Source organism: Schistocerca americana, chromosome 7 (genome assembly GCF_021461395.2).
Source record: "Schistocerca americana isolate TAMUIC-IGC-003095 chromosome 7, iqSchAmer2.1, whole genome shotgun sequence".
NCBI lineage: Eukaryota > Metazoa > Arthropoda > Insecta > Orthoptera > Acrididae > Schistocerca > Schistocerca americana.
Window position 1 is genome coordinate 380,925,389 of NC_060125.1, and position 576,716 is coordinate 381,502,104.

Consider the following 576,716-nt stretch of genomic DNA (forward strand, 5'->3'; position numbering starts at 1 on the left):
AGTGTTTTATTTTCATCTTTTCTCGACTGTGAATCATAAGCAGTTATTCTAACAAACCCATTTTATGCCCTTCATTCAGTCGTTGGAGTACTTTGACATTTTTCTCTACTTTCCCAAATTAGGTATTCTGTATTACCTAAGTGTGTGGCTTCTGCTGACGTTGTGTTCTGTTGTGTGATTAGGCTTTAATGCGCTCTGTGTACCTGGTGTTGAAATTTCAGCCCATTTGTCCAAGGTGGAACATGGAGCATTCCTGGCATGTTACTTTGTATATTCCAGAGTCTGAGTTTGGGTCATTATTAGACTTACATGCATGTGACGCCATTCGAACGGATTTCTTAGGAATGTAGCGATTAACAGTCTCCTCTAATATTCTTAGTGACCCACCACTGCGCCTCTAGAAATACTGCTTTCCATCGAGAGGTTTTCCGTGGTATGGTTAGTGTTTTATCCGCACTCGTAATCATTTTCACTTGTTTAAGCTTCTTTCGGTTTCCCCGGTTTTCAGCTCCAGAAATAAAAAATTAGTATAAACAAAAATGAACGTGATATGGACTAACATTGAAACAAATTTCCACGTGTAATCTGCCTCGTAACACCCAACTTACTCCTGTGCTTATTATCGGTATTCTACAATTCCGCTTCTAAAATCGAGGTTTCCGGGTCTTATACTTGGGTTCTGTTGGTGATAGAAAGGTAGAGACAAATATTTTGCAGCCTTTTGGACTAGGTACCATTTGTATAGCCAAGAGAAAATTCGTCTTACTGCAACTATCCTTCAGTACGGGATCAAAGTTTGAATGTTATACATTTTCTCAAGCTTAGCCAAATAGGGCAAATTAGTTGGTTCTTTTTGCATCATAAGTGGTCTAAGGTGCACCTTAAGGGGCTTACGGAGACACCATTACGTGCACGGGGGCGTTCCTGAGAAAACCCGTAAAACATGGTTTTTGGCTACCATAAATACACGCGAATTCCAGCAAATAGTTGTAATTTTTTTATACATTCCGAAAATTCTAAAATTCCGGTCTTGAACAAACTTAAAAATTTTCTTGGCCTCTTCATCCATTTCCGACGTAAAGACATTCAAAGTTATCCTACCTGTACATGTAAAATACGCACGTAATATCCATTGTGAGGTTTATAAAGTGATGCAGCACGAAGGACTATGCTGTAAAGTGTCTTAGTTATCGTCAGAATGGTTCTGGGAGCTCCATGTTTAGTACTAAAGCACATGCAGATCTTTTGTGTACGTATAATCCGGTCTGTGGTGCACGTTTAAATTTCATATAAGTAAACTATGAAAATCTTGCTGACCCATAAAGTTCATTTCATATGAGTGATGTGCTCTACTGTACCAGCGAAAAGATAAGAACTAGCGGAAAAATACTACTCCTGTCGGAGCACAAAAACACTCTGAGTGAAAAAGGGGGAGGGGGGACCAACTGTCTGTTTCTACCTTCTTCAGAACTTTTAAAAACTGAACCAAAAATTTTGGTATGAGAACTTATTCGCGCTTTTTTATTCTGAGAGAACGAGAGAACAGGAGATAATGGCAATGCGAAAGAAGCCGGAAAGTAATAAATACTGGAAGATAGTAGGCTGTGGCTGTAGTGTAGAAAGAGCGAAGGAGCCAATGGCGGTATGAGAGAAAGAGAGGGACACGTAGGCGTGGAATATAGTAGACTTTGACAAACAGCGCTAGGAAAAGAGTGATGGAAACGTGCCAGCGGAAGAGGAATTAAGAGATGGAGAATGTAGAAGTGGGTGAGAGCCAGTAATAATGAGAGACAGCTGATATCAATAGTTTTTTCCTTTCTTTTCTCCCGCCTCCGCCTTCAATTTACACGAGACCCAGAATCTATGCTAATGACAACGAGGATGAGAAAGGTAGTGGCACTGAGAAGAGACTGCAGTAGTGAGAAGGATAGAATGAAATAGTAGCAGTAAGAGAGAGAGAGAGAGAGAGAGAGAGAGAGAGAGAGAGAGAGCAAGAGGGAGACGGTGACGGTGAGAGGAGGCAGTAATAGTAGGACAGAATGAAGGAACTGTGACCTCAAAACAGGAGACAGAGAGACACAAAGAGGTAACGTTAGGCCGGCCGCTGTGGTAGAGTGCTTCTAGGCGCTTCAGTCCGGAACCACGCTGCTGCTACAGTCGCAGGTTCGAATCCTGCCTCGTCCATGGATGTGTGTGATGTCCTTAGATTAGTTAGGTTTAAGTAGTTCTAAGTCTAGTGGACTGTTGACCTCAGATGTTAAGTCCCATAGCGCTTAGAGCCATCTGAACCATTTTACATAATGTTAATGAGTTTGGATGAATGAGTGAGAGAGAATGCGCAGGTGGGAAAGGGTGGGTATGAGTGACTTACAGAGATGGAATAGTGGCTGTGAGCGAGTTAGGGAAGCTTGTAGGAGTGTAAGGTGGTTGCACGTTAAAAAGAGCGCGAACATGTCCCCATGCCACGTTTTTTGGGAAAATTTGAAAGATGCTGATGAAGGTGGAATATGGCAACTGGTACCCCACTCTTCAGTCAGAGTCTTTTAAAACAGGAACATACAACGCATTTTTTGTACTACGATAGGAGCATTTTTCCGCTGTGTTCAATGTAAGTGCTTGATGTTAGACCGTTTCGTGTCGGACATCCTGTATTAATTCGCTCATTGCTCTTCGTTTAATATCGTCTGCGACAAGGATTGAACCGTATTCGTTAGTAAAATGATACGAATTTCTCCAAGACTGTAACCCTGTTAGACACTGAAAAAGAACTAGAATCTCCTAGATGGTCAGCATTTATAGTGCACCTCTGGTTTACGGCAGATGAGCGGCGACGTACGCGCGGGGCAGGTATTAACCCATCAGGGCGCGTGTAGAACACGGGTCGCGAGATAGCGCACCTGTTCCCGCAGTCGACTAACTGCCGGGGCAGCGGCGGCGGCGGCTGCGGCTGTGTATCTGATGGTGGCTGACCTTGTTCTGTTCCGGGCAGCGCGGCCGCAGGTGGCCGGCCACGCGGCTCGCTACCCAGGCCCAGCGCTCCTTACACGACGATGCCACCGCTGCTGACCCACAGCTGCAGCGCCCGATTCGCACGTACACACGACAACATCGGGAACACTGTCATGCTACTGTATGCGCAACACTACTTGGAAAAGGGTAAAGACAAGTGAAGTATTAAATTTATGTCAGACAGGAATCTCAGACATTGGCTGCGAGAAGGCATAGATTTAAATCAATGGGGAAAGTCGAAAATTTGTGCTGGACTGGAACTGGAACCTGTCTCTCTCGCTTACTAGGGAGATGCGCAGATCATTGCGCCATCCAGGCACAGTCGTCATCGGAACGGCGCGGACTACCCTGGCACGCATCCCGTCAGATCCAACTTCTCAAGCTATGTACACGTTACTAATGTAGTGCCCCTTGCCCACTATCCTTGTTACTCGTGGCATTTCCAATTGCCGTAAGAGCTCCAGCCTGGTGTGCATCTGCCGTCTCGCCTCAGGTATACTGGTTAGTCCATTGATTGTGACCAGGCCAAATATCTCACGAAATAACCGTCAAACGAAAAAACTACGCAGAACTACCTTGAAGGGGGGAAACCAGATGGCGCTATGGTTAGCCCGCTAGATGACGCTGCCATAGGTCAAACGAATATCAACTGCGTTTTTTAAAATAGGAACCCCCATTTCTTATTACATATTCGTGTAGTATATAAAGAAATATGAATGTTTTAGTTGGACCACTTTTTTCGCTTTGTGATAGATGGCGCTGCTATAGTCACAAACATATGGCTCACAATATTAGACGAACAGTTGGTAACAGGTAGTTTTTTTAAATTAAAATACAGAACGTAGCTACGTTTTAACATTTTATTTCGGTTGTTCCAATGTGATACATGTACATTTGTGAAATCGTTTTTGAGAACGCATGCTGTTACAGCGTGATTACCTGTAAATACCAAATTGAAGCAATAAATGCTCAAAATGTTGTCCGTCAACCTCAATGTATTTGGCAACAGCGTGAAGTTCGCCTTCCGTAATGTTCGCACATGCATTGACAATGCGCTGACGCATGTTGTCAGGCGTTGTCGGTGGACCACGATGGCAAATATCCTTCAGCTTTCCCCACAGAAAGATATACGGCGACGTCAGATCCGGTGAACGTGCGTGCTTCGACAACCAATCCAACTGCCATGAAATATGCTATTCAATACCGCTTCAACCACACGCGAGCTATGTGCTGGACATCCATCATGTTGGAAGTACATCGCCATTCTGTCATGCAGTGAAACATCTTGTAGCAACATCGGTAGAACATTACGTAGGAAATCAGCATACAGTGCACCAGTTAGACTGTCATCCTTCCTCCCATAATGCCGCACCATACAGTAACCCGCCAAGGTCGCTGTAGTTCCACTTGTCGCAGACATCGTGGATTTTCCGTTGCCCAATAGTGCATATTATGCCGGTTTACGTTACCGCTGTTGGTGAATGACGCTTCGTCGCTAAAAAGAACTCGTGCAAAAAATCTGTCATCGTCCCGTAATTTCTCTTGTGCCCAGTGGGAGAACTGTGCACGACGTTCAAAGTCGTCGCCATGCAATTCCTGGTGCATAGAAATATGGTACGGGTGCAATCGATGTTGAGTAGCATTTTCAACACCGACGTTTTTGAGATTCCCGATTCTCGCGCAATTTGTCTGCTACTGATGTGCGGATAAGCCGCGACAGCAGCTAAAACACCTACTTGGACATCCTCATTTGTTGCAGGTCGTGGTTGACGTTTCACATGTGGCTGAACACTTCCTGTTTCCTTAAATAACGTTACAATCCGGTGAACGGTCCGGACACTTGGATGATGTCGTCCAGGATACCGAGCAGCATAAATAGCACACGTCCGTTGGACATTTTGATAACAATAGCCACACGTCAACACGGTATCGACCTTTTCCGCAATTGGTAAACGGTCCATTTTAACACGGGTGATGGATCACGAAGCAAATACCGTCCGCACTGACGGCATGTTACGTGATACCACGTACTTTCACGTTTGTGACTATTACACCGCCATCTATCACAAACTAAAAAAGTGGTCCAACTAAAACATTCATATTTCTTTACGTACTACACTAATATGTAATTAAAAAAAATGGGGCTTCCTATTTAAAGAAACACAGTTGATATCCGTTTGACGTATGGCAGCGCCATCTAGCGGACCAACCACATCGCCATCTGGTTTCCCCCTTCAAGCTAGACGAGTTTCGTTCTTTGTAGTTTTTTCGTTTGATGCTTATTTCGTGAGATATTTGGACCGGTCACTATCAATGGACCACCCTGTATACACTGCAGAGGCAAAGAAACTGGTACACATGTCTAATATCGTGTAGGGCCCAAGCGAGCAAGCACAAGTGCCGCAGCGTGATGTGGCATGGACTCGACTAATGTCTGAAGTAGTGCTGAAGGGAAATGACACCATGAAAACTGCAGGGCTGTCCATAAATCCATAAGACACGAGGGGGCGGAGATCTCTTCTGAGCAGCACGTTTCAAGACATTCCAGGTTTGCTCAATAATGTTTAGGTCTGGGAAGTTTGGTGACCAGCGGGAGTGTTTAAACTCAGGAGGGTGTTCCTCGAGCTACACTGTAGCAATTCTGGACGTGCGGGGTGTCGCATTGTCCTGCTGGAATTGCCCAAGTCTATCGGAATCCACAATGGACATACATGTCACCTGTCAGAGTCGTACCTAGGCGTATCAGAGGTCCAATATCACTCCAAATGCACATGCCTCACACCATTACACTGCCTCCACCGGCTTGAACAGTCCGCTGCTAACATGCGAAGTGCATGAATACATGAGGTTCTCTCCATACCCTGTACACGTGTATCCACTAGATACAATTTGAAACGAGACTCGTCCGAGTGGGCAACATGTTTCGAGTTATCAATAGTCCAATGTCTGTGTTGACGGGCTCAGGCGAGGCGTAAAGCTTTGTGTCGTGCAGTCATCAAGGGTACATGAGTGGATCTTTGGCACCGAAAGCCTATACCGACGATGTTTCGTTGAATGGTTCGCACGCTGACGCTTGTTGATGGTGCAGCACTGAAATCTGCAGCAATTTGCGTAAGGGTGTGAGAGGTGGCATGAGCCCCCTCTCATATTTCTATCTTACGATTTTCCTCTCTAATTGCATGCAATGAAAAGTCGCTATTCCTTCACACGCGGACTTCCCACGCAGCGTCTCTCGTCACCCGGGTGGTCCAGTGACAGGCGGGCTCTGCTGATCTGGAAAGGGTTAAGCCGACGGGTGTGAGGAAGTCGAGTGAATGCTTTGCAGACGCCGACATTGTCAAAAGACACGCCCGGAGGGGTCTGAAGTAGCGGCTGGGCTATAGGTTCCGTTACTTCGCAGAAACTTTGCGAAAACACTTTCTGGCGGGCTACCAGCGAGGCGTGGGAATGACTTGTGTACCCAGGCAGTTGTAGCGGGAAAATTCCCGCGCTTTCTGCAAAATAGCAACTGTGATTGGCTTGCTGAGGGCATAGCTCCGTGACGTAGCAAAATCAGCGCAGAAATTGGCGCCAAGAATCTCCATTGGTAGAATGGTAGTGCTCCGGCAATGGAGTGGAATTTGACGCTGGTTTTCGAGTTGCTGATTGGAACGTTTAACCACGGCCACTGTCGTGGGGGCGGGAATGTTGTGTGTTCGGCCTGTACGGGTGCTCTAGGTAATCGGCTCTTGCCTTTCGGTCGAGGACGTCGAAGCAACCAGCCATCGCCTCCGGTAAGCCAGATCGTGTTCTGGCAGTTAAGAAGACAGTTTGGTAATGTATGTCCGCAGCACCGGCAGACAGGGATTTCCCTAGGTGATAATCAGAGCTCAGCAGAGCGCGCCTGTTCGTCTTTTTCTAACTATGTTCTGTCTTGAGTAGCAGCAATTAATGTTGGGTTAGCTGCGTGTCTCTCTTAAGATTTGAGTGGCAAGGAATTGGCTCCACATACCACTTTGTCTTAAACCTCACAATCTAGTTTAGGGACCACTTCACCTTCACAGCGTTTGTTTGAGTATCCAATTTGAGCCAATTTGATGTATTATAAATGTTTCATGTGTTTTTGTTTATTATTTTGTGTTTAGTGTTAATAAATCATATTGTTATTATGGACAGAACTTTCATTCTGTTAATCGGTAGAGCAACCCATCATTTCTCACTACGTTGATGAAACCTTCCTTTATTTAACTTATTTATCAAATTAAATTATTGCAGGTGCCAAACTCTTTTCTGCTCCACTTGCAGGGTTGATTACAGTCAGTTCGCGTATATTTTTTAATCCATGTCGGAGTTAGAGTCGGAGTTAGAATAGGGAGGGCTTTGAGCATCATTTACATATGTAGATTCTAGAAGAATTTAGTGTTAAATACACTGCTTGCCCCGGCACCTCGCAGGTGCACTTTTGTCCCGTTGAACGATTCTCTACAGTCGTTGGTCCCGTTCTTGCAGGATCTTATTCCGGCGGCAGCGATGTCGGAGACTTGATGTTTAACCTAATTCCCGATATTCACGGTACACTCGTGAAATGGTCGTACGGGTAAATCCCCACTTCATCGCTAACTCGGAGATGCTGTGCCACTCGTGTGCCAGCTGTACCACCACGTTCAAACTCACTTACAGCTTGACATCCTGCCATTTTTGCAGCAGTAAACGATCTAACAACTGCGACAGACACTTGTTGTCTTCACTAGTGGCTGGAAATTCGATTAGTCTTCTTCGGATTAATGAGATATTTGCAACTGGAGGAGTACTTATGCAAGGACATACTGTATCACGAAAACTATTCTCAGCAGTTCTAGAAGAAATACAAATGAGAGCAGGAATGTACACATCGAAGATACAGTTGCTTGCCAACATTGTACAAAGCAGCAAATGTAAGAATAAAGAATCTCGCGGCAGTAACATTAAATAAGATGTTCTCGGGTTTCCAGCTGCGTCAAATCAAGCACGCCTAGTGACGTGGGCTGCTGGTTGCCCTTATATACTATAGCTACCAGCTGTGGCGTCAGTGGTGTCCGCGGCATAGCCATATACGGGCCTACGTTGACTCGGCGTTCGATGCGCCCATTCAGCTGCTCGATCTCTGAATCCCACGCCTTGCTGGCTCGCACTAACTGCTTCCTCAAATTGTGTAGTCAAAGAAGCTATTGAAACAAAAATTACCGAAACATCCTCCAGCTTAACACCGTGCGGTATCCAGCGATCACGTGGGTGAAGCGGGCGCATCGTTCACCGAGTCAATGTATGCCCATTATGGCGGTGCAGTGGGCACCAGTGACGTCACAGCCGGCAGGTAGTGTATGTAAGGGGCGTAGCAGCAACCCACAGGGAGTCACATACCTTGACGATAGCCAAGGAGGGCATGGCCTAAAGCTCATGTAATTTAAATCATTTAACGGGGCCTGAAATCAGAGAACTTTTTATTCAAGGCAGCAAATACACTCCTGGAAATTGAAATAAGAACACCGTGAATTCATTGTCCCAGGAAGGGGAAACTTTATTGACACATTCCTGGGGTCAGATACATCACATGATCACACTGACAGAACCACAGGCACATAGACACAGGCAACAGAGCATGCACAATGTCGCCACTAGTACAGTGTATATCCACCTCTCGCAGCAATGCAGGCTGCTATTCTCCCATGGAGACGATCGTAGAGATGCTGGATGTAGTCCTGTGGAACGGCTTGCCATGCCATTTCCACCTGACGCCTCAGTTGGACCAGCGTTCGTGCTGGACGTGCAGACCGCGTGAGACGACGCTTCATCCAGTCCCAAACATGCTCAATGGGGGACAGATCCGGAGATCTTGCTGGCCAGGGTAGTTGACTTACACCTTCTAGAGCACGTTGGGTGGCACAGGATACATGCGGACGTGCATTGTCCTGTTGGAACAGCAAGTTCCCTTGCCGGTCTAGGAATGGTAGAACGATGGGTTCGATGACGGTTTGGATGTACCGTGCACTATTCAGTGTCCCCTCGACGATTGCCGGTGGTGTACGGCCAGTGTAGGAGATCGCTCCCCACACCATGATGCCGGGTGTTGGCCCTGTGTGCCTCGGTCGTATGCAGTCCTGATTGTGGCGCTCACCTGCACGGCGCCAAACACGCATACGACCATCATTGGCACCAAGGCAGAAGCTACTCTCATCGCTGAAGACGACACGTCTCCATTCGTCCCTCCATTCACGCCTGTCGCGACACCACTGGAGGCGGGCTGCACGATGTTGGGGCGTGAGCGGAAGACGGCCTAACGGTGTGCGGGACCGTAGCCCAGCTTCATGGAGACGGTTGCGAATGGTCCTCGCCGATACCCCAGGAGCAACAGTGTCCCTAATTTGCTGGGAAGTGGCGGTGCGGTCCCCTACGGCACTGCGTAGGATCCTACGGTCTTGGCGTGCATCCGTGCGTCGCTGCGGTCCGGTCCCAGGTCGACGGGCACGTGCACCTTCCGCCGACCGCTGGCGACAACATCGATGTACTGTGGAGACCTCACGCCCCACGTGTTGAGCAATTCGGCGGTACGTCCACCCGGCCTCCCGCATGCCCACTATACGCCCTCGCTCAAAGTCCGTCAACTGCACATACGGTTCACGTCCACGCTGTCGCGGCATGCTACCAGTGTTAAAGACTGCGATGTAGCTCCGTATGCCACGGCAAACTGGCTGACACTGACGGCGGCGGTGCACAAATGCTGCGCAGCTAGCGCCATTCGACGGCCAACACCGCGGTTCCTGGTGTGTCCGCTGTGCCGTGCGTGTGATCATTGCTTGTACAGCCCTCTCGCAGTGTCCGGAGCAAGTATGGTGGGTCTGACACACCGGTGTCAATGTGTTCTTTTTTCCATTTCCAGGAGTGTAGTTAAATTTTCAAAGTCGCTTAGCGAAGATGTCTCTCTCCATTATGGCGGTTTCGACACTAGGAGGGCGCGAAAAATAACATTTCACCACCGAGAGGGTGTCTGTGGAAAACATTAGCACTTCTGTCCGCCCCGATAGCTGAGTGGTCAGCGTGACGGATTGCCGTCCTACGGGCCGGGGTTCGATTCCTGGCTGGGTTGGAGGTTTTCTCCGCTCAGGGTCTGGGCGTTGTGCTGTCTTTATCATCATTTCATCCCCATCCGGCGCGCAGCTCGCCCAATATGGCATCGAATGTAATAAGACCTTCACCACGGCGGCCGGACCTGCCCCGCAAGGGGCCTCCCGGCCAATGACGCGAAACGCTCATTTCCATTTTTCATTGGCACTTCTGACGAGTCAGACGGAGGACCTCGGCAGGAACGTACTGGGGCAGAGCAGCTAGGTAGGATTACGTCACCTTCGTTACCTGATGAAAGAACCGCGACTGCTATTGAAAGAAATCGTTCTGTGTGCTTTTGTGAACGAGTCCTGTACTATACCAAACTCATTGAGCAAGCATGGCAGAGTGGATAGCACTGACGCTTTCGTAATAATAAGACAAACATGACGTCGGATAAACGTTAGCCACTACTTCGCTGCATAAGTACCCCATCAGTTTAGCTCGTACGGCAGTCGGTCAGACGGATCGATAGCGTACATAACGTTCCCACTCGATTTACTGATTATTGGAAAGTGGCGTCCGCCACAACCCTGTTGTAGATGTCCTACAAGTTACCGTGCAACGACAGCCGCTAATGGGAGAGATGGCTAAATCATCATAATCATCTGTCGCAGAGTTCAACACCATAGCCTGCTGCTGTCGTAGATAGGTGAACCCGGAGGTCTTCCCTATCGTCTAGTGTCAGATACGAGGTGAATTCAAGTTCTAAGGCCTCCGATTTTTTTTGTCCTGACTGGAAAGAGACAGAAACATGCGCATTGTTTTAAAATGAGACCGCGTTCATTGTCAATACGTCCCAGATATGGCAGCACCGTACGGCAGATGGAATTTTACTGCCAGCGGCGAGAATGAGAACTGTTTCAAATACTTAAAATGGCGACGTTTTCCTTACTTGAACAGCGTGCAATCATTCGTTTTCTGAATTTGCGTGGTGTGAAACCAACTGAAATTCATCGACAGTTGAAGGAGACATGTGGTGATGGAGTTATGGATGTGTCAAAAGTGCGTTCGTCGGTGCGACAGTTTAATGAAGGTAGAACATCGTGTGGCAACAAACCGAAACAACCTCAGGCTCGCACAAGCGGGTCTGACGACATGATCGAGAAAGTGGAGGGAATTGTTTTGGGGGATCGCCGAATGACTGTTGAACAGATCGCCTCCAGAGTTGGCATTTCTGTGGGTTGTGTGCACACAATCCTGCATGACGACCTGAAAATGCGAAAAGTGTCATCCCGGTGGGTGCCACGAATTCTGACAGACGACCACATGGCTGCCCGTGTGGCATGTTGCCAAGCAATGTTGACGCGCAACGACAGCATGAATGGGACTTTCTTTTCGTCGGTTGTGACAATGGATGAGACGTAGATCCCATTTTTCAATCCAGAAACAAAGCGCCAATCAGCTCAATTCACCGCCACCAAAAAAATTTCAGGTAACCGCCAGTGCTGAAAAAATGATGGTGTCCATGTTCTGGTTAGTTCAAATGGCTCTGAGCACTATGGGACTAAACATCTGTGGTCATCAGTCCCCTAGAACTTAGAACTACTTAAACCTAACTAACCTAAGGACATCACACACATCCATGCCCGAGGCAGGATTCGAACCTGCGACCGTAGCAGTCGCGCGGTTCTGGACTGAGCGCCCAGAACCGCTAGACCACCGCGGCCGGCTGTCCATGTTCTGGGACAGCGAGGGCGTAATCCTTACCCATTGCGTTCCAAAGGGCACTACGGTAACAGGTGCATCCTACGAAAATATTTTGAAGAACAAATTTCTTCCTGCACTGCAACAAAAACGTCCGGGAAGGGCTGCGCGTGTGCTGTTTCACCAAGACAACGCACCCGCACATCGAGCTAACGTTACGCAACAGTTTCTTCGTGATAATAACTTTGAAGTGATTCCTCATGCTCCCTACTCACCTGACCTGGCTCTTAGTGACTTTTGGCTTTTTCCAACAATGAAAGGCACTCTCCGTGGCCGCACATTCACCAGCCGTGCTACTATTGCCTCAGCGATTTTCCAGTGGTCAAAACAGACTCCTAAAGAAGCCTTCGCCGCTGCCATGGAATCATGGCGTCAGCGTTGTGAAAAATATGTACGTCTGCAGAGCGATTACGTCGAGAAGTAACTCCAGTTTCATCGATTTCGGGTGAGTAGTTAATTAGAAAAAAAATCGGAGGCCTTAGAACTTGAATGCACCTCGTACTTCGGCGGACTGACCAGGGTCACCCGAATGGCAGGCCAAGATGGTCATACTACACGGCTACACTGCAACTGTCATCGCGCTACGATATGAAGAAGAACGATGATGAGCAGAAGCGGACAGAGCAGCCTCCAAATGGGCGTGTGTAAGTCCAATACACGCGCCCCTTTCTCTCACTGCCGCGCTATCAGCGGCACTTCCAGCGCCGGAGTCACCGTTGGCGGCAAACCGCTGTAATAAGAGCCAGCCAGGAACGGAGACTGCGGCATCGGCTGCCTCGAGCGGTCTGAAGGGCGCTTATGACGCGGGTCCTCGGCGGGCATCTACAGTCGATGTCAACAGCGAGTCAGGACACTGATTCTTAACTTACGGAAATACATAACCAAATCTGAACCTTCTTTCACTGTGCCTATCGGCGACAACAGGCCACCACCGTCCTTATGAGGAAGCCCGGCAAGGTGCGAACTGAGAGAGTACCTCCTAACACAGAACCATTTCTTCTTCCGTCCTCCCAACATTTGCCTCTTCCATTACTGTGAACTGCAGGCATTCCTGCATCGTTGGTTTATTGTAAGCAATACATCTGAGCTAAACATCTGATATGCCGCTTGATGATGGAGAAATAAGTCCAAAGCAAGTCGTAAATAAAAAATGCCTTAAATTTGATGACCTTTTGTGTTGTATTTTTACTAGCGATCCGGACGTGTAGCACTATCTATGACCGAACTTCTTGCCTGGCGTAGTGGTTGTAAATTACGCTCACAATCAGTTTATCTATTAGCGGAACGCGTATCAAAATCCCTAGAGTGGTTCCTGAGATTATTCTTCACATATAGACAGAAAAAAGTTGCAGGGGACTTTAATTTGTGACACATATAGAAGGTATGTATAAATTCTGGTCAAGCTTAGCTGCGTTCTAGTTGTGGCAGCAGTGTACTTTACGGCCCCTCCTGCTAGATAGCCCCTACAGCAAACGCCGTCAGCAGTTCGTGAATATGATGTTGGATTTCACTTCGGACAGCAGGTACCCTTGGATTTTTCTGTGGGGATTCAGTTTTATGGGTTCTAAAGCAGTCGTTCAGCTAATGTCTTTTGCAGGCTCACAGATGTGATAACCAAGTGCTTCCAGGACTTTTTAATGGTCAAAGCTACTGTAATTTAATAAAATTACGGGTTTCTGAGGCTCGCAGCTTAGAACATGTACTAATTAAAATTCTCAAATGAATTTCAAAGAGAAGATAATATTCTACAGTTTGAGGTGCTATTAATGAGGTACTTTTAGAACTTAAATTTAATGTAATTATCGTCATTTTTCAAATTTTTTCTGGAAAACACAAATTTAAACGGAATAAAAGTTAAACCATATCGTTCAGAATTTGTTTGGAAAACGACAATGGTAAACTTTTTATGGTATTTTTAGTGAGGAGCTGAAGAAAAAATAAAAAGTAAATAGAAACAGTGGCAGTACTCATGAAATATGACGATGCCTTTGTCGACCGACCGCTGTTTATGTTTCACGGCACAGTATGAGCTTAAATATTCGTTATTTAATTACAGTTTCCATGTTTCAGGCAAATGACTCCATAAAACTTAAAACAGAAATCAATGTTTAATAAAAGAAGATTCAAGCCTATGTAAGTTTAACCTTCATGAAAACTGTGTTTATGCGTAATGCATAAGTATAAGGTTTTCAAAAATTGCATTACTTGATGTTATTATTACTTACCTCCACCAACAACAGATATTCAACTTCACAGTGAATCGTAGGTCACTGAAATGAGCTGCAAGGCTCTTGAGTTCACAGCAGACAAATTGTCGTGTTCGGAAAATAACGCAAACTTTTAATTTGAAAATTAGTAAATATTTGAGAGATTACTTTATGAAAATTATTTTAGTTTGCGTTAATTGACATAAGTAAAAATTATTAGCCATTTTAAAAATACATGGTCAGTCTTCTCATTCTTTTCGAATCTGCCAGAATATGGGACAAATAACAATATTGTACATACTTTACACATTACATTACTTAGCGGTATATGTGCTCAAACCTTCCTCGTGAATCAATCTATGTTTTAGTAAAAATCCTATCAAAATCGCTACCGTTGATCCTGAAATTGTGGTGAATATACAGACGGAATCTGTGACAGGAGACTTCAGTTTATAACATGTATAGATGTTTTAAGCAGACAGACACTCAAACAGCCTACCAGCTATGTCTATACGTAGAGCGCTACACGAAGATTTTAGGGCCATGACCCGGAAAAAAATGCATGTGGGACTACAGGACATACCTGAACTACCCTCGTTTCACTGATGATGTCATAATGTTTGCCTCCAATGCGCATAAACTTCAGCAGTGAACGGAGGAGCTAAATGTAGAATTACTGAAAGCAGGATTGAATAAGAATTACAGTACTACTAAAATGATTTATGAACAACACATCAAGAAGAAAATAGTTCATATTGACAAAGACTGTTACAGTTTATTGATTTTTGTATGTAGGGCAATTTAAATGTGCAGCTCGTAGGATTGTTGCTCTGAGTGAATGTGATTTACTTTGGCTCGGCAATGGAAAGTGCTATCTGCCTATTATATTTAGGTGTTCAACACACAAAACGGTTTAAGCCTTACATATCCTTACAAAGCAAAAGGCTGATCACAGAAGTTGAAAGTGCTCTCTGATTCCTTTCAGTGACGTACAAGATAGTCTCCAGCATATCATAAGGCTCGGCTAGATGTTTGTGTAGGAGAATGACAACAAAATGGCTCTGACCACTATGGGATTCAACTTCTGAGGTCATTAGTCCCTAGAATTCAGAACAAGTTAAACTTAACTAACCGAAAGACATCACACACATCCATGCCCGAGGCAGGATTCGAACCGGGGACCGTAGCGGTCTTGCGGTTCCAGACTGCAGCGCCTAGAACCACACGGCCACTTCGGCCGGCTGAGAATGACAACACTGACTCAGGAAGACGAGATCACCTGCAGAACAGATAGTAAACATCAAAACCATCCTCACGTACGAGACCCTAAAAGTTTTACCTTATGCAGCACTCTTCGTCGATTTCCAAAGGGGCCACAACTCGATAAACAGACACTCCATCTTCCGGACTCTAACGTACTGAATCTACACAACACGATCTTGACATAAAATTTTTGAAATTTTTGAAAACATAGTCAACGATCTTAAAATTTGTTAAAATTAAAATTTAAAACAGTCTTGAACGCAATTTTTTTATTGTAGTGAGTGACCGGTTTCGACTCTGTCACAGAGTCACCTTCGGACCAGAGTGATGGATGGACACCGCCAGACGAGTTCCTTCGACCCTCGACGCTCGTGTAACTGCTAGACGAGCGTGTCCATCCATGACTCTGTTCCGAAGATGACTCTATGACAGAGTCGAAACCGGTCACTCACTCCAATAAAAAAATTGCGTTCAAGTCTGTTTTAAATTTTAATTTTATCGATCTTGAAACTTTCGAACGCGACGCTGGTCAATACGACGTCAAAGTAAAATTTAGAAGACAACTGTCCAGGAACTTGAGAAACGTTGTCAGACAAGAAGGTGGCCTGCCCGCAATTCTCCTCAGATGTCCGCTGAAGAAAGTTATTCCTGAATGCAAGGCCGTAGCCAAAGGAGGGAGGGGGGAGGGAGGCAGGATAGGGAGTCCATTCGCCCATATCACCTAAATGAAACTACATGCGATCTAGCTGACGAGTAGTAAAATTGAAAAGTGTTCTGATTTTCAATCATGCGACGAAAAAGGGATATGCACTATAGATGGTTATCAAGGCCAACGGTAAACTATATATACATCCATAGTACTATCGGCTGTCGCCCTTCCCTATTTTAGCCAGGACCAATTCTTAGCCTTGCTTGAGCTCAGTTATTGTTTTGTTGATCAGTTCAGTTCTTACTTGCAGTTGAATTCAATGTAAGTGCTACCGTTTAATGTGTTTGTGTTGTGTGCTGTTGTGATAATTTCTGACTATGGATAAATTTCTAAAAAAAAAAAAAACAGAGAGAAAAATCGATTTTGATTCATCGGCTAGCGTCATGGTAGGTTAAAAATATGTACACACTATTATAATAGCCTAATTACCCATCTGTATCAGTTTAATGTTAGCACTGGTCTCGTTACTTGGAGGCATGCAGAACTTCTGGGGTGCAACATCTCAGTGTTTCAAAAGGAAGTGGAGCCGTATTTATCATTAAAAATTATATTAAAATCAGTGCATAAAAATACACTTGGATATGACTGTGTTGCGCAAAAATCGTGTTGATAAAAAAAAATGTCCCCCAATCGGCGATGGATAAATTTCTTTAAAAAAATTGCTCAATATTCTACCATTAGTACCCCAAATGGCAGACTTTTGCAGTTATCTGGGCGTTACTTACCTATGAAAACTAGTACCGATACGGAACAGCGGGGTTTGTGGAGAGCAAAAGGGGTACAGGATGGCAGTACATGACGGTTCGTTCCTTAGATTTTTTTCAGTGGGCTGTTTCTGTTCGTCCCGGCCGACTGCGCTCTGCATCAATCCCTCCCAATTTTCTTCAAAATCTATTTACGCTCTTGTGATACTGTAATAACCGAGCCCAACAACTTCAGGCATAATTAAATCTTAAAATACACATGCATTCATGTACTACCAAATGACTAAACACGCGCGGTTAGAAGAAATACCAGCAATGTCAGAATTCAATCTTTTGTTGTGATGTATTTTATTTTATTTTAAAACAATGTACAACTACCAATTTTTCCAAATTATTCTTCGGCTTGGGGTAGCTCTGCGTGTTGGACCGCTGAGCTACACTGTGTGATCAAAAGTATCCGGACACCCGGCTGAAAATGACTTACAAGTTCGCAGCTCCACCGTTGGTAATGCTGCAATTCAATATGGTGTTGGCCCATTCTTAGCCTTGATGAAAGCTTCCACTCTTGCAGGCACACGTTCAATGAGGTGCTGGACGGTTTCTTGGGGAGTGGCAGCCCATTCTTCACGGAGTGCTGCACTGAGGAGAGGCAACGATGTCGGTCGTTCAGGCCTGGCACGAAGTCGGCGTTCCAAAACACCCCAAACGTGTTCTGCAGGATTCAGGTCAGGACCCTGTGCAGGTCAAACCATTACAGGGCTGTTATTGTCGCGTAACCACTCCGCCACAGGCCGTGCATTGTGAAAAGGTGCTCGAACGTGTTGAAAGAGGCAACCGCCATCCCCGAATTGCTCTTCAACAGTGGGAAGCCAGAAGGTGCTTAAATGTAGACCTGTGTTGTGATAGTGTCTCGCAAAACAACAAGGGATGCAAGCCCCCCTCCTTGAAAAACACACTGTAACACCACGGCCTCCGAATTTCACTGTTGGCACTACACACGCTGGCGGATGACGTCGCCGAGCATTCGCCATACTCACTCCCTGCCATCGGATCGCCACATTGCGTACCGTGATTCGTCACTCCTAGCAACGTTTTTGCACTGCTCAATCGTCCCATATTTACGCTCCTTACACCAAGCGAGGCGACGTTCGGCATTCGCCGTCGTGATGTGTGCCTTATGAGCAGCCGCTCGACCATGAAATTCAAGATTTGTCACTTCCCGCCTAACTGTCATAGTAGTTCCAGTGGATCCTGATGTGGTTTGGAATTCCTGTGTGATGGTCTGGATAGATGTCTGCCTACTACGCATTACGACCCTCTTCAACGGTCGGCGGTCTCTGTCAGTCAACAGACGAGGTCGGCCTGCACGCTTTTGTGCTGTACGTGTCCCTTCACGTTTTCACTTGACTATCACATCGGAAACAGTGGTCACAGGGATGTTTAGTAGTGTGGAAGTCTCGCGTACAGACGTATGACACAAATGACGCCCAATCACCTGACCACGTTCGACATCCGTGATTGCCGCCGATCGCCCCATTCTGCTCTCTCACGATGTCTAATGACTACTGTGGTCGCTGATATGGAGTGCCTGGCAGTAGACGGCAGCACAATGCACCTAATATGAAAAACGTATGTTTTGGGGGTGTACGGATACTTTTGATCACACAGTGTAGCAATCCCTGGATTTGGCAGGCGAGTTGGTTTGAATCCATCGGCCATAAGTCTGGAAATGGCTTTCAGTGGCTTCCCATTTTGAATTTAGGCGAATACCTGGGATGTTCCCTTACTACAGGCCACAGCAAATTCTTTCCAAATACCTTTGTTACCTGAAAGATGCCATTTCGCTTAAAGACGCAGCCTCTCAGCTTAAATGAAAAGTGCTGCATCGAAGGCGACCCGAGTATCTCTTCGGACAATCCCGGCGCTAAATGCCTTAATGGTAACTAATAATTCAACTTCTCCTCATTTAGACTCATGCACTTGTCTGCTGGACGTTCTTTAATGCAGCAAATGATCTTTCTTACATTGCAAGAAGTGAGAGAAGCATACTTAAATGAGGAAACCTGTGAAAGTGTAAGGCTGAATAATTCCGAATCCTCTGCGTTTTCACCATCGAAAAGTGTTCTAGCTTCTCTGTCGAACAGAGATCTCTTTATTATAAAAGCCTTGTCGGTAATAATCACAGTGTCCCAAAAATTATCCCTCGTCAGTTCTTGATCAGTTCCTCGTCTCAAATCCAGACTGAAAGAATAAGAATGTAGATTGACGTTGGAGGACGAAGGAAGATCGGAGCATGGCTGCTTATTAGTGGTTTGCTTAAATACAGGGCTCCTAAGTAATAAGATTATACTCCACTTCGTGAAAACTCCGAGATCATTGTCGAATAAAATGGTTTATCGTACTCTGTGGAAATTTTAAGAATACATGAAAAACGTGAGTCCTTTTAAGGTCCCCTTGAAACTTCCCCTTTGTATGTAAAGAATGACAGTCCTGGAAAAACTCTTACCTTATTTGATTTCAAACAGCTGAGCAAAACTGAATGTACTCGGACAGTTCTCTCTTTACTTGTTCTGATCATCACTAAAATGACACACAATATTTTTAGCCCAACGCAATCTGACTTTCAATAATCCCTACAAAAGAATGGCCCTGACTAACAATAACCTATACCTTTCATGAATCACTTACTTCACAAAAATCTATGTTACTCGAACTACTGCAACACAGCGAGCCCCAATACTGAGAGCTAAATAAAAGATTCTAACTACTGAAGGCACTACTCATAGGCATAGTTAGCAAACGAAAGATTTTGAGGGAGAACAAACAATGTATTTACCTTAATTGTGTTCAAAAGTCACAATATATATCAGTTCATGACATCCAGTCTTACAAATTTCCTTTTTCTGGCAGGCACACGTCTAGATCGTCCGCTCATAGTAACCTCTCAAAACTCTGGCATCTCCCTCCCCACATCCACCACTGCAGGCGGCTCACCTCCAACTGCCGAACGCTACGCGCTGTTCATATCCAATTGCCCAACACTACACAAGCGAATATTCCAACAAAGAGTCCAACCAGCCACAGACTGACACAGCGCAGTCAGCGATTTTCATACAGAGCACTACGTGTCATTACCAACATAAAAACCTAAACAGCCTACTTACACTATTTAACAGATCGGACACCCCACCCCGTCTCCACTGAAAAAATCCTGGCTACAACCTTGCTAAATGGACGCAGATACAGATGACTCTGTATTAGGGACACGGTTACGAAACTGAATAGTTATTGGTCAGTTGCCTAGGCTTCCTTCCTCAATCACACATCACTTGAGCTCTGTTAAGATAGATTAACAAGGCAGAGTTCAACACAAATATCAGGGACGCATCCATCACTGTTTTATTAGCTACTACTTTTAATACCAAAGACTAACTCCTTCATATACCTCTGCTGATGGATAACCCCAACTATAAATGGGATCTGACAACGAACAATATCTGCATCTAATTGGAGAGAACTGGTTAAATCCTTTCCCCTCACCCTGAAACTCTGAGATGCAGATTTGATTTTGTTTGGATTATGTGTGTTACCGCCAGTAGGCGTGGGATAAAGACACCGTGGCTAGACCTAAATTAATCCGTGATTCAGACAGCCGGCGAATTTTTCGTTGGGTTTTACGGCGAGGTGCAATAATACGCAAACATGAGGTGATGATTTCTGATACGGCTATCTGTCAGCATTTACGAAGGACTTTTCCTAACCGTTAGATATACTGCTGATCAAAAAACGTTATGGCGACTGACTACCGCGAGACTGAGTACCACGTGGTAGTGACGCGTTAAGGAAGGTATTCGAGGGAATGACTCTGTCACAGAGTAAGTACGCATGCGCCGAAGATGAACGTTTAGTATCTGTGAAACTTGAAGCCTTTTCGATCGAATGCGGCATCTCTGTTGTCTGTAGACGAAACCGTGTGGCCGTGGCCCTCATTTGTGTGAGAACTGTCAGTTTCTTTCACCGAAACGGTGATAAACGTAGTAATAGAGCAACGAAGTGTCGTGAAGTTTCACATGAATCTTGGAAAAATTGCTACTGAAACCTATTTTTTAGTAAGTGAAGTGTATGGTGAGGGCTGTTTATCACGTACACGAGTTTTTCAGTGGTTCAGGCTTTACCAAGATGGCCGATAAGGCGCCTGGGACGCAGTCCAGTATCATAAAAAGATGAACATATCGAAGAAGTAGGTAATCTGATTCGATCTGACTGTCGGTTGAGTACTCAATCGATTGCTGAAACTGTTGAAAATGACAACGAATGCGTGAGGTAAATTTCGTACACCTAATTTAACATGAGAACGGAATTGGTGCTGCAAATTCTCACGATAGAACAAAAAGATCTCTTGACAATGTTTATACTTACTGAATGCTGTTAAAATTTATCCTAATTTCTTGGAAAGAGCTATAACGTGTGACAAATCTTAATTTTTAACTTATGATCCAGAAACTAAGCGCCAATCCACGCAATTGAACGGCCCAACTTCAATCAGAGCGAAAATGCTCGAATGAGAAAATCAAGATTCAAAGTGCTGATGATTTTTTTTCGATATTCATGGAAATTTGTTCCTTCCCCGCGATCCTGAAGGTCAAACTATGAGTCAACATCACTACCCTGAAGTTTCTACACCACTCCGTGAGACAATAAGAAAAAAAAAAGACACGAATTGTGGAAGAACAAGTCAACGTCTTCGACAACAAGACAACGTACCGGCTCATACAAATTGTCTCTTAATAGGTATCCACCGAAGTACAGTGTTAGACCACTCACCTTACTGACCTAACCAAGCACCTTGTGACTTTTATCTATCTATCTCTTAAGGTCAAATCCTCATTAAAAGAACCAGATTTCAGTTCGATGATGCAGTGAAAGAAAAAGCTGCACCCATTATCAAGGAATGCACAGAGGAAGAATTCCATCACTGGACGTGTTATATCACTACAGGAGGATTCTGAGAGTGACAAAAACTAAAGTACATGTTTTTTAAATAAATTGTTTTACAGCAGTAATTCCATTATTTTATGGCAATATAAGCGGAGCAGAGACGAATGAGGAATCATTCTAGTGACTATACGGGACCGCTAATGGGGAAATTCACTGACATAAGTGACTTCGACGAAGAGTAGAAGGTTACAGACCGTCGTATGGGAAAGAGCATTCCGAAAACAGCTGTTGTAGTGAGTATGTACGGAAAGTAGCTGAAATACGGTGAAACTACGAGTAGGTGAAAAAGTGTTGGACGTCCATGCCTCATCACAGAATGTGGTCAGAAGCTGGTCTGTTCTCTTAAGCAGGACACGCCACGATATGTAGCAGATCTGACGACAGTGGTGACCCAGCACGCTATTTAGTAGGTGATCGTACTGTTTTGACTCATCGTTGTAGTAGGACTCAATCAAATGCCCCTGCTTCCACAAGAATTGTCCGAAGGTTTCGCAGCCTTTGCTACTATGACGATGTTCTAATTCTTTTTCTCAAAAATGGTTCAAATGGCTCTGAGCACTATGGGACTTAACTTCTGAGGTCATCAGTCCCCTAGAATTTAGAACTACTTAAACCTAACTAACCCAAGGACATCACACACATCCATGCCCGAGGCAGGATTCGAAGCTGCGATCGTAACGGTCGCGCGGTTCCAGACTGAAGCGCCTACAACCGCTCGGCCACATCGGTCGGCAGGTAGGCCAAGTGTCCGGCAGTTAGCAAAACGAGTGGCATCGCAAGTACTCGTTGTAAGTAGGCTGTGTAGGTTTTTTTATTGGTAACGCCACGTAGCGCTCTGTATGAAAATCACTGGCTGTGCTGTGTGCAGTCTGTGGCTGGTTTGCATTGTTGTTGGCTATTGTACTGTCGGGCAGCTGCATGTTAACAGCGCGTAGCGTTGCGCAGTTGGAGGTGAGCCGCCAGCAGTGGTGGGGGTGGGGAAATGAGATGGCGGATTTTTGAGAGCGGATGATATGGACGTGTGTCCATCAGAAACAGTACATTTGTAAGAATGGATGTCATGAACTGCTATATATATTATGACTTTTGAACACTATTAAGGTAAATACATTGTTCGTTCTCTATCAAAATCTTTCATTTGCTAACTATGCCTATCAGTAGTTAGTGCCTTCAGTAGCTAGAATCTTTTATTTAGCTGGCAGTAGTGGCGCTCGCTGTATTGCAGTAGTTCGAGTAACGAAGATTCTTGTGAGGTAAGTGATTTGTGAAAGGTATAGGTTAATGTTAGTCGGGGCCATTCTTTTGTAGGGATTATTGAAAGTCAGATTGCGTTGCGCTAAAAAATATTGTGTGTCTGTGGTGTCACCGCCAGACACCACACTTCCTAGGTGGTAGCCTTTAAATCGGCCGCGGTCCGCTAGTATACGTCGGACCCGCGTGTCGCCACTGTCAGTGATTACAGACCGAGCGCCACCACACGGCAGGTCTAGAGAGCCTTCCTAGCACTCGCCCCAGTTGTACAGCAGACTTTGCTAGCGAAGCTACACTGACAAATTACGCTCTCATTTGCCGAGACGATAGTTAGAATAGCCTTCAGTTACGTCATTTGCTACGACCTAGCAAGGCGTCATAGCATTTGATATTTATCGTGTGAAGCATGTACAAACAAGAGCGATTTCTCCAATTATGGATTAAAGTTAAGTATTCCAAGAACTACGTTCTTTTCTTTATAGGATAATTACTTTACCTTGTTCCAGACCTTACGCCAATCTGTGTGAGCTTAAAAGCGTGCATTTCGGCCTCCTCTAGCAACACGGTGTTGGCTCTTCTGCCAACACTTCAGTGTCAGTTTAAGCACAGTCATGCATAATTTTTCTAAGGGGACGTTTCATCGTCTCCGGTGCAAATCCTTACTAGTAATTATTGCGAGCATCCAACATTCTGGTAAGGAGTTTTGGTCCAACAGCTCGCTAAACAAATGTGTTTGTTAGAACAATATTAAGCCATGCACGGCTTGTGTTCATGCCATTTATTGTTTCTCATCTTCTATTACGGTACTGCCGCCTCGTTTTCTTATCCCATGTACTGGCGTCACTAACTTCCTGCCTTACTTGCCCGTGAGCGGCAGCAGCAGCGTGTATCAATAAGTTCACTGTCGTACCATCTCTGGGGGACCGATAGTATTTCCGGGTCGTCGTGTGTCTGGCGGTCTGTTGGAGGCGGACCAGCAGTGTAGTCGGGACGGAGCAACAGTGAAGTCGGGGAAAGAGCGCCGGTGAGGCGCAGAGAGCCAGTGCTCGCCGACAGCTGGCGACACGCAAGAACTGTCCGACGGAGGGAGATTGGAGCGGGACGACCGTTGGTTGGTCGTTCGGTTGGTCGTCTCATCGGCCAACGTATATTTGGTCCTTTCACCACTTCCGCGCCTGGGTAGTCGGTCGGCTGGCGTGGAGCAGCAAAGAAGTCTCCCCAACTGCGACATAATCGCGTGTACAAACAGTGATCCAATACTGTAAAATGCTTTTTTATTCCAGTCTCTGATCACAAATGAATTCTTTAGACGATGACCGTTTTCAGTCTGTAATGACCATCTTCAGATCTAAAATATATAAATATATACATACAGTGAGCAGTGTGTCTTTTAACATAAAACAGCAATATGTATCACAATATACTGTCATACACCAGGGAAATGTACGGATAGAATATGGTATAACGTACCTTTTTTACACCATGTCCTAAAGTGATACGACCGTAATGGCATCGTCAAAACATATAAATATAAACAGCATAGCATCGTGACATAGATTTAAAATATGGTGTAGAATAGGCCACATCGTCCAACTAGCTACCGAGGTACAATAGCATCCAGAAACCTGTTTGCCTACACCCTCCCTAGATGTCGCTACTGTGGGCTTGCTTACATGTAGTCATCATTTATGCAAAAAGATAATCTGATAAAAGCACGTTAGATAAAATGCATGTAGCAGACTTATTAAAATTGATGACTATCGCAGAAACCAGTTGTGATACATTAAAAGATGAATGCAGTTACCCATGGAAAATTATTAAAAGAAAATATATGAAGAGTATAGGTCCAACCCTTTTTTATGGTGAATTTACGGTCATCAATTAATATAGCGCAATACATTGCCTGTGGCAACCTATAAATTGCTTATGGAAGATAAAATGTCTATATGACATCTATGGAGGGTGTAGGCAAACAGGTTTCTGGATGCTACTGTACCTCAGTAGCTAGTTGGCAATAATCACTATGTGGACGATGTGGCCTATTTTACACCATATTTTAAATCTATGTGACGATGCTATGCTAATTATATTTATATGTTTTGACGGTGCCATTATGGCCGTATCACTGTAGGACATGGTGTAAAAATGGTACGTTATACCATATTTTATCCGTACATTTTCCTGGTGTATGACAGTATATTGTGGTACATATTGCTGTTTTATGTTAAAAGACACACAGCTCACAGTATGTATATATTTATATATTGTAGATCTGAAGATGGTTATTATAGACTGAAAACGGTCATCGTCTAAAGAATTCATTTGGGATCGGAGACTGGAATAAAAAAGCATTTTAAAGAAGTCTCCGTCGCGCATGCTCTGGCCGGATCCGCTGGTGGTGTGCACGCGCGGTTGGAGTGTGAGGTGCTCCTTGAGAGTGTTACGAAGTTCGCCGCCCAACGATCTTCGACATGAAAGTTGGCTCCTCACTTAACCTACTATCGAGCCTCAACTGCTTCCATTTCTTCGTTTGATCCTGGTTGTCGCTTTTGGGACATTCCCGTGAGCAACAACGTGTGTGTATTCAAGTCGGCCAAGATTCCAGTTTAGCTGAACTTAATTTATTCCTTGTTATTGAAGCTGACCACCGGTATTTTCTGCCTTGTGGCCGTTGACGTTACGGTTACCTGCCATGGTTGTTGACGTAATTTTCGGCAGTGGATTTTCCAAGTCATGTTGTTACAGTCCAGTGCGGCGTGTAGTTCAATAGCTGAGGTGTTGTTGATCGTTGTAGGCGCCAATATTTTGTATTTCGTTATATTGAAATTTTGTGGTCATTTTGCTGGTTGCGTGGAGCTGAAATGATTTTGTTGAATGGTCAGTCGGCAGTCTGCCAGTTGGGTTGCCTTCAGATTAAAAGTCGCTGGGCAGGCTGCCTGTCTCACCTAAACGGGCGTTAGTGTTACAATCCCAGACCGACCCTTGGAAACTTCTGAGCGCCGTTCCTTGTGTGTTGCATACTAATCTCCCTGTTTGTGCCTTAGTTATTTGGTTGATGTGTTGAAATTCAGCCGAGTATCAGTATCTCTTAAATTAATGTTCTTAACTTGGCCTTAAGGCATCAGATTGTTATTCTTTTATATGTGGCCTTCAGCAGAATTTTACATGAGATGTTTTGAGATAAGGCCTTCTGCCTTTTAAATTGAAACTCTTTTTCTAGGCCTTAAGCCATTCAACATATTTTGTTGATATGTGGCCTTCAGCCGAGTTTTAATATCTCTTAAATTAATGTTCTTGTCTTTCCCTTAAGGCATAAGATTGTTATGCTTTTGTATGGGGCCTTCAGCCGAATTTTGCATGAAATGTTTTAAGATAAGGCCTTATGCCTTTTGACTGAAACTCTTCTTATTGCTCAATATGACTACAGCCAAGTGCATTTAAAATTAAATTGCTAAGGCCTTCAACCGATTTCGATTGAAGATTTAGAAAATATTCTTGGGTGAAACCTCCAGAAGAACCTTGTACACTCCTGGAAATTGAAATAAGAACACCGTGAATTCATTGTCCCAGGAAGGGGAAACTTTATTGACACATTCCTGGGGTCAGATACATCACATGATCACACTGATAGAACCACAGGCACATAGACACAGGCAACAGAGCATGCACAATGTCGCCACTAGTACAGTGTATATCCACCTTTCGCAGCAATGCAGGCTGCTATTCTCCCATGGAGACGATCGTAGAGATGCTGGATGTAGTCCTGTGGAACGGCTTGCCATGCCATTTCCACCTGGCGCCTCAGTTGGACCAGCGTTCGTGCTGGACGTGCAGACCGCGTGAGACGACGCTTCATCCAGTCCCAAACATGCTCAATGGGGGACAGATCCGGAGATCTTGCTGGCCAGGGTAGTTGACTTACACCTTCTAGAGCACGTTGGGTGGCACGGGATACATGCGGACGTGCATTGTCCTGTTGGAACAGCAAGTTCCCTTGCCGGTCTAGGAATGGTAGAACGATGGGTACGATGACGGTTTGGATGTACCGTGCACTATTCAGTGTCCCCTCGACGATCACCAGTGGTGTACGGCCAGTGTAGGAGATCGGTCCCCACACCATGATGCCGGGTGTTGGCCCTGTGTGCCTCGGTCGTACGCAGTCCTGATTGTGGCGCTCACCTGCACGGCGCCAAACACGCATACGACCATCATTGGCACCAAGGCAGAAGCGACTCTCATCGCTGAAGATGACACGTCTCCATTCGTCCCTCCATTCACGCCTGTCGCGACACCACTGGAGGCGGGCTGCACGATGTTGGGGCGTGAGCGGAAGACGGCCTAACGGTGTGCGGGACCGTAGCCCAGCTTCATGGAGACGGTTGCGAATGGTCCTCGCCGATACCCCAGGAGCAACAGTGTCCCTAATTTGCTGGGAAGTGGCGGTGCGGTCCCCTACGGCGCTGCGTAGGATCCTACGGTCTTGGCGTGCATCTGTGCGACGCTGTGGTCCGGTCCCTGGTCGACGGGCACGTGCACCTTCCGCCGACCACTGGCGACAACATCGATGTACTGTGGAGACCTCACGCCCCAAGTGTTGACCAATTCGGCGGTACGTCCACCCGGCCTCCCGCATGCCCACTATACGCCCTCGCTCAAAGTCCGTCAACTGCACATACGGTTCACGTCCACGCTGTCGCGGCATGCTACCAGTGTTACAGACTGCGATGGAGCTCCGTATGCCACGGCAAACTGGCTGACACTGACGGCGGCGGTGCACAAATGCTGCGCAGCTAGCGCCATTCGACGGCCAACACCGCGGTTCCTGGTGTGTCCGCTGTGCCGTGCGTGTGATCATTGCTTGTACAGCCCTCTCGCAGTGTCTGGAGCAAGTATGGTGGGTCTGACACACCGGTGTCAATGTGTTCTTTTTTCCATTTCCAGGAGTGTATTTCACTTTCTTGCTTAGGCATTGTGTCCTGGATTTCGAGTGTGGCCTTCACCCGATCTAAAGTTAATCAAAGGAGGCCGATTAAAATTTTGAGTGTTTTCCATCCTTGTTGTAATATTGTGTGTTGATAGATAAAGTTTGTATGTTGAGCGCAACTGACAGAAACCTATTTTAGCCCCTTTCCACAACCTGATCCGCTCTGCCCTGCTAGCCCAGGCATTTCAGATATAAAGATTAAAGAAAGGTTATTAACTTCCTATTTCAGCAAACCGTTCCTGCCAACGCCATGGCAGTTACCAACCTTCTATAACCTAATCCTCTCCAGCCAAGGAGATTTACTTCCTCTCGTCTCCACTGCGAAGGCTGACAAAAGAAAAGGTCAACCTAAAAGTACATCAATTAACTTCTCATGGTCGGGGCTCACAGTGATCAATTTTTAAAGTACATATTATTCGCCGTTTGTTGTGCAAATTATTTATTTCACAATTGTCATTTCTGCCTCTGGACCATTTTCAAGTGGTGTTACAATAATTTAGCTTCAGCACGTGTCAGATTTTAAAATCCTCTGACATGTATACAGGACATCTTCATATATAGGCCTTTTCACTTTAGAAGTACAGTAACATCAAACAAGTGCACATGTACTGAGCTTCGCACTCGTCTGATGTTACTGTATTTCTAAAGCGAAAAGCCCTGTTTCTGCGATGACTATTGTATAAATGTCAAACGATGTTAAAGTTTGAAATATGCTGAAGCTAAATATTTTGCTCATTTGAAAATGGGCCAAAGGCCGAAATTAAAGTTGTAAAATAAATAATTTCTACAGTCAACGGCGAATATGATGTACCCAAAAAAAAAAAAAGTCCATATTGTCGTTAACGTCCTGATTGCACCATGCAAGTCACACCGAGTCTAGTTTGGTGTAGTAAACCTGCCCCGAGACGCCACAGTAGAATTAGCTAATATCTGTTAGAATACAGTATAATTTAGAGACATGCATTTAGTGAAAGTTGGCTGATTGAACTGGGTGGGGGAGGGGGGGGCATAGTAGGAGTGGTGGAAGGTGAGGCTTTTGGTGGGATGGGGTAGGGGGTGATGGGGGGGAGGGAGGTAGAGTTTTCTTTTCGGTGTGCCCATGAGAGATGTTCTTCTGACGATATTTAGCGCTCGATATTTGTACTTAGAAGCATTATTCAGATATTCGATAGTATACATCAAAGGCCAATTTTGATGTTTTTTTTAATGTTTAACTGCTGAGATGTAGTACTGATGGCATCGACATTTATATTCGAACAGCGACAGCCGTGTAAGTACAAGATCGGGAGTAAGACAATGAGCGATGTTTTAAAAGCAACCTATAAATCGTAGCAAAGATGTGCTGCTTCCCAATGCTTCATTTCCAGACCCGGTTTCGACTTGTACGAAAGTCGCACTGTTCTCGAAAATTCGGTATTTATTGTGTTGCCCACACCTAGAGGTTTCGGGTGGGGACGCTCCCCTCGTTGGAGTAATGCCTCGGGAGGGTGGACTCATTGATTATAATCAAGGGGAGACTGACTAGGGGAGTCGCAGAGTCCCAGTCTTCCCGCGACGCTGCGAAGACACGCCGAGGAGAGAAACACAATGTTAGTCCTGCCGTCAGAATGAGGAAAAGAGGCGAGGGAAGTACACAATGACTGGTAACGCGTCTCTCAGCATCTCAGCTTATGATGGTGGGCCACAAGGAACGAGTGAAAACTGTCCTTGTTAGGGTTGAAGCCTCTGCTGATTAAGTCGGGGCTTCTTGTTCCCTAGGGTGGTATCAGCCTTCTTTTCTCCGACTTAAGTCCCCCTAGTGAATGCTGCGTAGGGAACAACGGATGCTCTCACACATATTAACCATTCACCAACACGAAGATGGGCTACAAAGAAAGCAGACAGTCTGCTCCTCTTTATTCACCTTTTATAAATTCTACCACTTTAGAAAAGAACATTGCTATAAGATCTGAGACCATTTTAGCACTGAATAGAAATGCACTAGCCTTTCTTTACCAAAATAATTTGTTTTATCATCTCGTCATTATGAATTTCATCATAACACCATCATCACAAAATCTGTTAAAAATGAAATTCAGTAACCTCTTAACTCCTACTACTATTTGCCTAATTTAGGCATCATTTAGGGGACTACAAATCGGATGCATGGCAGCCAAAGGTTAATGGCTCTAGGAAAAATGTGAAGAAGTCAAAAAAAGAACGTTTAGAGGACTGACTCAACATGTAGAAAAGTCAAAACAACTTTCGGTAAATTAAAAGCAAGGTCTGTAACATCAACAGTGTAGTGTGAATTCCATTGTTAAACACAGTGATCGCCTCTGTAAGAGGGGAGGTTTGTCTAATGACGAGAGAGAAGAAGAAACTGGAATCAATATGGAAAACACTGGGGATTCATTATTATTGTCAGAATCCAGAAGAGCCCTGGAGGATATGAGATCAAATATGGCGGTAGTGATAAATAATATTCCGCCGGAATTTCTAAAGTCATTGCGAGAAGTGACAAGCACACGGTTATTCAAATTGGTGTGGTGGCATACTATCAGACTTCCGGAAAAATTTCATCGGCGTAAGTTCGAAGATAAGATAGCTTAATACATCGTGCATCCAAAGCCGCCGACAAGAAGAATACACAGAATATTTAAAAGTAAGTTACGGAGCGGTTAGATGATGATCATTTTGGCTTTAGAGAAGGTAAGGGCACCAGAGAGGCAGTTTTGACGTTACGGTTGATAATGGAAGTATGACTGATGGGAAATGAAGAGGCGTTTATAGGATTTATCGATCTGGAAAAAGCGTTCGGTATTGTAAAATGCAGCAAGATATTCGAAATTCTGAGGAAAAGTAGGCTAGTAGATGACGTAGAAGTACCGAGATGAAACAATAAGACTGGAAGACCAAGAACGAAGTGCTCGGATTGAAAAGCGATAAGATAGGGACGTTGCCTTTAGCCCCTGCTGTTCAGTGTATACTTTTGAAGAAGCTAAGACTGGAGTAAAAGAATGGTTCGAGAATGTGGTTAAAATTCAAGATGAAATGATATTAGTGATAAAATTCGCTGATGACAGCACTATCCTCAGTGAAAGTGAAGGGCGGCCGGGGTGGCCGAGCGGTTCTAGATGCTACAGTCTGGAATCGTGCAACCGCTACGGTCGCAGGTTCGAATCCTACCTCGGGCATGGATGTGTGTGATGTTCTTAGTTTAGTTAGGTTTAAGTAATTCTAAGTTCTAGGAGACTGATGACCTTATAAGTTTAGTCCCATAGTGCTCAGAGCCATTTGAACCATTTTTTTTTTTTTTTTTTTTTTTTTTTTTTGAAAGTGAAGAATAATTTCACTATGTGTTGAACAGTGTAATGAGTATAGAATAAAGACTGATGGTAAACAAGAATTAGATAAATGTAATGAGAAGTATTAGAAATGAGAATAGTGAGAAACTAAACATAGAAATTGGTCATCACAAAATTGATGAATTTGAGGAATTCTGCAAACTAGACAGCAAAATAACCCATGACGGACAGAGGAAGGGGGTTTTAAAATGTAGACTAGCACTGGCAAAAGAGAAATCCTGACTAAGAGAAGTCTCCTGTTATCAAACATAGGTCTTAATTTGAGGAAGAAATTTCTGAGAACATATGTCTGGAGCACAGCACTATGTAATAGTGAAAAAAAGCATGAACAATTGGAAAGTCGGAACGGAAGGAAACCGAAACGTTTGGGATGCAGTATGTTGAAAATCAGATGGACTGACAAAAGCCGGCCGAAGTGGCCGCGCGGTTCTGGCGCTGCAGTCTGGAACCGCGAGACCGCTACGGTCGCAGGTTCGAATCCTGCCTCGGGCATGGATGTGTGTGATGTCCTTGGGTTAGTTAGGTTTAACTAGTTCCAAGTTCTAGGGGACTAATGACCTCAGCAGTTGAGTCCCATAGTGCTCAGAGCCATTTGAACCATTTGACTGACAAAATAAGGAAAGAGAAGGATCTCTGCAGAAACGACGAAGGAAGGAACATGTGGAAAACACTGACAAGAGGAAGAGACACGACGACTTCACAGTTGTTAAGACATTAGGGAAATAGATCCATTGTACTGGCGGGAACTGTAGAGGGGAAAACTGTAGGGGATGACAGGAATTGGACTGTATCTACCAAGTAACCGAGGACGTTTAGTGCAACTGCTACTCTGAAATAAGAGGTTTGCGTATGAGAGGCAGCATCATACCAGTCGGATAAATGAAGTGGGAAAAAAGTGGACTCTTGGAATTTTCAGAGCAAGTTTTCGCGATACATACAGATTCTGCCAATTAAATTTCTCAGCATTTGTCTTAAAGCGTCCTCCCAGTCAATCAAGCAACTCTGTAAACAGGGTCCTTCTTTACATACGCATGGTGGCTCCTGTTACTACAACGCACTATACAACCCACACTCCTGTGTTTTGTAAGAGATCTCTTTTGTAGGTGAACATCAGTATTCTTCTTACAGTTTTACTGCTTCTACTTGGATTGCTATGACAGAATATGTATGCTAGTTCCACTTTTTTTCTTTACGAGTAGTTACCTCTAGGTACGTACCTGACTGATTGTAGTAGTGAGTGATTAATTGTGTAGTGAAAAGCTACTGGATTTTTTTGTTTCGTGAAGCGCCTAAGGTAGGACTAGTTATCAGTCCTGTTAGTGAGACTAGAAAGCAGGCCGTGTAGGTACTGAATTCTCTACAGGCTAAAATATCTCCGAGTAGGAGTGCTAAATATAACCCCGATAAATTAAAACAGTTGCGGAATTAAACATGATCCGATGTTTTACTTGTGCGGTCTCGGATTCCATAGTTGTTGTGTAAATAGCTCATTATTTATGTTTTTGCCAAAATGGTTATTAATTTCAGTAGTTGCGTGCGGAACAATATTTTATGTTTACCGGTATTTAAGAATCTTTATTGATAACTTTCAGTCCGTAACAAGAACCATGATACAATTTTCTGAAAGTCTTTACAAACTCGCCACTCCTCTAGTAAAGCTCAGTTCTAATTTGACGGGTTGGGTGGAATGAAGGACGTCGCAATTTCAGTAAACTACCATTTATCTCGCAGTAAACGTTAAGCACCTGACGATTTACGATCGGAGCCACTGAGAAAAGGACAGGTCGATACTACCAAATTAGACAGATTGAGGGTTACACTCCAGGCTGAACCGGACTGTTGAGACCAGTTTAAATTAATCACTGATTAATTGGATCAGTATTGTAGCAGGGTCTTAAAGGAAGAAAGTGTCGTAAATCAAAATGTAACGAGCGTACTTCATTGCTTCACAAATGAACGAGCTTTAGAATGACCAGTGAAATCTCATAGGAAAATAAGAGAAAGAAAGGAGGCGTATGAATTTGCTACTTATTCTCGCGACATTGTAATTCGAACTTTTCGACACTAAATGGCCTCCTTCGTACAGTAGATGCATGATTATTTGATCAACAAAACGGGAAAATCAGGGTGTTTCCCACGAATAACTCCCATTCCCGTGTGTAAGTAACCAACTAAATGGAGGATGGAAAGTCTGCAGCTGTGTCACTACTTGTCCTAGTTTCAAAAATGGTTCAAATGGCTCTGAGCACTATGGGACTTAACAGCTGAGGTCATCAGTACCCTAGAACTTAGAACGACTTAAACCTAACTAACCTAAGGACATCACACATATCCATGACCGAGGCAGGATTCGAAGCTGCGACCGTAGCGGTCGGCGGTTCCAGACTGAAGCGTCTAGAACCGCTCGACCATCACGGCCGGCTCCTCTAGTTTGCTTTCTTATGTTGAACTGTATGCTTCATACACTTATACGTCATCACGATTGGGTTCTTTTATTATCCTCACCGAGATAAATGTAAGCAGCTGAGGACTTCCATGAATTATTGTTGATGTGGTTGCCTTTTAGAATACGACGAAAAAAATCACCGCAAAAATCCCAACCGAAACGTGTTCCTGAAAAAAATGCTTTTTTTTCTTATTTGTCCCTAAATTTATTTTGAGATGGGTTTCATTATGAGCCAAAAAATACAGCACTTGTTTCTCCCCCGTCAAGTTTTACAATCTTATGTGATTGAACTTCTCTTGCGTAAGTGTGAAGCACACACTGGAAAATGAATTCGTAACAAAATGTTTCAAAATTGTGCATATACTATATAAAGTTAGTAACTTTTACTGTAGAAATCATTTATTTTGCTTTCTTTATTTTACTCGCTTTGTTTCATCTTCTATATCTTTTTCTTTTACAGCAGTGTCTAATTCAATACAAGCATGACCATCGGGTAACCTTCTAGTCGGAAAGTAAATGCACTCGCCGACTGTATGTGACTTATAAATTACAGGGTGCAACAATTAGTCATCCTTTTTAGATTTTATTATGTAAATCCAGATTTCGGCTAGTAGTTAGCCATTCTCAACGTGCAATTTTTTTTTATTCTCAATGCATGTAAGTCCCTGTTGTTCAGGCGTCAGTCTCAGTTCTATGACTCAAATAACTGTGACTGACGCCCTAACAACAGGGACTTACATCCATTGAGAATAAAAAAAATAGCGCATTGAGAATGGCTAACTACTAGCCGAAATCTGTATTTGCATAATAAAATCTAAAAAGGATGACTGACTGCTGCACTAGCCGGCCGGAGTGGCCGAGCGGTTAAAGGCGCTACAGTGTGGAACCGCACGACCGTTACGGTCGCAGGTTCGAATCCTGCCTCGGGCATGGATGTCTGTGATGTCCTTAGGTTAGTTAGGTTTAAGTAGTTCTAAGTTCTAGGGGACTTATGACCACAGCAGTTGAGTCCCATAGTGCTCAGAGCCATTTGAACCATTTTTGACCGCTGCACACTATATTTTATAACATGCATGACCATCTTTATAGGTTCTCCCAGTAACTGTTACAGCCCAGGGTTTTGCCACTTCTAATGACCCCTCATTTCCTAATTAAGCACATCAGCGCATCTAATGACATTTTTGTCATTTTTATTGCAACAAAATCCACAGAGTTCTCTCTTCAACTGTTCTGTCATATCGTACATTGTATGCTCACTTGATCTTTATCACTTCTGTAACATCACATGTCTGACACTTACCGAATGAAAGACTGTTTTGCTATTAACTGGGAACGGTCTCGCTGTGCGCTCTAATTGTTTCGTTTGTTCTGACAGTTCTAAAAGGAACGAAAAATTTTACTTGTCTCTTCACGAATTTAAGTGATGAAAACCTTGTTGTATATTCAGGTATGGAGTACATGGGTTGAAAAATTAAATATGGACCAGAGGAAGGAATTTTTCATGTAGTGGACTGCAGGGAGTATTTCTGCGATGCAGATAGCATAATAAGAGCTGAATTCAGGTTATACGTTACGGATAAAGATATTTTAGACCAGTGTTAATGCAGACATATTTTCAATCCGTGGATGAATACCGCAGTTGGGCAAAAGGAAGAAATGTGCGTCACAAATGTTGGATGCTCGGAGGCGGGTAGCTTGTAGCCAGGAAAGATACGAAATCATCAACCATGGTAGGACGTGGTCGTCTATTCTGCTTCAAAACTTTTGGCAATGGTTCTTCCTTGCTATAATATATTAGGACAAGCAAAATAGTAATTTTAAGACGTCCAAAGAGCGATGGATGTTTTACCACGCTCTTCCGTGTGCATTTCATTAACCGGGTCATAAACGGCGATTAAATTTATTGGAATGAAGATCCTACGTGTTGTTATAAATTAAATGGACGAAGATCTGTCGGACAATATTCGTTCTATTACAGTTCCAGCTTTGTGTTACGCATGTCCCTCCCATTCTTAAAATAGACTTGGATAACCAGTCGTTTGGACATTTTAGTGCGCTGATGAATATTTAAACTATTTGTAGTATTTTCTGCAAAATGTTACTCGTTGAAGATTTACAATGACAATGCGTATATTCGTTAGCTTACCCATATCTTTTTATGTTGTGAGCTAATTGTGTTCTGATGGTTGATTTGGGGGAGGGGACCAGACAGCGAGGTTATCGGTCCCATCGAATTAGGGAATGATGGGGAAGGAACTCAGCCGTGCCCCTTCAAAGGATCCATCCCGGCATTTTCCTGAAGTGATTTAGGGAAACCGCGGACAACCTAAAGCAGGACGGCCGGATGCGAATCTGAACTGTCGCCCTCCCAAATGCGAGTCCAGTGTGCTAACCACTGCGCCACCTCGCTCGGTGGCAAAAGTCATGGGATAGTGATAGGAACATATACAGATGGCGCTAGTATAGCGTACACAAGTTGTAAAAGGGAAGTGCATCGGCAAAGCAGTCATTTGGACTCAGGTGATTCATGTGTGTGTGTGTGAGGGGGGGGGGGGGGGGGGGGTAGTTTCTGACGTGATTTTGGCCGCATGTCGGGAGTTAACAAGCTTTGAACGTGAAATGGTAATTGGAGCTAGATGTATGGGGCATTCTATATCGGTAATCGTTAGAGAATCCAATATTCAGAGATCCACAGCGTCAAGAGTGTGTCGAGAATACAAACTTTCAGGCGGTACCTCTCAACTTGGACAACGCACCGGCACAGGCCGACGGCCGTCAATTACCCACAGAGAGCAGCGGTGAAATTTGGCGTCATTAGACTATAGGCCGGTTCCCACTAGGGCTGCCGCGCGTCAAAATCGCGCCTCAGCGGCGTGGTTGCCATGGAAATGGCGTTAGCGGCAAGGCGCGGCGGGCTCTGCGTCGCGGTTTGACCATGTCGAACCGCTTCCGCTGCCGCGTGCCGCGCTCCAGGTGCGCGCCGCCAATCAAAGAACGCGCTGAGCGTGACGTCAGGTGCGGAACCCCGGGCCACACGAACTTTCGCCGAACCGCTGGTGCGGACGCGGCGGCAGCTATGAAATACTTATCATCCGATTCCAAGGAAACTATTCGGTAGAAAAATTTGATTCTTGGTCATGTTACAGCCTGATATCTTCTCTCGATAAAGTACCGAATTTCTTTTCGTTATTCGTCGTGGTTACTTGCTGTATCGCATTTACGTAAACGTTTACGCGAAATTTGAATGAGTGTGCAGAGGTAAAAACGCATTGCGTGGACTTTGCGTACAGTTCATTTTAGGTAATACATTATTGCGTATGAAATTTAGTCAACATATCGAAATTGTTTTTAAAGGTGAGAGCAGATCGATAGCTATCACCGTTCTCGAGATATTGAATTGATATGTCGACAGACGGGCTGTGCCGTGACCGCGCGCGTGTTGCTCGCGGCGCGACCGGTACTTCGTCCTGCTCGTCGTAAACCGTGTGGTTGTATCAACCGCAAATTTCGTAAACGGTTCAAGAAATCGAAACGTGTTTTTTTTTGCAAACGATAACTTGTGAAAAGTCATGTATTTCGTCGCATGATAAATATCCTAAATCTGTTTATCTACTGAGATATGAAAGTAACTACAGTTTTTCAGAAGGGATAGATGAATTGTTTTAAACAGCATTTAATAGCATGTGGAATGAGAAGTTAAACCGAAACTAATTTGCTGGTATGTCATAAAATATAATTTACTAAATATCTACAGCTATTGATTATTTCATATGGTAAGTAACAAACTTTTTTTCTTTATCCAGTGAACTTTACTGATTCTACGCGCGTTTCGCCTTTTACTTTAAGGCATCTTCGGTGGAATCTAGAATGTTTCAGTTTTGTTTTGATATGTGATACTTGCAGATTATAAAACAGTTCACATCTTTTTTTACGTGAATGACTGATTACTTACAGTGAATCGAGTTTTTGACGGACATATACGTTTCGCCTCACCTGGTCACATGCTGGAGGTTGAACTAAAACTTAGATTATGGAACATAAGCACATTTTCATGTTCGCTCTTTTTTCTTCTGTCACTAGCTGTAGATGTTTTACCGAAAACTCTGATTTGAAGTCGTAACTACAGTGTGTTCACCTCATGTCCCTTCCTGTCTGGTTTGTTTATGTACATGTTGCCAATCTGCAGAATTATATGCTGAAAACTAATGTTTGTTTATTTTTGTTCTCTTTATATCTGTATGTATGTGTGGCTAGCCAGTGATAATTATAGAAAGTTGAAAGAAAATCCAGTAGTTGTCAGACAGTGGTTGAAAGATTTGGTGTTCAGCTGATTTCAGTTTTGGTTTAAATGTTTTGTGGAGGAGTGCATGGAAGAGTAAGTTCACTGCTTACAGTAATAGATAAAATAGTAGAATAGCATTTCAACAGATGATTGTTATCAGAATACTATCACCCAATCCCTTTGTCCTCACTCTTTGACGCCCCATAATACGTCCTGTCAACTAACCCCTATTGTTGTCAAGGTTGTGCCGTAATTTCCTCTTCCTCCTCTATTTAGTTCCGTACTTCTTCTTTAGTCACACGATCCTCGTATCTGATCTTCAGCATTCTTATTGATCACCACGTTTTGAAAGCGTCCATTGTCTTCTTGACAGAACTGTTCATCGTCCACATTTCACTTACATACAAGGCTGCACTCCACACAAATACCTTTGTAAAATAGTATCCAACCATTAGAATTTATATTCGATGTGAACAAATTTTCTTTTTCAGAACGCTTTTCTTGCTATTGACAGTCTTCAGTCAGGTTTGCGTCTGCACCAGGAAATACCTTACAATTTAAAATCTGGTTTCGAAAACTCTGTTCCAAATTTATATTATTCTTTCGTGATTCTTAAGCAAGGTGCTGGCGATGATTACATTATGCTCTGTGGGAATTTCTATCAGGTGGCTTCCACTTTCATCCCTTCCACGTAGCCTTTGTGTTCTTACTGTTTTCGTGTACCTGCTACCGTATCACATTTTAAATTTTTGTCTCGCTTAACTATCTGAATAATCTCTTTTATCGTACATTGTTTCAATGTGTTAGGGGATAGTGAACAATCATGAACGGTTGTCACGAAATCTGTTTATGGTGAAATGAGAAAACATGAATAATGAAATATGTGAAAGAGTACATTGTACAGAAAATGAAAAATTGGTATGTCTTCACCCAGCTTCGTCTTTCCTTCATGCAGTTGTAAGATACAGTTATTCAAACACACCGGTCGTTTCGGTGGGTCCCAGCCCGTACCTCAGTGGCTGTCCGTCATTGGCTACCGCTAGCGTCTGCCGCTTCCAGGTGGGAACGCCAATTCCGCGAGCCGCCGCGTCAACGCGGAAAACGCTTGCCGCTGCCGTTGCCGCACGCCGCGCTGCCGCGCTCTAGTGGGAACCGGCCTTATGGCAGCAGACGACTGACGAGAGTGCATTTGCTGACAGCACGACACCGCCTACAGCCCCAATCCTGAGCTTGAGACCATTTCGTTTGGACCCCAGACGACTGGAAAACTGTGCCCTAGTCAGACGTGTCCCGATATCAGTGTTGGTAAGAGCTGATGATATGGTTTGAGTGTGGCGCAGACACCACAAAGCCCTGGACCCAAGTTGTCAACAAGGCACTGTTCAAGCTGGTGAAGTTTACGTGGAGTGCACTGGGTCCTCTGGTCCAGCTGAACCGATCAGTGGCTGCTGACAATGGTTATGTTGGGCTACTTGGAAAGAATCATGAAAGAAGGTTGTGTACATGGAAGAACCCTGGAGATACTAAAAGGTTTCAGATAGATTATATAACGGTAAGACAGAGATTTAGGAACCAGGTTTCAAATTGTAAGACATTTCCAGGAGCAGATGTGGACTGTGGCCACAATCTATTGGTTGTGAACTGTAGATTAAAACTGAAGAAACTGCAAAAGGTGGGAATTTAAGGAGATGGGACCTGGATAAACTGAAAGAACCACAGGTTGTACAGAATTTCAGGGAGACCATAAGGGAACAATTGACAGGAATGGGGGAAAGAAATACAGTAGAAGAAGAATGGGTAGCTTTGAGGGATGAAGTAGTGAAGGCAGCAGAGGATCAAGCAGGTAAAACGACGAGGGCTAGTAGAAATCCTTGGGTAACAGAAGAAATATTGAATTCAATTGATGAAAGGAGAAATTATAAAAATGCAGTAAATGAAGCAGGCAAAAAAGAATACAAACGTCTCAAAAATGAGATCGACAGGAAGTGCAAAATGGCTAAGCAGGGATGGCTAGAGGACAAATGAAAGGATGTAGAGGCTTATCTCACTAGGGGTAAGGTAGATAATGGCTACAGGAAAATCAAAGAGACCTTTGGAGACAAGAGAACCACTTGTATGAATATCAGGAGCTCAGATGGAAACCCAGTTCTAAGGGAAAGCAGAAAGGTGGAAGGAGTATATAGAGGATCTATACAAGGGCGATGTACTTGAGGACAATATTATGGAAATGGAAGAGGATGTAGATGAAAATGAAATGGGAGATATGATACTGCGTGAAGAGTTTGACAGAGCACTGAAAGACCTAATTCGAAACAAGGTCCCAGGAGTAGACAACATATCATTAGAACTACTGATAGCCTTGGGAGAGCCAGTCCTGACAAAACTCTACCATCTGGTGAGCAAAATGTATGATACAGGTGAAATATCCACATACTTCAAGAAGAATGTAATAATTCCAATCCCAAAGAAAGCAGGTGTTGACAGATGTGAAAATTACCGAACTATCAGTTTAATAAGTCACGGCTGCAAAATACTAACGCGAATTCTTTAGAGACGAATGGAAAACTGATAGAAGCCGACCTCGGGGAAGATCAATTTGGATTCCGTAGAAATGTTGGAACACGTGAGGCAATACTGACCCTAAGACTTATCTTAGAAGAAAGATTAAGGAAAGGCAAACATACGTTTCTAGCATTTGTAGACTTAGAGAAAGCTTTTGACAATGTTGACTGGAATTCTCTCTTTCAAATTCTGAAGGTCGCAGGAGTAAAATGCAGGGAGCGAAAGACTATTTACAATTCGTACAGAAACCAGATGGCAGTTATAAGAGTCGAGGGACATGAAAGGGAAGCAGTGGTTGGGAAGGGAGTGAGACAGGGTTGTAGCCTCTCCCCGATGTTATTCAATCTGTATATTGAGCAGGCAGTAAGGGAAACAAAAGAAAAGTTCAGAGTAGGTATTAAAATCCATGGAGAAGAAATAAAAACTTTGGAGTTCGCCGATGACATTGTAATTCTGTCAGAGACAGCAAAGGACTTGGAAGAGCATATGAACGAAATGGACAGTGTTTTGAAAGAAGGGTATAAGATGAACATCAACAAAAGCAACAGTGTAATCGGACAGTATCATATCTCTTTAAAAACTTCACAAATGCTACATTTATTTACGTTGAGGGTCAAGTGCAAGACCTTTCATCAATCGCTGATCCACTCCAGGTCTCCACACATTTCGCTTCAGTCTTCTGGTGTTGCAGACAGCACCATCATTGTCGAATAGCTCTCATCCACAGATATATACCAGGGGCGTTCAATAAGTAACATTTTATGTAAAAGGAGGTGTAGTTTTATTCAGGATTCCAATATACCATATTACATCTTCATTTTTTGGGTTGTTGTTGTTGTGGTCTTCAGTCCTGAGACTGGTTTGATGCATTTCTACATGCTACTCTATCCTGTGCAAGCTTCTTCATCTCCCAGTACTTACTGCGACCTACATCCTGCTTAGAGTATTCATCTCTTGGTCTCCCTCTACGATTTTTACCCTCCACGCTGCCCTCCAATGCTAAATTTGTGATCCCTTGATGCCTCAGAACCTGTCCTAGCAACCGGTCCCTTCTTCTTGTCAAGTTGTGCCACAAATTCCTCTTCTCCTCAATTCTGTTCAATACCTCCTCATTAGTTATGTGCTCTACCTATCTAATCTTCAGCATTCTTCTGTAGCACCACATTTCGAAAGCTTCTATTCTCTTCTTGTCCAAACTATTTATTGTCCATGTTTCACTTCCTAACATGGCTACACTCCATATCAATACTTTCAGAAACGACTTCCTAATCTTTTAGGTACAAAACACTATTTTTCAACGGTCCCGGCTGATGTTCGAGTCCTCCCTCGGGCATGGGTGTGTGTGTTTGTCCTTAGGATAATTTAGGTTAAGTAGTGTGTCAGCTTAGGGACTGATGACCTTAGCAGTTAAGTCCCATAAGATTTCACACACATGTGAAAATTTTTGTACTATTTTTCAACATAATCTCCGTTCAGTGCGAAGGCCTTACGCCTCTTATTGGGAGGGCCTGTATGGCTGCAATGTATCACTCTACAGGTAGAGTCCGCAGCTCGTGGTCTCGCGGTCGCGTTCTCGCTTCGCGAGCACGGGGTCCCGGGTTCGATTCCCACGGATTTTCACCTGCCTCGAGATGACTGGGTGTTCGCGTTATCTTCATCATTTCATCATCATCATGACAGTGGCGAGATTGGGCTGAGCAAAGGTTCGGAATTTGTACGTGCTCTGATAACGGCGCAGTTGAACGCCTCACATACCAAACATCGTCATCGTCATCTACTGGTCGACGTTGGAGCCAACGTCTTGCTGCATCAATAAACTCCCCGTCATCCACACACTGCTTTCTGTGGAGTGCATCCTTTACTGGGCCAAACAGACAGAAATTTCCAGGTTATAGGGTTCACTGTATGCCGCTAATATGTCTTCGGATGACGTCATACACTGTTCCTTTCGAATCATGCTGGAAATAACGAAGTTTCAAGGTAAGCGATGTACGGTGGATGAAGAATAACAATCGAATGAAGTTTCGTGAGCTCTTCTCGGTCACGCAGACTTGTGTGAGCCCTTGCATTATCATGGAAGAGGAGAAGTTCGTTTTTCATTTTTGTGGCGACGAACCCGTTGATGTCGTTTCTTCAACTTCCTGGCGGTAGCACAGCTGTGTGCGGCCGGCCGGCACGCGGGAAGTCGGACATGTTTGCGCGACCTTGGGCGGTGATGATCACGATGCAGAGTGCTTTTGTTCAATGCCAGGTCTCTGTAGACATTCTGCAAGCGCCTGTGGATATCAGTGTTGCTGTGATATTGAAAAGAAGAAAAGTCAATGCCAGTCCTCTGCTGGCAACAAACCTCCGTTACAGAAGCCATGTTGAAGGCTACAATACAGTAGGTCAGCAACTGGAAGCAGTTAATTCCATAGATTATCTGGGAGTAGGCATTAGGAGTGATTTAAAATGGAATGACCATATGAAGTTGGTCGTCGGTAAAGTACATGCCAGTCTGAGATTCACTGGAACAATCCTAAGGAAATGCAATCCGAAAACAAAGGAAGTAGGTTACAGTACACTTGTTCACCCACTGCTTGAATATTGCTCACCAGTGTAGTGAGGGTTGATAGAAGAGATAGAGAAGATCCAACGGAGAGCAGCGCGCTTCATTACAGGTTCATTTAGTTGTCGCGAAAGCGTTACGGAGATGATAGATAAACTCCAGTGGAAGACTCTGCAAGTGAGACGCTCAGTAGCTCGGAACGGGCTTTTTTTGAAGTTTCGAAAACATACCTTCACCGAGGACTCAAGCAGTATATTGCTCCCTCCTACGTATATCTCGCGAAGAGACCATGGGGATAAAATCAGAGAGATCAGAGCCCACACAGAGGCATACCGACAATCTTTCTTTCCACGAACAATACGAGACTGGAATAGAAGGGAGAACCGATTGAGGTACTCAAAGTACCCTCCGCCACACACCGTCAGGTGGCTTGTGGAGTGTGGATGTAGATGTAGGCTACGTATAGAGCCGGCACATATCGGACTTCCATTAAATTATAGGGGCTGAAGCGGGAATATCTTACAATGTCCCACAACAAATGCCGCAGTTTTTCAACCGAAATTGACCAAGGAAGGAAAAAGTATTGCATTACTTATTGAACGTCCCTCATACAGTGAACCCTTCTCGCTGCAATGGAATTTTTTCGCATGGAAAAAAGCAGAGAAAAAACGCTCAAGGCGTCAAATGTGTGGCGAATAAATACTAAAGTTTTATCGCTTCTGATATCGTCGTATTTCTGTTTTTCCTCCAACACCTGCTAGATGATATTCGGCGATTAATATTCTGCTTCGTGAAACGAACATGCTATGGAGTAGGATGAAGTAATAAAGGAACTGCAGTTATCCGGGCTTTGGCGTTATTTCGATGTAGGTCGCATTTTGAGCGCGCCGTGGGGCGTCGGCGGCGCTATTGGCGGCGCACGCCCTCGCTGTCGCGTGATGCGGCCTTTGATGCGTCCCCTCGCCGCAGCAGACGTGCCTTCGCGTCCAGCGCGGGGATTAAGCGTCAAAACTGTGTGTGGCGCCGGGCGCCGACGCGCATTTGCATTTCACGTTGGCAGCCAGGAGCGGGAGAGGGGAAAAAAGCGGGAGGAATGGCACCACGGGACAGACGGGGTAACGAAATTCGCTGCTCAGCCATCCCGCAGCGGCTGCTGCACCAGATGGAATACGGTATGCGCGTCAGCGGCGTGCATCGAGCGGCCGGTGCGGCAATGCACACGCTATCGGCAGCGAGCCACGGGCGAAATACTCAGCTCGCGGCCTCTGCAGCCACGACACGGAAACCAAAAATCCTCGTGTACTGTTGACGCTGCCACTTATTATTTAAATCGTACCATTTAGCTACACTGCCTGAGAAAAAAGTGAATCACATAGAAGGAAAGGAGGAAAAGAAACTTCACAGTTTGAGGCGTGGATATACAGGGTGTTACAAAAAGGTACTGCCTAACTTTCAGGAAACATTCCTCACACACAAATAAAGAATAGATGTTATGTGGACATGTGTCCGGAAACGTTTAATTTCCATATTGGAGCTCATTTTAGTTTCGTCAGTATGTACTGTACTTCCTCGGTTCACCGCCAGTTGGCCCAGTTGAAGGAAGGTAATGTTGACTTCTGTGCTTGTGTTGACATGCGACTCATTGCTCTACAGTATCAAGCACATCAGTACGTAGCATCAACAGGTTAGTGTTCATCACGAACGTGGTTTTGCAGTCAGTGCAATGTTTACAAATGCGGAGTTGGCAGATGCGCATTTGATGTATGGATTAGCACGGGGCAATAGCCGTGGCGCGGTACGTTTGTATCGAGACAGATTTCCAGAACGAAGATGTCCCGACAGGAAGAAGTTCGAAGCAGTTGATCGGAGTCTTAGGGAGCACGGAACATTCCAGCCTATGACTCGCGACTGGGGAAGACCTAGAACGACGAGGACACCTGCAATGGACGAGGAGATTCTTCGTGCAGTTGACGATAACCCTGACGTCAGCGTCAGAGAAGTTGCTGCTGTACAAGGTAACGTTGACCACGTTACTGTATGGAGAGTGCTACGGGAGAACCAGTTGTTTCCGTACGATGTACAGCGTGTGCAGGCACTATCAGCAGCTGACTGGCCTCCACGGGTACACTTCTGCGAATGGTTCATCCAACAATGTGTCAGTCCTCATTTCAGTGCAGACGTTCTCTTTACGGATGAGGCTCCATTCCAACGTGATCAAATTGTAAATTTTCACAATCAACATGTGTGGGCTGACGAGAATCAGCACGCAATTGTGCAATCATGTCATCAACACAGATTTTCTGTGAACGTTTGGGCAGACATTGTTGGTGATGTCTTGATTGGGCCCCATGTTCTTCCACGTACGCTCAATGGAGCACGTTATCATGATTTCATACGGGATACTCTACCTGTGCTGCTAGAACATGTGCCTTTACAAGTACGACACAACATGAGGTTCATGCACGAGGAGCTCCTGCACATTTCAGTCGAAGTGTTCGTACGCCTCTCAACAACAGATTCGGTGACCGATGGATTGGTAGAGGCGGACCAATTCCATGACCTCCACGCTCTCCTGACCTCAACCCTCTTGACTTTCATTTATGGGGGCATTTGAAAGCTCTTGTCTACGCAACCCCGGTACCAAATGTAGAGACTCTTCGTGCTCGTATTGTGGACGGCTGTGATACAATACGTCATTCTCTAGGGCTGCATCAGCGCATCAGGGATTCCATGCGACGGTGGGTGGCTGGATGTATCCTCGCTAACGAAGGACATTTTGAACATTTCCTGTAACAAAGTGTTTGATGTCACGCTGGTACGTTCTGTTGGTGTGTGTTTCCATTCCGTGATTAATGTGATTTGAAGAGAAGTAATAAAATAAGCTCTAACATGGAAAGTAAGCGTTTCCGGACACATGTCCACATAACGTATTTTCTTTCTTTGTGTGTGAGGAATGTTTTCTGAAAGTTTGGCCGTACCTTTTTGTAACACCTTGTATAATGTCACTCCAGTGATTACAATATGGAAGCAGTTTACAAAGAACTTAGCAGTAAGAGTGAACTTATCAGTATTACGTGGCATACCCTCTTGCACGGATGCAAGCACTTATACAGCTGGGAGGGTTTTCACAGATACGTTGTGTCCTCTCCTGAAGCTAGCTGACCCACAACTGTTGTAACTAGTCAGTCATACCCTCAATAAGTGGCACTGCTGGGATCAGACCTGGAGATCTCGCTGGCAACGGCGGTACCCTCAATACCACGCTGACGGTTCGTACAGACACGTACCGTGTGTAGACGAACTTTGTGCTGCTGAAAAATACCACTTCGATAAAGTCGACAGACGGAGGACGTACGTGACGTAGAATCAGACCCGATGCCTCCCCACACCATGACACCAAGGGCTAATGCTTCTGTGATTCTACAAAACGGAAAGAGTGGGACCTCTACCCGAGCTGTCGCCATATTCGCTGACAATGTTCATCTGGGGTAGTGCAGAAGTGCGATTTTATCGCTGAACTCAATGCGACGCTATGCATTAACAATCCATGATTCCCAGTATTGGCACCACTCCAAACACGAACGTCTGTGTTTTGGTGTTAACGGCAGCCTACTCGGGATGTGGTCAGGCTGTTGCTGAACTCCAGCTAATGGTGCGGCATAACACACATGTTGCAGGGAGTCCGTTACTTGTTCTTGAATGGCAGGCACAGATAAGAATGGGTTATGGTGTTCTTGGTGCCCCATGCTGGTCAGACGTAGTCGACGGAACCGTGACGATGAATATGCTTGCTCTTAGTTTCACATGCAGTCCAACTTTGGGCCATTGTCACCTTCGACAGTTCCACAAAATCAAATACGAGACGTTCCGACTAGCCGGCCCATCGGAGACCCACAATGAGGTCCTTTCGAACTCTGTCAGGAACTGATAACGCTGTACCACACGAGTACGTCGCATTTCAATGTCCTTTACAGTTATCAATCTACATCTGTCGTAGCTTGTATACCCTGTGAGGTCTGGCAGCAACAACAGACACAAACAACACCTACGCACTCTGATTGCCTTTCTAACTATGACAGTGAGCATCAACTCTAACCATGCATAACTGCCGATGGTGTATGTGTGTTCCAAGTTACATCGTCATCCGACTGTGTCTACTACGAGGCGTGTATTTTAAGTAAGGTCCGTTTGAACATAAGTACACAGCGAAAGGTTATTTCAAAAAAGTTAGTTTATTTTCAGGACGTACATACTTTTCGACATAGTTGCCAAGTTTGTTGAAACACTTGTCATACCTCTCAACCAATTTTAAAATACCCTCTTCATAAAAACTTGCCGCCTGCTCCGATAGCGAAGAGTTCACGTCGTCGTCATCATCGTAACGATTGCAACTCAGGTGTTGTTTGAGGTGGAGGAATAGATGGAACTAGATCGCGACTGTACGATGGGTGGTCTAAAACTTCCCAGCCGAAACTGTCCAATAAATCGCGGGTCTGACCTGCAGTGTGAGGTCTTGCATTGCCATGCATAAGGACAATTCCCTTTGTCAGCATGCTGCGTCTTTTGTTTTGAATTACTCTGCGTAGCTTTCTCAGGGATTGGCAGTATGCTTCCGCATAGATAGTGGTTCCTTATTGCCTGAAGTCGACCATCAAAAGATCAAGCCTATCCCAAAACACCGACGCCATGAATTTCCGCTGGGACAGAGTCTGTCTGGCCCCCAACTTTACAGACGAGTGCGTGTGTATCCTTTCGTTGCTCTGTTGTTTCGATTTGGGCGTGATATGCGAAACCCATGTTTCGTCTCCAGTTACGATCTGACTCAAGTAGCCGTCACTTTCTTCGTGATTACGAGTCAAGAACTTCATCGCACACTCAAATCATTGGTTTTTGTGGTCCTCTGTTACGAGTTTCGGGACACAACGGGAGGACAGTTTTCTAAACTTAAGGTGTTCAGAAACAATGTTGTAAAGCACTGATCTCGACACGTCAGGAAATTTGTTTGAGAAACCTGTTACTGTGAAGCGCCTGTTCTCACCAATCCTCGCTTCAACTGAAGCCACCAAATCGTCTGTAAACTAAGAAGGGCGACCGGAGCAGTCATCATCATGGACGTTGTCACGGCTATTCTCATACCCACTTACGCACTTTGCTTTCACTCATAACAGTATCACCGTACACTTCGATGAATTTCTGCAGCCGACAGGTTCCTTGCTGACAAAAATCGTGTCACTGAGCGAACCTCACTCGCGGGGGGGCGAGCTGTTAGTCTTAAACATTTTGAAATCACAGAACAGAACCGTACAGGTTAGCTACGGAGCTGAATCTGAGCACGGTTGTTCCCGAGGCATGCCTGTACACGACGCACGCACTCGTTACGGTATGCGCGGGAACTATTAGTGTCAACAACAAACCGGACCTCGTATATATGGACGCGTTATACGTTTGTTTACGTCGGGAACTACATCTAAGTCCTGGGTAAGACCGTTCAAAGTTAGGGGGAAACATTTCCGCCTCAGCGATAACCAGGCACAGGAGACCAACTCGTGCAAAAAACAAAAGGCTAATAAAAAAAGGGCTATGTTCAAACCAACGTTCGGGTTCAGGACTGCTTGAATTTGTTCTCTTGCCTGTCTTCGAAGATTTCGAAACAAATTGGTTATTGGCCATGACATTCACCGATATTTGTTGGAAGCTTAATGTGTAAGCTCGCACTTTTTTCCGCTGGTAGCTCGAGTAAGGGCACAGTCGCTGCGCTACCGACAGTGGGTTCTGAGCGCGATGCGCGGGCTCACGTTCCATCAGAGAAGTCAGCGGAGTGATTTCACAGTAGTAGTTGTTGAAGTCTCCAGTCCGGAGAGTGATTTGATGTGTACCTCCATGCTATTCTATCTTGAGCAAGCCTCTTTATCTTAGAATAACTACTGCAAAATATATCCAATTGAACCTGTTCGCTGCATTCATCATCTCTTGGCCTCCCTCTACAATTTTCAGCCCCCTGCACCGCTCTCTGACCAACACGCATCCTTCTCGTATCAACTGACAATACACTGAGCCCTCAGAATTTGTCACACTAACCGATCACCTCTTTTAATAAAGGGCCGGCGGGGGTGGCCGAGCGGTTCTAGGCACTACAGTCTGGAACCGCGCGACCGCTACGGTCGCAGGTTCGAATCCTGCCTCAGGCATGGATGTGTGTGTTGTCCTTACGTTAGTTAGGTCTAAGTAGTTCTAAGTTCTACGGGACTGATGACTTCAGAAGTTAAGTCCCATAGTGCTCAGAGCCGTTTGAACCATTTTTTAATAAAGTTGTACCATAAATTTATATTCTCCCCGATTCGATTCAGTTCTTCCTCGTTAATTATAATTATTCGATCTAACCATCTAATCTTCAGCATTCTTCAACAGCACCGAATTTCAAATACTTGTATTCCCACCTGAGCTGCTTACTGTCCGCGTTCTACTTCCGTACAGATCTAGTGCCTTGAGAAAAAGCTCCCTAACACCTATATGTCGTTAGATGTTAACAAATTCCACTTTTGCTGATACTTTTTCCTTGCTATTGCCATTAGCTGTTTTACATCCTCTCTACTTCATCCATCATCACCTTCTTTGTTGCCTAAATAGCTCAACATCTCTAGTAGTTTTAGAGTTTCATTTCTTAATCTAATACTTCATCATCGACCGATTGCAAGTAAATTCTATTACCCTTGTTATACTTTTGTCAATGTTCATCTTACAACCGCTTTCCAAGACGCTTTCCCTTCCGTTGAATTGCTCTTCCAAGTCCTTTGCCTTGTCTGAAGTTTTTATTTCTTCTTGGTGACCTTTACTTCCCTTTCCAAACTTTTCCTTTGTTTTCTTCACTGCTTGTTCACTGTACTGACTAATTAACATCTTGAATAGGGTTAAGCCCTGTCTCACTCCCTTTTCCACTACTGCTTCTCTCTTCGACTCTTGTTAGCTCATCTTGTTCCTATACACTCTTCACTCTCTGTATTTTACCTCTCGTACCGTCGGAATTTAAAACAACGTACTCCAGTCAACATAATCAAAAGCTTTCTCTAAATCTACAAATGCTATAATTGTAGTTTTTCCTTTTTTCAATCTCTCTTCCAAGATAAGGCGTACGGCGTCCGTCGCGTGTTCTTGCCTTTCTCCGGAAGCCTAGCTGGTCTTTCCCAAGGTCGACTTACACCTGCTTTTCCGTTATTCTTTCCACAAATCGTTTCAATATTTTGAAACCATGACTTATTATAGTGGTGGTTCGTTAGAATTCAACTCTGTCAACAGCTGCCTTCTTTTTAATTGGAATTATTACAATCTCTCTGAAGTCTGAGGGCATTTCTTCTGTCTCATAAACTACGTAGTTACATGTGACTGATGCGAATAGAATATCGATTATTTTCACAATGAAGTTTTTTTTGGTGAGATTACATCTACATCTGCATCTACATTTATACTCCGCAAGCCACTCAACGGTGTGTGGCGGAGGGCACTTTACGTGCCACTGTCATTACCTCCCTTTCCTGTTCCAGTCGCGTATGGTTCGCGGGAAGAACGATTGTCTGAAAGCCTCCGTGCGCGCTCTAATCTCTCTAATTTTACATTCATGATCTCCTCGGGAGGTATAAGTAGGGGGTTGCAATATATTCGATACCTCATCCAGAAACGCACCCTCTCGAAACCTGGCGAGCAAGCTACACCGCGATGCAGAGCGCCTCTCTTGCAGAGTCTGCCACTTGAGTTTGTTAAACATCTCCGTAACGCTATCACGGTTACCAAATAACCCTGTGACGAAACGCGCCGCTCTTCTTTGGATCTTCTCTACCTCCTCCGTCAACCCGATCTGGTACGGATCCCACACTGATGAGCAAAACTCAAGTATAGGTCGAACGAGTGTTTTGTAAGCCACCTCCTATTTTGATGGACTACATTTTCTAGGGACTCTCCCAATGAATCTCAACCTGGTACCCGCCTTACCAACAATTAGTTTTATATGATCATTCCACTTCAAATCGTTCCGTACGCATACTCCCAGATATTTTACAGAAGTAACTGCTACCAGTGTTTGTTCCGCTATCATATAATCATACAATAAAGGATCCTTCTTTCTATGTATTCGCAATACATTACATTTGTCTATGTTAAGGGTCAGTTGCCACTCCCTGCACCAAGTGCCTATCCGCTGCAGATCTTCCTGCATTTCGCTACAGTTTTCTAATGCTGCAACTTCTCTGTATACTACAGCATCATCCGCGAAAAGCCGCATGGAACTTCCGACACTATCTACTAGGTCATTTATATATATTGTGAAAAGCAACGGTCCCGTAACACTCCCCTGTGGCACGCCAGAGGTTACTTTAACGTCTGTAGACGTCTCTCCATTGATAACAGCATGCTGTGTTCTGTTTGCTAAAAACTCTTCAATCCAGCCACACAGCTGGTCTGATATTCCGTAGGCTCTTACTTTGTTTATCAGGCGACAGTGCGGAACTGTATCGAACGCCTTCCGGAGGTCAAGAAAAATAGCATCTACCTGGGAGCCTGTATCTAATATTTTCTGGGTCTCACGAATAAATAAAGCGAGTTGGGTCTCTCACGATCGCTGTTTCCGGAATCCATGTTGATTCCCACATAGTAGATTCTGGGTTTCCAAAAACGACATGATACTCGAGCAAAAAACATATTCTAAAATTCTACAACAGATCGACGTCAGAGATATAGGTCTATAGTTTTGCGCATCTGCTCGACGACCCTTCTTGAAGACTGGGACTACCTGTGCTCTTTTCCAATCATTTGGAACCTTCCGTTCCTCTAGAGACTTGCGGTACACAGCTGTTAGAAGGGGGGCAAGTTCTTTCGCGTACTCTGTGTAGAATCGAATTGGTATCCCGTCAGGTCCAGTGGACTTTCCTCTGTTGAGTGATTCCAGTGATGCCCGTTAACGTACTGTCTGTCAAAGTTGAGGTAATGCTAATTACTATGGACAGACAGAAGTTTATTGGACTTAATTGAGATTCTCATTGACATGCACTACTGCAAAGGCCACAGAGTTATGGTTCACCAAAGGAAATTTATCACTTAATTTGGCGGCTGGGAGTAAATTGTGCAGCATACGGGACTCACGTTATTTAAATTTGAGAAAACTTATAAAGTGATAGCTTTGCTAATTTACTTATCCGGACACGAACGCATAATATTGATATCTAAACTTGGCATGTATTATTTCGAATTGATTTCAATAATTAATTGATATCCTCAAAAAAAAAAAAAAAAAAAAAAAAAAAGAGTGAAATTAAACCTTGGGACGGTTCTCTCCGTAAGGTTTTATTTCGCCAATAATATGAAGTATTGATCAAGAAATCTAACCGTTATCTTACTAGATAAGGTGCACGACGATGGCTAGTAATAAACGCGATAAAATTTATCAATACAATGCCTAGGAAATTTGGAAGTTTGTGGCAAGTTATATGGGACCAAACTGCTGAGGTCACCGGTCCCTAAGCTTACACACTAATTAAACTAATTAAAGTTAAGAACAACACACACACACCCATGCCCGAGAGATGATTCGAACCTCCGACGGGGGAACCGCGCAAACCGTGACAAGGCGCCCAAAACCACGAGGCTACCCCGCAATTTAATTCCTAAATTACGCGACCAGTAAAAACAAAGAGTGACTGATAGCTTACATCTTCAGCAGCTGATATCCTCATACACACTGACGAAAAAAAAAAAGAAAGAAAGAAACACAGCACCAAGATGGATTTGTGCATCAATGGTATCAAGCGAGAGCTCATTGGAGGGCAGGGTGGATGTCTGTTGTGTTTTCTGATGAAAGCTAGTTCTATATCGGTGCCAGTGACGACCGTGTTTTGGATAGGAGGAGACTAGTTGAAGGCCTGCAACCAATCTGTCTGGTGCTTGACACACTCAACCTACACCTGGAGTCACTGTTCGGAGTGTGATTTCGATGACAACAGGAGCACTCTCGTCGCTACCCCACCCCCCTTGATTGCAAATCTGAACGTCAATCAGGTGATTCGTCCTGTTGTGCTGCCTTTCATGAACAGCATTCCAGATGGGGAGGGGGGAGGGGAGGTTGCAACAGGATAACGCTCGTCCACATATCGCTGTTTAACTCAACATGCTCTATAGTGACTTGCTCGATCACCAGATCTGTCTCCAGTTGAGTACATGTGGGACATCATCGGACCACATATATATATATACTGTGGAAGTAGCTAACTAAAAGCTAAAATCACGCTTTTCTTAGAATGCAACGTTGTGCGAAAATGTCAAGGCAATTGGTCAAGCAGTTACGGAGATAGACGATTTTGAACAAATGAACATTGCATTTACATTTTTACTCGTATCTATGCAGGTAATGTAAAGTATTGGCCACGGAATCGAACTGTTATCGCACTGGATAATGTGCACAGTCATGGTGAGTAACAAATGCGACAAATTTAATGATCCCAGTGCCTAAATTTAGATGAAATGTAAGTGTGGAGACTGAATGGGAACTTACAATGTCTACCGTTCTCCCTGTTTTCAGCAACTGATGCCCTCATATATTTAGCAGAGTTGGAGGAGACACGTTTTGAGCAAACAGATGTCCTCATTCATTTAACAGAACAAGATTACATACACATTATTTTTCTGTCCCGTGCGTTCTACAATCCTAATACCAATATAAAAACAAAGGGACGTTCTCTATCGTAAGTACGGAATGTGAATGATTCGCTGAGTTCCCTGAGTACCCTCCGTCAGTTGCGTCGAACACGGCATCAGCTATCCGTGGAGATGCGTCGTCACGTCAACGAGTCACCACTGTGGTGCGTTGTGAATCTGTGGTCTCTCTCATTGCACTACTGGCCATTAAAATTGCTACACCAAGAAGAAATGCAGATGATAAACGGGTATCCATTGGACAAATATACCATACTACAACTGACATGTAATTACATTTTCACGCAGTTCGGGTGCATAGATCCTGAGAAATCAGTACCCAGAACAACCACCTCAGGCCTTAACAACGGCCTTGATACGCCTGGGCATTGAGTCAAACAGAGCTTGGATGGCGTGTACAGGTACAGCTGCCCATGCAGCTTCAACACGGTACCACAGTTCATCAAGAGTAGTGACTCGGGTATTGCTCGGTCACCATTTACCAGACGTTTTCAGTTGGTGAGAGATCTGGAGAATGTGCTGGCCAGGGCAGCAGTCGAACATTTACCGCATCCAGAAAGGCCCGTACAGGACCTGCAACATGCGGACGTGCATTATCCTGCTGAAATGTAGGGTTTCGCAGGGATCGAATGAAGGGTAGAGCCACGGGTCGTAACACATCTGAAATGTAGCGTCCACTGTTCAAAGTGTCGTCAATGCGAACAAGAGGTGACCGAGACGTGTAACCAATGGCACCCCATACCATCACGCCGGGTGATACTCCAGTAAGGCGATGACGAATACACGCTTCCAATGTGCGTTCACCGCGATTTCGCCAAACACGGATGAGACCATCGTGATGCTGTAAACAGAACCTGGATTCATCCGAAAAAACGACGTTTTGCCATTTGTGCACCCAGGTTCGTCGTTGAGTTCAAATCGTAGGCGCTCCTGTCTGTGATGCAGCGTCAAGGGTAACCGCAACCATGGTCTCCGAGCTGATAGTCCATGCTGCTGCAAACGTCGTCGAACTGTTCGTGCAGATGGTTGTTGTCTTGCAAACGTCCCCATCTGTTGACTCAGTGATCGAGACGTGGCTGCACGATCCGTTACAGTCATGCGGATAAGATGCCTGTCATCTCGACTGCTAGTGATACGAGGCCGTTGGGATCCAGCACGGCGTTCCGTATTGCCCTCCTGAACCCACCGATAACATATTCTGCTACCAGTCATTGGATCTCGACCAACGCAAGCAGCAATGTCGCGATACGATAAACCGCAACCGCGATAGGCTACAATCCGACGTTTATCAAAGTCAGAAACGTGATGGTACGCATTTCTCCTCCTTACTCGAGGCCTCACATCAACGTTTCACCAGGCAACGCCGGTCAACTGCTGTTTGTGTATGAGAAACCGGTTGGAAACTTTCCTCATGTCAGCACGTTGTAGGTGTCGCCACCGGTGACAACCTTGTGTGAATGCTGTGAAAAGCTAATCATTTGCATAGCACAGCATCTTCTTCCTGTCGGTTAAATTTCGCGTCTGTAGCACGCCATCTTCGTGATGTAGCAATTTTAATGGCTAGTAGTGTACTAGGAGGCGACCATAATAATGTTAGTTGACAATGTGTCTGACGTTGTTTCATTAGACGAGTGGCAACGTCGGAGGAGCTACTCGAGTGCTATTGCCACTCATACATTGGGGACGGGAGTAGGGTTGGTAACAAGCACCTCTCCCGTCCTCTCATCCTCCCTCCGCCCCTCTCTCTCTGTCTCTGTCTCTCTCTCTATCCGTCTTTGGGTCCCCGGTAGTAGAGCACTCAGACAGTCGCGACTGGCCACAGCCCAGAATCTCTGCAAGGGAGTGACAAGTGACAATGACGATGGTGGTGGTCGGAGTGTTGTCACTGATGAGGCTTAAAGCAATATCCACAGGGAGAGCCACACGCCGCGGAGAATTCACGACTGGCCACGTTGTGGAGGCCAGGCGGCAGATGCGAGAGCCACTCGCCAGAGATCGCTCAGCAGGTGTCCGCGGCTGTAACAAATGAGGCCCGCCGACGGCATCTGCCGGGGGCAGCAGCTAGGTGGCTCATCTGGCGCGGCCATCTGGCGCTGCCTGCTGCTGCCTGGCTGGCTGGCTGGATGGCAGGGGTCAGCGGGAGGCGGCCATCTGTCGGCGCACCCCAGGCTCCGGGCGCGGGACCCGCACGGGCACCGGCGCCGGGCACCGCAATTAGTCCCGCGGGATCGGGACGTAAGTCACGCCGGGCGGTGTTTCACGACCGCCCCGCCCATTTGGCCCGGTCCCCTCCCTGACGCCTGGCCCGCTCTTCCAGCTGCTTCAGTCTCTGCCGTGGCAGCCCGGCGCCACAGTGCGACCCGGAATAGCGGCCAGCCGCCCCTGCTCACATTCAGTCGCGACGCCATGTCTGCCCAATTAAAATGCAAAACGGCGAATCAAAAACAATAAGGAGACCAGAAAGTTGCACAACAAGCCAGATATCTTGACAGAAACAAAGAGCAATAGACAAGATTGGATGGGACAAGTAGGAAGAATGGTGGAGAGCAGCACAGCTAAGAAAATTTTCGGAGGTAAACCAGGTGGACGCCGTGTACGGAGCGGGTCAAGGACCAGATGCCTAGACAACGTGGAGGAGGACTTGAGAAGAAAGGGACATAGAAGATGGAGAGCCAAGGCAGCCAGCAGAGAACAGACGGCAAGGATTGTTCAGCATGCCAAGCCTCTACAAGGGCTGTAGTGCCAGGAAGTAAGTAAGTAAGTATGACATATATGTGTGTTATGTTACGAGGTTACTTATGTTATGGGGTAACTTATGACACTATCTCCAGTGGTCATAGTCTCCTCACACTATCGTGACACATAAATTCGAAACTGTCGTCCTTTGTGTACATTACCAGGTGTATCAGTATGAAATGAGCGTCTTTTGTGATAATGAAACGCTAATTTTGAATTGAAAAGTAAAAACTTTTCATTCAAAGTATTGACCATTGCTTACTATACAATTTGACCTGGTGAATACGGAGGTGGGGTAGCAGCTTCCAGCCAAGTGTTTTGATTGTATCCTGATCAGTTTTGCTTTGTGTGCAGGTGCATTGTCGTGTATAAAAATTACTTTGCCATGTCTTTTGGCACATTCTGGTCTTTTTTCGATCAATGCATAGTTCAAACTGATCATTTGTTGTCTGTTGCGATTAGTATTCACAGTTTCACTGGGTTTTAGAAGCTCATGATACACCACACCTTTCTGATCCCACTAACACATTGTCTTCTTGCCGAATCGATCTGGTTTTGCAGTTGATGTTGATGGTTATCCCGGATTAACCCATAATTTTTCCCGTTTAGGACTCTTAAAATAAATCCATTTTTCATCGCCAGTAACATTTCGATGCAAAATTGATTTTCTTTCATGTCTTTGAAGCAAAATTTGGCAAATGGTTTTTCGGTTTTCCATCTGTCTTTCATTCAATTCATGTGGCACCCATTTTACACACTTCTGGATCTTTCCCATAGCTTTCAAACGGTCAGAAATTGTTTTTTGTGCAACATTTAGCATTGCTGCCATTTTCTTCTGACTCAAAATATTATCTTCATCCAATATTGCTTGCAATTCGGCGTCTTCGAACTTTTTTGGTGGTCTTCCACGTTCTTCATTTTTTACATCAAAATCATTATTTCTGAACCATTGAAACCATCTTTTGTATGTTGCTTCTGATAGAGCATGATCACCATATGCCTCGACAAGCATTCGATGCGACTCTGCAGCACTTTTTTTTTCAAGTGAAAACAAAAAGTTAATACTTTCCGCAAATCATCACTTTCTGGTACAAAATTCGACATTGTTAACACGATGAAGACATATGATGTTGTTTGTTCCATGACTTGATGTATACTAAATATCTTTGACAGAAGTCATACCAACCAAACAAAAAAAAGTTAAGGCTCGTTCACAACAAATGTTCCCTATCGACACATTTGTATCTTAACGCTTGGTAAATGTGGTCTGCGTGAAATTTCAGCTGGCCATAGTCACACCCGTTAAATATCTGAGAGTGCGAGTACGAAACGATTTAAAGTGGACTGATCAAATAAATCTAAACGTAGAAAAGGATAATGCAAGATTGAGATTCACTCGAAGAATCCTCAGAAAGTATGCACAACAGTAAAGAAGGATACTTACAAAATCCTCTTTCGACCATTACTTAAAAACTGCTCATCAGTCTGAAACTGGTATCATATGTCGCCATATCCATCCTTGTTAAATAAGACAAGAGGACCACAGACGATAAGAATATTACAAGTTTTAAAACAATGGTCAGCTGTAATTTCATTGTCAGTTTATTAGCAGCCCGCTTCGACACTCTCCGGCATCATCAGGGCTCTAAAATAATATGAGAGCAGCAACGTCATGACTTTAAAGACAAAATTGTGCCTCGAAAGAAGCATATAATACATAGTTATTCTATTCTTTAAAAAACGATCTCTGTACTGTCTTAATACGTTATTGAAATATATATAGAGGTATGTATATATCAGTACTGCTACGCACAGGGTCACCTACAGTAAAACTCTGTCACTGTATAAATAATGTTCCGTGAAAATGGGATTAAGACCCACTACGAACCAGTCATGTACGCACTTGCAAAGTTGGAAACGATGGAAACCAATATATGTCACAATAAACGACATAATTAAGAATACGTCGTTAGTGACATGATGCAAATAAATATCCTTTAATCTTTAACATAATCGTGTAAACAACAGAATTACAAACGTAATTTGGTGGTGTGAGGTATATGGAACTGTACGACTGGTCTACGTCGTAACCAGTTACGTGCTTCGTGTGTAACCTGTTGTGTGCTAGGTGCAACATAGAATCTGCCTATGCTCATGCCTCTTACTGTTTTCTTCGGCTAGTAAATATACAGTATGACGATGATTCCATGTCTTTTTTCTGGTCTACAGGTCTGATTCAGTCTTCTTGAACTGTTACTAATGAGCTCCGACGTATAGTCCACTCTACTGGGTAATCCTTAGTCCACTATTAACAAATATGGCTGCAGCCATGTGATGATAGTGCTATACGGCCGTCATGTTTAATATTTTAAAAATATAATACGTCAAACCAATTTTGATACGTCCTATAAATATAACAAAAGGGGCCAGAATAATAGAGTTCCATGGTACAAACAAACACAGCAGAGGAAAGGAAATACACTACTAACTATAGTAGGTGTTGAAAGTGACCACCACTCATCTCATGAACTTCTGGGCCCTGGTCAGCAAGTTGCTGTGAAAGGGTACAGTACCGCCCGACATTGAAAATAGATACAACATTCTTCGTTATTCTTGTCAGAACAACATATTATTTGTAATAATAACTCAGTTTCACTTAATACACCGAAGCCGGATATCAGTGTAGAAAAGAATGACAACTTATTTATTTAACTGATCACATGTGCGCTCCCACAAAATAAATCCCTACATCCAATTTGGTGAGATCTGCGAAATGAATGAATGTATGGTCGTCTGTTAACCGCAGATAGTGAATGTTCAATATATGATCATCTTTGAGACCGTCCTTTCGTCACCTTTGGTGGAACCAAAGAGATGAAATTTACCTGAGCTTTGAGCACCTGAAATGTGGCTGACCAACGGGTAGCATGGTCTTCCCCCACCTCGACGGAGGTGCGAGCTGACCTGAAGAACGGCCATGTTTCAGCACTCTGCCGCTGGATCTTGTGTTGGTAAGACCTGTCTTAGGTGTGCTCCGTAAAGACAAAAGAGTGGAGACATGGTATGCATGTGAAATACTTAAGAGTAGTTTTGAATAATTATTTCGCTGTTTCAGGAACTTTTGCAGGGAGAATTAAATGTCAGGCAGGTAATATTAAGGGGGTCGTAGTAATCTTTGGAAGTGACCAACGGTCACAATGAAACCACGTGTAGCAATAAGTTGAAATAATTACGAGTGCATAAGTTAAGCTGAATTACTGGCGTGTGTACTATAAGTTGGAAATATTTAAGAAATGGCGTGCACAGGACTTGAAATGAGAGACGAGTACTTCCACGTGGTGAGTACTGTGTGAGTCTCAATCTGTGTATGAGACAAAGGATAAGGAGAAGTACTCGTCCATGGTATCAGTTGAGGACTCGCGTGTGTGATGAATATGTTCTTAATATTACTTTGCGTGTTATGTTTCCGTATGACGCTTGATTCAAACTATAATACTCTGAGAGTGAAGCAAGGTGAGTCAGCCGTCTATCCAGCAACGCCACTTGGCTTGCATTGCACAGGAAGACGTGCATATATCCTCTAGAGTTCATAGTAGGAAAGAAAAGTTACGAAGTAAGGCAGTGTCGCGTGAAACTGGGATGAATACTAATTGAAGTGGGAAAGCTGAAAGTGATTTAATTATAACGTTGTGACTATTCCTTGTGTTGTATTCCATGTTGCCAGTGTGGTGTATTTCATGTAATTTAAGTATGTGTGGTTTGCATGGGAGAGTAGCAAGATAGGTTCAGAGGCAGTGGGTTACGCATGTTCCTTTTTGTACCGCTCGGTCTGGAGGAAGTTTTCGTGATGATGGGTGTGAGAGTCGAAGTATGAGATATAGCAAAAGATCCACCATCCTATCCAAAAAGTGCACTGTAGCGTTAAATAATTACGAGACCATAAGATAGAGAATCACCAATGTAAAGCCATGCCCACTAGGCGGAGTTTCTCATGTGTAATTGATTTAGAAAATGTAATGGTGTGTTTAGGTCATAGAATTTATCGGAATAAAAAAGATAGTGAAAAGAAAAAGATTGGTGGCCTTTTCCTTCGAATAGTATGTTGTCATGATATCCAGAATTTATAATGTGTGCGCCATTCATATTCAGTGCGATGGCCACGTGTTGATCAAAGCCGTTGGGTAAGAAAGAAAATGTGGTATTTTAAATGGTTCAAATGGCTCTGAGCACTATGGGACTTAACATCTATGGTCATCAGTCCCCTAGAACTTAGAACTACTTAAACCTAACTAACCTAAGGACGTCACACAACACCCAGTCATCCCGAGGCAAAATGTGGTATTGCCAGTGCGTAGTGAACAGTCAGAGTTGTGTAAATTACTAATAGTCAGAAGTTCGTTATCCGTTTCCGTAGCGTAATATTCAAACAGGAGAATAATTTGTGACTTAATTGTGGGTACTAGAGCTCATGTTACTTGATAAATAAAAGTGAATCCACTCGCTTGGCAGACCACTCATCTTGCAGGCCTGACTGCTTGATGCCACAGTATGAGCAAGGCATGTGGGTCCTCTCAGCTGAAGGCGGATCGAACCTAGACTGCTGGAATTGCTGCAGTCTCATCCGCAATGCTCTCCTGCTGTTCCTGAAGTCTATGAGGATTGTTGCGATGACCCATAGACCCGAGGACTCCTCGCACAAAGTAATAACACACTGATCGGGTGACCTGGGTGGGCACCCACGGCTGCGATCAGACTAACCTATGGTGACAACTCTTTCAGGCGTGAAGATTGAGTAAATGTGCTCCAAGGTTCGGCTGGCTGTATGGGCAGTTGCTCCATCCTGTTGGAAGTAACTGTAGGTCTTTTCCTCCTCCTTTTATTAACCCCACCCTGTATATAGACACAATACTTTACAATACATTTGTTAAGGTTTTATACAGATCGTTTTTAAAGAATAACTATGCATTAAACATTTTAATTCGAGGTACAGTTTTGCTTTTGAAATCATGATTGTACTAATGCTGCTGATTTTAAATTTCTTTCAGGGCCTGATGATGACGAAGTGTATCGTCGAGACCGATTGCCAATAAAATGTTACAGCTGATGGTAGTGCAGAAAATTTTAATCGTATCACATAGGACTGACAAACAGAGAAGACCCAAAGGAGAGCAGCGCATTCGTAACAGGTTCAGTTAGTAAGCGTGAAAGCGTCTCCTGTACACATGGTAGAGTAGTTTTATGTTAAAATTCTGAGAGCGTCTGTTCCTACAGAAGTCAGCAAAGCAATTGCTACTTCCTATGTCCATCTCGCGAGTAGAACATGAAGTTAGAATTAGAGGGGTTAGAGTACACACGAATGACTGTCAACAATCGTTGAGCCCGCCCAACATTCGCGTGTGAAGCATTAAAGAGAGGGAGTTAAAGTAGTACACAAAGTACTGTCGGTCACACACCTTCAGTTAGTTTGCGGACTATAGATATATATGACATCTTCTAACAAGCCGTCGTAAGTGCAAGACATAGTCATAATCAAAGCTAGAAAAATGACCGAACTTTTATACACAATAACTGTATATTAAGATAAATAAAAACGCCCAGAAAACATTTTTAATAACCTTAAGAAATTCTTGAAATTCTATTTTTTTTAAATAATTCGTAGAGATCACACTGTTTAACATATTTTTGCAAAAAATTTACTGTGTTTTTAACAGATTAGCATTAATCATGAAAATCTTCATCTGGAGAAAGACTTTCAAGGAGAACTTCAGCGAACTACTTCCACCTTATTCGACCGTCCAAAAGTAGAGATCTAATTTTTCTGGTAGTAATTTACTTTTCGTGAACAAATCTAATCCACGGAGCCTCGGGTATGGATGTGTGTGATGTCCTTAGGTTAGTTAGGTTTAAGTAGTTCTAAGTTCTAGGGGACTGATGACCTCAGATGTTAAGGTCCATATTGCTCAGAGCCACTTGAACCATTCTATTCCAGGGAACTCGTCGAACAGCCTTTATGTCCGACACATACCTCTCTTTCAGTAGCCTATAGTGTTGCAGTCTAAAGCTTCTGTCATAATAAGTTACTTCAATACATTTATCTGATCTTCCAGTCTCGTTTTCCAAGCTTCCAAGCTCCAGTGTACTGAGTTCCATCGACCTGTCCTTTTTTTTTTTTTTCAGGAGCGATTTAAATTACCTTTTTGATAGGTTCTTCTTTCTTCGTTCCGGGTATCTTGGGGCCATATCACTTCAATTATTTCTTTTTCCGTGTATTAACTGCCGCCCAATGATCCTACACACGTTTTCCAAGTTTTACTTTTCTCTCTTGGGTCCACGATTTCCTTCTTTTCGTCTTCGACTTTTGCCGGCCGGTGTGGCCGAGCGGTTCTAGGCGCTTCAGTCTGGAACCACGCGACCGCTACAGTCGCAGGTTCGAATCCTGTCTCGGGCATGGATGTGTGTGATGTCCTTAGGTTAGTTAGGTTTAAGTAGTTCTACGGGACTGATGACCCCAGCATTAAGTCCCATAGTGCTCAGAGCCATTTTCTTCGACTTTTCCTCGCCACCTTTGAGTGTCTATAGTTTTTCCTTAAGCGGGTCACGCATCTGGATATTTTTTGGAGAAATTTCCAGTCCTCTTAGATCTTTTTCGACTTCATTGGATCACTCCTATTTGGTTTTCTTATCTTGAAAGTAGACCAGTATTCTTTTTAGCTATCCTTCCTGGGCTCATTCACGTCACGTGGCCACAAAAGGCAATTCTTATGCTCCGAAACGTGTCATCAATCTTCTCCTCGTGTTTGTTTTGATGCCTTCTGTACTCGCAGTTTTATCCGGTAGGACCGAGAATTTTTCTCAAAATCTTTCTTCCTTTGGCCTCACGCTTCCCCATTAGACCTTTGTTGTTCTTCGTAACTATCTCTGCCACATCTAGAGTCCCGGTATAATAAACCTGTAATACTGCCTAATTTTGGCTTTGAAGGATATCGGTCTCCTATATTTAGAACAACTGAACCAACAAAAGAATATCGGTTTAATCTCAACAACGGAAAAGGCCTCGAAAAATCAGTTCTGATATTAATCATAATAATGAAGAGATAATTAATAACGACCTGGCCGAATATTTTGTTGCTGACGAACGAGGTACAATCGTGCAAGTTTCATGTTTTTCACGAACTGCCAGGTCAATGATCTAACTTGAGACCCTTGAAACTAGTTCCCCTGACAGTGAGCGACAACAAGTGGGTACAGGATTCGCAGTCGGCTACTCAGACTGTAAAAGCAAATGGATATTTACATCTATGTTCATAGTCTTCGTACCACCGTGAAGTATACGGCAGAGGGTACTTATTGTACCAGTTGTTAGTGCTTTCTTCCATCCCATTTTCATATAAAGTACGGGAGGAATGATTGCTTATAGACCTATGTGCACACTGTGTAACCTGGTCTCCGAAATCACTAAGGGAGCTTTAGGCAGAGGACTGTAGTATACTGATAGATTCCTCAGAGATGGTTCTTGAAACTTTATGAGTGGGCTTCCACGGGAGAGACTGGGTTTGTCTTCAAGTGTATGCCTGTTTGGTTTTTCTTTTTTTCGTCATTTTCGTGAGGCTCTCCCATTGGGCAAACCAACCGTGAGCGTTCCTGCTGTCCCTCTTGGTTTACGTACCACATCCTCAGTTAGTCCTGTTTGGTACGTGTATTTCGTATGTAATCTTCTTTGCGAACTGGTTGCATTTTACCAATAACCTGTCAATGAAACGAAGTATGCCACCTGAATTACCTACGACTGAGAGTATGTCATCGCTAAAATTCGTAGACAGGCCGTAGCGCAGAGTATAACTCGCCAAGTAGAAACTTGACTGGTTGGCACTTATAGTGAGTTAACATCAGGGAGACATAGATCTTAGCAAGGACGAAGGAACACGACCGCTACACCCTCGAAACATATGGGTGACGTGGAAACAAAGTAACCCTGCCCAGGGCTGTTTCGTTGTTGTACATGCAGGCATACTCATTTGTCCGTTGCAGTTGAACGCTACATGGACTTCCTGGTGAATTATGTGCGCTCTATCTTTCGCCTGCAGGATAGTACTGGGTCCGAGCACCTTTAGTGAGACAATACATCACCACGTTGCTCTCAGATCGTATCGGCGGGGTGCGATGAACACTCCGAAGTGATGCTGCTTCACAGAGATGATGTGACCCCGATCCTGTTGAGCTCATCTGTGATCTGGTCGAGAGAGAGATGTACGCCCGGTCTGCTTGAGTTGTGGGAGCTGCCAAGCGTATACAGCGGGGAATGGCTCTCCATCGATTCCGCTGTCTTGTCGGGCACGTGCTGTCGCCATCACAGCGATACATGTTACTACTACTAGGACAGTATCCCATTCTGGTACTAATTAACGCACCTAGGTAATTGCTGTCAGTCAACAAATTACACCTTTGAACGAAGACAATAAGTCAAAGAGGCTTGTGCGGATAAGACAGAAGTAATTCGCTCTAAACCCATAAATGTACGACCGCACGGGCACCCGCAGCTACTTAAGTTTTGCAAAACACTTTAACCCATAGGGAGCGCCGAGGATTTGACGATAGGCTTGAGCCTAGTATGAATTTTCATATGGTGAAGTCCAGACTTGCGTTTGAAGCTATCCTGCGAATTCTGGACATATTTCATTGTCAGTCACCCAATTTTAAATCGTAATTCTTTAATTTCTGTTTCTAAGAATGACAACAATAATACTTGTTCCATATTTATCTTTAGGGGACTTTACTGAGAAATTATTTCGTATATTTGTAACTTTTGAGGACGGACCTACATTTTGTACAATAAGAACATCAGATCGCTCATGACGAAATTTTCATGCAGCACCGTCTGCCTTATTCTCGGTTCGTTCCGCAAATTATAACATGCTATCGTAGTTACTGAAACACATTTTATGAAGTTTCATCGAAACATTTCCAAGGCTTTGGCAAGGCAAATGAAATCGTGGTACAGATTTGCGTAATGGGAAATCTTAGTCTCAGATCCGCCTCGGTAGTTATGCTGTCAAAGCGGTGGATTGCTAGCCTAAGGGGCTCGGGTTGGATTCCCATCAGTCGCAGAGATTTTCTCCGCACAGGCGCAGTGTGTTATGTCATTCTCAGGTTTGTATCGTCATAATTGATATTCCGTTGTTGAGATGGCTGTATGTGCACATCCTGAAAGTCAATAATTTGAAAAAAAAATCTTTGTCACATAATTCGTTTGTAATACGTGGGCTCTTTCATCTACATACTGAATTATGTCAATGCTCTTCAATTCCCCCTTTAACAACGATTGCGTTGAGTGACGTAAAATGTACTTAATAGTAACATCGATAGGGTCACCATTTTCACACCGAACGTTTATGTCATTTGTGATATACGAACAATTGGGAGCTATGAAACGAAGATTCAAATAACAGCCTAAGTAACACTTCGCAAGACCTTCAGGTAATTGGGTAATTGTCATTTTGTTTTTGGAAAAAGATTGACTGTAAATTTTAAGTTTCTCTTACAACGAACGTCAGTAGCCGCTTCATGCTGGAAGGTACGTCTATGTCCAGTGAGTTTCTACGTTAGTGGTGTGTTCTGTTTGCTAGGAACTCTCTGTCCACCACAGATCTTGTCTGGTATTTCATACATGCGTACTTCGGCCATTAGGTGACATTGCGGAACGATAACGAACTCCTTTCGGAGGTCCAGGAATACGGCATCAACGTGGAAACCGGTATTTAGTTCCGACTAGGTCTGCTCGACAAACAACCATTGTTTGTTGAATACCAGTTTATCCCTACAGGGGAGATTTTCGGCCACCAGGAATGTCATAATATATCAGTACAAGATGTGTTCCAAAATTCTACAACAGAGTGACGTCTGTGATATAGGTCTACAGTTCGATACATTCTTGCGACAAACTTTCTTGAAAACGAGTGTGATCTGCACATTTTTCCAATCACTTTGGTTCTCCAGTGACATACGACAGACTGCTACTAACTGAGGAGCAAGTTCTTTCACATGCATTGTGTATCGTATTGGTATTCCGTGAGGTCCCGTCGCCTTTGTAGAACGATTTATTGTTGATTTCGACCACCGCGGTCATTTACACCAGTATCCACCATTTTGACGTTTGCGCAACAGTTTCGGAAAATGGAATTTAGTATTTCTGTTATCCTCCGTTTCAGTCGCATTACGGCCACTGACTGGCATCGACTGACTGATTTGATCCGCTTACTGATTTAATGTAAGACCAAAACCATTTAGACTTTGCTTTCAGTTTGGTAGCCAGAAATTTACCAATCGTTGAAAGTTTTACTCATAGCTATGTTAGCATTAATTTTAGTTTTGTTCATTTTCATTTATATACGTTTAAACCTATGTTAAAGTTTGCCTTGGTTCCGCAGAAGCTTTCTATCAGACTGTCTCTCACAGCGTATGGGATACACCTGTTTAAGACCAATAGAGCTTTATCGGAGCTTTGAGGCAATGTCTCATCGTGAGATGGATCTCTGTGACCAGTTAAAAGTTGCGCTTGTTGCTGCTTTCGGTCTCCATACAGATCCAATGCTTTTCTCTGTACCTATATTTTTGTACGACAGTAATATAGGGCAATGTGTTTAGACGTCTGTGGATGAATGGGTGGGTTTAGTCGTACCTGTAGCCTTGGTCTCAGTACGCTTCATACCAAAGCATAAAGCTGAAAGAGAGCGATGCTGTACTACGCCTTGTAACGAATAAGCAGTGGGCTGTGTTGATCCCGACGACGCGGTTACCAATACTTTCACAACTTACACTAACTCCTGGCACATAATAGCTTCACGTTCATACAGGGAGTCTTTTTTTTTATAAATAGAATCAAAGTTGTGATGAAAAAGTGCGAAACGAAGCTTCGGTACAGATTATTAAAACATAACGGGAGGAAAATATGAGTGCTTTATTTACAAGCAGCAAAATCTGTAATCGAATTACACTGAACTAAAGGACACATTTTTATCACATCTCGTACACTGTTCACCCGAAGAAAAATCATTCAGGAACAAGTGCACTCTCTAACCGAAATTTATGAAGTCAATTTTTCACTTAGATTCTGTATTTAAAAAAGGAAAAGTAACAACAGAAATTACCGTACATAATATACAGGTAATACCACAAATCGACGCTTCATACTCGGTCACATTCTACACTCGACACGAAATCCTCGGTTTGTCACAGTTAACAAAACGGGAACACCTCGAAGCCGACTCAAATAACCGTAACAGCCGATACTATACGAGACAGCATTGTTATCGCGTCAAAGCCACGGGTATTCCAGCCCCATTAATCACTGGCTGATAATACAAAGGACATGGGACTCATTAGCCACCAAGTGGTACGTAAAATCTCAAATCTATCAATCATTTCCTCTCTAGGAAGTTACGAGTAATACATTTTTACGTAACGAATTTCCAATAGCTACGAAATACGCATCCGAGAAGCTACCAGAGCAACAGTAAGTGAACTCACACAGAGGAAAATCGGCAGCAACTCCAACCAGGGTCTTATCCCGCTAAAATATAAAATACCGCAGACAAAAGCATGAAATAAGTGCACAAGGTAATGATAAAACTGAATAGAGGCCGAATTCAAGGTGGTCCTTCAACAAGTCTTACGCAAAAAATTTAACTATCGATTTCAGGAATTAATTTACTGAATTGACTGCTATAGTTGAACTGACATGAACATGTAATGCCAAAAGTGAATATAAAGTTAATTTTCCCTCTGTCACACAATCATCTTAACAGCCAAGGTACTAAAAGCACTGGAGCAGCGTCGGCGGCTAGATAGATCACAGAGAGCGTCCTAGACACAAATGTCCCCACGAATCTGTCCCCTAGACTGTTCCCTTATTCACTCTTATCCGCTAATTTCTTTAGCTGTGCAGAAGATCTGACACTTTACCGGTGGTCACAAATTGTGCTCAGTTTTTTTTCTTACTGACCAATAGCTTAAGCGGCATCTTTGACCCACACGGAAACCATAGCATGCACGAGAAATGAATGACTGTTTCGGATACAAGGAAAATTTTCTTCCTCTGCTGGCGCACGCCAAATTTACGGCTTGTATCAAACAGAAACGACTACGAAAAAAATGGTCAAGTGCGTGTAAGACTTGCTCTCTGAGGGTCCCGTACAAACTAAATTATGAGTGTGTATAGCTCGTCCATCCCGGGAATCGAGAATCACAACGACATTTGTCTGTTATCTAAATCGATACTGGCAATACATCGATTCTATTGGGAATTAGAAGACGGTATCAAAACTTCTAAGTAGTTTCTCAGATTAGCCCAGACATACAAACAGTCGGCTAGCAGGTGACCAGTTTATACACTCCTGGAAATTGAAATAAGAACACCGTGAATTCATTGTCCCAGGAAGGGGAAACTTTACTGACACATTCCTGGGGTCAGATACATCACATGATCACACTGACAGAACCACAGGCACATAGACACAGGCAACAGAGCATGCACAATGTCGGCACTAGTACAGTGTATATCCACCTTTGGCAGCAATGCAGGCTGCTATTCTCACATGGAGACGATCGTAGAGATGCTGGATGTAGTCCTGTGGAACGGCTTGCCATGCCATTTCCACCTGGCTCCTCAGTTGGACCAGCGTTCGTGCTGGACGTGCAGACCGCGTGAGACGACGCTTCATCCAGTCCCAAACATGCTCAATGGGGGACAGATCCGGAGATCTTGCTGGCCAGGGTAGTTGACTTACACCTTCTAGAGCACGTTGGGTGGCACGGGATACATGCGGACGTGCATTGTCCTGTTGGAACAGCAAGTTCCCTTGCCGGTCTAGGAATGGTAGAACGATGGGATCGATGACCGTTTGGATGTACCGTGCACTATTCAGTGTCCCCTCGACGATCACCAGTGGTGTACGGCCAGTGTAGGAGATTGCTCCCCACACCATGATGCCGGGTGTTGGCCCTGTGTGCCTCGGTCGTATGCAGTCCTGATTGTGGCGCTCACCTGCACGGCGCCAAACACGCATACGACCATCATTGGCACCAAGGCAAAAGCGACTCTCATCGCTGAAGACGACACGTCTCCATTCGTCCCTCCATTCACGCCTGTCGCGACACCACTGGAGACGGGCTGCACGATGTTGGGGCGTGAGCGAAAGACTGCCTAACGGTGTGCGGGACCGTAGCCCAGCTTCATGGAGACGGTTGCGAATGGTCCTCGCCGATACCCCAGGAGCAACAGTGTCCCTAATTTGCTGGGAAGTGGCGGTGCGGTCCCCTACGGCACTGCGTAGGATCCTACGGTCTTGGCGTGCATCCGTGCGTCGCTGCGGTCCGGTCCCAGGTCGACGGGCACGTGCACCTTCCGCCGACCACTGGCGACAACATCGATGTACTGTGGAGACCTCACGCCCCACGTGTTGAGCAATTCGGCGGTACGTCCACCCGGCCTCCCGCATGCCCACTATACGCCCTCGCTCAAAGTCCGTCAACTGCACATACGGTTCACGTCCACGCTGTCGCGGCATGCTACCAGTGTTAAAGACTGCGATGGAGCTCCGTATGCCACGGCAAACTGGCTGACACTGACGGCGGCGGTGCACAAATGCTGCGCAGCTAGCGCCATTCGACGGCCAACACCGCGGTTCCTGGTGTGTCCGCTGTGCCGTGCGTGTGATCATTGCTTGTACAGCCCTCTCGCAGTGTCCGGAGCAAGTATGGTGGGTCTAACACACCGGTGTCAATGTGTTCTTTTTTCCATTTCCAGGAGTGTATATGTATGTGGAGAAGATCTAATAAAATATTTTTTAATTCCTTACTGAAACATGACTGCAACTTACATTTAATGTTTACATACAGTAATGTTCGTCTTTTATACTACTGCCGGACAATGATTGCAACATATGTTCTAAGTGCAAACGATATTTTTTATGTGATGTGGGTACAGTTTAGACGCGCGGGATTAGCCGAGTGGTCTCAGGCGCTGCAGTCATAGCCCGTGCGGCTGGTCCCGGCGGAGGTTCGAATCCTTCCTCGGGCATGGGTGTGTGTGTTTATCCTTATGATAATTTAGGTTAAGTAGTGTGTAAGCTTAGGGACTGATGACCTTAGCAGTTAAGACCCATAAGATTTCACACACATTTGAACAAGTACAGTTTAACAGTTTCCGGAATTTTTTTACCTTACTTTTACTGTGAAACATTGAAAGTTGCCGAATTTCATGATTATAGCTCAACGAGAAGTACATTATACGTTTTGATGAGTGATTTTTCGAGTATCGAAATACGTAATGTAACTGACCGAATCTTTTGATTGCATTCTCTTAGAAGTTTAAATATTTTACACCGCCACGGGACAATAGACCATAGATTGTGACAAGTCTAAACTTGATAAACGTATCTATGCAAGAAAAAAATTATAGATAGGCAGACGGATAAAAAATGAGAAAAATATTTTTTCGTGTGATATAATTATAAATTTACGATGTTCGGATTTTTTAATTTACTTGTACTATGAAACCTTGCTTCTTGCCCAATTCAATGATTCTACGTCAACGAGAAATAATCTATAGGTTTCAATCAGTGAGTTTTCGAGTATCAAAATATGTGACATAAAGGGCCATATATTTTGGTTGCAATTACTTAGAAGCTTAAAATTTTGCGCAACCAAGGGACCATAGAGCTTATTATGTGACATAAATTTCAACTTGATGCCTCTAACTGTTCCTCATAAAAAGAGTTGTTAACAGTCGGACAGACAGACAGATAGACAACGAAGTGATCCTCCAAGGGCTCTGTTTTTACACTTTCAATTTGTCAGCTTCACATAGCAGGGACCTTTCATGTTCATGTCGGATAAAAGAGACCAGGCGCTTTGATGCCATGAAAAATTTTTACAGTTCCCTTGCATTCGTCTCATTGTTTGCAAAATTTTGACAGTTTCCTTGCAATCGTCTCCTTGTCGTTCATACAAAACATAAGACGCTTTAATGTGATTCACTGAAAGTGCTACTCCACAAATATTCTATTCCTGTGGATCCTTTTGCCGAAAGAGGTAAACATTTATAACTGGATAATATCTGACATGAAGGTGTCTTGTGACTCGAAGGAAATGCACGGTAATCGAATGTTGATATTAGACCAAGCTTGTCGTTGGCACTTCCTGACGATGCATCTCTCACTTAGCTATCACCCTCTTAGAAAAGCAATGCCACTATAGCCTGTATAGGGTTCAAATGGCTCTAAGCATTATGGGACTTAATATCTGAGGTCATCAGTCCCCTAGACTTAGAACTACTTAAACCTAACTAACCTAAGGACATCACACGCATCCATGCCCGATGCAGGATTCGAACCTGCGACCGTAGCAGCAGCGCGGCTCCGGGCTGAAGGGCCTAGAACCGCTCGTCCACAGCAGCCGGCTTCTGTATAGGGATGTGACTTTTCCTGACAGATCACTTTCCCTGCTGTATCAACTACCTCGTTTCCCTCGATCGCAATGTGTGGAATACCATCTCTTTTTTTCTGCCTTTTATCATCAAAACTACCTCGTCTGGTTGGTACATTTGTTAAATAGCCTGCAAACCACTAAGATTATGATAGAAAAGGAACTTCCCTCCGCCTAAAAGTATCATCTGCTGATGTGCCTTCTTCAGAAGCCTGTATATCCAATAACCAGGGTGTATACTCCCCGGGAAAAATCTAGGAATTTTTAAACTTTCGGAAATTTTTAATGGTTTTAGTTTTCAGATAAATTTATGTAATTTTGACTGGTAAGAAGTGACACTCTAACAAACAATTTTACTTCCGCCAGCAGCTGCAGAATAATAGTGCCGCAGTAAGACGAAAACGAGAGAATAACACCAAAACAAAACTTAATTAGAAAGAAAATGCGTCATCTACAATATAACATAGTTCACACACAAGCGTCTGCTGACAGCAAACCGTGTCAAAGGGCTTAGGGCAAAGACGATGCAATACTTCGTAACAATAAATTGTTTTCGATTAGCGTGACGTCACAGCAGTTTACATATCTAGCAAGTTGCGGGAAAATGTTGCGATTGGTGGTTTCAGAAGCGTTACTTTCAAAGTAAATTTCCTTTATAGGAAGATGAATTACACTGAGTGCGAGAACGTTCGACGAATTACTTAAATCATGGAGCGTTTGCATCTCGTTCACAACCTAACACTTCGGGGATAGCCACTTAGGAAAATTTCGGGTCCAAAAGACCAGTCATTTATGCTATTATTTAAAATTTTACTGCCACATTTGTGTTTAATATATCTTGTAAGCTTTCATAGGTTTCGCAATAACGATAGCAATTATCCTTAAATAAGTGCCAGTTGAGTTCTAAAGTGATTTGGAAAATCTGGAAATTTGTGGTAAGGCGCTATGGACCAAACTGCTGAGATCATCGGTCCCTAGGCTTACACTCTACTTAAACTAACTTACGCTAAGGAAACACACTCAAACATGCCCGAGGGGGGACTCGAACCACCAAGAGGAGGGCGCTGCGAGAAGCGTGGCAAGACGGCTACACCGCGCGGCGAAAGTAATTTCACACGTATTTCTATGGGAAAGTTGAAGTAATCAACGGAACATGCATTTAGCCAGGTAACCCACGAAACGTTCGGTACACAGCAGTGAAATTTATAATCGTGTTTGTTAGAAATATTCAGCTGCTGCAATTTAAACTGTACTCTTAGGATACAGCCTAACCACACCCTCGGAAAGAGAAGCATCAAAAATTTTGTGACGACCAATATTTTACGTGATTGCTTAGCTGTTCTTGTGACTATACAGCATGTATATTAATTTAAACCATTAACTTCTCGAATTTGTGTGTTTGCACTACTTAACCTCGATGGCTCTATTAGCTGACCATACATCACATGTACTACGCTGCAACCATTTGTTGGCGAGATCACGTTACATGAGATATGATTGGCTGACAAAAGCGCATCGGAGTCTCGATTTCAGTGCTTTCGAAACTTCTGTGCTGTGTTTGATGGAATTCGTATTTATACTTCCGTAATACGAAAATAGGCAGTGTAATCAGAATGAGATTTTCACTCTGCAGCGGAGTGTGCGCTGATATTAAACTTCCTGGCAGATTAAAACTGCGTGCCGGACCGAGGCTCGAACTCGGGACCTTTGCCTTTCGCGGGAAGTGCTCTAACATCTGAGCTACCCAAGCACGACTCACGCCCCGTCCTCACAGCTTTACTTATCCCAGTACCTCGTCTCCTATCTTCCAAACTTGGTAAAGCACTTGCCCGCGAAAGGCAAAGGTCCCGAGTTCGAGTCTCGGTCCGGCACACAGTTTTAATCTGCCAGGAAGTTTCATAGACAGTGTAATTTTGCCGCGCATCAAAGATATTTCGAAAACGGGTGGTTTTTTGCTGGGTTTCGTTTCCTAAAGCGCCGCGAAGTTCTTCGACGGTGTACAAGACCTTCACCATTCAATGGATTGTAAATTTTACAGCTCCTATGGAAAGTACGAGAGCTATCCACAAAGTACATTACGTTTTGGAATTAAAAATAAATAAAGTATTGGAAATTTTTTTTTATTATATACAGATGAATGCCACACTTACATACTACTTTTCTACATAGTTGCCATTTAAATTAAGGCACTTATCGTAGCGATGGACGAGCTTGGAAATTCCTTCGTCGTAAAATTCGGCCGCCTGCGCCTTCAACCACGTGGTTACTTCTTCTTGAAGCTGTGCGTCGTCATCAAAACGCTGCATAGCCAATCACTTCTTCATTGCTGGGAATAAGTGGAAGTCGCTCGGTGCCAGGTCGGGACTGCACGGCGGATGAGGAAACAACTCCCACTTAAAAGATTCGAGAACTTCACGAGTGGCATTTGCCGTGTGGGCCCGGGCGTTATCGTGAATCAGCAAGATCTTTGAGCCCAACTTTCCCCTACGCTTGTTTTGTATTGCTCTTCTGAGGTTGTGCAGAGTTTGGCAGTACCTTTGAGAGTTTATTGTAGTGCCTCTTTCCAGGAAATCCACAAAAACCGCACCTTTTCTGTCCCAAAAGAGGTAACCACGTGGTTGAAGGCGCAGGCGGCCGAATTTTACGACGAAGGAATTTCCAAGCTCGTCCATCGCTACGAGAAGTGCCTTAATTTAAATGACAACTATGTAGAAAAGTAGTATTTAAGAGTGTGGCTTTCATCTGTATATTATTAAAAAAAATTCCAATACTTTATTTATTTTTAATTCCAAAACGTAATGTACTTTGTGGATAGCCCTCGTATATTATCGTTTAACACGAAAAAATGTACTTCCGCCCGGGAATCGGTGTGTTTTCACCCAAGAAAAGGTGTAGGGACCGAGGAATCCGGAATTTTTTTTTTCTTGTCTGCGTATGCACACTGGTAGCATTCCGCTGTTCTCCATGACTTCAGGTAACTAGGATATTCGTAAACAGAAGAATACTGAAAAAGAAGCACGTCTCGGAGGAAGCCCGTCACTGTCCTCCTCTAGCTCACGAGCCCACCCACGGCGGCGCAAACACAGCGCTTGTTTGCTGCAACATTAGCGGCCCGTCGTCCACGTCAGGGGGCATCAGCGTCGCCGGTCTGCGCCACGGCTCAAAGGCGCCGCCGGACCCTAAAGGGCGCGGGGCGCCTTCCGCTCAACATCACCCCAGTGGCTCTTTTCTCGTTGCTCAATCGTTGTGATCAGAGACGCCGAACACCGGACTCATTGTTGGGTTCTCTTTGATAGGTACTCTTCGCCTCCTACACGGACATTGCAGACAAGATTACAGTTGATCTTTGTTCGGAAATCATAATGTCTGAATTTCACCATGGGTCGTTGGTTCGTCTTTTGTCGGTATTCAGTACTTTTAGTACCTCGTCATGGGAGCCCTGCCGTAAGCCAATAACTGCGCCGCCGAGCTTCCTAGCGCGAGCGCAAATCCAGATGCCCGTGCCGAGAAGCACAGTCCTCCCTGTGAAAACAGCGACAAAATGAAAGAATCGTAATGTAATAAATGAAATTCGGCACACAAGTGATACAAACCAATGCTTGTTCAGAGATGCGAAATAGTATAGCTTGTTCAGAACTACTGCCCGGTGAAATCGCTATTTGCTGTCGCAGTTTCACGTACACGCTCTGCTTGTGGCAGTTTTCAGTCCAGAGACTTGTTTGATGCAGCTCTCCTTGATACTCTATCCTGTGCAAGCTTCTTTATCTCCCAGTACCTACTGCAACCTACATCCTTCTGAATCTGCTTAGTGTATTCATCTCTTGGTCTCCCTCTACGATTTTTACCCTCCACGCTGCCCTCCAATACTAAACTGGTGATCCGTTGATGCATCGGAACAACATGTTCTACCAAGGGATCTCTTCTTCTAGTCAAGTTGTGCCACAAATTTCTCTTCTCCGCAATTCTGCTCAGCACCTCCTCATTAGTTATGTGATCTACCCATCTAATCTTCAGCATTCTTCTGTAGCACCACATCTCGAAAGTTTCTATTTTTTTCTTGTCCAAACTATTTATCGCCCATGATTCACTTCCATACATGGCAACACTTCGTACAAATACTTTCAGAAAAGACTTCCTGACACTTAAATCTATATTCGATGTTAACAAATTTCTCCCTCTTCAGAAACGCTTTCCTTGCCTTAGACAGTCTTCATTTTATATCCTCTCTACTTCGAGCATCACCAGTTATTTTGCTCCCCAAATAGCAAAACTCGTCTGCTACTTTAAGGGTCTCATTTACTAATCTAATTCCCTCAGCATCACCCGCATGTACACGCTAAGGAACTGAATTACTCAGATGTGTTTCATCTTCCATGCTGCAGTAGTTCGTCTCCAGGATGTATTAAGAAAATTCCCGTTACAAACATCTAGAACTTGCAGGGATGGGTGAGTACATGACATTTTGAATAGGAACCAGTGCTGCAACCGCCTGAAAACATGTTTGCTGGGTAGCTATGCAACAGGACTGTCATGGTGAGGGGTTGTTACGCCGGATCGGCTGACGTCATTTGTCCTACCTCTCTCACGTGGTTCGAGCCTCATTAACGTGTCCGTGAGTGTTAGAACAACACAATTTGCGGAATACACCGATATGATCGTTCTGAATGGCGAAGCTCACAGTAATGGAAGAGATGCTCCTCGGCTTTATCCACATCGTTCTCCTCAACGTCCGACTCCATCGCATACCTTTTCGTCATAATTAGGCAACGGCTTCGAGAAGGGATACCTTCGCCATCAGCAGGCGTGAAGACGTGGCATTACGATCGAGAGAATCCATCAACGAGTAAACGAACAATTTCTTTGGCTATTAATGCGTGGAATTCTAAAACTAGTGATATACTTTGTCTCACCTAATTAATCATTTGTAAAAGTGGTTGCGCCACCAACATGTTTTCAAATGGTTGTAGCACGAAAACGGTACGTTTCCGGACATGGGTCCCAATTCAGAATATTATCTACTCACTCCCCTCTACAACGCCTAGAAGTTTATAAAGGGAATTTGCGAACATCCTGTATGTGTTAATTCTGGCGTAAACCAATTGAAATACTAACCTTGCCTAGCGAGATCCAGCTGAAAAAGCCAATACGAAAAATCTGATTTGAGTATTTTCAATTACTTGTTTCGACATGAAGAGGACGGTATCACCACAAGCTTCCTACTTTACCAAAAGTTTTCACCCGTAATCTGTCTGCCAGTCACTGGCTGATTTACGTAAAATAATATTGAGAAGAAAATACTCGTAATAAAATGTGGTGAAAGGGATTTCTCTGAAATCAGCCTCCGTACGACTGATCGACTTCTATGATATTCCATGTCTCCATACTCAATGCCACTTTCTGTGGGTCGAGAAACAAGATAAAAAGAGAATACGATACACTCTAAATACTGACAATATTGTCTTTCTGTCTCGCGAAGCTTACGTATAAACTTTACCTCTGGTGTTAATTTGAAAGGTTTGTTAGTGGACAGTGCTATCCCTGCATTCCGTAAGGTTTTGACTAATCAAGGTATATGTTGCGTTTTCGAATGCACCGCTTGCTGGTAAACAAATAAGTACATTTTTACTTCTGGAAAGAACTGCACACCGTATAAAGTGTATTATCTTCTTATATTTATGTTCTTGGCTTCTGACCTACTAAGTGTGCAGTAACTCGAATTTATGCTCTTGTCATTAGAATTCTCTTCCGCGGTCCCCTTCAATTATATTGTGAGATCGAATATACGTGTTTATAATTAGGAGCTGCACTGAATTCATTGGATCACCCACCGCAACCACTACAGGTGTTACAAGCGAAGACACCAATGTGATGGACAGAGGTCACCTTGCGTCCGTTGTGTTGCACAGTTCACTGCTTGATAAAAACGTCGTTTTTCCCAGAGCAACGAATTTTCGCTTTTGGAGACTATTTTGCCAGTTTTTCCTAATGCCAGGACTTGGTGAAAGGAAATGTCTCCGAATTTTTTATGAGAAACACTTTACAGCTCTTCAAATAAGAAACGTTATTAACAGTGTACATCTTTATTCTTCATGTCTACTTATTTATTTCCCAATATAGTCTCCCTGGCCACGAGCACATCTCTCCCAATTATAGATCAGTTTACTGATAAAATCATTGTAGGATGTTTGATTTTGTGAATGGAACCAAAACATCAACTTTACTTACATCGTTTCATCACTATCGACGTGAAGTCTTCGGACGGCCGCTGTGGCAGACCGGTTTTAGGTGCTTCAGTCCGGAACCGAGCTGCTGCTACGGTCGCAGGTTCGCATCCTCCCTCGGCCATGGATGCGTGTGATGTCCTTACGTTAGTTAGGTTTAAGTAGTTCTAAGTCTAGGGGACTGGTGACCTCAGATGTTAAGTCCCTTAGTGCTTAGAGCCATTTGAACCATTTTGAAGTCCTCAAAAGTGTTCTTTAAGTTTTGAAAACAGGTAAAAATCGGATGATTGACGGCGGTGAACAAAAGGCGTAGGATTGTTGCAGATGTCACGGTTCTCGTATGTGGTCTGGCATTGTCAAGCTGAAGGACAGGGTGCTCCACGTATGTACGAACTCCTCGAATTCGAAACTCAACACAGAAGGTTGTTTCTCACGCATTGTCTTAGTTACGTTACGCGCCGTCATGTTACACTCTACGATTCGGAACCTTTTAGCGGCAGAAGTCCGCAAACGTGTTGACATCAAAAATAACGATGTAGAATGTTAAGAAGTGTTATCGCATTTAAAAGGCCGTTTCTCGGAATGCAGATCGGTGACAGACAAGAATAAGTCGGCCATTTTGACGGACGCAATTTGGCCGAGATGAGGGCTACAATGTCTGTTCGTTTTGGGAAAGACTGAGTAGACTTTCTCGAGTCTCAGATTTCAGATGGTAGCGCTCAGAAAGCGAGACAGAAGTTAAAATATCGTGCATTTCATGGTCGTAGTGTGCAGGCACTGAAGGTGCTGGATGAAGTAAAGCGTCTACTGTTTACGGTTTCGGTAATTTTTAGACATACACGGACTAGCAGAACTGCGCCATGTTTTCTTCACCGATGAGGCGTCCTCTTTTCCTAGTGGATACACAAATAATCAAAACGCAATCATTTGCTTAACCAGAAATGTGTTCCATAAAATATCTCGTAGTGCAGGAAATGGGAGCGCGGTGTGCCATATCGCCTCGTCGAACAGTGGGGGCCCTATTGTCTTTGAAACTGCAGTGAACGAAGTGTGCCAAAACATCATTACACAACCCATGTATGGGTCACAATTATTAGCATATATGTTTCAAAGAATGAGTGTGATGTTACGAATAAAATACGTACTGGGAACACATACAGAGGCATTCACAGTCTTAGATTTGTGAGGCTTTTCATCGACGGATTACTAGTTTCATTGACTGGCTACATAAATACGCCAACGGAACGGAAAATTAAATGATACTATAAAATTTATATGATATTATAATGGCTAGCAACTGAATCCTAAGTGCAGTAGCGTTGCATACTGAACTACATCACCGTCTGCATCTGTACTTCACAAGCTACCTTTCGGAGTGTGGTGAACGGTTAGTTTGCTATCGCTAGGTTTATCACTATTTTTCTTTCGGTTACGGAAGGTACAGAAGAGGGACTATCGGTAACTTTTGATTCCAGTTAGCTTTTCTCTGATTTTGCCTTTATGGTCATTTTGTAGAATGTGCGTCAGAGGAAGTAATATGTTGCCTCAATGTTCCTGGAAAGGTCTTGGGACTTGTAACATTAAGTCTCTCCGTGATACACAGCGGCTCTCTTGCCATGTCTGATAATGAAGTTTTTAAGCATCGCCATGACGTTCTTGCACTTACTAAACGAAATAGTGACGCAATTTACAGTTCTTCTGTGGATCTTCTTTACTTCATCTGATAAACCTGAGTGTCCTGAAATAAAGAGCTATACTCAAGAATGGGTCGAACGAGGTTTTTGTTTGTTATTTCTTCCGAGGGTCAACCGCTTTTCCTTAGGATTCTTTCACTTAATCTTAGCCTGGCGGTGGCATTTCCTACAAATAATTTTGTGTAGTCGTTTCACTTTGCGTCACTTCGGACGGTCACCAGCACATAGTTTACCGTTTTTACTGTTTCCAGTGATTATCGCCAATAGTGCAACCGAGCAATAGCATTAGTCAGCAAATTTTAAATTTTTTCCCGCATTTGGTTTGTAAATGGGTGGTCTTACCTACTTTTTGTGGGCGCTGATTTCACTGATAAAATCAGTTTATCTCCATCTCGTCACATTTCCTAGGTACACAGCATAATCAGAAATAGTACTGGTGAAAATTGAGAAAATTAAAATAAACAAGGAAGGACAAGAACACAGCAGTCAGTCGCAATCCCGTTAGTTTTATTACTCACGCGTATCTGAATTCGGCTGTAAATTGCCACCTTCAGTCTAAAAATATAAGGAAAGCAACACACCATCTTATCCAACAGCAGCTTCGCTTCTGGCCAACATACCATTTGAGTTACAATCCAACATACTCGCCGCAGTACACGTCACCATTTGATCTTACTGGTGTATATATAGGAGGAAACTGAGTCAACAGTTTAGAGCAAGTACAACAGTCTTAGTTCACGTCATGTGGTGCAGGTAACGCCCTCTTTGTTACGAATTAATTAACAGAGTGTCGTCTCTGTAGAGTAGTATATATCTAAAATCAACCAGCATATTTTCGTATCACTTTGAAATATTCAAGAAATGCTCACTTAGAACGTGCTTGCTTATATGTTGGTGGTGAAGCTATCCATCAAATATTGTGGAAAGGATCATGAACAACTTCATACAACAAAATTGTTGCATCACATTAGAAACAAAAAAGATTTTGTTGAAAATCGTTTTTATAAAATACAGTTACATATCAATTTGAAATTCATCAAAAGCTAAACCCTAACGTACTCACTCATATCATAGTAGTTAAGTGATACACTAAACAATAATATAAAAGAAGTATAAAAGTCCTTATAAACAACTTTTATGAAGCTCTCTTAACATGATAGTAAAATCATGAAGATGAACATGACAAGGCTGATTTAACAAGATACATACACACATCAAAAAACGGTTTGCATCACCTTGGTTCCGAGAGTTCCGGAACATGTACAGAAAATTGGAATAGAGATCAACATAAAGATAATTTCCTCCCTTTTTATTGCTCATGAAAACCACACATTACATGTTGTACCACCACCTTCACAGGTGGTGGTCCAGAGTGCTGTACACACCGGTACATCTAATATTCAGTACCACGTCCTCTTGCATTGATGCGTGCCTATATTCGTCGTGGCATACCATCCACAAGTTCATCAAGGCACTGTTGGTTTAGATTGTCCCACTCCTCAACGGCGATTCGGGGTAGATACCTCAGAGTGGTTCGAGGGTCACGTCGTCCATAAACAGCCCTTTTCAATCTATCCCAGGCATGTGCGATAGGCTTCGTATCTGGAGAACATGCTGGCCACTCTAGTCGAGCGATGTCGTTATCCTGAAGGAAGTCTTTCACAAGATATGCACGATGGGGGCGCGAATTGTCGTCCATGAAGACGAATGCCTCGACAATATGCTGCCGATATGGTTGTACTATCGTTCGGAGGATGGCATTCAGGTATCGTACAGCCGTTACGGTGCCTTCCGTGACCACTGGCGGCGGACCCACATAATGCCACGCCAAAACAGCAGGGAATCTCCACCTTGCTGAACTCGCTGGACAGTGCGTTTAAGGCGTTCAGTCTGACCGGGTTGCCTCCAAACATGTCTTCGACGATTATCTGATTGAAGGCATGTGCGACAGTCGTCGGTGAAGACAACGTGATGCCAATCCTAAGCGGTCCATTTGACATGTTGTTGGGCCCATCTGTACCGCGCTGCATGGTATCGTGGTTGCAAAGATAGACCTCGCCATGGACGTCGGGTGTGAAGTAGCGCATCATGCAACCTATTGTGCACAGTTTGAGTGGTAACACGACGTCCTGTGGCTGCACGAAAAGCATTATTCAACATGGTGGCGTTGCTGTCAGGGTTCCTCCAAGCCATAATCCGTAGGTAGCGGTCATCCACTGCAGTAGTAGCCCTTGGGCGGCCTGAGCGAAGCATGTCATCGACAGTTCTTGTCTCTCTGTATCTCTTCCATGCACGAACAAAATCACTTTGGTTCATTCCGAGACGCCTGGACACTTGTTGAGAGCCCTTCCTGGCACAAAGTAACAATTCGGAGGCGATCGAACCGCGGTATTGACCATTTAGGCACGGTAGAACTACAGACAACACGAGCCGTGTACTTCCTTCCTGGTGGAATGACTGGAACTGATCAGCTGTCGGACCCCCTCCGTCTAATAGGCGATGCTCATGCAAGGTTGTTTACATATTTGAGCCGGTTTAGTGACGTGTCTGAACAGTCAAAGGGGCTGTGTCTGTGATGCAATATCCACGATAAACGTCTATCTTCAGGAGTTCTGGGAACGGGGGTGATGCAAACCTTTTTTGATGTGTGTATAATAAAACATAAAAACCTCCTTCATCGATGTAAAATTTCATTCTTGAAGTTATGGTGTAGCTTCAACTGCGTTACACTGTTTGCAGAAAGACGATGAAGCTAACTTCTATTATACCTAGCCTTTAAGACTAAAATGGACTAGTGATTCACTTGTTTGGTGGTAAAATAGATATAGTATTGGTTAGTACCAACAAAAGGGAAGGCAAAACGATTCACTAATAATAATACGTTATGGTCTCACATAGTACTTTGCCACGTGTTGTCTTTTTCGAGTCAGACAGAAATTCGCGTATTAGATTCCTCCCCGGTCGTGACGTCTCTTGCTCCGTCAAAGAACTCCCTAAGTTGGCTGCTGTTCACCATCTGCTCACTGTGCGGGTGACGCCAGATGACCTCAGAGAGCAGTATATTTCCATCTCCTCCTGGAGGTCCATGAATCTGCCTTTCTCAGCCTTGTCCAGCAACTCGGTATCCGACCTCAGAGAGGGGAGGGTGCGTCCGCTCTCAGTCTGGTGGGCAGCGAAGTCGAATCTCTTAACTACATCCCAACTATCTAGCTACATGGTCACCAAATCTGATCTCGAGTTTTCTACCTGTCTGTCCCACCTAAGAGGTGGCACAAGCGTTCTTGTCTACCACTTGGATGGCTCATCGTCCACGTTTGTCGAACACTGTCGGCAAGCGGGATGCAGTCAGCCCCTGAGAGTCCAATAACTGGGGAGCTACAAGACTGCGAAGTAGCGGGCTCCGGTCACGAAAGCTGACAACGACCGGAAGAGCGCTGAGCTGAACGCTTTCCCCAACACATCCACACCAAATGGAGCTTCTAGATTGAGGATGACAGGGTGGTGGGTCAGTGCCTTTGACCCTTTAAGGCCTTTTCGTGTGGAGTGCATAGAGTACGTAAAAGCTAAGAGAAGATAGCAGCGGATGGATTAGAGCCTGGCGAATATGATACACTTTGCTTTTAAGGTGGCCTCGCAAGGAGAAACCACATGCTGGTGGATGGGAGTATGTGAGAAAACATGGAATGTCAACAACCAGTCAACGTACAGCAGCCATCGATATTCGAGCTGTGTGTGACGTTGATCTATCTTGCTGAAAACAGCAGTAGTCAGTAATTTGTGGAAATGCCTGTTGTTTTCGCGCAACAAAAGTTTCGGCAATGGCGACGTACCGATCCTGTTTATTGTATCCGCAAATCCGTTCTCGATTCCTACCCCCCCCCCCCCTCCACCCTACCACCCAAAAAATTAGGGCATATTATGCTTGTGTTGACACTACACACTTTATTACTGTACAGTGGACCTAGCGACCTTGCTTAGCAGGCTGTCTTTTTTGTGTCCAATAAGGAAAATTTTGTTTATTAAGAAACCTGTTAAAATGGATATGGGCTTTCTCCGTAAACCACCGTTTTCGTCATCTATCTTCCCACGCATCTGTTCGCAGATCTTTCATCGCATTATGCAATTACTGGTTTTCAGTTCCTGGATTTGTATGGATGATAATGTAAATCATGTACCAATATTCTTCGAATACCTGAAGTATGAAACTATGAAGTGATGTATGGCAACGGATTGAACGATGCGGAGTTCTTACGACAGTAGCTCGACCAGCTTCCATATTGTCTGGTGTACGAACGGTTCCCACAAGGCTTGGAAGTTCATTTTCATTGCTGAACTTGCGTCTTCAAAATTACCTTTCGGCTTATTGTGAAGTGACGTCAAAACGAAGTGTCACATGATGGGACCACCAAACACGTTAACAGTCCATTCAATAAGCCACGAGTGACACTGGAAATTCTAGTTTCCGTCTTTGCAATTTAAACTCTGATCTTATGTTCCATCCCTCGAAAATCGTGACATATTCAGAAACAAACATCCAAATATTTGTGACAAGAAAAAATACAACCATCGTTGCTATTCATTTCACATGTAGAGAGTTATGCTCTTAGGTTCCTGCATAACGACACCCTCGGATACCTTGACATATTCGGAAAAACAGGAGATAAGTATTTGTGACAAGCAAGAATACAAATGAAGTTACACAATCGAACAAACGTACTACTGACAGTCCGCTCTTGTAAACAAAGAACATCGATATTACAGATTACACTTTTATTACGTTATTAAGAGCCTCCCACAGTCTATTAAAAATGCGAAGATCAGGAAAAGGCTATAGTGGGAAGCAAACCTACTTCCTTCGACTCCCTAACTTGACGTCTGTTACCAATAGACCACAGAACATACTTCACTTCCAACAACAGCATCACTGATCCAACGAACTCCTGAAACATTTTACTGATGATTCGTCATTATCTGACATTTAATTACAAGAAATCATGTTATGTTTATGATATGTTCAATGCATCATCGCCTTGAAAAGACATAGTGTCATAACACGCAGGCCGGCCGCAGTGGCCGAGCGGTTCAAGGCACTACAGTCTGGAACCGCGCGACCGCTACGGTCGTAGGTTCGAATCCTGCCTCGGGCATGGATGTGTGTGATGTCCTTAGGTTAGTTAGGTTTAAGTAGTTCTAAGTTCTAGGGGACTGATGACCTCAGAAGTTAAGTCCCATAGTGATCAGAGCCATTTGAAACATAACACGCAAAATTATAATCACAAAACAACGAAATACGAGGATATCCAATGTGACATTACTTGACAGTAAGCCGAGCGTGACACTTCGTCGACTGCTATTGCGTTTTGTGGTCGTATCGAATGACCCAACACTTTCATGTCACTTCCATGTAGGTCAAGTCTGACGATAGCTTGTTCCGTCAGTAACGTGTTCTGATGTAACGTGATCTTGGCGTCTTAAGTTGAAGTGACGGCGAAATTCCCTACTGTCACAGTTTCCGTAAAAAGCTTTGAAGGCAGAAGCTCACTGTGCATGGCTCCAAGTACTCACATTAACTAAATAGTAAGACGACTTGAACTGGTTTCTTCATGCTACTCAGCGATAACAATGACCCAGGGCTACCAGCACAAATATCAAAATTTTCCGTTCTCTGAATCACCCTGTATAATGAATTGCATAGAAATGTTCAAATATAGTTTGCAAGATGTGAGGTATCGCGTATTTCATTTATATTTAGGAGACTGTCAGTCTAATTCAGTTTTTACACAGTTAAACACTCGGTTGTAAATACACTCATGCTGATAAATTAAGGATAATTGCAGAATGGGGTGCCACACAACGTGGAACTACACAAAACTGACGCTAATAGCATAGGCACATAGGAAACACACACGACACCGATCTGTCAGTCCACCGTATTGGTCATAAATTGAGAAAACCGTCTCGAAAAACATGTGCTACAAAACGCCACTATTTCCTGCGCATGTATCCCGACATCAATATGGGATGTGATCACCATGCACACGTACACAGGCCGCACAGTGGGTTGGCATACTCTGGATCAGGTGGTCGAGCAGCTGCTAGGGTACAGACTCCCACTCATGCACCAGTGCCTGTCGGAGCTCCTGAAGTGTACTAGGTGTTTGAAGACGTGCAGCGATACGTCGACCGAGAGCATCCCAGGCGTGCTCGATGGGGTTTAGGTCTGGAGAACAGGCAGGCCACTCCATTCGCTTGATATCTTCTGTTTCAAGGTACTCCTCCACAATGGCAGCTCGGTGGGGCCTTGCGTTATCATCCACCAGGAGGAAGGTGAGACCCACTGCACCGCTGATAAAGCGGACATACTGGTGCAAAATGGCGTCCCGATACAGTCACTCTGTCAAAAGACATGCAGGGGTGTACGTGCACTAGTCATAATCCCACCCCACACCATCAAACCACGACCTCCATACATGTCCCTTTCTAGGACATTAAGGGGTTGGTATCTGGTTCCGGTTCACGCCAGATGAAAACCCGGAGAGAATGACTGTTCAGAATATACCTGGATTCGTCCTTGAACATAACCTGGGACCTCTGTTCGAATGACCATGTACTGTGTTCTTGACACCAGGCTTTACGGGCTCTCCTGTGACCAGGGGTCAGTGGAATGCACCTTGCAGGTCTTCGGACGACTAAAGCATGTCTGTTCTATCGTCTGTAGACTGTGTATCTGGAAATAACTGTTCCAGTGGCTGCAGTAAGGTACCGAGCAAGGCTACCTGCAGTACTCCGTGGCCGTCTGCGGGCACTGATGGTGAGATATCGCGGTCTTCTAATGGTGTCGTATACTGTGGACGTCCCGTACTGTAGCGCCTGGACACGTTTCCTGTCTGCTGGAATCGTTGCCATAATCTTGAGATCACACTCTGTAGTACACTCCCGGCCGGTAATGCGACCTGCTGTGTTTGACCAGCCTCCAGTCGCCACCAGAGCGTTGTTTTACCATGTATCAGCATTATCCTTAATTTATGAGCATGAGCATATGTAAATCGGACAGATTTATGTGAAGAAAAACGTTTACTATCTATGTTTGCTAGATTTATGCCTCATTGTAACTAAACTCAAGGATAATTAATTTCAGTTATTAATTACCATAGTTTTGTCCAAAATTCGGAAATAATGTAGACATACGGTCAAATTACGTACCTGAAAATTTATTAAAAGCATTAAGAAATCTTGATTTGAAAACTGAAAGTAAGTAAAAACGTGTTTTTACTTTGATAAAACGAGAAAAATTGGTAAAATTCTGATATAAGTTATTTTCAGTTATTTTTGAGTCAGTGATTGCCAGGTGTTTTCATTGGAGGGAAGTCGTACAATGGTGTATTTAATGAGACACCATGAAGTTACGTTATCTGAGCATGAAACAAGCTCATGGTAACGTGATCTCTTAATGAAATATATACAGTCCTTTTAGTGAACGAAATTATAAGACTTTTTCTAAGTAATGGATGGCGCGATAAGGAATTTAATAAATGGAACAACTGATCATAGATTTTCGGCGTGATAGCATGAGCCTCCTACCTTAGATTTGCCTATGTCACTGAAGCAAGCTAGACGGAAGAGATGAGAATTTCGACTGAAACTACAAAGTTTCAGATGAAGCAGATAAGGACACATTTTATTTTAAAACTGTGCTTGCCACTTTTTAAATCTAAAACAGGTAACTTACAAGTAACAGTTAGTCACTTACGTGATTATAACTGTAAAGAACTGTGCTCCTTTCGAAATACATCTACAACTACAGTGTTCAAAGTGAGCGGGGTTCCCTAGTTGACAGAACACTGCATATATTGTCAGTCTTACTGCAGCGCAGACATCTGGAATTAAGCGTCACGATAAGCTATTTGACAGGAAGATACGCAGGTCGGTCTCAGCACAGATGTCTCTGACAAAACGCCGCAGACAGACATCAAACACTCACACCTCACATAAACATTGTGAAAACACTCAATATGGAACTCTACACTTCGTCAGTGACTTAAAGCAGGTTTGGCTATTGTGTACTGACTTCCTATCTTGTTGTGTAATTCTGGGATTTCAAATTTCGTACTTTTCTTCGGACAATGCTTCACACTCTGTGATCACTACAGTAGTTTTACGCCCACAAGAGGTCAGTTTCAGGACGCTACAAACCACAATGGACAAGTCGGTCTATTCATCCTGTAAAGAAGTTACAAAGTGGTGCCTTTCACTTTTGACAAGACAGAGAAATCTCTTATTCAACACATGCCGATTACAGACTATTAGGCAATGATAGACGTTGCTCCTGTGCAGTTTTTCATACACGCCCAATTATGAGCAATCTACACCTAAATTTACATCTACATTCTGCGAATCACTATGAAATGCGGGGCAATGGTCACTTTGCAACGTTTCTTCTCATTCGACTCACGAATGGAGCGTGGAGAAATGACTGGTTGTACGCCCCTGGCGAGCTGTTATTTGCCTAATTTTAGCTGCACGACTTCTACAAGGTAGAAAAACCGAGGACTAAGGAGTATCGTAGTTTGTTCTGAAAGTATGCTCTTTAAGTTCTGTTAGCAGCTTCTCACGACATGAACGGCCTCTGCCGTCGAATGTCTACCAGACCGCAATTTTGTTATAGTCTCTCGTTAGTGTAACAACCTTGTGACCTTCCCCACGGTCGTTCGTTGTATACGCTCGAGGTTCTCGGTAAAACTCCCACACCTCTGAGTAGTATTCAAGAAAGGGTCATTATTTTTTTGTAGACAAAATGCATTTTCTCTGTGTCTCTCCGCTAGATCTCAGCCTGACACTTGCTTCACCTGTAACTCAGGCTATGTTGTCGTTTCACTTTCCAGCTCTAGGTACTGTAATTACCAAGTATTTGTGTAATATAACTGAATCTAGTTGTGATTTTTTGATCCTGCAGACAAATGAGATTATGCTCGTCTGACGTGTTTTTAAACGATTTCCTCGCATTTCTCTATTTTAAGAGCTAGTTACCGTTCTTGCCCTCAGGCGATATTTGGTAGAGAACTGTCTGGACATCACTTCAATTTTTACAACACACGATCGAGGTCTGCAAATAAGAATGCGAGTGCATCTTTATACTATCAGCTAAACTGAAGCCCTTCAAAATTGTATAAACTCTATAAACAAGAAATATTCCTGTTTACCTGCCGAAGTGGTCGAGCGGTTCTAGGCGATACAGTCGCAGGTTCGAATCCTGCCTCGGGCATGGATGTGTCTGATGTGCTTAGGTTAGTTATGCTTAAGTAGTTCTAAGTTCTAGGGGACTGATGACCTCAAAAGTTAAGTCCCATAGTGCTCAGAGCCATTTAAACCTTTTTACCTCCAGCCATATAAGAGCGCAAGCTTATCGTTATTAAGGATTTCGAAAACCATTATGGTTTCCTTGGGGCAGGTCATTTTGTTCCAGCGAGTAATACCGTATGAATGCAAAATATACTCCAATATTCTGTAACAAACAGATGTGAGTGATACAGAACGTCAGTTCTGTTGTTCAGTTTTACGTCATTTTTTTTTTTTTTTCGTAGATCGATGTGACCTATGCTTTTTTCAGTCATTGATCATTTACATCTATTATGGCAAATATTAGAGATAATGCACTTGCTGATTCTTTATGGAAGTTCTCAAGGTATCCATTGTGTTCTGGGAATTCGTGAGTTTAAGCGATTTCAGCTACTGGTGATTACTGTTGTCTCAAGTTAATAGCGGTGTTGCTAATGAATGATAACATTCCTTTATTTATCTTTGTAAAGGAAATTTTGAAGATAAAATCAGTTGTTCGGGTTTGGTCTTGCTATTACATATTTCGGTTCTCATTCTAAGAATCTAGTCATTTGTACGTACGATAAGTTCAACATGTTACGAATAATAGTAACTTTAATATTTACTGGATGCTTTCAAATTAATGACACAATTTGTATGAAATCAAATGATGGTGATGTTGTTTGATTTGTGGGGCTCTCAACTGTATCGTCATCAGTGCCCGTACAAAGTCCCAGTTTCTGCACAGTCCAATTTTTTTGTTTCACTTTTCTTTTCTGCGCTGTCCAATCTAGCCACTGACACGAATGATGATGATGATGATGAATACAGCACAAACTGCCAGTGCCCAGGCAGAGAAAATCCCCAACCCGGCCGGGAATCGAAACCGGGACTCCATAATCCAGAGGCAGCAAAGCTAACTACTGGATCACGAGCTGAGGACGTGAATCACAAAGTACTCTCCTTGCATAGTACAGACATAAGCATATTACAGGTAAATATCGCGAATTTATGTATGTTTGCAGGTGGGAATATTCAGCCAAAAAACAATTGTTAAAATTCATGGTGAAAACTTCAGATGCCGTTTATTGTGCAAAATAAATGACAGCTCAATGTTTCAGCATGAGTTTCAACAAATATGACGAAGGCTCCTGTCTGGAAAAAGTAAAGATGCGAGAAGGGAAGGTTTGGGGGCTCAACTCAAAAGCTGCTGAACTGCGTATTGTAATGCTCGAACTGAAGCACATTTTTCTCTGCTTTATCTGTCTACCAGACGTTGTAGATTACCCGTAGCAAAAAATAAGGGCTATACTTTACCATCTCAAGTGCATGTACCAGTCCAGGTGGAGTATTCGTCCGCCTGACCTGGAATGATTCGTGGCAAGCCGCATCAAACCAGAGAGAAGGCTTATGACTTCGTTAAGAAAGAAAGGTGGAACACCGTAAGTCACATGCATCGCTTTCCGGGGACGACGATAAAGTAAACACAAAATTCGTAAGTGGTCAAAATGGAAAACTGTTTTATACTCTGCATTCTAACACCATTAGCATGATTGTCGCTCTGCGGTTGCAGCAGTATGCGGTGCGCTCGATTTTCATGAGCTGATCGAGGGCTACCAGGTACTGCTACATTCATGTATGTACATCAATGAAACGTACGCGACTACATCTATGGCTTCGTGGATACTGTGCAAATCACTCCCAAGTGCCTGGCAGAGGGTTCATCCAACCATCTTCACAATAATTCTCTGTTACTCCACTCTTTAACAGCTCGCGAAAGAAACAAAACACCTACATGGTTTTTGACGTTGGTCAGTAACAGTATACTTTTTAAAGGAAAACACCGCTATTTGACTGTTTTATTGTTTATTTAACTACTGCCCAGGTTTCGGTCTCTTATGCCACTTTCAAGTATTTGATTTTAACGTATATTGCAAGACACTTAACATGTTATCAAATGGCCAATTTTCAGCTTGGCAACCTGTTAAGTGTCCTGTAGTATAAGTTAATGACATAAAATTAAATACTTGAAAGTGGCATAAATGACCGAAACCTGTGTTGAATTGAAATAAACAAAAAACGGTGAAATGGCGCTGTGTTCCTTTTAAAAAAATAACATATATATCTTTTCATTCCTTACATTCTTATAATGATCTTTTCTCCATATATAGATCGGCGTTGGCAAAATATTTTCGCATTCGGAGGAGAGAGCTGGTGGATGAAATTTCTTGAAAAGATCGCGTCGCAACGAGAAACGCCTTTGATATAAGGATGTCCATTTCAAATCCTGTATCATGTCCGTGACACTCTCTCCACTATTTCCCGTCAGTTCAAAATGTGCTGCTCTTCTTTGAACATTCTCAGTGATTTTCTTTAATCCTATCTGGTAAGGAACCATCTCTGCTCAGCAGTACTCCAAAGGAGGAGTCTCTTTAGTAGATCTGTTGCATCTTCTAACACTTATACCAAAAAATCTCTGCCTTTCTTTCGTCTTCTCCACAACAGTTTCTATGTGTTCTTTCCAATTTAGATTGTCCGCTACGTAACGACGTTAATGATAAGGGCCTACAATTTAATGGATTACTCCTACTGTCTTTCTTTAAAATTGGTGTGACCAGTCTTTACAGATCTTTCGTCGAGCGAGTGGCTGCATAGTATGGAGTTATTGCATCAGCATACTCTGAAAGAAATGTAATTGGTATACAGTCTGAACCAGAAGACTTGCTTTTATTAAGCAGTTTAGGATGCTTCACAATTCCGAGGATATTTATTGTAAGTTACTCATGTTGGCAGCTGTTCTTGTTCTAATTCTGGAATATTTGCTTCTTCTTCTTTTTGAAGGAATTACAGAAGGCCGTGTTTGGTAACTCAGCTGCAGCAGCACAGTCATCGATAGTATTTCCATTGCTATAACGCACAGAAATCATTGACTGTGCCTTGCCGCTAGCATACTTTACATACTACTAGTATTTCTTAGGATCTTCTGCCAGGTTTCTAGGCAAAGTTTATTTGTGGAAACTATTATAAATACCTAAATTTCGAGCTTCTGTGAAAGATCACCGATCTTAGGGATTTTGCGTTCGTTTCAGTTTGGCATGGCTGTCGTGTTGTTTCTGCAACTGTATTCTGACCTACTTTGTGTACCAAGAGGCATCAGCTCCGTCGCTTGTTAATTTATTTAATCGCGCAACTGCTGTCGATAGAAAAATATCCGCTGACTGTAAAACATACTTTGAAACGGGCGCCTATGAAAGCAAGCTCCTACCAGGTACTGGCGCAGCTTATGGTCCCGTGTTCACAGTTGTATCAAGAGGGTCTAAGCTACATCGTCAAGCATCAAGCAGTTCTCATCTCGATAAATAAATATAGATTCATTACAAAACAAGTAAACAAATGAACGAAAGGAAAGTGCAAGGTACAGGAATATATGTAATACATTGACAGAGGTACCGGCTGGATGTCCATGATTTGAAATGAGATTAAAACTATTACTGCATGAAAACTCAGAATTTAATGATATCGTAGGAACAGCGTTCCGCTGCCTCGCACAGTGACAGTAACGAATTGGTAAGCCTGATACCCTCCCATGCAAGAGATACGGAAATTTTAACGAAAGAATCTTCGTCAGGGATCTAAATTAGTTCGTAGCCTCACGGATGTCAAACTACTTACTATTCAAAACGTCGCTTGCATAGATACTAAGTAATCTGGATTCAGGAATCTAACAAAAGGGCACTAACTGGTGCAAGATACTCGGTTGTACTACTAACGAAGTAAGGGGACTCAGTGTTACTTACTGGGCGAACCACTAGAAGAATAAAATCAATTATCGATAAGCTCACAATAATGAGGCAGGTAGCTTCCACCTGCCACCGAATGTTATGAAATTCTTTACTCGCTACAACATGGGTTGAAGTTCCGATATGTTTAAGTCTATCATTGGGAAGAGGAGGAAGCAGAGAAGCATTAGCTTTAGAATTAAGAGTTTTTTGAAGTTCGACACGATTTTTCGTAAAGTACTTCAGTCCCACAACACGTTGTCTTTTCGCTACTGAACTTCGGGCCACGTTGCTTGGTGACGCCCTCAATTTTCGACGACATCACTGATGATGTCCTGATTAGTTTCGTGCACTCTGTAAGAAAACGGGTGCGTCTGACGCTTCTTTCAAGTAATCACTAATATCTGAAAAGGAACTAATCGTCACGTCTACTAGTGAAAATATAGGTATCGTTTGGTAACAATGTCTTACAATAACACTATGAGAATATTGTAGGAAAGCATTATCACCACATTTGCAAAGAAGACACGTGCGAATAAATGTAAAATTTAACGAGCGATTCGTTTGACAAGACACGCTTGCACACAGCTGATCGAAATCATGTACTGAAGATCAGAGATAGTTGATTATGACTAGACGATCTGTTTAGTTTCGGTAAGGAAAAAGATATTTCAAAAGCAACTGTAACATAGCGCTTAGTGAGGGAAGGCATATAAGAACAATCAGGATATCTTCCGAATATCTTCTGACTAATGTCGGGGCCAGAGAATCCATCAGACAATGGAAGGTGGAACGAAATGAACACAGTCCTTAGAAATTTGGAGCTGCAGTACTGACACAGACAACTTCTACAAAATACAAGTGACGTAAGAGTGGAGGGTCAAGATAGAAACGAATATAAGCTGCGATCCATCCTTAAAACGTTCTCATCATTACTGTTGGTCATTTTATACGAAGATACAACAAAAATAATGGATGGACATTGTAGCTCAAGCGCCACCAGTTCCTTCATTCACAGCCGCTTTCAGTCTTCGCTCATCGTCAAGTAATCTGTTCATTGTCAGGTAACCTACGCACCAGGGGAGAGAACGCTCACAAAACATAATAAGAATAAACAAACTGAAAGAAAAGTTTGGGAGGAAAAAACGTGAAAGGGGAACAGATAAGAACGCAAAGTAAGAGATTTTGGCAATATGCTGCAACTTCAGTTGTTCTACTTTAGACAAGAATTAAAAGTAATAGTGTGCAAATTTATTTTCCCGCTATTCGTTCTGGCAATTTTGGTGATTGTAAATACCATCTGACCAAAATTCACGTTCCTGTAAGTATCACACAGTGGCTCTTGACACCGGCACTTCATGTCGTCTTGATAAATAAATTTTTTTAATTGCGACATAAAGTCAGTCATGACAGCTGTATCAGTTACAACGTGTCTTTATGCATCTGAATACTTAGATGATCGTCGTGTGTATGTCATGTCTCAATACGACAAAGCTTTATAAATCTTGTATTCTTGCCATGTTGCTCTGTATGCCTTTGTACTCGTATACTTTCTGTCATTTCTGTTTTGGTTTCCAGAATATCTGATGATGAGTACATCCCGAAACGCATCAAATAAAGTCATTGTTTTTTAACTAATGGCATTTCATTTAGCAACCACTTCAGCATTTTTGCAGCACTCATATTAATTTGCAGCACTCAGATTAATTTTTGTCGGATGGAGTTTATAATCACTTAAAACGGTCACTACCAATAGAAAGAAAAGAAACTGATGTTTAGACTGTTATTTTTATTCTATTAACCAAAGTTAAACTTTGCCGAGGGAATACTCTTTCTCGTCGAATATCAGGAGGACTTTGGTCTGCCGTCATAATAGCATACTTAGCAGAGAATTTGAGTTAAGGGATAAATACGTAAACCATAGACGAAGATGGTAAAAAAGTGATATAAAGGAGATTAGCGACTTGCTTAACAACTAAACTGGGATGGGGACAGGAATCGAGGAAGGGGTAAAGTACGATACGTGCGATATGCAATTATACTGAAAGCAGTAGGTGAGTGTGGAAGTCTACGGAAACCAATACCAAAAGTACGGCCAGGTTACCGGGGCTTAAACTACGACAAACAGTAATCTACATCTACATCTACATGGGTACTCTGATAATCACATTCAAGTGCATGGCAGAGGGTTCATCGAACCACCTTCACAATTCTCTTTTATTCCAATCTCGTATAGCGCGCGGAAGAGCGACCACTTTTATCTTTCCGTACGAGCTCTGATTTCCCTTATTTTATCGTGGTGATCGTTTCTCCCTATGTAGGTCGGAGTCAACAATATATTTTCGCATTCGGAGGAGAAAGTTGGTGACTATAATTTCGTGAGAAGATTCCGTCGCAACGAAAAACGCATTTCTTTTAATTATGTCCAGCCCATCCGTGTATCATTTCTGTGACATTCTCTCCCGTATTTCACGATAATACAAAACCTGCTGCCCTTCTTTGAACTTCTTCGAAGTAAAGTGTCCTGCCAATAAAACGCAGTCTTTGTTTTGCCTTCCCCACAACATTTTCTACGTGTTCCTTCCAATTTAAGTTTTTCAAAATGGTTCAAATGGCTCTGAGCACTATGGGACTTAACATCTGAGGTCATCAGTCTCCTAGAACTTAGAACAGGATTCGAACCTGCAACCAAAGTGGTCCCGTGGTTCCACACTGAAGCGCCTAGAACCGCTCTGCCACACCGAACGGCAATTTAAGTTTTTAGTAATTGTAATACCTAGGTATTTAGTTGAATTTACGGCTTTTAGATGAGACTGATTTATTGTGTAACCGAATTTTAATCCGATTTCCTTTTAGCACTCATGTGGATGACCTCACACTTTTCATTATTTAGGGTCAACTGCCAATTTTAGCACCATTCAGATATCTTTTCTAAATCGGTTTGCAATCTATTTTGATCTTCTGATGAGTTTATTAATCTATAAACGACAGCGTCATCTGCAAACAACCTAAGACGGCTGCTCAGATTGTCCCCCAAATCATTTATATAGATAAGGCACAGCAAAGTGTCTATAACACTACCTTGGGGAACGCCAGAAACCACTTCCGTTTCACTCTCTGACTTTCCGTCAATTACTACGAACTGTGACCTCTCTGACAGGAAATCACAAATCCAGTCACATAACTGAGACGATATTCCATAAGCACGCAATTTCACTACAAGCCGCTTGTGTGGTTCAGTGTCAAAAGTCTTCCGGAAATCCAGAAATACAGAATCGATTTGAAACCCTTGTCTATAGCACTCAACACTTCATGTGAATAAAGAGCTAGATGTGTTTCACAGGAACGATGTTTTCTAAACCCATGTTGGCTGTGTGTTAATAGAAGTTATCTTCAATGTTCGAACATAATATATGTTCTAAAATCTTGCTGTATATCGACGTTAAGGCCTGTAATTTAGTGGATTACTCCTACTACCTTTCTTGAATATTGGTGTGACCTGTGCAACTTTCCAGTCTTTGGGTACGGATCTTTCAAATGGCTCTGAGCACTATGGGACTTGACATCTATGGTCATCAGTCCCCTAGAACTTAGAACTACTTAAACCTAACTAACCGAAGGACAAACTACAACACCCACTCATCACGAGGCAGAGAAAATCCCTGACCCCGCCGGGAATCGAACCCGGGAACCCGGGCGTGGGAAGCGAGAACGCTACCGCACGACCACGAGCTGCGGACTACGGATCTTTCGTCGAACGAACGGTTGTATATGATTGTCAGGTATGGAGCTAATGCATCAGCATACTCTTAAAGGAATCTAATTGGTATACAGTCTGGACGAGAAGGCTTGCTTTTATTGAGTGATTTAAGTTGCTTCATTACTCCGAGTATATTTCCTTCTACGTTACTCATGTTGGCAGCTGTTCTCGATTCGAATTCTGGACTATGTACTTCTTCTTCTTTTGTGAAGGGATTTCGGAAGGCTGTGTTTAGTGTCTCTGCTTTGGCAGCACTGTCTTCGATGGTATTTCCATTGCTATCGCGCAGAGAAGGCATTGATTGTTTCTTGCAGCTAACATACTTCACATACGAGCAGAATCTCTTTGGATTTTCTGCCATGTTTCGACACAAAGTTTCGTTGTGGAAACTGTTATAAGCATCTCGCATTGAAATCTGCGTTAAATTTCGAGCTTCTGTAAATGATCGCCAATCTCCGTGATTTTGCGTCTGTTTAAATTTGGCACGCTTGTTTCGTTGTTTCTGTAACAGTGTTCTGACCCGTTTTGTGTACCAAGGAGGGTCAGCTCCGTCGTTTGTTAATTTATTTGGTATAAATCTCTCAATTGCTGCTGATTTGAACTTCACGCTGGAAAGAGCGGTAGATGTAATGAAACAATATAGGTCAGATAAGTGTTGGGATGCGCTAAATAGAAGGTGCTCAGCGTAGTGTCTCTGCATGCCTCAAAGGATTGACAGAAGACAGGAAAGTGTGGAGGTCACTCGAAAGGCCGAAAACATAAAAAAAAAAAAAACAATCACGGTTGCTGCCTTGCGCGAGTGGCTGTCCGATACAGAATATTAGAAGAAAACCTCCCACGCAGCCAAGCAGTGAATTTCAGAGGACTCCGTCTGCTGGAACTCCGGAACTCTGGAAGCTGACCGCCGAGCAGCCATCCGCTAGAGTGGTCACCAGTCTCTGCCATGCGCCAGCGCCCAGAGGGACGCGCGCCACAAAAACCAAGGACGACAGGTGGATGCCGCCGGCGTGCGCAACGGCCTCGCGGGATTTTTCGGGACAAAACCCCTCACACAAAGAAATGGCCTGTGTCCCTTTATTGTGAGTAGCATTTTGATTCTGATTGTCCCAATAATGAATTGAGTGTCTTGGGTGTCGTGACGATGGAACAGTGTCAACCAGTCACTATGCGTGGTATGCTGTGTCTTATGTGATTTCCGATGCCGTTGGTGCATGCTGTGAAACGAGTTGGTACAACACACAGAACGTGCTCCTCTACGTCATTTGCGCCCTCAGCGCTTTCTAACGGCATTTTTCAGCTACATACTACGCCCAAACGATTTTGTTTAGTCAGGCAATCCTGTAGGAGGGGCAACCACAGCTATGAGTATCATTCTTGGGTGTTAATAACCAGTTCAGCTGTATTTAGTGCTTTTATTACTGGATCACTGCCTGTTTCGTGGCAGTAAAAGTCACATCCTTCTGGTTAATTCCGCTCTAATGTTTCAGTCATATGTTCACCTGAAGGATGTGGCTTTTACTGCCACGAAACCAGCAGTGATCCTTTAATAAAAGCACTAAATAAGATGAAGCGGTTATTAATACCCAAGATGAAAACGGTTTATGTATGAAAAGTCGACAACTACGTTGCACGCCGATGGAATAGACAGCGAAATGCTTCGTGAGGAAATCTGCTTATGTTACTTTCAATATTATGCAAAAACTGCTCTTCCTTCACTGAGTCTATTAAAACACACATTTGCTCCCTTGTCCATGTTCTAACCATGTTGTTCTGTGTGTAGTAAACATTGTACTCACGTGCGAGGGAAATCAGCTAGTGATGTACACAGTAATCTTCAAATTCATGATCGTAGTTTCCAGGCACTTTCAAAAAATTGAACAAACTCTCTCTTGAATGGAGGCTCCTCGTAGCATCGAATACTCCAGAATATAATTCCATTAGATTAGCGTCCCCAGACCGTTTAGAAAACATTACTGTGGATAAAAAATAGTTGCAAAGAGCAGGATGTGAACCCGTAACTACTTAGTCCCCAGAGTACGTCTCTATCCATTACATTAAAGAATTTTTTAAGCTAAAAGTCTCATATTGCGCCGAGATACAATGAACTACAACGTTGTACAAATGTTGATGCAAAGCTTAAGCATTATCAACATTTTCTTCAAATTGTTTGTTTTAAGCATGGAAATAAAAGATAGAAACTAAAAATAGGTAGCAATACAACTCTAGAATTTATATGAGGAATAATGTATTTTGTACAGAGTGTAAACTGATATTAACTGCTTCTGATGGAACGTTTTGTCTCCATCTATGTCTTTCGTTTCACCCAATGTTAAACGCTTTGATCGTAGATACAACACTGAATTACGGCAAATTGTACCAAAAAAACGAAGTGATTTTTTGTAAATGTAGAATGTACTGGCGCCTTTAAACAGCAAAATTCCGTAGCACGCAAGTTTTAATGGAAAAAGCACTAAATACGAAAAGACATGAACCACCTAGTCGTCGTTACCCATCAGACTTCCAGTTGGCGCCATGTGTTCTCCCAGAGCGATTACGTGTTGAATGGCACTGCGAGAAGTCTTGGCAGGAGGTAGATCTTACCAGAGAAGCGCTAGTAATGGTGGAAGTGAATGATCAGTGAGAAAGCATTTAAGTCAAAAGTCGATTATTTGAAAGGGCTCTGTAGCTGAACAATTTGGAGAGTTACCAGAATGGGGCAGGTGGCATATCTGTACGAAAAAGGTGAGTTGTGGTCTCTCTGGGGCATTGGTGATACTTCTGTCGTCGGATAAATTGTACAGTGATACAGAAAGCGTTCAAGGATTCGCAAGTGTGTTCTTTTGCGTTGGCGTGGAATTATGATCAGTTCTTGTAATTTTGTAAGCAAGTACTGCGGATTGGTGCCAACGCACGTGATTCATTGGTGCCTCGTACTATATCGTTAAGGAGTTAGCTGGCGGGAAGAGATATTCCCCGAAGGAACAGAAACGAAGTTTACTAAAAGCAGATAAATTGCTGTTCATTCCTCACCTGTCGGGTTGCAGATAACCGATCTATGAACCTTAAAGTTACTGCATTGTTATAAACAATCCAATGTCTGTTGCCCGCATCTCGTGGTCGTGCGGTAGCGTTCTCGCTTCCCACGCCCGGGTTCCCGGGTTCGATTCCCGGCGGGGTCAGGGATTTTCTCTGCCTCGTGATGGCTGGGTGTTGTGTGCTGTCCTTAGGTTAGTTCGGTTTACGTAGTTCTAAGTTCTAGGGGACTGATGACCATAGATGTTAAGTCCCATAGTGCTCAGAGCCATTTTGAACCAATGTCTGTTGATTAGAAACAGAAATGTTTGCCTTCTCTGATCTGAAAATGACTAGCTATTTTAGCCGAACCTGGTTATCGATTATTATAAATAATTTTTGCGATCTCGACTAAGTAAGTATCATTTATAGGCTTAAGATTACAATCACGTTTAAGAAATAAATTGAATTTTTATTTATGGTCTATTGAGTTTAGTGAGACTCTTAACTCATGTAACTTCGAAAAATTGCTCTGTCCTTTTATTGTGAAGGAAGATGCTAAGAACTAACTGGAAGCGACGTATTGACTGAAGAGACGAGACATTTCGAAAATTACTAAGTTTTAAGCAGTACACATGTATAACGCTACGAAGATGGATGTGAAAGATTATGACATCGATCACAGGAAGTAAAGTAAATTTCAAAACCTAAAGGTTGCTGCAAAGCCTTTCATTATTCTCTCCATAATAATCAACACCACGACAGTCACCAGTGGTACTGTCACAGGATTTACAGGACTGTGTCACTACTCAGTTTTTCAAATCAGTTTTATTACCTCTTTACGCCTTGTTTCCATAGCTATCTATTATAGGTGATCGATTTACTGGATTATTTTATATAGTTTTATTTGTGAGCTTGATTGATTTTTTTAATAGGTTACACAGACAACAGCCTTTATGTTTGCTCTTAAGACCTACGCTTACTTAAGAAGGAGAAAGATACGGCTATTGTGAGTACTGAGAGATAACGTAAGAGCTTCTTTTTATTTAATGTAATGATTCTAATTTTGCATCTGCCTCAGATTTTTACGAAACCGGTAAAGCGCATTACCGCTAAAACCTAAATAGAGACTGTCACAAATTACAATAATCACACGTTTTCTAATTTTTAGGTAGAATATCTGATGTTCATCTAATGACTTTCTTAATTTTGGAAGTTCCTGAGATTTCTTTATCACCTTGCATATCTGTAGGGAAATATAAGGCTCATAGATAAGGTTTTAGTCCATGGATGCATGGTCTAAGTCTGAGCTGTTTTATCACCTTGGAAGTGATATTATTGTGCAATTATTTCACCCTGCCTCTGTTGTTATCTCACACTCACTGCTTCTTTCCGCATTCAGATCATTCAATAAAAAAATTATTGTTATTGATGTTGATATTACGACGCCTTATATTTTTGTCGAGGAGGCTATCGTGTATCTTGGCTTGCTCGTTGTCACTTTAGCTGCCACTCATTCTCCAGGACTGGAGAATTTCATTTCCATGTTACATAGCAGTGGTTCATGGTGTGGGTTCCTGTAGTCATGTCCTAGTTCAGGAACCACGGGCAACGTATGAGTGGCCAAGTAAGTGGTCGCGACAGTGGGGATACCAGTTACTTTGGAATAAGGCTGGGCATCTCGGACATATTCTGAGTCGTGGTCACCTTTGTGCTCATACGGCAAAGACTACCAAATCCACCGGTTAGTCCCTCAACCGTTAGGGGTAAAACCCAATGGGACTCGGGGCAAGTAAGGCTAGCAACCTGCTTCCCTGATACTTTAAATATGATGCTGGCAACAATCAGAGCAAAATGCCTCGGACCTTTGGAGGTGACGGAGTCCCACCTCTAACTGACAAACTAGGGACTCCTGAGATACAACTTGGCAAACAAATGGTAATGAGATGGGGATCTATTAATATCAATAGGGGCTACACTGGGAAGAGGGTAGAGCTGGCAGAGGCTGCAAGTAAGTGGGGCTGGACGTTTTAGCTGTTAGTGACATTCTGGTAAGGAGTGAGAAAGAAGAGGAAGAGGGAGAATACAAGGTCTACCTGTCAGGAGTCAAAGCAGGAATACCACAATGGGGTTTAGGGCTTTACATCAGGAAAGAAATGGAACCCAGCGTAGTTGCAATAAGGTATGTAAACGAACGACTGATGTGGATAGATTTGACAGTGTCTAGCAAGAAAATTAGGATTGTGTCAGTATATTCGCATTGTGAAGGGACAGATCAAGATACGATGGATAGTTTTTATGAGGCCCTCAGTGATGTAGTAGTTTGAGTAAAGGACAATGACAGTGTTCTGCTTATGGGTGATTTTAACGCCAGGATTGGAAATCGAACAGAAGGGTATGAAAATGTTATGGGTAAATTTGGAGAGGATATGGAGGCCAACAGGAACGGGAAACAACTCTTGGATTTCTGTGCCAGTATAGGCTTAGTAATCACAAACTCCTTTTTTAAACATAAGAACATTCACTGTTATACTTGGGAAGGCAGGGGAACCAGATCTGTCATTGACTATATAATAACAGATCAGGAATTCAAGGAAGGCTGTGAGGGACACACGTGTATTCAGGGGATTCTTTGATGACACTGATCATTCTTTAATCTGCAGTGAAATTGGGATTGTGAGGCTGAAAGTGCAGGAGGTCAGGTCCATATGTAGGAGGATAAGAGTGGAGAAACTTCAGGATAAGGAAATCAGGCACAAGTACATAACAGCGATCTCAGAAAGGTACCAGTTAGTTGAATGCAGTCAATTACAGTCATTGGAAAAGAAATGGACAAGGTACAGGGACACAGTACTAGAAGTGGCTAAAGAATGTCTTGGAATAGTAGTTTGTAAAAGTAGGATGAAGCAAACAGCTTGGTGGAATGACAAAGTCAAGGCAGCCTGTAAAAGGAAAAAGAAGGCGTATCAAAAATGGCTACACACTAGAACTGAGGTAGACAGAGAAAGTTATGTTGAAGAAAGAAACAAAGCCAAACAGATAATTGCAGCATCCAAGAAGAAATCCTGGGAAGACTTTGAAAACAGGTTGGAGACTATGGGTCAAGCTGCTGGAAAACCATTCTGGAGTGTAATTAGCAGTCTTCCAAAGAGAGGTGAAAAGGAAATGACAAGTATTTTGGACAGGTCAGGAAAACTGCTGGTGAATCCTGTGGATGCCTTGGGCAGATGGAGGGAATATTTTGAAGAGTTGCTCAATTTAGGTGAAAATACGATCAGTAATGTTTCAAATTTCTAGATAGAATGGGATAGGAATGATGATGGAAATAGGATCACATTTGAGGAAGTGGAGAAAATGGTCAATAGGTTGCAGTGCAATAAAGCATCTGGGGTGGATGAAATTAAGTCGGAACTCATCAAATACAGTGGAATGTCAGGTCTTAAATGGCTGCACAGGATAATTGAAATGGCCTGGCAGTCGGGACAGGTTCCATCAGACTGGACAAAAGCAATAATCACACCAATCTTCAAACATGGAAACAGAAAAGATTGTAACAACTACAGAAGTATCTCTTTAATCAGCGTTGTGGGTAAAATCCTCTCAGGTATTTTTGAAAGGAAAGTGCGAGTATTAGTTGCGGATTATGAGCAAAAGATCCGAGACCTATTAGATCCGACGACGTACCGAAAACTAAGAGCAGATCCGACGCAGCGTATCACTCGAAATACGAATCGATTAATCAAGGCGTCTTCTCTGCCGGCGGACATACAGAGAAACCTGCGCAACACAGAAGCCCTACCACCTCGGCAGCATGGATTACCCAAGATGCATAAGAACAACGTTCCACCGAGACCGATCGTTAGCGCTCCTGGCTCACCAACGTATAAACTGGCGAAACACTTGGCCTCTCTGCTCCAGCCACACGTGGGGAAGACCGACACATACATTAAGGAGTCAGGACATTTCGTTGAGAAGCTGAAGAAACTGAAACCTGCGCCAAACGACATCCTGGTCAGTTTTGATGTTGTTTCGTTATATACGAAAGTGCCACTCAGTGACGCTCTGGAGCACATCGGCTCCATGTTCCCGCAAGACATCAAAAAGCTCTTCCATGCATGTCTCACCACGAGCTATTTCACGTGGAATGGCGATTTCTACGAACAGCTGGAAGGCGTCGCCATGGGTAGTCCTCTCAGTCCAGTGGTGGCCAACTTCTTCATGGAACAATTCGAAGCACAGTCACTGGACTCGGCGACTTGCAAACCTAAGGTGTGGTACAGGTACGTCGATGATACTTTCGTGGTGTGGAGCCATGGTGAAGAGCAGCTCGGTGAATTCCTGAGACACTTGAACAGCCTCCATGCCAACATAACATTTACCATAGAAGTAGAAAAGGACAAGAAACTGCCATTTCTAGATGTGCTGGTCACAAGGGACGGCGAAAACCTGGGACACAGCGTGTATCGAAAACCGACACACACGGACCGATACCTGCACAAACTGTCAAACCACCACCCGAGTCAGAAAAGAGGCATGATTAGTACGCTCGTAACGAGAGCAGGACGAATATGTGAGCCTCAACACCTCAAACGAGAAATGCATCACCTGGAAACTGTTCTGAGGAGCAATGGGTACTACACAAATTACATTAGAAGTGTAACAGAGCCAAACACTCGGCGAAGTAAGGAACCAGAAAAAGAAATGTCGGGTACGGCCTTTCTGCCATACATTCCCAGAGTGACGGACAGAATCGGCCGTATATTGCGCAAACACGGCGTAAAGACGATTTTCAAACCGACAAGGAAGATCAAAGAGTGTCTTAGATCGGCGAAGGAGAAAAGAGACCCACTTGCAATGTCGGGAATATACCGTATACCATGCACATGCGGTAAAGTTTATGTCGGAATGACTGGACGATCAATTAACACCAGGATCAAAGAGCATAAGCGACATTGCAGGTTGGGGCAGGTGGAGAAATCGGCCGTGGCAGAGCACGCACTGAATGAGACCGACCACGTAATAAAATTCACCGACACGGAAGTTCTGGCTGTAGAGAAGCACCATCACACGCGCTTGTTCAGAGAAGCTGTAGAAATACAAAAGCACGCGAACAGTTTGAACAAGAAAGAGGAAAGCCTTAAGGTAAACGGATCCTGGCTTCCCGTACTGTAGCGAACGACCGTCGCAGGTTGCAAGAGGAGAACCGCACCGGAAATGACCGCGGAGAAGCCCTCGGACGTTGGCGCGCCAGGCACATATAGTCTGCGGCCGCGAGCTCGCCTCCAGTTCACCACCGGCAATGGAGGGTGAAGCTTTGACAACGCCAGCCACTCGTGCTGGCGAAACGTCAGAAAAATCATTAGATGAACGTCGGCCGAAGAACCCGAGACAGAAGCCAATAGGAAGTTTGTCAACAAGTGGCCACGAAAGCCTTAATAGTTTTGTATTATGACAAGTGCCTCAACATTGACGGAAATTATGTAGAAAAGTAGATTAAGATATAGGCTTTGATGTAAAAATAAAATTATAGAGGAGCACGTCTTTTTTTAATTTCCAAACGGTACTTAAAAAAACACGCCTCGTAGATATAAATGGTTAATCTGAGGAACGCTATAACCACAAACATCAAAGTTAGATCAGGTTGCAGCATTTCATCCACACTACTTGCTTCAGATGATGCAATCCGGAAATAGAAGGAGAGTTTTAATGCGGAATTAAGATTAACAGAAATTTCCGCTTGAATTCCCGTTCGTGTACAGACGACTCATTGTTTGCGGAGAAAGAAGATGACCTACATAGGGGAATACATTTATTAGGTAAGATTTGTGAAGTGTGTCATTTAATAATTTCATGAAAGAGAAAAAAATCAATGGCTTTCAAGGAAATACATCCTGTACGCATAAAAATTATAGTTGATAACAAAATAAAAGCACAAGTAAAACATTTTAACTGTTTAGGTTGCGACGTCACATATGTGTATGGTGGAGACGTAGAGAAGAAATTAGCTAAGTCTGGGAATATATTTGGATCAATAAAAGATAAAACAAGGAAAGAAACAAGAATAAAACATCCTAAGACTACGGCATTTCCAATTCTTGATTATGGAGGTGAATCATGAATTACAAACAAATGCCAAGAAGGACGTATACAAGTAACAGAGATGAGGTTTCTTAGGGCAGTAAGGAGATGCGAAAGACCCAACCGATTCCGAAATTCAGAAATTAGGGAAGAGCTGAATACATTTAATATCCTAAATAAAAGGCAAGAAAAGACAAAGGCCGAGAACGAATATCTCGATAGAATGAGTGGAGAAAGGTTGCCTCTTCAGAGAAAATATTTAGACCAGCTGGGAGTAGGTGTCACGGAAGCGTGGGTATCGTAAGAGGTATAACAAGGAGAGGCCTAACGTTTAAAGTGCATATGACGATAATTATGTTGCATCAGATGTTACTCTTTCATGAATATGTCAAGTAATTTAGCTATATATTGTTTAAATTGGGTCAGTAGTACACTTTAAGATAAAAAATACAACGCACCACCGAGGAATTATCCTAATGGGACGGAAATTGGACGATTTATTCAAGGGAAACAGCTCACAAATTGATGAAGTCGATAACGCGTTGGTACCCCTGGCACTTACACAAGCAGTTATTCGGCTTCGCGTGGATTGATAAAGCTGTTGATGTCCTCTTGAGGAATATCGTGCCAAATCCTGTCCCACTGGTATGTTATATCATCGTTCTGGATGATTCGAGGGCTACAGGGGGTACTGCTATGACAAGAAATGTCACCCAGATCATCATTCCTGGCTGACAGGCCATATGGCGGCGACAGTCAGGTTGGTGTATCGTCAGTGTCCGGAGCGTCTGCAGACGCGTTTTCGCTGACCGTCGGGGCTCATTTCGAAGTGGGACTCACAATGAAGACAACTTTAGTCAAGTCAATGAGATTCCAGGCCGAAGACGTGTATGGTGACCCCTGGACAGTGATCTTTTCACAGCAGGACCCATTTGGTGGTCACCCACGGCACCCTTGTAGCACAGCAGTACATCGGCGATACTCTACTGGCCGTTTTGTTGCCCTCCATGGCAATCCACCCTCAGCGTACTTTTCAGCAATATAATGCCCTCCCGCACACGGCGAGAGCTTCTGCCGCTTGTCTTCTTTCTTGCCAAAGCCTGCCACTGCCAGCGAGGTCGCCGGATCTCCCCCAATTTGAGAACGTTTGGACTGTTATGGAAAGGGCCCTTAAACCGTCTCGGGATTTTGACGATCTAATGCGTCAGTTAGAATTTGGAACGGCATCTGTCAGGAGAAGAGGAATTGAGTAGATTCAAGGGAACATTAGTAAGTGCGCGGAAGCAATATGTGGAAGGACAAGCAACAAAAAGAAATGGAAAGAAACACCCTGGTGGAGTGATAAAACAAAGCATATAGTGCAGAAGAAGAGAGCCCTTAGGGTATGGTTCCAGAAGAGAACAGTAGAGACAAGAGAAGAGTATCAGGCAGGCAAGAAAGAAAGAAGCAAAAAGAGTGGTTTGCGGGGGAAAGACGATAGTGGATGGAACAGTGGACCAGAATGATGGAGGAGGGTAGTGTAGGCTCAGAAAAGGTTATATGGGATGATCAAAAGTAAGAGGAAGAACGGTACGACAGATTATGTTCGAATGGTGAACAAAAGTGGACAAGATGTAGAGAATAAGGAGGAACTCAAGAATATGTGGAAGGAGTATTTTGAAGAACTCCTGAACCCGAATGGAGACCTGGATGAGGAGGAGCAAGCCGAGGAGAGAAAAGAGGAGAAACAGCAAATAGAAAAAGACCTTACATGGGGGTGAAGTTCAAGAGGCATTGGGCATTGGGCAAGATGAAGGGAAGGAAGTCACCAGTTCGGGATAAGCTAAGTGTTGAGATGGTGAAAGCAGCATGAGAGATGTGGATAAAATGACTATATCGAGTAATGAATATTGTGTGGGGACAGAAGATGATGCCAGAAGACTGGAAGAAGGCAATAAATGTCCCGATTTTTAAGAAGGGGTATAGAAAGGAGTGCAAGAACCTTCGAGGGATAACACTGATGAGTCATTGTGCAAAGATTTTTGAGAAAATTTTGGAAGCACAAATGCGGGCGAAATTAGAAGGAAGAATGAGAGAAGAGCAACATGGCTTCAGAACAGGAAGTTCCACGGTGGATCTAAATTTTGTTGTAAGGTAACTGCAGGCACAGCACTATAAATGTGGAATAGATCTACTAATGAGGTTCCTGGATACCGAAAAAGCTTATGATAGTGTACGTAGAAGCAAAGTGTGAAAAGCCCTGGAGAACAGATGAGTAGCAAAACAATACTTGGAGGATAAGGGAAATGTACCATGGAGTGTGATCTGTGTGAAAGTGGGAGGAGAGAGATCAGCTTGGACTGAAGAATTATTGTTCATTGTAATGATGGATGATATAATGAGTACAATAGCACAAGTAATTGGCGAAGAAAAGTTGAAAGCTATGGTCTTTGCAGATGACCTAATGATTTAGGAGAATAAGGTGGAGGAAGTACGAGAGCAGTTGGATGTATGGGAACGAACAGTACAAGAATATGGGATGAAATAGAGTATAAGTAAGAGTGAGATGATTATCACAACAAGAACGAAGAAGAGAGGATCAACTGGAATAACGGTGGGGAACGATTGAGGAGAGTGGAGATTTCAAGTACCTAGGAAGCCTGAAACAGGAAGATGGAAAAAACGACAGAGAAATAAACGAGCGGGGAAGAAGCATTTCGGAAGAGTGTCAGAAGCCTGATATGGAGCAAGGATGTACCCTAAATCAGTAAAAAGGTTATATACCGGTCATACTATGTCCCGATACTAACGTATACATCAGAGACCTGGGTTATGAAAGGAAGAGAGAAAAGCAAGCTACGAGCTAGTGAGATGAAATTTTTGAGAAACAGTATTGGAGTGAGAAAGATATATTTAAAATGAGAGAATCAGAGAGTTTTGAAGATGGAACCATTACAGGAGGAGATAGAGAAATCAAGGCTGAGATGGTATGGACATGTTAAGAGAATGGAGGAGAGGAGGATACCCAGGAGGATACACGAGATGAAACTGGAAGGAAAGAGACCAAGAGGAAGACCGAGAGACAGATGGCTTAACGGTGTAGAAGAATGCGCCCAGAAGAAAGGAGACGACTGGACCTAAGTGAAGACGGAGAGATGGTGGCAAAACAGAAGACGATGGAGAGGCCTACGTTCCATACAGACCCGACCAGAGGCTGGAAACTGTCCAAGATCATGATGATGATGATGATGATGATGATCTATCACGAGGACATCAAACAACTCAACTGATTCCAAAGGGAGTAAAAGCTTGCCGTAAATACCAGTGTCAATAACGTCACCCGTGATAGGAGGACTTCCCCTTCCAGGTGCCACGCCAAGCACACCCGTGTTTTCTAATTTTGTTGTTATCTTCTTTAAGCCATTAAATGGCATAGGGCCTCTCCTCATACATTTAAGTACTCTCTTTATAGTACTGTAATTGCTGCTGTTCACATAAAAGAGTTTCACTAACAGAGTACGGTCTCTCTTCTCGGTAGCCATACTGTTCACTCATGTTACGGTTTGTCAGATGACAGGGATACCATGGTGTCATAATAACAGTGTACAGCGCCAGATTTGCAACTGGTGGCCACAGTTGGAACTAATTTGTGTCCCAGCGTAAATCAGTTTCGCATTAGCACGTTAGCCAATTTACCAAGCTTCGCTGTCATACGATAATTACAGTCCACACTGGACCTCAGTGAGTAGCTGTGCTTTTATTGTAACCATGCGGTAATGCTGGGTATTCAAGAATTTCAGTAGAAATGTCGATATTCGTAGTAGGGGCTTAGGTTTCTTCTCCCAGTATGAGTTTGCCTGTACCACTGTGATGAATGACAGATAGAATATCTTACCCAAAACATGTATCGGTCACTTAGGAGTATTTGTCGCGCAACGAGTGTTGTTATCGTCTGTTACGCATCGACGACAGATAAGAGTATCGTTAAGCAGCCTCCACGAATATGCAGAGGTCCTGATTCTAACATTCAAATATGTGTGCATTCCTAAGGGATCAAACTGCTTAGGCCATCGGTCCCTAGTCTTACACACTACTTTAACCAACTTACAGTAACTTATGCTAAGAACAGCACACACACGCACCTGCCTGAGGGAGGGCTCGGGCCTCCGACAGGGGGAGCCGCACGAACCGTGTCAAGACGCCCAAGACCGAGCGGCTACCCCGTGCGGCGATCCAGATTCTTGACAGTGGTTAAGCGGGAACGGAATCACACAGTAAGGAGCCAATTTCCATCTTGCTCCTGATTAATTGATCTCACAGACGTAAGAAGGTTCTAGAGACAGCTCCCCAGTCAGTGCAAGACAAAACTTCCGAGCTATTAATTCTCCTATATTCAACAGTTGGGAGATCGTTAATAATCTGTCATATCAAACGGAAGTTGTGTCACACATCTAGATATTTAATATGAGGAAACACTAAAATATTATGACTACTAAACTGCAAGAACAGTGTTTATGTCCACTAACTTCGAGCCACATGACAGAAATTCAACATCAATAGACGTTAAAATAGTAGGTTTATTAATTGGCGAGGATATTATTTGTCTACCCTGTGTGCAGTCAAGACAGCCAAATGGCGTTTCTTAGGCGCTGTAGCCATTCCTTTCTCTATTAATCTAGTTACCACAATGTTGACATATGTTTAAGGTCGTTGAAAGCACTGAGAAAATTGTTATTTTTTGTAAGACATTTGCCACAGTCGCGTGTCAAAAGTGTAAATATTTGTGAGTTTCTAAATTGTTGAAGTTACTGTTACGTATTATTTCCAGCAGTTTGCTGTTATATTTAGGATAGTCACATGATGTGAGAGAATCATCAGCGGTGAAGGTCAATAGAGAGAATTGTCACTTCCACGGTCGCAGACAAGCGAATCCGCCTCTCCTGCGTTTTGGCGTAGATTCGGTCCGAGTAATCAAGAGCAACTTTTTTTCTCTCATCGGATTTGCGCGGGGCACCTGTCGGCCGGTATCTGCCGTGCTGGTCGCGCATCCATCTTCGTCTCCACTGACGGACATAACAGCCGATTACAGCGAGGTCGATTCCGCGCGCGCCGCTGCGAAACCCAACTCTTGACAACCTGCCGGCGCGCGGCTGGCGGTAGGTCACGTGACGAGTGACGTCACGGGAGACTTGTCTGGAGGGAGGGGGGACCCGGCCCCTGCCGCGGCCCAGCCGGGCTGGCCCCTGCAGTGTGCGCGCGGAAGCCGCGGTGGGCGTTTCTCGCGGGCGTAGCAGTCTTTTTTTTGTTCAGCAGTGTTTTCGTGTTTTCTGGGTCTCACCCACTTCCTTATCAGCTCCGAGCGCTCCGTGAATCTAGCTGTACCGCTCCGGTTTGAGCATCCAGTGTTCCCGACACAAACTCGTCTTCTTCTGATTTCCTAACGTCCACGTTTAAAAGTCAAAAGATGGTGACCTCACCCTTTAAAAGCAATTTTAAAATTACTTACCTTGGCCTAAGGCGCTGATTACTTCTTCCTCTCAGAATGCCTGCTGGTCATTGTGGGTTATATTCTCTAGTACTCGAAGCATTCTACTAACTATTTACTGAGTTCGCCTTAAATGTAGACTTCCCACACTAGATGTTTGTGCCGCGGGTGGAGTCCAAACAGGCTGCTGTTGCGGCGTTTTTAACTTTTTAAGTAGCCGATACAGGTCTTCCACCGATAACCGTTCCATCGTCAAAAGAGAAAAGTAATATGGTAGCAATGCCGTTTCCTGGGGCGTGTGCGCCGGTGTTACTGCTGGTCTGTTCCATTTCGCTCTGGCGGATGACGTCCTGCGGCCCACCGCCGAAGAAACTTGGCGGGACAGCTGGTGGTGGAGCTGATGATCCCTCCTGGTCACCGCTGACCGTTGCGCACTGCAGGGCCACATGTTTGAAAGAGGTGAGTCCCCCATCCTCTTCCAGTCGCATGCTCTAGTGCTGGGTGTGGCTTCCCGAGGAGAGCAGCACCTTTTTAAACGAAACTCACCAAAACAATCGACAAGCAGCAAAGCAAAAGAAATATTGCTATTGCAACTCTTAATAGTTTCGTATTTGTAAATACATATACGAGAGATTACAACAATGTTACAGTTCTATACCTCAGGGCTTACAGTACAACATGCAGTCATCGGTGCAAGTATTCGGTTCCAGCAAGACGGTTAAGTAGAAAATTTCTCCGTGACAGGAATATATCTTATGTACTAAAGGTCGTCAATATTTCAAATCGATCGTTACTGTTATAGCTGCTGCAGATGCACATTTATTTAGTCATTTTTTCTAGCCTGTTGACCTTCTTAAGTTGTTTTTGTAGGACACGTACATCTGCTTCTTTTATCCGTTCATTATTATTGAAGCATTCAACATATATTTCAATGCTACCAATCAGTCCATTAACATACTGCCTTTAATTTTAGTAACAACTATCTTTCCCCACCCCTCTTATTTTGCTATTGGTAAAAGTTAAAGAGACATTTTTATATAGACAATGAAAAACCATTAAGACTTAAATTTAAAAAAAAAAATTAATTTATGTTGCTTCTGTAGTTCAAGTCTCTTACCTGAAAAAGAAAACCTTTTTCATTTTTTATTCGACATCTACTTGTGTACACTGTAAGTAGCTGAAGAAATGTTTATTTTCAGTTATTTATTTATCTTGGAAAGACAGGGCCAGCTCACTTCCAGCTAGGCGTTGTACATATTTACCGTTAATTAACTTCTCATGGTTGAGGTTCACAGTCATGTAGAATTTTTTAAACCACATCGTATTCGCCGTTGAATGTACAAAATATTCATATCATGATTGCAATTCCAGTCTTAAACCCATTAATTCGGCTTCAGAACATGTCGGAGGATTCTAAAGTTTTGACATCTTCTGTAGCAAAATTATCACTTAATCATGGCTTTAAGGCTGAAATTGCAACTGTGAAACAATTTCTACAGTGAAGTCCTTTGAGAAATATTTATCATTGTTTTCGTAAGAACAGACTTGTTATGAAAACACATTTACTGTGGGATACGACTAGTAGAAATAACAGTAATACAAATGGTGCAGTAGAAGAAAACAGTTTATATTAGTTCATGAAAAGAAGAACTACATTGACAGTTTATGATTAGATGGATTTGCGTAGCGCCTCTAAAAGTTGATACACTAAAAACATTTTTGCGAAATATCATTGTGACGAGGCTAGGATCTGTCCTGGAGAATGAATGTGCAGCGTTTTGATTGCTTATCAAGCCTTGCTGCATACCGGTACAGAACGACTTGTTTCACCGGTGGCCATATAAGAAATGGATTCGCTCCCGAATTCCTCCGTTCCCTCTTGCAGCACCCACATCGGTGTTACCCAACAAGGACAATATTACTAGTCTTCCAAAATGCTGCTGCAGCAGTTAAAATGTAGCAGACATAAGGATATAAGCGCACAGCAGAGAAGAAGGAAGAGTATTCGCGAAATAAGCTTACGATAATATTAGTGCACCACCAGGCGACAACGAAAAACAAATGACAGAAGCGGACAGCCTATGGGAGAGGACTGGTCAGCCGAGATATGCAGGCCTACGTGTGCTTCCGCAGCGCAGCGGCGGTCCGTCTGGTAAGGAGTCTGCCTCGTGGCTGCTGCCATCTTAATCGCCGTCGGAGTCATTGATCGCAGGCGCTGCGCAACCTTGGCGCGGCTCGCGGGGGTCCACGCTGTTGACTCAGGCCGCCCACCTAATCGCCACGCACACACACACACACACATATATACACACCGCCTAATATCGTCCGCTAACGACGTGTGCAGAGCAGGGCGCGACGACCCAAATTGCGCGTAATTTCCTACACACCTCCAAGCAGGGCATTTTGCCATCCCCACATCGGTCCCACCGTAGATCGTGCCAGGAAATGCGTGTACCGCCTCTAGACATGAATAACTGAGACAATTAAAGAAACGATCTGGTTTCTCAAAAGTCTTAGCAAGCACCAGACGACATTTGACAACCCCATTTCCTTTTGGGCTTCCTCTTCGCTCGCTCATCCCATACAAGTACCTGCTTGTAGCGATTTATGAGCATATCGAATGGAACCATCACATAGGATCAACCAACAGCTAAAGCTGGTAGCAGTCTTCTGCTAGAATACTGTCCAATGCAATCAAAGGATGTTGTTTACAAAACACGAGTGTGACGTGTCCAATAATACTGCTAATGTGAATGTAACCAGAACCAAATACAGCTAGCAAAAATTATTGAACGTACACTCTAAGACAACAGAGACAACGCACGACGAAGGAATTACCCGATCGGGGCGGAAATCAATAGATGTGATCTGCATGTACAGACGAAAAATTATTACAGTTTCAGAACAATTTGATGTTTTGTTCAAGAGAAAGAGCTTCACAAATTCAGAGGGTCAACAGCGCGTTGGTCCATCTCTGGCCCTTAAGCAATCATTTATTCTGCTTAGCATTGATTGATAGAGTTGCTGGATGTCCTACTAAGCCGGCCGCGGTGACCGAGCGGTTCTAGGCGCTTCAGCCCCGAACCAAGCGACTGCTACGGTCGCAGGTTCTAATCCTGCCTCGGCTTGGATGTGTGTGATGTCCTTAGGTTAGTTAGGTTTAGGTAGTTCTAAGTTCTAGGGGACTGATGACCTCCGATGTCAAGTCCCATAGTGCTCAGAGCTATTATTATGTCCTACTAAGGGATACCGTGCCATATTCTAATTGGTGCGATACGTCGGGAAAATCCCGAGGTGGTTGGAGGGCCCTGCCCATGATGATTCGCAGCTCATCTGGGTTCAGTCCGAAGCAGGACTCATCACTGAAGAGAACTGTACTTGATTGAATGAGATTCCAAAAAAAAGGTTCAAATGGCTCTGAGCACTACGGGACTTAACTTCTGAGGTCATCTGTCCCCTAGAACTTAGAACTACTTAAACCTAACTAACCTAAGGACATCACACACATCCATGCCCGAGGCAGGATTCGAACCTGCGACCGTACGGTCACGCGCTTCCAGATTGTAGCGCCTAGAACCGCTCGGCCACACCTGCCGGCAATGAGATTCCAGGCCGAAGACATACGCGGAGACGCTCTGGTTAGCATTGGGATACCAACCTGTGCGTCGTCCGTCATACGACCATTTCTTTTCGTAACAGGCAGTCTTTGGTTGCCATGGGTGGCATCCTTACAGCACAGTGGTTCTTCGACGATGGTCTATGCCCCGTTTTGTTGTTCATGGTAAGCCTACCTGGGCTTACGTTTCACCACTACAATAATGCCCGTATCCACAGAGATAGAGTTTCTACTGCTTCTCTTTAGTGCTTGCCAAACCTTACCTTGGTCAGAATGGTCGCCGGATCTCTCACCAACTAAGAACCTTTGGAGCATTATGGACAGGACTGTGCAACCATCTCGGGATTTTGATGATTTAATACTTCAATTGGACAGATAATATCCCTTGGGAGGACAACTAAACAACACAATCAATCAATCCCAAGCGGTATAACTGCTTGCATAAAGGCCAGAGGTGGACCAACGCATTATTGACCTGCTCAGTTTGTGGAGCTTTTTCTCTTGAAGAAATCATCCAATTTTTCTGAAATTGTAATTTATTTGTTACTGTGCACATGCCCATCATATCTATTTATTTCCACCCTATTCAGATAATCCTTCGTTGTGCGTCTTTGTGTGTGTGTGTGTGTGTGTGTTAGAGTACACATACAAAGAAGGACAAGGAGAATGCCATAGATTTGTTTGATCTATGGGAGAGCGTCATGGAGATGTTGGAAAAACTACACTCCTGGAAATTGAAATAAGAACACCGTGAATTCATTGTCCCAGGAAGGGGAAACTTTATTGACACATTCCTGGGGTCAGATACATCACATGATCACACTGACAGAACCACAGGCACATAGACACAGGCAACAGAGCATGCACAATGTCGGCACTAGTACAGTGTATATCCACCTTTCGCAGCAATGCAGGCTGCTATTCTCCCATGGAGACGATCGTAGAGATGCTGGATGTAGTCCTGTGGAACGGCTTGCCATGCCATTTCCACCTGGCGCCCCAGTTGGACCAGCGTTCGTGCTGGACGTGCAGACCGCGTGAGGCGACGCTTCATCCAGTCCCAAACATGCTCAATGGGGGACAGATCCGGAGATCTTGCTGGCCAGGGTAGTTGACTTACACCTTCTAGAGCACGTTGGGTGGCACGGGATACATGCGGACGTGCATTGTCCTGTTGGAACAGCAAGTTCCCTTGCCGGTCTAGGAATGGTAGAACGATGGGTTCGATGACGGTTTGGATGTACCGTGCACTATTCAGTGTCCCCTCGACGATCACCAGTGGTGTACGGCCAGTGTAGGAGATTGCTCCCCACACCATGATGCCGGGTGTTGGCCCTGTGTGCCTCGGTCGTATGCAGTCCTGATTGTGGCGCTCACCTGCACGGCGCCAAACACGCATACGACCATCATTGGCACCAAGGCAGAAGCGACTCTCATCGCTGAAGACGACACGTCTCCATTCGTCCCTCCATTCACGCCTGTCGCGACACCACTGGAGGCGGGCTGCACGATGTTGGGGCGTGAACGGAAGACGGCCTAACGGTGTGCGGGACCGTAGCCCAGCTTCATGGAGACGGTTGCGAATGGTCCTCGCCGATACCCCAGGAGCAACAGTGTCCCTAATTTGCTGGGAAGTGGCGGTGCGGTCCCCTACGGCACTGTGTAGGATCCTACGGTCTTGGCGTGCATCCGTGCGTCGCTGCGGTCCGGTCCCAGGTCGACGGGCACGTGCACCTTCCGCCGACCACTGGCGACAACATCGATGTACTGTGGAGACCTCACGCCCCACGTGTTGATCAATTCGGCGGTACGTCCACCCGGCCTCCCGCATGCCCACTATACGCCCTCGCTCAAAGTCCGTCAACTGCACATACGGTTCACGTCCACGCTGTCGCGGCATGCTACCAGTGTTAAAGACTGCGATGGAGCTCCGTATGCCACGGCAAACTGGCTGACACTGACGGCGGCGGTGCACAAATGCTGCGCAGCTAGCGCCATTCGACGGCCAACACCGCGGTTCCTGGTGTGTCCGCTGTGCCGTGCGTGTGATCATTGCTTGTACAGCCCTCTCGCAGTGTCCGGAGCAAGTGTGGTGGGTCTGACACACCGGTGTCAATGTGTTCTTTTTTCCATTTCCAGGAGTGTATAATGGCAGACGCTGGAAGATAGACGCAAAGCATCCCCTGAAAGGTTTCCATGAAACATTCCACAAGCTATTACTTACAGCTCCCGTACAGATCCCAAGACAAGATTAGAACAATTGAAAAGACGTTTAATCAGTCATTCTTCCCGCGCTCTGTACGTGAATGGAAATGGGGATGATTAATAACTACCACAGTGGGAAGTACCAGCTACCACAAACTGAATGGTGGTTTTCAGAGAACGAATGTGGACGTAGAGTAATTTCATATCGGAATAACTGTTGTCTGCTTCGCTCGCGATGATGTTACCCCGGAAATTAATACGTTTCGTTAACCCTCGTTGAGAGTTGTGCCTTTAAGGTGGCCACGCTCGAAACTGCAAACATGACAAGCATGAATGACCAAGCAGTTAGAACAACCATTTATGACCGTACGTGATTTGGACTGTTCAAGCTGCCTGAAGCTTCATCGACTTTCAGTTACGCAAGGGTGTGGGAGCATACCAACATGTCGTATTTGCTTGAGCGTATGTGGTTGTGCAAGTTAACGTAAGTTATGATGCAGTAGTCTTAGTGGTTCTGTCTCGAGCAATGTGAAGCAAATCGATTATGCGTTACTGGGAAAGTTTATTTGATTGTATGAAAGCCAGCCTTCCTACATAGGAATTGTATCACGCTTGGACAAAGAGCAATGTTGCATATGTTACACTTTCTACAAAATATAAAGCAACTGACCATGTCACAGAGAGACATGACGTTATTAGAATAGATAAATTCTTCCAGAGTGAAGGAAGAAAGTGAAACTATTTCTTAATCTGAAGCAAGGAAAGATAGGTTTCATAAGACAACGTTCATAAGACAACCCTCGCTTCTTACTGATGTGTGTAGGCATGTATTCGATGTTTTTTTAGCGTCTTCAACATGCGAGAAATCGCGATACTGCTCTCATATTTCTGTTTGACTTTATAGCTTCTCTCACGATTGTGTTCTGCTTTTGATCTGTGATATTACAAGAGACTGGAGATTAAAATGCGTTTCTCAATTGGTCCTGCACTTATTAAACTAATTTTCGATATGTCTTCAGCCCGCACACTAACTTAATGTAAGAGTAACTTCTTCGTTGTTTTTTTTTTTTTTTTTCACGACTGTGGAGATGACCTAAACGAGCAAATCGGTGACTCAAGATCTCCAGTAATTTGAAGTACAATTTAATGACTCTGGAAGAACGCTGTGTGGAGTGATGGTTATTTGAGCATTCTTGCTCGAAATGCTTATGCATGCATACTTGTTTAACTGGCAGTTATATGTGCGGCCACCTTTAAGGAGAAGTTCTGGTCGATAGTTCCGAAGAATGGGTGAAGTTTATAATTTTTTCCTTTTTTTCAGAATAAATACAGTCTCGGTTGCGTAACTATCGATGCCAATAACGCGTTTCGCCCTTTTGGGGCATCATCAGTTGCGTAAAAGCAGCTGGATATGAAAACCATCCGTCATATAGCCATATAAATTGGAAAATGGACGCAACAACAAATGGACATATAATCCATCCGTCGTATAAACACATAAAGTGCAAGGTGAACATTGAACACACTAGCTAACACCGTCACAGTAGTACAAAATAGGGCTACGCTTACAAAAGTAAAGGCGGTATGATCCGCCCGCAGCATGTTGATTTTACGGGGCATTAGCCAGTTACTGTTGCGTCCATTTTCCATTTTAAATGCCTCTGTGACGCATGGCTTTCCTATCCAGCTACTTTTACACAGTCTGATGCTGCCCTAAAATGGTGAAACGCGTCATTGACATTAAATAATTTCGAAGCCAAGACTGTTCCTATTCTAAAATGCGCTCGAAACTTGTTGCTGTACCGCCCTTCCACAGTGGAATGAAATAATTTTTTTTTTCATAGCACACTTGTTTGTATTATAATGGGTGTTTACATTCATGTATGAAAACATTCCTTTTCTCACAACTGATTAAAAAGGGTGGCTGCAATGCTTGCCCCTATGACAAGTCTTAACATGTTCAATTTTTCAGAATAGATGGGTAAACTTCGTTGAATATACCTGCAGCTGTATATGCTGCTATTTCAACAGTTTTTGCACCGCAATGAAAATACTTCTACACCCATTTCCAAATGCACCCATTGAAGCTCTCGTTGTTGTATTCTGTATTGGCACCGGTATATCTTCCTGGCAAACTTTTACTGGAGAGAAATCTGTATACTGGTCGAATCTTTTCGTGAACTAATCCGTCGAGCACCAGCAGCTGCCTGCATTTCGGTCGGCACATGTTTCCATTCAACACGCTGTAACTTCTAAAACACTTTCACAATCAAAAAATCTTTATTCAGTCATAATCTCAATACTTCAAAAATGAAAATTATGTAAAAGAAAATCCATTTTTTCGAAGGTCTCGACCAGGACCTCTCCGTACTTCCACACCGAGAGAGGGGGCACACTCACATTCGGGAGGTCGGCGGTTCAAATCCACGTCTGACCATCCAGTTTCGGGTTTTTCGTGATTTTCCTAGACCACTCCACGCAAGTTACCGGATAGTTCCTTTTCAAAGGCACAGACGATTTCGTTCACTATTCTTAAAACACTGCGAGCTCGATTCGACGGGACGTTAACCACTAATGTTCTTTTCTTGAAATCCATTTTATATGAGGCATTTTCTGGTCAAAATCGGCTACTCGTGGTGGGTGCATGTCACGTGCTTGCATGTTAATCAGCCGCCAAACACGCAGCAAGAGACGCAGTAACGTCAGGGTTCGTCTGACTGTGGCATTCTAGAATTCCGAATATGCTGAGGACTGCTCGTTAGTACAAACTGGGGACCGCATCGACGTCTGCTAACAAAGAAAGTGAACCTATTTTTACCGCTCTCAGAGATGTTGTAGTAGTGGATTTTGTGTATTCATTAGCTATATTTTATTGTATGTTTTGCTTTAGGGCCTTGTTACAACACTTTGCGTATGGACTTCATACTTTTCCTACCAATTTTCTCCCGAGTGACAGACCAAAAATCTGAAAGCAACAATATCTGGACAAAGGAAAAGCGTGTACTGTGTCTATATATGAACGTAAACAGATGAAAAACGTTTTAATACGAGGCGTATTCGGAAAGTAAGGTCCGATTTGGCGCGAAATGGAAACGACTGTGAAAATCACATCGAACTTTGTGTTGGGCAGTGTCTTTAGTGTACCTATCGATCGCCTCACGTCGCTCTTTTCAGTCCAGAGCGCAAAGTGATCATGTAGAAATGCCTAAAACAAATGCAGTCCACATTAAATAAATGTCACGCGCTTCCTTCTTCAATACAATTCTCAGCCGCATTCTGCAGAGGCAATGAAGATGTTCCTGCAACGTTTGCGGTGGGAAGTGTTTGATCACCCACAATAAAGCCCTTAATTGGCTCCCTCTTAGTTTCATCTTTGTTCACATGAACCACTGGTTACGAAGACAATATTTTGGCACAGACAACAAGCTGTGGACTATGTAGATAATTGGCAGAAAGCACAGGCGGCTCCTTTCTGTGATGAGGGTACTGGAAAGTTGATACAACTCCACGACAAATGCCTAAGTCGCAGCGGTGACTGTTTAGAGAGGCAGCTGGAAGATATGGCTAACTATTGAAGATAAAAAAGTTTTGATTTTCACTGTGGTTTCCACTTCGCGATCGATCGGACCTTACTTTCTGAAGAGTCGTCGTAATAACTGTTAATTGTTTCGACAGGGACTATGCCAAATCTGTCGAACGAGATAGGCCTAAACTGTTTTTGATGTTGTTTACCACTTATCAAGAGAACAGAACCCAACAGCTGGAATAAAAGTGCGCTATTTATTTACTGTCTTCTAACTAATGTTTGATGTGGTTTGTAGAGTCCGCAGTTGCTGGTGTGCAGTGCGAATTTTCGTCCGAAGTGCTTGGCGAGCTAATTCATTCGTTCGGAAGGGGAAGCCGACATTGTCTGCACTCTTTCGGACGGCTGTCACAGTTGGCGACGCGCTGCACTGACAAAATCGAGGCACAAGCCTTGGAATCTTTTTCTAACGATTTTGGAGAAACAGATTTTTCTCTTTCGATGGTCACTATGCAAGTGTGGGCGTGGAGGTACTCCACTTAATATTTACAAAACATAAGAGCATAACTTTCAATTCAGAGCAGCACCTCCCCTCCAGCTCTCGGCGTTTCCCCTACAGCGCGTTGACGGCCCGCCCGCAACCCCCACCACTAATGCTCTCCTCATGCTCCCTCAGCCACTACACATCTATCGGCCACGATATTCTGCGCGCTCTTTATATACTGAATTTATTCGGTTGGGGCTCAAGTTGGTACTGGTTTCTCATAAGTTTAATAAAAACAACAGACGCACACAACAGTGACTATAGTGATCAATAATGTGTTCTCCATCACTGTTTACAACAGTGTGCCAACTCTGGGGCAACTTTTAGGTTCTGTGACTGTAGAAATCATGTGTTTTTGAGGCGAAGAACTTTTCCAGCCATGTGCAGACCGCATTTGGATCTGTAATGGAAGTTTTTTGAAGGTTTTTCGTCAGAGTGTGGAAAAAGTGACAAAGTAACGGCTCTAGATCAAGGGAATAAAGTTGGTGGGGAAAGCAACTCCTGTATAGTCTATTTTGTCAGTCTAGGAGAATAGGGCGTGCGTTATCGTGGAATAACACCACGTTTCACGCAGTCCCCGTGGTCATTGTTCTTGGACTGCATGTGCAAGGCGTCTCAGTTGCTGACAATAAATATCAGCAGCAATGGCTTCACCTCGGGGAAGCAATTCATACTACACCACCATTGTGGTTCCTTCAGATGCCTAGCATTATCTGCGGATGGTCGCGGTGGAGGTTCGAGTCCTCCCTCGGGCATGGGTGTGTGTGTTTGTCCTTAGGATAATTTAGTTCAAGTAGTGTCAAGCAGTCCCATAATATTTCACACACATTTGAACATTTTGAACCTAACATTATCTTTTGTGGATGCACACAGGTCTTGTTAAGGGTGGTGCTGCTTTGTTGAAACACCGTCATTCCTTCATTTCGCTTATGTTAGCATAAAGACACCATTTTATCGTCACCAGTAAGGATACAGTACAGAAATGGTCGGTGTTGTTCACGAGCCAATTGATGACGAGCAAGCAGAGATGCACATACAGCCACTTGATGATTTTTTGTGAATTTGGCTTAAAGCGTACGGTATCTATGCATCCGATTTTTGAACCTTCCTCATTGCATGCAAATGCTGCTCGATGGTGGATTGATTACAGTTAATCACATTTTCCAGTTCTTTTGTACACTGACGTGGATCATTGTCGACTAATGTGTTTAAACGATCATCAAACCTCAAACGTCTTCCTGAACTTAGAGAGTCAGTAACATCAGAAATATCCTTCTTGAAACGAGAAATCTATTTTCTTGCAGTGCTCTGTCGAGTAGCATTATCCCCATACACATTGAAAATGTTTCTGTCTGCCGCCGCTGCTCTCTCACCCCTCTGTTAGGCTGAAAACAGAAGAATATGTCAGAAATGTTAGGATTTCTCCACGACTCTCCATTTTCTAGCGTCCACAGCGCCATTCACTATTTCCAGATGACAAAATGGCAGTACGAAAACTCATATAAAAATGGTGACCTACATATACAGGGTGATTCAAAAAGAATACCACAACTTTAGGAATTTAAAACTCTGCAACGACAAAAGGCAGAGCTAAGCACTATCTGTCGGCGAATTAAGGGAGCTATAAAGTTTCATTTAGTTGTACATTTGTTCGCTTGAGGCGCTGTTGACTAGGCGTCAGCGTCAGTTGATGCTAAGATGGCGACCGCTCAACAGAAAGCTTTTTGTGTTATTGAATACGGCAGAAGTGAATCGACGACAGTTGTTCAGCGTGCATTTCGAACGAAGTATGGTGTTAAACCTCCTGATAGGTGGTGTATTAAACGTTGGTATAAACAGTTTACAGAGAATGGGTGTTTGTGCAAAGGGAAAAGTTCTGGACGGCCGAGAACGAGTGATGAAAATGTAGCACGCATCCAGCAAGCATTTGTTCGCAGCCCAGGAAAATCGACTCGCAGAGCTAGCAGAGAGCTGCAAATTCCACAATCAACTGTATGGAGAGTCCTACGAAAAAGGTTAGTTATGAAACCTTATCGTCTGAAATTGGTTCAAGCACTGTCTGCAGCTGATAAGATTAAAAGAATCGATTTCTGTGATTTTATCCTTGCTCAAATGGAAACAGACGAATCTTTCGTTTCAAAGATTGTGTTTAGTGATGAAGCAACTTTCCACACTAACGGGAAAGTCAACCGTCACAATGTCTGTATATGGGGCACTGAGAATCCGCGGGAAACAACTCAGTATGAACGTGACTCGCCTAAGGTGAACGTTCTCCGTGCCATTTCAGCCAATAAAGTTTTTGGTCCCTTTTTCTTCGAAGGTGCTACTGTAACTGGACTACAGTATCTGGAGATGTTAGAGAATTGGCTGTTCCCTCAGCTCGAACAAGAAGCACAACAATTCATATTTCAGCAGGATGGAGCGCCACCACATTGGCACTTATCTGTCCGTAACTACCTGAACGTCAACTACCCGAGGCGATGGATCGGCCGCCAGGCAGCCCGTGACAGAGCACTTCATCACTGGCCTCCAAGAAGCCCTGATCTTACCCCTGCGATTTTTCCTTATGGGGGTATGTTAAGGATATGGTGTTTCGGCCACCTCTCCCAGCCACCATTGATGATTTGAAACGAGAAATAACAGCAGCTATCCAAACTGTTACGCCTGATATGCTACAGAGAGTGTGGAACGAGTTGGAGTATCGGATTGATATTGCTCGTGTGTCTGGAGGGGGCCATATTGAACATCTCTGAACTTGTTTTTGAGTGAAAAAAAACCTTTTTAAATACGCTTTGTAATGATGTATAACAGAAGGTTATATTATGTTTCTTTCATTAAATACACATTTTTAAAGTTGTGGTATTCTTTTTGAAACACCCTGTATAACATGACAGTCGATAAAGGATCCCACAACAACCGGAATACGAACATGAAAAACAAAAAAGCTACGAACTTACGTCCCAAACTTATATTATCTCGAGCAAACAAATGTTGATAAAGTGAAATGTCTAGGCGAAACTTTGTTTTTCTCAGATGTGAACAGTGTGAGGATTTTATCATACTACCTTTGTCAAGAACGTATACTGTGAATTTGGTCACTAATAAATTATCATTACTAGTACCAATTCCTTTACTATACATCGACTTCGTGTAACAGGGTCGGTCCCTCGTGAATTCACTTTTACCGTTCAGGTGCCAATCTGCACTGCACACATTTCACATAACCCATGCAATAATATCACCGATGTAAAATAAAATAAAATACAGTCACATATGACGGGCGAGACTAAGTGCACGAATGGCATTCCAGAGGTGTTGCAGTAGACATACCAGCCGTCAGCTGTCGAGTAACGAGAGAAAGTCGCTTGTACAAAAGGTTCGTTAGGAAAAGACCAACATACCTATCCACTTTTACTTGTTACACTATGTGATCAAAAGTATCTGGACACCCCCAAAAACATACGTTTTTCATATTAGGTGCACTGTGCTGCCACATACTATCAGGTACTCCATATGAGCGACCTCAGTAGTCATTAGACACCGTGAGAGAGCAGAATGGGGCGCTCCGCGGAACTCTCGGACTTTGAACGTTATCGGGGGACTGGGTGTCACTTGTGTCATACGTCTGTACGCGAGATTTCCACACTCCTAGTCATCTCTAGGTCCACTGTTTCCGATGTGATAGCGAAGTGGAAACGTGAAGGGAAACATACAACCCAATATCGTACAGGCCGACCTCGTCTGTTGGCTGGCAGACACCGCCGACAGTTGAAGAGGTTCGTAATGTGTAATAGGCCGAGATCTATCCAGACCATCACACAGGAATCCAAACTGCATCAGGATCCACTGTAAGTACTATGACAGTTAGGCGGGAGGTGAGAAAACATGAATTTCATGGTCTAGCGGCTGCTCACAAAGCCACACATCACGCCGGTAAATGCCAAACGACGCCTCGCTTGGTGTAAGGAGTGTTAACATTGGACGACTGAACAGTGGAAAAAAGTTGTGTGGAGTGACGAATCACGGTACACAATGAGGCGATCCGATGGCAGAGTGTGGGTATGGCGAATGCCCGGTGAACGTCATCTGCCAGCGTGTGTAGTGACAACAGTAAAATTTTGAGGCGTTGGTGTTATGGTGTGGTCGTGTTTTTCGTGGAGGGGGCTTGCAGCCCTTGTTGTTTTGCTTGGAACTATCACAGCACAGTCCTTCATTGATATTTTAAGCACCTTCTTGCTTCCCACTGTTGAAGAGAAATTCGGGGATGGCAACTGCATCTTTCAATACGATCGAGCACCTGTTCGTAATACACGGCCTGTGGAGGAGTGGTTACATGACAGTAACATCCCTGTAATGGACTGGCCTGCACAGAGTCCTGATCTGAATCCTATAGACCACCTTTGGGATGTTTTGGAACGCCGACTTCGTGCCAGGCCTCACCGACCGACATCTATACCTCTCCTCAGTGCAGCACTCCGTGAAGAATGGGCTGCCATTCCCAAAGAAACCTGATTAAAGGTATGCCTGCGAGAGTGGAAGTTGTCATCAAAGCTATGAGTGGGCCGACACTATATTGAATTCCAGCATTACCGATGGAGGGCGCCACGAACTTGTAAGTAATTTCCAGCCCGGTAGCTGGATGCTTCTGATCACATAGTGTATGTTGGAAATGTTACGATTTCTCCACGGCACTCCATTTCCTAGCATACACAGCTCCCCTCAGTATTTTCAGATGACAAAATGACAGTATGTAAACTGATATAGAAACAGTGAAGTACGGATATAACATCATAATCGATAAAGAAACCCACTGCAACTGGAATACGAAGGTGAAAAACCAAAACGTTACCAACTTATCCCCCAACCTAAAATTATGTCGAGCTAACAAATGCTGATAATGTGAAATGTGCAGATGATATTTTATTTGTTTTTTCAGGTGTTAGCACGGTGAGAATGTTATCATACTATCTTTGTCAAGAACATATAGTATGAATTTGTTCGCTAATAAATTGAGTTATCATTACTAGTACCAATTCCGTCACTATACATCCATTTTGTGTGACCAGGCCGCCCCCCCGCGAACTCACTTTTACCGTTCAGGTGCCAAACTGCACTACACACATTTCGCACAACCCATGCAATGATGCCGCCGATCTAAAATAAAATAAAATACAGCCACATGTGAGAAGCGAGACTAAGTGCACGAATAATACGCCATATGTGCTGCAGCAGACATATTAGCCTCCAACAGTCGATTACGAAGTGAAAGTCGCTCCAGTAAAAGGTTCCTTAGGAACAGACCAGCATCCCTACTCGCTGCTACGTGCTATTTTATTTTTAATAACATATGCATCTGAAACACTCAGAGCTGTGCCATTTATTGATCCTTTACCATTTTTATACATTGGAAATTCAGTGTACGCAGATATTTTCCTCATAGTCAGTCATTATGGTCATACGATATTGTAACTTCCTACAGTAACAAATTAAATGCACCACGAACAGTATACAGAAACATAATTTACCTCAGCACGTCACGTTTTCATAAAATCATTCTTCCAATTACTTTTTCGCCTTCTCATCTCTGTTGCGTGCAAGTACTCTTGTGTGCAAAAAACAAGGACGAAAGTAACTCTCGCATGATGTGACGCTGCCGAGTAACACAGTACGATGAAACTATGACATGGGAGTGTGGACAGTTGGGAGTGTGGGTCTCACGGGAAGTGTGCAAGGGATAAGTCCCTGGAGTCGCGCTATTCATCTGTGTCCTCTGTGGCTCAGATGGATAGAGCGTCTGCATGTAGGGAGGAGATCCCGGGTTCGGGTCCCGGTCGGGGCACACATTTTCAGCTGTCCCCATCGAGGTATATCAACAACACCTGTCGGCAGCTGAGGGTTCCAATTAACTATCATTTATTCTAGTGGGCTGCATGGTCATCAATGGTATGTGTTCTTTCGAGAGCAGTATCTTCATATATAATTTTTGTGTTACCTCTTCATAATTACGAAAAGAAGACTGTATCATTTGGATGTTTTTTAATCAAACTGAGAGAGTACTTGTAAAAAACTATGTTTGTTTATAATCAACAAAACTAAACTTTGTGGGTTTAATAGCTGTCATATCGCCTTCTATTTAAAAAGCGTTCAGGCCGCATAAGGAAGCGTTACACAGTTTATTAGTTGTACTAAACTTTCAGATTTACATAAATACATATTTTAACTACTCCAGCAGAAAATTTCCATTTTGAAATCTTTTTAATGGAACAGTATTTGAGTACTCGTGATGACTTGGTTTTATAAGGCTATTTTCGTGGTTTTTTGCTAACATGTTTTGAATGGACATTCCAACTTTATAACGTATTAGTTATCGAATTTTTGAGATAAAACTTTGAATAAAGAATCAGTATAGAATTGCTTTACAAAATTATTATATCAGCGTTCATTTTTTCTGTTTAGTCCGGTCTAAGTTTTCGGAATTCATGTTCAAAGTTGACTGGTGCTCAGTTAAATGGATACCGAGTCAGAAATCAAACCGTTCTATTACTAGCATATTCAAGAAGACAAGGAGAACAGCACTAGAAGAGGATGAAGGGAAACTGGCAGTGTCTTCTGTACAAAAAAAAAAAGTTACGATTAAAGTTTCCTGTTTCAGCAGGACACTAAATCTGCGATAGAGGGATGATGGGATAACGCCGAATCAGGACTTCAAAAATGAGAACATTACAGTAGTATATGCGATTATCTGTGCAGAAGTTCTTTGTGTTACACTGACTTGCATCAAAGATGGGAAGACGACGATATTATTTAAACTATGTGTACTCCATCGGCAGTCTCACGCTTAGTAATTTTTTGTTTGTTTGTTTGTCATCCGTCTTCTGACTAGTTCGATCCGCCACGAACTCCTCTCCTGTGCTAACCTCTTCATCTCAGAGTAGCACTTGCAACCTACGTCCTCAATTAATTGCTGGATGTATTCCAACCTCTGTCTTCCTCTACAATTTTCTTAGTAATAGTCGACGGATATCAATAGCAGGATTTGGATCTCACTGTCCCGTAGCTGTATGCATAATGATATTTGTAACGTTTTCATTAGAAAATGGAAATTATATTTGGTAAATGTCAATACTTCAGAACATCCGAGAGTTGCGCACGGTAGCAGTCTTCATCAACTGCCATTTTCAGTCATCTGATCATATTCGGACATCATAAAACTATTTACAGCAGCCAGTACAGCTCTGTTCTTATTGTGACGTTCAATAAAATGAAAACTATTCTGCATTTGTGTAACACATTTCCTCAGAATTTACGCATAATTTAGAAAATAAGAAAATGGAAAGAGAAAATCAGTCACAGTAAACGATTGTCAAAATTTTTCCATTGACTAGGCTAGTGCTTTCTGTATAAAACAGGACAGTAATTTCATTCACAAAGAGTAACTAAAACTGTAGTGAATCCATTTTCTCCATCATATCCTTGGATATTGGAAAAGAGAAGAATTTGTGAACGAGGGGGGGGGGGGGGGGGGTGGAGTGGAAGAGGGGGTGGTGGCCGCTCAATTGAGAGTATTGTAGCACCGCCCCTTTACTCTTTCGCCAGCGATGTACACTCCTGGAAATTGAAATAAGAACACCGTGAATTCACTGTCCCAGGAAGGGGAAACTTTATTGACACATTCCTGGGGTCAGATACATCACATGATCGCACTGACAGAACCACAGGCACATAGACACAGGCAACAGAGCATGCACAATGTCGGCACTAGTACAGTGTATATCCACCTTTCGCAGCAATGCAGGCTGCTATTCTCCCATGGAGACGATCGTAGAGATGCTGGATGTAGTCCTGTGGAACGGCTTGCCATGCCATTTCCACCTGGCGCCTCAGTTGGACCAGCGTTCGTGCTGGACGTGCAGACCGCGTGAGACGACGCTTCATCCAGTCCCAAACATGCTCAATGGGGGACAGATCCGGAGATCTTGCTGGCCAGGGTAGTTGACTTACACCTTCTAGAGCACGTTGGGTGGCACGGGATACATGCGGACGTGCATTGTCCTGTTGGAACAGCAAGTTCCCTTGCCGGTCTAGGAATGGTAGAACGATGGGTTCGATGACGGTTTGGATGTACCGTGCACTATTCAGTGTCCCCTCGACGATCACCAGTGGTGTACGGCCAGTGTAGGAGATCGCTCCCCACACCATGATGCCAGGTGTTGGCCCTGTGTGCCTCGGTCGTATGCAGTCCTGATTGTGGCGCTCACCTGCACGACGCCAAACACGCATACGATCATCATTGGCACCAAGGCAGAAGCGACTCTCATCGCTGAAGACGACACGTCTCCATTCGTCCCTCCATTCACGCCTGTCGCGACACCACTGGAGGCGGGCTGCACGATGTTGGGGCGTGAGCGGAAGACGGCCTAACAGTGTGCGGGACCGTAGCCCAGCTTCATGGAGACGGTTGCGAATGGTCCTCGCCGATACCCCAGGAGCAACAGTGTCCCTAATTTGCTGGGAAGTGGCGGTGCGGTCCCCTACGGCACTGCGTAGGATCCTACGGTCTTGGCGTGCATCCGTGCGTCGCTGCGGTCCAGTCCCAGGTCGACGGGCACGTGCACCTTCCGCCGACCACTGGCGACAACATCGATGTACTGTGGAGACCTCACGCCCCACGTGTTGAGCAATTCGGCGGTACGTCCACCCGGCCTCCCGCATGCCCACTATACGCCCTCGCTCAAAGTCCGTCAACTGCACATACGGTTCACGTCCACGCTGTCGCGGCATGCTACCAGTGTTAAAGACTGCGATGGAGCTCCGTATGCCACGGCAAACTGGCTGACACTGACGGCGGCGGTGCACAAATGCTGCGCAGCTAGCGCCATTCGACGGCCAACACCGCGGTTCCTGGTGTGTCCGCTGTGCCGTGCGTGTGATCATTGCTTGTACAGCCCTCTCGCAGTGTCCGGAGCAAGTATGGTGGTTCTGACACACCGGTGTCAATGTGTTCTTTTTTCCATTTCCAGGAGTGTATAAATTCCGAAAGACGAAGTCCAGTTTTCTGGTCACAACAACGTATGAGAGCGAATCATTAAGTTACATGAACTAACTCAACTTTAGTTGCTAAAAATTTCGTTGTATTATTTTGCAACACAGCCAGTACATCTGATCCCAAGTTCACGGATGCCATCCCGGATGGTTTGTTATGAATAATCGCCATCTTTCCACCACCTCCATGACCTCGTCGTGATGTGTAATCTCCTACAATCCATCCTCAAAAACAGCAGACTAGTGAGTGTCTCCAGGCCGTAATTTGAAATTACGTAGTGTCTCCTTGGTACGTGCAGATGAATGAGAGTGTGTGTTGTTTTAGAGTAGCTTGTTATGATGCAAGGGAAGCTTCCATCTCTCTATAAATACATTATTACGTTAACCACTGGTCAAATTTGGTCCTTGACGCAAGGGAAGCTTCCACCTCCCTATAAATACATGATTATGTTAACCACTGGTCAAATTTGATCCTTCTTCTGTATATATAGCTAGCGTTAACATCACCAAAGATCATCAGGATGACTTTTCGAGTGGATACTTGTGTCTTGAAATTTGTCACTTACTGCCTGGTACGTAATGATGTGCCTGTCACATTTCTCCTTCATTGGTACCACTGTTCAAGTGAACCTAAGAAACAGTCCAAAGCGTACGCATGTCATAGTTGGATATACTCTTTGGCACCAAACAGGAACCCAACATCCGTAATCCATTTTGAATTCCGCTTGAATTTCAAAAGCAATGCTGCGCCTGTTAGCACAGATCTGATATTTCCGTGTCTCATTTTTCACCCACTGCGCAGTTCGTCAGTGACCTTTCTTATTTGTTTAACTTTCCCATTCGTTCGGGCGCTTTCTATAATGAACCTTCCTTATGGTGTGGATATCGGAATGTTTTATGCTCTCCAATCACTCAAATCGAATAACACTTTGGATACTGTATAGTACACATCGATTGTGGCGTGTCGTATTGTACGAGGCACTTCCGCAATGGTCCATCTCCGGCTTGGCCGTGTAGTAGTACAGTGAGAGATGGGAGGCTGTAAACCAGTTATCTTTAAGATTACATTTTAGTTCATTACTTTAAAAATTGATTTTACAATTATTTTAGGGATTTCTATTAAGATGTTGAATTTAATTGATCGCTGGGTCTAATCGTGGTCAGACACCGGAAATTTTGACTCCGCATTGACTCTAACCTTTCCGTCTCAAGGACTTGGAGACATGCCAGGAACGACACGTGGTTCGGATTTCGCGTTTAACCGTGGGTTCCCTTTCCCCGGGCGGAAAGCTGGGGTACGTTATGGGCGTGGGAGTCGGCAAAGTTGGCTGAACATATCTTTTTGAAGAGCTTCCATCTAACCATGTCATACAAGTTTAGATTCATTTTCGTAGTCCATACTGCTCAGTCACTACGATACCCCAGTAGTGCAGTTTTAAAGAACCATTGTATATAACGCTATTATACGGTACATGCAGACGAGTGTATAGTAAGTGTCTTGCTGTATAATAATTTATATCAATTTTTAGGTGCTTGTTTCGAATTTATATGGCAGAACAGCGAGAGAGAGTTCGATGAGAGAAAAGGTAAGAAAATTCTGTTGCAGTTATACAACTCCGCCAGGAACAAGATGAGTAATATGCAGTTTCGGCAGAATACTACGTATTAAGTCAGCAAAATAAGCGGATAGAATCTGAGACAGGAATGTCGTCAAAAGTTTCAGAATACAGTGTTTAGGAGAACCCCGACAGATATATATATATACCAGACACTCCTTACATTTACTTGGTCGGAAATACAAGGGGTTCAATAGAACACAGCTCCAATAGAACCGAGAATATTTCGACGCTATCTCTCGGTCACGGAAGCTCATTGTTCTATTGTTTCTCGAAGTAATTACTCATTATTTGAGCCGGCCTATGAATAACGGATTGGCTGTGTTCACAAATCGTGTTGCTTCTATTGTTCTGGTCCTACGATTGTATCGCCTCCGTAGCGCCGAAAAGGTGGGTAATTACTCACCACTAAATGTGTTAGCAGTTTGTGACCTGCACATGTGATACATTCTTCTTCTAGCTACGAATGTACTTATAAGGGACAATCAAAAGGGAAAAAAAAGTTTTACATTGCTTAATAGCTCAAACCTAAAATGGATTAACCGTTTATCGTCCCTGATTAGAAACGCACCAAAATCTTGGATTGTAGCAAGACAGGTAGGAAATAGGCTGCCCGCTCAATGACCCGTAGTGACCTTCGATATAACCGTTTTACAAAAAGCACAGAGTCCACAATCGAGTCACATAGGAATATTTATTCCTGCAGTTTGCTTTCATTCCATTTCTAATTATATGGAAAGAAACTTGAACTTCATCAACGTACAACTTCATGGGCAGTTCGGTAAACTTCATTGATTTTGCGATGGTTCTGGAAATTATTGACGTATTTTTCCAAACGTGTAATTATTGTGTCGACGGATATCTTTGTGTTTTAATTGTTCTGTTTATGGTGTAGGAAAATATGTGAGAGGATTAGCTGTGGTATAGGTTACTGAATGTCACGAATAATGTCAGTGGGCTTAAACAGAACTTACGTTATGGTTAAACCTGTCATCTAAATCACTTCATTAACCTAAAAATAATTTGGGAAACTAAAGGAAAATGTAAACCAGGGAGTCTCAACAGGTATTCCAACTATGTTCCTCCACGAAGTAGGAAGGTCAAGGGATATCGGATTCAAGGATCAGATGTATCAGCCGTAGGTATAGGAAGTGATAGAGTTCTCGACATGTTCTTCCCTTCGTGATGCAGCAAAATAAAGCAGGCTTTCGGAAGTTGCTGTTTATAAGAAGTATGTAATCTACATTTAGGTGCTGCGATAATATTGATATTACATTATACAACCGAAACTTACTCGCAAATTTTTCTGTCTCCTTGGGGCGATTGATAGAACTGTAGTTGAAATTTAACGGGCTGTAGACAGAAAAATATCTTATAGCGTGAACTCTAGCGTTCTGCTGTCCTTAGTTACGGATCCTTTATGGGAAAGAAAGATAAGTCAATGAACTGTGTGCTTGGTACACTTTACCTGTGGATGGATGGAGACACATCGCAAACAAAAGGTATACTGTAAAGATGCCGAACTCTTAACAGTGATATGCAGGGGATGCAAATTCCTTTCTTGATATGCTTCCTGACGCAAGTAACCACTATAGTTAGGGTTACTGTATTGGACCAAACATTACAAGTCACGAATTCCATTTCTTATTTCAGTTAGTGATCGGGATATTCGAACAAGAAAAGTCAGTAGCAAACTGCTTTATTGAGAAAATTATGCAGAAAATGAGTTATTCTTCTAATGGAGTCATTTCAGTTCTGGTTATTTACTAACGTGATACTTTCAGAAACTATGACACCTTCCTTGCCATCTAAGGAAATAGCCCAGAGAAGGTGCGTTCGAGCAGTGGATTCTTCTCGACCGGCATCCTTATTCCACACATGTGCAAGTCGTCATAAAAGATGATAGCACAAGAAAACAGTCGTAGTTCTTCTCCGGAGCAGCCATTACGGTTCACGCGTGGTGAGCGCGGTGGGAAACTTCTGCTCGCACCTTCGCGCATCGCATGCGAGGAGGGGAAAGTGTAAATTATAGGAATTGCAGCCCGCACACACGGTCATAAAGGCTTCTATTTGTTCCGCGTTCTGCATGAGATCGAAACGAATGGAAAGTAAATTCTCCTTCGCCAGGTGCTTCAGCCTGCAGGCTAGGTGGAAATCAGTTCTTATTACAGACTTCACGGCTCCACAGACTGCGATGGAACGGATGAATTTACATCACATACGTGTATCCCAATACGCAGATTCTTTCTCTAAGAGTATTAGAAAACTATGCTACGGTGTTTAACGTTTTTTTAATTTTTTTTATTCTGGCGTAGACTAAGTAAGAGATACCTTCTTGTCTATCTCTGAGGTACTAATATCTCTATTTCTTCCTACATGTCACATTCTAATTTATGACGTCTTGATGTTTTGCATTGCTTTTAAGTATACTGTGTCACTTAAGCTCTCACTTGTGTTACCTAGTACTGTGTTGAAAATCCTTTATAAAAGCCACTGTATAGATTCATTGGCAGCGAACCGGTGTACTTTTGTGATATACACTACCGTTTGTTGAAATTGCAACGCCAAGAAGGAAACGCATGAATTCAATTAATTTAATACCACAGGTTAGTTACATCACAAGTAACAATTGATTAACTCTTCCAATATGTACATGACCACTGAGCCCTAATATTCAGAATTTCGTGTGGCCACCACGCGCTGCAATTAGAGCTGCTATACGCTGTGGCATTGAATCAGTAAGGTTCTGAATACGTTCCTGAGGGATTTCCCTCCACACAGTTTGTATCAGAGCCCACAAATCCGTGAGGACCATGACGCACCATGTGCCGACCAACCATATCCCAGACATGTTCGATGGGTGACATGTCTGGCAACGTGCAGGCCAGGGAAGCAATGGTACCCGTCGCTCTTCGAAGAAGGCCTCTACATTCCTCGCAATATGTGGCCGGGCATTATCCTGTTGAAATGTGGCCTGTGGAGATGCCCGAAGCAGGGGGAGCACATCAGGCTCCACAACTGCCGTTAGGTACCGTTTGCTGTTTAAAGTGGCCCCAATATGTACGAGGCGAAATCGGTTGTTATAACCAGTGGCGCCCCAAACCATCACACCCGGTTTTTGTCGGCTACGCCGCTCCACAATTCAGCCGTTCAGGTTGCGCTCACCACGGTACCGCCGGACACATATCGGCCATCACTGTAGGACACTTTGAAGCGGGACGCATGCGAAAAGATTTCATGTTGCCACTCAGCAATTCCTTCTCGGTGTTGTACTTTTCACAAACGGCAGTGTATATTATAAAATATGGAGCGTGGCTGCAGTTTTTTGCAGTGTTTAACAAAACATCTTTGTAATACGGACCTTACAAGGTGCTCGATTTTAAGCAATAGAAACTTTAGGTTGCCACAGTCCAGAAGGCTAAATCGACTTTCGCAATCATAAATCCTTCTTACCCTTACAGATTAGAGATATCTCGTGTGTAAAGGAACTGACTACGGCTAATATAATCCGTTTTCTAATCTGGCTATGAACAGTGTTGTAATGAGTGTCTGGGGTTTACAGAAATTATTAGAGAATTAATGGCAGTCGTAGGTAAAATTTAACCAAGGATCCGTTTCTAGACGACATGGTGAACGACAGATGTAAATATGTATGTGAGCATTAAAGAGAAGTGTCTTAATAAGTTCATCGGTTTGTAGCAGCGTGAGTATACCAGTATCCGAACATAACAATTAAGTAATAATTTCGCTTTAAGCAAGTTTCTCATCTTCCCTAGAGATATGATCATTGGGTAATAGTGAATTTCTCTATCTTCAGCGTAGCTAGTTATTCAGCACAGTGCAGAGCTTTCATGTCGGTAAGGAAGTGATTGGAACTGTCGCCACCAGTTCATCATTACATGTGGAAAATTTGTTCTATGACGATACACACAGATTGGTTGTACGTTGTGCAAGGTAATATTACGAGATAGGATCAATAGAGGAAATGTGAAGAGAGGAAATGTGAAGAAGAGCAACGCGTTTCGCGGTTAAGCAAGTGCAACAGCATCACGGAGATTCTCAGTCAACTCCAGGGACAGACGCTTACAAGACAGGCTTGTGTAACACCGAGACGTTTACTTCTGAAGTGTAGATCCACACGTTTCAAGAAGAATAAAGGAACACTTTTTCCCACACACATCTCTTGAAAAAATAAAGGGGAGAAAACTAGGGGAATTAAGTCTCATACGGAGACTTAACGACATTCGTTCCTCCCCAACATTCGCGAATGAAGAGGAGAGAGCGCCACGTAACATACTGAGAACTGCATAGTATTAATGTAGATGCAGATGTTGTTCAGAATGTCAACAATGAAGATAATTGTAAAGGCTGTTTCTAAATTCCAATTGTCCATTATGATGTTTTCCAGGGTGCGCACCATCTTCGATTGGGGTTCTTGTTGGAAAATTTATCGTTTCGATGCTACTGGATCAAACATGTAAAGCAATGTATTGCAAGCTGAGGGAACGTACACTAGAATTTATTTGTGAATCTGATAAGCATTACATTTTTGAACGACCGGGTAATACTGTAAGAATGTGCGATGGCATGGAAAAAACTGTTCAGGTCGCATTGTCTAGTCGGGGTCTCCTCTTTTATAGTTTTGCACAGCTTCAAAAGCATTTAATACTGGGCACTTCTTTCACTTCGGGAAACCGTTGTGTTTTTGTTGTGGTCTTTAGTCTGAATAGTGGATTATTGCATCTTCTGAAAAAAAGTTCCTAACAATCCTTTTACATTCGATGCTAACGCATTTCTCGTTCTCCATAATGCTTTTCTTGATATTGCCATTTAAATATTCCCCCTCTATTTCGGACATAGCTCGGCTATGTTTTTCTGGCTAAATCTATACAGAAACACTTTTCATGCTATTGCCAATCTGCATTTTGTTCAAATGGTTCAAATGGCTCTGAGCACTACGGGACTTAACATCTGAGGTCATCAGTCCCCTAGAACTTAGAACCACTTAAACGCAACTAACCTAAGGACATCACACACATCTATGCCCGAGGGGGGATTCGAACCTGGGACCGTATCGGTCGCGCGGTTTCAGACTGAAGCGCCTAGAACCGCTCGGCCACAGCGGCCGCCCTCCATTTGGCACTCGCTCTGTTTGGACCATAATGAACTACCTCTGTCTGCGCAAGCAGCAAGCTTCGTCCACTGCTTTCAGTCTCTCATTACGTAATCTAATTCTCTGAACATCTCTTGATTCGATTCGGCTGCTATAAATTACCCTTGTGTTACTTCCTCAATAATCACATGTTATCTAGACATTGACCATTTCCTCCAACTGATCTACCAAGCCTTTGTGCTCTGCAAAAGAGGTAATATAGTAATATATATATCCTGCGTACACCTTACATTCTCTTTCTTCTCACTCCCTTGTCAACTACTGATTTAATTTAAAATTCTCACTAGATTGGAAAGATAATTCTGCATTGGGATACAATAATGATATTTAGCGAAACATTTTATGTTGGTTTCGGTCGCTCCCCGTCGTGCTCTGGGGGCTTCTAGTCGCTAACACAAGTACAGCTTCTATTCTAATGAGCTCCGCAAGCAGCGTGCGCAGGTACAAAGGCGAGTTGTGATTAATTCTCGTTAGCTGACGACGGTTTGCGTGCCCGGGAATCATTGCGTGTCCTCCAGCGCGGCACGATACGGACGTAAGAATTAACGGCGCTTGTCTGCTGTGGTCGTGCAAAAACGATCACGTAGGGGAGCCAGCGGGCCGCGGGCGGCGACGTAAGGCCGCAGCAGAACTCGGCTACACCACACACACACAAGATACTCGCACGTGATATGTGCAAACCCCTCGCTACAAATCTGATCCGCACGCCGCCTTTTCCGCGTTAGAATATTATGGAGAACAAGTTAACCGGTGCCAGCACATCGGACTGTCGAGGTAAAGTATTCTCACAAGGGAACCTCCCCACCGCACCTCCCTCAGATTTTGTTATAAGTTGGCACAGTGGATAGGCCTTGAAAACCTGAACACACATCAATCGAGAAAAGAGGAAGAAGTTGTGTGGAACTATGAAAAAATAAGCAAAATACACAAACTGAGTAGGCCATGCGCAAGATAGGCAACATCAAGGATCCTACGAGCTCAAGAGCACCGTGGTCCCGTGGTTAGCGTGAGCAGCTGCGGAACGAGAGGTCCTTGGTTCAAGTCTTCCCTCGAGTGAAAGGTTTACTTTCTTTATTTTCGCAAAGTTATGATCTGTCCGTTCGTTCATTGACGTCTCTGTTCACTGTAATAAGTTTAGTGTCTGTGTTTTGCGGCCGCACCGCAAATCCGTGCGATTAGTAGACAAAAGGACGTGCCTCTCCAATGGGAACCGAAAACATTTGATCGCAAGGTCAAAGGTCAACCGATTCCTCCACAGGAAAACACGTCTGATGTATTCTATACGACACTGGTGACGGCATGTGTGCCACATGACAGGAATATGTTGTCGACCCACCTAACTTGTACACTTGGCGAATGAGTAAAAGATTCTTCTACCTTGCCCGATTCAGGTTTTCTTGTGGATGTGATAATCACTCCCAAGAAAGTGATGAAAACATAAGATTTTTTCACATAAACTGCAACAAATGAATGCAACAGTTTCACAGTCGCGCAGTTTTCCCTGTGCTCTGTCAAAACATATGTTTGTTTAGGTGTAGCATCCCCATACTTCGGCGCAGTTACCTCGCATCGGACGGACGGACAGATAATAATTGTCTGAAAGTAAAAAAATAAATTTTTCACTCGAGGGAAGACTTGAACCAAGGCACTCTCGTTCGGCAGCTGCTCGCGCTAACCACGGGACTACGGTGCTCTTGAGCTCATAGTATCCTTGATGTTGCGTATCTTGTGCATGGCCTACTCAGTTTGTATATTTTGCTTATTTTTTCGTAGTTCGACACAACTTCTTCCTGTTTTCTCGATTGATCTGTGTTCAGTTTTTCAAGGCCTATCCACTGTGCCAACTTATAACTAAATCTGAGATGGTGCGATGGCAAGGTTCCCTTGTCAGAACGTCTTTGAAGGTAGTAAAACTGTGAACTTTATAGTGTTACGTAATCGTTTCCAGTCACTTGCAATAGCTCTCTAGTGGAAATGCTCATAGTGAACGTTTACGCACTCTACATTACAGCTCATAGTGTGTTGGTATTCAGACGCAATGGCTCTGAGCACTATGGGACTTAACGTCTGAGGTCATCAGTCCCCTATAACTTAGAACTACGTAAACGTAACTAAACTAAGGACATCACACACACCCTTGCCCGAGGCAGGATTCGAACCTGTGACCGTAGCGGTCGCGCGGTACCAAACTGAAGCGCCTAGAACCTCTCGGCCACAGCGGGTATTCAGATACAGTACTGAAGATAGGGGATGTCATATAGCTAGAGTCAAAATGATGTCTCCTAACAACGGATTTAGATTCGGCAGTATATGACTCCACGTGGCCTTGCGATAGCGTTATCGCTTCCCGCACACAGGATCCCAGGTTCGACTCCCGTCGGGGTCAGGGATTTTTCCTGCCTCGAGATGACTGGGTGTTGTGTCGTCTTCATCATCATCATTCATCCCCATTATGGTCGGAGGAGGGCAATGGCCTACCACGTCCGTTAGGACCTTGCCTAGTCAGCGGTGTGGGTCTCTCGCGTCGTCCCCTACGCTCCTCGGAGTATGAGACCTCATCATTATCATCATCATGACTCGTATACGGTCAAAATAATACAGCTGGTTTCAAAAACATCCATGGGTTTTCTGAAGAGTCTGTCTTCTATGAATTTTGCATCCAAGCATATACACTGTCCTGTCACATTAGTGCGACCATCTATCAAAAGCCTAAATAATCACCCTTTGTAGCGCGGATCGCTGCGAGACGAGCAGGAACAGAGTCAGTGAGGTTCTGGGAGGTATCGATAGGGGTGTGGTGGCCGACTCGAGCGCAGTGGCTGGCTGCTCTAGGTTTCTCGGTTGATGTTCCGCGGCCCGATCAGCCCGATCGAAGTGGTCTCGCAGACTGTAAATTGGGTTCCATTCCAGGGAGTTTAGCAGCCAATGTAGTACGGGTAACTCATTCTAGTGCCCTTCGAACCACGTACGTAAACTGCGAGTGTGTGACACGTTGCGATGTGGGTCTCATCGCGCCGATGAACAAAAAAACTGCATGTATGAGTGGATATGGTCCCCACGAAGGGTCGCACACGTGTGTGTCAAAAAGATATTCAAATGTCTGTGAAATCTTACAGGACCTAACTGCTAAGGTCATAAGTCCCTAAGCTTACACACTACTTAACCTAAATTATCCTAAGGACAAACACACACACCCATGCCCGAGGGAGGACTCGAACCTCCGCCGGGACCAGCCGCACCGTCCATGACTGCAGCGCCTAAGACCGCTCGGCTAATCCCGCGCGGCACACGTGTGTATCCATTGTGTCTTCGAGAACGAAGAGGTTACCCATAGAATGCCAAGGAAACATTCACCAGACTATAACGCTCCTTCCTGTCCCGTACAAGCCAACAGCCGTCAATTCGATGGAGTATAAAATGTGACTCATCTGAAAAGACAACCTGTCGGTATTGGCGCGCAGATTCCAACCCTCATCACCGAAGAACAGCAATCAGTATGGCTGCCTCAATAAGGCGCCATTACGAAGGTACTTTCTCAGCAACTTTCGCTGAACAGTTCGTTCCGAGACAAGGTTGGCAGTCCCTTGGTTCATCTGGCCAGTCAGTTGTTCGGCAGTTGCATGTCTGTCCGCCACTGTACATCTCCGCAGCCGTCTTTCACCCCTATCGTCTATGGTCCATGGTACAACAGAGTTGCCTCGATGTATGTTTTCGATAGCGCCATTTTGCCATGCACAATGTGCTTAAACTACTGCCGCAATAGAGCAGTTTACAGACTTAGCCGTTTTTGAAATGCCTCCACACGGCAATGATAGTGCCCATTTGGACGTCAGATAAATCGTAAATCGCTCCGTTTCTGCATTACGGCACGAATGCACTGCCCCCACCCCCGACAAGATTTATATACCCTCTGCTGCTAGTGCGGCCACCTGGTATCTGCTAGTGGTTATTGCACGTTTATGTCGAGCGTAGGCGATCGTTAAATTAATGTGACTGGATCGTGACACAAAGCAAATATTCGGACGATAGTCAAACTCGTTCCATTTAGGTTAGAGGGACCCCCCCCCCCCCCCTTGGGCGAAACGATAAAATACCTGACGGCTTACCAGAGAGGACATTATCATCGTTGATAAAGAACGTCCGTCCTCAGAGACCAAAAACAGGAAAAGTCAACGTAATATTGGTAAACTGCAGGAGTATCCAGGGCAAGGTTCCTGAATTAGTATCTCTTATTGAAGGAAATAGTGCGCATATAGTATTAGGAACGGAAAGTTGGTTAAAACCGGAAGTGAACAGTAACGAAATCCTAGACACAGAATGGAATATATACCGCAAGGATAGGATAAACGCCAATGGTGGAGGAGTATTTATAGCAGTAAAGAATTCAATAATATCCAGTGAAGTTATTAGCGAATGCGAATGTGAAATAATCTGGGTTAAGTTAAGTATCAAAGGTGGGTCAGATATGATAGTCGGATGCTTCTATAGACCACCTGCATCAGCAACCGTAGTAGTTGAGCGCCTCAGAGAGAACCTGCAGAACGTCGTGAAGAAGTTTCGTGATCATACTATTGTAATAGGGGGAGACTTCAATCTACCAGGTATAGAATGGGATAGTCACACAATCAGAACTGGAGCCAGGGACAGAGACTCTTGTGACATTATCCTGACTGCCTTGTCCGAGAATTACTTCGAGCAGATAGTTAGAGAACCAACTCGTGAAGCTAACGTTTTAGACCTCATAGCAACAAATAGACCGGAACTTTTCGACTCCGTGAATGTAGAAGAGGGTATCAGTGATCATAAGTCAGTGGTTGCATCAATGACTACAAGTGTAATAAGAAATGCCAAGAAAGGAAGGAAAATATATTTGCTTAACAAGAGTGATAGGGCACAAATCGCAGAATATCTGAGTGACCACCATCAAACGTTCATTTCTGAGGAAGAGGATGTGGAACAAAAATGGAAAAAATTCAGAAACATCGTCCAGTACGCCTTAGATAAGTTCGTACCGACTAAGGTCCAAAGCGAGGGGAAAGATCCACCGTGGTATAACAATCATGTACGAAAGGTACTACGGAAACAAAGAAAGCTTCATCATAGGTTTAAGAGTAGTCGAATCATAGCTGATAAGGAAAAGCTGAACGAAGCGAAAAAGAGCGTAAAGAGAGCAATGAGAGAAGCATTCAACGAATTCGAACATAAAACATTGGCAAACAATCTAAACAAGAACCCTAAAAAGTTTTGGTCATATGTAAAATCGGTAAGCGGATCTAAATCCCCTATTCAGTCACTCGTTGACCACGATGGCACCGAAACAGAGGACGACCGAAGAAAGGCAGAAATACTGAATTCAGTGTTCCGAAACTGTTTCACTGCGGAAAATCGTAACACGGTCCCTGACTTCAGCCGTCGCACGGACGCCAAAATGGAAAATATTGAAATAAACGATATCGGAATTGAAAAACAACTGCTATCACTTAGTAGCGGAAAAGCATCCGGACCAGACGAGATACCCTTAAGATTCTACAGTGATTATGCTAAAGAACTTGCCCCCTTTCTATCAGCAATTTATCGTAGATCGCTGGAAGAACGTAAAGTACCTAGCGACTGGAAGAAAGCGCAGGTCGTTCCCATTTTCAAGAAGGGTCATAAATCAGATGCGAATAATTATAGGCCTATTTCGCTTACGTCAATCTGTTGTAGAATAATGGAACATGTTTTGTGTTCTCGTATTATGACGTTCTTAGATAATACAAATCTCCTTCATCATAACCAACATGGATTCCGCAAACAGAGATCATGTGAAACTCAGCTCGCCCTATTTGCCCAAGAAATTCACAGTGCCGTAGACACTGGCGAGCAGATTGATGCCGTATTCCTGGACTTCAGGAAGGCATTTGATACGGTTCCGCACTTACGTTTAGTGAAAAAAATACGAGCTTACGAAATATCGGACCAGGTTTGTGATTGGATTCAGGATTTCCTAGAAGAAAGAACACAACATGTCATTCTTAACGGTTCAAAATCTGCAGATGTAGAGGTAATTTTGGGAGTACCGCAGGGAAGCGTAATAGGGCCTTTATTGTTTACAATATACATAAATGACTTAGTTGACAACATCGGTAGCTCCGTGAGGCTATTTGCAGATGACACGGTTGTCTACAAGAAAGTAGCAACATCAGAAGACTCGTACGTACTCCAGGAGGACCTGCAGAGGATTAATGCATGGTGCGACAGCTGGCAGCTTTCCCTAAACGTAGATAAATGTAATATAATGCGCATACATAGGGGCAGAAATCCATTCCAGTACGATTATGCCATAGGTGGTAAATCATTGGAAGCGGTAACGACCGTAAAATACTTAGGAGTTACTATCCGGAGCGATCTGAAGTGGAATGATCACATAATACAAATAGTGGGAAAAGCAGGCGCCAGGTTAAGATTCATAGGAAGAATTCTAAGAAAATGTGACTCATCGACGAAAGAAGTAGCTTACAAAACGCTTGTTCGTCCGATTCTTGAGTATTGCTCATCAGTATGGGACCCTTACCAGGTTGGATTAATAGAAGAGATAGACATGATCCAGCGAAAAGCAGCGCGATTCGTCATGGGGACATTTAGTCAGCGCGAGAGCGTTACGGAGATGCTGAACAAGCTCCAGTGGCGGACACTTCAAGAAAGGCGTTACGCAATACGGAGAGGTTTATTATCGAAATTACGAGAGAGCTCATTCCGGGAAGAGATGGGCAACATATTACTACCGCCCACATATATCTCGCGTAATGATCACAACGAAAAGATCCGAGAAATTAGAGCAAATACGGAGACTTACAAGCAGTCGTTCTTCCCACGCACAATTCGTGAATGGAACAGGGAAGGGGGGATCAGATAGTGGTACAATAAGTACCCTCCGCCACACACCGTAAGGTGGCTCGCGGAGTATAGATGTAGATGTAGATGTAGATTCCTTTGCAAGCGTGTTTGCGTTCCATGAGATTAGGCGACCTTGAAAGCCAACGTTGTGAGGCGAGATCCTTATGGCCTATTCAGCCTATCTATCGGTGACGCACCTTAATGTAGAGAATGTCTGTGACATGCATGTGCTTATTCTCCTATCTTCACTCTTTCCCTACAGAATGAATGTTTAACACACCCTGTATGTTGATGAGCATCGTAAAAACTGAAGGACAAAGTGTAAAATTATAGATCCACGAGCAGGAAATGAGTTTTAATTACTATCTGTAAACAGTGCTGAAAACAACATTAAATGACTGCGCGGAATACTGGAATTCACTATCAATTTGTTCACTTGCTAACTAATAGAAGAATGTATAGAACAGTGGACGCATGTACAGCTGACAATTGCTCATGTTACATTTCAAATACCCATGTCGTGATATATTTTAATATTATGAATTTTTATGTCTTAATGCATTTTGTATCTTTAACTTTCATTTAGGTACTGTGATTATAACAAAAATGTACTTCTCGTCAAGGAACACTTCTTTAATTTCATGTGATAGTTTCCGTGGGTGTGTGCAACAGATGGCAGTTCATCTTAATCGTTTTAACATGTACTGTTTCTTATACATTTTTGTTAATGTTTTGGTGACTTGGAGATGGTCGCTTGGCCAAAACCGTTTGTCGATGGTTTAAGTGAAGTAAATTCGAATGCTGTGATTGGCTGGGAGTCCCTCAGAAGACCGGTTCAGCAGCCTGTTTGCACGATTTTTAAGTGGATGCCACTTCGGCGACTTGCGCACCCTTACGTCACCGCAATAATTCTATGCTGAGGACCTACACTTTGGAACCCGAACCAAGTGTCGTTCCTGGCATATCTTCACATCATTGAAAGTTGAAGGCTAGAGTAAATACAAACCGAAAAATTTAGGAGCCTGACCGGGATTCGATTCAGCGACCTTTCAGTTTACAACCTCCCATTTTACCACTTTTTTTTTTTTTTTTTTTTTTTTTTTTTTTTTTTTTTTTTTTTTTTTTTATTTACCTTCCTGGCGCCCATAGGCAGGGCTCTGGGTCGAAACGCGGGCCAGGACACCATGTCCCGTTCCCCCCGCCTAGGAACCTCGAAAAGCGTTGGGAACGTGCAGTAGAGGTACAAAGAATGTCAGTGCTTTATTTATTTATTCCATTTTTTCGTAAATTATTCTTAATACTACCGAGAATACCAAGAAACAGCCGTCGCGAGTAGGGGGGAGCGGCAAGTTGCCAGAGTCGGTCAGACCATCGACGCATAGTTTTGCGCAGGCGAACACTCCGTTGAACAGAGAATAGCCGGTTGTAAAAGTGGAAAAGGTGTGGATCAGCTCCTCGTTGCAGTAACACCCCAGCTTTGAGGAAGGTTGAGAAAGACACTACAAAGGAAACTGAAGAAAAATTGTCTGTATTTAGGATTGCGGTCAACCACAAAGTGGCATTAATTCAGGAAGTGCCAAAAATTAAGGATATTTTGTCGCCACCAGCAAACAAGTAGTGAACTGCGGGTCCACTCCACAAATCCACTTCACGGAGAACATCTTCGCATGCAGGAAGTAGTGCTGGAGATAATTGACACCATGAATCGTGCAGGGCTGTCCATAAATCAGTAAGAGTGCTAGGGGATTGAATCTTTTCTGAACAGCACGTCGCAAGATATCACAGATATGCTCAATACTATTCGTATATGGAAGGGGGGGGGGGGCGGGATTTGGTGGCCAGTGGAAGTATTTAAACCCAGAAGAGTGTTCCTGGAGCAACTCTGTAGCAATTCAGGACGTGTGGAGGGTCGCACTGTCCTGCTGGAATTGCCCACGTCAGTCGGAATGCACAATGGACATGAACGGATGCAGATGATCACACAGAATACCTACGTACGTGTCATCTGCCAGCGTCGTATCTGGACGTATCTGGGGCCCCACTTCACTCCAACTGCACACGGCCCATACCATTACAGAGAATCCTCCAGCTTGAACGGTCCCTGCTGACAAGTATGGTCCATGGGTTCATGAGGTTGCCTCCATATCCGAACGCGTCCATCCGCTCGATACAATCTGAAACGAGACTCGTCCGACCAGACAACATGTTTGCAGTCATCAACAGTGAAATGTCAGTGTTGTCGGGCCCAGGCGAGGCGTAAAGGTTTGCGTCGTGCAATCATAAAAGGTACATGAGAGGGCCTTCGGCTCCGAAAGCCCGTTTCGAAGATGTTTCGTTGAATGGTTCGCACGCTACACTTGTTACTGGCCCAGCACTGAAATCTGCAGCAATATGCGTTGAACGACTCTCTTCAGTAGTCGTTGGTCCCGTTCTTGCAGGACCTTTTTCCGGCCGCAGCGATGTCGGAGATTTGATGTTTTGCCGGTTCAAACTCAGTTAAATCTTGCTAACCTGCCTTGTGGTAGCAGTAACCAATCTAACAACTGCGGCAAACACTTGTTGTCTCATATAGGCGTTGCCGACAACAGCGCCGTATTCTGCCTGTTTACGTATCTATGTATTTGAATACGCATGCCCATATCAGTTTCAGTGTAGTTTGTATACATCAGTGTGAAGTTTGTATACATCAGTCGTTATATAGTACTTTTGCTGTTTTGGATTGGGGTTTTATGACACCTCCCCCACCAGCCCCACCTCTTGGATCAGCGTCCAGTGAGTCCCTGATGGGAGCTTAGATTAAGAGTCATTAGGTGACAATAAGAGTAGGTAGCATCTGGGAGAATATTTCTATTAAAATTATAAATTGGGAAAACTGATTGATACATTGAGCATAACTGACTTCGAAATGTATATCATGATATTGATATGAACGGCATAAATAAGTATTTAAAATATTTTTTGTAACAGTCTCAGCTGCAAACAGTCACACTTGAAAACTAGTTCTGACTACATTCAATGATTATCTTCTACTCTAATTAGCAACGAGTCGTGGAAAGTCCTAATTCTTTAAAAACAACAAGTTCATAAAGTGTTTATTTACAACATACGATTGTGTTCTCGCTTCCTCGAATTCTTTCTTCGTGCTCTCTCTCTCTCATTACGTTATATAAATGCCTGAAGAAAAAGAATTACATAAATAAAATCAGGGTTCTTCTTTCTTCCCTGTACAAATACAAATGAAGCAGAAACACATAAACCAATGTTATTGCAGCCATCTCAACATATGTCCAAGGTCACGCCCATTTGCTTCCACTACCAAAGCTGCCAAATAAATTCATATTTGACGCGCCCTCGCATAAATACTTGTACCACCACTTTTGCGGGTTGACGTTATAACACCCCCCTCTCCGTCTACCCATGACGCTGCTCCTGGATACGCGCATTATTATCCCGCGCGCGACAAATGTATGTACTAAAACGAACAAGACAATTTTCTCTCTGTAACATTGCTTCGCACGAAGCACAGCAACTGAGTGTGCAACAACGACGTAAAACATCCGATAGTTTAGCGTCAAGTGGATTCTGACAGACACTCTCATAATTTGTTGTTTACAGAGCCAGTAAATTTCCAGTATCACCTGCTCGTTCCGCGCACGACACAGGAGCTACGGAGATGAGATGTTATTTGTCCGTAGAGAATAATTTCGCCGCTACGAGTTCCCATGAAACAACCGTAGAAGCTGGTTGAATAAGTTTAATAAAAAGTGTTTGCGCAATAGGAAATGGCCTCTGAGGATCTCGAAAGGAAAAAAAAGGAGGGGAAGAGGGGAGCGAAGGAGAAAATGCGTGTATCTGTAATCATGTAACGCTCGCTGCCGCAATGAATTACCGCGGCCTACGGTACGCCATTACCGAGAGAAAGGGGGAAAAAAAAGAGCGAGGGAAGAGGAACGCATTATGTCCGCCGTATTTGTCCATCGCGCGCGGCCGGCACGCATCATCCTTTGTACGAGTGAGTGGACCGGAGGATGCGCGAGCGCTCACTGCTCCGCAGTGGCGCTTCTGTAAACACGACTGCACGAGCCACCGTACTGTAATGAAACCGAAGATGGATGCGCCGACGTCGGGACAAAAGGAGGAGACCGGCCGGGCCGAAGGAAAAGAAAAGTGGATGAGGAGGTGGGGAGGAGGAGGAGGGGGGAGGGGGCGAGGTCTCTCATACGCGGATAATATGTGTGCACGAACGCAGAAAGCCAGCAATGACTTTGTTTCTCGCGGGTTTCTTATTGCCAGTAAACGGGTTGTACCGAGAGGTCGGAATAGCGATTACCCCGCGCGCTCTCTCGGACCGGTTTTGTGAGAAAGAAAGCCCGGCGCGGCCCGGCTCGCCGGTCGTTGCTCTGCCGGACACGCGAGCGCGAGCCACCACGCCGCGCCGCGCAGCAGTGATTTATGTGGCCGCGTGACAAACGACCGAGTCGTTCGCGCTCTGATGTCACCGATTGTTAATATCGATTCCCGGCCGCTGCCGCCGCCGCCGCCGCCGCACCGCCGCGGACGAGGCAGAGGCGAGAGGCGTGGCAAGCAGAGCACGCACACACACACACACACACACACACACACACACACACACAGGCGCTGCAGCGCTCGCGCACGCACACGAACATATACCACGCATCACTGGTATCGTTTTGGCTCTTTGTCTCACAGCCAACATTATCGTATAACTCTGTCACAGGCAAGGAACGTATACTTTTCCTCCATTTACTGTCATTTTAGGGTGCGATTTTACGTAGATAAACGTGCGCTTCTCGCCGTAGCTGACAAGGAAAAATTGCCATTGTAAACACGTACGTCGGGGCGTAATGTCGCCGCAGCCGTATACGCCGTGCGAGGCAACAACCTGTGCCTTCCCTGTACCCACTAGCGGTGTCATTCCGAACGGTTCCTGGCATTTGTTTACAGTAGCACATATCATGCGACGGTAATTTAAAGAAGAAACGAATTCCCGTTCCGACTGCTCAGTCGGTTACTGAGAAGCAGCACCTTCTCAGAAAATGCCTGTAGCCTCACTTGAAAACGCGTCTTGTAACGGGCGTTTCCGTACATGAAATACAGTCATTGTTGTTCTTAACAAAACGGGTATACTTTTCCTAATGCGTGCCCATGTTCTCTGACACACCGAAGAGAATTGCCGGTAATCGTCAATGTTTTGAATCGGAAATGGCTCGTTACTCGAATTCCTCTACTCACCCCCTCCCAGAACCCCTCGTCCCTTCCAATCCTATAGAGCGGACGTCCATAAATCCATGTCCCCGATCTCGGCATCTTCTACCTGTTCGTGAAAACGAAACACTCGAAATCGTCAGTTCTTCCCAAAGCGCTTCCTGAAAGGCTCATACGAACTCTGCAAGTTTTACTTGCTCGTGGCAGACCAGCTGCACAAACTCGGCAAACTCTCCCAATTCTCAACGGACCAAGTTTACGAGCCTCCTCCACTTTTTACAAAGCTCTTAAAGAATTGTAAATAATGGACCAATGAACAAGATACAAAAAAAGCACAAAACTTTTATTAAAAATTTCGCATACAAAAATATTTCCTGAAAACTACTGCATGTCTTTTATCTTTTATTCTCCACACTCTGGGGCAAGGGGGCAGAACTGGAACTTTTTGATGACTACTTACAAACCGTCATTCGTCTTCCAAAATATTACAAGTACTTCATGTTTCGAGGTAGCTAACCTTCCTCGCCCCTTCAAACTGTCGTATGGTCGCCCTTGCTGTTTTGTATGAAACGCAGTGTACAAATTCAGATTTGCCAGTTTCACTATTCCTGAGTAAATATAATTGACGTTGTGTGGAACCCTGTCTCTTCCTGGTTTTTGAGCCTCTTTCGATGATGTGGCCACTTTTTTCTAAGTTAATTCTTATGTAGGTATCAGCTGGTCCACGCTTCAGATTCTTCACAAACTCGAAAATGGTTCCGTGAGGACATACACGTGAATTATTGAAATGCGAGTGAAAGCTTTCACAGGTTCTAGTGGAACTCCGTAAGGAAGCGCATCTGCTACCCAAACATCATGAAGAAATAGCACCTCTTCGGCGTCAACGTAATTTTCAGTTACATAATCGACAAATTTGGTGCGTTTTTGGTCTTGTAGTTGTACGCTGACCGGGTCAGCAAAGATATCTCAACGTATTGAGGATGTAGGTAACTGTGCCCAAAGATGTATTGCTCCCGCTGGCCTTTTTAACTGTTCTGGATTTTGTACATCGGAGCCAAATCAAGCCTGTATTTTTTGCCATTTGAAATATGCAGAAAAAAATGTTTGTGAAAATTTAACTAGCAGAGGTTTTTTAAGGTGCGCAGCTTAAGCAAAGTGCTCAACCGTTAGTAACGTGAATGAAGCATAGCTAATTTTAGGAAGAACGTAATTTTAGAAATAACTGTATTCTAAAGGAAAATAGTATTCTATACTAATTATGACCGTTTATCGTTTAACAGTAATACGGTGTCCTTAAAATAACAAATGCAATTATACCTCCCAAGTTTGAGCCAGGTGAAACCGACAATCACTAATCTTGAATGAGGTTCGCAGAAGAGCTTCTGTAAAGTTTGGAAGGTAGGAGACGAGGTACTGGCAGAAGTAAGGCTGTGAGTGCCGGGCGTGAGTCGTGCTTCGGTAGCTCAGTTGGCAGAGCACTTGCCCGCGAAAGGCAAGGGTCCCGAGTTCGAGTCTCGGTCGGGCAAACAGTTTTAATCTGCCAGGAAGTTTCATATCAGCGCACACTCCGCTGCAGAGTGAAAATCTCATTCTGGAAACATCCCCCAGGCTGTGGCAAAGTCATGTCTCCGCAGTATCCTTTCTTTCAGGAGTGCTAGTTCTGCAAGGTTCGCAGAAGAGCTTCTGTAAAGTTTGGAAGGTAGGAGACGAGATACTGGCAGAAGTAAGGCTGTGAGTGCCGGGCGTGAGTCGTGCTTCGGTAGCTCAGTTGGTAGAGCACTTGCCCGCGAAAGGCAAGGGTCCCGAGTTCGAGTCTCGGTCGGGCACACAGTTTTAATCTGCCAGGAAGTTTCATCACTAATCTTGACTGATGGGAAGGCAACCTTGATGCCTGTTCGGAGTCAGTTACCGCTCTTTTTGGTTTAAAGGACAGTTGCCTCTTCCCACATTTATCCTGAACACACTATAGACTTTCCAACCACGTTTCCTTCTTTTACGAAGCTGAACGCTAATAGTGTTTAAGAACCTCCAGAACAGCTGGGACATGGGACATTCGATTTCGGAAATCGTTACGGAATTCAATATTCCATGAACTACAGTGTCAAGAATGTGCCAGGAATATCATGTTTCAGTCATTACCTCTCACCATGGACAGCGCAGTGGTCGATCGCCTTAACGACAGAGAGCAGAGGCGTTTGCGTAGAATTTTCAGTGCTAAAAGACAAGTAACATTTCGTGAAATAACCGTAGTTATCAATGTGCCAAGCACTACGAATGTATCCATCAGGGCCGTGCGGCGAAACTTGACGTTAATGACCTATGGCAGCAGACGACCGACGTGAGGGCCTTTGCTAACAGCACGACATCGCATGCGGCGCCTCTCCTGAACTCGTGACCATATCGTTTGGACCCTTGACGACTGGAAAACCGTATCCTGATCAGATAAGTCCCGGTTTCAGTTAACAAGAGCTGCTGGTCGATTTCGGGTGCAGAGCAGACCCCACGAAGACATGGACCCAACTTATCAACAAAGCACTGTTGGAAGCTGATGGTGGCTCCATAATGGTGTGGGCTATGTTTACATGAAATGGACTGGGTCCTCGGTTATGTACGCCTACTTGGGGACCATCTACAGCCCTTCATGGACTTAATGTTTCCAAACAACGATGGAATTTATATGGATGACACTGCACCACCTCACCGTGGCACAATTGTTCGCGATTGGTTTGAAGAACATCCTGGACAATTTGAGCGAATGATTTGACGACCCAGGTCGTCCGACACGAATCCCATCGAATATTTATGGAAAATAATCGAGAGGTCTGTTGTTGCAAGAAACCCTAGACTGACATCACTTTCACCATTATGGACGGCCACAGAGGCAGCATTTCTCAGTACTTCTGCAGGCGACTTTCGACTTGTGGAGTAAATGGCACTTCGGGTTGCAAGACTGGACAAAAGGAGGTCCGACACGATATTATTACGTGTCGCATGACTTTTGTCATCTCAGTGTGCACTTCTTAATGAGTCGCTTGCCCGTAACACGACGAGGTGCATTTGATCTCGCGTTAGGCAGTGACCATAACTCTGTAGCCCATCACTGTAATGGCTCTCCACCATCGATCGTTCGTGAACTACTGTGCTCAGTGCAGCATTTTACTCTGGCCATATGCGCTTGCTCCGCCGGCCGATGTGGCCGAGCGGTTCTAGGCGCTTCAGTCCGAAACCGCGCTGCTGCTGCGGTCGCAGGTTCGAATCCTGCCTTGGGCATGGATGTGTGTGATGAGGTTAGTTACGGATAAGTAGTTCTAAGTTTAGGAGACTGATGACCTCAGATGTCAAGTCTCATGGTGCTCAGAACCATTTGAATCATTTTTTTGAAGCTCCCTGCTCTGATAACGCAGACTGGTTCCTATATTTCCATTTTACTATCAGGCGAGCATTTCTATGATACTGTCACCGATACTCTGTTTTGCGGGCATACAAATGCTCAGATTCCTGTTTCCGTTTCCCCTTGTGTGTCAACATCTTGGTAGTAATTTGAGCCATCATTAAATCTGTGGTAACTGTCGTGTTGTTTTAAGCTATTGTCATGCAGACCATGTAGACGGTGACCTACTGTAGCCCAGGTGAATACGAGGAAGAAGCTTCAATGATATAATGGATTCAAAATCATTCTCCGTCTGACATATATAAATGGACGTGTCTACTTTTTCATTATTCACTGCGCTGCTGCTAACACTCGGAGCAATCCAAGAGAGAAGTAAAACACAGTCCTTCTTCGTCCAAACGCAGAGCCACAACGAAGCTTGTGAAAGGATTTTGGTGGTCGTGCTGTGGTTTTCAGTAGGTTATACCCTAACACCAGAGGACCAGGTAGCCGATGACGCATGTGAAGTCCATTTACATTAGACTGTTCAATAAATAGCTTCAGAACTGTTCACTGCGGACGATTCTATCTCCCAAGATAGTGGTTACATACATCTTCTAGCATCAAAAATTGTCGAATTTAATTATTAAATGACAACTGAGGTCTAAGAGGAAAATACTACTTGTCAGTCACTCTTACTCTTTGGTGTTATCTCCTGCTGAATTTAACTGATTAGTGGACAGAGATGTAATCCATTTGAAAACGATTTAAGATTTATATCCACAGCGGGATATCGGTTGTATTGATACTAAAGATGATCATTTAGCACATGATTTACATATTCTTTATGTTTCGTCCACCCTCTGTATTTTTCTTGCAATGGTAAGGCTGTTGGTGACTTGCAGTTCTAGCGCGAATGTTCGGGGGTAAACCCCAAACCTCTCCGCTGTGCCGGCCGGAGTGGCCGAGCGGTTCTAGGCGCTACAGTCAGGTTGGAATCCTGCCTCGGGCATGGATATGTGTGATGTCCTTAGGTTAGTTAGGTTTAAGTAGTTCTACGTTCTAGGGGATTGATGACCACAGAAGTTAAGTCCAATAGTGATCAGAGCCATTTTTGAACCTCTCCGCTGTGCCTTAGTCACTTAAGGCATGTTAAATTTCGAGTGTGATGAGTTCTATGGAAGTCTACATTGAATTCGACGGTGCACTTCTCTTTCTTCTGTAACAGCGGCAACACAAACACACAGTCTACACGTACTCAGTGCACAGTGCTACACTAGATAGTTTGAGATATACTGTCATCTGCCCGAAAGTTGGTTAGAAAGCCCACAGTGCTTTACTAGGCATAAATATTTTACAGAGGTCTTGACTTTTAAACTGACTGTCCGAGCCAGTTACAGGGGTTTCTAAAGTTTAATTTGGAATGCGAACCGTCGCGCATCTTGCTATTTTTCATATGCAGAAGTCATTCCCAGAGGAAAATAAAGGGGACGAGTGACAGAAAAAAGTCTTAGATTGGTCCGAGGACTGAACCGCGACCCTATGAGTTTGTAGTCTGATAATTATTCACTCAAACACCGAGTCGCATCGTTAAAATTTATGTGTTTCCATCAAACTTCGCGAAGTGCACAAAGTAAGAAAGCCGAAATCGTTATGAGAGGATCATACACAAGATAACATTTTTCGTCATTATCTTACACTGAATTTTATTTCCAGTAAGTAGACACTTCTCAAGATATCCGTCTGTCCACTGGCATAATGACAAAGTTATCTTGGCAAGACTGTTTGTTACAAGTCTCACATCCCTTTAGCTGCTAATAATTTGCCGGTGAGATGGTAACACGCCCTTGTCTTCAACAAGAATAAAATAATGAAGTCGTGTCCACTTCCGTAGTATTTAATTGCAGAAAAGTCGTACGTGTGAGACTAATCCTGTCACTTTAGACTTTTTTTGTCTAAGAAAGCATTCCTTACAACGGTTGTAAGGAGGCCGATAATAAACTGTTCTACTGTAAGAAAACTCGGAATGTATGTCTTCTGAAGTTACTGTCTCTATCCACCTAACCTATTGCGCCTCATTACCATCTATAAAGTCTATACTTCACTGATGAGCAAAGCACTGGAAGTGTCTATGATGCTCAGAAATTTTCTTGTGGTGTGGAGCACAATTTTATGTTACATGCTGTCATTTGATGCGGGAAATTTACTTTTCTAATTACTTTTTCCACTGTGCTCATTAGATTCAAGACAATAAAAAGAACCTTCATCGTAATTCCGTACGTTCGCGCATTAACGCTTAGAATGGAACACCCTGCACGTTTAGACTGACGATGCTCATAATTATCTACAAAAACTCGTGTCATGCAAAGATAATTTACTGTTCAGAAAAACACCGGCCCGTGTACCTTGGCCGAGTTCCGAGAAGGGACACGCTTCCCAGGAATACGTGACGGCTCATTTGAAGGCGAAGCACTCCCACCAGATGGTGCCGACAGTTCCTAATAATACTAAGCCTCGTTACCTTTGTTTCTATGTGAATGTACCTTACGGATTCATACAGAGCATGCCATAGGACTTCTACTACGGACACTTTGAGAGTAGCCCCAACGTTCGACGATAGTGGTCAGAGATGTGAAATGTTGCCACTGTTTCCAAAGTCCTTTAGAAGGAATAACTCAAACTCCTGCTTTATTTAGCGATGTCAGCTCAGCGGAAAATCTCTACCACACAGCCACAATGAATAATGGTGAAATTCATTGCCAACGTTGATGTTTCTGTGACTCGGATGCTATGAGGAGCCCGTAACAAGTACTTTTCACAAAATCAGTCTCTTATACATTTCTGTGTGCATGCTGTAAAGCGCTTTTCACCCATTTCACGTATTTACCCACCTGTGTACGTTCTGTAACATTACACCAGCCATTCCCTAACCGTATTTAATAACATAGACCAACAAAAATGTTTTAGGAACTAAACCAAAATGTACCTTTTACGATGTAGAAGTGAAGGTAAAAGTAACTGTCGAAAGTACAACGTACAGCTTCAATCAAACAAACGAAAGCTTGGCCTCCAGTTGCTGCGCGGCGTTTGTCAAAGGGTCAGAAAATCTCAAACAGTCGTATATTGACATGAAGGAAACTAATCAAGACCATATTTGTAGATCATAAGATAACTGTTTCAGAAATTCACATTGCCTCAGACCTGGAAGAACCTCTTACAGGAAAGCGTCGTTCGCAATCTGTGTTGACGTCTCTGGTCCTTCAGATCTGCACCCCCACCCCCCTCAACCCCGAAACTACTTCGCGGCAGGTGATTAAGAATTTGTTAACAGGAAGAAGAATGGGTAGCTTTGAGAGATGAAATAGTTAAGGTGACAGAGGATCAAGTAGGTAAAAAGACGAGGGGTAATAGAAATCCTTGGGTAACAAAGGGATATAGAATTTAATTGATGAAAGGAGAAAATATAAAAATGCAGTAAATGAGGCAGGCAAAAAAAGGAATATAAACGTCTCAAAAATGAGATCGACAGGAAGTGCAAAATTGCTATGCAGGGATGGCTAGAGGACAAATGTAAGGATGTAGAGGCGCATATCACTGACGGTAAGATAGATATTGCCTACAGGAAAATTAAAGGGACCTTAGGGGAAAAGAGAACCACTTGTATGAATATCAAGAGCGCAGATGGAAAAACAGTTCTAAGCAAAGAAAGAAAAGCAGAAAGGTGGAAGGTGTATATAGAGGGTCTATACAAGGGCGATGTACTTGAGGACAATATTATAGAAATGGAAGAGAATGTAGAAGATGAAATAGGAGATATGATACTGCGTGAAGAGTTTGACAGAGCACTGAAACACCTAAGTCGAAACAAGGCCACGGGAGTAGACGATATTCCATTAGAACTACTGATAGCCTTGGGAGAGCCAGGACTAACAAAACTCTACCATCTAGTGAGCAAGATGTATGAGACAGGCGAAATACCCTCAGACTTCAAAAGGACTATAATAATTCCAATACCAAAGAAAGCAGGTGTTGACAGATGTGAAAATTACCGAACTATCAGTTTAATAAGCCACGGCTGCAAAAAAACTAACACGAATTCTTTACAGACGAATGGAAAAACTGGTAGAAGCCGACCTTGGGGAAGATCAGTTTGGATTCCGTAGAAATGTTGGAACACGTGAGGCAATACTGACCCTACGACTTATCTTAGCAAATAGATTAAGGAAAGGCAAACCTACGTTTCTAGCATTTGTAGACTTAGAGAAAGCTTTTGACAATGTTGACTTGAATACTCTCTTTCAAATTCTGAAGGTGGCAGGGGTAATATGCAGGCAGCGAAAGGCTACTTACAATTTGTACAGAAACCAGATGGCGGTTATAAGAGTCGAGGGGCATGAAAGGGAAGCAGTGGTTAGGAAGGGAGTGAGACAGGGTTGTAGCCTCTCCCCGATGTTGTTCAATCTGTATATTGAGCAAGCAGTAAAGGAAACAAAAGAAAAATTCGGAGTAGGAATTAAAACCCATGGAGAAGAAATAAAAACTTTGAGGTTCGCCGATGACATTGTAACTCTGTCAGAGACAGCAAAAGACCTGGAAGAGCAGCTGAACGGAATGGATAGTGTCTTGAAAGGATGATTTAATATGAACATCAACAAAAGCAAAACGAGGATAATGGAATGTAGTCGAATTAAATCGGGTGATGCTGCATTGATTAGATTGGGTAATGAGACGCTTAAAGTAGTAAATGAGTTTTTCTATTTGGGGAGCAAAATAACTGATGATGGTCGAAGTAGAGAGGATATAAAATGTAGACTGGCAATGGCAAGAAAAGCGTTTCTGAAGAAGAGACATTTGTTAACATCGAGTATAGATTTAAGTGTCAGGGAGTCGTTTTTGAAAGTATTTGCATGGAATGTCGCCATGTATGGAAGTAAAACATGTACGATAAATAGTTTGGACAAGAAGAGAATAGAAACTTTCGAAATGTGGTGCTACAGAAGAGTGCCCTAGATGAGATGGGTAGACCACATAACTAATGAGGAGGTATTGAATAGAACTGAGGAGAAGAGAAATTTGTGGCACAGCTTGACTAGGAGGGATCGGTTGGTAGGACATATTATGAGGCATCAAGGGATCACCAATTTAGTATTGGAGGGCAGCGTGGAGGGTAAAAATCGTAGAGGGGGACCAAGAGACGAATATACTAAACAGATTCGGAAGGATGTAGGCTGCAGTAGGTACTGGGAGATGAAGAAGCTTGCACAGGATAGAGAAGCATGGAGAGCTGCATCAAACCAGTCTCTGGACTGAAGACAACAACAACAACAACAACCAGAACAGGAAGCACTGAGAAGCTGGCTCCTTCATAAATCCATTGACAGAATTTAGACGAAAAACAGATTCCCTAAATATAAGTCGAAGAGGGAGGAGTCCATCACTTCTATATTTGGTTTGTGGCGCCCTCAACTGCGTGGTTACCAGCGTCCGTACAAATTCCCAATCTTTTCGCTGTGCAGTCTCGCCGCATTCCCGAATGATGATGCAATGATTAGGACAACACGAACACCCAGTCCCCGGCCGGAGAAAATCCCCGACCCGGCCGGGAATCGAACCCTGGACCCCGTGATCTAGACTGCAACGCTAGCCACTAGACCACGAGATGCTGGCAAAAATATACGTCGAGGCCATTTTATCTCTATTCAATCTTTTTTGATGAAACTGTTGCATTTTTGAGAGTCCATCACTTCTATGGAAGTACGGTGACTAAGCGACATGTCTAGTATACATCGAGATGTGTGTGAGCACTCATCATCATTACTATTACCGTCATCCAGGCTTCTTCTAAACATGATATCTCTAATACTTGTCTCCATGAATAGTATTAATGTCCATCGCTTCTTCAAATGCACTGCCCCGAAAAAAAATGTTAAGCACCCAGAAGACGATTGGTATCTTAGTGTAAGTCATTACATGTACACGGTATTTCAATGATTAGAGTTGCAATCCTCCGTGACAGGTAGGACGGCAGCAGGGTGCATACCTGTTGCTCAAATTTAATGGCCTCGTATGATATCCAGATTAGTGGGCCATTCGGATGTGACAGTGACCAACTGTTGGACTGCATGGGAACGTAAGCAGGCGTACTCGTCTTCAGGTTGCCAGTTTATCACTCCTGACCACCACATCGTCGAACTGTGTACGAAGCACGCTGTAATCCCTTCGTATCTGCACATGATATCTGAGAACAGGTAACAAACTTCCTGCAACATTCTATATGAACACGCACCATTGGTCAGATAATATCAGCAGCCGAACTAGGCTAGTACCGTCCCTGTGCGTAGGCTGCCGTTAACACCACAACACAAAAGGGTTGCGTCTGTAGTGGTGCCGTGACTATGAAACATGGACTGCTGGTGAATGGCGTCACACTGTGCTCAGCGAGACGTCTCAGTTCTCCAGTAGCGCAGATGACCATTGTCAGGGAGAACGGCGGCTACTTGGGGAGAGGTCATTCTTCCAGTGTTTTGGACTGGTAAAGCAGTATTTCTTCTTGCATCATGCTGTGGGGAGCCGTCGGGTATGACTTCATGTCCGAGATGGTAGTGAGTGATTGACGGCACAAAGGCACGCCACGGGCATCCTGTGCACCCACGTGTTGCCTCTCAGGCGACAGTATTGTCCGCCGTTTCTCGGCTGTATAAAGTTCGTCCACACCTGGTGCGGGTCTCTATGAACCGTATGCGTGATGTTGTCTCCCCGTGACCATCGAGACCCCCAGATCTGTCCCCAAGAGAACACGTGTCGGACTAAAAGGGATATCAACTCTGTCAAAGTGCCCAGGTCCACGCTCTTACTGACCAGTTGTAACACCTGTGGCCCAGCTTGCGTCAAGAGAGGATACAACGGCTTTGTGACACCCTTCACAACAAATTAAGCCCATTCCTCTGTCCTGGATGGGGTGCAACGTCGTACTGGTAAGCGAGATCATACTGCCAAGTTCTTTGAAAACTTGACTCGGTTTTGTAATCATTGAAATAACATCACACAGAATCTCAAACCCAGAACCAAATGAAACTACGTGGTTCCCGAGATCTTTTAAAGTTTCAAACATCTATGGCGCACATATGCAAAATCAAACAACAAATGAAAATGTGTACCAACGCATGCATTCAGACCCAGGTATTCACCTCGCTAGCCATGTGCGCTAACCACTTCGCCACTGTGGCACCGTGGCTTTGCAGAACTGCAAGCACTACCCTGGCACGCCTCCCTCCTCAATCCAGATTCCCATTCGCGTCTCAGCCCACTTGATATTCCCCCTCAACTCGGACAGCACTGCAGTGGCTCTCCAACTGTATAGGACACCACGTTAACATCGGACGGAACAGAGGACCCTGTCTGAAACCTAGACGTAGGTGCTTTAATCAGATGAAACCGTAGGTTCCAAAGACTTTTCCAAGTCTCAAACATCTGTAATTATGCAGACTGAAGTGACGAGGGAAAATGTGTACGAAGGCAGGAATTTGTACCTGAGTCTCATGTTCACTAGGCAGATGCACTAAGCATTACGCCATCCTTGCACAAGGTTTTGCATAATCGTACACACTGACCTTTCTGGCCTCCCACCTTAATTCCCATTCACGCCTCAGCCGCCTCGACGCGAGCTGCATAGCAGATGATCTCCAACAGTATTGGAATAGCACCCCAATATCGAACAAAACAGGGGATAGTGCCTGAAACCCAGGCATGTGGGTGGGTTTCAGGCCGGATCATCAGTTTTGTTCGACGCTGAGGTACTATCCCAGTACAGCTGGAGATCTTCTGCAATGCTGCTCGAGTTGAGGGGAAGCCCAAGTGGACTGAGGCGTGAATGGGAATTTAGATTCTGGAGGGAGGCTTGCCAAGTTAGTCCGTGCAGTTGCGAGAAGCCACTGTGCCAGAGAGGCGTTGTGTTTAGTGCGTCTGACCAGCGAACGTGAGACTGAGGCACAAATCCCAGACTTGGTATAGATTTCTATTCGTCACTTCACTTAACCCTAGAAGTTTTATTCTTTTCCTTCTGTCCTTCTGGGTCTTTCACAATTTCTGTCATTCGCTATACAGGGTGGTCCATTGATCGTGACGGGGCCAAATATCTCACGAAGTAAGCGTCAAACGAAAAAAACTACAAAGGACGAAACTTGTCTAGCTTGAAGGGGGAAACCAGATGGCGCTATGGTTGGCCCGCTAGATGGCGCTGCCATAGGTCAAACGGATATCAAATGCGTGTTTTTAAATAGGAACCCCCATTTTTTATTACATAATCGTGTAGTACGTAAAGAAATACGAATGTTTTAGTTGGACCACTTTTTTAGCTTTGTGATAGTCACAAACGTATAAGTGCGTGGTATCACGTAACATTCCGCCAATGCGGACGGTATTCGCTTCGTGATACATTACCCGTGTTAAAACGGACCGTTTACCAGTTGCGGGAAAGATTGATATCGTGTTGATGTATGGCTACTGTGATCAAAATGCCCAACGGACGTGTGCTATGAATGCTGCTCGGTATCCTGGACGACATCATCCAAGTGTACGGACCGTCCGCTGGATATTTACGTTACTTAAGGAAACAGGAAGTATTCAGCCACATGTGAAACATCAACCACGACCTGCAACAAATGATCATGCCCAAGTAGGTGTTTTAGCTGCTGTCGCGGCTAATCCGCACATCAGAAGCAGACAAATTGCTCGAGAATCGGGAATCTCAAAAACGTCGCTGTTGAGAATGCTACATCAACATCGATTTCACCCGTACCATATTTCCATGCACCAGGAATTGCATGTCGACGACTTTTAACGTCGTGTACAGTTCTGCCACTGGACACAAGAGAAATTACGGGACGATGACAGATTTTTTGCACGCGTTCTATTTAGCGACGAAGCGTCATTCACCAATAGCATTAACGTAAACCGGCATTTGACAATGGAAAATCCACGATGACTGCGACAAGTGGAACATCAGCGAGCTTGCCGGGTTAATTTATGGTGCGGCATTATTGGAGGAAGGATAATTGGCCCCCATTTTATCGATGGCAATCTAAATGGTGTAATGTATGCTGATTTCCTACGTAATGCTCTACGGATGTTACTACAAGATGTTTCACTGCATGACAGAATGGCGATGTACTTCCAACATGATGGATGTCCGGCACATAGCTCGCGTGCGGTTGAAGCGGCATTGAATAGCATATTTCGCGACAGGTGGCTTGGTCTCGCACCTTCATCGGATCTGACGTCCCCGGATTTCTTTCTGTGAGGAAAGTTGAAGGATATTGACTATCGTGATCCACCGACAACGCCTGACAACATGCGTCAGCGCATTGTCAATGCATGTGCGAACATTACGGAAGGCGAATTACTTGCTGTTGAGAGGCATGTCGTTACACGTATTGCCAAATGCATTGAGGTTGACGGACATCATTTTGAGCATTTATTGCATTAATGTGGTATTTACAGGTAATCACGCTGTAACAGCATGTGTTCTCAGAAATGATAAGTTCACAAAGGCACATGTATCACATTGGAACAACCGAAATAAAATGTTCAAACGTACCTACGTTCTGTGTTTTAATTTAAAAAACCTACCTGTTACCAACTGACCGTCTAAAATTGTGGGCCATATGTTTGTGACTATCACAAAGCGAAAAAAGTAATCCAACTAAAACATTCATGTTTCTTTACGTACTACATGAATATGTAATAAAAATGGGGGTTCCTATTAAAAAAAAAAAACGCAGTTGACATCCGTTTGACCTTTGGCGGCGCCATCTAGCGGGCCAATCATAGCGCCATCTGGTTTCTCCCTTCAAGCTGCACAAGTTCAGTTCTTTGTAGTTTTTTCGTTTGGCCCGGTCACGATCAGTTGACCACCCTGTACATACCACCGCCATACCACAGCCATATTCATAGTTATTCAATCTAGACCTTCCAATTTCTAAATATTATTATCGTTGCAGTAACTACAGTGCTTTCACTGGAACTGTGAACTGTTCGAAATAGTTCCAGTCATTTCTACGGTATTAATATCGAATGATTTAGCAGGTGAGTCGAGTTTCGATAAGGGTACCGGAGTGTTTATGAAACCCAGAACATAAATATACAGCCCTGTGAATACAGCTATTGTCATCTTAGAAGACGGATGTGTTAACAGCATACTCACCATTTGGGTGTGGAAGAAATGTCACACTTAGCCACTGAGCATTCTGAAGTTAACTTTCTAGTTCTTGTTCATGAGAAAACTGGCCCAAGTCGTGCTACAAATAAACACTACCAAAACGTCACAGAACCACCCATGGTATAAGCTACACTCTTCACATACTATTGCCTAACCGCCTCAAGGGGCCATCTCTGCCTTTCGACATTTTACATCATCTGAAAACAGGCAAAATCACGACTTGCAGGACCTCACTGCCGCGCGGGATTAAAAAAATGGTTCAAATGGGTCTGAGCACTATGCGACTTAACTTCTGAGGTCATCAGTCGCCTAGAACTTATAACTAATTAAACCTAACTAACCTAAGGACATCACACACATCCATGCCCGAGGCGCGGGATTAGCTGAGCAGCCTAAGGCGTTGCAGTCATGGGCTGTGCGGCTGGTCCCGGCGGAGGTTCGAGTCCTCCCTCGGGCATGGGTGTGTGTGTTTGTACTTAGGATAATTTAGGTTAAGTAGTGTGTAAGCTTAGGGACTGCTGACCTTAGCAGTTAAGTCCCATAAGATTTCACACACATTTTATTTAGGACCGCACTAAACATCTCCTGTCACTGTTCTCCAATTGATCACTCTATGTGATGCTGTGACGTATGGCCTTTTGCGAGAAACCTGTTCTATATTACATTTCTCAACACTACCGTCAGATGTAATTTCATTATCAGTTTATTTGCAACCAGTTTCGACGATACGCTTCATCATCAGCAAGCCCTAAAAGTAATATGAAAACAGAAAGATTAGCACCATCATGACTTCAAATGCAAGACTGTACCTTGGATTGAAATATGTAATACTTCTTCTATTGTTTAAAAACGATCTATATACAAGCTTCATAACGTTTTGTAATATGGGTCCAATCAACATGTACTCTGTATCAGTACTTCTATCCACTTGGTAACCTATATTCAATCTCAAATGCTGTGCAGACAATGTAACGTGGTTTCAATTCTTTTAGCTTTTCAAGCACGTACGTGATAGGTTCGATTCTACATTGGGTCTACGCGTTTCATTGTTTGTACAGTGAATGAGTTTCAAGATAAGTGACCGTGTGCGTTGCAGTACTGACATGGATTGTAGCATGATCATTACACCCCAATACACTCACACACACACAAACACACACACACACACACACACACACACACACACAAACACATACACACACGTAATCATTTTATGCTCTATAGTTGCAGTATCTTGCAATATATTTATTTGGGTTCTATATAGATCACTTTTAAACAACAGAATGATTATTAGATATTTTAATTTGAAATAATTAGAGATAAAATTTTGCTTTTGAAAGCTAATATTGGTGTTTTCATTTTACTTTAAGGGGATGATAATGAAGAAATGTATCATAGGAACCTGTTGCCAATAAATTGATAATGAAATTGTAGCTGAAGGCAGTGTTGAGAATTGTAATACTCCTATCGGGTGTGGTCCTGTCTAGGTCTCTGAGATCTGTTACACGGGCCACATAGCGTTTAACTTCACCTTCGTAGCGCTGGGCCAATGACCGACAGTTGTGAAGACAGAATCACACATTTTAGTAGCGGCAATTTCATGACGAATCTGCTATGCAGTAGGAAACGACAGACAGCGCTGTCCACCTGTCTGCGTCCAGAAACGGCAGGTGACGTTCGTTCACCTCCCTCCACCATCCAACCCCTCCCGCATCCCACAGCACCCGTCCGGATGAGTGATAATTCCCTCGGGTGATTCAGCGGAGATAAGTGCCCAAATCAGGTGCGCCGGCGTAACGAATTCACTACAAGTGATTCGCGGACAGATCGGGGAAAGCCATAAATCTGCGACGTTCATTAAGAGTCAGCCGTCCGTTGCGGCTGCAAGAAACAAAAAGGGACGCCAAACCCCTTTCCTCTGCCCTCGCCACGGTGGGATGGGGAGGGCTATGGGGAAGCTGTAACTTCCGTCGGACGAATTCCGCGCGGCTTCTGTTTTTCCCGAGGCGGGAGCGCACCTGTCCGTCGCCCTCTTTGAATCCCGCACGGTGCCGTGGAGAATTAACTCGGCCCCCTCCCGCCCCTGCCTCACTCCCGTCTCTCGGCTTCTGTTGTTCCTTTTCGCCGCAGCGCCTCCTCACAATATTTGTAGCCGGTGGGACATTCCTCCGAGGGCGTTGCTATGGAAACGGACTCGTCCTCGTGCTCCCGCCTAATACGGCCCCAGACTCTGTCGCGACAGGTGATTTTTTTTTCTTTGTTATTTATAAAGTAAAAAAAAAAGGAGAATAGGACAGACTGGAAAAGAAAGCAAGAACGGAAAGAATAAGAAGAAGAAGAGGAGGAGAAAGGGTTGCCGTCTCCGACGTCACATGAAGCTCATGAGGATGGCCATTAAGGTCGGTCCACCATGTCAGCGTGAAAATATGCGTCGGACCATTTAGCCCGCTATTATGATCACTTTGGGAGATAAGTGATTTTGTCTGCCCCCTTCCCTCCCCGCCTGGTCCCGCCCCTCCCGCCGCATTGTCTGTAATGACGTAACGTTAAACTGCCGTCACGTATGAATAAAACATTGCGAGGTTCGCTGTCGGCCGGCGCAACGCAGCCGGCTCGGCTATCGGCGCTTCACTTTGTAGCACCGCTGGGCCCGCAACTTTAAAGAGAAGCGCGGCGCGGCGGCGCACCGCGGAAAGCGCCAGCGGTAGCGGCGTCTGGGCACACTGGACTCGCCAGGAGGCGGCGCGCTTTCTGATAGAGACGTTCTATGCGCCTCTTTGATTTAGGCCTTATGAAGTCCCAGTCTAACACTTCTAAAGTGGAGGGCCAGTTTTCTACGCGCCGTGGCGATGAAGAGGTTACTAAACACACAACACCGTCTCAGTCCGAGGACTGACCCTTTAGATGAAACCATTCCAGCAGTAGTCTGAAACGATTTTGGAAATCGCACGAGAGACATACACTACTGACCATAAAAATTGCTACGCCACTAAGATGACGTGCTACAGACGCGAAATTAACCGACTGGAAGAAGTTGCTGTGATACGCAAATGGTTAGCTTTTCAGAGCATTCACACAAGGTTGGCGCCGGTGGCGACACCTACAACGTGCTGACATGAAGGAAGTTTCCAACGGTTTTCTCCATACACAAACAGCAGTTGACCGGCGTTTGCCTGGTGAACCGTTGTTCTGATGCCTCGTGTAAGAAGGAGAAATGCGTACCATCACGTTTCCGACTTTGATAAAGGTCGGGATTGTAGCTTACGGCGATTGCGGTTATCGTATCCCGACACTGATGCTCGCGTTGGTCGAGATCCAGTGACTGTTAGCAGAATATGGAATCGGTGGGTTCAGGAGGGTAATACGGAACGCCGTGCTGGATCCCATCGGCCTCGTATCACTAGCAGTCGAGATTACAGGCATCTTATCCGCATGGCTGTAACGGATCGTGCAGCCGCATCTCGATCCCTGAGTCAACAGATGGGGACGTTTGCAAAACAACAACCATCTGCACGAACAGTGCGATGACATTTGCAGCAGCAGGGACTATCAGATCGGAGACCATGGCTGCGATTACCCTTGCGATGGTGTACTCAAAGACAAACCTGGGTGCACGAATGGCAAAACGTCATTTTTTCGGATGAATCCAGGTTCTGTTTACAGCATCATGATGGTCGCATCCGTGTTTGGTAAAGTCGCGTTGAACGCACATTGGAAGCGTGTATTCGTCATCGCCATACTGGTGTATCACCCGGCGTGATGGTATGGGGTGGCATTGGTTTACACGTCTCGGTCACCTCTTGTTCGCACTGACGGCACATTTCAGATGTGCTACGACCCGTGGCTCTACCCTTCATTCGATCTCTGCGATACCTACTTTTCAGTAGGATAGTGCCCGACCGCATGTTGCAGGTGCTGTACGGGCCTTTCTGGATACAGAAAATGTTCGATTGCTGCCCTGGCCAGCACGTTCTCCATATCTCTCACCAATTGAAAAAGTCTGATCAATGGTGGCCGAGCAACTGGCTCGTTACAGTACGCCAGTCACTACTCTTGGTGAACTGTGGTATCGTGTTGAAGCTGCATGGGCAGCTGTACCTGTACACGCCATCCAAGCTCTGTTTGACTCAATGCCCAGGCGTATCAATACCGTTATTACGGCCAGATGTGGTTGTTCTGGGTACTGATTTCTCAGGATCTATGCACCCAAATTGCGTGAAAATGTAATCACATGTCAGTTCTAGTATGATATATTTGTCTAATGAATACCCGTTTATAATCTGCATTTTTTTTCTAGGTGTAGCAATTTTAATGGCCAGTAGTGCAAATCTACTTGGTCACTGGTTATTAAAATACCGAGGAATCGCGCATTTGCTAGTACTGATCAATAAGAATAATTTATGATTATTTCTTCAGTGACCTAAAGTGAGTGGTCAGTGCGGCTGGCAGCCATGCAGAGGACCTGGAATCGATTGCCGGCACTGTTAGCGATTTTTCCTTGTTCGGGGACTGGAAGGGGGTGCACGCAGCCTCGTGTGGCTAATTGAGGAGCTGCGCGGTAACCGTCTTTTTTGTTTGCTTTGTTGACCTGTGCTGCTTGCCTGCTTGGTTGTTTGGAGCTTATTCACTAGTATGACACAGTATTCTTATCTCCTCCACTGGATGCTGTGGTTGAATGAGCGTGATAATATTTCGTGTGAGTATGATCCTGATCTTTTTTTTTCTTTTTTTGATAAACCACTACTGCACGCAACTGATAATAAGACACACACACAAACAAACGCACTCAAACAGGAGGCGGTAACCGCTAGCATTTTTTTCAGTCCTACACCCATATTCCTACTGGGCTATCAAAAGAGCGGAATGCTAGTTGGAAAATTTGGAAATTTTTGTAAGTACCTGTGGGACCAAACTGCTGAGGTCATCGGTCCCTAGGGTTACCCACTACTTAATCTAACTTAAACTAACCTACGTTCAGCACAACACACACACCCATGACCGAGGAAGGACTCGAACCTCCGACGGGGGGAGCCGTGCAGGCTGTGGCTAGGCGCCTCAGACCGCGCGGCTACATCCAGTGGCGAAAGTTAGTTAATTTGGCATTATTTACTAAGGTAATAAGGAGATTCTTACTCTTATAATTACGGATTTGAGGTCTGGGAAGGGAGAGATAATCGTCTGAAAATTACAACTCTGCTTTTTTTTAAGTAACTGTAATTTTATTACAAATTTAGATGTTATAATTGAACTTAATCTTGAATCACTGGTCCATTATCATTGCTGTCAAGTATTCAAATAGTTACTTGGTCTCATATTAATAGCCTGTCAATGGTCGCGCAACAGGAAGGCTGAAAGGAATTCATTATCACACACCAGGGCACAACCCGTCCATGAGTCGCCACGCTGAAGCACACCGCGAATCACCTGTCAAAAATGCCGCTGCTACATAAATTAATGTACAAGCGCTACCGCACAGAGCTGGGAAACTACCCACAGAGATGCTTGAGCACATTATTTTCAGGTACTCTCGTGAGACGACCCAAAGTGGGGAAATTGGTCCATGAATTGTATCTACGAGGTGCATTCAAAGTTCTAAGGCCTCCGATTTTTTTCTCCTTACTGGAAAGAGATAGAAACATGCGCATTGTTTTAAAATGAGGCCGCGTTCATTGTCAATACGTCCCAGAGATGGCAGCACCGTACGGCAGATGGAATTTTACCGCCAGCGGCGAGAATGAGAACTGTTTTAAATACTTAAAATGGCGACGTTTTCCTTAATTGAACAGTGTGCAATCATTCGTTTTCTGAATTTGCGTGGTGTGAAACCAATTGAAATACATCGACAGTTGAAGGAGACTTGTGGTGATGGAGTTATGGATGTGTCGAAAGTGTGTTCGTGTGTGCGACAGTTTAATGAAGGCAGAACATCGTGTGACAACACTCCGAAACAACCTCGGGCTCGCACAAGCCGGTCTAACGACGTGATCGAGAAAGTGGAGAGAATTGTTTTGCGGGATCGCCGAATGACTGTTGAACAGATCGCCTCCAGAGTTGGCATTTCTGTGGGTTCTGTGCACACAATCCTGCATGACGACCTGAAAATGCGAAAAGTGTCATCCAGGTGGGTGCCACGAATGCTGACGGACGACCACGTGGCTGCCCGTGTGACATGTTGCCAAGCAATGTTGACGCGCAACGACAGCATGAATGGGACTTCCTTTTCGTCGGTTGTGACAATGGATGAGACTTGGATGCCATTTTTCAATCCAGAAACAAAGCGCCAGTCAGCTCAATGGAAGCACACAGATTCACCGCCACCAAAAAAATTTCGGGTAACCGCCAGTGCTGAAAAAATGATGGTGTCCATGTTCTGGGACAGCGGGGGCGTAATCCTTACCCATTGCGTTCCAAAGGGCACTACGGTAACAGGTGCATCCCACGAAAATGTTTTGAAGAACAAATTCCTTCCTGCCCTGCAACAAAAACGTCCGGGAAGGGCTGCGTGTGTGCTGTTTCACCAAGACAACGCACCCGCACATCAAGCTAACGTTACGCAACAGTTTCTTCGTGATAACAACTTTGAAGTGATTCCTCATGCTCCCTACTCACGTGACCGGGCTCCTAGTGACTTTTGGCCTTTTCCAACAATGAAAGACACTCTCCGTGGCCGCACATTCACCAGCCGTGCTGCTATTGCCTCAGCGATTTTCCAGTGGTCAAAACAGACTTCTAAAGATGTCTTCACCGCTGCCATGGAATCATAGCGTCAGCGTTGTGAAAAATGTGTACGTCTGCAGGCCGATTACGTCGAGAAGTAACGCCAGTTTCATCGATTTCGGGTGAGTAGTTAATTAGAAAAAAATCGGAGGCCTTAGAACTTGAATGCACCTCGTATTATGAAACTTCCTGGCAGATTAAAACTGTGTGCCGGTCCAAGACTCGAGCTCGGGACCTTTGCGTTTCGCGAGCAAGTGCTCCACCAACTGAGCTATCCAAGCACGACTCACGCCCCGTCCTCACAGCTTTAATTCCACCAGTACCTCGTCTCCTACCTTCCAAACCTCGCAGAAGATTCCCTGTATACCTTGCAGAACTAGCACTCCTGGAAGAAAGGATACTGCGGAGACATGGCTTAGCCACAGCCTGTTTCCAGAATGAAATTTTCACTCTGCAGCGGAGTGTGCGCTGATATGAAACTTCCTGCCAGATTAGGTTTGAGTCTCAGTGCGGCACACAGTTTTAATCTGCCAGGAAGTTTCTTATCAGCGCACACTCCGCTGCAGAGTGAAAATTTCATTCTGTATCTACTGCATTTCACATTTTACTACCTTCCATACGGAGCGTCTCCACCCTGCGCCCTCTCCTCAGCACGGCCCGGCTACCTCTCTCCCCGCCACGCTACCGAGTGGCCATCCCGGCCGTTGTCCGAACTGCCACCTTTCTATTGGCTGATGGCCAACCTCCGCCCTCGACATTCCTCAGAACAGATTTTTTCGAAGTGCTTCAAGCAATCCCTGTGTTTAGCTTCCCTAATTTCTCGTTTGAGAAGCCTACCGCATCTACTGACAATCCTTCAGCTTCATAAGACTAACACATTCACTCAGCATGCTCTCATACGTAATGGTAAAGTACAGAGAGGACTAGGAAGTGCGACACATTGAAAAAGTAATCGAAATAAAAAACTTAGTTGCGTTCTAAATGTCCATTAGCTGGGTTATTCGTGAAAGAACTACTGATTACGTGGTAGCGGTTACAGGCCACGAAGACAGACAAAGGTGGTGAGTGCTGGCCGCACGCCCCTCCATACCGCATCCGGTGGCAGCAGCGGCGGAGGGTGAGAAGCCGGGACAGTCGGTAGCTATGGGTCCGCCACGGCCTGTGGACAGAGTCTTCAGTCTGGACAATCTCGACGCGTCTTCATTACCTTCGTTACTTAAATTGGAATTGCTGCAGCCGGGAGACGATGATGACAGAGATACAGTAGATCGTGGACGGTCGGGACTTCAGGAGACCGGGAGTTTTTGTAATTTAAAGACATTCAGAACATATTTGTTTAATTGTAGAGGTTTATCTCAATCCAGGTGTAGCAGCAACGTGTTTCGCCTGAACCCCCAACTCATCAGGTGTGGTCTCTCAGGTCGCGCCAGAATTTTCCAAGCCGCTCTAATAGATCAGTTAAGGCGGAAAGTTTTTACACGCCACCTACCCTCTTTTAATCACCAACACTACAAATTATTATTGTCAGTTGCGTTATCGCCTTATTTGATTGTTGTTGACATGCGATGGGGTCTTCTAGACCCCGCCTCGTGAACTACGCACCTGCTTTCGTCAGTTCAGTACAAAATGTGTTAGCAAGAGTGTGACAATTTTACACACATTAAGTTCGATGAAAATTATAGTCAGTGGATAGAGAATTATGTCAACGATATAGAACAAGAAGTAGTCGAAGAAGACAAGGATTCTTCAATAGTCAGTGATCACAATTCTGCTAGCGAACAAGAGGACCATTCAGAGGAAGACCTTCAGGACAATAGTGTTGAGAACCTTTTTGTTTCTCCAACAAAATACTTAGTGTTAGTTAAAATTAAATATGTACTGCGTGATTGTAAAGAAAAATGTAGATCTCAGTAGTGAATATTAATTTTACAGCCTTTCTTTTTATGGCTATCGAGTTGAGTTTTTATATGCCCTACAGAGATACCATAATTTTTCAGAACGTAAAATTCAGTTCTCTAACAGTTTTGTGTACTATTGAAAAGACCTCACAAAAATATGTGATTTTTGCTTGACAGGAAAATATAATACTGTTGGCTTTATTTAGTGCAATAATATCAACAAGGAGTATTTTAACACCACTTATATAGTTGTAACCATAAATGTTATATAACATAAATTAAATTTTCAAATGATTTGCACGTTAAATTTTGCTCGAACAATCCACGGGTATACTGCCGGGCTCTCCTGTGACCAGGGATGACTAGAATGCACCTTGCAGGTCTCCGGGCGAATAAACCATGTCTGTTCAGTCGTCTGTAGACTGTGTGTCTGGAGACAACTGTTCCAGGGGCGGCGGTAAGGTCCCGAGCAAGGCTACCTGCAGTACTCCGTCGCCGTCTGCGGGCACTGATGGTGAGAGCCCGTATAGCCTGTTGTCAAGAACGCAGTACATGGTCCCAGGTTATGTTCACGGATGAGTCCAGGTATAGTCTGAACAGTGATTTTCTCCGGGTTTTCATCTGGCGTGAACCAGGAACCAGATATCAACCCCTTAATGTCCTTGAAAGGGACCTGTATGGAGGTTGTGGTTTGATGGTGTGGGGTGGTATTATGACTGGTGCATGTACACCCCTGTATGTCTTTGACAAAGTAACTGTAACAGGTCAGGTGTATCGGGACGTCATTTTGCACCATTATGACTGCTTTCGCTTTCAGTTTCGGTCGCTTTCGATAGTTAGTTCTATGTATTTTATTGCTTCCACTGATTTTTTTCTCAAATAGTGCAAGTGAACACTACCAGATCTCTTCGCCTGTTTATGTGCAGTGCAGTGCGTTGGTTTTTTATGCCGTGTCCTGGAAAGCAATGGATTCTACGCTGAAGAGCTAAAGAAACTAATGTCAGAAGTAATGCTGGAGGGAACTGACACCATGAATACTGCAGGGGGTCCATAAATCGGTAAGAGTACGAGGGGGTGGAGATCTCTTCTGAACAGCACGTTGCAAGACATCCCAGATAATCACAATAATGTTCATGTCTGGGGAGTTTGGGGGCCAGTGGAAGTGTTTAAACTAAAAACAGTGTTCCTGGAGCCATTATGTAGTACCGTTCAGCTGGAATGATCCAAGTCCATCGGAATGTACAATGGACATACGGCTGCTGGTGACCAGACAGGATGCTTACGTACGTGAAACTGTCAGAGTCATATCTAGATGTATCTGGGGTCCCATATCACTCCAACTGCACACGCTCCATACCATTACAGAGCCGCCACCAGCTTGAACGGTCCCCTGCTGACATGCAGGATCCATGGATGCATGAGGTTGTCTCTATACAGGTGCACGTCCATCCGCTCGATGCAATTTGAAACGAGACTCGTCCAACCAGTCGACATGTTTGCAGACGTCAACTGTCCAATGTCGATGTTGGTGGGCCCAGGCGAGGCGTAAAGCTTTGTGTCGTGCAGTCATCAAGGGTACACTAGTGGGAATTTCGGCTCCGAAAGCCCATATCGATGAAGTTTCGTTGAATGGTTCACACGCTGACACTTGTTGATGGCCCAGCATTGAAATCTGCAACAATTTGCGGAAGTGTTGCACTTTTGTCACGTTGAACGATTCTCTTCAGAAAATCCCCACTTCATTGCTACCTCGGAGATGCCGTGTCACATCACTCGTGCGCCGATATTACACCACGTTCAAACTCACCTAAATCTTGATTACCTGGCATTGTAGCAGGAATAACCGATCTAACACTGGCGCCAGACGTTGTCTTATATGAAGAGCGTATTTCAATAGTGGTAGAAGTCCATTACCTCCACTTTTCTGTCTATAATGCTCCTGAAATTAATGAGGCAAACAAACAGAAAAAAAGGTTCATCTCGAGCAAGAAGCCATATGCTTGAATATTTCTGGTATCTCAACTGCATATTTTTCAGCTCTCATTTGACTTTAGGAGTCTGTATCTCAATATGAACAAAAATGGACTTGTACCACTATTGAAATAAGCTCTTAATATAGGCGTTGGCCGCCGCAGCACCGTATTCTGCCTGTTTACATATCTCTGTATTTGAATACGCATGCATATACCAGTTTCTTTGGCGCTTCAGTTTATTATTATTATGTTGTTGTTGTTGTTGTGGTCTTCAGTTCTGAGACTGGTTTGATGCAGCTCTCCATGCTACTCTATCCTGTGCAAGCTTCTTCATCTCCCAGTACCTACTGCAGCCTACATCCTTCTGAATCTGCTTAGTGTATTCATCTCTTGGTCTCCCTCTACGATTTTTACCCTCCACGCTGCCCTCCAATACTAAATTGGTGATCCCTTGATGCCTCAGAACATGTCCTACCAACCGATCTCTTCTTCTAATCAAGTTGTGCCACAAACTTCTCTTCTCCCCAATCCTATTCAATACTTCCTCATTAATTATGTGATCTACACATCTAATCTGCAGCATTGTTCTGTAGCACCACATTTGGAAAGCTTCTGTTCTCTTCTTGTCCAAACTATTTATCGTCCATGTTTTACTTCCATACATGGCTACGCTCCATACAAATACTTTCAGAAACGACTTTCTGACACTTAAATCTATACTCGATGTTAACAAATTTCTCTTCTTCAGAAACGCTTTCCTTGCCATTGCCAGTCTACATTTTATTTCCTCTCTACTTCGACCATCATCAGTTATTTTGCTCCCCAAATAGCAAAACTCCTTTACTACTTTAAGTGTCTCATTTCCTAACCTAATTCCCTCAGCATCACGCGACTTAACTCGACTACATTCCATTATCCTCGTTTTGCTTTTGTTGATGTTCATCTTATATCCTCCTTTCAAGACACTGTCCATTCCGTTCAACTGCTCTTCCAAGTCCTTTGCTGTCTCTGACAGAATTACAATGTCATCGGCGAACCTCAAAGTTTTTATTTCTTCTCCATAGATTTTAATATCTACTCCGAAATTTACTTTTGTTTCCTTCACTGCTTGCTCAATATACAGATTGAATAACATCGGGGAGAGACTACAACCCTGTCTCACTCCCTTCCCAACCACTGCTTCCCTTTCATGCCCCTCGACTCTTATAACTGCCATCTGGTTTCTGTACACATTGTAAATAGCCTTTCCCTCCCTGTATTTTACCCCTGCCACCTTCAGAATTTGAAAGAGAGTATTCCAGTCAACATTGTCAAAAGCTTTCTCTAAGTCTACAAATGCTAGAAACGTAGGTTTGCCCTTCCTTAATCTAGCTTCTAAGATAAGTCGCAGGGTCAGTACTGCCTCACGTGTTCGAACATTTTTACGGAATCCAAACTGATCTTCCCCGAGGTCGGCTTCTATTATTATAGTGGTAATGAATCTTGTACGAACGTGGAGCAAAAATTGCAGAAATACCAGTTGTGGTGTAGTCACCGCCAAACGCTAGGAGTAGAGCTGTGGTGGCGACGGCGTTGCGAGGATGGCTGGTATCCCGCCTGGTTCAGAGGGGCGCCGGCTGCGATGGTGCCGTGCCGTGTCATCTGGCCGGCCCCGCCGCTCCGCCCAGAGCTCATCTGCATAGAATGGGGGACAGCCGGGTGTCAACCCACGGTGAGAGGCGTCGCCGATCCAGAGGCGCTCCGGCCTGGCCTCTGAGTGGGTGGCTGGCTGTGCGGGCAGCGCGGGGTCAACGACCGGAGCGTTCGTTTCAGGACCCGGAAGGAGTCGTCGGCTGCGCCCAATGTCAGGGTGATCCCAGGAACCCGGTCGTATCTTTGAGGTGCCCTTCTAGTGCTCAGTAGAAATACTCCCATGTTTCACCCGCCCTACTCCACTGTCTAGTGGACGAACAATGACCGACTCATTAACTACAATACGGGCTCATAACACACTTTCAGAGTCTAGTGAAGGCAAGAGAAAGTCACTCTTTTTAATCACGACTGGCGTAAAAGTGAAGATTTGTGAGTTGTGGGTCGAGCGTTACCCTGGGAAGACCTGCAAAATGGTTTAATAGACAATAAATAACATTTATTGATAAGAGGCTATATTTGAGCCAGAGTAACGTTTAGGAAAACCCTTTTTGCTTTTGAATACATTGTGGGAGCACCAGTGATCAGTTGATCAGTGTTATTACTAATATTTACTATCAAAAACAGTATTGATCACAAGTAATTTATTCTGGTGACCGGTTTCGATCACAATAGTGGTCATCTTCAGATCAATGAGGAAGAACCTCCTTCTGGTGGTAAATCACTACTGTATAGTAGTACTGTTCTGAAGATGACCACAGTTGTGGTCAAAACCGGTCACCGGGAGAAAAAAAATGTGGTCAAGACTGTTCTTGATAGTAAATGTTAAAAACCCTTTTTATCTCTATAACAGGAGACAATTACACTGGCTGCCAGTTTGTTCCGGCTAAAGCTATAAAACAGCACCACGCGTTACTTTGAAGACTAACCAATTATAATGCACACCATATATAATATAACTGGAAGACTTATTCAATGCTACTGATTATCTTCACGCGACGGTTCTCAGTAACTGTCGAAAATGCTTTGCTTCCTGTATGATTATTGATCCCACAGTTCTGAGTATGAAACTAGCGATACAATATTAAATTTTCGGAAAAACATCTCCGCACAGTTCCGGACACTTCAAGAGCCGCCAAGTGCGATAATTATAAACTATAAACTTAATAGTTCGTGCATGAAAATTTATGACAAGAATAATAAACAGAATAATGGGAAACGAAATTGACGATCTTCCAGACGACGACCAGTTTGTCTTTTGAAAAGGGAGAGGCACTAGAGAGGTGGTTCTGACGTTGCGTTTGGTAATGGAAAATAAAGTAAAGAAAAATCAAAACACTTTCAGAGGATGTGTCGACCTGGAAAAAGCTGTTTACAGTGTAAGATGTTCAAAATTTTTAGAGAAATGGTGGTAATCTTTAGGGGAAGTTGGCTGATATACTGTATACTGTACAATATGTACAAGACCCGAAAGGGAACAATAAGTGTGGAAGACCAAGTACGAAATTCTCGGACTGAAAAGGGTGGAAGACAGGGATTTAGTGTTTACTGCTCAAGCTATACATCGAAGAAGCAATGACGGAAATAAAAGGTTCAAGGGTGGAATTAAAATTCAAGGTGAAAGGATATCAACAGTAAGATTCGCTGATGACATTGCTATCGTCAGTGACAGTGAAGAAGAATTACAGGATCTGCTTAATGGAATAAACAGTGCAATGAGTACAGAATATGGATTGAGAGCAAGTCGAAGAAATAAGAAAGTAATGACACTTAGCCGAAATGAGAACAGCGAGAACAACATCAGAACTGGTGATCACAAAGTAGATAAAGTTGAGGAATTCTGCTGCTTAGGTAGGATAATAACCTGTGATGGACGGCACAAGGTGGATATAAAAAGCAGTCTAGCAATTGCAAAACGGGCTTTCCTGTCCAGATAAGTCTAGTAGTATGAAAGATAGGCGTTATTTGAGGAAGGAATTTCCGACAATGTACACGGCATTGCATGATAGTGAAACGGACTGCGGGAAAATCGGTATGAAAGAGAATCGAACCATTTCACATTTAGTATATAGAAGAATGTTGAAAATCAGGTAGACTGAAAAAGCAAGTAATGAGGGGGTTCTCCGCAAAGTCGGCGAGAAAAGAAATACACGGAAAACAATGACAAGGGGGAGGGACAGGATGGTGGGACATCTTCTAAGACATGGTGGCACAAGAGAAGAACTCGTGGCGAGTTTCACACTTAAAACCTACGGTACATTTCCATCATATAATGAAGACAATATGAGAGACTAGAATGTTGTGTCCTGTCGACGTTATGTTCACTAGGGACAGAGGACTTTCTCCATAAATCAAGTATCGGAATAGTAATCGTCAATTTTTTTTATTTTTTAATTATTTTATTTTACTTTTTTTATTCGGGCAGCGCTGACATTGCCCTTGACGTTACGACGCAATAGGGAAACTAAAGATCGAGGCACATTCCTCAGCGCTCCTTCCTTACCATTCTGGTGTGTGTACTAATTATTTGCCTGTTACTTCAACACGACAGTGCCAGTAATGAAACACCTAGAACCAAAAGACACATTTCCTGTGAAAGCCAGCCCATGTACAGGCAATTCTTTGCGCGGTTTCGTACGTAAGGAATTGATCCAGGAGTTTAAATTTACTCTAATGAGCAAATGTGTGTAAATACTGATAAAAAATCGACACCGTTTGAAATACTTCTCCTTGGAAAAGTTCAGTTTCTAGCTCTCCTATATCTGTGTCAATACGGTTCAATCGCTGTGTTATGAACAATAATAGTATGCGCACTGAATCGGAAGTTATAGAGGGTCCCCGACTTTTATTTTGATCCACTTTATCGTACTGAAAATTCCCGTTCAATGTTATTTTGGATTGTGCAAGTGGTAATTTGATCCATATAACACTTTTTGATTCTGATGTGAAGTTTGAGTGTAGTCAAAAAATGACGTCAGAAGCCTCCGTGATGAAAGCAGCTGCCTCATCTGAAAGAAGGCACTTCTGTAAAGTTGTTCAGTGAGTTGAGGCAGGTGCTAGCGTAATGACGGGAGCGAGAGGTATGGTTTGGTATTACAGTTTCAGATGACACATTGAACGCTCGACTTCGATCAGCAGTATGGTGACAACAATGACGACAGCTATATGGAACTGGAAGAAAAACTTTTTATGGAGGTGCTCAGTAATAACTATAAGAATCAAATATTACGCAAAGTTCCTGTTTATCATCGGAACCAGATAAGTATATCCACAGGGATAGTGGATTTGAGGGAATACTGAATGAGGGTTGAACATTATGTCAACAACTAAACATTGGTAGATCTCACGGTCATATTTTGAGCATACTTTAACTGTATGTCACCGTGTCCATTAGTTAAGACAATACGTATGTGGCTTTAGATGTGGCACATCGAGCCGCTAGACAAGCAGGCCTTGCATTTAGCTCTTAATTTAAGGAGATCCACGGCGTTGGCAGCCATGTAGCGACAGTCTGTCGCTTCGACTACTTACAGTAATGAAAGCTCAGAACGTCTTGACTGGTTTAAAAAGTCGCAGTATCTGAATCTCTTTGCAAACCACAGAGACCGCCCCCTGAACAACGTCAGAGTTTGCATCCAATAGTCTGGATGACCCACGCATGCTGAGGTAAACTAGGAGTAGCAGCCAACTGATGACTCCTACATCGAGTACATCACGCAGCCAACACCACAGCGATTCACAGCTGCTTTCAGGGCTTGGAGGACCCGGTGGAGTATTTTTTTTCTTCGAGGAGCACATTTCTCAAAGTGTAGTCAGCATACTCACAAGCGTCTCTAAGTACAGACACAGAATCAATATCACAGCAACTTGCTGAATAATAGGCAGGGCTTTCAATTTGATTGTTTGCAGCTGTCTTTCATTTGTGACTACTGAAGCCAGAACGTTTATCATCGTCGACGCAAATGAATGTGTGGGGACTGTGGCGCCTCCTATTTGAGAGGATTCCGCGATACGTGTAATTCATACCGTCGTGGATTTATTGCACTCCAGCTGCATTCCGTAACCGGTTCCGCTGGCGTCTTTTACGGCGCTTTGGCCATGAACTGCGAGTTTCGTGATTACGTTTGCAACGTGTGGGGTCGTTATTAGTCTCTGTTAGCAGCAGTCTGGTAATCGCAGTGAATACTAATTTGTTCGCTTACACTTGCTACGTGGGCTGCCGAACAAATTAAATTAATTTCGTCCCCGAATTTACGCCACTGGCTACGCTATTATCTCTTCTGCTACCTGAATTGCGTAAGCGGTAATTGCGGTATTATAAAATAGGTTACTGTTGATGAAGAAGACTAGCTTCCTGTTAGGGCTGTTTTCTACTGCGAACAAAGGCGAACTGAAAGCGCGTTTTCTCTTGTTATTTGTAACGTCCCCTTAGAACAATTATACATAACTGTGCTTAAAACTGACACACAATTTTTTTTTTTGCGCAACGCAATCTGACTTTCAGAAATCCCTAGCCCGCATCTCGTGGTCGTGCGGTAGCGTTCTCGCTTCCCACGCCCGGGTTCGATTCCCGGCGGGGTCGGGGATTTTCTCTGCCTCGTGATGGCTGGGTGTTGTGTGATGTCCTTCGGTTGGTTAGGTTTAAGTAGTTCTAAGTTCTAGGGGACTGATGACCATCGATGTTAAGTCCCATAGTGCTCAGAGAGCCAGTAATCCCTACAAAAAAATGGCCCTGACTAACATTAACGTATACCTTTCACAAATCACTTACCTCACAAAAGTCTTCGTTACTGAAGCTACTGCAATACAGCGAGCGCCACTACTGCCAGCTAAATAAAAGATTCAAACTACGGAAGGCACTAACTATAGCAAATGAAAGATTTTAATAGAGAACAAACAATGTATTTACCTTAATAGTCATAATATATATAGCAGTTCATGACATCCAGTCTTACAAATTTCAAAACTCCGCCATTTCTCTCCCCACATCCACCACTGCTGGCGGCTCACCTCCAACTGTGCAACGCTACGCGCTGTTCACATCCAGCTGCCCAACACTACAATGGCAGACAACAATGCAAACTAGCCACAGACTGCACACAGCACAGCCAGTGATTTTCATACAGAGCGCTACGTAACGTTGCCAATAAGAAAACATAAACAGCCTGCTTACATATTTACTTTCTGGTAACGAAACTGTTTTTTACTGTTCATCAAATCACATATAGCCTAGTTGTCTTCAGTTATACAGTAATATGTTCGTATTAGTTTTCTGCTAAACTGATGCAGCTAGAACAGTCAGTTTTATTGAAAGGAGAAAATCACATATAGCCTAGATGTCTTCAGTTATACAGTAATATGTTCGTAATAGTTTTCTGCTAAACTGATGTAGCCAGAACAGTCAGTTTTATTGAAAGGAGAAAATATGGAGTAAACTGTTGAAAGCACTTGATAGATATTTGCTAAACGACACACCACAAAGCGAAGAGAAAGTAACTGACCAGCTGAATGAATTACCAATGCAGAGCAGTGAAATGGTGAAGTAGCTATCTCCTCTCAGCAGTGACACAAAGCTGGACTTGCATTTCCTAGGACGATGGTGGAAATTCGAGTGCGGCCATCCAGATTTAGTTTCTCTGATTTCCGTAAATTTCTCCTGGCAAATACCGCATTATTAAATTCAATCTTCACCGTTTCATCTCGTGGGATGTTAGACAGCGCACAAAGAATATTTACCGGAAAGAACCGTGCCACTATGCTTATTATGTTTAATGTCACACTTGTATGTATGTATTGTATTGTATGTTAACTGGGGACCTAGAAACGAAGGAGAGGCTTCGTCCCCGCCGCAGCCGCAGTGGTCCACAACCCCACGACGACTACCCTAGTCCACTCAGCCCTTCGCCGCCGCACATCGAACCCAGGATTATTGTGCGGTTCGGCCCCCGGTAGACCCCCTCCCCAGTGATCATCTCACACCAGACTAGTGTAACCCCTGTGTTTGGGTAATAGAGTAATGGTGGTGTACGCGAACGTGCAGGACTTGTTTGCGCGGCATTCGCCGTCATAGTGTAGCTGAGGCGGAATAAGGGGAACCAGCCCGCATTCGCCGAGGCAGATGGAAAACCGCCTAAAAACCATCCATAGACTGGCCGGCTCACCGGAGCTCGCCACAAGTCCGCCGGGCGGATTCGTTCTGGGGACCAGGCGCTCCTTTCCACTCCGGAAAGCCGTGCGTTAGATCGCTCGGCTAACCGAGCGGGCATGTCACACTTACCTTGCATGTAATTACAGTGGTTTCTGTTTTCTTAAACTGTGTTAATCTTAAATAATAGAGTAACAGAACAATACATATTCACAATTCAGGCCATCATTACACGAGGCGTCGTCTTTACTCGGAAAACCTTGGGGTGGTCATGTACAGACCGACAGACTGCTGAACTTTTCCCACTTAAGTCCATACTTCACTGCTGAATCGTTACCACAGTTGCTGCAGGTTCAGGGCAGGCACATCCTGCATCCAGGTGTGCAGGCTTTCGTGGCTTCTGAGTTCTCAGATCGCGTCATATTCTTCTTCAAACTTCATTGCTCAAAGTTTCGCTCACTGTGCTGCGATCTTTTTCAGCAGTGTTCAGCCATTGTATCCTGAACAAGATCCCACCAGAGGGATCGAAATACCGGACAATGAAGAAGTTTGAAGAGGAAAATGATGCCGCTTCAACGACTCAGCAGATATTACTCAGCAGATGTTACCATCAGATTCACTAGGTGAATTATCGGCTGAACATAGAGGCTAAGAAGGAAACGCAAGCCGCGATTGTCAGAAAACCATCTGCATAGCGCAGTAAATTTGCATCAAGCGTTATACTCATGGAATAACAAACAATTTCCGCCTGTATAACGAGAGAGCACAGTGTTGCTGCAGGCACATCTCGAAGGAAGCTGACGACTACGTGAACAAATATCTACAAAAACTGTGAATACCAACTACATGGACGCTCCAGGACATAAACAAGAGTGAAGCTAGATGACCTTGCCGCTTTCTCAGTAAATCTCGTGCCCATTAAAAAAACTGAAGAATAGCACACTCTCGTACTGGCACATTAGACACCCAATACCACAAAGAGCTATGCCTGTTTTGCAAGCTAGTTCTGAGAGAATTCTCCAGATATGATAGATGACTTATACCTGACTGGTCCTAGCCGCCACCCACCTGCTAGGAAGGTATACCTGCGCCACTGGCGTCCTTCTTCAGATATCGGAGCCTCTCTAACGGTCATCGCCGCCTTGGTGACCATCAACAAGGTATCGTAGTGTAATTACCATAGCCGAAAATTATTCTAATGCTAATTTATGATATTTAATTTCTATTTCACCCTAGGTGGGCAAATTTTTATTTATTAATTTTAATTTATATCTTTGTTATTTAAAAAAATAAATGTAGGATCACAAAACCTTACAGATGTATATTGGAAAGCTCAAAAGTCCAGAATATGCAGGAGATTCAGCAGTTAACTGCTACTAGTGTAGCATCCTGAACCATGGAATAACTACCACGGAAAACTTCCATGTACATGTCTGAGTTCGTAAATCGTAGGAAAATTCCATTACATATATGAAAAATCTGTCATCATAAGGTCGATTGTTAAAGGATAAAGTCACGGAAAGCGGCCCTGAATCAAACTGTCTAGTGGTTGTAATAAGTATCGGACTAGACGAAGCGTAGCTGTATGTCTTCGCGGGTTTTTTCTCTCCCTCTCCGTATGCCCTCCCCCTGCCCCTCCCACCCAATCCCTCCATCTCTCTCTGTGTCTGCCCCCTACTTCTCGTGAGACTTATATACAGCAAAGTTTCGCACGCCTCATTACTAATGTCGACACGGAAGAATTAAACACGAGAGAGGAAGGAAGAGCGCCTCATGGTACGTGGAACATCAAACGTTCCACTTCGTGAACACGAGATGCAATCTACATTGTATTTCCTTGGCGAAGAAGTTAGCCTTGTTCACATTTTTTTTTCTTTCTGTGGAAAGATAGAAAGTTTAGTATCATAATATATTTCAACTATCTCTTATCATGTATCAGTTGAAGCAGATGTGCCAACAGGCGTTGGGAAGTGAGTAACAATGAATAGCAATTCAGAACTACGCATCTTCGAAAGTTATGGTACAATTCTTGTTATTTACTCTCTTAACATTTATCATCTCAAAAAATGGTTCAAATAGCTCTAAGCACTGTGGGACTTAACATCTGAGGTCATCAGTCTCCTAGACTTAGAACTACTTAAACCTAACTAACCTAAGAACATCACAGACACATCCATACCCGAGGCAGGATTCTAACCTGCGACCGTAGCAGCAGCGTGGTACCAAACCGAAGCGCTTAGAACCGCTCGATCACAGCGGCCGGCCGGCCATCTTGAACGTTCCACAATTAAATTCAAACGCCTGTCAATTGCTCCAACAGATATGACAGTCATTTTCTTGGAACTACATTTTCTTTCAGTACTGACAGTAATTTTCCTTTTTGGTTGCCGTATTTAACAGTACAATGATTCAAATTCAAATGATAGTACTACTGCAATCATTAAAATTTACATTAAAATTCCTTACGAATACAATGTCGTTTCTCCCGTTATTACTCTAATTCCATAGCAATGTTATCTAGGGGAGAGCGTTGTACATTGAATGACTTTTCAGACTTTTACCTCTAGTCAGCCCTGCTACAGAAGATTAATAAATTTATTTACCCAATTTTTTAAATGATGATATTCGCGTTTTACGTGCCGCAGCTATTCTCAAAATAAGTTACTTCCAAATGTGAAAACATGTTCAAAGATACATTGGTCATCTACCCAGAAACAAATATTCTATTAAATTTTAACAGCGTTTCAACCGATATAATCTTGTCTGTAGTGTATTTAGTCGTCTGCCTGCGAAGTAATTACTCCACTACTAACCAACATCAGTAAAAAAACAGTTACAAGTTAAATACATTTTGAAGATGAAGGTTTTAGAATCTAACACAAATTACCATCTTCAGACCACGCTAAATTGTGAAGACATTCACGAAACTTAGCTAATTTGTAAATGTCATAGGTTCCATAGTAATGTTTTAAGATGGTAAACAACCAATTATGTTTGTCGTAACTGTCCACAAGCTATGCAACTAGCTTTAAAAATATGTAGAACTTTACTTGCCATAAAAATATGCAACTGAGCGATCAACTACATATTCCAAATAGCTTAAGTGTATTAAAAACCACTTAAAATATGGAGAGCTAGAAATATTTGTAAATTATGCACAAATAGAACCCCATGTGTAACAACAGCAAATACTGTAGAAACGATCTCTAGTGCGAATACCTTCATGTGATTCTAATATCATTTAGTAGACCGAAAATTTGCTTTTTTTTTTAACTCCGCCTTATGTAAAACACCATTTATTTCTTTTTATTCACAGAGACCTGTGTAGAAACCTATGTCTCATCTTCTGTGGGCCTATTTCACTTCTGTTAATTTTAATATGAAGTTTATGATCGTTTATCTATTGCGAGCCTGAAAATTATAAAACGTGAATTTTGTTTTGTATGTTTTGATTTCTCGCCGGAAAATTTCATTGCTAGTGAAAATGCACTTTCGCAGATCGGTTTTTTGTGCTGTTTTTGTTGTTTTGACAGCATGTCATCTGCAAAGTAGTCATGAAGAAAATTTATGAATTTTTTGTTACCAATCAAAAAAGTCAGGTGTACTTATGTACACTACCCTTTAGCTACAAACACTTCCCACTACATAGTCTGAAGTGCTAAATTACACTACTTTTTGGCATCAGTTTTTTTTTTTTTTTTTGCATGAGACAAGGACAAGCAACGGCTTATACCTGCTAGAAAATTTACCGCCATTGGACCCTTATAGTTACATGCAGCGATAAATGTCGTACAACGAATCTCGCAGCTTCCGTAATACTCAGAATGATGCCTCAATGAATTCTTTACTAAAATCGTTCATACAACACGCGAAGAGGAAGGAATGACTTTTCTTTGTCTTCAACACCTGTTAAATACAGTGAATTTCGCATGATGTAGCTCGCATACGCTTATAATGTTCTAGCTGTTCAGAAAATATATGCGGAACATCCAAGTACATTTCTAATACGCTACTTTCAATGTATGTTAATATAAGAACCATTCAGGTGAGCTACGGTCTCCGTAATCTTGCCGAATGCAGCGATCACCGCCGCCGGAAGAAACGACTACCCAGCAAGGAACGGACAAAAAGGATTGGGGGCAGAAGGGATAATCCGGATTAACGGGCTTCCGACCACTGACCAATGGTCGTTAGGCGTGGCTTAGCCACATCCCGATGTTTACCTCTTGGAAATTAGAACCCTGTCCCATTGCTCCACTAAAGAATTCAGACCCATGAATTTTAGTCGTCTGCAGTAACACATAACAAGCGTTAACTCCGTTTTTCTGTGATCCTCATGTCCATAAAACTATCTCTTTTACGACTGAACATAAGAGTTCAGTACAATGTTCGTGTTAAATTCCTCCCGTTGAAAACTTCTACATTCTTCACTAAATAGATATACCTTCTTTCATTTCAATTTTACACTCTACTCTGCACGACAAATGAAAAATTCAGTATTGCTTTGAAAAGTTAAGTCATTTCAGGCAATAAGAGGAATTTCGCGGTCGGCTTAATGACAAAACACTCCGTCATTTATGTGTATGGCCGTTTTCCTTCCGACCTGTTTCATTTGCATTTAAGTTACGGGTTACACTCTACGGATCTGGTAAACGCTTTCGGTAGCCATACTTGATTTCTAGGCTGATCGTGCAAGTTTTTTTTCTTTCATCTGCGTGAGAGCCTTGTATCCAAAAAAACATTAAATATATTATTGCTACGTCTTAACTGTGTAGGGGTCCCTAATATACTCTTAAATTACATAACGTGCGAAAAATGAACCAAATATAGATGACTGTACTTAACGGGTTGGCGTTGGTCACCTCAAGCGTAGGTCTACATCTGCATCTACGTGGATACTCTGTAAATCACATTTAAGTGCCTGGCAGAGGGTTTATCGAAGCACCTCTGCAATAATTTTCTATTATTCCAATCTCGAACAGTGCGCGGAAAACAACGAACAAATCTTTCCGTAATATCTCTGATTTTTCGTATTTTATTAGGATGATCGTTTCTCTCTATATAGGCCGCGGTCAACAGAACATTTTTGCATTCGGACGAAAAAGTTGGCGATTGAAATTTCTTGAGATGGTTCCGCCGCAACGAGAAGCACCTTTGTTTTAATTATGTCCACCTCAAATCCTGTATCATGTCAGTGACACTTTGTCCCCTATTCCTCGATAATTGTTTGAACTTTCTCGATGTACACCGATAGTCTTACCAGGTAAGGACTCCAGACCGCGCAGCAATACTGCAAAAGAGGGGGGAGAAGCGTAGTGCAGGCAGTCTCTTTTGTTGATGTCATAACATATCCTGTTCTGCCAGTAAAACGCAGTCTTTTGTTCGCCTTCCCCACAACATTTTGTATGTGTTCTTTCCCATTTAAGTTATTCGTTCTTGTAATTCCTAGCTATTTATCTGAATTTAAGGCCTTTAGATTTGTCTGATTTATCGTGTAACGGAAGTTCAACGGATTTCTTTTAGCATTCATGTGGATGACGTCACACTTTTCATTATTTAGGGTCAACTGCCAATTTTCATACCGTACAGACATCTCTTTATAAATAGTTTTGAATTTATTAGGTCTTCTGATGACTTTACTAGACAATAAACGACTACATCATCTGCGAACAACCTAACACGTCAGCTGATTGTCTCCTAAATGTTTTATATACAGGGTGAGTCACTAGCTATTGCCACCTAGAATAACTCCCAAAATATGACAGAAGCTGAAAAGTTTGTATGACAGATGTTGCATGGGACAACGGGGAGCATATTAGACGTTGATTCTTTGTTGCTAGGTGGGGTCGCGTCAGAGATATGAAGGTGAACTTTGTTTTTTTAAATGGGATGCTAAAGTTTGGTACTTATTTTCTGATAGCGACTATCGAGACTAATCTCTGAAGGTCAACGAAGATCACAAAGGTGACATGAACGTCAATTTACTGAAGGTGTTCGAAGTAATGACCATTGGTATCAATGCAGTGCTGCAGTCTTCTTATGATGCATTGACTGGCATTCGTTATCACATCGGCACTCATCGAAGCACATGCTCTGGCAATTCTCTCTCACATATCTTCAGGTGTAGTTGGAACGTCTTTATAAACAATGTCTTTTACGAATCCCCACAAGAAAAAATCCATAGGCGTCAGGTCTGGCGAACGAGCCGGCCACCACACGTCTATTCCGCGTCCAATCCAACGATTTGGGAATTGTCTCTGCAACTCATTTCTAGCCATCAGCGAAAAATGTGCCGGACAACCATCGTGCTGATACCACATTCTTTTCCTTGTTCCTAAAGGTATTTCTTCCAATAACAAGCCTAATGTTTCTTGCAGAAATGTGGTGTACTTCCTACCATTAAGATTTCCTTTGATGAAATAGGGACTTATAATTCTGTCCTCCAGAATCCCATGCCATACATTTACCGACCACTGTTTCGGTGTGCTACTTGCCGCAGCCAATATGGATTTTCAGTTGGCCAATAATGGATGTTATGCAGATTAACATTTCCATGGTTCGTGAATGTAGCCTCGTCAGTAAATAAAATCAAATTAATAAATGTGTAATCCCACTGAATCTGAAGTTGGGGGCATCGGCAGAGTTCAGTGCGCCGCATACAATTGGTACCAGTTAATTCTTGATGGAGACTGATATGGTAAGGATAATATTTATGGCGATGCAGAACACGAACAATACTACTCTGGCCCATGCCAGATTCCCTTGCGATTTGACGCGAACTAACACAAGGATCTCTACATACAGTGGCAAGAGTACCAATTTCCGTTTCCTCGTTAGTAACTTTTCTTTGCCGGGTATGTTTCCGATGCGTTAAAGATCCAGTTGTTCTCAATTTATCATACACATATTTAAATGTACGACGTGTGGGGTGATTACACTGACGATATCTTTCAGCGTATCAATCTCTAGGTCTCACTGAATTTCGTTGTCATTCTCCGTAAATCAGCAGCATATCGAGGCGTTCTTCGAAGGAATGCGTCATTCACATTGGCTTGATTCGACGATACTAGCCTTACCGTTCCTATAAGTGTTGTATTGCGAAACCGTTTAATGGTGTTTACATGTCAATGACGCGGCACATGGATACACCGTTTCGGCGAATACCCATTACTTGCACGAAGAATTATCAGAGCATTTGCTTTGGTAAGTGCCGAAGTGATAAGGAATACCACTCAATCCATGATAAGAAGATTGCAGCACTGCACTGATACCAATTGTCATCACTTCGAACACCTTCTATAAATGGAGTTCATGTCACCTTTGTGACCTTCGTTGACCTTACTGTCACACATCATTGCATTCGTCTCGATAGCCGCTATCAGAAAATAAGTATCAAACGATAGCTTCCCATTTAAAAAGACAATGTTGACTTTAATATCTCTGACGCGACCCCACCTAGCTAGAACAAACCAACGTCATATTATGGCCCCCGTTGTCCCATGCAACATTCGTCCCACAAACTTTTCAGCTACTAGGTGGCAATAGTTAATGACTAACGCTGTAGATAAGGAACAGCAGAGTGCCTACACTACCTCGGGGAATGCTAGAATCGTTCCGCTTTACTCGATGATATTCGCCAGTTACGACGTACAGTGACCTCTCTGACAGGAAACCGTGAGTCTAGTGAGATAACTGATACGATATTCCATAACCGCGCAATTTCACCATAAGCCGCTTGTGAGGTACAGTGCCGAAAGCCTTCTGAAAATGTAGAAATATGCAATTCCTTGTCAATTGGACTCGGCACTTCGTATGAGTAAAGAGCTAGTTGGGTTTGACAAAAGCAATGATTTCTAAATCCATGTTGACTGTGTGTCAGTAGACCGTTGTCTTCGAGGTAATTCATAATGTTCGAACCCAATATATGTTACAAAATTCCATTACAATTCGACGTTAATGATATGGACCCGTAATTTAGTGGATTAATCCAGCTGACTTTCTTCAATATTGGTGTGTCCTGTGCGACTTTCCTGTCTTTGGGTATGGATCTTTTGTCGATCGAGCGGATGTATACGATTGTTAAGTATGGGGCTCTGAAAGGGATATCTCACGAATACTACGAGAGTGTGCTAAAAAGTAATGCCTCCGAATATTTTTTAACCTGTTCTCATTATCGGTTGAGGTATTACTTTTCATGCATATTACTCCACAGACTTTCCTGCTTCGCTGACGGAAGCTACAACACTCCGCCGCTAGAGGGCAGCAACGTGTAACATGACGGTGTGTAACGTAATTATGTTGGTGTGTGAGGAACAGTGTGCTGTAATCGACTTTCAGACCGCAGGAAACGAGCCTCCAATTGAAATCCGTAGAAGAATAAAGTTAGTGTACGGTTATGATTGTATCCACATCATTAGTGCGTGACGTTGGGTTGCTCGTCTTTGTAATTAAGCAACGCTGATGCTCCACTACTGGCCATTAAAATTGCTACACCACGAAGATGACGTGGTGCAGATGCGAAATTTAACCGACAGGAAGAAGATGCTGTGACATGCAAATGATTAGCATTTTAGAGCATTCACACAAGGTTGGCGCCGGTGGCGACACCTACAACGTGCTGACATGTAAAAAGTTTGCAACACATTTCTCATACACAAACAGCAGTTGACTGGAGTTGACTGGTGAAACGTTGTTGTGATGCCTCGTGTAAGGAGGAGAAATGCGTACCATCACCGACTTTGATAAAGGTCGGATTGTAGCTTATCGCGATTGCGGTTTATCGTATCGCGACATTGCTGCTCGCGTTGGTCGAGATCCACTGACTGTTATCAGAATATGGAATCGGTGGGTTCAGGACGGTAATACGGAACGCCGTGCTCGATCCCAACGGCCTCATATCACCAGCAGTCGAGATGACAGGCCTCTTATCCGCATGGCTGTAACGGATAGTGCAGCCACGTCTCGATCCCTGAGTCAACAGATGGGGACGTTTGCAAGACAACAACCATCCGCACGAACAGTTCGACGACGTTTTGCAGCAGCGTGGACTATCAGCTCGGAGACCATGGCTGCGGTTACCCTTGACGCTGCATCAGAGACAGGAGCGCCTGGGTGCAGGAATGGCAAAACGTCATTTTTTCGGATGCATCCAGGTTCTGTTTACAGCATCATGATATCCGCATCCGTGTTTGGCGACATCGCGGTGAACGCGCATTGGAAGCGTGTACTCGTCATCGTCATACTGGCGTATCACCCGGTGTGATGGTATGGGGTGCCATTGGTTACACGTCTCGGTCACCTCTTGTGCGCATTGACGGCACTTTCAACAGTGGACGTTACATTTCAGATGTGTTACGACCCGTGGCTCCACCCTTCATTCGATCCCTGCGAAACCATACATTTCAGCAGGATAATGCACGACCGCATATTGTACGAGCCTTTCTGGATACGGAAAATGTTCGACTGCTGCCTTGGCCAGCACATTCTCCAGAACTCTCACCAACTGAGAACGTATGGTCAATGGTGGCCGAGCAACTGGCTCGTCGCAATACGCCAGTCACTACTCTTGATGAACTGTGGTATCGTGTTGAAGCTGCATGGGCAGCTGTAAGTGTACGCGCCATCCAAGCTCTGCTTGACTCAATGCCCAGGCGTATCAAGGCCGTTATTACGGCCAGATGTGGTTGTTCTGGGTACTGATTTCTCAGGATCTATGCACTCAAATTGCGTGAAAATGTAAGCACATATTAATTCTAGTATAATATATTTGTCGAATGACTACCCGTTTATCATCTGCATTTCTTCTTGGTGTAGCCATTTTAATGGCCAGTAGTGTAATATTAACGTGTGTGACAATGATCAGAGTGGACGATAGCGTACGGCAACCAACGAGACTCATCGGAACTAGGTTGATGAAGACATCAGAGAAAACCGTCGGATAACACAGCCACAGCCCCCAGGCAAGAGTGGTATATCAGGAGAGCCTGTGCAGAGCTACGGCACAATAAACTGTGTGCATCGTTGATGGTTCGAATGTTCACTTCTGACACGAAATAGAAGAGAATGGACATCTTTCAACAGTTTCTTTCGCGGATGGAGCGGGTTCCTTAATAGCATTGCGACAGGTAATGGAAGCTGGGCTTATCGTTTTGACCCCGGAAACAAGAGAGCATCAGTGGAGTTCCGCCACAAGGGATCAGCGACGTCAAAATAACTACAGGATCATATAATCAACAAGCAAAGCCATGCTCACAGTGTTCTGGGACGTTCAAAATGTGGTACATGCTTAAAGGCACCAGCGTTAAGTGTAAACGGTACTGCGACACCCTCATAAAACTGAAAGCATGAATTCGAATAGTTCGTCCACACATGTTGCAACCTTTCCTTCAGACAACGCACGAACGCTGCAACATCTGCAACAATCAGACGCCTTGGATACACTGTCATCGATTGTCCCTCCACACAGTCCCGATTCGCCTCCATCTGATTGTCATATGTTTCCGTAACATAAAGAACACATTCGAGAGGTTCATTTTGAAAGTGACGAAGCAGTGGAAGTAGCGGTGAGTGTGTGGCTCCGTGAGAAAGTTCAACACTCTACAGGGATCGTATCAACAAACTACTCTCTTATTCGGAGATATGTGTTCGTACAAGAATGACTATGTGGAGATATAAATATGTTGACATGAAGAATAAAGATATATAATGTTAATAAAGTTTGTTTTTATTAAAAAGCCTTAAGAGTTTTGACGTAAAAAATTCGAAGGCATTTCTTTTCAGCAGGCCCTTATATTTCATTGCTTATATGCTGTTTCGGTACCGTCCTCTCAAGAGTCTAATTGTGCACCTCCATAGCCGAAGTCAAGACGCACGTCTGAGCAGTGGCGCTCGACACTGAATTAAACTGGTTCGAAAGTTGACGGCGTATGACATCTATACCGTTATCATATGTCCGCTCCAATATCTTGGATTAAACTCCAAACATCTACGCATGCTGTCATGAAATGAGGGTATGTGACACTGTTGATGGTGATCCGCCTGTCGTGTGGCGGACGCTAAGCCAGGGAGCCCCCGTGCTGCTTTCGAGAGGAGTAGACTAAGTTCCGCTCCTGGATTTAGCTCCTCCCCTCTCTCATCATCACACAACACAAACATAACGCTACATCAGTCCATTACACTCATTTATAAACCTAAACTCCTCCCCAACAGGCCATGAAGACTCAACGGTACCGACCGGCCGCCGCGTCATCCTCAGCTACAAGGGGTTCAAAAAGGCTCTAACCACTATGGGACTTAATATCTGAGGTCATCAGTCCCCTAGACTTAGAACTACTTAGACCTAACCAACGTAAGGACATCACACACATACATACCCGAGGCAGGGTTCGAACCTGCGACCGTAGCAGCAGCGCGATTCCGGAATGAAGCGCCTAGAACCGCTCGGCCACAGCAACCGGCTCCCACATGGGGCACTGGATGCGGTATGTAGGGACATGGAGTCAGCACACCGCTCTCCGGGCCGTATGCCAGTTTCCGAGAGCGGAGCCGCTACTTCTCAATCAAGTAGCTCCTCAGTTTGCCAACAGCACTTCGCAGACCGGATGGTCATCCATCCAAGTGCTATCCCAGCCCGATAGAACATCGGTGATCTGACGGGAACCGGTTTTACCAGTGCGACAAGGCCGTTGGCATTACACTTATTTACACGATACAAATGCACATACGACATTAACTTCCATCGCGTGGAAGTGGCCATTGTGAGCGCTGGATAAATACCCTTTTCGAGTGAGCGGCCGAGCGTACTCCTTGCGGGCTCTCAGCGGATCATGCCACACGAATTCTTTTGACAGACAACATGTAACCTTTCATCATAATCTGATTGCATCGTATACACTTCACCCTGCTGCGGCAGAGTATTCACAGAATGATTTTTCTGTATGGGATCCACTCATGGCTGTGTCGCCTGTGACTATGAAGGGGTTTTCATAGATGACATGGATGTTAACATACACGCTCTTACAAAATCTAAATAGACTTCCCCACGAATTTTTCAGTAATGCGCTTGATACTTGCTTTGTCTGTAAAAAATTTTCCAGTTCGATGTTTTCGTAAGAGTGAGGCTGCGTCTCGTTAACCTCCCTGAGGTGTAACCTAGGTCGAACTTTCTGCTGTACGCTTCCCCCCAGGGGTGACAGCCCTACAGTATCGTGGGAGACAGAGCATCAATGGAGTTAGGAAGAGAGATGAAGGAACTAATGGTTAGTTGAACTTTGAGTCGCTCCGTGAGACGTGCTTGGACAACGTAATTAGTAGAGCGCTGCCTCCTAAAGGCAAGGACCGGGGCAAACCCCATTCCGGTACAGAGTTTTGGTTACGACAAATGTTCCTTCCCGCCTTCGCCCTTTTGCACCATTAAAATTCTATCTGACTGCTCTGATTATTCGTTCGAGGGTGAATCACTAAGCATACCATATCAATTTTCGCACGCATGTGTTTTTGAAAGATTGCAGCATAGACTGGGTGGTAGTCAGTACACAGAATTTCGCCGTCAAAGACCAATAAAGTGCAGTTAGCGCAAAACGACAGGCACGCTACAGCACTGTACCCAGCTACAACACACGAAAACGGTTTTATTAGTTGGTCAACGGACTAGACATTCGCGTGGAAAGCGTATTTATATAGTGACAAACTTATTTCACGGTCTGCTGTATTCAACTGGTTATAGGAATCGAACAATGGACGAAACTGTAGCACGCAGACCCTCGCGTGACAAGTCGTGGATCGTGGATTGCTCTCGCAGAACATCATACGTGAATAATTGAATTTTAATTACGTTTGTGCACGTTGGGTGCTCGCCAATTAGTTTTAGAGCACAACTGGACTAGGATGGATCTACAGCTGCAAGACATCAGGCGCTGCTGTAAAGAAGGGAAGGGTTTCATACTGAGGATAATTACAGCGGGCGATAGACGGCTTAATGACTGCCCACTTCAGTGAAAGTGGAAGCATCATCGTATCCCCTCTCCCGACTCCCCTTCCCCCAACACACAAGAAAAAACCAAAATGTTTCCATCGGGATGCAAACAAGTTGCACTTGTGACAGCGGAGTGCTTGTTCTGACTGACAATGCCCGTATTCACACAACGAGACAGATGCAGGGATTATGCAAACAGTTAATTGATAACGCTTCGAACATCCACCGAACAGTCCCAGTTTACTAGTTAATGTAAGATTTTCCTTTTTTTTCCTTTTCTTTTACTTAGTTCCTTTCCTCTTGCTGTCTTTCTTTATTATTCCGTTAGCAGTAAAATTAGCATAACAGACCACTTCCATGTGGCTGGCGATGGATAACGTTGAATAGCGAGCATTCTTGCATGTGAAGCTGCTGTACCGCTTGAAGAGACCCGTTGTTATTTAAGAGCTGTAATGAAAGCTAATTTTATTCATAATCAATTATATGAATAAAGAACAGACTCGTCTTCCAAAACAGATTAGATGCCTATTCCTATTTACTGACAAGATCAGTGAAGCTTAATAAAAATGTAATTTGTCGGTTAAGTAATTGCCAAAACATATACAATAATACTGCAGCCCAAAGTCTGAGTTTTGTAACGGAGCCTAATGCTAAGGGAAATATATTTTTATCAAGAGAGATTCAACAAAGAAACTTTAGTTGCGTAATAATGTAGGATAAAAAATGGGTTTTACGGTAATCAAAACCACTGTTAAGGTTGCGCTATGTAAATCAGTGTATTCCAACCTATTTTACTTAGGTACAAGTCTTTTTTCTGCCTTTTTTGCTTATGTACTTGTAGTAATACAATTAAAATATGCATTCTTGGGCCTCATGCAATCTGCGAGATCACTGGAAAGGAACCAGTTGAATACAACATCAACGTACGGCATTCCTTTTTAGAAACAATGCGAGGTAATTCACCTCCTTCGTTTTGCGGATTACCCACGGTTAATTTTAACACAGGGCAAAGTAATGTTACCCGCTTTTCTGAAGATACACACACGTTGTCAATACTGTGATCTGTACCACACTATAATTCAATGAAGGTAGGCGCAGTTGACGCGAACACTGGTATTTTCCACTCTATATTCTGATACACTTTGTAAAAATACGTTGTCCTCACTAATCAGTGCAGTTATGTCTCTCTACTGAGGCCTTACCCGCGGCGTGGGTGATATAGCCATAATCCGTCCATTTACACTCCATACATTACGCCATTTCTGTAACGGTCGTCTGCTAACTGAAAAACATCATTGATCGTTGGAGCTACACTTGACCTGTGTGAATACACAGTAAATAACAGTGAGCAAGGGATCGTGGATCCCTTTCAAGCGCCAATTGATTTTCATCTGCTTGCCCCCTGAAAACTGAGAGGGGAGCAATTTAAAGACGATGAGGCCATAGCCCGAGAGAACACTTGTTAGATGCGACAGCTACCATAAGAGTTGTTATACGTTGACTTTCAAGGCATTGTCAGAAGTTTGGATAAGTGAATAAACTGGTTGAGGGTTTATGTATAAACCCAAAATAAATTTAAGGTTGGTACGAACGCTGCTGATGCTGCCAACCTCCTTTCCGGCTTATTTATCGACTCACCCTCAAACATTGTAGCACTAAGTCTAGAGCTCATGGAAGGCCCTTGCTCTTCTCAATTCGCTAAAGGATTAACGAAAAAAGTAGTCTAACAAATAATAAAATACGACAAAACTTGCATTACTCACGCCACACGCACAGTACAGGACAAGCGAATGGAACATGATCATCACATTTGCCTTTCGCATCACAAGTAAGTCAGCCTCAGCTGGGGATTGTTTCTCAACGCGATATTCCAGGTACAATTCCGCCACTAGGATTTTGGCGAGAGTTAACCACGAAACGTTACGGAGAAGAAGTTTTATACCTCTCACCGCGGTAGTTTTAACTAATGCAGATGCCTGCCGTGAAGGCCTACACGTTCTGATTCACATAACTGATTGATATGTATATATGGTTACATGCTGATCATTGACAAGTGTGTTTGCGCGTGTATTTTATTATTTAAATATGTAAATCAGTATTTCCAGTCCAGCACTTTTTACACTTTACAGAAATGAAAAGTCTTCTCAGGAATAGAAGAAGCTGTGAATTAGAAATTTTTACAGATGGTTTTCAAATTTTAACTTTATTGTTTGTCAGACATTTTGTATCACTGGGTAAGTTTCGTGGTGGCATTGTGCAGAAAATCTTGTACCGAATAGAAGTAGGTGACAAGTAGAAGCTTTTCCTTTTGTTTCCAAATTTAAAGCTGCTGTTTGTCCGACATTTTATGTTATTGAGTAAGTGATCAATGCTTTTGGTGATAGTATTGTGTACGCCTTTTGATGTTACAGATAACCTTAATGTGGAGAAATTAATACAATTTTTTCTGATTCTATAATTATGTGCATAATTGTTGCTTTTGAACTGCAGTGGATTCTTTGCAGCAAATTTCGTGATGGAATCAATTTATTGTGCAGAAGTAGTTAAAATTTTTAACTTATTAAACGGATGTCTACATCGTTATTGTAGGCGATGACCACATATAGTTCTTATAGCACATTTCTGAGCAATGAACACTTTCTTAAAGTTGAGTTCCCCCAAAACATTACACCATACGAAATACGTCAAATAAGTCAACTTACTAATTTGTCTCTCCCCTAGATTTACTGTGAATCGAAACAGTAATGTCGCTGAACTAAGGTGGTAGGATTTCCAGAATATGTTTTTTACAGTTTAGATTCTCATCTATATGAACACCTAAAATTTTTGAAGTTCCAACCCTAGTTATTATTCCCAGCCAAGTGTTACATTTATTATTTGTGCACTGCTGCTAGGCGTGCAGAACTGACTATGTGGTACTTTTTTTTAAAAAAATGAGGGGGAGGCGGTTTGCAGAAAACCACTCAATAATATTTTTATGAACATTATTTAGCATTTTTTCTAATGGTGTATGTACGTTTGGACTGACTACAATACTAGTAGCATCCGCAGAAAGAACTAATTTTGCTTTTTGTATTTGAGACTTAACATCGTTTACGTATATGAGAAACAGTACTGGTCCTAAGTTTGACGCTTGTGGAACCCCATAAGTCATTCCTCACCAATCAGAAGAATTTTCCACGGATACCTTGGTGGAATTATTAAGTACACATTTCTGTGTTCTTTTGCGAAAGTATGACATTACCCATTTGTTGGCAATGCCATCAACTCCATGTGACCTCTGTTTATCTAGGAGAATACCGTAATTCACACAGTACAATACCACAGTTAGGTAACAGGAAAGCCAACCGGTGCTATTTCGTTTTTAATGCCTGTAAAATTTCTTGAGTGAGCGTATAGATAGCATTCTTAGCTGGACGGTCTAATTAACAGTTCAATAAACAAAAATATCTAGAGATGGAAAAAATCATGCAATTTCATCTTGGTGTGATTGTGCAGCAACCTTATTGTTGCTACTATTTAAAACACAGTCGTAGCTTGCACAATGTTCTTTATTAACTCACGAACGACGCGTTTCGCACGGATAGGGCACCATCAGGCTATGTTAAAAAAAAAAAAACCAAATATTCTGATTTGACGGATGCTTTTTGGCAGAGAATTTTTGATTTTTTAACATAATCAGATGATGCTCTATCCGGGAAAAACGCGTCGTTCTTTAGTTAATAAAAAACATTGTGCAACCTACGACTTTTTTAAATAGTGCCTGAAGATGGATCTTGCTTGCCAGCCGAAACGTCGTGCCAAGAAGTCGACATCACCTGGCTGCAGTTCTCAAGTGCCTTTGGATTCACGAAAATAAAATCTATGGTGGGTAGTTAAATGTCGCTCGCAACAAGCAGTCTCTCATTCGTGGAACTGGTGGTATGAGTAAGCGCCGTGAACCGCAGGGCGGCATCTCTGTCGGGGATCTGCTGGCTGTGCCGAGCTGAGACGTCTCTGTACCGCGACGCGGCGACAGACATCGCAGATAAGCTGGGCTGCCGCGGCTCCCACACTGCGTCCCGCATAGAAATGTGGAGCGGCGGCGACGCGTCTTCCTCAGATGTGTATCCTTGTACAACGCGGCGTTGCGGTGCGACCTGGCAGCGTGTCTGTATCCTCTTTCTTCAGCTCTTACGTAGGTTGGACCGTGACTCTGTGCGAGGTGCGACGCTTGGCACATGGAGTCCAGCAATAAAATCCTCTTCGTACACTAACGACGTCCCGGGACAACCAGGACCAACAACTCTCGTTGGTTTGCCGATGACACGGATTTTTACAAAAGCAGATCGAATCTCAAATACAGTGGGGTCTCAAATGTCGTGCGCTAGCAATATCCACATGTACGAGGTGCGACAATAAAGTAATGAGACTGATGTGAAAAAAATGTTGCTTACCGTTTTAGTCAAGTTTAGTGTTGTCTCGTTCAAAGTAGTTCCCTTCTGATAGAACAAACTTTTTCCAGCGCTTCTGCCATTGATGATAACATTTCTGGAACTCATCTTCCGTAACATCCTCCAAGACCCTTCTCACAGCTTTTTGGACATCTTGTGTTGTTTGAAAATGGTGTCCCTTCACCACCATTTAGACTCTTAGAAATCGAAAAAAAGACGCACGGAGCGATATTTGGTGAATAAGGTGACTGTGGTAGTGCTGAAATTTGTTTTGAGGTTAAAAACTGCTGTACTGGCAGAACAGTATGGGATGGCGCATTATCGTGATGCAGATCTTTAGTTATTATTAGAGGAACCGTTTCTCGATTGATGTTCAGTTCTTCTGCAATCATTTTCATGGATAATCTTCGATCAGATCGTACGAGTTCACACACCCTGGCCAAGTCGACATCCGTCCGTGAGGTTGATGGACGTCCACTGCGGTCTTCATCTTCAACATTTGTTCTGCCTTCACTAAACATTTTATGCCAACGAAAAACGTGAGGTCTTGACATAACCACCTCTCCCAAAGCCTTCTGAAGCTTACTGTAAGTTGTCGTCGCGTTTTCACCCAATTTAACGCAAAAAGAAATGGCATACTGTTGCGCAATATTATGCGGTTCTATTTCCGTGACGAGAGACACAAACAGGTGTTAACTTATTACAGGACAACTCACGACTGAGCAGTTGCATCGAAGTGGCGCTTGGACTAGAAGCAGCTTATAGACCAAGGTCAAAGATATTGTGTCTATGCAAGGTGCATGGGGGCTTAATTACATATTTTGAAAATATTTTTTTATTTTTCGTAACTGTATGTCCGATTACGCTGTGTCTCGTAAACGGTTGGCCCTGACTAGTATTTGTACGCAATCTGACTGCATAGAATAACAACAAAGAATGAAAGAACATTTCCGTTAACACAATTAATTAATTAAGTCCCCAGCAACTATAAAACCTACGAAACCAAAACACAAGTGTAATTGCTCTGTGTGTGGGAGTGTGATTCAACGTACACATCTGGCACGGTTCTTCTTCAACAAGACAAGAAATTTTAAATACCATTTATACTGAAGTAATTAAAAAATAGAAATACTATAATTGCGTAAGGAAAGCAGAATTACACTCTAATACAAGAACACAAGCCAGATGCTTTGTTGACTGAACCTGTAATGACACATTATTTAAGACATTGAGATAATAAAAAGAAAAGGAAGTTTTTTTTCTTATCTTCATATATTGACGAAAATCACTCTAATCATTACAATATATCTCCACACCGACTCTCTACTACCACATCTCAACAAGAACTCTCCACCACGACCTCTCGACAAGCACTCTTCACTACGACATCTCAGCAAGCACTTTTCACTAGCACATCTCAACAAGCACTGTCTACTACGAGTTCTCCCCAAGCACTGACTACTACGAGTTGTCCCCAAGCACTGCCAGTGGAGGCGGCTTAATAGTACTCTTTGGCGCAATCTCTGGCGCTGTGGCTCAGTGTAGCCACCTTTCAAAGGCTGCAGGGTTGCCACATCTTGCAAACAAAATCAGTCTCATTACTTTATTGTAGCACCTCGTATATAAGTATCGCACACACAAATTGTAAAAGGACAGTGCATTAGCGTAGCTGTAACTTAGGTGATTCATGTAGAAATGTTTTCGACTTTATTACGGTAACGCGACGGGAATTAGAACACTTCGAAGGCGGAACGTTAGTTGGAACTACACGCATGGAATATTCAGTCTCCGAAATCGAGGTCCACAGTGTCAGGAGTGTGTCGAAACTCCAAATTTAAGGTCTTAGTTATCACCACGGCGGACAACGTAGTGGCCGACGGTCGCCATTTAACGACCGAGAGCAGTGGCAGTTGTGTAGAGCTGTCGCTGATAATAAACAAGCAACACTGTATGAAATAATAGCAGAAATCAACGTGGGCCGTAATAAGAATGTATCCGTTACGACAGTGCCGTGAAATTAGGCGTTAATGGGCTACAGCAAGCAGACTACCAAGGCTTACAGCGCAACATCGCCTGCAGGAACTCTCCTTGGCCCCTGACCATATCGTTTTGCCCCAGACGACTAGAAAACAGTGACATCGCCAGATGAGTCCGTTTTCAGTTGCTAAGAGCTGATGGTAGGATTCGAGTGTGCCGCAGCCTCCATAATGGTATTGGCTGTGTTTACATGGTTTGGCATGAACCGATGATTGACTGCACATAGTTATATTCAGCTACTTGGAGACCATTTGCAGCCATTTATGGACTTAATGTTGCCAAACAACGATGGAATGTTTATGGACGACAATGCGCCATGTCACCAGGCCACAACGTTTCACGATTGGGTTGAACAACATTCTGGACATTTCGAGCGATCGCCCAATGTGAATCTCATAGAGCATTCATGGGACATAATTGAAAGATCAGTTCGTGCACGAAATCCTACACCGCCAACAGTTCCATAGTTATCGACGGCTATGGAGGCAGCATGGCTCAGTATTTCTGCAGGTGACTTCCAAAGACTTGTCGAGTCGATGCCCCGTCGAGATGATGCACTACACAGACAAAAGAATGTCCGACGCGATCGCTCGCTAACTACGAGGTAGTATCCAAAAGTTTCCTAAATCTGAATTTTGCACGCAAATGGTGACTCGACTAAAACACTGGTCAGTGTCTCCCCATACGGCTTTCAGAAGCAGTGCAGCAAGTGGTTACGAGCTCGGTTATTTGATTAGTTGTAGAGAGGGGGCGGAGGTCGGGGGAGGGGGGGGGGGGCGTATTTCCATCGTCCTGTTTGGGTGAGTTATAGGCTTTGCGATGGTTAACTTGAAAGAGCAGTATGCTTGTATTAAGTTTTGTTTCATAGTTGGGGAAACCGCTGGAGGAATGCTAAATCTGTTGAAACCTGCTTTTGATTTAGGCCAGGCATAGAATTACGACTGGTTTATGCGTTTCAAAAACAGGCGATCTGATTTAGAAAGATTGTACACAGACCATCCTAGATGTCTACAACGCCTTGTGAATGACATATGGTACGATAACGTAAACTGAGCATTAGAAAAATTGTGCTATTACTGCTTCAAGAAAGTTAAAATCAACATCACGTGGAAGGTGGCAGATAAATAACAATATTTCAAAATGAACAATTCAAAGGTTTCAGACAAACAGTCTCTCAGAGGATCTATGCCAATCTTTGACACTAAATAGTAACACACTTGTCTTGTACGCCCATTTTTTAAAATTTAATGTACCATCTCATGACATATTTCGGGTAAACCTCAACATTAGATCATATAAAAACAAAATATCATTAAATTCTTCATTTATGTAGCCATATTGTCCGTTGCTGCTTTATAATTCCTGAGAATATTTTTGTTTCGTCATTACAACTACAAGAAAATGCGCATTTTCTCACCACACGCGTCATGCATCATCAGTGGTCTGTAATTAAAGATACTGACAATTTGATTTGTTTTCTAGCTCAAAACACAGTTCGTTAACAAATTGTTGGTTTCTAAGACGTGCTATCAAACATTAGCTGACGAAGGCAAATAGCCAAGCAGAATTGCCGTAAGCAAAAACCTACAATTTGTTAACGAACTGTTTTTCGATCTAGAAAACAAATCAGAACGTAAGTATCTTTAATTGCAGACCACCGATGACGTTTTACTTCAATAAACTCGCATTTTCTTGTAGTTATAAAAGACGGAATAAAAATATTCTCTGGCAAAATATCCTCATATTGAGTTTAACAGATATGACGGTTGGGTTATCTCGAAACACGCCATGAGATGATAAATAAATAAAACAGTGCGCTGACAGTCAAGACGATTATTGTCATTTAAAGGTTGTCGTTAATGACTGAGGTTAAGTTTGTGGCTGTTGGGTGTTGTTCGTGTTTGATGAATACAAAGTTACTAAAACATGCTTATTTTTGCACAGATCCCATATCATGGTAATGCTCTCTTCATGTGACGAATCACATGTATATCGTATGTATTCTCAGTAATGTAGTGTGGATAACATTTGTAAAAACGATATATTTAATGTTCACAGGCAAAGACACGTAATGACAAAATTTAGGAAAGCTTTTTTATTAATGCCACTTTAACGGAAGTAAGAAATTAATATGTCATCTTATCTCCTACATTGTTAAAATCTATTTCTACTTCTACACATCTACACTGATACTCTGCAAATAAAATTTATGTACCTGGCAGAGGGTTCATCGAACCACCTTCACAATTCTCTATTAATCCAATTTCGTATAGCGGGCGGAAAGAACGAATACCTATATCCTACTGTACGAGCTTTGATTTTCCTTATTTATCGTGGTGATCGGTTCTCCCTATACAGGTCGGTGTCAACAAAATATTTTCGCATTCGGAGGAGAAAGTTGGTGATTGGAATTTCGTGAGAAGGTGCCGTCGCAACGAAAAACGCCTTTCTGTTAATGATGTCCAGCCCAAATCTTGAATCATTTCAGTGACACTATATTTCGTGATAATACAAAACTTGCTGCCCTTCTTTGAACTTTTTCGATGTACTCCGTCTGTCCTATCTGATAAGGGTCCCACACCGCTCAGCAGTATTCTGAAAGAGAGCGTACAGGCGTAGTGTAGGCAGTCTCCTTAGTAGATCGGCTACATTTTCTAAGTGTCCTCCAATAAAACGCAATCTTTGGTTAGTCTTCCCCATAACATTTTCTATGTGTTCCTTCCAATTTAAGATGTACGTAATTGTAATTCCTAGGTATTTAGTTGAATTTACGGCCCTTATATTTGACTGATTTATCGTGTAACCGAAGTTTAACGGATTCCTTTTAGCACTCATGAATATGACCTCACACTTTTAGTTACTTAGGGTCAACTGCCGCTTTTCGCACCATTCAGATATTTTTTATAAATCGTTTTGCAATTTGTTTTGATCTTCTGATTACTTTATTACTCGAGAAACGACAGCGTCACCTGCAAGCAACCGAAGACGGCTGCTCAGATTGTCTCTCAAATCGTTTATATAGATAAGGAACAGCAAAAGGCCCATAACACCACCTTGGGAAACGGCAGAAATCACTTCTGTTTCACTCGATGACTTCTCGTCAGTTACTACGAACTGTGACCTCTCTGACAGGAAATCACAAATCCAGTCACATAACTGAGACGATATTCCATAAGCACGCAATTTGACTATAAGCCGCTTGTGTGGTGCAGTGTCAAAAGCCTCCTGGAAATCAAGTAATACCGAATCGACCTGAAATCCATGGTCAATAGCACTCAGCACTTCACGTGAATATAGAGCTAGTTGTGTTTCACAGGAACGATGTTTTCTAAACTGTTGTTGACTGTGTGTCATTAGACCGTTTCCTTCGACGTAATTCATAATGTTCAAACACAACATATGTTCTAAAATTCTGCCGCATATCGACGTTAACGATATGGGCCTGTTTTTTAGTGGATTACTCCTACTACCTTTCGTGAATATCGGTGTGACCTGTGCAACTTTCTAGTCTTTGGGTACGGATCTTTCGTCGAGCAAACGGTTGTATATGATTGTCAAGTATGGAGCTAATGCATCAGGAACCTAATTAGTAAACAGTCTAGACCAGAAGACTTGCTTTTATTAAGTGATTTAAGTTCTTTCACTACTCCAAGGATATTTACTTCTACGTTACTCACATTGGCAGCTGTTTTTGATTCAAATTCTAGAATATTTACTTCGTCTTCTTTTGTGGAGACATTTCGAAAGGCTGTGTTTAGTAACTCTGCTTTGGCAGCAATGTCTTCGATAGTATCTCAATTGCTGTCGCGCAGAGAAGGCATTGATTGATTCTTGCCGCTAACATACTTCACATACGACCACAAACTCTTTCGATTTTCTGCCAGGTTTTGAGACAAAGTCTCGTTGTGGAAACTGTTATAAGCATTTCGCATTGAAGTCCGAACTAAATTTCGAGCTTTTGTAAAAGATCGCCAATCTCAGGGATTTTGCGTCTGTTTAAATTTGCCATGTTTGTTTCGCTGTTTTTGCAACAGTGTTCTGACCCGTTTTGTGTACCAAGGAGGATCAGCTCCGTCATTTGTTAATTTATTTTATATACATCTCTCAATTGCTACCGATACTACTTCTCTGAATTCAAGCCTCATCTGGTCTATACTTATATCATTCATTTGGAAGGAGTGGAGATTGTCTCTCAGGAAGGCGTCAAGTGAATTTTTATCTGCTTTTCGTATAGGCATATTTTTCGTTTATTTTTGGAGGATTTGGGGGTTACAGTATTTAATTTCGCTACGACACTCCTGTATTCACTAATCCTTGTATCCGTTTTGATGATCATCATTAACTCAGGATTATTTGTTGCTAAGAGGTCAACTGTGTTTTCACAACCGTTTACTACTCTTATGGGTTCATGAACTAACTGCTCGAAACAATTTTCAGAGAATGCGTTTAGCACAACTTCGGATGATGATTTATGAGTACCTTCTTGAATTACACATGTATTTTCTCCAACATATCTAGGGTAAATTTAAGTCACCACCAACTATAATCGCATGAGTCGGGTATGTGTTTGGAATCAAATTCAAGTTTTCTTTGAATCTTTCAGCAACTGTATCATCTGAATTGACAGGTCGGTAAAAGAATCCAGTTATTATTTTATTCCGGTTGGTAACAATGAGTCTGCCCATGCTAACTCACAGGAACTATCTACTTCAATTTCGCGACAGGTTACACTACTTGTGACAGCAACAAACACGCCACCACCAACCCATTGCAGCCTTCTGACTTCTGCTTCCAAACGTTCACGAAACAATGGTACATGATATGAAGAGTTTTCTAGGGAATGTTATTGCAATGGCAACGTCATAATCACGCCTGCTCTTATTTATTTCACCGGCATTCCAACGTTGAATGGAAAGGTGGTAATTAGAGCACTATCCGTACATGAACCATTAATACTTGGTGAACTATGTTAGCGACCGTGATGGTTTGCTGTCGTGACTATTCACCGACGTCACAGCAGGTAGTAGTGGCTGACAAGAGTACAGCGTGGGAAAGCGCAGTACAACGTTCGGATGTGTCCTGTCAATAGATCTCTTCCTAAATACCTTTTCTCCCCAGTTTAATCCAGTACCTGCTCAGTAGTTGTCCGAGCTATCCACCTATTCTCTAGCATTCTCCTACAGTATCCTCTGTCCTCTTCTTGGCTGAACTGTTTATCACCCTCATTTCACTTCCGTAAAAATCTACACTTCAAATACCACCTCAAATACTTTCAGAAAAGAGTTCCTAACGTTTAAATTTACGTTCAACTTCAGGAAATTTATGTTTTTCAGAAACCTTATTATTGATAACCTGCGTTTTATATCCACTCTGTTTCAAGTATCTTCAATTATGTTGTCGCCAAAATAATGAAATTCGTCTACTGCATTTGATATCCCATCTTCTAATCTTCTTTCAACATCGCCTGATTTAATTCGACTACCTTTTACTTTTCTTAATGATCATCTTATAAATTCTTTTCAGTATCCAGAGTGATCAAATACTTTTTCAAGTCCTTCACCGTCACCGACGGAGCTGAAATGCCATCGGCGAACATAAAAGTTTTTATTTCTTCCTTTTGAATTTAAATTCCCTTTCCAAAAGTCTCCTTGATCACTTGATAGCTTGCTCCATGTACATATTGCATAACATCGTGGTCTTCAAATATAGGCTGTTGTGGCAACTACACTCTTATACGTATAATGTTTTAAAAAAGAACGTTGATGGAAGAGGTTCGAAAATTTTAACTCCAATCCGGCAACAGTGAAAACGAAAGTAGAGTATGAGTAATGACATATCGAGCTTCTAAGGGATCTGGTGATTACAATCACTCAGGAAGTGATTCACTTCCTTAGCAGAGGTCACAAATGCGTGCCAATGTAGTGGGTCTCCACCTAGCAGAAACCAGTTCCAATCCTGTTGGTGAAAGAACTCAACGCTGTGCCATAACTATTTGATCGTCAAGAGGAGCGTAATAAATGACATATCTATCATCCCACAGCTTTCTTTAGAGGCTGCGCACGTAGAAAGATAATAGTGATGTTGAGAGAGACAACATATAGTATGAAGTTACGAAAACTAAGATGAACACAAAAAATATGTTCTTAATCTTTCCTATAAATTTTGGTATTCAATATCACACTGCAGTGATGGAGTCAACGTCATTCCGTTGAACTTCTGGAAAGAGTTTCTACGTTGACCGTTTTCAGACTATTTGTTGCAAATACGGCCATTTTATTTCCGTAATCCTAGTAAAATCGCAGAAATTTAAGTGAACTGATAAGAAATGAGGAGGTTTCCGACAGAATCGGATAGAAAGGAATAAACGGAAAATATTGGCCAGAAGAAGGGATACGACGACAGGATGTTAAAACCCGAAGGAATAACTTTCATGTTAGAAGCGGAGTCGAAGAGGGCAAGGACTGTAGGGGAAGACAATGATTAGAATATATCCAACAAATAATTGAGCACGTTGCGTCCAATTGCAGCTCTGAGGCACAGGAAAGCAAGACGTGGCGCGCTGTGTCAAGTCACACAGAAAAATTGTGTCCGCTCCCAAAATATAAAAGAAAAAAAAGTCCAGATTTTCTTGTCATTTAGAGACGCCATTCGTCAACAGTATAAAACCTCTGGAGGAAATCAAATTAATAAATAAAAAATGTAGATCCTGTCACAAAAGTGAAACACTGGTAAAGAAATATGTATGGCATATATTAGCTACATCTTGCATCTTGCAAATATTATCCTCATTTACCAGGTATATTCTATCATAACAGGGGCACAGAAGAAACATATTGTAATATAGTTTCATAAAACAAGATTACAGAGCTCACATCATTGTTATTTCTGTTTCAGTTTTCTGAGGATTTCCATCGGGACGCGTCATGCATGCAACATCCGGACTGCTTTGCGGTAAGTACGCATTTTGTTATTTTGTCTCTATATATTGCTTGACCGAAATGGGACGTAATAATGATAGCAAATTATGAGGGCACTCCGCTTGTGTGTCTGTTAAGTTATTCTAATGATGTACTTGCCTAATGGTGAAAGCCAATGCATATTGTGGAACGGTTCGTAGGAAAACAGGTGTACCTTTTCAGTATCTACAGTCAGTGTAAATGTTGGGAGTCTCAGCTATTCTCCTGTTCACAGAGTGAAAAGAAAAAAGCATCAAAGGCCATGAGTACACTTGCACCGGAGGAAGTTGCAGGAATCACTTTCAGCGATCCAGGAACTGACACTTCGCTGTATAAAGGGAAAGGTCTTGCTCGTAGAATTTTATGGCGCCCTTAAGACCGCTCCAGCAACTAAAACGAAATGCAAAGAGCAAAAAAATCTCATTTTATGACTTTTGTTATAAATTGTGAAAAACAGCGTGCAATAAATGGCGCAGCCGGCCACTGTGGCCGAGCGGTTCTAGGTGCTTCAGTCCGGAACCTCGCTGCTGCTGAGGTCGCAGGTTCGAATCCTACCTCGGGCATGGATGTGTGTGATGTCCTTAGGTTAGCTAGGTTTAAGGAGTTCTAAGTCTAGAGGACTGATGACCTCAGATGTTAAGTCCCATAGTGCTCAGAGCCATTTTTTGAATAAATGGCGCACTCGCACCAGCATAAACGAAAAATCAAGCTCAACGTGTATTCCAACAATAAATGGAGGAAAAAGTAAAAGTTATTCATTAAATGACTTTACAGAAGTATCACAATAATCTAATATTTTTCATTTCATGTTTGAATGTGGACATTATCAGATGCATAACAAAGACCGGGTTTAATCACGTATACCTCAGATACCTAATAGGTATACAAATTTAAAATAATAAACTTTGGGCCCCCTAAAGATATTAAGCACGGGAAAGCTGTGATAAAGAAATAAAGGATTGACTTCGACACGGCCAGGAGGTTTATCCTGCAGTTCTCAACGATATCCGGAATATATGGGAACCAAAGATATGCAACGAAGCTTACTCTCTAAAATCGATAGCCTTTATCCGACCTACGTCCTCGTAAAGCTAGTCAAGGAGTAGAACTCACTGCCGTAAGTTAGCGTCGTAGTCTAGGACTCGGTTGTTACTGACGCCCCGGCAGACACACAGGGCTTGTTTTTCACGTCAGCACGGCAACGATAAGTCCTGAGACACTACAGTACAGTCACACCATCTACCGGAATGCCAGTAAATCAGACAAATAAATGAGCGAAAGATTCGACTCGAGCCGGCACGGCTCAGACCCCGACCTTAAATAAAGCGGGGACTGTTCCTTCCTCTGTGGCCCTGTTGCTCCTAGGAATACTAAAATGTTTCAAAAATGGCTCTGAGCACTATGGGACTTAACAGCTGTGGTCATCAGTCCCCTAGAACTTAGAACTACTTAAACCTAACCAACCTAAGGACATCACACACATCCATGCCCGAGGCAGGATTCGAACCTGCGACCGTAGCAGTCGCACAGTTTCGGACTGCGCGCCTAGAACTAAAATGTTTCCACATAGTTCCAAATTTCGACAATTCTGGTAATACCGCACGCATTCGGAATTTAATTCTTTTACGAAGTTATGTTATGTTATGTTAACCGGGGACCTAGAAACGACGGAGAGGTTCCGTCCTCGCAGCAGCCGCAGTCGTCCGCAGCCATACGACGACTACCGCAGTCCACTTCACCTCAACGCCGAACCCAGGGTTATTGTGCGATTCGGCCCCCGGTGGACCCCCCAGGGAGCGTCTCACACCAGACGGAGTGTAACTCCTATGGTTGCGTGGTAGAGTAATGGTGGTGTACGCGTACGTTTAAACGTGTTTGCGCAGCAATCGCCGACATAGTGTATCTGAGGTGGAACCAGCGCGCATTTGCCGAGGCAGATGGAAAACCGCCTAAAAACCATCCACAGACTGGCCGGCTCACCGGACCTCGACACAAATCCGCCGGGCGGATTTGTGCCGGGGACCGGCGTTCCTTCCTGCCAGGAAAGCCGTGCGTTAGACCGCACGGCCAACCGGGCAGGCTACGAAGTGCATTGTTCACACTTTATTCTCGTAAGTAAATAGGAGTCACTCTCAAGCGCTTCCTATTGTGATAATCACTTAATTCGTTTCTGAATATCGCACTGATACTTACACGTTCTGTGAATAACGCACTACATGGTATTTTGGCAGTTAATTCTTATATACAGTTCACTATTCAAACACATGACTCAGGCAGAGCGGTGCGACAAATATGCAACGGCATGCTGAAGCCTAATGCTCCCTAAATTGTGACACGAAAACTCTTAATGGTTTTTAAAAGAAACAAAACGTTATTAACATCCTACACCTTTCTTCTTCATATCTACATATTTGCAGCTCTTTGCCGCTAAAGGGCTCCGAATTGTAGCGTGTAACACTGCGGTGTGTAACGTAACTATGTTGGTTGGTGAGAAACAACATACTGTAATCGTTTTTCGAACTAAAAGAGTTCGTCCACACATGGAGCACAGTTTCTTTCAGCATGACAGTGACATAGCAAGCACGAACGCTGCGACAACAGCAACAATCCGCCACCTTGGGTTTATTGTGTTGTGCAGGACGAAGTAACACTCGTCAACGTAGTGGTAGGTTCTTAGATTCATATCTTGAGGAGGCCGAGCTGATAAAACAACACACATAGAATGTTAGCTCACTTCATTACAGTGGTTCCCAACCTGTGGGTAATTACTCCCTGAGAGGTAAAATTAAATTTTCTGAGGGGTAAAAACTGATCAGATTCTGTTTCAATCAACAAACTAAATTATTTTCAATAGATAATTATTAATATAATAATTTTATAAGATTCTAATATTGGTTATATTATGAATATTTACTATTTCTTAATTAGTACCATTAATGCGTTGGATGTTGCAGGTTCCTCACATAGTAAAATCAAATGGTTCAAATGGCTCTGAGCACTATGGGACTTACCGGTTAAGGTCATCAGTCCTCTAGAACTTAGAACTACTTAAACCTAACTAACCTCAGGAAATCACACACATTCATGCCCGAGGCAGGATTCGAACCTGCGACCGTAGCGGTCGCGCGGTTCCAGACTGTAGCACCTAGAACCGCTCGGCCACTCCGGCCGGCCCAGTAGTAGTCCAGAAATTGCTACATTACTCGTTTAGAAACAGATAAATGAATAAAGTGACAGCACGACACAGCAGGAATAAAGTGACAGCACGACATAGCAGTAACCACATAAGGGCTACTATAGCGCTGTACACAATGATATTATTATGAATGTAAATGTGTGACTAGGACCTCCCGTCGGGTAGACCGTTCTTCGGGTGCAAGTCTTTCGATATGACGCCATTTCAGCGACTTGCGCGTCGATGGGGAGGAGATGATGGTGATTAGGAAAACACAACACCCAGTCCTTGAGCGGAGAAAATCTCCGATCCAGCCGGGAATCGAACCCGATACCTTAGGATTAACATTCTGTCGCGCTGACCACTCAGCCACCGGGGGCGGACATATTGTTATTATTATTATTATTATTATTACTGTTGCTATTAGAAGCTGTGGTCAGACACAAAACAAGTCTTTCAATTTCTGCTAGTTCAGAAGGAAGGAGTGCAGTTCAAAAAACGTTCAAATGTGTGTGGATTCCTAAGGGACCAAACTGCTTAGTTCATCTGTCCGTAGACTTACACACCAATTCAACTAACTTAAACTAACTTATGGTAAGAACAACGCACACACCCATGCCCGAGGCGGGAGGGACCGCGCAGTCCATGAAAGGACGCCTCAAACCACGCCGGCACAAGGAGTGCAGCAAACAAGTACAGTGCACACATTTTAACTTGATTGATTTTAACTGGGGATGCAGTGTGTAGGTCAAGCAAATACAGCAATGGAGAGGAGTAATTCAGGGGAATTATGTTTCATATCAAGTGTCTACTTTCACTGTGGATAGTTAGCTTTCTTATGTGAGAGGGAGTAGTGCTTAGCACTTGCGATGCACCACGAATTCCTTCGTCATTCATTCTAACAAACACACACACAAACACACACAAACTAAATACTAATCATCTTTCATCATTTCAAAAATAAGAGAAGTCTTTCACACTGCAGTTTAGATAGGTGTTATAGTTAGTGATAATGTGGACAGGGGGAGGGGCTACAGATGGCAGGGGGAGCGGGGAGGAACGCTGCGGTACTAGCTAATGTCTGATGGCCATCAGGGCTAATGTCCTAAGAAATACTGGTAACCACTGCTTTATTATAACTTGAACAAGGTGAAATACTTAACTTTACAACAATCCATGGCTAGAGGAATGTAATGTATGTTTATTACGGTCGCTGAACACTAACGTATCACTTGATGCAAAACAAGGTCGCAGCCTGTTCTTTCAAAGTAGAACGGACTATAAATTTCTCTATTGGTTCTGTCAAATACAGTTACTGGCTGTAACGAGACAATGCTGTCGTCATCGACGGTGATTGCAAACTGGTCGGAGAGACAGTCCACTTTGATGCAAGTTAGAACTCTGCAGCGGTGGCGTATGGAACTCTTCATGGCGTGTACACGACGACTTCTCTCATTCGTCGTTGAGTCTGGCAGCGAATGTGCTTCACTGTGGTTCCATCCAGAGGTACCAACTTGGCCACGGGCTCTCGTTCTTCGGGCGACACCAAACACTCTCATCCGTCATCCACCACCCAGTCCCAACTTGGCTCCATCTGGTTTTCATCCGTTTTCAGAAGTTAAAGAACACTTTCGAGGATCTCACTTTGGTACCGATGAAGCGGTGAAAAATGAAATGATGTTGTAGCGTCCTCAACAGACGCATACATATGTAGACATGATTAATAAAGGCGTCCAATGATGATAACATTACTTTTGTTGAAAAAACTTTAAGATTTTTAACGTAAAAAATTCGGTGGCATTACTTTTTAGCACACACTAGTCTTTTTTTGTTTTCTTTTTCTTTTTGCCCTCTATAGCCCCTTCTAGTACCATGGAAGTCATTCCCTCATGTCTTAACAGATATCCTATCATCCTGTCCCATCTCCTTGTCACTGTTTTCCACGTATTCCTTTCCTCTCCGATTCTACGCAGAACCTCCTCATTCCTTACCTGTAGCACCACATCTCAAATTCTTAATTTTCTTCTGTTCTTTTTTTTCTGTGCTCCAAACGTACATTCGCGGATCTTTTTCCTCAAATTAAGGCCTGTGTTTGATACTAGTAGACTTCTCTTGGGCAGGAAGGCCCTTTTTGCCAGAGCTTTTGATATCCTCATTGGTTATTTTGCTGCCTAGGCAGTAGAATTTATCAACTTCATCTACTCCGAGACCATCAGTCCTGATGTTTAGTTTCTCAGTGATCTCATTTCTGCTACTTCTCGTTACTTTCATCTTTCTCCGATTTACTATCGATCCTATCGATCCGTATTCTGCACTCATTAGATTGTTCATTCCATTCAGCAGATCATGTTATTCTTCTTCACTTTCCCTCAGGCTAGCAATATCATCAGCGAATCGTACCATTGATATCCTTTTAACCTGTATTTTAATTGCAGTCCTAAATCTTTCTTTTATTTCCAAAATGTTCAAATGTGTGTGAAATCTTATGGGACTTAACTACTAAGGTCATCAGTCCCTAAGCTGACACACTACTTGACCTAAATTATCTTAAGGACAAACACACACACCCATGCCCGAGGGAGGGCTCTAACCTCCGCCGGGACCAGCCGCACAGCCCATGACTGCAGCGCCCCAGACCGCTCGGCTAATCCCACGCGGTTTTTATTTCCAACATTGCTTCTTCGATGTACAGATTGAACAGTAGGGGCGGAAGACAACATCCCCATCTTACATCCTTTTTGATCAGAGCACTTCGTTCTTGCTCGTCCAAGCTTAATATTCCCATCGTACACGAAAAGAAAGTTGTAACACGAGCGAATTGTCTTAAGTTGTGCAGTGAAAGGTATCACCTGCGCTATTACGTGGGATATATGTAGAAGTGCCATCAAATAAGTGTCTTTTTACCGCTTAAATATATATTCAAACATCAGGTGACGCCCCGTGCTCGTAAGAGCGAGCAAAACTGTTCCACCTATCTTGGGGGATCTCAACACTCTTCGGATCTGCGCTGCAACCACCAACAGTTGCGCCAGCACATGAGTTGAGACGATGAAATCATTTGCGAATGTAGAATGGTAAACATCGGTTAGGCGGAGCGCTTCATTAAAACACATGTAAAGTAACACAGGAAACACTAACGGCTTGGAGAAGACAGCAAGTAAGTGATGGCAGAGCTACACAGTGAGTGCTACAAGACTATACAAGAGTATACAGTTCGGAGCAGTTCGCGCAGTAGACAGCCACTTACCTCCAGGAATGAGATACGAGGGGCTATTAGAACTGCACATCGGCCCGCCGACGTGATTCACGGACTGCCGCGTTCTTGACTGCCACCAGTAGCCCGCCGACAGCGATCACGAGGTTGCCCCATCCCGCACAGCACTAAACATACCGGCCCGGTGCAATATTGCGTCATTGCTTTGGCTTCTCAATATTAGCCAATAGACATTTTAATCGAAAGAACTACCAATAATGAACGTCTCCTCCACTCTTCCCGATTCCTGTCAACCAAACAATAACCGATTTCTATAACATTCTTGACAACAGATAATAAGTGTGGCACGAAGTAACGAACTGTGAGTTCAGAAGTGGCCCATGCCCAGTAGTAAACACAGCGCACGGGGAAGACCAGTTGCAACACAAACAGCAAAAAAAAAAAAACCACAGATGCTACAGCAAACACACAAACACAAACCGTAACACTCCCGGCATGATGAACAGAAAAAATGGTACACTTTAACATACAAACACAAAGCCACACACAGGGTGGTAAATACAGGGTGATCAAAAAGTCAGTACAAATTTGAAAACTGAATAAATCACGGAATAATATAGATAGAGAGGTACAAATTGACACACATGCTTGGAATGACATGGGATTTTATTAGAAACAAAAAAAATACAAACGTTCAAAAAATGTCCGACATATAGCGCTTCATCTGATCAGAATAGCAGTAATTAGCATAACAAAGTAAGACAACGCAAAGATGATGTTCTTTACAGGAAATGCTCAATATGTCCACCATCATTCCTCAACAATAGCTGTAGTCGAGGAATAATGTTGTGAACAGCACCGTAAAGCATGTCCGGAGTTATGGTGAGGCATTGGCGTCGGATGTTGTCTTTCAGCATCCCTAGAGATGTCGGTCGATCACGATACACTTGTGACTTCAGGTAACCCCAAAGCCAATAATTGCACGGACTGAGGTCTGGAGACCTGGGAGGCCAAGCATGACGAAAGTGGCGGCTGAGCACACGATCATCACCAAACGACGCGCGCAAGAGATCTTTCACGCATCTAGCAATATGGGGTGTTTTTTCTGGTTCGAATAAAACCCCATGTCATTCCAAGCATGTGTGTCAATTTTTACCTCTCTATCTACATTATTCCGTGGTTTATTAAGTTTTCAAATTTATACTGACTTTTTGATCACCCGGTAAATTAAAGAAAGAGGGATCACACATTGCTCACAGAACAAGAAACACTCACCAGTCAAATTTACAAACAACAGAAAAACCACATAAATAACGAGGAGCAGGTTTATACAAGTTAGAGTGCCAAGAATATGAATCAGTATATCTGGGGATAACAGGTAGGAGCTTCAAAAGTAGGTATAAAAACATTTAAGAAGCTGGAAGTATGAAAATGGCCATTCTATCTTCACTGGACACCTGATAAAACATGGTCAGTAACCATTCAACATTTAACAAGACATGACAGTTATTAAAGTGAAAAATCACAACAAAAATCTGCTGACATTACAAAAGAACTTTCAGACACAAAGAGCCCTTGCAATGAAAAAGAAACTACTTAGTGACCAAATACATATAAGCAATAACTCTCTGATCATGTTACTAATAAAAAAATAACAAACAGAGATCTGAAACATAACCAGAATAAATAATTAATCAATCTTCCTCTCATCCTCGCTTCTCTTTCTCTCTCTCCCTCTCTCTCTCTCTCTCTCTTTCTCTCTCTCTCTCTCTCTCTCTCTCTCTCTCTCTCTCTCTCTCTCTCTCACGCACACACACACACACACACACACATACACACACACACACACACACACACACACACATACACATACAGGCACACGCACACACAAATTAACAATATCAAACCACACACATACAACACAAACAAAAGGCGAAGATAAACACACAATGCCAGCTGGCAACACTAAAAACCGTAAACACACACATGTTGACCACAAAATGCAAAATGCGAGTGATGTAAATGACGTGTTGTAACAAATATGGGTGGAAGGACGTCGGAAATCGGCCAGGTGGAACATGGAGATTAATGAACACACCTGCAGGACCATACTCATGGGCTAACGGTGCTGGAAATCGTAACACCAAACCATAATTTCCCGTCACGTAATTTGTGCCACGAAAGGTGACTGTAATCTGGAAAACAAGAGAAAAAATGGCAAAATGTAACATAGTAACCAATTGTAACTACCAGGTAATACATTTATTATACGTATAGAAAGAAACAGTTGTTACAGACCATTGAAGCTGCTTTACAAATAAAAGATGCGAAACGCGTATGGCAATAAACAAACTGCCTTTCATTTAGTTGCATGGAAAGAACATACCCCCATGAAGTGGTCGAAACGTTGGTCATTGGAACAGCATGACGACACGGAAATCTAAGTACGCTTAGGTTGATGATCTAAAATGTTACAAGCACCTGCTTAATGGAGTGTTAAAGTCCAGCTTAGGAGGCCGAGCGGGGTAGCTGCGCGGTCTGGAGCGCCTTGCCAAGGTTTGCGCGGCTCCCCCGTTGGAGGTTCGAGTCATTCCTCGGGCATGGGTGAGTGTGTTGTCCTGAGTGTAAGTTAGTTTAAGTTACATTAAGTAGTGTGTAAGACCAGGGACCGATGACCTCAGCAGTTTGGTCCCATAGGAACTTAGCACAAATTTTCCAACTTTGGAACGCAGTACAGCAGCTATTGTGCGTGGCATGGATCCGTCAAGTTCTTGGCAGATTTTCGGAGATATGTGTCACGAGGTGTCTATGCAAAGTTCATGCATTTGTCTCAAATTACTGGCCGGTGGTTTGTGGACGCGTAGCAGGCGTCCGATTGGCTCCCGGACTTGTTCCATATGGCCCAGAACAGGAGAGACTCTTCAAACCACGTAGCAACATTCTGGCCTTGTGACATGGGCAGTTAACCTGTTGCAAGATTCCTTCACAATCGGATAAGACATCGAGTATGAAGAAATGTAGATGGTCGAGACTAATGTTCACGTGGTACCTTTCATTACTATCACAGGACGAATGGGAGCCCAGTTGAATGGCCCCTATAGCACAATACTGCCTCCACCGGTATGCATCTGTTACGCAATGTAAGTTTTAAGCAGCCGTTCGCCTAGTTGACGATACGACCATCACCCTAGCGTGCTCCGGAACACTTGTGCCTACACCTGTAGAGATGGTGACCTATCGTGTTTTATAGAGCAAGCAGACCTCAGACCTCAAGTTCGTTGGAGAGGCGTGGACATCTGAACATCTACATCTACATGGCTACCCTGCACAAACAAGTGCCTGACAGAGATGCTTTGAACACACTTCAGACTATTTCTCTACCGTTCCACAGAGCCCGGGATAAATAATACTTATTTTATTACTATGATCATTCCTCCATAACTAGGTGAGCAACAACAAAATATTTTCGCATTCAGGGGAGAAAATTATGATCTCCCAATCGGATCTGCTGTGCTCCATACTTTCCTTACAGAGTTACGTGCCCGAAACCCCACAGGTGTCTTTCATTCTCGCAGTGGGCAGTGGTCATAAGTTTTTGGCACATCACTATCGATTCGATTTTCCTTATACGTAGTAGACACAAATTTCATACGTGCAATCACCAAAAAAAGTACAATTACGTCTAGGCAATCAAACTGTAGACACGGTACTGTAATGACTGTCTTAGCAGTTTTTGTGGCCATTTACATCGGAATAGCCACGACGCCTCATGTGTCAAATTATGTTCTCCATCACTGACTTAACCAGCGCACAAATGTTATAAATATATGTTTAAATTATCATCACCTTCGTTAGTAGTTATAGCTGCAAACAGACGACAGTAGTTCCTGGGGCCGAATACGACAAGGAACTCTTCGTACGTGTGTTGAGAGAACTGAAGCAAGTTTCACGTATTATACGAACTAATTGGCATCACATTTCTGTTTTCTTACCAGATCACTTCTCTCGAGCAATCTCTTTCCTTTGTAGTTAATGAGGGCTGTCTTTGTCCAAATAGTTTCTGTTCCTTGTGTATCATTCATCTTGTCATCTTCTGACGCGTGGAGCTCAGCTTTCGCCCTGGCTGCGCCAATCTTAACACGCAGTTAGATAAGACGATAGGTGAAGATGAAAGTGAAAATATTGGTCTCGCATGTTACGCAGCACAAACTTCCATCTGTGTGTATGACTTGTCCCTCCTGCCGCTATTTTCATACCTGGTAGTTGGTCGAGCGTCTAAATATATATACTCTCTTGTGTTAGGTCTCGGTGTCTGCATTGCCTCAGCGTGATGCAGCGCAGAGCAGGACGACATTTCGGTAAACTGTTACACCCTTGAGGATCGACCGGTGACCCGTCAAGGGGAACGGAATTCCAAACGAGTTCGTATACTTGGGAGAGGAGGAGGCGGAAGAACTTGTTCTATTACACAGTCTTCCCACTACGTTGATTTATTACTACCCCTTTTTAATTTATTCATCTCTGCGTTTAATGCCGCATCTTTTTTCCTCGGTAATTATTCCCCGAGCTACAGGCTTCGGCTCACCGTGGAATTTCTTTTTACAGTGCTATCACAGTAAAAGCAGCTGTTATACATCAGCGTATATTCTGACAAGCTGTACATGTTTCTTACCTATTCCGTCGAGTAACTATTTATTTTGTACTCCACACACGAAATTAAGCTTTAGCAACTCCTAGCAACGTCTCAGTTAAAATACTTTTTCAAATACACAGCTGGTAAAAATGATGATTTCATAAATTATTAAAATACTATATATACAATGTAGGCTTCTTTTTTTATTGGCAAAGTTCAACATCGAAATAAATTCTATTTCAAAATGTCGATACGGAAAATATCGAAAATTTAAGTCGGTCTCTTCTTTGAAATAGATAATTTAAGTCTTGTGTCTATAGATGATGTGTGCAAATCTTTTTCCTTTTCCTACAATATCGAACTGTTGCAATATTTGCCTGATAACTGAATTATTTTGCCCGGAATAGAAAAGAAGTCTACGGACTTGTTAACTTAATAGGATGCAATGGATATTGAATGTACAAAGACTAAGATACAGCAACTGAACAAGTTCTCGGTTGCAACCATAACCGCCCCCGCCCCCCAACACTTACAGCTCGTCATACAATGACATTAAACTGTCACAGAACTTCTTATTTATTTTTAGAATGATGTCTTCTGATGAAATGTCCAAATAACCGATGTTCAGAAACAGTAGCGTCATCGAGAAAGACCCGTTGAGACTATTTCAGCGAATATTAGGCGCTCGTGATTTGTGCACGTATCGCTTCTTGCCAGCTGTGCTAGTTGTTGTACTGCAGTTGTTGATATGAAAATAATTTAATTTCCAGTGGCACTTATTTCTAATGAAATAATCGGTTCCAGCATAAGTGTCCGTCCTCAGGCTGATTGATTACGTAGTTTCTGCGGTGATGGGATTGAACCACGGCCTGTACTTTGTAATCTGAGAATGGCCGATGGCGGCCGAAATTGGTCAGAAATAAATGTTATTGTCCGGATAATAAATTATTTTCAAAAGATCACTCATGGTGTCTCCATCTCGACAGAAATATCGTCCCTTCCGAAAACTCATTGACCTGAAACTTACTTTCATACAAAAATATAAAATTACTGCGAACTCAGTTTGTAGATAGTCAAGCAATTGACAGTTAGGCACTAAAAGTTATATGTTTATAAAATACATTTAGTAGACATGCGTGAACTAATATCTCAAAATCTCAAATTATGAAGTTCAAAAGAGGTGAGCATCTAGTAAACTTGTTCGTTTCGGCTGCTAGTAAGAAAGTGGTTAGATTGGAGATGTTGGCCCGTTGAAGGCGATTTCCGTGATTCAGTAAAAAAATAATATGTAGAAGATTGTATTCAGCACTCCCACCTCTAACGTAGTGAATGCAGAAATGGGACTATAAGCATCGTTTGGAATGCGATGCAAGCAACTGAGAAGACGAAATGAATTGATCCAGGGAGTGATGGCGGCATGTTGCAAAGAAAACAAGAGAAAAAATTGATAATAAAGAACATAATGTATGGAAGAGTTACATGGGTCGTTACTGAAAACTGTAACTGAAGGAAAGTGGAAAAAACGAATCGCTGAGTAAGGCGTACTTTTCGCATCAATCCATAATGTTCTGAGAGTGGATTAGTAAATAATAGACAAAATTTAAAGTGGTAGTTTTAATGTTTCAGGTGTTCTAAATAATCTCCCCCCAACTGAGTACAACACACAGACCTTTCATATAACCATATGAAGCGGCACTCTGTCGTTTCGTGGTAGGTTCGCGTTGATAGCAACAAGTCTCGTCACCGTTGTTTTTCTTTTTTGTTCTGCCTACAAAAGAAGTGTATGTGTTTTAAATCTGAGTCAAGTAGCTGCAGGTGTCCACGTGTCGTTATTTTTGTTCGGGCGTCAAAGTGTGCGGGACAAACTTGATGCATACTTCCCTCTTCTTGAAAGAATTCTGGAGAGTTTACCGAGCACTTGATTTAGAGATATTGCACCATTGCGATTTGTGACACAACTTTGACACGTTATGACCGCTGCTGGGCACTGCCTACTCAGAACTGACTGGTGGAATACATTCCTATTGTTCTAAAAAAGGAGAAGGAATTCATCAATCAGTCGCAAATCCAGTCTGTATTTTATTGCAGATATAGATTTCAGCTATAGCCAGTTTCAACTCACGATTATTTAAAATTTACGTGTAAAACTCCTTGACAACATGTGTTGTCTCAAGCCGGACGACCCTATAAGACGCAGTTTAAACGCTATGACGATCGGTATTGAATAGCAGAAATCCAGATCTACAGTAAAATACAGAGTGGGTTTACGACTGATTGCTGAATCCCTTTCCTTTTTCTGAAATATGCCACTGTCGCTGCGCACGACTGCTCCCTTGGAACCAAACTTAATAAAAAGTGTGTTGTTATTTCAAGCCTTCGCCATTACTGCTGCGACATCGCTTATATGCCAGGAGCAAAATCAGCCTCGGAATATCTTGGGCGGGTGGTGTAGAGATAGGTCTGTCAAAGACAGGTTATGCTGAAATGAGGTCACCTGGAAAGCGACAGGGATGGGAACTACATCAAAGCACAACTTACTGTCGATGGCCGAAACAACGACCATGAGCGAAACAGCAACCATGGCAGAAACAACAACCACTAACATGTTGAACGTCCGGGTTTAAGGATTAGACTACAGTCGCTAAGGGGCAGACTAGAGTTGCGCTTTGCCAAAACTACGGTTTGACAGTTTTGGTACAGTAAATAAATGACGTAGCGAATGATAGAGTTGCCAGTAGTAATGGTAACATTGGGAGGGGGGGGGGGGGGGGAATTCCGTTCTATAATTAATAAAATTAGTTGATTACGTAACTTTTACGCTTTTATGTAACCAAAGTGATAGTTTTTGATGGAAGTATGTTTAACATGCACAAATATAAAAACAACTAAATAGTTATGAAACTTCCTGGCAGATGAAAACTGTGTACCGGACCAAGATTCGAACTCGGGACCACTGCCTTTCGCGGGCAAGCGCTCTACCACAGTTTTAATATGCCAGGAAGTTACAAATCAGCACACTCCCAGTTGTAGAGTGAAAATTTCATTCTGGATACATAATTATGGTTTTTAGTGTGTGCTCAATAAAACGTTCTTCATCACGATCACAGGGGCCGGCCGTTGTGGCCGAGTGGTTCTAGGTGCTTCAGTCCGGAACCTCGTTGCTGCTGCGGTCGCAGGTTCGAATCCTGCCTCGGGCATGGATGTGTGTGATGTCCTTTGGTTAGTTAGGTTTAAGTATTTCTAAGTATAGGGGACTGATGACCTCAGATGTTAAGTCCCATAGTGCTTAGAGCCTTTTGATGTATTTCTTGATTACAGAGTAGTGTTTCCTGCTATCATTGAAATATCTGAAAGTTGTTTATGAATAACAGAAACGTGCATTGTGTAAGTTCGACGAAGTATTGTAGCAGTGTTTGACATATTTTTGTTTTTGAAAATATGCATTTTAATTATTTTTTATTTTTACAAGATCCCTCTGTTTTACGTTACTCATCGGCAATTTTCGAATAAAACCTGAATTAAACACTTAAAACAAAGCATTTGGACTCCCATTTCATATGCTGCTCTTCTACATTTGAGGCGTTTCCCGGGCAGAGATAGCAAACCGTCATGAAGAGGAATCGAGTTGTTTTCAGAAACTTGCTGACAGAGATTGTAAGGAGTAACCATTCGACGGAGGTCTGGTGCACAGATGTTTAAAAGCACTGGTAGCCAGCAAGTAGGTGTAGACCGGACTGTATCACTAACCACTCTCATAACTGAGTTCAGCTGGACGTCTGCTTTCACTACTTGGGCGCTCCGGAGTCAAACTGGTGCACAGTATTCCTCTACAGAGTATACCAGTGCAAGGGATGCTCCTCGGAGGACTGATGTGGTTGCTCCCCATGTACTGCCTGCCAGCTTTCTCACAAGGTCCACTCGTGTTTGTATCTTCTTGGCCATGTTGGGAAGGTGTTTTTTTTATGTTAAAGTTCTGTCCAGAGTGACTCCCAGGTATTTGGGGCTTTCGTTGTGTCTGACTGTGCCAGTTGGACCGAACTGTGGACTGAACTTTGCTGATGAAAGGCGATTAGATATGTGGAACAGGCTTACCTTGGTTTTAGAAACATTTGCTCAGAATACTCATAAAGTTTAGTAAGGCTGTTCCTTCACGAAATAGGGAATCTATTGAGACACTCACATACGTAAACAAAGCGATAGATGTAAGGTAACGCCCGATAATACTCGACGCTTAGTTATGATAGTCTACGGAAGAATAGTTGGTTTTACAACTCCAGATAGGAAAGAAGCTACGTGTGTCTTCTTCTAGTGATGGTCAGTGTCATATTCCACCATTGTAACATCATTACCACTGGGCGCTATTTGATTGGTGACAGATGCTCTTAGGAGAAAGTCATATTAACATACAGACAAGTACTACTAGTATATATATATATATATATATATATATATATATATATATATATATATATATATATATATTCATTTGCTGGTAGTTTCGCTCGAAACGATCGTCACCGGGAACGTAGCAGTTTTATAGTAGGTTATATCGTGCCTCTCTTGTTCCAGAGTGGACTGCATTCAGTGTACCAAGACGTCTGAACTCCATACTATTTTCCTTAGTCATGGCAGAAGATACAAGAGGTACTCAGCAACAAATTATCAACAACTATACTTGGCAATTATCAAACCAGTAAAGTGATGACCAGCATCATCACTGCTCTCCATAGTGGAGATTCTTCTGAGAACCAAAGACGTATGTAGTCATTTACGTTGAAGTATGAATACCAGTAGTAAAACGCTCCATTACCATGAGTAGAGGTAGGAGACTGGATAATGGAAGATACAAAAAAGCAGCAAAGCTAAGGTAGTGGAACATGATAATTTCTACCTAACATTTGGCAAACCTCATGTGCTGACGTGCAGGAACCGTCGAGCACGGCTAAGGGGACCTGTAAAAAATTGCATGAAATCAGCGAAAGGAGTAACTCCTGAGTACCAAAGGTGCTACCATCTATCTTGGTGACTGGACGCAGTGAGTAAAAGGTAGTGCTGTATGATGGTCTAGCTGCTACTCCGAAGCCGTGCATTTTTGTAGTCATTGATGAGAGACGCTCTACGTGGATTAAAGAGTGACGTCATTGGTCAGTGGCTGACTGGAAACAGTTGATTTAAAGTGATGACTAACGCTGTACCCTGTGGCAATCCAATGGAAGGGTTTGGGTTTGGCGAAGACTAGAGAACATTACCTGCCATCGCATCTGGTGTCAACAATGATGAACGAGGAACTGTGTTACAATATGAGGGTTCTTTTCGTTGTTAGGGCGTCGCCCCTGCCCAGAATACCAACCTGAACACAGTGGACCACTTTTGTAACGATTTAGACTATCGACTTCGCTGCAGCCCCTGCGCCCAACAACCCGCTGTTGTTTCTTCGGCCCTAGAGGAGGAATGGGCTGTCATGCCTTCACAGACATTAAGAAGCATCACTGAAAATGTCTCAGCAAGGTTCAAGCTGTCGTAAAGTCGGAGGGTGAACACAGCACATACTAATTTCCACCAATAAGTGCCCGAATATTTTTGGTTCAAATGGCTCTGAGCACTATGGGACTTAACATCTGTGGTCATCAGTCCCCTAGAACGTAGAACTAATTAAACCTAACTAACCTAAGGACAGCACACAACACCCAGCCATCACGAGGCAGAGAAAATCCCTGACCCTGCCGGGAATCGAACCGGGGAACCCGGGCGTGGGAAGCGAGAACGCTACCGCACGACCACGAGATCCGGGCGAATATTTTTGATCGGATAGTGTGTTGCAGCAGGATTTTTTTGGTTTCATGGTACCTTATTTTAAATACAGTAAAAGCATGTAACACTGTTTTCAGAAAACCCTCTATATTTAAATGTATTTACGTACCAAGTGTAATCCGTATTAATAGCGTGCTTAAATTAAAGTTCACATCTGATAACACCTAATATTTCCGACACAGTGGCTACCCAGGTTGTATTACAGATGATCTGTCCCACGCACCATTAACCCTGAGTTCCTAACAGCGGAGAATATAATTTGGAAGCAAGCGTTACAGAACTGTACGATGCCTGTTTCCCGTCTCTTGCTCCACGGAGAAGCGTCACGGATGAAACGACATTAGTGATGTCCCCGCAGCCATTAGCAGGCGAGCAGCTGAAAGCCATAGATTGTGCTGTTTACTTCCTCCATCCCACCCCCCCTTCACCCCCTCGCTCTCGCGTCTTTCCCTGGAGCACATAAACCACGCAGCTGCGACGTAATTGCAGCTTAAGCTGTAGGCGCCGCCTCCGCCGGGGCAAACACGCTGAACGCATTAGAATTAATACATATCCCCCCGTCCGCCTCGACCAGCCGGCGGGCCCCGGCGGCAACACGTCGTCGCGGACGTCGGCTGGCTGCGTTTTCTATTAGCAGAAAGCCATAACCGGAGATGGACGGCAGCGCCGCCGGCGCTCGCCTCTCGGTTTTATTTTCGCCGCGTTCATTTCTTGCCGGCCGGCCGGCTCGGCAGTGTCTCGGGCCGTAACCTAACGGCGGCGGCAGCGGACGCGGCGCCCCAGTAAAAACCAGCCATTAAAGCGCACCCGGCTGCTCGTCCCTACCCGTAAAACACGCGCCACATACCTGCTGGTCTCATAGCGCGAGCAACCGGTCGCTGCTCTGAAGCACGATACTTTCCATGAATCCGCCGCCAGGATGTCAACCTCGAGTCACGTTTACATTATCTCCTGTTAGCCCTCAAGTCAATTTACCATGCAGATTGCAAGATCCCCTCACCTTACTAAACCTCGAGTCTCTCAGCCTGGCTGCAGCGGCAGTCGCGAAAATAGACACCTCAAGGTCATCTTACCGTCCGTCTTGATGGTAATTTCAAATGTTAGTAAAAACCCCGAGAAAAATATTAGACATTTTTATTCTAAAATATGATGGAGTACTTTCTAAGAGAAAATTCTTGCCAGCTGCTAAGAAAAAATAAATAAATAAAAACTACCGCTGCTAGAAATTTTAGGAGAAACTTCTTTTGCTTGGTCCTAGAGGGAAAAAAAAAGGAAACCAGAGGCATTGACGTATCTGGATATTTGGACTGAAAATAAGGTATGAACATTCTCAAAGTTTATGTCGCAAGTGATACATATTTTATCATGAAAATATAAAAGTAATATGAGGTAAAAAATGAAGTGCCGTAAGAGATTTGAAACTGATCCTCCTGTAAAACGAAAACTGTCATCTTTGACGAATTTCCATTCTGCTGGACCGTCCAGCGATAAAGTTGTCAATGAAACTTTGGAAGAAATTTTGGTAGCGTCTGAAACTTCATTGCTGTATCGTGTCAGGTACGAACGCATTTTATTAACAAGAGACTTCGTGCTCCACAGCTCGAGCGCCACCACAATTTTAGTTCCGACGGCTCGCCTTGAAAAGACCGAGAATATTCTCTGCCTCCTGAATTTTTTATTTTTTTATTTCCAGCTCTTGCTGATCCTCCGTGACTGCGCCCATTACCCAAATCGCCGATATACGCTACACAAAGGTGTTTACAGGCCAATATTTCCGCTCATTCATTTCATTTCCGTGCCCGGTCACCATCTCCAAAAAATAGCAGCTGCGATAGCTTTGTCATTTCCTTCGTACAAATCTTGTATTGTGCACGGGTTGTCCAGGACGGGGCAAACAAGTAGGTGGCTTGGATCTTCATAAGCCCTGCAGTCGCAAGGGGTGTCTGCAGTCGCTGGAAGGTTTCCCCATTTCTTCAGGTTGGTCTTGCATCGCGGGACACCCACTTTTGGGCGGTTGAGGGACCTCCACAAAGGGTATTGCAGGTTTGCGCCAGGAGCTATTTCCACTGAACTCGGGAAAAATATATTCCTCGTGTTGTTTTGCGAAACCCAAGTTTTATCGAAGTATACTACAAGACTATCGCCCTCAGCATGCAGTGATTGCATGTTACACAAAACTTCGTTTTTGCTCTTGCAATGTCTCTGTATTCCATTAAAAATTGTTGTCTAGCGTTATTCTTTCAGAATAAAAACCCGAATGAATGAGGAAGACAAATTACGGAGGTCCTGGGCCACAATTCTTAATTTTCTCATGGAGCTCATTCTGTATTTATCTGTTGTTGTTGTGGTCTTTAGTCCAGAGACTGGTTTGATGCAGCTCTCCATGCTACTCTATCCTGTGCAAGCTTCTTCATCTCCCAGTACCTACTGCAACCTACATCCTTCTGTTTAGTGTATTCATCTCTTGGTCTCCCTCTACGGTTTTTACCCTCCGCGCTGCCCTCCAATAGGTGATACCTTGATGCCTCAGAATGTGTCGTACCAACCGGTCCCTTTTTCTAGTCAAGTTGGGCCACAAATTTCTCTTCTCACCAATTCTATTTAATACCTCCTCATTAGTTACGTAATCTACCCATCTAACCTTCAGCATTCTTCTGTAGCATCACATTTCGAAAGCATTTATTCTCTTTTTGTCTAAACTATTTATTGTCCACGTTTCACTTCCACACATGGCTACACTCCATACAAATACTTTCAGAAACCAGTTCGTGACAAATCTATACTCGATGTTAGCAAATTTCTCTTCTTCAGAAATACTTTCCTTACCATTGCCAGTCTACATTTTATATCCTCTCTACTTCGACCATCATCAGTTATTTTCCTCCCCAAATAGCAAAACTCATTAACTACTTTAAGTGTCTCATTTCCTAATCTAATTCCCTCAGCATCACCCGACTTAATTCGGCTACATTCCATAATCCTCGTTTTGCTTTTGTTGATGTTCATCTTATATCCTCCTATCAAGACACTGTTCTTCCAGGTCCTTTGCCGTCTGTGACAGAATTACAATGTCATCGGCGAACCTCACTGTTTTTATTTCTTCTCCATGGATTTTAATATCTACTCCGAATTGCTCTTTCTTTTGTTTCCTACCACGGGCACTGGACTCGTATTCGGGAGGACGAAGGTTCAATCCCGCGTCCGGCCATCCTGATTTAGGTTTTCCGTGATTTCCCCAAATCTCTCCAGGCAAATGCTGGGATGGTTTCTTTGAAAGGGCACGGCCGACTTCCTTTCCCATCCTTCCCTAATCCGATGAGGCCGATGACCTCGCTGTTTGGTCTCTTCCCTCAAAACAACGCAACCTGTAACGGGCGGATTCGTGCCGGGGACCAGGCGTTGCTTCCCGCCCGGAAAGCCGTACGTTAGACCGCACGGCCAACCGGGCGGGCATTTGGTATGCTGAGTTAGTCCTTCCGAAAATCTTCTTTTTTTATATTTCTCCACATTTTTCATGCAGCCATTTCATCTCAGTTCCCCTGAACTTCCTATTTATTTAGTTGCTAAGCGACTTGTATTTCTATATTCCTCAATTTCTCTGATTATTTTTGTACTTCCTTCATTCGTCGATAGTATATGATCAAAAGTATCCGGACACCTCGCTGAAAATGATTTACAAGTTCGTGAAGCCCTCCATCAGTAATGCTAGAATTCGATATGATGTTGGCCCACCCTTAGCCTTGATGACACCTTCCACTCTCGCAGGAATGCCTTCAATCAGGTGCTGGAAGGTTTCTTGGGGAATGGCAGCCCATCATTCTTCACGGAGTGCTCAACTAAGGAGAAGCATCGATTTCGGTCGGTGACGCCTAGCACGAAGTCGGCGTTCCAAAACATACCAAAGGTCTTCTATAGGAATCAGGTCAGGACTCTGTGCATGTCAGTCCATCACAGGGATGTTATTGTCGTGTAATCACTCCACCACCGGCCGTGAATTATCAACAGGTGCTCGATGGTGTTGAAAGATGCAATCACCATTCCCGAATTGTTCTTCAACAGTGGGAAGCAAGGAGGTGCTTGAAACATCAGTGTGGGCTTGTGCTGTGATAGTGCCACGCAAAACAACACGACCACACCAAAACACCACCGCCTCCGAATTCTGCTGTTGGCACTATACACTCTGCAGATGACCTTAACCGGGCATTCGCCATACCCACACCCTGCCATCGGATCGCCACATTGTGTACCGTGATTGGCCATTCCACACAACGTTTTTCCACTGTTCAATCGTCCAGTGTTTACGCTCCTTACACCAAGCGAGGCTTCGTTTGGCATTTACCGGCGCGATGTGTGGCTTATGAGCAGCCGCTCGACCATGAAATACAAGTTTTCTCACCCCCCAGCCTAACTATCATAGTACTTGCAGTGGATACTGATGCAATTTGGAATTCGTGTAATAGTCTTGACAGATGTCAGTCTACCACACATTACGACCCTCTTCAACTGTCGGCGGTCTCTGTCAGTCAACAGACGATGTCGGCCTGTACGCTTTTGTGCTATATGTGTCCCTTCACGTTTCCACTTCACTATCGCATTGGAAACAGTGGACCTAGGGACGTTTGGAGTGTGGAAATCACGCGTGCTGACATATGACACGAATGGCACCCAATCACGTGACAACGTTCGAAGTCCGTGAGTTCCACGGAGCGCCCCATTCTGCTCTCTCACGATATCTAATGATTACTGAGGTCGCTGATATGGAGTACCTGGCAGTGGGTAGTAGCAAAATGCACCTAATACGAAAAACATATGTTTTAGAGGGTGTCCGTATACTTTTGATCACATAGTGTATGTTTTTCCAACTTCCGTGACTTGCCGTATTAGAGCTGTCCATTGCTCTTCAACTGAACTATCTTTTGAGCATTATCGAAGTAACTTCAGACTCTGAGAACTTCAAGTGCATCTATTCAATCCTTTGTACTTCCGTATCCCACTTCTCTGCACATTGATTCTTCCTGACTAGTCTCTAAAACTTTAGCCTAATTCTCATCACTTCTAAACTGTGATCTGAGTCTTTTTCTGCTCCAGGGTACCTGAAACCTTAAGCCATGCTAAAGCGTTTTGTAGTATTGCTTGAGGTCGCTGAATGCTATTAATATCTGCAGACGCGACGTAGAATGTAAATTTGGAAAAGCACTTTCTGTCACAAACTCTAGTGCTTTTTGAGAAGATGGTCGTATAACAGCATCCGCTCGGAAGGCATCCTATCAGCGAATGGCGAGTACGGTGCGCAGTCGAGACCTCGCACTTACAATCGTAAAACATCGTCCCTGTTCGTATATCTTCATTACCTTATGTATCAGCCATCTGTCTATATAATCGACTGATTTGTTGTGTGGTAAATGCATTTCGAAAATAAGGGCACCTTACAAGATCATCAAGCAGTGTTGGCTGAATCGGAGGATGAATTGCAACTTTTGATGGGAAGAGTCTCCATGGTCTTACGACGTATTACCTGATTCATAAAGCCTCGGGAATTAATCGACATCCAGACATCGTCTGGCGGCAGTTTTTTCGGTTGTTCATCTTTGGATAGAGTCGGAAGGACTGACGGGTGCGCTTTGCCGCTCGTATTTCCGAATCTCCCGGTAGATGTCTAGCCGGTAGATAAAGTTTGATCATGTCTGAATTATCGAAATTTTATGGGTCACTATGCTGGAAAAGGTCGTGAAAATGGGAAAAGGTGAGTTAATGGCAGAATGGTGGATTGGTTTGTGCCGAGATGGAATGTGTTGACATTTCTGCGGTGTCCAAGACACTTCAGGCAGCTTTATTGCTTTCATGTGCGTTGGTGAAGCCGACTCAGAACCAAATTATCACATTCAACCCTGAGTCAGGCCTCTTTTGAAGACGGGCAAACCAGCCTGCAACTGGCAAAGAATAAGTAATCATAAAACGACTGGTCAAGTTTTGTCAACTTTTCGACATATAGTAGAAATAATTCTTTGTAACACATTGAAATATGAGCTATTTTTCCTTTCCTGCTCGAGCTGTAGCTGTCCGACTTTACTTACATTATCAAAAGCAGATATCTCCAGAACAGGATAACAGAGTGAAGGGTGCGTACAGAGGCATGCGGACGGTTCAGTACGCGAACGGAGTAAGACAGGAGATCGGTTGTGTTAGTACAAAGTACCCTTCTCCACCATCGTGCAGTGGCTTACAGAGCAGGTATATACGTGTAGGAATTCCAGAGAAGCGTGGAGAATGATTAGTCCGTATCTGACGTCTAAGAACCTTGCGTAAATGTAAAAGCGCCACAGCATTGACTGAATGCCACCGCTGAACTGGAATGGACATCTGCCAGAAGTTTGTTTCCTCACAGTGAACAAGTCTCCACAGCGCAGGAGCTGGCGTGCAGATGCGACGAGATAATAGGACGGAACCGATTTTTTTTATGGATTAATTTATGGTGCTGTAAAAGTCGGACGGGTGCAATGTAATACGAGCAGGTGTATTTGAATATGTTAATGAACATATAATGAGGGTAATTTTATAGTTCTGTCGATTTATGACATGACGAATGGCCCCGCCCGAGAAAGCGGTCGTTAGAGCACATCAGACCAATCCGAGGGGGGTGACTGTGTGCGTAAAGATAGAAGGCAGAAGCGTCCCGTTGACTGCAGCGTAGTAGGGGTGCCCTAGGTAATGAACTGTGGATGAAACAAAGTATTTCTTTCTGCATGGTCCATGCGTCGCGTCGTAAACGTTGGGATTCTGTTGTAGAGTTGGCGGAGATCAGAGGATACACGACTAACAGGGTGGGAAGAAATTGTGGTAAGCATATTCGTGCGATATCGGTACAGCTCAGCATTTTACCTTCATTTGACGACGCATCTTCTCAGGCCTGAAACCTAGCTCATAAATAAATTTAAAAAAAAACACTCAAGAATAAGCTGCATTCAAGAATTATCCCTAGATTACCTGTCCTGTTTTATATGTGGTTTAAATACAGTAAAATTTTGAAACACTGACAGAGGAGCAACTCTTAAAGAAAAGCGTCCTATTACCACAGAAGGGACAGATAGAACACTGAAGAATGGACAGTTAGACCAAGGTAGTATGAAAGTCTTTCCACGTGTAAGGAAGTAAAATGTCCAGTACTAAGCAATCAGATAATGTGACAACAGCTTTAGATAATCATCGTTTGAAGCACGAACACATCGTGTATAGGTTCGCACCATTATAGTACAACTCAAGTCAGTGCTGACTGTCTGCCAACTGTGAAAGGTCTCTCCCATCGTTCATGACGCATAGCTGGATTAATTGCCTACCTTGACAAGGTGGAGCGTCTTCCGTACCTCAGCAATGTAAGTAGTCTAGTCTTAGTTTCGACCACAACTGAAACACCAATAGACACATTTTACGATTGTCACAGGACAGCCAAATTTCTTTAAAAATTCAAATCTACGAATCAGTGGCAGCTTAACACAAAGAGCAGACAAGTTGATGTGCTTTGGAATATGTCTCTGAAGACTTGGGCTCAAATGTTGCATAGAAAACATTCATAATCCTTTCATAAAGTTCAATAAAATTGTCACAAGTGCAGATCTGTACCTAACCTTAGATTTCAATTGGTAAGATGTTACATTAGTACTTTCACGCATTTCTCGAGGGTGGACACTAAATAAGGCAACAGCAAAACAGATCGAGGCTTTTTAAATGTAGATTTACCACAGACTGCTTAAAATATCACGGATAGCAAGAATAACGTACACCAAGTATTGAGACGAATACAGCAACAGGAAAAAATATTAACAATGTTTAAAAGGAAGAAAAGTGATACGGTAATAGGGGCTAAAGGCCCGCAATTTTCAGTTCTCCTAATATTGTCGTCCATGAGAGTCAGTTTTTCCCACGATTTCAATTTAAAGTCGTAAAATGGATTATAACTTATAACCCATCCCAGCTCCGGCTCTGTCTACTTGTAAATTACAGAGAAATATACAACTCAGCTAAAGCAAGAGCTGCGGCTCTCAGCCCCATTAAATGAGACAAAGACCCGCACTGTCGGTCTTTGCCCCCATTTGAATATGTATGAAAATGGATGACTACAATAAAGACACATCTGAAATACCCCTTTGTTACTTTGTTGTATTGTATCAAGCGCCCTGCGTAATAATGAAATGAGCTATCTCGTAAATTTGAACATTATGCTTAAAAATAATTGTAAAAAAATAATACTTTCTTCTCCACGGAAGGAGGATTAGCAGGGTGATGTGAAAAGTTCAATTACTGGGGCTAAGCTACCTATGTACCTAGTAAATAGTGTACTTCGTTGGAATCTTCTTTCTTGGAATCCCAAGCTCTTCTTCTTCCTCTTCTCGGGATATTTCTTCGCCAAACAGTAAGCTCTTATTTATGTCTGAGCTGCTGTCGTGATGTGAGAAGTCTGAATATGACTCCGAGAAATAATCATATGGGTGTTTGACCCGTTTTCTTCCGTTTTTTTGCACTGGTCTAATGAAATCTATTTTACGTCGTTTTGATTCTATAGAACTCTCTTTTCTTTCTCTGGCACGTCTTTCCTTGTAAGTAGCAAGCTTTTCTTCTCCCATGTATTCTTCTTCAATTCGTTCTTTTTGAGTGTCGACGTCAGTGGCACAGTTTTCAATGCTTTGCCAGGAAGATTCCCCTAAAGTTTTACTTAGATAGTGGAATCATATCTTCAGATAAGATAATGTCAAGCAGTGTGTGCTGAATATCACCTTTTGCAACGGTTATCATTGAAGAATTGTTGTGACATTGTTGGAGCTGCGGGGATTTACCCCAAAACACTTGTAGATACTTGTCCCATTTGACCATTTTTCGATAGATACACCACTGTAGATTTGGGAGCCAACTGGAGCAATTATTTCCACGTGCAAGTGAAGCTCAGCTGTGTAGTGTTGATTCTTTCTTTGAAACCCTATATTAGACAATGTTCAAGCAAAACGTCAGAAACGTTACGTGTGCCTACTAATAAAACAGACTTACGTCAATTTCTCACCTCTGGAGCGACCAGCTGGCACAAACTTTGGTTGAACAGCAAGTTACAACAAGAGAAACTTGCCACCTGGTGGTAAACTCCTGAACCGATGGCAGTCAGTTCAAAACGTCGGTGCGGCTTTTTATCCGTCGTGGACCTCCACCCCCACCTACCCTATCTAGAACATGTCCTACTGAGTATTCAGTAATTGCTTCTACAGTTAGTAATAGAAGGGAAGATCGAGGGTGAAAGAAGAAACGGGAAAAGAAAATTATCTTGGTTAGATAATACAAAGCAATGGGCAGGATTACCAAGTGCGGCTCACAAAGACGCATCGTGTGTCGCCAATGTCTGTTAACCGATGGAAAGAAGAAGAACAGTTATAACGGTGTTCTACATAGCTGCGAACATTAGACCGTTCTTTGTGAGCACGCTGGACAGCCCTCGTTGATACACTAATAAATCGGGAAGGGCCCTTAGAAACACGATACTTCCATTCCATCACTCTGTAACGTGTTCACGTCGCTCCGTAACACAAAGAATAGACAAAATTAAGTACCTTGGACCATGACTATATGAAGACTGGAAGAAAGGCCAGAATCGTGACTGGGGAGTGGAGCGCTAAGTTGTTTGCGACTGAGGGAGGTTGGGCTGACGAACATTTATTTTTCAATCACTTGCTTAATTTTTCCAGTGCAAATGCCATTAAAAACAAAATCTTTAGATCCGAAGCCAAGGTGGAACGTCCGACGTCCTTGGAATGTGAGTCCGTGCCCATCACGACCATCGCATTGCCAGTAGCAACAACGGCGGGCACCCTTCATTCGCTGAGAGTACAGGATACACGGAAGCGCTCTTGCTGTTGAACAGAGACCGGAGTAAGCAACTTGAACTCCATTCAAGCAACAACACCGCTACCTGACGACACTTAAAATCACACCAAAATATTCAGTTTAACATTGGTCTAGAACTTAAACAGAATGGTATTCAGTAGACATTAAACGTTATGGCAACGTGCACAGTGGTTGAGAAACTATGATTATCTGCAAAGAAATTACATGCTTCAGATTTTTTGACGTGACCAGTTAGTAATAAGAATTACTAGATGTTAGAAGACAGAGTAGCGGCCACTCTCTACACTTCATCCTCAGCTACTTAAGACAGAAAACTCAGTGGGTAACTTTATTGAGCTTAACGTCATTATAAAGGATGCCAGTAGGCACTTACGGTCGAATGTGACAAGTAATCGGCGCTAGCCATAGTTTAAAGCAGGTTTTTAAGTTAGAGCGAGAACTCCTTTGTAAATAGAGACTAGCCTACTCGAATAACTACACAGGCACCAGCCTGATCAACACTAACAGTAAATCCCAGCATAAGACCGAAGCTTCAGTAGTAACCAGCACTCTAGACTAATTTATCACAAAGGAATTAAAACACTTCTCGTTGTAGCACTTTGCAGACGAGAGCTCAAAAGAGACACTGAAAAAAGTGAACGACCACGACTACGAACGCGGGTCCTCTGCTCCTCACGCAACAAAAGGACATAGCTCGATAAATTTGCACAAGTTCGTAAAATAAGCAGCACGATGAAGTATACCAAATACTCTCGTAACGCAAACAACAAGGGTCTCGTTACCCAGAACTACCCAAAACATATAACGACAATCTGCAAGCCATACGCTTTGCAGGACAGGTCGCCGACTTAACATAAATGCGCGGACGTGTGTTCAGCAAACCAGTAATATCAAAATAACGATTAAAATACTCAAATCAAACTCAGAGAAATACATGACGACGACGCAGCTAAGCACGTTCACCCTCTTCCGATAATCAGTCAACAGGTTCATGGCAGTTAAATTTAATACCCTGTGTAACACGGCTGACGCAAACCTCGTGTCATCGAACATCTCCACAGGGTAACCGTCTAACGAAAAGTAGTACGTTCAGTCTTAATTTATTGCTTAAAATTGCACACTGAACGCACTGAGACTTTCTGATCGTTCCTCTCGAATGATATGCAGACCTTATTTCCTTGTCAATAAACTCATTACTCCTATCATTACACTCAGATACGGAACCAGATTTCAAAATGGCACAAGGATCTCAAAGCGCATTAGCTAACACATTGAAGCGCCAAAGAAACTGGTATATGCATGTGTATTCAAATACAGAGATATCTAAACAGGTATAATACGGCGCTGCGGTCGGCAACGCCTGTGTAAGACAACAAGTGTTTGCCGAAGATGTTAGATCGGTTAGTGCTGCTACAATGGCAGGTTATCAAGATTTAGGTGAGTTTGAACGTGGTGTTAAAGTCGGCGCACAAGCGATGGGACACAGCACCTGCGAGGTAGCGATGCAGTGGGGATTTTCCGCTACGACCATTCCACGAGTGTACCGTGAATATCAGAAATTCTGTGAAACATCAAATCTCCGACATCGCTGAGGCCCCAAAAGGTCCTGCAAGAACGGTACCAACGACGACTAAAGAGAATCGTTCAACGTGACAGACGCTGACAGCCGAAGGTCCACTCGGGTGTCCTAGATGACTGCACGACTCAAAGCTTTACGCCACCTCTGGGCACAACAACACCGACTTTGGACTGTTGATGACTAGAAACATGTTGTCTGGTCAGACGAGTCTCGTTACAAATTGTATCGAGCGGATTGGCGTGTCCATGAATACATGAACCCTGCATGTCAGCGGTTCTTGGAGGCTCTGTAGAGGTGTGGGGCTTGTGCAGTTGGAGTGATATGGGTCCAGTGATACGTCTAGATACGACTCTGACAGTTGACACGTACGTAAGCATCCTGTCTGATCACCTACATCCATTCATGTCCATTGTGCGTTCCGACGGACTTGGACAAATCCAGCAGGTGAATGTGACACCCCACACGTCGAGAATTGCTACAGAGAGTCTCCAGTAACAGTCTTCTAGGTTAAAACACTTCAGCTGGCCACCATAATCTCCAGACGTGAACATCTTGAGCATATCTGGGATGCCTTGCAACGTGCTGTTCAGAAGAGATCTCGAACCCCTCGTACGCTTTCGGATTTATGGACAGCGCTGCAGAATTTATGGTGTCAACTGCCTCCAACACTACTTCAGAGATTAGTCGATTCCATGCCACGTCATGTTCTTCTGCGTTCTTGCGGGGGCCCTACACGAAATTAGGCTGGTGTATCAGTTTCTTTGGCTCTTCAGTGTACAAGACCCTAGACAGAAAAACTATAAGCAACTGATATTTCACGTTGTCGGACTATCAAAACACACACGACACATGCGTGCCTAATCACCGATTCTACACATTCGACTAGCACATACGTACCCATCACTTCACTGAAGAGTGGTGGAGGGACACGTGAGTGCTGCGTACTGCGTCTACAACGTCCCCATTGTCTCAAAGCAATAAGTTAGCTCTCTTAAGGGGATGACTGTCATTTTGTCCAGATGAACTCTTATTTATGTCCCACCTCTAATGACCCCCAAGTTGACGGTACGGCACAACGGTAAAACAACGGCTCGTGAGTGAAAGTCGCTGGAGTGATGAAGCTCCGTAAGACTTGCACCGGGCGTGCAGCCATACGGGCTCGTAAACTACGGAGACAATTACTGATTAATGGAGCGCATGGTATGCCCTCCATCTCCATGTGTCCGCAACTGCTCCGCGGAGAATCGGAACGCGGTCTGAAGAGCGCCATTACGCCGAGAGACCGTTAGCTACGGTACTAGCAATAGACAGGTGGCTGGAGAGCTATGCGGCGCAACGTACTCGATGTATCATTAAAGGCTTCTGTGTACCGTCTACTGCGTAGCCGTAATAACGAACACAGCACCAGGAAGTCAGAAATGAAGCGTCAGTGAGCGCACTGAGCAATTCTCTCCGGGAAACTACGGCCGTGAAGTGTACGAGCGGAGCTCCGTGTGGGGCGTCCGCTGCTCGTGTAGCTAATGGCGGCGAGTGATGGTCGTAAAGTATGGACGGGGAATGGATGGGAAATTACTGCAACGGCTGCTGGTCTATCAGTGCGCTTTCGACGTGCATATAGCGCCGCACGAGGCGGTAAATGAACGACTCTCCGAAGGCAGCTACCGTCCATTACCTGGAGGTGTGTAACTGCTGACTCACAATGAACTTTCGGAAGTTCGTAGTGCAGTACCTACCACAGGCACTGCAAAAAACCTTTCAGCATAAGAAGATTCTCTTAAGATTATGTCCACAATAAGGATTTGGGCGTGTTTTTAAGATTTAGCTGTTGGTAGGCCAAGGTGATTTCACTCACGAAAGCTATGGCTGTTTTGTACGCTTTGATGCCCCTATTTAATCTTTCAATAAACAAATTTTTTCCTTACATATCTAACACGCGTAATGTTATTGATAATCTGCTTTACATACCCTCGTCTTGTTTGTCCATGGCAGTTTCCTATTCACCCGTCCTAAGACGGCCAATTCAATGACCCCTGTACGTCTTACTGCCATCTCCGTTCTCGGGGTAAGGTGAATCCATACCCTACTTTCCTCGATCTCTGTACTAACTTTCCATTTCGTATCTCATTTCCAGATTAAATACTTAAGGACAATATCTTCAACAACTCCTGTATTCTACAAGAATCGTTTAATAAATCTCACACACAAATTTAAAGTTACCGATAAATATATGTATTTTACAATTATATTTATACTCACTTTGTACAGTCTGTCTGCTTGTCATTTGCCAAGTTCACCCTGAAATCAATACTATTCCTTTCAAAACACAAGTACTATGTTTTTATTGGTTATCTTGTGTAACCGAAGCAAAATGCTTTTTCAGGCATGGAAAACGACGTCCATTGTTTTAATTTATGGGTAATTCGGAAAGATTGTTGGATTCCTGTTCTAACCTATCACTTACTTTACTTTGTGAAAAAAATAACAATTCAGCAAACCTCCCTGGTCGCTACTATAAAGATGTTTGTGTAACGTTTTATCTTAATTATGAGAAAAAATTATTAAAAGAGAACTGTTGATTAAATTTATTATTACGGTAGAAATTTAGTAGTTTTTGACTCAGCTTAAGTTTTTAATTTGATGCACCATGACGTTCCGCTGTTGGTTCTTTAAATTCAGGAATTTGCAGCATGTTTTGCAAATGTTATTTTAGAATATGTACGTTATCATTTAAATAACTTGTAGCAAATATGTTTTTCTTTCACACAACTCTTTCAGTTACTAAATTCTTTAGAACTTACCGTCAAATCACAGTTAAAATTTTCGAATACATTCCAGTATAATTGACCCTCCATGAACGACGCGACGTAGTGTAATCTTTTCCCGCCAACAGCGAGAGAGCGAAAAAAGACAAAGATTATATAGAATACAACGATGACTTTACTGCAATCTTTTATTCATTCAGTTTAGAAGGTTTAATTAACAACATTAATAACTTTATGTGTAATTCCATGATGAAGAAATTTCCAAACAAATCAAGTACATTAAGAAATTAAGTTTTTAGAAAAATGACGAAATAAATATTATTCATATTTATTGCCCGCTCAAATGCATGTTCTTTACATAAACATAAACGTTCTATTTCTGTAAAAAAAAATGGCTCTGAGGACTATGGGACTCAACTTCCGACGTTTAACTGGCTCTGAGCACTATGGGACTCAACCTCTGAGGCTTCAGTCCCCTAGAACTCAGAACTACTTAAACCTAACTAACCTAAGGACATCACACACATCCATGCCCGAGGCAGGATTCGAACCTGCCACCGTAGCGGTCGCGCAGTTCCAGATCGTAGCGCCTAGAACCGCTCGGCCACATCGGCCGGCGTTTTGTACTCATTTAGGCTTCTTATTGGCGACTAAGTAACTACTTCTGATTTACCTTCCGGTTTTTCCAGTAATGTTTCATTCGCTCAGGTTGCTGCTATTTACAGACTTTTCACCACTTTGCTACAGTTTTCGCCTTTCGTTCTTTGTGGAGATGGGAGCCTAAGACTTTCTTTCGAAATGTATCTCTATTCAGGATTTCATTTTCTTCGGTTTCCGTCTTTTGTAGATCACTTCTCATTTATTGAAGCCACTTGCGCCACAGAGATTTTTTTCCTGTTGACGTGTTCCAACTTTCTGTAACACATCTAGTTTTTATTCATAAGAATAATATGGCTGTAAAAATCATTCAGCGCTGCCTCATCATTACATTCAGTTATTCATTTTTCATGTACAGGTCTTCTTTGCTCCTGTTCCTGTTTTCACTGTTGTGCTTTATTGGTCCCAGAATTTTTCTTAGGATTGTCTCATCTTTCTTTTCCAAATTTCGTTCTTCTCCTGTGTAATGTCCAGGCATTGGCCTACGTATCAAAATCAACGTTTTACTACTATAATACAGTCGCGTAGTTTCGCTAGCAAGCAGATAGGTCTCTTTTTGTACGCATTATACTTGCCTTGTGTTTATTACTCTTCTGTACTGCTGTGCTGTATCAACTCAACGAGTTCACGAAAAATTTGAAGCGCGTTTCATATGTTTCGTATAAATCGACCGTCTGGAAAGTTCCGAAGCTGATTTTATTCTTGGGGTACAAACGACGTTCGGCCGATGTGGCCGAGCGGTTCTAGGCGCTTCAGTCCGGAACCGCGATGCTGCTACGGTGGCCGGTTCGAATCCTGCGTTGCGCGTTGACGTGTGTGATGTCCTTAGGTTAGTTAGGTTTAAGTAGTCAAGGGGACTGATGACCTCAGATGTGAAGTCCCATAGTGCTTAGAGCCATTTGAACCAGTTTACAAACGATGCCAGCCCGTTAGGTACGGTGGCGCTTTGAACTAAGTATTGTAAAGAATAGGTGGGCGCTCAACGAGTAAGTTGTGTGCAGGCAGCGTGGCTGGCTCTGAGCACTATGCGACTTAACTTCTGAGGAGTATCTTACTATCAGCCTAATGAGTGTGCTCATGGTTTCAAAGATCAACTCCTCGGTGCAGAAAATACTTTGTATAGCATTTTTGGTTTAAGAACACATTAAGGTAAATCATTACTGAAAGCTGTGAGTGTGAGAGATGATTTTTAGTTTTAAAGAAAGCTAATCGTGAAGTGGGCCTATCTTTTCCAGAGTAGTGGAATATATTCAACAAAACTAGTTCTTACTACAATATATTAGCCGTAGAACGACTAAAGGCAGCTAGTCATCATCCTGACAGGGTATTTACAACTTTTTGGTATGTGCGATATGGGCTAAGGAGGCAGGCACAGCTGAGTACGACAACAATGCTACTGACGATGGCAGACGAAAGACACGGATGTAATACAAATCTATCATTTTGTGCAATATTACCACAAATTCAGTGCCGGTTTCTAAAGGCCGTGTGCGAAGAAGCTTTCGAGCGGCTTGGAAAGGTTACAATTGCGGCCTAAGACGGTAACAGCATTCGGCTGTCGAGAAGAGGTTGTCGTGGCGACGCTGCAGAGCAGTCCCGGGGGAGCCCCGGGCCTCATCCTTTATTTTTATACGGCGCTGCCGCTGCTGCTGCTGTTGCTGTTGCTGTTGTGTGTCTGCTGGCGCGACGCGGAGCGCCGGAATCCGCTTAGGGACGGGAGGCGCTCGCAAGAACCGAGGGAAGGTGCAGGTGCGCGGCGACCCGGCGCGCGGATCATTCCGCCACGCTGCGGCAAGAAACGCTCCGGCCTCCACTGCGCCCAGAACCCAGCCGCCCAGCTGTCGGCGAGTCACTCACTACCCCTGCAGGCTACACGTGTCTGGAGCCCGGTCAGCAGTGCGCATGCATGATCTCGTTACCTGTTTTAATCGATTGTAGTGCATTTACATTAAGCAAGTTCACTGTGCGCGTCGCAGGGATAACAGAACAGATCCGCAAAATTACAAACCAATGTCATTGAGGGCATCTGGACGTCATGGCCTCTAGTTTTCACTATTATTCTGGAATTTAATAATTCAAAAGCTTTAATAGATATTACAATGTGAGAGACAGCAAAGGACTTGGAAGAGCAGCTGAACGGAATGGACAGTGTCTTGAAAGGATGGTATAAGATGAACATCAACAAAAGCAAAAGGAGGGTAATGGAATGTAGTCAAATTAAGTCGGGTGATGCTGAAGGAATTAGATTAGGAAATGAGACACTTAAAGTAGTAAAGGAGTTTCGCTATTTGGGGAGCAAAATAACTGATGATGGTCGAAGTAAAGAGGATAAAAAATGTAGACTGGCGATGGCAAGGAAAGCGTTTCTGAAGAAGAGAGATTTGTTAACATCGAGTATAGATTTAAATGTCAAGAAGTCGTTTCTGAAAGTATTTGTATGGAGTGTAGCCATGTATGGAAGTGAAACATGGACGATAAATGGTTTAGACAAGAAGAGAATAGAAGCTTTCGAAATGTGGCGCTACATAAGAATGCTGAAGATTAGATGGGTAGATCACATAACTAATGGGGAGGTATTCAATAGAATTGGGGAGAAGAGGAGCTTGTAGCAAAGCTTGACTAGAAGAAGGGATCGGTTGGTAGGACATGTTCTGAGACATCGAGGATCACCAATTTAGTACTGGAGGGCAGCGTGGAGGGTAAAAAACGTAGAGGGAGACCAAGAGATGAATACACTAAGCAGATTCAGAAGAATGTAGGCTGCACTAGGTACTGGGAGATGAAGAAGCTTGCACAGGATAGAGTAGCATGGAGAGCTGCATCAAACCAGTCTTAGGACTGAAGGCCACAACAACAACAATGAAAACTTAAACCAAATAATTATTGTATTGTGACATTGTAAGTAGGCTTTTTAGGTTTTTATGTTGGTAACGCCATGTAGCGCTTAATATGAAAATAACTGTCTGTGCTGTGTGAAGTCTGTGGCTGGTTTGCATTGTTGGAATATTTGCTATTGTAGTGTTGGGTAGTTGGATGTGAACAGCGCGTATCGTTGCGCAGTTGGAAGAGAGCCGCCAGCAGTGGTGGATGTGGGGAGAGAGATTGCGGAGTTTTGAGAGTGGATGATGTGGACGTGTGTCCATCAGAAAGAGCAACTTTGTAATACTGGAGATCATGAACTTATATATATATATATATATATGATGACTTTCGAACATTATTAACGCAAATACATTGTTTGTTCTCTATCAAAATCTTTCATTTGGTAACTATGCAAAACAGTAGATAGTGCCGTAAGTAGTTAGAATCTTTTATTCAGTTGACAGTATTGGCGCTCACTGTATTGCAGTAGTTAGAGCAACGAAAATTTTTGTGAGGTAAGCGATTCATGAAAGGTATTGGGTATTGTTAGTCAGGGCCATTCTTTTGTAGGGATTATTGAAAGTCAGTTTGCGTTGCGCTAAAAATATTGTGTGTCAGTTTAGTGATGATCAGAATAAGTAAAGAGAGAAATGTCTGAGTACTTTGAGCTGTTTGAAAATCAAATAACGTAAGGGGTTTACCAACACTGTAATTCATAAATTTTTCTAAGTGGATGTTTCAGCATCTATGTACAAAAGATACAAAAGCTTTTGAATAAATAGTGGAGTGACTACTGATTTTTATTTTAAATGCTGGATTACTCATGATTCTTAATTTTAATACACTAATGTTTCACACTATTCAAAATAAAAGCCGGCCTGTGTGGCCGAGCGGTTCTACGCGCTTCAGTCTGGAACCGCGCTACCACTTCGGTCGCAGGTTCGAATCCTGCCTCAGGCATGGATGTGTGTGATGTCCTTAGGTTAGTTAAGTTTAAGTAGTTCTAAGTTCTAGGGAACTGACGACTTCAGATGTTAAGTTCCATAGTGCTCGCAGCCATTTCAACCATTTTTTTTTTTATACAACAAAAATAAAAGGTCAAAACAAATTTTATTCCTTTAATAACTATTAACTTGTTGAAGCAATATACCAGGAACACATACCAATTTCTTGTTTTGCTCATTGTTAAAACAACGTTTTTTTTATAATTTGTTTTTTTTTTCTCCTAATAATTTAAGAACATGTGACTTTCTACAGCTTAAAACAATTAATAGATTGTTGAATAATGCGTTTCACTGTATAGGCAAGCACTGTATTATTTATTGTTCATACCAAATTTTGTTTTTGAAGCTGTAATAATGGATGAGATGATGACACCTAAGTACGCAATAACGTTGATTATGGGAAACTGAGACTGAAGATTTGCATCTCATTTCCTTCTCAACGAGAACATGTCAAAACATTCCAGCTCCATAATCATGTTGATTTGAGCATACTTATCATATTCTTTAATTTTCTTTGTTGTTCTGGCCTCCATTGTTAGGTTTCTTAAATGAACACACAGCCATTTGATTGCGTTGTTGTTTATTTAGTTACGACCCAGGTTTCGGCCTTTTATACCATTTTCAAGTGATTGAGTTTTTGTCATTAAAATATATTGCAGGACGTCAAGCTCAAAATTGGCCTAAAATTAAGAAAAATATTCTCTCTCCACGAAATGCCAGATGTAAAATCATCATCTTGTATTTCCAAACAATATTCAATCTGTTACATACCATATAGTACAATGTGGTATTGCGTAATGAGAAACCTTCTCTAAACAGTGGAATGAGGAGAGTTGTAATTCCTATGAGATGGTATTCCAAGACAACGATTTTAGAATGATGTACGTATTTAAAGAGACAGTATGAAGCCCCTCGTGATCTTCACACTTAACACAAGTCTGAACAATAGTATGCTTAACGAAGTGAACAAATATCTGCAGTGTTAACAGAGAATTTGAATATGAACCAAACAGCTTAATCAGTTTATATGTTAATGCATGACTCAGGGAAGCATTGTGGCGTTCCTCTCAGCTCTGAGCAAGTGAACAAAGTTGACTAGCTGACAGAAATCAATCCGTCATTGCGATAAACTAATTGCGCAGTGCTGCAGTGTTACTTAAAACTTCTTCTCTTCAGAAAAAAAGGAATTTTAAAAAATCCAGAAAATTCATAGCTTTGTGCCAGTGGTGTTGGAGCGCAATGCGGTTGGCATCCCTGCACACGCCTGTGATTAATGTGCAACTGCCGGAAGTTTCATTTTTGTTTGTTTGTTAGTTACTATTCAGTGCTGTACTGAGTAGAACGTTGTGTCGCACAGTTTGCGAATATCGAGATGGCAGAGTTAGAGGAACAACGCGCCTGCATCAAAATTTTCCGTGAAACTCAAGAAAACCTTTACAGAGACACACCAAATGATGCAGGAAGCCTACGATGATATTTGCTCGGTGTTACGAATGGTTCACACTGTTTAAAAGTGGCCAAACGTAAGTTAATGATAACCCTCGTTCAAAATATTCTTCAACGTCTACCGTCGACGCTCATCTCAGGAACGTCAACGAAATTGTGCATGCCAATCGGAGACTGACACTCTGAGAGAGTGCAGAAGAATTAACATTTCAGTTGGAACATGTCTTGAAATCCTGACACAGCATCATGGAAAGCATCATGTCACCGCCAACTTCGTCCCACGGCTCATGAGTCAAGACCCGAAGAACCTTCCCCTCGCAGTCTGTGAAGAGCTTTCCGATCGCGCAAATGAGAGCAAGATGTTCCTTAAGAGAATCATAAATGGTGGTGAGACGTGGGTCTGCGGTTATGATGTTGAGGTCGAGGTTAAGTCTTCACTGTGGGTCGGGAAAAGTTCTCCAACACAAAAAAAGATATTCAGGCCAGGTCAAGTGTCAAAGCCATCATGACAGTTTTCGTTGACTTTGAAGAATTGGTTCATCATGAATTCGTGCCATAGGGACAAACTGTTAATCAATGGTACTATCGAGACGTGTTGCGACGCCTATGAGAAAATGTGAGGAGGAAACCGCCTGAAAGGTGGCGAGACATTTCATAGCTCTTGTATCAAGATAATGCACCCGAACATTCATCCCTGCTGGTGCGTGGCTGTTGCACTAAAAACGAAATCACTGTGCTGCCACATCCTCCGTACTCCCCAGACCTGGCCCCTGCGGACTTCTTTCTTTTTTTTTCCAGAGTTGAAATCCCCGTTGAATGGACGTATATTTGCAACAATGGACAAGATAAAAGAAAATTCGCAGATGGCGCTTTGAGAGATCCAGCATGAATCGTACCAAGACTGCCTCCAGAATTGGAAATGGGGCTGAGAGCGATATATGGGTAAGCGTAGAAAAATTTTGTGGACAAAATTCAGAAACTTTTTGAAGAGACCTCATATTCACTGAAGAGTCAAAGAAACTGGTACAGTCCGCAGCTCTTCGTCGTGCGGTAGCGTTCTCGCTTCCCACGCCCGGGTTCCTGGGTTCGATTCCCGGCGGGGTCAGGGATTTTCTCTGCCTCGTGATGACTGGGTGTTGTGTGATGTCCTTAGGTTAGTTAGGTTTAAGTAGTTCTAAGTTCTAGGGGACTGATGACCATAGATGTTAAGTCCCGTAGTGCTCAGAGCCATCTGAACAATTTTTTTTTTCGAAACTGGTACAGCTGCCTAATATCGTGTAGGGTCCCCGCGAGCACTCAGAAGTGCCGCAACACGACGTGGCATGGACTCGACTAATGTCTGAAGTAGTGCTGGATGGAACTGACATCATGAATCCTGCAGGGCTGTCCATAAATCCGTAAGAGTACGAGGAGGTGGAGATCTCCTCTGAACAGCACGTTGCAAGGCATTCCAGATATGCTCAATAATGTTCATGTCTGGGGAGTTGGTGACCAGCGTAAGTGTTTAAACTCAGAAGAATCTTCCTGCAGACACTCTGTAGCAATACTGGGCGTGTGGGGTGTTCTGCTGGAATTTTCCAAGTCCGTAGGAATGCACAATGAACATGAATGGACGCAGATGATGAGACAGGATGCTTACGTACGTGTCACCTGTCAGAGTAGGATGTAGACGTATCAGGATTACCAAATCATTCCACCTGCATACGCTCCACACCATTACAGAGCCTCCAACAGCTTTAAGATTCCCCTCCTGAGATGTAGGGTCCACGAATTTATGAGGTTGTCTCCATAACCGTACACGTCCATCCACTCGATACAATTTGAAACGAGGCTCGTCTGACTAGGCAACATATTTCCAGTCGTCGACAGCCCATTGTCGGTGTTGAGGGGCACAGGCGAGGCGAAAGCTTTGTGTCATGTAGTCATCAAGGGTACATGGATAGGCCTTCGCCTCCGAAAGCTCATATCGATGATGTTTCGTTGAATGGTTCGTACGCCGACATATACAGGGTGTTACAAAAAGGTAAGGCGAAACTTTCAGGAAACATTCCTCACACACAAAGAAAGAAAAGATGTTATGTGGACATGTGTCCGGAGACGCTTAATTTCCATGTTAGAGCTCATTTTACTTTCGTCAGTATGTACTGTACTTCCTCGGTTCACCGCCAGTTGGCCCAATTGAAGGAAGGTAATGTTGACTTCGGTGCTTGTGTTGACATGCGACTCATTGCTCTACAGTACTAGCATCAAGCACATCAGTACGTAGTATCAACAGGTTAGTGTTCATCACGAACGTGGTTTTGCAGTCAGTGCAATGTTTACAAATGCGGAGTTGGCAGGTGACCATTTAATGTATGGATTAGCACGGGGCAATAGCCGTGGCGCGGTACGTTTGTATCGAGAGAGATTTCCACAACGAAGGTGTTCCGACAGGAAGAAAAAAATGGTTCAAATGGCTCTGAGCACTATGGGACTCAACTGCTGAGGTCATTAGTCCCCTAGAACTTAGAACTAGTTAAACCTAACTAACCTAAGGACATCACAAACATCCATGCCCGAGGCAGGATTCGAACCTGCGACCGTAGCGGTCTTGCGGTTCCAGACTGCAGCGCCTTTAACCGCACGGCCACTTCGGCCGGCTCGACAGGAAGACGTTCGAAGCAATTGATCAGCGTCTTAGTGAGCACGGAACATTCCAACCTATAACTCGCGACTGGGGAAGACCTAGAACGACGAGGAAACCTGCAATGGACGAGGCAATTCTTCGTGCAGTTGACGATAACCCTAATGTCAGCATCGGAGAAGTTGCTGCTGTACAAGGTAACGTTGACCACGTCACTGTATGGAGAGTGCTACGGGAGAACCAATTGTTTCCGTACCATGTACAGCGTGTACAGACACTATCAGCAGCTGATTGGCCTCCACGGGTACACTTCTGCGAATGGTTCATCCAACAATGTGTCAATCCTCATTTCAGTGCAAATATTCTCTTTACGGATGAGGCTTTATTCCAACGTGATCAAATTGTAAATTTTCACAATCAACATGTGTGGGCTGACGAGAATCCGCACGCAATTGTGCAATCACGTCATCAACACAGATTTTCTGTGAACGTTTGGGCAGGCATTGTTGGTGATGTCTTGATTAAGCCCCATGTTCTTTCACCTACGCTCAATGGAGCACGTTATCAGGACTTCATACGGGATACTCTACCTCTGCTGCTAGAACACGTGCCTTTACAAGTACGACACAACATGTGGTTCATGCACGATGGAGCTCCTGCACATTTCAGTCGAAGTGTTCGTACGCTTCTCAACAACAGATTCGGTGACCGATGGATTGGTAGAGGCGGACCAATTCCGTGATCTCCACGCTCTCCTGACCTCAACCCTCTTGACTTTCATCTATGGGGGCATTTGAAAGCTCTTGTCTACGCAACCCCGGTACCAAATGTAAAGACTCTTCGTGCTCGTATTGTGGACGGCTGTGATACAATGCGCCATTCTCCAGGGCTGCATCAGCGCATCAGGGATTCCATGCGACGGAGGGTGGATGCAGGTATCCTCGCTAACGGAGGACATTTTGAATATATCCTGTAACAAAGTGTTTGAAGTCACGCTGGTACGTTCTGTTGCTGTTCAAAATGGTTCAAATGGCTCTGAGCACTATGGGACTCAACTGCTGAGGTCATAAGTCCCCTAGAACTTAGAACTACTTAAACCTAACTAACCTAAGGACAACACACACATCCATGCCCAAGGCAGGATTCGAACCTGCGACCGTAGCGGTCGCGCGGTTCCAGACTGTAGCGCCAGAACCGCTCGGCCACCAGCGGCCGGCTCTGTTGCTGTGTTTCCATTCCATGATTAATGTGATTTGAAGAGAAGTAATAAAATGAGCTCTAACATGGAAAGTAAGCGTTTCCGGACACATGTCCACATAACATATTTTCTTTCTTTGTGTGTGAGGAATGTTTCCTGAAAGTTTGGAGGTACCTTTTTGTAAAACCCTGTATACTTAAAATGCATATTATTTTCGCCTTTCAGTAAATACACCGTATTCGTCCTTGACGTGCTTTACAGTAAATCTTTCTTCATTTAAGACATTTAGGAGACAATTTAAATGATTCAGTAGACAATCTGAGGAGCCATCTTAATTGTAGATGTTGCAGCATAGCACTACGTCCATAACTTACCACACTTCAGTTAAGAATGTATGTGACTTCACAGAGGCAAAGATTGTGCCACAAGACAAAAAATAGTGTAACACTAACATAAATTGCTCTCTCTCTCTTTGACGTACATATCGATAACTTACAAAACTCAAAATGACAAGCCCGCCTCACAAGTCCTTGTAAAATAGGACAACATATTAACGCTAGGGGAGCTTTCTAACTTGATTCATGGAAACTAGAATTTGACGCTAGCAATATCCGTTCACCGGAAGCATTTCTTTTTTTTTCTTAAAAAACATAAGATGCAAATGTTTCAGTGAAAGCCATCGCTGCCCTTTATTACTCTCCCCCATCCCCACCTTCCATCTCCAGCGCGGCATGCCCCCACTTTGAGGACGACTGCTATGATTGTTTACAGATAAAGGTACCACACACAAAAATATGTTCACTTATATACGCTGCACCGTCACCCGTCACCTCGGTTTCGAACGCCGCTACACTAGTGCGCGCCAGTGAAACAGCTCACAATGGTGCACATTGCAAGCCGAGTGGCGCGGAAAGATCAGAAGAGTCTCGGTAGATCCGAGGCCGCCCACGTAAACGCTCGCAGCATTAATAACGTCGACTTGCGGCTGCCGCTATCTGACCGTCAGTTTGCCAGTCTTTGATCGCGGCGCACGACGGACTCAGTTCAGACCTCCGCTAAACCTGTCGGCGCGGCAGTCGGCTCGCGGCTGTCAGCGTCCTGAGTGAGTGAGTTGTGTGCAGCGAGCGGACACGGCGGCGAGGCGTGTGTGTTTTTGCGCTGCCGCTCACAAATTATTGATTTAGCTGGCAGGAGGGCCCCGGCCCACGGCACGGCGAGCCGAACCGGTTCCCGCTGCCCCTGCCCCCGACTCTGGCCTCTCTTTGCCAGTGCCTGCCGTACCTGTCCCTGTCCGACTGCCCGGCTCCTCGGTTTCACTTTACCCTCTCCGGCTGGCTCGCCACTCCACACACACACACACACACACACACACACACACAGACGCGCTGGCGCACCAACTCACACACACTGCCCATTGTGGGTCGAGCCGACAGGTTTATTCGCGGCAGACAGCGTCGTGACTGCCCGAGTCGGAGGTCAGGCCGGAAAGCGCTCTACTCCCACCGCCCCCCCCCCCTCTCCCCCTCTACACACTTCCATCACCCTGTCTGTTTGTCAGTGTGTTTCTCAGCTGTTTACTCAAGCACTGAGCTGCTGACCTACTGTTTTCATCTCACCTAATCTCGGAATACCGACGTCTTGCTCAGGTTGTCTTTCGCCTGTTTTGCTTTCTAATATGGGTCATCAGTCGAAATGGAAAACATTCTAAGGGTCAAATATAATATTTGTTAAAGAGAGCCAAAAAATAGTGTTTCCCCGCTAGCACGTTATTGACTTGTATCCACAGAATTGTGCTGCACACTGCATCATGCAAAAAATTATGAGAACAATAGGAAATAAATACTTTATTCAGAACGTTCTAAGTGCGGTATCAAGGAACGTACCGGTTCTAGCTGTTCTTGTTGTGGTCCTTAGTCCAAAGTGTTGGGTTGGCAGAAGAGCCAACACCGTGTTACTAGAGGAGGCCGAAATGCACGCGTTTTAGCTCACGCAGGCTGGCGTGAGGAGGGAAGAACTATACTGACGTGAGTTCTGGAACATGACAAGGTATTAGAATTCAGAAAGCGGACGTAATTGGTTGGATACTTAACTTTAATCCATTAATGATGAACGTCGCTCTTGACGGTACATGATTCACAATATTATCTGTTCAGGATACATAGTAACTGAATATGGCGCCTTGCTAGGTCGTAGCAAATGACGTAGCTGAAGGCTATGCTAAACTGTCGTCTCTGCAAATGAGAGCGAATGTAGACAGTGAACCATCGCTAGCAAAGTCGGCTGTACAACTGGGGCCAGTGCTAGGGAATCTCTCTGGACTAGACCTGCCGTGTGGCGGCGCTCGGTCTGCAATCACTGATAGTGGCGACACGCGGGTCCGACGTATACTAACGGACCGCGGCCGATTTAAAGGCTACCACCTAGCAAGTGTGGTGTCTGGCGGTGACCCCACACAAAGACTAGCTTGATGCAGCTATCCATGCTGCTCTAGCTTTTGCAAGCCTTGTCGTCTCCAAGTAACTACTGTAACATACATCCTTCTAGATCTGCTTAATGTTTTCATCTCTTGGTCTCCCTCTATGAGTTTTAGCCCCCACGTTTCCATCCAGGACCAAATTGGTGATCCCTTGATGCCAGAATGTGTCCTGCCAACCGATAGTCAGGTTGTATCACAAATTTCTCTTCTCCACAGTTCATTTCAGTACCTCCTCCTTAGCTACGTGATCTAACCATCTAATCTTCAGAATTCTTTTGTAGCACCACATTTCAAAATCTTCTATTCTCTTCTTGACTACACTGTTTACCATCCATATTTCACATCCGTACAAGGCGACACACCATACTTTCATGAAGGGTTTCCTGACACTTAAATCTATACTCCGTATTAATAAATCTCTCTTCTTCCGAAACGCTTTTCTTGCCATTGGCTGCATTATATATCCTCCCTACCTCGGCAATCACCAATTATTTTGCTTCCCAAATATCAAAACTCATCTACTATTTCAAGTGTCTCATTTCCTAATCTAATTCCCTCTGCTTCACCTGATTTAATTGGACTACACTCCATTGCCCTCGTTTCGCTTTTGTTAACTTTCATTTTATCTCCTCCTTTCAAGTCATTGTCCATTCCGCTCAGCTGCTCCTCGAAGTTCTTTGCTGCCTCTGATAGAATTATAATCTCATCGGCAAACCTTCAAGTTTTCATTTCTTCTCCCCTGGACATTAATTCCTACTCCAAATATTGGTTTTGTTTCCTTTACTGCTTGTTCAATGTACAGATTGAATACCGTCGGGGATAGGCCACAACCCGATTCTAGGTACCAGTAAGAAAGTTTTCACAAGTTGATTTTTGCACACTAAAAATCAGCAAGCAGCTACTGCTAATAACGTTTTCTATATGGGTTGCGACTGCAAACCTCTCTTTGAAGTTCTGGAGGTAGTAGGTTAAAATAAAGGGAGCGGAAAGCTATTTTAATTTGCACAGAAACCAAACGGCAGTTACAAGACTTGAGTGGCATGAAAGGGAAGCAGATGTTGAGAAGGGAACGAGATAGAACCGTAGCCTGACCCCAATTATTATTCAGTCTGTGCACTGAGCAATCGCTAAACGAATCAAAAGAAACTTTTGCAGTAGGAATAAAATTCTGTGGAGAAAAAATAAAAACTAAGAGGTTTGGCTACAACATTGTAATTCTGTCAAAGATAGCCTTGGAAGAGCGTTTCGACGGAATTGAGAGTCTCTTGAAACCAGACTATAAGATTAAAATCAACAGAAGCAAAACAAGGACAGTGGAATGTAGGAGAATAAAATCAGGTGATGCTGAGAGAATTAGATTAGGAAACAAGGGAATAGAGTAGTAAATGAGTTTTGCTGTTTGGGGAGCAAAATAACTGATGATGGACGTAGTAGAGGGGATATAAAACATAGATTGACAATGGCAAGGAAAGAATTTTCGAAAAAGAGAAATTTGATAACATCGAATATGGATTAATGTGTCAGGAAGTCTTTCCGGAAAGTACTTGTATGGAGTGTAGCCATATCTGGAAGGGAAACATGGACGATAGACAGTTTAGACCGGAAGAGAATAGAGGAGGAGGAGATTAGTGTTTAACGTCCCGTCGACAACGAGGTCATTAGAGACGGAGCGCAAGCTCGGGTGAGGGAAGGATGGGGAAGGAAATCGGCTGTGCCCCTTCAAAGAAACCATCCCGGCATTTGCCTGAAGCGATTTAGGGAAATCACGGAAAACCTAAATCAGGATGGCCGGAGACGGGATTGAACCGTCGTCCTCCCGAATGCGAGTCCAGTGTGCTAACCACTGCGCCACCTCGCTCGGTAAGAGAATAGAAGCATTAGAAATGTGGTACTACGGATGATTGCTGAAGATAATATTTGTAGATAACGTAAATAATGAGGATGTACTGAACGGGAATGGGAAGAAAAAAAATGGCACAACCTGACTAGAAGAAGGGTTCGGTTGATAGTACACACTCCGAGACGTCAAAGGCTCACCAGTTTAGTATGGGAGGAAAATGTAGGACACGGGGGAGGGGGTCGGGGGAGGTAAAAATAATGAGGATGACCAAGAGATGTATACAGTAAGCAGAAATAGATGGTTGAATTTTCTGATTTTGAGAGTACTGAAGCGTGATATGTTGTAATTGTTAAAAGCCATTCAACAGCCAAGATCGCATAAAATATTTTTTACGTAAGACAATCGGTTTCAAAAGACTATGCTCTCATCTTCAGCTCTTAAAAATCTTCTTGTTATAACATATGTTCATTTCACACTGAATCTCAAAAAAATGGTTCAAATGGCTCTGAGCACTATGCGACTTAACTTCTGAGGGCATCAGTCGCCTAGAACTTAGAACTAATTAAACCTAACTAACCTAAGGACATCACACACATCCATGCCCGAGGCAGGATTCGAACCTGCGACCGTAGCGGTCACGCGGTTCTAGACTGAAACGCCCTTAACCGCACGGCCACACCAGCCGGCTACTGAATCTCATACCAGGATTTTTATTCACTTGACATCGGACTACAAATCACAATAACGAAATATGGGGTGGTTGGTTCAAATGGCTCTGAGCACTATGGACTTAACATCTGAGGTCGTCAGTCCCCTAGAACTTAGAACTACTTAAACCTAACTAACCCAAGGACATCACACACATCCATGCCCGAGGCAGGATTCGAACCTGCGACCGTAGCGGTCACGCGGTTCCAGACTGACGCGCCTAGAACCGCTCGGCCACACCGGCCGGCTGAAATATGGGGTGGATTAAAAGTAGTGGCACACAGCTGAAAGGCGAAGCATGTGCGTTTGATGACATGTGCGCTGTCTGCAGATGATAGCCGAAAGTTAGCTGAAGTGGGCGGTTGCAGCTGTTTGAGTCAGGTGCAGTGCGTACTGTCCGAAAGTGCGGGAGGCCATTTCAAGCGTCCTAACAGATGGCCACTGCAACCTCCTGCTGCAGTCTCTTGCAACATCACTTTCGTCCTGTTGTGTACATAGTTCTGCGTAGTCAGCGCGTACACAACTTTCCCACTAGAGCGCGCCCTGCTAAGCACAACAGCACAGGCGCAGCGCTCGTCCGTCTCCGCACTACGAGATGGCGCTGCCATAGAGACGGACCAAATTCTACTTCCGCCGATCCGCGTATTAATATGTAACGCAGCCAATGAGATTGCTGCTAACGTAGAACCTATTCTCCTCGCGGGTCACACTCGCGCAGTGATACATGAAGGCGCGAGGTATTATAACGAGTGTACAGACCTCCAATTAGTCAGTCTGCATCAGTCTGCATTAGTTGTACCAGTCTATAGTCAAGTTTCAGTCTGTGCCCAATAAGATTACCATATTCCTGTACATAGCCATGAAGATAAATGTACAGACACTTTTGTCAAGTATCAGAGATACATGTGCGAGTAAGATTAACGTACCAATACCAAAGGAACTTCAGTTTGTCAATTGTAAATAGCATCCAGAACCAAGTTAAGTAATTTTAATGCCTGTTATTATTTTAATAAATGTGTGTGAAAATTAATCAAGTTCTGTTTAAAGTTGGTCACCGTCAATCTGCTACTCTAAGCGTGCAAGTGGCATTTGTATCGTCTGACCTAAGGGCAGAAGATAAACGCGCCACGATAAGACCACGAGACATATTGCGGACGCTAGCCTACTTCGCTAGAGCGACAGGTCAAATGATCTGATGGTGTGTGTACTGAAGGTCTTACAGTACGCACACTACACGTCCCGAAATAAGAAGAAAGCGTGGGCACCCTCTGGCACTTATTATCCTTCGTGCTCAATGCACGATGTCAATCGGCGCAGGAGCTCCCGCATATGAGGGTGGTAGGTACCAGAACATACATTGTATTCAGCCGGTATGAGTCCGTGGGATTACCACCTGTTCGTCAAAACGAAGGAACCTCTTCGTCACACGCGTTACAAGACAAGAGCATCTGTGCCACAGTGCGGTCCTTGAGGCACATCGACAGCGGTGGACGCGCTGTATGTTGTAACTCAGAGACATAGTTCATCATCCGTAATTTGACATCTGTGACATCCACTGCTGAATAAAGGCCTTCCTCGGCTCTATGGCCTTCATCTATATGCACAGATATAAAGTGATCTTACTTTTTCTATTTTTCCCTGTTACAAGTGAAGTGAAGTATGTTCTTAAAAGCGTTGCTGTGAACGATATCACTGGTCTCTACTCAATTTAACGAGAGTCAGGCGTTACTCTTTGTATCCAGAGTTCTGAAACTGGGTCGAAGTGACTCCCAGCGCTGGTCGTTTTCGCTGAGTCACTTTTCCACGAAAGCCGCGCAGTTGGCTGGCTTCAGCTTGTGGCACGTCCCAAATCAAGGAGGTGAAGGAAAAAAAAAACAAACAAAAAAAAAAACGAGGAATCACACATATTTAACGCCTCTCTCTATTTCTGCTATAATGTCAGTGTCGCACAATAATCGGCGGATAACAATATTTATCTTCGTCATTTTATGGGTGATAGGACAAAATCAAATCGAAGCCTAAAGCAAGCAATGGAATCGGTTGGTATATGGGATTCTAACGTTTTAAGTAGCTGTGAGGTAAAGCTGTTTCTTCTCAGAAACTCGCTTTGAAAACGCAGCTGTGTGTGCAACTTTTTATTCCAACCTGATTTATATGATGCTATTTCTGCAAGGGACAAGAAAAACTCATGTTCACAATTAAACAGAAAAGGAGCAAGCGCACGAATAACAAGACATTAATGCAATATATAGATATAAATATGCATGCCAAAAGCTGACGCACTAACTGCGTACAATGTAACTTCTTTGTATTACACACATCGTTCAAGTTTGAAATGTAGTGTAACGCAGAAATAGAATGCACACTGAAGTATTTCACCTGCTCCAGAGGGCAGATCGTTAACTGAAAACAAACATCTGTAATTTCGACTACCCCGGAATGACATAATTCATCATATATATTATAATCCTTAAATGTGACCCACATACAATGTGAGTTACTAAATATATGTAATTACTGTATGCACAGATGAGTAATACAGTTAAAGATTAATGCAAAAGTGTAGATCGCCAATAACAGATCTGTCGATATCTCGACTACTAATCTGCGAAGGCGATAATTAAACAAAGTGAGGTCTTGCACTATTTTACGAGTACCTATGGCACTATTAAAGTAGAAAAGTTTATAAAAAGCCTAAATGTATGTTTCACTAAAATGTAGGACATCAAGCGAGAACATTGGGTATAGGAATGCTAATTTCATGTGTCCTTTCTCATTTAAGGAACGTAGGTGTTATTGGTGTATCTGTTGTTATGGTCTTCAGTCCGAAGACTGGTTTCATGAAGCTCTCTACGCTACTGCACTGTGCAAGCCTCTTCATCTCTCAATAATAACTACAACCCACACACGCTTGAACCTGCTTCCCGTACTCATCGTTTGGTCTCCCTCTGCAATACTCCCCCTCCCCCCCCCCCCTCCTCCCCTACATACACACACACACACACACATACACACACACACACACACACACACACACATACACACAAACACACTTCTCTCTAATACCAAATATACGATTGCTTGATGTTTCACAATGTGTCCTATCAACTGATACCTCCTTATTAGTTATATACTCCGACAGTCCTATCTGGTAAGGATCCGACACCGCGCAGCAGTATTCTAAAAGAGGACGACAAGCGTAGTGTAGGCAGTCTCCTTAGTAGATCTGTTACATTTTCCAAGTGTCCTGCCAACAAACCGCAGTCTTCCCCACAATATTTCCTATGTGTTCCTTCCAATTTAAGTTGTTCGCAATTGTAATACCTACGTATTTAGCTGAATTTACGGCTTTTAGATTACACTGATTTATCGTTTAACCGAAGTTTAACGAATTCCTTTTAGCACTCATGTGGATGACCTCACACTTTTCGTTATTTAGGATCAACTGCCAATTTTTGCACCATTCAGATATCTTTTCTAAATCGTTTTGCAATTTGTTTTGATGTTATGATGACTTTATTAGTCTATAAACGACAGTGTCATCTGCAAACAACCTAAGACGACTGCTCAGATTGTCTCCGAAATTGTTTATATAGATAAGGAACAGCAAAGGGCCTATAACACTACCTTGGGGAAAGCCAGAAATCACTTCTATTTTACTCGATGACTTTCCGTTAATTACTACGAACTGTGACCTCCCTGACAGGAAATCACAAATCCACTCACATAACTGAGACGATATTCCATAAGCACGCAATTTCACTACAAGCCGCTTGTGTCGTACAGTGTCAAGATGGGCACAAGCTGCAAAACCAAATTCTATTGTAATTACAACTGTGAAGGGCTATTCTTGTCACTGAAGTTACTCTTACAATGAAAATTACTTTACTGGAAAAATGCACGAACAAAATCTCAGTTCTCGCATTATTTTCAGTACAGTTATACAATGATTCATGCAACGTAATCGGATAATGGGAACAGGATCTCAGCCAGCCTGTTTTTACGTATTAGCTCACGAGCTCACGTTACTTAAGTCCGTACTCCATGGGTCTCGCAGGTAGTGTAACTGGGAAGATGCAATTGTATAATTTAGAAACTGATCATGTGAATTAAATGCTATTAGTAAAACAGATGATTTGATAACAGTATATTACGGAAATATATGTGTAGGCCTCCAAAGTTCCAGCTTTGAAGAGGAATCAGTTAAATAGAGACAGAGAGAGATAGAAAGAAAGAAAGAAAGAAAACGGCTTTCTTCTTTCCTTTTATAATTTCACTTAATATAATCACAGATCGCAGAAATATTCACTACGAATACATTTAGACAAATATTATTTCTCACAGAGGACTATAGTTTCTTCAGGACACACTGGCGTAGTGTATATGTCGGAACAATTAAAATCATTACACGGGACTTGTCTCCTGCAGTAGCCGACTCACATGGTACAATATACTAAAGCATTATGATTGCAACTGAAACCTAGATGTCTCAGGTAATCGTGACCACTTTTAACAGTAATGGAATACACCATCTGGGTCAGTAGTATTGTTAGGGTAACCGGTTATGACCTTCGACACAGGTCTTTAGTAGAGCAAAGATCAAAAGATTCACCTGACGACGAGACGCTCTTCACAGTAATTAGACTTGGAATCTGAGTACGACGTGTAACTACAATCAAAACCTGTTATCCTAATGAAACACATCAAGCCCCTCAGACGATGTATCCCTTCATTATACACTACTGACCATTAAGATTGCTACTCCACGAAGATGACGTACTACAGACGAGAAATTTAACTGACAGGAAGAAGATGCGGTGATATGCAAACGATTAACTTTTCAGAGCATTTACGCAAGGTTGGCGCCGGTGGCGACACCTACAACGTGCTGACATGAGGAAAGTTTCTAACCGATTTCTCATACACAAACAGCAGTTGACCGACGTTGCCTGGTAAAACGTTGTTGTGATGCCTTGTGTAAGGAGGAGAAGTGTGTACCATCACGTTTCCGACTTTGATAAAGGGCGGATTGCAGCCTGTCGCGATTGCGGTTTATCGTATCGCGACATTGCTGCTCGCCTTGGTCGAGATCCAACAATGACTGTTAGCAGAATATGGAATTGGTGGGTTCAGGAGGGTAAAGGAACGCCGTGGTGTATCCCAACGGCCTATCACTAGCAATCGAGATAACAGGCATCTTATCCGCATGGCTGTAGTGGATCGTGCAGCCACGTCTCAATTCCTGAGTCAACAGATGGAGACGGTTGCAAGACAACAACCATCTGCACGAACAGTTCGACGACGTTTGCAGCAGCATAGACTGTCAGCTCGGAGACCACAGCTGCGGTTACCCTTGACGCTGCCTCACAGACAGGAGCGCCTGCGTTGGTGTACTCAACGACGAACCTGTGTGCACGAATGGCAAAACGTCATTTTTTGCGGATGAATCCGGGTTCTGTTTACAGCATCACGATGGTCGCATCCGTGTTTGGCGACATCGCGGTGAATACACATTGGAAGCGTGTCTTCGTCATCGCCATACTGGCGTATCACCTGGCGTGATGGTATGGGGTGCCATTGGTAACACGTCTCAGTCACTTCTTGTTCGCATTGACGGCACTTTGAACAGTGGGCGTTACATTTCAGATTTTTTACGACCCGTGGCTCTACGCTTCATTCGATCCCTACGAAACCCTACATTTCAGCAGGATAATGCACAACCGCATGTTGCTGGTTCTGTACGGGCCTTTCTGGATACCGAAAAAGTTCGTCTGCTGCCTTGGCCAGCACATTCTCCAGATCTCTCACCAATTGAAAACGTCTGGTCAATGGTGGCCGAGCAACTGGCTCGTCACAATACGCCAGTCACTACTCTTGATGAACTGTGGTATCGTGTTGAAGCTGCATGGGCAGCTGTACTTGTACACGCCATCCAAGCTCTATCTGACTCAATGCCCAGGCGTATCAAGGCCGTTATTCCGGCCAGAGGTGGTTGTTGTGGGCACTGATTTCTCAGGATCTATGCACCCAAATTGCATGAAAATGTCATCACATGTCAGTTCTAGTATAATATATTTATCCAATGAATACCCGTTTATCATCTGCATTTCTTCTTGGTGTAGCAATTTTAATGGCCATTAGTGTAATTACATGTGCTCACGATTCCCCGAGACGTCATAGTTGCAGCTGCATTGCTGACGATTTAATGTATTTATCCATTCGAAGCAGACAATTTCCGAGTAAGCGATTTTCTCCGGGGGCGGTCGCAGTGTCCTCCGAAGTGGACAGGCTACCTGGCGCCGGCTGGCAGCTGGCTGTTTGCCTCCGGGAGATTTACAGCGGAGCCGGGGCTGAGGGTGGGTCAGAGGGCGTCAGCAGCGGCGCCTGGCATCGCTTTGTTCCGCAGGTAGTGGCCTCCACCCCAGGCGTGCCAGCAGAGACCCCTGCCGTGAGGCCGGGAAGATCACTGGCGCCAGGCGACCGCTGGAATGATACCAGTGTTGGAGCAGCCTCTGTTTCTCACTTTAAGCGGACTTAAGCTAAAGTACCACCTCATAACTTGTCTCTCATCAAGCTTAGGTTAATAATAGCGGACACGAATAGTTGCCGCGGTTTTTTAGCGTTTGATTAAATATACAGGGTGGTACAAAATTTCGGAAACTCCCCCATAAAATGCAAATGGCGTAGCAATGAGTAAAATAAAGTCCTAGACATGAGGAAGGGGAGGGGGAGGGGGAGGGGGAAATTCTTATGGGCTATGTCACCAACATGACGGCCATCTTGAAAGTGGCCATCTAGGTTTCAGCTCGAAAATTCCCATTTGGAAGGTGGGTCATTTTACGTATAAGAGAGAGAGAGAGAATTTCGACGGAAAAACGATGATGTAATTTTGAACACAAATTTATTCATTCTCGAATTATAATTGCTACATCAAGAAGAAATGCAGATGATAAACGGGTATTCATTGGATAAATATATTATACTAGAACTGACATGTGATTACATTTTCACACAATTTGGGTTCATAGATCCTGAGAAATCAGTACCCAGAACAACCACCTCTGGTCGTAATAACGGCCTTGATACACCTGGGCATTGTTAAACAGAGCTTGGATTGCGTGCACAGGTACAGCTGCCCATGCAGCTTCAACACGATACCACAGTTCATCAAGATTAGTGACTGGCGTATTGTGACGAGCCAGTTGCTCGGCCACCATTGACCAGACGTTTTCAATTGGTGAGAGATCTGGAATATGTGCTGGCCAGGGCAGCAGTCGAACATTTTCTGTATCCAGAAAGGCCCGTACAGGACCAGCAACATGCGGTTGTGCATTATCCTGCTGTAACGTAGGGTTTTGCAGGGATCGAATGAAGGGTAGAGGCACGGGTCGTTACACATCTGAAATGTAACGTCCACTGTTCAAAGTGCCGTCAGTGCAAACAAGAGGTGACTGAGACGTGTAACCAATGGCACCCCATACCATCACGCCAGGTGATACGCCAGTATGGCGATGACGAAGACACGCTTCCAATGTGCGTTCACCGCGATGTCGCCAAACAAGGATGCCATTCGTTTTGCCATTCGTGCACACCCAGGTTCGTCGTTGAGAACAATATCGCAGGCGCTCCTGTCTGTGATGCAGCGTCAAGGGTAACCGCAGCTGTGGTCTCCGAGCTGAGGCCGAAGTGGCCGTGCGGTTAAAGGCGCTGCAGTCGCTACGGTCGCAGGTTCGAATCCTGCCTCGGGCATGAATATTTGTGATGTCTTTAGGTTAGTTAGGTTTAACTAGTTCTAAGTTCTAGGGGACTAATGACCTCAGCAGTTGAGTCCCATAGTGCTCAGAGCCATTTGAACCATTTGTCTCCGAGCTGATAGTCCATGTTGCTGCAAACGTTATCGAACTGTTTGTGCAGATGGTTGTTGCCTTGAAAACGTCCCCATCTGTTGAATCGGGGATCGAGACGTGGCTGCACGATCCGTTACAGCCATGCGGATAAGATGCCTGTCATCTCGACTGCTAGCGATACGAGGACGTTGGGATCCAGCACGGCGTTTCGTATTACCCTCCTGAACTCACCGATTCCACATTCTGCTAACAGTCATTTGATCTCGACCAACACGAGGAGCAATGTCGCGATACGATAAACCGCAATCGCGATAGGCTACAATCCGACCTTAATCAAAGTCGTAAGCGTGATGGTACGTATTTCTCCTCCTTATACGTGGCATCACAACAACGTTTCACCAGGCAACGCTCGTCAACTGCTGTTTGTGTATGAGAAATCGGTTGGAAACTTTCCTCATGTCAGCACGTTGTAGATGTCGCCACCGGCGCCAGTCTTGTGTGAATGCTCTGAGAAGCTAATCATTTGCAAATCGCAGCATCTTCTTCCTGTCGGTTAAATTTCGCGTCTGTCACGCGTCATCTTCGTGGTGTAGCAATTTTATTGGTCAGTATTGTATGTGTGGCAGCGGTGATACATTCAGCAGCGTGGGGTTAGGTACCAAAAAGGTGTTACGTAGACGTCACATACTACCTATAGAGCAGCAACAGTCATAGTAACGCTTCGATATTCTGTCCTGATTGGGGAGTGTTGCTATCGTCCGAACCCAGTCCGATGAACTTTGGCCAACACATCCGGCTGAATTTGACCGCACTCATCAGCTATAAGCTGTTTAAGATAAACCGTTTGCCGTACTTTGACGACATAAACCAATGTTCTGACGTGACCCCAGAAGAAAAAGTCTAAAAGAGTTAAATCTGATTAACGTGGTGGCCACTCCACTGCACCCCTACGAACAACCCACTTTTGGGGGGAACTGCACGTGCAGGTACTTCCGTACACTGCGTCCATAATGCGGCAGGGTTCCATGGTGTTGGAAGAATCCCGGAAATGTCCTGTCTTCCTTTAACAGCAAATGGAGCATCTCTTCATCCAACAAATAGCCGTTGTCTGTTAATGAAACGTTAATAAAAAAAAAAAAAAAAACGGTCCAGCCTCTTGGGTACCCCACACACCACACCAGACCATCACTTTTTGCGATTCGACCGTTTTAGATGTATTAATCCAGTGTGGATTTGTATCCGACCAATATCTGTGATTCTGCTTGTTCACCTCACCATTGATAAAGAAACGGGTTTCGTCAGTGGACAGTACCTGATCGGGGAAACGAGGGTTTGTCTGCAGTTGCTGCGCTACCCATTCTGCGAATTGTAGCCGCTAGTCTGGGTCAGCCTCATTCAGACGTTGGAGCAGTTGAATTTTGTACGGGTGTCAATTGTGCTGCGATAGGATTCGCAGAACTGAGGTACCGCTAACTCCACGTTCTTGCGACAGGAGACGGGCGCTGAGTTGCGGACTCTTGCTAAATGATGCCACCACACTCGCCGTCGTTGCATCATCGATAGCTAATTTTGGCCTTCGAATTTTCGGTTTAGCTGCGACGGAATCTGTTGCCCGGAATTTGGCCAAAGATGAGACCAGAAGATGGCACCATAAGACTCATGAAACCGATGATCTTGGAACGATAAAAGTTCCTGTACTGCCATCGCGGGATACGAAGTGTGTTACACATTCTCACTCGTACATATCGGCTCACAGCTCAACGTGTGTACTTTACAAAATGTGCCAACTGGACGCCACTTCGGCGATTTGCGCGTCCCTAATTTACTGCAGTTATCGAACTGGGGAAAGGAGACATACAGGGTCACTGGGCAGTGAAGGTTAGCTTAATCACAGACTGAAAATTTCCACATTCCGACCGTGATTCGATCTCGCCGCCTACCGTTTCCAGGAAAGCGCTTTACCACTATTCGATCAGTCCCAATGATGATTACGACTATGATGAGGGCCGGGAGTGAGGGACATTATTCTGAATGTAACAGACTGGTGACTGGCTGAAGATAGGTGTGTTCAATGGGGAAGAAGGGGAAACAAACTACTGTTTATCCATTTCCTTTTTTTGCATTTGACACAGCACCACAACGTAATACTCGGTTAAACTTAAACGTGTAGTGCTAGAGCATACAACACTTTAGTAACAACGATCAGTAAGAGAACGGAATGAAGTAATCTGAAAGTCAACAGCACTCGAGTTTCCCTCAACACGAATATAAGGTCATTTTATGCACTGCCTATCTAACTGATGCTAACTTACTTTGAAATTTAAATAATTGCAACTAGACACTGTTTAATTTCAATATCTATTCACTTACACTGTCTCAGCTCTCGGATACGTCAGGACACCTGTACACTGGTGGTATACATACATCAGCTCGTTTTTACCGACGTATAGCAGAACCGCAAATAATTGGTACAAGCTGTGGAAGACCACATCGGCAGTTATCTAATAATGAGTGCTAACGCAGTTTAAATTTGTTGTGGTTTCTCGAATAAACGAGCCGCAAAACAAACGAGTGAATATTTGCGGTTCCGGTAAATCAAACTAAAAATTGGATAAAGTTATTTTTATAAACACTGTTGGTAACCCAATCAACACGATTCGTTGTAAAATTTCTCATGGAATTTATTACACGCCATATCAAAACTGCTGGGCGTTCTAGTACAGCTCGAGTGTAGGGTCATTGCCAGGAAGGGTGCTGCTGTGCCACAGATTTCCAGTCATCTTGACCACATAGTAAGTAACGTGGTTCAAATTTCTCTTCACATCAGCAGATATTCCATATCGCTAGACAGAACGTTCTACATCTATAGAACAACTCAAGGGCACTTATAAATGTGAGAAGTATTACTATAACACTGTTGAGATTTTGCGGTGAGAACATTTTTCGTATACGTATTCCCTTGCAGACATGGCCAGTCTTCTATCCAAAATATTACCAATGGTGGTAAATCTAAAATCAGAACGAAATGAGACAAGAGTCTCCCGCTACAGTATCTTCTGATCAACACATCGGCGACTAGCAATATTGGGGGGTTTTACTCTCGACCCTAAAACACACGAATGCACACACAAGGAAACAATTAAGAAAATAAGTAAATTTGAAGTTAGATAAATTAGACTGGGGAAATAGACACATACGGTTAACCTTCATCTTCATATCGTATATATCGTGTATCTCCACGACTTTGGATGGCTTGAGTGATATCATCCTCCGTACAGGATGATTGAAACTGTAGGTGATGAAGCGGTAGCTTGTTCGCTCTTGACCCAAATGCCCTTGCACGCGAAAGAAAGAAGTCCAAGCTTCGACTAACGGTCCGATGGAAGAACTTAATCTGTCAGGAAGTTTCAAACCGGCACACTCTCCACTGCAGAGTGAAAACTCATTCTGGATGTGGCTTGTTGTTCATTCTTGCCTGCATTCACAATATGTGTCATCAACATTAAAACTCCATTTCTTCTTATTGTTCTTGGATTTTCCCACTCGGGATCCTAATATGTTTAGAGACCTCCGATCAGCTTTCATCAGTGTCGCTAGACAGAACGTTCAGTGTGGGATCCGTACCAGGTCGGGTTGACGGAGGAGATAGAGAAGATCCAAAGAAGAGCGGCGCGTTTCGTCACTGGGTTATTTGGTAACCGTGATAGCGTTACGGAGATGTTTAATAAACTCAAGTGGCAGACTCTGCAAGAGAGGCGCTCTGCATCGCGGTGTAGCTTGCTCGCCAGGTTTCGAGAGGGTGCGTTTCTGGATGAGGTATCGAATATATTGCTTCCCCCTACTTATACTTCCCGAGGAGATCACGAATGTAAAATTAGAGAGATTAGAGCGCGCACGGAGGCTTTCAGACAGTCGTTCTTCCCGCGAACCATACGCGACTGGAACAGGAAAGGGAGGTAATGACAGTGGCACGTAAAGTGCCCTCCGCCACACACCGTTGGGTGGCTTGCGGAGTATCAATGTAGATGTAGATGTAGATGTAGTGTCCACGAGGCGCTGCTTGGCTGCCGACTTCGATCTGCAGAGATGTTCTATTCTTTCACCGTCCCAATGAAAACTCTTCCTGAACCTGAGCGGCTGAGGATGAGAGGTATACGCGCCCAGTGTGTGCGTGGTGTTCTGCTCCGTTTCAGGTTTCTGTTTATCAGCTGACATTTGTCCAAAGGAGGGATATCTTCGATCTGCGGAGACGCATCGATTTGCAGAGACGTTCTATTCTATCACAGTATCAGGATCAAATACTCAGGTCACAATGAATATTCTTACCGAGCCTCATCTACATCTACATCTACATGATTACTCTGCAATTCACATTTAAGTGCTTGGCAGAGGGTTCATCGAACCACAATCATACTATCTCTCTACCATTCCACTCCTGAACAGCGCGCGGGAAAAACGAACACCTAAACCTTTCTGTTCGAGCTCTGATGTCTCTTATTTTATTTTGATGATCATTCCTACCTATGTAGGTTGGGCTCAACAAAATATTTTCGCATTCGGAAGAGAAAGTTGGTGACTGAAATTTTGTAAATAGATCTCGCCGCGACGAAAAACGTCTTTGCTTTAATGACTTCCATCCCAACTCGCGTATCATATCTGCCACACTCTCTCCCCTATTACGTGACAATACAAAACGAGCTGCCCTTTTTTGCACCCTTTCGATGTCCTCCGTCAATCCCACCTGGTAAGGATCCCACACCGCGCAGCAATATTCTAACAGAGGACGAACGAGTGTAGTGTAAGCTGTCTCTTTAGTGGCCTTGTAGAATCTTCTAAGTGTCCTGCCAATGAAACGCAACCTTTGGCTCGCCTTCCCCACAATATTATCTATGTGGCCTTTCCAACTGAAGTTGTTCGTAATTTTAACACCCAGGTACTTAGTTGAATTGACAGCCTTGAGAACTGTACTATTTACCGAGTAATCGAATTCCAACGGATTTCTTTTGGAACTCATGTGGATCACTTCACACTTTTCGTTATTTAGCGTCAACTGCCACCTGCCACACCACACAGCAATCTTTTCTAAATCGCTTTGCAACTGATACTGGTCTTCGGATGACCTTACTAGACGGTACATTACAGCATCATCTGCGAACAACCTAAGAGAACTGCTCAGATTGTCACCCAGGTTATTTATATAGATCAGTAACAGCAGAGGTCTCAGGACGCTTCCCTGGGGAACACCTGATATCACTTCAATTTTACTCGATGATTTGCCGTCTATTACTACGAACTGCGACCTTCCTGACAGGAAATCACGAATCCAGTCGCACAACTGAGACGATACCCCATAGGCCCGCAGCTTGATTAGAAGTCCCTTGTGAGGAACGGTGTCAAAAGCTTTCCGGAAATCTAGAAATACGGAACCAACTTGAGATCCCCTGTCGGTAGCGGCCATTACTTCGTGCGGTTGAGGATGAGAGGTATACATACGCAGTGCGTGGGTGGTGTTCTGCTCCGTTTTAAGTTTCTGCTTATCAGCTGACACTTTGTGTGTAGGAGTGGTACGCTCTTAAAATACGTCTCATGCCTCTGTTAACGTGGACTTTTGAAAACGGGGCCACTGTAGTCCTTCGTTTCCTCTCACTACTATGAGGCCTACTTGTAGGCTCCCAAAAGGATGAATCTTTATTATTATTATTAATGTTTGGATCCTAATTCATCACGCCATGTAAAACGAAGAACATTTTCAGAATTTTGTTTTAGCTTTCCTTTGTTCCTACATTACATCCATTCTCTCAGAAAGGGCTATTTTTCGCCCTTTTTTTTCCTACCATGCCAACTTACCAGTCGTGAATTTTCTGCGTTCACGTTTTTCAGTCTTGTGTAATGAGTTGTGTTTTTGTTTTCTAAGGCGCCGGGCGTCGAAACTACGACAATGACACACACACACACACACACACACACACATTACAGCCTCTGAGCTTCGGAGGCGACTACCGAGACGCGAAACACAGCGATGAAAAAACACTTACAGGACCTAAAGTGGAAGTTTTATTTTCGTAAGATGTCGCAACGGAAGCTGTCTCGGCGTGCCGACCCCCATTCGTCTCGCGTTATCTGGAGAAACAACACGGGATCCCCGCACAGCGACGGGCCTGTTTGTTCTTTATCGGAGGAGGTATACGCACAGGGGAGGGGGCGGCCTGTGTGCGCCGGCGCTGGCCGGGTCGCCGCTTATCTGCTCGCGTCTCCGACAAAGTGGCTCTCTGCTGAACAAAGGCCTGGCCGGCGGCGCGGCGCGGCGCTGTCTTCTGGCTGCACGCCGGCCCGGCCCGTCTCCGAGCTGGCTGCTCTGCCGCAAAACACTCATAATGCTCCCTGCGGGAAGCACGTGCTAGCGGGGTCGCAGCTGTCTACCAGCCGCCGGGCGGTCTGCGTGAAGCAGTAGTGGAAACCAGTATAAAGGCAGGTTTCAGTGACAGTACAATGTCTGTAGCATACTGTACCGAATTTATTATGAAATTAGTAGACACATACAAGACAAAAAAAGTTATGCCGAAATTACATAGGTTTTTTTTCCTGACACGGGAACAAAGTACTAAAGAAACTGGTGTAAGCATGCGTATTCGAATACGCAGATATGTAAACAGGTAGAATACGGTGCTGCCGTCGGCAACGCCTATATAAGACGTGAAGAGTCTGGCGCAGTTATTAGATCGGTTACTGCTGCTACAATGGCAGTTTATCAAGATTCAAGTGAGTTTGAACGTGGTGTTATAGTCGGCGCACGAGCGATGGGACACAACTTCCCCGAGATAGCGATGAACTGGGGTTTTCCCGTACGGCCATTTCACGAGTGTACCGTGAATATCACGAATCCGGTAAAACATCAAATCTCGGACATGGCTGCGATCGGGAAAAGATACTGCAAGAGCAATGCCAAAGACGACTGAGGAGAATCGTTCATTGTGACAGAAGTGCAACCCCTGCGCAAATTGCTGCAGATTTCAATGCTTGCCATTAACAAGTGTCAGCGTTCGAAACATTAAACGAAACAGCTTCGATATGGGCTTTCGGAGCCGAAGGCCCACTCGTGTACCCTTAATGGCTGCACGACACAAAGCATTACGCCTCGCCTGGGCACGTCAACAAAGACATTGGATTATCGATGTCTGGTCGGACGAGTCTCATTTCAAATTGTATCGAACGGATGGGCGTGTAGGGGTACGGAAACAACCTGGAAAATCCATAGACCCTGCATGTTAGCAGGGCACTGTTCAAGCTGGCGGAGGCTCTATAACGGTGTGGGGTGTGTGCAGTTGCGGTGATATGGGACCACGATATGTCTAGATGCGACTCTGACAGGTGACACGTACGTAATCATCTTGACTGATCCCCTGAATCCATTCATGCCCATTGTGCATTCCGACGACTTGGGCAATAGCAGCAGGAAAAGGCGACACCTCACACTCCAGAATGGTTACAGAGTGATTCCAGGAACACTGTTCTAAGTGTAAACACTTCCACTGGTCAACAGACTCCTCAGACATAAACATTATTGAGCATGTCTGGGATGCATTGTAACGTGCTGTTTGGAAGAGTTCTGCACCCCCTCGTACTCTTACGGATTTATGGAGTGCCCTGCAGGATTCATGGTGTCAAGTCACTCCAGCACTACCGAGTATTAGTCGAGTCCATGCCATGTCATCCTGCGGCACTTCTGCGTGCTCGCGGCGACCCTACACGATATTAGGCAGGTGTACCAGTATTTGTGGTTCTTCAGTGTAACGCATTTGCATTTCCTGGGTGGAAATTTCTATAAAGGCACTCACTGTTCTGTTTTGGTATTGCATTTTTAGTACTTCTGTTCTTCCTAATTACCTCAAAAATTCTCTACGGCATTTTTTTTATTTTTTTATTTTTTTTTGGCGGGTTGAGTTCTTGCGGTGAAATTGTTGCCCAATCTCCCCGTATCGTAATTTTCAGCTCACATACTGCCCCAGATTGCCTTCCCTTAAGACGTCTTGCAAGTGTTCTCCAGAGTTTTCTACGGAGCTCTCATCGGGGCTACGAGCAGGTTACTGCAAGACATCTTTATCCTCAAACCACTTTTCGGTTCTAGCAGAAACATGCACAGATGCATTACGTTGCTGAAACAGTACACTTTCGTTTCCTAAGTGCTCATACATCTTAATCAGTTCTGTCTCTAGCGTCTCAAGTTAGAGTTCACTGTAGTGTTCAGCCAAGCAGTGCATGATTTACCATTAGCGCAGAAGGCTGCCCAAACCATAACACTTCCACCACCAAAATTTCTGCTTGTTCTTAACTGGTGCTGTGCTCTCAGATCATTCCAGTAACACTGTAATCCATCCGGTCCATCTAGATTTAGCTTCTTCTCGTCACTGAAGATCACTTTATCCCATTCGGAAGTCCATGTTATATGTTTCTCAGCAAACTCCGATTTAGCCTGTTTATGTTTGGGTGTTAGAGCAAGTTTCTGCAGTAGTTTCTTGAATGTAATATGTTTGTCAGTCGACAAAATTTAGCTTACACATCTGGCAGTAACTGATAACTTAAAATCAGCAAGAAGTTTAGAATAATAACGGTAAGTGGCCCTTGCTTTGCGCAAAAGGAACGGTTCTGATGCTTCAAACGATTTTCTACTAAGCGCATATTTTACTTTCTGCCCATATCGTATGTCCAGTCTAGCGGAATTATCAATCACTGTGCTTGAGCAGTTCAATTTATTGGCGGTCTGACGATTAGAGAGTCTTATTTCCATGCACGCAACGATTTTTGTTTTGTCAAATCATGGTTACTGTTTTCCGTGTGGCACCGTTAAGATTGGAGGAGGAGGAGGAGGAGGTTAGTGTTTAACGTCCCGTCGACAACGAGGTCATTAGAGACGGAGCGCAAGCTCGGGTGAGGGAAGGATGGGGAAGAAAATCGGCCGTGCCCTTTCAAAGGAACCATCCCGGCATTTGCCTGAAGCGATTTAGGGAAATCACGGAAAACCTAAATCAGGATGGCCGGAGACGGGATTGAACCGTCGTCCTCCCGAATGCGACCCCAGTGTGCTAACCACTGCGCCACCTCGCTCGGTATTACGCTTGGGTTTATGTGCACAACACGCACTGTCACTAATAGTGTCTATTTCCTATCTGCAGTAGAGGAACATATGCACACACTAACGCCTCAGAGCCGACTGCTTTTATAATGAGTTCTACACTCTACCACATGAACCATCGATGTACCGTTACATATGGCACAACTGACATCAAATGCGGTACCATTTGAGTGAATCTGTCGCTGTACTGGGTCTCATACTATTGCAAACACACTGTGCACAACTTTTACACAAGATAGTGTTAATTTTCTTACAAATATCCATGTTGTTAAAGTGATTTCCACTACTGTCTTCTCACTCAGGCAGTTTATTGTACTGGCTTGTTATGCAGCTTGTTAACACAGCTCGATGAAACTTGGATCATATGTAGAAAGACCTGCTACAGTATAGCACAGTACATAAAGAACCTGAAAGAAATACACAACGAGATGAAAAGAAATTAAAGTTTCATCAAAGTCAATAATTAAACTGGAGCCACTGCTCATTATTATGGGTGTTCGAAACATGCTCTACACCACCATGTGCTTCTGGTGTGAGCAATGTTATGCTATTGAGGAAGTTCACCTAGCCTTCTACAAGACCTATGTAGTAATCGAAGGAACCGTGACAGCTGTGTGCTTGAAATACGACATGATCTTCTGGTTCCTCCGGGGTCTCCTCCACTCTCATCGCAAGGCCCATCATGTCCGTTCTTATTCATATGGTTTTTTTTTTCGTAATTCAACATACAAATAGGTCATAATTTACATGTTGTTATTTTATTTCTTATAGGGAATATAGGCACGAGACGGTGATTGAGCTCACAGTACCTGAATGTCTGGGAAATTTCATCGGTGAGGGGATGAATTTCTTTTCTGAGTACTACATTTCGCCCGTTTCATACGGCCGAGGCTGCAAGGCCAGGGGTCACGTGAGAGTGACGAATCGGGAAACTTCGCGGAAGGAAGTGAGGATAACGTGAAAGCTACATAAGACCTCACAGTCCCTGTCCGTCTTTTAAGTTGCCACCGCGTTGCCCTGGCTTGCCAAATCGCCTTACAGCTCGCTGTCTGTGTTGCTGGAGTCCTTGTTTTGTTTCTACGTATATGGCAGAGTGCTGGGCGGCGATGCCCGCACTGCTTCTGTTAGAATTCGCAGAAATTGCACTCTGACTCTGCGTGACGCCCGCTGCAGTGGCGCCACACGAAGATCAGAAAATTTACATACATCCCGTACTTGAGTAGTCCTGCGTGCGGAGTCGGCAGGGCCTGTGATTGGTGGGCAGACTGTGACATCTGACCATGTTCAAAGCCGCCGTTTCGCTCTGGCCGGACACCTTCAGATTGCCACTGGACGTTTTTCTGTTTTTGTAGTGGGAGCAGAGAGCGTCTGTTTCGGGGCCATGATTCTTGACGGTTTTGTTGCTGTATCAAGATTAGTAATTTTTCGTGAGCGACAAGATGGGGATGTCGTGGCGCGAAGGAAAGAAAATCGGCACTCGCTTCTGGGCGGTCATAGGATGAAGTCGTATTATATCTTATGTCGCCCTCACGTCATACGTTTGCGGGTTTGGTAAAGTGTCGCAGCACCGGCTGGTACGAAATTCTGAGTTGCGTTACCTTCACTTGCTACCTTGTTGCCATTTGCTGTATCAGTCAGTGTCTCTTTGTTTGCATGCAAAGCCTTGTCTTTTCTGTTTGTAGTCGATCACAATTTTGAGTTAGGCATATTCTATCTTTGTATTAGAAATCTTCGACTTCACTCGAGTGAACAGTATATTTGCTGTATTCAGACTAGGTCTACTAGAGTGTGTTCTTAGCAGCAATTCTTGCTCATGTTCGTGATTTTTGTAGAACCTGTCATTCTAAAATCGTGTGTCAAAATCCAAGTTTTAAATCTGTTTGTCATAGATTAGCACATTGTCTCCTTGGTTCGTGATCATAACTTAACTTCTTTTCCCAGCTCACATATTTTGGAGGAGTTATTACATAATTGTATTTACGAGAACTCATTAGCATATGTACGACGGCCAATGTGAACTGGCTTTAGGTAACTCTTGCGGCGCAGTATCAGCTTGCATCTTGAGAGTAATGGATATCAAAATTCTTCTCTTTTTGATATTATCGAATGTAAATCAGTCAGGCCTAAATACGACACGCACAACAGGCTAATTTCAAGACTATGTGAACAATATTGTGAACCACTTACAGCCGTTCAACTTGGTGTCTCTCCTGATGGTGATGGCATCTTCCAGTAGGAAGATGTGTTCTTGTCTCAGGGCTAGAATCATTGTGGTTTGATAGTTAATTCAGTTAGATGCCTCCTCCACCAATTCGCCTGATCTGAGTCCGATGTAACACATCTGGAACGCTAACTGGTGCTCCTCCACGTCCACACAGCACAGGCCCGTAATTTAGGTGAATGTACGTAACATGCTTGTAGGCATCTGGTATGTACCTACCAAACATTTTTCGAAGCCTTGCCACCGTGTCTCGCTGCCTTATTGAAACGCAAACGTGTAACAAGTCGCTATTTGGCCTAAGATCATAACATTGTAGCACATTCATGTACGTCACACATACGAGTACACGTATAGTTCAGCACATCCCTATTACGACAGTCGCATGTGTGCTTGTAAATGCATGTCTCAACAAGTGCTGTCTTCAGTTCGAAAACTACACTGATTTTACAGTTATGATCGAGTAGAATGTGGCTCGCACTTAGCCTACTCAGAACCGTGAATCGGATTGTCTAGAGCGATATTCTGCGTCCGGTACACAGCAAGGTCATGAAAGGCAGTAGTTTGCTTAGCTGGAGAGAGTGACGGAGGTGGCTCATTACCTTATTGTAGGAACAGTCAAGTATGAAGTGATTCTGGGAATCATAGGATATAAGTTAAAAATTTTCTGCATCAGCTACTGTTTGATTTTACCACTATGCGTTTCGATGGTAACACCATCATCTTCAGATGGAGAGTAGTGCAATTACATTCTTGATATTAATGCAGAGCACAGACGTCTTTTCAAAGTAGAGAGATAAGAGAAAAGACAGGCTTTTTCCTCTTTTTGTAATGTTAAAGTTTAAAACATAAATAAATATGTAACATACATTAGACACCACTCTGACTCAGTACAAACATCATAAAATCAACAAAGGGTGAAGATGTCTACATCAAAAAGTAGAACTTAATTTTTACAGAAAAATATATAGGGAATATCTGCTCAGTGACTTGACTGAAACTAATTTTCTTTAAGAGCTTTGTTAACTTACAACTTTTACAGGAAATTTCAGTGCATCGAAGTTTACTCCAACTCGTTTACTTTCATGTCAATAACTTTCCTCTATGACATACAATGACCGGGAAGTAATAGCAGTCAAGCAAAGATACTACGAGAGGGGATATATCGATACGCGCTGCTAACGCCGCTCACGGTCAGGGAAAGCAGCAACTCAGTGACCGTAGTAATTTAAATTAACGTGAGCCACTCACGTCTCAGTCAGTGTGGATCATTTCTTTCAAAATAAGAATTAGTAATTCGTATTTCAAAGACTGCTACTTAGAAAACCATCACAAGCGCTTTCGATGGCGGAATCTAGGAATATTCATTGTCCTCTAACTCCATCTCTCTCTTCTCTCTCTCTCTCTCTCTCTTTCTCTTTCTGTCGCTATCTCACTGTCTACATATGGTTTTCTTAATAGATCCCGGAAATCGGAGGAACAACTGATGACAAGTAAGCATACAAACAAGTTGTTCTTCCACGTTGCTTCCTTGGAAGAAATGATAAGATTCATTACTGTATTATTATGTTTACAATGAACATTATACTTTTATTGAGTAAGCATGTACATGTATTTATAGATCACAAATAAAGGTACAACGTACTTGCTTGAGCGGGTTTTAAAAGGTTTAAAACTTTTTAGAATGTATAGTTATTCGTTATATATGAGTAGGACGTTTTAAAACGGTTACGAACATGACGGTAACAACGTGAACATTATACTAAGACAGAGTGATTTATTTGCAGGAAGGCGTCCTCAGCCGTCAAAAACGAAGAGAATCATGAAAATTATTTTAGATCACTACCCTTCTAACTGGCTTGATACGATCCTCAACACATGCCTCTCTTGTGCCAATGTCTTTACGTCAGAGAGGAACTTGCGTCCAATGTCCTCAGTTATTTTATGGATATATTCGGAAATCTGTCCTGCCCTTCAGTTTTGCGCTCTATAGATCCCTCAGATATAATGGAAGCCTTTCCTTAACATATGTCCTATCATATTTTTCCATAGTCTATTCAATGTTTTGCACATGTTCCTCACGTCACCGATTTGTTGGCGTATCAGTCCAGCTGATTTTCATTATCCCTTTACATCTGCATCTACATCGTACTCCGCAAGCCGGCTAATGGTATGTAGCGGAGGGTACTTATTGTACCACCAATTGAGCCTTCCAACCGCATTCCACTCGCGAATAGCTCGTGGAAGAGTAAGTATCGGTAAGCTCTTCTATTGGCTATAATTTCCCGAATTTTCTCCTCATGGTCATTATGCGAGACTTATCTGGAGGAAATTAATATGCTGTTCGATTCTTCACGGAAAGTACTGTCTCGAAATTTCAGTAGTAAATCTCTCCGTGATGCACAACGCCTCTCTTGTAATGTCTGCCAATGGAGTTTCTTGAACATCTCCTTAACCTTGTCGCATCAGCTAAACGACTCCGTGACGAAAAGCGCCGCTCTTCGTTGGATCTTTCTTTCGCTACTATCAGCCATACCTGGTAGGGATCCCAGACAGATGAACAACATTCAAGGAGCAGCCGAACAAGCGCCTTATAAGCCACTTAGCTCATGCATGAGTTTCAGTTCCTTAAGATACTTCCTACGAATCTAAATATAGCAGCTGCTTTTCCCACGGTTTGTTTTGTTTGTTTTATGTGGTCATTCCAATTAAGGGCGCTCTGGACAGTTATTCTTAGGTATATTGCGCTAGATACCTTTTTCAGCTGTTTTTTTACTTATTAATAGTGCGCAACATGTTACCTTTATTTACGCTCAGGGTCAATTTCCAGAGCCTGAACCATTCCTCAATCTTCTGGAGGTCATTATGCAACTCGTTACTATTTTCTGCCGTTGCTACTTGGTTGTAGAACAGCCTTAAAGAGCATTCCGACGCTTTCTACTAGATCATTTATATATATTGTAAACAGCAAGGCTACTTTCACACTTCCTTGAGGAAGTCCAATTCAAAATGGTTCAAATAGCTCTGAGCGCTATGGGACTTAACATCTGAAGTCATCAATCCCCTAGAACTTAGAACTACTTAAACCTAACCAACCTAAGCGGTCGCGCGGTTGCAGACTGAAGCGCGTAGAACCGCTCGGCCACACCGGCCGGCGAGGTAGTCCGGTAATTACCTTTATATCCGTCGATTTTGTTCGTTAAGACCGATGTGCTGCGTTCTGTCTGCAAGGAAGTCTTGAATTCAGCCTCAAATCTGCTCCGGTACTCGATAAGCTCGTAGGTTTTTCACTATATGGCAGTGCGGGAAGGTATCAAATGCCTTCCTGAAGTCAAGGAAGACGGCATCAAGCTAAGCGCCGTTGTGTACAGCACTGTGGATCTCATGGAGGAACGGAACGAGTTGAGTTTCGCAGGATCTCTGTTCGCGGAATCCACGTTGACTTTTATAGAGGAGATTTTCCTTCTCCAAGACCGTTGTAATTCTTGAGCATTAAACGTATTCCATGATTCTACAACAGATTGACGTCAACGATATAATTCTATAATCTTACGGCCCTTCTCAAAAACAGGAATGTCCTTCGTTTCCTTCCAGTCGCTAGGTACCCTTCGTTGCGCAAGCGATCTACGATAAATTACAGCTAGAAGGAGAGCACGTTGTTTTGCATAATCTTTGTAGAATCTTTTAAACATCTGATCTAATCCTGACACGCTTTTCTATTCCGTGATTGGTTATCCTACAGCACCAAATCTCAAACGTCTCGATTCTTTTCTGTTTCGATTTTCCCATAATCCATGACTTCTTCCGTATAACGCTGCGCTCTGGATGCAGATTCCAAGAAATTTTTGCTTGAATTAAGGCTATTATTTAATACTGTAGGGTGTGTGTTGCGTAGCCATGGCTGCGGTCTCTATGAGCTCTCCTTTTAAGAGTATGAATTACTTATACAAACTAACATTTTTCCCTCCCAGTTCACTTACCTGCTGATGTTCCACCCCAGACGTCGGAGTTCATTCCTTAAATCAGATGTTACGTCGCCTAGTAAAAAACTATTTAAAGAGATAGCATGGAAATTATAGGTCAATGAATGTCAGTATCGTGTGGCAACGCATCTGTTCAGAAACGGGACACACAACCGAAGGGTAGCCCTGTCACAAGTTTCGTAACGTGTCGCTCACAGTAAAGCAGCCGCTAGACGAACATCGGACCTGCTATAGGGCAAATCAAAAGTATAAAAGTTCACGTGAACAATAATGTCTTCAGTATAAAGACCAGTCTCTAATGAGAACGGTAAATGATGTAACAAAAATCGCTATACCAAAGAAGCTGTAAGGTGGTTATGTCATTTTGATTTCTGTGTGTTATCGATGTGCCCTTCAGTGAGAGAGAGAAAGTTCCTGTTAAACGATCTTTGGCCTTGTCGTGGCACAGTCTTTGCCTCTGCGAAGTCTGATACTTTCTTAGTTGAAGCATGGTACGTGATGGACGTACTTATTAGTGGACTTGCGATTGTTTCTATTAGATGAAGAAAGATTAATTATAAAGCACAGCAAGGTTGAGTAAGATGAAGATATTAGAAAGTGAAGGGAATACAAATTTTGAAAATGTCATTATTTTTTGAACAGATGATTGCAGCACTGCGCGTCTAGTTTATCAGAATGATTATTGGTGGCTAATTAACTTACTCAGCACTGAGAGAAAGACCACCCCACTTCCCTCAGTCATGTATTAAGATATCGCCTAATTAAGCTGTTTGGATTTTATGGAAATTTTCAGTTACCATTGTACGCTTTTCAAACCATTGTTCACCTTGTTAAGCATAGTGTTGTTCAGACCATTTTTATGTGTGGAGATCACGCGAAATTTTGCTTTGTCCTTTTGAATACATACTTCATTCTAAAATCGCTGTCTTAGAATATCATTTCATAGGAATTATTTTTCTCAGCACCCCACTGTTCATCATTACATAGTACAACAATGCAAAAATGAATCGCAACAGTTTAAATATTTATTTAGAAACAAAAATCTAGCTTGTCGCTGCCTTCTTGCTATTTGCTGTTGCGCTATCGAGAAATCTGCAACAATGTTATGAAGACGCGAGATAAGTGGAAATTTTGATTAGGTCCAGATAATTATTTCACTTCAATTGCATATTCAGTATAAGACAAGTTGCATTCAGATCAGTTAGAATTCGGTTAAAATTATGTTCTCTTTAGTCAAAGGTTAGCATACGAGTTTAAGTGGGATAACAGTTCGTGGGTGCATAGCTTTAGTAATATGTAGATTTTTATTGAGTGGCTGTAAGGTTGGGCTAGATTTCATACAGAAACCAATATAATGGGAAGGTTACAAAGGTAGTCATGGGTCAAGAATGCTGTCACAGTTACAGGGGTGGGGCAATAGAGTTTACCACTCTACATGTTGATTTGCGCTGCCGGTCCTCGCGGTGCAAATACAACGACATCATAGAACAACCATCGCACTCGTAGCGTGCTCCGAAAATGTCAACATTACGAGCGTCTCGTGAATGCTTAACACATGGCTGCGCCCAAGGTAACTGCTGCACGAAGAACCTTGCGACTTCGCTAACTTAGTAACTGCAACGGAATGGGGTGAAGAACTGCTCTCCGGACTATTAAAACGCTCAGTCCGCGAAATAAAGTGCACCTGCGCAGTACGCGAATAGGTCCTTTAGTCATCCTAATAGAAGTTGGAGGTTTGACCGTTCCTGATTTTGCGGCCGACTGGAGCTGCCGAGTTCTTGCCTTCAAGTTGGGTGGCACTAATTGGCGATGATTCCCAACGCGAGAGACGTTGTGTATCTCCTCCACAGCGTGGCCCCAATGACGATTTGAAGGGAACCAAGCTAGATTTAGTTTTAATGAGTGTTTGCTACATTAAATAAACGGGGAATTCCAAAATTACCCTGTACCCCCAGCCAATGATCCTGGATGTAAACAACAGCTCGGTAGGTTACTACTATTGATTGAGTAACTGAATTGTTAATTTATTGACCGACCTGTCTCTGTTTGATATCAATTTAATCAGAATCTTATTGCGAGTTAGAATCTGTGATCTGAACCAAAGGATTAATTTTATTACTCTCTCTTCCTTAGGCGTAAGGTCTGGTCTGGACAGACGCTGTGCCCTCGCTACGTGCGTTATGTGCTCGACAAAGTCGCTGCGTTACAATACTATTAGAGTTCTTTGGCCAGTACCGCCAGTATATATTTTTACGTCATCCGTGATTCGGACGTCATGTGTTACTTTGCTTCCAACGTAGAAGAATTCGTTCCCTTCACTTACTTCATTGTTCCTAGTTGTGATATTAAACTGTTTATGTCTGCTACTCCTCATTACACAAATCAATTTTAAATGCTCTGGGAAGAAGTGAATGGCTTGATCGGGATGAAATTCGTGAAGGTGCAACGACCTGGCATGACTCATTTGTGACGACACAGAAGTTTCGGTCACCTTCAGCTAAATCCGGAAAAGAGACGCTTTTATGGTAATTTTAAACCCTGGGAACGACAGTACCTACGTTTTTTGAGGTTACTTTTTGCTTGATTTGATGTGTAAGCTTAAAACAATGAACCCGTGGTCTATTGGAAGCGTCTTTGATTGGCATGCACGACACAACCTATCGGAAGTTCGAAGCCCGTCCCCACTTAAATATCGAATAAAAATCAACAGTAATAGCGCCGAAAACTCCGGTATGAGTAGTCACCCTACTTCAGCCAACGGCCTAGACAAAGAGGGCGGAGGAGCAGACAGAGGTTCAGGGCACACTCTTGGAGTGGAAAACTGCTCCTAAAGGCGAAAGAATCAGCAATGATTCTTGGCATGAGGATGCAGAGGGCAATGGGAACCACTGCATTAAAGACAAAACGTGAATCCACGGGACAACTGATCTGTAACTGAAAACGTGTAATGATGAACTCTACATTATAAAAAGGTTCCGGAAGAGTCCTCCACTGGGATCCCCGGGAGGGAAATCCCTTGTGGGAGGTGACCATGCGAAAAAGATTGAATAACCAACGAAAGGATAACGTTCTACGAGTCGGGTCGTGGAAAGTCAGAATCTTGAACGTGGTAGGGAAGCTAGAAAATCTGAAAAGGCAAACGCTGAGGCTCAGTCTGGACGCAGTGATGGTGAGTGAAGTAAAACTGAAGGAAGACAAGGATTTCTGGTCAGATGAGTATCGGGCAATATCAACAGCAGAAGAAAATGGTGTAACAGGAGCAAAATTCGTTATGAATAGGAAGGCGGGCAGAGAATGAGTTACTGTGAACGGTTCTGTGACAGCGTTATTCTCATCGCAATCGACAGCAAAATAACGGGTGACGGACGACGCAAAGAGGACATGAAAGGCAGTCTTTCACTGGCAGTAGGCCTTAGCTGGCCAAGTGAAGTCTAGTAGTATCAAACAAAGGCCTTAATTTGAGGAAGAAATTTCTAAGAATGAATGTTTGGTGCAGAGAATTGTATGGTAGTGAAACGTGGCCTGAACAGAAGAGAATTGAAGCATTTGAGATGTGATGCTACAGACGATTGTTGGAAATTGGGTGAACTGATAAGGTAAGGAATGAGGAGGTTCTACAGAGAATCGTCGAGGAAGAGCATGCAAGGAAAAACACTGACAAGAAGAATGGATCGGATGACAGGACAGCGGTCTAGGGCGGTGCAGTCATGGACTGTGCGGCTGGTCCCGGCGGAGGTTCGAGTCCTCCCTTGGGATAATTTAGGTTAAGTAGTGTATAAGCTTAGGGACTGATGATCTTAGCAAGATTTCACACACATTTGAACATCTGATGACAGGAAATCTTTTAAGACGTAAGGAAATAACTTCCATGGTAGTGGAGCTGCAGAAGTTGAAACTGTAGAGGAAGACAGAGATTTGAATACAAGCAGCAAATAATTGAGGACATAAGTTGCTAGGCCTATTCTGAAATGAAGAGGCTCGCATAGGAGAGGAATTCGTGTCAGGCCGCATCAAACCGGTGAGACGACTGATGACTGAAAAAATTTAAAAAAAACTGAAAACTGAACAACGACGTAATGGCACTAAATACCAGTGCGTGTTGCATCTTCGTTGGGATGGCGCTAAGGGTATCTTCCTACGAGAAAGCAATTATATTCGGAAGAGTTGCGCAACCTGCCTTTGGCTGAAGATGTAAATTTTGCTTTCCATTCCACCTTCTCGCGCAATCGGAACAAAGCGAACCAAGTGCCTTCCCGCTGAGCGTAGAAAATACTTGGATTCGCGGCACACCGGCCGGCAGGGAGTTACGGCCGTGGATCCGGTTACGTTAGCGCTGCCGCGACGTCGGGCCGATTCGCCGCGGTGCGTCTGTGTGGCCTGGAAACGCGAAGTGGTAATATACACTGCCTCCCGCCGCAGAGGAATTCCCGTCCGCCCGCCGGGGTAATAATCGCCGTGTTTCCGCAGCTGGCTCCGTCTGTCGTCTGTAAATTTGGTTAGCGCTGCCTGCCTGCCCCGACACACACAGTTTCGTTCCGAGTTCCTCCACTTCATACTTTTTGAAATTTTACGCCTTTAGAATTCCACCTTTTGGCCGCGGAAAATATTAGACGATATATTCGCCTGCTCTTTTCTTATACAGATAATTTACTCGGTGTGAAAAAAAGCTTCTTACCTATCTCACGAAACAAAATACAAAAAAGAAAAACATCTTCTGCCTCTGCTCCTTTATTACAGCATTCTGAATAGGATGGGGCTGTTATCTTAGTTTTCCAATATGTGCTTCCTGACGGGAGTCCTACGGCTGAATAAAGTGGACGAATTATAGCTCCTGGAATTGCCCAGCTCTTTAAGAGGACAAGTTCACGTTCTGTATGGAAGCGAAATTCGTTGAGAATCTTCCATAGCACGATCAGGAATTCCAGCTGACTTTTTTTATTCTAGCACGTAGTTTGCTACAGCTGTTTTGTCTCTTTCTGTTTCTTTTCCTCCGTTAATGGCTAACTTTCTGTAGACTTACACAAAATTTGTAAGTTTCTGGATTTCCGACTGTGGTTGGAAGTGGTACAATCCTGAAGAGATTGCGAATATATCGATGTAGAGTCTTGGACAGCCCGTATATAATTTCATTCAGCTGTCCCTAGCCGGCCGTTGTGGCCGAGCGGTCTAGTGGTTCTAGGCGCGCAGTCCGGAACCGCGGGACTGCTACGATCGCAGGTTCGAATCCTGCCTCGGGCATGGATGTGTGTGATGTCTTTAGGTTAGTTAGGTTTAAGTAGTTCTAAGTTCTAGGGGACTGATGACCACAGAAGTTAAGTCCCATAGTGCTCAGAGCCATTTCAACCGATTTTTTTTTGGCCGAGCGGTTCTAGGTGCTCCTGTCCGGAACCGCGCTGCTGCTACGGTCGCTGGTTCGAATCCTGCCTCAGGCATTGATGTGTGTGATGTCTTAGGTTATTTAGGTTTAAGAAGTTCTAAGTCTAGGGGACTGAGGACCTCAGATGTTAAGTCCCATAGTGCTCAAAGCCATTTTTGAGCTGTCCCTACCTCTGTCATTTTATACAACTCGCAGTGTTATAGATGGCCTCAATAAACCAGGCACGGGTTTTCATAATCTCTCGCTCGCTACGCTGCTATTCGTCCTACAGATAACATGAATAGGACCTTTTTCCAGTTAAAGTTTGTACTGGGAAACACTTTCCCTAGAGGCTGAAATTTTCGAATTATTCAAGAAAAACGTACAAAAGTGACTTTTACACCTCTGCTCCCGCACCCAGTCCTCACCAGTCATAATTTCTATTAAGTTGTTCACGGCGCTCCCTAATACCAATGTACAAATATTTCCGAGTGCAATAATTATTTCCCACGTTCGACTCTTTTTGGTCTTCATTGAGTGGTCTCGTTATATCTCCGGCTTAGCAGATCACAAATGATGAAATTTACATAGGTGTAAATTTTACCTAGAATTTTTGCGAATTTTAACTGCATAAAATAAACAATTACATCTTTGCATTCCTTTTGACTGCGGAAGTGCTGTGCTTGTACGGATTACGTTTGGATCTGTTGTGTCTAGGCAAGACAGCCTAGACACAATGAGAGGAAGCCGAAAGGCACGCGCTTAAACTCACGCAGGCTGGCGTGAGGTCTGAAACAGGATACGTAATGAATGCTATAAAGAAAAGTATGTAGCTTCTGGAATACTTAACTTTAATCCACATTTGTAGAACATCGCTCTTGATGATACATTAATAGAATCTCAATCTGAATTGAATACTGCGCCTTGCTAGGTCGTAGCAAATGTAGCTGAAGGCTATGCTAACTATCGTCTCGGCAAATGAGAGCGTAGTTGTCAGTGAACCATTGCTATGAACGTCGGCTGTACAACTGGGGCGAGTGCCAGTACGTCTCTCTAGACCTGCCGTGTGGTGGCGCTCAGTCTGCAATTACCGACAGTGGCGACACGCGGGTCCGACGTATACTACCGGACCGCGGCCGATTTAAAGGCTACCACCTAGCAAGTGTGGTGTCTGGCGGCGACACCAAAGGATCCATCCAACGTGCTGTTTGAAGACTGGATCACTTTCAAACCTCCTGCTTCACAGTTCGCGCACAGGGGAGATAATGCACTCTGACTTTTGTGCTCTAGTGGAACCCATGGCATGCGCAATTTTTCGAATAATTGTAAGAGGTCCATGATTAAGGAATTTGTTGCTAGCGCGTGAGCAATCCATCGAAATTACATATGCTCGAGTGCGCTAGCAACAAATTCCTTAATCATGAGTGCGCTAGCAACAAATTCCTTTATCATGGACCTCTTACATAATCCTCATCGCGTTCTCTTCTACTTATTCTTCAAAGCCAAACTGCGTCACGTCGGTGGAGCACCGAAATCAACGCTCCTAGTTGTGAATGTATCAGTTTCTGGCAATCGTTCTTGTAATTTTCCGAAAATAGCATTTGATGTCATAGTTACAACAGGGGCTGAAGACGGAGGCATCTTCTCAGTTTGTGTGCCAACTGGAACTGGAAGATTCGAAAACGATCCTATCTTCGATTTTTTTATATGTAGGAACATGAGTTCTTCATCAAACTGGATTGTGCGACACTTTTCATATTAAGAAATGACCTCAGTGATTCAGTGGCAAATTTAGTTAATTTAATTCCAATTATAATACACTATAACACAGAAAACCTACGCATCACGAAGGAATCGTCCGAATGGGATGACAATCAGTGAATGTGATGTACGTATATAAACAAATTATCACACTTTCAAAAAATTCGATAATTTATTCAAGAGAAAGAGTATCACAATTTGAGCAAGTAAATAACTCTTTTGTTCAGCTCTAGCCATTTTGCAAGAAGTTATTCGATTTGGCATTGATTGATATAGTTGTTGGATGCCCTGCTTGCGAATATCTTGCCAAATTATGAAGTTGTATAGATGATAAACCGCGCTGGCTGGAGGGCCCTGCTCGTAATGCTCCGATCGTTCTCAATTGGGAGAGACCAGCGACCGTGCTGGCCAAGGTAGGGTTTGGCCAGCACGAAGACAAGCAGTAAAGCTCTCGCGGACGGTAAGCCCAGGATGGATAGCATGTAGGGCAACAAAACGGCGCCCAGAATGTCGTCGTCTTACCGCTGTGCTGCAAGGGCGACGCTCAGGATGGTATCCCTAGCGCAGTCCAAGGCGTCTCTAGACACGTCTTTGACCTGGAATCTCACTGACTGGAGCTGAATTGTCTTCAGTGAAGAGTCCCGCTTCGAACTGAGCCCCAATGACCAGCGAAGATGTGTGTCGAGACCACACGGACTGCGATGGGATTCCAATATGGCTGTCGCCCGCCTTAAGACCAGACTATAAGGTGGATGGTCTGGGGTGCCATTTCGTTTCACTGCAAGACCCTTTGGCTGTCATCCGCGCTCTCTTGCAGCAGGGTGGTAGGTCGGCGGTGTTCTACACCCCGTTTTGTTGCTCTTCATGGTGAGCCATCATTGGCTTGCATTTCAGCAAGATAATGCCAGCTCACACGCGGAGGGACTTTCTACTCTTGCCTTAATGATTGTCAAACCTTACCTTGGCCAGAAAAGTCGCCGGATCTCACATCAGTTGAGAAGTTCAGGAGAATTCTTGGAAGGGTCACCCAACCAGCTTGGGATTTTGACGATCTAACGCGCCAGTTGGATACAATTTGGCACGAAATTTCTCGGGACGACATCCAGCAACTCTAAAAACCAACTTCAAGCCGAATAGCTGCATGCATAAGAGTCAGAGATGGAACAACGATTTACTGACTTGTTCAGTTTGTGAATGTCTTAGTCTTGGACAAGTCATCCAATATTTCTGAAATTGTAATCATTTCTTTGTCTGCACACGTACATGACATCTACCGACTTTCGTCCTAATCAGATAATTCCTGAGTGGAGGGTCCTTTTTTTTCTTCGTTAGGATGTATAATTCATATTAAATTATGATGGCAAAATACGTAAAAATCAAAATGTAGTGTTGTCATATTAAACTTTGATGATGGGTTTGTGACATGTGAGTAAAGTGCGGATTGAATTCGTACGAGAGATGCTTTCGTGCGCGGCAGTAGCGCTCGTGCGATTTGCTATGCCTGGCCGGGTGCCAGGCTCGATCCTCAGATCCTCCCGGCGTATTCCGCGGGCGAGCAGCCGCCGCCGTGCCGATACGTGGGAGCACAGTGGAGGGGTGCGCAGGTGGGAACCGCGGCGCTCTTTTGTGCGCCGGGCCGCGCGCGTGTGTCGCTTCCACGTCCTGATGACGTATTCACGGCGAGTGGTGAGATGTGAGCGGCCGGATGCGGCGCACAATGCGACAGGAAGCGACGTCGCTTTGTCAGCTGGCGTCACTTCCGCTCCCCATCAGCGGCTGCGGCGCTGACAACCCGCCGCCGCTGATTAATGACGGGCAAGTGTCTGCTCGAGACGCGGAGGCGCCGGCCACCTGCGCGTTGTAATAGCGCGGAAGCCGGCCGCACAGTGATTGCGACTTTTCTCGGTGTACAAGGGCATCACAGAGCCCAGGCAGGACGCTCAACTTTCCTTGATTATCTCCCTTGTTTCAGCATGCAGAGTGATCACGAGCTGTGGTTAATACAATGAAGACATCACTATTTGGCCATTCAGAAATATAATTTCCGTAGTTTATTGAAATTTTCATTTGTTTGTTGACAAAATTATGGCTACAGGACCCTGTCTTATATCTGAAATGTCACATGCAACTTTCATACAGTTAAAAAAAAAAAAGGAACCGCTCACTCAAAGGAATTATCCGAATGGGACGGAGATGTGATGTACACCTACAGACAAACAAATGGTTACAATATCAGAAAAAATAAAAACTGTATGATCTATTTAAGAGAAAGAGCTTCACAAATTGAACAAACGACCGCCATCCGGTGCGTCGTCAGACGCGTCTTCGGTCTGGAATCTCATAGACTGAAGTACCGAATCGTCTTCGGCGGTGAGCCCCGCTTCGAACTGAGTCCTGATGACCACATCTCTGGAGGTGGGACACCACACTGTTACCCGCCGTATGGCCCGATTACTAGGGATAACCCTCTGGTGCGCCATTTCTTTTCATAGGAGCACCCCTGGTAGTCATCCGTGCATCCTTACGGTACTGCGGTATGTCGACGTTGTTGCTTTTCGTAGAAAGCCCACTTGGGCTTAAATTTCAGCAAGATAATGCCGCCCACACACGGTGATACTTTCTACTGGATGTGTTCGCGCTTGCCACACCGCACTGTGGACAGGACGCCCACCGAATCTCTATCCAGTTGAGAGTTTTAGGAGCATTATGGGTAGGCCCTTCGAAAACCTCGGGATTTTTACTATCAAACTCACCAGTTGATTAGAATTTGGCACCATATCCTCAGAATAATTCTGTTAATCAGTGGCAAGCCGAATAACTGCTTGCATCAGGGCCAGACTTGATTTATTTATGAAGCTCTTTCTCTTGAACAAATTATCCAATTTTTCCTGAAATTCTGAAATTGCAGTCAATTGTTTGTCTAGTCATTTACACCACGTCTATTAATTAGCGTCCCATTCGGATAATTCCTTCTTGGTTCAACGTTTTCCTTTTTTTTGTCTGAGACATTTTATATAATATGTAACAGGAAATTGTTGTTGTGAAGATGCGTATACCACAGCTCTCGACTATAGTCCATCCCATGCAAGTCTCTAAATCTCTACGTAACGGGTGCAACCATCATCCATCTGAAATTACTTACAGTATTCAAGGATTCTTCTTCCTCTAGAATTTTTGCCCCGCAGTCGTCCTTCCCTCTTTCCGCACTCCCCGCCTCACACACACACCGTTGTCAAATAGACGATTGGTTCATGCCTCTGGACGTGTCGTACCAACCGATCCCTACTTTTTCTCTTTCCCCTGCGCGATTCAGTGTCCCCTTGTTAGCTGTACGATCTGCCTATCAAATCTTCAGCATTCTTCTCCAGTTCCAAATTTGGAAAGATTCTATTCGCTTCACTTCTGCGTAAGGCTACTCACCAGGAAAATAGGCTACATTTATATCAGTTGCCTTCTTGACAAATAGCGAAACTCCTCTACTAATTTTAATGTCTCGTACACTAATTATATTCCTTCAGCTTTGCCTCATTTAATTTGACTACATTTCAGAACCACTGTTTTCCTTATTTGATATTTGTCTTACAGCCCCTTTTGAAAACACTATTCATTCCGTTGAAATGATCAGCTAACTCTTTTGTGCCTTGACTGAATCAAAATATCGGCAAACGCCAGGTGATTTTTAAAATATTTTTATTTTATTTACTCATTTATTTACTTACTTATGTTATAGCGAAAACGCCACACCCAGCAGCATTACGAACAAATTTTATTGACGTACTACCGGTTTCGTGAACATAAACATTTAAAAATGCTGCGCAACATGTCGAAGAACAAAGAAGATCCAGCGTTCCTAGTTAATATTGTAATGTCCAGAGGGGAGATAGTCAACTAATAGTAAGTTGCGTTCTACTTGAATAATATTTCCTTTCCTAATCCCTCCTTGGTTTCCTTTACGTCTTTTTCAAAGTACAGACTGAAGAAATTCAGAGATAGACCACATCCCTGACTCATTCCATTTTCAACTAATAGTTCCCTTTCATGCATGTCCCCTTTTATAGCTGCTGTCTGCTTTCTCACAAGTTGTAGATGACCTTCCACTTTTTCGTCTTCTGCACCTGCTACCTTCATTATGGCACACATGTTGTAAGAGATATTATACATTATACCAAATATGTAATCCAACCTTTGTACATGACAGCTTAAACAGATGAAACAGTATTAGCTAAAAACAACAACAAAAAATTCATATTAGTTTTCAGTAGGAAGAATAATGGAGATTTATTACATGGGCGTAATTTTAAGCTTTGTCATTGACAGGAATGGAGTGAGAGAAATCATGTGTTGGGAGAGAAAGAAGAACGTGACAGACCACAAGTAAGTGAAAAGAGAGGGAAAGAAAGCGCGTCTGAAAAAGTTACAGCGAATGCAGTGCAACTGCACTCGATGTGAATCTTTGTTTTACTGTTTCTCGGAGAGAAATGCACTCATTTGGTAATTTTCGCTGAAAAAATTCTGGACATCAGCAAAACAAAGTGATTCGGATTTATCTTAAAACGCAACTTGTTCCAGAGCCGGACTGCAGAAGTAGAATAGGAGTTTCCGAAGTTATTTTTTTTTCTTGGAAGGGCACAGCTAGTACGCAAGTGAGACCTTATGTTGCGATTACGACGAGATTAAGGGTACCTGATCATTTTAAGCAATTGTCCGTCTTGTCGACCGCAGTTCGGGAGTTTGGGAATTCTGGGATTGACGTTTCAGTACATTTCCTTTAACGTCGTTTGTTGCAAAATTATGACGTTATTTCCAAGAATTAGCAGCTTTAATTCACTTAACACTAGGCGCAAATCCAATACGGATTTGGGTCCCCGTCCATGGCTCTTGTGCAAGAAGGAGTGCAGTATTCTGCTGCATCCATTTTCAGTAAGCTATCACAAGAATTAAAAAGCTGAGCAGTAATCCTCGCACTATCAAGTGTAAAGTGAAGAGTTCCCTCCTTGCTCACAACTCCCGTTCAACCGAGGAGTTCTGGGGGAAAGAAGTCAGATTGCTGAATTACAGTGATGGTTATGCTAATACATACTCAGAAATTTGTCATCTGCACAGGAATCGTGTAATTTTTTTTTTTTTTTTGTTATTAACTTCAATAATTTTAGTTGCATGTACCGACTCGTTCCATAAACATAGAGATTTCCTTCTCAGTTTGCTCCACAGAAGTAAACGTGTAAAATAATAAAAAATGCCCTAGATTAATCCAGCATTCGTTCCTTTTACAATCTGAGATAGTAATCTGTCTGTAGAGTCCTCGTTGTCTACGAGATGCTTTCCTTCCTTATTTCCATCTTGTATGTATGGGTATCAAATGTGTGCTGAGTTCTCAATAATACGGTCTATATCTGGATTTCCCACCTAATGAACCACCAATAGTTTATAAAACTTCCAAAATACTGGAATAATGTTATCGATACTCGTAACGTTTTCATCAGTCTTGATTATAAATAAATGTCATTGTGTGTTTCCTTCACGGGATATAACGATTCCCAAAAGAAGGAGCACATCGGTATGATATAAATATGGCGATAATCATAGCGAAATTAATTAAAAATAGCAGCCAGGTAGGACAGATACAGTGCAAATAAGTCCATTTAAGTTTAAATCGCATGTAAACATAACAGAGTAGTGTTGGCGAATAGAGGTGAATCTAGCGTCCAAAGCAGTGGAAACTGTCAGCCCGTAAGATACACTCAAAGGTCAGAATACAAAATATCACGTATAGCGTGTTACCTCCTCTAGCTGTGAATGTTTATTCTCAAGTGTCCGCCTGTGGATCTCTCACTAACCATTCACCCGCTATCGTCCCGCGGAAGACTGTCTGCCCTCGTCTCTGCAGCTGATTGTCTTTTACTGTCCATTTCTTGAACATGGACGCGAGTGCGCTCGGAGCAAACTATCCTCCCACATCTAGATGTTTACCGTAACCACTTGTTAGGTTCCAAGCAAACCTTTGATCAGAAAGGCAGTCTTGCAACTATTTCTCACTCTATCATCAAATCGGTTAGTGACAACGTACGGGGTGCCTTAGAGGACAAACTCAAAATGTACTCAGCTCTGAGTCCTTTCTAGTTAGCGAATAAATCCATACTTCCTTGTAGTGGTATAACACCACAAAGTGGGCTACGTAGTGGAGAGAAAGCGTCGCTTCTGCTAGAAATGACTCACTCATTATTTCTAGTGGCTAGCTTTGCTACCTCTGAATTAAGGGGTCCCGGGTTCGATTCCCAGCCGTGTCGGGGATTTTCTTTGCCCGGGGAAATGTTTGTGTTGTCCTCATTGTTTCATCATCATTCGGGAATAGTGGCGAGAGTGGACAGTGAAAAGATTGGGAATCTGTACGGGCATTGTTAATATCGCAGTTGAGTGCCGACAAACCAAATATCATCTTCGGACGTAAGTCGATGGGCCAAAACACTGTGACCGTCTGTTTTACAATGTGTTAATCCACCTTCGGTTCGTAATACGTCAGTGATCCTGAGTGACGTACATTCGAAAAATCCTTGGTTGGTTTCCAGTGGTATGTGGCACCAGACGTCTAAGCACAGGCCAAAAAACTACAGTAAATTAAAGGCAGATGCCACAAGGGTGCGAAGCTGGGGCATGATAGCGTCCAAGATGTGTTGCATTTTGTTCGTATCAGATGAATTAATTAGCAACACATTAACGTGAATTCACTGTCGTACTCCTCAAACACTTCAAACACTATTGCATTTTAACGCCACGGAAATTTATCTTGATGGAAGTTGCCATCACCTTCGGGGTAGACATTAAGCACGAAGGGATGAAAGTAGTCTGTCGTAACATTCGCGTTGCTCACAGCTGTCGTTGTGCCTTCCATTACTATCACAGGCGCCATGGAATCCCATGTGTATATCGCCCATAGCGTAAAACTACCGTCAGTGGCGTGCTTCCGTGGTGGAGAGCATCTACATGGCATCAGTTCACCTGGATGACAGTGTATCTTGAGACGGCCACTGACCTTGTGTATAAAAAATGTATAACTGAGCGTAGGGCTCGCGCCGTAAGCATTCCGTGAAATCTGAATTATGTACAAGCCTATAGAGAGTGATTCAGCTGCCCCTACCTATGGGCTGTATGCAGCTCGCAGCCTCTTCAAAAACACGCGCGAAACTGTAATATTCTCTTACTCATCATATGCAAACTATCGGTCCTACAGAAACAATTAACAGGACGTTCTTGTAGGATATTTGACGTAGTTAAATTTTGCACTGTGATACGTTTTCATTAGAAGCAACGGTTTTCGAGTTATTCAAGAAAGAGGCGTTTGAAGGTCACTTTTGTATGTTTTCCTTGAATAATTCGGAAACTACGGCCTCTAGCGAAAACGTAGTCCAGTTCAAAATTTAACAACATTAAATTTGCTACAAAAAGGTCTCTTCATTTTCCTGTAGTACTTCTAGTCTGCGCATAACGAGAGAGAGAAAATGAGACTCTCGTGTGTGATTTTTGAAGTAGTTGCGAGTTGCATAAAATCCATATGGAGAGGTAGCTGTATTATCCTGTGGATAATAATAGTAATTTCGTGTAGACACTGACCTGGTGCAAGTCTTTCTACTGGTGACTTGCGTGTCACTAACATACCCCAGTTGTCCAAGTCAGGATAACGTGGAATCCGAAGCACGTGTTGTTTCTGGCAACTTCTCACATATTTAGAAGCTGTAGGCTAGGTGAAAACTAAGACTAAGAAATCCGAGCTTCGATCTAAATTTGATACCGCAATTGCTTAGTGCATTACCGCTAGCCACCAGGCCCACAATGTATGAATATTATTGATCTCGGGGCTGTTTCTTTTGATTATTTTGACTTACAAGCTTATTTTTTTTTCACCACTAATGGACCAGTCTTCCATTCACTGTCCTAGTGTGAGATTAGTAAGTGGCAGGCAAACTACACTGTCTAACCACTGCAATTTCCTGTCCTTTGTAAACAGCGAGATGGTGTGCACACGTGGGTTCGTATCCCATCCGCGTCGCCACTGTAGAGTCTTGCGCAGCAAGGAAGCAAGGGGGAAGATTCCAGCAATTCAGAGTTCTGCGCATAGATTTGGGAACAAGAGACGGCATATTCATCAAAATCAGAGTCTGGACCAATCGGAAGGCAAGATAGCGCTTCTGCATTGCCATGCTTTGCAGTAGGTCTGTACACAATTTCATACTGATACTGAGAAAATAACAAAGCCCTTCGTTGAAATTTTTGAGCAGTGCGTGTAGGAGCCGGCTTTGACTGATGAAACAAAGACTGCAAATGCTTGTGACCTGTCACTAAAAAGAACTTGGGACCATACAATAGTGATGGAAATCGGTCACACCATTCACAATCACTCAAGAATGCAATTGGGCGTCTGTTTACACACATAGCGGGTTTAGTTCGTCACAGGCTACGACAGTACATAGCGGCCAGATTAGTGAATACAGCGGAACTAGTTTTCCCCCAAACAGAATTGCACTTTACATGAATCTGCAAGAGGACTGTTACTGATGAGCTTGTACCACAACACATGGCACTACAGTCTGGAACCGCGCGACCGCTACGGTCGCAGGTTCGAATCCTGCCTCGGGCATGGATGTGTGTGATGTCCTTAGGTTAGTTAGGTTTAAGTTGTTATAAGTTCTAGGGGACTGATGACCTCAGATGTTATGTCCCATAGTGCTCAGAGCCGTTTGAACCATTTGAACAACACATGGACTCTATTCAAGTTAAGTAAAATTTCCAGTTCATGCAAATGAAGAACCGTATTAATGCCCGTTTGCATTTGTTTTGTAGAAAGAGGATACCAGCCACCCCTAACAATGGCCTCTCCCAAGCTTTCTGGCAGTACAAGACTCTACATTCTGTATTTGATATAAATTTTGACTTGATACCTCTGCTAGTTACTGAGAGAAAGGGCTCTTAAGAGACGGACAGAGAGACAAAAAGGTGTGTACTTACAAATTAACAGTTATCGGATTTTTTTTCTTTTACTTGCCCTTTGAAACCCTCCTTCTTGCTAAATTTTATGGTCCTAAGCCAACAGGAAGTACCCTAAGATTTTCGAGAGTGAGTTTTGGAGTGAAACTTCCTGGCAGATTAAAACTGTGTGCCGGACCGAGACTCGAACTCGGGACCTTTGCCTTTCGCGGGCAAGTGCTCTACTAACTAAGCCATCCATGCACGATTTGGAGTGTCGTAATTTGTGACATAAATGGCCATATCTTCAATTAAAAAGCTTACATTTTCCATACCGCTAATGGACCGTGGACATTAATATCTGACATACATTTCAGCTTGATACCTCTACACGTTCCTGAGCAAAAGTCAGACAGAGAGACGGAAATTAAAGTGATCTTACAAGGGTTTCGTTTTTTACGGATTCAGATACAGAACCATGGAAATGTGACTTATTTGGTCGGGCGATACGTTTCCATTGACGAACGGTCCAATCACAATGATACCGTGTCCACTGGAAACGTTACTGACGATGTCGTTTGGTCAACAGGTGCTGGGTCGTAACAATCTGCCCCTTGTTAAGCTCACTTATGTCAGTGGATTTCCACGTTTTCTGCACGTATTATCTCTGGGACGATTCCCGATTGTCAGCCAGGTAACGGACCTTTACTGGGTTACTTTTTCCAAGACTGTGGTGGTGTGCCAACTCTCGGTCGTTCCAGTCATCTTCGTGTCGTCCTTTATTACAGTTTACGCGTGGCCGACTTTTTTGTTGTTTTTTTCTTTCTGTCTGGTACTATAAACACTCAGCAGGTCTTACCAGCGATTATTGATGTGCAGGTGATCTTCATGCCACAGTGCTTGGATGTGTGTGTCCCGATAGTCTTCTGACTTCTGCAACAACTGAATCGCCAATCGTTCTGCTCCGCTTATATATTCGTACTTTACTTAACGCATCAGATGTCCGTAGCGTCACCAGGCGCCATTCAGTCTCGCAGTTGTCAGTGATCATAATGTTAAGCTCGCCAGTGCCATTTTGTTAAAGCGTAAGAAATCTTAATACTCCACGCATTAACTGATATCTTCCTTTTTACGATCTTGATCGCTTGTCAGTAATTTGTCCGGTTCCAGCAGTAAATGCTCTCATGTCGATGAGTTCCAAGAAAAGATCAATGAACGCACTATGAGCTTCTAGAAATGTCAGATAGTTCACAATCAATTAATTTATTGACACACACTCTCCAGTGATCGCCACCGTTGCGAAACGAAGCACTCGTAAGAAACATTGCTGCAGCAAAACTACCAATAGTGTCGTAGTACTGAACCATTATATTACTAAATACGCATTTCTCTATTTCGTCATCTTGACACACCTCTAAATATATTGCCACCAGCAGCCACCCAGACAGCCAATCGCCATCGTGGTAACACTGTAAGAAACATTCCAGGCATTTGGCATCTACTTAAACTGCCAAATCTCTTCGTCAACTATTACTAAGACAGGATCTCAAGATTACAAAGCAAAAATGCCATAGGTCGCGCTTGTGTAGTGTGAATTTCTTGTATCGTCTCCCGTTCTGGACAGTTACTGACTTTACTCCAAACTCCGCGTCTGTCAACTGTACCTGAATCTTTCTCGAAAAGATACTTCAAGCAGCTATACACGTGGCCAACTGCAATCGTGGTAGTACTGTATCAGGAGAGAACTGCTAGCGCCTTCCACTACCAAACATCTTCACCAATGTATACCAAAAACTCTTATAGGATACCAAGATTATGGAGATGACTATCCACATTAGAATAAACTTTTCACTCTGTGGCGGAGCGTCCGCTGATATGAAATATCCTGGCACATTAAAACTGTGTGCCGTACCGAAACTCGAACTCGGGACCTTTTCCTTTCGCGGGCAAGTGCTCTACCAACTGAAATACCCAAGCACTACGTACATTTCCAATCTGCAAGCCACCTTGTGATATGTAGAAGCGGTTACTTTACGTACTATTGCTACATCCAATTTTTTTCTGTTACGGTCGCGAGTGATAAGCGGTACGAGCAATTCATGGTAAATCTGGGAGTGAGCTCCGGTACATCTAATCCCACTTCGATGGTCTTTTCGGTATATAAACTGATCAGGTAGAACAATGACCACCTACCTAATAGCCGGTATATTCACCTTTGGCAGGATGACAGCTGCAGCGCTTTGTGGCATGGAAGCTACGTGGCCTCCGTATGTCGCTGAAGGGAGTTGACATCGCATCTGCACTCACAAGTCACCTAATCCCCGTAAATTCCTGGGAGAGAGGCGATGAGCTCTGAGGCCACGTTCAGCGTCAGCCCTGATGTGTTCGATCGGGTTCAGATCAGGCGAGTTTAGGGTGCCAGCAAATCAACCGGAAGTCGGCACTGTGTTCCTCGAACCACTCCACCACACTTCTAACCTTGTGACATGACTCCTTATGTGCTTGAAAATGCCACTGCAGTCGGGAAACATGATCGTCACACCTGCAGCCAGTGTACGATTCTCCCTTGTCGTCGTGGTGCCTTGCACGAGCTCCACAGGACAAATAGAGCCCACGTGAATGTTCCCCGGAGCATGATGGAGCCGCCGCGAGCTTGTCCCTGTACCGTAGTACAGATGTCAAGGAGCTGTTGCCGTGGAAGGCGACAGATTATCGTACTATCATCGGCATGATGAAGAAAGTGTCGGGGTTCGTTAGACCACGCAACGCTCTGCCACTGCGCCAACGTCCGGTGTAAATGGTCACGTGCCAATTTCAGTTGTAGTTGCCGATGGTTTGGTGTTAACATTGGCACCTGCATGGGTTGTCGGCTACAGAGTCTAAGCGTTATAAATGTACGGTGCACTGTGTGTTCAGACACACTTGAACTCTGCCGCTGTCAGTTCCACCACAATTCACCGCCTGTCCTGTTTTACGAGTCTGCCCAGCCTACGATGTCAGACATCTGTAAAGAGGGACGGCCGTCCAACTCCACGACGTCTGGACGTATTTTTACCTTGGTTTCGCCACTATTGAAGACACCCATCACAGCATTCCTCAGACACCCGGCAAGTCGTTCAGTTTCCAAAATGCTCGTGCTGAGCGTCTGCGCCATCACAATCTGTGCTCAGTAAAACTCAGAGAGATCGCGCACCTTCTCCATTATACACACTTACAGCACGCTCGCTGATACTACGTGCACCGTGGGTGTGTCTGACTGGCAGTCAATCCTCGCCAGGTAGAGCTGCTGTTGTCTGGACGGGTCTGTATTGATGGTATATTGGTGGCCTTAATTTTATGGCAGATCAGTGTATATTACAGGAAGCAATGTTGTTGATTTCTCAATGAAAGTATTCTGATGTAATTTCACAAAAAAAAAAAAAAACCCACGTGATGCACAATGATTTTTTCGTAGCATCTGACACTAGAACTGGATGAGCATCTCCGTGAAGCTTTCGCTGTTACTAATCGATCCCCTGACGAAAGAAGCTGCCCCAATTGAGATCTTCACTATTTCCTTAATCCTTTCTGATATTGGTCCCAGCAATGAGCCAGCACAGATAGCAGCATCAGCCGAACGATGGTTTCGTAAACTACTTCCAACATCAGTAGACTATATTTTCTCATTTTCTACGGGCTTTTCCATTGAATCTCGGTGTGCCATTGTATTTCTTGTGATTAATTTTGTGTAACTGTTCCGCTTGAAATCGCTCCTGACACGTATTTTAAGACGTTTTGTGGCAGTGACTGCAGTAGCGACCGAGCAGCTCTGCTGCATGGCACTAGCAGCTGAGCCACGGCGGTGCTGCCACTGCTGCTCTCTATCCTCCGTGTTCTACTATTCGTGTTTATACATGCCGATAAAATTAATTTTGAACTTCGCTAATACGACTCTGCTTTCTTGAGTGTGCATGTACAATTACGATTTAAAAATAATTTTGTTTGTAATGGGAAACAAACCAACGCCCTCCACCGACACTAGATATCTCATGAAATACGTGATAAGCTATCTATGTCGACTGACCTCCGAGTAACATCCTGTGAGAATATAGAAAGGGGAAGGACAAAGAATCAAGGGTCGCTTTTTAAAAGCAGCGTAGAACGCCATTAGCGACCCACAGTTCATTATCTCAGAAAACTGCAAATTTATACATGTGCGCTCTCTGTGGCTACGCTCTGCCTCTTGCCAACTGGCTTTTCGCAGCCGGCCGAAGTGGCCGCGCGGTTCTGGCGCTGCAGTCTGGAACCGCGAGACCGCTACGGTCGCAGGTTCGAATCCTGCCTCGGGCTTGGATGTGTGTGATGTCCTTAGGTTAGTTAGGTTTAACTAGTTCTAAGTTCTAGGGGACTAATGACCTCAGCAGTTGAGTCCCATAGTGCTCAGAGCCATTTGAACCATTTGGCTTTTCGCAATGCGTGGCTATCTGTCGATTGAACCGTTGAGGTACCACACGATATTCACCCTTTGTTCACTTCATTTCAGTTGGTGTAGGAATTTTAATGGCCAGTAGTATACTTTATATATATATATAAAGAACAGACAATATATATATATATATATATGGTGTCTGTTCTTTCGCACATGTCCGAAAGAACAGACACCATATTCATATAAGCATATAAAAACTTCAATATCTGTATACAGTTATTTTTTGTATTTATTTATTTTTCAATTTCATTTTAATTTTTTATTTTATTTTTTGTAATGCCAAATTTTGTGACTGGTCGTCGTATCTGAAAACCTTTTCATATTTCTGAAACAGTCACTGTCGATTAACGGTCAACATGACTTCAGATTCGTCTGTTTTGACCTGTATTTCGATATCTAGGGATCCTATTAACAACAGCATGTGTGAGAAAGTTTCTGAGAAAGCTACGTCAACTGAGAAAAAAGATGAGCGAAAAGGAAGCTGAACTAGATTTCTCCTTATTACGCGCTCGTCGTTTACCGACTGCGCCAGCTGATGCGGCGATAACGGATCTGGCACCGCTTATAATGAACGGACAGTATCGTCTGGGACAGGGGCCGGCGACATCGGAAACGCTAAGCAGCGGTGGTGTACTGGCCGATTAGCCGGCGTCCCGGAGGCGGCGGAGGCCGGCCACCGGGGTAGCGGCTGCCCCTGAATGGCCGCTAACGACCCGGCGCGCGCCGGCCCCTGTAATCTGCGCCACGGCACGCCCGCCCTGATCACAGCCATCACGCCAGCCAGCACTGTGCGCCGGGCGCCCTGTCTGCACCCTGCGGCATGAGGGCTGTGGCCGCCGGGCGACTGCGTCTGCTCTGGAGGGATCAGTCAGCCCGCGTGCGTCAACCACGCAGAAACTAGCCAGGCGACTATTCCTCTAGCCTCTTATAAGCTGTCCATCCGCTATCCGAGATCCAGTAGACGGATTTGTCAAATAGCCAGTTACTAATTTGCAATGTGCACTTTCCTATGTCCCACAGAGTGCAGTGGAACGAGGTCTTCCATACGTCCTCATACACTACTGGCCATTAAAATTGCTACACCACGAAGATGACGTGCTACAGACGCGAAATTTAACCGACGGGAAGAAGATGCTCTGATATGCAAATGATTAGCTTTTCAGAGCATTCACACAACGTTGGCGCCGGTGGCGACACCTACAACGTGCTGACATGAGGAAAGTTTCCAACCGATTTCTCATACACAAACAGGAATTGACCGGCGCTGCCTGGTGAAACGTGGTTGTGATGCCTCGTGTAAGGAGGAGAAATGCGTGCCATCACTTTTCCGACTTTGATAAAGGTTGGGTTGTAGCCTATAGCGATTGCGGTTTATCGTATCGCGACACTGCTGCTCGCGTTGGTGGAGATCCAATGACTGTTAGCAGATTATGGAATTGGTGGATTCAGGATGGTAATACGGAACGCTGTGCTGGATCCCAACGGCCTCGTATCACTAACAGTCGAGATGAGGCGCATCTTATCCGCAAGGCTGTAACGGATCGTGCAGCCACGTCTCGATCCCTGAGTCAAAAGATGGGGACGTCTGCAAGACAACAACCATCTGCACAAACAGTTCGACGACGTTTGCAGCAGCGTGGACAATCAGCACTGAGGCCATGGCTGCGGTTACCCTTGACGCTGAATCACAGACAGGAGCTCATGCGATGGTGTACTGAACGACGAACCTGGGTGCACGAATGACAAAACTTCATTTTTTCGGATGAATCCAGGTTCAGTTTACAGCATCATGATGGTCGCATCCGTGTTTGGCGACGTCGCCATGAACGCACATACTCGTCATCGCCATACTGGTGTATCACCCGGCGTGATGGTATGGGGTGCCATTGGTTACACGTCTCGGTCACCTCTTGTTCGCATTGACGACACTTCGAACAGTGGACGTTACATTTCAGATGTGTTACCACCCGTGGCTCTACCGTTCATTCGATCCCTGCGAAACCATACATTTCAGCAGGATAATGTACGACCGCATGTTGCAGGTCCTGTACGGGCCTTTCTGGATACAGAAAATGTTCGACTGCTGCCCTGGCCAACACCTTCTCCAGATCTCTCACCAATAGAAAAAGTCTGGTCAATGGTGGTCGAGCAACTGGCTCGTCACAATACGCCAGTCACTACTCTTGATGAACTGTCGTATTGTGTTGAAGCTGCATGAGCAGCTGTACCTGTACACGCCTCCAAGCTCCGTTTTACCCAATGCCCAGGTGTATCAAGGCCGTTATTACGGCCAGAGGTGGTTGTTCTGGGTACTGATTTCTCAGGATCTATGCGCCCAAATTGCGTGAAAAGGTAATGACATGTCAGTTATAGTATAATATATTTGTCCAATGAATACCCTTTAATGATCTGCATTTCTTCTTGGTGTAGCAATTTTAATGGCCAGTAGTGTATTTGCTGGATATATTCAAATCTCTGTCTTCAGGTTTTGCCCTCTACAGCTCCCTTTAGTACCGTGGAGGTCATTCCCTCATGTCTTAACAGATGTCCTATCATCCTGTCCCTTCTCCTTATCAGTGTTTTCCACATGTTCCTTTCCTCTCCGATTCTGCGCAGAACCTCCTCATTCCTTACCTTATCAGTCCACTTAATTTTCAACATTCGTCAGTAGCACCACATCTCAAATGCTTCGATTCTGTTCTGTTTCGGTTTTCCCACAATCCATGCTGTACCCCAGACGTACATTCTCAGAAATTTTCATTTCTGTTCTTCCGTATCTTATTTTTGTCAGAAACTTGGATGCATTAGCCATTAAGCTGATTGTGCGAAACTTCTCGCACTTGTCAGGTCTTGCAGTCTTCGGAAGTGTGTGGACGATATTTTTTCGAAAGTCAGACGGTATATTGCCAGACTCATACATTCTAAGGACATCACCTTTACGCCAGCGACTGTTATAAGTTTTTATTACACTACTCCAATTTTGGCCTTAGGCCATTATCGTGTCGTTGTTACACAGTGCGACAACAAATGTATTTAACTGGATTGATAACGACATACAAAAGTGTCAGCTTACATGACGTTGACATGGCTTAAAGCCATAATATCAGCACTTGATAATGGCCTAAGCCCGAAATTGGATTAGTGTAGTGAAAATTTATAACAGTCACTGGCGTAAAGATAATGTCCTTCAAAAAGTTAATTATATCTGTGAATCCTAGCTACAACAAGCTATACATTATACACACCAGCATATATAGTCGTTTTGTGGCCACTTCCCCTAATGTTTATAGAAATTATGGTGGAATGTTATCAATCCCTTCTGCCTTATTTGACGTTAAGTCCTCCAAAGCTCTGTTAAATCTGCTTCTAATACAGGATCCCCTATCTCTTCTAAATAGGCTCCTGCTTCTTCTATCACATCAGACAAATCTGCCACTTCCCTTTTTTTGTGTTGCTCGTTGAAGGTCATCTTCTGTCCAGGAGCATGTGCCGGACTGTCTGTTCTTCTCCACAGTCACACAGAATATCATTTGGATCAGTATACCCCCATTGTGCCAGGTTAACTTTTGATCTTCCAACTCCGGATCTCAGTCTATTCAGGGACATAAGGTAAAGCTTCAACAACTTCTCCATCCAGGGGGAAGGTAGTTCGTAGCCCTCCATAGCTGTCACCTAGCTTTTTCAGCAGTGGCGTTAAGTTCATTTGATGTTCTAAGGAAACTCTTTCTTGACTTCAGTCGTTGCGAATGCGGTCCATGTCCATACGGAGGATGAGTAATTTTCTGTTCCACTCACTTTCTTTCCTTGTTCGCAGCTATGTCTCTTCGAACAGTTGGCGGTGCTATTCCAGCAGGTGGTATAGCCATTCAAATGGAGTGGGTTTCAAGCAACCTGTTATAATTCTGCAGGTTTCGTTGAGAGCTACATCCACCTGTTTGGCATGAGATGAATTATTCCAAACAGGACAGGAATACTCTGCCGCAGAATAGCATAGTGCCACTGCAGATGCTCTGATAGTTTCTGATTGACTACTCCACTGTGATCCGGCCAGTTTCCGTAGGAGATTGTTTCTGGAGAGACTTTCGACTTTCATTTCATGCAGTGCTTTTTGAAAGTGAGAGATCTATCAAGCGTCACTCCTAGGTATTTTGGAGTCTCGTAATGTTCCAGTTCACCCCCCGATCATACTATTTTCAACTTATGAATGGTTTTCTTGTTTCTCAAAATAAAAGCACACACTTGTGTCTTTGAAGGGTTTGGTTTAAGCTGGTTTGTGTTGTAGTATCTGGATAGATCTTCAAGGGCATTTGTGAGGTTGTTCTCCACTGATTCAGAAACTGTGCTCTGTGTGGCTAGAGTAAGGTCGTCAGCGTACAAGAAGCTCCTGGTGTTTGGGGCTATAGGTTGGTCGTTCGTGTATGTATCTGCCCCCTCGTAGAGGACTTCAATGGACTCTTTCCACCTATCCGCTCTCTCCTCTGGATTTAACAATGGAGTTCCGGTTGCACTCTTAGTGTTACCACCCTTGCTTTTAATTTCACCGAAGAGCGTTACATACGGTAAAGTTCCGCGTTCTGACCCGGTCGAGCGACAGGGCATGACCGCTGAACCGTATGCTGGTATGCAGTAGTACCAGCAGCGGCATTGTACTCTGTCGTCAGGTCTATCTCATATGTGTTATCAATTCTCCTGCTTTACAGGGTGGACAAGACTGGCCATGTTCTGTGATGAGGTGTGAACATACATCTCGTAGCCAACCACAATCCATAGCATGCGAAAAGTCGACTAGCTTCCATCTTCCCTAGATGCTCATACTTATGTCCCGAACCACGGCAATCATCCCTTTATGAAAATCGCTTGTATTTAAAACATTCCTAGTTTTCTTGCCGTGTCAATTCGGGATAAAACCTCGAGTTTTCGACGATAGCCTCTATCGTCATCGTCAGGAGAAACTGACTGTCTTCACTGCTACTGTGGTGAGCTTTTTATAGCTCGTGGACGGCTTCTGATTGGTTGGCTTGTGATCGGTCAACGATTACGTACTGCTGTCGCAGGCGGTGACAATGTGTGTGCTGGTGGCACCACCGCTTCCGTTGCAACGTAAACCTTGGAAGGAATGTCTCTGCTGCTTCTCTGCATAGAGTGCTCGTTTCCGTGCACCGCTCAGATAGTATCCGCTATCACGGTTAAAGCTCTTCTCACTCATTCTTGTTTCATCAGCCTCCTTAATAACAGAATCCCAGTATGTGGAGGCATGGGAAAGAATTTTTGTTGCATCGGACAGTATTTTATGTTCGTTCGTGAGGCTGTGCTCCGTAATTGCCGATTTCTCCAGTTCTCTATTTTAATATGGCGTTGGAGCTCTGCACAGTAGCCGCAAACGGTACGAATGTTCTGACCTATATAATTGTTTCCACACTCACAGGGGATATTATAAATTCCAGGGGCCCTGAGGCCGAGACTTCCTTAACAGAGAGCAGCATCATCTCCTTAATTTTCTTAGGAGGACGAAAAATCGGTCTTATACCCCGTCTACCCAGGACTGTTCCTATTTTGCTGGATGTAGCGCCACAAAAAGGAAGAACCGCAATCGGTGTTTCATCCTGTGAGTGTGCAACATTTTCACGTTTACTTTTTTTCCTCCCGAACTGACGTGGCAAGAAAACCGAGAATGTTTTGCATATAAGTGCCGTCGCGAAAGACTTCGTGCTCATAAAATAGCTTAAGTCAATGGATTCTTTCATCTGCGACTCCAGTCGTTGCTAGAATGATTCTCGTCTCTTCTCCACGTATACACTCTCTTAACATCATCACGTGAGGGTGCATTCAGTCTCGCTGTAAACAGTGGTCATAAAAGTCTTTTCATAATTTTTCAACGTCTCCATAACTTGTGAATGCTATATGTGCTGCTAATTCATATTACTCTGCAACCTATTAATCGACATAATAATTTTTCTATCACGTCTTCACCAATTTCAATATCTTACCTATGCTGAACTTTTTGTGTATAACACAATTGTGTAATTACAATGAGCTACACGGAAGTTGTAGTGTGGGTGCCGACATTTTGACAAAGAGGGTTTATTTAGATAAAGCGTATGATTCTGTATCCACCAACGGACTACGGGAAGCGATGCAGTGTGTAGACAGACACCCCTAATTCAAAGAACATATCACCAATCGTAATAATAGTTAAAGTAGGGAGAACGTTGAGTAAGACATTCAAAATATCGACAGATTTTAGACAGGGCTGTAGTGTGTCGCCGACCCTGTTTAAATATATTTGCAGTGTGCATAGGAACTGTGTAACCAGTCACGCGACGGTATGGGATTTCCTTCCTAGCATGGTACTATGTTCTCATTATTATTCGCCGATGATCAAGTACTGATACACAAAATAGAGAAGATGTCAAATACATGATCAAGAAGTTAATTAAATCATTTAAAATAGCCAGGCTGAGAATAAATATCAGCAAAACAGAATATCTAGTAGTGGGAGGAGGTAAAAGCGATATAGTAATGCCGAAAGTTACTATTAAAGCAATAAAGCAATATAAATACTCAGGATAGATAACTCATTCCCCGAGAAGATGTGAAGCAGAAGGGAAACGCGTTATCCAACAGGCAAGAGGAGCAACGAAAACGATAACGAAATTCTGTGCGGCCGGGTAATGTCAAAAGAAACAAAGAAAAGGATTCTGCAAACAGTAGTGGGAAGTATAGTAACGTACGGTACAGAAGGATGGACCTTGGGGGAGCGGCAGAGAAGCAGAGAACAGACAGTAGAGATGGAATAATGAGGGCAGCCAAGATATCCAGGAGAGAGGAGAGAGGAAATGAGGAAATTAGGGAGATAATGGATGTGGAACAACCAGTCGTGCAGAGAACTGAGAGAAGAGCTCTTCCGTGTTATGGTCATACACGGCAGATGGAGTAAGGACGATTTCCAAAAGCAGTTATGGAATGGTCGCCGCCGAGATAAATATGCAGAGCGGGGGTAACTGGGATGATGAGGAAGAGAGATCTGGAGGAAGAAAGTGATGATCGTGAAAGCTGGCTAATGGGAGTACAGGGCAACTGCTGAAAGGTGAAGAAGCCCTTAAAAGTGAGTAACAGTTCCTTTTTCTTTTTTTTTAAGATTTCATGCGATAAAACACCAACGTTGCAAGGTTCCCATCAATCTTCCCAAGGGAACTCCTATTCTTGTCATTTTTTACACCAGTCAACAATGTCCATTACGTGCAAAATGAGACATTAGTCTACAACTTTTCAAAAACAACTTGTGATTATATTTAACTTTGACACTATACTAAAAGTTATTCACTAAACTGCACAGCCAAAATCGACATAAACAGGTGATAATGATGGGTCTCCGTGAGGGGACTACTCAGGAGGACGTTGTTATCAGGAAAAAGAGAGTAACATGGAGAGCTGCATCAAACCAGTCTCTGGACTGAAGACCACAACAACAACAATGATAAATAACGCAACTGGCGAAGAAGGTATAACAGTCAGGCATCCGTCGTGGAATCGTTTAAGAACAGTTACTGATAACAGTTATTCTTCTCTGTTTTAGTTGATGTTTACACGAGTTGGTCTCAGTTGTACACTGAGGTGAAACAAGTCGTGGGCTACCTCCTAACATCGCGTCGGACCTTCTTTTGCTCAGCGTAGTTCAACAACTCGACGTGGCATGCACTCAACAAGTGGCCGGAAGTCCCCTCCAGAAATACTGAGCCACGCGGCCTCTATAGGCGTCCATAATTTCGAAAGTGTCACCGGTAGAGGATTTCGTGCGTGCACAAACCTCTCGATTATGTACCATGAATGATCCATAGGAGTCATGTCGGGCGATCTGTGAGGTCAAATCATTCGCTCGAACCGTCGAGCATATTATTAACACCATTCGCGAGCAACTGACGCCTGGAGATATGGCGCATTCACATCCATAAAAATTCCATCGTTTGTGAACATGAAGTCCACGAACGGCTGGAAATGGTCTCCAAGTAGCCGAGCATAACAACTCCAAGTCGGAGGACCCAGTCCACTCCATGTAAACACAGCCCACACCAATATGGAGCTACCACCAGGTTCTACAGTGCATGGTTGACAGCTTCGGTCCACGGCTTCGGCGGGTTTGCGCCACACTCGAACAGTACCATCAGCTCTTAGCAAATGACGTCGAGACTCATCCGATGAAGCACCGGCTTTCCAGTAGTCTAGACTCCAACCGATGTGGTTACGAGCCCAGGAGAAGCGCTGCAGGCGATGTTGTACTGTTAGCAAGGGCACTCGCGCCTGTCGTCTGCTGATACAAAGCCAGATTTCGCCGCACTGTCCTAACATATACGTTCTTCATAGGTCCCACATTGATTCCTGCGGTTATTTCACGCAGTATTGCTTGTCTGTAAGCACTGACAGCTCAACGAAGAGGCGGCCGGCCGGGGTGGCCGAGCTGTTCTAGGCGCTGCAGTCTGGAACCACGCGACCCGCTACGGTAGCAGGTTCGAATCCTGCCTCGGGCATGGGTGTGTGTGATGTCCTTAGGTTAGTTAGGTTTAAGTAGTTCTAAGTTCTAGGGGACTGATGACCTCAGAAGTTAAGTTCCATAGTGCTCTAAGCCATTTTTTCAATGAAGAGGCCATTGCTCTCGGCCGTTAAGTGAAAACCGTCGACCACTGCGTTGTCTGGGGTGATAGGTATTTCCAGAAATGTGGTATTCTGGGTCCACTCTTTACACTGTGGATGTCGGAATATTAAGTTTCATAGGGACTTCCGAAATGGAATTGCCCATGCGTGTAGCTCCGGCGACCATTCCACTTTCAAAGTCTGTTAATTCCCGTCGTGGGTCCACAATCACATCGTAAACCTTTTCACATTAATCACCGGGGTACAAACGACAGTCTTGCCAATGCACTGCCCTTTTGTACCTCGTGTACGCGATACTACCGCCATCTGTGTAAGTGGATATCGTTATCCCACGAATTTAGTCACCTCAGTGTTATGTAAAATGTTCATATTCAAAGAGTGAGGTATTTGTAAATCGTCACACATTTGAGTTGTGCGTTGGACAGAACCAGCGACACACAGTTTTACTGTAGTCTGCTGTTAGAACGGCGGCGCATTCTGGCTACAGGCAGGCCCACAAAAGAGCTAGCGGTGCCCACCCTTTGTGTTTCAGCGAGCCCGCCTGAGCAGGCTGGAGAGGGACGGCTCTCCTGGGATAATCCCTCAAACAACCGAACCCGCGCACCCCCGCAACACGGCGGACGACAGACGAGAGCAGAGGGAGGGTCCGCTCCCTTTCAGCCACGCTGCAGATATTCCTCCAAATTCGCCGGCCAGTCTTCTAGAGGGCCCTAGGGGCGCTGCGGGCGCAGCGGTGTTTGCAGTATAAAGGAAAATCACGCGACGTGGACGCCAGGGAGAAATCCGCGCCGCTCACTTCTGTACCGTCCGACGCTGCGCGGCCTTTGTGTCAGTCGGAAGGGGAGCTCGCGGAGGAAATAGAGCGCGGAAAGCTCAGTAGTAAATATTTGAAGAGGCTGTACCATGCAATAATTCACATGTAAATGTTCCTGTAGAAAGGTGTGCAAACTGAAAATGGCGTTGAACTCTTGTTAGCTCAAAGTTACATAATGAAAACGTATTCAGTTAAATTCCAATGGGTTAAATTTTTCGTAATTCGCAGTTCTGTTGTCGTTAGAAAGCTCGGTTCGTGACATTTCTCTGTGAGGGTAACAAACCGAACGTAATTTTTCACGGACGCGGATTCACGGGGGAGGGTGTTGGTCGTAGGGGACCATGACTCTTCATCGAAAAGCATAGGAACATTTATAGTTTTGTACACAGACTATTTCAGGTTAGCAGTTAGAATCTGATGGTCGATGGAAAATCATATAGCAAGGCATGGGTCGGAAACGGTTCCCCGTTAGTGACGACACAAAACACATGAAAGGAAGGATATGAAAAGAGTGAGAAAACATGTTTACAGATGAAATATTATTAGAAGAGGGCGCGTAACACGACAGAGGTCGCTCATGTAGCGGATAAATTTGCGCATGCGTCTTCGCGTCCGTTATTGTTACAATGGTAGCGATGTGAACTAGCAATCTCCAGTGCAAAACACTCACCTGGAAATAGCTGAGTGGTTATCAAACGAAATGTTATTGCAAGAATAACATGTTTATTACGCTTAGTACAGACATATTGTTTCACCGTGATGGGAGCCCTCACGTTACAGCCTTGATGTGCGTCTACACCTGAATGCAATGTATCGCCAAAAATTGGTTTGGTCGGAGCAGTTTGCTGCATTGGCCAGCGAGAAAGACCTCACTCGCTCGGACTACTTTCTCAGGGGATACGGTAAGACGCATGTACTCGTAACACCGTTAAAAGCGCTGGGAACTTGTAAGGATCGTGCCAAATGCTGGAGAAGTTCGGGACAAGCTCAGTGTTTTCCAGAACATCTTCCATGTGCCAGAAATGTCAACTGAGGTCGGAATCGGGGTCGTAATTTCAAACACTTTCTTTCATGACCATCAATGTCCTTATTTCTTGAATCCTGTTCTAACGCCGGTAGTAATTTTGTTTTATCACCCTGTTGGTGTCCTCCCTTTCTTCTGTTTTGTGTCGTCACTACCGCGCAAGGAAAGCGTTTCCGACCCATGCGTTATTGTGCGATTTTTCATCTTCTAGGTCAGTGATTCCCAGCCTTCCTTAGACCATTATCTCTGAGTGCCACCAGACTTTATCTGCTACTCCTGGTGGCTCCCCCCCCCCCCCCCCCCCCCCCGCCTCTGTCTATTGCCTCCCCCTCTCATCTCCCACATTATCACCAACTTAAACACTAACTAAACTGTAGATAGAAGACATTCCATGAACTCGTTTATTTTTAAAATGATGGAAGATTAATGATATTTAGCTTGTGTGTGTATGTGGGTTGAGATGATATTTAGATTGTGTGTGCATGTGAGGGCGGGAGGAGGAGAGTGGATAGGGGTGCGGGGGGAGGAGGGGTAGTAGAAAGAATTATGAAGGAATTCGTACTGCATTACAAGCGCTAGCCATAACTCGTACTCAGATAAGAAAGCTAATTATCCACAGTGAGGACAGTCACTCGCTGCAAAACATACTTCCCCTGAATTACTCCTTTCCATTGCGGCATTTGTTTCACCTGCGCATTGCAATCCCATTTACAATCAAGCAAGTTGAAACGTGTGCACTATACTTGTTGTTGTCGTTGCTGTGGTCTTCAGTCCAAAGACTGATTGGATGCAGCTCTCCATAGTACTCTACCCTGTGCAAGCTTCTTCATCTCCGAGTAACTACTGTAACCTGCATCCTACAGAATTTGTTTAGTGTATTCATGCCTTGGTCTCCCTCTACGATTTTTACCCTCCTCGCTTCCTTCCAATACTAAACAGATGATCCCTTGATGCCTCAGAACGTGTCCTACCAATCGATCTCTTCTTCTAGTCAAGTCGTTCCACAAATTCCTCTTCTCCCCAATTCTATTCAGCATCCTTCTGTAGCACCACACTTCGAAAGCTTCTATTCTCTTCTTGTCTATGCTATTTATCGTCCACCTTTCACTTCTATACATCGCTACACTCCATACAAATACTTTCAGAAAAGACTTCCTGACATTTAAATCTATATTCGATGTTAACAAATTTCTCTTCTTCAGAATCGCTTTCCTTGCCATTGCCAGTCTACATTTTTATCTTCTCTACTTCGACCATAATGAGTTATTTTGCTTCCCAAATAGCAAAACCCATCTACCACTTTAAGTGTCTCAATTCCTAATCTAATTCCCTCAGCTTCACCTGATTTAATATGACTACATTCCAGTATCCTCCTTTTGCTTTAGTTGAGGTTCATCTCATGTCCTCCTTTCAAGACACTGTCCATTTCGTCAACTGCTCTTCCAGGTCCTCTGCTGTCTCTGAAAGAATTACAATGTATCGCAAACCTCAAAGTGTTTATCATTCCATGTAGGCTTTCACGGCCGGCGTCTTTATCAGTAAACTCTTCCGGGCTAAGTTGCCGTGGTCGATCTGTAGAACTTCATCTCCCTCACGTTTCGTTCTCAACTACGGAGAACATCTTCCGAGGTGAGTCGACTCACCTCGGAAGATGTTCTCCGTAGTTGAGAACGAAACGTGAGGGAGAAGAAGTTCTACAGATCGACAACGGCAACTTAGCCCGGAAGAGTTTACTCTCAAAGTTTTTACTTTTTCTCCATGGATTTTAATTCCTACTTCAAATTTTTCTTTTGTTTCCTTTACTGCTTGCTCAATATGCAGAGTGAATAACATCGGAGATAGGCTACAACCCTGTGTCACTCCCTTCTCAACCACTGCTTCCCGTTCATGTCCCTCGATTCTTATAACTGTCATCTGGTTTCTGTAGAAATTGTAAATAGCCTTTCGCTCCCTCTATTTGACCGCTGTCACCTTCAGAATTTGGAAGAGAGTATCCCAGTCAACATAGAGAAATACTTTCTATAAGTCTACGAATACTACGAACGTAAGGTTGCCTTTCCTTAATTTCTAAGATAAGTCGTAAGGTCAGTATTGCCTCTTGTGTTCCAACATTTCTACGGAATACTAACTGATTTTCCCCGAGGTCGGCTTCAACCAGTTTCTAAAACGGAGAAGTTTTTGGTTTACAATCTGAAATTATGGTTTACAATCCGAGAGCGCACGTACCAAGGATATTGGGCCACATCGCTTCCTTTGTCATACATTCCGCGAAAAAGCACGACGGAATAAATGGAGCTAATATGGGGTTTACTGACTGTCGTTCTTACCGCAGACCACTCGCAAGTGGCCTAGAAAAAGCCGATTATTGCCTAGTGCTTCAGCTTTCTTTCTTGCTTTTCATGCATCAAAAACACGCTAACATGTAGTGCAGTAAGAATGATAGCCATCGGCTGTTACCATCACCGGTCACCATTTCTGAAAAGCCAACAGGTGCGTTCTTCGGTTCTAGGCGCTACAGTCTGGAACCGCGCGACCGCTACGGTCGCAGGTTCGAATTCTGCCTCGGGCACGGATGTGTGTGATGTCCTTAGGTTAGTTAGGTTTAAGTAGTTCCACGATCTAGGGGACTAATGACCTCAGAAGTTAAGTCCCATAGTGCTCAGAGCCATTTGAACCATTTTTGCAGCTGTCCTTCATGTGTTGCCACTGTTCTTAGAACGTCGTATCTAGATCTACTTACATCCTCCGAAAACCTCCATACGGTTCATGTCATAGAGTTAAGTCTCAAAAGTCAAGTAGGAGACAATACAAATACTGATTAAACTACGCTTTAAGGGCATAACGTCTTGATTTTATGACCTTTATTCTACTTGATAGGATATGAACATTGTAAAGTTAGTTTACCTATACATTCTGTACGGATGTTGCCATAAAGAAAAGAAAAGATGTTAACGATGTTTTTGTGCCATAATGGCAGTTACACTAATCAAGGATGTTTATATGCTCTGTAGATGTCTTTCTTCTGTAGCTGGTACTATGTGGCTATGAGGATTTTCAGTCGTTAGTATAAAAATATTACACAGATTGCTTGTCTCCGATGTTGACGTTATGAATAAACATATCTCAGAATGAGTGTCCTGTGAGCCGATTCTTCTTTCAGTCACGTTGTGCCATGAATATCTGTTCTCCCTAATTCGATTTAGTACCTCCTTATCAGTTACGCGAGCTACCCAGCCAGTTTTCAGTACTGTTCAATTATCATTCTTCATTAGCCTATTCATTTCACTTTGAGGAAGAAAAGAAAAGGGCGATACCCCGTTCAGTTTCTCGTGCTTGATTTTCTCCGTGCATCGCATCACGCCCTCAGGTCACACCGGAGAAAGCGCGCTAGCCGCTGTACGTCACGTTTCCTTTTTCGGACGTAAGATGCGGTGGGGTACGGGCACAGGGCGTGTGTGTCCCGTGGGGGACATTAATAAGGCCGTCCGCAGAGAAAGCTTGCCAGTCTCCGCCGCGCCGCCGGTGATAACCATCTCGCCACGTCACCTCTGGTCGGTGTACAGATAACCCCGGAACCTGCGGCCAGCGGCGAAAGGCTGCGTTCACCGCTCTTGCGAAAACTCCCGTATTAGAGAAGACGGTAATACATTTCTGAGAGAAACAATACGGTTTCGCCTATCTCTAGTGATGGTCTAACCATATTTGAGATGACAAGTCGATGTACAGTTGTTCGTTGCTGATGCTCTTGTGAAGCAATACGACTCATCCTGATCGTGTTCGTGCAGGACCATCCAGAGAGCGGTAACGGCTAGATAGGCAACCGGGGTTGACGCATAAAATGTTTGTGGGAAAACACAATGTGTCCGAAGGAAAAGCTTCCTGACAGACAATCTCCACTCATTCCAAATTAATACCGTAAGTGTAGACCAGATGTCGCTTAAATTCAAAGAAATAGTATCGACAGCAATTGGGAGATTTATACCAAATAAACTAACGAACGACGGAACTGATCCTCTTTGGTACACAAAACGGGTTAGAAAACGGTTGCAGAAACAACGAAACAAACATGCCAAATTTAAACAGACACAAAATCCCCAGGATTGGCGATCCTTTACAGAAGCTCGAAATTTAGCGCGGAGTTCAATGCGAGACGCCTATAACAGTTTCCACATCGAAACTTTGTCTCGAAACCTGGCAGAAAATCCAGAGAGATTCTGGTCGTATGTGAAGTATGTTAGCGGCAAGAAACAATCAATGCCTTCTCTGCGCGATAGCAATGGAGATACTATCGGAGACAGTGCTGCCAAAGCAGGGATACTGAACACAGCCTTCCGAAATGCCTTCACATAAGAAGACGAAGTAAATACTCCAAAATTCGAATAAAAAACAGCTGACAATGTGAGTAACGTGGAAGTAAATACCCCCGGAGTAGTGAAACAACTTAAATCACGAGACTGTATACCAATTAGGTTCCCTTCCGAGTATGTTGCTGCATTAGCTCCATACTTAACAATCATATACAACCGTTCGCTGTACGAAAGATCCGTACCCAAAGAGTGGAAAGTTGCACAGGTCACACCAATATTCAAGAAAGGTAGTAGGAGTAATCCACTAAATTGCAGGCCCATATCGTTAACGTCGATATGCAGCAAAATTTTAGAACATATGTTGTGTTTGAACATTATCAATTACGTCGAAGGAAACGGTCTAATGACACACAGTCAATATAGGTTTAGAAAACATCGTTCCTGTGAAACACAACTAGCTCTATATTCACATGAAGTGCTGAGTGCTATTGACCAGGGATTTCAGATCGATTCGGTATTGCTTGATTTCTGAAAGGCATTTGACACTGTACCACACAAGCGGCTCGTAGTGAAATTGCGTGCTTATGGCATATCGTCTCAGTTATGTGACTGGATTTGTGATTTCCTGTCAGAGACGTCACAGTTCGTAGTAACTGACGGAAGTCATCGAGTAAAACAGAAGTGATTTCTGGCGTTCCCCAAGGTAGTGTTATAGGCCCTTTGCTCTTCCTTTTCTAAATAAATGATTTGAGAGTCAATCTGAGCAGCCGTCTTCGGTTGCTTGCAGATGACGCTGTCGTATATCGACTAATAAATTCATCAGAAGATCAAAACAAATTGCAAAACGGTGTAGAAAACATACCTGAATGGTGCGAAAAGTGGCAGTTGAGCCTAAATAACGAAAAGTGTTAGGTCATCCACATGAGGCTAAAAGGAACTCGTTAAACTTCGGTTACACGATAAATCAGTCTAATCTAAAAGCCGTAAATTCAACTAAATACCTATGTATTACAATTACGAACAACTTAAATTGGAAAGATCACTCAGAAAATGTTGTGGGGAAGGCTAACCAAAGGCTGCGTTTTATTGGCAGGACACTTAGAAAATGTGACAGACCTACTAAGGAGACTGCCTACACTACGCTTGTCCGTTCTCTTTTAGTTCAAAGAAAGGCAGCACGTTTTGTACTATCGCGAAATATGGGAGAGTCACAGAAATGATACAGGATTTGGGCGGGAAATCATTAAAAGAAAGGCGTTTTTCGTTGCGACGGAATCTTCTCACGAAATACCGATCACCAACTTTCTCCTCCGAATGCGAAAATATTTTGTTGACACCGACCTACATAGGGAGGAACGATCACCACGATAAAATAAGGGAAATCGGAGCTCGTACGGAAAGATACAGGCGTTCATTCTTTCCGCACCCTATACGAGATTGGAATAATAGAGAATGATGAAGGTGGTTCTATGAACCCTCTGCCAGGCACTTAAATGTGATTTGCAGAATATCCATGTAGATGTAGATGTAGATGGGGAAGAATAACACACCTATCCTGTGCTTATATGGTATTACTGTCGCCTCCCGCCTCCATTATTACACACGGCAAGATATGAGTGAGAATGACTCTTGTCGGTACATCTCGGTATGAGCTCTACTTTTCTGATTTTGTGGGTGTGATAATTTCGTGTTATGTATGAGAGACATTCAATAATTAAAGAGATAAGCTGAAGCAGAAATGAGACGGCGGGAAGAGTTTTGTGCTTTCATGAGTTTAAGTTGATATCATTGGGATGAGCTGAGGACACTGACAGGTAAAACTGTTTTGCTCACCACCTCAATATTGCATTTAACGCTGATGTTCACTGATGCGTTCTTTGCTTTCTGAATGTGAAAAGCCTGTTAAAATCCTTTCCGAAATGATTTTGCAGTATGGTAAGAGTTGTATGAACCGCGCAAATTTTTGGAAGAGGACATAACGGTACAAAAATGGCCGAAACTCAGTGACTGACGAGCAACGGCCTGTCTAGGCAGTTGAGTCAGCAGTTTGCCACGAAACCCGCATGGATGACATTATTCGTGAAGATCAATGTGTTACAGTTCAACATATAGAAAAACATTTTCAGCAAGTTCTGAGACAGTTAATAACTATCATTAACAAGCTCAAATACAGCAGAAGAAGTGCAAAGTGAGTTCCGAAAGGTTTAATGCAAGATCACAAGGGAACAAGGCTCAAAACGTAAACACATTTGAAAGAACGCTATGAAAGGGAACGTGACGCTTTTCTAGACAAGAGTTTAACGAAAGGTGAATCTCAGGTTCACCATTTCGAGTCCAAAAGACGAAGCGTGTATTGGAAGCACATCAGCTCACCTCTCCGAAAAAAATTCAGAACGCAAGCATCATCGGAAAAAGCGTTATTGACCATCTTCTGGAATGCTCGAGACGTCGCCTTTTGTGATTACTTGGAAGATTAGCGCACAGTAATCAGCCTGATACTTAGACATGCTGATGTACAAAGTGGAGCCAGCAGGATCTCAAAGATAAAGCGTGATACTCTTACATGACGATGTTGCCCTCACACCGCCCGTCTGACCCAAGGAAGCATTGAAAAATTTCGTTCCTCGAATTTTTATTTCTTTGTCAATTCAAGGAAACATTAGTGGAAAATGGTTCAGCAACAACGAGGAGGTGAAACAATTTGTTGGAAAGTGGCTCATGCAGCAAGATAGTGACTTCTTTGCACGAGGTATAAAACAACTAGTTCATCTTTGGGACACGTATATTAATATAGGTGGCGATTATGTTGTACTGCAGCAGTATCAGATCAGATAGGCCTAGCTTCTTAGCTGCACCTTCACGTAATCCTTCTACACTACCTTCTTTATTTCAGCCAAATGAATGTGGAAGGAAATATCCTATAATCTGTGTCTTGTCCAAGACCTCTCTGTATTCAGCTTATGAGTCATCATGAGGGTAACTTCCTTCTCGGCATATCACAGCTGTTTTTCTCCTGTCCAACAAGGAACCTATATTTCTGTCACGTTATAAATTAGGTGAGATTTTCTCCTCCGATTCTATTTCTCCATCTCATTCGCTAATCTTGCTGTTTTATTTCTATACTGAGGAATTTTCAGGTCAATCTAAAATGTTGTTCATTGTGTCACTCATCACAAATCGTCGTACTTCCAGAACTAAATCGACCTAAGGAAATAAACAACCCTGAAATGAAAATCTTAGTTGGTTATGTAAATTGACAACTTTAATCACTAATCAAAGAACAAATTATAGAACTACAGAGAAGAGCAGTCAAAATAGGACTAAAAATATCATTTGAAAAAACACGTAGCATGAAAAATATCAGTTATTTCTCTACAGATCTTAAAATTAATAAGAACACAATATTTAAACAAACTCTTTTAGCCGGCCAGTGTGGCCGAGCGGTTCGAGGCGCTACAGCCTAGAACCGCGCGACCGCTGCGGTCGCAGGTTCGAATCCTGCCTTGGGCATGGATGTGTGTGTGATGTCCGTAGGTTAGTTAGGTTTCAGTAGTTCTAAGTTCTAGGGGACTGATGACCTCAGCAGTTAAGTCCCATAGTGCTCAGAGCCAGCCAACTCTTTTAAATACCTAGGAGAATCGATAAAGGTGATGTAAAAGGAAAGATAACCATAGAAAATAGTGTGCATAAAACGGAAAGGGCATTTCAAACGACGAAAAATATGTATAAAAAGACGGACTTTATTCTGGAACACAAAAATAAAGCACTATCAAACAGTGGTGAGAGCTGGATCACGGTATGCAGTGATTAGAGGATGTTGAACAGCTGGAAAAACTTGAAAGGACAATTCCAAGGCAAATACTTTGAGCAAATACTTTGACCTGGAAGTAATAGTAATATTGAATACAAATGAAGAAAAAACAGAGAGCTCTAGTTGAAAACGGAAAACTAAATGATGTAACAGGGAAAAGAAGACTATTACTTTATGGACGCCTATGCCGAATGAGTAGTAACAGACTATCAAGCAGATATTAAACTTCTAAACAGCTACAGATAAAAGTCCACATGCTTCACCAAAATTGTCAAAGATATGAGTAACATTGGAATTAGAATAAACATAACAGATAACAAAATACTTTCATCACAACATACAGGATTTCAGGGGAAAATGAGGGCTGCAAGAGGAAGAAAGTGGATCCAGGAAGAAAAGGAACGGCACTCTTGAAGAATGAAATAAGTCTGGGAGCAACAAAAAGAAACACAAAGAAGCAAAACGACAGATGATTTATCGTACCCTCCAATAGGGTGAAACGTCCCCTTTGAACAATTATACAAGACTGTGCTTAAACTGACATACAATATTTTTAGCGCAACGCAATCTGACTTTCAAAAATCCCTGCAAAAGAATGGCCCTGAGTAACATTAAACTATACTTTTCAGAAATCACTTACCTCACAAAAATCTTCATTACTCGAACTACTGCAGTACAGCGAGCGCCACTACTGCCAGCTAAATAAAAGATTCAAACTACGGAAGGCACTAACTACTGATAGGGATAGTTAGCAAATGAAAGATATTAATAGACAACAAACAATGTATTTACCTTAGTATCATCAAAAGTCATAATATATATAGCAATTCATGACAAATTACAAAACTCCGCCATCTCTCTCCCCAAATCCACCACTGCTGGCGGCTCACCTCCAACTGCGCAACGCTACGCGCTGTTCACATCCAGCTGCCGCTGCCCAACACTACAATGGCAGACAACAATGCAAACTAGACACAGACTGCACACAGCACAGCCAGTGATTTTTGTACAGAGGTGGCGTTACCAATAAAAAAACCTAAACAGCCTACTTACAAGGGTTGTTCGAATAAGTAAGTAAATAAATGAAAGAAAGCTGTGAATTGTAGTAGGGAAATGATTTAAAAACAAACCCATCGTAGAGTTTTTTGCTTCCCGTCATGCATCTGAGTACTGATCATTCCTCGAGGGACACATTGTGTACAGGGAAAACAGAATAGGTGCTAGCAATGATTACTACTAAACTTCATTAGGTGGTTCATCTAATTTCTCTTTAGAACGTGGAAGATTCTATCGCTTAACATAGCTACTGCTTAACACAGCGATGATGAGATTGCCGATTTTAAGACACGGTATGTCCGTAAGAGATAGGATATTATCCCTTGCCTCCAAACAGTATCATTAGCCGCTGTTAGATCTGTAAACATAGAGTGGCAGGTGTAGGCCGTACCGCTAGGCCAACAGAGGAATTCCCACGGCTGTTGAACCCCTTGGTGCCGCTGCGCGCGCACCCTGCCCCCAGCATGCGGGCGCCGCGGGGGTTGGCGACCTCCCCAGCCGCCAGCCGGCAGCCACAGCTCTGCTCTCCGACCGCAGGGCAGCCAGGCGGCTCGGCCGTCTTACTCCCGAGGGAATCGGTCGGCCTCCTCTCAGATGTTGGGTCACGCTGTTCTGTTGTGACCTGCCTGCTGGCTTAGCGTTATCTGCTGACCCGTTGCCACCCCATGTGGGCGGAAGCGCCCGCAGCCCTCTGAATACCTCTCGGACCGACTGCATTCCCGAATCGGTTTGAGTCTCACGGGAAAGGGTGCGGTGGTCACGTCGTACCTTTTCCTAGTTTTAGATTACACCAATGAGTGCGAAATTAATGTCGTTGCAAAAAACAGCGGATGTTTCGAAATCGACGTTGGGGTTTCAAGACTTTGTAGCATTTATTACATTCAGCTTACAACTATAAATAGTGCATCTAATGAAAGAACTCAAATAGTTTTTCGTACGCCTGTTCGATGTGAGCACCATTTATCAAAATAAAATTCACCATTGAGACAGATGAGGAAACGAAGCTTAATTTCTTAGACATTACCATACACAGAATCAACAACAAACATAATTTGGGTATTTTCAGAAAAACCTACAGCCACAAGTACAACCAATCACATCAACTCCAGCCACCCACAAGCACAAAAACTCTCAATTTTCAGACACATGCTGGCTCAACAGAACTCCTCTGGAGAAATTCAACTACACACACAGGAACAAAATACAACACACGAAATAGCCAGAGGGAATCGGTACAGCACACAAATGATAAACTGAACAACAAAATTGAAAAACAAGTTAAAAGAAAACAAGCCATCAACAAATCACCAGTCGCAACAGAGAACGAAGAACAGAAGCTCCAGACAAACACAGGATACCAGAAACACCCTACAAAGAGTACAGCGTGACACACACTCTCATATAGTAACAAAAACGTACACAGGGTGGGAAACATACTGCAGAAACAAGTGCTACAAATATAATTCCGCACAAATAACACAGTGCAGAAGAATATAAGATCTAAGAACTCCTCTGCAGACAATTTCTCCAAAGCTGGAAAATATCAGTTAACTTTCAGTTCGTGCCAGTCGGTCTACATAGGCCAAACACACAGAAATTTCAAAACGAGTTCTTCGAACACCACAGAGCCCTAAGAAGTGATAGCAAACACTCCACTGCTGCAGACCATCTAATACAAGAAAACCACCACCCAAAAAAACATGGAGACTGATCTTAAGATCCTCAGAGAAAGCAACGGTGTTTATCAAAAACTCACAATAGAGGAGAACTACCACATCTAAAAAGCAATAATACAGGGAAAGAGAATCCTGAATAAAAATAGAACACTGTGCAACAAAACACTGGAACAATCAATGCACTTTAAAAGGTGACTCCCCTAAAAAAAAAAAGAAAAAAACTCGATGAACATGTGAGCAACGACAATAAGATGACACCTCTCACTGAGTGTATTGTCAGCACTGTCTCAGATCAGATTCCGCCCCATTTTGTGTAAGAGCATGTGAGGTGAAATAGTGAGTGGAAATTTGTGAAAAACTGAGTGAAAGCAATGCACTAAATAGTAGCTGATTGAGACACGAATCAGGGACATGAAACAAGACGGAAAATGTAAGTACGGAAACGTACATAACATCTACCATCGAAACAGCTTTCCACAAATACCCAATAATTTTTTTCATGGCTAGTTTGCAGATCACATGCTGTAAAAAAAAAAGAGCGCTAAAATCGATATATAATAATACAGTTCAATTAGCGATGTAATTTTAAGGTGAGTGTCCAAACAAAACGAAGCAAATTAGAAATATTATATTTCTTAGGCCTTCAACAGTTAAATTATTACAAATGTGATATTATACTATACAGAAATAAAAATTTAACCTACAGAAGATGACACATTGGTGTCGAAACCTGTCTGGGGAAATATAAAAATAAACTAATTGTGTTTGCATAAGGCTGATTTACAAAACAGCCCAGTTTTTAAATCGCAAACACGGAAGAACGGAAAGAGGAGCTTCAAACTTTAGTAAAATGATTTATCACACGCCACACATCGAGTAGATAGACGAGTTCTTCCCATGTCCTAATGAGTGTATCTGGAGTAACTGTTGCAACAACTGCTTCAGTTCTGTGTATTAAGTCCGCTAGATCAACTGGTAGCGGAAGCGCATACACACGATCTTTTTCTTTTCATTCATCAGTCTTCTGACTCGTTTGACGTGGCGCGCCTCGAATTCCTCTCCTGTGTCAGCATTTTCATCTGAATCTAGCACTTGCAACCTAAGCGTTAACTATCTTCTGGATGTACTCCAATGTCCGCCTTCCTCTACAATTTTTACCCTCTACAGCCCCCTCTAGTACCGTGGAAGTTATTCCCCGACGCCTTAACAGATATGCTATCATCCTGTCCCTTCTTCTGGTCAGTGTTCAATGTATCCCTTTAACCACCCAGTCTGCCGAGAACTTCCTCATTCCTTACCTTATCAGACCACCTAATTTCCCACAATCTTCTGCAGCACCACATCTCCAAACTTCGCTTCTCTTCTTTTCTGTACACGTTTCACATCCAAACAATGCCGTGCTCCAAACGTACATTCTCAGGAATTTCTTCCTCAAATTAAGGTCTATGTTTGATATTAGTAGATTTCTCTTGTTCAAGAATGCCTTTGTGCGAGTGCTACTCTGTTTTTTATGTCCTCCTTGCTCCGTCCATTATGGGTTATTTTGCTGCCTAGGTAGCAGAATTTCTTGACTTCATCTACTTCTTGATCCCCAATTCTTAAGTTAGGTTACTGGTTATTCTCATTTCTGTTACTTCTCGTTAGTTTCGTCTTTCTTCGATTTACTCTGAACCCATATTCTGTACCCATTTGACTGTTCATTTCATTCAACAGATCCTGTAATTCTCCTTCACTTTCACTGAGAATAGCAAAGTCATCAGCGAATCCTGTCATTGATATTCTTCCACCTTGAATTTGAAACGAACTCTTGAACCCTTCTTTTAATTTTATCATTGCTTCTTCGATGTACGCACTGAAGACTAGTGGCAATAGACTACATCCCTGTCTTACACCCTTTTTAATTCGAGACCTACGTTCTTAGTCTCCCACTCTTATTGCCCAGTCTTGGTTCTTGTACAAATTATATACTAGCCGCCATTCCCTAAATGTTACCCCTACTTTTCTCATAATTTCGAATATCTTGCACCATTTGATATTGTCGAATGTTTTTTCCAAGTCGACAAATCCTATGGACCCGTCTTTGTTTCTTTCGTCTTGTGTCCCTTATCAGCTACAACGTCATAACTGCCTGCCTGTTGCCTTTACCTTTCATAGAGCCAAGTCTTCAGTTTTGTGTGGATGATGGTTTTTTCCCCGAAAGTCAGATGGTATGCCGCCGGTCTCATACATTCTACACACTAACATCAATAGCTGTTTCGTTGCCACTTCCCCCATCGATTGTAGAAAATTCGATGGAGCGTTATCCGTCCCTTCTGAAGTCCTCCTCACCTCTTTTTAATTCAAATACAGGTTCCCGTATCTATTGCCTATGGACTCCTGCTTCTTCTTCTGTCACTTCATCAGTCATGTCCTCCCCCTCATAGAGGTATGCTACTTCAGAATTCTTTTGGCTGCCGCTCCCCAGAAGTATTTTAGAATATTCAAAGGAAATGTGTCTATGCATTCTGCCTCATTTAATCAGAACTCTTCCCAAAATCTGTTAAACTCTGATTCTTATGCTGGATCCTCTATGTGCTTCGTATCGAATTCCTTTTATCATGTCATCAGGCTCCTCGTAGAACCCTTCAGTGTACTATTTCTACCTTTTCTCTGTCTGCACTCCATTTAACAGCGGAATTTCAGTTGCGCTCTTAATGATACCAACCGTGTTTGTAATTTCATCACAGGTTGTTTTAAGTTGTCTCAATGCTCAGTCAGTCCTTCCGACAATCAAGTCTTTTTCGATTTCTTCACATTTTTCATACTGCTATATATACTTAGCTTCCCTGCACTTCCCGTCTATTTCATTCCTAACTGAATTTTGTTTGTGTGTTGCAGAGTTTTTCTGAACATTTTTGTGCATCCGTCTTTCGTCGAACAACTGAAGTCCTTCTCCTAATATATTATCCGCGGTGTCTTCGCATTATCTTCATTGTACCTATGTTTTTCCTTCCAACTTGTATGATTGCTCTTTTTAGGGATGTCTGTTCCTCTTCAACTGAACTGCCTGCTGAACTATTCAATATCGCAGTGTCTATAGCCTTAGAGAACATCTGTCTCTTCATTCATTAGAATGACCGTATCCCACCTTTTTTTGTTCATTGTTTCTTCTTGAGTAGTCTCTTCAACTTCTGTCTACTCTTCATCATTGCTAAATTATGGTCTGAGTCTATATCTGCCCCTGGGTGCGCCTTAAAATCCAATATCTGATATCGGAACCTCTGCCTGACCATCATCTAGGCCCTAATCAAAATGTAATCTGGCCTTCTCTCCCGGCATTTTCGAAGTTCATCTTACGAAACAGAGTATTCGCTATTACTAGCTGATATTTACTGCAGAACTCAATTAGTCTTTCTCCTGCCTCATTCCTACAACCAGGGCCGGCCGGTGTGGCCGTGCGGTTCTAGGCGCTTCAGTCTGGACCCGCGTGACCGCTACGGTCGCAGGTTCGAATCCTGCCTCGGGCATGGATGTGTGTGATGTCCTTAGGTTAGTTAGGTTTAAGTAGTTCTAAGTCTAGGGGACTGATGACCTCAGATGTTAAGTCCCATAGTGCTTAGAGCCAGTTCAACCATTTGAAAATATATTATTGATGACTAAAGTGTTTCTAAATCTACATGTACATCTACATAGATACTTCGCAAGTCACCGTACGGTGCGTGGCGGAGGGTACCCTGTACCAGTACTTGTCATTTCCTTTCCTGTTCTACTCGCAAACAGAGTGAGGGAAAAACGACTGTCAGTAAACCTTCGTATGATCCCTAACTTCTCGTATCTTATCTTCGTGGTCCTTACGCACAATGTATGTTGGCGGCAATAGAATCGTCGGACAATCAGTTTCAAATGCTAGTTGCCTAAATTTTTTCGATAGTGTTTCTCGAAAAGAACGTCGCAAGGATTCCCACTTGAGTTCCCGAAGCATCTCTGACCCCTTAGGTGTTGTTCGAACCTATTTTTAAAAAATCTAACAGAACTCCTCTGAATTGCTTCGATGTCGACCTTCAATCCGACCAGTTATGAATCCCAAATACTTGAGCAGTACTCAAGAATAGGTCCTATTGAAACTTGTACGTTTATACTTAAATTGAGTAGAGTTGGTGAAACTTCGGAGTTTTTACTTAAACTTCTGAATGCAACTGAACCTTCTTGAACTGCTGGGTAAACTGAACGTACTGTCTCTTTACTTGTTTTTATCATTTCAACACTAACCTACAGGATTTTCCCCGACAAATACAACTCAAACTTATGCTATTCATTTATGACCCACAGTATAGAAGCGCAAAGCAATCTGACTGTAAATAGTAAACATGAATGAATGGCCCTGAATTACAAGAAATTGTAACAATAACCTACAGTTTTTCATAACTCAATTACCTCACAGAAGATCTTCATGACACGAACTACAGCAAATACAGCAAGCAGCAACTACAGCCAGCAAAATAATAAGATTCTAACTACTATAGGCTCTAACTACTAAAGGTATGTGGTTAGCAAAGAAAAGATTTTGTTGCAGAGCAAACAATGTATTTAGCAGATTTTACCTTAATCAAGTGACATCCAGTTCCAAAAATTATATAATCGTCAATAATACCATTTCCCAGACATTAGCAAATACATCCATCATCATTTTATGACCCATGTCCAACCAATACTAAATCTCCACGAAGGACACTCGTCCAAACCATCCACTCGTGCTAACACTGCTGACCTCCAACATTGCTCACTATTAACTTCTAACTGCGAGACCGAACCGTCACAGAGTTTCTTAGCGAGGGCGCAGAGCGCAGTAAGTAACATTAATGCAGTCTAGCGTGCTACCAACATACAGATATATAAACAGGCTACTTACACTTTATGCGGTCTCTTTTACAGGTGAACCACTCTTTCCTAAAATTCTCTGAATAAAGCTAAGTCGACCTTTCGCCTTCTCTACCACAGTTTTCACATGCTCCTGCCACTTCTTATCGCTTTGCAGCGTTATGCCCAGATATTTAAGCGACTTGACTGTGCCATGTTTATTATCCTTACTCAAAAAACGCCACGAACTTATACACCTAACCAACGTTATTAGTGAAACGTGTCGTAACAAGTGATGAAACAATGGCTGAGGCGTGCTAATGGAAGCTTTATAGATGACCGCAATCGAAAAAAGCTAGACAAGTGCTGTCAAGTACGAAACAGAAACTGAAAGAAGGAATATTAGGGATTAACGCCTTGTCGACATCAAGGCCATTATGGATAGAAGACACGCTCGAAATGAACGGGGAAGGAAATGGATCGTGCTAAAAGCTAACCCTGAGACTGTTTCACAGAGGTGCTCTGGGAATTGTAAAACATCATATTGGGACTTTTTTGAGATTAGCCACTAACACATGTTTTGAAATCTTTATTTCTATTTTCCAGGGACGTTGTGTAAGGGGCAAATGGCGTATGCATGGTCAAAGAGCATCCCAGTCGAACAGACATTGTAAATTTTCCTTTCTTTACTCTTCAGGTTGAATGTGTATTCACTCAGTTCAGACAGATTGTAAATTTGCCTTTCTTTACTCTTCAGGTGGAGTGTATATTCACTCAGTGAACAGGAGCAATGGCGGAAAATGTGTCTGTGTTACGATATTTATTTATTCAAGTAGTTACAGATGCAAATTGCTGGCATAGGAGCTATAAGATAAATAACATGAGCAGGCGAATAAAAAAGCTATATTTAAACTCTATGAAGTATCTGCGAGTTATAGTATTTTGTCTTTTCTGTTTCAGTGCTGGCAAAACTGCGAGATGTTGCACGCCAATTGGTCGATCTGGAGCAGCATGTGTTCTGAGAAGACGTCATGCGTAAGTATCTTATACCTGCCTGCACCACACTTTTACTGATGAAACTGCGTACACCGTGCGAACGATGGAAAGGGTAGATGTCCAATAGACACGATGTAATTAAACATGACGAACCGTATAAGCAGACAATAGGATGTTATATATAGTAAGATATTACAAGACATAAGATGGACTGCATAAAACTAGAGTTACAGAACAGCTGTGTGGTACGAACTCTTTGTACCTATTTTCTGTGGTCGAACCTCAGCAGTGTGCAGGCACTCTGACGTCGTAAAATGAGAGGTCTCAGCCGGTATTTGACAACTTCTCTTCGTATTAAAGACTCTTTAACTTCTATACCACCTACTACGTGTATATCACTAGGACTCAGTAGTGAGAAATTTACGTTTACCGTGATTTCCCTAAATCCCAAATACTAGGAAGGTTCCCTCATCCTTGAATCGATCCAAGCTTTGGCTCTGTCCCTAATGACCTTGATATCGAAATGATTTTAAACCCTAATCTTCCTTCTTTCGTCTTCTGGTTGTACACCTTCACAGTTAATTCGTACAGTTTTTTGATAAGCTGGTTAATAATTGTTTCTGTGATATGGTAATGGATTTTCAGGCCTGCTTTTAAGCTTGCTCGATGAGGTTCTTATTTTCGCTTAAGTGTACCTGTATTTGTGGCAAACAGTACAGTGTCATCAGCAAAATGTAAGGATCTGAAATATTGGCTGTGACCGCTGAGGGTAGATCAACTTGTTTTTTGAAGTCAACTTGTTTTTCTTTATACTTAACCAAACTGTACCTCACAGAGCCTATAAAGTGCTGTGTGAAATATTTAAGAGACCACTGTTGTGTGTCACCCCAAAACGCTCTTCCTAGTCCGATGTTTCGGAGCTTCTGTAGCGTCTGGTGAAGCCCCTCGTGCCTTCGGCCAAAGTCCACGAACTCTTACTGCCGTGCGATGAGCTACACAAATCACGCGACATATTGCTCCGTATACAACCTCTGAAAGGTTTGGTGGCGGACATGGCTAATTTCTAGGCGCTGCAGTGTCGTATTTATCCGCCGACACTGGGAGAGCGACTTTCAAGTAAAATGTCTCCACTGTACCGGAATATACATGATCTTCGAGTACAGGTTGTAGATACATGGAATTTGGGGTATGGCCGTGATTCGTGTTCGAATAGCAAAATGGTGAGGCGACCGCTTGCAATAAGCGAGATATCCGGGTTCGAGTCCCGATCCGGCACAAATGTGTATTGTTGCCATTCCATCACACAGCTGATGGTTGCCCATATTGGCACTGCGAATACGTTTCACATATAAGGATAAAAGACTCCCTTCCTCTTAACCACTATTCACTGTCTTGAAGAAATGTCCCTTCAAAAGCTCACTTGCCCGGACACTGGACTGCACAGAAAACATCGCAATCAGCCACCACACCGGCACCAAGTTGTCTCTTCCTTCTCTTCTGAAAACAACGCAGGAGCATGTCTAAAGTCAAAGAGGATAAAGACGTACAGAACTCTTCTGATAACCATCTCCAAGTACACGTCGTGCTGTACATGACGCGTTCCGGTACTCAGTTGTTCCACAGTCTCTTATGTGGTGTCTTACTAAGCAGTCAGTGTTCGCTCGCTTACTTCAACACCTATCTCGGAAACCAGCAATAATTAAAACACTTCTCACGCGTGCGAAAGGGAACGCACTTTCCAACACTTTCTGAACCTCCCACACACGAAAACATGTTTATCTGCTCCTGACTGCAAACTTCCGAAATACACCTCCACACCACCTCCTCCCCGGAAGGCTCAAATTCACCTCCTGCACCCTAGAAGGGCCACCAACCAAGTGCTTGATATCGTGGGCTGACTACAGCTCCACGACATTAGGCTCGTTCCAGAAAAGTGTCACAATCTTGTGAAGTCGCTTTCAAACTGTCTCTGCCGCATACGTGGAGCTTCACAGTAGTTTAGACCGTCAGAACCATTTGGGTTCACTCGAATGCATGTTTCGCGTGTTTTTTTTTTTTTTTACCACATGTAGCGAGATACTTTGCTCTCTTTGCGTTGGTTAAATTCTTCACGTTTACATAATGAAACGGTCCATCCGATAGTATTATTTTCATGTTTGGCACTACGCATTTCAAGAATTTATTCTCGTTGTCAAGTGAAATCGTTTCCATAATTATTTATTGTGCTGTATGTATGTATGTTGTGCCTCTCTTGTACTTTACTGTGTCATCTTTTTGAGTTTGTAATGTTCCATATTGTGCCTCCCACATTCTAGAGAAAAACACACTCACAGTGTGAAATTTTACAAACTGTGCTGAGTGGTGATTTGTGTGTGTGTTTGTTTTCCGCATAGTGGAGGAGACACAGTACCTGCGACGACTAAAGTGCAAGACAGGCAGCACAATATAAAAATACTAATGTAAATACTTGATCATGATAATTAGAAAATCTCGAAATGTGTCGTGCTAAACATGAAAAAATACGTGAGTGACTTAGTGTCTCATTACGTAAAGAATGAATGACAGTTACGTGCTTTCCAAAAGATCAATGATGATTAATGAAACTGAGTCAAACGTTCATTGCTTCCCACTTCTGATCGGCAATTCTTGGAGAAGCAATGATATTAGATGCCAGTTGAAGGAGTACTTCATTATTCCTGACACGTGTTTCCGCATCACTGTCTTGTTTTCTTTGGCATATTTTGATTGTGTGTACACGATGAGAGATTTGATAAACTTGTCACATTGATTTTAATAAACAAATTTTGTTGCTAATTGACAAGTCGCTGCGGACGATTAGCACCTATTTTATTAAACTACAGTCTAGTCAATGCCCAAACATTATAGCTGACGGAAATTATTTAATATGAAGAAAAATTGTCGTTGATTTACGTGGTAGGGTGTGGCTGCAATGTGTCTACTGGTTATGAATTTGGTATGCAGCTCAGTTTCATTAATATATGTGCAACAGCGCAGCATGTTTATTTCTACCTATGCCACCTCCCCTGTAAAGTGAGCCAAGTTAATGTGCGCATGTCATTTATAGCAACAACTATAGTATAAGACCCCCATTTACCTACTCTTCTGATTGTATCGTTGCACGCAGGAGAGAAGATTTGTACATTTTTAAAGTGAAGTTAACGAAGGGTGGTGGGGTCCTTTCGCTTTTGATTACCAAGTCTTTATATATGCGGCATTTCTACAGAAAAATCCCTTAAGGGGATAAAATTACGCTAGTACGTATAAAATTTTCACAAGGTTGAGACGTAAAGGCTGGCAGGAATGTAGTGCTTGTTTCCTAAACTAGAATGCTACAGGACTGAAAACAAAAAGCTATGTGCATGAGCGCGCTGATCTCTTTGCAGAAGCATTATTAAACGCTTTGAAGCCAGTCGAAAAAATTTCCTGAACCTAGCAGCAAGCGTCCATTGCCTGCCACACAAAAAGCTTTCGCCAACTCACAAGCCACGGAAACAGGCAGAATGCCTGCGTCGAATGTATTCGCGTGGTTCCTACGGTTGCAACCGTATCTCGAACGAACGTATTCTTTTCACATTCAGATGTTTCAGCCAATCAGCCTCCACGGCAGCAAGTAGCACTACGATTGGCCATTTCCTGCTAACGCTCTTACTACAACTGTGAAATGCTGCTGCCTGCCGAAACTTTCAGCTGTTTGTTCTCAGAGTGTACGAGGAAACGTCAGCCACTCTATGGGAAACAGCCTCGCCTTTGAAGACCACCCAGGCGGCTCAGGCCAACACCCGTTAGCCAGATTAAGAAAGGCTCGGCGTTTACCCCCAGACCGGAGGATGTCCGCACCCCCGCGGACACTGGAAAACTGGTGCTGTGAACCACAACAGCGGCAGGCACTCGCCGATCGTCGCGGTCCGGAAATTATTCGTTACAAGCATACTGTACCCAGGTCTTTGGAACCCTGCGGTGTAGCCGGGCGGTCTTAGGTACCTTGCCCCGGTTCGCGCGACTCTCCCCGTCGGAAGTTCCAGACCTCCCTCGGGCATGGGTGTATGTGTTGTCCTAAGTATAAGTTTGTTTAAATTAGATCAAGTGCTGTGTAAGCAGTTTGGTCCCATATCAACTTACCACCGCCAGGCCTGTGGACGAATTCATTAACGCAGTGGCGCTCGAATGAAATGACGAGTTGATTACGTACTCTTCGTGATCATCAGAGTTTGTGCGAGTCGTCCGGGTAAAATTCAACTCCACCTGTCGTGTAGAACTGGATTAAGATCCTGCCGATGCTGATCTTTCCGTCAAGCAGGGGAACTAATTGGGTGGCGTCGACGGTGTTTAACGCATCGCGAATAGCTACGGCTGCATAGCTAAAACCCAGAAAAACGCTACATGTTACAAGCCTCATCACAAACAATGACGCTATACAGTTACGCAGTCGAATATGATAGTCGATGGTCTGGAGTCACGCTACATGGCTCGTTCCATAATGTGGGTAGATTCAGTAGAGACTGCCACCACATACGTAAGAGTCGCGGTGCTGAAGACTAATGAAGAAAATTTATGCGGTAGGAGAGTTACTGGACAGAACAGGTGAAGTGAAGCTGGTATAGATACTAATATATCCTAAAATAATTTAGAGATGAAGGGAACAACATTAGTTTATATTGTCAGCTATTGTAGATACGTTACAATAAACACTCAGTTTTCCAGCGTTCGTGGAAAATTAAGGATTTGTTTCGTCCAATTAGAAACAGCTTGGAAAAGATGATACCTGATAAACACTCAGTTTTCCAGCGTTCGTGGAAAATTAAGGATTTGTTTCGTCCAATTAGAAACAGCTTGGAAAAGATGATACCTGTTATGTGCACTGTGGCATGTGAATGCTGCTAAAATTTGATAGGGCAGACAAATCCGCTCCGTAGCTGAGCGCTGCACTGAACACAGAAGACGTACCAAATACAGAAATATTCAGAAATTTCCGGTAGTGAAACACAGCCTTACGAAGGAATACAACATCAACTTTGAGAAACGAAGGTCGACTTCCACGCATCGACCTACTAGGATTCCGTAACAAAAGAAGCGATAGAAATTCGCGTGTGCAGGATGAACAGAGGCGGTAGATGTAATCTTAGCAGTGCCTGGAGAAGAGAACCCGAGACGGAGATTCTTCAAAGAAATAAAACCGAAAGTTGTAACCCGTAGAAGATTCTCGGAGTGCTCACGGTTTCCCCTCTATTCTTCATTCGCACCCCGGTTGCATTTGCGCATGCTAATCCAACTCTCCACGTGACGTCACATCGGCAATAGAATTACCCGACCAAAGACACGCTTGAACGTCACTGTAAAGGAAGCAGACTTCGTGCCCAGCGAACAATCATCCAACTGAGAAGATAAAGATAACCTTCGGCAGCTCGAGATTTAATACCGATTTCACGCGGTCTGAACACCGAGAAGATTTTACTCGAGTACAATCTGTGTAGGAAGTTTGTCATTGCAGTCGCACTATGAATGATTTATTGACAGACTTAACATATTTATTAATTTGCTAGTCCTCAGTTTTCTGGTTCGTCTGATGCAGCCCGCCAAGAATTCATGTCCTGTTCCATCATTTTCATATCAGACTAGCACTTGCACTCACTTCTTTCTGAGAGTCTGGTACCCTCCTAGAACACTTTATTGCCTAGATCGCAAATTTTATTACACAGATAACCAGTCTCAGCCAGTTCAATGGCCATCTTCTGATCCATAATCATGGAACTAGCAACATATAAGACACTGTATTCTCACACAGTGAAAAGAAAGGTGCAGAATCCCATGTGTACGATGATCTTACGCTTTATTAGATAATGACCATAGGCAACACGATATCCTGAATGACGTGGGAACCAGTTGAAGATGTCCCACTGACGGAAACTGGCAAACTGATCTTTCTGCCAGCGGGATATACTCCAGTCTCTCTCTTCTACAGTTTTTACTCTCTTTAGCTCCCTCTAGTTAAGTGCTCTTCTGATGATCTTGTTTGGTCTTGTCAGGAGTTTCTGTATGTTCCTTTCTTCGCTGATTTTGTGGAGCACCTCCTCATTCCTCACCTTGTCAGTCCATCTACTTTTCAACAGTGTTCTGTAGCGCAGCATGTCAAACGCTTTGATTCTCTTCTGTTTCTGTTTTCCCAAACACCATTAGTCATTATAATATAATGCAGTGCTCCAAGTGGACGTACTCGGAAATTTCTTTTTCAAATTAGAATTAAAAAAAATTATAAACGTTCGCTAACTTCTGCAACAGCTCTTTTCCGCCCCTAGAAGAGATACCATTCGCTCTGTCCCATGACATTTAACTGGTAGCTGAAGGACCTTTCTTAAACTTTCCATCATTGACGGAACCGCGGTAATGCAATCATTCGATGGGCTGAGCGTGAGAATGAAATTGACTGCAGTTAATGAAAGTAAATTTTTATGTTGTAACATGACTGATTTCGAGACCACTAGCCTCTTCTTCAGATGTAGCTGATACAATTCAAATCTCTGTGTGGTATGTTTTCCTTAGAACCACGAGTTTCGTCGTCAATTATCCCGATGTGGCCTACATCGTCCCATCAGAGGCCCACACAACCACTCATGAAGAGACAGCCTCAGTGGTCGGTAGCAGATATCTGCTGCCATCTGTGTCGCTATGTAACATACAGGGTGTCCCAAAATAATGTATACACTCTTTCAAACTGAATATCTCTTTAATTAAAGGAGATAGAAATACAGTAGACTGTTTGTGGTGTACCTTAAGGTCCAACTAAAGGTGTCAAATATTCAAAGTTGTCCCCTTCAGCGACAATACACCATCGAAAATGACTTACAACAGAACGACATCCCAACTGTATTGTTCCTAACGGAATAGCATCACAGGGTTCCTCAATTTGGTCTCCAAGATCATCCAGTGTTTGTGGACTTGCAGTGTATACTGTGTTCTTGAGAGTACCCCAAAGACAGAAGTCTAGAGGTGTTAAATCAGGGGATCAAGTTGAAAACTCCACATTCCCTCTTTGACCTATCCATCTTGCAGGTAATGTACAACTGACAAATACCCTACATCAATGTGAAGGTGATGTGGTGCATCTCATTTTCAAAAAATTCATTAAAATCAGGAGTTAATATATGCAACATTTCTAAGTAAGAGTTCCCTGTGACAGTGTAAAGTAGTACATCCCAATTAACCTTCCAGAAGGCGGATGACACAAGACTCATACTCCTGGTAGATTAACATGTCTTTCCTCTGTTACGTATGGTTTCTCGCCGGTCCTGTACACACAATTATGGTAGTTAATTGTTCCACGAAGTTTAAAGGTCACTTCTTCTGACCAAAGAATTAGATCGTGGAAATGTTGCTCTTCTTCGCATCTGTTAAAGAACCACTCACAAAATTCACCTCACCTATTGGGTTCATCTTCAGTAAGAGAATGGAAAAGTCCTGGAATGTAAGCCTTCAATTCCTGAGCCCACTGAATTCTATGAACAGTGCATTTGCAGGTCCCAATCTCACGAGAGCATTGCCTTGCAGACTTCTTCGGGATTGTGCGTATGCCTGGATCACTGCGTCAACCCTTTCATTGTGTGCTGAACATCTCTTTCTTCCGCAATGTCCCACCTAAAAATCCTGTACTGATCCTCTGATGTCAAACGTATTTCAGATTTTTGCAGTTGTTACCCTTGGTGGTGAGGGTGTTCCAAATTCAGCCCTCCTGCATCATCATACCTCACTCACATTCTCTGTTTTCCAGTAACACTTCAGCACACATTTCCGTTGAGCCAACAATAACACCATGTTTACAATCCTGGAACAAAATTACCCACAAAAACTGCCTTTCTATCTTCTTTAATTAACGAGATATTCAGTTTCTAAAAATGTGTACATTATATTGGGACACCTTGTATATAAGATTTATAGCGCCTTGTTAGATGTAAGAGAAGACCTAATGGCTTTAATGTTGCCAGAATAAATGAATAACTAAATAGATATTTACGAAGTCCCATGATTCTGTAATTTATAACATCAACACCAGTGTGGAGTACCAAATTACGCGAAAAACTGCTTAGAACCGTCGAAGTTGTAATGTCACATTTCTTTATTACTTGATGAATAGTTTCGAGCCTAAGCTTTTCATCACATCATCCTAGCAAACAGAAACCAAATAGTAAGTAATACGTACATTACAAAATAGTGCCACAGAACAGAGATAATTAATGAATTTGGTACGTACCGCGAAATTATGCAATAACATGCACTAAGACAGCCACATGACTAGTCATTCCATTTATACAGATGTTTGAAAATTAGTGCAGGATTGAACTTCATTCACCTACTCGAGACATCGCAGTGTGGAAGACATTAAGAAGACTATGGCAGAGGGCGCTTATCGTAAATTTGCCGTCTAGCAGCAACTTTATTCTACATATTTTCTTTTCTCTCTCTTTTTCAGCTTATTATAAAGTGATTAACAAACATTACAAAATACATGTTCTTAATACAAACATAAATCTTTGCAAGAAGGTAGTTTAATTTACAACCTGTAACGGAAACAAAAATGTGTCTCTACGTCATCACGACGGCGTCATACTTGCCACATCGATGAAATAAACTTTGAAAACTTCGACGACGCTATTAATACGAAAATAAGGTTTCAAATCGCCAACAAATAGATCCATAGACAAATTTGTACAGATCCCTCAGTACGATATAGCAAAATAATAACTCCAACAGTATGGAAACCACACATTCATGTAGAAAACAAATAAAGTCAGACCCCATCGCCAAGTATAAATCATTACATACAGCAGAAAATAGAGGGAAAAAAACAGCTAAGTACAAAATGGGAAGATAAGAAAGACACTTTTGTACAAAACCAGACAGGCAGCTATAACACAGTTACACGAAAACCAGAGTTTTGTCACCTCAGTGTAAGAATGCCATGACATCAGTGACTGTGTTTGTCTTTGGAAATTGTTTGTTGTACGAGGAGCAGGAAGTGGCGTATACGGAAGTGTTGTGTGTTGCCGGTGGAGCAGTTCCCGGGCTGCCGGGCGGCGTGCCGCTTCTTCGCGGAGTTCCGGGCGTCTCCGCAGCAGCAGCGCCAGCTGCAGCCGGTGCGCGAGACGAGCGCGGCCGACCTGCTGGTGGTGCTGGGCGTCGAGCTGCGCTGGCCGCGGCCGCCGCGCGCAGGCGCAGCAGCAGGAGCAGGGGCGGGCGCTGACGCCGACGCCGGCAGGCTCGTCTACGTCGTCATGTGGCGCCCCAACGACACCGCCCGCTGGGCACAGGTCACCCAGGTCAGTCAGTCGCCAGTCTCTCTCTCTATCATCTGTCATCTGTCTACTTCCTGCAGTATCTAGGCCCTTTCTTACGTCAAACAAGTACCTTTACAGTTTACTGTGTTGGCATACTTACTGTTACATAAAAGAGTATATCAAAGCTATTTCAGCAATAACTATTTTTTTTGGGGGGGGGGGGGGGGGGGGAAGGAGGAGCCAGTTGCAGCAAATAACGTTTTTGAGTTTTATTATTTTTTTATTATATACTGTTTAAATACTTACCCTACGACGTATCTTAGAAGATAGATTAAGGAAAGGTAAACCTAAGTTTCTAGCCCTTGTAAACTTAGAGAAAGCTTTTGACAATGCTGGCTGGAATACTCTCTTTCAAATTCTGAAGGTGGCAGGGGTAAAATACAGGAAGCGAAAGGCTATTTACAATTTGTACAGAAACCAGGTGGCAGTTATAAGAGTCGAGGGGCATGAAAGGGAAGCAGTGGTTGGGAAGGGAGTGAGACAGTGTTGTAGCCTCTCCCCAATGTTATTCAATCTGTATATTGAGCATGCAGTAAAGGAAACAAAAGAAAAATTCTGAGTAGGAATTAAGATCCATGGAGAAAAAATGAAAAAAAATTGAGGTTCGCCGATGACATTGTAAATCTGTCAGAGACAGCAAAGGACTTGGGAGAGCAGTTGAACGGAATGGACAGTGTCTTGAAAGGAGGGTATAAGGTGAACATCAAGAAATGGAGGATAATGGAACGTAGTCCAATTAAGTCGGGTGGTGCTGAGGGAATTACACTCCTGGAAATGGAAAAAAGAACACATTGACACCGGTGTGTCAGACCCACCATACTTGCTCCGGACACTGCGAGAGGGCTGTACAAGCAATGATCACACGCACGGCACAGCGGACACACCAGGAACCGCGGTGTTGGCCGTCGAATGGCGCTAGCTGCGCAGCATTTGTGCACCGCCGCCGTCAGTGTCAGCCAGTTTGCCGTGGCATACGGAGCTCCATCGCAGTCTTTAACACTGGTAGCATGCTGCGACAGCGTGGACGTGAACCGTATGTGCAGTTGACGGACTTTGAGCGAGGGCGTATAGTGGGCATGCGGGAGGCCGGGTGGACGTACCGCCGAATTGCTCAACACGTGGGGTGTGAGGTCTCCACAGTACATCGATGTTGTCGCCAGTGGTCGGCGGAAGGTGCACGTGCCCGTCGACCTGGGACCGGACCGCAGCGACGCACGGATGCACGCCAAGACCGTAGCATCCTACGCAGTGCCGTAGGGGACCGCACCGCCACTTCCCAGCAAATTAGGGACACTGTTGCTCCTGGGGTATCGGCGAGGACCATTCGCAACCGTCTCCATGAAGCTGGGCTACGGTCCCGCACACCGTTAGGCCGTCTTCCGCTCACGCCCCAACATCGTGCAGCCCGCCTCCAGTGGTGTCGCGACAGGCGTGAATGGAGGGACGAATGCAGACGTGTCGTCTTCAGCGATGAGAGTCACTTGTGCCTTGGTGCCAATGATGGTCGTATGCGTGTTTGGCGCCGTGCAGGTGAGCGCCACAATCAGGACTGCATACGACCGAGGCACACAGGGCCAACACCCGGCATCATGGTGTGGGGAGCGATCTCCTACACTGGCCGTACACCACTGGTGATCGTCGAGGGGACACTGAATAGTGCACGGTACATCCAAACCGTCATCGAACCCATCGTTCTACCATTCCTAGACCGGCAAGGGAACTTGCTGTTCCAACAGGACAATGCACGTCCGCATGTATCCCGTGCCACCCAACGTGCTCTAGAAGGTGTAAGTCAACTACCCTGGCCAGCAAGATCTCCGGATCTGTCCCCCATTGAGCATGTTTGGGACTGGATGAAGCGTCGTCTCACGCGGTCTGCACGTCCAGCACGAACGCTGGTCCAACTGAGGCGCCAGGTGGAAATGGCATGGCAAGCCGTTCCACAGGACTACATCCAGCATCTCTACGATCGTCTCCATGGGAGAATAGCAGCCTGCATTGCTGCGAAAGGTGGATATACATTGCACTAGTGCCGACATTGTGCATGCTCTGTTGCCTGTGTCTATGTGCCTGTGGTTCTGTCAGTGTGATCATGTGATGTATCTGACCCCAGGAATGTGTCAATAAAGTTTCCCCTTCCTGGGACAATGAATTCACGGTGTTCTTATTTCAATTTTCAGGAGTGTAGATTAGGAAATGAGACACTTAAAGTAGTAGACGAGTTTTGCTATTTAGGGAGCAAAATAACTGAAGATGTCCGAAGTAGAGAGGATATAAAATGTAGACTGGCAATGGCAAGGAAAGCGTTTCTGGAGAAGAGAAATTTGATAACATCGAGTATAGATTTAAGTGTCAGGAAGTCACTTCTGAAAGTATTTATATGGAGTGTAGTTATGAACGGAAGTGAAACATGGACGATTAGTAGTTTGGACAAGAAGAGAATAGAAGCTTTCGAAATGTAGTGCTACAGAAGATTGCTGAAGATTAGATGGGTAGATCACATAACTAATGAGGAGGTATTGAATAGAACTGAGGAGAACAGAAATTTGTAGCACAACTTGACTAGAAGAAGGGACCGGTTGGCAGGACATGTTCTGAGGCATCAAGGGATCACCAATTTAGTACTGGAGGGCAGCGTGGAGGGTCAAAATCGTAGAGGGAGACCAAGAGATGAATACACTAAGCAGATTCAGAAGGATGTAGGTTGCAGTAGGTATTGGGAGATGAAGAAGCTTGCACAGGATAGAGTAGCATGGAGAGCTGCATCAAACCAGTCTCTGGACTGAAGACCACAACGACAACAACTGGTTAAATTTGAAAATCCCAATGAGAAACTACATACTTTTACACATAGAAATCACAAATTAAATGTCCGATTACACGGTTAGAAGAGGCTACAATAAAGGATAAAAAAAGTAGACAAAGTTTTAATTTACGCCACCAATGGTGCATGTTGCAACATACCAAAATTTTACCGATAAGGGCCTTCTCAGTTTGAAATATCTGACATGAGAGAAGTGTCTTAATTGTGTCCATAGTCTGCACACACTTAGAGGGGCAGGAACATCTTTTGTTGGTCTGGTTTGTCTAATAAAATGGTGAGAAATGTCGCAAAAGATTGCTCCACCATCCATCCAGAACCGGTGGCAGCACCAATGCATCCAGACGGCCCCTTCACGGATAAAATGATCTTCAAAATTTTATCTTGGAAAAATAATCATATTTGGAATGAATGTCCCTTGTGCACATGTTGCAGCTGCTTCTGTCACCAATTCTCCCCGTTCAGCAGGGCTCACAATTCCAACTTGTTTCACAACTTCGTGTGCAGCTATCCTGTTTGGCTTCAACATGGTAGTTACACCCTTTTCATCCACGTTCCAAGTTCTGGAAGGGGGAAGAGTGTGCCGAGAGTAAACAACCACTAATTTTTGGAAAAACTCACCAAATTTTTTTCCAATACATGGTGTCATTTTTCCCAGACTTGTGCTTTCAGGTTGTCTGATGGAGAGATCGGTGTTTCTCTACAAAAATCGTGAATGCCAATCGGCCCCAGCTATTTTCTTTTGTTCCCAAGATGATGGCATTTTACTGTTAAAGACTTCTGCACAAAAATATCTCAGTTTTCGAACTTCCTCTTTGTTCAACCCGAACATAATTTTGTTGGATCTCAAGATATAGTAATTTTTTCCTGACTGTCTGAAAACACTTTCCTATGTTTAGAGTACTCAAAAGAAATTTCCGTCTGTCTCCTTTTACTTTTTGATGAATCGAGAGAGGGCACAGGAGTAAATATAAAACTGATTTGCACTTTTTCTGATAGAATAATCGGTCTTTCTTCCATTTTCTAGAACCAAAGTGACTGATCTCGGCGTTACATCTAAAGGTGTCCAACCAACCTTTATCTGTTTTGCGTTTTTAATGACGCATTTTCTTTACCTGAAAATATAAATTTAGACTGAATAAACGTAAAAATACCAGAACAAGTGAAAGAAAATCATTACATTATCCAACAGGCATAAAAATTCGACCTAACCGAGAACGAGGTAAGTTAAAATACTCTGTTGCAACATGCCCCGCTTGGCACCGCCACATAAATCACAAGTAAACACCCCATCAGTGACTTAAAACTAAAATCAGTTATTTCATTGTTAAACTACAAAAAGTAACCACTTATGATTTGTGGAATCTAATGTTTGTCACCGAACGTTTTATTATACATACAACGTTTTGGAAACTGTAAACTGTTACTCACCACTGACGATTTTGATCAAAGAAAGAGAACACAAAGAAAAACGTCTTCTCGCGCAGACTCTGACCATCACAGTGAGGATAACACGCAGTTGAAAGTGTCCCCACACGATGGCAGCACCTGATAGGATACTTCGAGAAAAAATGCAGATGTTGCATTTCCCCTGCTGCAACATGCCCCTCTCTCCCCTATACTATTTTATTTACAAGGTGTATTCCCGTTACAACTTCTACGACTTGTAGAGGAGAATGAATACTTTGTATTTTGAATAGCAACCCATGTTCGGAGACGTATTGTTTCCGTTGTAATACGTTTCAATTATGACGTGTAATGCGTCCACGTCTGCAGAGGGAAAAAATGTCGCAGTGTTGCTTGTCCTGGTGCGCAATACAGTAGGTAGGATGATGTGTACTATGGACTACTTCCTGTGGGAGCGTATGCAACGTTTAAGTTACGCGACTCTTGAGAAAGAGGAGCATCAGGTGGCACGAGTTTTGGCAGCTGCACTAGAAACTGAAGAGACACCTGGTGGAACGGAGAATTTTAAATGGCTCTGAGCACTATGCGACTTAACTGCTGAGGTCATCAGTCGCCTAGAACTTAGAACTAATTAAACTAACTAACCTGAGGACATCACTCACATCCATGCCCGAGGCAGGATTCGAACCTGCGACCGGAGCTGTCGCTCGGCTCCAGACTGTAGCGTCTAGAACCGCACGGCCACTCCGGCCGGCGGAACGGAGAATGTGTACCAGAACATGGTTCGTAGGTAATATGTCTGTAACATCCTTGATGGTCGCTACATCGAGCCGCTGTTATAACATATCAGTACTGTTCCCTACGTACAGTACGTTAGGTACTTTTTTGTTTTGGCATCATGTAAACACATAATATTGAAGCGTTCATTCCGACAAATGTGCTTAAGTGAATAATTGATGTTTCGTTATGTTTGCCTCCGAATTGTTGCCCAATAATTTTATTGCGTCACGCCTAATTAAATACTTCAAGCAGAAGTTAATGAATTAAAAATCTGATCTGAAACCGTCGTAGAGCGGAAACGGCACGTTTCCGGACATTGCTCGCTATTCATAGTATTATGTACTCACTCTACAAGTAACAGGAATTTCCGAACACTCTGTATAATAATTAAACAGGGTTGTGCACGTAAAATTTGCTCTAAGTACTATACTACGCACTGTCGCCCGCCATTTGTCACATATTTTTTCGAAGCTGTTGTGACTAAGTTTTGTATTATCAATTTCTTTTCATTATATAATTGTTACATGCTTGTCTGTTTGTTGCATCTGCTCTTGGTGGGCAACAATTCATGCGTGATAGGCGAGCAGACTCTAATCGGCGCCAGTTTTCCGTGCCACATCCAGTAATATAATATAAATTTACAAAGACGTGCAGAAATGAGGATGAAAGGACTTACAGGTAGAACATGGTTAAGTACTGATTGTCTTGATCTAGATTCAGTTACATATAGATAGTCCGTTAGATGTATATTGCTGATAGAAGGAACGGTCATTTAATGAGCGTCTTTCGTTGAGGAAACTGTATTGCGTTTTGATAAAAGGCCCACTGTGGTTGTATTTATTAGAGTACCGCAAAATTGGGTGACTTTTTATAACATAGTCGAATGCAAATACGTACTATGACGTTTAATTCCCACGTATATGACGTTTTATAGCTTTATTATTTAATGTTGATAGCAAAAAATGGCTCTGAGCACTATGCGACTTAACTTCTGAGGTCATCAGTCGCCTAGAACTTAGAACTAATTTAACGTAACTAACCTAAGGACATCACACACATCCATGCCCGAGGCAGGATTCGAACCTGCGGCAATGTTGATAGCAGTAAAGTTTTTATTAGCAATGAAGTATTAGGAACATTGAATATTAATTGCCGCAAAGTTATCCCCTCCCCCGCTCAGAATGACATAGTGACTTGAAGTGTATGGCAGAGAACTTAGAGTTGAATTTATCGGTCGGGAAGATGAAGTGACCCAGTGTTTCTGTATGATACACAGTTATAGCTTTGTTACAAGTTCGCGCACGCAGTTTTATGCTATTTCATCCTCAGAGAGCAAAACATTTATCACAAAGTTTGCCAGTTTGGTGACTTAAATTTTTTAATTTTCCTAAAATCCTTATAATTATGGGTCTATCATAACTGAAACAAAACAGAACGAAGGAATAGACGGAACTACATTAAACAAGATAATCAAACACGAGTTTTCCATACTTACTCACGGATCTGTTCAGTGGAACTGTATGAGAAAGAAAGCACATCCAAACACTTATACGGTAACACAGGTTATTCTTTCAAACTGTCAGGCACTTATGTACAAATTCATTGGAATAAGAGGAAAAAACGAGGACATTACATATTTAAATCAATATTCTCAGCAACTGCATGTTTTATTCAGAAACAATGGCTTACTGCGAAATATCCCTTTCTCTTCATTATTAAACCATTCATAAAAGTGCGTAATTTCATTAATGAGACTTGTTTACTACAATGACAATTTCAGTAGTCACATTTGATTCTGCAGGCATGTGTGCTTTCACCAGCCTACGGAAATAACTTTATTTGTTTTCTAATCGCTGAAGAAATTTTTTTCTAAAATTTAACTATTACACAGAAAGACCGGCAAATAACATATTTGTATCGGTTTACCTTTAGTTAGTCAGTTCTACAAAGTTATTGGCAGTAGCAGGAAGGTTCGAAGAAATCTACGAACACTTTTTTGCATCTCCAAACGAAATGGCTTTGGATCAATTCATGTGTAATGCACGTACTTGCAGCTTTCGTCTATAACGACAGTAATGTGCAAGAACGCACTGCAGCAGATCTGTATATTGTATGTAGATCCGAGTTATAACACTTAAAAATAAGAAGCTGGAGCGCGTTCTTGTCATAAACTGATGCATCAGTCACAAATTTGCTAGTTTTACGATAGTTTATTGAAGTGTGACTACTTAATGTTGAAGAGGTTCAATTAATTCCACGATCTTGCAACACACATGCCCTTTTATCAGGAAAAAGGCGGTATAAGGCAAAGATACGTGTAGCAGTCTTTAGGATTACACGAGTGAAATGGAGGGGGGTTGGGGTAGGAGAGTTTAAGTTAGTTTCATATTCCATGGGTCGTTTTGCACTGTAGACCGTAATGATGTGGAACGAGTCATTTTACATGAACATCGCAAATTAATTTGTACAAACGATTACACGCTTTTTTCCCTACGGAGCTGTCAGAGAGCAACTTTGCCAGTTTGTTATCGGGTTTTACTTTGCTCTCTGTCAGACGTCTTATTACTGGGTAACACTCCGTCTTCAGGCCACAAGTGGCCCATCGGTACCATCCGACCGCCGTGTCATCCTGAACTGGGGATGCGGATAGGAGGGACCGGTGGTCGGCACACCGCTCTCCTGGTCGTTACGATGGAGCCGCTACTATTCGGTCGAGTAGCTCCTCAATTGGCATCACGAGGCTGAGTGCACCCCGAAAAATGGCAACAGTGCATGGCGGCCTTGATGGCCACCCATCCAAGTGCCGGCCACGCCCGACAGCGCTTAACTTCGGTGATCTGAAGGGAACCGGTGTATCCACTGCGGCAAGGCCATTGCCACTTCATTACTGGGTAATTTATCAAAATTTTTGTTTCAGCATTTTGCACCCCTCTTTGTTCTAAAGACAACATTAATATTGAATAATGAATCACATTTTTCCTTGTAGTATTGTAATTATGTACCTTATTGTTTGTTTTGAACTATAGTGGATTATTTCAACATAATTCATGAGGGAAAAATATACTGTGAAGCAGTACTCAGAATGCCCAACTATTTAAACAGGTGTCTACAAAATGATCGTGGCGAGCACCAGATATTATTCTTACAGCACGTTTTTGCGCGGTGAAGACTTCCTTTCTTATTGATGAGTTACCCCGGATCATTATAAAATATGACATTATTCAATGAAAATATGCAAAGCATGTCTCTCCGCAAGATTTAAAATGATTCTAAATCCAAATGTAACTGAGCTAAGTTGTTTTAGGAGTTCCTAAATGTGTTTCACCCAATTTAAATTCTCATCAATATGGACCCCTAAGAATTTTTAAATTTCAACCCTATTTATTATTTCCTCTCCATATGTTACACTTAACATTGGTGCAGTACCTGTAGATATGCAGAACTGTATACGTGTCTTTTTAAAACTGATCGTGAGACCACTCGCAGGAGGCCAGTCAGTAAAGAACTTTGTTAACCGTTTCTTCTGTTTCTGCACATATGCTTGGACTGATTGCAGTACTATTGCTTGAATTGCAAAGTACAACTTTCTGGATTCTTTTCATTGGATATGACATTATCCTTTGGTCGGCTATACTGTCAATCCCACAGAACGTCAATTTATCTAGGAGAATATTGAGATTCACACAGTCAAATATGTTAGAGATGTCTCAGAAAATAACAATCTCGCAACACATACAGGTTACTATCTACAAAAACATAATGTGAAGGTAGGGTACCTAAAGCGGCTTTAGGGTTCGGATGGTACAGGAAGCGGTGACATAAAAAAAAACTAAAAGTGGCCAAATCCCTGGTGTTTGAAGTTAGGTTAGGTCGCTAAAAAGTAACAGTTCTTATGACAGTTGACCAATAGGTATGGTTGTCGTGGTTGTGGAGCTTACAAGAGAATGGCATGACCATGTTCCAAATCTGAATGCTAACCCTTGTCGCTGAAACACTTCTCCCATGCCTTTTGTTGTTGTCTTCATTTCCTGATAATTTTGGCACTTCGTCGTTGCCGGTAGATGTTCAACTGTTTCCTTTCTTGGCCCCTCTATGGTTTTGTTTGCCAATATCAGCCGTGCTAGTATCTGTATTACAACGTTATTATAATTCAATAAATGTCGCAAAAGTTTCTTTTTCCTTTGTTGCATGGTTGTTATGAGGATTCGCTCTTCATTTTTCTCTTTCAGAACATTATAACTGGCTATCTTTCCGTGTAGCTGGTCCTCTTTAGTCTTCTCTAAAGCTATATTACCGTCACTTCGAAGCGCTTTCTGTCAGCTGTCAAAGCAGTTGTCGCAGCGATACAGGAGCACACTCCAGTTGAATATTTTGAATGTTTTTTTCTCTTTTGTACACTAAACGACTTGTTCACAGGTAGGTGTGTTTATTCACTGAAAGACCGTTTAGGTGTTGCAGTCGTTTTCTAAACTGCATGATGCATCTGATCTGTACTGTGAGTAAAATCAAAATTTCCCTCAATCTGGATGTCAGGCGATTTATCATTTGTGGTTGCTTACTGTAAGAGTTTTGACTATTAATTTTAAGTTCATATTGTTTTGACTATTAATTTTAAGTTCATATTTCTTAATAATTGCAGAAAATTTAGAAATTATGTTTTGCATACGGTTTCACCATCAGCTATTAAGTTAATATCCTCAGCAAAGCTTATTGAGTGGATGGGAATTACAGAAAAAGCGACGATTATTACAAAGTTTCGTATATTTATGACACAATCAATTTGTTATGACATTATCATCACCGGTTTCGCCTTAAAACAGCCATCGTCAGGAGCTTTGAGGGTATTTTGTGAATAAACGTTCATGCATTGTCGACTGAACTGATTTCCTCTATTATGTTTAGTTGACAATGCGTGAGGATTTGATCACCAAATGCCGCCCATAATACCTAAAGATGACTAATGTTGCCTGAAACCTGTTGCGATAATGTATTACATCTTTTCTAACATTGTCCTCAGATGTTTTGAAATAATTTGTGTCCCCGCACTTTGATTTTGTGTATTTTTAATACTGTTCTTCTAGCTTTACAGTGTAACTGTGTATCTTTCAAGATCTTTAGGAGATTTTCCCAGTAATTTCTGTCTTATGCCTTTTCTAGATTAAAGAACGGTATGTAAGCTTCACTATTTCATTCTAACTTCTGTAGCAAGCTCGTGAGTGCTATGATAGCTTCTCTGATCAATATTTTTGGTCCAAATCCAGACTGAACATCCTCGGTTGTCGAAGATGATGGAGAAATGGTACCAGGCGGTCTTGTGACTGTCCACCGCCGATATATTCATTGTTGTTCTGGATGTCAGCATTAGTCTCATCGATGTGAAATTTAAAATTATCCAGGCAAATTAAATGTTCGAAGATATTTCCACTGGACACCTGATAGTCATCTTCAGATGAGCCATCAGTCCAGTCAGGTGTCCAGTCGAAATGTCGTGGAGTGCAATTTACGACGACCGGTTGCAATGGCGAAATCTCTTCTAACACTGTCATAGTTTTCCACTTAAGAAGTTCTGATATATCATCTCTGAGACGAGCGAGTGAGACAGTGACGTTGAAAATATTCAAAGATGACTGTGCCATAGTCAGAGACCTTCGGAGTCGTTGGCTAATCAGTGACAGTCCCGATGACATTTTTTCTGTACTGGTGGGTTTGGGGCTCGATGTGTAGTCAACATGTTTTGGCACCACCGGGCAATAAGCCAGATAGTCAGCAGTGGATGGAACAGGTAGCAGTGCAGTTACGGACGCCACGGAGTGTCGGCGCTGACGGCGCATCCCGTTTGTCTGTTGCAGACGCTGGAGCGCAGGGCGCGGCTGCCCGCGACCCCGGGCGCTTCGGAGCCGCGGCAGGTGGCGGCGGGCTCTGCGCGGGTGCTGGTGGTGGACCCGGGCGGTCTCCGCACCGTCTACACGCCCGCGGGCGCCCGACAACCGTCAGCTGACGCCGACGCCGCCGCAGCGGCCGCCGCCGTGGCCGCCACGCTGAGCGGCGGCGCAGCCGCGCTGGGGTCGGGACTCGTGGCCGCGCCCGCCGGCTGGGTGCTGCCGGAGGAGGTAGCTACACCGAAGCCCCCGTCTAGTGTCTAGCCTCTAACACTCCACTGTAATTCATATCGATCTCTATCGCTTCCCACCTTTACAGCAAGTCTTCCGGTCTAGGCTGTATACCAATTACCTTTCACAGCATTCTGATGCAATAGCTCCATAGATAACCGTAATACACAGTCGCTCGCGCGGCGAAAGATCAGTACCCAAAGACTGGAAAGTTGCACTGGTTACACCAATATTCAAGAGAGGTAGTGGGAGTAATTCACTAAATTGCACGCCCGCATCATTAACGTCAATATGCAGCAGGATTTTGGAATATAATACACTCCTGGAAATGGAAAAAAGAACACATTGACACCGGTGTGTCAGACCCACCATACTTGCTCCGGACACTGCGAGAGGGCTGTACAAGCAATGATCACACGCACGGCACAGCGGACACACCAGGAACCGCGGTGTTGGCCGTCGAATGGCGCTAGCTGCGCAGCATTTGTGCACCGCCGCCGTCAGTGTCAGCCAGTTTGCCGTGGCATACGGAGCTCCATCGCAGTCTTTAACACTGGTAGCATGCCGCGACAGCGTGGACGTGAACCGTATGTGCAGTTGACGGACTTTGAGCGAGGGCATATAGTGGGCATGCGGGAGGCCGGGTGGACGTACCGCCGAATTGCTCAACACGTGGGGCGTGAGGTCTCCACAGTACATCGATGTTGTCGCCAGTGGTCGGCGGAAGGTGCACGTGCCCGTCGACCTGGGACCGGACCGCAGCGACGCACGGATGCACGCCAAGACCGTAGGATCCTACGCAGTGCCGTAGGGGACCGCACCGCCACTTCCCAGCAAATTAGGGACACTGTTGCTCCTGGGGTATCGGCGAGGACCATTCGCAACCGTCTCCATGAAGCTGGGCTACGGTCCCGCACACCGTTAGGCCGTCTTCCGCTCACGCCCCAACATCGTGCAGCCCGCCTTCAGTGGTGTCGCGACAGGCGTGAATGGAGGGACGAATGGAGACGTGTCGTCTTCAGCGATGAGAGTCGCTTCTGCCTTGGTGCCAATGATGGTCGTATGCGTGTTTTGCGCCGTGCAGGTGAGCGCCACAATCAGGACTGCATACGACCGAGGCACACAGGGCCAACACCCGGCGTCATGGTGTGGGGAGCGATCTCCTACACTGGCCGTACACCACTGGTGATCGTCGAGGGGACACTGAATAGTGCACGGTACATCCAAACCGTCATCGAACCCATCGTTCTACCATTCCTAGACCGGCAAGGTAACTTGCTGTTCCAACAGGACAATGCACGTCCGCATGTATCCCGTGCCACCCAACGTGCTCTAGAAGGTGTAAGTCAACTACCCTGGCCAGCAAGATCTCCGGATCTGTCCCCCATTGAGCATGTTTGGGACTGGATGAAGCGTCGTCTCACGCGGTCTGCACGTCCAGCACGAACGCTGGTCCAACTGAGGCGCCAGGTGGAAATGGCATGGCAAGCCGTTCCACAGGACTACATCCAGCATCTCTACGATCGTCTCCATGGGAGAATAGCAGCCTGCATTGCTGCGAAAGGTGGATATACACTGTACTAGTGCCGACATTGTGCATGCTCTGTTGCCTGTGTCTATGTGCCTGTGGTTCTGTCAGTGTGATCATGTGATGTATCTGACCCCAGGAATGTGTCAATAAAGTTTCCCCTTCCTGGGACAATGAATTCACGGTGTTCTTATTTCAATTTCCAGGAGTGTATTATTTCAAAAGTTATTAATTGTTCAAATGTGTGTGAAATCTTATGGGACTTAACTGCTAAGGTCATCAGTCCCTAAGCTTACACACTACTTAACCTAAATTATCCTAAGGACAAACACACACACACATGCCCGAGGGAGGACTCGAACCTTCGCCGGGACCAGCCGCATAGTCCATGATTGCGGCGTCGGAGACCGCTCGGCTAATCCCGAGCGGCCGTTAATAATTACCTCGAAGAGGTCTATTGACACACAGTCAGCCTCGATTTAGAAAACAGTGTTCTTGTGAAACGCAACTAGCTCTTTACTCACACGAAGTGTTGAGTCCCATTAACAATGTATTTCAAATTATTCCGTATTTCTAGATTTCCAATAGGCTTTCGACACTGTACCACACAGGCTGCTTGTATTGACATTGCCTACTTATGGAATATCATTTCAGTTATGCTGCTGGATTCGCGATTTTCCGTCAGTTCGTAGTAAGTGACGAAAAGTTATCGAGTATAATAGGAGTGATTTCTGACGTTCCCCAAGGTAATGCTATAGGCCCTCTGTGGTTCCTTGTCTATATAAACGATTTAGGAGACAATCTGAGCAGGCGTCTTGTTTGCAGATGATGCTGCCGTTTATCGTCTAATTAAGTCATCAGAAGCCCAAAACAAACTGTAAAACGATTTACAAGAGGTAGCAGTATGCTGCAAAAATTGTCAATCAACCCTAAATAAAGAAAAATTTGAGCTTATCCACATGGGTGCTAAAAGGAATCCGTTGAACTTCGCTTACACGGTAAATCAGTCAAATATGAAGGTCATAAATTCAACTAAATACGGGTGAGTTACAGTCACGAATAACTTAAATTGGAAAGAAGACATTGAAAATGTTGTGGGGAAGGCAAACCAAAGACTGCTTTTTTTAATAGAACACGTACAAAATGTAACAGATCTACTGGAGTGCCTACATTACGTTTGTCCGTTGTGTTTTGGAGTACTGCTGCGCCGGTCGGAGTGGCCGAGTGGCTCTAGGCGCTTCAGTTTCGAACCGAACGACCGCTACGGTCGCAGGTCCGAATCCTGCCTCGGGCATGGATGTGTGTGATGTCCTTAGGTTAGTTAGGTTTAAGTAGTTCTAGGGGACTGATGACCTCAGATGTTAAATCCCATAGTGTTCAGAGCCATTTGAACCAAATACTGCTGCGCACTCTGGGATCCTTACCAGATAGGTTTAACGGAGTACAGCGAGGAAGGTCAAAGAACAGCAGCATGTTATTATCGTGAAATAGGGAGGGAGTGCTGCTGACATGATACAGGAATAGGGTGGTCATAATTAAAACAAAGGCGTTTTTCGTGGCGGCGGAATCTTCTTACGAAATTTCAGTCACCAACTTTCTCCTCCAAATGTCAAAATACTTAGTTGACGCCGACCTACATAGGGAGCAACGGTCATCATAATAAAACAACGGAAATGAGAGCTCGTACGGAAAGGTATAGGTGGCCGTTTTCTTCCGCGCACTAGAGTAATAGAAAATTATTGTGAAGATGTTTCGATGAACCCTATACCAGTAACTTAAATGTGATTTGCAGAGTACCGATGTAGATGTAGATGAAAGTGTGTAACATACTCAGCAATATAAAGAATAAGTTCACCTGATGAAATATTACTCCCTTACAGTAGCGGAGTGCTAACTTCAGAACAATCTAGGAGTGAAGGCGTTCAAAGGAAGTGTTTGAAATGAAACACTGATTTTTCAAATGTTTTTCACTCGGTGTAAGTGGACTTCGGTCTAGTCGGTCGCAAAATGAAAATCTCAGCGGGTATCCGATGTAAGTTGGGGCAGATATGTTACGCCCCGTCTGTAGTACACCCTCCGGTAGTCTGTCCTCGCACTTTTCCGTTCTGAGGGCATAGTGAGCACGTAAAGATGTTGCCAAGTAAGGAGCGCGTGCTGTCATTGGATTTCTTAATGCTGAGTAGCTCCACCTCATTTCATGGAGCCCACATTATGTAACCGTCATCCGTGACAGCAGCGTGCGGCGATGGTGCAGGAACTTTGAAACACGACGTACAGACGTTCATGTTGTAAGCGGTTAACAAGGAAGCGAACATCAAGCGATGATCTTGTTTAACGAGTGGATTAGGCGATTCGGGAAACTCGCCTACGAAGGACAATTCAGAGGAAGTGAAGATGAATGTTGTCTTCATGGATTGTCCTTCTTCACGACAGTACTGCAGCGCTTTCAATGGTAAGTGTTTGATCATGCACCACACAGCTCGAACTTGGCTCCATCTGATTTTTATCTCTTTGCTCATAAGAGCCGTTGGCTACGGGGACAGCATTTTGGCACAAACCGCGCCTTGCAGACAACGAGCAGCAGACCAGCATAAATAATTGTCGGAAAAAACGGATGGCTGCCTTTTGTGATATTGGCATTCGAAAGTGTGCACAAGGCTACGACAGATGTCTAAGTCGTAACAGCGACTATGTAGAGAAGTAACTGGAAGGTGTAGCTAAACGTTGCAAATAACACAGTTTTGATTTTCACTATGGTTTCCATTTCGCGCCCGATAGGAACTTGAAAATAGCTCTCGTACGACTCGGGACCGTGGATTGTATAGCAGACCACAAGACGGTTAGGGTGGTCTGGGCTGGTGCCGAGAACAATTAGGAAGCAGAGTGGAGGAAAGACGTCATGCTGAGCTCATGTGTAGCCCCACTCTCCAGCCGTCTCTGGCAATCAGCACTTAAATTTTCTCGCGCTCTCCCAATTGGTCAGCCAATCATGACGCGTGGAGATCTGTCAGTTAACTTACTTTGCAGAAACACCTATCCTCTGTTGATGCAATCACTCTCCTTTTCTCTTGGGCCTCACTAGTCGTTACACGAGTACAGATGTGAAACTTAAGTAGGAAATTTTTTTAAATTTACCATAAAAATTCCCGCCACGTCTTACACCGGCGGGATGAACTGCACAATCATCCGCTTGAAGTGCGTTTACGCCAGAGAGCCTTGCACATACAAGAAGTCGCCGTGCGCCAGCGTATGCTTCATGCGTAAGAGAATACGTATGTGCTGCTGCACTTTTCTTTCTCAACAAATGCACGTGCGTGATTCCATTCTCACCCACATATAAGCACGTACGCTGTTCGAGTGATCAAGATGTCCACTTTGGTAGCGGCAACTGTCACCGCAGCCGTTATACTTTGCGACCAAGACGAAATCATAGAAAGAAGCCCACGAAATTGGATAATTAATATCATATGTAATAAATCTGTGAGCTTGAGGCAAGACAAAGTTGGTAAGAAGCATTATGTTTAATAACTGTACTCGGGATTTTGAAGAAATGGACACTGCTTCAAGACATGTGTCGAAGGAAATAGAGGGACCAGGTTAAGGCTGACGTTTCCAGTTCTCGTTAACGGGTACAATTATCCCAGTCTGAAGTTCCATTTGCCGTCCGGAGTGGCCTTGCGGTTCTAGGCCCTACATTCTGGAGCCGAGAGACCGCTACGGTCGCAGGTTCGAATCCTGCCTCGGGCATGGATGTGTGTGATGTCCTTAGGTTAGTTAGGTTTAAGTAGTTCTAAGTTCTAGGCGACTGATGACCTCAGAAGTTAAGTCGCATAGTGCTCAGAGCCATTTGATTTTTGAAGTTCCATTTCAAAGTCTCTATGACTTAGGAATCTGAAAACATCCCAGAAGTATTCCGGGCTTTGGTGAAACTCCTGCAAAACTACGTTCACCGGGGTTGATGACCACTTAACGTTTCTTCCATTCCAATTAGATGCGAACATGTGCTTATAGTTATAGACATGGAGCTCTGTAGGGGTATATGGAAAGGAAACACCGAAAGGATAAGGTACTATGATTACAGGTTCACTAGTCAAATCCCATCGTGGTTTGAGTATGTTTGTGGGGGGGGGGGGAGGCTCTTATTTTGTTAAAAGGGCTTAATTAAATTCTGTAGTTTCTTCTTCAACAATCTTCTTCAACAATCTTCAGCCTCCCAACTGTAGAGAAGTACGGTTTGATGCTGTGTGAGGTTTATCTCGCTATTTGGGGGACTTAGGGCGACAAGCATATGGTTCTGCAGCACCTATACAACAGTGAATCAGCTGTTTCAGTTACGATGCCTGTACCAGAACACAACAGCGGAGAGTCGCACTTGGGTTGTACGTACCGACCCTTCTCGGATGCAGAGATTGAAAAGCGTGCACATGGTGGCCAGAGCATGCAAATTACTGGCATACGAAACTTTACACAATTGCCTGAGAATTGTAGACATAAAAAATAGATTAAAACAGTTATCCGTCGTCAGTGACTTTTTATTTTCTGTCACAACTTCGGGTGAGTGAAAGGATTGTATTATACTTTTGTTTGATGTTTGTAGCAAGTTGTCTATTTTGAAGTTTCTCTACAAAAGGGGTGTAATCAGTGCTTTTTAATGCCGGATGACACAAGTTTTCGTTGCACCGACGTCTATAGAAGAGATTTAAATCACCAATTTCCTCCTCAGAACGTGACGATGTAATGTTGACTCCCATGTGCGAAGGGGGAAACGACCATGGTGGTAAAATAAAACAAACCAGAGTTCGCGCGGATTTAGGTGTTCATTTTCCATACATGGAAGAATCGAGAAATACTCTGAAAGTGTTTCTATGAACCCATTGCCAAGCTCGAAAATGTGGACTGCAGAATAGTGTAGTTCCTACAGAGGTACTTTTGTACCAATATACTAGATCTGATGGTGAAAGCACAAATTTGAAATTCACCTAATGGGATCAAGGCATTTGTGAATTAAGTAGTGTACTTTAAATGAGATGAATAGAAACAATTATTAGCTTCAAAAGAAATGATTGATGAATTTAAAAAGATATTTGAAAATTACTTGGGGCTATGGACCTCATGTCTTACTTTAAATTTATAATTAGATTTGGGACCTATCTCACGTTTTGTATAACAAAAGGAATCAAAAATTTGGGTTGCCGTTCACCACGCAGATAGGGGTGAATAGAAACAACAGTGTTAATCTTATTATTTGTTTTATATACTGGTCTTTTGGATGAATAGGAACATGTTAAAGTCTGTTTTGGATCTAGCACTAAAAGAAATAAAATTTCTCCAGTTCAAAAATAGCCTTTTCCACCTACAGAATACAGACTACAATCTAAATGATTACTTACTTTTTCCATATTTTTTAATCACGAAATAATCTCTTGGGTTGAGAACATAGCCACGTGGGTTGTTCACTTACGTCAAATTCTTGGTGTTCTTCTGAAGAAGCACCTTCAATTAGTGTTTCTATTCACCCCAAAAATTCCGAAGGTACCACCCTAAATTTTCAATTAGCTGAATAACAAGTCAGATTAAAGCATACTTCAAAAAACACAACGGTTGGTTAATGAAACGGGATTGCAAATTTTCTTATCATATGTTAAAATTAAAACAACAATAAGTATTACGTAGAAGCAAAGTTCGAAGTAAGCAACATCAGCGCCAACTTTTAAATCCATAATTTCCCGTTAGACTAGCTTACTAACTACCAACCTAGACAAAAAAATGTTTGAACGATATTCCCGTTTGTCTTTCAACACGGTAGCACTGAATTTTCTTGGGTGTTTGTTTCTGTTCATGTTCACACCTTAGTTTCTGTTGCTGTAGTGGTCTTCATTACGAAGACTGGATTGACGCACCTCTTCGTGCTACTCTATGCTGTGCAAGCCTCATATTCGAATAACTACTGCAACTCATTCTTCTGGATCTGGTTAGTTGCCATCTCTTGGTGTCGTGGAGGGACACCAACAGATGGTAACTAACCAGATCCACGACTTTCACACTCCACTTCCCTCCAATGCTGAATTGGTTATCTTTTTATGTCGCAGATTAGGTTCTATCAGCCGACCTCTCTTTTTAGTTAATTTATGCCGCAAGTCTCTTTTCTCACTAATTCTCCTTATTAATTACGCGATATGCCTCTCTAATCTTCTGCAATGTTCTATAGCATCACATTTCTTAGGCTTCTAATCTCATCTTGTCTAAACTGTTTACCGTCCATGTTTCACTTCCCTACATGGATACATTCCATACAAACACCTTCCGATATTAATAAAGGTCTCTTTTACAGAAACGCTTTTATTATCTTTACCAGTCTACATTTTATATCTTCTCTACTTCTGCCATGTTCAGTTATTTTGCTGCTCAAATAGCAAATCTCATGTACTGCTTCTAGATTCTAGCTTCCTAAGCTAGTACCTTCAGACACAAATAATTTTATTTGACTACATTTTATTGATGTTTGTCTTGTATCCTTCTTTTAAGACACTATCCATTCCGCCGGCCGGAGTGGCCGAGCGATTCTAGGCGCTACAATCTGGAACCGCGCGACGGCTACGGTCGCAGGTTCGAATCCTGCCTCGGGCATGGATGTGTGTGATGTCCTTAGGTTAGGTTTAAGTAGTTCTAAGTTCTAGGGGACTGATGACCTCAGAAGATAAGTCCCATAGTGCTCAGAGCCATTTGAACCATTTGAACTACCCATTCCGTTAAACTCCTCCTGCAAATGCTTTGCCGCCTCTGATAGAATTACAATGCAAATTCATCGGTAAACTTCAAAGTTTTCCTTTCCTCTCCCTGAATCTAAATTGCTGCTCCAAATTTTTCTTTTGTTTCCTTTACCGCTTATGCAGTATACAGACTGAGTTACATCGGAGGTAGTGTACAACCCCACCTTATTCCCTTCTCAACCACTGCTTCCCTATCATGAACATCGACACTTACAACTTCCGTCTCGTTTCCATACAGGTTGTAAATACCGTCTCGCTCTTTGTATTCCAGCCCTGGTACCTTAAGAGTTACAAGGAAAGTATTCTAGTCAACACTGTCATAATTTTTCTCTAAGTCTACAAATGCTACACACGCAGGTTTGCCTTACCTTCTAAGGTAAGACGTGATGTGAGCGCTGCCTCACGTGTTGCTACATTTCTTCGAATTGCAAACTAATCTTCCACGAGGTCGACTACCAGTTTTCCCCTCCTTCTGTAAATAATTGGTGTTAGTATTTATCAACCACGACTTATTAAACTGATAATTCGGAATATTCACGCACGTCAGCACCTTCTTTCTTTCGAATTATCACATTGTACTTCAGGTCTGAGGGTATTTCGCTTATCCCAAAAATCTTGCACGCCAGATGGTATAGTTTTCTCATCGCTGTCTCTCCCAAGACTATCAGTAGTTCTGACGAAATTACACCTACTCCAGGGCCCTTGTTCGGTATTTGTCTTTCAGTGCTCTAACAAATTCTTCTCACGCTATTATATCTCTCATTCACCTTCATCTACCTCCTCTTCCTTTTCTATAATACTGCCTGCAAGTTCATCTCCCTTGTGAGAACCACCTATATACTCCTTCCTCCTTTCAGCTTTCCCTTCTTTGCTTAGTAGTGGTTTATCATCCGAAATCTCGATATTTATACAGCTGCTTTCATTTCTGCTAAGGCCTCTAATTTTCCTGTAGGTGGTATCTATCTTTCCCCCAATGATGTATGCTTCAAATCTCTACCCGTCCTGCACTTACTATCAGTCTAATTTTTAGAACTTTATATACCTTTTTACCTGGTTTATTTTCTGAGCTTTTATATTTTCACCTTTCGTCAGTTAAATTCAGTATCTACTGTGATATGCAATAACATCTAGTAGGCCTTGTCTATTTCAGTTTACCTTCCGTTAGGAAAGTGGGTACGCTCAGCGACTGTGATATGATTTTATGATTTATAAATTGTAGAGCGCAGCAAACAGTCGCAGTCGTCCTTTTTTTTTTTTTTTTTTTTTTTTTTTTTTTGCAGGGTTTATTCGGCAAATACAGATTTCGGCTAGTGACTGGTCATTATCAATGCACTCTCCTCTAGTCTCGCTGCATGTCAGTGCCCTGTCGTTGGGGCGTCAGACAATTCAAAGAACAGTGACTCATGCCCGAACAACTGACATGCATCGAGACTAGAAAACAGTGTATTAATAATGGCCAGGCACTAGCCGAAATCTGGATTTGACAAATAAAACATGCAAAAAAAAAGGAAGATTAATTGCTGCGCTCTATAATTTATAAACCTTGTCTTTTGGCTAATTGATGCTCTGCTGTCTTCACTACTCATCTCAGATCTACCCATTCGTCTTCTACTGAATTTCTTTCCCCTCTTGCCTGCTATTTTTCCGTCTCTTTCTTTCCCTACTATTGAATTCCAGTCCCCCATCACAATTTGATTTTCTTATCCCTTAACGATCAGAATAAATTCTTTTATCTCTTGGTACATTTCTTCAATCTCTTCATCATCTGCAGAACTGGATGGCATATAAACTAGTACTACTGTGGAAGGTGTTGGCTTCGTGTTAATTATGGCTACGATGATGCGTTCGTAATGCTGTTGATAGTAGCTTACCCGCATTCCTTTATTCTTGATCATTATTAAACCTACTCTTGCAGTGCCCCTGTTTGATTTTCTATATATATGTGACTTCAGCCTATCCATTTCGCCTTTTAAGTTTTCTAAGCTACCTGCGCGATAAGGGCTCTAGGATCCCACGCTGTCCTGATGACGACATCCTTTTGAGTAGTCTCCGCCCAGAGATCGAAATGAGGGACTATTTTACCTCCAGAGTGTTTTCCCTACAAGGGCGCCATCATCATTCAACCATACAATAGAACTGCATGACCCCAGGAAAAATTACAACTGTAGTTTCTCCTGGCTGTCAGCAGTTAGCGGTACCAGCACAGCGAGGCCATTTTGGTTGATGTTACAAGGCCACAGCAGTGAGACTTTGTTTCTTTTCACCCCATTTTGCGGTATTTGAATAAGATCGCGAGCTCCGGTTTGATAACGTCACACTTTACTGAACATGTCTCGAGAGCATTCATCTAGCTTAGGTGGGAGGAGTGTCTGACCTGACTTGCGTTCAGTTCTTGAGACGCCGTGGCGGCGCTGTGTTTCCTTCCGACAGAAGGGCGGAGTGTGGTCGGTGCGGGTGCAGTCGCTGATCCACCAGGGGGTGCTGGTGATCGCGGAGCTGTCGTGGCGGGTGCCGCCCAAGGAGGCGGAGCGGCAGCGGCGCGCCGGCCACCAGTACCTGGTCACCTGGGAGGTGGACGGCGGCGGCATCACCGGCAACCTCTACACCGACTCCACCTGCGTCACGCTCTCCCTCTGGCCCGACACTGTCTTCCACATACAGGTAACTACTCTCCTCTAATAACCCAGAGAAGAATCGATAAGAGAGATGGAATGGTCATGGGGCTCAAAGGTACCCCAGTCTCACCCTCAAACAATCCAGCTGAAGTGTTTACAAGCAGGGTGTGTCGAAAAGAATGATCTGATTGTAGAGTGTAATAATTAGGAACTAGGCACCATGCTGGACGGGAAATATGTGCTCACTGGACAGGCATGTCCTAGAGTTTTAGAGAATCGCGATATATACCAATCGATGCGTCTGCTCAGTCGTCCTGTAGCAAGATGGCGTTTGCTCAACAGAAGGCATTTCGTGTACTACAATTTAGCAAGAGTGAGGCAGTGATTAGAGCCCAGAGTGAATTTAGAGCCCAGAGTGAATGTAGTGGAAGTTTAGGGATTGATCTGCCTTTGCCGAAAAATATTCGTCACTGGTTAGTGGGAAGAAGAAGAAAGATTAGGCTTTAACATTCCGTAAGGACCGAGTTCATTACAGACGGCTTTAAGCGTTTCATGGATGGGGAAGAATTGTCCGTGCTCTTCCGAAGGAACCATTCCGGCATTCACCTTGAGCTATTTGAGGAAATCATGGAAAACTTGGATCTGCATAGTCGGATGCTAATTTGATCATTGAAATAAATCAGCAAACGTTAAGGTGAAGTCGACTGAAGACAAATCACAGCGCAAATGGAAAAATTGGAATACCTGATATGACGCTAAATACTTCGGTATATCGATGCGAGAAGGAATACAGAAATAGAAATCATTTAGAAATCAAGTAAATAAGAGGTGCAGAGAAGCTAAGGTGAAATGGCTGCATGAAAAATGAGAAGAAATGGAGAAAGAAATAGCTGTCGGAAGGACTGACTCAGTATATTGAAAAGTCTAAACATCTTCCGTGAAATTAAAATCAAGGGCAGTAACACTAAGAGTGCAAAGGGAATTCTACTATTAAATGCAAAGGAGAGGGCGGATAGGTTGCTGGACTCTGTGAGGGGGGGGGGGGAGGGGGGGAGGCTTGTCTGACGACAAGAAACAGGAGTCGGTGTTGTAGAAGACAGAAGACATGGAAGATGCACTAGTAGAATCAGAATTTACAAGAGATTTATGAGACTTAAGATCGAATAAGGCAGAAGGGATGGATAACATTATTTAGACTTTCTATAATCATTGGGAGAATGTCTAACAAAACGACAATTCACGTTGATGTGTAGAACGTGTGAGTTTGGCGATATACCATCTGACCTTCGGGAAAATATCATCCACACAGTTCCGAAGACTGAAAGAGCTGACAAATGGGAGAATTATAGCACAATCAACTTAACAGGCTCACGCATCCAATTCGCAGCTCGTGCATCCAAGTCGCTGACAAGAATAGTACACAGAAGAATGGAAAATGAAATGGAGGATATTTTGGATGTCGATCAGTTTGGCTTTAGGAAAGGCAAAGGCTCCAGAGACACAATTATGATGTTGCGACTGATAATGAAAGCAATACTGGAGGAAAATCAATTCTGGTTCATAGGCTTTGTCAACCTGGAAAAGCATTCGGAAAAGCCAAATGGTAAAAGATGTTCGACATTCTGACAATAATGTGGCTATGATACAGGGAAAGACGAGTAGTATACAACTTGTACAATAGCCATGAGGGAATAATAAGAGTGGAAGGCAAGAACGAAGTCCTCTGGTTGTAAAGGGTGTAAGTCAGGGATGCAGTTTACTGTCAATCAATATATCAAAGAAGCAATGACGGAAATAAAATAAGGTTCGAGAGTTGAAGTAAAATTCAAGGTGAAAGAATATCAATGATAAGATTCACTGACGACATAGTTAGACTCAGTGAAACTGAAGAATAATTACTGGATTTTCTGAATGGAATGAACAGTCTAATGAGAGCAGGTATGGGTTGAGAGTAAATCAGAGAGAGACGAAAGCAATGAGAAGGAGCGGAAATAGCAACATCGACAAACTTAACATTAACACTGACGATCAAGAAGGAGATGAATTTAAGGATTCTGCTACCTAGGCAGCAAAATAACCCATGACGGACGGAGCAAGGAGGACATAAAAAGCACACTAGCACTGGCAGAAAGGGCATTCCAGGATATAGGAAGTCTACTGGTATCAAACATGGGATTCAATTTGAAGAATAAATTCTAAGACTGTACGTTTGGAGCACGGCATTGTAAGGCAGAGAGACATGGACTGTGGGAAAACCAAAAAAGAAGAGAACCGAAGCATTTGATGTGTGGTGCTACAGAAGAATGTTGAAGATTAGGTGAACTGAGAAGGTAAGTAATAACCAGGTTATCCGCAGAATCCTGGAGGAAAGGAATATGTTGGAAACACTGACTAGAAGAAAGGACAGGATGATAGAACATGTGTTAAGGCATCAGAAATTAGCCCCCTTGCTAGTAGAGAGAATTGTAGAGAGTAAAAACAATTGGGGAAGAGAGAGATTGGAATACATCCAGCAAATAATTGAGGACGTAGGTTATAAGTGCTACTCGAAGATGAAGAAGTTGGCACAGGGGAGGAATTCGTGCGGGAGGGAGGGCGCACCATACCAGTCAGAACGCTGATGACACACACACACACACACACACACACACACACACTGAAGTGACCTTTGATACAGACTTTAGTACCCTCATGCAATTGCTGAGCATAAAAGGAACTTGTCTAAAGTGAGCGATTTTTCTTTTTTTCCGATTCTTGTGAAAATATTTATGGGCCATCCTTTTTTGAGGAACACACGGTGACTGGGTGAGGAATCTTTGAATGGTGGACACGTGGCCTTTCTCACAACTTGAGGAGCATTAAAGACTTCATATTCCAACAGGACGGAGCCCCACCTTACTGGCACTATAGTGAGATACAGTTCCTCGATGAGATACTGCCTCAGTACAAGATAAGGCTTACGGGACTTCAAGACACTGCCCTACGCTCTTGCTTTCCAAAATCTCCAGACTTGATCCCATGCTATGGTTTCCTGTGAGAATACGTGAAGGGAACTGTTTCTTTCTTTCCTTCACCTCGTGACTTAGATGAGCTGAGGAAAAGAACAGAATTGAAGTGACGTCCGTCATTTTAGATACGTTACATACGGCTTTAAATGCGCTGAAGATGAATGTACGTATCGTCTACACGTTGTCTGCCTGCTGGTAGTGAACACGTAGAGTTTGTAATAACGTAGCTAAATCTTTTGAGATTTTGGGAGTTTTTTGAGGTTTGCCTCTGATATGTTTCTTTCACTGAATATTTAGTTTTTAAATCAGGCTATTCGTTTTGATACGTTCACATTTGTAGTGCGAAAAACAACTTAAAAACCAAAGCAACTGGAAACTTATACTGCTTAGAAGCTCTAGAAATAACATCCACATTCTTGCCTAGCTTTCGCAAGCCATCTGGCGATACTAGCAGACCGCGTGACGGCAGCAATCAGACAGAAACTATCAAGAAATGCCCTGAAAGAATTAGACTCCGGGTATACTTCAGAAAAGTAAGTACATCTGATCAAAACATCCTACTCAAAAACTCATCACAACATATGAACAGTTCGAGAGACTTCCATACTTCAACTTCTTACGCAAAATCCCTAAACTTAGAGGGTGAGAGAAAACGCCACAGAAAATTTTCATGCAAAAACTTACAGTAGAGCTTACAACATCTACAAAAAAAAAAAAAAAAAAAAAAAAAAAAAAAAAAAAAAATAAATGCAAGGCCACACACACACACACACACCAAAGTCAGGCGTTGTAACAAAGTTGTCCTGAAGCCTTGTACGGTAATGAAACGACTACACTCAACTGAAAAGGCGACCTGGAAGATATCTTAAAAGAAGAATGCAAAATTCAAAGGAAGATGTTCCTCAAAAAAAAAAAAAATCCAACCCATACTTTTAACAACCGAAAAATATATTTATTCTTGCAGCCGATATCAGAAGAAGAAGACTGAAATTTTAAGAGCATATCCACAGACTCCCAACAACATAAGTCACTCACTAAATTGCGAAGTACATAGAAAAACTCAAACCAGCAGGTCAATACAGGATTTAGAAAATTCTTAAACAAATCTGTCAGACATTTTCAGCAGAAACTCATACGGACAAAATATTAGCAAAGAGGTATTATTTACTTTCCTCGGGCAGAATTATTTTGGTTTCCGCAGAAAATATTTCATTTCTAAATAGCATACTGCGGTTCACGGACCATAAAAATTCGACATTTATAAAGAAGGTTTTATAGAATGTTAATTTCAAGAAAGAAGAATGTCACTTTTCGATTATCCTCGCTGAGACGCAGATACACAGCGGCAGTGGAGCTAGCGTTTATGTTGTACACGCAGATCAAAATTTTAATTTGAAGAAGAACATTTTTCTGTGAATGGAAATTTATCATTGCTTTAAGAAGGGACGAACTTTGTTTAACATAAGATGTTTATTTGCAAGTTTGCATTATAGAAAAAAAATAAACAGTAAAGCAAATAGGCTACCCGGAGAAGGCAAAAAGGCGAGAGAATGCGTGAACAATAAGAAGATTGGACCCACGCCTCCCCCATCCCCCTTCCCGCCCCATCGTCATCACAAAGGTAGAACAAGAATGGTCAGCATGTAGCGCTGTTATGCGCAGGATCCGTCTTCCACTACCGCTACTGGTATGGACTTGCGCTTGGTGGGAGAAGTGGGACGGAGGGCTCCGAGCCTCATGATGCCAACAGAGGATCTGCTTGAGCGAGAAGTAGCACCTCCACCGTCTGGAAATTCGGCAAAACGGTGGGGAGAGCGGTGTGTGGACGACGTATGACGCAGCAAGGCAGATGACGACACGGCCTGGACGTTTCGGTTTTAAATTAAAGCAATACCACTGCTCTCGAAAACGAGTGAGAACCATTGTACCACCTCTGTTTGACCTTTTTGGTCAGCAAGAACACCGATTTCTAGAAGCATTTTGGACCATATGTTGTATTCGAATAGTTTGAAATACCTTGAAGAAAGTGCTTATTGAAACATGACTTAACTCCCATTCGACATGTAATGTCTTGTTCAGCGAACTCATGGACATCCGTCACATATACCCGTCGAGCGTTTTCCAGAGCTGCCGACTAAAACGATCTTGTTGTTGAAGTTGTCTTCAGTTCAAAGACAGGTTTAATGCAGCTCTCCACGCTAACCTATTCTAAGCAAGCATCTTCATCTCTGCGAAACCACATCATCCATCTGAACCTTCCTACTGTAGATAACAACTGATCTTTTACAATTTTCACTTCCAACACTTCCTCCATTAGCAAAGTGGTAACTCCAGGACACGACACGACGAGTCCTACCAACTGGTCCCTGCTTTTAGCTGTGACTAGAATACCTTTTATCTCCAATTCAGTTCAGAACCTCGTCAATCTTCAGCATTTGTCTGTAGCACCAAATTTCAGAAACTACCATTCATCTCTAGCCTGCACTGTTGATCGTCTATGTTCAAGACGTAAAACTTCAGAAAAGATTTCCTAACACTTATATAAGTATTCAGTGCAATAAATTTCTCTTTTTCGGAAACTGTTTTCCTGCTATTGCCAGTATACATTTCACGTACACTCTATTTTGGTCACAGCTTGCTATTTCCCTTAGCCTATACAGCAAAATTCATCTATCCTTGTTTTATGTTTACCGTAATTCAGATTGAAAAAAAAGTGTTGACATGTTTTATTTAAGCTGAGTCTTTGTATGTGCCACACTATGTGCCACCAACATACAATAATTTTTCTTGTGCAGTGATGTGTACATATCAGTTCCCTATAAAATGGGATCATTTGTAAGTTATGTCTTTCGGAATGCTGACTTAACCTTCAAATAATAGAGCACAGCAATCAGCCATCCTTTTCTTGGAGGTTTTATTCGGCAAATAATTCGACTAGTACCTAGCCATTGTCAGTGCACCATTTCGTTGTATCAGTCCATGTTTTAGTACCTCAGTCCCGTGTTGTCTGTGCTTCTCTCACAGTTCTCTCAAGACTCTTGAGTCAACATGCGTTGATCTTTCGAATAAAATGTGCAGGAAAAGGACGACTGATTGCTGTGCCCTAACATTTAAGAATCATATCAAACCGGAACAGAAGAGACTCGAAGCATTTGACGAGTGACGAATGTTGAAAATTAGGTGGACTGATAAGGTACGGAATGAGGAGGTTCTACGCAGAATCGGAGAGGAAAGGAATATGTGGATGGTTCAAATGGTTCTGAGGACTATGGGACTTAACATCTGTGGTCATCAGTCCCCTAGAACTTAGAACTTCTTAAACCTAACTAACCTAAGGACATCACACACATCCATGCCCTTGGCAGGATTCGAACCTGCGACCGTAGCAGTCCCGCGGTTCCGGACTGCGCGCCTAGAACCGCTAGACCACCGCGGCCGGCGAATATGTGGAAAACACTGATAAGGAGAAGGGACAGGATGATAGGACATCTGCTAAGACATGAGGGAATGGCTTCCATGGTACTAGAGGGAGCTGTAGAGGGCAAAAATGTAGAGGAAGACAGAGATTGGAATACGTCAAGCAAATAATTGAATTGAGGACGTAGGTTGCAAGTGCTACTCTGAGATGAAGAGGTTAGCACAGGAAAGAAATTCGTGGCGGGCCGCATCAAACGAGTCAGTAGACTGATGAAAAAAAAAAAAAAAAAATCACAGTCTTTGAGTGCACCCACATTTCTAATAGAAGGTAGCCTGATGCTGACTATACAGTTAAAGTACGACGGCAGCTATTCTATAGTTTGAAAGAGAAAAGGAAGGACTGATATTTGGTTTTGTTTGGCTTAATTTTCGTTAAACAACGGGCACTATTGCAGCCGGGCAAAAAAAGTAGAAGTAATCATATGACAGACGAATTAATGAACCTATACCGGCATTCTCGTTTCGGGATGGAATAAGTTCAGATGACAGAAAGCTGACGCGTGATTTCAAAACGCGTTTAGACACCTAACACTCAACTTCCAATCGATCACATCAGCTTGCGTCAGCGTTCACGGATGAGCGTGCGTTAACGGGCGGCTGGAAAGAGAGAGACATCCGTATGCTGTTCAATCGACGGAGCTTTTCCGTCGTGACTAAATCCATCTTGTGCGTGTTTCTGTTACTTTTCTTTGTTGGGCGTTGAGAGAAGTTGGTGAAATCAAAGGCGAGAATATTGTCATTGAGTTACTAACTGACGAATTAGAAAAAAGGCCAGCAATATTGACTATAGCATCTGAATAGCGTTTTGGAAACGGGAAGCTTGTAAGAAATTGGTTTTCATCTTCTGTGAGGGAAGTGACTCAAGAAAGAACGAGAAATATAGGTAAGAAGCACACTTTCGGTAATACCGTACGATCTGTACCCTCAAGTCTGCCTGCCTTAATTGACAAAATAGTTGCTAAATTAAACACGAAGGGCCGTGCATTGCGAGTAGCATTTATACTTCTAAGATGTCTTCGTGTTTAAATTCACTTGTAATTACAACATTGCATTGAAGAACTGTAATCGTTTTTACAATGTGTTCGGCGCAATCCACAGTGAAAACTACTGAGCAATGTTGTATCCTGCATTTCTTACACACTTAAGCAATAGCAAGTTCATCATACATAGCCGCTAGAATCTGCCGATAGTTAACTGTCTTTTCCTTTCATAAGTCAGTTGCTTTCCGCCGTATGATCACTTTAAGTTTTCCATCAGGTCATAGACTTCATCACCTGCTATCACGTAGGAACTGCCATGTCGTAGTTTGCTGTTAAAGATCTTTCTCTCGGCATATTCAGAAAATGCTCAGAGTATTTCATATAGAACGGAATATCTAAAAATTTCTGAGTAGTTGTATGTTTTATAAGCGTGAACATCTTACCTCATAAAATGATAGCTAAGAGTTCTATGCAGAAAAATATTTATAAGAAACTCGAGTGTTTTCTGTACTTTGTATTCCGGTATGTTTAGAACTGAGAGCACCGATGCAATGAGGAAACAATGTTACTGTTCAGATTCTTGAAATTTTTTATACATTTTTAATCATCTGGTGTTGGCATCTCAGCGTCAGTGTAATCCATATAACTTCGTATTCTTAACGAATTATCCCAGACACAGCCGATTTTCCAGTTTTATATGAATAGCGTAGCTCCGCCACTCGCCGCTTGCAAGATATCTGAAACCGACAGTCTCTAGTGAAAACACTGTCGACAGGGCGTTAAACTCTAATCTTCCTTTCTTCCTGGAACAGTAACACTGCGAGAGAGGTTCGCTTTCTATCGCTCGTAATCTCAACTGTTTTGAAATTGGATCGCGTGTCACCATGCTTTAACGCGCGTTACATCTGAATTTAGACTAAGCGAACCGATAGCAAACCCGAGTTCGTATGGCCGGACGGGTTCTAAAACTCCGTTTGTCCTAAATAGCGTGCTACTGCTACGCCTCGCGACGTCAGAAAAAGATGGAGGAAGTGCGCTTATCATGTCTGACAAACAAGTTCTGTAATTACTGTACACGATGTTGAAAAGCTGTAATGACGCTTCCGAATTACCAGGAAAATGTTTGTATTAAAACGAAATTCGGGTCTCTTAGGTGCGCCAGTACGTACGGTCTTTCAGCCGTAAAAGTCCTCTTTATTGACTTCCGCTGTTTGTTTTTGTCACTGATGAAGGTTCTCGTGCGTGTGTGTTTACAGAGGAGGGCGTGCCTGCTATCACAAAACACGCAGTTTAAGGGCGCCGATGTTTGGCTGTGACGGGCACGGAAATAAACAGCGTCCCCCGCTGAGAAAGTATTTCTGCCCGGGTGGTCCCCGGCGCCCGCACGACGCCAGTGCGCGCTCATTAGCCATTAGCGAGGTGTCTGCAGGCAGGCAGTAGCGTCGACAAGTTTACGTGAGTGCTCCGTCTCGTGATCCCGCAGTTGGACTGGCCCTGCTTTATTTGGAACGGTTCTCCACCGCAGGCAGACACGGCAATGACGACTGCAACTTGTGGGTATACTATGTCAGTCGTCGAGGCTAAGGGACACGCGATGAGACGTCTGATACAGCAAAGGAATGGCTTGTAGGACACAGCCAATAACGCTACTGATATGTGACATGTCGTGCACTGTGTGTGTCGTTGGATCAGTAAACGGACGAGGAACTGGAATGAGTGACGCAGCTATTTAAACCCTGAGCAGTAGCGTTGCGCCACATATAGAAATTCCTGGTTTTCTACTGTACCCTCCGACATTTGAAAAAAAGTATAAGACCCGAAACTCACATAAGGCATACAGAAGTGATTAAATATAGACATGTCACCTACAGTGTTTATATTCAAATGTATTCGTCGATCCACTGCATATGATAGATCCGGCTGTGATACAAGATGGTCAATGCCTTCAGGGAAATATGTTTGCAATTGTCTACAGGGCTATGATATTACCCAGGCGCGCACATTTTCTACTGTAGCTGTACCAGTGAGACGCCCGTTAAATCCGCAGGGCAGAACAGGTGATTACTATTGTGGAAAGGGCAAAATAAGGTGTCGGTCAGTTTCACTTCAGAATTGTAATTCATTGATATTTAATAAAACCTTTAAACCAAAACGGCACATAGCCGAACCTTTATAATTACGGGTTTCAAAATCCAATTCTTACACGGCTGATGGCCTCCAAACGATAAATCTTAAAAAGTAACAAGATACATTTCAGGTTACTGAAGACATGCAGTTGCAAATAAAATAATTAAGCCTCAAGGCAAACGATAGAGCAAACATATACAAGGTACAATGAAAACGGCTGAAGGTCACAATTAAATTTCTAAATTTTAATATGTATTACCATAATCTTTTAAGGCAAAAGGCCGCAATGTTTTCCCTTAAGGGGAAATTTTGAGAATAAGGGTTTAAGCGACTGAAGTCCCACAGTTGATTTATTCCGACAGTTGATTTCCAAAAATTCAAAAATACCTCAACTTTTAAGTTTTCAATGGCCGATCACACACTAAATGAAAAAGCTTGAGAATAAGGTTTTAAGCGGCTCAGGGCCTACAAAAATTTACATAAATTGATTTACATGAAATACAATAATTTATTTTCTTTTAAACCATTGGCTATAATAGATTACCAACAGGCCATAAAACACCCATGAAAAGGACAGTGTAGACAACGGCACTCAGACGCCTCCAGGGAGGCGGTAGTGGGGGGGGGGGGGGGGGGGGGGGCTGCCCCTCGAAACATTAACGTTCACTTAGGTGACACAGGCGGTGGGCCCAACTACACTTGATCCGTCGGTAACCCAATGAAGAGACAGTCACGGACCGACCGACAAAACGACATGCTAGCCACCAATCGGTACATAAAGACTCAAAGACCAAACAGTTACGGACGTGATTATCCACAATGAAATATGTATTAAGTTGTCAAAACTACACACCATGTTGGACAGCGACAACAAGTGAGGGAAGGACGCTGCCTGAAATTACGTTAGTGGCCAGGGCAGGTAACCAGAACACCAACGGCCACAAGGCAGAAAAATCCGGTGGTACACTTGAATTTGAAATAAGGTAATATCGTTAACTTCACCAAAAACTAACACTGCCTGAATTTACGTCAGTGGCTACGACAGGTAACCAGAACACTAACGGCCAGAAGGCAGAAAATTCCGCTGTTGCACTTGAATTGTAGTGAACCAATATAGTTAATTCCACCGCACGGTGGCTCGATTTCACCACTACAAACACTCGGTGTTGCTCACAGGAAAAGCTTTCCAACAGCGAACCACCGAAACGAACGACACAACATGAACGCACGAGGCTTGGGTACTTAACACACCACTCACCCTTGACGTCCTGGGTCGGTGAGCCACGAAGCTCGTAGCTACGAATGTTATTCTTCAGCGCTCCAAAAATATGGAAAGGGCATGGAGAGACATCGAGCCCACATGTTGCCACAGTTGTTTCGACTATGCTGCACAGGTTTCGGTGGGAAACCTTTACACATCCACTATAGAGTCCCCATCTCTAACCAAGTGATACCCAACATTCATTTATTTGTCCTGAAAGCATCATTTTGCCTTAAGTCGTCGTCACACGGCAGGAGGCAGCTAACACTGGCATGCGCGCCAATGGGATATCCAACGTCAGTAGGGACAGTGCTCTGAGCACTTGGGACGACCTGGTTATTGTGATTTTGCGCTCTCAGCCCTCCCCAGCCGCAGTTGCCGGCTTAATTTGGATCGCCAACGACATGAATACAATTTTTTTCACGAAAATGGACATGCATAAAATTTCTGCATTAGGCCTATTAAAACGCAATTTTTTTTTTACTTGTCAATGTACTAGTCACGTTGTTCTGTCTGTGATATACATAAATAAAAATTGATTGGCGACTCCATGAAATGCTGTGTGCACAACGACCATATAAGTTAAATTAAAAGCAAGGTCAGCGTTGGCCGTAATATTGATGTTTTATTGATAGCAGAATCGATTGTTGATCACATGGTGATAATCTTCAGTTATCACACTTGTGATCGCTTCTCAGTTTCGGTTATTGATAATTTGATACCAGTATCTGAGTTTAATTTGTACAGCACTGAAGATGATCACCATGTGATCGACATTCGATTCAGCTATCAATAAAACATCAATATTACGGCCAACGCTGCCCTTCCTTTTAATTTAACACAAATAAAAACTTCAGTATCCATGAACACGTAATAAGATAAAAGGAAAGATACATGTCCAGTCAGTAAGGCCATCATTAGGATAGTTGTGTCTTCTGTGAAGCAGGTTATTGACAGGACATGATTCCATATTCCTCACAGCTCTAAGTCTCATCTAGTGGAGCTACTGTATTAGCAGCTTATAGCAGTCGATGATCTCTTTTCGCTGACCTAGTCGGAAAAAAGTGATTGATTTAATCCTCCTGAATTAGTGCAGAATATTCCATCAAATGTTTTGAATTTATCGAAGACGTGTTTTTCATCACCAAAGTCGTGACTGCGACCATGACAAAGGCCCTTTTGCCTGCAAGCCACCTGGTCTCCAGACCTTCCCTTGTTGTTGCTTCCCACTGCATGCATTTGGTATTACTGTATTCCACGTGGAAGTTAACCTCAGTAACTTGTAAAACCGATATGAGTTTCAGTTAAATAACTCCCTGTGTTTTCCTTTCCTTTTCCGTGGGACCGACGTAATTATCCCACTATAATGATTCGTTTGTATATAAAAGTTAAACAGCAGAATGTCGCTGGCAATTTTTTCACATACAGTTATTCCAGTTCTTGCCTTTTGCTACAAGTTTTACTTTAATGAAAGCACTGGCTGCTGTTTTCCGAAAATTACTTACCTAATAGCTTGCGGATCTATGGCGAAGAGTCAGTGAATACCCTCTGTTTTACGTGCTGTCTGAAAGTCGTTTAACTGCACCCAAACAGGTGAGCATTGGATTGTACCGAAGGCGATTTGGTACTATTAGACAAAAATTTTCTTGTCATATCAAGTTTGACCATCTCTATTCCCAGCAGTCTCCCATATGTAAATGGATCTGCTGAATATTATTATTTAATTTCTAGAAAGTTGTGTACTACGATTACAATGTGCAAACTATAAATTTGTGTTGCCAAGTTCTTGGATACGAACACAAAATTCGCAAAACTATCACGAGACAGAACTTATTTGCGAATAGTTGTAGTTTTTTGGTAAAATAAGGACAGCTATAAGAGTATGGAGAAAAAAATAGGAAAAAATGCCACCACCAATGGCCTTTACGGTCCGAAATTAAGAGTATAAATCAGAAGACGCTATAAAAAGTGCCTAAATTGCTGTGAGGGGCAAGTAGACTTTCTTCAGTCTGCACAATAAAGGAGACACAAGCGCATTACGAATGGTTGACCTCTACAAAAGTTGCACCATAAAAATAACTGCAGCCATTACCATTTAGCTCTAAACAAGGAAACATGAGGGTTGATCCATCGACCGTTGTTCGTCCTGTTGATATTAAATTAAAACAATACTGATAATAGAGAAATCATTTTTCGTTGCATCAGATTCGTGACAACGCTAAACTGATGTACTGCTTCTCAGAGCTACCTACACTTTTGTGTAAATATTAGACTGGGTGGCCTTCTGTTCAGGATTATCACGTTCTAAGTTCGACCTCACATTAGGGGAACGGCGTTATTATCTTATTTCCCCAGAATCCTAAATCTATATCAGAAGGCATTAGCAGAACAGTCACCGAAACAAAAAGAAGAATGCAGCCAACAGAACAGAATGAGAACGTGCTGTGATGTAATACATCTGACGTGTATACAAGTCATTACAACGTACTCCTTGGATGTCTTCTTCAGTACAGTGTTTATCCTTTGCTTCGCGTATCATTGCTCAACTGATAGGATGACGAGGTTCTACTGTGGACGGACGGTGAAGCAATACGAAATCTATGCAGTCTATAATCTGTACAGTCAACGTGGAGTAAGGTACTTTTTATCTTATGTGTAAACTCATAGAATATGGGAACTGAGGTGAAATAATTGTGTAAGAAATTAAATCAAACTATTGTACATCCATTTCCTACTTCCGATGATTAGCATAAGAGAATTGATGATTCCACCGTTAGCCGTGTGTTTGTACCAGTTTATTTAAATCCGACCGGTCAGTAGTTTTTTGATGTATTGCATTTAGCGGGCCCTTCATGCATGAACTGATCTGTGGTCACCGAGTTTCATTTCTTTCCCCTGTGATGACAGTAAGCTAAACAGCATTTTACCAGTAGGGGGGGGGGGGGGGCTGACGACGGTGGAATGTGTCGCAGAATGACACATGTCCAAAAATTAAATAATATGTATGATTTTAGCTTATAACCAAAGATGTATTATGAGGTTGATCCGTCATATCTGTAATCACTAAATTTATATGATTCACAAAATTCACACGTGTTCTCAATGTAGGTAACACACAATAAGTTTCTCTAAAAGAGTAACTAAATCACAAATTATCAACACATGACTTCTAGAAAAACAGTAAAACACTTATAATGCAGGAGAGGATAACAAGCGATGGATTGGGAAGATATTACTCGATCCTACGACGGTGAGTCAAATGAAAACCTTAAATTGGTGTTACAAACAGTGTGCAGAATTTCCTGTAGGTGGCAGCATAGTTCAGATGCACATATACCGTCCCAGGATGAGTATAAAAATGGCCGTTCCACTTGCGACATGCACCAGGGAAGAACAGCATTCTGTTATTCGGTTTTTGCGTATTGAAGGTGTGAAACCTATTGAAATTCATCGACGAATGAAGGTTCAAAACGGTGATGCATGTCTGTCACAGCAGCAAGTCTACAAATGGAGTAGGAAGTTCGCAAATGGTGTGACTTCTGTGGAAGATGCACCTCGTCCAGGTCAGGCACAACGAGTTGTGACTCCACAGAACATTGCAGCAGTTGAAGCCATAGTGAAGGAAAACCGCTGAGTGACACTGAATGAAATTGCAGCATGTTTACAGATTAGTCATGGGTCAGCACACCACATTGTGCGTGATGTGCTCCAGTTTCACAAAGTGTCTGCAAGATGGGTGCCACGGCAGCTGACTCCTGGAATGAGAGAACGTGTTGATGCTTGTGAAGAACTTCTTCGGCTCTTTGAACGAGAAGGTGATGGCTTCCTTGCAAGAATCGTTACTGGGAATGAAACCTGGGTTCACTTCCAGCAACCAGAAACGAAGAGAGCGAGCAAGGAATGGCGCCATTCCTCATCACCAAAACCAAAGATGTTTCGAACAGAACCATCAGCAGGGAAGGTTATACTGACTCTCTTTTGGGACGAAAAAGGCGTCATTTTGGAGCATTACATGCCTAGAGGGACCACTGTCATCTGAGCCTCATACACAGATCTCCTAAAAAATCATCTGCGGCCTGCTATCAAATCACAGCGACGTGGATTGCTGTCAGCAGGTGTCCTTTTGCAACATGACAATGCAAGGCCCCACACCGCCCGTACAACAGTTGCAACAATCACAGACCTGCATTTTGAGAGTCTTCCTCATCCACCATACTCACCAGACCTTTCCCCAAGTAATTTCCATATGTTTGGACCACTCAAAGACGCAATGGGAGGAAAGAAGTTCCGTTTTGATGAAGAGGCACTCCACGCGGTCCATGCATGTTTGCGCGGACCACCAAAAGAGTTTTTTTCTAAAGGAATTTATGCACTTTGTAAGCGCTGGAGGACTTGCATTGAGCGTAGGAGAGATTATGTGAAAAGTGATACAGCTTTGTACCACTTCTGCACGATAAATAATATTTAAAAAAGTATTTAAGGTTTTCATTTGACTCACCGTCGTATAATCATCTTCCATATCACTAAAAGTGAGCGATATGTTAACCTCCGATTCCTCAAGCGGCAGGATACCATTGGAAGTTCTCTATGTGGAGTGATTGCAAGACAACTGTATAAATATTTAGCAAGCACAACTGAAAAAAACCTACACATCTACATCTGCAAATGTTCATCGCAGGGCACTGTATGGTGCCTGGCGGAGGGTACGCTATGCCACTTGTCATTTCCTTCCATATTCCATTCGCAAATAGAGAGAGTGAACGTGAAACGACTCCGTGGTCCATAAGGGAGAAGTACGTTGACGGGAGCAGAATCGATCTTCAATCACCATTAAATGCAGGTTCACTAAATTTTCTCAGTAGTGTTCGCACTGCATCTCCGCAACACTCAAGGGTGGAGAGAACCTACCTGTAACGAATCTAGTAGTTCGCCTCTGAACTGCTTCCACGTATCCCTTGTATCCGACCTGGCGTGGGCCGCAAACACTCTAGCAGTATACAAGCACGGGTCGCACTAACGTGCGTTGCGGCAGAACCATTCTTTTCCGAAAGTCTCTCAACAAACCGAAACCGACCATTCGCCTTCCCTATCACAATCCTCACGTGTTCTTTCCATTCCATATCGCCTTGGAACGTTACGCCCAGGTATTTAAACGATGTGAATATGTCAATCCTGTATTCGAAATTTTTCGCGTTTATTTTTCCTACTCATCTGCATTAACTTACATTTTTCTACGTTTAGAGCTAGCTGCCATTCATCACACCAACTACAAATTTTGTCTGTCGTCTTGTATCCTCCTACAGTCACTGAACGTCGACGCTTTCCCATTCACCACGGCATGGCAAGAAAACAATCACAGACTGCTGTCCACCCCGTACGCGAGATGATTTATGTACATAGAAAATAATAACATTTCTGTCAAACATCCTGACGATACCTTCTCTCTGAAGAACACTCGCCGCCGAGGACAACGTACTGGATTCTATTACTTAAGAGCTCTTCGAACCACTCACATGTTAGGAACCTATTCCATATGCTCCTACCTTCGTTAACAGTCTGCAGTGGGGCAACGTGTCAAACGTTTTTTGGAAATCTAGATATATGGAATCTTCCTGTCACATTTCGTCCATAGTTCGCAGTATATTTTTTAAGGAAAGGACATGCTGAGTTTTGCATGAGCGATGCTTTCTAAAGCAATGCTGGTGTTTGCACAGAAGCTTACCAGTTTGAAGGACTTTTTTTATATTCGAACTCAAAATATGTGAAACAATTCTGCAGCAAACCGGTTTTAAGGATATTGGTCTGTAATCCTGCGGCTCCTTTCTTTTATCCTGGATAGACAGGAGTCACTTGTGCTTTTTCCATTCGCTTGGGATTTTGCGCTGGGTGAGAGATTCGCGATAAATGCAAGCTAAGTAAGGGTCCAGTGCCATGGAGTGCTTTGTAAGACCGAACTGGGGTTGCATCCGGACCTTGCGATTTATTTCTTTTCAACTCTTTCAGCTGCTTCTCTTCGCCAGGGATGTCTATTACTATGTTGTCCGAACGGGAGTCTGAGTGACGGCCAAACGACGGTATGTTTGTACGAGTCTTTTGCGTGAGTGGTTTCTTAAATGCGAAATTTGGAACTCCAGCTCTCGTTTCCGTATCCCCTACGGCCACAACAGATTGGTCAACGAGTGACTGGATGGAAACCTTAGATCCGCTCACCGATTTTACATAGGACCAGAATTTTCTTTGTTTCTCGGCCTGATCTTTTGCTAAGGTATGACGATTCACAGTCTGTTTAAACTTTGCCCATAATTGAAACATGAAACTTCCTGGCGGACCGAGACTCGAACTCGGGACCTTTGCCATTCGCGGGCAAGTGCTCTACCATCTGAACTACCCAAGCACGACTCATGTCCCGTCCTCACAGCTTTACTTCTGCCAGTATCTCGTCTCCTACCTTCCAAACTTCACAGAAGTTCTTCTTTTGCCCATAATTCTTCTACTTCCATCATACCGGAACTAAACGATGTTAGTTCACTGTCTAAGGGAGATGCTAACATCTGCTTATCTGATTTTTCTAGCTGAAACACTCTCCTTGCCTTCTTGACTTACTTATTAGCTTCAGTAGCTATAGTACCTGTGATGACATCATGATTATAAATCGCTGCCGCTGTACTGGTGCTGTCGGTAAGGTTTGACTTATCTGTAACTACAAGGTTTAAGATATACGCACTGCGTGTCATCTGTCGAAATGGTTGTTAAAGACGGTTTTCGGAAAACGTCTCCAAAATTACTTCACAAGCCTATCTGTACTGCATGCGACAAATGTACAGCCGGCTGGTGTGGCCGAGCAGTTCTAGGCGCTTCAGTCTGGAACCGTGCGACCGCTACGGTCGCTGTTGGAATCCTGCCTCGGGCATGGATGTGTGTGGTGTCCTTAGGTTAGTTAGGTTTAAGTAGTTCTACGTTCTAGGGGACTGATGATCTCAGATGTTAAGTACCATTGTGCTCAGAGCCATTTGAACCATTTGATAAATGTACATACGTCCAAGTCTATACTCGGTAGGTTAAAGTCGCCTCCAACAAGTATCGCATGATCTGGGTATGTGCGTGCTACGGACCGTACACTTACTTTGAACGACTCTAAAACTGTCACAGCGGAATCGATAAAAATATCCAACAATTAACCTGAATTCACCTATACCTATTAGACATCGTAGAAAGTAATGGAAATATGTCACCCGTACATCATCCCAGCGGAAACTATAAACCGCGTAACACCAACTCCAGGAAACAAATCAGACTGGACTGCCTCCCAAACCGGAGACAACGAACGGAACGCCGGAAGCTCATCCGAAACTACCGGGCGATCAAAAAGTCAGTATATGAAAACTTAATAAACCACGGAATAATGTAGATAGAGAGGTAAAAATTGGCACACATGCTTGGAATGACATGGGGTTTTATTAGAACAAAAAAAAAAGTATTGGTAGACGCGTGAAAGATCTCTTGCGCGCGTTGTTTGGTGATGATCGTGTGCTCAGCCGCCACTTTCGTCATGCCTAGCCTCCCAGGTCTCCAGACCTAAGTCCGTGAGATTATTGGCTTTGGGGTTACCTGAAGTCGCAAGTGTATCGTGATCGACCGACATCTCTAGGGATGGTGAAAGGCAACATCGACGCCAATGCCTCACCATAACTCCGGACATGCTTTACAGTGCTGTTCACAACATTATTCCTCGACTACAGCTATTGTTGAGGAATGATGGTGGACATATTGAGCATTTCCTGTAAAGAACATCATCTTTGCGTTGTCTTACTTTGTTATGATAATTATTGCTATTCTGATCAGATGAAGCGCCATCTGTCGGACATTTTTTGAACGTTTGTATTTTTTTGGTTCTAATAAAACACCATGTCATTCCAAGCATGTGTGTCAATTTGTACCTCTCTATCTACATTATTCCGTGATTTATTCAGTTTTCAAATTTGTACTGACATTTTGATCTCGTGGTTTCACGTTCCTGAACCTTTCACATTAGCTGAGGGTCAAAACCGGCCTCCGAAGGTATGTAATGCATCAATGGAGACACAAAAAGATCACTCAATGAGCTAATTTCGACCAATCGAAGCTGACCATTGCATTAAAATGGAAAGCATTGGAAAGATAAACTCGGGATTTAAGAAAAAGAAAGACTTTGTGGTCAAAAAAGAAAGTGTGAATAACAGGCAGCTTTCAAAGTGTTTCCATGAGACAAGTTACAGAGCCGTATCTAAAACCCGATGTTTCAGGTGGAGCTGGTTTCACGCTCCGAGTCGGTGAGTCGCAGCCGGCCGCTGGTGGTGGACACCGGCAGGCTGGGGGTTGAGGGGCTGTCAGCTGGAGGCGGAGTAGGCGGAATTGGGGCCGGAGGCGGCGTCTGGCTACAGGGCGTGGCCGGCCCGATCGTGGGGGCGGCACTGAAGGCGGTGGTGGCGCTGTTCGCCCTCTTCTTCTGCTACCGCGGCTCCTTCCTGCGCCGCCACCACCAGGAGCCGGAGAAGGCGGCGCTCATCGTGGACTTCGAGGACGAGCCTTGCAAGAAGGGTCAGTACACCATGGTCGGCGAACTGAACTATGAACTATCAAAAGTCCAGAAAATTTGAGGAAGATATTTTTGCTTCTGACACTCAGAAGTATAGTAGAAAAGAATAGTATACTTGGTAACACACGTTGTTTCTTGGTTGGTGTTTCAACGGGACAGATGGCTGTTCCTACAACGCAGTCCTTCAGGTGATTCTAAAATCCCTTTCCGATATTTGTTACTACTGGTGTTACTGTGATATACGAGCATGTGCTGTGCGCAGCATTTTTTAATATTTTGAGTTCTACAAATTAGAGCTGTATAGAATATTACAGCTATTTCGAAGGTATTTTTAATTCTTCACTTATAGAATTCTATGGAAAATGAAATTCTGTATAGGCTACTCTAGTAGAGCTATCGACAGCTTATAGGCAAAAACGCCACAGGTGCGATCACAATCTTTACACTATTGATGAGCAGCCCGTCTTCGACAGTTTCCAAATGTCAGCCTGAAAGATCTAATCTACATTAGTTCGGGCGACTCAAACGATTCACTAGCTACCAGTTAGGTCAATGAAACGAGGTCATCGACTCCTATAAGCTGTCGATAGCGCTACCAGAGTAGCCTATACAGAATTTCATTTTCCATAGAATTCTATAAGTGAAGAATTAAAAATACCTTCGAAATAGCTGTAATATTCTATACAGCTCTAATTTGTAGAACTCAAAATGTTAAAAAATGCTGCGCACAACACATGCTCGTATATCACAGTAACACCAGTAGTAACAAATATCGGAAAGGGATTTTAGAATCACCTTAAGGACTGCGTTGTAGATACAGCCATCTGGCATCCAAAACTCTTCTTGTTGTTGCTTTTCTTGTCTTGCGTTTGACGTTACGATGTTCCGTATGGAAGTTTACTAACTTGTTAAAATGGTATGAGTTTTCGTGCTAACATCCCAAAAAGGTTCGTGCTCACATGCAATTCCTCTTCGTTGAAATGTCTTGGCTCCAACTCGTCTTGTGGTTGAACCGCACATGTCGCATTACACGCCCTAAATTAGACACTTTTGACCCTTTGGTTAAAGTGTCTGGCTGATGGCAAATTTGCGGAATTGCATGAAACATACAAGGTTAAAGTGACATATAGTAACAGTAATAATAATATTGGGAGCTAAATTAACGACCCATAAATGATGTGGCCACACAGTTGCGATTTGGTTAGAATAATGTTTATTCAGAAAGCAAACTAATAGCGAAAGTGGTCGTATTTAGAGTGACACGTGAGCGCATATCCATTTGGCACAGTTCGATCATTCACAATCTCATCGCGAAATACAAGTTATCTACGCGAAAAGTTAGAGCTCACACCAGGCGCGCTGCTGCTCACCGCTGAGTCTAAGTCCCGCGATACCGCACAATGCGGAATTTTCTTAGTACCTAAAGACCGACTGTCCGCTTTCGCGTCTCAGTCCGAACTGTACCCTTTGGTGTGTGGACCACAACTGTGCACTTTGGTGTCTCCAGCCGAACTACCCGTCTCCGGCCGCGTCTCCCGCGTGCCGAACATCGTCGCTCAACTGACTAGTGCAGTTCCCTTCCCTGAAACAGTCCACCTGATTTGCTACAGCTTATTTTACATTTTAACATATTTAACTAATCAAAGCTTGACAACTTTCACGTTCTAAATAAACTAACAATAATATCTATTACACAATAAACGTTATATTCTTTTACATAAAAACCAATAAAATTTCCTTCTTAACTTTGAATGTCACGGCCAGTAGCCTTGCACTAATGTGCTTTCTGATAAATAAATAAAGAGCAATAGGAACTATTACGTTCTAAACTTAACAACAAATATTTTATTACCTAATGATTCAGTAAGATGTCATGCTGTTATCGTTCAATGTGTTTTTTGTGGAGGAAATGATGATCTGATGCTTAACTGAAAATGCTGATGATTTAAATTTACTATATCTTTTAAACAAAGTTACAAAGTTGATATTTACAATATCTGTCTTTTAATGATTCGCTTTTATATGAAATGCCGATCGCTAAGATCGACCAAAGCGTTCAGATTTTAGTATTCAGGTCTTTGTTACAAAACTTTTTAATTTCACTTTAACAGTAAATCCCAAGCTAATATAGATAAAATCAATGTTCAATTTTTATTGGGATCACCATGAAAATTTAAGAAAGATGGTAGATTAAAATTATTGTGGCTTTATTCCCTGAATTACTATAGAATTAAGTAGTATTCGTAAATGTTTCCCTTTATGGCCTATCTTAAGTCCGCCATATTTAACACTGCTACAACTCTCTGGGCACAAACAGCTCCTACGGGGTTTCCCTACGACTGCACTACAGTGCTTAGGCCTGATCAGCTTGGCCTCATTCAGCACAATAAACGCCGGTGAATTTCATCTCGTGGCAAATCTGCACCGTTCGTGGAACAAGGTCCTGGACGAAAGGATTCGTTTCACAATTCCTGGAAGGCTGTCTCTTTCGGCCATATACTTAAATCAGAGCGAAATGCTCATTAACGCACAAGTTTTAGTTAGATATCGCCGTGGTTATAGGTTACACACTAGTTTTGCTATTTGGGGAGCAAAATAACTGATGATGGTCGAAGTACAGAGGATATAAAATGTAGACTGGCAATGGCAAGGAAAGCGTTTCTGAAAAAGAAAAAGAGAAATTTGTTAACATCGAGTATTGATTTAAGTGTCAGGAAGTCGTTTCTGAAAGTATTTGTATGGAGTGTAGTTATGAACGGAAGTGAAACATGGAGTGTAGCCATGTATGGAAGTGAAACATGGACGATAAATAGTTTAGACAAGAAGAGAATGGAAGCTTTCGAAATGTGGTGCTACAGAAGAATGCTGAAGATTAGGTATTGAACAGAACTGGGGAGAAGATGAGTTTGTGGCACAACTTGACTAGAAGAAGGGATCGGTTGGTAGGACATGTTCTGAGGCATCAAGGGATCACCAATTTAGTACTGGAGGGCAGCGTGGAGGGTAAAAATCGTAGAGGGAGACCAAGAGATGAATACACTAAGCAGATTCAGAAGGATGTAGATTGCAGTAGGTACTGGGAGATGAAGAAGCTTGCACAGGATAGAGTAGCATGGAGAGCTGCACCAAACCAGTCTCAGGACTGAAGACCACAGCAACAACAACATCTGTCCTTTGGTATTCTCTCCTTTTATAAAGGGATCGCGTAAATTACTTTAATAATTAATTTTCTTGTACATTCCCAACCCAAGCAAAAGTTATAAAATATGTGAACTATTTTCTAATACTTCGTCGGTCTTGCACCCTCTTGCATTTAGAAAAGGAAGGAGGAATGCTACTATGGAACGTATGCTATTTGCAAATGAACTGGGTTTCTTTAATGATCTAATCAATTTTACTTGTCCGGCAATAAAAATTTGAATTACTTTCCATTAACCTCTATTTGAAGTGTATTTAACTTGTAACTTGTTTTTGATAGTACTTTCCTTTCAATTACTCATTATTGCGTTGTATTGGAGGATCAATGTAATGGGAAGACTATTAAATACAGCAACGAGAAGATATTCTCGATTTGCAACACTTTTAAGTTTCAATGGAATATTTGTCCTACGTACATGACATCTAAAATATTTTTTCACATTTGAAAAAGTTTTACTTTTCCAGAGTAAATTTTTAGCAGCACACAAAAGTAAATGCTATCCTTTATAAATTGAAAAAGACAATATATTAAACGTCTGTTACAGTTCAGATTAGAAGCAAGTGTCAGAAAAATGTTCCAGGGTACAACACTCTCGTCTAGGGTGTATAGAGTTGCATGACATAGAACTAGATATCAGAAATTCCGTGGAGTAGCAATGGTACCGAGTACAGTACGGCATACGGCATCTTCTGTCGGCGGGAGGGGGTGGGGGGAAGTACACAGGAAGTTCCCTTTCTCTTCGCCACAGCAGATAACTTCCTGTCAGCAGCCTTTAGCATGTATGCCTTGCTAGGAACAACATCAGTCTGATATTGTTCTTAGGCACATGTACCAAAGCCTTGAATGTGTTTAACTTAAATTTTTTTACTTGAGCATATCTGCTCAAAACTTTGACCATTGCTTTCTCGCAATGTAACTTTAAGGTTTCTTAAAATTTCCTTCTGATGAAGACATCCTTAGAAGTGTCGAAACCTAGATCAATGTACCAAACAGTTATTTCTAACCGGTTGGCTGTGTGATTCCTCTGCTGAAACTGCGAGACAGCCATTTTTAGAATTGTAGTATTTGTAATTTCATATTAATATGGCACGTATTATACTTGCATCAACGTTTTCATTTGTGGCATTTGGCCTGTGTCAGACTCTGCCTAAGAAACTTAAAGGGAAAAGAAAATAAATATTTAAATAATAAAACACGTGTCACGTGGTTTGCGGATCATGTCGCATCCTGGCCAACTTCTCATAAAATGATCTCTCACGGTAGTCCAGACCACCCGGTGGATCAGGGTTGCAAATGATGCGTGACTGGACTGGTTCAAAATGGTTCAAATGGCTCTGAGCACTATGGGACTTCACATCTGTGGTCATCAGTCCCCTAGAACTTCGAACTACTTAAACCTAACTAACCTAAGGACAGCACACAACACCCGGCCATCACGAGGCAGAGAAAATCCCAGACCCCGCCGGGAATCGAACCCGGGAACCCGGGCGTGGGAAGCGAGAACGCTACCGCACGACCACGAGATGCGGGCTGACTGGACTGTTTGTTACACATGAGCATACTATGTGGATACTAAGTGGTTGTGGTTTGGGTTCGTATTGTCATGACAACGCTGACTCTATAAAGACAAATTAAAACTGGTTCCAGCCAGACGAACAGCGAACAGTGAAATATAGAGGAACCCATTCTCTTCATGAATAACCGAAATACAAGCATCAAATATTTTAGTGGAGCTATGCTACTTTTTCCGGCCAAGAAATAACCGAGTGACATGGAACATAGGGCTTTTGTGCAGTTTTGTAGCAGTTCTTGTTAGATTTACAAGAGAGCTACATCACTAAATTAGCCTCATCATATTTGCTATTTTCATGGTAAAAATACCATTGCCCTATTAAAAGGAAGACAAAGCTGATGCCTTTAGTTATTACTGACGTAGCAATGACGCATTGCTTTTTGATTCATGGTCACTGTTTTTCCAAGTGAAAATAGATGACTATCATCATCATCTTTAAGTGATCAAAAGAATTTTGGGGTGAAAAAGTTGGGCACTTCACATTTACTTCGACTGTGATTTCGTCCGTTATTAACTAGTTAAATGGAAAATTTCGTCTTGGAGGGACTATCACATGAGCCCAATTTTTATGCTATTTTCTTTCGTACAATTTCTCGCGAGTGTGCCAGTGTAACAGTAAGCTACTTCTATTATGACTTATTACATCTGAGAATTATTTTCAAATTTCTAATGGATGTATTTCAAAACAGTGTCAGTTTTTCAACGGAGAGTGGCGATAATTCCATACCGTTTCTTCTCGAAGTTCGCATTCTATTTCCACTGGGCATTGCTTTACAGCTTCAGCACCAGTAGTTGACAAGTTTAGAGTCACAGTGCTTTTTGTGCTTTACCATATACGTTCCTTAACTTTCTGAACCCCTTATGTGATGTCTGTTGCATTTCCCAAAATAAAGCGCCTGTGGTTTTTGTCAGTTTCCTTTAATATATTGTTCATCGAAGCATTTCAAATTATAAAGAACAATACCTGTGACTAAAATATACGATGGTAGTAAGCGTATTAGAAGTTTAGTTGAAATAGGATGGACTAGTATAACGACCAATACCAAACTTTCTGTTTTGTAATGCAGTGTTGTAACTATCATTTCGTGATTAGTTTACTATGTAAATCACTGATGAAGTAGTTACCTAAGAGCTAATATACATATATGTTATTTAATAAAAATTAGAAAAAGAGAGTTCTATTCCATACACTGTGTTTTACTGATTTCAGATTCCCCATTGAATCCAGTGTGGACGGGTATCGAAAAGGAAGCAACTCCTCTCGAAGAAAAGTGCAACAACATCCATGTATGAAGGGACCTACCTGTTCCTTATTACTGCCAGTGTCAAAATAGGTTTCTGCAAGGCTACCCTAATAAGTCTACAAAACCTTTTTGTGAAATTCTAGTCAAGTTTTCTCAAGTGCTTCATTAAGAAGATGTTGCAATTGTATAAAAACTTACTAAGGTCCTTCAGTATTGGTTAGGTCCTGTAACACCTCATAAGCTTGAAATTCATGCATAGCTTAGTGCTTACAAAGACTGTTCACAAAGGCAAGAATGTGTGCCACTAGATTAGCTTGTTTTCAAATGTGGCATTTGGTTCCATCAGATTGTTGAGGTCCTTCAGTTACGTTAAAGCAGAGCTTAGAAGTAATGTACCCATCATAATCCATATTTATGTGCTACTGTGCTTCATTTGTTATTGTGACCTAAATGAGAGAAACAATGCCTATAGGTAGTAGGGTTCAGTAAATGCTGAAAGTAATGGTCAATGTTCACCAGATGAAAATATTTATTTGACACACATTTTTGGAAATGTGTGTTTTTACTTAACGATATTTCTCAATGGTAAAATTTTCTGATTATTATACCCACTATCTACATCATATTTAAAAGCCTGGTATTTTAAAATATTAATACTACTGAACTTAAAACATGACTGTATTTCTTGTATTTTCAACCAATTATTACATTCACTTTCATTTTTTCTAATGATGTTTGCACACAATTTAAATGATTAAATATTTTTCTCATAAATTTGAACACTAGCACAAATACTTAAAAATAAATTTCCAGTTATATTTCTTTCATAGTACGTAATATTTTGTGTCGTTATGTTTAAGTCTACATACATTACAAATGTTCCTAACATGATACAATAACTACAACTATACAAGTACTAATTAAATTGTTTCAGTGGTTGTGCATAAACATAATAAGTAGATTAAGTAGTAATTGAGATAAATTATTTATTAATATGGCCAATATTCATTCTTCAACAGCATTGATCCAGGTACATAAATTTGTGTAGAACATCTATTTCTTATGAAGATGTCATATACTATGCTTTTGACAGCCTAATCTATCCTCTGTGTTATTTTTGTATGGTATATTTATCTTGTATCTCCTTACTTTTCCATAAACTGTGCAATCAAAATATAATAGACATGAAAGCTGAACATTTTTTCAATCTTTTCTTTACTATCCTTCCTACAAGAGCTATATGTCAAAATGTTACAAGAAAACGCAGTCATAACTTGTTGCAACAGATCCGAAATAAATTTTTCAACTACAGTAGCAGTACACCATGTACATTTGTCAGAAGGTTAGATATAGGTTTGCAGATATTATCACGCACAGAAACACACACAAAACATGGGCACACACACACACACACGCACACACACACACACACACACACACACACACACACAAAACACACATTTATATGCAAATGAAAGAATAACACAACAGAGATTAGTTAATTGTATATGTAGGATGGTAAGAGTGTTGGAGTGTTGCAGGGGAGATGCTGCTGAGAAATTGTTGTTAGGAAAAAATTCGATACGTTACGCCATTTCCGAGTTATTTAACTTTGAAGTTAGCCAATCAGGTAGTCACGCGCGCAGATTGAAGCTTGCCAGACACAGTGTCGCCAAAAGTGTTCCTCGTTTGTTTTCCTCAAGCAGAACAACGTACCTTTAGCTCACCCAAATTAAATTTATCACTGCTGAAAGAGGTACATTCCATTTGGTAATGAGCATTTGAACAAATGATTACTTATAGACCCATAGAAGTGTATACATTAGCACATGTTAGTGGTCTCAGTTGCTCAGATTTCCTCACATAACGACATTATTGGCTAACTTCAATGCTAAGTAGCTCTGGAAAGAAGCAACGTATCGAATTTTTTGGTTAACAACTGTTTCTGAGCACGATCTCCCCTGCCACAGTCTTACAGGTTTATCAGACTCTTCTGACTCCCACATAAAATCAGCGTGACAGACACAGAGGGATGGTATTACCAAATGTGTTCTTTATTTGGTTTCCTCAAACTGAACAAGAGAGAGACGGAAAAATTTGATATGGAACGGTAGTAACGATCAAATCCAAACCAACGGCAGAGCAGTCTCGTACACGGTCATCTAAGCTAGGAGAACAGCTAAAACTAATTGTATCTGTACATGTGCTAATTAGGTCCTAAACGGGACAACGTATCGAATTTGCTTCGTAACAGTTATTTTTCAGCAAAACCTACCCTGTAACACCCTTAAAAGCTTTCCTAACCACCCTGCATATATAGGGTATCTTGACCACCCTATGCAACTGTTTGACCAGATGCAAGCTACAATATGTTTCAAGCAAATGTTCTTTAGCCGTCAGAGGGACATCAGCGTGATTGCCCTGGTTGTAGCTTTGTTATATACAAAGATATGAACAGCGGTATGCCTTTTTTAAATGGCGTCATGTATTTTCTGTTCGGTAATTCATTTCCTCTCCTAAAGACCTACTAAAAATGTAACACAATGTACCATTCACTGAAACACAACGTTATTAATTACATAACACAACACTGAGTCCAGGATCAAAAACTCGTCCACTTGCTGGACTTGTCAGAAAACAACTGAAAACCAAGGAAAAACATTACACAAAATTGACTTTGACTCTCCTGTACCATTGCCCAGGAGCAAAACATTCATAGGTGCTGCTGAAGAGAATTACAAGAAAAGCACGATATGTTCCTGCTCTTCCTCTGGAGTTCTTGGAATATCGCGATAGACGACCTCTTTAATGCATCCCCATAGAAAAAAGTCCAGAGGATTTAAATCAGGAGACCTAGCGGGGCACGTAACTGTTGCTCCTCGACCAATCCATTTGGCAGGATACCTTCGGTTCAGAACGCGACGTTCACACAAGCATTAGGTGTTGGACGTCCATCGTGTTGATACCGTAGAAGCATTCTGGTTCTTAACGGCACTTCATCCAGAAGAGGAGGAAGAATTCGTCTGAGGAAGTTGGCATACGCTGTGCCGTTTAGACTACCACTGATGAAATAAGCATCCCACACCAGACGTTAACTCTCCATTGACGCCGATGTTCCAACTGTCTCTGCCATCGTGGGTTGTCGCAGGACCAATAATACACGTTCCTTTGTGTTTACCTGTCCTTTATGTGAGAAGGAACATTCATCGGTAAATAGAACATTAGAGAAGAAGTTCGGGTTGGCGAGGATTTGCTGCTGTGCCCAGTGACAGAACTGTACACGATTCTGGAAATCATTCCTATGCAATTCTTGATGTAGGTGTACATGGTAATGATGGAACCGGTAATGTGTAAGAATACGAGAATACGATGTACACTAGTTTTAGGAATGCCAATCTCGTGTTTAAGCTGTCTTGCGCTCACATGTGGATTCATAGCAACGGAAGCAGAACAGTAACTTCGGCAGCTTCGTCTGTGCGAGTGCTGCGACAGTTGCGTTGTCGTGCTTTGTAACTTCCAGTTTCCTGAAGCGTCGCGATAAGACGAGAAAACATCCGTCGGGAAGGTGGGTTCTTGTCAGGATATTGCTCTCTGTACAGTTCCGCTGCCTTCATAGCATTTCGCCTACCTTCAACAACAACAACAACAACAATAAAAGGAACGTTATGTCGATACAGTTTGTCATAAGGACAGCCTATACTGTATGCCTACTCTGCACAACAGTATTTAAAACGACTAATCTACTGTACTAAATGTACCCGTACATAAGAAAACAGTATTGCAATTACTGTTCTGCTAACTTACAGTCCCCATAGATGAGTAACATTTCTACTTTCTCTCCGTTGGTGTACATTCTACTCACACAACTCTTCAACTGACGATGGTTGACGGAACGACGAGTGTGCATTCTGCTTATGTTTACATTTGTCCTCTGTCAACGTCATAACGTGGATGTGTTCCATTACCCGGAGTACCTGCAGTAAGCGCTGGGACATCAGTGTTGTGCTATGTAATTAATAACGTTGTGTTTCAATGAATGGTACACTGTGATACATTTTTGAGTAGGTTTTTAGGAGAGGAAATCAACTACCGAATCAAAAGATAATGGATGCCACTTTAAAAATTCACACTCCTGTTAATATCTTTGTAAAACCAAAGTTACAACGAAGGCAATCATGCTGACTAATGTCCCCCTGACGGCTAATGAACATTTGCTTGAAACATTTAGTAATTTGAATCTGGGCAAACAGCTGGTTAGGGTGGTCAAGGCAAATGGGACGCCCTGTGTATTAGCCATGGATCAGATTCTTTTGCAAACAAGTCAGAAACGAATTTTAACGATTTAGCTGAAAGAATAATGTGTGGCCACCTAAGGTCCTGATTGCAGTACAGGTGAGTCACCGAATGCTTCCAGTTGTAGGTTCAAATTATACGGTGACATGACGATGTGTCCACAATATGCACAGATTGGTGTTGATCCTGATCTTGTTTTCTCTGAATGACTGGAATACAACTTGCGAAGGGTAGAGCGTTAGCTCACGACATGAGAATGGCGAAAGTGGACAAATGTAGTTCACGTGACATCTGCACTTCGGTATAAATGCTTAAGTTCATCAGCACAGAACTGGACTATGATATTGAGTGAACTTCTCGTCCAGGCACTGAAGTTCCATGGGCTGTATACCAGCCGCCGTGTCATCCACTGCTATGCGGCGTCGTGTGGTTACAGTATGGAGGCAAATATGGCTAGCACGCCGCCTCTCTCGGCCGTTTTGCCGGCATTTCAGACCTTGTAGCGGCTACTTCTCAATCATGGAGCTCCTCTCATGTACTGACTATTCAGTTACGGAAGCGGGTTACATACACTAGGCCTGAGAAACAGTATCTCAGTTACCGAGATATATACAGGGTGGTCCACTGATCGTGACCGGGCCAAATATCTCATGAAATAAGCGTCAAACGAAAAAACTACAAAGAACGAAACTTATCTAGCTTGAAGGGGGAAACCACATGCGCTATGGTTGGCCCGCTAGATGGCACTGACATAGGTCAAATGGATATCAACTGCGTTTTTTTTTTAATAGAAACCCCCATTTTTTATTACATATTCTTGTAATATGTAAAGAAATATGAATGTTTCAGCTGGACCACTTTTTTCTCTTTGCGATAGATGGCACTGTAATAGTCACAAACATTTGGCTCACAATTTTACACAAACAGTTGATAACAGGTAGGTTTTTTAAATTAAAATACAGAACGTAGCTACGTTTGAACATTTTATTTCGGTTGTTCCTATGTGAGACATGTACCTTTGTGAACTTATCATTTCTGAGAACGAATGCTGTTACAGCGTGATTACCTTGTAAATACCACATAAATGCAATAAATGCTCAAAATTATGTCCGTCAACCTCAATGCATTTGGCAATACGTGTAACGACATTCCTCTCAACAGCGAGTAGTTCGCCTTCCGTGATGTTCGCACATGCATTGACAATGCGCTGACGCATGTTGTCAGGCGTTGTCGGTGGATCACCATAGCAAATATCGTTCATCTCTCCCCACAGAAAGAAATCCGGGGACGTCAGATCCGGTGAACGTGCGGGCCATGGCATAGTGCTTCGACGACCAATCCACCCGTCATGAAATATGCTATTCAATACCGCCTCAACCGCACGCGAGCTATGTGCCGGACATCCATCATGTTGGAAGTACATCGCCATTCTGTCATGCAGTGAAAAATCTTGTAATAACATCGGTAGAACATTACGTAGGAAATCAGCATATAGATTGCCATCAATGAAATGGCCAATTATCCTTCCTCTCATAATGCCGCACCATACATTAACCCACCAAGGTCGCTGATGTTCCACTTGTCGCAGCCAGCGTGGATCTTCCGTTGCCCAATAGTGCATATTATGCCGGTTTACGTTACCGCTGTTGGTGAATGACGCTTCGTCACTAAATAGAACGCGTGCGAAAAATCTGTCATCGTCCCGTAATTTCTCCTGTGCCCAGTGGCAGAACTGTACACGACGTTCAAAGTCGTCGCCATGCAATTCCTGGTGCATAGAGATTCCCGATTCTCGCGCAGTTTGTCTGCTACTAGAGTGCGGATTAGCCGCGACAGCAGCTAAAACACCTACCTGGGCATCAGCATTTGTTACAGATCGTGGTTGACGTTTCACATGTGGCTGAACACTTTCTGTTTCCTTAAATAAAGTAACTATGCGGCGAACCGTCCGGACACTTGGGTGATGTCGTCCAGGATACCGAGAAGCATACATAGCACACGCCCTTTGGGCATTTTGATCACAACAGCCATACATCAACACGATATCCACCTTTTCCGCAATTGGTAAACGGTCCATTTTAACATGGGTAATGTATCACGAAGCAGTTTCCGTCCGCACTGGCGGAATGTTACGTGATACCATGTACTTGTACGTTTGTGACTATTACAGTGCCATCTGTCACAAAGCGAAAAAAGTGGTGCAACTAAAACATTCATATTTCCTTACGTACTACACGAATATGTAATAAAAAATGGGGGTTCCTATTTAGAAAAACGCAGTTCATATCCGTTTGACCTATGGCAACGCCATCTAGCGGACCAACCATAGCGCCATCTGGATTGCTCCTTTAAGCTAGACGAGTTTCGTTCTTTGTAGTTTTTTCGTTTGATGCTTATTTCGTAAGATATTTGGCCCGGCCACTATTAATGGAAAATTTAGTGCACTCGGACTTCGGAGTGTGATTTCTCATAAATTAGTACTAGTAATACAAAAATGTCTCACGAGATTTCGCCCTTCGAATATTTCCGGGAGTAAATGGTCGTTAAAGATTGGCAATGTGGCAACACTGTAATAACATGAACGGTAACTACCTCTATCAGCATATAGAAGCGGTGGTGTGCAGGTGATGCAGTGTAAAGCGTTTAGGGTTAGCATACAGGAGGTCAAGGGCTGGATTCTGGGTCGAGGCTTATTTGTGTTTATTTTCCAGTTTTAGTCTGCTGTTTAATATTTTACTATAAACGCTCCTTAAGCTGCATGTTTTCCGATGTTTACATAGTACATGTTTGGAAATTACTTGCAAATCATGTTGCTAGCCTTACTGATGAAGTAAGGCCACAACGAAATGTGATGGATCTGAACGTGGCAAGAATGACAGTTGGTAGTAATCTTCGGGCAATTGGGGGAGGGTGAACAGAAAACAGGTTCGGAGTCTAGTCGATGCAGTGAAGTGACACAATTCGCGTCCACGACGTGAAAAAGGCTTCTTTAAAAGATGGTCACTGAAAACGATTGTACTTCCATTTCTGTGTTCGTAGTTCGTAAGTGTAAATGTTTCAAAAAATTTTCAAATGTGTGTGAATTCCTAAGGGATCAAACTGCTTAGGTCATAGATCCCTAGACTTACACACTTATGCCAAGAACAACACGAACACCCATGCCCGAGGGAGGACTCGAACCTCCGGCGGGAATGGCCACGCAATCCGGGACATGACGCCTCAAACCGCGCGGCTCCAAATTTTTTGTAGAAGACCCATTGTAATCGCTGTGTGGCGATTAAGACATCAGACACCGTACCACGCAGACTACATTTAGCAAATAAAAACAAATACGCTTCGACGCAGAATCGAATCCTTGACTTCCTGCACGCTATCTCAAAATGCTATCCACCGCACCAATTGCACAGCACTACTGTTACATGCTGACAGAGGTGGTTACCGTACATGTGATCACAGTGTTGCCAAATTGTCAATCTTTAAAGTCCATTGCCGGCCGAGCGGTTCTAGGCGCTACAGTCAGGAACCGCGCGACCGCTACGGTCGCAGGTTCGAATCCTGCCTCGGGCATGGATGTGTGTGATGTCCTTAGGTTAGTTAGGTTTAAGTAGTTCTAAGTTCTAGGGGACTGATGACCTCAGAAGTTAAGTCCCATAGTGTTCAGAGCCATTTGAAATATGCGTGGGACGAAATTTTGTGAGAGGTATTTTTGTATCGTTAGTATGTGAGGAATCGTGCTGCGACGCCCAAGTACGCTAATTTTTCTTCACCCTGTATATGTATGTATATATTATTTTATCGTCCCTTTGGGTGGACCTCACTTACAGTGCTAGTTGAATTAACAGCCAGGGAGGAACATGTGCAACAGCTTCTCTGAATCCAATGTTTTCATGTTTTTCGGGATGCATGGGCCCTCCTGTAGATGGACGGTGTTAGGCGAGAGAATTGTTGGACAGTCACCTCCAAGAAGAAAGTGTTGTCGAAGCTGCGTCCGTTTCACATTGTCAAAGTCGCTGCTGCAGCCCACACGGCACTAAACAAGTAAACTCTCCGTGCATAGAAAAACCGTGGTGAAGTTGTTCCTCTGGTTTTCACCCACGCTCATATGATATATGTGCATTTTCATAAATAAACATGTGCGCTGAAATACATTCCGAGTACACGCAGGAGCGCTTTCTTTACATGTAAATTCTCTTGCGTAATAAGCCCAACTGAAGGATATGTTCGGCTAGCTCCAATCATCTTGAAGCTTTGTAATCGATTCAAGACCAAAACATTGTTGTCCAAACCATGAAATGGTGCCCTTTAATCCTGATCATTTGTATATCAATTACTACTCGCAGTTACTCTTTCAGCGGAGCCGTCGAGTCACACTGATATGGCGATTTCAAATTACTTCAGCTAACCGTACGGGAACAGTCGGTACCTTAAATAATTAGCTGATCCCAGTTGAAGACCTATGTCGCGTTACGGCCCAGGAAGTTAAAAAATGTACGGAAACATGAAACTTTCTCTGTACCTCCGAGTCGTGAGTAAGATGCTCTATTCTGGATGATCGCCACTGCTTGAACTTCGTGTAGTGCTGAACATACGCACTGAGCTTGAGTATTGACAAAGTGACATAGAAGACCGCCGCATCACAGCATCTCCAAAACCAGGAGGACTATAAAATGTCTGCTGAGAAGACTGAATCGTATGGAAATTTCTGAGTTAATAAAGCAAACTTCGCTACTGAGAAGAAGTACTTATGAGGTGAAGGCATAATAATGAAGCCGGTCAGTGTGGTCGAGTGGTTCTAGGCGCTTCAGTCTGCAACCGCGCCACCGCTATGGTCGCAGGTTCTAATCCTGCCTCGGGCATCGATGTGTGTGACGTCCTTAGGTTAGTTAGGTTTAAGTAGTTCTAGTTCTAGGGGACTGATGACCTAGATGTTAAGTCCCATAGTGCTCAGAGCCATTTGAACCAAAATAATGAAAACATGTTTCAATCTATGCTGTCTTCAACGTACTGTATAGAAGATGAAGTCTTTCAGGAAATGGAGACAGCTGCAAAATCTGGTCAAACTGGAGTAATATTAATTGTTACTACTATAACTCTACATTTAAGATGCTATTAACTGATCACTGGCAAACGTCTTCACGTAACTTGGGGGTTTGTAGTGAGTAGCAAAATTTCTCTTGCAAACTTTTCATTTCAGTGGTCACAAGTAAATATGAGGGACCAGCAGTGGTAGTGTTCTTTCCCTCCAGAGGTTTACTCTGCTCTCTTGTTTTGAACTTTTCAGGTGCGCCGCATTGTCTCCAGTCCTTGGCCAGAGGTATTCCTTGATGAAGCGCTTCCTCAGTGAAGGGCGCTAGTCTCCCACTTGTCAGTAACGATCTTGAACCAGTTTAAGCGTCCGTCTGAGGTGCAACATGGTAGCCTCTCCTAAACCACAGTACAACTGGAAATTGGCTCCTGCAAATAGGGAATGTTCGTGCGATGTCACGCGAAGTAATGTTTGAGTAGTGTCTATGGCATCTGACGGAATTATTTCAATAGCTTTATTGCGATACACTTAAGGTACCCACGTTCCGCAAGCATTCAAAAGACTCGGAAGTTCAATGGATCTGTGTACTTACCAAATGTACTTACGCTCAGTTTTCCAAATGTTCCCTCAACACATCTGAGATGGTACGGAATCTCAAAGTCGATATTGACTTTCGTGGGGTGGTAACTAAATATCAGGTGCCACAGACGCAAGTGCTGAGGAGAAATGAAAAGAACTTAAAGAGACCGAGAGTGCCAAGTAGTTTTCCGTGTAACTTGTAATACGAGGGCTATTCGGAAAGTACGGAACGATAGTTTGCGAAAGGGGAACCACAGTGAAAATCAAAACTGTTTTATTTGCAATGGTTAGCTACACCTTCCAGCTACTTCTCTACACAGTCCCAACTCAGACTTAGACATCTGTAGTAGCGTTGTACCAACTTTTTCGTGCCCTCGTTAAAGAAGATAGCCGCCATTGATTTTCAACAATTTTCTTCTCTGAACTGCAGCTCGTTGTGTGTCAAAATATTGTCTTCATAGCCAGCGGTACATCTGAGCAGAGATGAACCTTAGGGGCAGCCAATTACGGGCTGTATTGTGGGTGATGAAACACTTCCCATCGGAAACGCTGCAGGAGCATCTTCATTACCCCTGCAGAGTGCGACCGAGAATTGTCGCATAGAACGAACTGCATGACAGTTATGTTATGTGGATTGTATAGCTTCAGGCGACATCCTTCGCCTGGCCCTCAAACTTGGCGGCAGACACTAATTCCTAGCCATCTTTACGTTCTCCCTGTGAGCTCAGAACTGAAAAGAGCGACATGATGCGATCGAAGGGAGTACTAGACACAGCACCCAACGCATCTGTGCAAAGCTTCACCAGATTTTTCACTGTATTTTCCATTTCGATACCGATCGTTCCTTACTTTCAGAATAACCCTCGTCGTTCGCCTTGGCACAGAACAAGCACATAACTTTATCAGGGACAGTTCTCGCGTACCTAAAATCACCATTTTATTAGTTCCCTTTGGCATTTGTCATAATTCTGTCTTAACAAAAAGTGAGAGAATTACACAAGTAACTTAAGGAATTAACATCGCCAACACAAAACGCTTACAGAAGCATGTACACAAAGTAGATGTTGCGCGGAACAGCTCAAAACAGCAACGAGAAAATAGTGGACAGAATGAAAGCTTTGTGTCACAAGGAAGCTTCTAAAATTAGGTTGGAGAATCTAAGACGAGTGAATCCCGCTGATCTTTTTGAATGAATTCACACTACTAACCAAAAGTTTCGAGTGGGACTTTAGGTACAGGGATAACATAATTAATATTGTGAAATCCTTGAAAAAGTGTCTGCCCGAAATTCAATGAACTCACGCCACTTATCGGCCTGACTAACGTTTTCTTGGCTAAAAATACTGTTTGTAAATGCAGAAAGATGCCACAAAACGTGGCACTGTAGAGCACAATATCACGTAAGTAAGCGTTGTAACCAAGAATACTTTTCGCAGTTTTAGAGGCAGTGGAGATAATTCGTAAGGTGATCGTAAGGTGATGTATGCAGTATTAAGTTTTGACACAAGACCCTGAATGTGGTACTCCAAGGAAACTTTTTACATATTATCTCTCATAAAATTTAAAATTTTCGATATCTCTCTGGGAGATGGGCAGTGTTACCCAATATTAAGCTTTGTCAGTCTTCCTATTACTTTCCAAATCTTTAGAAGAGGCATTTATGTCATCCGAGGAATTACTGATGTACACTGACAAAAACATTCGGCCTAGAACGTATCACTGTGGCGTCCCTACCTCATAAAGTCCCAGTGTCCATGGAGCTGGGTTAAATTCTGACTCTTGTATTGAATCTCCTGTGTCATCCATATCGATTAAATGGTAAGTTGTAGAGCAGTTTCTTCATTCTACAAAATAATTTCTCTGTTTTAATCATGATGGCCACACTGTACTTTACACAAGCAGAAACGTTATGGAACTGTGAAGAAATTTCAACAGTCACCCATATCGATATCCACTTCTTCTATCACATCAGATCAGTCCCCCACGGCTACTCCCCCCACTCACTCCCCTCATAGGGGCCTTTAATGTAGTTTCTCCGCCTACGTTGTTTGTTCGTATTAGAAATCGTCCTAGCGCTTCTTTAATTTCATTCTGGAAACATCCCCCAGGCTGTGGCTAAGCCATGTCTCCGCAATATCCTTTCTTTCAGGAGTGCTAGTTCTGCATGGTTCGCAGGAGAGCTTCTGTAAAGTTTGGAAGGTAGGAGACGAGGTACTGCCAGAAGTAAAGCTGTGAGTACCGGGCGTGAGTGGTGCTTGGGTAGCTCAGTTGGTAGAGCACTTGCCCGCGAAGGCAAAGGTCCCGAATTCGAGTCTCGGTCGGGGACACAGTTTTAATCTGCCAGGAAGTTTCATATCAGCGCACACTCCGCTGCAGAGTGAAAATCTCATTCTGGAATAATAATAATAATAATAATAAAACTCCGCCTAAGCCGGTCCCAAGCCCGGTTGTAAAAGGAGGAGGGGGAGGAGTAACACCTCGTAAAAAAACCTTGGTTCACCTGGCCCGGGTGATAGTACCTTGTGAGGGTCCCTTGCCAGGGATACGGCGAAGACCTCAACGGTAGTGAAGACGGAGATGAAGATCATCGGTACGGCGGAACTGGCGGAAGAGGCAAGCATTATCAACAAGATAAAGCATATTGAAAAGCCCAGACACGTCTGTGTGGCAACCACCGGTACTCTGGCCAGCGTCTGTTCACCATGTGAGGTGCGGCTGAACACCAAGCTCCAGGAACTAACAATCCCTGGTTCTAACTACCCAGCATTAGCTGGAACTTAATTACAAGCAGTATGATTCGTACAAGTAAAATTAATATTACCCCAGGTGGCCAATCCACTCGCCCTGTGGCGACAACCAAGCTATCGGATTCTGGGGAGCTTGGGCTCGTACGACAGAGAAAGTCGGAGTTCTCTAGTAAACGTCCACGAAAGTCCCATACATTTATTGGCACTTTTAACATTCAGACACTAATTCAGACAGGCAAACTTCATAATCTTACAACAGAACTCAACAAACAGAAAATTCAAATCCTTGCTCTCCAAGAGACCAGATTCACTGATTCAGAAACAATAGACTACAACAATTACCGTATCTTTAAAAGTAAAACAGACAAGAAAATTGGCAAAGGAGCTGCAATATTTGGCATGGCTTTTATTGTAAATAAGGACACCCTTGACTCTGTTATAGACATGAATCAAATCAGTAACAGACTAATGACCATGCGAATCAAGCACACCAACAAAATATATACATTTATTAATGTTCATGCACCTACCAACATTGCCAACAAAAAAGAACCGGAGAAGACAGAAAAAATTTGGGAAAAACTCGAAACTGAAATGTCCAAAATTCCAAAGGAGGATGTAAAAATTCTTCTAGGGGATTTCAACGCGCAAATTGGCAAAGAGAGGAAATATAAAAAAAACAGTCGGTAATTACCCTGCACACAAATTCACAAACAAGAACGGCATGAGACTCATCGAGTTATGTCAGCAAAACAACCTAAAAATCGTGACAACATCACTTCGAAAAGACCCCAAGAAACAAAAAACATGGAGATCACCAAACCTTCAGCTTGGTGAATTTCAAATAGACCATGTTGCGATCTCCTATGACTTCCAGAAAGAAATACACGACGTTCAAGTCCGCAGAGGGGCAAATATAGATTCTGACCACTACCTTACCAGAGTTAAAATTAAATTCACTCCAAAAAGGAAACGCCAAAGGAAATCACCACTAATTCCCAAATTTGACTTGAAAAATATCAAGGAATCAGAAATTACAGAAGCATGGGATAAACAACCAACAAACAACTGGAAAGATTTCCGAACGAAAATTATACAGAAAGCAAGAGATTTGATTCCGTTAAAGAAAATATCCAAGCATCCATGGTGGAATTCGAATTGTGATAACGCATTAGAAGAGAGACAACAAGCCTTTTTAAATTACAATTGTGACAAATCAGAAACCACACAACAAACATTTTTCAAAGTGAGAAAACAAACAGCTAAAATACTTAGACAAACTAAAAGAAAATACCTTAATGAACAGCTAAACACAATTGAAGAAAACTTTAAGAACCACAACACTCAAGATTTTTATAAAATATTCGCAAATCAAATCAAAGGATACACTCCACAAAATCTCTGCTTCCGGAAACAGAATGGAAAATTGGCACTAACTAACAAAGAAAATTGCCAAGAACTAGCTAAATATTTCTCACAACTCCTAAATTGCCCACAACCAAGTACAAGATTCCCCAGATTACAACCAGAACACACGAATGAGACTTCACTACCACCATCTCAAGAAGAAATTTATAGTCACATTAGAAAACTCAAAAATAATAAATCATCGGGAGAAGATGGAATTGTAGCTGAACTACTGAAAAACCTTGGTCCAAATTCGTTAAAAGAGATCACTAGCATCATCAAAGAAATTTGGCAGACAGAAAATATCCCAGAGGAGTGGAAGTGTGCACTAATTCACCCATTGCACAAAAAGGGAGAAAGATCAGACGTAAACAACTACAGAGGCATTTCACTTTTACCAGTTACCTACAAAATTCTATCTGCATGTCTCCTAAAGAGGGCACAAGAACAACTAGAACATACAATTTCAGACTACCAAGCAGGCTTTCGTCCTAATAGATCATGCCCGGAACAGATATTCAACCTTAAAACTATTTTAAAGATTAAAGCAATCAGGTCAAAACCAATAATCTGCACATTCGTTGATCTCAAAAAGGCATACGATTCCATAGACAGACAGTCTCTATGTCACATTCTCGAAGAACGAGGCCTAGACACTAAAACCCGAAAACTAATTGAACAAACACTAACAGAAACCAAATCAAAAATTAAATTCAGAGGGGAAATTTCGGAACCATTCTCAATTAAAACAGGAGTAAGACAAGGAGATGGGATCTCACCACTATTATTCAATATAGTTTTGGACAAAGTTATGAAAGAGTGGGAAGTAACACTAAGGAAACAAAGCTTTTGGAAGCCAATTGAACTAGGAAGAGGTAAAGGAAAATTGAACATCCCTTATTTAGCGTTTGCAGATGACTTGGCAATTATAACTGACAGTGAAGAAACAGCAGTAAAACAAATTGAGACACTTAAAGAATGTGCTGAGAAGGTTGGCCTGCAAATCTCCTTTGAGAAGACAGGATTCATCTGCTCAAAATTAGATATTTCGAAACTAAAAACAAAGTATGGTGAAATAACTAGAGTCAAGCACTTTAAGTATCTCGGTGAAGTTATTGAACCAACAGGACTTGAGAAAATAGCACAAAAAAACCGATTACAGAAAATCAAGAAAGTATTCGGACTTATTCAAAATATATATAACAAGAAATGTCTATCAAAAGGCACTAAAATTAGACACTACAACACAGTCATCAAACCAACAGTCACATATGCAAGTGAAACACTCTCCCTGAATAGAAAATTAGATTTACACGAAATTAAGAAAGTAGAGAGAAAAATTATTAGAAAAATCCTAGGACCACGATACACACAAGATGGATACAGGCTGCATACTACCGAGACAACCGAAAAAATATCAAACATCGAGGCAGATATCAGGAAGAGGCGGATGAAGTTTTATGGACATATAGACAGATTACCTGGAAACAGGTTAACTAAACGTCTATTGGACTATATGACATCACTTAAGGCAACAATACCCTGGGTAACTGAAGTTAAGAAGGATTTGAAAAAGGCAAAAATTGACATAACAAACACATCAGACCGGGATACATTCAGAAGAAAAATCGACAAGTGGAAGTTTACTCCAGAGACGGAATCTAAACCTTTCCGACCAAAGTGGACCGAAGAAAGGAAGAAGGCCTTTGGGGAGGCAATGAAGAAATACTGGGGAAATAAGAAGAACATTAAGAAATGTTAATCACCTGCTTATCGTTCTCCCATGGGGACATTCGCTAATAATAATAATAATAATAATAATAATAATAAAAAGAGACCCGTCTCTTCAGGGGGAGCGAATACAAACAGTTCCACAACGTCAAGAGGTTAGTCGACTGTACCAAGGGATCAGCCAGCTAGAGGAGGCGTCTGGCCGTAGCTGCCGTGGTGGCAGTTCTGTATCCTTCCGAACAGTGCGTCGAACTGCTTTTTGCCGGCTGTGCGCCGCCTTATAAAGCCCGTTGGCGGATGTATCTGCTGGAACTATTTGCGATCACCTGCCTGGCGTAGTAAAGTAGTTCCTAGGCTAGCTGCGACCTCTGGTGAAGCTGTTCTTGTACAAGTTAATGAAGAAGGGTTCATACTCCAGACGTGTATACAAAAATAATTCGAGATACAAAAAGTGCACAACTATACTACAAGGGGCCATGAAAAAGTTTCCGTTCCATGGCCTCACTAACTCTCTGAGTACTTGGAGGCGCTTATATACTCATTTTGGGTTGCATATATGCTGCAGCAAAGCCCTCAGATAGAAACGTTTTGACCGCACCTTACACGTCAGTCGGAGAAATGTAGCAATACATAGGTAAGAAAAATGAAAACACTAACACAAACAGCCTAACTTCACTGGTGGATAGCAATGTTTCACTGACCAATTAGGTGCAGTAAGATCGTATTATTTTTCTGACACAACTCATCAGCAAATCTGAAGATAAATTGCTACAAATCATAGCATAGTAACTGGTCTTTTAGAGTACAGTCCATAAGGATCTTCAGACAAAGAAACGCCAAAATGTCTCGAACGACAGCAAATAAAATTTATCCCCAGCGTCCAGAGTGGAGGAGCTGATACCGTAATAACACGAATTTACCGCACATCACATTTAACTGAGACTCCAACAAGTGGTTCAGCACACAAAGAAAAAGACACGATTTACCACTTATGGACAAGAAGTGCACATTATGGGATACGCTTCTACTACCACTCAGCTCATTCATGAACGATCAAATTACGGCTGAAATTCGACACAATCTGGCTGTATTCAGGTGGCGAGTGGAACAAAACCATCTCTCAGAACTACCCACTGTAAAGTTTTCAAAACAATGAGTCAACATAAAAATATAAGCGAGGCACACATTTCATTAAGTAAAATAGTCATAACCATCTTGGGGTTTAAGGTCTTTTTTCCCGTGCTTGCTATAATTGTTAAAATACATATGTTTTTGGATGGGGTCCGCCTTTAGCAAAACACAATTTTGTTTTTTAAAACCAAACATGTTTCACTGCAGTTGCAGCATCTTGAGTGGGCTTTAATTTTATGGCTGTTAAAGATAAAGAATGTTCTTTACTGTTTGTATACATGTAAATATTAGTTTTTAAAATAGTAAGTACAGATATTAGAAGAAACACATAAAATTATTTTATACAACTGGTCATATCATTTCAGTTTTCTGCCTGAAACTTCTTTAACGTCTCAGAATAACGCTTTCTTTCAATCTGTCTGACGTTGTTATCCAGTATTACGCGATATTGTCTCTAGTGAAATTCTGTTGCGGACTTTGACTATGCAACTATTGTACAATTCTCATTTACCGCAACATGACTGTGCTTTTCGTGAAGCATCGTTATTGTTACACAATACGCCACATTACGTTTAATGAAATTTTCTTCCAGATTTAGCTTATGAGTTTGGTTTCTAGCATTACACTATTGCAAAAGTTTGCAACTTCTGAAGTCTCAAAAACAGATTTAAATCTAGCGTCTAGAAACTATCTGTAACTCTTGGTAAGCTGATGACCAAGCACTGCCCTTGTCCTGCTTCAAGGTATCGAAAAGACCTAAGACGTTTCTGCCCGTCAGCCGTCGTTTGTTGCAAGAGGATGATCTCTGTCATGTTCCTACATCGTCGTCAAACTTCTAAAGTGTACCCGTTGCTGTGGTATGCAACGCTATTTCTTCAGTAAGTTTGAAACGCACGTAGCCATTATCATGGAATAAGAGCACTGCTGCACCCACGAAGGATCGATTAACATAATAGGTCTCGTGTCCGAATCACGCTAAGCAGTCTAAATTAAGAACTCATTGTAATTTGTCGCCATTCTTGGTAATGGAGAAATACGTTAAGCACTAGTCTGCCTTCATAGCAATAAACACAGTGTTTTGTTTGTATTAACCTCGATATCTGTTCATGTGAGCATGTATAGGAAGTAAAAGCTTTACTATTTCCTTAACACTCTTATTTGAAAGCGGCGGGGAATGATTCTCGTTTCATTTAGTACGAAACCCCACTTGATCGATAAAGAAAAGCATTACATAATGACATCGGAAGAAACTTGCTGTAATTGTGAGTGCAGTAACGCAAACAAGAATTAGAGAGGTTGGAGAGAACGGATACATCACAAATAATATCAAAGATGGCTATTTAGATGGCTTTTTAAAGAAAAAAAATAGTAAAACACACAGCAACGAGTCACTCTTCCGTTTACTTTAACCGAATAACATAAAACGATTTCAATAACAACCACTTCAGATACGGGCTAATGTGTTCACAATGTCCATGTTACAATATTCTGCACTTTTTTGGTACTATTCTAGAGAAAAAAACACTTTCTCTTTTCGGTATTATAAGTGTGCAGTAAATACAATTTATATTATCACACACCAACTACATAACTACATAATCATTTACAATAAAAGAGAAATACAGCTAACGTCTTTAGATAATTACACGCCATCAGTCTGCAACAGTTAAATAATCAGTTGATTTTAAGAGACTGTGTCTTCGCAGAGTTGCTCCACACTATTATAATAACGATTTGTATATTAAGTATGTATGGATCCATGGAACCATATACTAAACTGCTTTAATGCATGGTGCTGTGGAATCTAGAAGTCGATCGATTAGCAGGGCGTTGAGTTATCAAATGCCCCAGAGATACACAAAGCTTATGGATTCAAAGTAACAAATGGTAACTAAACCTTAAATAAACATACACGTTAAGGATTCACTGGCTCGCCGTATTTCGAAAAGAGACTGTGTATGGTATCAGAAACAAAGGAAAGAAAGTAACAGGTTTATAAAATGTAAGAACAATGCTTACAATGAGGATACCAATAATAAGACCTTTTCAGCCGAGAACTCAAAGTGAAACTCAAATAAATGAACTTCAAAAGAAAATATCTGAGTTCATTTGGAAGTTGACGATGTTCACTGCTGCATTTCACATCCAGCGGAAGATTCATCTCGGAATGTCCAACAAGGTAATAGGGTAGGACGTTTCTCGAACTCACAAGGGGAGACCGCCAATTGTGAAATTCAAATTCGATTCATACTGCGCATAATAAAAGCTCATGGCCAGAGGTGTAATGTGGCAAAGCACCAAGATGCACTTCTCAGCCGTTGTCGAGAAAATCGGCAGTTAAAAGAAACCGTTGCGGTGAAATACTCTCTGCGATTAATAATCTTCTACAGCGTCGTGGCGCAGCCGTAAGCACTCGGGTTCGTAATCCGAAGGTCGCCGGATCGAATCTTAGTTCAGGATTGAGTTGTCGTTCGTTTCTTTCGTTGCGCACGCCCATTCTAGATCTGCTTCAAACCTTTTTTGAAATCTGGACTTCTGGTTCTTTTCGTATTCTATTCAGCGTCCACGAGCGGTAATTAAAATGTATTTTATAATTACGTAAATTACATAAAAATTACGTGGTATGTAATACATACATCTTTTCAGGTAACAAAATGGCATATAAACTTGCTTCACTATTTCCATAAACAGCAGAACACATAGAAAAGCAAGTTTTTTGTTATTGCACATGCAAAGAAATTCGGCACGGTACAATCGAGTCTTTTTTGGATGCAAGGTAAAACAGCATGTTCATTGTTATGGAAGGCAGACGGACTTACAACCGAATGAAGCCCGCGCTCCGTAATCGAGCGTCTGGTGTCACATTTTGTAAAGAGAATACGATAACTTCTACAACATTATTTCAGTGGTACAGGGTGGCGCACGAAAAATCGGCCCCGGGTACTAGACTGCTCATTGTTACCCACTAGTCGTCACCTATCATTTCGATGCTGTTTGCTTTAGCTTAGTTGTTATTTTTTTACTGCCTAGCTATTACATGTTTATCTAATCTGCTCGTAGCGGTCAACAATTCGCGACTAATTGGCGAGCAGTCTGTACTCGGGGCCGGATTTTCGTGCGCCACCTTATATTATTTCACTGCGATCAGTCACACAACGCTACAGTTCGCTAAACCAGAGGTTTTGCGGAATCACGAAGATTATTTCTACAAGTTTGTGAGAATTCTGTAATGAGTAAAAACTCTGTGCTCCAGAGAGGAGGCAAGTGCCCCCTCTTGGCGCCTTCCATCTTCAGTTACCTATGCTACTAATTTTCAGTCTTTCATAAGAAACATATACCATTCACAACGGTGAACGAGTAAGAACGAACGGTTAACAAGAAAGAGCAATCAACAGTGAACTAGTTCCCACGGATGAACGAGTTTGCCCAGTCCAAATAACGTGCAATGAATTAAACGACGGCCGGCTGGAAGCCTAAAATTTGTTTCAACATACGTGGAGCTGTACATCCCTCCTATTACGGCAAGTCAGTTAAAAGGAGCAGAAAGGCGACAGCACACCACTTCCAATACGATCATGTCTAGTAAGGGACTGTGGTATTCAAATAAATTTTGATGTTAATGACGGCTTTACTACTTACATCTTGGGAGAGCATATGACTCAGTGCAATTGTGGGGGATGTATCAAGAATGTACTGGACTGCCGGCCGGGGGGCCGGGGTGGCCGAGCGCTTCTAGGCGCTACAGTCTGGAACCGCGCTACCGCTACGGTCGCAGGTTCGAATCCTGCCTCGGGCATGAATGTGTGTGATGTCCTTAGGTTAGTTAGGTTTAAGTAGTTCTAAGTTCTAGGGGACTGATGACCTCAGGAGTTAAGTCTCATAGTGCTCAGAGCAATTTGAACCATTTTTTTTGTACTGCACTAATAGCAGGACACATTCCTCATACGTAGACGAAGAAATTATGTTATATGAACATGGGTCTGTAAACACTTTTTTTCTATTCTATAACTAATTTTCTACAACTCACGAACAAAACGCACCAGCATACCACATGCAACCCTTTCTTACAGGAGATCTTCATTATGCCTTCCGTGGGGATTGAATGTGTGTGAAATCTCATGGGACTTAACTGCTGAGGTCATCAGTCCCTGAGTTTACACACTACTTAACCTAAATTATCCTATGGTCAAACACATACACCCAGCCCGAGGGAGGACTCGAACCTCCGCCGGGACCAGCCGCACAGTCCATGACGACGCCTCATTTGTGAACAGCACCGCTGCACTAAAACTAGTGTTGATACTTTGATGAATAAAGCATTCGCAGAAGGGTACTCATGCAGGAAAATCAGATGCTGATAGTGCCTGTACACGCTCTAAATGGTATGGATACGGCTGGTCCTCGTGTAACGCTCGCCAGACAATCATATAGTTAACATTCAGCTTCGCAGCTACATATCTTGCACTGACACCAGGGTCGTCGTCAACTGCATGAAAAATTACCACCTCCCGTTGGTGTGTCCTTGTCCTTCTAGGCCTCCCCCCGGTCACGAGGGTCATCCTTAAACGCCCAATGTTATTTAAGACGACGATCAATGGATTCAAAATTTTTCCTGTCGGAGCACCTTCGTCCTGGAAATCTCTCCCGGTACAAACGTTGAGCGTAGCGCCATTACCGTCAGCTAATCCGTTCATCAAATTGGCAGCTGCCATCAAAGCGTTTGTGTGCACTGCCATTACACGAGCCAAGTCTGTGATTAAATATACGTAGTAACCCGTGTGCTTGCAGTGGTCGTACTGATCGCTGGAACAGTTGATGTTACGTATAAACAAGCAATGACCAACGTCGAATGGCAACAGGAACGCTTGGAAACAAAGCGTTTTCAGAGCCATATTCATGTAACGTAATTTCTTCGTCTACGTGTGAGGATTGTGTCAGCAGTTTGACCCGTGCATTGGTAAAACAGTGGTAAAACTTGCAAATGGACTGGATGTGTCTTTAAAGTGGGAAATAAAGTTTCTCGTGTGTGACTCCTTCCCTTGGAAACAAAGCGTTTTCAGAGCCATATTCATGTAACGTAATTTCTTCGTCTACGTGTGAGGATTGTGTCAGTAATTTGTCCTGGACATAGGTAAAACAGTGGTAAAACTTGCAAGTGGACTGGATGTGTCGTTAAAGTGGGAAATAAAGTTTCTCGTGTGTGACTCCTTCCCTTGGAAACAAAGCGTTTTCAGACCCATATTCACGTAACGTAATTTCTTCGTCTACGTGTGAGGATTGTGTCAGTAATTTGTCCTGGACATAGGTAAAACAGTGGTAAAACTTGCAAGTGGACTGGATGTGTCTTTAAAGTGGGAAATAAAATTTCTCGTGTGTGACTCCTTCCCTCACCTTTCCCAACTGGGCTTGGGACTGGCTATGGCGGAGATATATACACACGTCGATTCCGGTGATGAGTAAACACATAACCTGTACCTGCTATACCGTAAATAGGATTTTTACACAGAACGAAATGAATTGAATTAATCTCTGCTTAACATTAATCTATCGACTGAAGCCCAAGTATCGACCTTAATGAAATTACTTGTGAATGTTACACCCACTCACGATGAAAATAATATATCCCAAATTGCTATACCACACTTTTGTGATGCGGAACTACGATATGTGGTGAAGTTCTTCCTACGCTTGTAATGGTAGGAGGCTCCATTGACATTAAGTGACTTGTAATACCTTATTTTGTTCCCATTTGCATATCCAGAGGAAATTATGTACTTTGAATTGTTGTAATCTTCAACATTATTTTGAAAACATTATTTAACACTCTGAATCCAGTAATCTGTGGTTGGAAAATGATGTATAGTGTTATATAATTGGCAAACGAAAGGAACATTTCCAAATCTTGTAAAAACGGTAGCCATGCCACGTGAGAAGACATTCCGTATCATTTTAAATATCTGTAATACCAACTGCTAGCAGCTTAGCACTGCAGCCTCGATTGAATCAGACTGTTTGCTGTACAGAATCTCTATCCGAACATCTACACTGCGAGGTAGAGAATGGAGTAAGGATTGAAGCTTATCCCTGATGTTATTCAGTTTGTAAACTATGCAAACAGTAAAGGATCCTAAAGAAAAATTTTGAAAGGAAATTAGTCAGGTAAATGAAATAAAGCTTTGAGGTTTGCCGATGACACAGTAATATTGTCAGAGACAGTAAAGGGACAGTTAAGGACAAACTGGGTAGTCTTGTAAATTAGAATGAACACTAGAGTAAAGTTGTTGTGGAAGGAAGAATGAAATCTGTGAAGATTAACGCAAGAAAGACAATCAATTCAGTGATATATATATATACAGGGTGAGTCACCTAACGTTACCGCTGGATATATTTCGTAAACCACATCAAATACTGACGAATCGATTCCACAGACCGAGCGTGAGGAGAGGGGCTAGTGTAATTGGTTAATACAAACCATTAAAAAAAGCACGGAAGTATGTTTTTTAACACAAACCTACGTTTTTCTAAATGGAATCCCGTTAGTTTTGTTAGCACATCTGAACATATAAACAAATGCGTAATCAGTGCCGTTTGTTGCGTTGTAAAATGTTAATTACATCCGGAGATATTGTAATCTAAAGTTGACTCTTGAGTACCACTTCTCCACTGTTCGATCGTGTGTATCGGAGAGCACCGAATTACGTAGGGATCCAAAGGGAACGGTGATGGACCTTAGGTACAGAAGAGACTAGAACAGCACATTACGTCCACATGCTAACACCTTTTTATTGATCTTTTTCACTGACGCACATGTACATTACCATGAGGTGTGAGGTAAACGTACACACGTGGTTTCCGTTTTCAATTACGAAGTGGAATAGAGTGTGTCCCACTAGAAACGCCTCGACGTATGTGGTATCAGCATGATGGTGCACCTGCACATTCCGCAGCTAACACTAGGCTGACCCTTGACACGATGTTCGACGGGCGTTTCATAGGACGTGGAGGACGCATAAATTGGCAAGCCCGTTCTCCTGATCTTACACCTCTGGACTTTCTTCTGTGGTGTACGTTAAAGGAGAATGTGCACCGTGATGGGCCTACAACCCCAGGGGATATGAAACAACGTATTGTGGCAGCCAGATGTACTGCGGCGTGTACGACATTCATTACGCCAGAGATTGCAATTGTGTGCAGCAAATGATGGCCACCACATTGAACATCTATTGACCTGACATGTCGGGACACACTCTATTCCACTCCGTAATTGAAAACGGAAACCACGTGTGTACGTGTACCTCACCCCTCATGGTAATGTACATGTGCGTCAGTGATAAAGATCAATAAAAAGGTGTTAGCATGTGGACGTAATGTGCTGTTCCAGTCTCTTCTGTACCCAAGGTCCATCACCGTTCCCTTTGGATCCCTACGTAATTCGGTGCTCTCCGATACACACGATCGAACAGCGGAGGAGTGGTACTCAAGCGTCAACTTTAGGTTACAATACCTCCGGATGTAATTAACATTTTACAATGCAACAAACGGGACTGATTACGTATTTGTTTACATGTTCAGATGTGCTAACGAAACTAACGGGGTTCCATTTAAAAAATACGTAGGTTTGTGTTAAAAAACATACTTCAGTGCATTTTTTTATGGTTTGTATTAACCAATTACACTAGCTCCTCTCCTCAGCAAAGCAAAGATGATTCAGACATTTCCCTTTTCCCTTCCACTATTTTAAACAGCTGTCAGACTGCCGAGAATAGTTTTGATAGTATAAAATATCTCCTTGGTGGACTTTTCTTAAAAGTCTGATATTCTCAATAGCTTGATGAAGTCTAATGGAACATGCACCATTAACATACACTGAGATGTTAAATGTCATGTAATGTCTTCTAATATACTGTCGGAACAGCAACTCGGCGTGGCAGGGACCCAACAAGTCGGAAGTCTTGTGCAGAAATATTGAGTCACGCTGGCTCCATAGCCAATTTATAAAGCGTTCCCATTGCAGAATTCTGTGCGCGAACTGACCTCTCGATTATGAGGCATAAATTTTAGATGGGATGCATGTCATACACGTGACCTAATCATTCGCGCTCGAACTATCCTGAATGCTCTTCATACCAATTGCGAACAACTGTGGCCCGGTTACATGGCTCGTTCTCATCCATAAAAATTCCATAGTTGTTTGGGAATATGAAGTCCATGAATGGCTGAAAATGGTCTCCAGCAGCTGAACGTAACCATTTACAGTCAATGATCAGTTCAGTTATACCAGAGGACCCAAACCATTCCATGTAAACACATCCCACTCCATTATGGAGTCAGCTTGCACAATGCCTTGTTGACGACTTGGATCCCAGGCTTCCTGGGATGTGCGCCGCACTCGAACGCTACTATCAGCTCTTACCGATTGAAATCGAGACCCGTGCAACAGGAAACGGTTTGTCAGTCGTCCAGGGTCCAGCAGATATGATCACGAGTTTAGGAGAGACTTTGCTGCTACCAAAGGCAGTTGCGCCGGTTGTCTGCTGCCATAGCCTATTAAGGACCAATTTCGCTTAACGGATGAGTTCGTCGTATGTCCCACATTGATTTCTGCGATTATTTCTCGCAGCTTTGCTTAGCTGTTAGCATTGACAACTCTACGCAGACAACAGGCACGCCAGCTCCGGGAAAGTCATGCTGTCCCTTTTGTTTGACTGTAAGGGGCAACTGTTCATTGATGTTCTGAAACACGGCGCCACAGGTAACGAATAGTGGTGCGTGGACGGTTTGCAAAATTTGAAGTGCGTCATCACGTCCAAAGGCTCCTCAATGCTGACGGACGGCATCATTCTATCGCAGGGTAATGCCGATCGACCTGTTGCCAAATTTGTTTCGTCTACACTGCAGAAGCTTCGCTGCCAAGTCCTTACACATAGGGTTGCGACCTCTCCTCATGTGATTCCTCTGTTTTTCGAACTTTGAAGAAGGGAATTCGTGGCTGTTGATTTGCTTCAGACAAAGAGTTGCATGCCTGGCTACAATCTTGGCTCCGAAGACAGCAACAAGAACTAAGAAGGCACTGATTGTCTTGTCTCACTGTGGAATAAATGTATTAACAATAATGGCGATTACTTTTGAAATAATATACTTATTATTTTCATGTGTCTGCCCCTTATAGTCTGCATTTGGAAGACTTCTTCTGTTGAATGGTTGCGAGGTACTCGGTTATGATTTGAACTCAAGTGTCATTTGAAACATTCTTGGTACTGAGAGCAGTTCACGCGGTGACACTTTGCTTACTGGCTGTGAGATTACTATTTGAATTTGGTGAGTTTTCCGAGCAATGTCGAAGTTATGACTTCTTCCCCTAAGCGTCTTCTGACAAACGAGATTTAGGTGATACAAGTCAGGGTTCATTAACGATCACTAAAATCGCAATAATTATGGGCATTTCTATCAAAGTCTCGTTATGTGTGTCTTCTCCTTAAGTCGGTGACTACATCTCGAAGGACACATGTTTCCTCAGGCCAGTCGTTTGATCGAACACCTGCATTCACGGACCTTACGAGCCAGTGGGAGAGGGAAAACAACACAATTGTTTCGTATTGTCACGCACTACAGACTACAGACTTTGCAATACACAATATCATGTTACGCACAAAAACAACATTTCCTACAAATTAATATACATAAATAATAAACTGCTACTTTCTGGAACCAGAAGAGAGACAATTCGAGTGGAAAAGGACTGTATAGTTAAAACAGTATGTAGTAGCGTTGTAAATTGTTACAGAGGAACAGGTCAAGAAAGAAATTCTAGTGCAGGATTTGCTGCAAACACGAAATCAATAGCAGCATCAGAAACATTGAAGTGATCTCTGGCAAAATGACCATATTTGCTTAAAAAATAAAATTCAAGTCTTTCTATCAATGTTCTATCATTCTGATGAGGTACTAGACAAAGAATTACACAATCAGATATACAAAGTAATTCCACTAGAGAAACAGTACAACCATGGCACACTTTGCATATGAGCGAGCTGCCAGAAGCGATAACATTATATGTTGCCCCAGTTACTCGAGAGCCACAAGAAGTCTGTCATCGACACGTTTTCTTGCAAGAAAACTAATGTAAAATGGACTTGGCAAGTAGGGTAGTTGTTTACCAAAGTGCTCAAGGTAAAGAAAAAAGCCATATAGGCACAAGGAAAACATCAGATTTAGAAGGACATCTATTAAAGACAAGGCAAGCAATTCGTATAAAACTTGAAGTAAAGTGATGGAATATGTTGACGCAACAAAATCCACTGGAAGACGTAGAGTGGAGGATTTAACGATGTGATTCTACATATTTCCTTCTACTTTCGTTCACCCTACCTCTACGGTGGACATGGCAGATGAAATAATCTAGTAAGTCCATTGTCCATAAGTTATAGAATCCCCACTAAGTCTACCAATTTTCGCCTTAGGGAATCCACTAAACAGAGTGTTCGGAAATTCGCCTTACAAACTTCTAGGACTTCTAGAGGGGAGTGAGTATTGTAATAACACCTCTGTATGTTGACAATGAGATGTGCAACAGTCATGAAATATTATTGTGTCATCTTTATCAAACGTATCTTGTAAGAACTGTTGATAAACGAATGAGCATGTTGGCAAAGACCACTGTACTACTACAACTGTCGGAGAGTATCGACTGCGAAAAGAAGTTTTCTGCAATGTGGTGTCTGTTTGACGTTATTGGGATGGGGAGAAGAGGTGGAATGGAGATTGTAACTTTTGTTTTTCAGTGCATAGAGAGAACAGACGTGGAGGAGTATATGAAAAATTTCGTATTATTGAAGAGTCGCGATTGAGATATTTTTTAACGATAGAAGTTTCTTTAAGCGCTAAGGCGTAGAAACGTTACCCTAAATGTAATTAAGTGCTATTAAAGGTTAAAAGAAGGTTAAAGAAATAAAAGTTTGTAAGAAAGGTGAGCCTTTTTCATTCACAACGAACTTTACTGGAACACGTAAGTGTGCACATCCATGCACATAGTCAGTCGTCTCCCTTGATGAATAAGTGCTGATTCGAGACTTTGCACAATCTAGTTGCAACGGAATAGCTCTCATCTTGTCGGAACTCTCCTCTAAACTGATGCCAGTACTCGAGAATCATCGGAGCGTACTGCTGCGCCCATCCCGTAGTCAGGTCACTCTTTAGCAAAGCTGTGTAAACATAGAACGTTTGAGAGAACGACGGAGTCTAGTAGCATCAGCTGCACAGAGCAGAAAAGAGCTGCAACGATCTAGCTCAATTCTCTTTCAGATCACAGCAACTGTGAAATTTCTAATAATGTAGAAACTCTTTCAAAACTTGCTAGTAAAATCTGTCCTGATGATAGATGCCTAGGCATTCAAGAAGCTACACAGACTTTGTAGTATTATACTTTCCATACAACAGAAACATTTAAAACTTTATTAATTTATGAGTAGCAAGTAAATATACAGTCATTAAGGGTGGCGATTGTGACAGGACCCCAATTTTAGGGGAATTTTTCGTGTAATATTAAATGTCCGTAGTGTTTAATCTGTGTTATGTAACTTTGTTGAGTGCTATGCTGTGGACCTGTGTGTCATCGTAAGAGATAAGCAGACTGGCCAGATGAATTTAACGAGAGAACATTAATTCATATATGTAAGCCCAGCTAGTATTTCTCTACTGTAGTTCTAAAAATGGTTCAAATGGCTCTGAGCACTATGGGACTTAACAGCTGTGGTCATCAGTCCCCTAGAACTTAGAACTACTTAAACCTAACTAACCTAAGTACATCACACACATCCATGCCCGAGGCAGGATTCGAACCTGCGACCGTAGCAGTCGCGCGGTTCCGGACTGCGCGCCTAGAACCGCGAGACCACCGCGGCCGGCCACTGTAGTTCTACTGTACCAGTCTTATGAATGAGATCTCCTCATACAAAGAAGCAGAACATTGTATGTTTCTCAGGATTTAATGCAGTAATTAATGACAAAGTGTATTGTTATGTCTCATACTTAAAATTCATAGACTACTGTATGTACTTTTAAGTTCCAATACTGAATTTGGCAAGGGTCAGCACCCGTTCACAACACAGTAAAATGCAACGTGAACAGGAAGCAAATAACAAGTCCGTTTCTGAAGGTAGTAAAGGCCGTAGCTTCGGCGCAGGCAGTCATGTATCTATTAGCGGATATACTATAAGGACTTTGAGGACAGGCCAGCTCTCGTAAAAGGACGCACTTGAAACCTCGAAGCCCTCCCACACCAAATCTTCTGCCATAACTTTTATCCCATACGCCGGGGGCAGAAATCAGCAGTATAAGAGGAAATTAATCGCATGATTTCCTGGGATTTGATCGAACTCTCAAGCAGCCTCTAGTAGCCCACTCCTGGTGGTGCTGAAACAAGATGGCGAAGTTCGCCTGGTGCTCGAAGCCCAGGTCGTGAATAGATTATTGTTCCGGTATGCATTCTGATTAAAAATCAGCATTGGTGGCCGAAGACTTCCGGCATAAGAACCTCATTCTGCCAACGGCCTTGTCAGAGAGGGCGGAGGAGAGGACAGACGTTCAGGGCACTCTGTTGTCCTGGGGGAGGGAAACTGCCCCTAAAAGGCGGAAGAACCGGCAGTGATCAACGGCATGAGGATGCAGAAGGCAATGGAAACCACTGCATTAAGGACACGTAACGAGTATACACAGGACATATGCCTGTAAGTGAAAAGTGTCATGATGATCTCTCCATTGGCAAAAGATCCCTGAATAGTTCCCCATTCGGATCTCCGAATGGTACTGCCAAGTGGGAGGTGACAGTGAGAAAAAGACTGAATAATCAACGAAAGGGTAACGTTCTTCGAATCGGGGCGTGGAATGTCAGAAGCTTGAACGCGGCAGGGAAACTAGAAAATCTGAAAAGGGAAATGCAAAGGCTCAACCTAGATATAGTAGGGATCAGTGAAGTGAAATGAAAAGAAGATCAGGATTTCTGGTCAGATGAGTATAGGGTAATATCAACAGCAGCAGAAAATGGTATAACAGGTATAGGATTCGTTATGAATAGGAAGGTAGGGCAGAGAGTGTGTTACTGTGAACAGTTCAGTGATAAAGTTGTTCTTATCAGAATCGACAGCAAACCAACACCGACAACGATAGTTGAGGTATATATGGACGTCGCAAGCTAAAGATGAAGAGGTAAAGAAAGTGTATGAGGGTAATGAGAGGGGACTACAGTACGTAAAGGGAGACGAAAATTTAATAGTCATGGGACACTGGAATGCAGTTGTAGGGGAAGAAGTAGAAGAAAAGGTTACAGGAGAATATGGGCTTGGAAAAAGGAATGAGAGGGGAGAAAGACTAATTTTCTCTAGTAAGTTTCAGCTAGTAACAGCGAATACTCTGTTCGAGAATCACTATTATCTCTACAGATCACTTACGTCTGTACATGGTGATCACCAAGCTGCAATATTTTTGCAAATTGTAAGTTGTTACATTCAAGACTTGCAAGTTGGTCATTGACTTTACAGGTGCATAGTTTTAATTTTGTATATGTTAGTGGAAACGAGAATGTCGTTGTCGATTCACTATCGTGATTGCCAGAGGAGCTCAATCAGGAAACAGCTGTGCGAGAACAAACAGAAGATTTTACTGTTTTGCTAATGTAAGATCAATTCAATCGGAGATACCACTAGGACTTATTCCATAGTATGGCTGGATTATATAAACAAGATAATCGATAGTCAAAGGTTCAGCAGTTACTTCAGCTGCAACAGGATCACTGATTACACAAGTTCTATAAAATAGTAGGTCAAGCGCTATTTCATAGGAGTGAAAAATGCAAAGAATTGATGTGTTTGCATTTCCAGTGACTATGAAAAGAGGCTCATATGGAACATGCATCACGTTTGAGGGCATTTTGTTCATAAGAGAGTTACTTCCAGGACATCAGGTGTAAGGTGTTGAATGAGATTCACTACTGTCAATTATGATAAAAGAAGAAGTCAGACAATAAAGGTTGTAAGGGTCCATTGCTTTCAATTGTACCAGAATAAGCTGCTAGCCATCATTTGTGTGGATGTTGGTGGGCCAATGTCTGGTACTAGAAGTGGCTGTTAAGTATACAGTTGCTTTCTCTGACGTCTTCACGAAATATGTAGAGGTGTATCCGTTAAAGACAGCAACCTAAAACGATTACTTGACTACTTCGTGCTGTGGGTGCGCGAGTCACATGCAGTACTGTCGGATAATGCTTCCAAATTTACTGTTTTGCTTGGAGAAATGTATTAACCAGAGTTGGTATTAAACGAATTCTTACCTCAAAGTATCATTCCAAACGAAATACTGTGGAACTGAGTTTTAGAGAGCTAAATAGATTTATGCATACCTATTGCCATGCCACACAATCCGCATGGATTGACTACCTGGGGAAATTTGAAGAAATCATGAACTATTTGCAAAGTACTACCACAAATTTCACACCAGCAGATCTGATGTTTCGTCAAGAATAGAATGAGTGGGTAAATAAGATCCCCAAGTTACTGAGAGTGAATCATCCATGGGAGGAAAAGGTTAGGCGCACTGGTTAATCTCACAGAGAAGACGAGACTATACAAACAAGTATATGATAGAAAATGGTTGCAGATGCAAAGTTTTAGTGTTGAAGAATAAGTACTCCTGCGTATACATCCTAAGTCTTTAACGAATTGAATAATAGCGCGTTTTAAATCGAAAAACCGTTCCTTTAACTTAAAAATCTACTTTTCAGTAATGCACAAGTTTTCCGTTCTCGTCATTCAGGTTCATTGAAAATTATTGCAACTGACAGTGGAATAATGTGTGCGACTTCAGGAAATTTACTGTTCGTATAACCTATTGCATCACGTGCTCCATGCCTTGTAAATTTAGCACATGTGCTTCTTGATGTATAGAACAATGAGTCCCATCTATCAGTTGTAATTTTTTGCTGTTTGATCGTCAACTAAATCTTTAAATTCTTTCTGCAAGCTACTGTAATGTCTTTCCATAGCAAATTTGCTGTAGTCATCGATTCTGCGACTGCACATCGCGTAATAGACGATAGATCGCTAGGCTGCCTGTTTTTGTGGAAACAGCCACTGGACGTGCAAGCTTCTTTTTTACCACGAACATATAAACTGCTCTGACACCACGATATTGTCGAATAGAAGAAAGTCGTGCCGACTGAAGAATACAGCACCATAATGCTAATTGAGATGTCAAGCTGTACATCCGAGATGTTCCGAACTCAGCCGAGACGTGCTCGAGCATAGTTCGGCTTTATTGGTGACAGGCATTCTTTCATTCACATACTAAATAAAGCCCTTTTATTCATTTCGCAGATATAAATGAAAAGAGTTAAATGCATTCAAACGAAATGAAAGGTTCGACGGAGAATAATTCAATGAAGATCAAGAGCCGCTAAATGTTTAACTGTGAGAGCAATTCAGTTAAGCTGGAAATGTAACATAATTAATATGTGTTGACAACTGAAAAAAATATAATTAATGTGTATTGACAACTGAAAAAAATGTCTCCCTGTGGGAGAGCCCCTCCATATAGAGTTCTCACATCACAGGTGGAAACAGTGGCAATAAAATTTCAGCCAGCTCAGTAATGCTAAACGTCAAGGTGACAGGAAATCTGGGTTCGATGGCTAGTCTGTCACTAATTATCAGTTGTCATTAGACATTCATACTGATACAAAGCCACCATGTGGCTTTCTGGAAGAGCATGGAGTAATAGATGACCGAAAGTGTAGTTAAATGTTATGTGTAGCATATAATTTTGTCCTTACTTTTATTGTTTATAACACTGTATTAAGTAATAATTAATGAATTACAGCTTTGTTCAACACAATAAAATAACAGTTTCAAAGGAAGTTCTTCTAACAGAAACGTACACTTTTCGTCAGGGTCTCTAGAAAGTGCGCTTTATCAAATCCTAATCCTTCTTCTTCCAGATCAGCGGGAAATTTGTTTGAGCGCCAAATGTTCTTTGTAGCCATGTCCGTTTACAGTATATTGAAATAACGTTGCCTGCATTCATTTTTCAAACGTGCCTTGTCACTGTCTTCAATTAACAATTTACACTCCCCAGGCCATTTTAAATAAGATTTTGACGCTATTTAGGAGCGCTAACGTTTCCATATCACTAAAGACTCATATTAATCATCGAGTCTGTTTTAGCCACTCGTCAATCGTATGTAGGAGAAGTTGTGTCACAGTTACTTTTGGACTCCGCTAGACTTGTGGTCGTATGTGTTCGGAAAAAAAAGTGAAACTGGGACGCCGACACTTCAGTAGAGAGGCACCAGTGGCAATCCATTTTATCTTACTACGCATTAGTTCTGGTCGAAAGACTACTAGTATGAAACACAGGCCTTAGTTTGAGGAAGCCATTTCTATCAGTGTATGTTTCGCGCACAGCATTAATCAGGGACCGTGGGTACACCATATGAGTCATAATGAATACATCTACATTTACCTAGATACTGCGTCATCCAGTGTACGGTGCATGGCGGAGGATATCCTGTTCCACAACTAGTCATTTCCTTTCCTGTTCCATTCCCAAATAGAGTGAGGGAAAAACGACTGTCTGCATGCCTCTGTATGAACCAAAATTTCTTGTACCTCATATTCGTGGTCCTTACATTGGGGGCATGTATATTGGCGGCAGCAGAGACGTTCGGCTGTCAGCTTCAAATGCCGGTTCTCTAAACCTTCTCAGTAGTGTTTCTTGAAAAGAACCTCGCCTTCCCTCCATGGATTCCCATTTGAGTTCCCAAGGCATTTCCGTAATACTTACTTGTTGTTCGAACATACCGACAACAAATCTAGCAGCCAACCTCTGAGTTGCTTCGATGCCTTCCTTCAATCCGACTGGTTCGGATCCCAAGCACTCGAGCAGTACTCGAGAATAGCTCGCACCAACATTCTATATGCGGCATCCTTTACAGGTGAACCACTCTTTCCTAAAATTCTCCCAGTAAACTGCTGTCGACCATTCTTCCTTCCTACCACAGTTCTCACATGCTTTTTCCATCTCATATCACTTTGCAACGTTACGCCCAGTTATTTAAACTACTTGACTGTCAAGCAAGACATTAGTAACACTGTATCCGAACATTACATGTTTGTTCTTCAGCATTAACTTACATTTATCCACATTTAAGGCTAGCTGCCATTCATCACACCAACCGGAAATTTTGTCTAAGTCGTCTTGTATATTACTACAATCAGTCAATTTCGACACCTTACCATACACCATGGCATCATCAGCAAAGAGCCACAGATTGCTGCCCACTCTGTCCACCAAATCATTTATATTTATACGCGACTGCTACGGTCGCAGGTTCGAATCCTGCCTCTGGCATGGATGTGTGTGATGTCCTTAAGTTAGTTCGGTTTAAGTAGTTCTAAGCTCTAGGGGACTGATGACCACAGATGTTAAGTCCCATAGTGCTCAGAGCCATTTGAAGCCATTTATATTTATAGAGAACAACAGCGGTGCTATCAGACTTCCCTGAGGAACTCCTGACGAAAGCCTTGTCTCTGATGAGCACTCGCCGTTGAGGACAACATATTATTTAAGATGTCTTCCTGCCACTCACATATCTGTGTAATTATTCCATACGCTCGTACCTTCGTTAAGACCCTGTAATGGGGCATCATGTCAAACGCGTGACGTAAATTTAGAAATATGGAATCTACATGTTGCCCTTCGTCCACAATTCTCGGTATATCACGTGTGGAAAGGGTAAGCTGAGTTTCGCAGGAGAGAGAGTAAGTAGGCTGTTTAGGTTTTCATGTTGGTAACACCACGTAGCGCTCTGTATGAAAATCACTGACTGTGCTGTGTGCAGTCTGTGGCTGGTTTGCATTGTTGGAATATTTTCTATTGTAGTGTTGGGCAGTTGGATGTGAACAGCGCGTAGCGTTGCGCAGTTGGAGGTGAGCCCCCAGCAGTGGTGGATGTGGGAAGAGAAATGACAGACTTTTGAGAGCGGAAGATCTGGAGGTGTGTCCGCCAGAAAAAGGAAATTTGTAAGACTGGATGTCATGAACTGATATACATATTATGACTTTTGAACCCTATTAAGGTAAATATTGTTAGTCAGGGCCATTCTTTTGTGGGGATTATTGAAAGTCAGATTGCGTTGCGCTAAAAATAAAGAAAATATTGTGTGTCAATTTAGTGTTGATCAGAATAAGTAAAGAGAGAAATGTATGAGTACGCTCAGTTTCGCTCAGCTGTTTGAAAATCTAATAACGTAAGAGGTTTACGAGCACGATCATTCTTAATTTTTCTAAGGGGATGTTTCAAGAGGCTTTCGAAAACCATGCTGATTAGTGGACATTAGCTTCTCAGTCTCAAGAAAGTCTGTTATATTTGAACTGAGAATATGTTCTAGGATTCTGCAGTAAACAGAAGTTAGGTCTGTAACTTTGCGGGTCCGTTCTTTTCCCTTTCTTTTACACTGCAGTCACCTGCGCTTCTTTCCAGTCTCTTGCGACTCTCCGCACAGTCGGCGAAGTAGGGAACATTATGGAAAACACTGGTAAGAAGACGGGACAGGGTGATAGGATATGTGTTAAGACATATTGGCACTAAATTTCACGACAGTTTTGCCCATCGTCACATTGGTCGTGCCACACGTTGAGAAAGTCGTTACACCCCCACCCTCCCCTTTTACGCACATTTGAGCCCTTCTTTTGACTCTTCTGCAGCAGAGGTCAGAACCACGAAACCAAGCGTAGAAATCACACGTTCTCTTACGTGTGGCCGAGGTAAAAATTCCAAAGACACCGCTGCTCGGAATCGACACGAAAAGGCCTCAGGAGGATGCATAAAAATCTCCAATGAAACCAACCCTTCCTATAGGGCGTTGTTTCTCACACATTTCCATGGTCAGAAACGACAGTTCGCAGTACGATGAGGAACAGGATGACGATCTTTACAACCTTTGAACTGCTGACTCCAACCAGACGTGGTAACTCTTCTCCAAGATCTTTGCAGGCCAGCAACCTCACTTATCGCAGAAAGAAACATACAATATTCAGCAGATTACTGGTCACTCTTACAGAACCAGGTCTGTTTCAACACCGTCATATCAATACTAAAAATTCAACGCAACACGCTCTTTTCCCTATCATCTCTGGCCCTAAGCTGTTGATAGAGGCGGAACATACAGACAGATGCGTGGGTGCTCAGAAAACCAGTTTATTTTGTACCTAGCGATTTGTTTGTCGCAATGAATAAAATGGTTCAAATGGCTCTGAGCACTATGGGCTTAATATCTGAGGTCATCAGTCCCCTAGAACTTAAAACTACTTAAACCTAACTAACCTCAGGACATCACACATATCCACGCCCGAGGCAGGATTCGAACCTGCGACCGTAGCGGTCGCGCGGTTCCAGACTGAAGCGCCTAGAACCGCTCGGCCACACCGGCCGGCTCTCGCAATGAGACCACGGTTTACACGCACGAGTGACGAGATATCTGACAGATCTAAAGTTTGCCTAAGATGATTTATTTTGAACTGTGTGCTTGAATGATACTTCCACGCATCTTCAACAAAGAAAAATTTCTCGCTTATCGCAAATGCTACAACGTCATCGGGATATGCTTTTCAGTAAGCTTTCTTGTATCATCTGAAGGATTTGTTGCTGCAAATAAATCTAAGATGAAAAAGTAGTGCAGCGTTTCCTAAACACACTGAGGACAGTTCCATCTTAGCACGACGAATACTTTCTGAGCGTGGGCGAGGTGAATAAAATATAACCTTATGCCTGTGTTCGTTGTGAGATGTAGCATCTCTTCGTGACATCCTCGCTCCGTGCCTTCACGTGCTCCAACGGAAGTGTCGATGCTGAAGTAATTTTGAACAGAGTGTAGTCGACGTGGGCAGTCGATACAAGGCCACAGGGACTGGTGGGCAGCGTCAGTCAGTCTAATTGAGTTCCCATTGCAGGTGGTCTGTCGAGTGACCGGAAATACTAGCTCCCCTGCATCGCTCCTCCGCGCTCCATTTCCAGTCATTGTCTCTGACGTCGGAACCGGATGCCCGCAGCGGTGCGGGGCTGCGGTTTCCCTGGAGACGGTGATTCACGACTAGCAGCGGGCGAAAAGCGGCAGAACCGCCGGTGGCTGCGTCATCGCTGCGGTCTAAGTAGACGGCTACTTTGCTCCAGAGGAACACCCGCGTGGAGACGGGACGGCGAATCCGCAGGAAATGCCACCAGTCGGTAATTACGCGACCGCTGATGGAGATCGGACGGAATGCTCGCGCTGTGTTTTAGCTGTCACACGGCCGGCCGCGCGGTAGGTATTCAGGGAACTGGATTGCGGCATCACCGATCTCGGCCATTAGACGTACGTCTTACGTCCGGCTAACTTTGCAAATGGGCTCGTGAAAGCTGTACTCCACAGGAGCGGGGGATAAAAACTGGAAATTATGTGGCAGATCACGTTGCAAATATTCAACAAAGGAAATCCGAAGGAGGGATAGTTCATTAGCCAATTTACCTCCTACGTTTCTCGAGAGATGACGTTGACTGCACGCAAATAATTCCGGAGGATATTACCGTAATTTAGTATAGCGATTTACTGTGACACACCAGCTCCGCTTGTCTCCGGAAACTATTACCAAAATCTGACGTTCTGCCAGCGGTGTTCTAAAACTGAAAAGTGACCAGCGGCTCAGTTAGAGCTAAATGAAAAACGATCAACTGCAGATTTTAAGTTATTTCACCATCTATATTTAAGAAGCGACAAAATTATGTTTGGACCTGTGCATAGACAGGTCAGCAGCTCATGAATAGGCGAACCAAGAAACTTTTTGCGCCCTGAACAACCATGTCCAGTTAACAGGACATAAATTCGCGAATCATTTGTGTTCATAATGAAGACCACAATACGGCTATATTCATAATTTCAAAAGAGTGTTTCATAATTAATTTCTTAAGAATATTAAACTACAATATTCAAAAATATTCACCTGTTTCAAATATTTAAAGAAAAAACAACAAGAAATCTCGCCTAAGAACCAGTTAAAATGAAAAATTAAACAAACCAAAACATAACAATATGAAATAAATTTAGAAACAAATTACTTGAAATATAACCGACTCTACAGCATTCCACCACCATTCCATTACGAGAGTCATGAAAGACCATCAGGTTCGGTCACATGCGAACAGAGGCGTCCAAATGCGACTTTCACTCTTCATCTTGTTAAAATAATCCGCAGTATTTGTCAGTGTCGTCTTCCAACATCCTGCAGAACATGCGAGCAGCGTCGTATCTCTGACACCGACACTCAGTACCGCCTGAAATATTTAGCCAGTATTTCTTAACTGATCCCACATTTCACTGGTTATTAGGACAGTTGCATTTTCTTTTCTTAAAGGCGCACCTCTTGGCTCGTTCGCCTACGGTGCACATTCTAAGCCATTGTTTGCTGTTTACATGCCAGTTTGGGTATTTTTGTTTGTTTTAATTTTCACAACGTTCCTTGTAGGCTCACGTAGCTTGACATACTGCATTTAATCTTTTTTTACCTTCAATCAGTACTTCAGTTTTATTAATTGTTCATCGTTCTGTTTTTGTAATGTAATTGTTTTTGAGAATCGACAATGAACTCCCTCAAAAGCTTCACAAATTCTTTTCCAAATAAGTGACCTCATGTGTCTGACGTGACATGATCTTTGAAGCGCTTATTGGACCTGATAAAGGGTATCTGATGCATAGTACTGTTCTTATTTACACATTATTAATCACTCGTCGCTCACATAAGGCACTCCATTACTGATGAAGTGATAACCCGTTGACAGTGATCTGTTGCTTTCATTTACTGTGCATGCAAATACGAAATCTCCCACCACTGTGCACTGTAATGCGGTCGCCAACAGGCTCCACTACGACGAATAGTATTCCGCGCAAATTAACGGAGTCACGCACAACGTCGTTGTTGACCGCAGATCTGCCATTTCTGAGAACACTAGTCTGACGAAACAGGTTTCTTAAAATTTCTTAATTGACCTGAACTCGGGCTTGACTCTTTACAGAGTACTGCACGGAAATTCCAAGCAAATTCCGCATACGTGAGTAGAAATGTCACCTGTTGCAAACGTATACAAACGAAGCAGAGACAAAATATAGAACCTTACCAGGGGTGATACAGACCATGACTAAGGAAACCCACTGACAAAGGACAGATTGTACGCTTAATCGCCGGCCGGAGTGCCCAAGCGGATCTAGGCGCTTCAGTCTGGAACCGCGCGACGGCTAAAGTCGCAGGTTCGAATCCTGCCTCGGGCATGGATGTGTATGATGTCCTTAGGTTAGTTATGTTTAAGTAGTTCTAAGTTCTAGGGGCTGATGACCTCAGATGTTAAGTCCCATAGTGCTTAGGGCCATTTGAACACGTAATCTAGGTTGTTATGCCGCGTCATGTTCCTACTGGCGGACTAGCCTACTGACTATACTCACTGTTGAGAGCGGACTGTTTACTTGTAAACTTGTACGGCTATACAAAAGCATTCCTTTGTGAGTCGTTTAGTATTATGGTTATAAGAGTCCAGTCCAGTTAAGAAACTACACACAAGACGAAAACTAAAATACGGTGTCAAAACCATTAAGTATGGCACCCAGTTGCACAAAAGAAATTTCATTCCTTTACTGGTATCAGGCATCTAGTACCATTCTTCAGAAACATATAAATATCACATTATTTGTGAGCATTAAAAATAAGATGACTGCAAGAAACCAGACAACAAGTGCAAATATCTCATTGAAATTGGCTGATCTTCCGGTCGTCCGCGTATTCTCAACATGATACTTCGACGCCATAGAGCTACATCTTCATCATGTGCTCCCGAAGAACACGAAGACGAGTTCCGGCGTCGCAATGTGTTGGGAAGAAGCGGCCGGCCGGCAGAACATTAGATCTCAACGAGATGACAATCATTCGCCGGCAAAGTCTGAGCTTTTTCAAGTGCAGACATCATGCCTGAACTGGAACCTAATCTGCTAATGATTAGCTGATCAGCCCCAGTTCTGTCATAATGTCTGCAATTGTCGTTTGCTTTCCTTATAGCATATTTGTACAAGCACTATGATGTACATGACCACAGAACTATGCTGCGTACGTTTTTGACGCTCACAAATAGTGCGATAGCTTTATCCTTCTGAAGTTGGCAGTAGGTGCCCGAAAAAAATTTCTTTTACGCATCTTTCTGCTAATTATTTCCACAAATAAAAACACAGTTGCTGAAGATGGAAAATGTACTACAATCAAGGATGGGACACAACAAAATATGAACTGAATTCACTCCCGTTCTTCCCCTGTTTAAATGTGCACAAATCTGCCAAACAAATTACAGACTTATAGTAATATCGTTCGCTTTGGATTTTTTTTAGCTGTAGCCATCAGCATATTTTTCGAGATAGAAAGTCACATATATACTAAATCCGGTTGAAATTGTTACAGGTGTTCTAGCATTTAGCTTAAATAATTTTTCCACCGTTGACGCAATGTACTAGGTGTGCCTTATACCAGTGTTAATCGTCTGTCGCCACTAAGTCATATGTCAGGTTGATCTGGTTTCATGCGTTCCAGGACAATGCTGCACACACACCCTCGCGCACCCACGCACACACACACACACACACACACATACAATCACAGGCAATTCTCCCATTGAATGAAACACAACCAACACAGGTATGATGTTCTAGACTATTTATTATTTGTTATTCGAACCGGTTTTCGGCTATTACGCCATCATTAGGTACAAAGATAAGTGTATTGTGCAGTGAAATTTTGTTGGATCAATGAATTTAAACTAGTAAAAGTAAAAATATTTCCATTTCCAAGGATGAAAGTGTTGATGTTAGAATTAGGAATAAAACAGAAGGGATTATTTAAGTGTAAATGCGATGTAAGACTAATTAATTGAGATAAGTATGTGACATATTAACTAAGGGACTACAGAAAAATTACAATAGTTGTACATAGAATAAAACAACTGAATAATAAATTTTGGTGATATATTCCAAAGGTCAGACTGGCAGGGCTATTTGTGCCCCCTTAAAGGGACGCCACAGAAGCTCTAAACTTAGAAAACGAGACTCTTCTTTTGCAGAGCACCTGCTTGAAGAAGGCCGTAGTAACAAGGTGAAACATAAAGCATTACATCACATCCATAGGGGAAGGAAGATGAACTATCTCGATATAATGGAAAATGAGAAACACGTGTCCTTCAATCGAAGCTTAGCACTGAGTGACCAGAGTTAATTCTCTTACTCGCCACTTATAACTGGAGGTTCTACTCATAATCCCATCCAGACCATGTTGCAAATTACTCCTCTTGTTCACATGCCCCATTTCCTTTATTCCAGTTGCTATAATTTATCTCATTGTGTTAAAAAATTTCACTTTGTTTATCCAAAGCTGTTTCACTCACCTGCTTAATGTCACTATTACATCTTATCTGTTTTTAATTTAGGACCTATTAAAGGAAAGATTATTTTTTACATCCACATCCTTGGAATATGTCACCAAAGTTTATTGTTCCATTGCTTTCTTCTATGAAGAACTATGGTAATTTGTGCGTAGTCCATTAGTTAATCTGTCACATATTTATCTTGGTTGATTCATCTTATATCCCGTTTACACTGAAATAATCGTTGTTATTCTATTCCTAATTCTGATATTAATATTTTCATCTCTGTAAATGGAGATACTCTACACACGCACTAGTTTAAAATGTTTGATCCAACAAAATTTGACTGCTTCACATATTTATCTTTGTACCTGATGATGGCATAACAGCTGAAAACCGGTTCGCGTAACAAATAATAAATATCGTAGAATTTTACAACATTGTTCTCTATATTTAATTCATAACACGTAAAACATTCTACCAAGACACGAACGAAGAGTCGTTCAATGCAATTCACGTCCGTAGCGCCTCAAATGTGTTTAGTCGAGGATTTTAGGGGTAAGGCAACTTGAGTTCAGTGTCATGTTCTTCGTATCACTGTAGCACTGCTCCGGCCATGGGAAAAGGACAGTTACCCTGCTGGAAGATGCCATCACCGTCAAGGAAGACATCAAGTTCGAAGGGAAGCGGGTGTTACACAATGATGTTCATGTAGTCCACAGGTACCACGGTGCCTTAGAATACTATCAAAGGTGCCACAGAAGCCCGTTCGCCAGGATTACAGCATATTCGGACACGACTGTCAAGCTGCTGTAGCACGAAACTTGATTCACCGCAATCAGCGGCGCCTTGCATTGATTCACGGTAGAGTCCCGATACCACAGATCACCGCTTATCATGCTTTACAGACGGGGCAAGCCTTCGAGCACCAAGTTCTTTTTTGAGGAGTGGACGTCCAACGGACTGTCGTCTGGACGACTGGTTTCGACGGAGCTATGCTGTCGTGATCGGATGATTTAAAATTGTTTACAGCATGTTGTCCATCAGTGTTGTAAGTGGCTTCATATTGCATATGGTAGTGGGAAATGCATAAGCAATGCGAAGCGACTTGCAACGCTGATGGACAATATGTTGGCCGGCCGGAGTGGCCGTGCGGTTCTAGGCGCTACAGTCTGGAGCCGAGCGACCACTACGGTCATAGGTTCGAATCCTGCCTCGGGCATGGATGTGTGTGATGTCCTTAGGATAGTTAGGTTTAATTAGTTCTAAGTTCTAGGCGACTAATGACCTCAGAAGTTAAGTCGCATAGCGTTCAGAGCCATTTTTTTTGACAATATGCTGTAAAAATATTAAAGCGTAACATACGATGATGATAGTGAAGCTCTGTCAAAACCAGTCATCCGATAAAATACTTTCTTAGCGATCTTGGATTGTGAAGTTTTCTTCAGTTACCCTCTGCCGAAATCGCTTATGTCAGAGTATTTACACATCTGCAGTTCATATATTTGCTAGAATGGGTTTCATCTCTGCTATGGTGACATTATTTGCCTCATCATTACGTAAACCGGTAATCACAAAGCAGAAGTAGCGATCCTGATGAAGACTGCTTACAACAGTAGCCACACCCTAGGAGTTTTATTGTATATGACGATGCCACACACCAAAGAATTTTATCGAAATTAGATTATTTACTATTGGGAAAGTATGATCCGATCTATTGCGGAATGAAAACCGAAGCTAAAATCAGATGATGCTTTGCACAGATGTTGGGTTGTGTGTCTAGTATGCCTGTAGTCACGTCCCTCTATTCAGTTCTGCGCTCACAGTGAGCACGTAAAGATGCTGCCTGCACGTAAAGATAGTGCCTCCCCCCAAGTATGAGTGCCGGTGAGAGATTTCGCTTGATTTAATGCAGCCCACCCAACGTAACTTGTCTCGCAATTCGTTCTTCATGACAGTTTTCAGCCGCACACTGCAGGGACAATGAGAACGGTACAGCAGCGTGCCCAATGGGAAGTGTTTGCACCCGCCATACAGCCCGGGCTTAGTTCCGATTTTCATCTCTGCTCCCATGAGCTGCTGACTACGAAGAGAAAATTTTAGCACAGACAACAACCTGCAGATGGAGGTAGAAAATTGGCAAAGAATACAAGCGGCTACCTTGTATCACAAGGATACCTTCTATGACGAGGATATTGGAAAGTTGGCATAATGCTACGACAGATGTCTTAGTCGGAGCGGCGACTGCGTGGAAACATAGCTGGAAGATGTAGTTAACAGGTGCAAATAAAACATTTTGGTTTTCACTGTGGTTTCCATTAGCAACCGATCGAATTTAACTTTCCGAATAGTCATCATATATAACAACAATTATCTGAGCTTAAGAGCGTCGTAATCAATATTCTTACAAATGAAATTTTATTAGTATTTTTTTATTACAAAAGCATGTCGTAAATTCTCTTTTTAAATGTTTCCATGATTTTCTAAGATAATGGTATTTTGTGTTTTCCACTGTCGAACTTCACGTGTTAGTTGGTTAAGTACAAGAATGATAAAAGGCGGAGGGTTTGTGTGTTAATGCTGTATAATGTATGTCATTAACTGAGGCTGTGTAATATTCGGGCCCCATATACGGGGTGAGTCACTAACTATTGCCACCTAGGATTACCCCAAAAGTATGATAGTAGCTGAAAAGTTTGTGGGACAAATGTTGCGTCAGACAAAGGGGGCCATAATATGGCGTTAATTTTTTGTTGCTAGGTGGGGTCGCGTCAGACTTATGAAGGTCAACTTTTTTTTTAATGGGATGCTATAGTTTGGCACTTATTTTCAGATAGCGGCTATCGAGACGAATCCAATGATGCGTAACAGTAAGGTCTTTGAAGGTCAACGAAGGTCACTAAGGTGGCATTAACGTCTATTTACAGAAGATGTTCGAAGTGATGACCATTGGTATAAATGCAGTGCTGCCATCTTCTTATCATGGATTGAGTGGCATTCCTTATCACATTGGCACTTGTCGAGGAACATGCTCTTACAATTTTCTCTCGTATATGGTGCAAACAGTAGATATTCGCCGAATACAGAGCAGCCAACTAATGTGCCGGTGATACGTAAACACCATTCAACGGTTTTGCAATACAACACTAACAGGAAAGATAAGACTAGTATCGTCGAATCAAGCGAATGTGAAGAATATGTCGAAGAACAAGTCTACATGCTTCTCATTTGCGGAGAATGTCAAAGAAATTCAGTGAGACCTAGAGACTCATACGCTGAAAGGTATCCTCAACGTACGCACCCTACACATCGTTCATTTAAATGTGTGTATGATAAACTGAGAACAACTGGATCTTTAACACACCGGAAACGTATCCGGAAAAGAAAAGTTAATAACGAGGAAACGTAAATTGGTACTCCTGCCACTGTGGTTCGAGATCCTTGTGTTAGTTCACCTCAAATCACAAGGGAATCTGGCATGGGTCAGAGAAGTGTAGTTCGAGTTCTGCATCGCCATAAATATCATCCTTACTACACTCCTGGAAATGGAAAAAAGAACACATTGACACCGGTGTGTCAGACCCACCATACTTGCTCCGGACACTGCGAGAGGGCTGTACAAGCAATGATCACACGCACGGCACAGCGGACACACCAGGAACCGCGGTGTTGGCCGTCGAATGGCGCTAGCTGCGCAGCATTTGTGCACCGCCGCCGTCAGTGTCAGCCAGTTTGCCGTGGCATACGGAGCTCCATCGCAGTCTTTAACACTGGTAGCATACCGCGACAGCGTGGACGTGAACCGTATGTGCAGTTGACAGACTTCGAGCGAGGGCGTATAGTGGGCATGCGGGAGGCCGGGTGGACGTACCGCCGAATTGCTCAACACGTGGGGCGTGAGGTCTTCACAGTACATCGATGTTGTCGCCAGTGGTCGGCGGAAGGTGCACGTGCCCGTCGACCTGGGACCGGACCGCAGCGACGTATGGATGCACGCCAAGACCGTAGGATCCTACGCAGTGCCGTAGGGGACCGCACCGCCACTTCCCAGCAAATTAGGGACATTGTTGCTCCTGGGGTATCGGCGAGGACCATTCGCAACCGTCTCCATGAAGTTGGGCTACGGTCCCGCACACCGTTAGGCCGTCTTCCGCTCACGCCCCAACATCGTGCAGCCCGCCTCCAGTGGTGTCGCGACAGGCGTGAATGGAGGGACGAATGGAGACGTGTCGTCTTCAGCGATGAGAGTCGCTTCTGCCTTGGTGCCAATGATGGTCGTATGCGTGTTTGGCGCCGTGCAGGTGAGCGCCACAATCAGGACTGCATACGACCGAGGCACACAGGGCCAACACCCGGCATCATGGTGTGGGGAGCGATCTCCTACACTGGCCGTACACCACTGGTGATCGTCGAGGGGACACTGAATAGTGCACGGTACATCCAAACCGTCATCGAACCCATCGTTCTACCATTCCTAGACCGGCAAGGGAACTTGCTGTTCCAACAGGACAATGCACGTCCGCATGTATCACGTGCCACCCAACGTGCTCTAGAAGGTGTAAGTCAACTACCCTGGCCAGCAAGATCTCCGGATCTGTCCCCCATTGAGCATGTTTGGGACTGGATGAAGCGTCGTCTCACGCGGTCTGCACGTCCAGCACGAACGCTGGTCCAACTGAGGCGCCAGGTGGAAATGGGATGGCAAGCCGTTCCACAGGACTACATCCAGCATCTCTACGATCGTCTCCATGGGAGAATAGCAGCCTGCATTGCTGCGAAAGGTGGATATACACTGTACTAGTGCCGACATTGTGCATGCTCTGTTGCCTGTGTCTACGTGCCTGTGGTTCTGTCAGTGTGATCATGTGATGTATCTGACCCCAGGAATGTGTCAATAAAGTTTCCCCTTCCTGGGACAATGAATTCACGGTGTTCTTATTTCAATTTCCAGGAGTGTATATCGGCCTCCTCCAAATATTAACTAGTACGGATTGTCTGCATCGCATTGAATTTTGCTGATGGGCTCAACTTCAGATTCAGAGGGATGAAACATTTAATAATTTGATTTTATTTACTGACGAGGCTACATTCACTAACTATGGAAATGTTAATTTGCATAACATGCATTACTGGGCAACTGAAAATCCATGTTGGCTGCTGCAAGTTGCACACCAGCAACAGTGGTCGGTAAATGTATAGTGTGGGATTCTGGAGGTTAGGAATTTAATCCGCTATTTCATCGAAGGTAATCTTAATGGTAGGGGGTACACCACATTTCTGCAAGAAACATTAAGTATGTTATTGGAAGAAATACCTTAGGAACAAGGAACAGAATGTGGTATCAACACGATGGGTGTCCGGTCATTTTTCGCTGATTTTCTAGAAATGAGTTGCAGAGACAACTCCCAAATCGTTGTGTTGGACGCGGAGGAGATGTGTCGTGGTAAGCTCGTTCGCCAGACTTGACGTCTCTGGAGTTTCTTCTTGTGGGGATTCGTAAAAGACATTGTTTATAAAGACGTTTCAACTACATCTGAAGATATGCGAGAGAGAACAGTCAGAGAATGTGCTTCGATAAGTGCTGATATGATAAGGAATACCATTCGATAAGAATATTGCAGCACTGCATTGATACCAATGGTCATCACTTCGAACGCCTTCTGTAAATGGACGTTCATGCTACCTTTGTGACCTTCGTTGACCTTCAAAGACCTTACGGTTCGACATTATTAGATTCTTCTCGATAGCCGCTATCAGAAAATAAGAACCAAACTGTAGCATTCCATTAAAAAAAAAAAAGTTGACCTTCATATTTCTAATTCGACTCCACCTAGCAATAAAAAACCAACGCCGGCCGAAGTGGCCGTGCGGTTAAAGGCGCTGCAGTCTGGAACCGCAAGACCGCTACGGTCGCAGGTTCGAATCCTGCCTCGGGCATGGATGTTTGTGATGTCCTTAGGTTAGTTAGGTTTAACTAGTTCTAAGTTCTAGGGGACTAATGACCTCAGCAGTTGAGTCCCATAGTGCTCAGAGCCATTTTTTTAAAAAAAAAACCAACGTCATATTATGGCTCCCGTTGCCCCATGCAACTTTTGTCCGACAAACTTTTCAGTGCCCATCATACTTTCGGAGTTTACATGGTGGCAATAGCTTGGCACTCACCCTTATATAAAACCTCAGTAATTTTACTGTGATTAACAGAATGTCGTACGTGAAACTGACAGTTTTTTAGTAATATTTCCAATTTTCAATCGGATCGCGAATGATTGGGTTTTCCCATAGAAAAATTCTTTAAGTATGAGAATTCGGCAGTAACCAAATTAAGTACACATACGCAGCTTTAGAGGATTCGTAGATGTCTTTGGTTTGCCGTTGCGGTGGCAAAAAGTACATAATTTACAAGCAGACGCTGGTTCGTTATCATGATTTGATGCAGTTTCTCTAGGATTAATTGTTGTCAAGAATTAATTTTACTTGAGCGGTGAAATATAGATCTCTATAAAACAGTGCGGCATACCGTGCTGTGAGATCCGTGTTCGGAGCCAGTTTGCTTCAGCTGGAGTGCTGTGCTGAGGCTGAACTTCGCTGCGAGCTCATATTGGAGACGACTACTCGTCTTTGCATCACCTGAGTGTCTTATATTTCTTGCTTTGCAAATTATTTGACTTTCCACGTAACGACTGTGGATTTTTAGTTGTTATGGAGCGACGGTCTTGTACATTGGAGTGATGAGGGGAACAATTCATGACTGACTAAGTCAATTTAAGACGGAAACCTTTTGTCCCAGTTCGACTTTTGAGCTAGCAACTCTGACCGTTACTTGTGAGCATTAGTTATTGTCTCGAGCATTCACTATGACCAAAGTCTCCAGTTTGTTGTTAACATGAATGGCTACATTACATTTTCCGAAACCGTTATTCCAATGATAATAGCTAGGTGTTAAGGGATTTTCCTCCACGAAGCCTGAAGAAAAGATATAAAACAAAGTTTCGTTTAAGACGTATTGTCATTTACGAAGGTAGAACCAAAAGGGACATTTTGAAATATGTCTTTTCAAGCAGCGGTAAGAAAAGGCTTCTGTACGCCTCATAGAAGTTGCCAGCGAAGGAAGAGGGAGGAAAGGCAACAACGTGTTAAAACCGTATACAGACTACCCTAGACATTCTGTCTTACGCCTTCGTTGTAAGGGGATACATACGGTCACAATTTTCTGAACGCTTAAGCTCTATCACTATCAGCAGCAAAAAATTATACGGTTTAAAATATGTGCAAAAAGAAGCGCAAACGCTCCAGAAAACGGTTAAGAAATGAGTAGTTCGCAAGGTATCTGCGAAAGTGGGGTTACGAGACGTGCAGTGTCCCAAAATTTTAGGACTCCAGTTTCTTTTTGCAGCCGACTTAATGTATCATTTGATTTCTTGGGTGGTTTTAATGGGAGAAGCTGTATGTGCTTTGTGTCTGTTATTTCGTGGATAGTTCTCTATCAGTGGGCTTTACGTCACTGGATAATTGGGCCAAACCGCACCGCGTCGCCGGAGCGAGCAGAGCCGCGTAAATTTGGCCACCGCTGACGACAAGTGAAAGGCCTTTGCGACTCCGGGACGTATTGAGGGTAGTATTTGTCTTACAAGACTTTCTGCAAACGTGACGTCGCTTGGGCTTCATGCAAGCATATTGCAGCTCTCTATTAAGAAAAAAGAAAGAAAAGAGAAAAACGCCATTTTTGGTACAATTTATTGCACGAATAATTTTTGTTGAATCGAACGTCTCATAATGATTTATCGACGGTTAATGCTTTCATTTAAGTATGATCTCTCACGAGCGAGTTGTTACCGTCGATAATTTACAAAATCAGATAATAATCCTTCAAGACATATTATGATAACCAAGACAGGGGGCTAATGTCACCTGACGAAGTGCTAGCGGCATAGATAATGGCATGATGTACAGTCGATTTACATCCTGCTACATGAACTTTTTTTCATTTTAGAGTTGTTAAAACATTCTGGGACTTTGTTATGAATGTAATACAAGTATGTTCTGCCATATTCAATCTTATTTTCATTCCCGTGTGATTAGAGAACGAAGGATGAAATACGAGTATTTGGAGGTTTTAGGAACCTAAGACAAAAACCGAATTTGCTGAGAGCGAAACGAGTAGCAGTAACGTTTATATTCCTCCTTGTCACAAATATTTCGCTGTTTATTTCTGAATAAGTAGCGACTTCCGAGCGTGTGGTTAGATAAGGACCTAGGAGGATAGCGTTACGAGTGAAAAGTTGTCGATATTGCGTCTGACGTCAAAATGACGTTACGTTTGCAGAGATTATTGTGAAATTAGTGTCATCCCGTGCCCACGTTGTCCACTGACCTTACACAAGATATCTGACATTGTAACTTTATTAATTTTGTCAAGAGATAAACGTTTGAGCTAATGTTTGTCATACTTTTATTGGATGTGCAAGGTGTCCCAAAAAACATAAACAAACTGTGGGGACACGTTCCTTGCGCCAAAACAATAAAAAATGTCTAGTAAACATGGACTCTGTACCAAAAAGAAGAAAAAAGAATGTAGTAAACATGGGGTATTAAATTGATACTTTAAGAGGTATGAGCACTCGTTCATCTTCGCTAAAGGGAAACACATCTCTTCTACTGAACATGTGCCCATGGCTCTTAAGATATGTGTTTTAGGGTCCATGTTTACCAGACATATCTTTCTTATTTTGTTGCGTACTATCTCCCACAAAATATAAAAAGCAAAGAGCTTCCAGCAGAAGATATGTCTTTCATAGAATCGAAGACGAACAAGTGCTTATATCTCTTAATGTATGCGCTTTGGAGCCCTTGCATAGTAGAAATTTTTTTCTTGTTTTTAGTGTAAGGAATCTGTTCCTATAGTTTGTTAGTGTTTCTTTGGAACCCTGTACATGCTCTGTGCGAACGACCTGTAATAAATACTTGCTTGAAACTATAGTTCCCCAGTTCTGATTGCAGTATATTGCTTTATCAGTTGCTTAAGCTAATTTGTTTTCAGGCTACCGAGGATGATCGTCGACTTGCTCTAATTTGTAACGCAGATTGAAACTGGTCGAGATGTGTCCTTTGGGAGAAGAGTGAATGTGGCTGCTTTTACGGAATAAGAAGAAAACTGTCACAGTCAGGGAAGATATGGATTTTTTTAAAAATGTGTGTTTAATCTCTGTGGTAACTTTGCAGTTCTGTTGAAGGCGAGGTCTGACGGCAAATGTAAGGAGTTTTTCCTGCCCTACCGCGTTCCCTCATCGTCCTTAAACAATTTTCCTTATCGTGTTGAAAATGTCAAACCAGTGCCAGGCTTCATTAACACTCAAGCCAAGAAACGGAGTTCGGAATCCCACAGAAGTCACTGGCGAGATATTACAAACGTAACGGAAATTTAATCCTTTCGCTCATGTCTCCATCTAAGTAGACTCCGACGTAACCCACGATCAACTGTTAGGGAATATAGTAGATGTACGACATATTTTGCTGCACATGCATGACGACCTCTAACGCACAGAATTAATGAAAGATGGATAGGTCGAGAGCGGTCTGCAGCTTCGCCTCCAAGATCTCCTCAGCTCAATTCTCTGAATTTTTCTGTCTTGTGTAATCTGAAAGGAAAGTATAGATGATAATTTTGAAGAACTGGAGCCACAAATTATACAGTTTGTCAAGATTCACGAGAGGATTCAGACGCTTTAGAAAGAATCGCTGCGAACATGAGAGCAGTACTGCTTCCAAGTACATCACGTGGAACATCTTTTTTAACAGATACATGTGTACAGTATATTGTACGAGTGATGTCCTAATGCCCGCATCTCGTGGTCGTGCGGTAGCGTTCTCGCTTCCCACGCCCGGGTTCCCGGGTTCGATTCCCGGCGGGGTCAGGGATTTTCTCTGCCTCGTGATGGCTGGGTGTTGTGTGCTGTCCTTAGGTTAGTTAGGTTTAAGTAGTTCTAAGTTCTAGGGGACTGATGACCATTGCTGTTAAATCCCATAGTGCTCAGAGCCATTTGAACCATTTTGATGTTCTAAAGTATAGTATTTCATCTTAAGGTATGCCATAGATGAAATTGGAGCCTAATTAGATGGGACCTTAATCTAAAAGTTTACCTTTGAAACACATTTGTACTAATTATTACAGTATTTCATAAAGAAGCCAGTAGCGGCTTGTAGGTGCTCTGTATGTCGCAATAGGCTGGTTTTCGAATTCGTATTTACTGGAACGTTTTTGCTTATGTTATTTTATAATTTAAGTCGTGTAAGTTTTCACCATTAATTGCGTGACATTTTGTTGTTGTTGTGGTCGTTAAGTTCGAAGACTACGTTGCAAAAGCTGTTCATGCTAGTTTATTCAGTGCAAGCGTCTTCATCTCCGTATATCTGCTGCAAACTATACCAGTTTCAACTTCATTACTGTATTCAAGCATTGGTTTTCGTCTTCAATTTTTATCCACAACACTCACCTGCATTTCCAAAATGATAATTTCTCGACGCTTCGGAATGTGTCCTATCAACAAATGCCTTCATTTTGCCAAAATGTGGAATAAATTTATTTTTTCCCCAATTCAACTGGGTACCACCTCATTAGTTACTCGATTTTACTCAGCATTCTACAGCAGTATCATATTTCAAATGCGTCTATTCTGAATATAATCATTTGAAAGAACTGAAAAAGGCTATGTGGTTGCTTCAAAACAGTCGCTGCTTTCCTCTGAATTTGTTTATAAACTATCATGTCACGTTCAAGTTTAACCCATCAATTGATGACCTACTATAAACAGACAAAAGTAATAGATGGAATGTTATAAATATTACAAAACGCAGATTTCTTGTAAAAGTCAGTTCTAAACTAATGTTCTTATGTTGAAGGGCAGAACACTTTTTTGATACAGTAATTTTCGATTAAAACGAATTAAACATTTTTAACTACTGAGTTACATAACATTGAATCGAAATGTCAAAAAGTCTGTAATGACGTAAAAACTCAAACTTGTGAGCATTTTCAACCTATTTTTTCGCGGCATGAAAAGGCATTACAGAACCACGAAGCAGCCATAAAAGAACTGCAAATTATTGTTCATGAAAATCATGAGACCTTGCAAGCTAAATTTGACTCAGTTGCATCTACCGATTCGGTTACGCAACTTGCAAAACTCAGGAAAACTTAAAGAACACAGTAGATTCGATTTCAACACAAATGGACACTCTGAAACTTGGTTCAGAAAAACACATTGAGGAAATGTGTTCACTATCGGAGAAAGTAGCCGAACTTTCGGATCAGTTCACTAACTTATCTACGAAGGTAGATGATAATCTGAACGACACAAAACCGGTAGTCTTTAATGACACAGAAGAGTGCGAACAAATTAGGAAATTCAAACAAAATCAGAATCAAATTAATACGCAACACCAAAGAGAAATCCGGGAAGTACAAGATCAGCTGACTCAGGTAATACAAGAATTACGTATTTCAGAGGACACTCGCGCTCCAATACGGGAAGAGGGACTTAGAAATACGGAACAACCACAAAATAATAACACAGGACACTTCGGAAGTTATGAAAGAAATTGGCAAGGTGCACCGAATTTTGAAATGGAACCGCCGAAACGACGTAACAATGACCGATATGCGACTCGCCGACATGATGACTTTGACTATAAGCTGTTCATTACTACACGTAAATTCAAAACATTTAAGAATTCTGGCAACGACATTCATCCACAAGCATGGCTCCATCAATTCTCTCATTGTTTTCCTCCCAACTGGTCGTTAGAACACAGATTAGAATTTATGTGTGGCTACTTGGAGAATGAACCAGCTGTAAGAATGCGATCGGTAATTCACGATTGCCACAGTGAAGGAGAGTTTTACCATGCCTTCCTCTCAGCATATTGGTCTCAAGCTACACAAGACCGTGTAAAACATAGCATCATGATGATGAAACACTTTGAACAATCTGAATTTTCCAGTCTTGTCAAATATTTTGAAGACATGTTGCATAAGAATCAGTATCTTTCAAACCCATACAGCCCCTCAGAACTCATCCGCATTTGCTTAATCAAACTGCCTGAACATTTACGACATATTATTTTGGCAGGACGTTGCAAAGACGACATTGAAGCATTTCAGGGACTCCTACAAGAATTAGAAATTGACACAGACAGTCGCCGGATGCGAAAACAGGAAAACAATCACTACAGGTCACATACGTCACAATTCCGTGATGACAGAAACAATAACTGGACACGAAAAGGCTATTCTTACAACGCAAATCGTGACCAAAACAGACACCACCCATATGACAACCGCTGGCAGAGTAATAATAGTTACAGAGAAAGATCGCATTTCCGTAGTAATGACCACCACAGAGACAATCAGAGAAACAGACAATATGGTAACCAGAACTATTTTTATCAAGGGAGACAGAATACTTTCAGACGCAACAGTTCAGCGCGCAGTTACGATTCAGGAAGAAATTCTCCACCACATGACCGACAAGAAAGAAATTATGAAATCTACCGACATGACAACAGACGAGATAATCATAACGATAGACCTGAATTTCATCAGAACTGGCGGGATTCAAACAGAGCAGAGGCAGCTGGTTGTGAACAGGGCGTAGCGTTGCGCAGTTGGAGGTGAGCCGCCAGCAGTGGTGGATGTGGGGAGAGAAATGGCGGAGTTTTGAAATTTGTCATGAACTGCTATATTTATATATGATGATATCAAGGTAAATACATTGTTTGTTCTCTGTTAATATCTTTCATTTGCTAACTATCCCTATCAGTAGTTAGTGCCTTCCATAGTTTGAATCTTTTATTTAGCTGGCAGTAGTGGCGCTCGCTGTATTGCAGTAGCTTGAGCAGCGAAGATTTTTGTGAGGTAAGTGATTTGTGAAAGGTATAGTTTAATGTTAGTCAGGGCCATTCTTTTGTAGGGAATTTTGAAAGTCAGATTGCGTTGCGCTAACAAAATATTGTGTGTCAGTTTAAGCACAGTCTTGTATAATTGTTCAAAGGGGACGTTTCACATTGACAGTTTGAAACTTTCTATAGACATCGTTTATTTTTAAGTAACATACAGGAGGATAAATATGTAGAAGAAAAATGTTACGTAGGTTATGCAGACCTTACTTGCTTTTTACACGATCTCTAAGGAATCTATTGAGGCACTGGTGGAATACGTAAACAAAGCGAGTGATATAAGGTACGGCCCAGTGGGTATACAACACACCTAAAGTACAAATAACGCTACTTCGACCTTTGCTGACCAAGGCTAATAGAAAAATCACTGTAGTAGGCCTTTGCTTACGACGATCTACGTTAGGCTACTGTAGTTTTACGAGGGCTATGTGGAGGTCGCGAAATGGAAACAACCGTGTAAATTCGATGAATATTTGCCCAGATGTACTGGGAGATATCTCTAGTATGCTTGTCGATCGCGTCAAGTCGGTCTTTTCGTTTCTGAGCGCGAGCTAACATCCCAAAGATGTTCGGGCTCACACGCAGTTCCTCTTCGTCGAAATTCCTTGGCTCAAACTCGTCTAGGGATTAAACCGCGCCTGCCGGTGTGGCGGAGCGGTTCTCGGCTTTTCAGTCTGGAACCGCGCAACCGCTACAGTCGCAGGTTCGAATCCTGACTCGAGCATGGATGGGTGTGATGTCCTTAGGTAAGTTAGGTTTAAGTAGTTCTAAGTTCTAGGGGACTGACGACCTCAGATGTTAAGTCCTATAGTGCTCAGAACCATTTTAATTGAACCGCAAGTGTCGCATTACACGCCCTAAATTAGACACTTGTGCCCCTTTGATTAAATTGTCTGGCTGATGGCAAGTTTGCGAAATACGATGTTAACGTAACATATAACAACAATAGTAATAATATCGGAAACTAAATTAACGACCCAAAAAAGGTATAGGCTACGCAGTTGCGATTCGGTTAGAATAATGTTTATTCAGAAAGCAAACTAAGAGCGAAAGTGGTCATATTTAGTGTACTATTTGATACAGTACGATCATTCACGATCTCATACAATTTCGTTCTTAGCTTTGAATGCCACGGTCATTAGCCTTGCACCAATGTGCTTTCTGATTAATAAATAAAGAACAAGAGTAACTATTATGCGCTAAACTTCACAACAAATATTTTGTTACCTAATGATTCAATTCATTTTAACATATTTAAATAATCAAAGCTTGACCACTTTCACGTTATAAGTAAAGTAACAATAATATCTTTTACATAATAAACGTTAAATTCTTTTACATACAATTTCCTTCTTAGCTTTGAATGCCAAGGCTATTAGCCTTGCCTTCTGATAAATAAAGAACAAAAGTAACTATTATGCGCTGAACTTCAGAACAAATATTCTGTTACCTAATGATTCAATAAGGTGTCATGCTATCATCGTTCAGTGTGTTTTGTGTGGAGGAAATGATGATCTGATGCTTAACTGTAAATACTGATAATTTAAATTTACTATACCTTTTAAACAAATAAAGTTACATAGTTGATAATTGCAACATTTGTCATTTTAATGATGGGCTTTTATATGAAATGTCGCTCGTTAAGATAGACCAAAACGTTCAGATTTTAGCATTCAGGTCTTTGTTACAAAACTTGTTAATTTCACTTTAGCAGTAAATCCTAAACTATTATAGATATGATCAATATTCAAGTTTTATTGGGATTGCCATGTAAATTTATGGAGGATGGTAGATTAAAATAACTGGCTTAATTCGCTGCATTACAACTAAATTAAATAGTTTCCACAAATATTTCCCTTTGTAGCCCATCTTAGGTCCGCCATATTTAATGCTGCTACGTCTCCTCGGCCACAAACGGGTTCAACTGGGTTTCCCTATTAAGTGGGTTCTCGTCTGTTTCACACGCACACCACAGCACTTAGGCCTCAACAGACAATAGGCGCCAATGAATTTCCCCATCTCGTGGTGGTTCTGCGGCCTTTGTGGCACACGGTCCTCGACGACAGGGTTCGTTTCACAATTCCTGTAGGCTGACTCTTTCGGCCATATATTTAAATGAGAGCGCAATGCTCGTTAACTTACAGGAGCACACAGCGAGCTCGTGAAGATGCTTACAACAATAGTGCCTCTTGCCAAGTTTGCGTACCTGCTGCGAGATTTCATCTGATTTTATCCAATCCCACATAATGTACCTGTAATACAATTCCTTCTCGGCGATTCCCTGCAGGGACAATCAGGGCGCACCTGTTGCGTTTTCGATGTAAGTGTTTGATCACCCACCACACCGCCCGGACTTCGCGTCTTCTGATGTTTATCTCTGTTGATTTAAACCGATGGCTATGAAGACAACATTTTGGCGGAGACAGCGACCTGCAGACGTAGAGAACTGACGAAAAGCACAGGTGGCTGCCTATGACTAGAGTGTTGGAAGATTGATACAACGCTACGACAGTCGGAGTGGCGACTATGTAAGGAAGTAGCTTGAAGGTGTAGCAAACTTTCTGCTTTGCACTGTGATTTCCATCTCGCGACCGACTGGACGTTACTTTCCGAATAGTCCTCTTAGTACTCCACTTAGCGCAAAGTATTGTCCGCTTTGCGACTTAGTGGATGATGCTTTCCCGGTTTGCTGTATAAACCTTCGACACGGTTCCTCTTGAAACACCAAACACTTCGACTACCTTGGTTACGGAAGCAGCAACCATACCAGCACAAACAATTTTCGAGCGTTCATATTCACTTATTTCAGAGATAATACACTCACAATCTCACTGATCCCGACTGACACTTCCAATATATTGTGGACGTTACACAGGTGCCGTTCGCGGTTGAATGTAGCAGAGCAAGCTGAGGGTTTCGTTTATGTTCAAGCATGTAGTTCTCGCGGTGTTTCCATACTTTTGTCCAATTCCTGCACGTCTGCAAACATGTAAAGCACAGGAAGCTCCCGCAAATAACATGTTTCATTACTTTATTACTGTGCATCAAAATCTGTACCGGGTCTGCCTCGGTGACAACACCGGAGCCCACGATAAATACGGGCCGCGCAACGAACCTCTGACGTCAGACGAGTCGGCTTGTCCGCCAGACTTCGCAAACTCTCGGCTCCGTGCAGGGAACACGTGAAACCAGTATTTGATTTGGAAGGTACCCCGCAAAGGACTTAAGTTTTTGTGTGCTATTGCCATGTTGCGTGCGCTTAAAAGCGCAGTCAGGGATTATGAAACTCAGTTATTACTATTTTTTTCGTCTCAAGCTTATTCCAATTTAATTGAAGAGAATTTTATACCAGATGCTTTTCACTTTTATTTATAAAGCATCTTCTGCGGTTGTTCTGAAAATTGGACACCTATACTTGTATGTTTTGGATGTTTTAGATTAAAAACGGCGTTTGGCTTCTAAAGTAGGAGTGCAAATTACTTGATGTGTTTCTGCCTCTTGTTTACACATTTACCAAAACACTTCTTCTTCCATGCTTCTAAGCAGCGGCTGAAGTCGAGAGACTTCGTTTCACACAAGCAGTTAGCAATTTTTGTCTTTCTGCAGTATTTATTAGGCTGCATTTGTGTTACTTACACTTTCCTCAATTTTGTTAATCGAGCTGAAGTGATGTGTGTTCTCATTCAGCACCGTATTGCAATGTTTGTGACTGTTCGTAATAATGTTCTGATTGAGAACTCATATAACTTCATTTAGATTTATACAAGTGAGATGAAGTGTAAATAACGCAAACGCAGAGCAAGAAATACTGGAGAAGGGCAAAAACTGCCAATTGTAAATGTTAAACGAACTCTTTCGACATTAATCGCTGCTAATAAGGAAGGAAGATGTAGAGGTTTGGCGTATGTGTAGATAAGAGGCAGAAACACCGTATGTAATTTGCACTCCATCTTTATAATCGATACGGCGTTTACAATAGATATCAACCAAAAATGGATAAATATATGTATCCAGTTTACTGAATAAACGCGATAGATGCTTCACAAATAAAAGCGAAACACCACGATGAAAAATTGTAAACTTATTTGTCCGTCGCTGACATAGAAGACCGCAAACCTTCTTTCCTTCCCGTCTGGGCAAGCTGTGCAGTGACTAGCGTACATGTAAAGCTTACTGGGACAGGGTAAATGCTAGCTACAATGAAGTCGATAATTCTATGGTAATAGTGGCATTTCAATTTGATATCCCCCCACAACTGACAAAATTTACAAAAAAAAAAAAAGTGAATTTCTTTGTCCTCCCACACACTCCTGACAATGGCATATTAACAATATGCAATTACACGCCCCTAATCCCGGCAGCTACGTTAATAAATACTCGGCACCTCACAAGGATAACTACTGGATCAAGAACATTACGTAAGTTGTTGGAAGTGGTTAAGCGTTGGTGGAAATCTCGCCTCTGAGCACACAAAGAGCTCTAACCGCAGAACTCTGCACAGAACACGCGTTGGTGCAGTGCTGCGATACAGACCATATATCTCCCTTCTAAGACGATGGCCAAGACGCCATCTCCCAGTCCGTACGGCTCAATGGCTGAAGGCGAAGTCCTCTCTCTCCAAAATTCTCCCGTCTCACACGCGTACGAAAACGCGGCGGAAGAATACCCCGTTTCGGCCAATGTCGAACGCTCTATGATCGCCGAAATCCCTCCAACGGCATTTCTGAGATCTAGCCAATGATCGAGTAGGTCATATCACCCCTAGGCAAACAAAATTCCCGTCTTCGCCACGTGTTGCCCAGCACAGGTGGCTCCGGATGCCGGGCTACCCCCAAAAGCACCGTATTGTCCCACGTTTCCGGTGACCGCTACCTGCCGCCCACGGCGGTCTGGCGAGTTACGGCCATCTGCAGATTTTATATTCCACAATTCTCAACCTCCGACACTTTTCACCAAGGCCAGTCGTGCAGACATGCAGGGAATACTGCTCGAGAGTGCCTCATATTTATCATAATTCAGTAGAGTCATGACCTAATGCCCTTGCTAGTAACTGCATGGCAAATTAAAACTGCGTGGCGGACCACAGCTCTAATTCCGCCAGTACTCGTCTCCTATCTTCCAAACTTCGCAGAAGCTCTCCTGCAGACCTTGCAGAAGCAGCCCTTCTGGAAGAAAGGATACTGTGGAGACATGGCTAAGCCACAGCCTGGGGAGCTTCTGGGAAGTTTGGGAGGTAGGAGACACGGTACTGGCAGAATTAAAGCTGTGAGGACGGGTCGCGAGTCGTACTTGGGTAGCTCAGATAGTAGAGTACCTGCGCGCGGTAGGGAAGGGTCCTGAGTTCGAGTCTCGGACCGGTACACAGCTTTAATCTGCCAGGAAGTTGCATATCAGCGCGTACTCCTCTGCAGAGTGAAAATTTTAGTCTAGAAACATTATAAAACTCGTCTGAACTTTTTTTTTTTCACTTGCTGCTTGCCAAATATGCCCGCTGCCTGTATAAAAAAGCCGGCTATAATACTGCAGTTGGTCTCTTAGCCGTCACATCAGTAACTCAAGATCAAGAACAAGGAAAAATCGACGTAGTAATGAACATAGACCCATCAAAGCTACACATACCGATCTAATACATATATGAAATTGAGTTACTGATGTGCCGTTGCCTGTGTCCCACCCCGTGGAGGCGGACAAGTACAGTGGAAGGTAGTTATAGTCAACTACTGAGCAGCATTTAATAATTAGCAAAGAAAAAGAAAATACATACTTGTAGTTTTAAATATTAATAACTCAAAAATCACAAAAAATAAATGATATTTACTAAGTATCCCTTCACCAACAAGGCCATGAGAAGAAAACCTCGGAACATTCCTCGAGCCTTACCACTCTTGGCCTCATGCTAAATACTATATCTCATATTGCGTATCTGTGGTGTGCGTACTGTGAGACCTTTGGTACACACATCATCAGATTATTTGACTTGTCGCTCTAACGAAGTAGGCGAGTGTCAGCAATATGTCTCGTGGGCTTATTGTGGCGTGTTTATCTTCTGCCGTTAGGTCAGACGATAGAAATGCCACTTGCACACTTAGAGTAGCAGATTGACGGTGACCAACTTTAAACAGAACTTGATTAATTTTCACACTCATTTATTAAAATAATAAAAAGCATAAAATTACTTAACTTGATTCTGGATGCTGTTTACAATTAACAATCTGAAGTTCCTTTGGTCTTGGTACGTTAATCTTATTCTCACATATCTCTGATACTTGACAAAGTGTCTATTCATTTATCTTCATGGCTATGTACAGGAATATGGTAATCTTATTAGGCGCAGACTGAAACTTGACTATAGACTGGTACAGACTAATAGAGACTGGTACAGACAGGTGCAGATAAATGCAGACCGACTGATCGGAGGTCTGTACACTTGTTATAATACCTTTCGGGTTCAGGTAACACGGCGCGAGTGTGATCCGCGAGGAGAAAAGGTTCTACGTTAGCAGCAATCTCATTGGCTGCGTTACATATTAATACGGGGATCGGCGGAAGCAGAATTTGGTCCGTCTCTAAGGCGGCGCCATCTAGTAATGTGGAGACGGATGAGCGCTGCGCCTGCGCTGTTGTGCTTAGCGGGGCGCGCTCTAGTGGGAAAGTTGTGTACGCACTGACTATGCGGAACTATGTACACAACAGTATCAATATCCAACATCTATAGTGATTAATGCGATCTTGTTACAATATTACTTCTTTTGTGATGCTGGTGTGACGGGCATAATTTGAAGTATGGACTATGAAGTATGAACTATGAGAAGTAACTCGCTCTTCGCCGGACACGGCTGGTGGCACTTGTAAGACCTGCATTGTCACCTGCTGTGACGTACTCGCCACGGGCCGTCTTCCTCGTGGACCTCGGACGGTAAAGAATGACGTCGCAGGAAGTGGCTGCATATGATTTACGACGGAGTCTCTCAGGATTCTATCACGGCTAAAGAGGTGCAATCAAGGAATTCCCCGGCAGTGATTGCTCCGAGACGCAGCTCCGTTGTCGTGCGCCACTGTGTTACGATTGCCGGGGATGGAGTTTGGGTGCGTCGAGACACGAGCAGTCCATTACTGGGGGCAGAAGCCGCTGCTGCTGCTCCGCCGATACGCCTGCGCCAGGGCCACTAAGCCGCCGAGGAAATGGGCCGTCTAATAAGACCACTCTGCTCTAATCAGAGCCCCCACGCGTGTGTGTGTGTGGCACAACAGGCCCGCTACTGGATGAAACACGGCCGTGTGTTTGAGCGCGCGGGCTTATCTGAACTGGAGCGAGGCCCTTGCCGCGCCGCGTCGCATCGCGTCGTCTTTGGGAAGAACAAAGGACAAGGTGGGCCAGGGCGGCTATTATGCGCTGCTGATGGAGGACTGGGGTGCGTCCTTTAATCTCGGCGGCGGGCGGTTGTTAATTATCCGAATGCGGTGGGCGGCGCCGGCCGGGGCGCGCCCAGCTGAGGCCGCGGCGGCGCAGCTGGCGTGCCGCGGCGGTTCCCGGCCCTCGGTGGTTCCTGGCCACGCTCTCGTGGCAGCTGAGCGCTTCCTGGCCGCCCCCAGAGGGGGAGGTCCGGAGGTCCCGGCCCATTCGGCCCGGCCCGGCCGGATGTTTATATCTGTCCCGAAGAGCGGTCGCCGCCGGATCCCACGACAAACTTCTCAGCCGCCCACAATAACAGGGGGGTATTCCACAGGAACAGCCAACCGCGGCGCTATTAGTCACTATAAAACAATAATTAAAAGTCGTAAACTAAATTTTTCCCTTTTGTTTACCAAGTGCGGGTCGGCGGGGGAGGGGGAGGGGGAGGGATGAGAGCCGGGAAGAGCCAGCATAAAACTTCCGCTCCTCTTACCGCAGGGAAGACTTTTTTTTTTACTTAATGAGGATGCTGAAAAGTCTAGAGTTATATTGAAAACAGCTCTGATTGCAGACTTCTGCGTCTGATATCTCATCATCATTTTCCAACTCCAGTTTCCCGAGTGTGGTGTACAAACGCTCCCCACCTCCTTCTGCCTTCATACATCTTCTGTTCCAGGACAACTTCCCATTTATGTCCTTTCTCCTCCGCATCCGATCTTACAGTCTCTATACAGTGTTCTACATCTACATCTACATCCATACTCCACAAGCCACCTGACGGTGTGTGGCGGAGGGTACCTTGAGTACATATATCGGTCCTCCCTTCTATTCCAGTCTCGTATTGTTCGTGGAAAGAAGGATTGTCGGTATGCCTCTGTGTGGGCTCTAATCTCTCTGATTTTATCCTCATGGTCTCTTCGCGAGATATACGTAGGAGGGAGCAATATACTGCTTGACTCTTCGGTGAATGTACGTTCTCGAAACTTCAACAAAAGCCGGTACCGAGCTACTGAGCGTCTCTCCTGCAGAGTCTTCCACTGGAGTTTATCTATCATCTCCGTAACGCTTTAGCGATTACTAGATGATCCTGTAACGAAGCGCGCTGCTCTCCGTTGGATCTTCTCCATCTCTTCTATCAACCCTATCTGGTACGGATCCCACACTGCTGAGCAGTATTCGAGCAGTGGGCGAACAAGCGTACTGTAAATTACTTCCTTTGTTTTCGGATTGCATTTCCTTAGGATTCTTCCAATGAATCTCAGTCTGACATCTGCTTTACCGACGATCAACATTATATAATCATTCCATTTTAAATCACTCCTAATGCATACTCCCAGATAATTTATGGAATTAACTGCTTCCAGTTGCTGACCTGCTATTTTGTAGCTAAATAATAAGGGATCTACCTTTCTATGTATTCGCAGCACATTACACTTGTCTACATTGAGATTGAATTGCCATTCCCTGCACCATGCGTCAATTCGCTGCAGATCCTCCTGCATTTCAGTACAATTTTCCGATACCCCGTTTTCTTGGTCTTCCCCGTGGTCTTCCTGTGAGGCTCAGGTTGAAATACCTGTCTCTATGCGACATTCTATCTCCTCATCTGATCTCCGGGGTACTTCAATCTCCGGGGTACTTCAATCTCCGGGGTACTTAAACTTCCCTCCTCTTGGCTAGCGTATCGAGATGACAAAGGAGACAAAAACCAATGATTGTTTACGGCTGGACCGTGTAACATTGTTTCCTTTCTTTCCTTAGTTGACGACACCTATTGCGCCCTGGCGTTCTGTCTCTTTTTCTGATGGTACCTTCAAGTATTTCATGAACAATGGAAGGTCAGACTCTTGCTCCACCGTGACTTAAAGGCTACAGAGTGGAATGCGGAGGAATGCCGCTAATCTGTGTCAGTTCCTAAAGACTTGGTCGTTGACTGCACGTTAAACTGTAAACTTTTCTTCAGTTCCGAAACCACACCAGAGCATGCGGGTAGAGCCGGGATTGGCAGGTGTCAACTGACAGGGACGGCTCGCATCGGAGAAGCGGCCTTCCTCACACTTTAAATGTTTCCCTCGTCAGATGACCTAAAAAGCAGACTATGTGAAACTTCCGTACTGTAGCTATCTGGAGATCCTTCGAGTGAAGCGGCCGCCGACACAATAGTCAGAACGGAATATTTTGAATGACGGCATCCGTATCAGTAGATGGGCATTGAAATCTAACTGCCTCAGCAGTGACCATAGTGGCCGAAAAAATTATTAGACATCGCTATTTTCAGTCTAGAATATGATGGACTCCTCTCCAAAAGAAAATTCCTGACAGCTGCTATGAATAAATAAATAAAAACTAACGTTACAAGAAATTTTGAAGAAAAATATTTTTTACTTCAACCCCATGAAAAAGACAGAACTAGTAACATATTTCGACCGAAAATGATGTATGATCACTGCGAAAGCTTATAGATGTTTGTGACACATATTTTGTCATGAATATATAAAATTATTGCGAGATAATCTGCACCCGTCGTCTAGGGGATACCGTCTTTAAATGGTAATCAAAACGTACTGGGACACTGGTTCGAAATCCGCCACTGCTTACATTTTGATTAATAATAAACAATAGTGGCCGTAGACTTCCGACAACAACTCCAATTCCGTCAACTGCCTTGTCAAAGAGGGCCCAGGAACAGACACAAGTTCCGGGCACTCTCTTGAGCCTGAGGTGGGAAACTGCTCCTAAAAGCGGAAGAGTCAGCACTGATCAACGACATGAGGATGCGAAGGCAATGGAATGCATTGCATTAAAGACACGTAACATGTATCCAGAGGACATGTGGCCTGTGATTGAAAAAGTGCCACGACGGTCTCTCCATTGGGAAAAGATTCCCGAATAGTCCCCCATTCGGATCTCCTGGAGGGGACTGCAAAGGGGGAGGAGAGAATGAAAAAAAGACTGAATCATCAAAGAAAGGATAAGGTTCTTCGAATCGGGGCGTGGAATATCAAAAGCTTGAATGTTGTAGTGAAGCTAGAATATCTGAAAAGGAAAATTCAAAGGCTCAATCTATTTATAGTAGGGGTCAGTGAAGTGAAGTGGATTGAAGACAAGGATTTCTCGTCAGATGAGTGTAGGGTAATATCAACAGCAGCAGAAAATATGACGGAAGTAGGATTCGTTATTAATAGGAAGGTAGGACTGAGAGTTTGATACTGTGAACAGAATCGACAGCAAACCAAGTACCGACGACAATAGTTCAGGTACATATGTCGACGTTGCAAGCTGAAGATGAAGACACATAGAAAGTGTATGAGGATATTGAAAGGGTAATTCAGTACGTAAAGGTAGGTGAAAATCTAATAGTTATGGGGGACTGGAACGCAGTTGTAGTGGAAGGAGTAGAAGAAAAGGCTTCAGGTGAACATAGACTTGGGACAAAGAAAGAGATAGGCGAAAGAGTTCTGTAATAAATTTCAGCTAGTTATAGTGAATACCCCGTTCCAGAATCACGAGAGGAGGAGGCATTCTTCGAAAAGTCTGGGTGATATGAGAAAATTTCAGCTAGATTACACCATCGTCGGAGAGACTCCGAACTCAGATACTGGATTGTACGGCGTACCCAGGAGCAGATATAGACTCAGATCACAATGCAGTAGTGGTGAAGAGTAGGCTGAAGTTTAAGAGATTAGCCAGGAAGAATCAATACGCAAAGAAGCGGGGTAGCGGGGTACGGAAGTACTAGGGGTGACGAGATATGGTTGAAGTTCTCTAAGGCTGTTGATACAGCCATAAGGAATAGCTCAGCAGGCAGTACCGTTGAAGAGGAGCGCACATCTCTAAAAAGGGCAATCATGGAATTCGGAAAGGAAAACAAGAAAAAACATAGGTAGAAACAAGGTAACTGCGAAGAAACCATGACTAATAATAGAAATACTTCAGTTGACCCACGAAAGAAGCAAGTTCAAAAATGTTGAGGGAAATTCGGAAATACATAAATACAAGTCGCTGAGGAATTAAATAAACGAGAAGTGCAGGGAAGCTAAGACGAAATGGCTGCTTGAAAAATGTGAAGAAACAAAAAAAAAATGACTGTGGGAAGGAGTGACTCAGCATTTAGAAAAGTCAAAACAACCTTCAGTGAAATTAAAGACAAGAACGGTATCATTAACAGTCAAACGGGAATTACCCTGTTAAATGGAAAGGAGAGAGCGGGCAGGTGGAATGAGTAAGTTGAAAGGCTGCATGAGAGGGAAGATTCGCCTGATATTAGAAGATGAAACAGAAGTCGATTTAGAAGAGATAGGGGATTCAGTATTAGAATTTGAAAGAGCTTTGGAGGACTCAAGATCAAATAAAGCAGAATGGATAGATATCATTCCATCAGAATGCCTAAAATCGTTGAGATAATTGGCAACAAAACCGCTATTCATATTCGTGTGCAGAATGCGGGCTAAGAAGGTATAATAAGAGTGACTATCAAGAACGAAATACTCCGATTAAAAACGGTGCAACACAGGGATGTAGCCTCCACCATTACTGTTCAATTTGTGCATCGAAGAAGCAATGATAAAGTTAAAAGAAAGGTTAATAACTGGAATTTAAATTCAGTGTGAAAGGATATCAATTATATGATTCGCTGATGGTATTGGTTGTTGTTGTTGCTGTGGTCTTCAGCCCTGAGACTGGTTTGATGCAGCTATTGGTATCCTGACTGAAAGTGAAGGATTACAGAATTTGCTGAATGGAACAAACAGTCTCACGAGCATAGAATATGGACTGGGAGTAAATCGAAGAAAGATGAAAGTAATGAGAAGTAGCGTAAATGAGAATAGCGAGAAACTTAACATCAGGACTGATGTCTACGAAGAGGAAGAATTTAAGGAATTTTACTACCTAGGCAGCAGAATTGAGGATATCAAAAGGGAATTTCTAGCCAAGAGAAGTCTACTAGTGTGAAACGTAGGCCTTAATTTGAGGAAGAAATTTCTGGGAATGTACACTCCTGGAAATTGAAATAAGAACACCGTGAATTCATTGTCCCAGGAAGGGGAAACTTTATTGACACATTCCTGGGGTCAGATACATCACATGATCACACTGACAGAACCACAGGCACATAGACACAGGCAACAGAGCATGCACAATGTCGGCACTAGTACAGTGTATATCCACCTTTCGCAGCAATGCAGGCTGCTATTCTCCCATGGAGACGATCGTAGAGATGCTGGATGTAGTCCTGTGGAACGGCTTGCCATGCCATTTCCACCTGGCGCCTCAGTTGGACCAGCGTTCGTGCTGGACGTGCAGACCGTGTGAGACGACGCTTCATCCAGTCCCAAACATGCTCAATGGGGGACAGATCCGGAGATCTTGCTGGCCAGGGTAGTTGACTTACACCTTCTAGAGAACGTTGGGTGGCACGGGATACATGCGGACGTGCATTGTCCTGTTGGAACAGCAAGTTCCCTTGCCGGTCTAGGAATGGTAGAACGATGGGTTCGATGACGGTTTGGATGTACCGTGCACTATTCAGTGTCCCCTCGACGATCACCAGTGGTGTACGGCAAGTGTAGGAGATCGCTCCCCACACCATGATGCCGGGTGTTGGCCCTGTGTGCCTCGGTCGTATGCAGTCCTGATTGTGGCGCTCACCTGCACGGCGCCAAACACGCATACGACCATCATTGGCACCAAGGCAGAAGCGACTCTCATCGCTGAAGACGACACGTCTCCATTCGTCCCTCCATTCACGCCTGTCGCGACACCACTGGAGGCGGGCTGCACGATGTTGGGGCGTGAGCGGAAGACGGCCTATCGGTGTGCGGGACCGTAGCCCAGCTTCATGGAGACGGTTGCGAATGGTCCTCGCCGATACCCCAGGAGCAACAGTGTCCCTAATTTGCTGGGAAGTGGCGGTGCGGTCCCCTACGGCACTGCGTAGGATCCTACGGTCTTGGCGTGCATCCGTGCGTCGCTGCGGTCCGGTCCCAGGTCGACGGGCACGTGCACCTTCCGCCGACCACTGGCGACAACATCGATGTACTGTGGAGACCTCACGCCCCACGTGTTGAGCAATTCGGCGGTACGTCCACCCGGCCTCCCGCATGCCCACTATACGCCCTCGCTCAAAGTCCGTCAACTGCACATACGGTTCACGTCCACGCTGTCGCGGCATGCTACCAGTGTTAAAGACTGCGATGGAGCTCCGTATGCCACGGCAAACTGGCTGACACTGACGGCGGCGGTGCATAAATGCTGCGCAGCTAGCGCCATTCGACGGCCAACACCGCGGTTCCTGGTGTGTCCGCTGTGCCGTGCGTGTGATCATTGCTTGTACAGCCCTCTCGCAGTGTCCGGAGCATGTATGGTGGGTCTGACACACCGGTGTCAATGTGTTCTTTTTTCCATTTCCAGGAGTGTATTTTCGGAGCACAACATTGTATGGGAATGAAACATAGACTGTGGGAAAACTGGAACGGAAGAGAATCGAAGCATTTGAGATGTGGTCTTACAGACAAATGTAGAAAATTACGTAGACTGTTAAGGTTAGGAACGAGGAGGTTCTGCACAGATTCGGAGAGGAAAGGAATATGTGGAAAAGACTGAGAAGGAGACAGGACAGGGTAATACGACTTCTGTTAAGACATCATGAAATAATTTCCATGGTAGTGGAGGAGCTGTAAAAGGCAAAAACTATAGACGAAGATAGAGATCGGAATACATCCAGCAAATAGTTGAGGACGTAAGTTGCAAGTGCTGCTTGAGATGAAGAGGTTGGTACAAGATAGGAATTCGTGGCGTCCCACATAAAAGCAGTCAGAAGACTGGTGACTCAAAAAAAAAAAAATAAATAAATAAATAAAAAAATAAATAAATAAATAAATAAATGGTTTGTTTGTTTCCTTCTTTTTTTGTTTGCAGCTCTTACTGACCCTTCGGCACTGCACCCATTACCCAGATCGCCGATATATTCTATACAAAAGTAACTGTAGGAAATTTCAGGTGCATATTTCTGTTTAAGTCGAGCAAAATATATTTTTTCATGTGGTTATGTGAAACCACAAATTTTCTCGAAGTGCATTACAAGGCTATTGTTATCAGCGCACAATAAGTGCATTTTAAAGAGAATTTCGTTCTTATTGCTGCAACGTCTCGACATTCATTAAAAATTTCTGAACCAAAAACTAAGCTAGCAGAGTAGACAAAGGGGCCAGAATAATCACTGAGTATTTTTAACAGTGGGTAATCTCCTCTCTCGTAGGATCGAAGTACAGTTCTATGCACTAACGCTTTGTCAAGATCGTCATATTCCGTTAATTTCCGTTTTCATTTATACCCTTTTCTTGGTGAATTAACATGTGTGCACATCTTGAGATTATGCCGATGTTACTATACAGTTAATACAGAATACAGTCCATTCATAAATACCAAAAGTTTTTGTTGGTCATTAGGAAATTTTGCGAAATTGATACTACTCCTGGCATCGTCTCTGTTGATCACATAAGCAAGAAACCTTCATTGCGTGCGGTATAACAATTTCAGATCGTTTCCTGAGGTCTTTCATCCTTTACGCTAACCGACACGAGTAGCACTGCACGTAGACCCCAGTTCCTGCATTTCGCTCACTACCAAAGACGTCATTGCAGCGTTTCGAGGGAAGAAATTACAGGTGAACACACGGTATTGCACGGGAACGCAGAAGATTCAGCTGGCAATGTTAAGTGTAAGTGCGACAGCAAAAGTATGAACGGACCGCAGGGAGCGGATGTGACCCTGACATGTCGTAAGTTCGTGGCGGCCACTCTAGTACAGAAAATGACACCGTGGTTAGTGAAGTATACGATACTTGCATTGTTCATAAGCCAAAGCTTTGCCTTTGCGGGAAAATTATATTTGAGTGTGCTAATTGACAGGTGGTTAACACATCTGAGTGTGGACATGTGGCTTTTTGTTATTTTCAAGCTCTTTTACATAAGCGTGCGAGTAAGTTGTGTTGGATAACAACATGCAAGTACGATACTCTTCTTTATTTTAAGCAAAATAGAACTTCGATTTTCGTATGAAATTAGTGTGTTAGTAAAAAAAAATTGTGTACACTATTTTGTTGAAAAAATCTCAAAGCCGACATTTGTGAGAAGTTTACTAAAGTAATTATAATGTACAACCGAAAAGACACAATCAGGCAATTGTACCAAAACACGTCAAATTTGTAAAATATTAAAAAGTATGGAAACTTTAGAGTGAGGATTTTTTTGTAATATTTAGATAATATTGAATCATGAAATGTATTCGCAGTTGCGAAGACGAACAACCACCAGATGCATAAGAGAGACTGACGACAAGGAAAGTTTGTTCCGGAGCAGGACTCGAGCCCGAATTTTTCGTTTTACACGAGCGGTAGGCTTAACGCCTCTGGCTGTATGTGGACGACCAACAGCCTTACTCAAACTTCCATGTTCCGTCGTTCCTGCGCCACAACCTGTGCTCAATACACACATTATGCAGTTCCCGTAATGGGGAGAACACTTTTAATTTTCAAGTAGCTGTCTGGTGTCGGTGGATAAATACGGTATTCCAAAATAAATTGCAACTGTTTTTGTAATAATGAATAAGTTTGAGTTGTCAAAAAACTCAAGTATTAAGGTAGCTGTCGCTGGTACGTGATAGTCTTTTGTCCTCGTCTTTGCCTCGGCATTTGTCATCCTTTTGTTGACGTTAATAATGTTTACGCCTCATGCTTGCAATGTTACACTATGAACACAGTAATTTTCGCAAGTTTGTTCACATTATTCTTTTTTTAATCGAACTTTGTATTAATCGTAGAGCTACATTATCAATCATCACAAGCGGGTCGTAGACTTTATTATACACAGTGACAGGCACACATGCATAGACTGGGCGTTCAGCCGGCCGGAGTGGCCGATCGGTCCTAGGCGCTTCAGTCTGGAACCGCGCTGCTGCTACGGTCGCAGGTTCAAATCCTGCCTCGGACATGGATGAGTGTGATGTCCTTAGGTTGGTTAGGTTTAAGTAGTTATAAGTTCTAGGGGACTGATGGCTTCGGGCGTTAAGTCCCATAGTGCGCAGAGCCATTTGAACTAGACGTTCAAATTAATGCCTGCCGCGTACTCTTCCTGTTAGCTCACTAGGTTGCGAATGAAGAGTGCATTTCGTTTGATTTCTGGCCGTTTCTTGTCCTTTTGTATGTGACAAAGGTAGATCCGATAACATTCAGAAAGTCGACGACATTAATCTTCAATTAAACCATATCAAATTAATCTAGCCGCGCGGGGTAGCCGAGCTGTCTGAGGCGACTGACCACGCCTCGTGCGGCTCCCCCCGTCGGAGATTCAAGTCCTCCCTCGGGCATGGGTGTGTGTTGTCGTTAACGTAAGTTAGATTAAGTAGTGTGTACGCCTAGGGACTGATGACCTCAGGAATTTACTACCACAAAAATAAAACTAGTTTTTCGTGGCAGTCAGATATGACTGTAGGCTTGTCTAACTAGAGCACCTAGAGGACTGTTGCCTTAATTTGAATAGTCCCAGTAATTTACAATACGGTGAATAGACACAAAGTCTGTTCGAACGCTTATTATGAATTCCGGACGATAGCATCTTCGTGGCGGAGGAACAGGTCTGTCCTTCCCCTTTCGACGAGTTGCCACCACTCCAGGATAACTTCGGAACTGTGGGACCAGGCCTTGTAGACCAATACAAAACTTAACTGTCACTCTGGTTCGGTTGGCTACGGTCTCCTCTTTCTGCCGGCACACGCTTACTGGATTGCGATACTCTCGGTAACACACCTGAGGAGAGAGGTCTTATCGTACTCACTTGCTTGCAGTTGTTATTGTACTATGTCCGTGGAGTTCAGTAGCGCAGAAGTCCCAGTTATTTATATGTGTTTGTGCTTTCTTATTGTTCTCAGTATCAGCCATGGATCTTACAGCTCTGGTTAGTACTGTTTCGCGCTAAAGGCAACGCAGCCGCGATAATTTCGTTCGTGAACCTTCAGCAAAGCAGTGGTTTGCACCTCAATAGACAGGCGCGACAAAGCTATTCGAGCTTATGTGGTATTGCTTTGCACTGCTCCTGCCTGGACTTCAGTTCATTCTTTGTCGTGGATAATAATCATTACAAAATGCCTCAAAGTGTACGCGTTCACTCTCTCTCTCCGAGCAAGGGCGTGAGTAGTTAACAAAACTCTCGTTTATACTGCTAATTGTTCCATTTGCCTCGTCCTTTAGTAAGACGTGCTATTGCTTTGTCTCCAGTATCTGATAATTTAATTGTAAGGTATACCTTGCATTTCCAATTGTTTAGTTGTGGTATAGTGCATGATTTATCGAAAAAGTCGTCAACTTTATTGCACTCTCGTATACATACACAAACAGTAACGAATGACTACAGTCTCCTGACTTCAATCAAAGGACATTTCCTTTCGTTGTAATTCAAATGCGTCTCAGTTCCTGATTACTTGGGTTTGCGTAGAAAGAAACGAGAACTGTGAAATATCATATATTAAACAGCACACCCTATCTCAGACTAGCAAAGATACGAAAAGAAGTGTTTAATTGGAAACTTCTGGATCATTACGAATCCACTTCAGGCGTTTTGGTTTCCAGTGCTGTAATTGCTACTTAAAAATTCTTGTAATGTGATTATAACGAAACATAAGTCTCATATGCCTGTTACTGTTGACTGGTTTGATGCAGTTTTACACGTTAAGTGTCTTAACTTCCGACATTCATTTTGACCCGATTACTTCGTCTCCCTCTACAATATATACCCCTCGCTCTTCGCTCCAATACACATTAACAATTTTTTCAGGTCTAAGATGTGTCCTATGAACCGATTCCTTCTTTTAGCCAAATAGTTGACTAATTTCCTTTCACACAATACGGTTAAGTATCACCTCTTTAGTTACCCTATCTACTCATCTAATCTCGATTATTCTGTAGCATCCGGTTTCGTGAGCTTGTACGCTCTTCTTGTACAAAACCCTGACCGTCCAAGTGTCAGTTCCGTGTATCAATTCCGTATAAGTCTGCACTACAGAAAAACACCGCCATAAAACACTAAAATTTCTCTTAGATGTCAAACAAATGTCCCCTTTCCAGTAAGGCTTTATGTGTTACAGCAAGTCTTCATTCTATATCCTCCCTGCTTCCGCTGTCATGGGAATGGAAAACGTTCAAGTGCCATTTTTTCACTAAACGCGTCTGCAGGGCTTGTGCTTTCTCGGAGTTCTGTTGCATGTCTCTAGACTTGATTCAGGGTGCATACTGTTTGTGCCAAGCTTTGCTTCCCTCTGGAACTCCAAAATTCAAAAGCTACGGGAAGTGTTTCTTGGGGACTACAGGTCTATTAGCTAAAAACCTAACGCTGTATTTCTGTGCTTGTATTATCACATGTAAGACGTAGTGCCTCAGTATTAAAGACACTTGGCACAAAAAATTTGTTCCTGCTATTTTGTGGAAAACCAACATTTTTCAGACTGTAGGTGTGTACAGAATAGAAGTTGATCCTTGCAAAGAAGGAAACGGCACACCGTCAATATTAATAATAACACCGTTAGCAATTTCAAAACAACACGTTCATCTTCATGTGGATTTTCATGTGTGTATTTCATTTGTCGTTGATTATATTAGTTGTTGGCTATTTTTACAAACAACTGATGTAAACAACAACAAATGTAATATAAGCGTAAATGGCGGTCTCAAAACGAATCTTTCGATTCGAAACCGGTGCCATTTGAGTAAATAAAGATCATTATCAACAGTGGCTGGCTGCTGTTTTCTTAAATCCAAGAATCAGCTTCTAAAACCGTTCTTTTTAGCGTTAGGAAATAGCCGATTTTCTGATATGGCCTTTAAGCTTTCTGGATAAGGTAATTTATTTATTTTATAATTTGTTTCAGTATTTTCTGCGGTGTTCCAGTGAGCAGAATAATACTGTGGTATCAGAATACCTACTCAATTTTTTGGATACAAATCACTTAGGTATAAATACAGATCCATGATTTTTTTCATTCTGCCAACAAAAGTGAAATTTGGCACTTAGAAAATTACAGTTTCCATGCTTCACACAACATATCTTGATAGCAAAACCCATCTACGACTTTTAGTGTCATATTTCCTTATGCTATTTTTTCCGCATCGGTTTGCTTACTTCGGCTACTTTCCATTACATTTCTTAACTTTTATTAACATTTGTCTTATAGCCTCTTTTCAAAACGCTATTCTTTCCAGTCACCTCCTCTTACAAGTTCTTTGCTGGCAGAAACATAATCTTATGCCTACTTCCTCTCTACATGTGACCAAATGCCTACGTTCACATTTAGAGATTCACCATCTTGTTAAGCTCCTCAGGACAATCGCCATCGACACCTAGGCTCAGGTATTTTGTAAGGGTGCTGAGGACTATGAAGACGTGACCGCAGGTAGAGATGAAAGCTCAGGAAACACCGTGTTTCCTCAGCGGCATTACTCAAAGTTGGAAAAGCGTGTAAGCGAATGAAAAATAACCGTAAGTTCGTGTTTAGAAAGTCCGACGCGTCACGTCAGAGAAGAGGGGTAATGAACGACGAGCTTGTGACGCGGGACAGTCGCAGATAATTCAAAGGGCGAGCGCCGCCTTTGGCGCGGCAGGCAGCAGAGTCGTCCTCCACGTCTGCTGGACAAATTGCGGCCGCCTCCAGCGCGCACACGCCTCCTGGACAGCCGCCGCGAATTGCCGGGAAAGGACGGCATTGTGGGAGCGCTCTGTGCGGCCAAATGGATTTCTCGCGCCGCGGCCGGCCCTTTGGAGAGGAGACGAGAGGAGAGCTGCTGCTTTCACGGGACTCCCTGTGGGGGAACCCCCTCCCTGTCCAGTACCACTAGGCGACGGGAGGCTGGAAGCGCCCCCAGCTTTGTGACGGACCGCCTCCCACGCCTATCGACGTGGACCACCGACCACGTTCCACAGATATGCTAGGTTCTCAGAACTGCTTAGTGCTAGTCATTAGTTTTCTGTGGAAGCTTCCATTGCCACCGAATTCCAGTGGTACATTTGGTTCGGCCTATGTCTTTGTGCTATTCTCTTTTTCCACGCTGACATTTTCGTACCCTTATTGAACACTCAAATGTTTCTCGAGTTTGAGAAAAACTTACAGAAACCGACAAATTCAGCATGCGTTAGAGCAAGATGTAAGTAATTGTTTCCAGTAGCCTGCTGAAGTTACTTCTGTCAGTTGACATAACTTTCGGAAGATGACTTGCAGGCGGTGTTTCCACATCCAAGATTTTGCTTACGAGGCTTCTGAAAGCGATTTGCAAAATTTCACTTGCTAGTGAACACAGACCTCTCGTTCTTGCCGTTTCTCCATCATACATCCACTCTGTAAACCACTGTGAAGTGCATGGCAGAGGGTATTTTCTATTGTATCACATGTTATTACTTTTTACCTTCCCATTCGCGTACGGAAGGCGAGAAAAATGACTGCTTTAAAGCTCTGGCCGCGCTACAGTTCATGCATCTTTGCCTCCGCCATCCCTACGGACATGTAGAAAGTCTTTTGGTACTCTTAGATTCCTCGGTATTAGTTGCTGAAATTTTGTAAGTAAGCTTTGGGTACGGAATAGCTGGCATCTATCTTCTAGCGCTTGACAGTTCAGTATTCAAGAGAGGTTCATATAAGAGTTTAGGAAGAAATCTCAATTGTAAGCTGACTGCGTTTTTGCTGTGCCCTACAAATGATATCACTATACGCAGTTAATAGTGTTTGTTTAGAGGTTAGAACGTAATGTCAAGAGTCTAATGACAATTTTAAACTGGCACTAATTTCAGCGGATTATGAAGTCGCCGCTGTCTGGGACTAGATACATGCAGATCATCACGACCACTTAACGGAACAAAATTAAATGTAATAATTCTTAGAAACTTGTTTCACGAGGGGTTATAGAGGGGATTTTGTTAATAGATAAAGGTCAGGTGGCAAACCATCTCCGAAAATTTTTGTATGTCCATCCTTTTGGTCGACGGCCGTTTACTATTGTGAGAAAGTAAAACGCCTACAGCCGTCCGCATGATTTTATTTATTTTGTAGCAACCAGTTTCGGCGCTTCAATGCACCATCTTTAGGCAGTAGTGGATGCGGAACGGGTTGATACGATCCCTCTATATACATCGCAGCAGCGGCCAGCATAACTGGATACGCAGATAATCTGAAAACTTAGGTGTCAGGAGTTGATGTTTAGAGTGCTGACACCTAAGTTTACAGATTATCTGTGTTTCCAATTAAAGTGATGCGATATATATAGGGATCGCATCAACCCATTCTGCATCAACTACAGCCTGAAGATAGCGCATTGAAGCGCCGAAACTGGTTGCTACAAAATAAATGAAATCATTAGGGCAGCTGTAGGCGTTTTATTTTCTCACAATCACCGAAAATGTACCGTTTGGACGTAAAATAGGTCCGAAGATAGAATCACTTTAATTTTTTTTTTCTTTACGCCATTTGAGCTAGTAATAACGTTTATTCTCAATAACCGGTTTCTGTAACCAGTGTTACCATATTCAGATAGTACCACTGATTATCGAAACCGATTGTGAAAAATAAAGGTTATTATTAGCGATCTTGACCTTTTCTTCTATCTATCTTCTCCTACTTTCAAAAACATTTCAAACTTCATGGTACGCACACAGCGGATATAACGAGTTCCGACTGGTCTGTTCTGCAGGAGCCCATGGTAAGGCCAATGTTTCGACTACTCGTCGTCGGGTTCTCTACTACGTGACGAAGTAAGTTAGCTTCAAAGCCGAGAGTGCTCCGAAACTTAGCCCACCGGCTAGGTTGCGAATTTGGGACGTTTTTGACAGCCATTTTTGTCCTCGGGCGACAATGTTGAGTTTTATAATAATTACAGCAGGCTCTGATAACGATGCCCTTTTCTCTGTGTGCGTACCGTGAAGTGCCAGATTTCAGAGCCATCCCATCTTAAACTTATTTTGTATCCAAAAGATACATTTTCAGACATGGGTCCCTCAACAAAACTTAATCTAGTAAGTCCCCTCTTCAACCTTTATAACCCTGTAACGAGAACTGTGAAACACTCTTTATTCAGCAAAATATCAGGACACAAGACGCCATATCTGCTACAAATGTGATACATGAAGAACATTAAAAACTGGCGAAATATTACCTCAGAAGGAATAGTCTTACCAGTCGCCAAAAAACTTCTATCACTCTCGTCAGACGATCCAGAGAATACTGCAATCGTTTTACGCCAATGCAAGTATGCACTCAGCTAGCGATGTGAACAGCTGAACGGTAAAGGTTCCCGGCGGCAGCGATGTGCCAGCAGCGATGTATCAGCAGCGAGGAGCGATGTGCGATTAGTGCCATCAGCGAGGTTGTAGCATAGCGTATCCACGTTTCGTGTAAACGACCCATGTTTCGTGTTAACGCATACCAGCATCTACATCTATAAGTATACAATGAGGCGACGAAGGTCATACGATACCCCCTAATATCGTGTCGGACACCCTTTTACCCGGCATAATGCAGCAACTGGACAAGACACTGATTCAAACTCGTTGGCAGTCCTCTGCAGAAATACTGAGCCATGGTGCCTCTATAGCCGTCCATAATTGCCAAAGTGTTGCCGGTGCAGGATTTTGTGGACGAACTGACCTCTCAGTTATGTTTCATAAACGTTCGACAGAATTCATTCGGGTGACTAGGGTGGCCAAATTATTCTCTTGAACTGTCCAAAATGTTCTTCAAACCAATGGCCAGCAATTGTGTCTCAGTGACAAGGTGCATTGTCATACGTCAAAATTCCATCGTTTTTTGGGAACATGAAGTCAATGGATGGCTGTAAAGGGTCTCCGAAGAATTATTATTGGAGCAATAGAAGGTTTTAAACCAAACGTTAGTACGACAGCTTCTAGCATATTCAGACACCTGGGATGAATAATTAGATAATTAACTGTTAGAGAAAGCACTCGAGAACTATGTCTCCAAGCAACCTATCTTAACCATTTCCAGTCAATTAATAGTTCAGTGTGATCTGAGGACCCAATCCATTCATTACAAACGCACCCTCTTCATTATGAAACCATCACCAGCTTGCACAGTGCCTTGTTGATAACTTGAGCCAATGCCCTTGTGGGGTCTGCGCTACACTCGAACCCTACCATCAGCTCTCACCAGCTGAAATCTAGACTCATCTGACCAGACCATGGTTTCCAGTCGTCTATGGTCCAACCGATATGGTCACGAGCCCAGGAGAGGAGCTGCAGGCGATATTGTGCTGTTAGCAAAGGCACTCGCGTCATCTCCTGCTACCATCAACCATTAATGCCATATTTAGCAGTATTGCCCTAAGGGATACGTTCGTCGTATGTCCCACACTGAATTGTGCCGATATTTCACACGGTGTTGGGTGTCTGTTAGGACTAAAAAAATCTACGCAAACTGCGCTGTTCTCCGTCATTAAGAGAAGGCCGTCAGCCACTGCTTTGCCCGTTGTGAGAGGTAATATATGTAATCTGATGTTCTTGGCACGATCTTGACACTGTAGATCTCGAAGTATAGGATTCCCTAACGGTCTATGTAATGGAATGTCCCTTGCGTGTAGCTCAATTACCATTCCGTGTTCAAATTCTATTCCCGTCGTGTGTCCATAATCACGTCGGAAACCTTTTCATGTGAATCACTGGCATAAATATGACAGCTCCACCAATGCACTGCCCTTTTATACCTCATGTACGCTATACTATCGCCATCTTCATACGTATATATCCCTACCCCATGACTTTTGTCACCTCACTGTATGCTATCTTACAGTGCAGCAAAGACAAAAGCGTCCGGGTTGATGCTATTTTCCTTAAGTGAGGCATTCGATATAGATCCCCACTCTGAGCTAAGTATCGAGCAAGATTCAGGACTTGCTAGCAATCGGAAACCAATACGTCAATCTTAACACTACGAAAGCGACAAAAGTTACCGTTTCTAAGTACCACTTCTCCCGCTTTCGATTGTAATTATTGTATATTTCACAGTACTGGTCAGTTTCGGCTATTAAGCCATTTCAAATTTCTATTGAAGTTCTGTCTTGAATTTTCTTGATCGCTACAGATATACTACCTTCCATCCGATGGAGACTGACTTTTTCAACATTCTGATATGGACTGACGACCTCACAGCTTTTTATTCTAATTTTTGCCACTTTCTCTGAAAGTTCTACAACATTTTGATACCCTCATCTACTTCGTATCTTTCATGCGGTCTGATACGCGTATTTTAGAGAAAAAAAAATGTGTGTGAAATCTTATGGGACTTAACTGCTAAGGTCATCAGTCCCTAAGCTTACACACTACTTAACCTAAATTATCCTAAGGACAAACTCACACACCCATGCCCGAGGGAGGACTCGAACCTCCGCCGGGACCAGCCGCACAGTCCCTGACTGCAGCGCCTCAGACCGATCGGCTAATCCCGTGCGCCGTGTGTATTAGAGCTCTTAACACTAACACTCATGTGTAATAGCAATATGTTATTTCGATACTGAAATATCCTCTTACGTAGTGAAAAAGTGATATTTAATCACTTTAAATTAACATAATCACTTAAATGATAAAAAGTATTGAAACTTTTGAATTATTGGCTAAATAGTGTAATACCTGGAGGCTAGTTATCTGCTGTTATCTAAATAGTGCACCTATGGTAAAGACCAAACAAAAAAAGTATTCAACTGTGTCTTTCTTACTAGCCTGAGAGGGCAGTTCACAGGTTGCAGGAAAGCAAGTATGTAGCACCTCAAATAGGATGACGGCTAATAAAGTACGGCTGTGTTCAAGCGAACATTTAAGCTGAGAACTGCTTCACTACAACAGCGATTACAGAATTCAGTGTATAACGAACAGACCACTGCTAGTCTGAGATGCACGTCTGTCTCCTCCGAGCCGGGCGCAGTGCCGTCGTCAGCTGAAGCCACGGGCAGGCCAGCGAGCTACACAGCCATAGGACCAGGCGATGTCCTCGGCTCCAGCGTAAGCATGTTGTCGGAGGACGGGGCGTCACCCGCCCAGCTGACCTTGGGCGCGGGTCACGAGGAGTACCGCTAGGGCCCAAGGGCTGAGGTCTGTGGGTGGGAGGGTACGCCGCCACGCCCGGGCATAAATCTGAGGGGCGAAGCCCTCGGCGCGAGTTTCCCACGGCGTGCTGCATCCTAACGCGCTCACTCCACTTCCAAGCGCCTCACAGCGCGTCGATACTATAGGTGACTTTCACACATGTTACGTTGTTGTGGCGTTCAGTCCGAAGACTGGTTTGGAGCTGTCTGTCCTGTGCAAGCCTCTTCACCTCTCTGCATAACTGCTGCAGCGAACATCTATTTGAAGCTGTTTCCACTAGTCAATGGTTGGTCTACCGAACAATTTTTGACTGCCCCCACTCACCTCCATTACCAAATGGACAATATCTTGATTCCTCAGGATGTCTCCCATTAAATAATTCCTTCTTTTATTCAAGTTGTACTATAAATTTCATTCCTGTCCAGTTATGTTCAGTACTATGAAATTAGTTGTTACTGCCACATGGGGGTAGTTCGATTCCAAGCCGGGACGGAGATTTTATCTGCTCGGGTCTGGATGATTTGTTAACCTTCTCATCATTTCATCGAGGGGCAACTCACCAAAGTGGCGTAAAATAAAAAAGACTCATAGTAACCAACCTAACCCAGATGGGTCGCCGGCCGTTGTGGCCGAGTGGTTCTAGGCGCTTCAGTCTGGAACCGCGCGACCGCTACGGCGCAGGTTCGAATCCTGCCTGGGCATGGATGTGTGTGATGTCCTTAGGTTACTTAGATTTAAGTAGTTCTAAGTTCTAGGGGACCGATGACCTCAGATGTTAAGTCCCATAGTGCTCAGAGCCGTTTGAACCATTTTAACCAGATGGGTTCTCCCGGTCAATAATGGCACACAATCATTTCAGTTTTCTGTAGGACCACGTCTGAAAAGCTAGTATTCTCTTCTTGTCTGTATCATTTCTCGTCCGCTTTCCGTTTCGTTACGAAAGACAACGCCTGACAATCACAGGGGCGTAACAAGGCTGCAGCTCTGGGGACCCTAACACTTGGAACCACCTAGGCTCAGAAGACAGAAATTAGGAAAAATTCAAAATAAAAGAAAAAGTAGCAAAAAATACATGCACTGATTTCAACAGAAGTTCATAACTAATCCTTTGAATGTGACCTAAATGCACTTCGAACCTTTCAGCCTGTACCACTAGCTCATAGATACAGTAACTGGACAAACATATGGAAATACCGCGAAAATACTTACTTGAGCATATATGCAGACCAAGCCGAGCTTGCAGGTTGCGGTGGTATTTGGCCACGAATAGCACCTGCGAAATGTGCGCAGCACGTTGCAAGTGTCAGTAGTGGTCAGAACTTTGTCGTGTTTGGTCCTGAGTTCGTTGTGTAGCAGCTCACAGACTTCGAACGTGGAAGGATTGTTGTTGCTCTTATGGGAGATGCTTCAGTAACCGAGATATACGAAATTTTTGGTATTTAAAGAGTCACCTTACCGAAAATGTATACCGCATACGAAAAGAAAACGGAAGAACATCATCCGCTAAGTCACAACGCGAACGAAAGTATGTGTTCAGTGAGCGGGACAGACGGTCGTTGAAGATTGCCACTAAAATTGTGAGAACGAAAGCTGAAAAAGTCACAGAAGAACTGAATGTTACATTTGCGAACCCTCTCAGCACCAAAACAACAGGAAGAGAGCTTCATAAACAGGAAATTATAGGGCGAGCCAGCATTCCATAAACATTCATCATTGACGCAAATTTTCGTGAGACGGATCTATGGGGCCGAACCCGCAATACCCGGACTATGGAGCATCCAAAGAATGTCATTTGGTAGGATGGGTCTTGTTTAATACTTTTTGCTACTTTTGAGCGAGTTCGCATCCTAAACATGGCGGGGGCTTGATGATCATTTGGGCAGCCACATCGTGGTATTCTATGGGCCATGTGTTTCCACTGCGAGCTCGTATTACTGCCAAGAAATATATATTATGGATCATCAGGTCCGCGCAATGGTACCCTGTTTATCCCCATGTTGATACTATGTTCTAACACATAACTGTCCATATGGCTCGCGTCTACCAGGACTGGTTTTGTGAACACGAAGGTGAATTGGCGTATCTCCCCTGGCCACCGCGGTCACCAGATCTTAATACCATTGAGCCTGTTTTGTCTACGTTGCAGAGAAGCGTGAGTGATCTCTATCCACCTCCATCATAGCTACCTGAACTTGCTTCTATTTTCCAGGAAAAATGGTATAACATTCCGTTGAAAACCACGCACGACCTGTATTTATCCATTCCGATATGACTGTTAGCTGTTCTGTATGCTAAAAGATTTCCTGCACCGTACTAGGCCTGGTAATGTGTCGTATACAACGAGCGTCGAATTTCACCAGCGAACCAAATCAGGAGAAAACAAGTACGGCAGTTCTTCGACGGTAAATTTAACTCAAGGGAAACCTCCAACCAGCAGAGTGTCTTAAGCTACTTATGTAGCAGTCAGTGCTTAGACTTGCAACTGAAGACGTCTAGTGTTTCCTTCCTGACAGATGAGCTGCCCTTCGTCATATTCCATGACCCCTGAGAATTATGTATAATGGAAATGAATTTAAGTACTGTGGTAGACAACAATGCTTGATTTACCATCGCTGCGGTGTTGTCGAGTATCGGGAGCAGGGCAAAAAGTATCGACCACATCAGAGATACTGAACAGCAAAGTGGTATCACGAGGAACCAATGAGATGCTTGGAAGAAGCAGTACCTCCCATAGTTCCAAGGCTTCACCGCCACGCCTCTGTCCCAAAATAGCATCGCCAGAAGTCAGGTGGTAATTATGGCCGAGGTCGTATCCTGCCCACTTCCAGGGAGATCCTGTCGGAATGACGTTGTTGTGCTGCCTGCTGTCCGCGACACAGTCCGTGTCAAACGCCTGGGAGTGACGAGACTTCCGTCTCCTGAGAACCGCGCCTGCGCGCCAACGCTATCAGAACTTTGTCTACAAACGTCTACGGACATGTGTTTTGTAGTGACAGTAGTGAAGCCACAGTAAGGTCATTCTGTACTTGTAACAACTCGCCACTCAGTTATCGAGGATCATTTAGTGTGTTCTGGATCCCACGTCCACGTGAGCAGTTTCGTAGCTACAGACCAGCCTGGTGAGGAAAGATAAGTTTTGTTGTAATTAATAAAGTATTACTTATTCAGAGTCTTCGAATTAAATTTATTATTACTAGCGATCTCAGTGTCGAAGAAGAGGGACGGAACAATCGCCACCTGTCAAACCCAGATTGTCGGGAAGGCTGTTCATACATTAAAAAATCGAAGAGGTAATTCGTGGGCTGTAAGCTATGAGACACGAACTTCAACGACATTTTAATGAATAGGAAAAGGGCGAAGAGGTAGTCTTGGAGGAGAAGTTACTGACTCTTCTTAAGATATTTGCCCCGGGGCTCTCTTACCTCCCTGGACAAACACCTCAAGTTAAGACTTTCTAACTAATTATGTACTATTTTAACAAATTACTCTTTCTCAGAAATTCTTTTCTTGCTGTTGCCGGTCAGCACTTCATATCCTATTTACTTCTGCCATCATTAGTTATTTCGCTGCCAAAACCACTGCTGCTCCTTCGTGTCCTTTGGATCACGTAACTGCGTTGTATTTTCTGTATAAGTTGAAGACAACCTTTCGCTTCCACTGAAAGAGTAAATGGATCGTAGTTATAGCTACAATAATATATGGTGATACAAAATGTTTTGTCCCTGCTACCTTGAGAATGTCAGTGTGTTCCATTCAACGTAATCGAAAGCTTTTTCTAAACCTACAAATGCTGCAAACGTTGTATTACTTTTCTTCAGCCTGTCTTGTAAGACAAGACGGCATTCAGCGCCGCCTCAAGTGTTTCGGATTTTTTTGAAACCAAAACTAATCTTGCCCAAGGTCGCCTTCTACCAGTTTTTTCCATTCTTGTCTAACTACGAGGAGTATTCCGTAAAGAAGGTCAGATCGGTTGCGAAATGGAAACCACAGTGAAAATCCGATAAAGCTCTGCATAGGTGTGTTGGACAGTATCTCCAGTATGCCCATTGACCGCGTCACGTCTGTTCAAATGGCAATAAGCACTATAGAACTTAACGTCTGAGGTCATCAGACCCCTAAGAACTAATTAAACATACCTAACTTAAGGACATCACACACATGCATGCCTGAGGCAGGATTCGAAACTGAAATCGTTGCAGCAGCGCGGTTCCGGACTGAAGCGCCTAGAACCGCTCGGCCACAGCGGCCGTCGCGTCACATCTGTCTTTTCAGTCCTGGGCGCAGAGCGAGCACGTAAAGATACCCAGAAAACAGTTATACCGCAAAGTATGAGTGCCCGTGAGAGATTTCGCCTGATTTCATGCAACCCACCCAACATAACTGTCATGCATTTCCTTCTTCATAACAGTTCTTGGCCTCACTCGGCAGCGTTTTCTATGGGAAGTGTTTGATCGTCCTCCATACAGCCCGGACTTTGTTCCCTGTGAGTTTCATCTCTGCTGACATGATCCACTGGCTATGAAGTCAACGTTTTAACACAGACAACGGACTGCAAATCAGCATTGAGAATGGACGAAAAGTGCAAGCGGCTGCCTTCATGACGAGGATGTTGGAAAGTTGGTACAACGCTACTACAGATGTCTCAGACGTGGCGTCGACTATATAGAGAAGTTGCTGGAAGGTGTGGCTAACTATTGCACACAAAACGCTTTTGATTTTCACCGTGGTTTCCATTTCGCGACCGATCGGACCTTACTTTCGGAATACGCCTCATAATTCGTGTAAATATTTTGCGGCCTACACGTATGAAACAGGGGGTTCGATAATATTAATTCCTGTTAACACCCGCCTTCTTTGAAACTCGAATTATTTATTATCTTATTCTTGTAATATGAGGGTATTTCACCTATCTGATGAGGAAATTTAAAAGGCTGAAAAGGTGAACACGTTGGGACTGGGGACGATGAAAAGGATTTGTGAGTGCCTTGATGTATTACGAGCCTTTCTCCTCCTGTTCAAGTGAAGACTATTGGAATTTGTATTTGAATGGTTGTGTATAGAAAACATGTAAGAGAAGATTGGAACTGCATATATGTTGGCGCCTCTGAATGCTGTTTTGAAGAGCTTAGTTTCTCGGTCCAGTGCGCTGTTTTAATTTGGAAGTCGCTTCAGAATTAACGCGCCGGTTGGTCCGCCGCTGCGATCCTCGCCGAGGCAATACCCGGCCCGTCCGAGGGTGGTGGGATAGTGGTCCGTAGCGATAAGGGCGGGGGTGGGAAGGGGCGGCGCCTTGTGCTCCACAGGGAGGCGGCGGGCCGCTTCCAGGGCGACTTATCGACCCGCCCCCAGCCGAGGGAACCTGGCTTGTATAGGCCTCCCATCGGGACACGCCTGGTCAACGCAACACAGCTACTACACCGGATATATTGTCTCCAGGGTGGGGGATGGTCATCACCCAGTCTACCGTCGGACTGATGTGCCGCCTTCTTAGGGATGCGGGTGAGCCTCAGATTTCGACAGACGATGAACGCACTCGCAAGTATTCAGTAGATACCTGGGACCACGTTGACGCCGTGGTTCTCGAATTGAGGGAAGCGATTGCTACAGTTCCGCACTGTGCACTAATGAACAAAATATCATACCAGATTTTAATTTGGTTTGAATATCATTCTGAACAGAGGAATATTTTCACAAGTAACTTCGCGCGTACAAAGAGGGTGTATTACAGGACTATCGCCAGTCAAAATAAATGACCTAGTTGATAATGTCGGAAGCTCCATGAACCTGTTCGTGGATGAAGCTGTTGTATGAAGAGAGGTCGCAACGCTGGAAAATTATAGCAAAATGCAGGAACACCTGCAGACCAGTGACTGCTGCTGTAGGGATTGGCTATAAGAAATGTTAAAACTTACGCATAACATTCAAAAATACGGTTACATAGCAGAAAGTATCGTAAGTACAAATCTTTGTAGTAAGTGGTATGGAAGTGTGGACGGGGAACCTGGTTTCACAACTGACGAAGTTTGCGTGTGTACAGAAAACATTCTGTAGGTTCACCTTTGATTTCGGCGTAGAGATCAAATAAATTTGTGTGAAAACAACATTTCATTTGTTGAACTGAGTACTTACATGAGATGCCACCTGTCACTTGACGATCAATTGGCATTAAAGCCTAGTGCTATTCTTTTACTGAGACTGCTGAATGCCTTAGCTCACAGAAACAAAACTACACTCATGCTCGTAAATTAAGGATAATTGCAGAATGTGGTACCACATAAAGTGGTGCTACACAAAACTGGCGCTAATAGTATAGGCACAAAGGGAACACACACGACACAGATCAGAGCGCACACGTTCGTACCGCTACCGGGTGTGCAGATTTCTGTGACAGATAGACTGGTTACCACAGTGCATTAGTGTTGTGCACGTCTAGTATTGTTATCAGGACTGGTTGCGTTAACAAGGGGCATGAACAGCATCAGATGTTGAGTGATCGCTGTGAAGGGCACGATGCTGTTTACTCGTTTGAGACAGCATTATCGCACCTGAAAAGAGTGTGAAAGTGGCCTCATTGTGGGGACCCATTTGACCAGCTAGTCGAATCATGTAATTTTCAGATTTTTAGTTTAATGTCAGGCTGCATGGGAACGTTTCAGCAGGCATACTTGCCGTCAAGGTTCCGGTCGAACACCTTCTGACCACTACATGTAAAACCCTCATGCTCATCGCAACCCGTTCACGTCTGCACCTGCCATCCTAGAACAAACGATGGACTTCCTGCAACCTTCGGTGACATCCTGCACTATTGGCGGAGGCCACAGGTTAGCCAGACTAAGGGACTTACCGTCAATCGCGCAAGCTGCCGTTAACAACACAGCGCAAACGGCTGCGTTTGGAGTAGTGCTGTGATCGCGAAGCATGGACTGCTCATGAAGTGCATCACTTTGAGTTCAGAGATTTATTGCCGTTATGCGCTACCTGGATGACTGTAGTCGATGACTGTGGTGACGACCTGGGCAGAAGTTCTACTCTTCCATTGTTTTGGAAAGGCACGGTGGTGTCATGGTTTGGGGAGCCATCGGGTGTGACTTCAAATTACAGCTAGTAGTGTGTGCTGAAAGCACAACGATATATCACGGACATCTTACGTTCTCACGTGTTACCTCTCATGCGTCAGTACTGTGGTGCCACTTTTCAACAGGTAAATGCTCGTCCACGCATGCCGAATGTCTCTAGGAATCGTCTGCGTGATGCTGAGGTACCCCATTAGCGAGCGAGATCTCCTGATCTGTCCGTGATAGAGCTAGTGTCAGACCAGTTCGAACGTCAGTTCCGTCCCATTGTCAGCATCCAAGATATCAAAAACCTGTAGCAACAGTTGTGGCTAGCTCTTTTCACGAGAGAATACAGTGGCTTTACGTCACCATTCGCAACTGAATCAGTGACAGAGCAGTATAGGTGCAACGTATTACTGACAAGTTGGCTTATACTGTCAAGTTCCTTGTAGATTCTACTTGACTTTGTGATCACCGAAACAACACATAGCCTGTAAACACGTGGTTCCATTTCTCTTTTTCCTTCATTTCTTAGTACTTCTTTCTTTTCTCAGGTTGTGTCTATATTTTTCATTGCGCAAAATTGTCAAACGAAGTTCATAATGTGTAAAATGATCTAAACTTTCTTACAAAAGCATAACGTGTGAAACAGACCAAGAAAGGCGTTCCCTGAGATTGAATGTACGGTTTTCTTTCAGGTAGCATTCTCATTGTACAGAATCCAATAATTTTCATACAAAGCTGTTGTGTTCCTATGATTATGTTCTTATGACTAGAAAGATATACCCAGGGTGAAATTCTGAAAATCGTACATTTCGGTGCTCATCGAAAGACTCTTGTTTTGTCTCTGTTGCGAAATATTACAGTTCTTCTGTGCATGACATGTTGTTTTGTTGTGATGTAGTCCATGTTTAACGAGTCCAACTTCACATATAAAAATTACGTTGTCAGAGAGTATTTTTCCTCGAAAGTATGTCGTACTTAAATACATACTAAGAAACGACTCTAATTCATTTGCTATAGGAGAGATGACAAGTTTCTCACAGGGATTTAATGGAGAAATTCTCATCTTTGTCTCACCAGGCCAGTGGACTGCCACGTTCCCTGGTTTCTCACATTCTCATTTTTCAGCACAGGAAACACCATGTCTATTTATTCTCTTTGGTGCTAAAGATGCAGCCACACTTAGGCAAAAGCAATCGGAGCAGACAGTGGTTAGTGGGGCTTCTGGACTGTATCACAAGTGCTCCCATTGAACAGTGCTGGCTGACGTTGATGGCAGCACCAGCGATTGGAGATTGAGCCACGATGCTTCCCGGGGTAACATGGCAGTAGCCCACTCTAAGTGCGCTGCAGGCGCGTGGCTCATCCAATCTGGATGCACGCGACTGTAATGTGTAACAGAGAGCTCGAATAACTTGGCTTATCTTGGCGGAAGTAGCCGAAGATTACCGACGCGCTCTCACCAAATTATGTAGCCACGTGACTGCTTATTGACGGCCACGCGGAAGTCAGTCGTTTCTCCAAGGCCACGCGGATGAAATGTGCTGCCAATTTTCAGTATGTGCAGTCGTGATGCGCTATGATTACCGCTACTGCTTCCACTCCATCATTCCTTTCACTGCAGTTGGAGCCTATTGTGTAGCCGGATTCAGGCTCTTTTCTTAATCATAAAAGTTGACTATTGTAATATGCTGTCGCTGTCATCAACATAATTATTATCTATCCTTTATCACCTTCTTCCTCCTTTTAGGGTTTAGGCCCTTTGGCCTATTCCGGCCTCTGACCATCTTTTCCTCGGTCTTCTGAGGTCCCTTTGGCCAATATGTCTGTATGATATTGCCACTTTCAGCATCCTCATATTGTCCGCTCTTTCTAAATGCTCTTACAGCGTGCTTCTAGGGTTGGTGCATAAGTTCGTGGCATTTTCCCGTAAGCTTAACAAGCACAACAGATACACATAACAGAGACCTTAGTCATTAATAATGTATTCCCCTCACTGTTGAAAACATTCTGTCAACGCTTGGATAACTTTTCGATTCTGCTACAATAGAAATCAAGTGGTGTTGAGACGAAGAACTCGCCCAGCGATTACAGCGTTTTCACCCGGAAAAGAAGTTTCTTGAAGGCTATTTGATAGAGAACGGAGAAAGTGAAAATGTGATCAAATCAGTGAATAAGGTGGGTGAGGAATGACTTTCCAAACCAGCTCATGTGTAGTGTCTTTCGCCAGTCTAGCAGAAAGCGGCGTGCATTATCATAGAGTAGCATCAATTTACCCAGTCTTCCTCGTCGTTGTTCTGAGATTACGTCTGCAAGACGTCTCGGTTGTTGACAACAAATATCACCAGTGATGGTTTCACATCGGAGAAGCCATTCGAAGTACACCATAAAATCGCTCTTGCTCTTCCACCAGGCGCATGACACTATCTTTTGTGGATACGGCTAGGTTTTTAATTGGAGAGTTGCCACTTTGTTTGTGCTCGGCTTGTAACACCCCACCCGTCACTTGTCTGGTTTTGGCGTGTGTTCACCCCAGCTAATTGACAGAGAGTGCAAAACTGCCGCAATATCGGATAACGCAAAGAAAGTAATAAGGTCCTGTGACTCCTGATTGAACTGCGGTGGCAGTGTTGACATTAACTGATTCAGAATTGATCACTTTTAATTAAAAAGGGGTGCATATTGATGTTATATGCAGCTATTGAACACCAGATGCAAATGTTGAACATAAAATTAATTAAGAAAGTGACTTGGGATTTCAACCACTTGATTGAAAACAGATGCAGTCGATTATCACAAATTTATTTTAACTCACGACCTTCAATCATCACATTACATGACTCTCCTACCAGGCAGTGGTAATAAATTGCGTTTGCGTGGAGTAAATCTTGATAACTCAAAAGTAATTCCTATCGACTGACCCAGGCGTAATGCAGAGTGCGAGAAGAATTCTACTGTATACGGCCCATGAAACCCTCGTGGAAACTTTGCCGACGTGATCCATCAAATTAATCAGTGGCTGGAGCGGACGCAATATCACCGAATACAGCGTGGTGGAGCGGCATCGTTGTGTGGACGTCGGCCGACCTTGTGGTGCTGAAAGGGTGCGCTCGTCTATTCACGCCTAGCTATCTTGCTCAGTACGTAGCTGAACCAAAACTTTCTATCTCCAAGCTCAATCGTTCCATTTGCTAAGTCCTAAACTGCAGAGATGCTCACTCTTTCTCAGGCAACCTGAGTAAAGAACGCCACGTCCGCACTCTAGGCAAGCTGGGAATGGAAGACCTCTACTGAGACGTCTGCCAGTCTGCTCTTTGCCTCGGTTTCCCCTCCAGCAAAATCACTTACGCCAATTGCAGTGCAAGTCGCATTAATTATGCATCGCTTCCCAGCGCCGACCAATGCCTGCTCTGGGAACTGAACAAATTCCCACAAAATTTCCCTTCCTCTCAACTTCTTCTATTTAGCTCTCCCCAGGTCACCCATCAAGGTTAGCGTCTGCACAAACACCAAGTTTTCCAGAATTCTGACTCCCAGGAGAGTACCTCAGATTCCTTGGTCCTACGTTCCCATTGGAGGCCGGCGTATTTCATGCTGTTGCTCTTCACCTGATTTACTTCAGGCTCAGCGGACCGTGAATTCAGCGTGAAGTTGCTATAGTCACGAACACGCATATTTTGACCTTTGCTGACCACTCCATCGTAGCTTGCTTGGCTTTGTCGCATGTTTCACAGAAAACGGGACGACCGACTTTTATCAACAGGCGTACAAGTTCTCCATCTGTTTCCCGGTACACCAGCATGGAGTCGGGGACAACAACCTGTTGTGACTTGGCAAGACAGCCAAGCCACTATGAGGTAGCCGAAAGGCACGCGTTTAAGCTCACGCAGGCCGGCGTGAGGTCTGGAACAGTTAAAGGAGTTGAGTCTAGTAAAAAAAGTTCGTAGCTTCTGGAATACTTAAATTTAATCCACAATTGGTGAACATCGGTCTGACGGTACATCCATCACAAGATAAATAGCAAATGATAATGGCGCCTTGCTAGGTCGTAGCAAATGACGTACCTGAAGGCTATGCTAACTATCGTCTCGGCAAATGAGAGCGTAATTTGTCAGTGAACCATGGCTAGCAAATTCGGCTGTACAACTGGGACGAGTGCTAGGAAGTCTCTCTAGACCTGCCGTGTGGCGGCGCTCGGTCTGTAATCACTGATAGTGGCGACACGTGGGTCCGACGTATACTAACGGACCGCGGCCGATTTAAAGGCTACCACCTAGCAAGTGTGGTGTCTGGCGGTGACACCACACAACCCACTCACTGTCACTCATCTTAAGGCGGCTGGAGGCCGCGCACCATTACCGGTCTCTCAGAGCTTGAGCCGCCATAAGCTGCCTATTGTCGCTTCCCTTAGCCACTCCCCCGGCCGGCCACGGGTAAAGTCGTGTGAGTTTCTTAAAAACCATCACCCGACATTAATTATTCCACTACATCCATACTATACCCTCTACAAGATGCATTGTGCCTTGTCAGTCACTTTGTTCAGCCCTACTGTTTGCTCAACGTGAGTTAGGTGATCTTTAATGACTTCATGTAAGGGACATAGTTCTTGCCATCATACAGGCTATTCATTTGTTTTCCTTACGTGAGCATATAACACTACTTCTCGTCACCAGTAACGATACAGGACAGGACTGGTTGGTATTGTTGACGAGGCAGCTGATGACGAGCTAGCAGAGAAGCTCATACGACCACCTACGGATTTTTGTACTTTTCGCTTGGAGCATGCTGTACGCATACACCCGATTTTCGAACCTTCCTCACTGCATGCAAATGTCGTACGATGGTGGAATGATGACAGTTCGTCACATTTACCAGTTCCGTAGTACAATGGCGTGGATCATTGTGAATTAATGTTTTTAAACTATCTTCATAAAAGCACGAAGGTCTGCCTGAACGTGGAGAGTCACTAATGTCAACACAACCCTCCATAAAACGAGAAAACCATTTTCCTGCAGTGATCTGTCCACTGGCATTATCCCCGCACACGGCACAAATGCATCTATCTGCCTCCGCTGCTGTCACCCCTCCAATGAACTCAAATTGAAGAATATGTCGGAAATGTTCCGATTTCTCCACTGACACCCCATTTTCTAACGCCTACAGCTGCATTCACTCTCTCCGAATGACAAAATGAGAATATGTAAACTCAAATGGCTGGAGTGAACTACACACAAAAATTAATAATCGGTAAATAAACCCACAGCAACCGGAATACCAACATGCAAAACAAAAACGCTAAGACTTATGCACCAACCTACTGTATTCGTCTATTTGATAGCGTATTGCAAATATTTGTAAGCGATTGTTTATATCCTGGTTTCTCATTTAATGAAGGCATGTGTGCCCCAGTGGTGCCCTAAGGAATTTCATTTCCTAATTTTGTAAACAGTTTCGGTGTTTCTGTCTTAACGACCACGTTTTACTGTGATATGGTATAACTGGCACTGTCATAATTTTGTATAGTTTACACCGTATTTCAGTCATCGTCATCAACTCCTTCCAAGAATGGCGTGTTGTAGTCACCTTACGAGATCTACCTGGTTCTCTCTTTCCATTCGGTCGGTAATTTATTATCTCTTTTGTCAATCTGTATCCTGTTATTCCATCAACGTGATTCTTCCGCTTCATTTTAGTCTCTTCTATCTTGTTATTAACTGAAAAGATTTTTAAATCTGATGTTATCGTTTAATTTTTCATTTTATCCACTTTGTTACAGCCTCCTGCTTATCTCATGAACTTCATATCTGCTGCTTTTATATATGATTTTTTTATATTGTTGCTATCCATGATTCGGAACCATATACAAGGGTAGGTACGACCATGACTTTATAGAATTTCGTTTGTGTTCCTTTTCTTGATTTTCTTCCCAAAGTCTTCCAACTGTTCCGCAGACAGCTTGATATTTATTAGCCTTCTTCTCAATGTCCTTGTCATAGTTAAAAGTAAACACATCCTAGATAACTGAAGTGGGATACTTGCTCTAAAATTTTCTCATTTATTATTATTTTCGATCTAACTGGATTCCTTCCTTTGACAGTAATTTTCTTTGTCTTACTTGCAGATATAGTTGTAATATATCGAATTTTCTCTCAATCTGTATACAATTTTGACAAATTCTCTTCTGTTTCCTGTATAATTATCTGGCCATCAGAATATAACAGAGTACCTGTATTTAGTGTTGCATTAGATACTGTTTTAATTCCTAAGCGTATTTCATCTTTCCTCTTCATAATTAGGTCGTCAATACATAAATTCTAAATTAAATAAAATGTGTGAAAGACTGCAACCTTTGTGGAACACCTTCATTTACTTAAATTTCAAGTATTTTCAAACCTGAACTTCCAAATACTCTTTGTATTTACACACAGATCCTTTATGATATTAACAAAATATTTAGAAAAACCTTTTATTCCCAACATTTTCCACAAAAGAGATCTTTTTGGCTTACCAAAGGCCTTCTCAGAACACAGTAAATACTAAGTGCATTTCTAATCCGTTTTCCCGACATTCTTCAATAATGTGTCTTATAATAAATATTACCATTGCACGAATGATCCTTACTGAACCCTGATTGTTCTTCTGTGATTACTGAATCAGCGAAAGTTTGTAGCCTTAGATTAATAATTTTTCCACAGATTTTATATCCCGCATCCAGTTAACCTATTCTTCTGTAACTTTCTGTGTTTGAATCTGTGCTGTTTTCAGTATTAGAATAGCTCCGCGCATTCTTTTCAATTTATTAATTATACTTATATCGTTAGCGTACGAGATATCATAACCCAAATAATTAAAATCTTCTACCTTTTCTAAGGTTTTGTTGTCCAAATAATCTTTGCTCTTACTGGATGTCTGCCCTGGAATGCGATGCCTACTGATGTTGAAAAGAAGTTTTAAATTTATATTCTTGACAAATGTTGTGCAGTAAATAGTTCGTTGAAGGTTATCTTCAACATCTAGTACAATCACTAAATCATCAGCATAAGTTTGTACACTTAAAGCCGTCCTTTCTAACATAATCCCATGTGGTGCCTGTTCCTACAATCTGTGTAGGATTTGGTCCATGTAGAAAATATGGCTGAAATCCACACTCTTGTCTTATTCCCTGATTAATATTTGCCCCACTGTAACTGCGTAAATTGAGTCTAAAGCAAAGCTTTTATACGCCTTATTACGTGTTCAGGGTAGCCTCGTTTAGCTTTTACATTCCTTAATTTGTGCCTGTCTACCTTACCGAAGGCAAACTCTAGATTTACAATTGCCATATGGGCGGGATAATGGTATTCCCTTCTTTTATCTGTTAGCTATTTCATAGTGAATGCATTATCAATATAAGCCCTCCCTTGTCTAAAACTATTCTGTTATTCTTGCACGAGTGACTGTACTATTGGCTTTAATCATTTATTTTATGTACCAGGCTATACTTTGTAGGTTGAATTTAATATACTTACACCTCTCCAGTTTCTGGATTTATTTATTTCCCGTTTCTGAAATACAGGAGAGACAGTGGTTGTGAACAGTGTATCAGGGATCCTCATTGTAGGCCAGTAGGTGTTCAGTAGATGAAGGAGACGGAGACTGAGAGAAAATTCTCCGTTCTTCATGAATTCTACATTTATGACCTCTGGTACTGCTGACTTTTTATTCTTTTTTATTGCCCCTAACTCTCCTACAGTAAGCAAGTCAATATTTTTTACTATATCTCCGGTCCTATCTTCAGGCTTAGTAGAAATGTCTTCCTAGGGTTTTTATGATATTCAGTCCACGCATCGTGTGTCACCACATCTACTTGTGTGAGATCTCTTTCTGGTTTACTTAAATTTCTTGGTAATTTACAGGAGAAGTCTTGTTTCTCATATACATCATGATCCACATCAGTCAAGAATTTTTCCTAACTTTCTCCCTGCGCTCTTCTTGTTAGAGATTTATCGGTATTTCTAGCACCTATACAGGGAGGTCCATTGATAGTGACCGGGCCAAATATCTCATGAAATAAGCGTCAAACGAAAAAACTACAAAGATCGAAACTTGTCTAGCTTGAAGGAGGAAACCAGATGGCGCTATGGCTGGCCCTCTAGATGGCGCTGCCATAGGTCAAACGGATATCAACTACGTTTTTTTTTTTAAATGGGAACCCCCATTTTTTATTACATATTTGTGTAGTACGTAAAGATATATGAATGTTTCAGTTTGACCACTTTTTTAGCTTCGTGATAGATGGAGCTGTAATAAACACCAACGTATGGCTCTCAATTTGAAATTTGAGACGAACAATTGGTAACAGGTAGGTTTTCTAAATTAAAAATACAGAAAGTAGGTATGTTTGAACATTTTATTTCGGTTGTTCCAGAGTGAAACATGCACCTTTGTGAACTTATCATTTCTGAGAACGCATGCTGTTACAGCGTGATTACTTGTAAATTCCACAATAATATAATAAATGCTCAAAATGATGTCCGTCAACCTCAATGCATTTAAAAATACGTGTAACGACATTCCTCTCAACAGCGAGTTGTTCGCCTTCCGCAATGTTAGCACATGCATTGACAATGCGCTGACGGTGTTGTCAGGCTTTGTCGGTGGATCACGATAGCAAATATATTTCAACTTTCCCCACAGAAGGGAATCCGGGGACGCCAGATCCGGTGAACGTGCGGGCCATGGTATGGTGCTTCGACGACCAATCCACCAGTCATGAAATATTCTATTCAATACCGCTTCAACCGAACGTCAGCAATGTGCCGGACATCCATCATGTTGGAAGTACATCGCCACTCTGCCATGCAGTGATACATCTTGTAGTAGCATCGGTAGAACATTACGTAGGAAATCAGCATACATTGCACCATTTAGATTGCCAGAGATAAAATGGGGGCCAATTATCCTTCCTCCCATAATGCCGCACCATACATTAACTCGCCGAGGTCGCTGATGTTCCACTTGTCGCAGCCATCGTGGATTTTCCGTTGCCCAACAGTGCATACTATGCCGCTTTACGTTACCGCTGTCGGTGAATGACGCTTCGTCGCTAAATAGAACGCGTGCAAAAAATCAGTCGTAGTGCCGTAATTTCTCTTGTTCCCAGTGGCAGAACTGTACACGACGTTTAAAGTCGTCGCCATTCAATTCCTGCTGCATAGAAATATGGTGCGGGTGTAATCGATGTTGATGTAGCATTCTCAACGCCGACGTTTTTGAGATTCCCAATTCTCGTGCAATTTGTCTGCTACTGATGTGCGGATTAGCCGCGACAGCAGCTGAAACACTTACTTGGGCATCATCATTTGTTGCAGGTCGTGGTTGACATTTCACATGTGACTTAACACTTCCTGTTTCCTTAAATAACGTAACTATCCGGCGAACGGTCCGGACACTTGGATGACGTCGTCCAGGATACCGAGCAGCATATATAGCACACACCCGTTGGGCATTTTGATCACAATAGCCATAAATCAACACGATATCGACCTTTTCCGCAATTGGTAAACAGTACATTTAACACGGGTAATGTATCACGAAACAAATGCCGTCCGCACTGGCGGAATGTTACCTGACACCGCGTACTTATACGTTTGTGACTATTACAGCGCAGTCCATCACAAAGCGAAAAAAGTGGTCCAACTAAAACAGTCATATTTCTTTACGTACTAAACGAATATGTAATAAAACGGTTCCTATTTAAGAAAACCAGTTGATATCCCTTTGAACTATGGCAGCGTCATCTAGCGGGCCAACCATAGCGGCATCTGGTTTCGCCCTTCAAGCTAGACGAGTTTCGTTCTTTGTAGTTTTTTCGTTTGATGTTTATTTCGTGAGACATTTGGCCCGCTCACTATCAATGGACCACCCTGTGTAATGTCGTCTAGCTTGATAAGCTTTTAGCTGTAGTTACGTTCCATACGCTATTTTCCTTATCACTGAGGGCTTTTCCTGTTTCGTAAATCCATTCATTTATCCATTCCGTCCGAACTAGTGCATGTCTCAGTGTTAGAGTGATTTTAGCAACAGATTAAGGGCCAAAATTATCAGCTATTTTTCCATTCAGATGTACAGTTCCACTGCTAAACTAGTGTCATTCAGTATCAGTCAAGTATTAGATCATCACTTTAATTTTCGTTATACATGGTCATACTCATTCGGTGTGGTAATGGTATAAACTTTCTTCATTTGAAACTTGGAAAATCGACAGATAAAGAAAATATTGTTCTAAATGCATTCCACCACGTTCCGGGTTTGTTCGCGCCATTATATTTGGACGAAGCTGTATGGAGTGTGCCTTTTTTTAGCCTCTCGGCAGGGCCTCACAGTAGGTGTTCCCCGCCTGATACCGACTGAGGAAACAGCCGGATGCGTACTTCCGCGAAGACGCTCCAAGCGAACAATAGGTAGCGAGCGTTGCTCAAGTGGTACCGTCAAGCGGCTTCAGTGCTCTAGCAGCCACTCGTAGCCCCGATATGGCGTGACGTCGTATGTATGTCCCAGGTGTCACGTATACCGGTTTTGGTAACAACGATAGTCTCCGAATGGTGATTATTGACGTGTTCACGTGATGGTGGCCCCTGACAGGTGAATGCTGAAGCAGTCGGTTGCAGCAATCTGCGGCGGCTATACGGACATCAGGAGTTACCTGCAAGAACTGTACAGCAATGTTACAGAAGGAGTTAACTCTTCGTTCACCATAAACCCAGGTTCATTACGGAAAAAACGTGTTCTCTTATCTGTCTCTCGCACCGTATTCTGCCTCTCATTACTCTCGTTCAGTTTCCCTCCCTCCCTCCCACCCTCTTCCTCTCTCTCTCTCTCTCTCTCTCTCTCTCTCTCTCTATCCTCTCTCTCTCTCTCTCTCACACACACACACACACACACACACACACACAGGCGGGTGTAACGGTTATAGGTCCAGGTATTTTTATATGTGGTACCACATCATTGTTTGGTGGTTTTTTCTGTGCTTCAAACAGTCTTCTGAAAAACGCGTCACAAACTTTATGATCTAATGTTTTCTGCATGGTTACACCGCAGAAGTAACTGGACTACGTTTGTCAACACAGACAAATCGTTTTTTATCCACGCATCAATACTGACCTGTTGCCCAGTGGTAAATAAGCATTAAGATTTGCTCTTGTCGCGTGTGCTTGGAGATACTAATGAATCTAAAAAAACGACTTGTAATAGCTACAATTAATAGTCTGCAAATGACATAATCATTGCTGTAATGTTGTTCATTACTCTGTCCTTAGTCACCTACAGAAATATTTGTAGTTATAACCTTCACATCATATACAGTGTGAGTCACCAAACATTAGGATCGCAGATATTTCGGACATGGAAGATACTATCGATATGCATTTTTCACAGAATTGGATTGTAGGCAAACGCACTTATTTGCAATCAATACACAGATATCGAGACGTTGCCAGATGTGCAGTTTCTCACAATATTTACAAATTTTTAAATAGGAAAGTGCCCATTGACTGTAAAATAGTAAAATATGAGTAAACGAGAATGTTAATGGTGTTTGCTGCAGGAAGCTAGTACAATTAGTTTACGATCTATCGTATTGTGAATATTGTAGACACCGATATTTGCTTGTTCAGTCGTATTCCTTAGATGCAATGTGTCGACGTTAGCTTTATTTACGTTGGGTTTCGTGTGCACCGCGATTGCACTGCGACGGTCCTGTCACTTACTGTGTGAGAGTGGACTCGGTAAGACGTGCTTGGAAGGTCGTATTTCCCAAAGCGAAAAAGCAATCATGTTCATGGTTTATGGCGAATTTACTAAGTATGATGTCCGTTCGTGTAACGTGTATACCGAAAGAGATCGCAGTGGACTTCAACCTCTTCGAACAATTACAGATGATGTGAAACGGCGTATTACTGCTGCTTGCGCTGCTATTTCCCCTGAAATGCTAGTACGTATGCAGCAATTGTTGCATGGCAGACTGCAAGCTGTTACTGACGCTGGTGGTGGCCATTTTGAGCAGAGACTTTGAGGTTACATTTGTTGTTCGCGTGTCAGACCCCACATTTATTATACATTCATTTTTCTTTCTTTTTGTCTTTTGTTTATCCTAGGCAATGTCCCATTCAACACTAAGACGCCACCGGAGACCTATTAACATCTGCGTAGGGCTGCACATACGCTAGTACGTGAAATTCACATTAGTTTGTGCCGCAACATGGAACAAATGCTCAAACTACGGTATCTCTTAAACTACTTGCACTAGACTCCTGCAGCAAACATGAAAGACGTTCTAATTAGTCTACTTTGTTTGTGGTACAGTCAATAGGCATTGTTTGATTGAAATTTTTGTTCCTTTGTAAATAAAACACATTTGAAACTCACAACACCCAGCGTATTGGCTGGTAAGGTGTGCCCCTGGCTACCATTCCAATCTGTGAAATCCGCATATCAAACATATTGTTACTGAATGTGCTGTCTTTTCTGCAAAATACAAGTAAAAAAATTCTGAAGAATGCTCTGATACTGTTCGCAAAACTATTGCTCTACAAGCGGGCAGAAAATTAATTCTCATGTGCGTGACGTGTGAAATCGTAATCAATGAAATACGCGCGTGTATGCTAAATAACCCCACGTAAGCGTAATTTTAAATCAAAATTAGACCTTTCGCAGCACAGTGTCAGTGGTAGTGAAAAACCGTTAGTGAATTTAATGAGAGCTGTCAAGCCGGAGAGCACGTGCGCCATTAGTTGGAAAGCTGGGAACCAATTAATACTTTTTTCGCAGTTGTCACAAATGTCTTGCAATCCTACATTAAAAATGAAAAGGCTGAATGCATTTGTATTCAGGCTGTGAGAATTACAGAGATAAATATGCTGATATAATGAGTTACATAAAATTGCGATTTTTCTTGCTAAACTGTACATTTTAATCCATATATAGACGTACCTGAAAATTTTAGCTGTGATTCTAGGTTGCATATAATTTCTAGTTCTGTTAGCAAGTGACTTAACTGATAAAATGCCTGATTTTGAAGTTTTGTCATTCTACAAGATGAAGTTCACAGATAAGATACTGATAGTAAATGTTAAATGGTTTAACAACACACAAGTCTTACGGTGTATTGCTGCAGTGAGCATTTTGTTGTCCATTTTAAGTGACTGATAAAGCTATTTCTTTTCCTGGTCGAGTTTTCATACATTGGAGTCTTTATTGTTTTAACAAGGTTCATTCAGTATATGACTAGCCACCCTACTCGGCAGTACTATCTACATGCTGATTAGAAGATTCATAAAATTACAGCAGTCAACTACTAGTCTACCGTTATGCATGCAGTCTACGATTACGATAAAACTTGTATGTCCATAACAGTGGTAATGGCGGTAGATGTAATGTACATGTACAGATTGGCAAATTATTACACTTCCAGAGAGAATGGATGATTTATTAAAGCACTTCACAAACCGAGAAACCCAATAACGCGCTGGCAAGCAGTTGTTCAGCTACTCTTCTCATTATGGCTCCAGTCGAAGCGGGACTCATCACTGAAGACAGTGCTACTCCAATGAGATTCCACACTGATAACATGTCTGGAGACGCCACGAAGTGTGGTAGGATAGCAACCTGATTGTCGCCAACATTAGGCCCTACAACCAGAAGTGATGGCCTGGGGTGCCATTTCTTTTCATAGCAGGAACTCTTTGATTGCCATCAGCGGCACTCTTGCACCACAGCGGAAGGTCGACGATATTCTACGTCCCATTCTGTTGCCCTTGGTGGCAAGCCATCCTGCACTTGCACTTCAGCAAGATAATGACCGCCCACACACGGCGACAATCTCTGCAGCTAGTCATCGTGCTTGCGAAATCTTATCTTGGCCAGCGAGGTCGCCCGATCTCTTCTCAACTGAGAACTTGAGAGCATAATGGGCAGGTCCCTCCAAACAACTCGGGCTTTTGATGATCCAGAACGCCAATTGGACAAAAATTTGGCACGATATCCCCCAGGAGGACATCCAGTAACTTTGCCAATCAATGGCAATTGCTTGCAAAGAGCCAAAGATGGATCAACGCATTACTGACATGCTCAGTTTGTGAAGCTCGTTCTATTGAATAAATCATGCAGTTTCTCTGAAACTGTAATCGTTTGTCATTTCTTGTCCGTCCCATTCGGATAATTCCATCGTGGTGCGTTGATTTGTTTTTTTCTTTTTTGTTTAGGACTGTTTTTGCTAAAGAGCTTGATTTGATTCTGAAACTTGTTTTTTCATCGTTGAATTTGACTACTTTGCCTATTCTGATTTTCACTGACGTTTAGTTGCTTTTCTAAACAAGAATCAGTAATAATTTCTAGCAGAGGTATCTGCCCCTTTTTATACATTCCGGGCATACAGCCGAGTTGTGGCATATTATTTCGATCGAGTCGGGGGTCGAACATACATCATCACTAAGATGACTAGATGGGTCATCGAAATATTGTGCATAAAATAGAAACAACATTTCAGTTGTATAGCCCCAGGCACACCATTCATCAATCACATGCATCATCACTAAGTACATAGAAATGCATGCTGTCGAACACCGTCACAGGTGATGGAACATGGGTTCACCACTTTGAATCAGAAAGAAAACTGTAATCCATGGAGTGACGTCACACCATCTCTTCTCAAAAAAAAAAATGTTCAAAGCCGCACCCTCACCGGGTAAAGTCATATCGACGGTCTTTCGGGATTATTCTGTTTGATTTTCTCCCTCAAGATTTAACGATCAACTCCAATGCGTACTGTGATAACGTCAGGAAATCGTGGAAACAACTTCAGCAGGTTCGTTGCCACAAAAATACAAATGAACTTCTTCTTCTCCTTGGCAACGTACGGCCTAACGCAAGTTAGCGCACCCGAGAGGAGCTCACTAAACTTCATAAGACCGTTCAGCCTCATCCACTCTACAGCCCGGATCTCGCACCTTCCGACTTTCATCGGTTTAGCCCAGTGATGATGGGGAGGTTATTGATGCTGGAACATTTTGTCTCCGAAGTCGACCATCAGAGCAGTATCATGCGGGCATACCTGCTCTCCCAGTGAGGTGGGGTAAGGCAATCGCACTGAACGGAGATTACGCTGAAAAACAGGGTTTCATAGCCAAAACATTAGGGAATAAATGGACATGTTGGAATCTTGAATAAAACCAACTTGATTTCAGAAACAAACTACTGCATTTCTTATTGATTGCCCCTCGTAGTATCGTCCAAACAATTCACAACATCTACATTTATTTACCAGCGAAACTACATGCATAGGCCTACAAAGACGTCGCACAATGAAGGTAACATATAGGGTCTGTCTATCTTATTTTCTCCCAGTTACGAACTAAAATCAAATACAATTCTGTTTCTCTCTCTCAATAGAGCTGACTTTCTCAAATTTTAACGAAAAGATATTTAATTAAAAGTGCTTCATCTTTCTGTATTCTTACTTTGGTTGTATTTTACACATTATTGCATCAGATCAATGGATGCTGCAGCACACTTTATAGTGACACAGATCCAGCGCAGTCAAGTCTCTGTGAACGACAGTACCAATGATACAATTCGTAAGATACAAATCCGCTACTTGCTGTTGTTGCCATTCGAGAACCACTGTTGAACCTTCTCATCGCCGAATTATCAGCGGTTGCTGCGAATCACTTCTTCGATTGCTTGGACGTTGACGTCTGCGGTTGACTCTGATAGACTTTGTTCCCGATTAGCATCTCTACGCCCTTGATGACATTGTTGACAACGTTTCACATAGGCAACGCGACATTGCATTTCGCCCATACGTCACGTGTAACTTATTTTTTGAAATTCCATTGTAAAACATGTTTCACTTTCAGATATCTATCCTCTCTTGTGGAAGAACGCTCAATATAAAAAATACCCAAGTCCTCACGGGACATTTCTATCGCGGATCATCTCCATCATATCACGTTACTACAAAATCAATGAAAGCAGCGAAAATAGCTGATTTACGATGTTAGTGGATAATGTTAGTGGATGATAACACCACTCACTCCCGCTTCCGAAACCCCCAAAAACTTTCTTCCCGAGGAAGACAGCCTGTGTGGACGTTCCGTTCTGTCCCATTTCGTTCGACCTTTTCCCGATAGATTTCTTCAACAGTTTTAATGCTGATATTGGCAGGTAAAACTTGTTTTGGACTGATAATTTCCCAACTACACTAACTACTCTTACTAACGGAACTGAGTTTTGATACATTCGTTTTCAATGTAAATATACGCGTCTTCAAGTGGTTAAGCTTGTTTCAGCGATGTATGACAATCGGCAGCAGCATGTTATCTGTTTCTGTTCTACACTGGTTTACATGCTGCGTGGCTGGCTTGTGTAATATGGAAAAACGTGCTTATACACATGCAGTTGAGTACATACAAAGTGACTGAGCTATGTAGCATCTGCTTTTGTTCTGTTGTACGATGTTTTCTCTCTTGGGACCTATCGCATATCTGGAGAGAAGAATACAGTGCACAAATGTTAACCCCTCTCACGTATTGCCGAATTCATCCCATGATGATTAAACTGATATGTTTCTGTGCCTTAATTTGATTGTGTGACATATGTTGTGAAACGGTGTGTAACAATTTATCATGTAATAAGTTTATGCTGTTAACATTAGAAAGCTTTGTGCTTAGTGCAAAAGCACCCAAAGAACTGACTCACGTCATTTGTTTTCGATTGAAATAACACTAGAACATTTTTCCGTATTAGACAAGTCATCCACACAGCACATCAAGTGGCTGTAATGCTTAGATATTATTACGCAGTACAGCATCAGATGACATTCTGACCGTGCACTTAAGCAAGTGTAATCACCTTAATACGAATATAATAGCCTGGAACCGCCCGTGACAATAAAATATTACTAATTGAAAGTACTTTTAGTCGCCAGCGTTCTCTCTAAATGATTATTAATAAGATTACTGGAACATTATAACCACATTTCCCTGAACTTTGGTTAGTTTTGCGTCCTTACTCCTAGAAATAGGAATAAATATAGCGGTTACCTATAATAAAATGGAGCTACTTACATAGGTCCAGTTATGGCAGCGAAACGTGCTAGATATTCTAATGCATTAATGCGGAACCGATTAAGGCTGGAAAAAATCTTCCAGTTTTGGCCAACAGCTACAGGTCTGCGATGTACAGCATCTCGTCGACTTCTCCGGCGCTCATATTGAACAGATCGTGCAAACGGTGGCTTAAGCAAGTAATAACATCAGTGTTAAACCTTTGTCCCTTGTTTGACTTTTTCTGCAGCTCTTCATCCATTACATATGGAAGCACATCTAAACGTCTTTTTTGCATTCACAGCGCCAGACTTGCACCTGGTGACCAAAATTGGAAATAATTTTTTTCCATCTTTAAGCAATTCCGCGTTAACACGTTAGAATATCTACTAAGTTTCGCTGTAGTCCGATAAATAAAGCCCACACTGGACCTCTGTGACTAGTTGTACCTTAGTTATAATCACTCAGCATATACTACAAGGATTTAAATCTACAGAGACATAAGCAGACACACACACACACACACACACACACACACATGCACATAATGCATTTCTATGTACTTTCAACGTATTGTAGATAACATCAAAGTTCAGGAAAAGTTCTCTCCAGAATGCAGTACGTATATTGCAGTGGCCCTAGTTGTCAGATATTTCAATGTTACTTGTAATTTAATGCTGGCTGGCATTGTAACTCATACACGAAGACACAAATACGTCTCAAAAAGGTTTCATAATTGATGTTATTCATTCTAAAATGATTTTAGAACGAAACCTCGTCCTCGGCAAATAAGTCCCTTATTATTGTTTTGGGCATCCAGGAACGATTCCTAGAAGATACCCATTTTCGTCCCCAACATTTGTGGTCTTTTCTTCGTCGACATCACTAAAAGCTCTTGGCTACGACTTGCGCAACTCTCGTGCGAACCCCACAAACAACACAGATATTACAGCACACACCGAAACACAAAGCGGTGATATTTTCTACATGACTGACAAAAAGGTATCATACACTTTAACCTACAAACGCAGGTCGACGTACAGAATAGGAAATATATATGAGAAACAAGGATTACATATTGCTTACAGAGAAAGACACTCACTGCAGTCGTATTTACATACAACAATAGACAAACAAGATAAATATCAAGGAGCTGAGATATACCAAATGCAATACCAATTGTGTGAATCAGGCAATAATTTCAAAACAAGGCGTAAAAAAAAATTAGTATCTGGAAGAATCAAAATAGTCATTCTGTCTTTACTGAATACCTGATGGAATGTGCACGTGAACCATCCAACATGGAAGAGGACATGAAAATTATTAAAGTGAACAATTATAACAAAAAACGCCCATATCAACAGAGGCAATAGCCCCACGCACTAACCATGTTTGTCACTAATACAATTACAGAAATGTGAAAACATAACCAGAGTAAATAATTTATTAATTCCCTCCCCCCCCCCCATCTCTCTCTCTCTCTCTCTCTCTCTCTCTCTCTCTCTCTCTGTCTCTTTTGTCTCTCTCTGTCACACACACACACACACACACACACACAATGAATGAGCAAATATCAAACCACTCATACATAACACAAGCAAAATACGAAAGAAAAACACAGTAATAGTTGGTAACGCTACACACTTGAAATACACACACGTTCAACACACAGTGAGAAGTACAAGTGAAGTTTTGTAATAAATTTAGGTGAAGATACGTTGAGAACTTGTCATCTGAAGGGTAGAGACCGAGTAAACACCTATATAGGATTGCAATTCCTCTTCAGGATTGCTATTCCTTTCCAAAATGCCACACGTAAACTATAAATCAACCACAATATTATTGCGTATGGGAGTGACGGCGCTTCGGTCGGGTTATTGTGAGTTTTTATTGCGATGTTTCACGAGGACACGCTGAAGCGCTTGGTGGTATATGCACAACTGTCCTGCAATCACTCACAATGCAGTGGTTTTCCTTAGTCACCACTGTACTTGTTTACTATAACGTTTCCATAGGTTTTCCGATCACGGTCACAGGAGGCCAACTACAATAATATCGTGGTCGGGTAATGACAACATGAGAAATAGTAAATAACGCCAAATGGTAGGTTAACCTTGTGAAACGTCTGCTACAAAAGTTATTTGCAATATGAAAAACAAGAGAGTGCAATAGGAAAGGCAACAGTAACTACTACATAATTATATGTATTACTGAATATGTGTATATTACTGAAGATGTTTCATAGCTAAAAGAAGCAAAACGCGTGTGACAGAAAATAAACTGCCTTTCATTTAACTGCTCCGATGAAACATAGCTCCACGAATAACTTGCCTAGATCATGAAGGTCGGTTGACGGTGCGGGTGAGGGAGGGGAGGGGGGGAGGGGAACTGAAAGAAATTCACGCCCGTGAAAACCCCGCTGTACACGTCCTGTGACTGTGAATCGGATGCAGGTCGCCGGCCTGGTGACGGCAGGACGTTGAACCGGCAGAGCAACGGTACCGGGGCTGACAGAGAGCTGACACCCTTCTCGGGGCCCGTAGGGGGGTTCTCACAACGGATCCCAGCAGTCGGCGAGGGAGGTCTCCGGGGGCGGTCGCAGCGGGCGACGCAGTCTCGGCGTGCCAAATTCCGGGCTGGTGCAGCCCTTCGGTCACGCACGCGTGCTGCTCAGAAAGGGTGCGTCGTCCGGCACCCCGCCTCGTTGTTGCAGTCTCTGTCGCCTGTGAACCGTTCTCTTCCCAGCACGCTCGTCGCAGCAGGTGACGCTAACAAAGGGGCGACGGCCGCGAGCGTCTGTGGACCAGAGCAAGGCACGCAGGCCTGTTTACCTCGAGAGCGTCAGACAGCTGGAACTAATCCCGCCTTGTTGGCAAGACAGGTCAGTGATTCTGGAACTGCCGGGCCGGAAGGGCGAACTGGCTCTCTGACTGTAGCTTTATGCAAATGCGTTGGGGATCAAATCCTACCTGAAGGAAAGCATTTTGACAATAAAAGTACAAACAAAACAATTATCTGCGGCACTCACTCTTTTTATCTCATCCCACGACGCGTTTGGAGAATTTATACTTTCATTTTCAGGTGGAACAATGATACTGTGTTACATTATTTGCTAGCTAGATGCAGCCAGCTAGCAAATATGTACCGGGATGTCGTTGTTCCGTGTAAATTCTCGAAACGCGTCGAGGGATGAAATAATAAGACTGACTGTCGCAGATAATTGTATTGTTTGTACTTTTATTGTCATAAACTGTCTCAACATGGACAACATTAAGTTAAAACATTTTAAGCAACTAGCCGTAGATATACAATTTTTTCTAAACCGGTTTCAATTTTAGCAACCGTCGTCACGTGAGACTGTAAAATAAAGAAACAGGCAAACGTACGTTGCGTACACAGAGAAGCTATTAAAACAAGGAAACTCATGTGTGACGAACATTCACCAGCAAAGTACTTAACAAGATTATATCAATGGATCTGTCCAACAGAAAAACAGGACTAATATTGTACTTCATTATCTCAATGATGTTATTACAGGGTGATTCAAAAATAGCTGTACACATTTCGTGGATGTAACGTATGGATCAAAACAAGACTAAAACGTCAAATCGTGTTCTATTTGAAACTGCTTTAAGCAGTAGTGTAGAGATCACAAGTGCAACACAGACTTAATTCTTCTCGGAAAGCAACGAAACAAAGGAACTAGAAACTCAACTCAACTACGTATTGTATGCTTACCCCAGGACATGTTAAAAATTATGTCCAAGTAGAAGAAGACCGTGACGTGCTCGACTTCTTACCGCTCTCCGAACGTTGCAAGCCCCTTTCATCTCATTCTGCAGAGTTTTCTGTTCGCTGCTGTAGTTGTGCTTCATTCTCAGTTGCATACTATGCACCAGATCTTGAGATGACCCCAGAGGTAGAAGTCCACAGGTTATGATTTGGAGATCTGGCGGGCCAAGCAACTGGTCCTTCACGACCTGTCCACTCTTTAGGATCAGCAACTTTGAGATACTATCTTGCCTCCCGACTGAAATGCACAAGGCCACCGCTGACAAAGCAACATCAGTCGATATGAAAGCGAACTTGACACGCCAAAAACCTGGCCTATGATGTAATGCCTACCACGATGACATTACGCATCATAATCGGAAATAAAGGAGTTTTAGATTAAACTTTATTTAACATTTTACTGTTATTTTGATCCACACATTACACCCATGCAGCGTGTACAGTTAATTTTGAATCACACTGTATTTACCAGCCATATTGTGTCTTCATGATTTAACGCCTGTTCAACATACCATTTGATTCACAGATTATTCTGTTAATCCCATTTCGATAGTCTTACATGATATGGTTTATCATGCAACAATTCGATAGTATTGCATGACATGCTTTATTATGATCAGACCCAATCTCACTACGGACTTCTGTAATATATCGCTATTCTTGGCAGTATTTGTTGACAATATTGACGAGTATTGCCAACTATGACCAAAGCATAGATCCTACATTCTTTGGGTGTAGGTCTTCATATCTTCTTGTAATCTTCGACAGTATTGCCTTTGATAGTCTGCAATATGTGCTTCTGTAGCCCTGAACTTACTAGTTGTTAACAGTTGTGAGTCATTTGGTATACACTATGGTATTTCTGTGGTAAGTACTGTGTTAACGGTTATAGAGCTTCTGTATGTTATTATAGGGGCAAATTTGTACTGGACATGCAGTTGTACCCTTTTTGATACGTTGATATACAGCTTTGTAGCTGCAGTCATGGACTGTGCGGCCGGTCCTGGCGGAGGTTCGAATCCTCCCTCGGGCATGGGTGTGTGTGTTTGTCCTTAAGATAATTTAGGTTAAGGAGTGTGTAAACTTAGGGACTGATGACCTTAGCAGTTAAGCCCCATAAGATTTCACACACACACACACACACACACACACACACACACACACACAGCTTTGTAAGTCCTTTACAGATGATTGTTCGTCGCACATTTGGGTCGTTATTTTAAGAGTTTGTATGTGTATACTACATATGTTTCCTGTTTCTTTGTGTTATATTTCTACGTGATGATGTTTGCTAAAATTGAAAAAAGCTTAGAAAAAAGGTTTGCATGTACAGCTGGTGGTTCCAAAAACGGTTAGCTACAAAAAGCTTTACTTACGTGGACTAATATAAATATAAAGAAAAAAAAATTGCGACATTCACTTTTTCGAAATATTCGTTTTTTCCATCACCTACCTATTCAAGCTTAACGTCAGCAGGTGCAAACATCCTTTTTTTCCATGGCATGATGCTGAGTACTGCCTCTGTGACAAGAAAATAAATGAAACGGCTAATGTATGGCGATGAGCAATGTTTATAAGGTGCATTGTGTCGAAAAATGAGTTACGTTACCTACAGAGACAATATGGGCAGCCCTGTAAATGGTATACAACTGTCTGGTTCCATTGTAGTTGCCAGTGGGTCAAAGATTACTGACTTTTCACTACAAGGATACATGTGTGCTGCTTGCAATGAATCTGCCACCATCCAGAGTGCTCTGTACAGTTACTACATGACACAAAGATCTTTACGCAAACATACGATGTACTTCACTCAGAGACAATTATTTCTTCTTCTATGCCTATACTACTGTCGCAATGTGGCCAAACACTTTAGTTAGAACTGGTGTTAACGTGAATGCTGAAATACATACCAGGCGTCCCAGCTAAGAGTCGTCAGATGCATTTTCATTTTCTCTAGCCTTTCAGTAAATATTTGCAATTTCGATTTTACAGCGTGTAGCTTGTGTCAGCCCAGACAGACACACCTCATCGCGTTTTCAATGCAGCGTCCAACGTTGGCGAAAAGCTTTGCTTTGTTTCCCAGACAAGATATTTTTTAAAGCGGAATTTTATGTGCCCATCCGACAGAGTGGTCTCTAAATTAATCTAAAGCGATATTCGTCTTATCTACATGTGTCAACACGAATATTAAACACGATGAGTATCCAGTACTCCAGCAGCTACTCCGAAGTGCATCGTGTGTTAATGTTCGTGTCTGGGCTAGGTGTATAAATAAACGAATCCTAATAAAGAAAGAACTCGACATTTTATAACGTTGGATAAATACCCAATCTACAGAGATCCTCACCATATCTTAAACAACACTGATTTGCAGGGCGCATGCGGGCCAGTGACAGGACGCATCTGTCTCAACATGTTGTCAACTATGCAGTTTCACACATAGCTCTCGATGTTATTTTCCAGCAGGTTGGTTCCCTCGCCCACTCCCATCCCACCCACTATAATGGGAATGCTACCACATTTCTCCATGAAACTTTCCAGCGATGGCCCATTGTCTGGCCTCCTCAGTCTCTCAATTTGAATCCAGTGGATTTCGGTGCATAGGGCTTTATCAAGGACACTGTTTGCAAAAGTAAGTTCGAGATCTGGCGGATTTGAGACAACGGATATACTTCGCAACAGAGGCCATAACGCCTGTCATGCATATGTACACTCTTTGACATAAAACTTTACCGGCGGCCGGCCGCTGCAGAGGCTAAGTCCGCGCCGATCGCGACATGGGACAAATAAACTGACCAACTCGCTAATTCTCTAAGCCCCGCTATCTGCACAATCTGGCAACACTGTAGACTGCGGCACTTCCAGGAGGAAGTCTTGTCCCATGTTAGACAATACATAGGCTGTTTACGCCCGTGGTCTAACGGTTTGCCGGCACGGTAGCTCAGCGTGTTCGGCTAGAGGGTTAGCAGCCCTCTGTAATAAAAAAACTGAGTTAATCGATCAACAAAGAACTTAAATGGATGTCTTACGACGTCCGCCCCGAGCAGATGCAACGAACGAAACTGAACAAAATGAGATTAAAAAAAAAAAAAAAAAAAGCGGTAGCATGCGTTCTTTCTGTTGATAATGTCTGTGGGTTGAGACCAACTGGTACAAAACATTTTTATAGCCTCTTCTCTTTGAATGCTGAAGACGTGAATTAAGTGGTAGGGCAGATTCAATCTATTTCACTTTCTGACACACCGATATCAAAATTTTATCCAGTAACCATTTTGCGGCAGATTTCTCGCAGACTGTCCTCCTTTGCACGCCGTATGCGGTAAAGCTCCGGGATCCACTTGCCAGCTACCGGCAGCGGCTGTGGCGACAGCAGCGGCGCTGCACTCCCCAGTTCTTTATAGAAAGCTCCTGCTACCGCTCACCGCTTTTGATAATTTAAAACTCTTTATTATTATTATTAAATGTTGCTCCACAGAAAATTTCTACGATTTCCATTGACGCTCGAGACAACGGAGATTACTGTATGACATAACTTGGCAAGAGCTGAGTACGGCCCGAAATTAATTTTATAGACTGGGACGAAATTAAGCCACCTCACTACATTCGACGAATTTATAAATGCTTCATACCTCGTTTCTTTTTCTTTCAGATTCATTCGGATGTTTTCGTGAAGGCAGAGTGAGCGTCTGTGGTGTAAAGTGTATTACAGTTTTTCTTACATTCCTCGCGGTAAGTCTATGCGATAAACTGTGTGAATACCTTGCAATGCATGCTCTGTAGCAGTGCCGGAAGACTGCACATTTGGAGTTCCATGTATGGATTCATGAAGTATTTAATGTTGATCGGAAGTGATAGTAAAGGTCATCAGATTCAAACCAGAAAAACTTATCGTGTTTGACGTGCATTGCAATGAACTTCACTCATTATTTGCTTGTTCTCATTACGATTATTGCTGTCACTCTCTCACACTCGCAAGAGTTTTCACATCCCTGTTTGGTATCGAAGCACATGAAGAGTGGTGCCGGCCGGAGTGGCCGAGCGGTTCTAGGCGCTTCAGTCTGGAACCGCGCGTCCGCTACGGTCGCAGGTTCGAATCCTGCCTCGGGCATGGGTGTGTGTGATGTCCTTAGGTTAGTTAGGTTTAAGTAGTTCTAAGTTCTAGAGGACTGATGACCTCAGATGTTGAGTCCCATAGTGCTCAGAGCCATTTGAACCACGAAGAGTGGCTATGGAAGAAGGGAATACTGAATGTTACGTCATGCAGAATACACTCCTTTACTTCGGCACCTCGTGATCAACGCTACAGGAGAAGTGAGATACATAAAGTTGACAATGGGAGGACAGATACGCTGGCACAACTCTGGAACTTGCCACAGTAGCAGAGAGCTGCTAATTTCTGACCATGACCGTGAATTACCCTTGGGTCAGCTGCTGGTCAGAGTGTTGCAACTGTAAACGGAAGGCTTTGTTTGATAGTCTTATGCTGATTCAGCCCGAATAAAATATGCCCGTGGATAAAAAAATGGTTTAGTTTTGAGAACTAACCCTCGAGAGTGGGGGAGTCTGCTTCATGAATTCCAAGCAAAAAAGCACAAAAAACAACGCTGGAAGGGTTCGAACAACTACTTTCATTCATAGACAGGCATTTGGAATCTATTGACTGTGTAGGGGCCAACAAGAGGGTAACATATGGAAACAATGATCACGCTACTTAGTATATAGTAGAACATACAGATTTCAACGATTAAACGTGTGAAGGCGCAGACTTCCTCATTATCATCCATATGTGGGGAATATCTTTCGTGTTAACGAAAGTAATATCCCGCTTTACCTTTTCTTAAATCTCAAATGAAATGAATGCCATGAGGAATCGAATATTTGTTAACTGTGTCTCTTCTTGCTTCCATCCCTACCAACATATTTCTTCATTCTCGTGGTAATCGTGACATTCTATATGTATCCTGCAAAAGATTGCACATGGACACATTCAACATCGAAATGAAAGCGTTTGATATCTTACATTATATTCAATTCAAATTAGATTTCGATGTATTTTTACTTCTCCTGTATTTTGAGATGATTATGAAAGTTGCGGAAAATCATTTCACATGGTTTATGCTGAATGAGAAACACTGAATCATCCGTTTTGATTTCCCTACTTTGAAATGATATAATATCGGCGTCAACAGTCTTCTTCCCTGCCGGAAGCTGAAACTTGTACCATTCTGGATTAATGATTATTGAATGCGTCAAATGTATACATAGCCCACAAGGTGACGTCAGAAACTATCAGGGGAGAACGCCGCATAAAAACCAAACGTTCGCGCGCGTCTCCCGTCTGAAGAACCGTATCGGACAATCGCGACAAGCATTTCGCAGAAGAGCTGCCTCGTAAGAGAGCTGAGAATTGGCAGCATCGTATCAAGTGTTTGTCAACACTGTGATAGTGCATTTACTTCCGTGTGTATCCCGGCATTACCTCGCTAAATTCACTTGGCATTCGTTTTTCACATCGAAGATGGTTCAAATGGTTCAAATGGCTCTGAGCACTATGGGACTTAACATCTATGGTCATCAGTCCCCTAGAACTTAGAACTACTTAAACCTAACTAACCTAAGGACAGCACACAACACCCAGTCATCACGAGGCAGAGAAAATCCCTGACCCAGCCGGGAATCGAACCCGGGAACCCGGGCGTGGGTCACATCGAAGACTCATACGATATAATCCACTATAAGATGAGACACTTAGAAAGTATATTTAGTTTCTGGACTCCAAGAACGGTGTTCTTCACATAAGTAACACCTGTTTGTGTTTTTAATGTCGCGTTTTGAGGCTCAGTCAATATCTCAATGACTATAGGCCGCCTCATATCGCTAGCGTGTCGTTAGCTCGGTGGTTCCCTTACGTGTTGTTATGCTGGTGCTATATGAGGTAGCAGATCCAATCTTGGTGAAAGCTGCAGAATACGACCTTTTATTTTCCATTTTAATTAACAGAGTTACAAACTGCTAGTAAAAATTCCTTACACGAAAGCTGATGAATGCCTTTACACACAAATCTTCGTGTAATTTCGAATTAGTAAATTATGTTAATATCACGGATGACTGCTTTGCAACTGCCAAGGTGCACCACTGTAAACTAGCTTCTGAAAAGATTCAAACCGACTGTCAACGATACGAATTTGAGCTTTGTTCGTCATATAGGTCTAATATGTCATGGAGGTTGCTTATGAAGTGAACATGTTGATTAATTTACTTCCTCTCCTCTAAATGTTTGCAACAGCATTTAACTGTAGAGGTTTTCTGACAGCGGCGTTAGCAATTCCTTTTCGTTCTCTGAAACGTCAAAAACGATAAGTTTTTCTGGTTTAAATCTGATGACCTTTACTGTCACTTCCGATCAACATTAAATACTTCATGAATCCATACATGGAACTCCAAATGTGCAGTCTTCCTGCACTGCTACAGAGCATGCATTGCAAGGTATTCACACAGTTTATCGCATAGACTTACCGCAAGGAATGTAAGAAAAACTGTAATACACCTTACACCACAGACGCTCACTCTGCCTTCACGAAAACATCCGAATGAATCTAAAAGAAAAAGAAACGAGGTATGAAGCATTTATAAATTCATCGAATGTAGTGAGGTGGCTTAATTTCGTCCCAGTCTATAAAATTAATTTCGGGCCGTACTCAGCTCTTGCCGAGTTATGTAATACAGTAATCTCCGTTGCTTTCGAGCGTGAATGGAAATCGTAGAAATTTTCTGTGGAGCAACATTTAATAACAATAATAATAAAGAGTTTTAAATTATCAAAAGCGATGAGTGGTAGCAGGAGCTTTCTATAAAGAACTGGGGAGTGCAGCGCCGCTGCTGTCGCCACAGCCGCTGCCGGTAGCTGGCAAGTGGATCCCGGAGCTTTACCGCATACGGCGTGCAAAGGAGGACAGTCTGCGAGAAATCTGCCGCAAAATGGTTACTGGATAAAATTTTGATATCGGTGTGTCAGAAAGTGAAACAGATTGAATCTGCACTACCACTTAATTCACGTCTTCAGCATTCAAAGAGAAGAGGCTATAAAAATGTTTTGCACCAGTTGGTCTCAATCCACAGACACTATCGACAGAAAGAACACATGCTACCGCTAGACCGCGGGCGTAAACAGCCTATGTTTCCTGTAACATGGGACAAGACTTCCTGCTGGAAGTGCCGCAGTCTACAGTGTTGCCAGGTTGTGTACATAGCCGGACTTAGAGAATTAGCGAGTTGGTCAGTTTATTTGTCCCATGTCGCGATCGGCGCGGACTTAGCCTCTGCAGCGGCCGGTCGCCGGTAAAGTTTAATGTCAAAGAGTGTACATGTGGCGAGTAATGGAGTACTGTTTCGATATCTGTCGAGCTACAAACGGTGCCAACACTAAACTGCACCAACACGTAAATATGTTTAAGCTCCTGTGTACAATGCTGGAGAAACAAATTTATAAACCTTAATACGCAGAAAATGCAAGAAGAAAAATGTTTTTCTGTACCTTTATTCTGGACACCATGTATATCGATAATACGAACATCACAATAGAGTAATTCAGTTAACAGTCATTTGATTTGTAAGGAAAAACAAACAGACGCTTACCATCGTTACTGGGCGTCGCATGAAAGACGTAATGAGCCGTACATGTTTGAACTGAGTTCAGCAACACATCACAAAAACGAATTGCCATTGTCTGCAAAAATATCAGAGAAATCGCGTCTGACTTCTATTAAGAGGGACAAACTACATATAAAATTTTAAATTGAGCCGCGTGGTTTGAAGCGTCAAGTCACGGTCCGTGCGGCTTCCCCACCGTCGGATGTTCGAGTCCTCCCTCGGGCATGTGTGTGTGTGTGTGTGTGTGTGTGTGTGTGTGTGTGTGTGTGTGTGTATTGTCCTTACCGCCAGTTAGTTTAAGTTGGATTAAGTAGTTTGTAAGCCTAGGGACCGATGGCCTCAGCGGTTTGGTTCCATAGGAACTCGGCTCTAGGCGCTTCACTCCGGAACCACGCTGCTGCTACGGTCGTAGGCTCGAATCCTGCCTCGGGCACGGATGTGTGTGATGTGCTTAGGTTAGTTAGGTTTAAGTAGTTCTAAGTCTGGGGGACTGATGACCTCAGGTGTTAAGTCCCACAGTGCGTAGAGCCATCTGAACTATAGGAATGTACCACAAATTTCCCAAATTTTTTCTAAATTGAACTGCTGCCTTATTTCTGTTTTCATGTTACTGTGGTCTGGAATATTTGGCTTATAGTAGATGCAAATGTGGTATGTTGCAGCTGATGTGATAATATGTACATGAAGATTAAATTATTTTAGTAGTAGGACGCTTAGTTGTTAGCTACATAGTACATGTACTATTTACTGATGGGTTATTGGCACATATTTATAGGGGAAAGATAAGGAGCCCATGGGGAGATCGTGGTCGACTGATTAGCTGTTTCAATCGAGCAGGTAAGTCTTCGAAGTTCTGAAGGATAAATTTGTTTACCAGTTCAATCTGGTCAGTGAGAAGGTCGCCAGGAGCTAATATGTATATTGATAAACATTTCAGTTTCTTCAAGGTTAACGTTTAAGTCTGTATTAGAAAGATGAGTTACCTGAATGTTCTGTTGTGCGCTGTTTGCAGATTGTGATGGGTGAGATGTAGCGGAAAGGAGATTGGTTGAAGTTGTTAAGATGGAGTGCATTCATACGTTCTTTGAATCTTGACGTGAAACTTGCATCAGTTTGTCTATTGTAGAAACATAGGCATCAGTTGCAAATGACTTTCTACACGCCTGACTTTTGATATTACTGCATAGTAGTTTTGGTACGGTGGGTGATGGTATTTTATTTATTGTGAAGAAGCTTATTCTTATGTCCTAACATGATCTGTAATTTGATTGGATGTCTTCCTAGTAAATGGTAGGCTTACAAATATGGTTTTCTTGTTTTTGGGTCGTTATTCAGTAATTGGCTGATTTCATTTTGATGTATGGATTAGTCTGTCTATTATAGCGGAACTTCATCAATTGCTGAAGGCAATTAATTTTATAATTTTTGTTTTATGTTTGTATGAGAAGACAGAGACTGGAATAAGTAGGAGGTATCGTATAACTTCATTAAAAAAACTGAATTGTAGTTGAATTCCAAAACTTATCACTGATTTGACTATTATATTTTTGTTGAGTTTTTTTATAAGTAAACGTTTCTAGACGAACTAATACGTCTTAACATTCAGTAAAGGATGATTCAATGACTGTATTGTGATAGTCTTTGTACCTTTTAAGGGATACTGCGTACTTTTCTCCGGTAAATATTGTGGAATACCGTTGCAGCCTGCAATTTTTCTGAGGCAAACGGAAGATATCGCAATATGCACTACAACTTTCCTGATTTTTCTTTTCGAATATCTTGCTACTTCAAACTCTTTCTCTCTTTCTCTCACTCTGTGTGTGTGTGTGTTTGTGTGTGTGGTGCGTCCTTCCTTCTCTTCAGTCCTTTCTCTCAGCATCGGAGGTTGTGAAAGGGACATTTATATTACGGTTACACCGTTTGATTGAGCGATTCATCAATTTGAAGGCAATGCTTTCAACCTCCCCGCAATTTTTCATTCCGTCTTGTGCGAGATACTTATTCGGTCACTGTCAAATGCTGATCGAATGACACAGTAGTTTGGCTGTTATATGTAAGATACGCCACAGGCGCACGGAAAAGCTTCTAGGGGCTCAGATGCAGCGGGAACATAGGCGCACGTTTCGTATTACTCTGCCTCGCGTCCTGTGTCAGTTCTTTGTTGCTGTCGCTCTGTCGACGGCACGAGCGGCATTCTGCCTCAGCCGAGATTTTCATTACGGACAACGCATGGCAACGACGAACAGACAGTAGGCAGAGAACTGATACCATTGTGAGCTAACAGAGGGCAAACGATACGTAGTTTATTTTAACTCTCCAGAAGATATATCTAAAGTATGTGAATGGTATGGAAGAACGAATATCGATTCAACAAGTAAATGATGTAAACTGAAACAGAAGCTCAAACGCTGCTGATAATGTAGAGATATCGTAAGCTATGTAACGATTCCAACTAACAAGAAACTATTCTGTAAATACAACTGCAGTCAACATCAAACGAAAACTAGCAAGAAGAGTCTTCTTCATATTCATAAGGGTCCGTTGAGGATAAACCTTATTGCAATGGTGCATGATTTTAGAAATGATCGTCTAGTACACTGCAGTGTGGATACCACAAGACCTGCTACAGCGGAACAGATCGCCGTTGAAGTAAGCCCACACTCAAAACAACTAGATCTTCGCCTAGCGCAGCAGTTCAGCAATCCTGGTAGGCATAAAAGTGGTACATAACTGTGCCCGAGACCATGCTAACGGTAGTGTATAGACGACAAAGACAAACGTAAGTTTTATGAGCGATGTTGAAACTGAATTGCTTTTGGCTCGCGGTGGATAGCTCTCTCTCAGAACTGTTTCGCTTTCATAGGACTGAAAGACGTTGGTGTACCCGTTGAGAAATGTCAGAGAACCAAATGTAGTGGAACGAATGCTGAAGAAACACAGGGCGTTGTTTAAGAGTTTCAAGGTATCTCAATTTCCATAAAGATTATGTAGAAGAAGGCCGTGTGTTCTCATATATATTGTGTTGCGTGTGGAGGACGGGATATGTCGCCAAGCTGAAACGTCTTATCACGTCTAAGAAAGTATCCGTAAGATTACTGGAAGAGTACTGTATTTTCTTGATGGCAAAATCTGCGGAATATATAAACCCATTTGGACGTATGCTCGACTCCGTCGGTCTTCGTGTTGACAATATTCTTCTCATCCACGCGCCTTTCAGAATTTATAGAAAGCATACCATCAGATGATTTCGAAAATCTCCCATCTCGCAGAGAGACGAAGTGTGCCGTAAATTATATTTCATTCAACAGCTCATGTCATCAGTAGACTAGGGAATCTCGAAGAGGTTTATATCTATTTCTACCTGAGTTGGATCTCCATAGTTCTTCGTGTTTTCATAGAAAGAGATACGGGTAAATCTTAGACTGCTATTGGGAAAAACAGGGTAATTCATATGGACGCATTAAGATGTGGATGTCATTCAGTGGTAGATTAGGAAGTAACAAACATTTGTCAAACTACATTTGTAAAGAGAATATGTCATAGGATAACTGAGACACTGAAACTTGATAACAGGTAATTACCATCAATATCAATGTGCAAATACAAATTTAAGTGTTAAGACGTATTTTCTGAAAGTGTTTTCTAGAGTGTGCCCTTGCAAGAAGGTGAAACATGTACGATAAACAGTTCAGACAGTAAGAGAATAACTTTTGACATATGGCGTTGCAGAAGGTTGCTGAAGAATTGGTGGCACATCTAAAAACAAATGAAGCAATACTGAATCAAAATGATGAGGAAAACGTGACTGAAAGAAGGAACCAGTTGACAGGACACCTTATGAAGCATTAATAGATAGTTAATTTGGTAGTGGAGGTAAGTGTAGGGAGTAAAATTTGTAGATGGAGCTTTCACTGTAGTAGGCAGTGTAGGGAAGCAGCCTACTCACGCCGTATAACATTCACATCAGTCTTTCCATTGTGTGCCAGCCAGTCCACTGTAACTAGCTCTGACGTCATAAATGTAGCGCAATACTTTAAAAATCAAGTAAATAACCTGAAACGTTTCTAGCATGTCAGGAGTAATACTAAATCAATATGTGTTGAATATCAGTTCAATAACTTTAACCATTTTCGAAATCTGGATGTTTTTCTGTAAAAATCATTGGCGCAACAGAGAAGAGCTAGAAACTTAAAAATTTATTTTTACATTCCTTTTTCATAATAATTTAGTAGAAACAATATTCTGGATCTCACAAATTAAAATTTTAGTGGAAATTCATGATTTTCTGGTTTTTGTCTTAAAAATTAAGGAAGCAAGATAGATTAAGTAGGCGAATTGTTGTGACTTGGCAAGACAGTCAAACCACTATGAGAGGAAGCCGAAAGGCACGCATTAAAGCTCACGCAGGCTGGCGTGAGGTCTGGAACAGGTAAAGTAATTATACTAGCAAGAAAAGTACGTAGCTGCTGGAATACTTAACTTTAATCCATAATTGGTGAACATCGGTCTGACGGTACATGCATCACAAGATAAATAGCAATTGATAATGGCGCCTTGCTAGGTCGTAGCAAATGACGTAGCTGAAGGCTATGCTAACTATCGTCTCGGCAAATGAGAGCGTAATTTGTCAGTGAACCATCGCTAGACAAGTCGGCTGTACAACTGGGGCGAGTGCTAGGACGTCTCTCTAGACCTGCCGTGTTGCGGCGCTCGTTCTGCAATCACTGATAGTGGCGACACGCGGGTCCGACGTATACTAACGGACCGCGGCCGATTTAAAGGCTACCACCTAGCAAGTGTGGTGTCTGGCGGTGACACCACACGAATAAATAAAGCTAGGATGTTTCAATTTAAGTAGAAGGGAGATTCGCTATAATCATAAAGATATGAGAAGTTTCAACTGAATAACTATAAAACTATAGTGATAGCGTATCTCCAAAGGGCAAGTTCAGAGCTCATCTACTGTGTGTAGTGTAATTAAATTAATTCTCTCGCCCAAAATATTTGACTTAGACACGTCAGACTTTTATTATGATTACTTACATGTGTGCTGAATGCACATTTAAATTGAGAGCTTCGTCGGCCATCAGCAAAGGAAGCAATGATTTATTCAATAACTTAAAGTGGTGCATTACTAGCCCAGCGGCTAGTCGGGAGAGCTGATTTAATCAGGCGTTCCCTTAGCCGTCTGCACCGCGGCTTTATATATAAGAATGCTGCGCGAGAGAAGAAAGGCCCCAGTTCTCTCCAGACGCTGATTAGCGCACCATCTGTGCCGGGAGTCGCGTCGCGTCGGTATCATTGCTATACACAGCCTCGGATGCCGTAATAAGTTACTCGGGATACACGCAACCATGAAATCGTTTTCGAGTGAAGTGTTAATTCTGGCATGACTTTATTGATCTATCTTCAGTTTGCATATGTCGTATTTTCACGTGCCGCCGCGGGACAGACAATCTACCATTATTTAGCGTGGCATTTGATGAACATTATCACCAAATTACGGCGAGCATTCACTTAAACCTTTAATTTGTACAGTTATAGTTGCATCAGCGCATTAGTCTCTGAACTGCTCTGGTAGTTGGATTGTGTGGATTCTTTTTTGGTCTGTGACTTTCAGAATATAGTGAACATTTTAGAGATAATCGTTTTTGATTATGAATGCCAGACAATCTCCTAATTCCTCAGAGCTATAAGCTGTAGCTATAAGTGTATTTCTCAGATGAAGTAGGCACTAGGAATTCTAATTACAGGCATCACGTTTTGCTAATCACTTTCTGGTTGCCAATATTGTAGTTAGAGAGCCATTGCTGAGAACGGCAAACAACAACAACAGCATTAAATAAATAATAGGAACATTTTATATAATAACAATTATTCCACCCGCCGCCCCACATATGTAGCTAATCAGCCGGGATATGCATCTTTTCTACATTACATTCTACATTATATGACAACTACTCCACCCGCCGCCCCACATATGGTGCATCGGCTGGGAAATAAACAAAACATATATATTCTACTATAATTCTACCCGCCGCCCCACATATGGCTAATCGGTCGGGAAAGACAAAACATTTTATATAAACAAATAATTCTACCCGCCGCCCCACAGCAGGTTCAGCTGAAAGTCGGATGCAGAGCTGAAGAGGCTTGCACAGCGTAGCGTAGGATCGAGAGCTTCTTCAAACTTCGAACTGAAACACTCAACAATAACAACAACAGGTAAATCCTACTCTTTCGTCAAATTTTTGTATATATTCGTAACAATAGAACAAACCACCCACTGTGTGACGTGTACCGGATGATACACAGAGTACTGCTACCTTTGGATTCCATTACCATTCCGCGAATGGTGCCCTGAAAGACGATCCGCCAGTCGAAGAGTCTGAAGGCATGTATGCATAGCGACCACATACGAATATTTCTGCAGGGATGTTGCTGAAAATGTCGACCGTTTACATTAACGCACAACTGGCATATGCGGGCTAATGGTGGTCTAATACGCTTAAAACAACCAGACGTTTCACGACTGATAGCTGTAGCTTCCGCCAAACGCGCAACCAGCTCTTCTGAAATGAAAATCCATCGGTCAACAACGTTTACAGAACAACATTCATCAGACCGCAGTTGGAACACCGTCTCTGAAAATCACTTGCTTCAAAATCTTCACGGACCCTTAGTGTCGAAACGGTGCACCTGTGACATTTTAGGCACATAAAAAACTGTTTCATTTTATCTCATCTAAACACTCAAAAATTTTGTGTGCGTAACTTTTTTTACAACTCTATATTGCGTTGTATTTCTTATATTGCATAGACGATTTCACCTTATTGTGAATGATGTATTGTTTTCTATCAGCCTCTAAAAGCCTATAATACAGTCACAAAGTTGATGAGACATTCTGTAAATCATTCCTTTCTCCCAAAATTTTTAAATTTCTTGCGACCTTCTATTGCTCCATCGACCCTGTGACAAACTTTTGATGCATATAAATGGAGCAGATCCTTCAACCTTCGTCTGCTAAGTCTTGTCAGTTTTCCATTCTGCCATTATTTATTTCGACGTCTGTCTTTTCGGCGTTCGCTTGATGAATTAAAAGGAAAATATTACGATCTTTCACAGTGAAACAGTTTTTGAATTCACTATTTCAGCCTTCTCTGTATCATTCGTCGATTTGAGGCTATATCGAGTGCTTCATTTACCGACCAAAAGTGACACCAACGTGTTTCATACGATTTTTCGTCAGACCGGTAGTCAGAGTTTTACCTTAGAACTCAGGGAACTCGTCTCCAACTTCGCTCTTCATGCCCAGTTTTCCTACCATCATTGTTTGCTTCAGGCTTTAACTTCGTTCGAATTCACGTTGAACCTTTCTTCAGATTGGCAGCAATTTTCGAAAACGAACTTTGAAGCGCAGGTGGTTTGTCCTGTTTTTCACAATTTTGCTTAGTTCATAAATGTCGAAAGCTTATTGTACAATATACTCTTTTAATGTTATCGGTACGTATGCGAGGTAGCATGCACTACCAGTATTTTACAAAAGCCTGTGCTTAAATACGTGACATTTTCGGGACTCATACCTCGGGTTCTATTGATGATAGAAATGTAGGAACAGATCTTTTGGATAGGGACCATTTTATAGCCAATGGAAGAATCATCTTACCGATTATCACTCAGTACAGGGTGAAAAATTTGAATATTACACATTTCCTCCACCTTAGACAAATACACTCCTGGAAATGGAAAAAAGAACACATTGACACCGGTGTGTCAGACCCACCATACTTGCTCCGGACACTGCGAGAGGGCTGTACAAGCAATGATCACACGCACGGCACAGCGGACACACCAGGAACCGCGGTGTTGGCCGTCGAATGGCGCTAGCTGCGCAGCATTTGTGCACCGCCGCCGTCAGTGTCAGCCAGTTTGCCGTGGCATACGGAGCTCCATCGCAGTCTTTAACACTGGTAGCATTCCGCGACAGCGTGGACGTGAACCGTATGTGCAGTTGACGGACTTTGAGCGAGGGCGTATAGTGGGCATGCGGGAGGCCGGGTGGACGTACCGCCGAATTGCTCAACACGTGGGGCGTGAGGTCTCCACAGTACATCGATGTTGTCGCCAGTGGTCGGCGGAAGGTGCACGTGCCCGTCGACCTGGGACCGGACCGCAGCGACGCACGGATGCACGCCAAGACCGTAGGATCCTACGCAGTGCCGTAGGGGACCGCAACGCCACTTCCCAGCAAATTAGGGACACTGTTGCTCCTGGGGTATCGGCGAGGACCATTCGCAACCGTCTCCATGAAGCTGGGCTACGGTCCCGCACACCGTTAGGCCGTCTTCCGCTCACGCCCCAACATCGTGCAGCCCGCCTCCAGTGGTGTCGCTACAGGCGTGAATGGAGGGACGAATGGAGACGTTTCGTCTTCAGCGATGAGAGTCGCTTCTACCTTGGTGCCAATGATGGTCGTATGCGTGTTTGGCGCCGTGCAGGTGAGCGCCGCAATCAGGACTGCATACGACCGAGGCACACAGGGCCAACACCCGGCATCATGGTGTGGGGAGCGATCTCCTACACTGGCCGTACACCACTGGTGATCGTCGAGGGGACACTGAATAGTGCACGGTACATCCAAACCGTCATCGAACCCATCGATCTACCATTCCTAGACCGGCAAGGGAACTTGCTGTTCCAACAGGACAATGCACGTCCGCATGTATCCCGTGCCACCCAACGTGCTCTAGAAGGTGTAAGTCAACTACCCTGGCCAACAAGATCTCCGGATCTGTCCCCCATTGAGCATGTTGGGGACTGGATGAAGCGTCGTCTCACGCGGTCTGCACGTCCAGTACGAACGCTGGTCCAACTGAGGCGCCAGGTGGAAATGGCATGGCAAGCCGTTCCACAGGACTACATCCAGCATCTCTACGATCGTCTCCATGGGAGAATAGCAGCCTGCATTGCTGCGAAAGGTGGATATACACTGTACTAGTGCCGACATTGTGCATGCTCTGTTGCCTGTGCCTATGTGCCTGTGGTTCTGTCAGTGTGATCATGTGATGTATCTGACCCCAGGAATGTGTCAATAAAGTTTCCTCTTCCTGGGACAATGAATTCTCGGTGTTCTTATTTCAATTTCCAGGAGTGTAGATCAAATCAATCGGTTCTATCTCAATGTGGTCTATACTGCCCCATAAGGTCTTATGGTTTCATCACGTAGCTCATGGGCGGTTCCTGGGAAAACTCGAAAAAAGCGTTTTTTGCCATCTTCTCGCCATCAGCAGTTGATACCTACATAATTAACAGTAGCAAACTGCTTGAATTTCAGAGGTGTATTCACTAGGCAATATATAGAAGTGTCATCATCACGTTTTCAGAAATAATGATCCGTTACCAATAACCACGAAAAACGTTAATTTCGGACACGAAAACCGAGCCGCGTATTCTGAGACTGCTATGCGCAGCAAAAGGCAGAATCTCAATATTTTTTTGCTAACTTTATCTGTTCCCGAGAGGCAGAGGTTCAAAATTAGCCTAGTTCCACACGTTCATCTATAATATGCATGTAAAATCCGGTTTGAGGCGAAAATGTGGTTCATAATGTGACGTAGCACGCAGACTTATCTGTAAAGCGTCTCCGTTATCATCACAAGGATTCTGCTAACCCCATTTTGTTGCCCGAAGCACATGCGAAATTTTTGTTCATGTAAAATCTGGTCTGGGGTGTAGAATTAGTTCTGTGTTATTTCAGTTTCGTACAGGTAAACTATCAAAGTTTTACTGACCCATAAACATCTTTTCGTTTGAGTGACATGTTCTGCTGTAGTATGGGAAAAAAGGGAACTAGCGGTAAAGTGCTCCTATCGGAACACGAAAGGCGAGTAGGCTCCTGTTTAAAAGACTCTGACTGAGATGTGAGGTACCCGCTGCCTTATTCTACAGTCCTTAGCACCTAAAAAATTTTTCCCAAATATTTCGGCATGCGGAGATGTTCATGCTTTTGTATGCTCAGAGGGAATGAGACAGTGGCAATGAGAAACAGAAGGAAAAGAAGTTAATATTGAAAGATAGTTGACAGTGGTCGTGACATAGAAAGAACGAAGGGGACAATGGCAGTATGAGAGAAAAAAAGGGACACAGTGGCGGTGGAATACAGTTGACAGTGACGGAACGTTATTAGGAAAAGAGTGAATGAGACAGTACTGGTGGGAGCGGAATAAAGAGAAGAGCAAAGTGGAGGTGTGTGGGATCCAGTGATGAGAGACCGTGTAGCGCAGTGACAACGAGGAAGGAAGAGATAATGACAATGTGGAGAGACACCAGCAGTGGGAAATAATGAATGAGATAGAAGCAGTAAGAGAGAGTAAGACAGTGACGCTGAGAGGAGACAATAGTAGTGGGACAGAACGAAGGAGAGTGTTGCTGTGCGACGGGAGTCAGTGACAGAGTCACAAAGGGATAATGGCAATTAGTTGAGTTGAGTGAGTGAGCGAGAGTGGATAAGTGGGAGTAGATGAGGATGGGCAACTTACAGGTATGGGTAAGTGGGTCAGAGCGAGTTACTGTTAGGAGTGCTTGTGGGAGTGGGAAGTGAGTTGCGTGTTACAAAAGCGCAAATATGTTCGCATGCCAAAACGTTTGGGAAAGGTTTTGAAGGCGCTCAGGAAGGTAGAGCCTTTTAAAGAGGAGCACATTCGTCATTTTTGTGCTCCGATAGGAGTGTTTTCCTCTAGTGTATTGACACTCCACATTTTGATCTTAAGAGATGAGTGGTTGTTGCTCACTCAGAATTTTCCTTATTCCACTTGTTAAGCACAGTTATCACTTATCCATTTCACACCTGTAGTTACTGATGTTATATCAACCTTCTTGGCACTGATTTTCATCTCTTCGATAACTGAATGGAAAAATTAGCTTCTGTTAGTTACGAGGAGATCTAAAATATTACCCTCACGAGTCCGTTCTCCAACTAAATGCTCGGGTAATTGTCAGAAAAAACATTTAGAACAATACCAGACCAAACCATATCTCTGGGAAATTTCTGATCATCTACGTCTCCAGGTCTATAGCTTTCAAGTTCGAAACTCCTCCTACCATTACATGAGCAGCAAACTTAAATACAAATGTAACTTTCGCATGAAGTGTTACTATGAGGTAACCAAGCCCGCAGAAACTTGTACCACACACAGAAGGAACTGCTACATCGCAGTGCAGAAGGTAATTGAAAGACACGCCCTTTGCGACCATCAAAAATAAGACATCTATACAAGGAGTATAATTACACTGACTTCACCACGGTGTATGATGGCCCCCTAGACATCACAAAAGTCGTTACATATTCGTAATAGGGTGTTGGATGTATCATCGTCATTGGCACTAACGAATGCTCTGTAACTTTATCCGACGCTCGCCACAGTTTTGGTAAGGAGCCCTTGTCGTAAGGCGTTCGATTCCACCACCACCGCGGGCGACAGCTCCTGTTGAAGCAATGGACGTGCTGCAATACGTTTCCCTACGGATACCACACGTGCAAGAATGGATTTAAGCCACGCGAATGGACAGGTCAGTCCATTCGCAACATATCTTCTAGTTACAAGAGATCCTTCTGCACCTTTCGATGCTGTCGTGTGCTCTCATCCATTAAAATGAAGGCAGGACCAATACACAGCTGAAATATGTACATAGGAAGGAGTACAGTGTCACAATAACTTTGACCATGGATGTACAATGCCCATAAATTTGGTGGTCAGCTCATCTACATATGCATATATACTCCGATAGCCACCAAGCGGTTTCAGGTGGAGAGCGCTATTCGCGGCAAAGTCACATTCCCCCCCCCCTCCCCCCCTCTGTTCCACATGCGGATCGCGAGAGGGAAAAAGGACTGTCTGGACACCTCAGTACGAGCCCTAATTCCCCTTATCTTTGAATGGTGATTTAAATTCGCGCCTTGAAAGTTGGTGGTAATATATGCTCTACATCCACGCAGAGGATCGGATTTTGAAATTTAGCGAACAGCCCCTTCCGTTTAGCACGTCATCTATCAGCAAGTGTGTCCCACTTCAAACTTTCAATTACATCTGTAACGCTCTCGCGATGGCTAAATGTACCAGTCACGAATCTTACTCTCTTCTTTCGACCTTCTCAATCTCTTGATGGTTCAAATGGTTCTGAGCACTATGGGACGGAACTTCCAAGGTCATCAGTCCCCTAGAACTTAGAACTACGTAAACCTAACTAACCTAAGGACATCACACACATCCATGCCCGAGACAGAATTCGAACCTGCGACCGTAGCAGTCGCGCGGTTCCACACTCAAGTGCCTAGAACCGCTCGGCCACCCCAGCAGGCCAATCTCTTGAATCATACCCTACTGGTAAGGGTTCTATACAGACGAACAATACTCTACGACTGATCGAACTAAAGTTTTGTAAGCAATTTCCTTTGTTGAAGGACCGCATCGCTTCAGTATTCTACCAATAAACCGCAATCTAGAGTTCGCCTTATTCGTTACGTGTGTAATCTGATCGTTCCATTTGAGATCATTACGAATAGCCACACCCAGATACTTGACGGATGTTACCGCTTCCAATGACTGGGCATTTATTTGGTACTCGTACATTAATGTGGATTTTCACTTTGTTATACGTAGTAGGAAACACTTACTAATATTGAGAGATAACTGTCAGTCATTACACCACGCATTTATTTTCTGCAAATCCTCATTGATTTGTTCACAACTTTCGTGTGATACTACTTTCCAGTAGACTACAGCATCATCGGCAAAAAGTCTAATGCAGCTGTGAATACCAACACCCAGATCGTTTATGTAAATCGTAAAAAGCAGCGGACCTATTACGCTGCCCTGGGGCGCACCTAATCTTACGCTAGTTTCTGCTGAAGTCTCCCCATTCAGGACGACATACTGCTCTCTGTCTGTTAGAAAACTTTCTATCCTACAGCATATGTCATCGGATAAACCGTAAGCGCGCACTTTTTGGAGCAAACGACAGTGCGGGACTGAGTCGAGCGCCTTTCGATATTCGAGGAGCCTGCTGTCGTTGCCGAGCGGTTCTAGGCGCTTCAGTCTGGAACAGCGCGACCGCTACGGTCGGTGCTTCGAATTCTGCCTCGGGCATGGATGTGTGTGATGTCCTTAGGTTAGTTAGGTTTAAGTAGTTCTAAGTTCTAGGGGACTGATGACCTAAGATGTTAAATCCAATAGTGCTCAGAGCCATTTGAAACTTTTTTTTTTTTTTTTTAAATTCGAGGAATATGACATCAACCTGGGAGCCGATATCTAGAACATGTTGTATATCATGAAACGAAGAGGGCCAGCTGTGTCTCGCATGACCGCTGTTTCCTAAAACCGTGCTGGTTTCTGCAGATGAGCATCTCAAAGTCTAGAAAGGTCATTACGTCTGAACACAAAATATGTTCCATGATTCTACAACAAATCGATGTGGTGAAATTGTCCGGTAATTATGTGCATCCCATTTTCTACCGTTTTTATAGATTATGACCTGGGACTTCTTCCAGTCCAGTACAACTACGAAACATTATAGTGGGACACACCATAGCACATGGACCAACAATACCATCATGTTCGAAAATTTTTCTGGGTGTAGTCATATGGCGAGAGGTGGCTACATGTAATACACCCAGTCAAATTGTCGAACACGATCGGTTTGGTGGTCCAGGTGTTTGGGTGTGGGGAGGCATAATGCTGTAAGGACCTTTGTAAGGACCAACTTGTCTCCATATCTTTGAACGCAGTACATTCAATTGCAATTGTCAACGTTGTAATGATACTGAACGTCTTGCCCTGTTCGTCTTTTCAGGATTGCGTTAGGCTTTGACTTCATATTCATAGATGACAATGACCGCATCGGACGGAGGAAGTGGAGGGATTCTTGGAAGGAAAGGATTTTCGGCGAATGGACTGGCTTGCTCATGACCCTGACTTGAATCCCATCGAACACATGTGGGATGCGTTTGGGCGACCTACTGCAGCTAGTCCACACGCATAAACGGACCATCCAGTAGTTGTCAAACGCACTCGTGCGAGAATAGAACGCAGAACCACAGGTACTCATTGCCAGCCCTAAGGCCAGCGAGGGAGCACATTGCAGAGCACGGATTACCTTCCATTGTGATGGCACACCCTACTAATAACCATGTCCCGCCTTTGGTAATGTCCAGGGGACCATCATGAAACGCGATGATTTCGTTAGCGTCTTTGAATAAAAGTGTTATTTGGTTTGTCTCTATGCGCGTTTCTTTCGTTATTTTCCGCACCATAGTTATATCACTAGGGGTAAGATAGCTACTGCTTAGAGGAAAATTAAAGAGACCTTTGGAGAAAAGAGATCCACTTGTATGAATGTCAAGAGCTCAGATGGAAACCGAGTTCTTAGCAAAGATGGGAAAGCAGAAAGGTTGAAGGATTATATAGAGGGTCTATACAAGGGTGCTGTACTTGAGGACAATATTATGGAAATTGAAGAGGACGTAGTTGAAGATGAAATGGGAGATATGATGCTGCTTGAAGAGTTTGTCAGAGCACTGAAAGACCTAAGTCGAAACAAGGCCCCGGGAGTAGATAACATTCCATTAGTAACTACTGACAGCCTTGGGAGAGCCAGCCCTAACAAAACTCTGCCATCTGGTGAGCAAGATGTATGAGACGGGCGAAATGACGTCAGACTTCAAGAAGAATGTAATAATTCCAATCTCAAAGAAAGAGATGTTGACAGATGTGAAAATTACCGAACGATCAGTTTAATAAGTCATGGCTGCAAAATACTAACACAAATTCTTTACAGACGAATGGAAAAACTGGTAGGAGCCGACCTCGGGGCAGATCATTTTGGATTCCATAGAAATGTTGGAACACGTGAGGCAATACTGACCCTACGACTTATCTTAGAAGATAGATTAAGGAAAGGCAAACCTACGTTTCTAGCATTTGTAGACAAAGAGAAAGCTTTTGACAGTGTTGACTGGAACACTCTATTTTAAATTCTGAAGGTGGCAGTGATAAAATACAGGGAGCTAAAGGCTATTTAAAATTAGTATAGAAACCAGATGGCAGTTATAAGAGTCGAGGGGCATGAAACGGAAGCAGTGGTTGGGAAGAGAGTGAGACAGGGTTGTAGTCTCTCCCCGATGTTATTCAATCTGTATATTGAGCAAGCAGTAAAGGAAACAAAAGAAAAATTCGGTATAGGAATTAAAATCCATGCAGAAGACATAAAAACTTTGAGGTTTGCCGATGGCATCGTAATTCTGTCAGAGACAGCAAAGGACCTGGAAGAGCAGTTGAATGGACAGTATCTTGAAAGGAGGATATGAAATGAACATCAACAAAAGCAAAACGAGGATAGTGGAATGTAGTCGAATTAAATCGAAATCGGGTGATGCTGAGGGAATTACACTCCTGGAAATGGAAAAAAGAACACATTGACACCGGTGTGTCAGACCCACCATACTTGCTCCGGACACTGCGAGAGGGCTGTACAAGCAATGATCACACGCACGGCACAGCGGACACACCAGGAACCGCGGTGTTGCCCGTCGAATGGCGCTAGCTGCGCAGCATTTGTGCACCGCCGCCGTCAGTGTCAGCCAGTTTGCCGTGGCATACGGAGCTCCATCGCAGTCTTTAACACTGGTAGCATGCCGCGACAGCGTGGACGTGAACCGTATGTGCAGTTGACGGACTTCGAGCGAGGGCATATAGTGGGCATGCGGGAGGCCGGGTGGACGTACCGCCGAATTGCTCAACACGTGGGGCGTGAGGTCTCCACAGTACATCGATGTTGTCGCCAGTGGTCGGCGGAAGGTGCACGTGCCCGTCGACCTGGGACCGGACCGCAGCGACGCACGGATGCACGCCAAGACCGTAGGATCCTACGCAGTGCCGTAGGGGACCGCACCGCCACTTCCCAGCAAATTAGGGACACTGTTGCTCCTGGGGTATCGGCGAGGACCATTCGCAACCGTCTCCATGAAGCTGGGCTACGGTCCCGCACACCGTTAGGCCGTCTTCCGCTCACGCCCCAACATCGTGCAGCCCGCCTCCAGTGGTGTCGCGACAGGCGTGAATGGAGGGACGAATGGAGACGTGTCGTCTTCAGCGATGAGAGTCGCTTCTGCCTTGGTGCCAATGATGGTCGTATGCGTGTTTGGCGCCGTGCAGGTGAGCGCCACAATCAGGACTGCATACGACCGAGGCACACAGGGCCAACACCCGGCATCATGGTGTGGGGAGCGATCTCCTACACTGGCCGTACACCACTGGTGATCGTCGAGGGGACACTGAATAGTGCACGGTACATCCAAACCGTCATCAAACCCATCGTTCTACCATTCCTAGACCGGCAAGGGAACTTGCTGTTCCAACAGGACAATGCACGTCCGCATGTATCCCGTGCCACCCAATGTGCTCTAGAAGGTGTAAGTCAACTACCCTGGCCAGCAAGATCTCCGGATCTGTCCCCCATTGAGCATGTTTGGGACTGGATGAAGCGTCGTCTCACGCGGTCTGCACGTCCAGCACGAACGCTGGTCCAACTGAGGCGCCAGGTGGAAATGGCATGGCAAGCCGTTCCACAGGACTACATCCAGCATCTCTACGATCGTCTCCATGGGAGAATAGCAGCCTGCATTGCTGCGAAAGGTGGATATACACCGTACTAGTGCCGACATTGTGCATGCTCTGTTGCCTGTGTCTATGTGCCTGTGGTTCTGTCAGTGTGATCATGTGATGTATCTGACCCCAGGAATGTGTCAATAAAGTTTCCCCTTCCTGGGACAATGAATTCACGGTGTTCTTATTTCAATTTCCAGGAGTGTAGATTAGGAAATGAGACACTTAAAGTAGTAGATGAGTTTTGCTATTTGGGGAGCAAAATAACTGATGATGGTCGAAGTAGAGAGGATATAAAATGACAAGGAAAGCATGCCTGAAGAAAAGAAATTTGTTAATATCGAGTGTAGAGTCAAGTGTCAGGAAGACATTTCTGAAAGTATTTGTAAGGAGTGTAGCCATGTATGGAAGTAAAACATGGACGATAAATAATTTAGACAAGAAGAAAAGCCGGCCGGAGTGGCCGTGCGGTTCTGGGCGCTACAGTCTGGAACCGCGAGACCGCTACAGTCGCAGGTTCGAATCCTGCCTCGGGCATGGATGTGTGTGATGTCCTTAGGTTAGTTAGGCTTAAGTAGTTTTAAGTTCTAGGGGACGGATTACCTCAGAAGTTGAGTCCCATAGTGCTCAGAGCCATTTGAACCAAGAAGAGAATAGAAAATTTCGAAATGTGGTGCTACAGAAGAATGCTGAAGATTAGGTGGGTAGATCACATAACTAATGAGGAGGTATTGAATAGAACTGGTGAGAAGAGAAATTTGTGGCACAACTTGACTAGAAGAAGGGATCGGTTGGTAGGACATGTTCTGAGCCATCAAGGGATCACCAATTCAGTATTGGAGGGCAGCGTGGAGGGTAAAAATCGTAGAGGGAGACGAAGAGATGAATACACTAAGCACATTCAGAAGGATGTAGGTTTCAGTAGGTACTGGGAGTTGAAGAAGCTTGCACAGGATAGAGTAGCACGGAGAGCTGCATCAAACCAATCTCTGGACTGAAGACCACAACAACAACAACAACAACAACTCTGCAATTCATTCTACGTATGGTAGACGTTTCCACCAGCTATGTTAATTTGCAGGGGCTAAAGTTTTGCGTACGAGTGTGTTGTCCAGTCTGAATTTAAAGGTTCGATGCTCCTCGTGTGCTGCTTCACCCGGTTTCCTCTTCTTGGTAATATGTGGCTATTATTACCTAGGAGTGGGACTATACAGTGAGTGTATGCGCCATTAACTATGTGGGCGCAGTGAATTTTTTGTGTTAAGCATTTTAAATAAAACAAACGTTATTAACATACCATATCTTTATTATTCACGCCTACACACTTATTTCTCAGTACAGTTATCGTCGTGACGAACACATTTCACCCAAGGAGAAACCATTTTGTTTATACCGTCAAAGTAGACTATTTAACTTTGTTGACGGAGTAGGAGCCTCATCACTGTTCCGACCGTTTCATCAATATAGAATGGAAGTCTGCGAAGATGTTCTTTAAGTTTTCAAAACAGTTGAATATCGGATGGGGCCAAGTCGGAGCTGTGTGGAGCATGATCGATGACGGTGATGCTAAGACGGCAGATTTCACTGCGCTCGTGTGTAGTCTGGCATTGTCATGTTGAAGAAAAAGGTGTTCCATATGTGGACGAACTCTTCTAATTCGCGAAACGTGATTACAGCACGTTGTTTCTCACGCACCCATATTTTTACGTTACACACGGTCATGTTAGATGCTGCAATTCGGGGCTCACTAGCGGCACAGGTTCGCAAATATGTAGACGTGAAGAATAAAGGTACAGAATGTTAATAACGTTTCTATTAAAAAAACTGGAAGAGTTTTCATATAAAAATTCGGAGATATTGCTTTCAGCTCATCCTCGTAATACAGTATCAAAGGCTTCTCTTTTGGGCCTGAGAAGAATAACCCTCTCAGCTGTATGTTGGCCCTGCCCAAGACCAGTGGGCGTAGCTCGGCCCCTACTGCTGGACTACTGTGCATCATAATAACTCACACAGGGGTGTCCAAGCAGGAGACGGCTGACCGCCACCGAGCATTTACCCCCTGACATCAGCAGCGCGTTTGTTTACGCATCGGCTGTGTCCCCATGAATATTGTATGGTCTCGTGTGAGAAGCGATATGCGCACTGTTCGTGTTTATGGGATATAAATCCCGAAGAAAGCGACACAGCACAGACATCCGAATTGCAATTCAGTAGTCTGTGGGGTATTACCGGTAACTTGTCTGAATATTGATGTTCGTATTAGATTACCTGGCTTTAACGAATGTCCTGTGCTCGTAAGATATCCGGTACAAAGAGGAAACAAGACCAGGCAATAAAGGCATCAGATAAAAGTAACACAAAAACAAAAGAATGTGGGATACAACTAATAATTACTGTGAAAGTTTTGGAACTGTGAATGGGAATTTTAGGTACAGAACTAAAAAGGAAATAGTGAGGGCAATTAGAAGATTAAAAAATCTTTTACCCATTATGGATGAGGATCACTGAGACTGTCATGAATAAAATCTTCTTGAAATTACTGCTACCAGTCACGTTTTATTTTGTTCTTCAATTTTTATTTTCCCATTACGGTTTTGAACAGCCTAGCAATTCATCGTCAGATGGTACATACTTCTTGATTGTTTGCAGCAGTGTAGGAGTTGTGTACTGTTGCAAGATGTGTGCTTCCATGTTTCGTTTACACATCTTGCCATAGCTCCAGAAGTCCCACACTGTTGCAAACATTCAATAAATATGTTCTATTTGATGATGAATCGCTAGGCGGTTCGAAACCGATATTGGGACAATAAAACCTGAAGACCAAAATATCCCGACGGAGGTTCGAGTCCTCCCTGGGGCATGGGTGTGTGTGTTTGTCCTTAGGATAATTTAGGTTAAGTAGTGTGTGAGCTTAGGGACTCATGACCTTAGCAGTTAAGTCCAATAAGATTTTACACACTTTTTTTTTTTTTTTTGAAGACCAAAGCAAAAGGCGACTGGTTGCAGTAATTCCAAGAAAGCTTTAATTGGAAGCCTTGTTTGAGCACAGCAGCGATTTAGTAGGCATGATCTTGTTGGAGGCAGTATACTTTCCCTTCCTTCGACCTTACACTGACTTGTCCTACCATGAATAATCCGGTCTACGGTATAAACACAGACTCCGAACTGTAGTGTAACTCTTCAGTTCTTACATTAGCAGATTAATGAAAGGATCTATAAGTAAAAGAAAAAATTTACGAGACTGATTTGGGAAAAAGCCTGTTATAACTTTACTGGCTACAAGTGTAACATGGAATGCTAAATGAGATAGGAAAATATTATTACTTACCAAGTACGATAGGAAACAAGTTGCAAAGTATATGAGTAATCAACATCAAATATTCAAATCTGAGGACAAATATGTATGACAATCTGAAGCACTCTACACTAAGCCCTAACCAAGTATTTCAGTTTTGTCTGTGCATTTTCTGTTTCAGTTCCATTGCGATGAATGATAGATTGAGTATATGATTCCGAATCGCTTACTGACCTTAATTAAGACAAAAGCTTCTTAGAAATTTTAGTCAGATCGGATGGCGAAATTATACTTTCGAATTAACTGAACGCTTCTGGTACCTGCCGTTCTTCTTGCACTCACATTGGCTTCGTTCAGGTTTAGCTTGTGAACATGCCTATGTTTAAAGAGTCTATGATGAAGCTTTCTTTACGTTTGAACAACTTTACAACACAATAAAATTTTACCATTCCTCACAACCTTCATCGGCACAGGATCGTTGATTATTGCATTTCATTCTCATTATGGTTGATATCAAGTCGTTTCCTTAGTATTTAATAGTCAACAGGTTAGAAATGTAGATGTGTCAGCTTCAACAGATTGTTGAGGCGTGCACACACTAAAATCTTTGGGCAAAAATGCAACACAATTTAATTGCGGAAAATACTTTGGCGTTTGGCAACAGTGGTATCACCCCCCCCCCTCACCCGCCCCCCCCCTCCCCCCCCCCCCCCACACACACACACAATCCGGAAAATATAATAGCAGCCACTCTCGCTATCACCGAAACCAAACAAAAGACGAACTCAATCCGCACGTCAAATGAAAATGAAATTGTTTAGTGTTCTTTGTGCTAAAATCTACCACATACGAGTAGAAGGACGTGAGCAATAAAGTAAGAAAAAATCCAGTAACGATAGTAATTAATACTGTACTCTGCAGTTAGATGATCCTAGCAAACCAAAAGAGTAAGAAAATCTTCGTTTGTTGCAGAGACCACTGAAGACGGTTTTTAAAAAAGCGAATTATGTTTGGTGTTATTTAGACGTTACTACAGTCGTAAAAGACGGTATTTAACTCATGTAAATCGTATTTCCACTTAAGTCTGTAAGCTGACGCCATTCCCTACTAGTACTAAAATTGCTGTAGCTTGGAGATCCACGGACGACTGCAGACGCTGAACCACGGCTAATGTTCATCTCATGCTCAGTGTCATCATTTATGGTACAAAGACCACTCACTCATCTATCTCAGTGCTCCAAGCCACATCGTAGTGGTTGACCTACCGTAACGCTCTTCCTTGTACACATACAGGGTGAGTCACTATTGCCACCAAGAATAACTCCGAAAGTATACTAGGAGCTGAAAAGTTCGTGGGACAAAATGCATGGGACAACGGGGGCCATAATATGACGGTTTTTTGTTGCTAGGTGAGGTCGCTTCAGAGATATGAAGGTCAACTTTGTTTCTTTAAATGGGATGCTATAGTTTGGTTCTTATTTTCGGATTGAGCCTATCAAGACGAATCCATTGAAGGTCAACGAAAGTCACAAAGATGGCATGACAGTCCGTTTACAGAAGGTGTTCGAAATGATGACCATTGGTATCAATGCAGTGGCTCAATCTTCTTATCACGGACTGAGTGGTATTACTTATCACATCAGCCTTTATCGCAACACATGCTCCGACAATTTTCTCTCGCACATCTTCAGGTGTATTTGGAACGCCTTTATAGACAATGTCCTTTACGAATCCCCACAAGAAAAAATCCAGAGGTGTCAAATCTCGCGAACGAGCCGGCCACGACACATCTCCTCTGCGTCCAATCCAACGATTTGGTAATTGTCTCTGCAGCTCATTTCTAGCCATCAGCGAAAAATATGCCGGGCACCCAACGTGTTAATACCACCTTTTTTCTAAAGATATATCTTCCGATAACAGACCTAATATTTCTTGCAGGAATGTGATGTACGAGTACTTCCAACCATTCCGATTTCCTTCGATGAAATAGGGGCCGATAATTCTGTCCTCTAGAATCCGACGCCATACATTCACAGACCACATTTTTTGGTGTGCAACTTTCTGCAGCCAACATGGATTTCCAGTTTCCCAATAATGCTTATTATGTAAAATAACATTTCCATGGTTCGTGAATGCAGCCTCGTCAGTAAATAAAATGAAATTAATAAACGTGTCATCCCTCTGAATCTGAAGTTGAGCACATCGGAAGAATTGAATGCGACGCATACAATCCGTACCAGTTAATTCTTGGTGGAGACTGATACGGTAAGGATGATATTTACGGCGATGCAGAACACGAACAACACTTCTCTGGCTCATGTCAGACTCCCTTGCCATTTGAAGCGCACCAACACAAGGATCTCGAACCACAGAGTACCAATTTCCGTTTCCTCGTTAGTAACTTTCCTATTCCGGATATGTTTCCGATGCGTTAAAGATCCAGTTGTTCTCAATTTATCACGTTGTTGTTGTGGTCTTCAGTCCTGAGACTGGTTTGATGCAGCTCTCCATGCTACCCTATCCTGTGCAAGCTTCTTCATCTCCCAGTACTTACTGCAACCCACATCCTTCTGAATCTGCTTAGTGCAGACATCTCTTGGTCTCCCTATACGATTTTTACCCTCCACGCTGCACTCCAATGCTAAATTTGTGATCCCTTGATGCCTTAGAACATGTCCTACTAACCGGTCTCTTCTTTTTGTCAAGTTGTGCCACATACTCCTCCCCAATTCTATTCAATACTTCATCATTAGTTACGTGATCTACCCATCTAATCTTCAGCATTCTTCTGTAGAACCACATTACGAAAGCTTCTATTCTCTTCTTTTCCAAACTATTTATCGTCCACGTTTCACTTCTATACATGGCTACACTCCATACAAATACTTCCAGAAACGTCTTCCTGACACTTAAATCTATACTCGATGTTAACAAATTTCTCTTCTTCAGAAACGCTTTCCTTCCCATTGCCACTCTACATTTTATATCCTCTCTACTTCGACCATCATCAGTTATTTTGCTCCCCAAATAGCAAAACTCCTTTACTACTTTAAGAGTCTCATTTCCTAATCTAATTCCCTCAGCATCACCCGACTTAATTCGACTACATTCCATTATCCTCGTTTTGCTTTTGTTGATGTTCATCTTATATCCTCCTTTCAAGACACTCTCCATTCCGTTCAACTGCTCTTCCAAATCCTTTGCTGTCTCTGATAGAATTACAATGTCATCGGCGAACCTCAAAGTTTTTATTTCTTCTCCATGGATTTTAATACCTACTCCGAATTTTTCTTTTGTTTCCTTTACTGCTTGCTCAATATACAGATTGAATAACATCGGGGAGAGGCTACAACCCTGTCTCACTCCCTTCCGAACCACTGCTTCCCTTTCATACCCCTCGACTCTTATAACTGCCATCTGGTTTCTGTACAAATTGTAAATAGCCTTTCGCTCCCTGTATTTTACCCCTGCCACCTTTAGAATTTGAAAGAGAGTATTCCAGTCAACATTGTCAAAAGCTTTCTCTATGTCTACAAATGATAGAAACGTAGGTTTGCCTTTCCTTAATCTATTTTCTAAGATGAGTCGTAAGGTCAATATTGCCTCACGTGTTCCAATATTTCTACGGAATCCAAACTGATCTTCCCCGAGGTCGGCTTCTACCAGTTTTTCCATTCGTCTGTAAAGAATTCGCGTTAGTATTTTGCAGCTGTGACTTATTAAACTGATAGTTCGGTAATTTTCACATCCGTCAACACCTGCTTTGATTGAGATTGGAATTATTACATTCTTCTTGAAGTCTGAGGGTATTTCGCCTGTCTCATACATCTTGCTCACCAGATGGTAGAGTTTTGTCAGGACTGGCTCTCCCAAGGCCATCAGTAGTTCTAATGGAACGTTGTCTACTCCCGGGGCCTTGTTTCGACTCAGGTCTTTCAGTGCTCTGTCAAACTCTTCACGCAATATCGTATCTCCCATTTCATCTTCATCTTCATCCCCTTCCATTTCCATAATATTGTCCTCAAGTACATCTCCCTTGTATAGACCCTCTATATACTCCTTCCACCTTTCTGCTTTCCCCTCTTTGCTTAGAACTGGGTATCCATCTGAGCTCTTGATATTCATACAAGTTGTTCTCTTTTCTCCAAAGGTCTCTTTAATTTTCCTGTAGGCGGTATCTATCTTACCCCTAGTTCTAATGGAACGTTGTCTACTCCCGGGGCCTTGTTTCGACTCAGGTCTTTCAGTGTCCTCTAGCCATCCCTGCTTAGCCATTTTGCACTTCCTGCCAATCTCATTTTTGAGACGTCTGTATTCCTTTTTGCCTGCTTCATTTACTGCATTTTTCTATTTTCTCCTTTGGTCAATTAAATTCAATATTTCTTCTGTTACCCAAGGATTTCTACTAGCCCTCGTCTTTTTACCTACTTGATCCTCTGCTGCCTTCACTACTTCATTCCTCAGAGCTACCCATTCTTCTTCTACTGTTCTTCTTTCCCCCATTCCTGTCAATTGTTCCCTTATGCTCTCCCTGAAACTCTGTACAACCTCTGGTTCTTTCAGTTTAGCCAGGTCCCATCTCCTTAAATTCCCACCTTTTGCAGTTTCTTCAGTTTTAATCTACAGTTCATAACCAATAAATTGTGGTCAGAGTCCACATCTGCCCCTGGAAATGTCTTACAATTTAAACCTAGTTCCTAAATCTCTGTTTTACCATTAAATAATCTATCTGATACCTTCTAGTATCTCCAGGATTCTTCCATGTATACAACCTTCTTCCATGATTCTTGAACCAAGTGTTAGCTATGAATAAGTTATGCTCTGTGCAAAACTCCACCAGGCGGCTTCCTCTTTCATTTCTTAGACCCAATCCATATTCACCTACTATGTTTCCTTCTCTCCCTTTTCCTACTCTCGAATTCCAGTCACCCATGACTATTAAATTTTCGTCTCCCTTCACTACCTGAATAATTTCTTTTATCTCATCATACATTTCTTCAATTTCTTCATCATCTGCAGAGCTAGTTGGCATATAAACTTGTACTACTGTAGTAGGCGTGGGCTTCTTGTCTATCTTGGCCACAATAATGCGTTCACTATGCTATTTGTAGTAGCTTACCCGCACTCCTATTTTTTTTATTCATTATTACACCTACTCCTGCATTACTCCTATTTGATTGTGTGTTTATAACCCTGTATTCACCTGACCAAAAGTCTTGTTCCTCCTGCCACCGAACTTCACTAATTCCCACTATATCTAAATTTAACCTATCCATTTCCCTTTTTAAATTTTCTAATCTATCTGCCCGGTTAAGGGATCTGACATTCCACGCTCCGATCCGTAGAATGCCAGTTTTCTTTTTCCTGATAACGATGTCCTCCTGAGTAGTCCCCGCCCGGAGATCCGAATGGGCGACTACTTTACCTCCGGAATATTTTACCCAAGAGGACGCCATCATCATTTATCCATACAGTAAAGCTGCATGCCCTCGGGAAAAATTACGGCCGTAGTTTCCCCTTGCTTTCAGCCGTCCGCAGTACCAGCACAGCAAGGCCGTTTTGGTTAATGTTGCAAGGCCAGGTCAGTCAATCATCCAGACTATTGCCCCTGCAACTTCTGAAAAGACTGCTGCCCCTCTTCAGAAACCACACGTTTGTCTAGCCTCTCAACAGATACCCCTCCGTTGTGGTTGCACCTACGGTACGGCCATCTGTATCGCTGAGGCACGCAAGCCTCCCCACCAACGGCAAGGTCCATGGTTCATGGGGAAGGCAATTTATCATACACATATTCAAATGTACGACGTGTAGGGTGAGTACGTTGAGGATATCTTTCAGCGTATAAGTCTTTAGCTCTCACTAAATTTCGTTGGCATTCTGTGTAAATGAGAAGCATATTGAATTATTCTTCGAAGGAATACATTATTCACATCCCGTTTATTCGACGATACTAGTCTTACCGTTCCTATTAGTGTTGTATTGCGAAACCGTCGAATGGTGTTTACATGTCAATGGCACGTTAGATGGATACGCCGTATTCGGCGAATATTTACTATTTGCACGATATGCAAGAGAGATTTGTCTGAGCATGTCCTTCAATAAGCGCCGATGTGATAAAGAATACCACTCAGTCCATGATGAGAAGATTGCAGCACTGCATTGATACCAATGGTCATCACTTCGAACACCTTCTGTAAATGGCCGTTCATACCACCATTTTGATCTTCGTTGACCTTCAAACATCGTACGTTTACACATCATTGGATTCGTATCAATAGCCGCTATCGGAAAATAAGTACCAAACTATAGCATACCATTAAAAGAAAAGTTGACCTTCATATCTCTGACGCGACCTCATCTAGCAAAAAAAAAAACCAACGTCATATTATGGCCCCTGTTGTCCCATGCAACACTTCTCCCACGAACATTTCAGCTCCTGTCATACTTTCGGAGTTATTCTAGGTGGCAATAGTTAGTGACTCCACCTGTGTACATGCGCATTTTTACAGCGATTTATCCACTCCAACACTTTTCATTCAGCAATTGAATTGGCAGGTAATATTGATCTAGGAATGGTAAGTGCTCAACCAAACGTACCTAGACGAAGAAAAAGAAATCGCAACATTTATTCACCTCAATGGTATTAACACAAGAATGAGAATCACACAATCGAGACGAAACTTCAAGTTCTTCGTTTAAACATTTAATATTTTCAAATTTTTGCACATATGAAGTTTTAAATCTCATAAGCAGCGAGAGAATTAATTTTAAACGAATTTACAAGTTTCACAACAATAGAAATCGCAATTCAAAGAACTCAAGACAAATAGATTTAGTTAATGAACAGGTGCTGGCATAAGATAATCTAGTTGAGCGTAGCCAAGACATAACTCGGTCCATACGTTCAGCTCAAATAGATAATTTATGACTCACACAAGATAACGAAAACCATGTAGTCACTATGTAACAACAACAGACTTATACTACAAATCGCTTGCTGAAATACAAAGCCCTTTCAGTCTTTAACGGTGAACGATGTAACTTTTTACACTTCGGCCCAGCAATCTCGAAAACATTTGTAACAACATAATACATGATTGTTACAAAGGAAACAAACAATTTAGAAGTAAGTATTTCATAACAGTATTAACATGTGGGCCTTTAAAAAGTAACACACAATTCAAAACGAAAAATCCTTAATGCCCAACTATAATTGCGCCAAAAAGAAGAGAGTTTAAGTTTCACTGGGCTCTCCATTTTACAAGTGGGCTTAAGAATAATTCAGGCATGTTCTTGTAACCTAGAACGCTGATCCACACTTCGGACTAAGATCATTGTGAAAAAAACTATTGAAAGTTAGAGAGCGTTGTACTAGAGAACCGAAAATAAATTACCATAAGCAGATCAAAGAAAAAGTGTTTTCGCGAATAACAATCACTACTTCAGCTACACATAACAAACTGGTGGGCACCGTTTGGTCTCTACACCGGTCCTTGGCTGTAGTAAATACTGGCAGCTCAGCAGCCACTAACTGAAGGAATAGAATAAGGAGCACGAACCCACGATAATGAAGGCATTGGGAATCGGTAATTCTTCGAATGTAGTGGACACACTAGTCACATTTAAGGATCTCACATTTAAGGACCTCAGTCCTTGGTGATAACCCTAGTTACCACGTGGAATATCAAGTAAACATTGATAATAGGTATCAATATTAACGAATGCACGGCTCACTAAGACTGCTATCACTACAATGCAGTTACATTCTAAGAATTATCTCCGCACCCTCAGTCTGTTCCGAGTACAGCAATCGAATATCTCTCTTATCTCATTGTTGGCGTATGCACTCTGTCTGACACTAGTAATGAAATGTTCTGCAATCACTAAGAACACAAACACTCACAGAGCCAACACACTTAATGCCTAGGATCGTTAGTGAGGTTAAGGCATGACATAGCTGAATCAGTGAGGTCAATCTACAGAACAGAAAGAAAGGTCTTCAGGTACAGAGTTACCTCTTCAGCTACTAAGGTACCCGTATAGTTCTCTTCCTTCAATGACTTGGCAATTCGCCTCGTTAATAGAAGAAGCTTCGGAGTAGAGCGCTAGCTACTACAGGGCACTGTGAGAAAAAAAGGCTTGTACCTCCAATTGGTAAACTTGTTGAAACGTAACCAGTGCACGTCGAGACCTCATGACAATTTTATTCATATACAAGGGACTCAGTCAAATGTCAAGGCCTGAACAGAGACGCTAACATTACAAGATGCAAAATCTACGATGAATTCATAGGATGAACCAGACAGGTAATCTTCTGAGGTGAACTTAACCCATGGGTAGTATTCAGCACACAACATAACGAAAATACGTACTTTGACAATGGCAGTCCACAGGTAATGTGCGACACGTTGGAAGAAATAAAATCACAGTAGTAGTATTGTAGAAATAGTATCAGCAGATTTAAAATCATGCCAAGCAGGTCATGGATACAGTAGTGACTGTCGTCCCAGGTAACGCTTACAATATGCGTGTTAAATCGGATACAGACAGAAATGAAATATGCTATATTCACATGTAGGACAAATTAAGAATTTAGATTACATCAGAATCAAATACAAAAAATAAGAATCCAACAGCATAGTAGACAGGCGTAAGGTAGTGACTCCACATTAATTTGTAGCAGCCTCCTGATAGTAGATAATCACTAAGATTATAAATCAAAATCCCATGCAAAATTTAGCGACTAGATGTGTACTTCCCAGAACCTGTCTCTCTAATGGAAGTGGGGTATCTTACATATTCCGTCCTATCATTGTCGTTTTTTAACTTCATAATGAAATGGTTTTGAGTTAAATTCTTCCAATACCTCAATCTAATATTATTTTAAAATTTTTATTTATTTGTTAAGATTGTAATTATGTATTAGATATTCTTACAAACAGCAACTAAAATACGAGGGTTCTCCAGAAAGTAAGTTCCGATTAGTCGCGAAATGGAAACCACAGCGAAAACCCGAAACGTTTTATTTGCAACAATTAGGTACACCTTCCACCTACATCTCTACACAATCGCCGCACCAACTTCGAGTTTTGGCGTAGTGTTGTATCAACTTTCCAATATCCTCGTCATAGAAAGCAGCCGCTTGTGCTTTCGGCCAGTTATCCGCACTGGTCTGCAGCTCTTTGGCTGTGGAAAAATTTTGTCTTCATAGCCAGTGGACCTTGTGAGCAGAGATGAGACTCAGGGGGAGCCAATTAAGGACTATATTGTGGCTGATCAAACACTTCTCATTGGAAACGCTGCTGTAGTGTCTCCGTTGCCCCTGCAGTGTGCGGCCGTGAATTGGCATGACGAAAGAACTTCTCGACAGTTGTGTTACGTGGGCTTCATGACACAAGCGAAATCTCTAACCAGGCCCTCATACTTGGCGGGACACTCTATTCCCTACGCATCTTTACGTGCTCACTGTTCACTCAAAACTGAAAAGAGCGACGCGACACGATCGACGGGCATGCTATAGACATGCCCAACACATCTGTGCAAAGCTTTACCGGATTTTACCAGTAGTTTCCATTTCGCGACCGACTGGAACTTACTTTCTGGACAACCCTCATATCCTTCTGCCACATTGTTACAAAAATGTAATGGAAAACGATCCAGTTGGTTGGCTGGGGGATTGGCCATCAAGCGAGGCTTTTATCCATATCAAATGGCTCTGAGCACTATGGGACTTAACAGCTGAGGTCATCAGTCCCCTAGAACTTCGAACTACTTAAACGTAACTAACATAAGGACATCACACATATCCATGCCCGAGGTAGGATTCGAACCTGTGACCGTAGCGGTAGCGTGGATCCAGGCTGAAGCGCCTAGAACCGCTCGGCCACTCCGGCCGGCCTTTTATCCATATCCGTCGATGTTAATAATATAGTACTTTAATGGGTTCTCTACACTGGATCTATGATGATACGCTCGCGACTGGCCTGAGTTATCTATTGAGCTCGGACTTCGTAATTTCCATTCCATAGGCTAAGAAGGCAACGGCCTTGCCACAGTGGTAACACCGGTTCCCTTCAGATCACTGAAGTTAAGCGCTGTCGGGCTGGGCTAACACTTGAATGGGTGACCATCCGGTCTGCCGAGCACTCTTGGCAGGCGGGGTGCACTCAGCCCTTCTGAGGCAAACTGAGAAGCTACTTGACTTAAAAGTAGGTGCTTCAGTCTTGTAAACTGACATTTCAGCCGGGAGAGCGGTGTGCTGACTACATGCCCCTCCATATCTCCATCCAGTGACGCATTCGGTCTGAGGATGAGAAGGCGGCCGGTCGGTAACGTAGGATCTTCATCGCCTGTTCAGGCGGGGTTTTAAAATAGGCTGAGTTGCTAAGGACCACGTCTTAATAAAATGTAGTCTGCCATATTGTGTTGCGTTGTATTAGAAAGTGGTCATCATCACCATCTCCATCCTTACGAGGTCCGACTACAGCAGACAACCATTTCCGACTTCATCAGACAATTGAGACCAGCCGTAAGCACGTCAGAGATCCAGTGAACCAACGAGTTAAAGTGGTTTACTGTTGTAACATCCGCACTTACGGATGAAAGACTTGCTAGATGGTAATCTCCTAGCTAGCATAATGGACAGTTTTTAACATTACTTTTCTATAACAAGTTGTGCGAAAGATAATTTTATTGTTCAAAATAAATAGTAATGTTCTATTCGTCTTAAGCTTGCTGCAATAATTTAAACAGAATTTTACTCTATTTGCGTTTCACTTTTATTTACAAAACATCTTCTCTGGTCATTCTGCAAATTGGATACATATGATTGTAAATCTTGGTTGTTTTAAAATAAAAACAGCATTTTGTTTATAAAGTTGGTGCGCCGTTTACTTACGGTGCTTCTGGCTCTTGTCTACATATTCTCAAAGCCATTGCTTGTTCCCCCTTTCTTGCCAGAGTTTAATGTCGAAAGAAACTTAGTTACACATATACATTTGGCAGTTAGAGAAAAACAGGAAAGAAAAGATGGCACGCAGTGGCATACAACCACAAATACACACACAATATCCAGTACTTACAAAAAAGCAAAATTAGCCGACCAGACCAATAGTCCAATTTAAGAATACTTTCCAAAAACAGAAGGAAAAACGGACCTTATATCAGAAATCTGGACTACATGAACTGAAATGTGATGGAAGGTACAAAGGTTAAACCAGCAGGACATTTGACACCAGATTCTAAGAACATGTACGAGTATGGAAGTATAGGACAAATTATTATAAACTTATGGCGAACACTTACGAACATAAAATTACCGCCAGAGACACAGGCATGAAAACCGTCAAGATAAACCACAACAAAAAACACTTCCTTACCTTACAACAAAACTACGACGTTCCGGAAACCGTAATAGAAGAGAAAGAAACTCATAAATGATCAGACCAACCTGGCAACCCACACACTCCTTAAACCTACTGATCTCTTAATATAACACTAAATGACGCATATAACCATAGGTTCCATTTACCACTGGCATCTCCTCTCAGTTTCTTTCCTATAGTTACCTCCTTACCTCCACTCACTCCTTTCTAAAAACAAAAACGAAAAAAGAAATTGAACCACAACAAGTAACCCCCCCCCCCACCCTCCGTTCACATCCCTGCCGAACGTAATAGACATTCCACAAATTCTCACTATGCTGTGTGAGAACACACATAACTTCAGTTCTATTTCTAAAAGTGAGATAAAGTGTCAATAACAGAAATGCAGTATAAGAAAAAGTGCAATAAGACAAAAACTGTCAGGTATACATTCATAACGAAGTTCCTTTCGACATGAACCTCTGCTAAGAGTGAGGGAAGAAGCAGTGGTTTGAAAAATATATCAACAAGAAGAAGATACACTGTAAGTAAATAGCACACCAGCTTTATAAATAATATAAAATATAAATAATATAAAACAAACAAAAATGTACAAACATTTGCAATATGAACACAAAGTATGGTTTGTAAACAAAAGTGAAACGCATATAGTGTAAAATTCTCTGCAAATTATTGCAGTAAGCTTAAGACTAACGAGTAATTAATTTTAACACCTGCTGTTGAAGATGGCCATGTAATCAAACATTACAATATTACTGTTATTTCTTAAAATATTTAGTATGTACTCACGACCTAATGACATTGTTTTGTTGTAGGGATCCACGCGTCCTCATGAGGTCAAATGAGGAACTGTCTGAATATAGAATCAGCGACACCTTCAGGACCGATCTGTTCACAGAAACTGCTGCAGGAATTGGAGACACGATCGTGACATGTATCGTGACTGTAAATCGCTACTCATACTGTCTTGTAGGCAGCAATCGGACAGTCAGACACGAGTTTCCATCTATAGTTTATTTTTTTTTTTTGCTGGGACCCTTTAAAGTCTCCAGTGTTTCTCGGTATACAGGAGAAAACCTTCATCCACAAAGGCAACAGAACGTCGCATACACAGGAGACGAGGTCTCTCTACGCAGCAGTTAACACCATCTTCTCCCTGTCGATCGCGGCAGTTAGTCGGCATCACTGAATAACAAACACCAATGGGAAACGTTCCTCCTGCAGTCCGCGAGCGTAAAAAGTCACGTTCGCTGCCGAAAGGGTGGCCTGGTTGCAGGCGCCGGATCTGTGCCGTTGTTGGATGTTTCCGAACACGGGCTCCTATCCTCGATTTGTTCCTGAAGACACCTTCTACAGTTCTTCAAAGTTCGTCTCAACACTGCTGGGATGACCTGTATAACTGTAAATCTGTTTGATAGAAAAGGTGATTTTGTGCAGAACACTATCTACGACATGTATGGCACACAAAAAAGTGTGAGAACATGAAGCAAAGATTCTAGTGGGTAGATGGACCTAGAACAGCTTTCATGTCGCCTTATGACAGCTTTCGGTAACGAAATAAGCGTTTGTACGATTGAGGCAGACTGTACGTGTAATTCGACGCAAAATCGGGAAGATCGGCATGTTGCCATCTTCAGCTGTCGAAGATGTCAACAGTGCTTATACCCTATCGGGGGTAAGGGCGCTGAGGCCACTGCAATGACATTGACGCCAGAACAATGATAATGACTTAAAGAATAATTATTATTACTGTCGATCGCCTGTATTACAAAAATTGACGAAAATCCTAACAATGAAAACGTCCTATAATTTAATTATAGATTCCGCAAACACGGTGTAGAGACGATTTTCAAACCGACAAGGAAGCTCAAAGAGTGTCTTAGATCGGCAAAGGAGGAAACTGACCCACTTGCAACGTCAGGAATATACCGCATACCATGAACATGAGGAAAAGTTTATGTCGGAATGACTGGACGATCAGTCAACACCAGTATCAAAGAACATAAGCGACATTGCAGGTTGGAGCAGGTGGATAAATCGGCCGTGGCAGAGCACGCACTGAGTGAGACCGACCACGTAATAAAATTCGCCAACATAGAAGTTGTGGCTGAAGACAAGCACTACCACACCCACGTGTTCAGAGAAGCTGTAGAAATACAAAAACACGCGAATAGCTTCAACAAGAAGGAGGAAAGCCTTAAGGTAAACGGATCCTGGCTTCTCGTACTGCAGTGAACGACCGTCGCAGATAGCAAGAGGAGCACGGCACCGGAAATGACCGCGGAAAAGCCCTCGGACGTTGGCACGCCAGGTACATATAGAGAGTGTTACAAAAAGGTACGGCCAAACTTTCAGGAAACATTCCTCACATACAAATAAAGAAAAGATGTTATGTGGACATGTGTCCGGAAACGCTTAATTTCCTTGTTAGAGCTCATTTTAGTTTCGTTCTTCCACCCACGCTCAATGGAGCACGTTCTCATGATTTCATACGGGATACTCTACCTGTGCTGCTAGAACATGTGCCTTTACAAGTACGACACAACATGTGGTTTATGCGCGATGGAGCTCCTGCACATTTCAGTCAAAGTGTTCGTACGCTTCTCAACAACAGATTCGGTGACCGATGGATTGGTAGAGGCGGACCAATTCCATGGCCTCCACGCTCTCCTGACCTCAACCCTCTTGACTTTCATTTATGGGGACATTTGAAAGCTCTTGTCTACGCAACCCCGGTACCAAATGTAGAGACTCTTCGTGCTCGTATTGTGGAGGCTGTGATACAATACGCCATTCTCCAAGGCTGCATCAGCGCATCAGGGATTCCATGCGACGGAGGGTGGATGCATGTATCCTCGGTAACGGAGGACATTTTGAACATTTCCTGTAACAAAGTGTTTGAAGTCACGCTGGTACGTTCTGTTGCTGTATGTTTCCATTCCATAATTAATGTGATTTGAAGAGAAGTAACAAAATGAGCTCTAACATGGAAAGTAAGCGTTTCCGGACACATGTCCACATAACATATTGTGGTGTCACCGCCAGAAACCACACTTGCTAGGTACTAGCGGGCCGCTAGTATACGTCGGACCCGCGTGTCGCCACTATCAATGATTGCAGACCGAGCGCCGCCACACGGCAGGTCTAGAGAGACGTACTGGCACTCGCCCCAGTTGTACAGCCGACGTTGCTAGCCATGGTTCACTGAGAATTACGCTCTCATTTGCAGAGACGATAGTTAGCATAGCCTTCAGCTAAGTCAATTGCTACGGCCTAGCAAGGCGCCATTTATCCTTTGCTATGTATCTAATGACGCATATACTGTATCAACAAGACCAATGTTCACCAATTGTGGATTAAAGTTAAGTATTCCAGCAGCTACGTACTTTTCTTTATAGCATTCATTACGTATCCTGTTTCAGACCTCACGCCAGCCTGCGTGAGTGTAAGCGCGCGCCTTTCGGTTACCCGTCACTGTGGATTGGCTGTCTTGCCAGTCCACAACACATATTTTCTTTCTTTGTGTGTGAGGAACGTTTCCTGAAAGTTAGGCCGTACCTTTTTGTAACACCCTGTAGTCTGCGGCCGCGAGCTCGGGTGCAGTTCACCACCGGCAATGGAGGGTGAAGGTTTGACAATACCAGCCTTTCGTGCTGGCAAAACGTCGATAAAATCATCAGACGAACGTCGGCCGAAGAATGCGAGACAGAAGCCAATAGGCAAAGTATTAATTACTGCGGTTATTCAGTATCTGTGAGTTGTCACTTCTATCACCTCTGTCAGTATGTGCCAATGTGAAAAATGTCGAGTTGCGTAATCGTACGGTGTCATCGGTAAACTGTAGGCCCATCTATAACTTTCTGATAAGTGTATGCAAAGCAGGGAGGAGGGTACAAGTATGCTACATGACTAATAAAACACTTATTCAAACCAACATTCGGGTTGATGATAGCTTTATACCACTGATATCCACGTCGGTGCAGGCTTTTATCCATTCAAACCAATGTTGTTTCGGATACATCGACGGATATCAGCAGCCGCGCAGACCTCTAGCGGTAGTTGTCTTGTCAGCTGTTAGCTCCGATTATCACCAGGCGAGCGATCCGTCACCTGGCTGTGTATCGACGTGTCGGCCGCGGCATTTGGGGGTTAGAGGGGGTTGGGGGTGGCGGCCGCAGGCAATTACCGGTGCTAATAATGCCCGCACCTCTGCCGCGGCTTCTGCGACCTGCTACACCGGCAGGGCGATGGGGGGCTGGCTGTGGGAGGATGGGCAGTGGCGACTGTACGACTGGTGAACGGCAAGCGCAGCGCGGGTTGGCGATCATGACGCCGTTGTACCTGTGATGATCACTGCTGAGGTCATTCTTTACAGTTTTATTTTTTAGTGCGTTTGTAAGTGTTGATCAATAGCCAAAAACTGCTACCGTACTAAATATTTCTTTGATACTTTACCGAAATAAATAATCATGTGACCTAAGTGCTGGTTATTATTGAAGACAGCTGGTTAGTTCTCCTTTTAGTCGTCGACGTATCATGAAATTATACTCTCGTCACATACACGAGCGAGCGGTCACAATATTCCAGTTCACTCCGCTCTTGTTATTAAAATACTACACCAGAAATCATATTCCGATTATACTCTTCTGTACGTCATAACAGATTTTAATAGTGAACGCTCAGTGAACAGACGGCCTGAGAAAAACGCATCTGACATATCATGAAACCTGATATTTATGAACAAAAGAAAGTGATTCTGCTGTTAGAATGTATAACGTGCAAAGAGATTCTATATAAGAAATTAATGTTTTTATAAATTACTACCCTGCACTGAACTAAAAATTTTTCACCAATTAAAAATACCTTCATGGATTCTTCATGTTTTTGTTTTTATTTTAACCTATACCGACTTCAAGTGGGTGAACTGGATTCAGTTCTTTAATGTTGAATCTCACATGCGTCCATAATGGAAATAACGTTACATTCTCGGTTCATTTCAGATCAGAATGAACTAAAAAGATGAGTAGTAGCCCACTTTTCTTAGGCAATCACTGATAAGAATATTAATGGTTTATGTAATTATTAAAAAATGGCCAGGTGCGAATAGGGCTCACGTATAAACCTAACGATGTATATAGACAGTTCATCCATCCGGGGAATCGAGAATATGGCTGATTTTTCCCTGTTATGTCATTGATGCTGGCAACACGTCGGTCCCAGGGATTCCCAGACTCCCGAGAATGTTTTAATTTCAAGTTTGACATCAAATAACCACTGACAAAAGAAATATTTCTTCTTGTGATGTGATAACAAATGAACAATTCTCCGGTATATTTTCTCTACCTGCACTGCGAATCGTTGGTCGGTGCCAAATTTTATGGTTCTATGTCAAAAGGAAATACCCGATAGGTTTGGATGAGAGAATTTTCAAATGGTTCTAATGGCTCTAAGCACTTTGGGACTTAACGTCTGAGGTCATCAGTCCTCTAGACCCAGAACTATTTAAAGTTAAGTGACCTAAGGAAATCACACACATCCACGACCGAGGCAGGATTCGAACCTGCGACCGTAGCAGCAGCGCGGTTCCGAACTGAAGCGCCTAGAACCGCTCGGACACAGCGGCCGGCAGAGAATTTTCGTGTATCAAAACATGTGTTCTAAATGGCCTTCAATTTTGGTTCCTTTCACCTTGCTTATATTTATGACACCTCCAAGTGACTATATAGCTTAGCACGTGGTATAGATTGCAGTTTGATGCATTTACCTGTTCCTGAAGATAAGGGGACGTAACAGACGGACGTGCAGACAGACAGTCGGATAACAAATTATAAACAAAATTATTTTCGTGTGATAGAATTACAAAATAGGTATTTCAGGATTTTTTTTTTACTTCGGTTGTACTGTAAAACCTTTCTTCTTGCTAAATTTCATTATTCTAGACCAACGGGAAGTGATGGGCTAGTTTGCGATACCAAAATGTGACATAAATGACCGTATCTTTTGATTGTACAGACGTTGAAACCTAAGATTTTACACCACGTGTGATATAAATTTTAACGTGATACAACTACCTGTTCCAGATATTAAGGGTTTTTAACTGTCGGGCAGACAGACGCTCAAAACCCTAAAAATTGATGAAAAATATTGGATTATAAATTTCAGTGTTCTCATTACACGCTATTGTAATAAAGTTCATAATCGGTTTCGGCTTTCCGGAGATCATCAGATCCAAAATTATAGCAGCGACACGTAGGAGCGTAGTCTTTCTGGTTTCTTTATATGTGGAGGAGCAATGTTAGGCGGGTGGTGGAGCGTAGTTACTGAGACAGGTTGAAATCAGCCAGTCAGAATTTGTGCAGTTTCAATGACTGAGAAATTTACGATATTCTTGTGATCTGATGCTTGTTAAATAAGTGATTCATGTTCACCTTCAGTAATACTGATGGCAATTATAAGTAGATAATCCTTTTCGGTATTTTATTCAGTGTGTTGCTCTTGGCTCGGAATGACTGTTGTAAAAGAGGACATCATCGGGTTTAGTACAAGGATATTTCGTGTTGTGATGTGACTCAGGCCTCTTCTCTCAAAGATGACAATATACTGCTGGTCATTAGAACAGTATATGACGCCAGGAGGAGGCAAGTAATAAATGTCAGACTGGCGTGAAGTGCAGTACATCTTCACTTGTGCAAATAATTAGCTTTCATTATCGTTATATGGGCACAGTACCTGGTGTAATGGAGCGGGGTGCCATTGGGTGCACGACACCATTACCTTTACTTTTCAGAGCCGACAAGACAGCAGAATTGCTTTCCCAGTGTGTTATCAACATCGGCAATGAACTATCTTCGTCTACTTCGCGGCTTCATCTTTCAACAAGATAACGTCAGACCGCATACAGCGCGTGCTGTTCTTACTTACCTTTTCACCTGGAGTGTCTGACTCTTCCTTTGTACGGTATGTCAGCGCCTGTGTTGTTAAGAACTACGGTAAAATATCGTTTTCGGAAAATACGTAAGGTGTACGAGTGCAGGTTATGACGCTTAAACGACGACGTATGAAAGTTTGGGTCTCGTAGTGAGCCGGGCACGGGTAGCCAATACTGTTATGGCTACAGTACGCGTAAAGCCAGAAATCCGGTTTCTAGTCCCGACCCGGCACAAAATTTTCATTGTCGTCGTGCAGGCCGGTGTGGCCGAGCGGTTCTAGGCGCTACAGTCTGGAACCACGCTACCGCTACGGTCGCAGGTTCGAATCCTGCGTCGGGCCTGGATGTGTGTGATGTCCTTAGGTTGGTTAGGTTTAAGTAGTTCTAAGTTCTAGGGGACTGATGACCTCAGAAGTTAAGTCCCATAGAGCTCAGAGCAATTTTTTTTTTTTTCATTGTCGTCATTCCATTGTACAGGTGATGGTTTTCCATATGCATATTCGCAACTGCGAACACATTTCCTGTAACTCTTGTTATGGCCAATATATTCTCTTGATCTCTCAAATCGCAACGTCCGATAGTCAGTAACGTTGCTTGTTACTTCTACGAATTTTGAAGGAGGTATTAAATTACGAGTGTGTCGCATTATTTCTCTTAGTAAAGGCAGTGTGATCACGATTATTAAACAATTGGGGTACTCAAAAGTTTGTGCACGGTGGGTTCCAAGAATGTTAACCGATCAGAATAAAGAGGCAAGGAATACAATAGCCTCCCAACACTTGCAGCGCTTCCGTTTGGAGGGAGATGAGTTTCTGAAAAAAATTGTGACCGGGGACGAAACATGGGTGCATTTTTTTGAACCCGAATCAAAGAGGCAGTCAATGGAGTGGCGTCACACAAGCTCGCCGAGGAAGAAAAAATTCAAAACTGTGCGATCGGCAGGGAAAGTTATGGCAACAGTTTTCTGGGATACAGAGGGTGTGATTCTGGTTGATTTTTTGGAGCAGGGATGCACAATAAATTCTGTTCAATACGTCACAACCCTCAACAAACTTAAAGCACGTCTTCAGCGAGTTCGCCCAACAAAATCAATGGCAGATGTTCTTCTTTTGCATGACAATGCAAGACCACACACCAGTCGTCACACCTCTGACGAGATTGTCAAAATTGGATGGGAAGTTTTGCCTCATCCCCCATACAGCCCTGACCTGGCACCATCAGACTTCCATCTGTTCGGGCCACTAAAAGAAGCTCATCGTGGGATTCATTTTGAAGATGAGGAGGCCGTCAAAACATCCGTGCGTCAATGGCTTAGGAAGCAGAGCTGTGATTTTTACCGTGCTGGGATACATGCCCTTGTTCAAAGATGGACCAAAACTGTAGAGATGGGCGGAGATTACATTGAAAAATGAGAAAATGATCCTCAATGTTGTGGTTTTCAACCTATGTAATTGCATTTAAATTTCCTGACAATTAAACGTAGAAAAAAAATAGGAATTACTTTTTGACCGACCCTCGTAAGTTTCTTTTCGAATCGCGCTTGGGTGTGGTGGGCTAAAGGTAAAGCGCTTGCCTAGATTCCACGTGCTTGTTGGGTCTAATCACGACTGGACTAAGGAAATTTTTAATCAGTGTTAAACTTAGCCGTTAGCTATCTACGATCTGAGGAGTCACTAGTAATTACACGTTCCTTGGGTTCCACGTGAAACTGTATGTTCCCTTGGCTAACCGGGATAGATAAGGGCAAACAAGTCGCCAAAGTGTATGCAGTCGAAAGACTTACTGAGCCACTCAACGAGATTTGTATCGAAGAAGAATTGGAGACAAGAGCAAGAAATCGAACCCGAGGAGTGGCAAGAATCTTTTAATATGGGATTAGGCGTACCGTACTCAAAGCGATTAGTCACGATTAAGCAATGAGGATTCCGCAGTCTGTGAGAGGGAAGATGAGCAAGTGACATTCAGGGTGACTCATGAGCTGGGCGGCGAGTGCGTGACCGATGGAGCGGGGACGGCGGCTGTGTGTGACTCAGAGCTCCGCGTGCTGGCAGGGGTCGCGACCGGTGGCGTACTTGCGGTTCAGTTTACGGCCACACTTTATTGCTTCCGACAGACCTCGATCCTTATCATCGTAGCGCGGTTCCTGTTCCGTGTCACCCGTGATGAATTCGTAGTTCCTCCTAGTTTAGCTAATCGATTGCGGTGTTCAGTGCGTCCTCCGTTCGGTGCTAAACCTGTGTCCCGTGTTGCGCCAACTCCAGTACTTCAGTACTCAGGCCCCGATCGCCGCAAAACTTCATCTTGGGGCTTCCCCCGCTTTTAGCTGAACTAGGCGAATTCGGAGCGGTCTTGCAAAGAGGTGCGAGAATATTATCGCGCCATTTAGCATCTTCAGGCTGCTGTGCATCTGATCCAAAGAGATCTGGAGAGATTTCAAATGAAATATTTAGGACGCTGTTTAAGCACGACAAAGGAAACCATACCACAAAATTAAGAGTTACTAAATACCTGCTCCTTTCTTCTCTTCTTCTTCTTCCTCCATCTTTGAACTAATTGGCTCGTTACAACTGCTTCGGGTTACCAAGATCACTGATTTCTACATTAGAAAAATCAGAAAATAGGTCATCCCAAATTCTGTTTTCGTTAAATGAAGTAGGCCCCTAAAATCATTGATCAAGTTCAATGGGGATCAAACGTATATTTATTTTATTTTACTTTTATCCATATTTTGCAGCTTCAAACGCGACTTTATTCAATACACTGGAATTACGCATTAAAAAACATCTACAGTCACAAATTCTCGTATTTTATTAAGTACACGACGCATTTCGGACCTAAGAGTCCATCATCAGGTGTGCTTTGTCTTAATACACACTTTATTTTTGCTCTTGAATGAAGTGAAATGCATATTCTTGTCATGAAATCGCGAAAAATATGTGCGAAATAGTGGAAATGATGAACAGTGTAAACTTACCACTTAATCCAAGAAAAGCATTTTTGATATTTTAGGACATCATACATTCTATTCTTCATCTTGTTCGTACATATCACTTCACAAGAGGCATATTTGCATATACATGCTTGTAAACACTTCACAGATGTCTTTGTACATGGAGTGATCAAAGCTGAATTTATTCGAATACAGTGCTTCCGGTATTCGTGGAGACGGGCTGGCCCCGAATTTAATTCTGAATGTGGTTTTTAGGCGATTTCTCACATCGAAATACATGAATACCGCGCTGGTACCCAGGTCCTAGCTCAATTACACTGGTCGCAAACATTTAGAAAACGTTCACACAGTTTCGAACTAGACGCAGGCAGTTGAGGTACACAAATTCCGCCTTGGGGGGGGGTAAAAGGGTGGATCGGGCAGGAGGGGCGTCGGTCCACCCTCTACCATTAACATTTCCAAATCCAATATTTACGTGCCGTCCTCGTAAAAATAAGGGATAGAGGTCAGGAGAAAGAGGCTGGGTGTGAAATACCATTGCACCTTTCTACGTTCCACATCACGGGATCAAACGAGCAGCACTAAAAGCTATCAATCACAATCAGAACATGACGAACGACACAGGGCGCTGACGTCTCCTGAACTGTACTCCACCTATTATTGGAAGTATTTTAAAACAATCTCTACAATTACAAGACGGGGGTACTTACTGAAATTAAGGGAAACATGGAAGGGAGGATCCACCAATATAATTTTCTTTTTACACAACCTATGTATTTAACAATATATAGCCATAAATTTTTTGTTCTTTTCTTTTTTTTTACAAAATGAACAAATTTGCAGTATTCTTTTGACCTTAAACGGTAACAAGAATGAACTTTTGCAAAAAAAAAAAAAAAAAAAAAAAAAAAAAAAAAAAAAAAAAACCAGCAAACAATATGACAATGTTTACAAGACTGCCGGACCTGCAGCCCTTCCGTTATCGGGTGAAACTGCGGTGTTTACTACCGCGCTGCACGCAGCCTGTCTTAAATGCGTTTGTGCAACACATGAAAACTATATAAGCGCCACTGGTGACAAGAGTGATTCGATTACTCAAAACACATGACGTAACTTTTAATTTTAAAGCTGTTTTTCGAAAGCTTCGGGGTTACGATGCTCAACTGTGCTTGAAAGTTAAACAGTGTAGGAAACAATATGACAATGATAAGGCTTACCAACCTTTTAATTTCAATCGGCAACCAAAGTGCGACTGGATCCCAACCCGTCCCCTTTGACTAATGACCTGGTAGCATTTAATATTAAGACCAGTCTGAAGGAACGTCTTAAAACATTTCTTGTGAGCACTTATTACAAGAGAACTCACTCGGCGGAACCACAAGATCCAGCTAAAATACACCAATAATGACCTGGTCTTTCAAACACAGCAACGCACGGCTTAGTACAACAGGTAGTTCAGATTATAACTAGTGACTGAGAAATACAATTACAAAAAAAAAAAATTGAACCGGTTAACATCTAAATCTAACCACAAGGCTGCTGTTTCGTTAACAGCAACCTGTGCTCTACCAACTGAGCTACCCAAGCACGACTCTCGCCCCGTCCTCACAGCTTTAACTGCGCCAGTACCTCGTCTCCTACCTTCCAGACTTCACAGTGGCTCTTCTGCGAACCTTACAGAACTAGCACTCCTGGAAGAAAGGATATTGCGGAGACATGACTTAGCCACAGCCTGGAGAATGTTTCTAGAATTAAATTTTCACTCTACAGCGGAGTGTGCGCTGATATGAAACTTCCTGGCAGATTAAAACTGTGTGCCGGATCGAGACTCGAACTCGGGAGTGGGGAGGCAAGGAAAAGAAGAAAATGGGGGAGCCGATCGAGGGAGAGGACATAGAAAAAAGGGGTCAGGGCGGACGTGAGAAGGAGTGGGGAAGGCAGTGGAGGCGAAAGCAAAAGGAGAGAGGGCAGGTGGGGAAGAAACAGGATGGAAGGGGGGGGGGGGGAGAGGGAGCCTAGGAGAAGGACAGATGGAGGGAGGAGGAGGTGAGGATCTGAGTTGATAGGAGGGAAAAATGGAGGGAGAGAGGGCATCATCCAGGAGGGGATGGAAGCCACCTTGTGAAAGGAGATTAACAGTGTAGAGGTGGAGGGTAGTGGGGAACAATGGTGAAGGTGGAACAGAGGGTGGGGGTTGGAGAGGAGAGGAGCAACCAGGGGATGATGGGGATCAAGTCAGCAGGAGGTGTAGAGGACACGGATATGTTCGAGGAAAAGGAGGAGATGGGAGGAAGGAATCAGGTCATAAAGGATCTGCATGGAATACAGAAGGCGTATGCAGAAGGTGAGGCAGAGTGCATGGTACTCGAAGATCTGGAAGGACTTAGGGGATGATGGGGATCAAGTCAGCAGGAGGTGTAGAGGACACGGATATGTTCGAGGAAAAGGAGGAGATGGGAGGAAGGAATCAGGTCATAAAGGATCTGCATGGAATACAGAAGGCGTATGCAGAAGGCGAGGCAGAGTGCATGGTACTCGAAGATCTGGAAGGACTTATAGAATTTGGGGGAGGGGCAGATATCCAGGTGGGACTGGCAAAAAAGAGGATGGAACAGATTAAGGATTTGTAGACGTGGAGGATGGAAGAGGGTTTCAAGCCCCATGTCCAGCCAGAGAGGAGTTTGAGGCAGTTGTGGGCTTTGGATTGAATAGAGTGGAGATGAGGGATCCAGGTGAGATGACTCGTCAATGGTGATGCCATGGTAGGTGAGGGTGGGTGAGAGGCGGATAGGACAGGTGCAGATGTTAAGGGAAAAATGAAGGAGCTGGAAGGAGCGAGTGGTGCAACGTACGAAGATTGCCTGTGTCATGAAAGGATTGATTTTAAGGAGCCACTGGTTACACCATGGGGCAAAAAGGTCAAGGTGATTCTGGAGAAGGCACTGGGACCGTTGAAGGGCAGGAGCAAGAGCAAGGAAGGCGGTGTAGTCAGCATACTGCAGGAGGTGGACCAATGGTGGTGGTGGTGATGGTGGGGGGTGGGGCATATGTGGCGTGTACAAGAGGTAGAAGAGAGGACAGAGCACTGGGGCACACCCGCGGTGAGGTAGAAGGTGCCGGAATCGGCGTTATGGCGTTATTGCGGGAGAGGAAGGAGGCAATCAGACAAAGTTGAGAGGAAGGGCATATGTACGGATTTTAAACAGGAGACTTGGATGCCATACACGGTCGTAGGCCTTGGTGGTGGTGGTTAGTGTTTAACGTCCCGTCGACAACGAGGTCATTAGAGACGGAGCACAAGCTCGGGTTAGGGAAGGATTGGGAAAGAAATCGACCGTGCCCTTTCAAAGGAACCATCTCGGCATTCGCCTGAAACGATTTAGGGAAATCACGGAAAACCTAAATCAGGATGGCCGGAGACGGGATTGAACCGTCGTCCTCCCGAATGCGAGTCCAGTGTGCTAACCACCGCGCCACCTCGCTCGGTCGTAGGCCTTTTGGAGGTCTAGGGAGGCAAAAATGGCGGAGCAACGGGATTTAGGCAGGAGAAAGAGGAGATGAGCGAGGCGTAGGAGCTGGTCATTGGCAGAGAAGGAAGGTCGAAAGCCACATTGGGTGTTGGGGATGGATGCGCTGGGTAAGGATAGATTCCACGAGCTTGCTGAACAACAAGGTTAGTCTCTCGGACCAGCGCACCCCGTATATATATCGGCAAGAAAAGACCTTCTAAGGGCACAACCCACAGATACCAATATTCGGAATGAGGCCGCAAGAGGGATAGTCGATACTACCCTCGAGCCAGTTGCGCCAGACAAAACAGTTTACTAACTTAATGGCACCACAGCTCAGCTACACTCATATTCAGGAAAAACAAAGCATCTTGAACGACTACAGATAGGACGTTCACACGCACAGGATATGTACATTAGTATGTTCTGCAGAACCATGTCGGCCCGTGGATTCAAGGTCAACATCGATATCGCGGCGCAACACCACCTATCGGGAAAATGAGCCTGCGGCTCTCGTTGTTGCTATAAATCTAAGGTAATGCGCCAGTGTGACCTGAGCAGAAGTGCAGGATGCCTCGCAAACTTATGCGAGAATCGTATCGTCAGACGGCCGGCCGGTGTGGCCGTGCGGTTCTAGGCGCTTCGGTCTGGAACCGCATGACCGCTACGGTCGCAGGTTCGAATCCTGCCTCGGGCATGGATGTGTGTGATGTCCTTAGGTTCGTTGGGTTTAAGTAGTTCTAAGTTCTAGGGGACTGATGACCACAGATGTTAAGTCCCATAGTGCTCAGAGCCATTTTCGTATCGTCAGATCAGTGGGCGCATTATTGGCATCAGATAATATGATGCATCCATCCGGAAAATTGCTGCTCATGTGGGATGAAATGTTTTGGCAGTGCAAGTGATGTGTGCAGAATGGTTCACGGAATGCCGTAGAACAAGACGAGATGGGTCAGGTCACACCACCCAGACGATTCCCCGAGAAGACAAACATCTCATCCGACAGACATTGCAGTACAGACCTGCATCCTCCTCGGCTCTGGAGCGATAATGTAACAGTGTAACACATCGTACACTATCATGGATGACAGTCCGCCGCCTTTTACTGCGTCGTTCACTTCTCCCTCTACCTTTGATGAATGTACATAAACATGTTAGATGGAAATGGTGTACGGAAAGACGTCACTGGAGATAGGAATGGCATCAGCTAGTGTTTTCGAAAGATTTCATGTTTTGTTTGTTTCAAAATGATTTCCGCATTTTTTCGTTGCAGACAGGGAGGCGCGGCTTCACGCTGACTGCATTCACATAAGACATACAGTGCCACCTCAAGGCATTATGCCGGCCGCGGTGGTCTCGCGGTTCTAGGCGCGCAGTCCGGAACCGTGTGGCTGCTACGGTCGCAGGTTCGAATCCTGCCTCGGGCATGGATGTGTGTGATGTCCTTAGGTTAGTTAGGTTTAAGTAGTTCTAAGTTCTAGGGGACTAATGACCACAGCAGTTGAGTCCCATAGTGCTCAGAGCCATTTGAACCATTTTTTTCAAGGCATTATGGTGTAGTGTGCTATTGGATGAAACAACAAATCTCAGTTGGTGTGGGTCTGGGCACTGTGATCATTGTGACCTATGTGAATGATATACTGCGACCCGTAGCCGTACTCTTTCTGCATAACATTCCAGATGCCATTTTCTAGCAAGACAATGCATGACCACATGTTGCTACACGAACACATGTCTTCTGGTTGCGCAGGACGTCAGCCTTTAGCCCTAACCCGCTATACCACCAGACTTGCCGTCGATCTAAAGTGGGTGGGATAAGTTGAAACGAAGAGCGCAATGTTGTGATCTAATGCCAACCACCATAGATGAAGTTTGGAAACAGGTGAATGTAGCAAAGGTGGCTACACGTGTCAGTGCCATCACGCATGGAGCAAGTTATCGGAGAGCATGGCCGACTCTGTACAGGATAGTTGCTCGAGGTGACTGAAATGCTTATCACTTCTGCAGAACATATTAATTTACATGTCCTGATAATATGAACGTCCTATCGCTAGTCGTTGAAGGTGTCCTGTTTTCCTCTGAACATGTGAGTATATAGGCATCACTAGTGGTTTGTTGTGTAACATATCTGCTCCCTAGATCTAATAGCATTCCGTTGCAAGAAATGTTGTGCTGTGATATTAATTACATTACTTTTATTGCTGTATTTTACGTCCGATTCTCGCTCGTATAAGCAAATGTTGTCTGCTTGCACATTTTGAAGTATTCCCTTGTTCTTGACAACTGTTTTCCTTTTTCCGCTCTGTTTCTCACTGTCTCTCAAACTCCGCTCCCTTTCATCTCTATTACTGGCAACGAAATTGAAGACCTGTGTGTCTGATATTATCCAAATATGGGTGCAATCTAGAACAATACGAAGTAGAAAAAAAAAATAACTTCAAACAGCCAATATCGCTAAATAAAACTTTATTTCGACGACCGGTAATCAAAATATAGTTATATTTAGCGATCATACCTGTTCGATGTTTTTACACCTATATTTCATAACAGTGAAGAAAGCAACATGAAATGGAACGAGTACGCACGATCAGCTGCAGGGAAGGTGAGTGATCGATTTCGGTTTACTGGGAGAATTCTAGGAAAAGTGTAGCTCATCTGTAAAGGAGACAGCATGCAGAACACTTATGGGACCCAATCTTGAGTGCTGTTCGAGTGTTTCACACCAGCATAAGGTCGGATTGAGGGAAAACATCGAAGAAATTGAGAGAAGTGCTCTTGAATCTGTTAATTGTACGTCTGACTAAAATTCCAGAGCCAAGACAATGAGTCGCAAAATTCTAGTTTCCCACTGTAAGTTTTATTTATTTATTTGTCTACTTTTTGTTTTTTGTAACCGCTATTGCACCACTGCCAAGCGGCTGATATTTAGCCTGTAAGTAATTCGCGAAATGTTTACATATTGCATATGTGGGATATAAAAAAATGTTAAAAACCCGAATAAGGTCATATTTTACAGCAAATTATGCCGCTGTAAATTATAGCGATAATGGAAGATATCTCCAAGTCGTGTCTAGTTCTCAGTACATTAAAATTGGTTTGAAATCCGCAAAGAGTCTGGTAAAACGAACCACAGTTAGTGGAAACCATCAGAAAGTGCATGCAAAGCCCATGGATATACTGGTAATCAGTTCCTTTGGAACTGTAACACATCAGGTCACAGTTCATGTCCTGTCTTAAAGGAGTTTCGATGATGCGATTACGGCTCTACTACTGTGAACCTTGTATATTGCACTGCAATGAGATATCATTACTATATGTTGTCATTGACAGAACACGGAATATCGCTTTGATTACATTTCAGTTTACGTATTGCAAAAGTCACCGCCACGCATAGTGACTGTGAAAAAGTATCGTAATTAAAAATAGTAAGTTCCCCGTTTCCAGCACTCCATTCTTCCGTTACTAGACAGCAGCTACTCAGACAGCTATCATCGCTTCAGCTGTCAAAACTTTCGGCAGCTGGAGCGACGCTAGTGTTCCAAGTGGCTGACGTGTAGTAACTTGACTCAAAAGGTTGCATTTCTTTGGCCTATAGAATTTTGTGATTGTTTGCCGACGACTGTTATATTACGGAAATGTTCCTTGAACTCAAACTGGAATCCTGGAGAGTAGAAACTGGATTCGACAAACACTAATGAGAACATTTATAAAACCTCATTTGCGACAGACTGCAGACCGATCCTAATCCCACCAACATAAATTTCGCTAATAACAAGATAAGAGAAATCAGCATGTAAACAGTTGTTTCTCCTTCTCTCCACCTGTAAGCGGGTCAGGAAACAGAATGACTAGCAGTGATACAACATAGCTTCCGCCATGCACCGTGTGATGGCTTGAGGGGCATGGTGACAGAATATAACGCCTACGGTGTTTGTGTGTATGTATGTATATATATATGCGTGTGTGTGTGTGTGTGTCTGAAAGAGAGAGAGAGAGAGAGAGAGAGAGAGAGAGAGAGAGAGAGAGAGATAAATAGCATCCAAGTTACGGAATCTTTTACAATCCGAAAAAACAACATCTGATCAGTAAATCTGAGCCGTTCACAAGAAATTCAGCCGGCCGGAAATTACAGCAATGTAGCCACTTACGACCCTCATTTGTAGGAGGCGGAGCTTGAGGCTAGTAGTGCAAGTTTAGAGCTTCGTCAGTTCCGGAAGGAATGTAGCGAAATGAGTTTCCCGAGCAAGTGCTTACGGCGCGGAAATGCCGGTGGGGCTTAATAACCGCTGGGCTGACGCGACCCGGTTCGTTTTCTGGTCCGCGCTACGGCCTGGGAACGACCCGGCCAGCTGTCAGAGCCCAGAGGTAGGCCTAGCGCGGGGGCGGTGGGCGAGGGGGCGGAGGGCGGGGGCGGGAGGCGGGTCCGGCCGAAGAGGGATAACCCCAGCCACAGGTAGTCTGTTCCCAACTGGCACTGTAACTGTGTGTTCAGGTACGAACAGCTCTGTCTGTACCAACATGTGGCGAGAGCCAATATCGAAAGCAGCAATAAGGATTGCCGAAGAAACGAAACTTGAGAAGTAATTGGAAAAATGCACGAGTCATTCCACTACTGAAGAAGGGTCGTCAAACAGACGTAAACTACTATATCGCCAATATCTCAGCCTGCTGTAATACTGTGGAGCACAGTTTATTGTCGCGTACATTCTTTATGTAGACATAAAACCTTCTCTGTAAGGATCAATACTGACCCCGAAAACAATGATCGTATGAAATTTAGCTGAATCTCTTTGTTCAAGGGGCCCACAAGATAGTCGATAGCGACGCCTAGATCGATACCGTTTTACTTGAATACCGGCAGTCGTTTAGTACACTATCATACTGTCTCCTACTGAACAAAATAAGGAGTATCAGACGAACCTCGTGATTGGATTGAAGGGTTCCTAGGAAATAGCATGTTATTCTTGACGGAAAGAGATCATAAGACGTAGCAGCAACTTCGGGCATACCCCAAGAGAGTCCCTCATCAGACAGGGCTTACGAAATACGGAAGATACAAAGAAGAGCAGTGCGTTTCGTCACCAGTAGGATTAGTTGCAGCGAAAACTTCACGACCACACTCACCGAATTCCAATATCAGACGCTACAAAGAGGCGTTGTAGAACACGGTGTGATTTACTGTTGAAGTTTCGAAAGCGTAAATACCTAGAAGTGACAAAAAATATATTGCTTCCACCCTTGTACACTTCGTGAAATGCAGTGTAGCAAAATCAGAGAGGTTCGAGCTTAGACGGAAGCATTACAACAACCTTTCGACCAGCGCACCATTCGTGACTGGAGCAGGAAAGAGAGTAAGTGACAGTTGTAACGAAGTACCCTCCAACGCACACCATCAGGTGGCTTGTGAAGTGTGGATTTAGATTTAGGATATTTTGAGAGTTTCAGACTCTCATCACCTCACAATGACATCTCGAGGATGCAGAAATTTCTGTACTGTGGGCATCCCCGGCTACAGAAATGTGTAATGAAAAAGACGGCTTCAGCTGAGTGGAAATTATTTATTTACGACCCAATCAATTCCATAGCGTTAGAGCAACATCTCCAGGGATACATATTTATTTCATAGCTTAGTTCAAACTATAACCAGCCGATGACCCAAAATTCTCTGTCCAATTGTAAAAATAATGTTCAGCTTCACTACCGACATCTTGGACGGCTGGACATTTTTATTACAATTGGACAGAGACTGTTGAGTGGTCTACTGGTTATTACCTGAACGAAATTATCAAATAAATATTATCCCTCAAGATGTGGCTTTAACGGAATGAAACTTGTTAGATCATAAATAAATTTCGGAGGGTACTTTTGTTCCGTCCTTAAAATTACAAGAAAATGCATGTTTTTCTCACCAGGTGCGTTTCGCTTTATTGAAGTAAATCATCAGCAGTGGGATGTAATTAAAGATACTACAATTTCATTTGTTTTTAAGATCGAAAAACATTTTGTTAATAATCTATTGGTTTCTATTTACTGTAACTTGTGCTTGGTTCTTTGCGTACACTAGGAAATGCCATCTGCGGCTGGTCCCGGCGGAGGTTCGAGTCCTCCCTCGGGAATGGGTGTGTGTGTTTGTCCTTAGGATAATTTAGGTTAAGTAGTGTGTAAGCTTAGTGACACTTGTAGTCTAATTTTGCGCTTCTTTGCAGAACTGTGTATCTTGAAGTTTCACGCACCACACTTTTTCGTGAATCACCATTTGCCGCTTATTAGCATACTTCTAAGTGTGTTTATTATAGTGTTGCTAGCTTTGCCAGTAGTTTGCTTTGACCTATACTTTTTTTTCTTTTTATCTGTAATTAATCGTATCTGTGTTGTTCTATTTCATTATGTTGCTGTGTATTTACATACTGTGCAAGAGTAATGACGGAATAGTGTTGGAGGTTTTTCTTGTTATGAGTAGGTGGAAGAGAGAGAAACAAAGACGAATGTGCATAAATGCATAGTAGTGTGATGGAGAGCGAGTTTGACGAAAAGGTAAAGAGCAAGAAGTAAAACGCAATTGAGGTCGGGGCTAGTGGGTGTTGACTGTGAGTGGGTGCAGAATGGAAGAGGTCCTTTTCTTTTTCAAGTGATTTCTTCAATTATTTTTGTAATGTGTAATGGTAGTGACACACCAAAATCTCAATAGTAATCCGTTGTAGTTGCTACATATTTTATTACAATCAAAAGCATTATAAAATCACACACACAATAATACAAGAGACTGTCTTACAAGGCCAGATCGCTTGGACAAATAACAAATAAATTTCTTTAACCGGAACAAGACCCATAAAACTTGAAATTTGAATATGGCTAGGTAAATATACTCAGATAAAGCTTTGCTTAAATAGTACAGAACACACATCTTTAAAGGTTAGGCTAGCCAACTTTCCTAAACGAAACTATATACAAATGACTAAAACAATTAAGGAGGTGCTTTAATTTTGACCAAATCAATCTTCAGATTTACTTACTCAGTTGATTAATCAACAATATTCTTAGAATGATTACAACTACATCATGATCACACGACAGTACCCCTAAAATGAGGTTGCTTCAATATTGCGTGTGAATTAGCGGTAGAAGCGAGCAGACCATGGATTCAAATCAATACGAGACAGGAAATGACATAGAAATGTACCCAACTTTGCACTGCACATGAACTTCAGATGCTACAATTCTTCACCAGAAAGATAGAATTACGCAACAGTGACAACATAACCCAAGATGTGAAGGAGAGGACAGAGCCTTAAATAACTCTCTGCCCCCTAGGTGCTCTGTTCCCAGTATGCTTGCGTCGACCGCTGCCAATTATCTGTAACACAGCACACATCAACGGCAGACAATATTCTGAGACATAAGCTACACAATCTTATCTAGAGAACAGGTGATCAATACAACTGAATTGAAAGAAATTAGCCTCCGTGAGTTACTTGGCCAGCGCCAGCCCTAAAACTTTGATTAATAAATTCTCTAAAAATCATGCCCTAAAGTTAAGATGACAAGAATTATCTCGGCGCACATTTACACGCCAAAATACCTAATGAATTAAAAGGCAGAATAGAGGACGTATCTCGGCGTGTATTAAAACGCCAGAGCCGGATTTACTCACTACTCGTTGCACTTCTAGATACGTCTTTAACCACGCTTCATGTCGGTTGGTTGGGCGTAGCCACACTTCCGGAACTGCCGTCACTGCAGTCACGACACCGAGCGAAGTGATAAACAACTAAAACAATTCCAAAGGATTTTTAATACACTGGCATATTCAATTAAGCCGCACGCAACCCACCGAAGCAACTCGGCGACTCCAACTCAATCGGCCGGCGTAGCTTATAGCAGACTCGAAGGAGCTTGTCTTTCCGACCTCTAGCAAAACCGAATTACCATGGGCGGTGTATCTGCCCTCACGATTCAACACGCCGTAGCCGCTGGCTCCGCTCCTTCGTTGTCCGACTCGTCCTCTTGCCGTCCTGCCTACGTACACAGTCCCACGTGACTCTTGTTCACCGCCGATCCCGACACACCTTCCCAGCAGAGCGCACGCGCTGCCTTTAAATCCGCGCCGGCAAAGATGAGCAGAAGACAAATAAGCATCGAAGTCAACTCAAAGATCGGAATGACGATCGATGGAAACTGGCGCCAGAAACGCACCAGCTCAATTTTATATAGCGCCTGGCTTTCAGTATTTATTTGGTCATTGAGCGACGGTTAATTTTTTGTAAGCACGTTGTATATGCGGAAATTTTCTTTGAAAGGAAGAAGGTGTCTGTCTTTACTGATTCTTATTATGTTCCTAACTTTTTCAATAGTGCTTGGTCTGTGGTTCTCCTGTTTTACGTGATCTGTAAATGTTGAATGTTTTGCACCGTATTTTAATGCTCTAATGTGTTCTTTAGGTCTTGTGTTAAATGTTTTGCTAGTTATCCCAATGTATAGATTTTAACAATCTCTGCAGCTGAGCAGCGAAAAATTAGACTGTAAGTATCAGTACCTTACGAAAAAAAAAATCAGAGACGTGCTAGCAGACTGCACTTCCTGTGTTATCGAAAAACCAAGAAGAAATTACTTTAAGTAAAACCCACAAATTGTTAACGAACTGTTTTTAGGTCTTAAAAAGAACTCAAATTGTACATATCTTTAATTATAGGCCACTGCTGAGGCTTATTTCAATAAAGCGAAACGCTTCTGGTGAGAAAAACACAAATTTTCTTGTATTGTAACAACAGAACCAAAACCCCACGACTTGTAAAGCAACTATGTGCAATACGGCCACAAAAATGAAGAAAAATTACCCTTCAGCTGAAACAGCCTTTTCAATCGTGGCCTCGAGAACGGTTGTCCAGAGTGGAAAATGTAAACTGTTAGTATACGCATAACACTGGCTAGAGGGCAGCCGCCTCAGCCGCCTGTTAAATATAACGAAATTAAGAATTTCATTCACGCATGCCTCAGTGAAAATATTCTTTTGAAACCAAGCATGCAGTCCCTTTTACCACTTCTTTCATCACAGTAAACAGTTATTCGTTGGTCTAGAAACCATACACTTTTGCAGTTCCTCTGCTTTGGCCCATTTGCACAAAAACCACATGTTGGCTGATCTCGTACGATGTTACAGCCAGGTGGTACTCCTAATGAAATCAGTTGGGCCTGACAGGGAGTCGGCAGGTTCTCCTCGTCAGCGAAACACGAATGGAGTGTGGAACTGACAGCACTCACTGTATTGCAGCTGCAGCCGCGTAACGCATTGTACGTGCTAGTTCCCAAGAAGAAAATTTTTCCGGGTGCTAAAATTACACTTATTTCAAGAAAAAAGTTTCTGCCTTAGTTAAAATTAAGAACTGATGTTTTGTGTGCTTAGAGACAGTATAGATGTACGGGATGTAGGAATTACAGAATTATACGAGATTTTTGGACATAGAAATAAACTTAGATTTATTATTGAATAAACACTGACGAAAATGTAGAAAAAAAAGAAAATATCGCTGTTTTCCGAAGGCTATACATGCAAAGCTAGCACCGTATGACGTTTTGGAAACATCCGTTGTCGACCGAGATATTTTGGTAAATGTTGAAAACAAAGATTCCAGTGATTTCAGTAGCTTTCGTGATACGGCATTATAAGTCTAAAACTGCTTCTCGAACAGGAAGATCTCATTAAAAAATAAATAACTCCAAAATCAATTAAAATTAAGGATACGTGTTTGTTTGACATACTTAGGGACACTAGAGGGATCTACATCATGATGAACCTCATTTACATACAAACTAACGCCATTTATTATAAAGTAATCCCTCTGTATTTTCTGCTGCTCCGTATCCACTACTTAAAGAGCTAACCTGAAGTTCGCCTAACATCTTACACAGGTAAAACGGGTGTAGGAAGCATACGAGGCTTCAGTTAGGTTGGTGACGATTCGCACTGAGGTCGCTTCTCACACTGTAATGAGAATTCGATTATGATGCACTCAGAGTGTGACGAGTTCCACAATCGATAATCTATGTTAAATTATTACACGGAGATTTTAGGCATACATCTTAGTATTTATTTTATGCCTTTTTAAATATCTGGTTGACATGAAATTTGGTCGGTTACAGTATACTCATCCCTTCAAATATGACTTTCTCTTGGTCAGTTAACATTTTACAGCTCGTTATCTTGTTGTCAGGTCTGTTGGGTAAATATTAAGATGACAGAGAGCGTCAGTACTAAACGCTGTTGTTGATATTGTATTCTTTTGTACAATGCTTACATAGAAGGTCGACTGAACAAAACTTGTGCGCCTGGTTGCTAGTATCATAGAAATTACTGAGACTGGGAAGGCATTGCGGAATAAATTATCCAACATGGCCACAGGTAAGAATTTATTTATTTATTTATTTGCAATGTAGTAACCAGTTTGGTCACTTATTCTCGAGATGTTATGAATAATTCCTTCAGCCATCTCGGCGCACATCAAGTAACGCCAGAGCTTGTCGGGTTTCATATCCAAGTAGTTATTGACGGCAAGATGTCGAACTGACTATTTTACTCTCCTTGCCATGAAATCTCATGTTGTTGTTACGGATTTTAGTTTCCAATAAGACTCTCATAAATTGTCCTTTGCATGTGTGCCAAATTTTAGCAATATTTGTAGTGCGATGTAAGTCATTACCTCTCTACATTTCTCATAACATCTATCGCAACACACGGCACGGTAGGTTTTGAAGATAGGTTCGTGTATTTGAGACAGTCCATACACGGCGTCATTAACGTTACACATTGAGCAAGCTCTAAAGGAAACCAATGGGGACATTTGATAATAAAATTGAAGTTAAAGGGAAATTAATAAAAAAAATTGAAATTGGTTTATGACATTGCAATTGAGTCAGAAACGTTGAAGGACTTGGAAAAGAAGTTGAGCGGAAAGGATATCCTTTTGGAAATATTTCATAAGATGAACAATGAATATAAAGCTGTCTCCAACCAAAAGGATGATTTCAGCACCTAAGCAACGTCCTATTGGAAGTGGTGTGTTAGATTTCTCCAGCCTTTCAACTGTCTTGCCTAGCTAGTTATATGGTGATCTGCGATTAAGCTAGTCTTCGAACCGCTGTGCAACACGAAGTTTATTAGAACGACAAATATCTGCAGAAGTGAATAAAGTAGTAAAAGTTAAAAATCTTTGGACTGAGAAGGGATCAAACCCAAGACACTTGGGACTGTTTCCGCCATTTAACCTGATCCAACAAGGCATAAAAAAGCGTATTTGCTATTTGGTCAGAGAGATAACTAGAAACGTATATAAAACGCAGAGTGCAAAACCATGGAAAGCTATTCCGCAAATGAGTTGTTTGTGAACTTATGAAATGCTTTTGAAATACCCTGTTACAGAAAAATGCTGCTATTTAATGGCTAGATAGAACTAATGAACAAATATGGAATCGTAATGGGGAGAAAAGAAATTCATAGCCATCTCGAGTAAAAGAAGCGAACAATTGACAGGCACATCCTAAGACTTCATGAAACAGTCAATTTGATAATGGAGTGAAGTGCCGGTGGTAAAAACTGTTGTGGTAAATCAAGGCTTTGCTACAGTAAACCAGTTCAGATGTATGTGGGTTGTAATAGTTATGCAGAAATGAAGAGGCTTGCACTGGGCAGACTAGCGTGAAGTGCTGCGTCAAATCAGCCTTCAGAATTAAAAAAAATACTACAACAGCAACGTTCTTGTGACAGCTCATTATAATAACTGATATCTTATAGGTCATTGCACAGTACGACTTATTCTAGCAGACAATGTTGCCATTGAGCTCCATTGATTCAGCTGTTCCTTGCAGTTGGATTTATGCAACCTGCAACGTCTTCAAATACCACTCGCTAGATTTTCATATTCTCTCGCTTGCTATGCGGAAATTATTATTCTTATAGAAAAAATAAACGGGACCTTATTCTCGGAAATTTAATGTAATTAAATTTTATACTGGAATACGTTTTCGCTGGAGGCCACAGTTTTCGAGTTACTCAACAAAAACGCGATTGAAGATCACTTTTGAAAGTTTTTCTTCAATAATTCGAAAACTGCGGCCTCTAGCGAAAACGCATTCCAGTACAAAATTCAGCTGCATTAAATTTCCTACAAAAAATTCCTGTTCGCTTTATCTGTAGACATAACGATTTGTCTGTAAGCCGCCAGGGTAGCCTAGAGCGGTAACGCGCTACTTCGTGGCGCGCCGGCCCTGGATCGAATCCGCTCGACGGATTAACAACGACGGCCGGTGTGTCGGCCAGCCTGAATGTGGTTTTTAGGCGGTTTTCCACATCCTACTAGGTGAATATCGGGCTGGTCCCCACGTCCCGCCTCAGTTACACGACCCGCAGACATTTGCAAGACATTCACACTATTTCACGATTTACACTAAACGCAGACAGCTGGGGTACACTACTTCCGTCCCGGGGGTTACGGGATGGCGGCAGCAAGGGCATCCGGCCACCCCTTAAACTTAACCATGACAGTTCCGTACTTAACCCTGCCGACCCTGCGCACAATGCTGGATAAAGGCAGTAGAAGAAGAAGATACCGATTTGTGTGTAGCGAGTGATAGAATACGAAAATCTTGCACATGGTACTTGAAGGCGTTGCAGGTTGTACAAAGTCCAGTGGTAGTGGCAGCTGAATCACGCTGTATACAGCACATCCTCAAATCATCCTAGATGGTTTACTGACAGTTTTTTCATTAATGCTCTCAGCATGGAAGTGGTAATATTTAATTAATAACATAGTTGCTGTATGTGGCACAGTTTTTTTTTGTGATGGTTAAAAATTTATGTCCTAAAATGATGGTACTTGGATTGAACCCTGAGGTAGCCCTTCTTCACACAAGCCGGCCGCTGTGGCCGAGCGGTTCTAGGCGCTTCAGTCTGGAACCGCGCGACCGCTACGGTCGCAGGTTCGAATCCTGTCTTGGGTGGTGGTGGTGGTTAGTGTTTAACGTCCCGTCGACAACGAGGTCATTAGAGACGGAGCGCAAGCTCGGGTTAGGGAAGGATTGGGAAGGAAATCGGCCGTGCCCTTTCAAAGGAACCATCCCGGCATTCGCCCTAAACGATTTAGGGAAATCACGGAAAACCTAAATCAGGATGCCTGGAGACGGGATTGAACCGTCGTCCTCCCGAATGCGAGTCCAGTGTGCTAACCACAACGTCACCTCGCTCCCTGCCTTGGGCATGGATGTGTGTGATGTCCTTAGGTTAGTTAGGTTTAAGTAGTTCTAAGCTCTAGGGGACTGATGACCTCAGATCCATAGTGCTCAGAGCCATTTGAACCATTTTTTTTTCTTCACACGTATCTCTCGAGTGAACAGATAGCTCTCTTCACCCCATTGTACGGTATTTCTAGTGGAATGGATGCAGAGAGCGTGGCTCAGCGCCATGCGTGTTAGACCAGCCGCAGGCCTCAGAGGCCGGCCGGTTCCAGGGAGGCAGCGAGGCGGGGAGGCGGCGCGTGCGGCCATGCGTCATAAAACCGCCTCCGCCTACGCGGGCCGGTCGCAGCGCGCCGACAGACCACGCACTAAATCAGCGCTGCTCCGCCTAATTGGATGTTCGCGTCGCGGCCCGGCCGGCGGTTGAGAATTAAGCAGCCAGCCATGCGCCGGGCACCGGCAGGTCGTCTGCCGACGCAAGGACAGCGTGTTTACAGCAGTACGCACCAGCTGTCTAGCCGCTCTGACCTGCACACGGTGTGTTCAGCGTGGGACGTGGCTTCATGTGTTCTTAACTCATTTCGTGGGGGCTGGAAAAGTTCAGTCGCTGTCTATCTTTGTCCCTCCCTGTGTGTACGTGCGTCTCTTTCTCCCTTTCTCTCTCTCTCTCTCTCTCTCTCTCTCTGTGTGTGTGTGTGTGTGTGTGTGTGTGTGTGGGTGTGTGTGAGAGAGAGAGAGAGTGAGAGAGGGGGGAGAGAGAGAGACAGAGAGAGAGAGAGAGAGAGAGAGAGAGAGAGAGACTACTGGAGCCTTTGCTACACTGTCTGTTGTGCTGAATTCTTCTGTCCTGAAAAGCAGTCGTTAACTGGTCATTAACTGTATCACGATGAGGAAAACCTCTCAGATGTAAAGTAATGTCTCATGACTAGGGCCTCCCGTCGGATAGACCGTTCGCTGGGTGCAAGTCTGTCGATCTGACTTGCTCGTCGATGGGGATGAAGTGATGATGATTAGGACAATACAACACCCAGTCCCTGAGCGGAGAAAAATCTCTGACCCAACTGGGAATCGAACCTGTGCCCTGAGGACTGACATTCTGTCGCGCTGACCACTCAGCTACCGGGGGCGGACACCTCTCAGATGACAAACGCGGATGTTCAGCAGCAACGAAGGGAGGACAGGAACCTTCCTTAGCCTAGCGGTTGCCAGTGAAGAAGCTCTTAATGTTGACAACAGCTTTGCGGGCTGCATAAAACAAAGTGGTAGGGTCAGCTAAATTACCCGGTGTAGCAGATGGTAGGAGATGTAATGAAGCTCAATGGAAACATTGGCTGCTAGAACAAATCGTACTGTGCAGTGACCTGTAAGGTATTAATGCCTTACAGACTTAAAATATGCGTTTGACCTTGTCAGCTGTGGACAAGCAGAACAACGAATGAATAGTATTATCTTGGTTTTGGAGCCAGGTTTCGATCAGTTTCTTGCATGTCACGTTCTAGCTAAAACACTTGTTAAAACGTCGCTCCGAAAGAAAGATGTTACTCTGCTTCTTTCCCGGGGAAACTGATACATCGAAAACTTTGGCAAGGAATCACAAGGACATTGAGGGAAAAGTTAGTGAATTTTAAGCAGCATGTAGAACACTTTAAATCACTTTCAAAAATAAATTTAATACTAAAACGAAAGTGAAACTGTATAAAGTGGTCGCTTTACCCACATTCCTTTCTAACAGTGAACTGAAAAACAACTGAGTAAATTACAATCGGCAGAAAAACTTTTGAAACCACCTCAGAGAAAAGTAGTTCATATACGAAGTAGGTGGCTTACCGTTTTTTGAGTAGTGTCGTGCAGTCATGCAGTCATGAAGGATACACGAGTGGGCCTTCGGCTCCGGAAGCCCATACTGACCGTGGTTCGTTGAATGGTTCTCACACTGACACTTGTTGATGGCCCAGCATTGAAGCCAGCAGCAATTTGCAGAAGGGTTGCACTTCTGTCACTTTGAACGATTCTCTTCAGTCGTCGTTGGTCCCGTTCTTGCAGGATCTTTTTCCGGCCGCATTCATGTCGGAGATTTGTTATTTTACCGGATTCCTGATATTCACGGTACACTCGTGAAATGGTCGTAAGGGAAAACCCTCACTTCATCGCTACCTCGGAGATGCTGTGTCCCATCGCTCGTGTGCCGGCTATAACACCACGTTAAAACACACTTAAATCTTGATAATCTGCCATTGTAGCAGCATTAACGACTCTAACAACTGCGCCAGAAACTTATTGTCTTACATAGGCGTGGCTGACAGCAGCGCCGTATTCTGCTGGTTTACATAACTCTGTTTTTTGAATGCTCATACCTATATCACTTTCTTCTGCTTTTCAGTGTAGTTAATATTTTTAGAATCAAATCCTATTGACGGACAGACCAAGAAGCATTAGGAGTCGCTGAGAGATTTCTTTATAGAATTTCAAGGGATAAGTCACCTTCATAAATATCTGGTAAAACGAATATGTCGATAAAATCTGGGAATTCTAACTACACGGCTTACGCACGGCAATTCTTCCAGCACATCAAGCGCGATTGAAACAATAATGTGAGGAAACGATATAGGGGCCTCAAGTACATCCTCCATCGGTAAGGTGGCATCTCGAATACAGTTATCTGTTTGTTGCTGTGTACTGAGGAAATGAACTATCTGCGCTAATGTCCACAGCACAAAGTACAGCGAAGACGTACGACACTCAGCTGAAAGTGTCTGAGGCTCCGCAAGGGTAGATAGAGCTGACATTTCCCACGAAACACACCACCGCATCAGGTGTAGGAGCTACTACTTAATACGCCGCGTCGTAAATCTCCGATGACGTTTCCGAGAAGCCGTTCGTAATTGCAGTGAAAAATGGAAGTTATGAACTGCGCTAATAGCCCTGTGACGGTATGTCAGCCACGACTGCTATCAAAAAATGTAATTTTGATGGAAACAGCCGTCAGCTGCAAGATATGGGAACGAAGTTTAGTTCTTTGAAGTGAAAGCGCCCAGAGAGGGATATTATCGCACTATTATTTGAATACCAGCCTCTGTATAACACTAATATGGGAAGGAGAAAGTCTTCATTGCTTTTCGCAGTGGTTAACGTACTATACTCGCACTGGGGGGGGGGGGGGGGATGTGGTTTAAGCCGCAGTCCGGAAGACCTGATTTAAATTTTCCGTGATTCCCCTAAATTACTTAGGACAAATGTCAGGATGGTTCCTTAACCGAAGCTTGTGCTCCGATGACCTAAATGCCGAAGGAATAGTAATAGTAATCTTCCTTCCTTTGAATGCAAACAAGATATTAGAATGCTTTGATTCCGTGGTAGATGATACATGCGCCAATCATGGACAGTCTATAAGCAGTACCCGGGACAAAGCAGTTTTTTTTCTTTATACATTACTTATAACTGGTCTCCAGGCCTTTTCTTACGAGTACTTAGCCATCCATAGGTATTCACGTTACAGCTAACAGTGTACAATGGTTAGTACTTGTAAATGGATTTCTCATACTAGCAGTAGTAGTCTTAATAATAATAATAATAATAACAGGTAATAGTAATGATAATCAGTCAATAAAGCTGAGTAGCTGATGTTGCTAATACAACCATCTCGCGGGTGAGATATGAGCCACTTGGAAAGTCTCTGCACACGAAGCTAGTGGTAAACTACGTAGAGGCTGCACGTTGAAAAGTTACCTCCTTTTATGGAGGGTAGTTGCGCTAAATACATACAACTGAAAATAGCCCTTTAATTGATTTTTTTTTGGCTAAACACTGACCTATAGAATTTTCCTTGCCAAAGACAACTCAAACTTAACCTATTTATTTATTACCCACAATATACAATCGCAGCTCAATCTGACTGCTACACATTGATAAAATGACATCCAAGAATTAACACAAAATAATGGCCAAGAATTGCAAAAAATCCTAACAATAATACAAATCCAAAAAATTTGAAACTAAAGAAATATGAAAGTACCTCCAAATCTGTTAACTGCCTAAACTCATTTCAGTCACGAATCCCGATAGTTGAAAGCCCATTCTTTTTCATAAGCCACCTAGCTCACAGAAAATCTTCATGACACGAACTAGAGCAATTACAGCAAGTAGCAACAACAGCCAGCTAAATAAATAGATTCTAATCACTGTAGATTCTAACTACTAGGAAGAATATGGTTAGTAAAAGAATGATTTTGTTGAAGAGCAAACACTGTATTTGTAAAATTTTATCTTATTCATGTGACATCCAGTTCCAAAAATTATATATTAGTCAATAGTTTCACTACCCAAACATCCATCCCCATACATTTCCTTGCGTATTTTCTTATAAACACATAATTTTATCTCACTTTGCAATTCATGTCCTACCGACACAGAGTCTCCACTACCAATATCATATCCCTACACTTCCTATCCTCTCGCTAACTGCTAGTTCGTCCAACCACAGAATCTCTTGCCGAGGGCGCAGAGTGCTGTCAGCGACATTAACACAGTCTGTAGCGCTGCCAACATACTAACAGGTTACTTACACAATGTACCATAGTTCATCTGGGAAAATAAAGTAGCTTAGTGAAAAATAGTTGTATAAACCGTTGTCATCAGATCAGTACAATGTAAAAAAAGTTATCGCATAAATATTGAAAGCAGTACTGATAGTAAGATCATCGCGTCTGTATCCACGCGAGTGTCTTATCATCTGTGAGAACTGTTTATTAGCGAAATTAGAAAGCTAGAAAGATTTTACACAGTACAGTGTGTACAAGCTTGTAAAATGCGATCTACATAAGAGCCGAGAAAAAAGACATATATGCCAAGTTAAGGAACATACGAGCGCAAGTATTAGAGATGACTTGCAGGTTCATATGATATGAATGAATGGTTCCAAGTGAGAGGAACACATTTTCAATACATTCCACTCCAAACCGAAAACAATAATGCCACGATACATGAACGTCAAGAAAGACTAAAAGAAAATAAGCATTCAACTCGTAAACCAGCAATATCGAGAGAACTTCGGAGCAACTGAGTGTCAGGGGTATGCCTGACCCTCGATTTATCTCAGACTCAGATAGATTTCACGTTTATCTCTAACATGAGGATTTTCACAGGTGCTAATTATCAGATGAAAGTCGAAGTCGAGGTAGACACAATCCGTTGATCCAATATATCTGGCTCGAGCAACACATGTCACAATGGCTAGTCTCTTAAGAAGAAATTTAATTTTTTAAAGTTAGTTGTTTTTATTTAATTTTTTTAAGTGTAACCCTGTCGTGGTCTTCACAAGGCCGACTAAAAAAATAAACAAAATAATAATAATAATGATAAAAGCAACGGTACTAGTAATAATAATAATAAAAGCTTGAGTGTGGTTGCTAGTCCGTCACGGGTTGCTTCCCTAGCTGGAAGATAGAACGATACCTAAGAGCTATGGGCGGTATCAGGAAAATAAAATGCGGGGTGCCCCACATGTAACTAAGGGTAGGAAAACTGGCCGGTCCACATGTTGCCACGGTTGTTTTGACTACGCTGCAGAAGTTTCGCTGAGAAACCTTTACACGTTCTCCATAAAGTCTCCGTTTCTCGCAGTGCGGTTACCATATTTTTCGAGCCTTGAAAAGAGATCCTCGTGTCCGTCGATTTGATTCGGACGAAGAGGAGCACGCCTGAGTACAGTCACGGTTTCGTAGGCGCCGGAAACATTTTTCCACGAAGGCGCTGACCGTCTTGCCAAGTGGGGTAAATTTATGAATAGTTCTGGCAGTTACTTTTGGAATAACTTACTGCTTTTCAATCTTTCTCGTTTTCATTTGACTGCCCCTCATATTTTTACAAAAATGGTGTGGGAGTAAGATCTCACTAACACTAAGGGTCGTGTTATGGATGAGAAGAGGTGACTAAAAAAGTTGAAAACGTTCTATTAGTATTTATTTCCATTGTTCGGTTGATCTGGAATGCTTCTTAAACCATGAAATGCAATCTCAATATATCAATCAGATCGCAAAGTTGAGCATAGCAGCGATTTAATAATTTTGTCAACGCGTTGCGGGAACTAAAATTATGTCACATGCCTGAATACTACAGAGACAGGGCGGTAGCTAAAAATACCGAAACATCAAAATAACAACACATTGTCATGTCTCATACGATGTAGGAAAATCATTGACGTTCAAAAGAGCTGGCGATAGTCTCGAAATATATATAAATACAGGTCGTGCACGGTTTGCAAGGGAATATTATGCCATTATTCCTGGAAAATAGCAGAAACTTCAGATAACGATAATGGTGGATAGCGATCGCGCAGCTTTAAAAGCACAATAACACTGAGATATGGTAAGTGCGGGGCCAATTCATCCTCGTGCTAACAAACCGTTTCTGGACGACGCCAGTTTTGTGAACAGGGCATTTCGCCTCGGAACACAACATCACATTGGGGAACAAACGTTATACCATGGTACTGACGTGATCAGCCAAAACGGTCATACAATCCTTGGTAGTAATGGGACCTTCCACAGTAATCACGGGTCCCATGGAATACCACTACACAGGTGCCCCAAACCCTCGCCATATTTTACTCTTGGCTCCAAACAGCTACGTCGCAGTCTTGGAACTGCTTATATCTGAGGTAAACTCTGCCTGAAATAGGAAAACGGGTAAAAGAAGACTCATCCGCCCAGATGATTTTCTTCCATTGCTTCATAGTCAGGGCTTTATTGCTTCGGTATCACATTTCCCGTTACGGACATTTGCATTACTGATGTGTGGTTTTGTAATATAGGCTTGACTTGCTATTCCCAGCTTATGGTGCTCCTTCGTTTTGTTTTTGTGCTGACACGGTTAGAGACAGCGAAGTACGATTCTACTGCGAAATATTCAGCTGTAGTCCTCTCATTTTTCATCACAATCCTATTTTATGAACTCCTGTCGCGATCGCTTAACACACATTTTCGTCCGCGTTGTTACTTAGCAGATGATCTTTCTCCGCTTTCCCGGTATGTGGTAGAAATCTTCCATACAGCGATTCTTAGAAAGCCAAACTCCTAGGCTACGTTAGTTAGCGATGTATCCACAATACGAGCACCAACAATTTGACTCTGTCGATTTCACTTGGATGGTTACAAACCGTCTGGCTTGCCTTCTTCCATTTATAATAAATTTTTCTGCCCAGCATCTCGAGTAGCGATAGGCAGGACACTTTAGCATCTACGAGGGTAAGTCAATTATTATCCGCAAAGTAGTTATAAAATTTATTGTAATCAAATGGGAAAGTACGTCCACTTGGTCCATCGTTGTACAAACTTTCTGATGCCCTCATAAAAGAAGGTTCTCGGTTGAGCTGCGAGCCAGGAATGCACCGCTTCTATCACTGCTTCGTTCGAGGCAAATGGACGTCACCTTAATGCCTGACTGAGTGGACCAAACAAGTGATAGTCAGAAGAGGTAAGATCGGGACTACATGGAAGATGATCCAGCACTTCTAATTAGAGTTTCTGGAGCGTATATATTAACGACTTGCCACTCTGTATTCATGAAGATGAAAAGTTAATTCTTTTTTTCTGATGATAAAAGTACAGTAATCACACCCAAGAAGCAAGAATCAGCTCAGGAAATTGTAAATAATGTTTATTCAGAAAATTATGAAGTGGTTCTCTGCAAATGGACTCTTACTAAATTTTTAGAAAACACAGTTTATACAATTCTGTGCAGTAAAAGGCATAACACCATTGATAAATATAGACTGTTGCTAAGGCACAATATTCAGAATTTCTGGGTGTGTGCTTTGATGAGAAATTGAATTAGAAGAAACACATCGATGATCTGCTGGAACCGTTAGGTTCAGCTACTTATCCTATTAGAGTTATTGCAAATTTTGGTGACAAACATAGCAGTAAAGTAGCCTACTTTGCCTATTTTCATTCACTGCTTTCATATGGCATCATATTTTGGGGCAATTCGTCATTAAAAGAGAAAGTATTCATTGCACAAAAGCGTGTAATCGGAATAATAGCTGGAGTCCACCCAAGATCACCTTGCAGAAATTTATTTAAGGAACTCGGGATATTCACAGTACCTTCGCCATAAATATACCCACTTACGAAATTTGCCATTAATAACCCATCCCAATTCAAAAATAGCAGCAAAGTGCATAGCTACAACACTAGAAGAAAGGATGATATCCAGTATTCTGGATTAAATCTCACTTTGGCACAGAAAGGGGTGAATTATGCTGCCGCAAAAATCTTTGGTCATTTGCCAAATGGTATTAAATGTCTGACAGATAGCCAACCAACACTTAAAAGCAAATTAAAAGAATTTATGAATGACAAATCCTTCTACTCAATAGATGAATTCTTAGATATGAAGTAGTAATTGCAAAAAAAAAAAATAAAAAAAAATAAAAATATTATTATTTTGTGTAAAGGAAACTTATGTTAGAGTGACACGTTCCACATCATTACGAAATGTCGTATTCATGATTTATGGAACAAGGATTAATGTATGTATGTGTGTATATATGTATGTTACAGCAGTGTGAGCACATTACGCGGACGGCCATTGTCGTGCAACAATGCAACACATTTGGACAGCAATCCTCGGCCTTTGCTTCGAATTACACGCTTTAGCCGGGCAGTAAGCATCTCACTGTAATGTACACTGTCTGTTGTTGTTCCCCTTTCCCCACAATGTTCCAGTACTGGACCTTGTGCGTCCCAAAAAAACGTAAGCATCACTTTTCCTTCGGACGGCTGGGTCTTGAACATCTTCTTGCACGGCGGATTTGGATGTTTCCATTCCACACTCTGCCGTTTACTCTCCGGCTCGTAATGATGGATCCATGTATCGTCACCAGTAACGATCCTGTCTGAGAACTTGTCCCCTTCGTTACCATAGCGATCTAACTGTTTTTTGCAGATGTCCAAGCGCGTTTGTTTATGCAACTGTGTGAGTTGTTTTGGGACCCATCTTGCACAAACTTTATGAAACCCAAGTCTGTTGTGGATCATCACGTAGGCAAAACCGTGACTAATTTGCACACGATGTGCCACTTCGACAATAGTTAATCGTCTGTCTAAGAGAATCATTTCACGTGAACGCTCAATAGTTTCTTCATTTGTGGCGGTAAACGTTCGTCCGGCTCCTTCATCGTGCATAACACTTGTGCGAACATTTTCAGTCCATTTTTCAGTCCATTCGTAGACACTCCGTTGTGGCAAAACACTGTTCCCATACTGTACTGAAAGTCTTCGATTAATTTCGACCCCTGATACGCCTTCCGACTACAAACAACAGATCACAGAACGTTGCTCTTCTTTGGTGCAAGTAGACGACGGAGCAGCCATGATTAACAGCACGGCAGCGATAACGACGCTAACCTTACAGCTTGAAAATAGCAAAGATATAACAACAAATAAACAAAGCATGCGTCATCAAAGTAACACGGCAATACTACCAAAATAAACAAACATATAACTAAATTGCGAATAATAATTGACGTATCCTCGTAGTTAAAGTCTCGTTACTTTGATTTATTGCGAGGAAATGTATTTTATAAACGAGTTTGTTTGCATAGACACCCTCCATAGCAAGCACATAAATATTTGTTTTGTAAATAAAAACCACCTTTTCTTGCTGCACTGTATTTTATTTTTCCCAGACGCATTTCGCCTTTTTCACTTTAAGGCATCATCAGTGGTATTATTCTAGATCGCAATGATGATGCCTTAAAGCGAAAAAGGCGAAGTAAAAAATAGTGCAGCAAGAAAAGGCGGTTTTTATTTACAAAGACAGAAACAAAAATATTTAAAGAATGTCGGCGATCGTCGGTAAGGGAGCTAATTGTTCCAGTCTGTGAATATGTGAAAAATGCAAAGCACGGACACTGCTCTGAAAGCAGCAGGTGTGTCGTGGGCAACCAGAGCTTTGTGCTGGCTTGCGCGCGTCAATCGGCCGTCGACGGAAGCTCACAGAACTTACCAGTCCATTTCACTAAGTTGATTTTAGCGGTCTGTGGCACGACTCGGATTGAGATGGACGAGGGCAACAGTTTCAAGTGCTTGCTGGGTCACCACAATTTATGGAGGGAAAGTATCAGTCTTGGAATGTGGATTGGCCACAGGAAATACAGGTTTTATACGCTCTGATTCGCCCATCGCCAGCTGACGTCAAACGAGAACTTCTAGGAAAAGCTAGCGAGGAAGATGTGCTCTGATTGTCGCGGGACTGACGACATTCCGGTGTGGGAGTTCGTTAAACGTGGCACTGACACACGATCACCCCAGAAGAGTGACTTTTTTCCTGATTGGCATTTGCGGCCAGATCGGCGCAAACTGCCGAGTCGGGAGCTGGTGGAAGAAAAAGGGACATTATTGGTTTGTTTGTGGATTTAGACATGTCGTCGATTCGAGACATAGTGGCTCTTGGACGTGTACGAGTCCTGACGAGTGAGATCTGAGCCTTCACTACGACCACGGTCCTCTGACTTACCGCCACAGCTGACTGGTCGGAGTACACAGCAGCATGGCTCACTAGACGGGGGTCAATGTTTAGACAGGAAGCGTACAGTTGCCAAAGCTCCACTAAACACGACTCATTCCTTAGTTTAGTTTGATGCGGTGTTAAGTCGACCACTGGAAATTCTATACTAATCGTTGAGCAGTACTGGATTAATGATTTAATGTGCAGCAAAGGCATAGTAACCATCGCTCCTCTTGCCTGACTTTTTAGTTGTAGTTAGCAATTAACTTTACATTAAGAGAATGTTGAAGCCAATACTTTGTAATTGTTTAACGTAATACATAATCGGTTTGTGTTTCATTCGCATTTTTATTTGAAGAATCACGTAACTACCCTCAATTCACTGATTTATTCTGCTGATTGAACGGGTAGTTATGTAGTAGGAAACTGCATTTTCTCACTTTATGATCCTGTGTTAGGACATTTCAAGATAGTAACTCCGTAGCGGAATTTACAGTTAACATTGAGTTCTAAGGGGAGTCTGGATAGGTCCATTCCTGTGTTAGGTTACACAGTCTCACACACTGCGGGATGTTGCACACCTAGTTCTTACATAACGCATTCACATCGACACAGAACACTGTTTGAGCATCATTGACGTTTGCACTATATTGAAGGCATTACACACGTGCCATTGGTCAAATACAACACTGCCCTCTGCAGGCTTCTCTAGCATCTGCATTCATCTTCAAGTATGCATTTCTCACCGTGTTTCCACATTTTTGTCCAAGCCTTGCGAGTCGTATAGTGTAAAACAGCAGCGAGTCAGGTATATATATATATATATATATATATATATATATATATATATATATATATATATATATATATACGTGCTATATATGTCAGACACACACCGCTTCCTAAGCACCTGAATCGATTTCAGCCACACTTACTTACTATGTGAAAACAAATACTTCGGGTGAAAGAGGGGGAGGAGGAGATGAACAGAGAAAGAAAGTAGAATGAAAGGGAGTAATAGAAGACAGGAATAAATAAAAGTGTCTGAAATGCTTACTGAGTCAGTAGGGAGTACCCAGAATGAGAAATAAACACTGTTAGATGTGTTTCAGTCATTTATTCCCATAATCTATATTACAATAAATGTTTAAATGAGCATTGTTAACTTAAGTGGAGATTTCGTCTGGATGTAATAAGGCATCGAGGGGCTTGATCGAAAAGGTATGACGAGTTCTATGTGTATGTCGTCGCTGCAAGAAATGTTGCCACTACTTTCTCCGCAGAGTTCTCAGTGGTAGAACACACTTCAGTTTTCTTGTATTACCAGAGAAAAATTCTAATGGAGTGCACGACACTTTTTTCTCCATGTGTAGCCTTCCATGTTATGTACGAGGTGCATTCAAGTTCTAAGGCCTCCGATTTTTTTTCTAATTAACTACTCACCCGAAATCGATGAAACTGGCGTTACTTCTCGACGTAATCGCCCTGCAGACGTACACATTTTTCACAACGCTGACGCCATGATTCCATGGCAGCGGCGAAGGCTTCTTTAGGAGTCTGTTTTGACCACTGGAAAATCGCTGAGGCAATAGCAGCACGGCTGGTGAATGTGCGGACACGGAGAGTGTCTTTCATTGTTGGAAAAAGCCAAAAGTCACTAGGAGCCAAGTCAGGTGAGTAGGGAGTATGAGGAATCACTTCAAAGTTGTTATCACGGAGAAACTGTTGCGTAACGTTAGCTCGATGTGCGGGTGCGTTGTCTTGGTGAAACAGCACACGCGCAACCCTTCCCGGACGTTTTTGTTGCAGTGCAGGAAGGAATTTGTTCTTCAAAACGTTTTCGTAGGATGCACCTGTTACCGTAGTGCCCTTTGGAACGCAATAGGTAAGGATTACGCCCTCGCTGTCCCAGAACATGGACACCATCATTTTTTCAGCACTGGCGATTACCCGAAATATTTTTGGTGGCGGTGAATCTGTGTGCTTCCATTGAGCTGATTGACGCTTTGTTTCTGGATTGAAAAATGGCATCCACGTCTCATCCATTGTCACAACCGACGAAAAGGAAGTCCCATTCATGCTGTCGTTGTGCGTCAACATTGCTTGGCAACATGCCACACGGGCAGCCTTGTGGTTGTCCGTCAGCATTCGTGGCAACCACCTGGATGACACTTTTCTCATTTTCAGGTCGTCATGCAGGACTGTGTGCACAGAACCCACAGAAATGCCAACTCTGGAGGTGATCTGTTCAACAGTCATTCGGCGATCCCCCAAAACAATTCTCTCCACTTTCTCGATCATGTCGTCAGACCGGCTTGTGCGAGCCTGAGGTTGTTTCAGTTTGTTGTCACACGATGTTCTGCCTTCATTAAACTGTCGCACCCACGAACGCACTTTCGACACATCCATAACTCCATCACCACATGTCTCCTTCAACTGTCGATGAATTTCAATTGGTTTCACACCACGCTAATTCAGAAAACGAATGATTGCACGCTGTTCAAGTAAGGAAAACGTCGCCATTTTAAGTATTTAAAACAGTTGTCATTCTCGCCGCTGGCGGTAAAATTCCATCTGCCGTACGGTGCTGCCATCTCTGGGACGTATTGACAATGAACGCTGCCTCATTTTAAAACTATGCGCATGTTTCTATCTCTTTCCAATCCAGAGAAAAAAATTCGGAGGCCTTAGAACTTGAATGCACCTCGTACTGCGACTGTTAAGCAGGTACTCCGGCACTCCACGCTGTTTGCTGGCTCAATATGAACGTCAGGACATCACTATGTATTTTAAATCGATCTTAGTGTTCTCAATCAACGTGCATTTCCGGCACCTAATTGCTCTGTCGTAATAACCTTCAATTTGAGCATTGAATATTTGAACACCCTGTGTACATATATGACACCGTTCGCTCATAGTGATGCTGTCTAGAGAGGAACTGTAACGCTAGAAAATTGTAGCGAACTGCAGGAAGTGCTGCAGAACATTAATGCTTTCTGCAGAGCTTGGGAGCTCACCCTAAAATTAAAAGTAATCCATTATTTACAGGAGAGAATGCTTATAGTGAATTTTAAAATGGAATGAGCACGTAAAAATAATCGTAATAGCACACTAAGATTTATCGATAGAATCCTGTGTTCACCCAAAAAGGGGGTAGGTTGCAAAATACAAGTTCGACCGAAATTTGATTATTTTTCGATACTCAAGGAATGACAAAGAGAAAAAAGATGATGCAAAGAAGGTCAGCGCGTTTCGTCACAGATTCGTTTAATTCTGCTACTTCAACGTTGGTGTAATTGCATCAGCGACTGCTTCGTAGGGATGGTCTGTATTTGCCTTTGACACATATGTTGTGTTGTTTTCTTTTCACTTTTAATCTACGAATTCATAGCTCGATTTTGTACGTTGTAAACTTCAGATTTTCTGCTATCTGGGGAGCCCAAAATGCTGGTTTACTTACTTACGTGTCACAGGTTATCCGCTCAGGCGAATTTTTTTCCATGCTTCCAGTTTGCAAAGTTCCTGCGCAGTGGTATTTTCTGTGTCCGATGACACTCCATGACCAGAATTACACGAGTCTTGGGGTGCTTTCTGTATCCGTAGTGGAGATACTGTTGTAGAGGTTGAGCAGCTATCTGGATTTAATATACCACAGCGTCGAATTTTCTCTGTACGGGAAAAAATGCTGGAAGTGCCAGTAATGTATATATTGAGTCGACATTGTTTTAATACTCTTGGAGTAACACATGGCTATAACTTATTTTTAATATGTTCTAGGCACGGCTTGCCGAAAAATGGGGGGGCAATTACGTTGCCGGTCAACCTCGAATGCGTAACAATTTCCAGCGTACAGAGCTAGACGGTTGAAACTAATGTTACGAAAAGACTGAAGTGTCAAGTCAGAAATAAATAAACAGCGAATAACGCAGAGCTCCGTTCGCCCATTCTTGTAACCATGGGGATATACAGCTCTTACTCGGCAATGTAGGCTGCCTGGCCTACACTTCCGATGAGCGGGCAAGTATACGCCTTGAAACCGTAGGCGAGTCACGCCAGTGTGTTTAACCTCAGTGGACAAATTATTAGGTAACCCCTTACAAGAGCACAGGGATCGGTTTGGATCTCTGTAGATAGTGTAGAAATGATAACAGGCAGCCACGTGACTATTACTGCTAGCGTGACTCATGGTAGCGTAGAGGCATGTGTTCGCCAGTGTGTTGTGTGGAATCAGCATAGACTCAGTGACATTTACCGGAAGCCCACACCTGCGGATGTCATCCATCGTTCCTCTAGCCATCTACTATCCAAGAAAAGGCGACCTTCACGTCACTTCTGAATACCTTGCTGAACTGCCCTCTTCCTAAAATCATACGTCATAAGATGACTGCGCAGTAAGATCTAGTGGCCAGACGGGTAGAAGTTTTGATGTACAGTCGGTGTCACAAGAAAGTCTACGTCATAATTTTAAATGTAACGTCCGCAGCGACACCTCTGGTAGAGGTCTCGAATCTGTAATCATTGAGTTTTTGCACCGTGTAAACAGCATGAGAGTTGAAAGTTTTGTTTTGTCGGCTGCAGTTTAAAATGAGTGCCAAATATCTGAATAAATATATTTATCAAAAATGACTTCTGCGGTCCGTTAAGAAGCTATTTGGTTCGAACGAGGCAAACTGGGTGCTTCAAGAGGAAATGATCCCAAACGTCTCAGCAGCCTCTCTATAACGTGGGAACAAGTCATAGGGTGTCCACGATGGATTGGCCTGAAATGTCTCCGAATGCCAATGGATCTTTGCGCCTTGCTACCTTTCGTTTTATTATATGTTTCACTACCTTGTATCATATTGGAAAACTCTGTTTATCTACTTGCATCCAAACTTCTCTACAGCCTCGATTCAATCAGTTCGTGTAGAGCAATCAGTTAATTCCACTTTTGTTCTGGTTCCATTTTTTTTAAGAAACTTAAATAACCTTGTCTCTTTAACTTTTTATCCTTCTTACTGAATTTTAAATCAATTACGATTCCAGCAAAACACACCCCATTAGTGTAGACCCTTTTACTAATTACTTTTGCAAATCATCGTTGTATATTCTAGTTTATAACTTTTAATTTGCTGTATTAAATCCACTTTAGCATCATCAAGTGCTGATTTCCATTGGACAACATTGGTACTAATACAAATTTTTACGAATTTACCTCTCTCTCCAAGTCCGCAGTTACCGTAGGTCTTAACACGCCGCCTGTTGGTACACAATAAAGTGCGCTGTCGTGCTATGAGTAAGTGCAGCCTATTGGCATCTGAGTTCGCAATGCACTGCTTTCTGCCAATTTAGTTGTATAGGTAGGATAAGATAGTCACCTTGTTTCACTTCATGTCAGTTTTGTGCTAAGCTTTTAAAATAATTATATACTGGATTTTGGAAAGACTGAATAAGTGCATTTTTTGCCAGAACGTTTTTCGATCCATTTTAGGCACATGAGGGACCGTTAGTTGCTCATATTTCACATTATTCCGTAAATGACCATGTAAGGCTGTGCTTTGATCACTGTTTCAGTATATAAGGACCCCGCTGTTACTCGCGGTGAGTCGGATTTATTAATATTTTCCCTAAATGATGCTAACGGCATTGCCATACTGGCAACACCGGTTCACATGAGGTCACCGAAGTCAAGCGCTGTGGCCCAAGTTATCATCTTTTTTGAAAACAAGTAAATGGAAGAAATTCTATCTTCTGCCGTCGGGCTTGGCTGTAACTTTGATGGGGGGGCAGGTATTTTTTTGTGATCTGACGAAGGCTCACATATTATCGCACCTGAAGGGGCCCGTTGCATCAGCAACATTAAAAGCAATGGAAAATGTGAGGACCACTTTAGAACAGCAGGTGACACGTACCAGATAACGGCCCCATAATTTGATAGCTCTGCGGAATGTTATCATTAAAGCGTGGTTTCAGCTTGATATGGTTTACCTGAAAAAAAAAATACTCACTTTCTACCGAGATGAAGGCATTATTAATGCTAGCGACGGTGTTATGTATACGGTCCTGTCACATTAATGTGAGCACCACCTATATTCGATATCAATGAACAATTACCATTTGCAGACGGTATATGGCACTGTTGGCAGTCGAGGGTACATAAGGTTTCTCAAAATAGCATGATCTTTGGCATTCAGGCCAAGAGTAGAAGCACTTACGAAAGTGATAATTCTGTAAACTGTGCATAGTGAAATGGAGCTATGCAAAAGTGACACCGAGGTAACTACGCCGCAGCACGGCCCACGGATAACAGGGTTGGACAACAGGTATAGAGATTTGTACAGGTGGACAAACTTGCGACTAATGTGCAGCTGACCACCCTGATTAACCAGGCGGCTATCAACAGTGTCTCCTCAACGACCTTTCAGCGAATGTTGTTGCGTACGGGCATCTGAGCGGGCACGTGGTTCGTGCACCAATGCTAAGTGTTGTTATTCGGCAACAATGGCTGGAATTTCTATGCCAATAACGCCACTGGAGGTCCACTGAATGGTGACAGGTGGCCTTTTCAGATGAATCGCGTTTTATGCTACATCTAATAGACGGCCGTAAGAGTGTACGATGCTAAACTACAGAAATCAAACTCCCTGCTATGGTAACACAACAACTCTGTAGGCTATCAAATCTTTTCTTGCAATTCTAATGTCCAATTTATATTTTTACGTGAATCAAAGTTTGTAAACAAGTCTCCTAATGTTTGTATGATGTAAAGGAATGTTTTCTCATTGCAAAGTTAAATAAGTGTTAGTTGTAACCTAATTGTAAGTACACACGTTGGTTTAGCCAGGGCGGTGCGATATTGTCAGAGAAAATTGTGAGCTGGCAGTTTCATTATCGCTGGGTGCGCAAGAGCACCAGCATTTGAGTTCAGTGAGAGCAAATCGTGTGAGAGTGTTGAGACGGAGAGAGAGAGCGAGAGAGACGAGCAAATCTCGCTACGATTCTTGTGTTGAGAAATGGCTGTATTGCAGTAGTGCTAAAGTATGTAATGGCGTGGCGAATATTTGAATCGGTTATAACTGCACCTACATTTCATGGATTTCGTTTATTCTTCGGAGTAGATAAATGTGTTACCACGCAACAGGGAGTTTTAAATACATGGTCCATTTGAGACCTAATTACTTGGAAGTGTACTGAGTGGTTATAAGTCCAAGCCGGAGAGGGGAGCGATGTGGTGCGGGGATTGTTATAGTGGCCTTCCTGGGTGATCTCGTCATTGTGGAAGGCACAGTGAATCAGCACAAGTATGCGTCTATCCTTGGGGACCTTGCTGCCCCTATATGCAGTTCGTGTTTAGTTGGCACTATACCATCGACCAGTAGGACAATGCAACGTGCCATACTGTGCCCAGCACCAAGATAAGTTTGCTGTACTCCTCTTGGCACCAACTATCTATCTTTACGGAAGAAGGCTGCGGGTTCCAGGCAACAACACACGCCACTTGTTATCACATGCGTCAACGGCTGAGGAAAGAGCAATCCACCAAAACGAAGAAATCGTAACAGTCGAGTTTTAAGAACAGGCAACTAATTACTCAACTTGAGGATCCTGCTTCGGAAGAAAGCGAAAAGTCGCTCACATAGCTAGCGCCTCCAAATGCAACAGCGCGTGCCTGCCACCAACAGCCCCGGCCTGGCTTCGCGCTGTGGACACTACGTCGCTGCTCAGTTTTAACGAACCTACAAGGTCCAACCACATCCCGATTCAGAAAATGGTGTTCGTCCTGATGATCCAAGACGTCGTCGAGAGAGACGACAGGCCGAGCAAACGACCAACGGCAGCCCACTTTCGCCAACAGCGGTCCCGGCGAGTACTAACATCATACGGACCCGGCCGTTGCTGTCTGCCAACTCTTCCCCGACTGATACTGGTGTCAGTGATCAGCAGACCACATGTCGCCATCCGACGACCAGTCGACCGACCGACCAACGGCCTTCCATCAGCGCCGACCATGGTCCCGGCGCACACTTGCACCATGAGGACCTGTCTGCTACTGACTGCAACTCGTCCAACATCCGAATAACGACGAACACAACTCAGCCCACAACCCAAAGGGGACTGAGACTCAAGGCCGACTGAGTAACATGCGACTGTCTGCCTTCCGAGTAACTCTGCCTACTCACTGCACCGACTCACTCCACCGACTCCGTCACATCGCCTCAGAGCAGAACCCGGAAAATACTCGCGATCGCTCCACAGATAGTAACACGAACCTACTATCGATAACGCTGGTACTGTCACTGAAGACACTAACACAAAACTAAAAAAAAAATTCTCGCCATTTCAGGAATGCAGGAAGGACAGGTCACAATCATGAACCACGCACGGTTCAATTCTCTTTTCTGTCAAGGTCTCTTCAACTTTCGAAAGTGTGGCAACGATCCCTTCCCTAGTTATGTAAGTTCCTATAGCCTTTCATTTATAGTGTAGCCGTCCCTGTTTGGCAGTTTTGTGCTTTTAGTTGATCTTATTTCTTTGATGTCTGCATGTCCGCTTCGTCTGTCTCATTTACTGCACTATCATATTTTCCCCTTCAGTTCAACATCTCTTGTTATATCCAAGGATTTCTACTAGGACTTGAACCGTTACCTAGTCGATCTCCTTTTTCCGTCAGTTGTTGTTTAGATCTCCCTCTGAAACTCTCAACAGCTTATGATTCTTTCAGTTTACCCAAGCTACACTTTCTTAATCTCCTTCAATTTGAATTTCTTAAGTTTTGAGCTGCAGTTTACACCCCATAAATTATAGTCAGAGTCCACATCTCGCCTGGAAACAAATTACAATTTGAAGAAATCTGCCCCTGTAAACGTATTACAGTTTGAAATTTGGTTTAGAAGTGTCTTGTCTTACCACTACATAACGAGTCTCAAACCTTCTAGAGTCTCCATGTCTCTTACCCGTTTACAGTCTTCTTATGTGACTCTTAAACCATGTGTCAGCGTCGAATATATTGTGTTCTGTGCAAAACTCCACCAGACAGCTTCCTCTTTCATTCCTCACTCCCCCCCCCCCCCCTCCTTCCTCACTCCCACTCTCTCCACCAGACCTAATACTTTTCCTTTTATTTCTTCTCCTGCTATCAGATTCCAGTCTCTATCACAATTAAATTTTCCTTTCCTTTAACTATCTGAATATATTGTTTTATTTCATCACATTTCCCATCACCATTTGCGCAACTAGTTTGCATATAAACTTGTACTATTTTGGTGCGCGCTTGTTTCGTGTCTGTCGTTGTTCTTAGTAATTTATCTTCTATCCTTTTTCCTTATTCATTAATATATCTATTCCTGTATTATCCATATTTGATTTTATGTTGATAATCCTGTACCGACCTGAGAATAAGTTCTGATCTTTCTGGAACCACACTGCACTACTTCAGTCTACATGTAACTTCAACATATCCACTAAATTTTCTGATCTACGATAGGCTCTATCATTATAAGCACCACTCCGTGGACTGCTCATTTTGTTTCTCCTGATGAAATCCTCCTCAGAAGTCACCCCCGACATCCGAAGTAAGTGCTATTTTACCTCCGAAATTTTTTACTCAGAATGGTGCCATCATCATTAATCCATAGAGTAGAGCTGCATGTCCCCATGAAAACAAACAGCTTTAGTTTCCTCTTGTTTTCAGCTGTTGGTAGTATCAGCGCAGTAAGGACATGTAGGCTACAGTTAGGAGAACAAGTGAGTCATCCAGACTGTTATCCTGCAACAATTGCAAAGGCGGCTGCCCTTCTTCAGGACCCATTGGTTAATCTGGTGTCTCCACAGATACCGTTTATTTGTGGTTGCGCCTGCAATGTGGCTAGCTCTGTCGCTGAGAAAGGCAAGGATCAAGGTTCTTTTTTTTTTGGGGGGGGGGGGGTGGAGTGGCTATTTACGTAACTGATCTTAATATTATATTCTCAAAATATTTACGAATTATGGGTCACCATGTTCTGAAAATAGATTAAACTTTCACTGAATTTGAAACTGCTGTCTGCCATCAATATCAGAGTGAGTTCTGAGCTCAGTGTGCACGAATAGATTCACGTATGCGTTGAGACCTGGATGCAAACAACTTCCGCATCTCTTATTAAGGAATTTACTACCATGCACGAGACCCATGATGCATGCCAGACAGGTTAAACGGCTGACAAATTAGAGGCCTTTCCAGGTATGTCTCCTGTATAAACACCGCAAGAAGAAGCAAGCCACAGAATGCGACTCAATGGCCCAGTTGACTGTAGCTCTGCGCAAAGCAAGTCCATGTTGTCTGTGGTATGGTGTCATTGGTAAACAATACTTCGCAACTCGAATTCACAGCCTAGATTCCAGTAATCTGTCCCCGACTATTTGTTGTAGCACTCTGCATGAAACTTCTGCCCGGGTTTCTGTGGTCGTCCGTCTATTCGTTAGAGCCAGTAGAACAATCCTACGATCTTCTCGTGGTGCAGTCCTTCTGGAAGCAACTGTGTCTGCTCTTTTCGCCACATTGCTGTCCTGAGTCAGTCTCGTCGTTACCTGTTCTGATTTCCTTCCACTGCAGTTATTGGTGTGAACCGTCTGCTCCCATGTCCCTGACACCAATGACTGAGTTGTTCTCAGAATAGAAAATTTTAAAAATTTGGCTTACTTTAGACACATCCGACAGCGATATTGGACTCACTGCACTCTTCAACCGTGGGGATGGCTTTATCTGTACTGAAAATAAGCTTAAGTAAGAAGGAAATTTTTATGAACATTTCTCTTAGTCGTGAATGTGTTGGAGTATGTCTGGTAGCGCTCGATCAAGGTGTTCATGGTATAATACTTTTCATTTCCGTCAGTTTATTATCAGACGGACAGACGGAGCAACGAGAACATAAGAAACAGATCAGCACAAGCAGAAAGGGAATTCCTGCCTAAAGGAAATGTACCTATATCAACCGTAGGCCTTATTCTCAAGAAGAAATTTCTGATAATATATGTTCGCACCACAGCATTGTATGGCAGTGAAACATGCACTGTGGGGAAACTGGAGCAGAAGAGAACCAAAGCGTTTGAGATGTGGTGCTACTGAAGTATAATGAAAATTCGGTGGACTTGTAAGGCAAGGAATGAGGAAGTGGAGAACCTCCTCATTCCTTACTTACCAGTCCACCATCGGCGAGGAAAGCAGTATATTGAAAATATTGAGAAGAAGAAAGGATTGGTTGACAGAACATTTGTTACGACATCGGGGAATGATTTCCATGCTGTAGAGGCTAAAAACTGTAGAGCAAGACAGAGATTGGAATACATCCAGCAAATAAATGAGGATATGGGTAGTAAGCTACATTGAGATGAAAATATTGGCACAGGAGAGGAATTCGTGGCAGGCCACGCCAAGCTAGTCAGACGACTGGTGACTCAAGGAAAAAAAAAAAAAAAACAGGTATGCATATGCAAAAATATTCTCTGAAAGAATAGAAAAGATTATAAACTTCTACATTTGTTGTGTGTCTTCTGTGGTAACAGCTGATTGCTGTTTTAGTCTCGCTCTTTGAATTTACCTTTAGCCTCACAATCTAGCATTCACAGTTTTTGTTTATCTTATGATACGTTATCGAGTTCTTCACTGCAATACTGTTGATGTCCTGTCTGTTTCCTCCATGTACAATACTTCCCAAGTTTAATGAGTAACTGGTCTTTAATTTTAGTTTAAAAC

The 576,716-nt window shown here is 43.2% G+C and overlaps 1 protein-coding gene and 1 pseudogene across 1 annotated transcript; one reads left to right on the forward strand and one right to left on the reverse strand.

The window, feature by feature from the left end:
- The first annotated feature begins 111,146 nt into the window (after positions 1-111,146).
- On the forward strand, positions 111,147-382,151 carry LOC124622021. Its single transcript, XM_047147575.1, has 8 exons — positions 111,147-111,829; positions 207,477-207,533; positions 324,263-324,337; positions 333,367-333,627; positions 344,503-344,763; positions 355,492-355,722; positions 374,812-375,106; positions 381,087-382,151. Exons 1-8 carry the CDS (start codon positions 111,641-111,643, stop codon positions 381,167-381,169), a joined length of 1,452 nt encoding a protein of 483 aa, XP_047003531.1. The 5' UTR covers positions 111,147-111,640; the 3' UTR covers positions 381,170-382,151.
- Positions 341,414-341,531, reverse strand: LOC124623529 (annotated as a pseudogene).
- Positions 382,152-576,716: the final 194,565 nt, after the last annotated feature.

Coding starts and splice junctions, on each gene's coding strand:
- LOC124622021 (XM_047147575.1), top strand. CDS start 111,641: ATGGTAGCAATGCCGTTTCCTGGGGCGTGTGCGCCGGTGTTACTGCTG. Junction 324,338..333,366: donor GTTCTGAGAAGACGTCATGC/GTAAGTATCTTA, acceptor CCGGTGGAGCAG/TTCCCGGGCTGCCGGGCGGC. Junction 375,107..381,086: donor GGACGAGCCTTGCAAGAAGG/GTCAGTACACCA, acceptor TACTGATTTCAG/ATTCCCCATTGAATCCAGTG.